The 487,587-nt window shown below is 45.5% G+C and overlaps 2 protein-coding genes across 3 annotated transcripts in view; both read left to right on the top strand.

Moving 5' to 3' along the window:
- Positions 1-7,072: 7,072 nt before the first annotated feature.
- On the top strand, positions 7,073-289,625 carry LOC138569218 (WW domain-binding protein 2-like). Of its 2 annotated transcripts, none has more exons than XM_069647002.1 (7): positions 7,073-7,190; positions 113,236-113,365; positions 188,004-188,121; positions 241,815-241,907; positions 273,176-273,259; positions 285,457-285,576; positions 289,354-289,625. In XM_069647002.1, the coding sequence occupies exons 1-7, from the start codon at positions 7,078-7,080 to the stop codon at positions 289,422-289,424; spliced, it is 729 nt and encodes a 242-aa protein (XP_069503103.1). In that variant the 5' UTR covers positions 7,073-7,077; the 3' UTR covers positions 289,425-289,625. The 2 variants fall into 2 exon arrangements, with proteins under 2 accessions (XP_069503103.1, XP_069503104.1); XM_069647003.1 differs by lacking the exon at positions 7,073-7,190 and adding an exon at positions 106,612-106,736.
- Positions 289,626-474,469: 184,844 nt separating this feature from the next.
- IGFALS (insulin like growth factor binding protein acid labile subunit) overlaps positions 474,470-487,587 on the top strand; it is a 19,571-nt gene continuing 6,453 nt past the window's right edge. The window contains exon 1 of the mRNA XM_069647001.1: positions 474,470-474,691. Within this exon, the coding sequence (XP_069503102.1) occupies positions 474,547-474,691 (145 nt within the window). The 5' untranslated portion in view covers positions 474,470-474,546. The remainder of the gene's footprint in view (positions 474,692-487,587) is intronic.

The following is a 487,587-nucleotide window of genomic DNA, read 5'->3' as shown; positions in this document are numbered from 1 at the left end:
AGACCGGTGTATGGTTGCCCGGGGGGGGGCAAGACCGTGGTAAGGATTTGTTTTACGGACTAACAGAGGAGAGTTGATACTACTATGTGATTTCTTGCTGAGCGTCACAGTTCAACTGATAGGGTCTACTACCTTGGTAATACGGAAAGTAATCTAAAAGTAACTATTGGTTTTGACTTCCCCAGAACTCATGTTAGGTGTTACAAATAAGGTTATAAGCTTGGTCTGTATACCTTCCAGCATAGTGTTGTTGTTTTTTTTATAATTGTGGTTATATATAATGTGATAGTACTTATTTCCCCCCAATATTTATCTGGGCCTACTTGTATTTAAATAAAGCATTTATTTTTTTACAATATATAGTGTTTCAGCATTACTTTGGACAATTTGTATTACAATTTCCTTGCACTGATTCTACAGCCCTCGCTCCCTTCTAAGATAAGCCTGGCTGCTCTGTCTACGCTACCCTGAACTCAGGTGGTATAGCTTTATACTAAGAGTGGAGTTTTGTACTGCCTCATTTGAATGGTTTTGCTAAGCCCTTAATTGGACTTCAGAAAAACGGTCCGAACACAGGTCCCTTGTAAGCTTGCCTGTGGAAACTAGGTAAGGCAAACCCAGTTGGCTCTGTCTTACAGTGGAAGAGAAACTCTACTGTAACCTACAAGCCTTTGGTCCATATCCTGGTCCTTGGTAGTACAAGGATGATCTTGTTCACGTTGACCTGCTCAATGTCAAAGTTACAGTAACTTTACTAGCATAAGGATTGTACTCTGGGATGGAAAAACCAGCAAACAGAGTGCCGCTCCAGCCTTCTGATCTCTGGTGCGGCCTCCACTGAGTGGGGCAAATAGGAATATGTAGGGTCCTCAGTGCAGCATTCCTTCCTGGAATCCAACTGCACCGTGAGTGAAGCCTCATGCCACAATCAGATGGAGGTAGATGCTATGCTAGCGGCCATCATTATGTTCATGAAACAAGGATGGCCTTCTTAAAAGAGTCTACCCTTTGAGCTTCAACCCTACTACAATGTTCAGGATCAATTATCAGAAGAATCAGACTGACAAACGTGTTCCTACTGGCTTCATCAGAAACACATTAGTTGCCATGGCCCAAAAGGTACTGCTGTGCCTTACAGATACGAAACGCAGGTTAAGAAACAAATATTGTAGGGGGATGTGGAAGCCAGCATTCACACACGAGGGGGGCAACACCTGGTGACCCACAGGCCAGGGATGGTGAGTGTAGAATGCCTTTGGCTGGTCATTAAAAAAACAAGGCATTGACTTCAGTGGTCCCCACGAGTACATGCCGATGGAACACAGATATGCAGTGGTCTTAACAGCCTGCATGTGTAACTGTATTGAAGCTCATTTTCTGAGTAAAATCCTCATCCCTACCACCATTCGGATCATGCCAGAGGTATTTCATAGAGAAGGTTACCCCAAATGAGTAGTATCTGACAATGGGGTGCGATTCACATCCAAAGATCACCTCCTTCCTTTATGCTGCTGAGATTCAACATTGACGAGTTGCACTATATCACCCGAAGGGCAGTGGCCAAGTAGAAAGAGTGAACAGATTCTCAAAGGAGACCCTACAACTGACCCATACATACGGTATCTGGTCATTGCATCGAATGAAATAGCATTGAATGCCATACCAGGAAAAAAAAGGATAGAAAAAAAAGCATCAAATGCTTCTTTTTAAAGGTAATGGGTTTCGTTTTATTAAAAATGGGTTTTAAAGGTTAAAAAAGGAGGGTTGGGGCCCGGACCCCCCCTCCCATTAAAATAGAACATGGGAATAAAATGCATTTGATGCTTTTTTCGATGCTTATTTCCTCTGGTATGGCATTCGATGCAATGACTATAAAGCGACCATACAGTTTCAGGGTGACTACCACATTGCTGTACAAAGAGCTAGTGCTGCTCATAGAGTGTGCGTTCCACCACTGGGGTGCCGCTGTTTTCGATAATTAGAAAAAGGCCAGAAAATGCCATTTTGATTCCTGCATTAACTCATTCTGCAAGTCCCTCCACGGTTCCTGTACTGAATACTCTGAAGGGTCAGGGGGATGGCCAACTAAATAAATCCACTGCAAGGTTCAAAGCACGCCATGTCACATCTCCACACAAATTCCGAGTTCGTGATTGGATCAGGATGCAACTACAGTACAATGCCAAAGATACCCTATGCAAGTTCAGAATACCAGTCTACCTCTTGACAGTAATGGCCAATACCATCTGGGATGAAGGAGGCAAGGTGTGGAAACGAAGAAAGGACAACCCCAGACTGGGAACACAAACCTGATGCTCAGACTTATCACTAATGGAAATGTTACAACTATAAGGCTCACCATCTCTCACAACTGATATCAGCACATTCTCAGGGTTCAAGGGGAAACAGTAAATGAAGTGGAAGAGGATATACTCATGAGGCCAGTCATGTCTCTCGACAGCCATTAGCAAAGTGTCATGGAGCAAAGAGAAACAATAAAACGAAATTGAAGAACACCTGGATTAAGCAATTTACAACCACACACGAACAAGAGACAAAGTCAAGGCAGGAGGGCAGATGGAGAAACAAAGAGCCAGTTATCAGGACTTGGAATTGCATAACAATCTCCCTCAAAATAGGGAGGTAGTGTGGTATCTCACCCACCCCTTCCCGCTGCATCCAACATGCCCTGTTCTCCTGACTTTGCTTTCATGCTGGCCAGAGCATCTCCTGCACACAGGCATCGCATGTACAGCGAGACGAAACATAAAGGAAAGGGGTGGGGAACAATGAGAGAAAATAACACTCTGCCACAGCAAGTTCCATATGCTGTAGGTGCAGTGTGCCCTAATGTGCCTAAATAATGGAGCATTGTTCAACCCTTTTCGCCGATTAGGATCCTGTTAAAAAAATGCCTGCATCACCCACACGGCTAACTCGGCTGGCAGACCACTTTATTCGGCATATGAGTAAAACACCTCCAGCAGATCATTGCCAGGCATGGAATTGGGCCAGATAGGAGAAAACTAGGAAACTGTCATTCTCCTGCTAAGCTCCAGTCCTCTGGAATTCCATCCCAGTAGCAATCCGGCCCACTCCCTCCCTCCCACCTGCTGTGCCAGATAAAGCTGAAAACCTAGCACACTTTGACATTCCCTAGAGTCTGAGGCTAACCACTGGGTGATTATCTGCAACTCAACGCAGTGCTACCGCGATAACTGTGTTATGTACATACACGGTACTGCGTTACTCTCGTCCATCAACACTCTTGCTTGTTAATGTTACCCTAATCCTGCTCTACGGCGCTGCGCTGCTTCCGAGCTATGTTCCAGCTATATAAATATGATATTAATTATAATAAATTAACCTTTACTTTTACACTGCTCATCATTTTTGCAGGCATTTGTAGGCATAGTAGGGTTACAGAACAGAGTTAACATTTCCGCCATGCACTCATGATCTGCTCTGAAAGGGAACATGCTTTTTTGTACGCCTACCTGAGCATACAAGAAATGGATTCCCATGAAAGCTGCTGCTCATAGCAGGCGTAGCGTCGACACCCACAGTGGGGGGGACGGCTACACCTGCTACTCACACACTCACACACACCCCCTGCATCCCCACCTTTCCTACCCGCTACCCTCCTCCCTGTGAACCCCCCTCACACCACCCTCTGGAGCCCCAAATGAGAGGAATGACCAGTTGTCTGAGTGGAAGTAAAAATTGCTGCAGCAAACTTTATTAACATAAATAAAGTTAGGAGTTAACTTACAGGTGTTCCATTTCGCCGCTACCCTCAGGATTCTGCGCTGAGGAATAGCATCCTAACCCCCCCACCCCTTCCGGTCCTTGCAGACCCGTCAAGGCCCCGTCCCTCCTTATCCGTCCCTCACTACCCTTTGGCCATTTTTCTTTTATTTTTTCATTTTCATTTTTCTTTTCTTTTCCCCTTTCTATTTAAGTGCATTTATCCTTTTCCATTTCGTTTTTTCCTTTGTTTTCTTGTTCTCCTTTCTTAGGATCCTTCCACTTCTTCTCCTTTTCCCTCCTCATGCTTCCCTTTTCTCAAGATTCCCTCTGTTCCCCTTTCCCTTGGAGGTCTCTCGTTCCTACCGCTTTAGCTGTCCCCACTCCCCTCAGGCCCCTTCTTCCCCTTACCCATCGCTTAAAAGGTCCTCCCCAGCTCTCCCCCCTGCTCCTCTTAGGCCACTACCCACCAGCTGCCAGGTACCCCCCTCCCAGGCATTCCCTAGTGTTCTCCCTAAGCTGCCCCTTCTAACTGCCCCAGCTCTCTTCCTAACCCCCCCCTAGCTGACCCATCGTCCCAGGATCCCCTCCCGCCCAACTTTTCCATCCTCCTTGCCGACCCTGTTTAAACTAAAATTCTTTCATTCCTTGACCCTGTTTAAACTAAAATTCTTTCATTCCTTCCCCTCCCCTTGCTGTCTTCGTTGTTACTCTCCTTTTTATTTTCCCATCGATGCACTTCCCTTTTTCCCCCGCCCATGTTTGGAGTTGGAAGGTCTTCCAAGCCCCCTATCCCTCCCCTTTTATAGGGGCCTCCTCTGAGCCTAATACTCCTGGTCGCCGTTCATTCTAAGCTGATGGCTGTGCAGTTCCCCTTGTATCCGCCAGTACTTTCTAAAGGGAACACCATGTAACATCCGCTGGGCGTGTCTGACAGACACCTATTTCTGCGACCGGTGCCTCCGCCATGACTCACTGCGGGTAACCACCAGCAATGAGTTCTCCCTCAGGTACCTGGTCGCCTGTGCTGCCCAAGACCCCCGCTATAGACCCAGCCGAAGGTTCTTCCATCCTCATTCATTCCATTCGCACAGGCAAGCATGCCCTCTGGATTCCACCGGTGGCGTGATGATTTGTGCTGGGGATCGCTGTTCCTGACCGTCACCCTTGCGTGATAGCGTTCCTTCCCGGTTTTGCTCCATTAGTTTGTACTCCATTGCAGGAGGGCCAACTGTCCTGACAGCGGCGTATTGGGAAAAAAGGTCTTCCCTTGACTGGGAAACATAAAAGAGGTTGAGCCCAACGGCCTGGTGACCCCTTTACAGAGCCAGGCCTGCGCCCCGTCACATCGTGCGTGGTGCGGGAGCCCGGCATTTCCCATAGGAATGCACTTTCAAGGCAATCTGCAAAGCGTGATTTGCAGGCAGCATTTACATTTTCTTTTAAATAAGCTTGAAAGCAAAGAGTAAAGACGGTTTTTCCTGTACTGTTCTGTAAAAGGTGCAAAATTGCATACAGGGGACCCTCTACAACATCCCCGAAGGTTCTGCACCCAACGAGTGTGCAGTGTTTTCAACAGAGGCAACGAGGCTCTAGGTAGTGTCAGCTCACGGATTCATTACACAGTGTGCCACTTTAGCCCTCGCGCTCACTAGCAACGGTTCAATCTGGAGCTCGCGGGCGCCCACTCGCTGACGGGGCCCTCAGCGGTTGCCTAGAGTTTTCTTGTCAGACAGGCCCGTCGCTATCGTGCACACACACACACACTCTCTCTCTCTCTCTCTCTCTCACTCTCTCTCTCTCTCTCATAGGCGACCAACCTACTTTTGTCTGTGGGCCCTCTACTCTTGAATTTGGCCCCCTCTGTGCCCACCCTAAATATGATTCTTGACGACTCCACTCAACGTAGGACAACCAAAGCTTTATTCCGACATTAACAAGTAAATCCATGTGACTAGGGTGCTTTTAGAACGCCACTTTTCTAGGATTCTACCTTTGAATCTGCTGGAAAAAACATCCAAAATTTGCCACAAGGTGTCACTGAATTCATTCGAAAAAGTGCACGGCCATTCTTCGCACCTATCCTCCTGCAACCCCACTTTTAATGCCAAGTGCAACCTAATATACATACAATTAATAGACTCGAATGTCCATGTGATAATGAAATGTTGCTTTCACAATTGCACATTATACTATATTAGTTAAGGTGTGATGTCAGAAAATGTACGAACAAGAAGGGAATATCATTGGGGACAGAAGTAAACACAGACCCCAGAGGGTTCTCGTCACTTGTGAGAAAACAGCCTCGGTGTGTAACCTCAGAGACGGTGCTTGTCACGAAAATAAAGAGCATATCTTTTTAATACTGCTCAATTTTTCTCACTTCGAAGCTTCTACTGGCTACTTCTAAGAGTGTACCCACTATAATTTTAGTATTGTATAGAATAACATACCCCATCATATTTTGGGGACCTTCTAAGTCACCGGGAAGTGTGCCATTATAATGCAATTGGCCTTTGTCATCGAGGGCCTATGACAAAGAGTTCCTTCCTGCGTGGTACACTATCCTGTTGGTCAGAGGGGCTTTATAATCCAACACAATGGCACATTTTTTGACTATTTTTGGTTTATATGATTGGACATTTTATTTATAAGGCGATTATACAGCAAGACAGTGTTTCAAAGTGCCACAAGGCAAAAAGGGAAGGGGACAAGGGAGCAAATAAACATTGACAATTGAGAATGAATAAATAGAAACAAAAAGCGGTCCTACTAGTCCTTGTGACATTCAGAGCGTGCAAGTGCGGTGAAAAGAAAGCAAGAGGGAGGGGGTAAGTGCTAATAGCGTCCCCCAGTGGTGGGGGAGGAAGTGCCACGGTTGCCTGTGGGGGCTATGAAAGAATGAAGGGGCGATTCGGCCCTGTCTGGGATCAAACATTGTTGCATATATCACTGCAAACAAAGCTGAATGCCTTTTTGACATGCGTCTTCACTTCACATGATATTAAAGTAGGCTGTCACCAGGAGAACGCGGTCTGCTGTTTACGAAGTGGACGTTGGAGCTTGAAGACCTTCTACGTTTGGCCTTCTCACTTAAAAATGACGTGATCCTGGGCCAATTACTTTTCTCGCTGGTACCTGACCAAAATTTAACAAACTTGCATGCCATAACAAACAATCCGCAGTATAAGGTTTAATATCAAAATTGGCCTGAATTATGCATTGCAATCCCTAACACTTGCCAGCGTGACTACCCAGTTTATCCAACATAATTTCATGTACTTAACTGATTTGGTGTGAAAGTTGGACAACGTCATCCCGCTTTGCAATATGCTGTCGGTCGTTGCGTTCGATGGTGAAGTAGACTCCAATGAGGGCGGCGCCTCCTTCACACTGAAGGCCCAGGCTCCCACACCAGGGCCTAGCCGCCTAGAGGAACGGAGGTAACTTTAGCCCGAGCTTTCATCGGCCGCAGTGCTCTGGGCCGCGGCCTGTGAACACGCCAATGCAGGGCTCATTTGGGTTCGCTCGCTGCGGGGTGTTTTCTCCTTCCTTGCCTTGCCTTGTACTGTTTATCTGCTGCGCCCTTTCATACGCCGCCCTTGTTCCCCAGAGGAGGGCCTCGCGGCACAGTCGTCTTCTGGGACCCTGTGTACCTGCCAGCTGCCGCACGAGCAGGCTGCGTTTGTATCGTGTATTATTTCCAGGGCCTGGATTTCACCTCTTCGCATCAGGGTCTGCTTTGCTAGTCGTAGCTGGTTTGGGAACAGCCAGCTACCCAACCTGTTAGAGATGTCAGCGTAGATGGCTTTAAAGTCTAGTGATAGTGAGGCGCTTAGTTAAGTCGTTGTATGCAAGGAAGCCTGCAAATAACGTGTAATAGCACCGCAGAGACAGATATGAAAGGGAGGGGATTGAACCCTACATATCCCCTGTAAGGTAGGGGCATCCCTAAGCATAGCCGCAACAGCCCAAACGAGGCCACCACCTCCCGCCACACACCCCACGAACCGATTTGTGAGTACCTGCAACGGGTCACCTTTCCTGCCCTGACAATCTTTCTTGATTTCGCCCACCCCCTTACCCTCCCCCACAACAATGTCAAGCAGACAACAAATTGTGGGTTGGGCCAGCCTCGCTAGCTTCCCCTTCCTTGCCCCTTTCACATCTTAGACCCCTCATCCCCCACCCACTACCTCATTACCTGGCACCCCCCTGTCGGCCCTCGGTTGTCACCATATGCTTGGGGGGTCGGGATCTCCCAAGGCCTGTTGTGCGCCGTGGTTAATGCAGCGGCCACCAAAGCCTCGCGTTGCTCGGCACGTCCCCTGGCAGAACTGAGACTTGAGTTTGCTAGTCCCCATGCTGATAAAGACATGCAGGACCAAATGTGCTTATGTATTGAATTCACCACAATTGCCATCACAGAGAATGCCTCTGGAAGTGACAACAGTATTTGATAGTTAGTGTGGTGTTGCCCCTTTAAGGATATGTCATGACAACATCATGCATGGATGTCAATAAAAGGAACCTCTGCACATGCGTGCCTCAGAATGACGGCAGACGCTGACTGACACTTCTGTCTCGTGTCTCATTGTTGGGCCTGCAAGTTGACAGTGGCCCAGCTGATCTGGGTGCCCCCAGATCAGCATGTGTAGCATGGGAGTTCCCAGGCCACTGTCCAGCTGCGTGATCACAGCACAGCTGCTAGCCCGGGAGCCCCTGGCAGCTGATGTCTTGCCGGCAACTAGGGTGATATCTGCTACGGTCCGTGCTGTGTGACCACGTCACCATCTGCATGGGCTGGGTGCCCCCAGCACTGATTGGGCTGGCCTGTATGGCCCACAACAATGGCGATAAAGGATTTGGACCCCCATGCTCAGGCCCAGCTCCAGCAGGCCCCCCCAAGACCACTCCCTTGACCCCCCTAGAAAGGAGGCCTTGAATGTGGGACACAAGGGAGTGGGGGAGTTGGGGTGTGTGGGGAGGGGGCATTTCACTCTAAACGTGCAGCAGGAACCTCTGAGAGATTGGCATTCTGAGAGGCTGCACTGCAGGAGGCCAGGCCAGGATTTGTTTGCTTGCCTTGGACAATGATCTATGCCTCACAGCCATGAAAGCACAAAAGACCAGGGAGATGAAGGGCCATTCACACCTCTAAGTGAGGTAGCACACTTACTCAAACAGGCTGCCTACAACTATTTTCCTCAACCCTAAAATCACAAAGTTGGTTTTCTGTAATCTAAAGTATGTTTATTTTTTGTGGGAATATAGAATTTTTTCACATCATGCTTAACAAACTGCTTAACTATATCAAACAATAAATGACACATGATGGTGTTTGCACACAGATTTCTGCAGAAGGCGCATCATTCGACTGGGGACCCTTACAAATTGCACTGAAAATATATATTCTGCTGCATTAACAACTTGTAAAAGGGAAGAAATAAGGTTGGTAGTAACAAAAATGTAATTCTAGAGGGCAGAGGAGTAAAATCAAAAAGTGATAGATACAAGGATTTCAATGAAACATTACCACTATTATTGCTCTGCACATCATTCCATGCCATAATTCTTTAGTATGTCTCTGCTATTGCAGAGGTGGACAAGCCATTAGCAAAATGCCATTTGTTCTACCACCAAAAGCTGCAGTTTAGTCTTAATTGCTTGGCCATGTACCCTCTGCACTGGAACACAAGCAACCACAGGCATTTTAGACATTGTGGTCTAGCAGTTTAACAATTTGGGGAGGGCTGCTCACATTAGTGGCAGGGCGAAGGCATTTGCAGACAATGGTATGGAAGGCTGACCAGAGCAATGCCAGTGGTTATGATTGATTCAGAGACTTACATCCATCCTTTTTTTAGTTTTGCCTACTAAGTGTAAGCCATAACTCTTGCAGTGGAACACAGATGGATGGAGACAGGATGTGAGGAGAAACACGCATCCTATGGGCGCGTTTGGTCATTTACCCACCCAATGACTAGTCATGGCTATGTGAATGCCTATGGCATTACTACCAACTACCTGCCCCTCACTGCCAAAACGTACCCTTTGGTAACTCTTTGAGAAAGCTCTATCACAAAGTAACACCAATCATTGTGTTGTATAGGACCTGCCAGTTTTATATCTAAGCATTCTTTTGAGTGTTTACTTAGTTGTGTCTGTTAATGAGCTCCTGGTGTGATAACAAAAAGTAGATTTTATTAGCAATATCTGTGTCAATGCCTCTGTTCCTTGGACTGGAGTCCTGTTTAAAATAAGCGATAGCAAAGCTAGCAGTGTTGGCTTGTGTATAGGTATTAGACAGACTTTTGCCAGGCAATGACATCATATGCCCAGGTACTCGGACAGTTTCCCAACTGTTACCATCTAATGGCCAGGTGGCAAATGGCAATGCCTATCCATGCCTAATCGAAAGCCGAAGCTGTTGGCTTTGCCAATGCGTGTTGATTTCAGTTTGTCTCCCTAAATGAAAGTGTATATGCCCAGATGTGGCTGCCTTGTTTTCTAGGCCTGGAGAATACAGCTGCACCTCGTCGGTTTGCTCCAACAATGCCCTCCATGAAAATGACAATGCTAGGATGGCAAGTATAGACTAGTTTTCAGATCTTCTTCTCAAGGGTAATTGCCAGGGTGTTCAGGCCTAAATAGAATGTATCTTTGTTTGTGTGAAAGCCTAATCTACTCTGCCAGAACCTTTCATGATTCAAACTGGTAAGTACTGAATTGATAACATACTGTTTGAATAACTTAACAGAATTTGCATGCAAACAGAATACATCATGTGTTTTGTGGTTCTTGTTTGGAAAGTATGATGTAAATCCTGGGTGCTAGGTGTTTAGGCAGTGCCGGAAATTGACATTATTTGCTGTGGGACCCCACCAATGATGGGGAGGGCAGTGGGTTGGGAGGATTGTTACCAACTCCCTACCTCCAATAAACATTTGTCTCTCAGAAGATTACTCACAAACACCTGGAAAGTAACACAAGAGAAGAGCATTTTCTTTAATGTTGTGGGCAAAGTATAAAAGGTGTACAGCTTTTAAAACTAAAAAACTGTATTTAAATATGTCCTAAAGAGTGCAATCAGAGGTGGATTTAACATTTGGACAAGGGACAAATGCCCATGCCCCTTCCCCCTGCTCTGTCTCTCTCCCCTCGCACACAAACAGCCAGGGATACACAAGTCCTCCCAGGGAGGTCTTATTTTTTAATGTGTCTCAGCAGCAGATTATTTACAACCGGAAGTGATTAAAGATGGGAAAAGGCAGTGACCATTGCTGTGGCACTTTTAAAATTATATAAGGTGTGATTGAGGACAGCATGCAGAACAAAATGTGTAAAACAATGACCGTGTCATGCATTTCATTTCACTTATGTCTTATCACATTTCTTTTAAATTATCATTAATTTCTATGCTGGAACTTGTAGGCTTCCATTCAGGATGGAGAAAATAAAGCTAAACTCATAGGGGGTCATATTCCAAAACAAGAGGAGTGGAAAAAGTGGCGCTAAAAGCTTTTATTACAACTTTTTATGCACTGTAGGACTTTGTCTGATGTGGCATGGTGAAGTTAGAGAGCAGATCGGACTTAACAAGTTTGCATGCTCTTACAGGATCCACCGCCATATCCAATTGGTGTTCCACCAGCATGTACTTATGTTGGTTGAAAGCCAATGGATTCCTATGGAATTCGCCTGACTTTTACACACTGGTAAAAGAAGGCAAATTCCAAAAGAAACCATTGTCGATGGCTCCCCTAATTGTTAATTGTGAGAGGGATTTACACTTTTCCAAACACATAGTGGAAAAGTGATGATCAAAGGCAATATTTACCAGTGTTTTTATGCTTCACTTTACCAGTACTTGGTGGAAACAATTACAATTGCATGGAGGTCTTTCGCAAAAAACTACAAACAGGAGTGGTGCAATTTAGGATTCAAAACAAAATGGCTCCCTTACTCTTTTTCATCAACACGTTTGTACAATGATGACATTGTCAGGTTGGTTTATCATGTGACTTTTTAAAGTAATTGTATACCATTGAATATTTTTTAGGTATTCAAAACTAAATTTCAGCACATATTTGTACCAACTTGAGCTTGGAGGATGCATGGTCAAGTATCTACATTTCAAGCCTGTCTCAAATTCTGGCTTTACCGCTTAACTAAAGTGTGTGATCCTGGGCAACTCATTGAATCACACTGTACCTTACCTGCCAATATTAGGTGCCTCTAGAAGTGATTCAGTTCACAGGATAAGCTATTTAAAAAAAGCCTCACTCGTGGTTTAATAGATGGGCAGCGCATGTGTCAGGACCTGCCAATAACACACACACCTTTCTTTGAAAGTATCAGGCCACATGTATTGAACAACATTGGGAAATTCAATAGCAAATCGAAGTAAACACGTCAAACAAAAAGCCATCATGGACAATTACATATTTTATAACCAGTATGTACCAGACAATGATGTACAGGGGCATGGCAGGGGAGCAAGGGCCTATTCTCCCTGCCAAGCCCCACCAGGAGCGATACCAGGAAGCTGGAAACCCCTCAACCTGCACCGTCTGCCTCCTGATCGCAATCCCCCTTAACCCTGGCTCTCTCTCCTGCATACTAGCACTCCCTCGTGCACTCAACTCAATTCAATTTTTCTTCAAAAACGCAACAAAAAATTAAAATGTGCTTCGAAATGTCATTTTCTAAGAAACAAGATGCCCAATTCCTTGCTTCAGTATTCTGGAGGGGGCGGCTGTTTTTTACAACAAGATGGTGGGACGACAAGCACCTCTTTTAGGGCCTGCTCGGAGTAACCACAGTGTTCAGGGTGGCATTGTTGAGTGCCCACCGTCTGAGATGGAACAAAAGACTGGTGGCCTCGCTGCTCAGTCCTTGCAGAGGAGGAGGAAGCATCACCCTTGATTCTCCCCAGCCAGGCCAAGAAAGACATTGTGGGTGTTTTTGGGGTAGGTGAGAGTGGAGGTAAATAGGAATGGTGGTCAGACGGTGCTGATGGAAGGTGACTGGGGGTGAAAGGTGAAGGAGAAGTGTATATAATAGAAAGGGGAGAGCAGGTGGGAAGGGAAGATAGGTAGATTGATGTTGCAACACTATTTCCCTCGTTTCTCGTTTGCTATGTACTGTTTTTATAGAGCAGTGCAAATGTATGTTTGTCTGGATCTGGGAAGACATTTATTTCTGGATCACGGATCTGGAAGATCTGGATTAATGCCAGCACTTTGTTTAGGGTACTCATACACCGACACACAATGGGAATTGGGCCCTCCTGATCACAAACCTGGCCCATACAGATGCAAATTCCTGGAGCCGGGACTGACCATGCTCAGTACTGCGGGGGACGGTGGGGTTTGCAACACTGCTGCCCTGGCTGCAGTGTCTCCCGCCTAGGTGAGAGTGGTGCACCTCTGCCACAGCAGTCCTGACCAGCTCCTACATGAGGGAGCGAAGCGGAATCCGCTGCCGGAAAGAAGAGGGGGCAGGTCACACAGCAGTCTTCAGCCGCTCCCTGGAAGAACCCAGGCCCAACCGGCAGTGACATTCAGAGCACTCCGTGTTGGAGCGGCAAAAAAAAAGGAGCACAGAAAAAAAAGAAAATGGAGGAAGCGCCCATTGCCGCTACGGCATGATACCAGGCACACACTCGCCTCAGGAAGGGGTAGTGAGTGGTCCACAATGCGGGCCGCAACCATTGTGACTGGCTCCGCCCCGCGATCCTGGCCGGTATAATGATGGAACTATTTCCCACCTGAGAGAAAGAGAGAGTGGGGATGCCCCAGCACTTTGCCAGTAACGTCACCCGGCCATGGCCCTCAGCCAAGAGGGTGCTGGTGAGGCCGGGATACATGTAGGCCCACAGCGCCGGCAGCATGTGCAGCCAGGACAAATTGTTGGCAGCGTGCCTGCCTGAAAGTGGAAAAAAAGGGAAGATAAAAGGGGGAGAGGAAAGTGTTGCAGGCAAGCTCTGTGGTAGGAGCTAAGGAAAGTACTTGCCTGGGGGACTGTGGGGGAGCAAAATACGTGGTGCAGCCCAGACACCCTGCCACCCGTTTCTCGCCACCTCCCCCCACACCCATGAGGGACTACAGCCGATGTGGCCCCCGGTGCACCCGGCTGTGGTTTTGCCGGCTCATGAACTGTGCTCTCAACTATCCTGGACTGATAAGTGCAGGTTTGAACTGGTTTCCTGTAACCCCACTATGCTCAAAGAGGACTCAGTGAATATGTACTTTTATACTGGGAGCCTGCATATCGTTGGATGTGCTTAAAGTGATCCCAGTGATTAAGTGTGTGTCAAGCTGTGATCCTGCAGATTGTCGGCATGCTCAATATGGTTCCAGTACCTGACAAGGGTGTCGTCCATTGGTTGAAGTTTTCCTTGTTTCCCCGCTGAATAAAGGTTCCCTCAGAATGTGGTAGAACTACCAACATGCTGCCAGCAACCCACCATCTCCGACTGTCACCTGCAATATATGTGAAGAGTGGTCGGTATATGTTTTAATGTTTTAAACTGCCTGAGTCCCCATGTATGTGCTTATTGTTTTATCTTATGATTCCCAAGTTGTCTGAGTTTTACTGTTCGTAACTGTTGATTTATTCAATGTCCAGTGGTATTGTTTTATTTTTATTTGTTATGGAAAATGAGGAGTGTGGTGTTGCCCCTTTAAGGCTATGTCGTGACGACATCATGACTGACTGTGAATAAAAGTAGCCTCTGCACGCACGTGCCTCAGGATGGCGGCAGACTCCATGACTGGCACTTCTGTCTCGTGGCTAATTGTTGGGTCTTCAGATTGACGGCAGTCCTGCTGATCTGGGTGCCCCCAGATTAGCATGTGTAGCCTGGTAGCCCCCAGGTCACTGTCCGTCTGTGTGATCACAGTGCAGCTGCTCACCAGGGAGCCCCCGGCAGCTGATGTCTTGCCATGTGACCCTGGAAACGAGGGTGAACCCTGATACGCTCTGTGCCGTGTGACCACGGCAGCACCTGTATGGTCTGGGTGCCCCCAGCACTGATTGGGCTGGCCTCAGTGACCACAGGCTCAGACCACAACAGTTAGAGCATATTGGGAAGTTATATCACAAGAGGTTGCATGGAATAAGACAAGAGGCATATAACTTTGCAATCAGTAATACCATCAGTGAGGCTTTTAGAATAGCATACAGTGGGCCTCATTATGAGTTTGACGATGCAGTAAAAAAGTGGTTGTAATTCCGTTAGCTCCACTGTTTTTGGTGGTAATGGAATTACCGCCATTTTTACTGCACCACCAAATTCCGAGTTTGCAGGAAAAGTGGAGGATTTAGCTCCAGCAAATAGCTAGAGCTAACTCCTCAACTTTCCCTCCAAAAATCGGTAGAATTACAGCAGTGGAATTACCGCTCCCGTGTAATTCCACCAAAAACCCCATGGAGTCATATGGACTCCAAAAATGGGGGCTAGCACCATTGTACCACCACTTGCAATCCCACGGTAAACCCATGAGACCAAATGGTGGTAATGGTAACAGATTTTGGCAGTAATTTGGTGGAATTACCAATGAATTACCGTCAAACCTGGAGTGAACGGAATCGCTTCTAAGGACTTCTAATTTTGTCAGATACAGCACACCAAGATAACAATATTTGCCCGTGGTCACACACTACAGTTAAACTGAGATATGAGACTAGTCTGCAACTTTGGGCCCTTGACCGCATATCTTTTCCAGTCTAAATGGTAGTAATAAGAGTTAGTGTTTGGTTTTCAAGAATACTCTTGCACAGAGTACCTCAGAGAAATCTAAGTGATTTGGCCACGGTAGAAACTACCGCGGCCGAAACGTTTGCATGAGAAAGGTGCGAACTACCAAAAGTTTGCACCTTTCTCATGCGAACACACATACATACTCACACCCACACACACAACACACCCATAACACCCCCCCACCCACACCCTCAGCATAAACAAACCCCACTTAGCTTCATCTTCACGCTGTGTCCCTGCGGCCCCAGTTCCCTTTCATAGCATTGTAAAACTAAAATAACGGAAGGCTGCAGGGGTGTCCCCCGCAGCCCCTGCTCACTATACCATCAAGTGTAGTGAGCGGGACGATGCGGATGACACCCCCGCAGCCCCTGTTTTTTAGCATTACAATGCTATCACCAAAGGTTCAAACTTTTGGTGTTCGAACCTTTGGTGGTAGCATTTTTAGAACTTTTGGTCATTGCGACCATTTTTTGTCGGTCAAATCGGCTTATACCCCTCAAGAGCGCTGTTAGCACAGCTGTTGGCGCAGAAGACGGCGCTTTCCTGTGGTTATTACATGAGGGCGAGCCATGACTTTTTATCTGCATTTATGTATGAGTTAAGAAGTGGTGTTAATACAGCAAAAATGACTCTTGGCGTCTCTGTGCCTCTTCAGCTGGCAACAGAGCGACCTCTGCTTCCCTCGCTGGGGGAGCGGTTGGCTGCCGAAATTAACACTTCAATGCTGATTGAAGATTGGATTTTGGCACCGGCCTCCAATAAAAATAAAAACACCAAAATGGTTGCATTACTTCTTATTTCAACCCTTTGCAGAAGGATGTTATTAATAGTTTGGCACCTAGTCCGGGTACATCTACTGGCCCTGTGATGCATGCCTCCAATCAGCAACTACTAGTATCTGATGCTGAATTGTTAAATATTCCTGATGCTCAGGAGTTAGTTCACGTTGAGCGAGACGTTGCTCTGAGGTCAGTACGGGTTGAGTGGGGTGATTTTTATCTCGATACACCTCCGATTTTTAGAGATGCTACCAGCCCTGACTCAACTTCTTAATCTACATCCTATGCATCCACACCTGGGCCTGGGACCCCCAGGAGATTGTCAACTACGTTGGGGCATATGGACTCCACAATTCCTGACAATCGTGAGCCTATTTTTCAAGAGATCAATCAGATTCTTTGTGCATTAGTGGGATTATATGGAAACCTAAAATCTGAAACCAAAATGCACTCTGTTATGCTAGAGTCAATTCTATTTAAGCCGGACAATACAGGGATGCATTTAAAGTTGATGGAATTTCTTCAATCATCCCAGAAATGCGGTAGGAAACCAGTCTCGGCCTTAATCCCTGACTTTGACCATAATGGCGTCCTTCCATCTGGGCTATCGGCCTCCGAACAAGTATTAGGTCCATCGAAGTCCCCAGTAGCTTGGTGGTTTTACAATGTGCTGGAAGAGTGGATTCCCGTAACCATGACCCTAGCAGCTGAGGAGCCGGCTGGGAAGATTAAATAAGTCAAAGCCAAGAAAGTGAATAAGAGACCCGCTATCCAGGATAAAAAGAGTAAGAACATGAAGAGAAAAAAATCTGCTCAGAGAAATTCTTAAAGTCATTAAACCTTCCGGAACGCGAGACCCCTGCTAAGCGAGTTCAGCCTGCTATATATGTTCAAAGTCTTTCTCACGATGAAGGTTCTAAAGCATTGGACTCTCCGATTGAGGAAGTGGTTTTAATTGCATCACAAGCCAACATGCTAACCAAACTGTTGGTCTCTTCTTCCATTCACACTGATCTAGACTCAAGCTCTTTGCCCCCTAAACTTTATTCAGAGGTGGCCAATGTCCCAGCTGATCCTATTTTGGGTTGCCACTTCATTTCCACAAGTGAGAGAGCAAGCCTTTTGGGCGAGCCATTGTTGCCGGCGAAAAGCAAAGGGGTGTTCTCTCTGCAACATCCCCAGACACTGTCAAAGATCCAAGTTGGTATTCTAGTTTAGGGCTTGGTGTTCTATCTTTTAAATGTTCATCTGTGTTCAGTGTTCTTGAGGGTTTTATGGACGCTGGCTGTGACTTTTTGACCAAGGATGGAAGAGCCCCTAAAGACCCGCTGTTGGCCACCACGTCTAAAATCAACAAGCCTTCCTCGATGGGAAAGTCACTTGAAAATACCTCAACTTTGAAACTATTGGTGGAGAGTCTCTTTCCTGAAAACAACACCAATTTCCTGAATAGGTCTTTGCGCTTTGGCTCTCTTGGCAGAAAATCCTAACCTGAGAGATATTTCCACAAAGGACATTGAAAGGATTGATTTTATTGACTCTTATAGAAACGACTCTTCTGTGTCCTATTTATTGGTTCAGCAAGTGTATATGACACCATTATGAGGAATTCCCAGCCGCTCAGGCATTTAGGCTATGATATCGTACCTTATGTATCAGAGAATATCTTCCTGGAGAAACCCAGTAATTGTCTTCCACTGGCTAATGACTTACAAGACATTATAGTTTCCGTTAACGAGGGGGTTCACACAACACGCAAGGTTTAGCTGGTGCAGAATAGGAAATTGCAAAAGGGAGATCGGTGTGATTGGTCCTGGATAGCCAGAATGCTAAATTGTCATAATAGGGAGCAGACTAGGTCATCGTAGCCCTCATTTGAGTAGGCCGGACTCTCTCATGTTGGTATCATGGAACCTGTGTGGATATTGTCAGCTTTTTAATAATTGTTTGGTTGGCCGTGCCCTAAAATGTTATGCTATTATCTTACTCCAGGAATCCTGGTTGACAGCTTGTCCAGCTTTTGATGGATATACCTCTGCAGTTCAACCTGCCACTAAGGGGCATCTTGGGAGGCCCGCGAGAGGGCTTATTACTTAGTTCAATCACGTATTGGGATGGATTTGAGTAAAACCTTCCTTATTTCGAAGGAGGCACTTGCAGTTCAGGTCAACTTGTTGATTGATGGGCGTCAAGAAAAATGTGTTGGTTCCTAACCTCTTTTGGCACCAAGGGGTTTGCAATATTGAGGATTTTCTAAACTATCTTACCGCCTTCATTTGTGAGTGGATGGCTATTATGGATGCTGGTTTAGTGATGGTGGGGGGATTTGAATTCAACTCGTATTAAAGGCAATGTTTTGGGAGCTGGCATTGCATGTTTATATCCTTCAAAGAATACATCTAACAAATGTTGCCATGGTTTTAGTTGGCTTGCTTGTTTTCTTTGTTTAAGTTTGCATTTGTTGAATGGTGCAGTATAGTGGGATATCCCCAGCTACTGTACGTGGCAAAGGCGGGCCTCCAAATCTGTGATTGGCTAAATTTTTGTAGAAACATTCGTATTCAGTCACTGTAATTCTTTTAAGATTATTCCATCTTCATGTAGTGATCACAGTGTTGTTAACCGCTGACTTTAGCGTTCACCTTGCGAAAAGAATATGAAAGGTCCAGTAAACTTGAAGGCCAATCATGTTAATAACAGGATCTCATGGAATTACTGCAACTGTGAAGAAGTTCAATGAAAAGCTTTCATCTATGTTGCAGTCTATGACTTTGTCCTGAAGTTCAGACTTTCAATTTGGACACCATCAAGTCATTCTTTGGGTGGAAAATAGATGAGTTTATGTCTGAAAAATACCCCCTAAGCGGCTCTCATGGTTACTCTAAACACCTACATGTTTATGATTCGAGCATAGCAGGGGAAAAAGGCAGTTAGGTTGATTAAAAGGTTGATCGAATTGGATCCCAACGTACGCCTTACTTTGATTACAAATGTTAAACAAGGATACCCTAACTGCTTAAAAATTCACTGGGCACGCCATACTCAAAATGACGCCAAACATATGTTGTCCTTGCTTAGAAACAAGAACGTGCAGCCTTTTGGAGAACCATCAATCAGATTAGCTATAGCCAACCTGATAAGCAACAGAACGCGGTATCGGAGAAAGCTTGGGTAGACCATATGTGAATACGTTTTCACATGAAACCTCAGTTGAGTGACCTGTCTGACTTTGCCATCTAAAGTGGTGGATGTATGGTGGTTAGAGTTTTATCTGGAATGCATCTATGAAATAACATTTGAAATACCAACTGGAGGAGCGGTTAAAGTTATGGGACTGGTAAAATAACTTTGAACATTTAGAAAGCCTAAACAGTTATGGATTTATATCACACATACTTTATGCTTACAAAAGGGCCCAAGGGTACTTAAATGTGTGCCCAGCTGACAATTTAAGGCGCTATATACTGCTTCTGTGCATTAACCACCTACCAGTGTTAACAGTGATTGGCCCCGAACGAGCTATACCTAAAACAGAGCGCTTCTGCCAGATTTGTAATAACAAGGCTTCACCGGAAACAGCTAGACGTGTTCTTATGTTGTGTCCCAGGTTGAGTCTATCCTATATTAAGCATTACAGTAGTTATGGCCATAATTTGGACCACATTAAGGAAGATGAGTTCTGGTATATGTGTATAAATACTTTGAATGCAAGTCTCCACCTGGTACTATATAGAGTGTGGTATATGGTCAAGAAAAGATTGAAGGACAGCAACCTCTTCACTTAACAAAGGCTGATGAAGGGACCGCCCTGGATTGGTGTTCCCTGCTGTAGGGGTGGAGCCTAGCTTTCTACTCCCAAACAAAAGATCTAATAAGTACCTAGAGTTCAGAATTTATATGATTGATGGATATTTTCTCCTTTTTTTAAAATGTATTTACGTATGTGTTTATTTGAAGGTAGTGATTTTTTATTCACATCAGAATAAGAAATATGTTCTATTGTATGAGTTCATTTGAAATTTGAGATGACGAATTTGACGATTAAGAAATGTCTAATTGTTCAATTGTTTAAATCTGTTGAATTATGTGTAAAGTTTTTTTTGTTTATAAAACTGTATCACATTAAATTAAATTAAATAACTTTGAAAATGAGTAGCTCAAGGGCTCCCAAAGTTAACAAACTCTCAAATGTCCTGTTCAAAGACAATCCAGTAGCTTGGTCTACTATTTTAACAATTCTTTTTAAAGAAATAGTTGCCCCTGAATCTTTTCCCTCTTCTTGGAGGACCTCTTTCGCTGTTCCAATTTATAAAAAAGGGTTAAGGTCAGATCCTAAAAATGATCAACCAATATCAATTTTAGAAGCTGGCAGCAAGGTTTTAGCTTCTTTGGTCTTGATTCACCTTGAAAAATGAGATTTGGAAGCGGGCAGATTCAAGAAATGGCAAACAGACTTCAGAAAGAATCATAGTATTAATGTGAATGTGTTTATATTTAAGTGTTTGCAAAATCAGGCATAGGCCAAAAAATATGATTCAATTATGTGGCAACAATTGATCTTTCAGCCGCTTCTGATAGAGTAAACAGGGAACATCTATGGGCGAAGCTTTATTTGTGGGAGATTCCCGATGGCTTGCTGTGTTTAATTATTGTTCTTCAAGAGCATTGGAACGTGCAGGTTCGGTTGGACCATGAGCGTTCACTTTCTCGTAACATTTTGGCCCACACAGGAGTCAGGGAGGGATGCATTTTTGCTCCCTGCATTTTAATCTTTATGTTTCCGACTTTGATGATTTTATTGGATCTGCAGCTTTTGTTTCCCCAAAAATAGATACCTTTAAGTTTGTGTGGTTAGCATATGCTGATGATTTCCTGTTGTTTGACTGTGCTGCGATTGGCTTGCAACGCTTACTTAATGCTCTTGCTAGTTTAGCCAAGTTAAATTCCCTAAAGATTAACTCTGGGAAAACTAAAGCTATGCAATGTTCTACTAGGAGATCTTTGACAAAATGTACATGGTGGAATGGTATTGATATATTCGAACGGGTTGATCATTTTGTATACCTTGGTTTTCCCATTCTTAGCAAGCCTCGTAAATCTCAAATTAAGGACTGGCTTTGTACTAGAGCTATTGCTCTTGCAAATCAACTTATAAAGATTGATGCTAAGTATTGGAACTTTTCTATTATTACACTGTTGAGGTTCTATGAAGGTAAAATCGTCCCTAAACTGCTATATGGGATCGATGTTTTGGATGCATGGGTTATTGATTTTCTGCCTAAGATAAAAGGTTTATCTGTAGGAGGGTCCTTCGAACTCCAAAGTCTTTTCCGTTGGCAGCAATAAGATTTGAAATAGGTTTATAATCTTTAGTAAGTAGGGCAAAGTGGAAATTACTGTTTTTCCTTAAAATCTTAAACCCTGTTGCCAACTCCTTATATAGGGACTTAAATGTGGTAATGGTGAGATTAACTTTTAGCCACATAAGGTAAATCAAAATACCTGCTGTATCAATGCGATTGGAAAAATACACTTGAAGATCTGCATGGTTATTCTTTGCTTAGTTATTTAATTTTCTATTATAAAATAACTTGTGTTAGCCCCATATCTGGCTATTCATCCTAATAGGTTTTTTGGCATAGATTTTTAAGATGTACTTCCGACTATGCAGATTTTGTTAAGGTATACATTGATTGTAATAACAATGTGGTTCTGCAGATTTTGTAAGGATCCTTACGAGCAAGAGACCTTAAAACATTTAGTGATGGTTTTGAACTGCTTTACTAGCTAAACAAATTCTATATTTTAAAAACCGTGTTCATTCTGTGTCTTTTATTGACTGTGAATCATTATGGAATAGAGGTTTAAGTTGTAACAACACCGCTGTTATTTTGGCAGTGGTGGGCTTATTACATTTTTTGAAATTGGATGATATTAAATGTAGTTCATTTTAATTGTTAAATTCACTGTGTGTGATGCAATCTATTGTGAGCTGGATAACCCAGCCCTTTAAGATGAGTAGCAATTACCTTGGAAATGGACGGGAATGCAGATTTGTATTCATACAACAATAATCAAAATGACTCCGGTAGATGGCAAAAGGAAAACTGTTTTAATATCAATTATATAAAACAGGGAGCATAACGAACATCAATGAATTTGCTCGATCCTCTTACTCAACACATTCTAGAAAAAAACTGAGATCTTATACACAAAACTCGTCATCAAATGATGTTAACCTATGTGCTTACTAACGTCAACCTATGTGGCAAACTACAAAACCTATGAGTATGGGTGATTGGATCTGAGTGAACATCTAAGTATACGATCCATACTTGTCTAAAAAAGTGTGAATATGTGATTGGTTACTTAACATCAGGTGGGGCAACTAAGCCCTCCCCTAAAAATGACCACTATGAACGTCACAAAATACACGACGTTCCATTGGTTTACACAACTATAGGACCCTTAATTACGCAGTCCTCTACAATTGGTTGGCACTCTAAGCTCCGTCAGTACTTTTCTATCTACATCTAGCAGCATGCAGGCAGGCCATCAAGGTGCTTGTGAGCTCGCTTCAACCATTGCTTACTACCAATTAGAATATCAGTCCATCATCACCTCAGTGGTCTATTGTCAATTAGGCTTTGAAGCTCGGCCTTGAGAGTGTTCTTAGCTCTGAGAAATTCAGGGAGTGAAAGCACACCCTGCCCTCGTGTGTAGGTCTGACCATCTCGTTCGTCCAACTTCATCCTTCCATGTGACCAGAGACCATGCAATCGAGCTTCTAGTGCTTTTTAATACGATTTTTTAATAGACCTCTGACGTCTTCCTTGTTTTGTTCATGCATTCTGAACAGGAGTTATGTTCTTTCACACAATTTTGTATCCAATGTCAGTTTACTCCAGTTTGACAAGACCTTGGCTTCTTTGGCTCATCCAGCCTTGTCTGCAGAGATTCACTTTGTAATTCAATTTGCTTTTTAGCTACAACACTCTGGAAATGAGGCTTTCTCTGCCTTTTTGCTAAAGTCCAGCACTGCTATAATGCAATTGTATCTTTTATGAAAACTGTACTGTAATGTTGTACATTTTATATGTAGATTTTTCATATAGGTTTTCTTTTCTTTTTTCTGTAATATCTCTTTTTAATCTATTGTGAATCATTTTGTATCCTGATGAATTTTGTTAAAGGTTTATTTAAACCAATAACAATAAAATTATTAAAAAAGGATACTCTTGTTTTATAGAGATGATTTGAAAAGTAATCCCATTTTAATAAGCCAACCTAACAAACAGGTACATCTTTATAGATATAAGGGGGCGCTACCATGAACAATTTTAGCTTAAAACACTGAACTAAATTCCAGTGGTACTTTGGAGAGCATTAACAGACTTGTAGCAAAATGTTAAATAGCCCCAAAATTAGTCATCCAGTTCTGGGGGCAACCATCTTTTCCACTGCCTCATAAAATGGTGCCAGGCCTCCTTTTAACAACGTTCTAATAATAGACATGACAGATGACTTCAGAACACATTCTAAACATATGAGAGGTAATGGCTGTTCTTACAAAGTATCAGTAATTGACTTGACTATAGAAAACATTTTTTAACTCAGAAGCAAAAGGATACAATACTGTAATTGGGTAATTCACAAATGCTTTTTTGCAATACTTTCCACCTATCCTTCCTTCTTTTTCTCCTTGCTTTTTCTTCTCTTTCCCTACAATTTCTTTCTCCTCGCTTTTAATTATTTTGTTCTAGTTCATTTTTTTCTTCACCTGTAGACCATTGTCTCTCACACCATGGGAACAGAAGTCACTTGTGGAATTCTCTTAGCAAGGTACTCAACCTCTGTTTGTACGAGTATGCGTGGCACAACAGACTAGCTGCTCCTGGAAATACAGCAATGTATTCACTATCAGAACCAGTTAGATAAAAGTGGGACAAAGATGTTTGCCAGAATGTGAGGCAATACCCAAACTCACAGTATGATAACAAAGACATCCATGTGGTAGAAAAGCAAGCAAGATTGCCAGGGCAACCAACCCATTAATTGGTCTGTGGGAGAAAGTGCAGCATAGATAGTTTTCTTAAAGTAAACTGCCAACAGAAAGCGTTTCAGAAAAGGTGAGATAGGCATGGTTCAAAAGAGTTTGTGTGTTGGATTTCTGCCTCTTGCTTGCTGCCTTGATGAAAAGGGTGCCACTGTGAAATGTAAATAATTACGCATGCACCCGAGAACATTTTTCAACAGAGTAAAAGTGAGCCATATAAACAGCAATCATTTTTAACACCTTTAAATGTAATACCAGAGACTGGCTTGTCAATGCTGAAGACATGAGGAGAACTGTGTGTATTTAAGTTGATACTTTCTACATATAAACAAAAGAGGCCTAATTTCACCTTAGTGACACCAATGAAAATAATGTATTTATTCTCCTACTGCTTGATAGAAGAAAGGGACATGCAGACAAATGCACAGGGAAGCCGAAACTGTGCCATAGGTAAAAAGGGTGTGAGAAAATGTATTGAAGAACATGACACACATGTAAAAATCCAGAATATCATCTTAGTGATGTGCTGGGTATCCAAGTACAGAGAAAAGAAATTGCATTTGTGTTTTATAAGAACCTTTTTATTCGTTTTCAATGAATGTACTTGCTATCTATTTTGTTTTTGACCAAAGTAATGTGAATTGTAATGTAGAAACGAAGACTCATTTGTAGTACTGATGTATTTTGCCATGTTTTCACTTAATTTTGAATAATGCTGAGGTTTATTTAATTCAAAAGAGACCTGCGTGAACACATTGCTGAATGTAACTTGAACTGACCTAAAATACACCTTCTTAAAGCCCTGACTCATCGTGCTTAAACTCGTTTTCACATTAAGCCTGTGGACACTGCGATATGGCCAGCCTAATAGATAGACTTCAAAGAGGCCAGTCACATTCATCAAACTCAGGCCCCTCTTAAATTCCATTAACTCAGGTCATGAGAGAGAGCTGTTTGCTCTCCATGCAAACATCCCAGGAACTATCCTGGACATGTATTAAATAACAAAGAAGACTATACAAGGGATGTACAAACAGTAGCCTCTGTTGGCAGAAGTCAGCATCTCTTCTCTTTCAAAACGGAATAGAAAGCTAATGGATGGTATTTTAAATAAAAAAAATGTAATCCTATAATCATTAAAACTGAATCATTAAAAAATCATATCTCTGGGATGGAAGGTCCTATTAACGTGGGACCAATTTTACATTATAGATAGAAGGTATGTCTTTTACCTCATACAAAATTCATCTAGCCTGTCAAGAGAGAGGTGATCAGCCCATATTGGCAACTGATTTACAGCCAGCCAGCAGAAAAGGGACCTTGATGAAGGAGCAACTCCAGATTGAGCATCGAAGCTGTGTCCCCAAAATGAGAAGCCATATTTAAAATGTAAGTATAGAAACCCCAATCTAACTCCAAATTTCCCCTATAGACTGGCCATGGTAAATCCTTGGAATAGAGGGCTGGAAAACAAGGAGAATGTTAATTTGACAAAGATACAGGTGCAGTGTTAAATAAAATGCCATGTGTCCACCATTTAAATTGTGCCTAAAGGGAGATGTAATTTCCTGAAAACCCAATGCATTTTGTATTGAGAAGTGTGACTTAACATTGACAGTATTTTGTGCTTTTAAATGCATATTGCTTTAGTAAAATTAAGCATCATTAAATAGAATCCGTGGCTCATGCCGACATAGAATCACACAGGCCATAGTGTAGTCTGTAAGGAACTCATGGTGGCAACAGTAAAGACAGGCACAAGTGATCACAGTTCAAAGGTGTTTATTAAACTGCAAAGGTATGTTGGAAAAACGCCTAACCTAAACCTAAATCTAAGATGGGAGCAAGCTTCGACCATCAAACAAAAATAATGCAGTCCTTGTGACGTCTTGTCAAAATAAAAAGGGCCTATGCTAAAAAACCTATTGCCAAATCCTTACTCTAAATACAAAAGAAGTGTGGGATAATGTTCTTAAGAAAGAAGGAAGTGTTCACAAATAATAAGTCAGGATGCGGTACTTGAGGTCGCCCTTCCCCACGTTTTCAGCATGGGACAAGGTACAAGCACAGTATACGCTTGAGCTTTCCCAACACAAGCTAACAGTTCTGCTTTCATCAATCAGGGCTTTTGGTGGTTAAGCCTCTTTTCTACTAAAATGTCTCTTGTCGCCGTTGGCCAGATGTATTCAAATAATAAACAAAGAGTTCCCTTTCACATATACTCTGAGTGATGATTTTCACCTGAGTCGCTCTCTTGCGGGCTCGGATCCTTCTCATTTGTCCTCCCTTAGCCGGGTTCACTATGGCTTTCAAGTGTTGCTCGGTGTGAAGTCCACCACGACTCTCACTCACACGTTTTCTTATTTCATATTCATAAATCTTTGTGTGATGGCTGCTCGCTCCTTGGATCTCCCTCATTCTGGCTTGGACCCCTTTTGCATTCGCAAATCTTTGGGTGATGGCTGTTCACCCCTTGGATCTCCCTCGTTCAGCATCGGACCCCTTTGGCATTCACAAAACGCAATGTCTTTTTACACAGTTCATTGTGGACATCCATCGGCCGGGTTCACTCTTGTCAACACACTGTATTTCGGGACTTTAGGCTCGCCCCCTTTTCTCGGCATTCCACCTTCGGGTTGACTCCTGCCAACTTTGTCAATTGCACATTGAACTTTTACGATGTGAGATTCACTTCCTTTAGCTTCACAATCATCTGTCGGTTTAAGACTTTTGACTGTACAGAGGATTTTACAAGATCCCTGTATGACCACTTTGACCCTCTTGGCGCCTTTCCCAAGGCCTTCTGGTTCTGGTAGTTTGAACAATCGGGTAATCGCCCAGATTTTCTTTAGTGGGCACCCATGGAGTGCCAGACTCCTCTGGCGCTGGCTTTCCCCTTCTCAGCATCAATAGTTCTTTGTTATTTCATAGTTCAATTAGCCATTTGCTACTTTCATTGAACACAGTTCGGTTTCTTTTCGGCTCTCCCCTCGACTCACCGACTGTGATGAACCGCAGCGCCTTTCTTCTCTCTGGAGTCAAGGTTGGTACTCCGGAGACCAGCGTCTCTCCTCTGCAGAGGAGGGCCTCGTGTACCATTGACACTTGCTGCAACACATGCTGGCTTTTGTTCAGTCTTACGTTTTCTTCCGCAGAGGTTTCACGGGCATTGGTTGGAAAGGGCATGGTTGCTTCTCTCCTTGTCACCCTCTCGGGTTTGCGCCGTCTTTCTCCTCCTCTTGAACTGCTGTGCTGAGTTAGCCCTCTCGTTGTGCGGTCTGCCTGGCTCGTAATCCGCTCCTGTGCTCCACCTTTTATCCCTGTGGGGAAGGGAAAGGGCCGTAAGGTGTGTGAGGTTTTGGTCAATTGCCTGACTTTGACCTTGGGGTTGGGACATGTCAGGTAAATGGCTCGAGTGTTAGCCCGTCGTCCTTTGTAATATGCAAAAGTGTTCACGTCAGAAAAGGGGGGGATAAAGTGTTTGTGTATCCTACATGGTAGGTTGGAGAAAAGGCGCCATAGGAAGGGGGATACTGCATCTCACCCGTAAGTGTCCCACTTCCACTCCCCAAGGACTCCCCATCCAGGTGATCCTCCCTCACTGGTCCACCCCCAGGAACTGGATCTAATAGCGATGGCCGTGTCCTGGCCACCTGGATGGCAGATCCCTGGGGACAAGTCAGAGAGACACCTTCAGGTTTCTCACAAGTCATGACACGCTATTGTCCAATGTGATATCATGCGAATTGGCTGCCGGTGTGAGTTTAGTCATACTTTATGTTTGTGCACATGAAATTAGCACAAGGAATTCATTCTGTTCATCGGAAATCGTGCAAAGTGTTAAACTCCTGCAGTCCCTTATCTTGAAATGCACACGCAGCCCTATATGTAATGTGAAAGGACTAGGGTGCTTTAACATTGTACCAGTTACTAGAGAGGATGACATCTCCAGCCCAAACTTATAAAGCGGAAGTACAATAAATAGAAATTGAAAACTACACACCCATGTTCAGAGAAAGGTGCACATAGATATTCTGACAAGACTGCACACACACACACACACGTTTAGAGAAGAGTGCACAATCTTTGAGACTATTATTTTCCTAATCCAAACCTGTAAGAGCCCTTTGCCATGTGTTCTTACCTACATTTAAATGACCTGCAGATTGCCAATACATTCACAACCCAAAACTTATAACAGGGAGCTAAGTTGAATTAATAGATGTTTCTAAATGTCAATTGTTCAAGTACATTTTATCTGAGGCCATACTGTTCTTGGTACTAAATAAACCAAGTGTATTTGAGGAGTATTTAAATGGTTTTGTGTCAGTAAGTGCATAGGCTGGCCAAAGAGTGGCAATGTTATCATTGAAGTGAACTGTGTTGCTTAGATAGAAGCAGTCATAGAAGGCGCATATTTAAAATGCCTAGTGTCTTTTGGAGTATAATATATATATCTAGAATTAATTATGGAAATTAATGCTTGTGTGAATTGTCAATTAGCAAGGTTCATATACGCAGGGAAAATGTGTTTTATTGACTTATTGTTTGTGAGTCTACTTCATTGTAGTGATTGCTTAGTATAAAGCTGGAGCTCACCTTTGTTGGAAGTTGACTCTATTCTTTTAAATACATTTATAGTTTTGAAAATACACTGTGTGTTTATTGCACATAATTGTGGGGAGAGACTGTATATCATGGGGCATGAAACCAATTGTTCTGGCTTTGCATATTAAATAAAAAGATCCATGAATATTTCTACAGGTCACCTTCTTGGATTCAGCCTGGGGTCAAGCTAGTGTGCCAGTTGGTAATTCCAAATGTTGGCTAAGGTAAGAAAGGGCTAAAAGACATCTTTTAAGGCTCCCTATTTTCTGTTTTACTGATGTTTACACATAAATAGAGAGCGAGATCATTCTGGTTCCTTTCAGTATTTATTTATAAAAAACAGAAATGCAGATCTCGTGCTTAGCTCTCCAGGTTGTCAATCACGTCTTGCAGGCCAACAACTGCACAACATAAAGGCTAAAAAGGAATTTACTTCCCTTAGACGATCTAAGAATAGAAATATCTCTGGAGCTATTTAAACATCAGCAACAATAACACAAGCAGCCATTTATTTGTACAGTGAAAATGGATCTTGGCTTGAAGTGCAGGAACGCAGCTCTGTGGGTGCCCAATTACAGACATCAAAGCACTACTTTTTCCGTTAAAATAAATGAGGAAAATTACTGTTTGCAACTTTTCTTCTACACAGCTAAAAATAAACGAGGATGAATACAAATAAAATTACCCAAAAATAAATATGGATAAACACAGATGCAAATGTTGAAGAAATATATATCACATATATACCATAATGCTGAGAGCCTTATCTATAATCCCAACTGTAACTGAGTTAGCTAGAGTATGAACTGCACTTACTGATCATACACAGAGAATCAATATAGCAATAAAATACTCTGCATAATCTGGTTCACCTTTGGCCCTCACTGCTTGACTGATATAGCTGGTAGCCCAAGCCTCAGGGCACAATACCAGATGTGCATAGTTACTTGTTGTTGCAGAAGGTGTGCTCAGCCTACTTCTACCAGTACTAGCCTATCCCAGTGTTGAGGTTAGCTAGAAATATCTAGAAATAACGTATCCTTACACCGTGACTGTACATCTGGGAAACCCCAAAGCACTAGATTTAGAAAACTTTGAACACCCTATATCACAGCATAAGCCACAATAGGTCACACCCTGTACCTTCAATACCAGCACATAGAGCGAATTGCGGTTCAACCACCCTTTGTTACGGTTGGGGATTCCTATGAATGTGAAGTGTTAATAAAATGGTCCAGGATAGTTTCAACAGATAGGTACTAGCACAGGAGTTCTAGGGGTCAATAATCTGTGATTCATGCTCTCCAACAACACGAATCACCTACCCATTGCCAGTGCTGATTAGTCTTAATGTAAACTTCCTTGTTCCTTTCTGAGAGACGCATGTCAGTGTCTCCACTTGTACCAATGGGTCCAACAGGAACCTTACATAAAAACATATATACAACACAATGTGGGGTTTTCCTCAAGCACACACCATACAAAAAACTAAAGTTAATGGACTTCACACCAGGCTATGTCATGTGTGTTTTATTCCTCTTACATCTTAATTAATGTCCTTATTGTTAAATACATCTCAATTGATTTGTCACAGATGTTATTCCGCTTTACAATTTGCCATATGTTTTTTACCTTCTCTTCAATTTCACTTTTAAGATAAGCAGGCCTAATTAATTACAAAATCTTCAGAATACCTCTTTCTAAAAATTCTTTATTTGGAACTCAGGCTTAGATGATTGTCTCAGCTTCTGTGCGCAAACTGCCCACAGGGCCTCCTGATTTTCCATTTTGCAAGGTTAGTTTGTTAATGCTCTGAACCGTGGTCACCTGAGAGTGGCAAGCTGCCAGATTAATCCTTATACTGTGTGGGAAAATTTGTTTTCTAACACATAGTATTGTGGCCCAGGACTTGGGACTGTTTCCTGACAGAACTGCACTGACAGCACAGGCCCTCTCAGCTCTCGAAAGTGCCACAAACTAGGTCACATGGTGTGACTGGTAAGCAATCAGGCTCAGATGAGGACAGGGGCTGGGTTCTAACCTCAGGCACAAAAACTGTACACAGGAGTTGGCAATGGAGTTGTGCAATTTGGAATCCGTTGGAACTGGTGGAGACAAGAGGAGTAATTGAAATATGGTATTCTCTGAGACCCCTTCCTCTCTCTTTCTTTGACTTGCAAGCATATGGCTTTCCAAGTTGGCCGGTCTACTAGGAGTTCGGGGGGGCAGAGGGAATGGCAGTAGCTGGAGACAGAGCAAGTCAGAATCCTGTTAGAGATATGTAGAGGAGCTTGTGGATTGCTGACAAAGGTGAACAGAGCTGCTTTAGAAGCCAGAAAATGCCAAGAGGAATATAGAATTGTCAGTTGAAGTGCAGAACATCTGAAGGGATCAAAGAATTCTGGTGCAAAACCGCAAGGCACATTGCAAATTCATTTGGCAGAAGACAGGCTATTGAATTGCGAAATGGCATAGGACAAGCTTCAAGTTGTGCAAAAGCGTTGCAAGGCTCACATGCCTTTGGGAAAATTTATAGTCAGTAACACTGATGTTAATGGTTATAATGAGCTGCGAGCAGGGCTGATGTTGGTGCAGCTCAAAGACTTACATCAGCCCTTGCAGGGTAACTGAAAGAGCACCTGAGAAACCTGCCATCTTAAGTCCTGCCCCTCTTTCTCTCGGGAGGATAGCTCAGGGGCAACATGCTCGCCTTGGAAGCAAGATGAAACGGAGCAACACAGGTTCAACCCCAGGTCTGCGCTTCGAAACCTCTGTGTAGTAAGCGCCTTATATATAACCTATCATATCATGGGCCAATTTAGCATGTGAGGGGTTGCCTTGCATCCAATTGTGGATGGATAGCATCTCTCTCAAGATCAATCCCAACAAAACAAAGGTGCATGTGGTCAATGCGACAACTGACCTGTTGAATTCCATCATGTGACTAGTAAATGTTGCCAGCCTAATTCCCACAGTAGGGAATATGTGAGAGTACCGAGCTCACACTAAACTAAACCAAGGAGTTCAGAAATATGGCCCTAACCTCATTGAATCTGGGTGAGAGAGTGCGGCAGATAAAGATTCTTAACAATGTTTACTGGATGCCAACCAGGTTGAGAGGGGTATGGTTGACTGTCAACTTCCTTTTCTTGTTGGGGTTGAGTGTCCCAGTTTCCCTCCTCCAGCTCCTCACCTGAGTAATCCGTGTCCTCTTCCACTGGGCTCAAGGATCGGTGGGATCTGCAATCCTTTTCTTTTTTGTTTTGTAGTTTGGGTCTCGCACGAGAGGAAGCCACAGTGAGGGATACTAGGGAGCACTTCCCTGGGGACCCCCTTCCCGGGAGGGACAAAATAGGGGAAAAAAGCCAAACGCTGCAAAAAAATACCCTGAATTTGTGGGCAGCAGGAATCCTTGAAGGTACAGGACACGAGTGGCAGAAATGTAACCATCCAGCAATGGAACCCAACAGGTCAGATCCCAAATGGTATCATCAAAAACTATGGAGTGGAGTGAAGATGGAACCTCCACAGAAAAGCCCAAAGCGTTAGGCAGCAGTAAAGAGGAAGAGAGAAAACTGACTGCAGGAAAAGGAGGAGGCGGAGAGACCGCTTAGAAAGAGGACCCTACGCGAGCCACGCACGGGAAGGCAGCACAAACTGAGGAGGGAGAGCAGGGAGGCGGACCAGAGTGAAAAGTAAACAAGAAAAAGAGACCGGAAGAGTCCGGGACAACACTGTGTGGCACAACAACAGCAGCGAAAGAAAACACAGCTGACCGAACGGTTGCAACGCGCAGATGTCAGAAAGAGGCGTGCCTAAATAGGTCTACGTGCATGCGATGAAAAAGAACTAGACCGCTGCATAATCGTAGTTTATTGCGTGATGGAAATCAGGAAGTGCGGTAGTGAATCCTACGGGGCCATAGACGCCAGTATCCGAGGCGTTGCATGACATTGACTCAGATGCTTGCTGGGGTTATGGCCATAAGTCGGGCTTTTTTAAGAACATGATGTTGGAATGTTGTAAAGAGAGGACATTCTGGTGTGAAGTTACATAGACAATGAACAGGGTCTTGAGAACTGAACTGGATTTTGTGACCGTTGTCTTGGGGAAGGATGAGCTCTTGGGGATTTGACATACCCGCAAAATGTTGGTTCTTCAGGGCCTCTCTCTCTGCTACGAAGATTGTGTTGCGGGATTGGAAGAATACCACCTTTCCTTCACGGTCCACTTGGGTTGAAGACCTACGAAAGATTTCACTGCTTGAGCGAGTCATCCTACTTAGGCAAAAGAACTGTGATTTGCATGAGGAGATCTGGGGCAGATTCCCGGATCTGACATAAAACGTTTAGTTTGTCTGGCCTGTTTGTATGCATTGTTGTAATATAAATGTTTCCATACAAATGTGAATTATAAAAAACTAAACCAAAGAGTGGTGGTAGTCTATAGAACATGTTTCCTTGACCTAAAAAAAGATGAAGGGGCATACTTCCCCTTTTATATTTTTCCTCAGAAGCAATAGCCATAAATGCATTTATCTCTGCCCGTTTGACATTGGCAACAATATCTTTCTAGGCTGTTGACATGTCTGCAAAGCTTTAAGGATACAGCTGTCAGGCTTCTTGCTCAGACTTGGGAAATTTGATCCCCTAGTCCCATCTCTGGTATCTCAACACTAACTACTGATCAAAGTGGCATTTTTAAATCTTTGTACTGTAAGGAAGGCATGGTATCAAAGTAAGACAGACACAAGTGATCACAGTTCAAGGGTGTTTATTAAACTGTATAATGGGTGAGATAAACGCCTAATCTGAACCTAAATCTAAGATCGGAGCAAGCTACGACCATCAAATAATAATAATACCGTCCTGGTGGAGATTAGTCAAAATAAAAAAGGGCCTATACTAAGAAAACCTATTGCCAACCCTTACCGCTATGCTACAAAATAGTGTGGGATAATATTCACAAGAAAAGAAAGAAGTGTTGACAAAATGATAAGTCAAGATGTTATGGCCATGATCTCCCTTCCCCACGTTTTATAGCACGGGACAAGGCGGGACTCTTGAGCACAACACATTCCTTGGCTTCTCTGGCACGTGCTTATAGTTAATTTTCTCTATATCAGGGCCTTCTGTGCCCAAGTCTCTTCTCATGCAAGGTCTCTTGTTTCAGAGGGCCTGATATGCCAAAAACAACAAAACAAAAGTTCCTTCTGTTAATCTTCACATCAGGTGGTTACCCTTCACCCTTGGATCCCCCTCAGCCGGGCTCTGATCCATCTCTCAGTCATCAGCCTCCCTGATTCAGACTCAGACCAACCACTCACTGTGGACATCCCTCAGTCGGGTTCATACTTATTGTCACAATGTAGATCACTTTGCTTCTTCACAGAGTGGGGTTCACTTCCCTATGCTTTTCTCTTGATGTCCCTCCGTCGGGTTCACTACCGGCTTTCAATCATCTCTTCATTTGTAATATTCAAAAGACAATGGGCCTCATTAGGACCCTGGCGGAGAGGGTATTACGCCAGCGTAGTGCATGGCGTACCTCTCCGCCATACTACGAGTTCCCGTAGCGCCATGGAGGTTTTCTCCGCCTGGTTTTACCAGCCGGAGAAAACCATGGCGCTACGGGACCTCGTTGTTAATTACGCCACCGTATTTTACGGTGGCGTAATTAACTCCTTCCCCACTCCCATTATACCCTATGGGGCAAAAATGGGAATGGGGAAGGGCAGAATGGGGATTGGGGATTTACCGCTCCGCCGAGGTCGGAATGGGGCGGTAAATCCGCCAACCCCCATGGCGCTATCGGCGGCTTTCCGCCATGCTTCGCGGTGCATTTAGCACCGCGAAGTCCGCCTGGGTCGTAATGAGGCCCAATGTCTTTTTAAACAATCACACAATGTTCATGTTAGGTCCCCCTCATCCGGGCTCAGACCTCCCAAAGCATTTGCCAATTTTAAACAGAGACTTCTGAAGGGCGATCACGTCTCGCCGGGTCACTCCGTTTGCCTATGGAAAGTGCGGGTTTGCAAAATTACAGTTCGCACGGCGTTCCCCTCAGCCGGGTGCAAACGCCTGTTTCACAATTCCCTCATTCGGATGCGCAATGTCACTTTCGTTCAAACTTCTACAACGTGTCAAGGACTTTCGATTGTAAAAGGGGTTTGGCTTGACCCTTGTATGACCTCCTTGACACCTCACGCCGCCCTTCCCTATGGCCTCTTGGTACTTGTTGTTTCACCGGTTTTGTATTTTCACATACTCTTTATTCAGGAGGGGGGTACCAGCTAGAGTCCTTCCGACGAGCGCCCACGAGGCGCCGGGCCACTCTATCTCTGGTACTAAGTTCATTCACAACAAAGACCTCTGTCTCTTTATCTTCTTAATGTTGCCACTGCAACCGCGTGCCTAACACAGTCCGGTCCACTATCAGGTTCCTCTGACTCACCGGATGTGATGAACTCGTTGGTGTTTCTTTTGCCGCTGGAGTCAAGGACGGTACCACAATGGCAACCGCATCTCCCCGCCCTTTCTATCAGTGCGGGAGGGTTCCACGTACCGTTGACAACTGTCACACCATTCGCCAGCAGCGATTCCCGGTCTTATAGTTCCTTTTTCGGAGGTTTAGCGGGTCTGCATTGAAAAGGGCAAGGGCCACTCCTTTCTTGACGTCCTTCCAGGTCTCACCACATTTCTCCGCTGTTTGAACTGCCGGCCTGGAATAACTGCTTCCTTGTGCATTTGCCCTTGCTCCGAGTGTGCTTTTGTGCCCTGCCTTTTATCTCTATGGGGAAAGGGAAGGGTGTCAGTTTTCTTATATTTTGGTTCTTATATTTTGGTCATATATATGGTGAATAATTCTTAAGTTCCTTAACTTACCTTATTACAGGGGGATAGTGTCCCAACTTATCATGGTGGTAAAGAAGCAGGGGTTTGATTGGTCATTAGCAAGCTGTGAGATGATTGGGAGACAATGAGACTAGGGAGCTTCAGCAGGATTCTAAACTGCCCTTCAGAATGAATGAATGAAACAGAATGAAAGGCCAATGATTTATCCACCTGAGCTGCTGAACCCATTAGGTGATTATGGCAGAATTAGAGAGTTTGATTAAGGAATTTAGGGATGAGTTACGTATTTCCCATCAAGATAATGCAAACCTCAGTAGGAGAGTTGAAGAATTGGGGGAAGCTGTAACTCAGATTCAGGGATCTCTTGGACAGCAGGTTTTGGCGGCAGGAGATCTTAGGGGACAACAACCTCCGGTTTTGTTTAGGGAAGATTCAGGAAATGGTCAAGGTGCTATAGGTGGAATGGAGATTTTGGGGGTTCCAACTCCTTTGGCTCCACCAGAGCGTTTTGGTGGTGATCCAAAAAGATCTAATATCTTTATTACACAATGTGAACTTCAGTTTCTTTGCAGACCTGGAAGTTTTCCAACAGCGGAATCAAGGGTAGCGTTTATGTTATCTTATCTTACAGGAGAGGCCACAGCATGGTCTGTTTTGCTTGTTAGTCAGAAAAGTCCAGTTTTAAAAGATTTTGATCAGTTTCTGGAAGAATAAAAAATATATATTTTGAAAAAGACAACTCTCGATTGAGATTGAAGGTGAATTGTTAGAGTTAAAACAAGGTAATAGAGACCTAACTAGTTATATCACACAGTTTACGTCTTTGGTAATGGACTGTAGTTGGCCTGAGGATAAAAGGGCGACACTTTTTTATCGAGGCCTTCGAGAGGATTTAAAGGATGCTTTGGCTAATATAGTTGATAGGCCCACTTCTTGTGAAGCTTTTCTGAACTAGATCTTAGAGGGACTTAACATCTAGTCAGGATTAGACAGGGAGATGAATGGAAGACCGCTTTTAAGACACGTTTTGGTTTGTATGAGTATCAAGTCATGCCCTTCGGCTTATGTAATGCACCAGCAGCTTTTCAATTTTTTATCAATGACATTCTTAGAGAATACTTGGATATCTTTGTAATTGTTTACATTGATGATATTTTGATGTTTTCCTTTGATGAGAAACAGCATCGGAAGCATGTAAGATTGGTTTTAGATAAGTTGAGGGAAAATCATCTTTTTGCAAAACTTGAGAAAAGTCAATTTCATACTCAGACAGTTGAGTTTCTCGGATTTGTAATCTCTCCTTCAGGTTTGGAAATGGATGACAAGAAGGTACAGGCAGTGAAAGATTGGCCAACTCCTACTCGAGTAAAGGAAGAACAATGTTTTCTTGGATTCGCCAATTTTTACAGGAGATTTATTGAGGGTTTCTCTCAGATCATACCACCAAAACCAAGTTAGTAAAGAAGGGGGTGACATTCAATTGGAGCAAGTAAGCTGAAGAGGCTTTTCAGGTTCTGAAAGACAAATTTGTCTCTGGTCCAATTTTGATGCATCCGGATCCTTCAGAGGCATTCTTCGTAGAAGCTGATGCCTCAAATCAAGCCATGGGAGCTATTCTATCACAGTGACATGAACACACAGGACAGTTACATCCGGTGGCCTATTTTTCCCAAAAAATGTCTGAATCTGAATGTAATTACACCATTATGGATCGGGAGTTATTGGCCATAAAGGCGGCTTTCATGGAATGGAGGCATTATTTGATGGGAGCAAGACATACTGTCACTGTTCTAACGGATCATCAAAATCAAAGTCTGCAAGGACTTTGACTCCCAGACAGTTGCGCTGGTCGTTGTTTTTTGCAGATTTTGATTTCATTGCAACCTTTAGACCGGGAAAATTGACCGGAAAAGCAGATGCCTTGTCGAGGCAATTTCCTGGTACAGGAATTGGGAATTGTTCCAAAGTCCTTGATTCCTGAAGATCATTTTCTTTCAGCAAGTTTTTCTACTAGTAGAGAATTAAAACAAGAAATTCAAGACGTCTTAACTGAGCGTGAAATGAAGAATTGGGCGTGTCGTGATTTGACTAGATTTATTCAAGAAGGTTTACCTTATGTAGGAGACGGTTATATTTACCTAGTGAAGAATTGCGTGAAAAGAGTCTACATGAATGCCATGACTCAGGACTTGTGGGACACCCAGGGTTCCGTAAGACACTAGATCTTGTACAAAGACATTTTTGGTGGAAGACCATGAGGGCCGATACATTAAATTTTGTTAAAACTTGTGAAGTTTGTGCAAAGGCAAAATCTTCCTGTGGTAAACCGGCTGGCTTACTGAATCCACTGGATATTCCTCCTCATCCATGGCATACTGTTTCTGTGGACTTCATTGTTGATTTGCAAATAGATCATGGTTGTTCAGTAATTTTGGTTGTTGTTGATTGTTTGACTTAGGAAGCTCATTTTATTCCTATAAAAGGTCAAGCTACTGCTTCAGTTTTGGCTCAGAAATTTCTTCAAGATATTGTTCGATTGCATGGATTGCCCAGTAAAGGGATTTCAGATCGAGGATCACAGTTTGTATTAAAATTTTGGAATGCTTTCTGTAAGCAATTAGGAATGGAAATTCGTTTAACTTCAGGATATCATCCCGAATCCAACGGCCAGGTTGAACGTGTAAATCAGGAGTTGGAGAAGTATTTAAGATGTTTTTGGAATGAAAATGAAGGTTGGATAGATCTCCTTTGGATGGCAGAATTTGCTTATAACAACTCCAGAAAATATTTGACGTTGATGTCTCCTTTCTTTTGCAGTAGGGGTTTTCATCCTCGTTTTCTACGCGAGTTGGTAAAGGAAGAGTCATCAAGTCCGGCTGTGGACGAGAGATTGCAAACTATGCGAGAGGGGTTGCAAAAAGTAACTAGATCTTTACAGTTAAGTCAGGAAAAATATAAGACATTTGCTGATAAAAAAAGAAATCCTTGTGCCAAGTATAAAAATGGAGATCTAGTTTGGCTATCTACTAAATATTTGAGATTAAAGGGGAAAAGTAAATTTAGTTCCTGATTTGTTGGTCCCCTTAAGGTAGAGAGAATCATTAATCCAGTGTCAGTCAGATTAAATTTACCTGCAGGACTGAAGGTTCATCCCACGTTTCATGTTAGTTTATTAAAACCGGTGATCAAAGGAACAAGATTAAACCCTGTCCCTCAAAAGATAATAACAGAAGATGATTCCGAGGAATTTGAAATCAAGGTCATTTTGGATTCTAGAATGAGTAGAGGGAGATTACAATATTTGATTGATTGGAAAGGATTTGGTCCAGAGGAAAGATCTTGGGAGTTAGCTGAGCATGTTCATGCCCCTGATTTTGTCACGAAATTCATTTGCAAGTTTCCAAATAAGGTTGGCCCTGAGGACAGGGCTTGATGAGGGGGTACGGTCAGGTTTTTTATATTTTGGTTCTTATATTTTGGTCATGTATTTTGGTGAATAATTCTTAAATTCCTTAATTTACCTTATTACAGGGGGATAGTGTCCCAACTCATCATGGTGGCAAAGAAGCAGGGGTTTGATTGGTCATTAGCAAGCTTTGAGCTGATTGGGAGACAGTAAGACTAGGGAGCTTCAGCAGGATTCTAAACTGCCTTTCATTGTCACACCTGAAGTAGGAAGGTCCTATTTCTTATGAAGTCCAAGTTTAGGCCCATTATAAATTATCAAAAGCTAAATAATCTAGAATTTGACTCAGCTTTCAAGTTGATCCGCCTTGGGACAAGACAAGCAGCCAATTTGGTGGGAGCGCAGCGTACTATTTTCTTTGAAGAAGAGACTTTTGACAAAGTTATATATTTTGAAGTTTTTTCAAGAAGAAGAATTAACTGAACTTTAAAGGAAAGAGTTTAGAAAGTCTAGTTTAGGTATTTAGTGAGGTTTTAAGAAAATCAAATCAGCAGTGACTTGTTTGAGAAAGTATTTGTAAGACTGAAGGTTCGAGTGGTTTTTACATTATTCAAGTAGCGTAACTGTCTTGATGTTTAAAGTTATTAGTTTACCTGTTGCTTACGGCGTAATGTAAAATTTGTGAATGAAACGCCGAAAACATTATTTCTGTGAAAGTTGTATGCGCGCGCGTGATGGCTCTATTTTCCTTCCTTCATATGCGCACATTTAATTGCGCGCTAGACGGTTTAGTGGCTAAAGATTTCCCGTCTTTGCGCATGTTTTAGATGAAGTGTTTCAGTTTCGTACATGCGCTATTGGGATTTATTTCATGCGCGTTAGACAGAGAAGCAGTTAAAGGTTTCCAGTCTTTGTGCATTTTTAGATACAAGTGTTTCTTTTTCATACATGCGCTTGTGGGATTTAGTGAGGCTTCACTGATCTTCTTGCGAGTGTGCTATTGGGAACATTCAAGAAACAATCTAGTGCGCACGCGCGTAGAGAAAGTAGTGTTCTTAGTTTTCTCATGCGCATTAACAGAGAAGAATAATTGTAAATATGTTTGTTTGTGATTTATTCTGAAATGCTTTGCTATGCTATGATACTAGGGTTTGAGGTACACTTTGTGTAGTGAATCTGAAATTTAATGTAATATCTCGCCAAATCTTTTTATCAGAAAAGAAAAACTCAAAAGCACTTCTGTGTAAGTGATGAACGATTTTAAGGAAGTTTCATTTTAAGGTATTGCAAATCAATTCAAGTCAACAGGTTGAGTTCTCATTTTGGAGAAAAGAATTCTACAGGAGTTTAAATTAAAATACATTCGGAACACCGACATTGATAGACTTTCTCATAGGATGTAAAGGACATGTACTCATTCTGGAAGAGAACTTTAAGGTGTCAGTCAGTTTGAATTTGCAATCTGCACATCTATCTTTCATGACAAAAAAAGGAGTAATTTGTGGAATATAATTTTCAAGAAGAACTCATCTCATAAAGCAACAATAACCTGACCATTCAAAAGACAATTTATTATTGAGAAATACAACTGTTGCAAATACGGAGTTAAAGAAGTTTCATCATCTCTTTCAAGAGTATTGGGATTAATTTAAAGAAACTTCAAAATAACACTCGCCTTTCAGATTTTTAGGAAGGCAAAACAGGTATTGAACTTTTCAAGGGATTTTAGTGGGAGAGAGGTATTTTGGAAGAAAGTAACCTTATAATTTTCTCGCCCTCTGCAGGTGCTCAGCTGATTCAAGAGAGAGCGAGCGACCTGTGTTCTGTTTTTTATTTTATCCACTTTCCCCTTTTCCCTCGGAGGTGTGGAGATTTCTGCTGTGTAAATCAGTAGTTGACTGCACATCATTGGGGGACCTGTGGGGCCAGAAGCTTCCGTGGATTCAGAAGTGGGACCTGACAAAGGGAAGTCAGGTGTGTGTAATTCTCGTCAATTGCCTGGATCTGCCTGACCCTTGTGTTGGGACATGTCAGGTATACGGCTCTAGTGTTAGTCCGTCGTCTTTCGTGGTAATCAGTCTGTGAGAAAGTGTTTGTGTCAAAAAAGGGGGGGTTGACTTTTTAGATATCCTTCGGGGTAGGATGGGGAAAAGGTGTCATAAGGAAGGGGGTACCGCGTCTCACCCTTCGGCATCCCAATTCCACTTCCTGAAGACCCCTGACCCAGGTGATCCTCGCTCACTGGTCCAGCCCCAGGAACTGGATCCAATAGCGATGGCCGTGTCCTGGCCTCCTGGATGACAGATCCCGAGGACTAGTGTGTGAGAAACCTTCATATTTCTCACATACCTTTCCCCTATGCAAGGTGGATATGCCTGTCCTTTGTCCAGGTTCCACGTTGTTAAGGCCTGGGAGAGAACAGGGATTAGAGATGTCCAAGAACTCTCGCATATTCCATTGATTTGTTGTGGCCGGTGTTAGTAGAGGTGTAATGATCTTACTAGTTTCTCCACAGTAACCTCTGAATTGGTTCTTAAGGGCTGTTTCAGGTCTCCTAGGCTCAGAATTGTCCGAGTCCCATATTGGAGAGTTGTGTGAGTATTAGTCTGCTTGCCAACAACTCTGGGGTAGAAAGTCTCCAAATGGAGGTGGAGTTTCCTGTAGGAGAGTATAAAAGGTAGGGAACTCCCATCTCCAAAATAACTTCTTAGGGGAGTCCAGGAATTATGGCAGACGATATTTCACAGGATTCGACTCAGATATTAATGTGTACAGGTATTTTGGGGTACACCTCATTGTCTCCATGTACACATGTAACCCTAACTAGGGCCACATTTTCCAGGTCCTCTGTTGTAACTAAATCGTCCCATATAGAGGTTTGCTTACTGCCGGAGTCAAGTAAGGCCCTTACTTGCCACCCATTTACCAAGGCCTTTTTGGGGGTAAAGTCCGTAGAGGCTTGACATAAACAGATACTAAAGGTCTCTAGCTCCTCTTCGGGCTCTTCCTATTCTTTACCCTTTAAACAGCCTATTTCCATAGGTTCGTCCCTTAGATTCTTTGGACAGTGCCTAGCTACATATCCTGTTTCTCTACAAGAAAAACAGATAGGGGAGGTGGTCTTCTTCCTCCCTTGTGCTTTCATCTTTGGTTTTAGGATCAGTTCTTCTCATTTCTACTTTGAGGTCGGTGAATAGGCTTATGATCCTTCTGTTCCTCCCACCGATGGGCTGAGTGGAATTGTTAAGCTGCATCTGAGTGGTTTTGTGCAGTCTCAATGGCCGTGGCTAAGGTAGGTCGATGTAACTGTAGAATGGCTTTCTGCAAAAAAGGGGGTAAGGAATCAGTGAATTGTTCTAGGGTTAACATGTTCGTCAGTTCTTCTAAGTATTTGTTATTAATCCACAGGGCCAAATAGCATCATTTCAGGTTCTCTTCCCATCCTAGTTGTTCAGCTAGGCGTTCGAATTTCAAGGAGAAATGTCCTAAATCTTCACCTTCAAGATATGGTTAAAGTACCCCCTGTGATAGTAAGGGTCTTGCTTGCAATTCAATCAGTTTAGCCAAATTTTCTTGGAGTCTAGCTTCCGCCTGCATCTGATGGGCCGCTAACTGGGCGATGATGTTGGCTAGGTCGGCCATTTTTTCCGAGGGTTCCTTCAGTGGATTGTTCTGAATCAGAACAGAAACAACTTTCAACTCCATCGGATAAGGTCTCAAAATCTTCTGATACTTCTAATTCTGAGTCTGCCGAAGGAATGGGTTTTGGTAGGTTAGTCTCTAACCCTGATGGCCCCTCAATAGATGATAATTGGGTACCAAAGAAAAAAAGGTTCGAAAGGTGGGGGTTCAGAGCATCAAGTCTAATAAAAGTAAAGACAGGTCGCACTTTTAGTACTATTCGATCCCACTGTTGTATATTCTAATGTGAGAAAGGAAGGGTGTCCAATAACACTTGTGTCTTACAAAACAGATCCTGTTGACCAGTCCAGACCCGAAGTTGGGAGAATAACACCTCGTTTAGTGTGGATACACGGTCACAGTCAAGGAATTTGATGATTCTGTTGTCCCCTTCTGGTGGTACAACAATTATCAGCATGGATTTCAATTTTTATCAGTTGAATCAAATCCCACTCTGACACCATACGTAAGGAAGGCATGGTATCAAAGTAAGACAGACACTACTGATCACAGTTCAAGGGTGTTTATTAAACTGTAAAATGGGTGAGATAAATGCCTAATATAAACCTAAATCGAAGATGGGAGCAAGCTATGACCATCAAATAATAATAATACCGTCCAGGTGGAGTCAAGTCAAAATAAAAAGGGCCTATACTAAGAAAACCTATTGCCAGCCCTTACCGCTATGCTACAAAATAGTGTGGGATAATATTCACAAGAAAAGAAAGAAGTGTTCACAAAATGATAAGTCAGGATGTTATGGCCAGGGTCTCCCTTCCCCGTGTTTTTTAGCACAGTACACTCCTTGGCTTCTCTGGCATGCGCTTACAGTTACTTTTCTCTATGTAAGGGCCTTCTGTGCCCAAGTCTCTTCTCATGCAAAGTATCTTGTTTCAGAGGGCCTGAATGCCAAAAGCAACAAAACAAAAGTTCCTTGTATTAATCTTCACGTCAGGTGATTACCCTTCACCCTTGGATCCCCTTGAGCTGGACACCGATCCATCTCTCAGTCGTCACCTCCCTCAGTCGCGCTCAGACCAACCACTCACTGTGGACATCCCTCAGTCGGGTTCCTACTTGTCTGCAAAATGTAGTGCACTTAGCTTCTTCACAGCGTGGGGTTCACTTTCCTATGCTTTTCTCTTGACGTTCCTCCGTCGGGTTTACTATCGCCTTTCAATCATCTCTTCATTTGTAATATCCAAAAGTCTTCATGTCTTTTTAAACAATAGCACAACGTTCACGTTAGGTCCCCCTCATTGGGACTCAGACCTCCCAAAGCATTTGCCAATTTTAAACAGAGACTTCTGAAGGGCGATCAAGTCCCACTGGGTCACTGTGTTTGACTATGGAGTGCAAAATTACAGTTTGCACGTGTTCCCCTCACCTGGCTGCCAACGCCTGTTTCACAATTCCCTCATTCAGATGCACAATGTCACTTTAGTTCAAACTTCTACAACCTGTCAAGGACTTTCAATTGTACACAGGGTTTGGCTTGACCCATGTATGACCACCTTGATACTCACGCCGGCCTTCCCTATGGCCTCTTGGTACTTGTTGTGTCACCACTTTTGTACTTTCACATACTCTTTATTCAGGAGAGGGGTACCAGCTAAAGACCTTCCGACGAGCGTCCACGTGGCGCTGGGCCACTCTATCTCTGGTACCAAGTTCGTTCACAACAAAGACCGCTGTGTCTTTGTCTTCTTAATGTTGCCACTGCAACCTTGAGCCTAACACAGTCCGGTCCACTATCAGGTTCTTCCGTCTCACCGACTTTGCTGAACTTGTTGGTGTTTCTTTTGCCGCTGAAGTCAAGGGCAGTACCACGATGGCAACCGCATCTCCCCACCCTGGCTATCAGTGCAGGACGGTCCCACGTACCGTTGACATCCGTCACACCATTTGCCAGCTGCGATTCCCGGTCTTATAGTTCCTTTGTCGGAGGCTTCTCGGGTCTGGGTTGAAAGGGGCAAGGGAAACTCCCTCCTTGACGTCCTTTCAGGTCTTGCCACCTTTCTCCTCCATTTGAGCTGCCGTCCTGGAATAACCATTTCCTTGTGCGTTCAGCCTTGCTCAGAGTGTGCTCTCGTGCTCTGCCTTTTATCCCTATGGGGAAAGGGAAGGGAAGTCAGGTGTGTGTATGTGTAATTCTTGGCAATTGCCTGGCTCTGCCTGACCCTTGTGTTGGGACATGTCAGGTATGCGGCTCTGGTGTTAATCCGTCGTCTTTCATGGTAATCAGTCTGTGAGAAAGTGTTTGTGTCAAGAAAGGGGTGGGGGGAGTTTTTAGATATCCTATGGGGTAGGATGGGGAAAAGGTGTCATAAGGAAGGGTGTACCGCATCTCACCCTTTGGCATTCCACTCTCCGAAGACCCTCACCCAGGTGATCCTCCCTCACTGGTCCACCCCCAGGAACTGGATCCAGTAGCGATGGCCGTGTCCTGGCCACCTGAATGACAGATCCCCAGGGACTAGTGAGTGAAACGCCTTCAGGTTTCTCAGAGTGCCCAATCCAGAAATCCATTTACTGGACAATATCTCCCTTTCTGTCTTACAAAACCCACTTATATTATCCTAGACACTCACTTTATTCGCAACCAGGGTATGCAATCATTTTCCTGACCTAGCCTCGAAGTACTGGAATGGGCTTCCAGCCTCACTGCACTGTTGCAGGCCATTTAGGAAAAACCTCAAACCCGTTGTTATAATAAGGTTCCTAGTCACTCGAAGGTAAGTTTACAGGTACGTTTATTTGATTAAGTTCTTTATGTTCATTAGTTCTAAGATAACACAGGACGCACCATTACATACAACCACTGGCCACCCTTGCACAGGTTAACTGCCCCTCTATTCAAACATGCACATTCCATATTTCTTAACATCATTCTCCAGTATTGCACACCTCCTTGCTCAGAAGATTCCACCCATACTACTTTTATGTCCATAAATTGCATACAAATTACAACATATCTCCATTTCTTTAAAATTGAAATCAGAAACTCTTCTGATCTTCAGCTCCCACACAGAAAAATAATCTGTTAGCTGCAATGGTAACTGGCAATCTAGAATCTGAAACAATTTCCACATTGTTTAGTGATCTACCAAAAATAAAAAAACAATTCTGTTTAGCTACTCCTAACTCTTTCACAAGCTACAGTATGCCTAGGTTGCTTCCCTGCAGAGCATATGGAATATCTTAGCCTCCTAAATGCAGGCTGCACTACCGCAGAGCCTGCAATACTCCAACCCTTATTCTGCATGCGCCGGTTGCCTACCTTTGCAGAATCTGCACAATTCTAAGCTTTCATTTGCAAATAACTATACGCAGGTTGCGTCTTGACAGTGCCACACATTAACTATATTTCCGTACAGATTGCTTTCCTGCAGAGCCTGCATACTCTACTCATTACTCCAACAACCGACACAACTTGAACTACATGCGCAGGATGCTTACCTTCGCAGAGACTTCATAACTCTAAACTTCCATTTGCAAATAACTATGCACAAGTTGCTTCTCTTATGGAGCTCACACGTTGCCTGTACACGGGTTGCACGCCCCCCCAGAGCCTGCTGTGAGGAACCAGGAGTGAGACACGGACACAGAGGACTTATGATGATTTTTATAAACTTTTATTGAAAGGATAAGAGGCTGGGGAAATGCCTCTCTGTCCCTAATCTAGTAGGTATTTCCCTACCGTAGCCAAATACTAAGAGTCTGTCCTGGGTCAAAGCAAAAATGTCCGGTGTCTGAAATTCTATCCTAGCTCTCTCATTCTAAAAGTAACTCTAAGGTGTTAAGTGTATTGTCTCTGGCTTGAAAAGTGCACAAATGTTCAATTTCAACAAAACAGTATAACTCCAACCAAAGTTCAAAAGTGATAATGTTCACAGTTCCAGGGCATGGCTCCCTTACCCTGGTTTCTCTCCACCAAAACAAAAGTTCAAAAGAATAACCAAGTTCTTTGTAGCCCACAAGGATGATCCCCTCCTCTTGGTGTTGCAATTCATTCCAGGGAAAATGACTCCCTCCCCAGGTCTTTTCCACATTCAAAGCAATTAAAAATCCTGAGGGCATGAATCTTCCTTGGGATTCTCTTTTCACAATATCTCAACTTGGGTGTGGGTCCCAGACTCTCAGAACACCTGGTATACTCTCCTGCCAGGTTTTTTCATCTAGTGCCGTGATACAATTTGGGTGCGGTCCCAGACTCGCAAAACACCCAGTATACTCCCCTGCCAGGTTCTCTCATATGTTCATTCACTCTCAAGATCTAGGGGCATATGTTTTTCTCCAAGATCCTCTTATCACTTGTGTATTTACATCTCCCCAAATACTGGGAGCCGTAGAGAATGTGCCTCCCGTTTCAGTTAGGAATTTGGAATGCCTTCTTCAGCTCACTCCCAGGGCCCCGATCTTCCACTGTGGGCTCACCGACGTTAGGGCAGCTCCTGTGGCTTCTCTGACCCTGGTCGGGCCTCTTGCAGCTTTCACTCTCTCACTCAACTTCGGGCGGTGCGTCTCTATGGCTGGTGGCAGTCTGCATATTGCTCCACCTTCCCTTGCCGGCACAAAGCTCTGTTGGCTCATGTCCCGCTTCGGCGTTTCTCCTGTCTGTGGAAATGCATCTCCGATCGAGACACCGCCTCGCCTTTTCTCTTTGCCACTTTTCTCTGCCTTGCCTCCTCTTCATGCTTGCGTGTCCACCTGACAGCTTGGCTTCCCCTGCAGTGAGTAGCCAGCCGGGTCTCTCTGCACTTCTCCATGGCCCCCTCTATGAACCCCGGCGTTACTGAAAGGAGCCGTTTCGAACAAATCGGATTACTCCAACACCTAGACCACTCACTTCAGTCTAGCTGAGCAATCTTCATTCCGGTAGATCTCTTCCTCATGTCAATCTTGATTACTGATGTAACTATGTGATGTTTAAAAGCTCTATGATTAAGTGTTGGAGAGTATTGAGGATTACTGCCACAACATGCCATGAGGGCCTGGGATACTGAAGAGGTCCCCGAAAAGGGAATGGGGGATACCATGTCTCACCCAATGATGTCATTTCACCCCCCTGTGGGTCATCTCCCCCGTGTGGTCCTCTCTTAAATAGCCGCCCCCAGGGTCAGGATCAGGTAGCAGCTGCCGTCCCCTGGCCACATGAGGAGAGGCTACCTCCGGGAAAGGAGTGATGACATCATCAGATTCATCACACTGCATACTCTACTTTTCACTATAGCAAATTACAATCAATGAAATATGCTTTATTGTCAGCACTAGGCCATACAAGCATACAATTTCATAACATCAAATCAAAATAATATACTAACAAAACAATTGTAAGATTTCTAGTATCACTAACTTCTCATAGCAGCACGATTTTAAAATGCATCAAGATACATTTCAGTTTAAAACAGTAATTCCTCAAATCCAATTTCATCAGTACATTTGCTAAAACATTGTCAATTCAATTTTAGGGAGATGAACTCGCAGCCCAATAATCAAAATACCGGAGTATTTACAAGTAGATCAAATATCTTCTAAAATGCCTGAGCATAACTTCTGTCTGCGTAGTCATGCGCTTTGAATATAATGTGCCACGCATAGCACTGAGTTAGGGCTAACAGTATTTTTACATAATTCCAAAGCATCCCAAAGTGACCGAATTCATTCCCTCTTCAGCAAAGGTTTCATGTGCTTTACTCTCACAGATTTCAACAATTCATACACACAAAAGAGTGCACAATAGCTTCCTTGCCTAAATTACATAAAGGTCATAAATCATTCCCTCTGCAATTCCATGATCTGCTAAAGGTAGCAATCCTTAATGTCGCTAGCCTAAAGCTAAGGAACAGAGCATGCATATAAGATGGGCTCAAGTAATCAAAGGAAGCTTCTTATCCAAAGCCCATCTTGGATGTTAAATAATCAGGACCTAGTTTCAGCATTTCGCTGCTTCAATCAGTTTGGCCCTGTTTTGAATAATCACTTTTTCCTTTAATCTAAGTTTAACGCCCCTAACAATAGTAGGTGGATGCCTCCAAAGCACTGGTCCATTTAAACTGTACAAAGGTTTCTTCACATTAACTAACCAGGGGATGCTTTTACCCCCCACTGTATCCAGAACATGTTTCATGGTGTCTCGATACTTCCAAGTCCTTCGGTACTCCATAGCCTTATCCAGTATAATACTGGATTCAATGCGTCCTACTCTCCAGATCCACATCAAACTCCATGTGCATCAATACATTAGGTGAGCCCATAGGGGCCCAAAGGAGTTGCTTCAGGTGCTTGGTTTCCGCTTTTTCTAAACCTATTGAATTCCCATATCCCCACAGTCCTGCACCATAAAGGCTTGCAACGATAGCCTGCTTTCAATAGAGTTCTGAGGCTGGGGCAATTGCACCTCTAACATAGCTAGCATGAAAAATTCTGTGTGCCCCAGAGTATTTCCCCGAATTTGTACAAGCCTTGTCTAGATGAGCAGCCCACACAACATGTGTGTGTTCTTGTGGAATCTAGTTTCTAGATAGTCAAAGAATGGAACTTGCTCTAGGCTTTTCCCCTCTACAACTACATCCAGATTACAATGCTTGGTATACCGGGGCCTAAAAACAAGGACCTTTGTTTTATCGATATTCAATCTAATACTGAATTCTTCACATTTACTTAGAAAAATGTCCAAGTTATGTTTCAGGCCCCGAGGGGTGGTGGCTAATAGTACAGCGTCATCTGCATACAGGAGCGCTGGATAATTATCCACACCCATGCTAGGGCTATCCAGACACTCCAGGATCAGAGAGACAATGATTTCTTCTCTATATATACAAAATAACAAAGGGGCAAGGACACAGCCTTGTCTTAACCCCTGTAGGGAAGGCATGGTATCACAAGTATGACACTGACACAATGGATACAATTGGTAAAACCTTTATTGAAAATATTGTAGTCGGAGAAACTCTTATTTTGCCCTATAACTAAGATGGGAGTAGTCTCGACCATCAAACGATAAACAAAAGAGTCCTACTAGAGTCTGTCAAATCAAAATGGCATATGCAAACAAAAACCTAATGCCTGCCATATCTCTTGTACGAAAAGTGTAAAAAGTTGAAATGCATGGAAAAGAAAAATCGGTGTTCAAAAGAATAAAGGTAGTTGAAACAGCTCTTCTTCTCACGTTTAACCTCACGGAGTAAGGCTGTCCTTGTAGGCAGGATGACACACTCTGGCTCGGTTTATAACACTCTAAGCAGTTCCAAACCGTGGATTGAGGCTCACCTGGCCTTCCATGTTAAAGTCTCTTTCTTGACTTTCAAAATTGTATTCCAACGTAAACTTCACAAAGGTCCCCCTCTTCCGAACTCAGACCTTACAGCGCACAGTTCACGTAGTTCCCTTGTGTCTGGGTCAGACCTTATAGCAGACAGTTCATGTAGGTCTCCCTCTGTTGGGTTTAGACCTCTCACGTTACAGTTCAACACAAACTTGCAAGGGGGCTCCCTTCCCCAAGCTTATTGTACTTTGGGTTCAGACCCCTTTCGGATGTTGAAGACTTTCGAATGTGCGTGGCTCTCTTTAAAGACCACCGCAGGACCACTTTGACTCAAAGTTTATGTTTGCTCTGGCTTTATTCACTTTTGCTATTTTTTGGCTTTATAGGTTCAAACAATGTACCTTTCACCGAGACTTTCGAATGGGCTACTTCCTTTCGCCGGACCACTCCGTTACTTAGTATCGCTGATCTCATAGCTGCCTTTTACTTCAAAGTTCATTCACAGGTCTGCCTTTCTTCACATCTGATCCACACACGTGCAGCGTTTACTTGTAATATAATGTTGCTACTTCATTAGTCTTAACACACACCGATTTCTCAGGTCGCTTTCCAACTCACCGGCTTTGTGCGCTTCTTTCTTGGTTTGCTATTTCCAATTCACGCGATACACACTATTCAAAAAGTTTGTAAACACTGTGCGTATGCAGTAGTTTTGCTTGATGTAAGACCACAGGGCGTTATACCTTCCTATCTGATTACATTTCAGAGTGCCTTCTGGTGTTCTCAATACCTCTGATTAAGATTAAACCTTTTCCCAACCAGAGAAATGTTGGGGACCAGGGAAAAGGTGAAGTGGCAACATAGAACTTGTAGCGAGGATCGCAAACAATCCCTCTCTTGTCTCTGCAACTGGATCCCGGTGTCGGCTCGGAATACCCCCACAATTCTCCAATTTTGCAAATCTCTCAAAACATGGCTCTTTTAACAACACCTGACCAAGGACTAATTACAATGGATGCACATACCAACGCACAGACCTCACTGCACTGCGTTGTTAAGAGATGGCAGCCCAGATGCTGTCTACCCACACTGTGTACAGCGCTCTGCTGCTCTCGAGCTAGGTCTGCGCTTTAAACAATAATATATTTTTTTTAAACTCTAATGCTGCTCTGAGCACCCATGGTGCCTGCTTCTTCGGCACTCCCTCCAACCACTAAAAGGGCTGCCACTCGAATTAATGGGGTTCCCTCTACTGGGCAGCATCTCTGCTCAGCGCACTGGGACCTTGGTCTGCTTACAGTACACCTGCCTGACTTTGCTTCTCTAACCTGTCCTGGGCCACAGATCATCTGTTTACCATTGCAATCGACCTATGTGCGCCTCTCTGGTCCTATTTCCCTCGCCTACACGGGTCAAACTCCTGCCCAACTACGAGCCAGTCGCTTAGCGCTTACCAATGCATACCCTGGCTCCTCAGTTGTTTGCCAGGTCTGCAGCTGTGGACTCCAGCTGCTTGGCAAAACGCACCCTTGTGCAAGGGCAGACATCCTCCTGGGGGCAGTGGTTGTAGCTGGTTGTTTCCCCCACCACAACACCTTCTTCTTTTCTGGGTTTTTCAGCTCATCGCCAATGTTATAATAAGGTTCCTAGTCATGCCTAGGTAAGTTTACATGTACGTTTTTTTAATTAAGTTCTTTATGTTAATTAGTTCCAAGATAACACAGGACGCAACATTACATACAACCACTGGCTGCCCTTGCCCAGGCTAACTGTCCCCTCTATTCAAATCCGCACATTCCACACTTCCTGACAAAACTCTCCAACATCCCACAGCTCCACGTTTAGAAGATTCCAGCCATACTACTTGCACATTACAACAAGGCTCAAATGCTCAAATTTAACGTGGATTTTCGAAACTGCTACAGCACACACAAATGATGTATGGCTCTATGATTATAACAGTGCTAAAATGCCTAACAGGCGAACGTCAGCGCTTTCCAAAACGTCGTTACAAATACAAAGATACGGTGATATGGAGGAAGTCTAGTGAGTCGCTTCCTTTCAGCGAGCTGGAAATAAAAAACAACCTAGCAAAATATCTCAAATGCACTGCTGAACACTAGCAGGAACTTGGTGAAAACACTTATTGTGACTCTTTGCGTCCTTTTGATCAAACACTATAGATTTGAAACTTGTGTTCAATATCAAAGCGTAACTCGACATATTAAGCAATCATTTGATTTTCTTAACACAGTAATGTGCATCCCATTTCCTTTAAAAAAAAAAATGCAAATCTACAACCGCCCGAATCGTGAAAGAATTCCGGAACGTGTAAATCATCGTTACTGTTTTGTAGAGAATACCAGTACTATAACAGGTTTTTTTTTCCAGCAGAAAGTTGTACGACTGCGGCTCCAGCTGAAAGCTCTAGCTACGCTAGGCGAGCTGTGCAACTGACAGACCGAAGCTGTATCCTTCCTAGAGCAAACGTCACCACTGGGAGGAGCTGACGGCGCAGACAGCACACCTTTTTAACGCAGACAGTACCTGTTGCCGCGCGATCTAGACTAGAGCACACTTACCTGAGCAGCTTTGCGTCCCGACCGTCTCCGTGGCAACCACTACTTTGCAGGAAATGAAGAGAGGACTGCGCTGTTCCGTATTCTTTTGGTGCCCTGTTGATGAAACATTTCGGCCATCTTGGACGGAAACCTTTCGTGTCGGTTTGCAATAAATCGTTGCGGGATGCCGTATGCGTACTTGCATAGATGCCACCTCTCACCGTGGCTAGAATGTCACTTTATCCTTAACCAGGCCCCATCGCTTGCCATCCAAAAATGTGCATATTTGAGTAATTTCCATTGCCCAACCATCACCTCGGATGACTGCGCTGAATGAGGACACCTGCATTGAAATAATTCATAGCACATTTTACTTTCATTTACCTTTTGTAATAGGTTGTAATGTTTCAAAGTGGGATATTTGCCCAAATCCAGTTGACAGAGTTCCTTCGTTAACCTTGATTTGTAATTACTTGGAGAGGCCTGCATTTCTCATTTGTCCCACAGTGAAAGTGTGTACTGCATTCATTGTGCAGTAGGTTCCGGCGATTACACTCAAGCCGGACCATTCCGGGCTCGGTGGGTCAACTAGCATACTCCACATGGTCCGGTGAGGCATAGTTCTCAACTCACATGCTTTTGGCAGGTGTCACCCGCCAAGCCTCCTGCACGCCCATTCATTCTGGTGATTTCTCCCACCTTTGCGACACAAATGGTTGAGAGCTATGGGTGAGGCCGTTAGTGGGGGGTCCGGCAAGGCCACTCGAGCCAGACCCATCTGTTAAATAATGGATCAACCCCGGGTCCCGCTCTGTATTGAGGCTCCCGCCCCCCGCCGTATCTTTGAAGAAGACGCAGAGGGTCGGAGACCGGTCTGCTCGCAACAGAGTCCCGGCCGCAACTGCAAGCACAGGCTCCCTTTATTCACCGGCGCATTCGCGGCCTCATTCCGGCCCATGCATGCGCCCATCACATCGTAACATCCCTCCTTTTTCATCAAAACAAAACAACAGCACACAGTGAAAAGAAACAGAAATGTCAACTGGACACACACAGTGAGAATGTCACACACAACTAGACAGGGCCCGGGTTGGGCCATTACCGTCTCTACCTGGGCCCCCTAGGCACAGGGGTCCCGAACATAATCCTTGAAATGGGCAGAGCATTGCCAACCTTCCCTTCGGGGGTATCGCCCCTCCTGTCGGGTCGCTTCCTGGGGAGGCTACCCTGACCCAGAGTCTCCTGGGTCACCTTCCGACTCGGGTGAGGCACTGGATAGCTGAGAGGGCACCCCACCACCTCGAATCCTGACAGGGCTGTCCCGAAGGTTAATCTTCTTAAAGAAGCTTGAGTTCCTGGTAACTGTCCCCCTCTGGTCCGACGCCGTCACCATGGAGCCTTTTACGTGTGTTACACCCATAGGCACGAGCTCGTAGTTAAGGGGCAGTTTCCCTCCTGGATGCCGGTTGCGTAGGAGGACAGTGTCCCCTACTTCGATGCTCACAGGCCTGAGATTCCTCCGGAGGTTCTCACGTTCGTTGCGCTCCCTTCTTGGCCCCAGGGTCTCCTGGTTATCGATGACCCCAGGGGCCGACCTCCCAGCTCTGCCACTAGGCCCCATGGGCACCTGCTGAACAAGGCATCGGCTGGAGCCACCCCTGTAGATTGGTGAGGGGTGGTTCGATACACCCGGAGGAACCGGTATAGATTTTTCCTCAGCTCCCCCCCCCTTGTCCTCGGGTGATCCAAAACACCTTGTTGAGGGATTGCATAAACCGTTCCACTTCCCCGTTGGCCCAAGGCCACCCCGGGGTGACCTTTCGGTGGGTGACGCCACATTCCTCCAGAAACGCTGCAAACTGGCACCGTGGAATGGGGGACTATTGTCCGAACACAGCTCTTTCGGGAACCCGTGTGTGGCGAAAAATCTTGTCCAGCGCTTGAATGGTGTGATTGCTGGACGTTGATTCAACCAGTTCTACCTCCGGGTAGCGGGACCACTGATCCATTACCACCAAGAAGTGCATTCGTCTCCTGGTGGACCCAAAGTCTACATGCACCGTCCCCGAGGGCTGGGCACTTCTGTCCATTGACTCAATGCATGGCTCCCTGGATACCGAGCGGCAGCCTGACACCAGACACACTGTTATCCACTCTCTTCTCCAGGTCGGGGAAACACACATTGGTTCTCAGGCGTGCTTTGGTCTTGGCTCTGCCTTAGTGACCGCTGTGGGCTAGTTCAATTACGTGGCCCACCATCCCTTGGGGAATCGGGATCTGCCGGCCCCTCAACAGCAGCCCTTCTTCAGATGCCGACAGTTCATGCCGCACTCGCCACAACGCCTGTAGGTCACGCTGTGCCTCCAAACCTTTCCTCGACAGGTCCGCCAGGGGCCTCTTCCAGTCCCCACTGCCCATAGCCGAGTTAGCCAGCTGGAAACACTCATCCGCACCCTAGGCTTCCGCCACCTCCTCAAGTGTCAGCTCAATGGGCATGGCCGCTTCGACCACATGCCTCACCACCTCGACACAGTTCTCTCTGAGCTGTTCAGTCTGTGCACCACTGCCCCAGGGATGGCTGGACAAGTAATCAGCCGGGTTGTTTGTGCCGGGCCTATACTGCAGCTTAACCCCATATTCCATGAGGGCCAGCATCCACCTCTCGATCCGCGGCAGTGGTTTGGAGGATGCCCCCGATATGATTGGAATCAAGGGCTTGTGGTCGGTGACCACCGAGACGTGTTTTCCCAGAATGTAGAGCCGAAAGTGCTTACAGCCCCACAGAATGGCCAGCGCTTCCCCGTCAATCTGAGAGTAACATTGCTCGGTATCTGTGAGTGCCTTACTGGCATAGGCTATGGGTCGCATCTGTCCTTGGGAGTCCGGTTATAGAAGCACTGCTCCCAGTCCCACCGGGCGGCATCCATGACCAGTTAAGACTCTTTCTTGGGGTCAAAGAAGGCCATTGTTTCCTCACCAGTGAGTGCCGACTTGATGGTGTCGAAAGCTGTCTGCTCTTCCGCTGACGACGCCCAGGCAAAGTCTTTTATGGTGAGGAGTGGTTCCGAGAGGGAGGCAAGGCTCTGGATGAATCTCCCACAGTAGTTCACCATCCCCAGAAAACTGTGCATCTCTGATGGATTGTCTGGGGCTCTGGCTTCGTGAATGTCCCTGACTGTTATGACCAGCCGTAGGGGCGGGTCATTGTGGCACTGTTGGCGGCTTCAACCTAGGATGAGGATCTGTTCCTCCAACATGGCGCCCTCCGCGAGGAGTAACGTTGCAGTTCCTCAGACGAGTGACGGGAGCGAAGCTCCTCCTCTCTACACGGAAGCAGTACTTGTTTCGACAGCTCCCGTGCAACTGTGTGTTGCTGCTGTCTCCAGAGGCTACGCTCCGTGAGTTACCTTCGTTAGAATTCTGATTTCCGTCCGACTTTCTTTCTGCTTTCTAACACTCCTCTCTCTTGTCTGCATTATACGTAGGGAAGATCCATTTCAAAATACGTTTTCTTCCTCGTTTCAGTCAGCCACTATTTACCAGACGCGGGTCCGATTCTACGTAAGCTACAGTTCCTTACCTGTCCACGGGCCTTTTAGAGATTTCATCTGCCTCCCGTTGTTTTCCCTTTCAATCTCTTACATTGTTGTTCCCAAATCAGATTCTCCAGACCTCCCTCTACAACACCCTCCGTGATCTCTCCGGAACTTCGAACTTCAGGTTCCCTCTCACGCACCAGTATTGGTAGGTGTTCTCATACATCCTTCCATCTCCAGTCTCTCCCCTTCTATTTCCCAATTCGTTCTCTCTGTTTTCTCTACTTAAGATTCAGCATTTTTCATGACTGCAAGATAACCCCGCCTACAATCCACTCGTGATTGCCAACCAGTTATATCCACCTCTTAAGATCAAGCAGCAAAAACCATCTCAGTCCATTAGCTAACTCTTTCCTTTTTTCTACAGTTTACCACACAGTTACGTATCCAGAGCATTTCCCACTAAGTCCTTAACAACAAGAGCGTCACGTCGCACAGTGATTAGAAGCTAATCCAAACACTCCATCAGCGCTTTCCAACCACCACAGGGTTTTCTTCCCCACAAGGGTTTCCCTGGAGCTTTCTCTCCGCGCCTGGGTTTGAAGGCGTGAGAAGATTGATTCAGGAGGACTACTCCACTCCTCACTCCTACCCGAAGACCAGGTAGGAAACCGTTTCCTTGTTATTGTCTGTTGCATTGTTTTGTGGAGTTCCTTCAAAGATAAAACCAAGAGTAACGTTAACCGGCATAACAGATAGCAACGCCCATATATGCTGGGGGTCTCCCGAGACAATTTGGTAGACATTGACAATGGAACAACAAGTTCAACAATTAGTGGCAGCCATGCAGACTCTTTCCGCTGAAGTACAGCAGGTAAAACAGGAGAATGCCATATTGTTACAACAAGAGAGTCGCTCCGCTCAGAGTTCCGAAGTTCCCCCAGGACCACTACCTGGAGGTCGCTTTGATGGCAATCCCCATTCTGTAAAGTAATTTTTAGATTCTTGTACCGTTCAATTTGTCTTCAAAGCCACATTTTTTCCCACAGAGACAAGGTGGGTCATATGATTGCCCAAATGACAGGTGCTGCCCTAGCTTGGGCCACTCCCTTGGTTACCAACAATAATCCTATTCTGGATTCCTATCCAGCATTTTGTAATAGTGTCCGGAGCATGTTCAGTAGAGAAGAGGTGGTAGTGGCCTCTCAGGAACGACTCCTAGACCTAAAACAAGGAAATCCAGACATATTATCCTATATTACGACCTTTAAAAGAATGGCAGCAGAAACGTCCTGGGCAGATGATGCCCTTATAACCATCTTTAGACATGGTGTCACAGAAGACCTAAAAGACGAAGTGTCTCATGTTCCCCGTCCATCTAATCTAACTGAATACATAGCTTCAGTCATGCAACTGGACTACTGACTCCAGGAAAGGAATGGAGAAAAACGAAAAGGAAAAAACCCTAAAGTTTATTCAGAAGTCCTCTCTCCTCCCCGCAAATCGGTTCCCGCGAAGGAACCTATGCAATTGGGTATCACGCGGGGTCCTCTATCAGCAGAAGAACGGGCCAGAAGGAGAATACAAGGGTTATGTATGTATTGTGGCTCTAACAATCATACAGTCAAAGAGTGTACACTGGCCCCCCCAAGAAAGCCGGGAAACGCCAGTGCCCGACCGTGAAGGGGACGACGGTTTCGGGTTCATCTTCAGCGATTAGTTCCCTACCAAATATCTTGATCAGTCCTTCTACTACTATTGCAGAAAATACTATGATTGTTGTGAGTATCTCTGTCTTGGAGTAATGTTAGTCTAGTCAATGTTCCGGCTTTGGTAGACTGCGGAGCCGTTGGTAATTTCATCAACAATATCTGGGCCCAAAATCATGATATTCCACGTACTGCCAAAACAATGCCTATCCCTGTGGAAAGTGTAGATGGCAGCCCTGTTACATCTGAACCCATTAAAGACCACACTTGCTCCCTGAGGATAACAGTGGCCTCACATCAAGAGACAATTGAATTAGACATCATTAAGACAGCCCATTACCCAGTGATTCTGGGGTTGCCATGGTTAAGATGCCATAATCCCTATATCAATTGGACAGCCGGGACTCTCTTTCTGGGCTCAGAACAATGTGTCCAACACCATAGCAAACAAAATATTACTTCGGTGAAACCGGAACAAGATTCGGGCATCACCACTGCTAGAGTCAACGAGATATCCACATTACCCAAGGAATACAAACAATATCATTCCGTGTTTTCCCAGTCGGAATATTCAGAACTTCCCCCACATAGGAGGGACGATTGTGCAATAGATTTGGTGCCCGACAGTCCTCTTCCCTTCGGATGGATGGACATCCTGTCTGCCAAAGAGAAGGAAGTTGTGAAGGAATATCTGCATACACATTTAAAGAACGGACTGATTACCGAATCTACCTCCCCAGCAGCAGCTTCTTTGTTTTTCATTCCCAAGAAAAATACATTTGAACTCGGCCCATGCATAGACTTCCGGGGTCTGAACAAAATCACAATCCCAGACAAGTATCCCATGCCACTTATCCCTGATATATTAGAGGCAGTCCGGGGACCCAAGTTATATACCAAACTAGACTTAAGAGGAGCATATCACCTCATCTGTATTAAAACCGGGGATGAGTGGAAAACGGCGTTTAGAACACCTTTTGGTCACTACCAATATAGAGTCATGACCTTTGGACTAACTAATGCCCCTGCAGTTTTTCAAAGATTTATGGATCACATCTTTGCTGACATTAATCTCCACTACGTTATCATCTATCTAGATGATATATTGATCTTTTCCGCTTCCTTGGAGGACCTTCGAGCACATGTAAAGGAAGTGCTGAATCGCCTACAACAGAATCATCTGTTTTGTAAGCTGGAGAAATGAGAATTTCACAAAACCACTGTCGCATTCTTAGGTTATATGCTTTCTCTGGAAGGTATTGCGATGGACCCCGCTAAAGTATCCGCAATCACCGAATCGCCTTCCCCAAGATCTGTCAAAGACATCCAAAGATTTTTAGGCTTTGACAACTTTTACACACGTTTCATTCCACATTTCTCATCTCTCACTAAACCATTAACTCATCTCCTAAAGAAAGAAACTCCATTCCTCTGGTCAACAGAGACACAGGAATCGTTTGAACATCTTAAGACTCTCTTCATTCAGGCTCCCATTCTAGCGGTTCCAGACCAACGTCTTCGGTTCATCGTAGAGTCCGATGCCTCACAACAAGCTTTGGGTGCAGTTCTCGATCAACCAGATACACATAATATAGAAAGACCTTCATTCCAGGCAGCACAAATCTGAAGGCAGATGCCTTATCTCGAAAGACTCCCGTGGAGAAAGTTCCCTTTAAACCCGAGCTGATGTTTCCAAAAGCAGTATTTGTGAGTGTGATACATCATTTTCTACAAAAGCTGGAATCCAAATCTCAAGACCTAGAAACACCCAAACCAGATCTCTTAACGACACATGGCTTGACAAGAAGCAGAGCTCTTCTATTCAAGGGCGAGAAGGTTTGCATCCCTGATATGGACCTCCAGAAAGAAATTTTGAGACTCTGCCATGATCCACAAGCAGCCGGACATCGTGGGTATACTAACACCCTAGAACTTATCCAAAGACGTTTCTGGTGGCCTGCTATTCGAACAGATGTACAAGAATATATCGCCTCTTGCACGGTATGTCTACAGACCAAGTCTCCTCGGATTTCTCCACTAGGGGAGTTAGTAACTACTCAACTACCAACCAGACCATGGCAAATCATTTCCACTGATTTCATTGTAGATTTACCAAGATCAGAAGGCTGTACCACTATCATGGTCACCATAGACAAAAATGGCACATTTTATTCCTTTACCTTCTATTCCCTCAGCAGCACACAAGGCACGTATCTTTCTGGATCGTATCTTCTCCCTCCATGGCCTCCCCGAAACTATCATTTCGGATCGAGGACCACAATATACCTCAAGATATTGGAAACAATTCTGCCACACCTTGGGAATTTCCAGAGCACTAAATTCGAGTTTCCACCCACAGACCAATGGACAAACAGAGCGACTAAATCAAACACTGGAAGGCTACCTCCGATGTTATGTCTCTTCAGCAGAGGACAATTGGAAGAGTCAATTACCTTTGGGTGAATTTGAATATAACAATGCAGCTCATTCTACCATCAGAGCCAGCCCTTTCTTTTGTACCTATGGTTTTCACCCTACGTTTTTTCACATTTCTGCCTCTCAACCCTCCAGATTCCCGGATATTGAAGGGTTGGTTGATAGCATTCAACAAGGGCATGTGAAAGCATGTTTAGCCCTTCAAGAAGCCCAGGCAAGAAGCAAAAGACAAGCAGACAAACACCAGACCTCGACTCCTAAGATCCAAATCGGAGACCGGGTATGGTTGGCCAGTACATTTCTCCCCAGGAGACTCGTACCTTCGAAAATGTCTCCTAAATTCTTTGGCCCATTTCCTGTTTTGGCCAAACATGGTCCAGTGGCATTTCGATTACAACCCCCTATGTCCTGGAGTCGCATCCATCCCACGTTCCACGTCTCACAATTGAAGCCCGATGTACGTAATCGCTTCCATCAGACAGTGAGTGGATCACTCCCTCCAGTGATGACTGACTCTGGTCCTGAATATGAGATCTCGGGAATCTGTGACTCTCGCTACCATCGAGGGGTATTGCAATACCTTGTGGACTGGAAGGGTTATTCTCCTTCAGAACGCTCCTGGGAACCAGCCTCGGCTGTCCATGCCAGTCGCCTGGTCCGTTCATTTCATCGGTTTCACCTGGGGAAACCAGGGTTTACCTCCCTTCATAGGGGGCATGCTGTTACAACCAGCCGTAGGGGCAGGTCATTGTGGCACCGATGGCGGCTTCAACCTAGGATGAGGATCTGTTCCTCCAACATGGCGTCCTTAACGAGGAGTAACGTTGCAGTTCCTCAGACGAGTGACGGGAGCGAAGCCCCTCCTCTCTACCTGGAAGCAGTACTTGTTTCGACAGCTCCCGTGCAACTGTGCATTGCTACTGTCTCCAGAGGCTACGCTCCGTGAGTTTCCTTCGTTAGAATTGTAATTTCTGTCTGACTTTCTTTCTGCTTTCTAACCCTCCTGTCTCTTGTCTGCATTATACATAGGGAAGTTCTGTTTCAAAATACGTTTTCTTCCACGTTGCAGTCAGCCACTATTTACCAGATGCGGGTCCGATTCTACATAAGCTACAGTTCCTTACCTGTCCACAGGCCTTTTAGAGATTTAATCTGCCTCCCGTTGTTTTCCCTTTCAATCTCTTACATTGTTGTTCCCAAATCAGATTCTTACCGGTACCTCCAGACCTCCCTCTACAACACCCTCCGTGATCTCTTCGGAACTTCGAACTCAGGTTCCCTCTCATGCACCAGAATTGGTAGGTGTTCTCATACATCCTTCCATCTCCAGTCTCTCCCCTTCTATTTTCTGCACAGAAACGTTCAAAATTCCATATCTGTGCTTCTCTAATACAGCAACAATAAAGCTTTTGACAAAGTCGAACTCCATTTCCTCATAGACTGGTTTGATCACCCATTGCTTACTTCTTTTTGAAAAGGCCTTAGTGTAGCAAGGCATCCTTAGATTACCCGTAGTCCTAGATTGTTCACGGCCGAGATTCTCGTTATGGGCCAAGATGGCAAGTACAGTCCTATGTCTCATGCCCTGTATGCTGAAATGCAAGCGCTTTGGCCTGTACTTTAGGCACATATTGTGGAACACCTCCAAACCTCCTGTGTGACAGAATTCTGTCAGTCCCCTCAAATCTCTTGATAGAGTTTTATCGAAAAAATCTTCTCAATGGCTTTGTGTGTCGGTGAAGATGGATTCAACCACTTCTTCTTCCGTGCCTCCACTGGGGACAAAGGGCCATGTTCACATTGGTGGAAATGTAGGTTTTCTGACCAGCGGTGCATGTTGGTACAGTGGTGCATCAGTGACCGCCATTTTTCAAGTAGTATTTCCACTGACCCTTCACAAGTTTTGGAGCTCCACCAAAGATGGTTGCTGATAGACTGGGACCACTCTGAAATACTTTCCAAACCTTTTTTTTTCCCTGCAGCTGAGATTTTCTCATTGATTGATTTAGCAAGATGCCATACGTCAAATTGATGTTTAATATGTGGGAACTACTCTCTCATTGTCTTGGCAATTGAAACGTGTCTGTCCGTGGCTATGAGGTCGATGTGCATTCCCCTCGATTGTAGATATTCCACTGATTTTATAAATCCTAGTTTCTCCATGGCCACTGAGGATGTACATTGTGTTACCTGCATGACCACCAAACTCAACATTTTCTTACTATCCATGTCCTGAAAATGGTAGGTGCAGTACTTGGCAGAAAATCCAGGGCTGTCGCATTGTCCATCGCCGGCTAGCCTGAATCGTTTGCCTTCGAATGTACTTGCTAGAGAATATTGTTCAATTTTCCAAGCATCACTAATGGCCGGAAACAGATAATCATGTTGGTATTTGTAGTACTGCGTTTTTTAAATGAAATGGAGTCCCACAAACTGAAAGAAAGACTCTAACCTTCTAAAACTGGAGCCACTAAAAAGTGATGCAGCTGCACACAGTAGATTGCCTGCTGGCAGTTTCCCCAGCATCAGTTGTGCAGACCATGAGAACGTATGATGTACTCTACAGGCGGCATGCATTGTGACGTTACTGCCTTGTTTTTGACGAGTCACATGAATCAATGGCTTCCCACATACTTTCCCTCTGACGGAATGCCCACATTTCAGCATACTTATAATATCCATCAAACAACTGTCGAATACTATGTATTTGCCCTCTTTCATTAGACTGTCATCCTGCGTCAAAGTTGTTTCGGCCTGTGACGTTGAGGACATAACACCACATTTGAAAGAAATATTGCTGCTATCAAGTTCTGATGCGTCGGTGAATGCTGCTGCTGGTTCATTCTCTGTCATTTCAACATCTGCTACCTCAACATTGATGGGAGAACACAACAATGTCGACAGCTTTTTTGGTGGCAATTTTTTGGCGGGTGTAGATTGTGTGAATTGATCTGCGACTACTTCAGAGCTATCTTCAATACATCCAGTATCATGTTGTTGCGGTGGTGCGGTCGTACTGTAGCAATGGTCCAATACAACTTTGCTGGATTCCCCGGACACATTCATTTCATGTTCTGGCCATTGGACATGAGCATCCCGAGTGTCAACACGCCGCGTCTGAACTAATAGTTTCTCCATAGCCTCCATAGTGTAAATGGTCTGGCAAGCAACATCTCTCATTCGCTTCACTGTCTGTGTATGTATAGTTTGTAGACCAACGGGTAACTAGAGGACAGATTGGAAAAGGGATGTTCAGTTTAAACCCAAGATAAAGTATCCATACCTCGTGCTGCTGAAGAACATCTAGGGCTGTTGTCAATGTGGTGGACGCTTCAGCATCTCCCTGAAAGACAGTACTTGCATTAGTATGGATAACACTAATTATAACTGAAAACAAACACCAGGGGACAACAACTAAGGTGTATATCAATTGGAAAGCACTAACCAAACAATTGGTAAAATAATCACACGATACATAAAAACTATTACTTGACATGCATAAAACAAGTCTGTAGCGGAATAGCCAAGTATGATTACCTGATACGCGCTAGAAGTGGTTGATAACTGCGAGCACGTCACAGAAGTAGAATGTTCTTGCTTCAGATTCAAGGGATAGTGAAGAAGTTGTAAAGGTAAATTATTGTTTGATAATGAAATGCCAATATTTAAAATTACCATGTAAGGAGACAGAATACTTCAGTAATGCGCAATATAGCACAGTTCCCTGTGCCCATATATAGATTTCGTTTGTGGGTTATGAAATCTAAAAATAATATATTGATAAATGTCATTATTCAAAAAGCTATACACTCATATCAATGTCAAAAGTATTACAAATTGGAAACAACACCTAAAATATCAATGAATTCATTCGGCTACCTACACACTACCGGAAGGCCTAAAGCTAAAAATGGACACTTGACTCACCAGTGGCGGAATGTGGACGAATAGAGTGGGAATAGCGTTTGCGAGCAATTTTCGTGTCGATCGCCGTTTATTCTTCTTTGTTACCCAAGATGTGGTGTACATGTTCGAGTGAAATTGCCGGTTGCAGATGCGGTATCGATCACCCCTCTTGTCCTCAAAGACTTGTTGGACTCCACTTTCCAGCTCATCCAGTGGATATCCGCAATGTCTGACCCATTCTCTTATTCGATCAACAGTTTTCGGGAATACATGCATTGTAGTGCCTTCAGATTTAGCATGGGTCTTCGAAGGGCAACCGCTAATCAAACAGGCAGGCATTGATGAAAATTCTGAAAAGTAAATATCAAGATTATTATAAAACCTTGATGAATAAAAATATCATAAAAAAGTAAATGAACCATACCATGCTCAATGCAAGGTTTGTTTTGGTCGCCGGAACTATACCAGTTCATCATGTGCGGCTTAGTATTTGCATAAGTTACAGACATTTTTTAAATTATGTGACTAAAATCTGAACATGTGACTCGTCCCTTGGATGTTCTGTCTTGCACGAAAAGGAAACATGCTTACATTATAAACTGGACCCCCGAAGGATGCAATTCGATGACAATTGACAGAGATGAAAATAAATAATCTATTGATAGCATAACAATTGAAACTCAAGTCAATATCAATGAGACCAATGACCATAGCTCTATTGGGTACTGTAATCGCAAATAGATAGAAATGTAAAAATGACTGAAATATGACTAGGATACATGGCCTTACCTTGACCAACAAACAGTTGGATTCAGCAGGCCGAGCAGTATGTTGCAGGAGAACAGGTAGATGGCCACAGGTAGCACACTGACTAGTTTGCTCGAAGCGGTCACAGATAGCACGACGGTGGGCAGATTAGCATAGATCTCAGTGCTTCTCAGGTAGAAGGTTCAGGAGTTGACTTGCAAAGCACAAAGGTGTTCTCATGAGCCATATCAAGTGGTTTATAAAGTATTAGAAACAGGGGTGTGTTTGTGAATGAATGACGTGTGTATGGCGTGGTATTATGTGGTTTGCAGTGGGGCGGCCTGCCTCAGGGGAGGCCTGCCTGGAGACACAGGGTCTGAGGAGGCCATGTGAGCGATGGCCCCTGGGTGTGGGATACCTTTTGAAGTGTACATGCTGTTTGGCACCTTGGCCGTTTGCGCCCGTGACAGCCCCCCATGCCAGCGATCATCCCCGGGAGCGAACCGCCTTTGATAGAGGGGGTGGGATGGATGGGCCTGGGGCGTGCAGGCAAGTGTGTGGGAGCGAGGGGCCATCAGGCCCCTCTCATCCTTTACTTCTCAGTAGAAACCTGGACCAAGTGCCTCCAGAAGTGGGTTCGCCCCTTGCCCTTATGTGATGTTAACTTTGGATGACATTCGCATAGATGGGACCACTGAGCAGGACACAGGGCATCCATTTTTGTACCCCCTTTCCACTCCATCTTGGTGACCAGGCGTCACTGCGCAGAGCACATGCCCCCCCCCCCCCTCGTTCCCACTCCGACTGGAAAACTCCAGAGGTATTTGCAACAGCTAATAAATGTAACACATCACTCTTCCTCTGAGATCACTACCAGCCTGGACTAAGCACATAGCTCGTTCATCTCCACAAACGTGACCTTGCCCATGCACCCTTGCCAGTGGAAACTTACTGCCATTCCGACCCTGTGTCCCTGCAAGGTATTCTCTTCATGTGCCAGACCACTGACCACGCCATGATGCCCACCTAGCAGATCCCCAACTAACATTAGACCCCTACTGCAGTATATCGTTGCCTATCAATAACAAATGCCACATACCGGAGATTCTTGTGAGCACAGACCCACACTTCAAACTGTGTATTATAGTGGTCAAGACCCTTAACCTAAGGCCTGTATAATCCAATGTTAATTGATAGTATAGATATATGTGTGACTTTTATAGAGACATAACCGACTGAAAGACTTTGAACAAGTGTTATTTAGTGCATGCATTATTGAGAATATATTATGTTAGCTTAGATAGTGACCACCCTGCTTCACAGCGACCTGACCTTCACCCATTCGGAGCACAGATGTCTGACGTCCATCCTTGAATGGAGACACACTTGATTCATTAAAAAAATCATAACAACCGTTGTTAAAATATATGTGGTGTTTTATTTTGTATCTTATTTTGATGACACAAAAATACAAGACTTTAAACATTGTACAGGTCAGGTTGCAGCACAGCGAGAGAAAATCCCCTGTACTGACTGCTGTCACTCGGGAACGTTTCTCTTATGGCACGAACGGCACAGGCAGGTATCACTCTTCGAACGCGGTGTCCACGCCTCCCGTGAAGCCACAATGTAAAGGAACGATAGGCCACCAGCCTGTACCACCTGTGAAAAGGAATGAAACAAACTGTTTTTAAATGACCAAGATAAGTTTAATAAACGTTTGTTGTCAATGACAATTCTTGTAACTAATGGCATTCTGCTCGGACAAATGCTATCTTGACACTGTACACTATTGAACGACTTTTATGCGTTACAATGATATGTATATGTAATTTTGGATATAAGAGAAGACCATAAAATAGGAGTGGCATGACAAGCAGAATATAAGTTTGTGCATAAGCGCCATCATTATCCTCAACATGGACCGTGTGAGACAGGCTGCCCTGAAGTCTGGCAGATCTGTAATGCCTTGCGGACGTGGCTCGCCTTCCGAAATGTAGGCCACGCATCCTGAGTTTTCACAGCAGCAGCAGTTCTCGTTCTCAGTTGGCATTAGCTCGCACCGATTGCATGTGCACCAGGTGGAAACACCGTCCATGCGACTAGGTCCAGGCTCTTCAGCTGTTGAATCGTCCTCCCAACAGCTGTCCGAAGGCCCATCGTTTTTGCGTGTTTCCCTTTCCAGTAGTTCCTCCTCGGTATACTCGGGCTCGTACATGTAGTGCATTATTGTAGCCATTGTGTGTTAAACAAACTAAAATAATTTATAGCGGTGGTACTGGTATCTGTTCACATGGGCTACAAGCAACGAAGGTAGCTGACCAGAGCACAGAAACGAGTCACAGAATACTCAAAGTAACACAGAGAGAGGAATGGAATCGAAAATATGCTGCTGTGTGTTGTGAAACAGTCTGTTTATACTTATTGAGGAAAAGAGGCGTCCTGCCATTTCCATGGCGACACGTCATTAGCTGAAGCGCAGCGAATGTTGACACGAGACGTGCTTTGGCGTTGTGAACTGGGCGGTACGCGTCTGCTGATGACAGGCTCAGGGGCGGGGGATATGATTTAGTGCCGCAAAAGCAGGTCAGCCAGGGCGATGGGGGAAATGATAGGATTATCACAAAATGGCAGCTCCCTGATGCCTGTTTTCGCGTGCGTTTAATGGACGAAAACTCGGGTAAGGTCCATAGGAAATTTGTCTAAAATCGAGCAACTTAGGCTTAAAAACACATGGCCGACTCGTAGGGGCAATACATTTTTTTGACCGAACCATTCCTTTAAAAAGATCTTTGCACCCATGGTTGTTGGGCAAGCCCGCAGCGGTAGAGGCTGCTCTGCCAGTCGAGGAAATGGTCAACGGCCTTCCTATAGAGGATGCTGGCGGCAGCAGGATTCCAGGAAACCTAATCCTTTCTTCCCCACCCGGGATAGAGGCAGAGGTCGAAGATGGTGAGGTGCCGGTGGTACTCCTGCCCCCATCAGTTGAGAGCACAAACACCCATAGCAATTGCGGCATTACCAGTTATTGGCGGCAGATTAGCCACACGCTTAGGAAGGTGGCAAGAGATTACTGGGGATGCCTGAGTCTTGTCCACAGTGCAAGGGTTTGAGCTAGAGTTCTTCAAGGAACCCAGCCAGCTTGCCCACCCTAGCCCCTGGCTCTCGCAGAGCAATACTGGGTACTGTTAGGGGAGGAGATGGCCAAGCTTCTAAGAAAAGGAGCAATCAGCCAGGTCACAGATGGGCCAGAAGGGTTTGTAAGCAACCTTTTCCTGGTGAACAGAAAGGAAAAGGTCAGGCTGGTTAAAAACCTTAGAAACTTCAAGGAGTTACTGACGTACAGGCATATCAAGATGGAAGGAATACATTTTTTACGGGACATTCTTCAAGAAGGGGACTGGCTTGCACGCATAGATCTGAGGGACACCTAATTAGCAATTCCCATTTACAAGCCCCACCAATGCCTCCTGCAGTTCAACTGGTAAGGCCAGAGGTGGCAGCCCCAGTTACACACGCCGTCGCCCGAAAAAAGTAAACGGCCAGTCACTCGTAAGACAATCTAGCGTGGTTGGCTTACTTTCAGGCTCCCACCTGCATGTCCTGACGGTCTGTCTTGTTGCGAGCACCTGACTTTGTTGACCAACGAGTGCAAACACTCGCTGAAGACGAGCAGCACCAACCTCTGTTTGGCATCTTCAACGCTTAAACCACGGGGCGTTCCACGCAGTTGAGGCTCACCAGTTTGGATCTTTTGTTGTTCTGACCCTCGTACTCCTTATACATGCAGGTAAATGTGTGGTTGTCCCTTTTTTATTCAACATTTTGAATTTTTTTGGGAATAATATATACATTGACATAAACAGGGGTACATGACCGACTATAGAGACTCATGCACTCATGACCCCAAATGTTTCTTATGTTCCCCCACAGAAAGCGGGGTTACATTCTACCTGCTAGCTGTGTGAACACTTCTGTGAGTGGTGAATGCATCCCACGTCATTAAAGCTTGTGCTTCTATACATCAGGAACTTCCAGTGACAAGTACACGTGAGTTCTTTGAGCATTCCATAGGACTAGTGTCACCCTCCACATGGGAAACAAACCGCTGGGTACTCTTTTGTTCAGCCAAACATTTCGCACTGGCCATATCCCTCTGTGTACAGCCGACCATGATGGCTGAACCTAGACACTGGGTGGCACTCTCAGCCTTCTTTATTTGAACTTAGCATTTGCCCTTTCTGCATTCTTTCCATTTCACATGCATGACGCCAGCGTTAGTCTTCCTTTTTAACTTAGAGCTCTTAGGATTCAGCATGCTTTGCACAGTCCCCTTTGGGTTTACAACTAGCTGATAGCTCTATTTTTAGCTCTTCAACTTATCACATCCTTAGTTTTATGTTTTATTTCCTCAGTGGTCACTCTTACCTTTATATCTGACTCCGGTCCCGAGGAAGGCGCTCTCTTCATCTCTCTACACCGAAACGTAGGATACACCTGCCTTTACACCATCTAATTCATGCAGGCTCCATGTGACTGTTTGTGACATCACAGTGACTCCACGTAGACCCTGAGTAGATTCTTTGAAGTTTGAGCTCAACTTTGAGCCACTTTTTGTTGAAAGCATTAAGCTTTACCCTTTTGTAGCCAGCACAACCACTGGGCTCCAATGTCTGGTATCTGATTATGGACCAGCTTTAAACAATTACCAGTCAGCTTAGTAAATGAAGTAAATTGCTGTATGTTATATTGTTTCATATTAGGATTTTGATTTGTTTCTGTTATAGATTGGAAATAATGTTGGTTTCAAAACTATTATCTTTCCATATTTAAGTATTTTCGAATCTATTTTCCTTACTTTTCTCATGCTTGCTTTTTTTCTATAGACCCATAGCGTCCCATTATTGTCTAATGTTTGCCATTTAATTTTGAAATTTACTTTAAATAAATTGTGATATATATTTTTTAACAATATCAAGCTGGTCATGTTCTACTTTTTCTATTTTTATGTAAGGATATACCGCCGCTAATGCAGTATAGAGTGTGAGATTGTTTCATGTAACACATTGGCCCTCTGCTTCACAAATGACAGCCAGGGGGCCACATTCTTCGAGATAAGGATTAGATCTTAAATTACATATCCACGTTGTAGTGTCCATTTAAAGGGCCTTTGCTAAGTGAGATAGGATACAGCCAATTGAATTGGCTGTTATATTCTCTCCCTGTTCCTGTTGGGACACTCCTTCTTGTGTTACGGAGGTGGCAGTTCACCTGTCTGCCATTTGGCCTGTCCTCTGCCCCATGGTGCTTCGCCAAGTTGTTGAGACCAGTGCTGTCAGAATTACGGCAGCAGGGATAAGACAGATCATTTACTTAGATGATATCTGTCTTATGGTGCAGGACACACAGTTTCTGAGGGAGCAAGTGGCGGAGACGACAGCGCTTATAGAGGATCTAGGCTTCCTAGTAAACTGGGAGAAGTTCGAGGTCAACCCCTCCCAAAAGATGGATTTCGGGGGCTTCATGATAGACTCAGCGCAAGGAACCCTGAGCCTACTGTTGAAGAAGGTCAACGATATCAGGATGGACCTCCGTGCAGTCCTGAGCGAAGACCAAGTGTCCCTCAGGGAACTGGCGAGGATAGTGGGGAGGCTCGACTCCTCCATTCAAGCAATATTCCCAGGGCCCCTACACTATCGTGCGCTGCAGCGTTTGAAGATACAGCACCTCCGAGAAGGGCTGTCTTACGAGCAGAGAGTGCTTCTGTCTCAGGAGGCGAAGACAGAACTGTGCTGGTGGATCCAGCACATGGAGGCCTGGAACGAGAAGGCCATTTTCTGGTCCCTTCCGGACCTGGTGATAGAGTCAGATGCCAGACGCAGGGGGTGGGGGGCACAATGCGGAGCAATCCCAACCAGAGGCCGTTGGTCATTCGAGGAACGCCAGCTGCATACAAACCGCCTCAAGCTCCTAGCTGGCTCCTTCATGATCAGGAGCAAGGTGCAATGCTGCATCGTACTAAAAATGGGCAATTTGTCATATCAACATGCTGGGCGGGACAAAGTCCAAGCTTTTAGCAAAGATAGCCAAGAACTTTTGGCACCTCTGCTTGGACAAGAGGTTCAGCATCACGGCAGCCAATTATGTCACAGATTTGAATGTGCGGTATCTCAGCGACTCCAGCGGCTGGACGCTGTTATTTTTCACAACCTGATGAGCCTGGAAGGGCCATGCAGGACGGACCTTTTTGTGTCCAGGCTGAATCGCCAGCTAACCTGTTTCTTCAGCTTGAGACCAGATCCAGAGGCAGCTGCAACAGAAGCTTTCATTCAGCAGTGGGGCCTGGGCACGGACTATGCTTTTCCCCCCTTTGCATGATCGCAAGGATCTGTTAGATCTCTCATGCGACACCCCAGTTCTGCTTCCCGAGAGGACGGAGATATTTCTAGATCCAGGGGGACTCTAGCACCCGTTAGTCCTTTAGGAGTCTCTCAGGCTGATGGCCTGGGTGATTTCAGAAGCTCCTTGAGAAAACCAGGCCTTTCAGGAAATGCTGACAGGCTCATTAAAGAGCCCTGGGCACCCAAGAAAACTAGATCCTACAGGACATTCTGGCCAAGTGGAATAGTTGGTGTCTGGCGAGGGGCATAGATCCCGCTTCTGCGATGTGATCCATGTTGTCAACTTTCTGGCAGGCTGGCAGCATAGGGTAAAGCATATAGAACGGTGAACACCGATAGGTCAGTCATTTTTGCCGGGCACAAACAAGTTGTAGGTGCCCAGATAGGTGAGCACACTCTTGTTGCTAGGTTGGTCAAAGGAGTGAAGTCCATCCGTCCTCCAAAGCCGAGGTACTCACGTTTATGAGATGTAGTTGTCGGGTTCCTACAAAGATGGCCGGATAACCCAGACCTATCCAGGAAAGAGCTTTCTGCGAACATAGCCATGCTGTTCTGTCTGGTAGCGTGTAAGATGGTTTCAGACGTGGGGGTCCTCGAGATAGATGCCAAGTCCTTCTATCTGGAGGGAGCCCCCTTCCATATGAGGAGACAAACCAAGACTGCCATCAGCTCGATATCCTTCCCCGTGTTTCTGGCAGAGCCTAGTCTGTGTCCAATCAGAACTCTGCAGGAATACGAAGCGAGGACAGCACCACTCTAACCGCCAGGGGAAAGTTGAGTGTTAATCGCATTACGTAAACCGTTTCAGGGAGTGTCAGTTGCTACTTTGGCTCGCTGGGTTCAGTGGATCATGCTCCAAGCCGGCATAGATGTAGAATGTTTTGGAGCACATTTGGCGCACAGCGCCATGGTGTCAAAAGCTTTCGCTTGCGGAGCACGCCTGCAGGATATTATGAGAGCTGTAGATCGGTTGAATGAGTTGACCGTCAAAACCTATTATTTCAAGTCAGTGGAGCAGGTAGCAGTAAGTAAGCTTTGAACAAGCATAATACGAGCCTCAGGGTCATGACAAAGAATTCAGATTTTCCATACTAATGTTACAGAAAGTCATAATTCTATTAAAGTCACAGAGGCGAAGTATTATCCCACCTTGCACAATCGCTAAGCCGTGGGAGGTGCTAGGCATAGTAGCAGCCAAGTGTTAGGGCATGCAGATGTACAAGCAGCGAGGCTGGCGCATAAGACGCAGGAGCGACTGTTGCGATTGCCTGCCCGGTGACATACTGAGTGTATGTTATGCTTGATCCCTTTAGGTGCAGAGGTGAAACCGGCAGGTTCCTGAGAATCCCACCCCTAGTCGAGCAGAGGCATAGGCCGGCAGCAAAGAGCATATCCCGTTGGATATTGACAGTTTAGATGGATTGTTTTCGTTAAGCCATGTTGGCTTCAGCTTCTACAGGAATTCTGTGAGAGCAGCATCAGAAAGAGGAGGAAGAGGAAGGACAGAAAGAGTTTATGAGGTGGTTCGAGCCCTGATTGGTGGGCTGTGTCATGTGAGAGACGTCAGAGCAGTCAAGTTTCATAGACAGGAGACTGTCTTTTCATGGAAATAGAAGTTCTTGATGTTGTTTTGCTGCTTGAGTAGTGAATTAAAGAGATAAGTATAATACTTTGCCTCTGTGTCTTTAATAGAATTATGACTTTCTGTAACGTTAGTATGGAAAATTTGAATTCTTGTGCTCTTGAGCAACAAGCACTGTGCGCCCTGAGATTTTTTTGTTTAATAGGTATGACTTTCTGGACATATTGAAGCATATCGCTGTTCATTTTTAACAATAGATCAAACACCATTTTCTGGATTTAGAATTAACTAAATTCCTCCATTGCGCACTTACTTTCAAAACTGAGCTCTAACTTTAAATAGGCCCCATCTATAATTTTGTGAATTTGATTCTTGTTTTTTAAAGTTTTTCTTGATAAGGTGAGTACTGGAATGGCCAGGAATGGAGACATCGTTGGCTGCCAGACATGGTGATTTATTCTGAGAAGTTTAGTGTTTCCAGGAGTTTAAAGCCTGGGGATGTTTGGAGATGAACAGTCCTCCAGAGTGAGGCAGAATAAAGATTTGCTATGAAATTAAAAGTAATTTCTAATGAGATGATATTATTTTACACCTTGCACTGCTTGCATGTTTTCAGATTCATGTGCGATCTCGCTTGTTTGGTTTTTTATTGCTGGTCAAATCTGTGAGCCTTCTAATATAGATCGGAGATCCCATTTTAGATTTTGAACTTCCTGGTTATACTTCCAGGGTCTCTTGTGATTAGGGTTTCACACTGAGCTTTTGTAAATTAAGGTATTTTTTATAAACACTGGAACAATATCAGGGGTAGATTGACTTCTTAAATTCAAATTTTCAACACAACGTTATAGAAAGTCATAACTCTATTAAAGACTAGGAGGCAAAGGATTATGCTTTCTCCAAACTTTACTTCTCGAGCAGCAATTTTAAATCTACAACATGATATGTACAACAAAGCGAATAAACTACAAATCCCAATAAAGTGTGAGTCTTTGGTAGTCCATATATTATTGGTGTTCCACAAGCGCGTGACTTCATTTAACTAATTCCATGTTCATCAAGTCCAATAAACTCTGTTGGCATCATTAGAAGTTTAGCGGCCGAAATCCGGTGTCACCGTGATGGCGGTAACACCGGTTCCGTCACCCCATGGATGCGGTAACAAGGTCGAATTACGGCTGGGCGGCCGCACACCTCAGCACAGTGCGCAACCGGTGGCACCGCCAGTACGTTAACACCTACAGAGACGGATGCACCGGCCCAAATGCCTGCGGTACATCCGTATCCACCTCGTCCATGGCAGACATAGCCAAGGCGGAAACACCGGTGCCGGAAATACCTTTTTTTGCGAAAACCATAAAGAGAGCAGCGGCCATTACAAAAATCACAATCTACTGCAATCCTCTGGTACACAAGGCCCACAGCTACTGTGTCAGCCTAAAAACACCAAGGAACATATCATCAAGGATCCCAGTCAGCCGGCAGCTGAAACCCCGCTTCAGTGAGGTGGAACTCACCATGCTTGTCGAGCACATAGTCGACAATGCAGGGGAGTTGTTCAGCGCAGACCAGAGGCGCTCCACACAGCAGAGACGAAAGGCCGTATGGGCTGAGGCTGCCCAGAAGGTCTCAGCTGTGGGGGTGACCCCCGGTTCGGCAAAAGACTGCCAATGCAGTGCCACAGGAGGTGGACCACATTCCCCACTAAAGCTGCTACCATGGGAGGAGAGGTGTAGCAGTGTGCTGCACCTCGAAGGAATCGAGGGAGTTGGCGGAGCCGATGCCAGAGCAGTGACACCTGGCGAGGCTGGTAAGTACAGAAAGTGCAAAAACATGAATGTGAATCAAGGTATACCTGCCCCCCCAGCAATGCACAGAGTGCCACATATCACAGCCCCCATTAACCCTAGAACACGCAGTACCCCCATGGGACACCCCCCCAGCAATGCACAGAGAGCCACATATCACGGTCCCCATCAACCATAGCACACCTAGTAACCCCTTGGGACACCACCACCCCCGGCCAGCCAGATGGTGTGCACCAAAGTGGGACCCCTGACTCACACACATGACCGCAGCACACATCAGTGCATGTAACCGCAGCTAGATGAAGCTTGAGGAGTGTGTTGCATGTGATTGTACCATACACATCCTGTGACACCACTAACAGCATGCCTTACAATCCCCTACAGGAACATCCTCTGACACCGATGGGGGTCATCAGGTGACGCCAAGGTGGGACTGGACGTGGCCATCGCCGGAACCCTGACACCCATGGTGTGACTATGGTCCAGGTGCACCGCCCTCAGGAGACCACCATCCCTGCAGCGCTAGCAACCCAGCAGGCACCGCCGGAAAATCCCCCTGCAGCACCATCAAACCAGCAGGCACTGCCAGAAAATCCCCCTGCTGCCACTCCAAGTACATCTGTAAGTGCTGTAGCACCTCCAGACCAGCAAGAGTCTGATGGCGCAGAAAGCACAAAAGACCATCATGCCATTGAGGCACCAGGGTCAGGGAATGAGTGGTGCACCTCCACGCCGGATCAACTGGGCACATTCAGCCCAATGGGCATTGACAGTCCAATGTGCACCCCTATGCCATCACTGCAGGAGTTGACCTCTCGCCTGCAGCGCATTGAACGTCAGGACACGCTGACCAGACTTGTCGAGCAATACCTGGAGGAATCAAGGCTCCAACGTGAGGAGTCGCAGTTGCAGCTGGAGAGCAACGAATAGTCAGTCCACCGGTAATCACATGCAATTTCCCGTTGTGCAACATCAAACATGTTGATGTCCAGAAGGGTACGAGAGTGCAACAGTGTGCAATCGAACATTGCAGAGACAATGTTGCTGGCCCTGCAGGCCATTATGAGCCACCTGCCCCCACCAAACCCTGCTTTGCCCTCCACCAGCACCACTCATTCAAGCTCTCTGATCGGCAGACCCATGAGGAGGTCTACGCGGCTGTCTGGACCAACTCCAAGGGACATTCATTGGCCCATGCATGGAAAAAAATAGAGTGTACTGTTAGACACTGAAGTCACACATGATACCATTGTGTCTTGGGCCTGGCAGGTACGTTGGAGAGGTTGGGGTCGTCCATAGTGGAGATAGCTAGTTGGGGCCTAGGCGGTGGGTGGGCATGTTGGGGAGGTGGGCGTGGTCCATAGTGGGGACAGCTAGTTGGGCCCTAGGCGGTGGGTGGCCTATACTTTGGGGAGGTGGTGGTGGTCCATAGTGGGCATAGCTAGTTGGGGCCTGGGCAGTGGGTGGGTGGGTACGTTGGGGCGGTGGGGGTGGTCCATAGTGGGGATAGCTAGTTGGGGCCTGGGCGGTGGGTGGGTACGTTGGGGAGGTGGGGGTGGTCCATAGTGGGGATAACTAGTTGGGGCCTGGCCGGTGGGTGGGTACATTGGGGAGGTGGGAGGTCGCGTGTGGGCATTTGTTCTTATTCCAACTGTTCCATTTGTTCTTTTCTTAATACAATGGTTTGCAAATTTGAATTACGAGTAGAAAATCTTCTTCTGTGTGTAAGTGTCACATGTGCATTTGAAGTTGATCAGAAAGAATTGTCAATAAGTGCTCCCGTGCATGTAGTCCATCAATCGCACCCCGGCCTGGTTGTACACCCATCCCATCATCATCGTCATCATCCTCTTCATCCTCATCTGTTGGCTCTATGTCCGGGGGCAGTGGAATGTTCCTGCGTATGCACATTTTGCCTACCTTCTCGGGGCTCTACTGCAATGCTCTGCCGGATCGGCTGAGTAAGCGAAACCTGACCTTCAGCAGTCCAAATGTCCGCTCTAGCACGCCCCAAGTCCGTATGTGTGCTCAGTTGTAGGCCTCCTCATGCCTGTTCCGTCGCCGTCGGATGGGCGTCATGAGCCATGGCGTGAGAGCATATCCGGCCTCACCTGCATAAGAGTGACAGTAAGGAGACATGTTTGTGTTTGTGGTTTGTTTTTGCAAATGATAGAATGTACAGGCTCTCTGTATGAGATCAGCACAGAACACAGTACAACCCACAGATGTCCTATCTGGTATGACTTTGAAGAACATTTCTATTCTGCACACTTGGATTACACATTCCTACAGAGACAGTTTTATCTGATGTCTCCATTCGTGATGTGCTGCTAGGCAACTACATGTCTCATTCATTGCAATCTACACAATGATTTGTTCAGATGTAGTAGGTGTCTCATGTATTGTAATATGCTGGCAAGATCTGTGTCAGGCAGATGCAGCCCACACGATTGAAGTGACTACTGCGCACAGCACGATGCGTAGCAGTCGTGCACATGGGTGTAGCTACTATTTATTCACCAATGGAGATACTCGCACCCACATGTTGGCATTACATGTTGTGCCACTCCATGGATAGGGTATTTTTACAAATAGCCAGGGTATGTATTCCCATAAACTGGGTGGACTCTGGTGGTTGTCTATTAACCCCCCACTACACAGAGGTCATGCATTAGTAGTTCTGCTCACCCAACAGCAGGACACTGTGGTGGTTGTCTAATGTCCCCCCACCACATAGATGTCATGCATTGGTAGTTCTGCTCACCCAACAGGCAGGGAAACTGTGGTGGTTGTCTATTGCCCCCCCACCCACTACACAAAGGTCACGCATTGGTAGTTCTACTCACCCAACTGCCAGGTCCTTTCTCCCGCATAACTTGCCATGTACCCTGGCAATGTGGAGTTCTGCAATACCATTGAGCCATGTGTGGACCCCGGGAAACATGCACAGAAATGCGTGATGAGTTGTTGTGCATCACAGACCAACTGCACGTTGAGTGAGTGAAATTGCTTCCGATTGCGATACACCGCCTCAATTGCATGTCTGACAGTCACTACACATGCGTACAATCTAATGCGCCAATGCAATTGGGCATGCCGCCAAGGGCATGGAAGGCCTCTTTGGTGGCATTGACCTGTGCAGGAGTTCGGGGTAGGGCAATGTGGTCTGACACATGACGCAGCAGCGCATCCAGTACCTGGAAGAGTATCCTTGAAAAACGGGGTTCTGACAGCCCGTGCAGCTCCCCAACAGTGTGCTGATGGGTTCCAGTGGCAAGAAAGTGCAGTATGGAGACTACCATCAGCAGGGGTGGGATAGGAGTCCGGATGTTGATGATGCTGCTGATGTCTTCATCGATGAGGGTGACAATTGATAATATTGTGGCCCTGTCAAGCCGGTATAATGTGTCTATTTGACTTGGGGTCAGGTTCTAGGGTGAGACCCTGATGCAGGGTATTGCTGGCTGCTTGCAGGGTGTTACCTGCTGTACATTGTTGCTTGGGATGGCCACGGGTTCCTCATTTGCCTCCTGCGCCTATGCCACCTTCTCCTCTGCCTCAGTGCTGCTTCTAATTCCACTGCTGCTTGCAGGTTCCCCATCGCAGTTGCTGCTAGGACGACTGCCAGCAAGGTTGCGTTGGAAGGTGGGTTGGGAGTGGGCTTTACCCTTATGTAGGTTCCCAGTGGCCTATGATGTGCAGCTGGTCTAATTGTGCACACTTGGGGCTTGCTGCAGCTCACCTGGCACTGTTTAACGCCTAGTCCGTGGGGCCGGTGTTGGCGCAGTGTTCATGTGCTACTGCCATTTTTATGGCGGTGTTTCCATGTACGTGGTACTCGTGATGTACCCGGTATTACGCCGTGCCGGTAATTGCGGGAGCTCCACTGAGTCGTCCCACTGTTTGCGGTCACAGTGCTACCGGGTGAACTAGCACCGTGGGGGTCACTTTGCGGAGATGGTGTTTCTGCCATCGCGGGTTTTGGTGTGTTGGTCCGGAAAACGGTGCCAGTACGGTTTAACTGGCACCGTTGATTCCGGACTGGCAAACTTGTAATGAAGGCCTGTATCTCCTCTTTTTTCCGCTTGCGATAAATCTTAACTTTTGCACCCCAACCCGATGACACCAACTGAAGATTGTCTTCTAACCACTACTTCAGGAGCCTGCCGGCTTGCCATCTGCATTGGAACCTACAAAAATAAGACATGTCTCACATTTAGAACTACCTAGGGTGGGCAATGGTGACACATCATTACATACAGTTTCATAAATCATCATTACATACAAAATTAATACATTCAGGATTGATATGGTGGAAGGGAGGATTGGGAGGATAGCTCAGCGGCAACGTGCTCGCCTTGGAGGCAAGACAACATGAAGCAACACAGGTTCGATCCCCGGGTCCGTGGTTCGAAACCTCTGGGTATTAAGCGTGTTATAAATAACCTATCCTATCATATCAATAATCCTTTGCCTCTGTGTCTTCAATAGAATTATGACTTTCTATAACGTAGTGTTGAAAATCTAAATTCTATGTCAAGACCGGAGGCTCGGATTATGCTTGTTCAAAGCTTACCTCCAACCAACTTTGCAATCTTTTCAATTGGTTTGAAATAAAAAAATGTAAAAATCGATTCGATTAATCTGCTGTCTTCAGAATATCTTCCAGCCGTGACCCCACTTTGAACGCTCTAGAGCCCTTTGTCCCCCCTTATTCAGTGTGCACCGTAGATTTTGACGTCAATACACGCCTGTTGCATCACCCATCCCACCCATCTCGCCAGGGTTGCCGGGGTTACCACCCCAAAAGGCTTACGCAATGCTATGAGTAATTGTGTCCCTCCTGCAGGTCTCAGGTTCTCTGTCATTTATTCTTTTGGTATCTGTTTATTAAGTACCTTGACTCACAGCATACATATATGCATATATGAGACTGCAGTGTACAAAAGTTCAAAGTAGATACATCAGTTAGTCAATCAAATAAAAAACCAGTGTAAGGTAGCATATAATGTGCACAGTTTGTATTGTAACAAACAAATACCAGCCCACTAGGGGCAAGAAGCTCGGACAACCTTTGTGTCATTATGGGTAGCACAGTGTGTATCAGGGTTTGCGGGATCTATCTGTGCAGGTATTTCAGGTTCCCAAAATGTATGGGCTGAATGGGGGTGCCAAACATCGGCTGCATCGGCCAAAGATTGACTGAGAGAAAAAAGGAGTAAGGAACACAGATTGGAAGCACCCCACCAGAAAAGACGAGAACCAATTGAGAAGTTGGGCCGAGAGGCCAGCTGAAGATTGCCGGGCAATCAGGGTAGGATGGTCAATGGTGTCAAATGCCACTGACAGATTGAGCAGAATCAGGACTCCCACCCCACCCTGATCAACCAGGCGAGTCAGGTCATCGAGGACAGACACCAATACGGATTCCGTACCCTGACCGGGGCGAAAACCTGACTGAAAAGAATCAAAGAAATTAGTGGACTCCAGGAAGGAGCTAAGAAGAGGGGCAACCAGAGACTCGAGTAATTTCATGAGACAGGGAAGCAGAGAAATAGGGTGAAAGTTGGCGAAGACCGCAGGGTCCAAGCCAGGCTTTTTCAACTGTGGGATAACCAGGGCATGCTCAAGAGTATCAGGAATGACCCCAGAAGAAAATGAGTCATTAACAGCCTTGGTGAGCCACGGGTTGAGAGCACTTGCTGATTTCTCTCCACTCCCTCATCTGGTGGACCTGTCCATGCCTCTGCCTAATACCTCGGAATTCATCCTTTTCTCTCTCAATAATTCTTGAATCTACCTGCTCGATATACTGCTATGTGCTTGTGCCTCATGCTAGCTACACAGATCATTTTTTTAAACTCAACATCCCAGGTTGGGACTAACAGAGAGCGACTGTGTGGCTAGGTTATTTTACCCAGTCTTCTGCTTCACATGTATTTTTGAGTCAGGGTGTCTCCAGACTCATCACAGTCAGCTCCTGAACACTCCAGTATTAAGTTTAAGAAACAGTGAACATTTTTTATTTATTTTTTCGCATTGAATCCTAAGTGAATATTACAAAGTGGTGCCCACTTATTTTTGCTCAGCTACACAGATCTGCCAGATGGTGGACTTACCTGCCGGACCTTTCCAGTTTCCACCTGTCTAGGGTTTTCTGATTTCCTTTGCCTTTTCTGCCTCTCCCCAATCTCTGTGGTCTGCCTCTTCACAACCCCCGTGGTTGAGATGTCAGGCTCCTCTCTCTCTGCCTCGCTCACATCTAGCCAGAGTTTTAGGAGAAGGGCGTGAATATTCCTCCATGCCAAATGAGGTCCACACGCTGTTGGTGATCCTGAATAATGTGCTATATGTTTATTGTTCCAGGGTCCTCTAAAGGCAAACACCACAAAGAGAAATATGCAATAGCAAACAAAAATACACATGTATCTCATCACAACCCCATTTTCTCATAAAACACTTCTATGTCTAAAAACAACATGAAAGCTGAGATCAACCAGTCATCATGTGTGGGTTCATTATCTTAAGAGAAAAGCAAACAACCTTGGTTCCCAGCATACGCTGTAACTGTCCAAGCAAAGAGGCTTTCTGTGTTATCAGCATGCTAAAAAACCAAGGCCTGTCTGAATTTCACAAGCCACCATGCATAGTTTCCTTCCCGCCACTAGTTCTGTGATCATGTTCATGTGTCCTGAATAAACACTTTTTCTCATATGTGTTTTTTAGCTTCGCATGATATGATTGGTTATTTATAACGCACTTAATACAGAGAGGTTTCTAAGCGCAGACCGGGGATCGAACCTGTGTTGCTCCATGACGTCTTTCCAAGACGAGCACGTTGCCCCTGAGCTATACTCCCGAGACCAAATGAGCTGCCTAATATGGCGGCATATAGCTAACAAAATGGCAACGTCACAGGTCTCCATCCAACCCCTGGGGCCTTTTGTTCCCCAAACTCTGGGGTAAGTCTCTTCCCAGGCTCTGGGTTCTGTCTCTTCCGAACATCACAGGTTAGCCTCTCCCCAACCTCTGCAGTCTGTCTCTCCCCAGCTTCTGTGGGTATCTCTCTCCTCAGCCTCTGGGATACCTCTCTCCACAACCATTGAGGCATCTTTCTTCTTCCCCTTCTCTTTTTCAAACATCAGGGGCCTTGCTCTCCTGAAACTCTCTCTGATGTACTCCACCTCCTTATTCCCTGCCCTTAGGTCACTCACTCGGCTATCTTCCAATCATCCCCCTCCTCCTTTTCATAAGGGACTAGATAATCATTCACACCATCTGTACTGTACAACTGCTGTGGATGTGTAGGGACTGGAAGACACCACAGCCAAGTGCAACATTCAAAGCTGTGTGCAAAGACAGTTAAAGAAACAAAGGAGGTGGCTTCGAAAGAGGACAGTCACCCAGTCAGTGCTGCCAGGAAACTGCCTGATGGGGTGGAGAAAACAAAGGATGATGAGAGATAGCAAGAACAGCATGAGAGGGGAGCCCTGGATAAAAAGAGGGCAGGGAGGTCGAGCACAAGAGGGCATCCAGATATGGAGAGGAATATAATACGTGTTTCAGTTGTGGCAGGAGTGGCCATTATGTGAATTCTCACTCATGCTCAGCACTAAGTCAAATATGTACCAATTGTGGCATCAAGGGACCCCTCCGAGCTGTTTGTAGGTGAAAAAAGTGAGCCACAGAGAACGGCCAAGACAGTGATGAGTAATGTGTGGAACTAGTTAGGAGCCTACGTGATCTGCAATGTGCACCCTTTAAATGCCCGAATTTCAAGTTATGCATAGATGGACACAGTGTCAGAATGATGGTCGATAGTTTTGGAAGGAATCAAGTGTCAAGGCTGGGCAAAACAATTTAGGAAGTTGGACATCAGGGATCCAAGTAGATTTGAAGGGTCCAAGATTTAGATCCTGGGTTCGCACTATTTTTAGTTGCGTTCAAAGGTAGGTTGGTAACTGTGAGGATGTACATAGCCAAAGAGAGGGTGAATGTGATTGGAGGTAGGGATTAGGCTTCTTAAACTAGAAACCAGCCTGGAATGCTAGTATAGGTAGAGTGCACTAAAATCTGTGGCGCTCTTCCGTGTATGTGCTATCCTTGCAGTACTTGCAGTTGTTGCTGTTCATAACGGCACAGAGACAGGGCTAACCTGTTTCCGCTGTCAAACCCAAGAAGTATGATTTCAAGCTATCATAGCAAATCAAGAACCCTTTAATCTCCATACCAGGGCAGGAGCCAGCATCCGCTGCATAGGTGAAGGTGGACATTTGACACTTCATTCTCAAGAAGAGCCACAGCGAATGGGACTTATATAGTCACGGACGACATCAAGCAAAAAGCTGGACATGTAGCCAAGTTGCAGGGCTTATTGTCATGCACGTCAGGTTTAGCTGCGACCTTCTGGCCATCACTGAATCCCAGATCCACTTCCTCCTCACCTGTGTCTTCTGAAGATGTTGTGCGTGGTTTCCCTTCTTCGATTCCGATATTTTTTAGTGAAGAGGTAGGGCTGCCGCGGATAGAAGCCACTCTGCCGCCGTTTCCAAATTCCAATAGGAAAAAGCCTGGGGCAGAAAAAACCTCTCGGATAGACGTATTGGTGCGGCAGGAAGGTTGCACAGTATTTTTGGAGTGTCCAATAGAAGGTTCCAATGAGGGAAGACGGAGGGCTGATAAGAAGGCAGGAGCGAGATGTCCAGGTAAGCTTGTCACTTCAGGAAACGGTGAACCTTGACGAAATTGAGGGCATCAGCTGCAGAGGTAGCAGTGTAATGTAATGCAGGAAACGTCCACCGCCGGAGAACAGGAAGAATCAGAAGAGAGCACAGAACAGGGATCTAACGGTAAAGGCAGATACAACGAGCAACAGCAAAAGGGGCGAGACTGTAGGAAAGCGATAGGACGCAAGGACAAGAAAGCAGACGGTAAAAAAGGTAAGAATGGGTAGAATTCCAAGCGGATAGAAAAGAAGGAAAATAGAGTAAAAGGCAAAGCCGGGCGAAACCTGGAAGTAGAGCGGCGGAAACCGTAACGGAAGACCCCGGAGCCACGAAGAATGGGAAGGAAAAAAGGCACAGGAGAGGAGGGAAACAGTGTTAGGCAGAATCTTGTGCAGTGCCCTTAGGGACTACTACACACAATTAAGACTACAAGTGGTAATACAAGTTAACCTTTGGTACAAGCCTGTACTACACTGTTAAAGTGGTAGCAGTAGCGGTGCAGCCAGACTTATCTCAAGAGCAAATGAGTAGCAGTAGAGATTACACAAAGGACTACAATAACTGTGACTCAAGCAAACACTGACTCATGGTTTTTGGTTAAAAAGTAAAAGTACATTTATTTTAAACCTATTCACAAAACACTTCACTTCTATTAAATTAAAACCACACGTAAAATACACTACACACAACCAATTCTCCTTGCGCAGAACAACTCAAGGTAAGTACCTTAGGATTTGACAGACCGGTGTTATGAAACAAAAGGCGTTACGGGGAATACATATGCGATCACTTTTTGACAGTAATGACAGTTCGGTCTTACTAAAGATATGCGTACCCGCGGGAAGAAATGTTACCAGAGTTAAAACACACTTAGCACCTGAGTTAACACAAGAGAGTTGGGGACAAAAATCATAGGCAATACTTTTGTCAAGGCAGACAGATTCAGAGAGCACTTGCTGACAGAAAGATAAAAGTCAATAGGCCTGCACCAGTATCAAGTGGAACCGGGTTCCTGTTGTCGAGGATCACACAGTCAGACAGTTCACGATTCAAGGTTGCCAGGAGTACTTGGATATTGTCAACAGAGGAAGCAAAAGTTATAAGAGGGAAGGAAGACAAGGGCAAGCCTTGGATGAGGAGAAAAGGGTTCACCCTAGTTCCTCGAAGCTGGACACAGTACCTTATTCTTTGAAGAAGCTGGTGCCACTGCACTTGTTCCTGGTAGTTTCCTGCAGACTCACGGTTCCTGGAACTTCAGCCGTGGAGACAAGAAGGAGGACGTCTGGAGTGAGCTGCAATACCCAGGGATGAGGCCAGCAGCAGCGACGGTGAATAAAAGGTGCGCTCCTTTAAAACAGGAGAGGCTCTACAGATGGCTATCTGGACCACTACAACAGTGTGCAGCGATTTCGACCAAGAAGAGTATCCTCTGCCTGTGGAAGATGAGCTGGTTCATCCCACCAGGCTCAAGGGAAGAAGACTCCCGACTGGATCTTCTCTTGTCGTTGAAGGGTAGATAGCTCAGGACTGCAGCATGGCTTCACTGGGACTCGGTAATTGCAGCAGCCGTCTTCTTCTCCGCTTCTCTTCGGTCCCTTGGAGTTCCAGTGGCTACTCTGACTTCCAGCCCAAGAGTCCTGCCTTTTATGCGAAAATCCCCCATTCACACAGCCTGGCTGTCAATCACACAGCAGGGGGGGTTGACCGGCCTGGACAACCACCTCAGCCAATCATGACAAAGTGCGACTTGGGTTTCCTAGGATACCCTGTGCAGGGGGTGACTACACCCCTCCCTCACATTCAGTCCACCTAGACACCCAGGCGCCAAGAGGAGGGTTTCTTCGCAGAAGCCCGCCAAAAGACGGAGAACAAAGAAGGCAAACCTGGTTTGCCGCGCAAAGGAAAACACAATAAGGACTTTAACAAAAATAAATGGCGAATAAACCGGACCGGAGCCAAAAGAAAGAGTATATGGTCAAGCGGGTTTATGTTCGAGGCTACTATAATAGCCTGGAACAATAACACGTTTATATAGTATAATCGCAGTAGAAAAGTTAGGGTAGATACCACTGCCACCAAGCAAGTCTAAATGTTAAAAGAGCAAAACAAAGCTCAGAGAGGCACAGACAAAAAGGGATAGGAGTTAACCCTTTCCAGTACTCCATGTAACATGGGGTGTGGTGTACTGGGTCTGTAGTTTTAAATGACTACATAAAGTAAATGGCAACTTTACCTGTTTCTGCGGGACAGTAGTCAGCCCCAGGAAAATGGAGTCAGTGGGAAGTCTAAAAGACAACCCTGTGTCACTGCACTGAAGGTGCTGTGTAACACACTCCAAAAAGTGGGTCTCATAGAGTGGTGTGCTCCAGAGCCCAAGAGCACACAAACAGTAGAAATACACTTGGCAAAACACCTGTAAGAGTGGGAAAAAGGCTCACACTCTTACCAAGTGGAAAAAATAAACTCCAGAAATCCAGCAAAGCTGCTGGGGGATTCACTAGGTGAGGGAAATTAGCCATAGAATGAGAATTCTCCTTAACACCCGCCCCCCAGACTAAGGGACAGGAGGATTTAATCCACTCCTGGATGGATCTCATACCTCTAGATGGTTATAAACATCCTAGAGAGACCATCAGCCTTTTTGTGGTGAAGTCCTGCTCTGTGCTCAATGGAAAAATAAAACCCTTGTAGGCAGATGGACCATCTGAGTAGTTTGGGGTTTCCCCTTTCATTTGCATCAGCCATCTCAAGCGTTGGTGGTCAGTCTGAATAATGAAGGTAGATCCATTCAAGTATGGTCTAAACCTCTTCAGTGACCACACAATAGCAACACATTCACGTTCTATTGTGGCCCACCTTGTCTCAGGATCCTTTAACTTCCTGCTGATGAAACAAATGGGGTGTTCCCTACCTTTCTCATCCAGTTGACTAAGGACTGCACCTATACCTACATTAGAAGCATCAGTTTGTACAATGAAGGGTTGGTGGTAGTCAGGAGCTCTTAGGGCTGGAGCTTGACAAAGAGCTTTCTCCAGGCCTTCAAAGGCTTGATTGCACTCCATATTCCCCCTGACCTTTTTAGGAAATTTGGGAGAGGAGATGACCTTCAAGGGAGAAGCTATGTCCCAATAGTTCTCTATGAAGTTCCTGTAGTACCCAGTGAGACCTAGGAAGGCTCTCACTTGGGTTTGAGTAGTAGGGGTGGCCCAGTTTTGTACAGCTTGTACTTTGCTAGGCAATGGCCTTATTTCACCTCCTCCTACCTCATGTCCAATGTAGACCACTGTGCTCTGACCAATTTGAAATTTACTTGCCTTTATGGTCAGATGGGCCTGGTCAAGAACCTGCAAAACATATCCTAGGTGATCAATATGTTCTTTCCAAGTAGGGCTGAACACTGCAATGTCATCCAAGTATGCCATGCAGAAGTCCTCCATCCCTTTCAGAACTTGATGTCATGAACATGGCCTCAGGCCTTGGGACTCGGGGTCTCCGAGGCCCCACCACAATACTCCTACAGGGCTCCAAGATCCCAATCATGCCTCTCTCGGCTCTCCTGGAGCCAGTACTGGTGCCTTTGGCGCCAGGCTCATGTAGCAGATGGAGCTCCCATTGGGAAATGGACCAACATGGCTGCCCCCTTTGGGTTCAGTTCGGAACCGAACCATGTGGTCTAGCATCTTGGGCGTGGTCTGCCCTGAAGGCACCTGGGATACATGTAGGCTATTTAAGCCACGCCCAAACTTATGCACGCACTTCGCGTTGCTTTCACTCGCAGCGTGACGTTCACCGTGATCTGCCCGCAGCTTTCCAGGCCTGCATCTGCAAAGAAGAACAGAAACACCGTTATCCATTCTTACCTGTTCGGCAATCCAGCTCCTTGAGTGTTCCAGTGTCTTCTCTGGAGTTCATCTTTGCCCGGAAGCAACATCCTGGGGAAAAAGAGAGTAGAAGACATCATTAGTAAGCGTTCGCTTTCCGTTTCCAGCATCTTGCGGAATCGTGCTTACCTTGCGAAGCACTGTTGGTACTCGACGGCGGTCTGGACTCCTTCCATCCTGCGTTCAACGTCCTTCCGATCGCACTTCATCTGTAACATCGCAGTGACCTGCAAGGAAAGAAAAATACAGGTTAGTCCGACTACAAAAACGCACTTAGCGCCGCGCCCTGCGCCTTCACTTACCATCTCGCGCACTGCCCTTTCCATCAGCTCGATGTCATCACCATGTTTTCTGCTCCTACGAGAGAAAGAGGAGATTAATCAGGGAAAATACAATTACGGGCACATACTACTTAAGAACTATAGACTTACCTCAAGAGCGGAGTCGCAGCAGGTCTGGACTCCAGGGCCCGCGACAGTGAAGCAACTAGGCGCAAGGTGCCCGACCCCAACGCACCCCTGCACAGAACTGCAGGACGGAGAGTGCATCTTACCTAAACTCAAGGTGAGGAATACTCTGAGGGGTCGCTCGGGACATCAGGGAGGTGGTCCCGGAACAAGGAGATTGTAGGCTAAAACTGAACTCCTAATTCCAGAATAGATCCTTGGCAGAACGGGTACCCGAGGAAGGCGGATCCAAGTCGGAGGCAATCCAGCCAGGTCGAGGGGCGTCCCTGTGGATACAAGGTGAGTGTTACAGAACGCAAATCCATTAAAATATTAATCCACCCGGGTGCCAGCATGGACACCGACCAGTTAGCTCAGTTGGTGGGGCAGTTATGCATCGAGGTACATTTGGCCCGATAAGAAACCAACGCCTTGCGGAGAGAACTAATTGTGACCCAAGAACGTACTGATGACCTCAGCAGGCAAATCCTTCAATCACAGGCGGGACAAGCCCCGTTGCCTGGAATTAGTCCATTGATCCTAACCCCAACGAGCACTCCGGTGCAGATCACCCTTCCTGGAGCTGTTCCATTAGCTCCACCGGAGTGCTTTTCAGGGGATCCACGAAGGTACGCTACCTTTATGAATCATTGCCGCCACCATTTCCTTTGCAGACCTGGGGCGTTTTTCATGACCAGTCGCAAGTGGCTTTTGTGTTGTCGTATCTGAGTGGCAGTGCGCCTGACTGGTCTGCGCCATTCATTAGCGGGATGATCCACTGTTAAACGATTTTGGGGGCTTTCAACAGGATCTGGAAAAGCCTTTCGCCTGTCGTTCCCATGGGCAGGCCTTGGACAACGAACTCCTGTCCCTCCGTCAGAGAAATCAAGATCTGTTGACATACATAGCTACCTTCAATCGGCTGGTGGTCGAAGCAGAATGGCCGGAGGATAAAAGGACCACCTTGATCCACCAGGGCTTGCGTGGGGAGTTAAAGGATGTGCTTGCCCAAGTGGTAGACCCACCCAAGGACTGTACCGAATTCATTAACCTGGTAGTTCAACTTGACCATAGGTTGCAAGATCGGAGAATGGATCGAAGTAAACCAGAACCACGCCCCATGTTCATGCGTTCCAAAGATCACATCCAGCGGGGAACAGAAAGCCCCGTGGAACCAATGCAACTAGGAGGGGTTAGACCCCCTCTAACCAAAGCAGAAAGGGACAAGAGGAGGGAACAGCAATTATGCCTGTACTTTAAAAAGGCGGGTCATTTCCTCAAGGATTGCCCGGTAAAACCACCAAGATGAATTGTAGGAGCCACAGATAAAGAGAAACCAAGTGAGGAGTCGGAAAACTACCAAGCCTGGCAATTGTAGGGGTCCACTTGTCGAGCGAAGAAACCCAATTACAGACCTCCCATTTTGTCTTACCTGTGATCCTGATCCAGCATCCATCAAAGATGCATTCGTTGGAAGCTTACATTGATAGCGGAGCCGTGGGGAATTACATGGACCGGGATCTTGCAGCAAAGATGGGGCTCCCATTCTGCCCTAAGTCCACCACGGAAACTGTAACCACTGTAGATGACACCGAAATTGCCTCCAGCCTGTGTCCAAATGCACAAATGTTCTTACTCTCCTATGTCAGGATGGTCATAGGGAATCAATTGCTTTTGACCTCATCAAAGCACCTCAGTTTCGATTAATCCTAGGGATGCCATGGCTGGTCGCACATAATCCTCGGATCGATTGGCATACCCGAGAATTGTTTTTTTCCCAGGATTGCACACGCACCTGCTATTTCAAAGGGAGAAATGCTAAGAACACCGGCTCACCTGTTCAGGAAGGGGCGACAAGTGCCTTAGGAGTGATTGGTACCCTGCCAGTCCAATATCAGGACTTTCAAGACGTATTTCAAACGGAGCAAGCTAATACCTTACCACCCCATAGACCCTATGACTGCCAGATTGATCTGATACCTGGTGCACAAATTCCTTGTGGCCGCATTTACGCGCTCACCGAACCCGAGAACCAACATTTTAAGTTATACCTGGAACAATATCTGACCAACGGTTTCATCCGCCCCTCAAAGTCACTGCAGCGTCTCTCTTATTCTTCGTGCCGAAGAAGGAAGGAGACTTGAGGACCTGCATAGATTACTGCGCATTGAATCAAGTCACCGTCAAGAATCGTTACCCCTTGCCCCTGATCCCGGAATTGTTAGACCAAGTCAAAGATGCCCAGATTTACACGAAATTGGACTTTAGAGGGGCCTATCATCTTGTGCGGATTAAAAAAGGGGACGAATGGAAAACAGCGTTTCATACTAAATATGGCTTATATGAATACCAAGTAATGCCATTCGGCCTTTGCAATGCCCCCGCCGCATTTCAATATTTCATGAACGATGTCTTGAGAGAACTGATTGACGTCTGTGCATTAGTCTACATAGACGACACCCTGGTATATTCGGCCTCAGAGCAAGACCATGTTGAGCCATACGTTCGGTCCTTACCAAGCTACGTCAACATCATCTCTATGCCAAGCCTGAGAAATGTTCATTTCACATTACGGAAGTGGAGTTCCTGGGGTTTATCCTTACTTCAAAAGGAATCCGAATGGATATGCACAAGGTCGATGCGTCCTCAATTGGCCAACCCCAAGTTCATTCAAAGGAGTCCAGAGCACGATAGGTTTTGCAAACCTTTACCGCCGATTCATCCCAGGATTCTCACACATAGTACACCCGATCACCTCATTGTTAAGGAAATGTAACAAGACATTTCAGTGGACAGAAGAGGCTGAAAAGGCCTTTCAAGAACTCAAGGTGAAATTCACTAGCGCTCCAATCCTAAGACGTCCTCGCCCAGATCTTCTGTATATAGTAGAAACGGACGCTTCCAGCATGGATATGGGTGCAGTGCTATCGCAAAGGGACCCAAACACCGGCCAACTACACCCCGTGGCCTTCTGGTCATGCAAATTCTCGCCTCCTGAGCTCAACTACGCCATCACTGACAAATAGCTCCTGGCCATAAACGCCGCTTTCAAGGCCTGGCGGCATTATCTGCTGGGAGCCAGACATACTATCACCGTGATAACCGACCACCGAAATCTACAGTACCTGAAGAGCGCGAAGGCTCAATCCTCTCGACAGCTACGCTGGGCCCTTTTTTTTTGAGGAGTACGACTACGTGATCACGTTCCGACCTGGGGTCAGGAATGGCAAAGCTGATGCCCTGTCACGCATGTGCACCGATGAACTGGTGTACACTACCCCTGATCCTGTGGCCATCATCCCGAGCGACCTACTCCTAGGCATTACAACCTCCATGACTCAAGATGAGTTGCTGCACGAAATCCGACGAGTGATGACTCAGGAACAACTACATGAGTGGCTTTCGAAAGTAGAACACTATGTGGTTAAGGACCGACTGCCATACTAGAGGGATCGGTTATTCGTGCCCAAGAAAGAACTCCAAGAACAGATTATCTCAGAGTATCATGACTCCCTCATGGAAGGTCATCCAGGAATCACTAAAACCCTGGCCAAGGTAAAACGGAGTTACTGGTGGCCAACGTGGCGCAGAGACGTGATTCAGTTCATCACCTCCCGTGGAGTTTGTGCTCAAAACAAATCGTCAAAGCAAAGACCAGCTGGGCTCCTTCAACCATTGGACATCCCGCCGGCTCCGTGGCACACCTTGTCTCTTGATTTCATCACCGACCTACCCTCTTGTCAAGGTTATAACACTATTCTAGTGAACGTTGATCTATTCTCCAAAATGGCGCCAGGCTCATGTAGCAGATGGAGCTCCATTGGGAAATGGACCAACATGGCTGCCCCCTTTGGGTTCAGTTTGGAACCGAACCATGCGGTCTAGCATCTTGGCAGTGGTCTGCCCTAAAGGCACCTGGGATACCTGTAGGCTATTTAAGCCGCACCCAAACTTCTGCATGCACTTCAAGTTGCTTTGCACTTGCAGCGTGACGCTCACCGTGATCTGCCCGCAGCTTTGCAGGCCTGCATCTGCAAAGAAGAACAGAAACACTGTTATCCATTCTTACCTGTTTGGCAATCCAGCTCCTCGAGTGTTCCACTGTCTTCTCTGGAGTTCATCTTCGCCTGGAAGCAACATCCTGGGGAAAAAGAGAGAAGAAGACATCAATAGTAAGTGATCGCTTTCCGTTTCCAGCATCTTGCGGAATTGCGCTTAACTTGCGAAGCGCTGTTGGTACTCGACGGCGGTCTGGACTCCTTCCATCCTGTGTTCAACATCCTTCCGATCGCACTTCATCTGTAACATCGCAGCGACCTTCACGGAAAGAACAATACAGGTTAGCCCGACTACAAAAACGCACATAGCGCCGCGCCCTGCTCATTGACTTACCATCTCGAGCACTGCCCTTTCCATCAGCTCGACGTCATCACCATCCTTTCTGCACCTACGAGAGAAAGAGGAGATTAATCAGGGCAAATACAATTACGGACACATACTACTTAAGAACTATAGACTTAACTCAAGAGCGGAGTTGCAGCAGGTCTGGACTCCAGGGCCCGTGCCAGTGAAGCAACTAGGCAGCAAGGTCCCCGACCACAATGCACCCCTACACAGAACTGCAGGACGGAGAGCGCATCTTACCTAAACTCAAGGTGAGAATACTCTGAGGGGTCGCTAGGAACATCAGGGAAGTGGGCCCCGGAGGAAGGAGATTGTAGGCTAAAACTGAACTCCTGTCTTCCAGAATAGATCCTTGCCAGAACGGGCACCCGAGGAAGGCAGATCCAAGTTGGAGGCAATCCAGCCAGGTCAAGGCGCGTCCCTGTCTCTGATGGCAGGGGTTTCCTGACCATTCACAAGCACACTATCTTTATAATACTCTTTAGTATTATCTGCGGTTGAGTTATAGACATCTGAGTTCTGTTGTTCCCAAAGACCCAAGGACACTAAAGAAACACTAGCTGAGACTCTCATGGGCTCATCAGCTAGTAACTTAATGTTTCCACTGGCTATAGGTACTTCATCCACCTGGGAGAAGGCTAAGGAGACAGTGTGGACCCCTGAAGGTTTACCCTTACATCTGGGATCCCCTTTCACATGGTCAGTTGACCCACAAGCAAAACATTTTCCAAATGCTTTAATGAATAGGGGTTTGGGTTTGAAACACTTGTGTACGAGCGCGTTACAAATAAAATATCAAATATCAAATATCAAAAAATGTGTTCTGGCCTCCATCTGGTTTGGGACCAGATGGTACACTAGCCTGATTCGCTTTCCTTGTGGCTTACCCTGGTTATGTTTGGGGCCCTCATTTGGATTGGAATAATCGGAATTCTCTTTGGTGTCTTTCTTTGGCTGCTTTCCCCCATCCTTCTTCGGAGTTGCCCCAGAATCCTTGTGAGTAGCCCTGTTGGCAACCCACAAGTCAGCAGCCTTAGCTAACTTCTTAGGATGTATCTCCTTTGAATCAGCCAAGTGCTGTCTAAGCTCAGGAGAGCAGGCATCATATTTTGACTCCAACATAACAAGATTCCTCAAACCTTCATAAGTGTTCACTTTGTAACCCTTAGCCCAACCATCTACGTTCTTCAAACATTCACACACCCAGGTAGCCCAAGGGTACCATCATACTTTTTGAGGGTCCTAAACCTCTTAAGGTACTGGGAAGGGGTCTTCCCAAATATAGCTATCAAAGCTAGCTTCACACACTCACAATCCTGTTTATCCTCCTCCCCAACTCCATTACAGCATCACTTGCAACAGGGGGAAGCCTAGAGAAAAGCCAAGGAATCAACTGATTCCCTGAGATACCTTGAATCCCATGATTGTACTCAAACATTGCTAACCAATCCAAAACATCAAGTGTAGTCTCATACATACCAATCATTTCCTTTGGCATACAGGGTCTCTTAGGGGTGGAAGACCTAGAAGACTCTGGGAGAGAAGCATTTTCCAAAGACAATTTCTCCATCTCTAAAGCATGAGTCATCTCCATTTCTCTGAGCCTTAATTCTTGATGTTTCATGGCAGTTTGTGCATCAATACGTTTCACTTCTAATTCAAGTCTCATTTTCTCCAGGGCAATAAACTCAGGAGTAAGTGTAAGACCTGTGGGGGGTCCCTGTGGACAGAGGTTGTGCTTTCTGAGCAGGGAAGGGAGTTGTAGGGTTTCCTAACAAGGACTCATCTACTTCTTCTAATCCAACACTCTCAGAATCAGAAACATCAGTATCCACATTTGCTGGAGGGGTAGGCCCTTCTGACCCACTCTCCAGACGTTGTTTTCCCAATAACTTAGCAATCAGTTCAGATTTCTTTCCTTTATCAGAGAGATTCTGTTCCCTACACATGGTTCTCAAAACCTCAGCAGTGTAGTTTAAGAGACTCTCTTCACTGTAGTTTTCCATATTTGACATGATTTTTCAGTTAACAGAATTAGTGGTGTTTAGCCTTGTGATTAGTTGACCCAAGGTAATAGCAGAACTCTAAGTGTAATCACTACACTTATAAATCCTCACTGCTGTACAACAGTGTTAGGCAGAATCCTGTGCAGTGCCCTTAGGGACCACCACACACAATTAAGACTACAAGTGGTAATACAAGTTCACCTTTCGTACAAGCCTGTACTACACTGTTAAAGTGGTAGCAGTAGCGGAGCAGCCAGACTTATCTCAAGAGCAAATGAGCAGTAGTAGAGATTACACAAAGGACTACAATTACTGTGACTCAAGCAAACACTGACTCAAGGTTTTTGGTTAAAAAGTAAAAGTACATTTATTTTAAACCATCTGTTCACAAAACACTTAACTTCTATTAAATTAAAACCACACGTAAAATACCCTACACACAACCAATTCTCCTTGTGCAGAACAACTCAAGGTAAGTACCTTAGGATTTGACAGACCGGTGTTATGAAACAAAAGGCGTTATCGGGAATACATATGGGATCACTTTTTGACAGTAATGACAGTTCGGTCTTACTAAAGATACGCGTACCCGCGGGAAGAAATGTTACCGGAGTTAAAACACACTTAGCATCTGAGTTAACACAAGAGAGTTGGGGACAAAAATCATAGGCAATACTTTTGTCAAAGCAGACAGAATCAGAGAGCACTTGCTGACAGAAAGATAAAGTCAATAGGCCTGCACCAGTATCAAGTGGAACCGGGTTCCTGTTGTCGAGGATCACACAGTCAGACAGTTCACGATTCAAGGTTGCCAGGAGTACTTGGATATTGTCAACAGAGGAAGCAAAAGTTATAAGAGGGAAGGAAGACAAGGGCAAGCCTTGGATGAGGAGAAAAGGGTTCACTCTAGTTCCTCGAAGCTGGACACAGTATCTTATTCTTTGAAGAAGCTGGTTCCACGGCAGTTGTTCCTGGTAGTTTCCTGCAGACTCACGGTTCCTGGAACTTCAGTCGTGGAGACAAGAAGGACGACGTCTGGAGTGAGCTGCAATACCCAGGGATGAGGCCAGCAGCAGCGACGGTGAATAAAAGGTGCCCTCCTTTAAAACAGGAGAGGCTCTACAGATGGCTATCTGGACCACTACAACAGTGTGCAGCGATTTCGACCAAGAAGAGTATCCTCTGCCTGTGGAAGATGAGCTGGTTGATCCCACCATGCTCAAGGGAAGAAGACTCCGGACTGGATCTTCTCTTGTCGCTGAAGGGTAGATAGCTCAGGACTGCAGCATGGCTTCACCGGGACTCGGTAGTTGCAACAGCCGTCTTCTTCTCCGCTTCTCTTCGGTCCCTTGCAGTTCCAGTGGCGACTCTGACTTCCAGCCCAAGAGTCCTGCCTTTTATGCGAAAATCCCCCATTCACACAGCCTGGCTGTCAATCACACAGCAGGGGGGGTTGTCCGGCCTGGACAACCACCTCAGCCAATCATGACAAAGTGTGACTTGGGTTTCCTAGGATACCCTGTGCAGGGGTGACTACACCCCTCCCTTACATTCAGCCCAACTAGACACCCAGGCGCCAAGAGGAGGGCTTCTTCGCAGAAGCCCGCCAAAAGACGGTGAACAAAGAAGGCAAACCTGGTTTGCCGCGCAAAGTAAAACACAAGAAGGACTTTAACAAAAAGAAATGGTGAATAAACCCGACCAGAACCAAAAGAAAGAGTATATGGTCAAGCGGGTCTATTTTCGAGGCTACTATAATAGCCTGGAACAATACCATGTTTATATAGTATAATTGCGGTAGAAATGTTAGGGTAGATACCACTGCCACCAGCCAAGTCTAAATGTTAAAAGAGCAAAACAAAGTTCAGAGAGGCACAGACAAAAAAGGGATAGGAGTTAACCCTTTCCCGTACTCCATGTAAGATGGGGTGTACTGGGTCTGTAGTTTTAAATGACTACATAAAGTAAATGGCAACTTTACCTGTTTCTGCGGGACAGTAGTCAGCCCCAGGAAAATGGAGTCAGTGGGAAGTCTAAAAGACAACCCTGTATCACTGCACTGAAGGTGCTGTGTAACACACTCCAAAAAGTGGGTCTCATGGAGTGGTGTGCTCCAGAGCCCAAGAGCACACAAACAGTAGAAATACACTTGGCAAAACACCTGTAAGAGTGGGAAAAAGGCTCACACTCTTACCAAGTGGAAAAAATAAACTCCAGAAATCCAGCAAAGCTGCTGGGGGACTGACTAGGTGAGGGAAATTTGCCATAGAATGAGAATTCTCCCTAACAAAGAGCGCCCAAAGAAAGGAAAACAGAGGAAGCGAGCGGTACAGAATACGAGGGTAAATACTGTAGATAGCACAAGCAAAAACACAGCGCGTAAACCCAGAAACAAAGCAAAGGGTTGCAACGCACCGCAGAAGGCGCGGGGCGTGGTTAAAAAGGAAAACGAAAACACCAGGAGGAAAAAAGACTAGACCCACAACCCGGAAACGTTAGGACAAAGCGGCACATTCTAATGGCGCTGCAGCCTCCATGCGTTTTACAAGCGCCACAGAGGAAGTGTGACACTTATAGATAACGCCATTAAAGCCAAACGCTGATCATTGAAAATAACAGAAGGCTGATTTGTAATGAGGAAATAATATGAAAGGTTAAAAAGCACCTCCAGCAACTATAGGTATACGGGTTGCTCAACCTCTGCCCCACTGTGGAAGGTGGAGTGTTAAGATTGTACGGTTCTTAGCAGCATAGAGAGCTAATGCACACATCACCCAAGTACAGCAAATTGTACAATAGGTTTGAGAAGGGGTACAAGCCCCTGAAGAAGTTCTATAGATTGATTCTAATGACAAAAGAATTAAACATGTTGGGCACATGATGATTGTATGGATCTCGAAAAGGATCTAGAGAACAATTGTAAGTTTTGCACATCAGGCAGGGTTTGTGAATAGTAGTCAAAAGACTCAACACTGTGACACTTTAGCACAATTGCACTTCATGGTGGTTTTTATATGTTTTTTAAATGGATTGATGTATTTAATGTCGGCTTGTTTATATGTTCTATACCTACAAGTCAAACCAAAGGGTGAGATTGTTTTTATTGATTATTAAATAATCTAATGAATTGAAATCTAATGAGTAAGACATTTGATTGCAGTCTAAGGGCCTCATTACACGGATGGCGGTGGACCAAGGTGCTATTAGCACCTTGGTCCATGCCAGTAAAATACCGGCACCGCCTTGGTGGAAAGGGGAATTACCGCCCTATTCCAAGGTTGGCGGGGCGGTAATTCCCCTTTCCCCCATTGCCCTTCCCCATTCCCATTTTTGCCCCATAGGGCTGTATGGGAATGGGGAAGGCGCTAATTATGGTGCCGCAAATTGCGGTACCGTAATTAGCTCCCTGGTCCCTTAGCGGGTTGGTTTTTAACGCCTGCAAAAAGCAGGCGTTAAATTCACCAACCCGCAAAGGGACCTCGTAGTAAGGCGGTAAGGGTTTACCGGTATCGGTAAACCCTTACCGCCTACCGTGTAATGAGGCCCTAACTATACTAACAGTCCAAGCTGGTTTCTAGTCTAAGAAGGTGATATGTAACCGGGGATAACCTGTCTGCTGCTGTATCAAAAGTCCCTGGACTCTCCCAAAGTATAAGATGGTAGGGATTAGTTAGCAATGAAATTAGATCCCAACACTCCAGAACAGTTCTAGGTGTTGCTCCTTCTGCACCCAATGAGCAAGAGAAATTCCCAATAGTTTTTCCACAAGGCACCACCAGTAAACTCAAAGGGTATGCACATAACATTTGCCTCAAGTAAGGCACATCTCTTATCTCTCATAAAGCAAGAGGTATTCCTTTTGTGATGTAGGACAACGTTAATAAAGAATTATAATGATTGGCGAAATTAGACATAATCGAACCAATTGAGTCAAATGAATAGCTGAGCCCAATACTCATGGCACAAAGTGCAATATCAATCAAACGACAGACAAAATGTAACCTATGGCCCTCGTCCGTGTGTTCTGTCCTCTCCACAGGTAGACCATGGACAGAGGATGGTCACCCCACGTTCCCCACACCCTGTGTCCCGGGAATTCAGGGGAGAAACAAATAGAAATCAGTTTCCTAAAAGGAGCCAAAACAGGCCTTATCAATTTGAATTCAACCAGTACCGCCCTAGAGCACAGAGGGATGAGTCTAGGGATATGTACAGATTCCAGTGCTTAGAGGCACAGGTACAAATATTGTCTAAACTGATAGGAAAACTGTGGACAGTGCAGAAGCAGCAGCTGAGTGAGAGTGCAGAGTGACACAAGAGTGACATTGCACAGAACACTAATACATTTCTACTCAGCCAGGCTTCCCATAATGAAAGCACAAATGACAATGATCTACCATCAAATGAGCAAACCGAATTGCCGCCTAGCGATTTAAAACCAAGAGGCCAAGTGAATAAAAATGACATAGGGAATAGAAACACACACAGGAAAGGATTATGGTTCAATTTAGAGTTATATGATATATAATATATGATATTTTATTTATATCGCACTCGTACAAAGGTGTTTCAGGTCACTCACCATTCATGTGTGTGAGGATGTGAAAGGGGAAAACAGAAATACACAGAAATAACCCAAAGAACAACTGGCCAGAAGACAATTTAAAAAGAACAAGCAACATGAAATGAATAAAATAGTAGGTGAGAATATAAAACTAAATCAAAGGGTCTCGTTGCCTGACAATTCTAACAGTGATCATATCTTCACAGAATTAAAATGATTGCAAAATAAAGATATGGAGAAGTCCCTGAGGAATATTTGGAGCCAAAGATGTTCCGTGAGGCAGAACTGACAGGTAGGGTACAAGAAACAGGTAGGCTTCACACACAAGCTGCTGATGTTCTGCCACGCAGTGCTAATGGAAATACAAAACAATTATGCTCCAGAGTGGAGGTAAGTTAAAGAGATCCAAATGATGTGGACAATGCAGATAAATGGGGTGAGAACACAGGTGGTTCCGATATAGAAGGGGGCAATCAGTGGCAAAGATCCAAATGAATCCTCAGAGCAGAAAATTAGAAATAGAAATTGAAAAAGAGATGAGCAGAAAGGGGGGTAAAATGTAATTTCATATGCCCCTTTGCTTAGCAAGAAGCCAGGCAGGCATAAAGAAAGTAAGTCCTGAGATTAGCAACCATTCAGACCTCCTGTGTATACTTGAAGAATATGAAGACAGGTTTTATGCCCCTGTTACCATTGAAAAGAAATTAATGTTTTTGCGATGGTGGACACAGGCGCGCAGGCAACCGTGATGTCAAGGAAACTATTTGACAGCATAAATGAAGGGAGACCCACACAAAATTGGCTCACACCAGGAATTAAAATAATTCATCGGAGTAAGTAGGTGTGTAGAGTGTGGTGTATAAAGGTGTGAATAAAGTTGTATACAAATAAAACAAAATGTAGGAAATGTATGATGCTAGTATTTCTTTCTAGGTATAAGGATTGTAATTAGAAATTCATATGATACTAATGTTTGCTTTCCAGGTATTTGAAAGGGGAGTTAAAAAAAAGATATATTATTTTGATTGATAATTAACCTGTCTGTTTCTCTTCTGGTTTAGATTGCCAACTCGTTTCCCTCACCACACCATCAAGCCGGGTGTCGACAGAGGAGACCCCTGGAGGAGTCCGCGGGGCCAGAGTCCACGGGACCGGAAAGGGGGGAAAAGATGGAGGAACTGGCGGGCGTAAAGGAGGGACCCCGGACATAGGGGATGGAAACCTGCATCCATGTTGTGAGACGATTCGTGGCATGGACACAAGCCTATCCGGCAAACAGGCGCATTTTGCAAAACTGCTGGGACCAGCATTAGGCCTTGTGATGGATATGCCACTACCGGTCTAAAGGAGTTCTTACTTTCTATCACTTCTCTAACCACTTCTCTAATCTCTGTCTATCTTTGTCTCATGAACAATGGTTGAAATATGAACAATTTATTCCTAGGTATTGGCATTCAATGACACTTGTTCCTAGGGATGAACATGTATTGCCATTTATCTCTTGCCATCTATTGACTGTATGGATAAATATTGCCCATTTCCATTATTTTATGTTTTTCTTTTTATTTGTAAAAGAAAAGGACTGGATACCACATACACTCATATATTAATTAACGGTTTATTGTTGAATTAAGATTCAAAAGAAAAACCCAAACATATTTTCAAAAAACATGTGCAAAACACATACTCACAGGTTTAATGACATGAACATTGTGAATGGTCGATTCTATGGACAGGTACTGCTGATTATTAAGTCTCATATTGTGTCAGAGGATCAAATGGGTAATGTGGTGTAGCTAGGATTCATGTTTCTGTAGACACTATTGTTTATTCAGGTCTTTACAGAAACAAGGGGAGATGATGCAGGGATAATTATTCCATGAATTTCAACCGTGCACTATTTAACAGAGCCTCTGAGTTCAATAGGGGTAATGTGCACCATGCACAAATGGTGCTAATGTGCTAGGTGTGTGACTTAGTGCTGATGTGAGGCATGATTTGGGAGTTAGCTCAGCACAGTATAGTGTAGGCTGCTAACAATTATTATTACTAAATACTAACCAATTAATGACTAACCTTGACAAAACTAATACTAGTGGCTAATAGTAATTAGACTGGGGTTTGCTTAAGCCATAGCCCAGCTTGAAGCTAGGGCTGCAGATACTTTCACACTGCGATGTGGCTTAGAAAATAAACTTGAACATTTTAAGTGTGCTTGGGGAAGTGGAGCTCAGAGCGCAATGAAACAGCAGAATGTGCACTAGCAGAAACAGCGCCTTTGTTTAAACGGACAGAAAACACAAAGAATGTAGCATATTTCATCAGGGCTGGGGAAAGAGGGCTGTATAAGGATCATTGTTGAGAAGCAGAAAGGGCTTTGGACAATTACTGGGGTCTTGGCTGAAAGGAGAGGTGTTTCATTGATTGATAGCCTCACGGCAGGATGCACAAAGTTGGGTGGTGAAACCATATGCTTTCTTTATGAAAATATAGGCAGTGTGACGGAAGAAAAGAGAGCTTAAAAGTGTCGGTGGAGGAAAGAAGGTGGTTGGCGAGAGAAAGATTGGGTAGAAGAAGAAGGAAGAGAGGAGAAAAATTAACGAGTTTGAATGCTGGCTGGCTGTGAGCTGTGAGACTGCAGTCTGGGACAGGACCTGGAGGCAGAGCAGAAAGGAGGGAGCCGGAGGCAGCTGACAGTGGGAGAGAGACCGCTGGCTTCGTAGAAGACATCTCGCTGCTGGCCATGCAGACGAAGTGGCACTCAACTGTTGCATATAAAAATGCTTGTGCTCTGCCAGGTTTACTAAAAGAGAAACCAGTTTCACCGGGCGCAAAGGCGAAATCACCGTATCGGTGAGGAAATTAAGAAAGTTGATGCCATTGTACTATGGATATAAATGCTCTAACAGATTATGAAAACTGCATTTTTGCTAAGCTGTATTTAGACTTGTCTTCCTATTTCTGGCACATGCTATGAGATGCAACGCTGATGCTTTCTATCCGTTTATTTTATTCTGTTTTGCGAAATGAATATAAAATGCCAGAGAGCGTTATTGTGAAAGCCCGTGTAGTTATTATCTGTTATTGTGTGGTCTGTTTATCTCATGATACATAGAGTGTGAAGCCAGGTGCATCCGGTACCGTTAGTGGCAAAATCTATTGTGCTTAGTTCAGCGCTAAATCGGGCATTGTCCTAGCCAAGCGTCCCATATAAAAGGGTATAGCAGCCAGCTCATTTCCCATGCTTTAGCAAACGACAGTCAGAGAAACACATTGTTGCACATTGTTGCAGGCTCCTGCATAGGGTAAAATTGACCTAGATATGGTGGAATATGTTGAAGGCATAGGCCAAATATAAAACCCATTTTGATAAATAGCATTCTATCAGGAATAAACTGAGAGTTCCTGAGGGGGACATAGTCCAGTGTAAAAGAGGGATAAAGGGCATAGAAGGTTTATCTAAGTTTAGTGAACCGGTGCAAATGATTGAAGTACTTCTGAATGTCATATGAGTAAAGCATGGTGGAATTTGGAGTCTGGATAGGGTAATCAAGCAGAGAGATTTTCCCAAAACAGGACCTGAAAGTAACAAGCACCGATTGGTGTGGAAGGCATGTGCTGAGGAGTTGTGGCATGGAGAGATTGGTCGGGGGTGATTGCAGTGGGCACAGTACCTAGAGCTGGAGAGTCCATGCCAGGGCAGTGTTCAGGGGGTCGTTTGCCACAGTATCTCCATGACTTTTGGCTGGGGGGAAATGATTGATGGGAGTGTTGTGGAAGTATGCAGATACAATTAGTTCCCATCTTGTATTTTGTTTTTTCCTTTTTTAGAGTTAGTTTACATGTTGTATTCTGGTCGTACCTTTCCTTTTTTTTTCTTTTCTTTGTTTTCCTTTTTGTGGGGATGGACGTGTAATGTTGGTTCTCTCTATTGCTTATATTGTACCATTTGTTGAATGCAACTCTATGCATTAGTGGGTTTGCAAGATCACCATGGGAGATGGGAGGAGATTTGAGGGAGGACAGTGGCAAAAGAAAAATGATGGCTGCTGTATTGTGGCAGGGCCTTTCCGCTGAATTAAGATGACCTGCGCCTCCTCGAAGTTTGTTTCATTCATACCACCACATTCGTCTCTCCCAGTCACCTCCTGTCCTCTCTGCTAGTCACCTTCAAAGCACTCTCTTCCTTGCATCTAGCATAGTCCTTTACTTGTCCTGGCTCAATCCAGACTCCCTGCCTGCCAGTTCCCTCTCTTTGTATTTTATACTTACTTAACCTTGCTCCCAGGTAGTGCTATGAGGTTAAGTAAGGTGTGAAGACTCATGATTGGTTTGGGAGACAGAGCTGTCTTAGCGTCGGTCCACCATGCTGGTTTTTCAGAGTGTGTGGGGATGCGAGGGATTCTCTGGCAGTCTGCGGTCCCTGAGTATTTTATTCCTAATTTGCCTAAACCTTCACATTACAGTAGAATGGGATGGGGCTTCTGAGTTTGCAAGTCTCGATGACCACAAAGAAGCTGGTCTTGGTGCGGGGCTCATGGGACCCTATCATGAGAGCATGCTCTGGTAACAACTCGGCCCTTGTGAAAGGTCCTTGCCAGGCTCTCAAATGGGGTACGCCACCCCTGAGCCATGCATCATGTGGAGTTGGCGATATCTGGCCCCTTGGTCACCGCACATCCAACTCCTAGAGCAAGGCACTGCACGTTGTTCCAGCCCCCAAACAGTGCCACCATTCAAGCAATGACACACCTTCATGCCAATTCATATGCAACCGAAGGAAACATTGATTAAAAGCCGCGAAAGTAGTTGGTCTCCACTTCTGAAATGCCTGGACCTGGTCCCAAAATGATTGCACTTCCCAATGAGAAAATACCCATTGTTTGACTACTAAAGCTTAATTGACTCAAAAGTCATCCTACTAAAATCTTTCCTCAACCAGAGGTCAACATATTTTAGAAATACGGTCATAGTTAGGAGGCAGGGTTATGGTTGGGTTTAGTAAAAAAAGAATCATTGGCCCAAGAAGAGAGGTAAATAAGAAGAGAGAGGAGAGTCTGGAAGATGGAAGAAGCTGAACTCTCTATTCAAGAAAGCTTTACGGCAATAATGGAAACATGGTCGATTTTGAAAAAAGCTGACATTTGGATGTTGTCTATTGCAGTAGGCCATTAAAATGACTAAACATAGGATGGTGGACTTTGGGAGACTCAAGATAGGTAGAATCACACTTGGAAGTCAACCGTTGGACATGGAACCATAGATCCTTGCATCAGGGCCTTGCCAAGACTACACGTCCTCCAAAGAGCCCTGAAAACCTTATTTTAAGAAGATGTGGCTTAGGAATGATTATGTGCCAAGACATGTAAAAAAGGTAGTTTATTTGATTCCTTAGCCCATCATAGGATAAGGTATGCAGAGAGGAGCGACGTTGCAGGGATAACCCACTGGATATGCACGAAAGCAGCCCCAGCAGCCCCTCTGATAACATTCCAACCCTTGCGCCCACAGGAATCACTCATGTTACGCATTAAATGTTGCATTTGCATTTAGATTCCACCCTACTACTCTCTTTGAAGAAGCCAATGCCCCATAAATAGTCTGCTAGCAGAGCCACTTCCCCTGTAAAATGGGACTGGGCCTTGCAACCTACCTTCAGACTGTCACCAATCCCACCTGTGTGGACAACTGCCATTACAAGCGACAGATTGATCCCTCCATGACCTGAATTAGATAGAAATCAATTTGACAGTCCACTGGCAACATGCTAGATTAGTAAAAAAACAACTCAATTAACAAATATTCAATACTAGCTGAGGTACCCGGCGTTGCCCGTGTCCTGATCGAGTGGTGTTTCATGTGACCTGGAGGATGTTGCTCTTGTCCTCTTGTTGGAAAGTCTTACTTCAGTTTGCTCCAGTGTCTTATGTGCCCTGGAGAATGTGGTCTTGTCCTCTTGTCGGCAAGGCTTGCTTCAGTTTGCTCTGGTGTCTCATGTGTCCTGGAGGATGTGGTCTTGTCCTCATGTCAGCAAGTCTTGCTTCAGTTTGCTCTGACATCTCATTTTCCCTGGAGAAAGTTGCCCTTGTCCTCTGGTCGGCAAGTCGTGCTGCTGTTTGTTGTTATGTTTCCGAAGCTCTTGATATTGATTTTCGCTTTGCATCAGATGGAGCTTTACCAAGTGATGTTCATGTTTTGTGCACCATGTTTCAGTCACTCAGTGGCTTCAGCACATTTGAGATAGTGTCCAAAAAAGATTAATTGATGGTGCTCTCTTCTTTTATATGAACCTAAGTAAGCTGTAACCTTGCAATTTCCCATATTTGCAGTTGCACGATAAATAAATCTGTGTTTTTTCCCATATAAGATTTTTGCATCCAAACATAGACTACAATCTTGCCCCAGACAAAAGAATAATCCATGCAAAAATTGGTAGATGTGGCTTCAACGGTGTGGCTTTGTATAGCCGGACAAACATACACACATTCAGCTTTATATATAAGGATTAAACAGGTTCTTTATTATTTAATTTTATTTATTTTGCATTCTTAAAGCGCTCACACAGCCCGCGGGCATCGAGGCGCTGTTGCAGGAATTGTTTTTTGTTTGTCAGTTGCGTAATTATTTTTTTTTGTCTTAGTTGCATATTTATAACTCGCTTAAATACCCAGAGGTTTCTAAGCGGGGACCGGGATCGAACCTGTGTTGCTTAGTGTGGTCTTGCTTCTGGTAGAGCAGAAGAGATTCCACACCAACAGTCAACAGAGATCTAACTCACAAGGGTTCAGCAGACCAGCCGAGGGGTCAAATGACAACATCTCACATCAGTGGGCTGCACAAAGGACATAAACAGGGTAGGCACAAGTATATAGCTGAAGAACGAAGGGGTGGAGGAAGTGTAATAAGCACATTCAAATCCCTAAAAGACTTTTACACGACACTAAAAACAAGATTTTTTCACAGAAACGATAGGGAAAATATGAAACAGACATAGAAGGAGTGTTATGGGTTACATTTAAATTCCTTAAAGAATCTAACATACCACAAGAGACAAGGGAATCGTACAAAAATGTCGACCTGAGAATTGCGACGGCCGAAAATGGCGACTTTTTTTTATACCCCCCTTACACCACATATATATGTGGGGGGTTATGGGATATTATAGTAATATGGGGGCCTGCGGGGATCTCCCCCCGCATATCTATGTGGTGCAAAGAAGGATTAATAAAGAAAAAAAGACGGCATTTTCGGCCGTCGCAATTATGTGTGGTCTTAGTGATCACAGAGATCCGAGACAAACGTCTTTCATGGCAAGGGTAGGAAGAGAATGACACAAGATGCAGGAGTGTGATAGGTGCATTCAAATTCCTAAAAGAATTTAAGGCAATACCAGTGAAACATTTTCAATAGAAAATGGGCAATACATGAAACAACCACAGGGGAAGTTATAGAGAAAGAACACTGGCTGCATTGGACCTGTGACTGATCCTAACTGTACCCCCACTGTCCCTAAGTCTGCATCAGCCTTTTGAGACACCTCTACATGTTTCTGCAGGCCAGCCTGCTTCCATTTAAAGATCCCCTCAAGGCAACAGTTCTCATGAATGGATGGTGTCTCCCCATTGTCATTGCCAGACCGGGGCCCACCTCTGTCTGTGTGACATCCCTGCTGACCTCACAATGGGCTGTTTCTAAGACCTGGCTGTCCCCCACATTCTGACCTCGGCCTATCTCATCTGGGCGCCGACTGGATCAGTAATATCAGATCCAGCAGCAAAGGGAGATCAAGAAACGGGGGGGCGATGGAGGTGCACAGGTACCAGTTCTCCAGAACCAATACAAGCGCAGAAGAAAGGTAAGCATGGGGTGGGCTATATGTTCACGGATAAAAGTCATGCGAATGTAGAAGTCTTGATTTTGACATGTAGGCAGGTATCTAATGACATAGAGAGGGGATGTCAAGTTGCATGAATGGGGTTTGCAATATTTTGGGATGGGCGGTAATGCAGTAGTGATATTTCTGCACTATAGCCTGCTTGTAGTAGCTTAGTGACAAGAGTAAGCAGAGCAAAAATAAACATACCGCAGGTGTGGGCGGATATCCAGATTTCCCGAAACTCTGGGAAAGTACCTCACACAATTCCTCATCATCATCCAACAGCACATTTTGAAAGGTTGCAGCAGTCCAGGTATTGCACCTCCTATTTCAAAGTTGCCAAAGAGGGCTGGCAAAAAAGGAAAGCAACAAATATCCTCGCTGAGCCCCCAACCAGTCAGATAGCTTTGCTCCAATTCTCAGCACATATCATTGGGCAAATGAGTGAAGTAGACCTCAATGTATCATCCAGAGTGGTGCATTTAAAACCCAGATTACACATTGGTCACTTGTCACCGAGAGCAAGCAGTGGATAGTCAGCCTAGAAAAACACTCTTGAGACCTTTAACTTCTTGCTGAATCTTAATTCCTCCTTTTTGCAGATTAATTGAATGAGCTAACTTATTTTAGAAGGGAATGGTCTCTATATAATGGCAGTGCCTTGTTTATGTATTATGTTGTAAGTGGATGTTAGTCTTATTGATGGTTTAGTCACGTTTAGAGTGAACTCTCCGGCATCCAGAGGTCAAAGTGGGAGGGAACGAAAGGGCACGACGTTCCCTTTCTTTTTTGGGAAATCAGTGATCGTTCCCTTACTTTATTTAACCTGGAGCACGGTTCCAGGACAGCAGTGATGGACAACTTCTTCCCTACTGGGGATTTGAACCTGGCTCATGTGGGTTATACTCCAGTGGCACACCAAGCACACCAAGCTGAGCTATCTTGCAGACTATCTCCGACATAACGCTCATTGTCAACCAGTCACAGATTCCTGTTCTCGGCACTGATCTGTGCCTGCTGCAATTACACATGGAAGGCTGCAGACACTGGGCCTCATTACGAGTTGGGTGGTAGCCCTTAAACGCTATTACCGCCGCATTTAGGGGCCGTCCAATCTCGAGTTGGGCAAAATGCTGAAGGTAGAAATCCAGGTTTCCGCCCGTTTTCTGCCGTTTTCAGCGCAATTGCAATCGCTCCGAAAGTCATATGGACTCTTTAAAAAAAAGCTGGAATTACAGCCTTACCACTACTCGTGATCTGGCTCAAATTGTGCCGGCCCGAGTAGCAGTAACACTATTTTCATTGGCAGTATCCCGGCGGAATTACCACCGGGATACTGGCATGGTCCTGATGTGGTCCACAGTGTCTGTACAGGTTACAAAAAATACAAGGTTGGCACTAGAATTGTGAATCCAAACTGCGCTCAGTGTAACGATAGTTTAAATCAGACCAAAAATAAGTTTAGTTAAGCTCCCTGCTATAAGGCATGTGTCAGGGTGGAGAGGGTAAGAACAACTTAACCATGAGTCCTCAACACTACTGCGCTAGGTCCAAAGAAGGAAGGGTGTACATATATGTACACACACAGATATCATATCATAATAGCCTTGATGTGTAAACAAGCCTTACCTTGTTTTTAGCTCATTTGTGTTGGTCAGCCATATCTAACATCTGGCCTGATTGTGTAAGGTATTATGCATTCATCTAGCATTTAGATCGCATGTGAAACATAGCACTGCTCCATCTACATAGTTGGAACCCAGGAAGTAGACATTGTTGTTTGGACAGCTCTTTTTTCCTCTTGCACACCACCCCTGCCACCCCTCAAGTTTTTGTTTGCACATCTAACTGTAGACTGGGGCTCCAGAGGGGCTGCACCTGGGCTACTCTTGCCTAACCTTGGAGTGCCATACTGATGGTAACCCCCTCCCCCTCCCCACTGAGGGCTAACATTGTGTCAGGCTGAGATCCTGGTGTCTGCGGAAGCTGCTGAACCCCCGACAATCCACCCAAAATGTGGCACTCTGAGCTGATAATATATATAACCGCTCAGTTTACCTCACTTCCAGAGGAAAGGGGGAAGGGACAAATTAACAAACACCAGGCTGGAAGCTATCAACTCGCTGGTTCTTCACCTGTAGTTAAAAACATAAACATGTAATACACCTCATTACTCAATGGGTTACTATACTAACCTTAAAACTCTATATCCTTTACCAAAATAGTCAAAAAACCATACCTGGTACTTCTCTTCAGTATGCCCAGAGAAGTGATAAGCAGACAAGACTTCCTTACTTGTTGACCAGAATCTTAAAGATCATTCAGCCTTCTCAGCAGGTCCATGAATGTAATATTTAACTTTGTAGTTCGTCTTCTCAACCTCAAGATTCTTGAACAAAGTCTAAAGTTCTTTAAATAAGTTTAAGGAAGTTTAAGTTCTTGTATTTATTTTTATATTTTCTTTTTAGAGTGTCTTTTACTCTGGAACGAATTTAAAACTTGCGATGAAATCTTCACGTGGAAAAATCCAGCACACGCGCTAAAAATCCAAACCGTGGGAAAAAACACACGCGCTTTACTCAAAGTCGCGGGAAATACGCACACCCGCTGAAAATCCAAACCGCGGGAAAAAACACATGCGGTTTACTCAAAGTCGCGGGAAATACGCACACGCGCTGAAAAAACCAAACCGCGGGAAAAAACACAAGCGCTTTACTCCAAGTCGCGGGAAATACGCACACGCGCTGAAAATCCAAATAGCGGGTAAGACGCACACGCGCTAAAGTCCAAGACGCGAGTTAAAGACACTCGTGCTAAAGTCCAACCCACGAAAAAATACGCACACGCGCAAAAACCAAATCGCGGGAAAAAAGCACACACGCTTTTATTTTATCACGTGACACTTCTGAGAGCTCGCGCGGAAGCTCCACATAGATTTGTTCTTGCGCATGCGCAGATTCGAAACGCATAATAAAATACACACGCGAACTCACGTAGCAAAACCCTCGCGTATATGAACAGTAAACGCGAGTCAAAAGTTCACGCTCACGCTTCACTCTCACGCGCAGAGTCACACGCGCAGGCTCAAGGTAACGGAAAAAATCACGCTCTAGTTTGAATTGATACGTAGGAAAGAAAACAAACGTACGCGCTTAAGTTTTTAGATACAGGTTTGCGATTTCAATCCTTTTAAATTAATATAACTTTTTTACAAAGTTCATCAAAACAAGGAAAGTCACTTATCTTGTGATTGAATCTTGAAAACTTCTTTTTTCAGAAAATTGGAAATTTCTCACTCCTGTCCTGTGTCTCCACCAAACTCCATACACGACTCCTGTTATATTTTCAAAGATGCCGCTCGACTGCTTGAAACTTGACACCCCAGAACAAGTTAAGCAGGAGCAGCATAGCACACGACCTCTCAGCTGGGCAAAGACGATGAAAGGCAGTTTAGAATGTTCACTGTCCTCTCTAGAAACAATCTCCAGCCAATTAGAATTTAGCCTGAGAACCTCCATCTTGGCTTGGGGCATTTTCCATAGACTGCAATGAAGGTTAAGGGCAAAATTGGCTGTTTTAAAATATAACCCATAATAACTTCCCAAAACCTTTCTATACTAAATATGTGTCTCCCCTGACCCAATGTAAATGAGTATATGATACTGTATGTAAAAGAATATGTCACTCCAACCTGACAGTACCTGACACATTGAAACTGGGGGAGAGTTGGATCCTGGCTACGTCTACACTTCAGTTACGAGAATTCCCGGCTGCCACTCCCTGGTACATACCAGAGGGATTCAACCCTGCACACCTGCATCCAGTCAGCCTCCCTGAAGATTGCTGAGAATTGTTTGAGCTCACTGCAGCTGGGACCCACAGTAGCGCCCCTGCCACCCCTCAAGTTTTTTTGTTTGCATATATATATATATATATATATATATACACACACACAGATATCATATCATGATAGCCTTGATGTGTAAACAAGCCTTACCTTGTTTTTAGCTAATTATTTAGCTCATTTGTGTTGGTCAGCCATATCTCACATCTAGCCTGATTGTGTAAGGTATTATGCATTCATCTAGTACTTTGATCGCCTGTGAAACGTATCACTGCTCCATCTACATAGTTGAAACCCAGGAAGTAGACATTGTTGTTTGTACAGCTAACTCTTTTTTCCTCTCGCACATCGCACCTTCGCAACCTAGCGGAAGGCATAGGCTCACTTCCGCACACCCTGCACTCGCGTATAATACAAACACTATTGCACATCACCTCTGCCATAAGAATGAAGCAACTTTTAAAGATAAAAATTCGAACTGTAGCTTCCCACATAACTCTCTCTCCTTAAACACACAATCCCCCCTTTAGTCCATAGTATACCTCCGCTGTGCCCATACATACTCCATTTAGACATGGTTGACTAACAGGGTCTTGGCCATCCTTGCATAACTTTAATGGCTGAAATGCACACATGGATGATAACACAACCCAAATTCTCCCAAGTTTCTTTTTGGACACTGATCCTTTCGAGGGCATTCAACCAAAAGCGCGTTGGGACCATAATTATGGTGAAAGGCGCTATAACATATGACAAAGTGAATGAATGAATAGCTTTATGAAATTATTGGACATAACACAGATAAATTATGTTGAGTTCTGTAAAGAGCCAAGGAAAATCATATGTCAATAGAAGAAATATCACCTACTGGAAGTGACACCGTCCATCCATACATGAAATAGATGCACACGTACAGGTAACGGGCAGGGGTGTGTGGCTATAGTCCCAGCCGTGTCCCTTAAGAGGTGGGAATGGTGGGTGATTGGAAGTGCGAGGCTCCTTAAAGCTGCATACTGTGGGGGACAATGACCAACAAATGGCGGTCATTTAAATGCTGCATTTTCTTTTGTTGTGTTCTCGTCTGTCTTAATAGTACTGTTGTAAACACTGGAGTGTGGGGTACAGTGGAGAAAAAGAAAGCATGGTGTTTGCATTGTGGGGGGTGAGTATAGTCTCTCGGGAGTGGGGGTTTGGGTGCAGCTGATGCGGAGGTAGAAGGGGACGGGGCAGGGAACCATAGTTGCACAACTTTTATTTGTATTCTGTGACCACTGCCGGCATCACCAAATGACTGGCCCCCTTTCCCGATAATCGATCTTGCTGAATCTAAGGGGTAATGACAGACATGTGTATTGGAATGAAAAAGCTGACTGAGCAGTGTACATTGCAAGTGATTAACACATTACAACAGGCTCAATAAGTGGATTTCCTGAATGATATGGGGCCTCCTGGCCTTTTAGCAGATACAAACTTACTGCAACTTCATTCTCAGAATAGAAGAGGAGATTTAAAGAAGACAAATCGCTGGCTAGAGGGAAGTCATTAAAACATTTTATGTATGTATGTATGTATGTATGTATGTAGTATGTGTGTTTGGAATTTATAAAGCACAAACTTGGTTGGGAAGCAACAGAGTGCTTTACTTGAAAGAAGCACCCAGGGGGTTACAATTAGCAAAGGGACTGGGATGGGTAAGGGTAACACAGCTAGGTGAAAAGCTCTGAGGGGGACAGAAGTCAGGTTGAGTGGTGTGATCAAGAATTGGCGAGATATTTATTGAAGAGTATGTTCTTTAGGTGCTCCTTGAAGTATAGGATGGGGAGGACCAGTATTATCTGCATTGTTAGCTTGTTCCGGAGACAGAGTGCAAAAGGGCAGAAAGCTCCTTCTTAATAACTACTGGTTCCCCTTATCTTCTAATCGTGTTTTTTATAATGCGCTTAAAACCAGAGGTTTCTAAGTGCGGACTCAGGATTGAAGGGAGCGTGTTGCCACTGAGCTATACTACCCGTGTATCTAGGCTTTTGACATCCATCAAACTCCACCTTAAGTCTTCTTCTATGTCCCCCTTATCTGCCTAGACTTCCATGTCCTTACTGAGATCAACCGTGTCAGCCCTTGGGCCCATACATCAAGCTTCCTAAACCACTAACCTCTGCTAGTCACCTGACCTTGCAAGGGTGCATGTCCTGAGAAGTGCAAATTTAGGATTAGCATGAGTTACACGTTTTACATAGGCTAACATCTGAACAATGTGATGTTGCTTCTCTCTCCTTAAATTTCAATATCAAGTGCTTGGATGCAAAGCTTTACTACCTACAGCAAAGTTATCAGTATCCCCTGCTATAAGTTTAATGATGGAGAATACTACCAATTGGGTGTGAACCATATTAACTCTTCAGTGTTGTTTCATGTACTATCCAGATCATTGTATTCCTGCCTGTGATCATGCTTGAGTCTATTATTGCATTTCCTGCCCCTTTAAAAACGGTCAGTACTCCTGCCTACTGCTACTAGCTGTCCCTCTTTATAGAAAATGTGTGAACAGTCACCCTCACGGGTACTTAATGAGTGCAAGGGATCCTCTTCTGTTTATTGACTACACTTGAGTGAAAGTCTCCTCTTTCTTTTCAGAGTCCTGGGCCATTTCTGCAATGTGCAACTTTACCTCGAAGAACAGACCTCCACCTCAGAACAAGAAACATCTCTTCCAGAAGAACTCAAGGGACCGAAGAAGGGGATGCTATACCTCACCCAGTACAAGGTACGGATTTCCCTTGACTGGACACATAGCATTCCTAGTACAAGTTATAGACACCCACCGCCCAGGAGATGTTAGACCCTACCTATCCCAGGGCAACAAGAAAGTAGTGGGTGGTGGGGCAGTGGCTAGGGACCTCGCTTCATCACCCCAGCTTCACCAATGTCCTGCATGGTCCACCAAATCGTGCATACAGGCACTCTCTCATCAACCCTGTAGTTAGCTAGCCTAGAGTGGTTCCAGATAGTCCTCTCATCCAGCCTCACCTCTTTGATTAGGACTTCAAAAATCTTTGTAGATCCTGAAAACATGGAATCACCCTTGACAGTAATACCCCCTTCCTCACTCTAACCCATTAATCAGGGAACAACTCCAGAATGTGACCAGAGATTCCCCAATCACGATATCTGTTTTCTACCCTGTGCTTGGTTAATGCCTTTCCCAGACTTCCTTAGTATCAAGTCCCAGCATTAGATCCCGAGAACGCTGAAGATGAACCCCACAGACACCTCTGAAACATCTACTCAACAAGTTTTGTTTTACTTTTGCCAAACAGACAACCCCGGGGGGAAAGGGGAAGTGGACACAATAATAAATGACAGGACACTGCTTGCGACTATTCTGTTGAAAGCGGCTGACCTGTAAACCAAATGCAAGAAGGTATTAGTTTCTTACTACCTCTTTCTATTCCCTCTTATCTGACTTAAGTCACTCCCTTTAGATTACCTGTCTGCCTCCTCTAACAGCTCGAAGGCATCACTGAATCCTTCACTTATCTTCTTAGTGTAGATAGGAGATCTCTCTCTCTCCTTGGTTCTTACTCCTAAGAAAGATGCAGCAGAAAGAATTCTTGGATGTCTCTCCAGTGCATTCGCTCTTAGTTCTCTTAGTTTTAAAATTCAACTTCCCGTACTGATATTTTGTTGTGCCTGTCTCCACTTAAGATTTTCTACTCCTCTTTGCCTTATTTCCTTATTCTGCAGGTTTTTACTACCAGTTTTGCATTAGTTCACAGTGTATGTTTTCTTTTCTAATTATGGCAATGTCCTTCAGTAGGTCCTTAACTAGACTAATTTATCTTCTGGCTTTCACTGCTACGGTTTACTTATGGTTTCTTTTTGTGTCTTAAGCCCTAGCTCCTGGTATCTCTGCTAGTCCTTAGATACGATTTATCTCCGCTAGACCTTGTAATTAGTCGTGAAGTCTTTAGATACGATTTTCTTTTTTTTTAAAACATCTATTTATTAGCATGTCAACAAATACAAATCACATCAATATAATACAAGGGTTTTTTAGATTTTAGCAGAAGCATAAACACATTGTTTAACTACATTCCAATAAGTATACAATGCAAAGCAAACATTACAATCCAACACATCCCCCTTAGCCACACTAAATCACTTTCAGTGTATGTAAACAACAACAGTCTCAAAAAAATATAACCACCCCTCCTATCAGAAGACATACATAGACACAAGACTCCACGTAGACCAACACCAAACCAATACATTAAAAAAGAGAGCAAAGAAGAAATACCTAAGGTATGGATGATATTGCGGAGTGGGAATTGTTTTTTCTTTTTTTTTTTTTCCCTTTTTTCTTCTCTCTCCCTTCTCTTCCCTCTTTCTCTTTTCTTTCTATTTTTTCTTTTCTTTCTTCTTTGCTCTCTTTCTTAGTGTATTAGATATGATTTTTGATTGCCACTCTGTCACTGCCTTGCGTTTATATATTTAATTTCTGTTCCTCAGCGCTGTCGTGCGTTAAATTCCTAATTACCTCTTGATGTGACTCACTGCACTGTTGCACTCATAACAACTTCTTTTAAACTTGCCTTGTCACCTCGCGCACTCACGCTTCTCTGATCTTCGTCTTGCTTCAGGAATGCTTCTCTTCAGAAGCTGCCGGACTCTGCACTGCCACGCACTTGCAAAGAAATTGCTAGTATTAACAAGTCAACTGTAGTGCTATGTTACCATGTTGAAGAACGTGCGCAGGTTCTTTTTTCGACTAGCTCCCAGCCTCGCAGCTCGCGCGCACATTAACTCGGCAGAGATGCAGGTAACAGGCACATGCACTCGGTCTCTTCCGAGTTACCTGCTGCCCTGATTGCCAAAACTCCAAAACATGCACTCAATAACACTTTTAAAACTATTTACAGCTCTGACAATGATTTACATCAGCCTCTACAATTTATTAACATTTCCTAAGTTGAAATGACTTATTCTCATTAAAAATGACTTGAAACATTCTATACACTTAGCTCAGAGTCTCTTGACGGATTTTCAATCAATTAAGTTAATTCTCTTCTTGGGATTTCTTCCTCTGTCCTCTTCCTGTAAACTGATTTTACTTGGTTACACCTGGAGCTCTTGTTTGCTGTAACATGCTCTGTACACATCTTGAATGAAAGGCAGTTTAGAATCCTGGTAAACATTCCAAGCTGCCCTTCAGAACCACCAACTAATCAAATCCTAGAGCTGCTCCCTTTTAGAAAGGGGTAACTCCTGTCTCATGGTAGAACTTTGGTTAAGGAATTCACAGATGTCATTAAAACACTCACACATGCTTCAAAACAGTTCTTATAAATGGGCAAAACACACACCAACCTTATGCACCACCTTTCCCCTCCTGCCACTTAGTGGAGGCTCCCTACTACCCAACCAGGAATTCACCCATCCCGGATTGAGCCTGGAATTGAGATCTGTTCCCCACATAAGGTGTAACAGTAAGATTCCTGCTTCTACATTGGGGGTAGACTTCACACCCAAAATCAGTTTCTTAACAGCTTCCTTAACATTATTGTTATTTCTCAGTGCCTGCTCAATCCTCCACACTATTACCCTATTAAATCTTTCAACTAGCTTGTTAGTTTCAGGATGATAATTGGACATGTATTTCCACTTTAGCCCCTTCCTTTTAGTGCACTCTGATATTTCTGCGCTACAGAATTGAGGGCAGATGTCGCTTTCTATTTCAATGGGGTAGCCATCCATTCTGAAGACCAACTTTAAGGACTGCATAATGTCACTGCTTTTAGTACCTTTCACCAGTTTCACTTCCGGCCATTTGTAAAAGAAATTGTCATATGTTGCGCAGGGCACACAAGTAGGTTTTGGGTGGCTGTGCTGATGTAAGGGGGCAGGTAAATGCACACAGCAGGAATGAAGAATAGGTAAGGTAATTCAGAACGGCGGAACAGGAAGAAAAAACAGATCTCAATGGTGAACAAAAAGGGATGGGAATAATGCGACAAACAATGAGGAATCCCAATAGGGGTGTAGCCACAGGTTGGACTAGAGACTGCCCAAAGATATAAGGGAAGCTCAATGCCTTTATTTATTTGTATTTGTAGAGCGCACTACAGCCCACGGGCATCGAGGCACTGTGGACATGGAGAATAAGAAGGCCTACTTAAGGGTTACAGTGAAGCCGCCCAGCATATACATTCATAGATACGGTACATGGTTACATATATAGATACTTAGTCACACAGAGAGTGACTGCAGGAACAGGCAAGTTACACAAACAGGCTGGTTTTTATGGCCTTGCGAAATGCAGCATGAGAGTCAATTTGCCTGATGTAGGGTGGAATGGCGTTCCAGGTGGTGGCAGCCAAGGTAGGGAAGCTAGAACCCCCAGCGCACGCTCTGCGTGTTCTGTGGACAATTAATGTGTTGGAATATGCAGATCTAGAAGGCCTGGAAGCAGGGGGTTTGGAGAACCTTTGGGCAAGGTAAGGGGGGCTAGGTTGTGGAAGCACTTGTGAGTCAGAGCAAGGGTTTTGAAGATTATTCTTTCTTTAACGGGGAGCCTGTGGACGTGTCTTCTGAGACTCTGGGGAGTTGAGGGGTGATGAGGATGGGAAGTGATATGGCCCTAAGAAGCCAAAAACCATGTGTTTTATTTTATCCCAGAGGTCTGCTAACAGTCCAGATGCTTGGGTACAGTCCTGTGATGTTCGCGAACACTTCAGCTGTTCGGGGACATCTATGCCTATTTCTGAATTACAGAGTTGGTGAAAAACAGTTTTTGGATGGCTCATAACTTTGGCACCACCCAATGAAACTGCATGAAAATTTGGAATCTTATTCTATACCTGATTCTGAATTGTTCTGTAAAGTGTGGAGCTGTTTTGTCAAGAGGGAACAACATTAGAGGGGTGGTCCCAAAATATTGTAGAGACTTATAAATGTGGTGCCATTTGACAAATCTGCACAAAGATTTGCAAAGAGATTGTAGATCAAGATATAAATGTTTTTGTAAAGTTTGGTGGGATTTTGTCAAGAGGGGGCTAAATTACAGGCGGGGTCTCAACATGTTTAGACAGCTTATAACTTTGTTGCCGTTTGACGAATCTGGACAAAGGTTTTCAGAAGGATTATAGACCCAACCTTCAATGTTTGGTTAGAGTCTGAATGGATTGTGTCAAGTGGGGGCAAAGTTATATTATTATTGTATGTACATACATTTTGACACTTTGGAAAAAATAAAACATGGGCAGATTTCGAGCAAACTTGTGTAAGGAGCATTGGCAAGGACCTTAAAGCATGATTTTACAAATGTGTCTGTGTTTTATTTTTTGACAAGTGTCATAATGTAGGTACAAAAAATAGTTATATACTTTTGTTGACATGCTAGCGATCACCAAAACCTAGTCTGTACCCATGATACTGTTCTCTTATAACCCTCATCATTACAATAAAGGCAGTGGGATTGGTCTTGAGATCAGCAAGGACGCACCATTGGCACCCTTTCCCCCTCTCTGACGTTCCTCTCTGCTCCTTTGAACATATCTCAGTCCAACTCCTAGCTCCCACCCTTCTTAGTATCCTTCTCATATGTAAGCCCTCTCTCCTCTACTTTATCACTTCATTGAAGTGACCTTTACCTAATTCAACTCTGCACTGTCTATCCTTTGTGTAAGTTACTTTTACAGGCACCACTCCTTGCAAGTCCATGGAAAGGGGACGCAGGAGTGGCTTCTGTGTCTGGACCCTAGGGCACAAACAAGGAGTGTACTTACACGAGACAAGCCGGTATGGGTCCAGCTGGAACCTACAGTGGATGCCCTCTAAGGTAACAGAACGCAACACACTGTTACATTAAATTCACTATAGACTACAAGTAAAACAAGGCAAGGGAAGGGGCAGATATTGCCTTCTGGGAAACCCAGCAGCCAAACTCTGAACAAAGGAATAACAGAAGCACAAGTAAGGACAAGAACAGTAACATAAATAACCAGGGACAACTAGGCAGTCAAGTAAGCAAGATTTAGAAGGGGAAAAACAAGTAGAAAAAAAAGAATCTATTTGCAATAACACAGGAGACAGGAACTGCAGGATCGTAATCAGGAACTGTAAATCTGGACTGGAATAGCCAAGGCAGTACTGAAGACAGATAACAGGGAAACTGTAGCTCTAAAGTGGGAAAACAAGGGTAGAATAGAAGACAGATTACAAGGAATCTGTAGCTCTGAAGTGGGATAATAAGGGCAGGACAGAAGATGGATACAAGGAAACCCAGGACTGGAACTTGGAAGCTAAAGCCAGCAAACACACATTGGAGGAAAGGAAGAAGGAACAGAAGGCAGGGAGCCAGATAATAGGAGGTAAAGAGCAAGGGGCTGCACACAGGGAACAATTAATGCAACAGAGGAGCAGGGCTGCAATGCAGGAAGCTCAGAAGAGCAGGGCAGAAGGCAGAGGGGAGTAGCAGGCTGCAAGGCAGGGAGCCCAAAGGAGCAGGGCAGAAGGCAGAGGAGAGTAGCAGGCTGCAAGGCAGGGAGCCCAGATGAGCAGGCAGAAGGAGAGGAGAGTAGCAGGCTGCAAGGCAGGGAACCGAGAGGAGCAGGGCAGAAGGCAGAGGAGAGTGGCAGGGCTGCCAGGCACGGAACACCGGGTACTGGAACAGGAGCAGGATCTGACAGCAACAGGAAACATCAGAATATCGTGGCTCAAGGCAAAAAGGGCTGGGAGCAAACTCATTGCAAGAGACCTGTGCTCCTCCAGGCAGCTGCTTAAATAATGCCCAGTGCTGAAACAGGCTAATTAGCAGCAGCTGGAGCAGCACACCTGAAGGTAATCGGCCTCCTCCCTCTCTGGTCCTGGGAAGGTGAAAGTAGCACTTATCTCTAGGGCTTCTGGGGATTGTGGTTCCAACACTGATGCATAGGAATAACCAGGAAAGGAGAACTGCTGCAAGGTTCATTATCGTAATTAAAGTCCATGTTTTCGGAAATACAGATTTCGGAAGGGAATGTCAAATAGTGATTTAGGGGCTTCTCTGAAGATGGTAGAAAACACCCTGCAGGTCTGAAGACAGCGCCACCCAGAGGCAGAGATGCAGAAGCATGACAGAAATCCACCATCATGATTCTGAAAGATGTTCCCAGCCTTGTGTGTGGTAGGGGACCAAAATGTCTATTCCTAAACCTTTCCATGGGCCCTGTGGAGGTGGGTGGTTAGGAGCGAATGGGGCTCAGTTCAGGTTTTTGACTTAATTTGCTTGTCTCCCTGACCATGGGTCAGCCCCTGGCTACCAGTATCTTTCATGTACCTTCCTTTTTTGTCTCTGTGATTACAGAATGTCCCTAATAGGCCACCTGGACAAACCTTCCCTACCTGATGTGGATGGTACCAGTTGGTGTCCACATAACAACATGTCTTCTTCCACTAACAACTCGTCCTTGACCCCTAAGTAGGCTGATACATCTGCTGACATGTTTCTTATTGGGTAACCCCTCCTGTGTTCATCATAAAACCTGGGCCATACCAGGGTCTAACCTCAGCCCCTCCCACCATTCCTTTTTGATAACTATGGCTTAAAGGTATTTGGGAAGTGTGACGCTAACATACATGACTATTACTTTCCAAAGTCTCTTCATTGAGGGAAACTAGGACAAAGAAATGTGCCACCCTGTTGTGTACTCCAGGCACATTCTTAACCGTGCTATCCTCGGCCCTGTCCTGGATATCTTTAACGGTAGGTATTTTAAGAATGGCTTTGTGATGTGTGGGGCTACCAAATGACTTCACCCAAATGTGTCACCTAAAGTATTCCATTCCCCCCTACACGGGCAAGCAACTCTCTTTGTTTGATCCAGTATCTGCACTCAGTTTCGCTCACAGTCCTTGACGCATGACAGAAGACCATTTCTTCACCATATTATGTCTGTGAGTACACAGAACCTAGACCCCTTACACTGGAATCCACGGTGAGTGTGGCAGGGTTACCTAGATCATACCCTCTCAATTTCAAGGGTTTACAAATTCCTTCATCATTCTCGCTACCTCTTCACATCTATCACTCCATAGAAATGTGGCATCCCTTTTAAGTAACAAGTGAATCAGATGGATGAGTTCTGCAAAGATTTTAACAAACTTGCTGTATAGCTCTGTCATACGGAGGAAGAAGCACACCTCATGCTCGTCACTAGGCATGGACGCATCCCTGATGCCTTTCTTTGTGCCCTCACTGCACCTGTACACCTATCTATTGATCAGGTGACCCAGGTACTCAACCTTCTTCAACATAAACATACATTTGTTAGCATCTAAGGTCAACCCCTTGGCCTTCAGTTTGCACAGCATGGCATACAATCATTTTAGTTCCTCCCACTCCCGTAAACCAGAATTCTATCCTGAGGGCATGGCTCATCACCCTCTGGAACAACACTGCCACAGATGCTAGTCCAAAGGGCATCCTGCAGTGCCAATAAAGGAAAAAAGGTGTAATGAATCAAGTTAATTGTCATCAAAAGTACATAGGCTGCCGACAGGTTTCAATGTGGTGAGCATGTTGGCGCAGTATACACAGTTCAACATCCCAGCAATGACAAGTATTAGGTACTCGTCCACCAGGGTATTCTTGTTAAAGCCCCTAAGGTCCACTGACAATCTGTTTTGCCATTGACTTTATACAATTGGGCTCAACTACTTGGCCGACTCTATCAGTTAACTGATTCTCCGTGCATGAGTCGCTGACGATCACCCTCCCCATCTCCTCTCACAGCATATGGAATTTTCCTAGGTTTGCTGCTTATTGGACCTGCTCTGGGATTTAAAATAAATCTTATGTGCATAACCCTTCAGCCAATCTTGCTGCTTAAGACCTCCAGTAAAATATCCTCTTTGGTATGTTGGGGGCTAATTAATAGAACAGATTCATTCTTGTTAGGCTCCAGTTGGATCGGCATGGCTGCCTGGTCTCTCCACCCCAGTACTTCAACTTCTTTATTTGCCATGTTGAACTTCACTACAGATATCCAGTTCTTCAATTCACCAAGGCCATTAAAAAACCACATCACATTGATTTGTAAGCCTTCAAACCCATCAACGTCCTTGAATTCTGATCTCGTTAGTTTATCCATTAGGCCTTACTCCACTAATTTCTCCCATGTCTGTTTGAAAATAATTGAGTATGCTGAGTAGGGTCTACCATCATCCAGATTGGAATCTAGTTGATTCATACTGTTTAGCTAGGCATCTCATTGTGGAGTGGTCCTGTGTGTGATTCCTGGTGACCCTCCCACACACCACGTCAGAGATCCTCTTCTCTTGGACACAGGCGACCGACTCCTGCAAAGTGACGCCTGGTCTCCCAATTAAAACATTTCTTATTAAATGCTAGGCAGGTCCAGGAACTGGCCAAGTTACTTAGTCTGCCATAGCGGAAGCACTTGTACTTATCTAAGTCGTTGGACAACACTGGCCTCTTTTGGTCTCTTCTATCTTCCAGCTTCTAGTCCTCAGCTCTTCTCTTTGTGACATCTGAGTTATTTTTCTATGATATGCGATAATAACTTGCGTGTTGTCTGAGATGTTGGTTGCCCTTGTGGCCTGTTTACCCAGCCCTTTGTTTTGTTGATTGTTCTTCTGTAGAGTTTGGTGTGCTCCACCTTTTTGGCTACAGCCATGATCTCCTCAAGAGTGATATCACCACACACCAGATTTGTTCACATATTGTGTTATTATTAATGATTTGGTCGCTTATTAATTTCTTTACCCATCTCATTGCTGAAATTGCATAAAATCATTAACAAAATATTTACTATCGACGGCCACAAGATACCGGTAGCATCCTCTGTCAAAACCTTAGGTGTCTACCTGGACTCCTCCCACTCCGTGACCTGCCAGGTCAACTATATCGCCTCCTCCTCAGTGTAGGCTACCAAACTCATTAACTCCAGCAAACCTTACCTCTATACCAAAAACAGCATCGCAATTGCCTGTGCCCTAATAGGATCCAAATTGGACTACTGCAACCCATTCCTCTGCTGCAAATTGGAAAAAAAACCTGCCAAACTCCAGACAATCCAAAACAATGCCCTCTGGGCCGCACTGGTTATTGGCAGGCATGCTCACATCTCTGAGGCCAAAAACACTGCACACTGGCTCCCGGTTAAGGACAGAATCAAGTTCAAGACACTATCTATCACCTACCGATGCATCGCCAATGATGCCCCCGATACCTAGCTGAAGAAATCAAAAACCACTCTTCAACGGAACCGATAAGATCCGCCTGCAAACACTGTCTTGTCACACCAAGATACAACAGGAAAAGAGCAGGAGGAGCAAGCTTCCCAGTTCGTGTACCAACTCTCTGGAATGAGCTCCCTCCCCATCTGCGAGACGAACCGTCCTTCAATACCTTCAGGAAACATCTTAAAACCTATCTCTTCAACTGGCATTCTCTCTTCTCACTGCACCGCTCCCCTTCTCCTCTTCTTCCTCTGCAACTAACACGTAGATACCCATGGGCTTGGAGCGCTACTTATAAATGTACAAAATAGATAAATAAATAAAACATGCTCTGTGCCGATATGTATTCGTCCACACTTTCATCCACATTCTGTCTTCTGGAGTAGACATTGTATATTTTAATAGCAATGTTTGTTTTGAGTGGATAATGCGATTCCAGTTGTTTCAGTGGCACTTCACAGGCATTCGTCACCTGCCCCTCACTCTGCTGCTGATAGTGGAGGCATTTCTCTGAATTCTATTTGCACTTATTGGCAAAGAGCGTGAAAGAGTAGGGATCTTTTTACTGCAGTGAGCCATTGTGCATCACTGCGTTCAAGTAGTTTATTCAGTTATGTTCAGCAGTTCTGTATTAAATCAGGATTGCCTGTCCCGTTGACTAGATACAATGGAGCTCATGTTGCTCCAAGGAGTAATTTGGCGGCAAGGAGCTGTTACATGTAGACATACAAAGTGAGTATGCTGTGCAAAGTGAGTAAACGCTGCCTGGCGTGCTTGTATGTCGGGCAGGGTTTCATTTCAATTGTGAACACTGTTTACCATGCGCGCATTGGCAATTATGGCAGGCAGAATATACAGTGGATCCCTATAGAGTCTGCCTGCTTTATGCTCCAGCATGGAGTCCATAGGGATCTCCAGCATTTGAGCCGGCATGAAGATCCATGCCGGCACAAATGCTAGAACATTTGTATGGTGGAGAGGGCCGTGGTGTGAATGGAAGGTGTTCAAACCTTAGTGACGGCTTTTACACCTTCCACTGGACATGAGCTCCAATATGGCTGTGTGTACTCTGAGCAACGTTCGTCATGTACGGAGTGCGTTATTTTGGCAATTTTGTGTACACATTTTCGCAAATGTGAGGGTGCCTTCCGCTAAAGTCGGCTGGGCTGGGCTCGTGTACGTTTCTCTACCTTGGTGTAGCCATGCGCCATGGAAGTGGGCCAAGCTGCTAAACCTGTGTCTCACTTTGCTGGGTTCCTGAGATAGTTCCCTGCACATTCGCGCAATATGGCTTTTTTGCTATGAGCTGGTGATCCTCACCTGAAATACGTATTTTTTGGGCTTGACTGCCAGGGTACTGCTGCTGCAGGGTCCTGTGCAGGGGGCAGCAATCCACTAATCACCAACGGTTTGTGTCTCCAGAAAAGGACATTTGAGAAGGAGACAGTCATGTTCAGCTGTTTCTTGTAACAGAGAAGGACCCTACACAGCTCACACTTCCACCACTGCCTCCAACCGTCCCTCGGGGAACCCTGGTCCCCCTTACTTTTTAGACTCTCGTCATGACGGAAACCCTGGGAAGACAGAGGAGGAAGGTCTGTAGCGAAGGTGAAAACAGACAACCACAATATAGAAACAGTGGGATACTACACATAACCACACCCAATAAACTGTATGCATATCCACTGCCCAGAGGCAGATATGGCTCACCGACTACAAGGTAATGATGTCCAGTGCCCAGAGAAAGACCTATCATGCTCAATTTAAGGTATAGATGTCTACTGCCTGAGGGGATGTTAAAGCACACTCAATATTCAATATGGAAGCCCACCACCTAGAACACGCTAAACCGAATACAAGATACAAATGGCCACTGTCTAGATCGTGAAACACCTTCATATCAATACAATGATGAATGCCCCCTGACCCGGGGTGGATGCCCTTCACTCAATGAATGAAGGACATGCACACTTTCCAGTCTATAGTAATCCTTGCACAATACCACGTTGACTTCCGATGGGTGACATACCTCATCCGGTACTAGGTGCAAAAAATCTGACTCCACAGGGGGAATGAACATTACATAGAGTACACATATGGATGCCCACTGGACAGGGAATGCTACCGTTCAAGGTAGGCCTGCCAGAGATGCAACAACCCGAGAGATAGTGAGGAACCAGAAACCTCACCTATAATTAGTAAAGACAAAGCATTCCAGTGCAAGTGAGGTGATCAGCTTCACTGACAGAAAGGAGCGGGTGCTGTCTCCACCCAGAGACACGCAAAAGCATCCTGCTCCGCACATTTAGGTGAGGGCACACTCCAGACACGGAATACCGTCAAGTGCATTAAGTGGTTCTGTGTCATGGTCATTTTGACAAAAGATAGAAAATGTGGTTTTCTTGACGAATTGCCCATTTTGAGGGACTGCTTTTTAAAAATGTTGCTCTAAAATTCGGTGATACTTTGAATAACCCACACCATTTCCCTTCCCTCTACCTCCCCTTTGTGCAAGAAATTGAGCCCACATGGTATAATTTTAAAGAGAAGCATAGAACAAACTGTTTATTATATTGCAACGCAACACAACACAAACATCAGCAGTATATACCCAGCTAGATGTTCATCTGCAACCTACACCCACCCCTTAAACACACAGTCCTTTATGGAAAAGTATGAGCTGACCAAAAGCAAACATTATCATAGCTGTTCCCACTTGGCCTTGTGCACTTCCTGGAAGGCACATTTAGTGGAGCTGGTCTCCACTAAGTCCTTCTTCTGTTTCTTCATTAGTCATTTGTTGTCCCCCGATCTACATGATCACGTGGCAAAACACTTCTTGAAGTGTCCAGACTCAGTGGTGACTTTGGGGCCACGTGCTGCTGCCATCCAAACAGTTCGTACATTTCCACTATCTCACATTCTAAGTAAAATGATTTAATGTTTGTGACTCCACATCCTGCTTTCCAGCAGCAAGGCCCTGTTGCACTATCCGCATTCTATCATACCAGCCGTGGAACACGGCTTGGCCTCATAGCAGTGTACCAAAAGTGGAAAATACTCCGACATATAGAGGAAGAAATGCAAAACAAAAGAATGGAATGAATATGTTTTCACAAAATTTTTCAGACCTTCCCACCATGATTCCTCCTTTTTTTACTGCCCATTGCCTGTTTGTTTATTATTATCGAAACAATGGGCCTCATTACGACCCCGGTGCTAAACCATGGTGCTATTAGCACCATGGTCCATGCCGGGGTCCGCCATGGTGAATGGCGGAATTACCGCCCCATTCCAAGGTTGGCAGGGCGGTAATTCCCCATTCACCATGGGCCCTTCCCCATTCCCATTTTTGCCCCATACGGCTCAATGGGAATGGGGAAGGCGCTAAGTAGGGTGCCGCAAATTGCTGCACCGTACTGAGCACCAAGGTCCCTTTGCGGCACCCTACTTTAACGGCTGGTAAAACCAGCCGTTAAGGTCGGGTCCCGCAAAGGGACCTCGTAATTAGGCGCTAATAGGTTAACGGCGCTGCAGCCTTTTACGGCGCCGTTAACCCATTAGCGCCTGGGTCGTAATGAGGCCCAATGAGTGAAATAAAGAGGCGTCAAGAAATGGTCATCCTTTTTTCCCAGCAGACTGACAGATTGCCTATTAAGACTAACAGCCACATGTAAAAACGCTGTGCCTTACTAAGTGAAAACAACAATGGCTCTGAGACAGGTGGAAGGGCTTTGCCAGTCCAGGTTTTGAATGAGTGGTTTGTATCATACAGAGATAGGTGTTCTGTTGCTCTTAGTGATATGTGAGTGGTTTTCCTTAAACACAGACGGAAAGGAGTGCTTTTACTCCTTGGGTAATTAAGAGCGATGCACCATGATTAGTAGAAGATCACATTTTTCTGTCTGAATAGGTCATGTATGTTTTTTATGAGTTTTCATACTGTGCCATTCACCATTATAGTGGCCTAATAGCATAGAGGATTGTCCGGAATGCAGCGTTTTGTGGCTCTCCTATAGTATCCAGAACGTAATCTCCAAAGGAAGGGAAAAGGGCACCAGAGGAGAGGGCAGGCGAAGAAGGACCAGAGCTAAACAGACATTTGAGATTTGAAAATGAAGAGAGCGTATAGAAGGTAGAGGGGCAGTCAATGACAGTGTGCTTGCATGCCTGTGGCATCAGTGAAGAACGATCAAAGCATTTCCCTCATCAGGGAAAAGGCCCAGCTCCTAATTCATGCGTCTTACCTAGAGTCAGGTCTGGGTTCATTGCGCCACTGGAGAAAAGAAAGAGTGACCTGCCACAGCGCTCTATCTGTGCAAAGCTCTGCCAATTGACCTTGTCCTCATAAAACTTGGCAAGAAAAATGCCCTTTAGAAAAATACAGCAAGACTTTGAGAAATATGAACACAGAATGGCATGTACATTTAAATTCAAATCTCCAATGCAGCTCCTAAAATGAACTGAACTATTTATCCTGTGCTACATAGTATCATTCACATCACCAGCACCTCAATTAACCTCATATTTACCTAAATCTGTTGGCAATATTCCCGACTCAGTTTGGCAATGAAATCTTCCCCAGCCCTTCTGCCTGCCTCGCACAGGGTCAACCCAGATAAGGATTCTCCAGAGTGCAGTTTTTCTAAGGATCCTCAATTCGGGAGAGACCACTTCAGCTTTAGTCAGCCTTTGCCCAGCAGACAGTCAGCTTGCAAGCACTGGACTCAGTCTGCTCAGCAACCAGTGCTTCTGCCTGCCTCCGTCCGTCAGTGCCCGAAGAGGAATGCTCCTCTACTCTGCCTCAAAACCCATTTTTATGAAAAACCCCGTCAATCATGAGCACCTCCCCTTGTCCAGACCTACCCACATCAACCGATTTTTCTCATTGTGCTAACTGCATCGCTGAAGAGAAAACATTTTCATTTTTCTCTTGTGCTTCCTGCTCCAAAGCAACGCCATATTTTCAGCAGAACGGATCTTCACTTTCTTCAGCTTACCACACAGGGTAGATCCAGCCTGCACGTTTAAAGTCAATTTTTCTTCCTATTTTCAAAGCATTATGCATTTTCATCAGTCTACATCCAGTTTATTTCATGAGCTACTTTGCACTAAATGTTATTATGGGAAACTGTTACATGTTAAATGGGGTAATTAGTATGTTAGATTTAGGTTAGTATTATATTTGGTGCAGTTCAGTTCATTGAAATAGCACCCTGAAGCAAAGTGCAATTTCAAGCATGTGCTCTGTGCATTGGCATTTATTTAATTCTGCCTGAGACTCACACTCTTGAGTCCAGCAATGTGTTTAACACCCTGGGCCCAGTTGAAGTTCAAACCCTCGCAAAAATGTGAATGTGAAAGGCTGAGTCCATAGGATGAAATGCAGAGTCCCTAAACCTACTGAGCATGGCTTTACAGATGCATCCAAGCTTGATGGAATTCTGCTCGGCCCACCCACACGACAGAGAACATCTTCTTTCTTGGGGCTTTCCATTGCACCTAATGATACCAAAACTGTGGACTCTGCAGTCACTTGGTCGTTATTCCAGTTCTTAGGAGGCTAAACGCACCTGCATAATCTGCGCCTCGGACTGTGGCTTACTTCATCCCCGCTCAGGCTTATGGGCACCAGTGCACTTGCCAACCAATCAGTACTTGATCTGTGCCAGCACCCCTTAACATGGGCTCTACGTCATTGCCACAAAAGCTGCTGTTTCAGCACTGTCTGAGGCTCATATACATCCACTGGCCTAAAGTAAAAGACCTCTAGTCTCCTCACAGGTGTGAGGTATTGTGAGGGAAATTGACTATGGTGAGTGACTGTGGTGATTGTGTGGCTGTTGTGAGTGAGCAGCTGCAGTACGGGAGCTTGTTGTTATAAATATGAAATCAACTAAGGGCCTTCAGAATAGCCAGCTTTAGAAAGATAACTCTTTCCACCTTCTTAAAGTACATTTTGTTTAAATGCATTTATTTCATTTTTTTCTACTGCACAAACCTGGCCTTTAGGCAATAGAGTGCAAAACAATGCATCCAGAAATACAAAAAGAACGTAAAGAAAGAAGATGATAAAAGTTAGCAATTTAAACAATTAGGTTGGAAACAATATTTTAAGCCCCTTACGAAACCCCAACGGGGAAGGAGTCAATTGAAGAGAAGAGGGTAAATAAATACCAAAGGCACGACGGGGCAATCTAAAGAACCTGTCATGATGTTGAGGCTTTCTTTGCTTTAAGACTCAGGAGACAGGGGGCTTCATTATAAGTTTGGTGGTATGGAAAAAAGGGTGCCGATAGCAACTTACTAGCACCCTTTCCGGACCGCCAAACTATGAGTCTGCCAGCAGGGGCACAGTACTCCGGGCAGGCCTGACCTGGCGGGAGTACAGACTCCTAGTAGCAGTGTTTTCACTGAAACACCAGCACCGTTAATAACAGTGATGGTGCTTCAGTGTCCCCATCCCACGGGATTGGGGATTTACCTTTCTGCCCCAGTCATGATGATGTAGCGCTGGGATGTCAGGCAGAGCAAACCGCGTGACAGGGTCAGCGGTAGCTCGCCGCCTACCGGGACGTTGTAACGCCAACCCCATAATGAGGCCCAGAGTGTCTTTGCTTCGGGTAGCTCTGGCAACACCAGATATTGTCCTTTGGTTAACCAAATTAGGAGGTTGTTGAAATGCGACAGCCTTATAAGTAATGAAAGCAAGCTTAATTATAATACTTGCGTCAAGGAGCTGCCAATGCAACCCAGCCAGAATAGGAGAGATGTGATCGAATCCCCTCTTGCTCGAGAGAAACCGGGCAGCATCATGCAATCATAATTGGAGGGACCTGACAAAATAGTGAGGGACTCCCACAAGGATGGAATTTCCACCATCTATATGTGAAAGCATAATTGCTTGAAGAACTGAGCGAATAAGGCCATTAGGAATACAAGATTGATCTTACGAAGAAGCGCAAGCTAAAAATTATCTTCATCAGCTTTTTTTTTAGAGTCAGTGTGATTTTTCTGAGAGAGATGGAGTCCAACCAGAAGCCCAGGGATCTTGCCAAATGAGTTACTGAGGGAACAATGCCCTCCTCAGTTTGAGGGGTCATCCACGTTTTGAAAGGGAGAAATTCTGTTTTGCTGGCACTAAATTTAAGGTTGGCCGAGGTCATCCACTTTCTCAGTATTAGATAATAAAGTTTTAGATTGCAGATATCATTGGACAAAGACACACAGAGACACAATTGTGCGTTATTGGCCTACTGATGAAGTTGAATCTTACAATTTGAGACTGTGTCACCCAAGGGTTCGACAATCATATCCTTAATGTCACACCCTGGGCAGAGACGTCTTTATAAGAGGGCAAAAGAGTCACGGGGGGGGGCACATGGCTGTCTGATTGAAAAAGGTCACTGCCCATTTCTTTACAAAACTAAAACAACACATACCAGGAGGTTTTAGGGTGCGTGGCTGAGGCGCCAAACCTGCTGCCAGGCTGTTGCCTGCAAGTACATTCTGCTTGGTTCAATTAATCCTATATTGTTTGTGTTCACCACAGTACACACAGTTTGTCCATTCATGATAGCATAACTCCTGTAGTATTTTCACCCATCTGTGGTGAATATATAGATCACGTGTTATACCAAAAGTTGAAATGCATAAGATAGCTCATTAAGCACTCATTACAGATGTTTGATATGATATGATATGATATTTTATTTGTACTGCACTCATACACACGTGTTTCAGAGTGCGACTAGGTAAGGGAGGGGAACAAGGGAGGACAAAACAACGATCTTACTAGGCCCAGTGACATTGAGAACGCGCAAGTGCAGGGGGAGAGGGAAGGAGGTAAATGCAAGGGAGAGGGAAGAGGTAGAAAGTGCTGAGCAAGGGATAGAACAAGAGCAAATGGTAGTGCAGCCAGCAAGGTGGCAAGTGCAAGGTTTAAGGTGCAGACAAGGGGTTTCTGATCTGATAAGTGCAAGTAAGGGGACTGTAGGTTTACAGATACAGACCCAAGTGCAAGGGTCGCCAGGAGGCAGTGCGGGTGTGTGGCTGGTTGGGCAGGGACCTGGGCCCGAAATCAAAGGGTAGCCAGGTGCATAGAGCCAAAGCAGACAGTTCAGCAGGGGAGAGGAAGAGCAAAGAGGAAGGTCTTGAGGTGCTTCCGGAACCAGAGATGGTTCTCCTCAAGTTTCAGAGTGGCAGGGAGGCTGTTGCAGGGGGAGGCACTAGCAGAGGAAAGAGATCTACCACCAACTCGTTGCTTGGAGAAGCGACTGACCCTGAGGGAGTTGGAGGTGGAGGAGAGAAGAGCTCGAGTGGAAGGTATTTATGGAGGGAGAGTTTAAGGTATTTTGGCCCCTGGCCCCAGAAAGCCTTGTGGACAATGCAGAGGCTCTTGAATTTAATCCTTGCCGCCACTGGCAGCCAATGAAGAGATTTCGGGGCTGGAGAGATACAATCTCAGTGCTTGAGGTCAAGGACAAGTCTTGCAGTCCTGTTCTGGATTAGCTGCAGAGGACAGAGGGTAGAAGCAGGCAGATTTAAAAAGAGGCTGTTGCAGTAGTCAAGCCTAGAGAGAACCAGAGCTCTGGAAACAGTAAGCTTCTGCGGGAAAGAGAGGAAAGGAAGAATATCTCTGAGGAGGTGTATTTGGTAGTTTGACTTCTTAGAGACATCAGAGATGTGAGGTGAGAAGGAGAGTGTGGAGTCCAAAATGACCCTGAGGTTCTTAGCCTCACAGGTTGGAGCAGGAAGCTGGCCAAGGGGGGCCGGCCAGAGAGCAGAAGGAAAGGAGGGTGCAGGTATGCCAATGAGGAGAATCTCCATGTTACTGGCATTAAGGCAGAGATCATTGGCGGCACACCACTCCTGGATGGCTGACAGGCAGTCAGAGATGAGGGAGGGAGAAGAAGAGGCAGAGGGGAGCCTGAAAATGAGCTGAGTCATCCACATAGCACTGAAAGTTGGAGCAGAGAGCAGCAATGTGGCAGGCAAGGGGTGCCAGGTATTGGTTGAACAGCCTGGGAGAGAGGTTAGACTCCTGGGGAACACCACAAGTAGAGAGAGAGAGAGATAGAGGAAAGGAAGGACGCAAGTTGGACCTGGGAGGGTCGATCAGAGAGGAAAGAGATTCGTCAGCCCAGGTACTGATCGGTGATATGCAGGTTATCACATAGACAGTTGAGCAGGATGGCATGGTTGACCGTATCAAAGGCAGAAGAGAGATCGTGTAGGTTGAGCACATCAGGGATGTTAGAGTCAAGATTGGAGATCAGGTCTTCACAGATGTTCAGGAGAGCAGTTTCCGTGCTTCTGGCAGCTCTGAAGCCAGACTGATGGTCATGGAGACAACCAACAGAGTCAGTGTGAAGATTAAGCTGGGAGATGGCCAGCTTTTCCAAGAGTTGGCCCAGGAAAGGCGTGATAGAAATCGGGTGATAGTTAGCCAGGCAAGAGGGGTTGGCTGAGGGTTTTTTGAGAAGAGGGTGCACAAGAGAGTGCTTCACAGAGGAGGGGCAGGCTCCAGAGGCAAAGGGAGGGGAGTGGAGAAGAAGAGGTTTCAAGGAGACACGAAAGGAGGAAAATGGGGATGGAATGGATAGGGAGAGGAGGGGAGTGCCAGTGGAGGGGGGAAAGGAGCTGAACGGAGCGAAAACAAGAGGAGGCGCATGGGGATGGAAGAACAGAGAGAAGGAAGAGATCAGCAGATCGGAGAGAGGCACCCAATGTTCACTAGAGAACTTTGAGACTGTGAGCAAGTCTACTACAAGTTGGGCGAAACACAAAAAATTGGTTACCCCTTTCTATGCTTACAGAATATAAGATTGATGATGTTTTTGAAGTAGATGCGAGGAGAGAAGTCGTCCTTCTGCCCCCCGGTCACACCAATCAAATAGTGGGGGTTGAGTGCCTTGAGTTTATGTAAATTAACACCCTGTTCCTTGACCCTATAATAAAGCTGACTCAGCCGATACGACAACAAACCAAGTGTATATAGACAACATCCGGTGGGGTCACCTAGCGCCATTCATTTGGGCTACCAAACAATTGTGGACATAGAAGGATTGTTCTCTGAATACAAGACTTCAAGGAAAACAACAGAAGTACTTTTTCCATCATACTCAAAGGAAATAAGGAGAATATTCAAAACTTGTTCTCTGGGGAAAGAGTGATTGAACATTCACCTGCCACATGACCAGTTATTGTCCTAGAAGAAATGAGCCTCTCCGTTCGAATTACATGGAGAGCATTTACCTTCATGCTAACAGTAGATAAAAAAATATTGTGTCTGACCAGCAATCAAAGGGGTATACAGGAGTAATACCACTATTTCGAAGAAATGTTATTGTCCTGAAGAAGGCCTGCAGAACTAGAAGGAAAATACACTAGAGATGTGTTTAATGTAATCAATGGCCGAAACATGTTGATGATCTAAATGAGATTTCCAATAAGAACAGTCTCTTTTCTCTCTGTCTTCTTAGTTTTGTTCTTATAAGATCTGAGTGTGTATATATAGATATATATATGACATCCTTCATCCCGGCACATTGTGTGTTTTTTTTCGGTTTTTGAATGGCTTTTTAAATATTAAAGATTATGTGTGTATCGAGTTTCTGATAACATTCATATATATGGTTTGTTTTGTCATATATATGGGTTTTCTTAATAAAATAATAATGTGTTGTGATTATAAAAAAATGTTTTTGTGATCAATAAATACATTTGTTTTTAACGATAACATGTGGTTTCATGTCGAGATGTTCAAGTTTTGGTTGAGATCTAGCAACTTCATTTATGCAAACAAGTTTGTGCAAAAACATCAATCTTATATTCTGTCAGCATAGAAAGGGGGTAACCAATTTTTTGTGTTTTGTATTTTGCTTTATTGAAATCTCCTTTTTGAGAAAGTCCCCCGACAACAACAAAAAAGGGAGAATACCCAATTTAGGTTTAACTACTATAAGTTGGGCCAGGCAGGAGCCCACACTGAGGCTGTTGTGCAAGCCTCCCCTTTTCCTTTAGTTAGGTGTTTTCAAAAGTGGTGGGGCCAGTTAGCGGTTCGGATTCAGACAGAAGACGTTATTTTTTCCCTGGGATATAATTTCCAACTAATGAAAAGAATCGGATGGTCAATGCCATCATGACCTTGGGAAAGAACAGCCCCTAATCCAACATGTGAGGTGTCTGTTTGTAAGATAAATTCTTTGTTAAAATTAGGCACTTTTAATACTGGCTCAATGGACACAATTTGTTTCAGTTTGACAAAACGGTGTTGCTCTTCTGGATTCCATTTTATCTGTTGTGTTTCCACGTTTTTAAGCTTATCAGTAAGGCAAGAGGTAATAGTGGAATAACTGGGAATGAATCGTCTATAATACCAAACCAACCATAAAAAGTCTCTCAAATATTTCTTTATTTTGGACGCTGGGGTTTCTTGCACGGCCTTCACCTTTTCACTTTGGGGCTGAATAAGTCAATTTACCGCAAAGAAACCTCAAGGTGTTAGCTGACTTCAAATATTTCAAATGTTTGTGATCTGTATAGATAGTGATGCTATGTCTTGCCCCCATAACATAATGTCTCAATTTTCCCAGCTCTTCCTTGATAGCCAATAGCTCCCTATCAGCCACTGCATAATTATGCTCGCAGAGGGAAAGCTTGCTGGAAAAATATGCCATGGCATGCAACATCCCCTCTTCATCTTTCTGTGAACGCATAGCACCCACTACATCTCCCGAGGTGTCTGTTTCCACCTGAAACGACTGCATAATATCAGGGTGTCGCAAAATAGGAGCAGATGTAAATGCTTGTTTCAGCTCCTTGAACACCTGACCTGCTTGCTCATCCCATTCAAATTTGACTCCCTTTTTCAACAACCTAGTGATTGGAGAGACTATGTCAGAAAAAGATGATATGAATCTGCGATAAAAAATGTGCAAATCCCAAGAATGATTGCACATCGTTCACTGACTTAGGAACTGGCCACTCAACCACTGCTTTAACCTTGCTTGTATCCATGACAATCCCTTCAGGCGTTAAAACATAGCCCAAAAACGATACTGTGTCTGACAAAATAACACATTTTTCCAGTTGATATTCTCTCAACCGTTGCAACACTTGTTTTACATGTTCCTGATGATCTTCCATGGATTCTGAATAAATAAGAATGTCATTGCTATATACAATCACAAACACATCTAGTAATCTTCTCAAGACCTCCTGCATAAAGAATTTAAATGCCGCGGGTCATTGCAAAACTCAAACAGCATCACCAAGTACTCGAACAACCCAAACTTGGTCCGAAACACCATCCTCCACTCATCACCCTCTTTCATTCGCATAAGCTCCGCTCAAATCTAACTTGCTATACACTCGCTCAGATCTAATTTGAAACAGCAGCACAGAAACCAATGGTAATGGAAAATGATTCTTGACCATCACCTTATTCACTGCTCTCTAATCAATGCAGGCTGTAAGTGTCCCTTCTTTTTTGAAATACAAAACAGAGGACAGGACGCAGGTGATTGCGAAGGCCGAATAAACCCAATTTCTAATATCTGCTCCAGATTTTCGTCGCAAATGCTGATTTTCAGCTTCTGTAAGGGAATAAATATGGCTTCATGGCAATGCTACCGCCGGCTCCAATTCAATCACACATTCATAGTGTTTATGCAGAGGTTGTGTTTCTGCTTTTTTCTTATCAAAGACGTCTACATAGTCCTGACACCACCCTGGTACTTCAGTGTTAACCATACAAACTTGATGAGAATAACTTGTACCAGTGATACAGTTCTGGCTAGCCAGTTTATGGTTGGATTATGCACCTCCAAACAAGGCATGGCTAGGATGATTTTAAACTGGGGCGCAGCAATTAAACCAAACACAATGCTTTCTTCATGGTGAGGGAAACTACTCATATTTAATACCTTTGTCTGAGTGGTTATGGGCCCTGAAGTTAATAATGAACCATCTACCGACCATACTGGTTCAATGGTTGATTTTGCCTGCAGTGCAATTTTCAAGCTCTGGGCATAGTCTACATCGATGACATTTCCTGTTGCCCTGGAATCTATCATAGCAGAGGCTGTGACTCTGTAATCTTCAAAGGCCAAAGTCACTAAAATCGAAATGTGAGGTTCCCCTCATGGAGTTAACATAAAAGTGTATGTTGGGTCTGTTAGGGGTTTTGTCAGAGGGCTATTACATAACTTGGGTGGTATTTTAGTATTGTGGTAAAATAGTGGTAAAATAGTGGTAGCACAGCATATTTAGATTAATGCCCTATATGGTGAGACAAGTCTCCCCCTCTTATATTTGTATTCTGTTTAGGGTTGACTGTGAGTGCAGACTAGCGGACCTTGCACTTATAGGGACAGAACAGCAGCAGCTGTTTTTCCGGATTTCTTGAGCGTGTGACCGCATCTACCTGTATCTCGCCCAGTAGGTGTTCAATGGGAAACAACTCTCCCATTACTGCACCAATTATGGCCAACTGATCTGCTTTGTCATTCCCTTCCTTGTCCTCACATGGCGCCTTTAAATGGCCACAAATCTTTCTCCAGTGTACTATTAACTCATTTTATGACACTAGTCTGTCTATGGCTTGAATCATTTTACCATGTTTAAGGGGTTTGTTGTTGCCTTCCAGCCAGGTAAATATTCCACAAAACTGTTTTGTGCATAATCAGAATCGGTCATTAATCAGTTTATTTTCAACTGCTGTAGCAATTGCCTTATAGATGGCAGCCAGCTCTGCTACTTGGCTACTCTTAGCTCCAATCCTCATGCTTGCGCTTGGGATCTTGTCACATTTAAACCAGATATTTCCTATTCCTGCCACAAGTTGTTTTTCTTCATTATTTTCCACATGATATGCGCACCCATCAATATACACTGTTGGTAAATCCCTGCACATATTCTCATTAAAAGATTTGTGTGGAGATTGTTCGAATGCATTCAAATCAGATTCTATTTCTGTTTCATCAGGCATGCATTCAGCTGCGCAATCATGCAGATCTGCTAGCCCTTGGGCAACTGTGCTCTTTTTATTCTGACCATACTTTACTTCCACAGGGAATGCCTGTAATGCCAACGTCCGGGAAGTAATCCTGGACTGTGCCAAATTACCTGACCTAATTCTCTTACTTTGCAGAAACTGTAGGGGTTGGTGATTTGTTTCAACAATTACTTTTTCCCCTTGAATGATGGGGCGGAAGTGCTGCAATACCCAAACAGTGGTCAGAAGTGCTTCTTCACATTCACTACATTTAGTTTCAACTTGAGATAAGGCCTTGCTCGTATAGGCGATAGTTTTGTGATTTAAATCATGCCTTTGAGACAATACAGCTGACATGCACTGATCAGTGAACCCTATTTCTACTAAGAAATCCTGGTTCTTTATGGGATAGGCCAAACATGGCGCCTTCATGAGGAATTCTTTCAGTTTAGCCACTGCTTCACATTGCTCTTTTTCCCATTTCCAGGGTACACTCTGCTTCAGTAATTTAGTTAATGGTTGAGGAATCTCTGCTTAATTCTCAATGAACTTCCTGTTATATCCTGTCATCCCTATCAAGTTCCTCAATCCTTTCAAATTAGTAGGGTGTTTCAACTTCTGTATTGCCTCCACCTTTTTCTTTTGTGGATTCAACCCATGCTTAGTCACTTCATGGCCTAAGAAGTTTACTTTCTTTTTATACCATTGTGCTTTCTGTAAAGATGCTTTGGCTCCCGCCTTCTGTAACTGGCCAAGCACATGTCTAATCTCATTAAAATGACTCTTCAGGTTTTCATTTTTAATCAGCACATCATCTACATAAACTACTGTCCCCCTTTCTGCTTCATCAGGGATCACCTTCCTCAAAAATATTCCGAATTCATTCCCACTATTGACATGCCTGTTCAGGACCATTCATATTGGGTTTTCTCAAACAAAAACGCAAATACATTTTGTATATCTTCAGCAAGTGGCATACACCAGTAACCAGCTGTAAGATCGAATGTGGTAAAGACCTTTGACCAGTGTATCTGTGTCAGACCCTGATCAATAAATGATAGCAGCCATCTGGACACAGGTACTCTTTTGTTTAACTCTCTTAGATCTGCACACAAACCCCATTGGCCATTAGGTTTGAACACACCCAAAATGGGAGTGTTTGAAGTGCTATGAATGGGCCTAATAATTTCTCTGGATTCTAAAGTTTTAATTATCTCAGCTAATGACTCCAAACATGCCAGTGGCAACCGACATTGATGCACAAATACTGGTTCCCTACCATGTCCCTCTGGCAATGTGGTAACATGCAGATCGGCTAGGCCACAATCAGAAGCGTCCTTGGGAAAAACTTCTTTAAACTCCATAAATATTTTTCTCAACTCATTCCTTTCCTCTTCATTCGTGCATGCATCTGCTGCATGAACCAGTTCCGCTACCATTTTTGAAAATTCTGGGAAATCCTCCATTGGAGGAACTTCTGTGCTCTCCCCCAACCATGTGGCTGTATGTCTTTGGAGAGTAGACACATTTAAATATTTTGGAATCCCAGCTTCCATTTCAATATGCTGTTTTTCTGTTTCATTTTCATTTAAACCAAATAAAATGCAATTCTCTTGGTGACAGCACACCGTCTCACTTGAATCATAAGGACACAAAGACTGAATTTTGAATGTCTCTTTGGGTTGGGAATCCAAAGACTCTGGCAACTCACCCTGTGCGTTCTAATATCTCGTAGGAATGTTCCCAATCACTGCATTGTTGTAATCTGCAGTATACTAGGATTTCCGTATTGCCGTCCCTAATGCTGAGTTCTCTTCTAGATGGATATCCTGACATCCTTTATTATCCACCATAATTTTGAAGGGCCCATCCCCAATCTCCACTAGTGGCATATATTCACATTCTAGCCCTTGTTGCCTCATGGATTCATTTAGGTACACAAATGCATCTGAATCCTTCATCTGCTGTCCCTTTCTGTGTTTTAGCATTATTGTAACTTGCCTGGTGAATGCAGGAATGGTAACATCCTTCTTCACCTGCAGCTCAATTGCATATGGCACTAACTGTGCACACTGATAAGCCTGTCTCTTGTCTTCAAACTCAGCCGCAGGTCCCCTTAACCCGGACCACACTTTTTGATTAAGAAAGTCTAACACCATGCACATTCTGTGCATAATGTCATTTCCCAAATAAAAATCATTCTGTGCCCCACTCACTATCCACACATTGTGACAGATAGTTTTCGGGCCAGTTGTAATCTTTAGCATGCAACTTCCTACAATTCTGTTTCCTGAGTCTGGATCATCCAATCCCAAAACATGTTGGTTTTTTATTCTGAATTTTGGGATCTCCTCATTCAATTATTCACTGGAATATTTTCTCATTAATGAAACGTTTTCCTGCTCAAGTGCCAAAGTGTCCTTTATTATTTCAGAATGACCACCTACACGGATAGGGATCCATGGCTGCCCATCTCCCATTTGTATTTCAGAAAGGGTCAAAATGTTTTTCTCTGTGCTCATCTCTGGAGTGACAAATGGTTTGCATTTCTCCTCTTTTAAGTAAAAGCCCAAGGTGATTTCATCTATTTCTGTTTGTCATTTTTTCTTGGGGTCCAGATAAATCTCTAGAGACTGTTTCTCGTCTTTATCTCGCATTTCACCCTGACACTTTAGAATGACAGCGACACTAGGCACACAGCCATTTTGAAGATACACTTCCACTGTATCATCTCATTTAGCCACAGTATGGCCTTCTTTTATACTATTTTTTTCTAACCTCACCCTCTTAGGCCTCAATGGTTTTTTTGGCTAGGGACCACAGGACCCCATTTACCCCATCAATGAGTGGGACAACCTCTCCAGGCAATCTGTCCCCATCATCAACGGAAGAGATGTGATCAACACCTCCTGTCTCATCCTGTGTTTTCCTATCTTTTATGTCAACCAAAGTGACGCCTTTCGATAGGTATTTCCTCACCATTGAAATTGTGCACTGGGCCTTCATTTCGACTCACTTTGATATGATTTTGTGGGGATCTCCTTTCATTGATACTTTTCACCAGTTCTTTGGACATGATCGTGGTCTGTGCACTTGTGTCAATCATTGCAAACGCATTGCACTTCTCTTCCACAGTAATAGGAGCATAATACCTGTCCTCAACTCCAGCACACACAAAAAGTGTGAATTTCTGCTGATTTCAGGACTCACCTTTCTAAGGCCATTTTCACTTTTTGCCAACCACAGGGCAAAGTGAAATGATACCTTTCGCTCCTTTTTGCCCATTTAATTTTGGGAATCTTTGTTGATTTTTCGATGTTCAGAACCCATCTGGAGTGTAGCCACCGTCCGCCCCTCTGATCAGGGACCATCAGTGTTCACACTGCAGTTTCTTGACTGAACATCCTCACAAAAATCATGTGGTAGCTTGCCATTTTCTAGCTCAGAACACCTCTTTGCATCTTGCATAGTTCCTGTCCTCTCAGCCTCTTGGAATATGCGTGGCTCAAAGTACTCTTCAGGTGACTGGCCTGCACCCTCCTTTTGAGCACTCATTTCTCCTCTCTGTATTTCATCAGTATACTGACTGTTAAGGGAGGATGTTTTAACAACCAATCCTACCTCTTTATCAGGTATTTCATCATAGCATATGATATCCTTTCCAAATCTATCTCTCTGTTCTTTTGGATTTTCTTGTTTATTTTCTCCTTTCTGTTTTTCATTTGCACACACTTCAATAGTCTGGTTCAACTCCAAATTGAACCAGACTCCCTTTTTGTGTGGGTGTGTACCACTTACTTCACTCTCATTGGTGGGTATTTTCATGTTTGAATCAGTAAGCAATTCAGGACCGTTAGACAACACTGGTTAATGGAATTCTGAACTTTTATCATTGCCGGGGCTATTACATAGTCACTTGTTGTCAGAACGCATAAGCCCGCTCCTGTGACCTTCTGCACCCTCACTTTGTGGCTGTTTTTAAACTGCACAGAGTTTTCCTATCTTCACAGAAATCATTTTAATCTGAGCCTCAAGGCATTAAAATCTATCAATTTCCTTGGATTACTCTCTTTGCGGCCTAGGCAAGTACTGGTTAAATTGAACCTGGTTGGATCTGTTCTGGTATCTCTCAGGAGATTGATTTCTATTTAAGTTGTTTCTGAATTCTTGGCTCATAGGAGGTGGAGAGAGTGGTGTGACCATCCTTTGGCTGTGGTCGACTGGTGGTGGTGACTGATTATAATGGCACAGGACATCGTTCATGTTTTGTCTTTCATTTTGTGGGAAATGGCCCCTATGCTGATTTCCGTTTCCAATTAACCGATCCACATATCGTGGTCTGTCTTGATTGCCATACACCATAGTATTGGGGTCAAATCTGCTCTGTGCCCCCAGCGTCTGGTATGGGCCATTGTGTCTTTGATTTTGATTGTTATTCATGCCTGACATATCGGCCCGGTGTCCCACCGTAGGTCAGTCGCCCAAATATCTAGGACTAATGTAATTTTCTCTATTGCTTGGGCCATTTGATTGGAATACAACATTCTGGGGTGGCGTCCTCTATGGTGGTGCTCCCTTTTGATCGGGTGTCATATGGTTCTTTGTCTGGGTTTGGGCTGATTCGAGTGGCATTTTTGTAGATTTTATCTCCATTACTGTTGGAGTGGAATCTTTAGATTTTCATTTTGTCTCTCTATTGCTATAGATTACGTCATATAATGTAGTCCCCTGTTCAACAATCCACTCTAGAGACTTCTTTCTATCAAATTTGCGAATTAACTGTGATATAATATCTTTTTGAAGACCATAAAAGTATGCGGTCTTAAATTCTACAGAATTAGGATCAAAAGACACATCAAAGTGGGAAAAGGCTCTTTTTAAATCTTGGAGAAACCGGCAAGGGGACATATCTGACCTTGCCGTCATTGTATAGGCTGCTTTCTTGGAGTCTTGCATTGACTGGTATGGTGAAAAATGGTTTCTTTTTCATTAAGGCCTCTAATAATACTCACAGTTGCTGAATCAAGGGTTAGGTGAAAGTACTGCCTATACTGTTCCCTAGGTATTTGAAGGACTTTAAATATATCAGGCACTGACTCTAAGTGATCTTCTGTACAACAATCACCTCCCGTTTTAAACGGTTTAATCAAAGCTTTGATGGATTTCATTATTTTGACGGTATTACTTGGCACAATATTCGGGAATGCATTATTTTGTCGCTCATTCCTTTCCTCCGGTGGACTGGGTTGATGGTAACCACCGGCGGGTGAATCAAACCACCCAAATGGGCTACAATCAGGCCTAGTCACTGGTATAGGCTTTGGTACATTGTTCCCTCGTGCAGGGTTGGCATCTTGTTGTTTTCCCTGAGATTTAAAACTAGATATCTGCTGTTCCAAATCTTTACACCTTTTGTGAAGTCGGTCTATCTCATGACAAAGATTAGAGTTCTCACCATTAATCTTATTAACCACGGCTTGCATTTCATTTATTTGCACTTGGCACTGATTAAACTCCCTATCCTTCTGGTCATTTTCATCCAGCATTTTGGCCATCTCTTGTTCAATAGCGTGAAATTTGTTTTCTCTCTCCATGTTATTCTTTTGGAGCGTTTGCATCTCCAGAATGGTGTTATCTTTGTCCTGTCTGTTCGTGTCTATAACTCCTTTTAATTGTTTCAGTTCCTGTTCACTCTCCGTAAACTGTCTCCTTCTCTGAGACAGCTGTTTATCTAACTCAGTGCATTTAGACTGCATCTCTGTGTTACTTGACTCCAATTCCAATTTTAAGTTTTTTGTCTGTTCACTCGCCTCATCCAAACTGATCTGTAATTTATTAATTACTTCAACATCATTATCCTTTAGTCTTAAAGACCGATTTAAGAGGAACCAAATCTTTGCACATAGCCTTATTAAGCAATCTTTTACAGCAATTCTTATCTGAAGTTCTAAAAAGTCTCAAAAGACAGACTTCGATAATGCTGCCTTCTTCAAAAATGTCATTTAATGGCTCTTTTTGCACCTCCCCACAGATGCGATCTTGCCAAAGAAAAGCATTTTCTGATGACCACATCCCATGGGCAAATAGCTTTGCCTCCAGGTACTTCACCAGCTCAGAAAATGTGGCCTCTATTTGGGATATGATGACACTGTGCAGCGCCACACTATCAACTCACAGAACTAGTTCCCTTTCAAGTGCACCAAATGGCTGTGCTGAACACACTTGCCACGCCCAGTAACTACCTTAAAGTCTGTTCCCACTAGGCCAACGCACCAAAATATGTTAGGGGTTTTGTCAGAATGCTATTACATAACTTAGGTGGTATTTTAGTATTGTGGTAAAATAGTGGTAGCACAGCATATTTAGAGTAATACCCTATATGGTAAGACAAGTCTCCCCTCCCTTATATTTGTATTCTGTTCAGGGTTAACTCTAAGTGCAGACTAGTGGATTTCGCACTTATAGGGACAGAACGGCACCAGCTGTTTTACCGGTTACTTATTTACGAAACCAGACTACCGTCTTTGACAGATCTGTTCAGCTGTCAGCATACACAGCCGAGATAACGCACACACATGCATTATAGGTTTTCTAGCTTGCTAGCTGGTTCCCAAACTTTGCCTCCCACTTTACGGCATGTGGTAAATATTTTAACGCTTTTGGATACACTAAGACGATAACTTGTTATTTCCCCTCTTTGAAAAATAATCCACATAGACACAAAAGTGCAACCCCACTGATTCGGTTTTTGTGCAAATATTTTCTTTTATGCGTGTTGTGATTTAAAATAGGTTCTGAGATACATATATTAACAAGTTAACACTTCAGCAATAGATAGATGAGCCACCTTTGTACACAATGAAAACATAAATTTTTTCTTAGCAAGACCTTGAAACCAGATGCGGTTACATAGTGTACTTGTCTAAGAGAAAAGACATTAAGCACATAGCTTGTCAACTTTTCCCTCCGTCACACTTCAGTGATTCCCCATTACACATGCGAAAGAAAGGAAAAAGAAAAAAAACTTTGTTCAAAATAACCATTTAATCCTGACTGACTAACTGATGGGAAATGCACACCATAATCTGCACGCTCCACAGGTTTTTTACCATTACTCACTTCTAATGTGTAGAATTTCTGCGCTGCTTATCACAAAGGAGCCCCTCTCTGAAGTGTCTTATCTACAAGTGGCAGTGTTGCAAATGTCGCAGCTTTGGCAGCCCATTGAGAAGCCTTTGACCTCACTCCGACCTCCTTCAGACTGCCGCCAAGTATCTTGCCCTCTCTGCACACCCTGGCTACGCCCTCCGTGCACAGCCCGGCTGCAGTCTTGATCTCTTCTCTACGCAAACTGATGACTAACCCTCCACCCCGTCTTCCAGCTATATTTATACCTAAGGCTTGTCAATCTTATTGACCCTGCCCTTTTTCCTGACGTCTCCTGTCACCCCAACTGACTTTTCTAGAATCACGGCATTTCTCTCTCTGAAGTATACTTGTATCAATTTGCTTCCTGGAGCACACAATGCGTCTTCTGAATGAAAAGACAGCCAATGCATTTTGCATGCACATTTTAAACTTCCACTGATCAGGAAAAAAAACAGAATTTGTCATCTGAATCATTTGCACTGCTCTGTTAAAGGGTACATTAATTAATAACTGGGGAAATGTTATTTAATGGGAAATTGTTAGTTGATTAGTCTGTGTTAGCTTATTCTGTGCAACCTGTACAGATGGCCTATTCACTGTAACAGCATTTCAATTTGCTGTCTTTGCATTCATTTTACTGCCCCCATGAAACCAGTGCATTATCTTTCCCTACATATTCCTACAGGTCTTGGGCTTTCCCTCTTACACCCGTGTCCATACCCCCACCCTTCTTCCCACCTGATTCCAGGGATTTGTGAAATTGTGAACTGTTACCTTTGGGAGTGTTGGGACAATCCTGTATAAAATGTCCTGATGTTCCACAATATAGACATTGGTTATTTCTTCTCCTCCCATCGTTCTTCTCAGGAGTAAGAGGTCCTCTAGCACCTGATTTTCATGGGTTCAACATCCTGTCCCTTCTGTTCATGGGCCTTATCTAGACGTACAAAAGATGATGGTTCCTTGCGTCTCTCACCCTTCCTCTCTAACAGCTGGTAATCTAACCTTAACGCCAATTCAATGCGTTTAGTACAAGACTGAGGCTGAGGTTCCACTTGGGAAATCGTGCTTTCAACTCCTCTCTTAAACCTTCGTAAAAAAGTACCTGCTTTTTCTCAGCGGGCCATTCTGCTTTAGTCATTAACCTATTGAACTGAGTTTCAACATTAACAGTTCTTTATCTGCACAAGCGCAATAGCACGTCTATCAAATAATCTGCCAAACTCCTATTTAAACTAACCCCAATTATACAGTATCGGGGTCATCTTTGTTCACAAATGGAATAGCCCATGCTGCTGCATTACCTGCTAAATACGATATAATAAAATCAGTTCTAGATTGTGTGGTCTGAAACGCCAATGACTTACACAGGAGATGCTACTGCTTTTGTGTCATGAACATCTGAAACTTGCGTGCGTCACCTGAAAACCACTCTGGAGCTGCTAAAGGAACTTGCACTGACGGGGCCACTATTACTATTGGTGCTGCATCTGTCCCAGCTCCCGTATTCAATGCTGCCCCACTCCCTGCCTGCAATGGTGTGCCCTGTGCTGTCAACGTTTGCACATGTGTCCGTAATGCTGCAGTCTCTGCTCTAGACCTCTCCAAATGTCTCTGAACTTCCTGCAATGCCTTCATCATGTCTGCCAAGGTGGAATTCGTCAAATCCATGCTGCTTGGGTGCTTAATAGACATTGGCGTGTGATTCTGACACGTGTCCGATCCACACTCTCAAGCTTAGCACGGAAGCCGCATGTGCATGACCCCCCGCCCCCCCACCTTGGTTGCCACTAATGGCCCATTTTGAGTACACAGGCCACCACAAGGCAACCAAAGGTGGGACAAGGTAACCAAAGGTGGGAAGCGGGTTAGGTATAGGTCATGGATAGGCACAGGGATTTAGGAACATTGGAAGGAGGGTTAAGTAGAGGTTTTTGATAGGAAGAGGGAGTTTAGGGTAAACTGGCTCTGCACTTCATATTTGTAGACACCAGTAACGTAACTTAATTCTCTCAACTCGTTCTCCTGATACATAGACTGTAATACCTGCAAATACCTAACCTGAAATCACCCACAGAACTCGGAACATGGATTGATCACTGACCACATTGCCCGCACCAACCACCATAGACCATAGATTCTTCCTGATCATTTGGCTGCTCCTAAATTCAAGCAGCTGTTGCATTCAAAGTTTGACTAACTCATGAACACATGTAAACATTCCTGAAGAACACTGTTCATTCTCATTTACACGTGGCATCACAGAAGTATGCTTGTGTCCATTTGTTTTGTTTGACTCGCGCATGAGCCCAGAGGCAGATGTTGCAGCAGCATTCATCAGCTAGTCAGCGTGAAGCAGCGTGTACTATGACTGCCCCAATCACCGCCGTTGCCCGCTTCCATATGCCTTGCTCTTGCAATCCTCACTGCTGTGCCCGGGTCTCCTGTAGTCACTGCCTCTCCCAGCAGTCCGTTAGTCTCTAATCACAAGCACCTTTGACTGGGCGCTGGCTTCATTTATTCACTGCCCCCCTACTACATACATTTACTCATGCCCAAGGCTCGCCAGGAATTGAAGTCCAGCATCAGAGTTGGAGCTTCCCCTTACTCCAAACCACTCTGACATGGACAGACCTGACAATCGTCTCTTAAAGCTGCCACTCCTCTAGTGGGAAAAAGGGCTGGTTTTAATTTGTCCCCAGACATATACGTTAAGGAAAGGGAATCTGTTTCAATCTCTTGGGGATACGACCCATTAGTAGGAGGAGAGTTTCAATGACACTATTCGCTAGACGTAAAATATGTGGGAGTGGAGTCTATTATACTCATGTGGGATCCCCAGTTTGTCCCAACCAAATCCGATCCCACCTATGAAACATATGTGCGGGGTGAGGAATGCGAGTCGGACACAAAGTTGCAGTGAGCTCAACATTAGCCATGTTTATTCAAAGAAAATAGGTTTGGAAAAAGGCCTATCTTGCCCTAACCAAAAGAAAATGCCCCTGCCTATGAAAGCAAAACCAAACCAAGTTGTCTGTGTGTCCAAAATACATCTCACCATCACACTAACATACAAAATAAAAAAGTACAATAGAATTTCTGTTTTCCCTTCAACCAAATTGTTTAACACCATATAGATATAGATATATATATATGGTGTTACACAATATATATATATTATATAATTCAAAGCAGAGAAATTAAATTCACCTCTCACGAAATATATATATATATTTTTACAATTTCAACAAAGCAATTCTTGTCTCCAGAGTTTAGCTTTCCTTCCCCTGAATTGTTTCAGGAAAAAAGTATCTAAATTCTCTGTTTCACCAAGTTCCATCAAAGGCAATACACATGTTTCTTTTACTGGTATTCTCCTCAAGAGAACCAAGCAAATGTTCTTTCTATAATACATGTTGAAATATACTGAAAGAAAGTCTTTTATGATCATTAGGATCGCAAAGCAAAATGTTCAATGTTAACAAAGACTTGATATAATAACATTTCTTTTCAACACAACACTGGATTTCCTGGTGTTCGCTCATGCCAATAATTCCTTCACTGAATAGATATCCTAGTTTACTCTCCTGGCAGGAATATCTCCCTCTTGGTCTTTTCAGATCCCATGATATACTTTCCTGCCAAGTATCTTTTCCAAAAAGGTGGACTACCTTGTATCAGGTTTGTTTGCAATGTTCACTGTCCTCCTTAAAATATCACACACTTACATTTCTTCAATGGTTAAGTTTAGCTTCAGTAAAACTTATTCCAACTTCCCCCATATTGGGTTCCTACATGGAGTTGTGCTCAAGTTCTATTCATCAACTTCTTTCTACACTTAGATTGTCTCTTGGCAATGTTTGTTTAAGTTTTCCCCAAAATGACACTTCCCATAAGGGAATAGTACAGCATTTTGTCCTTTTGTTTCTTGTTCAAAGTTGTGATTACCAAGTTTCCCCAAGTTGGCCTCCCATATAAGAGGAATTGTACCATGTTTGCTCTTGTACTTTAAATCTTAATTGGTTGGTATTGAAAACCTTTACTTCATTGTCCATGTGCCTGTCAGAACACCCTGGGGTTACCACTTCCATTGGACCAACTCACTGGTAACTCCTGGCTTCTCCGACTCGTGGCACTTTACAAAGGCACAATCTTGCATCGGAAATGTCTTTGGTAGACTGTCAAACCCTCTTTCAGCTCCTGTACCAACCTTACAGTTCCTCACCGGTAAGGTTAGCTGTTTAGTTTGATAGTGCTATGGACAACTTTTCTGCGGCTGCCGATGCCTTTGCAATACTTCCCTGGAGTCCATCCGTCTCTGTTGGGTTTCCTGCCAATCCAATACATCGGAGTGACAAGTGGCAGTCCAGGAGCACCTCCTTCCGTCAGTCAGGTTGACTCCTGTGCATCTGCCTCTCTCTGTGACTCTGCTTCCCGCTCCGCAACCCGATCTGACTTCTCCTTCACCATTTCCCATCTGCATGTGTTCCTCTGTTTTAAATGTCCCACACAGTTGATTGAATGAATAACAAATATAGCGCACGTTATTCCTCTTTATAGTCCTAGTACTCAAAGCTTTCTGGGAATTGGAGTTCAAAGGATTGCCATAGTATTTTAAGTTCTTTTGTTGAACACTTTTATCTACATAACAATCATCATAAACATCAGATGTCAAATACGTTTTAGAGGAGTTATGCACATGTGAAGGAAAAATAATGTTCTGCATTAGATATTTAACAGAAGTAGGGTTTAAGACCTTAAAATTAAAGTTTTATGAATAATGACAATAGGTCATTAGAAACTTTGGGATTTGTGTTTCTTCTTCACAGAAAACAGAAGAATGCCTTGTCTCTCCTGTTGGAGTTACAACTTTCCTCTGGTAGCTGTCTCCTCCCATGTGATCCACCCTCAGAATACCACCCCAGGGTCAGGATCAGGTAGAGGCTGCCTTCCCCTGGCCACATGGGAGGAGACTTTAGGGTGGGGATTAGTGATGACTCTGTAGGATTCATCCATAGCCTGGCACAAGCCAGATGACAAAGGAGGAGGCGGCTAATACCCAAACCTAGTGAGCACTATAGACCACAGCCTGCCTGGTGCCAGATGATGCAAGAGGACAAGAGAAGCACCAGTTCCCTTGACTAGTGGGTGGGAATAACGTCAGTCTAAAAAAGCACTGTGTAAGGTTGGGGGAGTTATGGCTGGTAATCATTTTGGGTATCCCCTGAGGCAAGGGGCTTTTGCTTGGAAGGTGGGCATGGAGTCCACATTCCAGAAACCCCAGGGAGGAGTCAGAAGACAACTTTGGACTAAGGAGTGACTGGTGGAGCTGCCAAAGTAGCATGGTGGTATTCTCCTTGTAACTCTAAATGTTATAAAATAGGGAACCTAACCTGAACTACAGTACTAAGCTCGTCTAGACTAGACGCTTGCCCTTTTTTATTATACCACCATCCGGACCCCTTTAATAAAAATAACCCCCTACAGTTTAGTTTCCACTCCATCACCATAAGTACTAATCCAAACCTTCCTGTGGTTATAAATACAAGAGTTGAGCCTTAGTTTTGTCTGTCATGGGTTTTGTTGATCCTCACCATGACAGAGAGCATATAATAAAATACAGGATTTTGAAACAGAAAGAAAGGCAGTCCGTGAAAAAAGTAAAACCACTCTTTGGGCCTTGGAGAAGATTCACACAAGATGTTTTGTTTAGGTGCCCAGGAGTGAAGTGATAGACAGCATATACAACTGATCTGGAAAGAGTTGGAAAAAGCCAGGAATGAATGTGCGGATTGGCTTGCAGTGATTATTAGGAAACACATATGTCAAAATAGGGAAGGGAGATATCAATCTAGTAACAAGTAAATTATGTACTAGTCACTACAATTCAATGTTTAGGTATAATTCCCCCAAAAATTCAAATAGAATAGATAAACAAAAAAGTGCACAATCTGGGTGGAGAGGATAAACATATATAAAATATTATCAGAACATGCTGGACATTATCAGAAACTATATACAATGGAGGACAGTGTGAGCAGTGCAGAGATTCTTTCCAGTCTGGGTTTGTCAAACTGATTAGAAGAGGACCCTTTATCCCTTTTATCAATAGCCAAATCTATTATCATTATCACTGAGGATTTCCTACCCCTCGCTCGCCATATATGTAAGGTGTCTCTGCTAACCCAGCAGCCTCTGCAATAAGACTCTAAAGTTTCTGGGTAAAACATTTATAAATGGGTAGATGTCTGATGCCAAGTACATACTGCCTTATCCCCGCCTCTCCAAATTGCATTGATCTGTATGAGTGGACCAAATTTGACCATAAATTGTGCTACTCATCTTCTGAGACGACAGTACTGATGGCCCTTTCCCATTTTTCTAACGTCCATCCAAGGTGTTGCTCGGCTTCTTTGATTATTCTCTACAGGACTTTAATTGACTGCTTGGAGCTAGAGTGATTGAGATGTTTTTCAGAGGTATGCGTGGCCCGCATGAGACCTGCAGGTGATTTGTAAATACATCCTGACACTTCTCTTTTGCCACAGTGCATTTCCAAGGACTTAGCTAGACATCTGAAGACTTTGTACTGTGTTTTCTCCTACTCTAGGTGGGCATTTACTCGAGGTGCAAAACAAATTTACAAAAACAGAAACAATAATTGCCACCCCACGCTTTCACGATTATGTCCTTAGGCACCTTTGTATTCATTTGTCAGAGAAAATATGTAGACAATCAAAATACCTCATTTGGTATAGTGGTGAGCATAGAAACATTAGTGATAAACATTTGCACTAAACACATGAGGGAAACAAGAAAACACTTACCAATGGATGAAAACAAGTATACTGTTTGTGGATCAGCACAGCATTTCAAACATAAGTGATTTAACCTGAGACACCTTAGCTGGCACTTTGGCTGTGAAAGCAAATGCATTGTAGGTATAACTTCATTTCTCATTTACTTCCCATTTTGCCCTTAGATAACATTGGGCTAGTGGCAAGACTAAGAGTTTGTGAGATTACGGATTATGGAGATTGTGACCCGTTCTGTGTGAAAGAAGCAAAACACAGTTACTAAATTTAGAATCCGGCTACTTCATCGGTCAGTCTGTACATCAACAACAGAGGAAGATGTGCCTTCTGTGTCAGTTTAACACCGGGCCAAATTACAATACCCTGCAGAAAGGGTTCTAGCTGATTAATTGAACAATTGAATGATTACTGCCATGTTTATACTCACACTGGGCTTTCTGATTATCTGGCTCAAAATTGACTCGTTAGGGCCTTTTTCTGCCAAATACAATCAGCTTGTCTCTGTCAGCACTGCCCCTGGCTCGACGCAGCCTTCCTTCTGCAGCTACATCGTTCTCCTGAGACACAGCTCTGCAGCATTGCCCCTCCTTTTCCCAAGCCCAGTTCCACAGGATTCACCCGCCAAGGCCCAGCACGAACCCAGCAACCAATAGAATGCACTGGGCGGCTTTCTCTCTTTATAAGGAAACTCCCAAGCAGCCAAAGACTCCACCTATTGCCTTTCTCTCCCTTTTAAACCATCCCAACAAAACCAACCTACTTTCATATGGCGCGTATGGATTTAAAAAATGTTCGCCACCTATCCTGTGATGCGCCCATCACCACTCCTTATGAAGTCACTTTAACATTCATCACGTGTCAGAACATTCAAGCATTTGCCAGTGCTTTGTAGCCCCCCTTCTAGTTCAACCCAGGGTCCCCTGGTTCTTGGTAACCTTTAAGCTGCATTCCTGATCATCATCTCTTCCTGCAGCTTGGAAAAGTGAAACATTCTCCCATTCTTTCTTCCTGACCTTCCTTTGTATGAACAATGCCCATGTTCTTTTGATGGTCCATGGCTGCACGTTGTGAATGTCGCCTCATTGCAGTTCCAGTTTCAATTTTTATTTTGTTTTCTGAAACTGGCAATTCACAGCCAGTGGAGTTTGTGCACCTGCTGCAGTGTTAATACTATTAGGGCCTACGTTCAACAACTCTAGCCCCCTTGGTTCTAGTTGTTAGCACCCTAAGTCACCCCCCTTTATTGTCCTTAATGGTAAATGTTAGTATCCATGTTAGTAATCCATGTACTACACAACAATACACACAGGACATGCTGCACACATTATTTAGCTCATTGCCCTTCCTATATATCGCCCCTTTCTGCTGAGGACACTGATCAAACATGGGTACTCTGCAGACCAACTAACCTCTTGAACTAGAAATAATGTGTCCCATTCAGACATATTTTCTTCTTTGTCATCGCTGACAACCAGCCGAACAAAAGTATAGCTTTATTGTCAGAACCACCAACCATAACAAGATGGCAACCATAGACACCCCCACAATGATCAATCCCCTTTCTGTCCATTGTAATCTCCCCCACGTGTGCAAATCTCCTTCTGTCAAATCCACATCACTCACTGTGATATTATCCTTTTGTATATTAAATTTGATTATGTGTGCCTCCTTATGTTTCAGGAGATATTCTATATTGGGACCCATAAGAAATGTGTTTCTTTGGAATAACTCAATGGGCCTCATTACGAGTCCGGCGGTAACCCTGCCGGTGCTACTGGTGGGTTGCCGCTAGACTCGTAAAATTTTACCGCCACCTGACTTTCCGGTGCTACTGGGAGATTCCAAGTCCAGCGGCCCGTGAAGTCAGGCGCCAGTAAAATGTAAGTCCCCATTCCCATAGAGTCCGATAGGCTCTATGGGAGTGGGGACACGGAAGCACCGGCACTGTTGCTAACCGGAAACAAGGGTACCAGTGAGATTACCGGCACCCTTGTTTCCGGAATGGCAAACTCATAATGAGGCCCAAATATCTTCTACTTTCCCTTCCCATCGATCACCATCCACATGAAACGTTAGATGACCAACCGTTACCACAGTATCCTTAGGCAGTGTGACAAAAACATATTGTACTGCAATGGCCTGACAACAAATGAACCATGATTGGGGTGTGTGACTGTATAATGGACTGCACATGTACTGACCAGCCATCTGTTTTTAATCAATTTGGCATGTGCTGATTCTTCAGATTTTGGACTACTTATAGACACCTCACATTCTTCTGTAACAATCTGATCTAACTGCAACCCACATAACGCATTTGTCGCATCAGATAAGAATGGTTTCCTTGGGCCTATGTAGTTTTTCTCTTTGAACTTTACAAAAGTATCTAACTTTGGAATGAGGTGCAAGCCCGTCTCCCAGTGCATATCATTACATATTATGACATGACATACAGCGGATGAAACAGGCAATCTTAAGTCAGGGTCAGGGTGCAGTACACGTCAGAGGGGTTTAGCAGGGGGGCTATTGTAGCTATCAGCAGTTCAGGTTCAAGTCTAGCAGCTGCAGAGGGGGTTAGACTGGCCATAAGTCTAAAGGAGTACCATGTGGAGGCGACGTACATAAAGGGTACAGTTTAAGTGGGCTCCATATGTCTCTTGGGTGGAACCTGGTGGGCCGCATACAAGCCCACTGTTCCTTCATATCGTTAGCCCACACAACATCACTCAGCCAGTGGTCCCTGGTGGGAACACTCACGCTCATTCATCGCAGCAAAATACAACGCTGAGCCAGGAGAAAGCACAGTTTTACACATTTGCTCACACAGCCCAGAGTGAGGTCAAAAACATGGTACAAGCAATGCATTTGTAAGGAGTCGTCTTTCCTAACTATCATTTCAGGTATTAGCATGCATATATCATTCCAAAAAGATGTGAGTGATGGGCAGTCCCATATCATGTGAAAGCATTTGGCATTGGCACTGTTACACCTGGGACATAGGAGTCACGATTCTTACATATTTATCATTCTGCCAAAATCCCACATTATGTACTGTTTTGGTCTGGTATATCCATTCTGCAGTGACATAGGGAATACTCAAGAGAAGACCACTCTCCATCCGTTCTGCATCTATAGACGGGAATCGCACTTTCCATTTCAAATGCAATCCTTTCCTGCCTTGTTTCAATTTCTCTTTGAGGCCCCAGTGTAATTATTTGCTGGATGATATCAGATGAAACAAAATAAAATTGAATGTAACCCTGAATCAATTGGGATACGCCGTCTTGACCCTCCTGCACAAATTTAGTAAGCATCATCTCCATTGGATTCACAAAATGTTAAATATCCTCTAATATCCCATCCTGCTTAACCATCACCTTAATACCATGTTCTAACAGCGCTGATTGATTGTTCAAGGTAACAATGATGTGATTCACATACTGAACTAGTCCCTTCTATTCTCCCTCTAACCTTGTCTAGCCTCTGCTGAATCAAGTTCAAATCATGGCCTAATTCTCAGGCCTTGTCCCCAATGTGTTCACTGATACTGCATTTGTTCTTGACGCTGTTGACACAGTTGTTCCCACAATAGCCCCAATTATTGTGACAACAATAGTCACAATTAAAAACCCTGCCATTCTGTGTTCCCTTCTTCTCCTGATATTTGCTGTAGTCATAAATGTCTTTTCCAGCAGCATTAAAATCTCTTTGACCTTCCTTTGAGCGCCCTGTGTATTTGAACCCATTGCCTCACTTGAGTAGTTTTAATTTAAGTAAAATTGAAACTCTTTTCCAAAATTCTATCCATATCTACATTCGTATATACATTCTGATGTAAGAGTCACCTATTGCCTAATATGAATCCACGGCATCCTGCCTGACAATTCCTGATGCTGGCCCCGGCTCGATCAGAACCTCCCCATTTGCCGGTGTGGCACGTGTCCAGCTTAATAAACATGGCATAACTAGTATGTTCTTAAACAGAACAATGTGATAACTCTCTTTCTTCCCTCGATGTGTGGACCGCTGTGTTGTCATCTGGATTTCCACCTTTCGAGTGCCAGTCTCTTTCTTCCTTCCTGACTCTTCCTCCTTTGCGTACTGCAAATGCTTTCTCAACTCTTCCACATGCTCATGAATTGTGGATGCATTTACCAAGACTTGCTCATTGGTGCTGTACAACAAATGTTGGGAAAGTACCATTTTCCTGCCTGTGATAATCTCATGTGGACTGAGATTTGTAGACTTTGATGGTGTCGCTCTAATGGCCATCAACACTAAAGGGAGTTGCAAATCCCAACTACACCCTGCTTCAGTCACACATTTTTAAAGAATGTCAATTATTGAACGGTTGCATCTTTCTGCTCCATCACTAGAGAATGGCTGCTGTGAAATATGTAACTTCCTTTTGACTCTGAGAATCTGACATCTTGGTCATCACTGCACTCGTAAAATGGCTCCCACGGTCTGATTCCATTCTTTGAGGCAGACTAAACCTAGAAAATATGTGGTACACTGACAATGTAGCTGCAGTCTGTGCACTGCAGTCAGGAGCAGGTATACATTTGAACTATTTTAACATCAAACATGTAACTGTTAGCATGTATTTGTTTCCCCCGTGATAACCTTTGGACTAGGCCAATGAAATCAATTTGCAAATCTGACCAGGGAGGCATCAAAACTCTCTTTCTTCATTATTGGTGCTCTATGTGTTGGGGAGGCAGGCAGGAATTGGGCACACACCAAAGACCCTCACGTGTACAATTCCACATCTTGGGACATATGTGGCCAATAAGCATATTCTTTTAATATTGCCAATGTTTTTGGCAAACCTCTATGCCCCTCTATTATCGCATGTTAGACATGATGTATCATTAACCCCGGAAATGACACAGGCACCACCCGCTGGATTTCACCTGAAATGGATTTTCGGACCAACAATTGAAACAGTTTTCTATTATTCTTCATCACCCTTAGTTCCTCTCTTCCTTTGCGGTCCTGCTCTGTTAATGGATTCTGTTCTGCATCTGACACATGATTGTACAACATACATATGATTAGTTTTTCTTTTTGTGCTTTAATCAAATCCTGATCGGGTGTGTCCAAGCTCCACTGCACCACTGGTTGAACACTTGCTCTTGGAGATTTGGAATTTGGATCTCACGAAGCAAGTGTTGAATGGGAAACAGTTCCCCCATCACTGCCCCAATGTTGTCCAATTGATCAGCCTTGGTGGTTTGGAATGCCCTTGTATCTTCCTTCAGTGAATTTTCATCTAATTCTCTGAAACAAGATTGTTGATGCCCTGAATCAGCTTTCCATGCTTGAGTGTTTTTTTCATTACAAGTGACAATCCCTCTCAGCTTCCACCCCGGTAAGTATTCCTTAAAACTATTTTTGGCATAGTCAGACTAGGTAAACAACACTATTACTTTTAATTTATTTTCTACTGCTGTGGATATTGCTTTGTAAATTGCAGCCAGCTCTGCCACCTGACTACTCCTGGAACCTATTATCATGCTTACTCGTAGGATAACTCCACATTTGACCCACACATTCCCAATTCCTTTTGCACACTGATCCACACATGAGAATGGGAAATTTCAACACTCTTCTTCTTCAAACATCTAGTATGGTGATTTTTCAAATTCAATCAATTTGGTTTGTAATTCTGCACTATTTGTAGTACCTACATATGAACAATCATTCTGTTAGCCCTTGAGCTAATGGACTTCTTTTGTTCTGCCCATATCTCACTTCCACAGGGAACCCCTGTAATGTCAATATCCATGATGTAATTCTTGGCTCGGCTAAATTTCCTAATCTAATCCTCTTACTCTGGAAAAATTGCAGAGGTTGATGAGTAGTCTCAACAATCACCCGCTCTCCTTGAACAGTGGATCAGAAGTGTTGTAATACCCAAACAGTTGTCAATAGTGCTTTTTCACATTCATTAAATTTGGTTTCTTGTGACAGGGCTTTGTTGCATATGCAATGATCTTGTTACTTGAATCATGCTTTTGATACAAAACCGCTGACATGCATAGGTCTGTGAACCCTATCTCTAGAAAGAAATAATCATCAAATAAGTGTATTCAGATAAAAATATCCATAAACAACCCTTGCAGAATAAAATACAGAATCAATACAATACATTTTGGTAAAAAAGACATTATCACATACAAGTCAAAAAAAAAGGAAGGAAATACCAATTAAAAGACAGATAAAAAGTGCATATGTACGGTCAAGTTACAGTAAGGATAATATCCACCAGTACCAGTAAAGTTCTTAAGTAGTCTTGGAATTTAACAATGTTCTGTCAGATTGCAGGGGTTACATTTGTTCCGCCGGTACCATGCTTTTCTCAAATAGTCCACAGAACCCCAAGACACTGGCATCATGGCAGCTGATAGCAAATAGCATAAAGCTGGTCTAGCCTGGGTAATGCCTCTGTTTTTAAGCAATGGTAATAAAGTTTTTCTTCTCAAATCCATATCAGCCGGACAGAACAACACAAAATGCAATAGGTCCTCCTCAGGCCACTGACAGCATGGACAAGCTACGGGCTGTTCATTGTGTGACCAATTTTAGGTTAGAGCCATAAAGAAATCCTGATTCTTCTTTGGATATGCCAAAAATGGATCCCTTATTAAACAATCTTTCAATTTGGCTACTGCCTCACGTTTTCCCTGTCCCCATTTCCAGGGCACACCCTGTTTCAGTAATTTAGTCAACGGTTGTGTGATTTCTTCATAGTATTCAATGAATTTCCTATTGTAACTTGTCAAGCGCCTAGAGATTGCCAGTGGGTGGTAGCGTTGCATGGTATAAATTAACATAACATAACATCCCTAGCAAACTTTTCAAACCCTTCAGATTTGTAATATCCTTTAACTCTTGGATGGCTTCTATCTTTATCTTTTGTGGGTTAAATCATTGGTCAGTTGCTTCATGCCCCAAGAAATGTACCCTTTTTCTGTCTGCGCCATTGCGCCTTCTGCAATGATACCTTTGCCCCAGCCTTTTGCAACTGGCTGAGTACATGTCTGATTTCACTGAAATGGCTTTTTATGTCCTAATTTTTAATCAGGACATCATCCACATAAACCACAGTTCCTCTCTCGACTGCATCCGGGAGTGCTTTACTCAGAAAGATTCCAAACTCACTCAGGCTATTGATAAAGCCAAAGGGAGTATGTTCCCATGCCTACCGTGTCCCTTGGAAGGTAAAGGCAAATAGATTGTGTATGTCCTTTGCTAAAGGCACACACAAATCCCCTGCTGTCAGATCTAAGGTAGTAAAGACCTTTGACAGTCAGATCTGTGCAAGACCTTGGTCAATGAATGGGGGGGCACCTTGACCCAGGCACCCTCTTATTCAGTTCTCTCAAGTCTGCACACAACCGCCACTGATCATTGGTCTTAAACACACCTAATATAGGTATATTTGAGGTACTCTTAATAGGTCTAATGATTCCTCTGGACTCTACGTTTTTTATTATTTCTGCCAAAGATTCTAAACAGGACAAGGGTAGCCTATATTGTTGCACAAATACAGGTTCCCTACCATAACCTTCTGGCAGCGTAGCAACATGCAGATCAGTATGCCCACAATCATAGGCGTCTATAGCGAATACATCATTGAACTCTAAGAATATTTTCTCAATTGGTCTTCCTCCAATTAATATGATATGGCATTTGTAACGCGCCCATACAAGCCTATATCATTTGTGCATGCATTCGCAGCTTAGACTTGTTTCTCTACCATTTTAGACATTTCTGAAAAATCCTCCAAAGGAGGAATCTCTGTGCTTTCTTCCAACTGCATAGTAGTGTCTTTTTTTGATAGACACCACTCTCAAGTATCTTGCCATTTTAGCCTCCACCTCAATTTGCTATTTCTCTGCCTCATTTTCGTCCGCCTGGAACAGATGATCCCAGTGATGACAAATGACATCTTTTGGTTTATAAGAATACATTGACTGAATCCTGAAGATCCCTTTTAGTTTGGAGTCTAAACATTCAGGCAGTTCACCTTGTGAACTGACATAGCTGTCCAGAATATTCCCAATAACTGGGTTGTTTAAATCTGCAGTGTAATATGATTCTTGCATTGCCATCCCTAATGGTGTACCTTCCTTCAAGTGAATATCCTAACATCCTTTGTTATCCACTAATATCCGAATTGGACATCCCCAACTTCCACCAAGGGTGTGTATTCATATGCTAGCCCTTGCTGTCTCATGGAATCATTGAGGCACACAAATGCATTAGGCTCCATAATTTTCTGTCCCTTTCTGTACTTCAATGCTATTGTAAATTGCCTTGTAAATTCAGGAATGGTAACATCTTTCTTTGCTTGCAGTTCAACTGCATATGGCATTATTTGTGCACAATGGTATGTTTGCCTTCTATTTTCGAATACAGGTGCTATCCCACCCATTCTGGACCAAACATTTGATTCGAAATACCAAAACCATACTCATTCTGTGCATGATGTCATTTCCGAAATAGAATTTGCCCTTAGTTCCTCTTACAACCCATATATTGTTATGGATGCTTTTGGATCCTATTGTTATTTCCAGCATGCATCTCCACACAATTATATGCCCCAAATCAGGGCAGTCTAATTCAAATATTTGTTGATTTTGTTAATCTTAAAACTTGGTATTGCTTTTCTGTTCAGCACTTGTTTGAACACTTTTTCATTAATGAAACTCCTCTCCTGTTCTAAGGCCAAAACTGCCTCAATCATTTCCGGACGCCATTCATGTGCATTAGTACCCATGCCTGACCTGCATTCACATGTAGCTCTGCAATGATTGAAATATATTTTTCCTGATCGGACACAGAAGCGTCACTTAGAATGGTAATGTTTTTTCATCTACTTGTGTTTGCCAGTTTTTCTTGGGATCCTGATGAATCTCCAATTATTGCTTTTCTTTTTCCCCTTGCATTTCATCTAGGCATAGGAGAATGGCAGGTACATTAGATAGATATACCTGCATTGCCCGTTCTTACTTGTCAATGGTTTGACATTCCTTTGCATTGCTAATCTGGTTGACCACCTTTTGAGGCTTCAGGGGCTTTTTGGCCAAAGACCACAGAACCCCCATTTACCCCATCAATTAGTGGCGACAGTCTCTTCAGACAATTCATCCCCAAAAGGAATGTTGTTTCCTCAATTGGCGTGGCTGCCACTTCTTGCCTCAGTATATGTTTCCCTACTTTGATGTTAACTTCAGTGGCACCTTCCACTGATATTCCTTCACCAATGAATGTCTTGTGGGTGTCTCGCTTTATTTATGCTATCCAGCATTTTCCTTGACATTACAGTCGCCTGTATCTACCATTGCAAATACATTGCATTGCTCTCCCACTTTAGTAGGTGCATAATACCTGTCTTCACATTCTTCAAGCATACATATGAAATGTGAATTGTTGCTGATCTCAGGACTGATGTTCTTTAGGCCTGCCTGACTACTTGATAAACAAAGGGGCTTGTGGAATGATATTTTACCCCTGTTTTTGCACATTTAATTTCCAACTTCCCTGTTTATTTTTCTGCCCTGAGATTCCATTTGAAGCTTTGCTATAGATTGGCCTTCCTGCACAGCGGGCCCACCTGAATTCTCATCCACTTCCTTACCTGCTTTTCCCACATTGTTCCGATTTTCTTCACTTCCTTTCCCTCTGGTGCACAACTGCTTTGTGTTTTCATTAGCCTCTTGTGGCAATATATCAACATTTTGTATTTGGAACTCACCTGGCACTTGTACTGTACCTGTTAATTGTACCTCATGGAACATCTATGGACTCACCTGCAAGTGTCCATTGGGGAGATTTCATCTCTGCGGAGATATGAGCATGATAAGAAGGAGAAGGGCGATTTGAGGCCAGAGGTAGTATGGGAAGCCTTGAAATGCACTATGAGGGGTTATGTGATTAACTTGACAAGTGGATTGAAAAAGAAACGTGACAGTAGACAGAAGGAACTTGAGATAAGGATTGGTGATTTATCTAAGGTGGTCATGGCTGACCCGTTTAACAAAGACGATCTTACTGAATTGAAAAAAATAAAAAGGGAACTAAGTGGTATAATTGAGGAAAGGATGGAAAAGAAATATTATAACCTGAAATGTGAGTATTTTGAGAAAGGTGAGAAGTGTGATAAATGGTTAGCATATAGGTAGAGAATGAGGGAATCTGAACGGTCAATTGCATCTATTCAAGATAAGGATGGACGGATCACATTTCTGCCAACTGAGATTAACAGTGTTTTTCGTGATTATTATGTGCATTTATATAAGAGTGAAGTTGATGTGTTGACAGAGAATGTTGCCTTTCTTGCGAGAGCGAAACTTGCTAGAATTCCTGAATATGACTCACAATTACTTGAAGGAGATCTGACATTGGATGAGATTAAGAAGACGATTCACAAATTAAATGTTGGAAAGTCACCTGGGTCAGACAACTTTCCGGTAGAATTCTACAAGATATTACCGGATTCGGCCCTGAATTTACTTAGGGATATGTTTGTGTCCTCTTTGGCTAATGGCCTACTACCGACTTTGACTAGACATGCTATGATTTCTGTCTTTCCAAAGAAAGGAAAGGATGAGACGGTTCCTGGGAGTTATCGACCGATTAGTCTCATTAACACGGACAACAAAATTTTGGCTAAGATCTTGACCGTTAGATTGGAGGATCTTTTACCGAAATTGATTAATGAAAATCAGTCGGGTTTTGTAAAAGGGAGAAAAACTTCCAGTTACATCAGGCGTTTATTCCATACAATTAATAAGGCGACGGATGAGTCAGATGATGCGGCCGTTTTTTCATTGGATGCGGAGAAGGCTTTTGATCGGGTGGAATGGGATTTCTTGTTTTTAGTCCTCGAGAAATTGTGATTTGGAGTGAATTTTAGATTGTGGATTAAGCTCTTATATTCGGAACCAACAGCAGATGTTAACACCAATGGGATTCGCTCAGTCCCTTTCAGACTGGAAAGGGGGACGAGACAGGGATGCCCCCTTTCTCCTTTGTTGTTTGTTCTGGCGATTGAGCCATTGGCGGCTGTTATTAGAAATGAACTGGATATATATGGTGTTTCGTGTTGGGATTTACAACAGAAAGTATGGTTGTTTGCAGATGACATACTTTTGGTTTTGAGAGACTTGCATCTATCTTTACCAACATTGATGGATGTCATAACTTCATTCCAGTCGATTTCTGGTTATAGAATAAATTGGAGCAAATCAGAAGTGTTGCCGCTGGTCCCTGGGTGTAGCAAAAAGTATGTCACTGATCTGGGTTTTCGTTGGTGTCCGGAAAAGTTGTTGTATTTAGGGGTCTGGATTACTCGGAAAATCTGTGACCTAGTACGAGTGAACATGAATGTGATTACGGTGACTTTCAAAAATGATTTAGAACGTTGGAGTTTACTGAATCTTTCACTTTGGGGGAAGGTTGACGCTTTAAAGATGGTGTCCGCCCCTAAAATCAACTATGTCTTGGGTATGATCCCACTGATTGTTGAGGCTTCTCATTGGAAAGAATTGGACAGGCTTATATAGGGATTTTTGTGGAACAGGAAACCGCCAAGATTGTCTTTGTGGAAGCTACAGTTGCCATTGGAGAAAGGCGGGTTGGGAGTGCCAAACTTCAGGGCCTATCATCTAGCCTTTACTTGTGCTTTCATGGTTGATTTCATGGAGATAAATCCTAGTGTGTGGGCAGCAGCCGAGGCGAGTGCTAATGGTCCTTTGTCACCTAGGGCATTGTTAACCACAGCATTGTAAGGTGTGAAAGATGTATTAACTACATCATTGAGAAAATCCTGGAAGAATCTGAATGTCTTGTTGGGTGTGAATGCATGTAGAGATCCGAATGCATCACTATGGATGAATCCCTCTATCAAACTGTATGACAAAACTTTATTCTGGCCTGAATGGTTTTTGGGTGGTGTTAGTTGGGTTGGTGACCTCTTCATTGAGGGTGAATGGAAAAGCACTAGAGATTTACAAAGAGAATTTCGTATCGAGGGTTTCAGGTTTTCAGACTATAGGAAATTGAAGTTGGCTGTGGGTGTGATTGATTTTCAAAATATTCTGAATCTGGAATTTCTTACAAGGAAATCTTTGATGAATGAGGGCGGACTAGCGAGCAGGGTGTACAGGCAGATTCTACTCGAATATAAAGGCAATGATTCGCTAAGAATGGAATGGGGTCGGAGAATTGGTGTGGACATTGCTGTGGAAAGTTGGACAAAGATGTGTGAGAATGTCAAACTGTGTTCCTTGGGTTTGACTGAACGGACAAGACAAATTAAGATCCTGAATAGTGTCTATTGGATCCCGGAAAAATGATGGAGGAGAGGTTTAAAGGATGGTCCGGAATGTTGGGCATGTGTTCAGGATAATGGTACGATGGAACATATGCTGTGGGATTGTGTGAAGGTTCGTGGGTTTTGGAGTGATGTCTGTGAAATTTGTGTAGAAATCCTGGAAGTGACCATTGATTTTAATTTCGAGATGTTAATTCTGGGGAATGACTCCATCTTGGATGACCTATCTCAGTGCCAAAAAAAATGGTTATTTAGAGGGGCTGCAGTGGGTAAGAAAATTATCCTTAGAAATTGGAAATCAGTTGCTACATTAGAAAAAGAAATGTGGCTAAGTGAAATGCGAGATTTGGCAGCTATGGAGGAACATTTATATAGGAGACAAGGCAAAAATGGTTTGTTTGCAAAGATATGGGGCAGATTTTTGGAACTGTATTGAATTAGATTTTGTAGGCAATGAGATGTGAACTGCGGGTTAGGGTGGGTTTTGTTTCTATAGATACTATTGTTTTTGATGTTTCTGTGAATTTGTATATAATTTTGTAAATATGTTATTGCTTTTTAAAATTGATGTCTTCTTTCTCTACATTGAAAATAAAGTTCCAAAAAAAAAAAAAAAAGAAGGATCAGGTAATGAAAGTATATCACTTGTTTTTGTATTTATTCTGTTTTCACTTGTCATTTCACTTAGCTCTGCTTCATTTATTTCTGGTGTGTTCAATGCACTATTAACCATGTAATGGTCCATTTGCTCACTATCTATTAATTGTTCATTTGTATGCTCCTCATCCTTTCCATGTGCCATGTTCCTGTTAGATTGTCTTACCCGCTGCTCTTTTGGTTCATCTTGTGCATTTTTCCTTTCCTTTTCCCTGTCTTCACACACCTAAATATAGTCAATGCTTTGGTTTAACTCTAGATTAAACCACACTCCTTTCTTGTGTATGTTTTTATTTCCTATGTTGTTATCCTTTTCAACCACTAAGTCACTGCTTAGCTCTGTGTGAACACCCAATGGTGAATCATTTGGACCTCCGGTGTGAGATGTCTGCCTGATTAGTCATTTTCTGATGCCTTCTATAGCATCACTGTTATGCTGTTCACTCTAACTTGTCACATGCTGATTCTTTTGACCAGTGCAGGGCTTCCCTGTTTGATCAGCTAGCATTTTCACTTGTGCTTTTAAGTATTGAAATATTTCTTTATCCCTATAATCATTGCTCTGTGCCCTAGGCCTGTACTGGTTTGAATCAAATTGGCCTGTCCTATTTTGATTTCTTTCAGGTGACTGAATTCTGATAGTGTTTCCCCGAACTCCCATGACAGATGGGGTGGGGAGCATGGGGATGTTCTCTGTCCATAATTCCCAGAGGCCTGAACATAGGGGCGAGGGCTGTAGGTCACACTATGTCTCTCATTTCACTGATACCGCTCTCTTTGTTGATCTCCATTTTCATCTAACCTATCCACATATCTCGGCCATATTTGATAGCCATTCCCATATATCATTGTTGCAGGATTAAATCTACTCTATGCTCCCAAAGCCTGGTATGCCCCATTGTGTGATTGGCTTTGGATGTCATTGAATCCTGTCATGTCATAGCGAAACCCTATTTGTGGTGAATTACCAAGGTACCAGGGACTGATGTAGGTGTCCCTCTGACTGGGATCTGATGATAGAAATACAGTTGTTTGTGGTTCTGCCTTTCCTTGCATTGCCACAGTTTTCTGATTCTGAATTATATCATTTTTCATGTTGCCTTTCTCTTGTGTCATGTTTTTTCCCTGACCTAACTTCTAAAACTGCATGGACCATTGTTGTCTCTTTTGCTTTTTGCTTTGATTCCTTTCCTTTATTTTCACTGTGAGAAATTACCTGCCATATTTTCATGGCCTGGTCTAAAATCCAATTTATGTTTTTATCATTTGCAAATTCATGGGCTTATTGAGCTATTTCTTTATGAAGACCATGGGAAAACGTGATTTTGAACTCAACCAAGCTCATTTCACAATTCACCTCAAACCTCAGGAAGGCCCATTTTATTGTTTGAAGAAATTGTCTTGGTGACTTGTCGGGCCCGCCAACAAATTATACAGTGCCCAGTTAACATTTTGAATTGATTTATATGGAGAGAAATATCTCCCTATTTGTTGCTGATAATTATCCGTCAGTAAAGCACCTTGCTCACTGAGACTGTGTAGAAAACTAGCATATGCAGGATCAATGGTTACATGAAAAAAATAAACATATTGTTGTGGAGGGATGTTTAATGTCCGGTACATTTCCACCACACATTCTATATGTTCCTCAATTGATACAATTGAATCTTTTTTAAAAGGTTTCACTAAACTCTTAAGTGATTTCATAATTTTAGTGGATCGAAAATAACTTCACTTTGAATCATCTTTCTCTGTTCATTGTTGGAGGGCACCTGCAAAACAGCTTCTTTTTCCCTCTACAGCATTGGAAGCTGGCCAGTTTCTGTCTAGAGTAGTAAGCATGCCGCGGCTGGCGCAGTTCCCAGATTGTGGCTTGGCATAGCCCCAATAAGAGCCATGCCCTGCAGCAAGGTGAGTGCAGAGCCTGGTTTCTGAAACGCGAGTTATGCAGTTATACCTAAGCTATGTATGCAAGCCCTGCATTTCTTCATAAATGGCTGAGTTCTCTTTCCTTGGTTTGATAATTAAATCGGTCATTTCTGGGACCTGTCCTTTGTAATTGGCGATTACTCTCTTTTATTATCATCTTCCATCATCAGATGTACAAGTTCACTTTCTAAGGACTGTATATCTCTAGTAGATTGTCTATTGTTTTTGCACATTGACTGCATCTCCGTCAATGTGACATCCCTATCTGCCCAAATCCCTTCTAATACCCCCTTTAAATGGTTAAGCTCTTTCACCATTTCCTCCATTTGTTTCCCCCTACATTCTAACTCAGTCTGCAAAACCTCAAAACAATGCAGACTTGCTTCCTGGGACAGCTAGGCTGACAGGTGCTCAAATCTGTCTTGCAATTGTGAAATGCCAACCCCCTGATCCTCTATCCGAATCACCTTTTCACGTATCTCTGACAATTCATCATGGCATTTCAACATATGTTGCTGTTTATTTTGTCTGAATTTTAACATCCTGTGCAAGATAAACCAAGAGTTCGCCTTTAATCGTTGAGACTTCTCCTCATTGCAATCAAACAATCTATGTAAGCACATGTGTAATATGGCCCTGCCAAAAGGGGTTCGGCTCACCTGTGGAAAGCGGCGAATGCAAACCTAGGTGGGGTTCTCTTCCATTCGAGGAAAAGATCGAGTTCTCTCTATGGCAGAGACACAGCAACGTTTACAGGAGCTACAAGGAGGACCGAGGATGGCCTTATCCCACCATTAACAGGAGACTGTGCATTGGAGACCCAGATCGAGTATCTCAGAAACTGTGAGTGACGGGGGTACCCCACCCCTTTAGAAATAAGTAAGGATAATCTTAAACTGTTGGAACCATTTATGTTTTGAGTTTGACTCAGGAGAGGACACGTATGTGAATAAAACCCACTTTTAATCCAAGATTGTGTTTGGCCTGGTGTTATGGACTCCATTTGGCTACATAACAGCTTTTTGATTCATGTGACCCTCTTAAAACTTTCAGATAATTCAAAAACTGATTTCTGCAATGTTGAAAACCTTGCATTTTTCCCCCATTATTGAGTTGGCCGCCGCTCAAATAATGGACTTCAATGTGTCCCAGTTGTTTGATTCAGATTTGCCATTGTGGTTGGGACATGATCTGACACAGTGATGGAAATGATAGAGACAGTCCTTACCTGACCTTTCATGGAAGGGTTAACATACATAGGAGGTCATTTTTTTTAAAAGTGGTAATTGCTTTACGGAGAAATTTAAGAAAGCACAAGGTATTTTCCATTTCATCTGACATTTTGGACCCTAACAAGGTTGGTCTGTGGTTTAACAAGAGCCTGCCTTTGGATGATTTTAAACTCATTTGCAGATGGTATAGTAAAGGCATTGCTTGTATTCATCATTTATTATATTACGATACTCTAATCACCTTTTATACTCTAGCCTATATCGTCAACCTAGAAGTTGCTAAAGTAATTACTTTGTCATTACCAAATCTTTCACAATGGACCCCTTCCACACAATTTCGAATCTTCTTGCAAGCGTCTCCATTAAAGCTGCAACGATTTATAAATTCTTTATTTCTGATTCCAGCGCGTCAATTACTAATCAACACATCGAAAATGGATGGATCAATGATTTTTCTAGCCAATATACTGGTGCCATATGGGAAAAGGTGTGACTGTAAATCTTTAACATATCTAAAGCCACAAATCTAGCTCAGACTGCCTTTTTTATTTTGAGTAGAGCCTACCTTACTCCTAAACGTACTTCTAGATTCGCTTTCAACTTGACAACCTCATGCTGGTCTTGTAAAGAATGTACGACTGATTTTAAACACTGTATGTTTTACTGTAAATTTGTTTTTTGATACTGGGAAAGAATTTGGATAACACAAAAAAAATGTCAATCAATCTTGACAATCTAATTGTCGGGTCACATGATTACTTTGGTTTAATTAATATTTCCTCTCCCAGGTTATTTCACCTACTTGTCTTCATTGGTTTTCTTCTAATATCTTCTAACTGGAAATGTTTTGATCGCTTATTTTATGCTACTTGGTGGAATTATATATGGTACATTCACAGAATAGTAAAGGGTTGTGCCACTCTCTAATTAACGTACACAAATATCATCAAAAGTGGTGTCCACTGATCTAATATCTTAATGCCTCCTCTGCAGAGTCTTTAATTTGTTGCTTCAGTTTTAGTTTTGTTTGTTCTTCCTTCTCCCCTTGTGTCTTGTGTTGTCCTGTTTGTTTTGTTCTTCTTCTTCTGTGTTCCTGTAGTCCTTTTAGGTTTATATTTCTCATGTATTGCTTCAATGAATTCTGATGTTAGAGTTTTGCAAGGAACCTTTAGTGAATTTCTGCTTTTATTGTAACCTTGATACACTACGTTGTGCCTTTTAACTGTTAACTCAACTTACATTTGTATCTTGGATTATTGGTTAGTAGGTCTTATAATTGTTAACTGTTGATGATTACATTCTGTAATTATCCATTACAAAGCTTAATAAAAATTGCTTAACAAAGAAAAGTGGTAATTGCATGCAATAATGTTACCACTTAAATGCTGTTTGTTCTCCTTGATGCAATTTTCCACTTTCACAAAACAAAGTGTAAAAACAGATAAAATTGCATTTACTCTTTCATTACTCTAGAAAATGGTACAATGGATTCCTATGGAATGAGCATGATTTTTAACAGTTGCTAAATGCAGATGCATTCCTGGGAATCCATTCATTCTACGCCTGTATGAACATCTCATGCATTCAAGCCTCATCAAACCTGCAAGCTCCCATCACCAAAGAAGATCTACGCCTGAAAACATTGACTGACACCTTTCAAGCACAGTTCTGCTTTTTGGCATAAGGTTTTAGAAAGACAGCTGCAGACATTCTGCACAAAGATACAGTATACGGGGCATTGCAAAACATGATGACTCTGGCAAGAAAATAGAAGCCCTTAAACATATTTTGCACGATTTAGCCCTCAAATGTGTAGCAAATCTTTTGTGCTGTAAGACCCCAAACAGACAAAATCTGAAAAGAGACACATACGTTTTGTACATTTGTCAGCTGTGTTCAGGAACTGTTTGGACACAGTGTTGGCTTTGTCATCTCAAAAGACATCTCCATAGATAGAGCTCATTGAGCTGGCAAGCCCCACCTCAATTATGCATAATAGTCCAGGGACATCATAGTAAAAATGTCTCCATTCCCTGTGAAAGATCTTCATGTGAAAAAGGTCATGATCAGCACCCGTTCTGTTTCGCCAGCTCCGTGGTACGAATCTGATGGTGTTTGCGTCAGCGAGAGGTGGCTCAGCAGCCTCTGAAGTCTCTCTAATCGTAGTATTTCTGGCGCCTCTTTGTGGCGCTTCAGCTACCCATCAGTTGTACAAAAGAATTAGGGTTGGTTACTAATTTGCTGATTTGTCTAATATGGGGACGTGAAGAGTCAGGGTCTGATTTTGATACAAGCAGGCTACCTTGGCAGCAGATTACTGTACAGCGTGGTGGCACCCTACAGTGGTTGGAATGGTACTGGAGAGCTTGAAGTAATGCTAGATTAAGCAGGTATCTGGCCCGCACATGGCACCCTGTAATTGGATCTCTAAGTAGACAAACTAGTGTTTTGATTGAGGATGGATGTGCAGAGATGCAATTGCTGCAATGTGCTGTAACTTATAACACAAGGCCTTCTGATGTGAGCATATGGAGGAATACAGGGGACCATTTTTACACAATATTAACCACACAGAAGGCATACACCAATAGAAACAACCTTAGAACTGCACGAGCCCCGGTGCTCCAGAAGACCCATGTTCGTTCTCAGTAGAGGAGCTCTCAGATACTTGCTTAATTTGTAAAACTTGGGGTCTTGCCATAAGTAATCCAGGGTAATCCAGATGTGGACCCCTTGCTCACTGTGCCTTAGAGAGACTCAGATTTACCTCACTGAGGAGTTCCAACAAGGCCGAAACATGTGCTTGGGGCTGCTGATGGTACTCTTGTTCAGAGGAGAATTGCCAAGCATTTCGGTGCTGGACAGCCCTTGTGGGTGGGACAAAGACTGAAATGCAAATGGATACTTTACCTCTATGAAGGGTGCAGTGAGCTAAAACGTGGTTGTAGACCCTTCTTAGTGGAAAACTCTGCATAGAATTCAAAAGAACAGGGTAATACCATATCATATCATATTTGACCCATGATTGTTCTCAGTAGATGGGCTCCCACATACTTGAAGAATCCCCAGATGGTCTGAGCAATTTTAGCAGCTATCAAAGGCTCCAGATCCTTAGTATCAAAACTGCTCATTCAGAGCGCCGAGCACAGTTTAGAGTTCCTTTTTTGTTGGTGCTAATGAAGAAGAAAACAGTATTGTCTCAGGTTACTCTTGCTCCGTTTAAGTTGCCATGAGACTTATTGAAGAGACTGACCCCTGAGAGAAATGGGGGGAGATGTATGGGCTGGGGCAACAGGCAATAGCTTGACACTATTAAAGAGATTCATGGGGGGGGGGGTGTGGGTAGCTACAGGCATTTGGTGCGCTAGCAGCAAACAGGATCACCCACTCCCTGGACAGTTTTCTCACTCCCTCATCTTTCAGAAAACCAGGGCCACCATCAACAGTCCAAGCGAACACGCTCTGCTGCTTCACATATCGTTTGCAGGTTCCAGTGTTGCAGCCACGGGGTGATCTGCAACACTGTCAGACCGCAGTGATGCTCCTCCACTCCACCCTCAATGATCACCTCACCAACAGAGTGCTGGAAGCCCAGACCCTTACATGATGATTTGAGGGAGCCATTACAGGTAGATGGAGCAGCACATAGGTCATCTCCTGGCTAATCAACAAATAACTGTCCTACCACATATGTATGCACACCCAATCTCCAATTTTACTTATGTTGTTTGACCACTATTATCTATGCATTTCTGCCTTCTTGTTCAGCTTTCCTATGACTTATTACTACTGTACCATTGTCTGTTATTTGTAACCTGATGTTCAAAGCGCACATATACCTCTGGGTCAAGAGCGCTATATAAATAAATAAACAAACAAACAAACAAACAAACATGTGGATCATCCAACTAGACCGATTCACCATTAAATTAGGGACAAATAATCAATGACCGGTCGGTCTGCCCAATCCCACAGTGTCTTTATGGTTCAAGAACTACTATTTTCCCATGGTAATCATGCTCCCATGGGAACAAAATAGGCATGGGGCATGGGAGCTCAGACTTGTAAAGATAGTATTTTGATTTAAATTATAAGCTCTCACTAGTGTGACATAACTAATCTTATGATCCCTGCTCATACGGTCACACCCCACAATTCTGGGCAATAAACAGGCAGTTGTAAGAAAACTCAAATTTATTTAAAAAAATCAAATAGAAACAAAAGTGGTCCCCATCTTGATGTCAGGGAAGTCACCACAATGGTACTCAATCACAGACAGCCTATGAACAAAACGAAATTGCCATGCCTGCATAAATCTCAACCACAGGCAATTTATCTACAAAAGGAAATTGACCTGCCTGCTTACGTCTCATTATTGTCAATACACACATACACTGTCCCTCCTTCTATGATTGTTCCTATCTAAGCAATAATACAATTGTTGCCATGTGTTCACATGTATTTATATAGCATTATTATTATTAACCATTGCAAAAATTCTTCAAAAAGGCTTGATTTTCTCCAGTATCAAAACAAGCAATGTATCAGAAAAATGTTACTTGGAAAAATGACATTTATATGCACATGTGGGGTTGAGCATGTATGAGCTATTTGCAGGTGATTTAAATGTAGGCAAGAATACATTTAATCTGACTCCTACAGGTTTGGATTAGCAAAACAAGAATCTCAAGGATTGTACACCATCTTTGTTTACTCACCCAATGTAAGAGTATGTTTCCTGATTTGATTGACCCTTACCCTTTCACTTTACACAAGTTCACCACTGGGTTTCAGAACAAGGGCTGCATGGGTTTCACCTTTGCATGATTTTTTTGTAAATAGAAATAAGTCCTGTAAACTAACTAGCTTTTACCCATAACACTTTTTATGGCTAAGTATCCCATCGGCGAGAAATGATAAATAATATTCTGTCAGGAGATGGAGCTTCATGAATGTGCCATGGCCGCATTAACAACTGCAAAATGCATTGCGCTTTATGGAAATTAAATTTCACTTTAAACTTAACTATAATGGAAAAACACAATAATTCCGAGTTTGGAGGTGCAGTACAAAAGTGTCAGTAATGGAATTACAACCGCCTTTACCATGCAGTCATATTTTGACTTTGCAGGTAAAGTGGAGGAAAAACCTCCACTACTTGGCTGGAGGCATTTCCACTAGTTTATCTCCAAAACAGGGCAGAATTACCACAGGCAAAATCACCACTGGCAGTAATTCCGCAAAATCCCAATTAAGTCCTATGGGACTCCAAAATGGGGAATGTCACCACTTTGAATATGGAGGATTTGCCTCCAGTTCCAAGGTGGGATCCTGGCAGTAACCATAATTTTGTTTGGCAGATTTACTACCAGTAATTCCACCAAATTCGAGTGAGTCTGAGTATATTTTATTTTATACCGTACTATTTTAGGCTGTGGGGCAGATTATGAGTTTGCCGGTAATTTCGCTGGGAAACCATTACCAGTTCCTGATATCTCGGTATCACCGGGATATTTCTGGTGCCGGCAACATCAGGAAATCCCCATTGCATGGGGGTAATTGTGGCATTTTTTTGCCAGTGGGGGCCTGATCTACCGGCAGGTCAGGCCTGGAGGTAGATGTGTGCTCCCCACTGGCAAACTTGTGTTTCCCCGGTACAGTAAAAATATCGGTGCAGGAATTACCAGCAATTTTACTGCCATTTTTACCATACCAGGGAACCTGTAATGAGCCCCTGTATGTCTCCTTAAAAATAACATCTCTTTTGTTTCTTCCCGGCCACACTTAGTCCCGGGGCATTACCATGAAAATACTTTAGGTGTCAGGTCTAATAGACAGAGAGGCAGGAGTAGGCTGAATCTGATTCATTAAGCTCCAGTGGGGTGGTAGAGTTCAGGGTTTTCAAGGTTATTTGTACATTTCCATAACAGACTTTATAGTGGAATGGGATTATCTCATTCCAAAATGGTGACGCTTCAACTCAAGAATAATTGTGGGGAAGGGCAGCTGTGACTTCATTTGGAACCTTCACCAAGGTTCTAAACTGCCTTTCATCAACAGATCTGATCCAGAGAGGTCACAGCAACCAGAGCTCCTGTATTTTAAGGAAGAAATCCTGATTGAAGAAGATTAAGCTAAGTGTAACCATAGATTGACTAAGCCAGCACTATGTAAAGAGTTTATGGAAGTAAACCATACTGTTTTCAGGAATAGCTTTTAAGAGAAAAGTAATCCGTAGTTTGTAGATTCAACAGATTGTGTAATGTTATAATTCAAGCACCTGAAACTGCCTAGCGTGAGCGAGTGAGGCAAGTCAAGTTGTTAATCCTGGAGCAGCCAACCATGAGCGAGTGCGGCAAGTCAAGTTATATTTTTCCTTTTTTAACCTCTGTTCATTTGGAGAAGTCAGCTCAAGTGGCCCAGGTTAGAGTAAAGTACCCGGCGGCATGCAAGCAATGTGGAGAGCTGTTGCGTTTCCAAACCCTCTGACGCAGCCTGGTAAGGGCAGCAGTTATGCGGCGGTACCGAATTGAGAGAGGGCTTGGCAGAGGCAGCGTGGGGCCGAGTAAGCACGGTTAGCGCAAAGATACAAATATATTTTCCAAGCTGTTACGAAGCAAAAAGAAGAATTAGGCTGCACCTCTGAGAGCGTGTTTAATGAGTAAGAGAGCTGCAAAGGATAATCACGCTCTGGAAAAGTATTTAAACTGCGAGAGCACAACATGGAGATCAGCTGTTAGGGTTATTAGCTGGACTCTTTACGGAAAGAAAGTAACTGTCAGGTTTTCTTAATTACTGTCATCAGGTTTCCTTTAATTACTGTTAGGTTCCCTTTAATTATTTCCCTTTATTTCTGTGTGGGTTTGGCCTTGACCTTTCTATACAGATTCCTGGCTCTGGCCCAAGGCAAGATGGAGTTTTACAATAGAAGCCTTGATTGGCTAGAGAGAACTGCAGGACAACAATGAACGTTCTAAACTGTCACTCTCTGCCTTTCATCGTCGTAACTCCAGCTGAGAGGACGTGTCTGTAGCTGCTACTGCTGAAGTCTTGGGCCTAGTGGATTTGAACTTTCAAATCCTGGCAGTCGAGAGGCTACTTATGCGGGGTTGTTCAGGAGAAGAATTCAGGTTTGCAGGAGAGTTTCTGGAAGTTCTTTTGGAGAAGAAAAAATTCTTAAGCTAAGTGACTTTATTTGGATATGTAAATCTTTGCTCAGATTCATTAGAAACTTTAGGAGATTGTAAATGAAAATTCAAGAGAAGAACTGATGTTACTCTGTTTATAGTTCAACGTTTAATTTTTAAATGCGCGTGAGCAATGTTAAACTGTTACGTGTGATCGTAGAGTGAGTGCGCGAGCGCGAGAAAAGACTACTACGTGAAAACTACAGCGCGTGAATTCATTGCGCGTGTGCGCGAGTGCGAGAAAAGACTGCTACGTGATTTCTATAGCGCGGATGTTCCAGCGCGAGTGTTCAAAGCGCGTGTGTTCATAGCGCGTGTAGTCATAGCGCGAGTACGCATGCGCGAGAAAAGACTGCTACGTGATTACTACAGCGCGTGTGTTCATAGCGCGGGTGTTTAAAGCGTGCACATGTACGTGAGAGTAAGAAAAGACTGCTACTTGACTTTTTTCAGCGCGTGTTTTCTTAGCACGTGTGTTCCTCAGCGTGTGTTTTTTCTCCGGCGCGTGTTTTCTTAAACGCGTGTTTTGCGCGGGTAAATTTTTGCGCTTGTGCACGAAAAGGTTTCAACGGACTTGGAAAAGTTTGCAAGTTTTTCAAGAGACTATGAACTCTATTTATTAAGAAGAAAGAACAGGATTCATCTAAGTCTTCTTAACTGGAACATTAAACAGTTTATAAGGCAAGAGACAAGGTTCTTAAGAGTTCAATAATCAAAGGAGTTGCTGTTATTTTCAAGACTTTCATGCCACAAGAAAGGTAGAAAGATTTTATCAGCTATTACTCCAATCTTCTCTAAGATCTTAAAAGAGAAGAACCAGGTATGATTCTTTACATTTTAGTTAAGGATATAAAGTTTTCATAATTTAAAGGTAGTAAAGTAATTTGAGGATTCTGTATGTTATTATGTATTCACTGCAGGTTCCGCATCAGCTAGTCAGAACGTCGCCAGCCTGGTGTTTCTTATGTTATCCACTTTCCCCTTTCCCTTTGGGGTGTAGTTAACAGAGCCGAGAATTATCGGGTTCTGAGGATTACACTTCAGGGGGATTGTCGGGGGTTCAGCAGCTTCCGCGGACACAGGATAACTCTCAGCCTGACAGTAACACTAGAAAGGCAGAAAGAGAAAAGACAAGGAGAAGCAGAAAGTAATATTAATGTGACAGGAAAGTCAAGAGACAGTTGAGTTTGATGTAAATAAGTTCAAGACCACAAACAAAAGAGAACTGAGCAAATCAGCAAAAAATTAATCTAGAGACTTACTAACATGAGGAGAGACAAGTCCTTTCAGAATAATTTTGTGGACTATCAAGGTCGACCTTCCAGAGAGTAAGGAAGGCAATCATGTAATTCAAGAAGAGGAGCAGAAGTACTTGAGTAAGAAAGGTTCCAGAAGAGTAACAGTAGATCTAACCTGTACTGTGTTTACTTGCAGATCCTGCCTGAAAGAGTAGAGCCATAAGAATTAAGGATTCTCAAGAGCAGGGTAAATAAGCAGTGGGCTGGGAGCAGAGATCTGGCAGTTTGTTTTGTTATCCAATTGCCCTTTCGCCCCATGAGCTGTCAAGTCATAAGTGTGTTTTTAAAGCCTCTGGCAAGACAGTTGGGGAGGGGTTTGCGGGCCCATCTCCAATTCCCACAGGAACGGTGAGCTGGGACCTCACATTAGGGTGACCTGAAGTTAAATTGGGGCTGGGTACTTACTTTGAAATGTTGCTTTCTCTCTTTGAGAAACAGCCGGGACCCTCTCAGTTTGGAATTTCTCAATCTTCAAGGCCCCTTTAAGCTGCTCTATAGCTTCCCAAATGGACTGTTCATTACTTCTAAAAATAGATCACTTTTCTGCAATCTCCATAGTGATCCCAGCTATATCAGATGGTGTCTGTCATCACTCCTCATTCCTCTGCAGCCAGCCATCTCCTTTGGTTAGTATTCCTCTCCTTATCTATCTGTGTGCAAGTTTTTTTGTAATCCAAACTCCTCCCCATATCCTGTGACTAAATGGTGAGGGGCATTCTCTCCTAGTCCTGTGACGATAATGTCTACCCCATCTCTTATGACTGGAAAGGCGTGGGGCAAAACTCACTCCTCATGCAAAATGGCAATTTTCTTTTTTTCTGGTAACTATAAAAATGATCTTCATAAAAAGTTTATAATTTAATTAAACGAAAAGCATTGACTTGCATGTCTTAACCTGTACACAGATACAATTCTTGATTCTGTGGCATATTTACTTTGGGAGACATTGATTTTTCATGATTGTCATTACAAACTAGCCACATTTTGTATCTGCTAAACAATTGTCTCTGGTTCCTAAGATCTTCCTTTATAAAGTTATACATTTCTAATTGATTAAACAATTTTGTTGTTTGGGAGAACGTAAAGCTTTCTGTTCATTTGCATCTCAATACAATACTGTTTCTGGCCACACAAGGTCCTGGGTGTTAAATTGGAAACACACTCTTTTCCCTAATACTACTTTAGGAAAGCTCAAACACGTAACTTTAATTTGAGGTTAACTCTGTCTTGTGATCAGAGCCTGGCAAACTGGGTTAAACCTGCTCCAGGCAGGTGAATTTCATATGCACACGTGAGATAGGAGATTTGCGGATAGATAAACTACTTTGAGGGAATGCGGTAATCTTGACTCTACATGCAGACATAAATGCACGGGGTCCTTAGGGAAATGTGTTTGGGACAGTTGGGGAAAATGAGGTACATGGTCAATACATGAAACTGTTTGCCACAAGCCCCCTCATAGCTGGCGGTTGTGCAAGTAGCAGAAACCTGGGTTGGCGTGATAAACTCTGTATGACCGGGGAAGCTGGTTGATCTAGTATGAGGACTGGTGAAAGGCAGCTAACTGCATTCAGGCAGCTGTGATGACATCAAAATTGGCAGCTGCAGCCAGCAAAGGGTTTTATGAACTGGTACTATTGTGGGGAGGAGATGTAATTTTTTTAAGTGCATAGGAGCCTGTTTGGGGGCCAGGTAATAATCTCAGTGCAGGGGAGTGCTTAAGGGCAGAGCAAATATATGGTTTATGGGTTTCAATCGGGTACTCATTAATGACCAGGAAACAGGCACTATACTTGGCATTCCTGGATGTCAGTAAGGCGTTCAACTGTGTAAACCTGGAGCTTTTATGGGCAAAACTATCAAAGCACGGCTGCCCGAATGCACTAATAGACATCCTCGTAGCACTACACAGGGATACAAAGATCAGGGTCAGATTTGATGCCAGTGGGTCCTGTACTGCCTGGATCTCTATGGCCAGGGGATTGCGACAAGGGTGCGTCTTGGTGCCTTCTCTTTTTAATGTCTACATAATGGATATGGGCCTCTGCTCGGAATCTGCCTGTACGAATCCCCCTCTTTTAGGTCAGTCCAAGATCCAATACCTAAACTATGCAGACAATGTCATTCGTTTTGACAAAATAGGCCTTGGACAGTCTAAACTGTTACTTCGAAAGTCTGGATCTCAAATTAAAGGGTGCAAAATCGAAGGTTCTGATATTAAATTAAGTAAAGTTTAAAGGGAAAGCTCATACATGGATGGTACAGGGATGTGCTTTGGAAGGAGTAAATTAGTTTAAATATCTGGGCAGTATAGTCTCATCAAATAAAAGTAAAGCTGAAACTTATAGGAAATTCAGAACATCTTTTTTGGCATCAACATCCCAGTTGTGACTATTTGGCAACAAGTTTGGTCGCTACTCAACGCTGCTCATGCTGAAATTGTACAGGCAAAAAATCTTGCCAGGTCTGTTTTTCGGCCTGGAGAACATGGGAATTACCGTAAACTGGTCATCGCTAGAGCACCTCCTTTGTAGAAGGGCCCTGCGCTTGCCTAATTCACTTCCGATGGCGTAACTGAGGCACGAACTGGGCTTGATACCCGTTGGCTCTTTTGTCGAATGGAAAATGTTACAAACATATGCGCTAATACTGGCTACCCCATATGCATCTCTGTACATAATATTGGGCCAAGAACTCTTCAAAGCTATCTGTAAACCATTAGTGTCCTGGAAGGGAAACTGTGAGCTGATACTAACAAGGATTGACTATTCTGCTGTGGAACTAGGCATGTAACCCCAATAAGGTGAAAAGTAAGCTATACACTAGTGAATAGCTGAAGAATAAGCTTAACAGGTTGATTCTGATGAATTATCGATGTTTCAACAACCATTTCTAACACAATATAAAAATCTTTAACACCTTATCTGTTTACCTGAGAAAGCACCCGTCCAGGGACTTCCGAATGAAGGCCATGAGATTAAGATTTCATTTATACCTGACAAAGGAGGTTCAAGGTTCATGAGAAGGCCTGTCCCCCAGCTTGAGATTAGTTCATTATTATAACAAAGTGCAGGAGACACTAAAACACTTGTGTGGAATGCCCCAAGATTATCCAGCTCCGCTATGAGAAGTTGGGTAGATGCATCCCAACCTCGAGGCTATACCGGCAGATCATTTATGGATCTGTATCCTAAATTTGAATGAAAAAAGCCTTTTAATTGCAATCTTTGAATTTTTTGAAAAAATCTTATCTTCTAAATGTTGAATTACTGCAGAAATGTGAAGAGTGGAATGTATGCAGGGAAATACTTGGAACAGGGTGGCAAATGACAAAGACGGATGAAAAGAAGGTATTACGGTTGATAAATGTCTATAGATCATTTGAGACAAATTTGCAAGAAATTCTAGAAAAATTAGATCAAAAATTGTATGAATGTTTCTCTAGGAATGAGGAAGTTGAAATCATATTAGCTGGGGACCTAAACGCAAGTTGCAATTTGGAAAGAATGGATAGTATGGATTGTTTTTCAACAAACTATGTATGTGTGGAGAAAGGAAAAAGAAACAAAGTGTAGGGAGGTATGTGGATAAATTGGGTGGGGAGTTGGGGATTTAAACGTCTTGATAATGAAAGTGCAACATGGTCAGCTAGAGGCTCCAAGTCAGAAATTGACTTTTATTTTTATGTCTGCCAGAACTTTTGAGAAAATGAAAAAAACTCAAGTAAAATATGTAGGGGTCAATGTTATTGGTGGACTTAGAGTGGCAGAACTACAATGGTATTTGTGAGGAAAGACATTTTCAGAACTTGTGCATTAATAACAGAGGTAACCAGGTAAGGTGGTCGGAAAGAAAAATGTGGAACTTCAATACGTGTATTTTAAAGCAATTCAATAACAGCACATTAGAAGAAAAGGTGCTGAGATATTCAGTAAAGGTGTTCCCGGAATACCTGGATACTATGGTTGGGGGTGCAGAGGGCAACAAGAAAAATCAGTTTACCAAAAATACAAAGCATAAACATAATTATAGTACAGAAACAAGCAGTAAAAAAAATGAACTGAGAAGGGACATAAGGAACATCACAAAGAGCTTAGACATATCTATGGACAGATATGAAATAATAGGAAACTAAAGCAAAAGTACAAAAACTGGTTAAAGCATGAGAAGTTTAGAATCAACCAGGAGGATGGGGAAAAGATGCTAGAGAGTTTAAAAGGGAACAACCCAAGAGCCATTTGGGATTTAATTAACAAAAAAAGAAGAAAGCTTGACTAATCCAATAGCTGAGGATGTCTGGGTAAAATACATTGAATTAATGTTTACCACAAAGAAGGGGGGGACACAAGTACGGGAAATAGAGAAATGGGACTTGGAGATAACCACGCAACAAATAGAGGCAAAGATTATGAAGGCAAATCTGTCTAAAGCTCCAGGACCTAACAAATTGACAAACAACGTACTTAAACAAGCACCTCATTTATGGGCCAAGATACTGTACATCCAATTTCGAGACATAATTGAAACACAATCAATCCCGGAAACTTGGAAGCAGTCTTTTATGGTACCTATTTTTAAAAGGGGTTCACGTGACGACCCAGTAAATTATAGAACAATCTGTATAATGGACGCAGATTCAATTTTTTTTGCGTCTATGATGCTTGAAAGCATCAATGAGTGGGCGGAAGAGAACAATATTTTAGACTATAGACAAATAGGGTTCCGAAAACATATTGGTACAGATTGTGGGGGGTCTACTGATAAAGTGTCTGCAGAATAAGGCATGGAAATCCATGGACGCCCCAATTTATGTGGCCTCCATGGATCTTACTAAAGCCTTTGATTGTTTTAATAGAAACATTATTTGGCAACAGCTAGATAGAAACGGAATACCAAAGGGACTGTTGAGTCTGATAATCTTCCTTCACAATGAATCTAGAATTCAAGTAAGATTAAATTCAGAAGGCCTCCTATCAAGAGAGTGTAAAACAAGAAGGGAATTAGATAAGGCTGTATACTGGGCCCCACACTATATAATCTGTATGTACCAGGAGTGGGTAAAGCCCTGGATGAAAATTCTTTTGTACCGCCTAAAATTGGAAACTTAAAAATAAGCTGGGCAGGATATGCCGATGACTTTCTCCTTATTGATACCACTGCAGTGGGACTACAAAGACTTATAACTGCATTTGGAAAATATATGAAAATCAACTCATCTAAAACAGTGATAATCAAGATATCTAAAGGTCAAACAAAGAGGAAATTTGTTTGGAATTGGGAAAACAACGAATTAGAGGTGAAAGAAAATTTCCAATTCCTGGGCTATCCTGTAGTGGCAAAGCATAGTAAGACCTTTTTGGTAAATTACTTGAATTCAAAATTTAAAGGAATGATAAACCAAATGAAGATGGTGGCTAATAAGTATGGAAAATTGTCTCTGTATCCATGTAGAGAATTTTTACAGAAGTAAAGTACTTCCAACCATTATGTATGGGTTAGAATTTTGGCCATCAAACATATAGAGCGGTTGAAAGTAACATTTGGAGAGCCATTTTCTACTTCTTACCTAAATGTATTCCGTTAGAGGTAATCAGGTATTAAATGGGCCTCCAATCACTGGTAAGTTTGATACAATGGAAAAAACTATGTCTGCTGAGTAAATGCGAATTTTCGAGAGAAGGAACCTTGTACCAACAGTTGAGATGGAATGTTACAGGGGGGTTCATTAAAACTTTAAGGTTTGATTGTGGAACATTTTTGGAGGAAATAAGTATCTCAATGGAAGTGATGGGAACAAATCCAAATCTAGTTAAAAAAAAAACTAAAGGTGGTGGATTGGGTAAAAACTTGTTTGGTAATATGTAACTCAAGACTGTATGCGCATGTTTTAACAGCAGGGAAAAAGGTTGGAGTGTTCGAACCATATCTAAAGAAATTCCCAAATAAGAACATGAAAATTGGATTTATGAGATTTCAGAATGAATGTACTCTTAACAAATGAAATTAAATGCCTAAGAAAAAAAAGGGGGACAGAAAATGGCACATGTAGATTCTGCAATGATAAGGAAGAGTTAGAAAGAAACATTACCTCATTTAATGGTTGAATGTCCAGATCTGTCAATACAAAGAGAAAGTTACTTTGGTGAATTTATACATAATGCTTGGCTATTGAGAGATCTCTTATGGCTAAAAATGCTCCATGGGGAATCAATGTCTATGAGACTACGAGTTTTAGCTTTTGTAAAAAATGAATGTAATTTAGATGAAATGTTAAAATGATGTGGTAAATTAATCAATTTTATGAAATGTTATGATATGAATATTTTGATAAAGAGTGTTCTTCCTTTTCTTGTTATCCAAAAAAAGGAATGTAAAATTGTTCTTTTTTTGTAAAAGTTTTTATAAACTAAATAACAAATAAAAGGAAAAAAAAAGAATGTTGAATTACTATGGGCCTCATTACACGGGAGGGCGGTAGGGGATTACCGGCACCGGTAAGGGCACCAGTGCCGGTAATCCCCACCGCCCTACTACGAGGTCCCTCAGCGGGTCCCGTCCTTAACGTGTGGTCAGACCACACGTTAAGGACGGGACCCGCTGAGGGACTTCACTGCAAATAACGGTACCGCAAATTGCAGTACCGTTATTTGCTCCTTCCCCATTCCCATTGAGCCCTATGGGGGTCCCGCAAAGGTCGGAGTAGGCCGGTAAGTCCCTATTCCGGGAACCCAGCCCCCGACGGCGGTAAGGGGGTAGCCATGGCGCTAATAGCACCATGGCTACCGCCTTCCGTGTAATGAGGCCCTATGAAAACTTATTATCTTGCAACTAAATGTATTCAAAGGTGTTTTTGTAAATGAAGTAATATTGTTTAAATTATGTTCAAATTTTGATGTGTAAATTGATGTATATATATATTTTTTTACTGTGTGAAACGGTTTACATTTTAACCAAATGCACAATAAAATAATTGAATTGAATTGAATTGAATTAATGACCAGGATGTGGCAGAGGCGATGCGTGCTGAAATGGTAGTCGTTAGAAATCAGCGTGAAATGAGGACGCCAACAAGTCTGGGCAGCTAAGATGCTTATCGTCAGTTTAAAGGGAACTTGTTTGATTCTCTCCCTCCTCGTATTGTTGAAGTATCCTTGGTAAAGCTATGTTCATTGCGACTGGGGTTAGAGGTCCCTGACCAGTTGGAACTTTTAGTAAATTAAGATTGTTGTGAATATGTAACCATGCTATGACCTACTACGGAGAGATCCCGAGAAGGGGCATGCTCTAAATATGAGATTATGCAAATGTATGTTGAAAGGGGATGGTAGTTAAATTAATCTATCCAATGAGAGTGTGGGAACTGAAGGGGATTAGATTTCTTTTTATAGGGTTGACCAATTACGTTTGGGGGGATGACTTTGTAACGAAATATGTGGGAGTGTGTTAACTGTTGAAACTTGTATTTAATTTGAAATCTTTGTGTGGTTCAAGGAGACTCAGGTTAGTTTGACTCTGCAGCCTCTTCTAGCCACTTCCGCCGTTTGCACAATAAACTTGCTTTACGGACAAACGTGCACTCGCTTCTTAAGAGGTGGGCCTGTTTTGGGTTATGAAGATTGGAAGTCCATTCACACAGATGAAATTCTGGTGAGCTTTTAGGAAGTTACTTCAGGACAGTCGGCTGGGTTCTTTTCTAGCTCAGTGCCTACTTCAGCAGCACAAGCTTCTCCCTGGGAATCCAGTGTGGGCGCTAATGGTCACTATTAATTCTCTTGACCTGCATGTGTCAGTACTCCTTGGTGTGGCTGGTAACAACACAGGTGACTCTTAGGGCATCCTGTGTGCACAGGTGTTTTCAGGACTGGATTTCTCCTGACACACGTGTCTACACTCCCTGATACACTTCCCTTTAGAGTAAATCACCTAAGAGTGTGTTCAGCACATGTTTGAGATACTGAGGGCCTCATTATGAACCTGTCGGTCCGCTAACAACGGATGCCGGTAGGCTCACTGGCACCGTTGTTACCAGACCGGCAGAGTACAAGTTTGCAACTGGCTGCCGTCCTGCCCGCCAGGTCTGGTTGGCGGGCGGAATGGCAGCCGCTCGCAGACTTTGACTGTAGCACCGGCACCATTATAAATGGTGCCGGTGCTACCGTCTTCCCCATTCCCATTGAGTCCTATGGGATTCAAAGGGAATGAGGAATACCATTTTTCCTGCACCTGATTTCCTGGAACGCCGGGGTCATAATACCATGGTAATTCCAGGAAGCCAGGTGCTGGAATAATCACGAGTCTGGCGGCCAGCCTGCCGGTTTTACCGGCACGGCTACAGCCGGACTCGTAATAAGGCCCAGAGAATCTCGATTTGCTTCATGAGACCACAGGTTGCACGCAAGATTACAACGGGATACAGCTTTGCTTCTTTTCATTTTCCTCTGCAGCTCATGGTAAACACAAAGGAATCATTATACTAAGACCTTTTCAGAGCATGCAAAGAAAAAGGAATCAGCAGAAGCTTTATTCTCCCATGAACCTCTAGTCATGGGAGATACCAACTGAGGAGAACGCAGAAATCTCAAAGAACAATCAAGAAATAGAGACCTGTTAGGGAAAACCCTGAGAACAGGATCAGTAGAGTAGTCATGGCAAGTTAGAGTAGAGTTAGCAGAAGTAGTAGTTAGATATGAGATTTAAGTCTTCAAGAAAATAAAAGTGTAAAGTCACAGCAATAGAAGGTTTTCTGAGAGAGTTCATCAACTCATGGAAGGCATCTCATTCCGGCCTCTCAGCTGTTAGGAGACGTGACCATGGACATCTTAGTACTGAAAAGAGAAGGGAGATATTTGGGAGAGAGTCTTTTGGCAGCATCCAAGCTGACCAGTCTTTTTGTGTGGCTTTCAGATCGCCAACAACATCCTACCGGTTTTAAGTGAGAAGGAATGTTAGAGTCTGGAATTATGTTATATTTTGTCAATCTCCCCCCCCCCCCCCCGTCCACCAGTAGGGTTGTGAATGAAACTATCAAAACAGTTGTAAATGGGCACTTGTGGTGGTCTGTGGGGTTCAGCAATTCCACCAGGATAACAATTACAGGGACCTGACAGCCATTTTAATTATAGTGAACTTGAGCGAAACTTTGTAGTGCCCTCTCTGCCCCCCACCCACTCTCCCATGACACTCAGATAAATTAGGTAGAAGCCTCCTGGCCCCCATAGTAACTTGCTGATGCACCCTCTCCCACTACTCCCACTCACCACTGATATCCTTTTTCCCACCCTGTCCCCATCTACAATTGTGCAGTAGCCTCAGCATATTATGGCCTCCTCATTTTTCCCTTCTCTCACGCTACCCTTGCATTCCCTGCTGCCCCATACAAATAAATGACTCCTCCGCTGAATATGCAACTCAGCTCATATAGATACCCCACCCTCCCTTGCCACCTACCGCCTTCCTCCTAGCCCAAGCTTAACGATACCTCCCCATCTGCCTTAATTTCACCATACCATTAATAAAGACCCAAGCCGGCAATACCATTGGGATTGGGATTTACAAAATGGCAGTTTACGCACCTGTTGTATGCAGTCCTTGTCATTTTGACTAATCCTTTTTAAATGCCTCCCTCAGGACCTAAACATTGGCATTGACCAACTCGAGATTTGGATGACTAATTAGACAGAGAAGTTGGATAAATAGTTTAATTAAATAAAATAGAAAAATATATTTACATTGGAGTATTTGGTGTGACAGGTTCATCCACTATTTTATATACAAATAATAGAGACATGTATAATGTGCAAAACACCCGAGAATATTGGTCGTGAAAGGTGTGTCCTTGATTCACTTATGGCGGTTAAATTAACAGCCTATTCATCTCAAACTACAATCAGCATGACAGTTAGCCTTGAGGAGGTATTCGGTAGCCAAGTTTTTCAAACTCTGGAATATTCCTTTATCAGTAATGTTGCATTTAAACTGTTCCTGGTGCATCCAGGCAGTGCTGTCGGCGAGCCTGTCAGAGCGATTCCTGGCTTTGATTTGAATCTGTCAGGTAATATAATTGCAGGTAAGCTTATTTTGTGATTGTCAGGTACAAGAGTTGTGACATTACATTTGTAATATTGTTTGATAGATGATGCACCTTTTGCCGCAATGCCAGACCCACCAACATATTTGTTTATTTTTCCCCATTGCTGCTAGGCCTAAAGACAAACTAACTGCACCTCAAAGTGTGGCACTAGACCCAAACCGCACTACTCCATACTCAAGGTTTTACTCAATGTGTTGCATTATCCACTGTCCTGCAGTGTGGGCCCCCAGTGACACCAAATAGATGGCGCTGAGCGTAAAGTGGCCTACCATATGGAGCTTGAGCTTATATGTGCTTTATACATGCTTCATGTCCCCAGCATTGGTAGTATTGAGGCTTTAATACTCGACCTGAAAAGGGGACAGCCTTGGGAGCTGGTTTCAAATTGCTCCTTGAATGACTTGAACTGTTATGGCTTAGAATGGCCTACGGGTCAACATAATAAACAGAACCATATTATCAGTTGTACAAAGCATAATTATCCATCTTAAACCAAGGGACGTGAGACTAGAGGCTTGAAGAACGTTAGGCACATCACAAAAGAGCAGCATCGGCACACATTACTGCTGGGGGCCGCTGGAGAGTTAGCCAATACATTTTTTATTTTAGGTTTATTTTTGGTGAAGTAAGCAAGCTCAACTCCCTGTTTGTCGAGAAGACCTGCCATTATCTGATAGGCCGCCGTAGTCCACCAACAGGTCATAGTGCTGATGTTTGTTTCCCCTAGACCAGAGATCAGGGTCGGATAGGCCCCTCGGCCTTTCGGCCTTGGAGAGTGGGGGCCGGTTTCTGGCCATGCCTGGGCCGGTTTGGAAAAAAAAGGAAAGAAAAAATGTTTAATAGTTTTTTTCCTTTCAAAAAGCCTTTCATCCTTCTTAGGTCGATAAATGAGTACCAACACAGGTTGGGTGATTTTGTATGCATATTTGTTCTATAAAAAAGAGCTTAAGCGTAAGTGCTATACAATAACATATTATTATTTGCCTTGGAGGTCTGCTTGGATTTACAGTAATTTAGTGCACTTAGGAACAATGCTATTCGATGCCACTTCTTGTTTTGTCAAGGGGTGAAAGGTCGTGTTTCATCGCTTCCCGGGATGTCATTTTGGGGTGCGGTCAAATGACATCACTTCCGGTGAGGAGTGGGCCACTTTTGGGTTACCGGGCCTATTTCATGTCCCAGTCCGACCTTGCCAGAGATCTGAAATGTGAGGCTCTCCAGATGTTTTGGAGTACGAATCCCATAATCCCTCACCATTGACCATTCTGGCTCGGGCTGATGGGAGTTGCAGTCCAAAACATCCAGAGAGACAAATGTTGCAGACCTCTATCCCAGACGACCAGTGTCTTTTTTGGTTTTCCCTCTATAAATAGTAGCACATTTCAATTAAGGAGTGTGTTTAGTTGTAGTTCATTGTAGAGCGATAGTACAGTAATTATGATGTAAATAGCTAAACCCCCCTTTGTTTAAGATGATGATTATTTTTAATATTACTGTTATTATTATGTCGTTTTCGATAAAGCCTATTAAAAGTCGTTTTTGTTCCCAGTAAAAGCGGCCCATTTTGGAAGCAGAGGGCATCTGTCCAGGCTAGCTTTAGAAAAATCCTTCCATCATTAAGTCCCGAAGTTCAAACCTCCTAGACGACTGTAGCATCAGGCTTCCCTTTCGATCTCCCTTATTCTGTGTATGCATGTATGTGTGATGTCAGAGTGAGTGATGTCATACGTTGAATGTGTGGATGGAAGTGGAAGGTCCCTGCGACTGGTGTTCCCCCAGTGACAGTTAGAAGAGTTGCCTGGGTGGAGCTATGTACTCAAGAACTAAATATAGGGGCTACATGTAAACTTACCTGAGCCTCCAGCATTATCTTCATTACTTCAACAAGCAATCTAGATTTTCTTTTTGGGGGTTTTCCCTCTTTACCCTTACTTGTTTTCAGATGTCTGGGCTAACTAAAGAAGTCAGGGATACTGTGATTACTCTGTGATTGTAGCCTTGCATAATCGAAGCTACTTGATACGTAGACACTTTTGCTTATTATGCAAAATTTTCTCACATCTGTGCACCAAGAAGGGTGTTGTTATTGGTACACATAGGTGTTGTGGATTATATTTACCATATGCCTTATGATGCTAAAGCCCTGTTGTCACCTTACAAAACTTATTTGATTTTTGTGTGGGCCTCCAGGAAGACCAGTGGCATGCGTACAGCCCAGATCTTAAGTTATTCACACCAAGGTTAAGATATTAGGTGGTAACGTCCACAGATGTGGGGTCCCTGCCTGGGTTAAGGTAAAGAATCACACTTGAACACCTAATGGATTTTTTAAATCCTCACCATTGATTATGCTGGCTGTGTCTGATGAGAGGGACATTTTGCAGACCCCTGCAGGAGTGGCACTCTGCGATTCACCCTCCGGAGAAAACTCAACTCTTGACCGCTTTGTGTCTCCCGCAGATGATATTCCAGCATAAAGATAAGAGCTCAACCACTCTACGCATTCCACTCCATCTATTGAAGGACTGCACCCTGCAGCATCCGGACACCCCATCTTCATCCATCCACGGCACAATAAGTAAGTGCTTCATAATGAGGACGGGCAAACTGGCTTGAATCAGATTCAAACATATATGAACAATGGGGATCGAATAATTGAGACCTTTTGAAGCTGACACTAAAAATGATTTCAAAGATTTGAACCCCTGATTGGAGTTGCTTGAGATGATTAGGGTACCAGTTGGCTTCAAGCCAGTCTTCTGGCAGGTTTCCATCTTTTCACTTAATTTATTCATTATTTTTAATTATTTTACTGTTAGGCCTTTGTTCAGGTTTAAAGCTGTCTCTGGTTTAAACTGGTTTTAATCGATTTTCATCAGAAACAAGGAGAAGTGAGCATTCTATGACCCAGCTTGAATCCAGTCCAGTTACAAGCCTGCTCTATAGATTTGACTTATTCAAACTGATTCAAAGTATTGTTTTAATGATTCAAACCATGATTTGAGTCAAGTACTTTAAGGCCCACCTATCATGTTTTGCAAATTCTTGCTTCCGCAGGAGCTGTCAACCCCACAGTACCCTCAGATGCAATCAGGTCACACCATAACACAAACTACCTGCTGTGAACATAGCACCTCCAAGGGAATTGGTAATGGGATAACACAACAAACACCAGCTGCTCTCTTCTATTCAGGAGCCCTGCAGAGAAGACATAACAAACAATTATCAACTTCAATTCCTAGATTACCATTGCTATTTATAACCACTAACATTCTAATGTTTATATTTACTGGTTGCCCCCTGAAAACGTCCTAGAGGATGTTTTCTTAACAGGAAATCCTGATTCACTCGCACGCTTAATGCCTTTTGCAAGTCAGAAGGTTCCTCTGTTAACAGTGTAAAATAGTAATTTATGTAATATTCAAGTGCTGATCTTTCTATTTTTTTTAAACATCTTGTAAACCAGACTGTCATGGACTTAAATATTTACAAATGTAGTTTCTTTTGCTTCCTTTTGTTCATTCTTAAAAAAAGAAATGTTAGACCCAAATAGTTGCTATACGGAAAAGGAAGGACACGACACGGAGCAACTTGGATCATCAACTTTATTCTATATCTAACTACGTACTGTACTTTTCTCCCCCAACTCCTCCCTCCTTCCACGTGACTCTCCCTCTTAAAGAGGCAGCACTGGGTAACATCACCCCCGGACAAATGTTCAAACGTCCGGACTAGCACTCTTCTCCAAGGCAAGGTAGCTTTCTGATTGTGCGTTGGGGTCGTCCGCCCTTTTTGATGGGCACAGTCATATCCGGGGCACCGGCTGGTTCCGCTGCCGTGAATCTGGTTTCTTCAGGACAGCCCCAAAGGTCGTCTTGTGGCTCCCTAGGATCGGGGTCCTGTTCAGGCAGAGGCAACTCACAATCTTCTCTCTCAATGAGGCGTTTGAATTGTGAGCTGTTCCTGGTGACTTCCCGATCTGCGTTCTGGGCGGTCACCATGGTCCCTTTCATGGCGGTAATGTTGAGGAGCTCTGGGGCATAACGTGCGTCTGTTTTCCTTATTATCGGTTGCTGGACCAAGACTTTGTCTCCCACCTTGAACTCTTTCAGGATCGCTCTTCTTCTCTAGTCGGTGTCTGCCTTTGGGTTTTGTTTCTGCTTGGAGTCCCTTGTTACGAGTTCTGAGTCCTCTTCCTCCTGGAGGGTTGGGTGCCTCACAGTCCGTGTGTGAACCTCGTACCGGATCATTAGTTCTGCAGGCATTTTGTTTGTGGCTATATGGAAATGTTCCGGTAGTCACGTAGCAGCCTGCATATGGCCTGATGGGGGTTGTTACCTTCTATGCAGGCTTTTTGGATTGTCTTTGTTAGAGAAGCCATAAACCACTTGCCCATGCCATTGGACTGGGGCCACCTTGGGTTTATCTTTTGATGGATGAACCCCATGTGCTTTGGGAACGCTACAAACTTGAGGCCATTGAATGAGTGCCCATTGTCCGACTTAATCGTCCTGGCAATGCCCCACTCGCTAAGCACTTCACCGAACGTTGCAGCCAAGTGGGCGTATGTCGGAGTCTCCATCTTCTTAACGATGCAAAATATCGAATATTCATCAATGAATACTAGGAAATATTCTCCTGACTCCATCGGTTCATAGAAGTTGACCGCAACTCTGTCCCAGGGGCGCTCTGGGATGTGTGTCGGCTGTAGTGGAATGGGGGTTTCCACCCTCGCCATGCACTGGCATGCTAGGCAGTTTTTGACCCACCTGTCAACCAGCGCATCCATGAACGGGAACCACACGTGGCATCTGAATTGTCTCTTCATATTGTCGCCCCTCGGTGCCCCTCATGTGCTGTCTTGATCACTTCAGCTCTGAGCGTTGCAGGGATGACTAGACGACACCCCCGTAATAGGATGACTTGGTCCTTCACTGCAAGTTCGGTGTGTATCCTTGCCAGTTTGTCAAGCTCCTCTTTGCACACCCCCGGGTGGTTTAGGACTGCGCGTCGGTAATCTCTCGACTTGTTGTTACTGGTCCAACTGACCGCCAGGGCCATGGATGGATCGGCTGCAGAAGAGAAAGAGGAACTGCTGGTGGAAGTGCGTTAGCAGCCACATAGTTTATGTATTCCGTGTCGCTTGCAGGGTGTCGAGACAGGTAGTCCAGATTTTGATCTCCACCGGGCATGTTAATAATGTGGTAGTTGTATTCTTGCAACCTGATGTCCCATCACTCGATCCTGGGCGGCATCTTAGTGCACAAGTTGCCGAACAGCGACAACAACGCCTGGTGGTCTGTGATGAGTGTGAATTTCTTGCCGATGATAAAGTTATGAAAGTGTTCACAGGCCCAGACTGCGGCCAGGCTTTCTTTCTCAGCTTGGGAGTAGGCGGACTCGGGAGCAGATATATTTTCTCCCATCCCCTCCCACAAATCGCCATCAGCATGAAACAAGGTCAGCCCACCCACTGATTCCACTGTATCCTTTGGGACAGACATGTAAAATACATTATGCAGCAACTGTTTAACAATAAAAGATCCATGGTTAAGGTTATCAATGATATAATTTGTCATTGAGATACTTACTAACCACATATCCTTAATCAATTTAGCATGGGCCAGTTCCTCAAGCTCAGTATTACTAATGACCACCTCACACCCCCAGACACTCCAGGATCTGATTTCAGCCCACAAATAGCATCTACTGCATCAGGAATAAATGGCTTTCCCGGACATATATAATTTTTATCTTTGAATTTCACACAAGTATCCAATTTCGGAATACGATAAACATCAGGTTCCCAGAACTGAAACGCTATCATTTCCTGAGTCCTAATCTGTATATACTTATCACCCTGCCAAAAACCTACATTATGTACTAACTTGGGGCCTCATTACACGTTGTGCGGTAAACCATGGCGCTATTAGCGCCATGGTTGCCGCCGGTCCCTTACCGGGTCCGCCTTGGAGGATGGCGGAATTAGCGCCATATTCCAAGGTGAGTGGGGGCGCTAATTCCGCCATCCACCATTGCCCCTTCACCATTGCCAGTCAGCCCCATAGGGCTCCATGTTAATGGTGAAGGGGCTAATTACGGTACCGCAAATTGCGGTACCGTAATTAGCACCAAGGTCCCTTTGCGGGTCCCGCCTGGAAAAACCAGGCGTTAAGGGTGGACCCGCAAAGGGACCTCGTAGTAAGGCGGTAAGGGTTTACCGGTACCGTTACCGGTACCGGTAAACCCTTACAGCACAACGTGTAATGAGGCCCTTGGTTTGATAAATCAACTTTGGAGCAATGAACGGGATGCATAACAGGAAACCTATTTCCATCCTCTCCAATGGCATTGCACTCCCCATGTCAAATGCAATTTTCTCTTGTATCATTTCCACCTCCCTTTGTGTGATCCGTGCCATCATTTGAGGGATGATATCAGATTACACAAAATACAGAGGTATATGGCCTTGTATTAATTGAGACACTGCACTTTGAATTTCCCGCAAATATTTCTCCATCATTCTTTCAATTGGGGTTACTACATTTAAAATGTCATGTAGCAGTTTATCATGTTTAACAATGACATTTGTACTATGCTCCACAATTTTGCCTTGTTCATTGAGCATAAAAATTGTTTAATTCCCATAGCGAATTGCTTCATTTTGTCCACCTCTGATTCCATCTTACATTTGTTGCAGTATTTTTTAATCACATGTTACCTCTTGTGCCTTAGCACTTAAAGCACCCACAGACACTGCATTGGCTGTAGATATTGTCATGCCCACCAGAGCACCAATTATCGTCATAGCAATAGACGCCACGAGTAACCCAGCCATCCTCTTCCCTTTCCTTTTCTTGATACCAGATGAAGGTCTTTTCTAACTGCAGCATGATGTCTTTGGTTCTCCTCCGAGCTTCTTCCTTGCGTGGTTGCACCCATTCCTTTACCTGATCTGACTTTACCTCTGTTTCATTAAAAAAAATTCAATGATGAAGTCAGGATTAGGCTAATGTACATGTTCTGGTATAGCAACCTGCTATTCCCTAAGATAAAATCTGGTGCTTCCTAAACTGCAATTCCAGATGCCGGTCCTGGCTCTATCAAAACTTGTGCCTTTGCAACCATGGTACCTGAGACACTCACAATTAACATTAGGACCATCAGCCGAACATTTTCTCCTTTTATTCTGCATTGCAGGAAAAACAGCCAGTCCTCATCTCTGGTCATCATCTTCACGGTCTCTGGAGACTTTATCTTCACCCCCTTCATTCGGTCCAGGGGGCTTTCCCGTGGTCTCCGATCCAGTGGCATCTTCCAGGGGTCCAGCGCTCCAAGGATCCGGTGTTGCAGAGGCAATTAATTAATTTTCTAGAGTAAAAAGAAAAAGACACATTAAGTACCAAGCACAATACATTTCTCATTCCCTCTTCCGCTGCAACATCTGAAATTAAATTGTATTGTTATTATTTAACGCAAACTATGGGCACCACACGCCACGTTGGTACACCTGAAATCAAACCTATTTATATTTTTAATCAGAGACATAACATGCAACTGAAACAATTTCAAAAATATACACCCCGCCCCCACTTTGTATCTTTATACCAGAAAAACCTTAACACTTTTCCATGTACCAGTAATATTTACATTTACGCACTGGCTAGGGCACCCTTTCATTTTGCACTCATATTTTTTTTTAACTAGCCTCAACTTGCTCAAGCCTCTTCACCTCATGTTTCGGGTGGAAAGGTTTTACCTGATTAACATGGACAAACTGCTCCACTGTCAACTCACCCTCCTTTTTACCTATCCTATACAATACGGGCGAGATCTTGTCTATAATATTATTGTCATGCCTGCGCCATGGGCGCACACATTGGCAACCATCATGGACTATTTGTTATTCATTTATCTTCAGAATACTCTTGGAACAACCCCTATTCACACTTTGGTCCTTAATTCCCATTTGCGTGACTTTGGTGCTTTCTTATTTAACTCAACTAACTACATGTACCACAATGCACCTTGCTACAGCTATCAATTCCTGGCCATTCCCATTCGTCATCATTGGAACCACAATCCCCAGAAGCCCTAGGGATCAGTGCTGCTTCCACCATCTCAGGACCAGAGAGGGAGGAGGCAGATTGTATTCAGGTGTACTGCTCCAGGTGCTGCCAATTAGCCTGCCTCAGTACAGGGCAGGGCGGTATTTAAGCAGCTGCCTGAAGGAGCTCAGTCTCTTCCATTAAGAGTCCTTCCAGCACCTTTTTGCCTTGGGCCACGATTTTTGTATGCTGTTCCTGCTTTATCCTGCTTTTGATCCTTATCCTCTGTGCTCCTTGCCTTGCAGCCCTGCTCCTTTGGGCTCACTCCTTGCTGCCCTGCTCTTCTGGGCTCCTTGCCTTGCAGCCTGATTCACTCCGCTGCCTACTGCCCTTGTCCTCTGGGCTCCCTGCCTTGCAGTCTGCTTCCCTCCGCTGCCTACAGCCCTTGTCCTCTGGGCTCCCTGCCTTGCAGCCTGCTTCCCTCCGCTGCCTACAGCCCTTGTCCTCTGGGCTCCCTGCCTTGCAGCCTGCTTCACTCCGCTGCCTACAGCCCTTATCCTCTGGGCTCCCTGCCATGCAGTCTGCTTCACTCCGCTGCCTACAGCCCTTGTCCTCTGGGCTCCCTGCCTTGCAGCCTGCTTCACTTCGCTGCCTACAGCCCTTGTCCTCTGGGCTCCCTGCCCTGCAGTCTGCTTTACCCCGCTGCCTACAGCCCTTATCCTCTGTGCTCCCTGCCTTGCAGCCCTGCTCCTTTGGGCTCACTCCTTGCTGCCCTGCTCTTCTGGGCTCCTTGCCTTGCAGCCTGCTTCACTCCGCTGCCTACAGCCCTTGTCCTCTGGGCTCCCTGCCTTGCAGTCTGCTTCCCTCCGCTGCCTACAGCCCTTGTCCTCTGGGCTCCCTGCCTTGCAGCCTGCTTCACTCCGCTGCCTACAGCCCTTGTCCTCTGGGCTCCCTGCCTTGCAGTCTGCTTCACTCCGCTGCCTACAGCCCTTGTCCTCTGGGCTCCCTGCCTTGCAGCCCTGCTCCTTTGGGCTCGCTCCTTGCTGCCCTGCTCCTCTGGGCTCTCTGTCTGCTGTCTACTACAGCTCTCTGTCCTGCTCCTCTGGGCTCTCTGCCTTGCAGCCTACTACAGTCCTCTGCAGTCCACAACAGTTTACCTGCACTTTGTGCCATTCGTTATTGCAGCCCCCCTGTTTCCTGGCTGCTCCTCCCTCGCTCCCTTCCTTGTTTTCAACCCTCTGTTCTTGATCCCCGTCCTTCTCTTCCTTGAGTCCTCAGTCCTTCCCTTAAGTTACCCATTTCAGTTATACTGCTTTTCCTTCATTTTCTTCTGCTAGTTTGCTCATCGACTTCCTTTTCCCTGGATATTTCTGTTCTTGTCTTCTCTTGTATCATATGTAGATCCCTTTGTACAGAGCTTGACTGTTGGTTTCCGGCAGGCAACCTCTGCCCCTTCCCTTGTCACGTTTCAGTGTTACATACAGCGTGGGCCCCTGTAATAGCAATCTGTGCAGAAGGCTGGAGTTTCCTAAGGTCCGTGGAACACTCTTTCCCATTTCTGCATACATCCCAAGAGGGAATCCAGTTTGTTTGTACCTTTTTATTTCCTGCTACACTTGCCTACTCTTTGTTCTTGTTGAGCTTCCTGCTGTGTGTGTGCTTATCTGTCACCTTACTTCAGCACAGCCACCCAAACCTTACCTGGGTGCCCTGTGCCACTCTTGACACAGTGCCATCCTTGACAATTATATGGCCCTTGCCACGCCACAAGAAATTTAGAGTTTTTATGGCTTCCCTTGTATACCTGATCTCCTACCTCGTAATCTTTTGCAGATGTCTTCCTATCATAATATGTTTTTGCCCTGTCAGCAGCCTTTTCCAAATTCGGCTGCACAAATGCAAACGCATATTGTAAGTGCTTCCTCAACTCGTCCACATATTCATGAATTGTGGAGGCATTTACAAGGACCTGCTCATTTGTCTTGTACAGTAAGTGTTGTGGCAGCACCATTTTTCTTCCTGTCAATATTTCATGAGGGGTGAGATTTGTTGATTTAGCAGGAGTCGACCCAATGGCCATTAATACCAATCGAAGCCTAAGGTCCCAACTAGAACCTGCTTCAGCCACAAATTTCTTTAACATATCCACTATTGACTTGTTACACCGTTACACTCCCCCTGAAGAGGGAGGCTGGTAAGAAATGTGTTGTTTTCTTTTCACACCCAAAATCTGCCATATCTTTGTCATCAATGCACTAGTGAAATGACTTAACCGGTCTGACTCTATCCTTTGAGGTAAACCAAATCTTGAAAAGACATGATTTACAAGTAATGTGGCTGCCGTTGGCGCACTGCAATCTGGGGCTGGAATGCACTCCACCCATTTGGACATTAAACAAACTACCATTAACATATATTGGTTTTCTCTTGCTGATCTCTTTACAGGCCCAACATAGTCAATTTGCAAATCAGACCATGGGAGTGTCAAACCCATTTTCATTAATGGTGCTCTATGAGTAGGTGAAGCAGGTTGAAACTGTGCACATACTAGACACCCCCTGGTGTATAGTTCAACATCTTGGGACAGGTTTGGCCAATAAGCGTAATCTTTTAAAATGTCCAAAGTTTTCTGTGAAACCCGGCGTCCTGAAGTTATGGCATCATGAGAATGATATATCATCAATCCCCGAAATGACAAGGGCACTACCCATTGTATTTGACCTGTCACAGATTCTCTAATCATCAGTCCACCTTGTAACCTAATTCTCTTTTTGCTTTTTTAGCAACACCCCCAACTCCTCTTTCCCTTTACAATCTTCTTCAGTCAGAGGATTTTGCTCTGCATCTAACAGATGATTATAGAATATGCCTAACATCAGATCTTCCTTTTGCGCTTTGACCATGTCCTGATCTGGAGTATCAAAACTACATTGCACCACAGGCTGCAAAGGATGCATTATGCATACAGAACAGCTAAACCGTTCTACACAAGGTGGAGGTTCTTTGACACACTTCCTGAAAAGCGGCCCGGCAGCTGATACGCCATTAAAGTCATGTGTCTTTTCTTGCACATACTTAGCAGCACGTCAAGCGTACATTCGCTGCTTCTGATTGTTTGCATACAGGCTTGGTCGGAAGCCCCGACTCTCCAAGTCACTTATTCCAACCCTTCCCCAGCGTCTCTGGACTACACCATTCTGTTTGAGTGTATTTCACGGAGCGTACTTGGGTGATTCATCTTCCTCGCGGTTCATCTGAGTGAGGCATTTGTTTTCCTTGGGTGATTTCCTCATCGCAAACTTCTGCTGAATTCCACTAACACTTCTTTCTCGCGAGCCCGAGCGAGGCATTCAAGTAAGTGTTCCTCCGGCAAATTCCTAATCGCACTCATTTGCTGACAGCTGTCTTTTCAGTTCATTTTCTTACCCGTTGGCAGCTTACATTCAGTTACGCCCAATTGCACCTCAATTCCTGATCTTCTCTAGGCTGTTGTCGTTTGTTCTCATTCCTAAGTTGTTATTTCCAAGGGCATAAGAACTATTGCTACCCACGTTGGGACTATTAACCGTGTGTGGATTTATGTGGATTTCATAACTCTGAACTATTACTGGATTACTACAAGTGCACAGAACTGTTGGGACGCTATCCAGGGGTGCACCAACCCGGCACTTGTGTGGCCCTCGTGCCGTTCGGGATTCGTTTCCACACTAACCTTTCCCTTCCTAGACGTTGTTTCCCAGTGGATTACCTGGATTCCTATATTGAAAATACATTTGGTTTCTGACTTCGCCAACATTTTAGTGTGTGATTAGTGGAGTTGTAACGCAGTTGTGATTGCTTGGAAGCATGCTGATAGTCTCCTTCTTTTTACAGATTGGCGTCTGTTGTGTGCTCCTTGTCCTTTCCATTGATTATTCATTCTGGCTGTGTTTACATATCAGACAGAGAGTTTCATCAATTGGGAGGTCTTATCTTGATCCCATTATCATCTCTCTGTCAAAATCCATCAGTGATTGGATATCAGACTCCAAGCTGGTTGAGTGTTCTCAAACAACCTGTATCCTTTACCAAGGTCTGACCTTACAACCTGTATCCTTTGATTTATCAGGTGGTATACCTAAACAAGCGTTCATTTCATGACATAACCCATTTTCGGTCACCTCATGACCTAAGAAGTTCACTTTCATTTTACACCATTGTGGTTTCTGTAAAGATACCTTTGCCCCAGCCTTTTGTAACTGGCCAAGTACATTTCTAATCTCATTGAAATGAGTTTTCAGATTCTCATTTTTAATTAGCACATCATCCACATAAACTATTGTCCCTCTTTCTGATGAACCTGAGAGCGCCTTGATCAAGAATATCCCAAATTCACTCCCACTATTGACATATTCAAAAGGTGTCCGGGACCATACATATTGGGATTTGTCAAAAGAAAATGTAAAGAAATTGTGGATATCTTCAGCCAATGGTACACACCAGTATCCAGCTGTAAGATCTAATGTGGTAAACATCTTTAACCCGTGAACCTGTGCAAGACCCTGATCAATGAATGGAAGTGGCCACCTTGAAACAGGTACCCTTTTGTTTAATTTTCATAGATCTGCGCACAAATGCCTTTGGCCATTAGGTTTTAACACACTTAATATGGGAGTGTTTGATGTGCTATGAATGGGCCTAATGATTCCTCTAGATTCTAATTTTTGTATTATTTCAGCTTGTGTACGAGCATGATAGAAATAAAATATCAATATCAGTGATTCCAAACATGCCAGTGGTAACCTATATTGTCGCACAAATACCGTTTCCCTACTGTGTCCTTCTGTGTCATGGGCGCATACATTGGCGATCAATATGGACAAATTGTTATTCATTTATCTACAGAAAACTCTTGGATCAACCGCTATTCACTATTTGGACTTTATTTCCCATTTGCAAGACTTTGGTGCTTTTTTATTTTTCCCAGAAAACTACGCTTACCATAATGCACTTGGCTATAACCATCTATTCCTGGCTATTCCTATTTTTCTTCATCAGAACTACAATCCCCAGAAGCCCTAGGGATTTGCTCTGCTTCCACCAGCTCAGGAACAGAGAGGGAGGTGGCCGATTGTCTGCAGGTGTGCTGAGCCAGGTGCAACCAATTAGCCTGCCTCTGTGCTGGGCTGGGCAGTATAAAGTCTGCTGCCTGCGAGAGCTCAGTCTCTTGCATTGAGAGTCCTTCCGGCACCTTTTTGCTTCGAGCTACAATGTTTGTATGCTGTTTCCTGATTTCACCTGCTCTTTGTTCCAGTGCCCTGGTGGGCTCCTACCTTGCAGTCTGCTACACCCTGCTGCCTACAGCCCTAGCCTTTTGGGCTCCCTGCCTCAGCCCTGCTCCTCTGGGCATCCTGCCTTGCAGCCTGCTACACCCTGCTGCCTACAGCCCTAGCCTTTTGGGCTCCCTTCCTCAGCCCTGCTCCTCTGGGCGTCCTGCCTTGCAGTCTGCTACACCCTGCTGCCTACAGCCCTAGCCTTTTGGGTTCCCTGCCTCAGCCCTGCTCTTCCAGGCTCCTGCCTTGCAGCTGATCACGCTCTGCTGCCTTCCAGCCTCCGCCCTTGCCCTGCCGGGCTCTCCACATTGCAGCCGATCATGCTCTGCTGCCTTCCAGCCTCCGCCCTTGCCCTGCTGGGCTCTCCACATTGCAGCCGATCACGCTCTGCTGCCTTCCAGCCTCCGCTCTTGCCCTGCCGGGCTCTCTACATTGCAGCCGATCACGCTCTGCTGCCTTCCAGCCTCCGCCCTTGCCCTGCCGGGCTCTCCACATTGCAGCTGATCACGCTCTGCTGCTTTCCAGCCTCAGCCCTTGTCCTCTGGGCTCCCTGCTCTGCAGCCTGCCTCACTCTGGCTGCCTACAGCCCTTGTCCTCTGGGCTCCCTGCTCTGCAGCCTGCCTCACTCCGGCTGCCTACAGCCCTTGTCCTCTGGGCTTCCTACTTTGCAGCTTATCACGCTCCGCTGCCTACTACCTACCTTTTTCCGCTGGGTTCTTGGCCTAGCAGCCCTCTACAGTCCTCTGCAACCTTCTACGGTCAGCGGCCCTGCCCCTCAGGGCAACTCCTTGCTGCCCGGCCCTTCTGGGTTCCTTGCCGTGCAGCTTGCTTTACTCTGCTGCCCTAAGCCCTTTCCCTCTGGGCTCTCTACCTTACAGCCCTGCTCCTGTGGGCTTGCTCATTGCTTTCCTGCTCCTCTGAGCTCTCAACCTTGTTCCTTACTGTCCTCTGCTATCCAATCCTGTTACACGACTTTCCCTTCATTTCCTTCTGCTAGTTTGCTATCAACCTCCTTTTCCTGGATTTGTCTGTAAGTATCTTCTCTTGTACTGTTTGTAGACCCTTTTGTACAGAGCTTGTCTGTTGGTTCCCATCAGTCAACCTCTGCCCCTTCCCTTGTCTCGTTTCTACATTACAGACACCCATAGCTGCTGTTCCAAGCCATGAGCAAACAGCGTGGGCCTCTGTTATAGCAAACTGTGCAGAAGGCTAGATTCGTGGAATACTCTTTTCCTATATCTGCATACACCCCAAGAGGGAATTCATTCTGTACCTTTTTCCTTGCTACTCTTGCCTACTCTTCGTTCTCTTTCCTTTCTGCTGTGTGTGTACTTATCTGTCCACTTTATTTTGGCACAACCACCCAAACCCTTTCTGGGTGTCCTGTGCCACTCTTAATAGAGTGTCATCCCTGACAGAATGCAAGAGCCAAAAATGTCTTGTTCCCTAGGCAGGAAAAGCACACACAGACCAAGGATGCTTTCCTTTCGGGTTAAGAAACCTTTGCAAAAATCTATACTTTCCCTACAGACAGCAAACAAGAACCTTAGTCTAAAGAACAGTCTTGCCTTAGTAAACAAAGTTTTACAAGCACGGTACTACACTCACTGGCTTGCTGACCCTTCTTCCATGTATAACTATTATGACATTTGCGACTATGATCCGCAGTCCTTATCGGTTGAAGAGCTACAGCAAGATAATGAATTCTTACAGATCTTGTTAGCCCAAACAGTGAAAGACACTCCTGCGTCTGATAATTTTTCTAACACTGTTACAGCCAAGGATATTGCACTCATTGTGGGGGTCTCTAAACCAGAGTACGCTGTTGCTAGAGTGATATGTTCAAGATCTGCTTGGCAAGCTCCCCAGTCTACTGGAAACCCTCATTTGACAGGACACAGCATTATGTATCCTGAGGTTAGTTCACCTAGTCCTGGGTACAAAAGACCAATACTGACCATCGGTGGTCTTAATACTTCCCCAGTATCTACCAACCACAATAACCTTAAGGTCAGTCTTCCCATTGCTACAACCGAATTTTCTGCCACACCAGATTCTGAAGCTTTAGATCAGGCTAATGATACATACCTGCTACAAGAAAAACTCCTATGCCTTAAAAGAAAGACCGAAGATCTCTATGATGACTTTGTTTATTTACATAGTAAAAATTCTATGAAGGGACACAATATTCCAGACCTTTTGACACAATGTCCTACACCCGAAATACTGTCTTTAGAGATCGACATGGTAAGGCCTGGAATTGCCACGCAGAAAAGGATACAGATTTATACCAAGCAGATGGAAGACCTAAATTTAGCATATGCATCCCTTCTAAAGTCTGACACAGCTCTTTCACTTTCCAACCACAGTAACTCAGGTTCTGGTACTCTAGACCATGATTCCAATCCTGAACAATACCCGGTACCTGCCTGGAATCCAGCCTTTCCATCAGTCTATACCCCAGACCCACCAAGTAATTTGAGCACACCAGACTTTGAAGATCAGCCTCAGAACGCCTACCCAATCATGACCCCACATCTGTCTTATTACCTGTTACTGCATCTGCTAGCCCAATCTCTGCTGCTCCTCCTGCTAATACTTCTAAATCTGCTACTGTTGCCGCATCTCACATCACTCTTTTCGCAGCAGAAGCACCCCCTTCCTCTCTGCCTGCAAGGACAGAACCTGTTGCTAAGTCAGATAACAACTTTTCTTTTGGGACTACAGCTCCAGTTGTTCTTGCTGGCGCCTCTGCAGCACTAAGACTACCAGACTCTACTCTATCAGTCTCAGGTGTGTCACTGTCCGCTGGTTCTTCTATGGCACCCACTCTCCCAGTTGCTACAGCATCGGAACTATCCACAGCCATTCATGATCTCTCTGCTGCGGTGGCTTCTGAAACTCCTACAAATCATGGAGAACCCGCCACTGTGACTCCTGACGTTTCTGCGGCTAATCTTGACTCTGCCATTGCTGTGTCTGATGCCTTGGAAAACCTTCCTAAAGCAACCAACTCTGCTGTGCCTCTGGCTCCACCTTTCACCACCTTACTGTTGCCTTTCAAAGCAAGCTTTGCCATGGAACCTGCAACAGACATTCACAGTTCCTCTATTCATGAACACTCTGTTGGGTTTTGTGCCCAAAGACTTTGTCTTTTCTGATTTCTACCGCAAAGGTTCAGCACATTGATACCGTCTCCACCTTTCAAGACTCCCACCTTACAACCTTAAACAGTTTTTGGTGCTTCATGGTGTGCCTTTTCGGAATAAGACTCATTCACGGTGTGACAGACCTTCTTCCTGTTGGTCAGTCTTCAGGGAGCCTGGACAGGGGCCTGGAGAGGGGCATACTGTCATGCCTGCGCCATGGGCGCATACATTGGCGATCAATATGGACAAATTGTTATTCATTTATCTACAGAAAACTCTTGGATCAACCGCTATTCACTATTTGGACTTTATTTCCCATTTGCAAGACTTTGGTGCTTTTTTATTTTTCCCAGAAAACTACACTTACCATAATGCACTTGGCTATAACCATCTATTCCTGGCTATTCCTATTTTTCTTCATCAGAACTACAATCCCCAGAAGCCCTAGGGATTTGCTCTGCTTCCACCAGCTCAGGAACAGAGAGGGAGGTGGCCGATTGTCTGCAGGTGTGCTGAGCCAGGTGCAACCAATTAGCCTGCCTCTGTGCTGGGCTGGGCAGTATAAAGGCTGCTGCCTGCGAGAGCTCAGTCTCTTGCATTGAGAGTCCTTCTGGCACCTTTTTGCTTCGAGCTACAATCTTTGTATGCTGTTTCCTGATTTCACCTGCTCTTTGTTCCAGTGCCCTGGTGGGCTCCTGCCTTGCAGTCTGCTACACCCTGCTGCCTAGAGCCCTAGCCTTTTGGGCTCCCTGCCTCAGCCCTGCTCCTCTGGGCGTCCTGCCTTGCAGCCTGCTACACCCTGCTGCCTACAGCCCTAGCCTTTTGGGCTCCCTGCCTCAGCCCTGCTCCTCTGGGCGTCCTGCCTTGCAGTCTGCTACACCATGCTGCCTACAGCCCTAGCCTTTTGGGTTCCCTGCCTCAGCCCTGCTCTTCCAGGCTCCTGCCTTGCAGCTGATCACGCTCTGCTGCCTTCCAGCCTCCGCCCTTGCCCTGCCGGGCTCTCCACATTGCAGACGATCACGCTCTGCTGCCTTCCAGCCTCCGCCCTTGCCCTGCCGGGCTCTCCACATTGCAGCCGATCACGCTCTGCTGCCTTCCAGCCTCCGCCCTTGCCCTGCCGGGCTCCCTACATTGCAGCTGATCACGCTCTGCTGCCTTCCAGCCTCCGCCCTTGCCCTGCCGGGCTCTCTACATTGCAGCCGATCACGCTCTGCTGCCTTCCAGCCTCCGCCCTTGCCCTGCCGGGCTCTCCACATTGCAGCTGATCACGCTCTGCTGCTTTCCAGCCTCAGCCCTTGTCCTCTGGGCCCCCTGCTCTGCAGCCTGCCTCACTCTGGCTGCCTACAGGCCTTGTCCTCTGGGCTCCCTGCTCTGCAGCCTGCCTCACTCCGGCTGCCTACAGCCCTTGTCCTCTGGGCTTCCTACTTTGCAGCTTATCACGCTCCGCTGCCTACTACCTACCTTTTTCCGCTGGGTTCTCGGCCTAGCAGCCCTCTACAGTCCTCTGCAACCTTCTACGGTCAGCGGCCCCGCCCCTCAGGGCTCACTCCTTGCTGCCCGGTCCTTCTGGGTTCCTTGCCGTGCAGCTTGCTTTACTCTGCTGCCCTAAGCCCTTTCCCTCTGGGCTCTCTAACTTACAGCCCTGCTCCTGTGGGCTTGCTCATTGCTTTCCTGCTCCTCTGAGCTCTCAACCTTGTTCCTTACTGTCCTCTGCTATCCAATCCTGTTACACGACTTTCCCTTCATTTCCTTCTGCTAGTTTGCTATCAACCTCCTTTTCCTGGATTTGTCTGTAAGTATCTTCTCTTGTACTGTTTGTAGACCCTTTTGTACAGAGCTTGTCTGTTGGTTCCCATCAGTCAACCTCTGCCCCTTCCCTTGTCTCGTTTCTACATTACAGACACCCATAGCTGCTGTTCCAAGCCATGAGCAAACAGCGTGGGCCTCTGTTATAGCAAACTGTGCAGAAGGCTAGAGTATTTCCTAAGGTTCGTGGAATACTCTTTTCCTATATCTGCATACACCCCAAGAGGGAATTCATTCTGTACCTTTTTCCTTGCTACTCTTGCCTACTCTTCGTTCTCTTTCCTTTCTGCTGTGTGTGTACTTATCTGTCCACTTTATTTTGGCACAACCACCCAAACCCTTTCTGGGTGTCCTGTGCCACTCTTAATAGAGTGTCATCCCTGACATTCTGGTAATGTGGCAACATGCAAATTTGCTAATCCACAATCATATGCGTCTTTGGCAAAAACCTCTTTGAATTCCATAAATATTTTTCTCAATTGGTACTTTTCTTCTTCATTTGTGCACGCATCTGCAACCTGAATCTGCTCTTCTACCATTTTGGAGTACTCTGGGAAGTCCTCCAATGGAGGAACCTCTGTACTTTCCTCTAACCGTGTGGCTGTATATCTTTGGAGAGTCGATGTTATGCCGTCCATTGATCATGGCCCGCAGACGGACACCCTTAGTACCCCTGTTCCTTCACCCCCTGTTCCCGGTCCACATTCACCCTCTACCCACGTGTCCCCAATCCCTCATGCAGTACGGCAGCGGTGGCAGGTTGTCCGGCACAGGAAGGGCACCTGGAGGCCGCCTGTTGGCTATGGACGCACTAACCTGTTTCACTCGTCACAGCAGTGGCGATTACCTTGGCGTCTCGCAGCTGGCCAGCAGAGACGACGATTTCTCCAGCTGCATCATCACGTGTCCAGGAACTCGGCAGTATGTTGATACTTTGGGTCACGTGACGAGGAAGCGTGCAGGATCACGCGCGATCACCTGACTCTCCTCTGCCCATTCAAAAGCTGCGAGGGAACGCTCATTCAGTGCTTCACAGCTGTTTCATTCAAGCACTGTTTGGCGTTTTCCTGGTGTTACGATCACGGTACTGAACTACGTCTGTTTTCCTGGACTTTCTTTGTTAAACCCTTGGTCATAGTATTGCTCCGCTGTAAGGACCTCTTGGACTGTTTTTGGATCCCTTTTGTATTTCTCTTGGCTTCGACGTACACGGCTGGTTTTGACCTCGGAACTCTTCACGGATTGATTACGGGCCCTCGACTCTGCTGCTCTTGAACATCTTATTTGCGCCCACGCAGGTATTGCGGTGCAACTCCATCTGCATTGCCATCCAGTGCGACATCTTACCTGCCGCTGCCAGTCACACCCAGCTGCTGCACGGAACACCTTCCATCCTATTCGTGCTACTTAGGACTCAGGCTCCTCCACCTTGGTAAGACCCTTTGAATTAAGTTCCATTCTGCTCTCAATAGTTCGCTTGTCATAGTACTTACCCATTGCTTGCCTTACAGCGGTCGGGGGGTCTCTGGTGTTCCTGGTTCCAGGCATTTCCAGCATTCAAATACCTGTGGCCTCAAGGATCGCTTAGGGAGTTATTTTGTATCTCCCTTTGTGGTACTTGGGGACAGAGGCCCCATAATCTTCACAACCATCAAGTCTTAACACACTGTGAAGCCTATTGGTCGTCCGGGTTATGGAGGCATCAGCCGAGGACCCCGTGGCCGCTTTGGTGCAAGCTGTCACCACCCTGAGAGCAGACATGGCCGTAGCTACAACGGCGATTCATCATCGCCTTGACTCCCTCCAAAGTGCTCGCCATCCCTTACCATCTGATGCTGAGTTTGGGGACACCACACCTCCGAACCCTGGCCCCTCTACTGCTCGCTCTGTCATCACACCAGTGATAGCCCCCACCCCCTTTCCATTGGCACCCCCTGAGAGGTTTCAAGGAGATACCAGGAAGTTTCGTACATTCTTGAATCAATGCAAACTTCACTTCCTTTGTAGACCCCGAGCATTTCCTGATTCAATCACTAAAGCTGCATTCATGCTTTCCCATTTGTCTGGCATAGCCGCCACCTGGGCAAATCCACTACTTGAAAATGACCATCCGGCTCTTTATTATTTTGATCTCCTGGTCAATGAAATGTCCAAGGTTTTTGACATCAGGCACAAGGCTCAATCTAGAGACTTAGAGTTACTTGATCTCTCTCAAGGAAAACACGCTCTTATAGAGTACATAACACGCTTCAACCAACTAGCGGCAGAAACCTCCTGGCCCGAAAACAAAAAGGCTGTGGTGTTTTACAGGGGGTTAAGTAGCTCCATGAAAGATGCCTTGGCAGTGGTACCGTCTCTTCCGGCTTTGTATCCTGATCTGGTCGACCTGACACTTCAGGTAGACGCTCGACGCACCGAGCGAAAGGCAGAAGCCGGATTTGCCGGTACACTAGTTCATCTGACCTAGCTAGCGAACTCATGCAAGTGGGCGGAATATGCAGCCCTATCACCATGACCAAACGGGAAAGACGGAGAATGGATAACGCCTGCTTTTATTGTGGTCTTAATGGGGACTATGTTAAGGACTGTCCACGCCGCCCAAAACATAAAAGTCAGGGTTTTCCGACTGCTCGTCTTTGAAAAAGCGGGCCAGGACGAGCTCTCTCCAGTCCCCCTCCCACTTCTCTCCTGCATTCAGATCCATCAGGCCAGTCATAGCCATGCTTTGTTAAAACCCGCTCCTGGTACCATACACCCTGTTCAGATTGTCATTGATTCTGGGGCCACAGGCTGTTTCATTGACATACAAATAGCCAAAGCTTTGAACCTCCCTTTGCTCACCAAGGAATGCCCGGAGCATGTACAGGCAGTAGATGGTACTGCTCTTGCCTCTGGCCCTATCCGGCAACAGACTGCTCCACTAGAAGTGGTCATCCAGGATACACACAAAGAAGCACTCACATTTGATCTCATAACCACTCCTCAGTTTGGTGTCATTCTCGGTATTCCCTCGTCGAAAAGGCATAACCCGCTGATCAATTGGGGCACCGGCCATGCCCATTTCGAATCCGAGGTATGCCAGCACTATTGTCTTGTTGAGAGCGAGGACTCGGTTGTTACGCCAGCTAGGGCATTGGGTGCAGTGGCACGTCTGACCTTAACGGTGGGCGATGAGAGTCAGTCATCCACTTCACACGTGGTCGGTGCCGTACTCGCTAACATACCCTCCGTCTATCACGATTTTCAGACAGTCTTTGATAAAGGCACTGCAGAGGGATTACCACCACACAGACCATTCGACTGTCCCATAGATCTGGTCCCTGATGCTCTGATCCCCAAGGGATGCATCTACTCTCTTTCACCTTCTGAGGATCAGGCTCTGAAAGAATATGTTCAAGAAGCGCTACGCCCGGGCCATATTCGGCCTTCCACCTCACCTGCCGCATGCCCTATTTTTTTTGTGCCAAAGAAAGAGGGGGATCTACGCCCTTGTGTGGACTACAGACGCTTGAACTCCATTACAGTTAAGAATACATACCCGATACCACTCATTTCCCCACTCTTGGACCGGTTAACACATGCCTCCATATTTTCAGGTTTCATGGGGTTTGGTTGAATGTGGTGGAATGAGTGTATGATTAACATAAATTATGGTTTGGGCCTTAACGTTTAGTGCAGAATGTGGAGAGCTTCCCAAGCCAAAATGGAGACTTCAAAAAGGATCAGTGATTGGTCAGAAGTAAAAGAAAGGCATTGTTAGAACATTCTAAACTGCCTTTCATTGTCAGCAGCCCAGCAGGAAGGTCTTATGTTTGAAGCTCTGAAGATTTAGAAACTTTAGCTAGGCCCTTGTGCCTAGGATTTGTTATTTGGATCAGGAAAGTTTTGGAAAATTTAAGAAGAAAGTCAGAAAAGTTCCGGTAAAAGAAAGAAGCAAGTTAAGTGACTTTATCATTTTTAACTGAACTTGTAAAATTCAAGAAGGAGTTATATTTCTATACAATTTATTAATCAGTTCCTGTTTTCTTATTCTGTGTTTAAAGGGTAGTTAGTTTTGTTCTTTTAAGACTTTATTTTTGGATTTCTTGAACAGTACTCTTATTTAATGAACTGCGCAACATATTTAGCGCGTGGCAAGTTGGTGTGTGGAAGCCTGTTCATCTTTTCAGCGTCGTGTGTTTTTTCGGCCGTATAAAAATTATTGAGCACTGTTCCTTCTTACGGTAACAATGCTTTCTTTTAACGTCGGGCTAGCGCTAGAAATCTTATACTGTCTGCGCAAGTGACAGTGTTATAGATACACGATCCTGAAACGTTATGTTTTATTTACTAACATTCTAACCTGGCGTGCGTACCTCATTAAGCTGCCTCTTCAAGGATCAGTGTCCGGAGCTCAGTAATTTCCTCTTTCCTACTTGAACAAATAAAATTAAGGAGGGAGAAATACTGATATACTACGCATGCGCATATGCCATTTTTGAACTCTATTTTCTGTTCCTATGCGCACACCATTTTAGAAGCAAAAGGAATATCTTCACGCATCCGCATAACTCTAGTCAAGTGAACGCTTCCTTGAAGAGTGATATTTTTAGGCAAGAAAAAGATCCAATTAGTGAACACTCCTTTCTTTCCACATGCACAAACAATTCTAAAAGGAAGAAGCAAGAGTGTCATTTTTGGAATTTGTGTTAAAGCTAGAGATTCACACAAAAGACGGACCTAGCATTTCCAGATGGGTGTGTGTGTGTTTTGGAATTTGAACTGCTAGAAGATTAATTCATGGAACTGAGAGAGCGAGCTAAAGATAGCAGTTTTCCAATTCTGAATTGAAGAAGTTAGTAAGAGCACCAGAGACTCTATTTTTTCTTCAGTAAGAAAACAAACACTTCCTCTAAATTATCAATAGAGGATATTCAGGTATGGTGGCGTGTTTATTTACTCAATTCGATAAAGAGAAGTCAGAGCCTAGGAAAAGAAAGGTTAGTGACTAAAGTTTATTTGTTATTTTATCTACAGGTTAAGAGATATAAAGAAGCTGAGCAAAACCTGAAGTTTATTATTTTGTCCCATTTTCCCCCTTTCCCTTAGGGATGCTCTCAACTGAACTGTTGGTTACCAGTTAAGAGATTAGCATCCAAAGGGGACTGCGGGGGTTCAGCAGCTTCCGCGGACAACATTCTGATTGAAGATAAAGCCTGACACATATCTACCAAACTAGACCTCCGGGGGGCCTACAATCTAATCCGTATCCGTAAAGGGGACGAGTGGAAGACAGTGTTTTGCACCCAACAGGGTCTGTATGAATACCTGGTAATGCCCTTCGGGTTGTGCAACGCCCCCGCTACTTTCCAGCGGTTTATGGATTATGTATTCAGGGACATTCTGGACACCTATGTAGTAGTCTATTTGGACGATATCCTGATCTTTTCCTCCTCTATGGAGGAACACGTCCTTCATGTTCGAGAAGTGTTGTCCCGTCTGCGCAAGAACGCGATATTTGCTAAACCGGAGAAATGCCAATTCCACTCAAAAGAGGTCGAATTTCTGGGCTTCCACATAACACCAGAGGGGTTGACCATGAACCAGTCCAAGGTGCGTGCTGTCTTAGAGTGGCCGGTCCCGACAAGTCTGAAGTCCCTGCAGTCCTTCCTCGGATTCGCCAAATTTTACCGGCATTTCATCCCTGGGTTTTTCTCTGTAGTGGCCCCACTAACAACCCTAACCAGTCCACAGGTCCCGTTTGTCTGGACCCCCGAACACCAAGCCGCTTTCGAATCATTGAAGGCTGCCTTTACCTCAGCTCCAGTCCTTCAACAGCCAGACCCGGAGTTGCCCTTTGTGGTTGAAGCGGACGCTTCATCCTTTGCGTTGGGAGCAGTGCTTTCACAAACCTGCCCGACCTCTGGCCGACTACACCTGGTGGCATACCACTCAAGCAAGTTCACCTCTACTGAGTCCCATTATACTGTTACGGAGAAGGAACTTCTGGCGATCAAAGATGCATTTCAGGTATGGAGGCACCATCTGTTGGGCGCTAGGCATCAAGTCATTGTCTATACTGATCACCGTAATTTGCAGGACCTTGCATCCCTCAAATGCGTTACCAGTCGGCAGGTGCGCTGGCATCGATTCTTTGCGGCCTACGACTTCTTGGTTAAACACCGACCTGGTACATCTCATGGCAAAGCAGATGCTTTATCCCGTTCTCCTGGGGGGGTGTCACTTCCGGTCTTTCCAGAGACGGTGCTCAATCACGGTCACATAGTCTGCATATGCACGCCTTCGCAACCCCTATTTACAGCCATACGCCTCTGGGTTTCCCAACACCCCCAGCAGTTATCAGAGTGGGAACCTGTTTACCAAGATGGCCTACCATTTGTTCACAAGAAACTGTTTATCCCCACGAGCGATACCCGAAACCTAGCCATGGAGTGGTCCCATGAGGCTGTCATCCATGGCCACCCTGGGCAACAGCGTACTCTAGATCTACTTAAATGGTGGTGGCCTTCGATGCGGCGTGATTTAAAGAACTATGTCAATACATGTTTGGTATGCGCCCAATGCAAATAACGTAGGGATCGCTCTTTGGGACTCCTTCAGCCCTTGCCTATACCTCCAAGACCCTGGCATACCCTCACAATGGATTTTGTAACCGATCTTCCCCGAACACAAGTCTATGACACAGTGTGAGTTGTGGTGGATACATACACGAAAATGGCCCACTTTATACACTGCTCTGGTATTCCCTCTGCACCAACGTTGGCAGGCCTTTTCTTTAGGTCCATATTTTGTTTATTTGGGCTCTCTACAGTCCTGATATGCAATAGGGGCTCGCAATTCACGTCCCGCTTCTGGTGAGCTCTCACCAAGCTGCTGGGTATTGACCCCGGGTCTCCTCTGCTTACCATCTGGAAACTGATGGCCAGACGGAGGGGGTGAACCAAGACATGGAGCAGTACTTACGATGTCTGTCGCTGCAACATCAGAAGACATGGGTTAGTTTGTTGCATCTTGCTGAATTTGCACATAACAACGCACTGCATTCCTCCACTGGCTTCTCCCCGTTTTACTCTCTCTATGGCCAACACCCTCGAACACTACCCATCCCTGATTTCGCATCATCATGTACCCCTGCTGCTACTTCCTGTGTTTGTGACTTAGCCACTGTCCATGCCCAGACTCTTGCTCATCTACAGGAAGCCCAGGCTTCCATGAAAGCATCAGCCGACAAGAGGCAGGTCGTGTGAGAGACCGCGTTTGGTTATCCTCACGTACCCTGCACATACCAGGGTGTCGCAAACTCCTCCCTCAGTTTGTTGGCCCTTTTCGGGTGTCTGGGGTCCTGAATCCAGTTGCTTGCCGCCTTTCTCTTCCTTCGAATTGGCGTATCCACCCGGTGTTTCACACCTCTCTGCTCAAACTGTGCCCTGGTCCTACCCGCCTGGTTTCTCCCCCTGCTCCTGTGGCTGTGGTCGACCCTGATGAGTACGAGGTTGGGGGCATATTGGGCTCTCGTTTTTTCAGGGGTAAACTACAGTACCTGGTGGACTGACTGGGTTACGGTCCTGAGGATCGCTCCTGGGTTCCGACCCGGGATGTTCATGCTCCTCGTCTGGTTGCGCAGTTCCATAGGGACTCGGCTGCTAGCCCACGGGGTTGTGGGCCTTTGGGGGGGCTCTGTTATGCCGTCCATTGATCATGCCCCGCACACGGACACCCTTAGTACCCCTGTTCCTTCACCCCCTGTTCCCGGTCCACATTCACCGTCTACCCACATGTCCCCAATCCCTCATGCAGTACGGCAGCGGCGGCAGGTTGTCCGGCACTGGAAGGGCACCTGTAGGCAGCCTGTTGGCTATGGACGCACTAACCTGTTTCACTCGCCACAGCAGTGGCGATTACCTTGGCGTCTCGCAGCTGGCCGGCAGAGATGACGATTTCTCCCGCTGAATCGTCACATGTCCAGGAACCCCGCAGTATGTTGATACTTTGGGTCATGTGACGAGGAAGCATGCAGGATCACGCCCGATCACCTGACTCTCCTCTGCCCATTCAAAAGCTGCGAGGGAACGCTCATTCAGTGCTTCACAGCTGTTTCATTCAAGCACTGTTTGGCGTTTTCCTGGTGTTACGATCACGGTACTGAACTACGGTCTGTTTTCCTGGACTTTCTTTGTTAAACCCTTAGTCATAGTATTGCTCCACTGTCAGGACCTCTTGGAGTGTTTTTTGGATTCCTTTTGGATTACCCTTGGCTTCGACGTACACGGCTGGTTTTGACCTCGGAACTCTTCACGGATTGATTACGGACCCTCGACTCTGCTACTCTTGAACATCTTATCCGTGCCGACGCAGGTATTGCGGTGCAACTCCATCTGTATTGCCATCCAGTGCGACATCTTACCTGCCGCTGCCAGTCACACCCAGCTGCTGCACGGAACACCTTCCATCCTATTCGTGCTACTTAGGACTCAGGCTCCTCCACCTTGGTAAGACCCTTTGAATTAAGTTCCATTCTGCTCTCATTGGTTCGCTTGTCATAGTACTTACCCATTGCTTGCCTTACAGCGGTCGGGGGGTCTCCGGTGTTCCTGGTTCCTGGCATTTCCGGCATTCAAATACCTGTGGCCTCAAGGATCGCTCAGGGAGTTATTTCGTATCTCCCTGTGTGGTACTTGGGGACAGAGGCCCCATAATCTTCACGACCATCAAGTCTTAACAGTCAACACACTTAAGTATTTTGGAATATTGACTTCTATTTCAATATGCTGCTTTGTTTTATTCTCATTTAAATCAAATAGGATGCAATCATCTTGATGACAGCACACTGTTTCACTTGACTAAGGATACACAGACTGAACTTTAAAGATTCCTTTAGGTTGAGAATCCAAGGATTCTGGCAACTCACCCTGGACAGTCACATATCTTTCAGGGATGTTCCCAATTACTGCATTACTGAAATCTGCAGTATAATGAGACTTTTCTATTGCCATTCCTATTGCTAAATTCTCCTCTAAATACGAATCTCCTGGCATCCCTTATTGTCCACCAGTATTTTAATGGGTCCATCCCCAATCCCAATCTCTATCAGTGGTGTATATTCACATTCTAGCCCTTGCTGCTTCATGGATTCAGTTAGACATAGAAACGCATCAGAATCTTTTAACTGTTGTCCCTTTCTGTATTTTAACGCTATTGTAATGTGTCTGGTGAATGCAGGAATGGTAACATCTTTTCTCACCTGCATTTCAACTGCATATGGTGCCACCTGTGCACAATGATATGCTTGTCTTTTGTCCTCAAATTTAGGTGCGGCCCCTCCTAATCTAGACCAAACCTTTAGATTTAGGAAATCTAACACCATACACATTCTGTGTATGATGTCATTTCCCAAGTAAAATGTATTTTGTGTCCCGCTCATGATCCACACATTGTGATGGATACTCTTAGGACCAATTGTAATCTTTAACATGCTTCTTCCTACAACCCTTTGCCCTAACTCCGGATCATCCAAACCAAAAATGTGTTGGTTCTTTAGTCTAAATTTTGGGATCTCCTCCCTGTCAATTATCTGCTGGAGTACCTTCTCATTAATGAAACGTCTTTCATGCTCGAATGCTAAAGTGGCTTCTATCATTTCAGAATGCCCATTTACATGGATAGGGATCCATGGTTGTCCCTCTCCCATGTGTATCTCAGAAAGGGTTGAAATGTGTTTTTGTGTGTTTATTTCTGGAGTGACATTTGGCTTGCATTTCTCTTCCTCTAGATACAATCGAAATGGGTTTTCATCTATTTCCGTATGGCATTTTTTCTTGGGGTCCAAATAAATCTCCAGAGATTGGTTCTCTTTTTCACCCCGCATTTCACCCTGACACATGAGAATGACAGTGACACTAGGCACAAAGCTATTCTGAAGATAAACCTCCACTGCACTTCCTGACTTAGCCACAGCATAGCATTATCTTATATTGTTGTTTTCTGTCATTATTTTAGTAGGCTTAAATGTTTTTTTTGGCTAGGGACCATAATACCCTATTTACCCCAGCAATGAGGGGCGATAACCTCTTCAGGCAATTTGTCCCTATGAGGAAAGGTATTTCACTGATGGATGTGATCAATGCTTCCTGTCTTATCCGATGCTTCCCTATCTTTATGGCAACCTCAGTGACACCTTCAATAGGTATTTCTTCACCATTGAAGTTGTGCACAGGGCCTTCATTTTATCTCACCTTTATGTGATTTTGTGGGGATCTCCCTTCATTGATACTTTTTACCAACTACTTTAACATTATCGTGGCCTGGGCACCCGTGTCAATCATTGCAAATGCATTACATGTGTCTTCCACAGTGATAGGAGCATAGTACCTATCTTCAACTTCCTCTAGCACACACATAAAGTGTGAGTCTTTGCTGATTTCAGGACTCACCTTTCTTAGCCCCTTTTCACTCCCTGCTAAACACGTGGGCATTGTATGGGAGCGAGGGGTCCTCAGGCCCCCTCGCGTCGTACGCTCCTCAGTACAAGGCTTGGACCACGTGTCTCCGGTAGTGGTATTGCCCCTTGCCCTTATGTAATGTTAACTACGGTTGACTACTGCATAGATGGGACTACTGAGCAGGACACGGAGCATCCATCTTTTGTGCCCCTTTTCGACTCCATCTTGAATAGACAGGCCTCACTGCGATAGTACAGCAATGCTCAACTCCCCTTTCCACCGCAGCAGCCAAGGACAGAGACACACACACAAGGCGCGCAGGCAGCTGGTTGGCCCCCACCCTTGCACTCCCCTGTGAAGGAAAGCTCTGCGCTTCTATTCTCACGCTGAAGCTGGAGAAAGTTGCAACAATTAATATGCTACAGTTTTCTTCCTCTGAGATCACTGTTCGCCTGAGAACCGGCATGTGAACCAAGATGAGCTAAGCACTTTCTGCTAGATTCGTCCTCATAAACGTGTAAGCCACCCACCCCCATTAGAACAATTTATTGCCATCCTGACCCTGCACCCCCTGTAAGGTATTTCTTTCAAGTGCCAGACCCTCACCTGTTCTGCGAAACCCACCCAACACACTCACTACTAACCTTAAGCATTTGTATTATTATATATGCTTTTACTTGCACTAATGAATTTGAAACCTAGAAAGAGATGCGAAACATAGCCTGATTCTTTTACATGCACAATAAAGGCCAAGGCCTTCAATTAAAGACACAAATGACCCAATTGTACTGACAATAATCATTGTGTGTAACTCATGTAGAAATGTGACAAGTAGCATAAAATGTTTTAAATCATTTGTCATTTAGTATGAAATAATACTAGCTTAGGTAGTGACCACAGGGACCGGACCCTGACCTGCATGGAGCACAAGATGTTTGACATCCGTCAGCTACTCAGCCAACCAGGAGGAAGAGATGCTCCCCACACCTAAAGCACCACGCCGTCTGGCCAATCGGGTCCATTTAGTATTTTTTGTTAGAGTTACTTTAACTAATATAAATGTTGGCACTGATGTAAATGGGTTGGAGTTTTTTGGGTTATTTCCTAGCTGGAGAAATAAACCACCCTTTGAACTCTTGCAGCCGGGTCTCAGTGCTTCTTTCCCCGACAAGGGGTGTTGTCTGCTATGTTATTTTTTCTCTCAGACATAGTAAGACGGGGAAAGGCACCTACAGCATGTGCAATGATATTTTTCTCTACTCTCTGCCCACTTCATTTTGGATTTCTTTGTCTATTTTTCTGGGCTCAGAACCCATCTGAAGTGTAGCCACTGACTGCCCCTCTGACCTGGGACTACCAGTGTTCACACTACAACTTTTTGACTGAACATTTTCACAAATGTCACGTGGCAGCCTGTCGTTTTCTGGCTCATGACACTTATCTGTATTTTGCATGGTGTGTGTCCTTTCTGTCTCCTGGAATATTTGTGCTTCAAAATACTACTCAGGTGACTGACCTGCACCCTCCTTTTGAGCTACCATTTTTTTCTGTCTGGAGCTCAACAGTATTCTTTCTATTAAGGAAGGATCTTACCTCTTCATCTTATGTTTTATTTTCACATTGGATGCTCTTTTTAAATCTGTCTCTCTGTTCTTTAGGTTTTTCTTGCTCATTTTTCCTTTTTTGTTCTTCATCTTCACACATTTCAATAGTGTGATTCAATTCTAAACTGAACCACACTCCCTTTTTGTGCATGTGGGCATTCCCTGTCTCACTTTCATTTGTTTGTATTCTTATTTTTGAATCAGCAAGCAATTCAGGACTGTTATACAAAGGTAATTCATGATCGTCTGTGTTTTTATCATTGCATGGGCTATTAGTCACTTGTCAGAACGTACAAGATCACTCCTATAAAATTCTGCACCTTCACGTTGCTGCTGTTTTTGAACTGCACAGAGCTTTCCTATTTGTTCAGATAACATTTTGACTTGGGCCTGTAGGCATTGAAACCTGTCCATGTCCCTGGATTCTTCTCTTTGCAGCCTGGGCCGGTATTTATGAAACTCAGCCTGATTGGGCCTATTCTGGTACCTCTCTGGAGATTGATTTCTATTTGTGTTACTTCTGAACTCATGGGTCATAGGAGGTGGGGAATGCTGAGTGACCATCCTTGGACCATGGTCACAGATGGTGGTGATTGGTTAAAATGGGGCAGGACAGAGTTCATATTTTGTCTTTCATTTGATGGGAATTGTCCCCTATGCTGAATTCCATTTTCAATTAATCTATCCACATACCTCGGTCTTTCTTGGTGACCATATACCATTGTATTAGGGTCAAATCTGCTCTGCACCCTTAGTGACTGGTACAGGCCAATGTACATCTGATTTGATTGTTATTCATGCCTGACATATCAGGGCAAAACCCCACCCTAGGGCCATTGCCCAGATACCTAGGGCTAATGTAAGACTCTCTATTGCTCGGAACAACAGATTGGAACATATGAGTTTGGGGTCGTGTCCTCTGTGGTGGCATGCCCCTATGATTAGTTGTCATGTTGTTTCTTGCCTGGGTTTGTGCTGATTCGGGTGGCATTTTTACCTCCATTATTGCTGGTATGGATTCTTTGGACTTCAATTTTGTCTCTTTAATCTTAGACCCTTCCTCTCTCTGACAATAGATTACTTCATACAGTTTAGTCCCCTGTTCTATTATCCATTCTAATTATTGTTTCCTGTCAAATTCACAAATTAACTGGGATACAATTTCTATTTGGAGACCATGAAAGTATGTAGTCTTACATTCTACAGAATTAGTATTAAAGGGCACATCAAAGCTTTTTTGCATCTTGTATAGACTAATAAGGTGAAAATGGATGTCTAAACTATTTCTCAATGTCTGCCCACAACAAATGTTCCTGTTCATTGGGACCCCAAATGACACTATGAGCTGCTGAATCAAGTGTTAGGTGAACATACTGTCTATACTGTTTCCTAGGTATCTGGAGGACTTTAAATATATCATGGACTGTTTCTAAATGGTCTTCCATGCAACAATCGCCTCCCTTTTTGAATGGTTTAATCAAGGTTTTGATTGACTTCATGATTTTGATAGGGCTACATGGTACTTTTTGTGTGTATTATTCTGTCGCTCATTTCTGTTCTCTGGTGGGAAGGGATGATTGTAACCACTGGCTGGTGATTCATATCCCACCAGTGGGCTATAATCAGGTCTGGCCATAGGAATAGCTATTGGTACACTATTTCCTCTGGCAGAGCTGGGATTAGCCTCAACTCCATTTAATGTAGTGCCTTGTCACCTTTCCTGAGATTTTAGAGTAAATATTTGCTGTTCCAGATTCTTACATTGTCCATGAAGCCGTTCTGCACCTGACAAAGATTAGAATTCTCATCCCTAATTGTATTGGTCACTGCTTGCAGCTCATTTATTTGCACCTGGCACTGGTCAAATGCTCTATCCTTCTTGTCATTCTCTTCCAACAATTTAACTATGTCTTGTTCTACAGCACGGAATTCCTTATCTTTCTCAATGTTATTCTTTCTAAGTGTTTGTAATTCTGAAATGGCATCATCTTTGTCTTGTCTTATTGCCTCTAAAATCCCTTTTAAGTGCACAAATTCGTGCTCACTCTCATTAAATAGTTTTTCATTCTGAGCCAATTGAGTGTCCATATTGCTACATTTAGATTGTTATTCTGTATTAGACTGTTCTAATTCAGCTTTTAGACACTGGGCCTCATCACAAGTCTGGCGGTAACCCTTAAATGTGGCGGTAGCGCTATTACTGCCTCATTTAAGGGCCCACCAGATCATGGCCTTGGCGGATTTCCCCCCAGCTAAATGGGGAATGAGCTAAAAGCTGGGGGGAAATCCGCGGCAAATTTGCCGATTTTCGGCGCTATTACCGCCGGTGGGAAGTCCACCGGCGGTAATAGCGTGAATTTTCCCCATTGGGCCCAATGGGGAATGAGGAATTCCCGAATGGGCCCAATGGGGAATGGGTACTAACAGTTCCGCCAAACCCGTGATCTGGCGCTAATAGCGCCAGGGGGTTAGGCGGTAGGGCTAATAGCGCCGGCGGTAATAGCGCCGGCATTACCGCCCAACTCGTGATGAGGCCCACTGTATTTGATCAACTGCGTCATCCAAACTGCCCTGTAGTTTACTAATTACCTCAGAATCATTTCCTTGCATTTTCAAAGACCGGTTTAAATGATACCATAATTTAGCATATAACCTTATGATACAATCCTTCTCCCCCTTTTGGTCTGGAGCTATAAAAAGTCTCATGAGGCATACTTTCATGATGCTCCCTTCCTCAAAAATATTTTGTAGTAACTCTTTCTCCACTTCCTCGCAAATCCTGTCTTTCCATAGGGTTGCATTTTCTGAAGACTAAACTCCATGAGCAAAGAGTTTTGCCTAAAGATAGTTCACCAGATCAGAAAAATCAGCTTCAACTTGGCGGATGGTGACACTGCACACAACCCTGCACTATCACTTCACAGCACTAATCCTTTTTAAGTGCATAGAATGGCTATGCCTAACGCAATGCCACACCCAGTAACTATTTTAAAATTCCCAATGGCCAACGCACCAAATATGTTAGATATATATTCTGGAGGAGTTGCACCTAATCTTGGGGTGTTTTATTATTGTGATAGGTAGTGGTATCTTATTGTGGTATATTATTATTGTAGTGATGCATTGGTGGATTCCCTTTTATAGTGGCAACACTCTCCTCAGAATATAGTCTAACACTTGTCCTTCTTCCCAGGGTTTTTCAAAGTACCAGCTACTGGACTTATTACACTTAGTAGGTGACAGTATCACCTCCTCTCAGCAACTTATCTACGATGCTGATGTATGCTCTAGCAAACAAGGTGTAAAATATATCAGGTTATCAACAGGTAATCGCAAACACACACATCATACACTCCTAAACTCAATTATTCGGAAAACCAAAAACCTATTTCAGATTTTACCACCGGTGTTAAAATGAATTACCACCTATGGTAAAATAGGTCCAGGCCCTGTGAACTCTCAGGCTTTGTGCTGAGTGCAGTCATGGAAGGAAAACCCAAGTCCATATGTTTTAAGTTTCCATTTTTATGTACTAATGATGTTCAGAATTGTTCAGATAAAATACACCTTGCAATATAAGCCATGTGTACAAAGAAAACATATGATTATATTTTACATTACATAGTTCGCACCCTTCAAAAGGCTGCCCGCGCATTATCTTACCCAATGTCCTTGTGCACGAAGAAATTGGCAGGGCATGCAGTTTGAGAGAGAGAGAGAAAAACATTTGAAACGGTATTGTTTTAAACATTAATAAACATTAACCATGAAAACAGTCTGCTAACCCTGTCTGGCTACCTGTCATGCATTCATGCAGCAAATCCTCACTTGTGACTCATATTTATCTAGAAATTGGCGAGATTCCTGCCACAGCTGACCGTGGAAAACCTTCTCACTTGGTTCGCCAAGATAAGGAATGTCACGACCCCAGCAAGCCTGCCAGCACTGTCTCAGCCCAGCTCTCGGGAAGACCTCAAGAATGTCACTCCCTGTATGCCAGTGGATGTCTGCCTCCCAAGTGGTTCCTGCACGTCTGGAACTGCACACCCTCTAACAGTTCCTTTTAAAACTTCCCACTGCCACTCAAAAATAATCCTTCCCCTTTGACTAGATCATGTCACCTCATCCATCCTTCCCAGTATTTTGCCCATTGAAAATTAGAGTTTTGCTAAACTACAAATGTAACATTTCCTACCAGCTAAAACACAATAGAGTTCTTTTAGCAGCCATATTTCACATTTCGCAGCTTACCACACAAACTGCTGCTCTGCTGCACGTTTAAGAAGATCTCATTGAATAAAATCACACAGCTAAACCTCATTGCAGAAGAGCATTTCAAAATCGTTCTCAGTTTATTTAATCCGGACCAATTTTCACTAATTTATTAAGGACATGTTACAGGTTACTGGGAGGGCATAAGCCTGTTAGTTTATGTTAGTATTTAGATATAGTGCAAACCAGTAAAATGAAATGTTACCCTGAAATTGATCATTTTAAAACATATGCTCACTGCAAGAATGTGTGCATTTCCATCTGGTGCGAGCAGACTGCAATTGCCATTTATGATGTTTGTATTTCCATGTTTCTGTGCAAAGCCCACACTAATACTACATGTGCATGTACCCCTGTACCTCACAGCCCCCAGTTATTCCCACAATCCTGTGGCAGCTCACATCTTTATGACTCACTCTATGCATTGCTGACTCTCTGGATTACTTATTTTATCCTCCATCGATCACCTATTGGTATGGAATAATATATCACAATAGGACACTTTCTTGAAAGTGTAAATTATTTGAGGACCCATAAGATATCAACAAACATTCTGTGATTTAAAATGTTGTGGAATATTTCCTGATTGTGCAGTGCTTATTGGGTAGGGTTAGCTACAGCTCTCACTTTAATCTATCATACTGTGAGCTGCAATGCCAGGAAATAACAAAAAGCAACACAAATCATAAAAATGTCCAAGTGATTCCAACGCTAATAAGGAACAAGTTACTTACCTGTAACTGTTGTTCTTCAGCATGGGCCTGGCATGGATTCACATGCTCATGAATATTCCCCGTCGTCAGGCTGGGAATCCTCGGTAAAGAAAAAATCAGTTTCAGTTTCGTTTCTGAACTGTCTTTCTACTAGTAACCAATCACTGGTCTCTGGGTCATACTGCCCCCAGCCAATAACTGCCCTCTACCTAAGCCCCTCCTCTGGCAGCCATCTTCAGATTTGGTAGCACGTAAAGTGGCAATAGTACCAAGAGAAGAGCCGCAGAGGGGTAGGAGGGAGGATTTGCATGTGAATCCATGCCAGACCCATGCTGGAGAACAACAGTTACAGGTAAGTAACTTGTTCCTTCTCGAGCATGGGGTCTGGCATGGATTCACATGCTCATGAATATAAGAATACATAGCAGTACACACACATGCACAACCACGGGAGGTGGCAAGGCTCAACATTAAGTTTTTAATCAACTCAACATTAGGCAACTCTTACCTCCTCACCAGGCCCACATTCAGGCGAACAGGTTGCGCAGCACTGCCTGGCCAACCCTGGACTCCTCCCTGGAATCCCGGTCGATGCAGTAGAATCTCGTGAAGGTGTGCTTTGGCCTCCACGTAGCAGCCCTGCAGATGTCCAGCAGGGGCACACCAGACAAGAACGCTGTGGTGGCAGCGATCGCTCTGGTCGAATGGGCTCTCGGACGGCCGGGCAACAGTCGGTTTGCCAACCGGTGACAGTGCATGATGCAGCCAGAGAGCCATCCGGAAATGGAAGCCTTCTAGAGGGCCTTCCCTTGGTTCACAGGTCCAAAGTTCACAAACAGTTGTGATGTCTTCCGAAAGCTCTTTGTGCGGTCCACATAGAACTTCAGCGCTCTAGCTACATCCAGCGAGTGCAACGTCCTCTTAGCCGGCGACAGGAAGAAAACAGGTAACACCAAGGACTCGTTGAGATGGAAGGCCGACGGCACCTTGGGCATGAAGGAGGGGTGCGTCCTCAGCACTACCCTCGTCTCGTGGAAAGTCAGGTATGGAGGTTTACAGGAGAGGGCCTGGATCTCTCCCACTCGTCGTGTGGCGGTTATGGCCACAAGAAACACTGTCTTCCACGACAGGAACTTCAACGGTGCCGAATGCAGAGGCTCGAATGGTGGCCCCATGAGCCTGGTCAGCACCACGTTGAGCTCCCATGCCGGGCCCGGAGCCTTCACCGGCGAGAACGATCGGAACAGTCCTTTCATAAACTCCTTCACCAGGCGATGGGTCCATAGCGACGAGCGCCCCGGAGCGGGAGATAGCCGCCAGATGGATCTTGATGGAGGCATACGCCAGCCCCGCCTTGGCCAGAGATAGCAAGTACGGCAGCACTTGGGGGGGCCGTAATCCGCAGAGGGTTAATCTTCTGTGCACGGCACCAGACAGAGAACCTCTTCCATTTGTGTCCATAGCACTTGAGAGTCGAGGACGCCCTGGCCTTTGCAAGCACCTCCTTGCAGTCCGCCGGGATATCGTACCTTCCGAACTCTAGTGCTGCAGGAGCCAGGCCTGCAGGTTCAGCGATCCTGGGTTGTGGTGGAGGATGGCGCCTCCTTCTCTGCCGAGAAGATCTGCGTCCGTCTGTAGTTTGACTGGGGGGGTGCTGACATGTCCAGAAGGTCCGGGAACCAAATCTGCCTCGGCCACGCCAGTGCGACGAGGATCTTCCTGCACCGGGACCGTCTGAGTTGACTGATGAGTCTCAGCAGCAATGGCAACGGCGGGAACGCATACAGGAATAGGCCGTCCCAGGGGAATGAGAAGGCATCGCCCATGCTCCCCGGCTGGGGAAACCTGCTGGCGAACGTCTGGCACTTTGCGTTCGTCGCCGTCGTGAATAGGTCGATCTGGGGATTGCCCCATCGTCGGACTAGGAGATCCACTTGATCCTGCCGCAGCTCCCACTCGTGGCATGAGTGCAGCTCCCTGCTGAGTGAGTCAGCGATGGTGTTCTTTATTCCTGCCAGATTGAAGGGTACCAGAAACATCCCCTGGGCGACGGTCCAGTGCCACAGATCCTGCACTTCCTTGGATAGGGCTGGGGATCTGTTTTCCCCCTGCTTCCGGATGTAGAACATGGTGGTGGTGTTGTCGGTGAAGATCCTTATCACCTTGCCCTTGAGGGACGGAAGAAATTACCTGAGGGCCCAGAACACGGCTCGGAGCTCCAGGACATTGATGTGCAGAGACCTCTCCTCCGGGAGCCAAAGGCCTCTTGCGTGGAGATCTCCGGTGTGCGCTCCCCATCCCTCCAGGGAGGCATCAGTCATCACCGTTTCCTGATGTGCCAGGGTCTGGAAGTCCATACCCGCTGCTAGATGCGCAGGGGTGCCCCACCACCGGATTGCTTGGCAGAAAGTCTCGTTGAGTGAGATCCTGTCCTCGAAACTGCCCGTCGCTTGCATCCAACGGGCGTCGAGGAACTCCTGCAGTGGTCGCATCTGCAGCCTGCATAGACGCACGAGGAAGATGCACGATGACATCATGCCTAGTAGGGACTTGATGGACCTCACCCTGGTCACCTCCATGGTCGACAGCCGTTGCACCTTGCCCCGGATGGCCTTCGTCCTTTTCTCCGACAGGGAGGCCCATCGTGCCACTGTGTCGAGTCTGGCTCACAGGAACAGGGCGACTTACGACGGTACCAAGTGGGATTTCGCGAAGTTGATCGAGAATCCCAGATCCGTGAGCAGTTGGACGGTCTTTGCTGTGTGCTCGACGGCGAATTCTCTTGACTTTGCTCGGATGAGCCAGTCGTCCAGGTAGGGGTAGACGTGAATCCCCTGTAGGCGCAGCTGCGCCACCACTGGTGCTAGGCACTTGGTGAATACCCTGGGTGCCAACTTCAATCCGAAGGGGAGGGCTTTGAACTGGTAGTGCCGCCCCTGGACCACGAATCGTAGAAATTTGCGAATGGGGATGTGGAAGTAGAAGTAGACATCCTCCAAGTCCAGCGACGATAGGAAATCGCCTCCCTCCAGCTGTCCCAGCACATGCTGGAGGGTGACCATCCGGAATTTCTGAGACTTGATGTACTTGTTTAGACAACGAAGGTCCAGGATGGGTCGCCAACCGCCGGTCTTCTTCCGGACAAGGAAGTACTGTGAGTACACTCCGGAGCCCCGGAGCCTCTTTAGGACGGGTTCTATGGCTCCCTTCCTTAGCATCGCTCGTACCTCCAGAAGCAGTTGTGGGATGTGGTTTTCCTTCCTGGCCACGGGTGGTATACAGAGACACCTTCTCTAAAATTCCATGGTGTGCCCGCGGGCCAGGGCATCTAGCACCCAACGGTCAGTGGAGATGGACTCCCACACGCTGACGAATTTCGCCAGGCAGCCTCCCACCGGGGTGCTTGGGTGGGGGCCCGACGCCACAGCCGGTTCAGTCCTGCTTGGCCACGGTCTTGCCGCCTTGGCCTCCTTGGCGACGACGATGAGATCCTCCTGTCTTGCCGTGTCCTCTGTAGGCTTCCTGTGATGAGGAGCGAGCCGCTTGGCGGTACGACGAGGAACCACCGTCGAATCCTTTGGAGGCACCTTGCTTGCCTCCGGAGTTCTGAAAGGACGTCCGTCGTTGTTGAAGAACACCCAAGGCCCGAGCTGTCTCGGTGGTCGCCTTGATGGCCTGCAGTGACTTGTCCACTGTCTTGCCGAACTGGTTGTTCCCGTCGAAGGGGATGTCCAGAACCCTGGTCTGCACGTCCTGGCGAATGTCGGTGGCCTTGAGCCAACCGCACCGACAAAGGCAAACGCCGTTGCCCATCTGGCGAAAGCCGGTGTCAGCGATGTCAGTGGCCACAGTAATGGCATGGTCCGACGCCACCTTGCCTTCCTGTAGGATTTCTAGGGCCTCAGCCCTCTTGTCGTCCGGGAGGAAGTCCAGCAGGGGAGCGATCTTAAACCACAGCTCCCTGTCGTAGCGTGCCACAATCGCGAGGGCATTGGCTGCTTTAATAGTCGTCGCCGCCGACGAGATGCCCCGCCGTCCCATGGCGTTCAGTTTCTTCCCCTCGTCGTCCGGCGGGGAAGTTGAGGTTGAACCGGTTGCCCCCGCTGCTGTCTTCTTGGCCGCCGCAGAGACGATCGAATCCCGGGACGGCTGTGCCCTAAGGCACATGGGGGCGAAATCCGGGACTCAGTACTTCTTCTCGTACCGTTCCCTCTTAGCAAGAGCTGTGGACGGGTTCTTCAGGAGCACTAGCCCCTCGTCCCAGATGTCGTCCAGTAATGGGACTGAGAGGACAGTCTTCCTCTTGGCCTCCTGCCGTTGGTAGAGGAAACCTTCCTTCCTCTGCTCTTCGGGGTAGAGCTGGAAGAGCTCAGATGCCCTGGCGATCATGGCGTGGAAGGAGCCAATGTCGTCAGGAGGGGAGGTCCGAGCGGGTGGTGATGGAAGGTCCATTCCATCGTCACCACCGTCGTCATCCGTCCCCGTCATCGCCGTCTCCGTTCCCGTCTCATCCCTCGGAAGAGATGAAGGAGGTGAAGGCTGTGAAGGCTATGAAGGCTGAAAAGGAGGAGGGGGATGAGTTCTCCTCCGCTTGCTTGGTGGGCTACCTGACGGTCCAGGCTGCGCTGGATCGTCCACTGGGGGTAAGGGCAACCTTGTCCTTATCTCCGGACACAAAGCCTGAATAGCCATCAAGATCCCTCCTGAGTTGTCTTGTGGCAGAGGCACCGGTTGCGACGGGAGCGACGGTTGGGGAGTAGGATCCTCCATCCCCTCCAAGGCCCGAGGTTCCTCGTCGGCACCGCTGTCGCTTTTTTTGTCTGCCTCGTTGGGATCCCTCCTGTAGGACCGGACCTCCTCGAACTTCTTGTTCAGGATCTTTGCGACGTCAGCCAGCTCCTCTTCAGAGGAGGTATCTGTGTCTGTATAGCCCTCTTTCTCCGCCTGCGGTTTCACGGGGGTCTTATCGATGGGCTGAAAAGAGGATTCCCTCCAAGGTGGCAGGAAAACTCTAGACCCAGAGGTTGTCTCCACTGGGGTAGCCTTTGCAGGCTTCACCAGGGCCACCACGACTCCCTCGATCGAGGCCTTAGCCGGGTGAATCAGGGCCTTCATGACTTTGGGCGCGCCTGAGGCCTTCACCTTGGGGGGAGGGTCACCGCCTTGCTCCCACTCAGCTGTCTCTGTCGGGATCGCCCGAGACTTCTCCCGAAGCTTACCCGGGTTCTCTGATTTCCTCTTCCCCGAGCCAGAGCATTGGCTCGTGGTTGATGGCGTTGGTGATAATGCGCCCTGCCTGGCAGCCGAGGAGCCCGACCGATCGGCGCTCCCGGTGCCCACGGACTCGCAGTGCTTTACCTTTTGTTGGGCCCCCATCGCCAGAGCACCCTCAAAGGTCTTAGAAGACCGCTCAGACTTCTTCCTCTTCTCACCTGCTGCTGGGCACTTCCCCTCCAGCCAGTTGGCGAGTCGAGAACGACGATCCTTCATTGTCCGTTCGAACATGTTCTTACAAAACGCAGAGTCCTTCTCTAAGTGCGATTTGTTGTTGTGAAGGCAGTAGAGGCACCGAGAGCGCTCATCCTCCTTAAAGACGTTCTGTAGCCCGCATCCAGGGAAGCTCCTGAACAGCTTGGGTCCTGCAGGCGTCATGCTTCCTTTGTCCTGGGCCATGACCACGCAGTGTAGGCCTCAAAGATCTTCTGGAATCCTCCGAGAAGTGGAAACTCGACGAAACGATGCCCTTGAGGGGTGTAGAAAGTTCCAAAAACGGGTCCCGTTGATCGGAAGTAGAATCAGTGGAGTTTGAGGCTCGATTGACCGAAAATATAAGAGTAAACTCTTTGAAAAAACGCAAAACGCAGTAAAGCTTGAGTGCTAAAGCATGAGGACTCCCAACACTTGAACGTGCAGTAAAAATCTGAAGATGGTTGCCAGAGGAGGGGCTTAGGTAGAGGGCAGTCATTGGCTGGGGGCAGTATGACCCAGAGACCAGTGATTGGTTACTAGTAGAAAGACAGTTCAGAAACGAAACTGATTTTTTCTTTACCGAGGATTCCCAGCCTGACGACGGGGAATATTCATGAGCATGTGAATCCATGCCAGACCCCATTCTGGAGAAATCAACATCCTCTATAGCCAACAGATATGGAAAAGTGAGAAACGCCATCAAACTGCAGATTTGATGGCGCTATTGCTGGATGCGAGGGCGAACATTCAGTATTCAGATCACAAAATGGACTCCCCCCATGAAGCAACGGTAGAAGCACCCAAACACAAAATGGAGCACCAGTAACCCAGTATGAGTGATACCGAAGAGAGGATCAAGGAAGCTAAAGATCATCTAAACAAACTATCTTTTTTTTTGTTTTAGTTTTATTGGCAGTGTTAAGGCAGTTACACGTTCTGAGCACCTCAGATAACAATGCATCATTACAGACATACACAGAAAAGCATAGACCATGGCAGTAAAGGGCAGTGTGTACTTTGAGAAATGGGCGTACAGTCGTAGCGGCAGTTTACAGTCTATTCAAATGGGTGGAGTTGAAGTAGAGGACAAGGCCTCATCAGTCTCTTTGCTGAGATAGCTGCAGAAGGCAGTCCAGATGTTCCTGGGACGAGATTGTGCAGGTGAGGTGGCAGTGTACTCCTCTTCGCATGTTTGTGTCCATGTGAGGGCTGTGCGCCACATTCTGATAGTGGGGGGGGGGGATGATCTCTTCCAACATTGCAATATGCATTTTTTGGCCACCATGCTGCCCACATTCAGAAATCTAGCCAGCACCATCGGGTCTGGATCAATCACCGTACCCACAATCTCAGATAATGCAGACAGTACATCACTCCAGAATGTATTTAGTACAGAGCATGACAAAAACATGTGTGTGTATTCTGCATCCTCGGCCTGACACCTAGGGCAGACCTGTGGGCAGCCACCTGTAAACTTAGTCAATCTATGTGGGGTGTAGTACACTGGCCCTCATTAGGACCCTGGCGGTAAGGGGTTTACGCCAGCGTTAGCTGCGCCGACCCCTTACCGCCAACTACGAGTTCCCAAAGCGCCATGGTCACTTCTACGCCCGCTTTTTGCGGGCGTAAAAATCCATGGCGCTATGGGACCTTGGTGTTAATTACGCCACCGTAATGTACGGTGGCGTAATTAACGCCTTCCCCACTCCCATTGAGCCCTATGGGGCCGAAATGGGAATGGGGAAGGGTAAATGGGTCAATGGGGACTTACCGCCCCGCCAACCTCGGAATGGGGCGGTAAGTCCGCCATCCGCCATGGCGTAAACGGACTTTACGCCATGGCGGAAAAGTCCGTCGATGGCGGAAAAAATCCGCCAGGGTCGTAATGAGGGCCACTGTATGCAATATTTTGTACTGCATGCATCGATATCTAGCATTTAGGGACACCTTTCTTGTATGCAAACACATTTTCCTCCAGAAAGTATCAGTGATATCTAATCTGAGTTCTTCAGCTCATGCATTTCAGACATTTGTGGTCAAGTCCGGGAGCTCAGTTAATAAGATTTTATATAGAGTGGAGACTATATTCCTACTATTACTGGAGTTGGCAATATATTGTAGCTCAGGGGTATCTAGAGGTGCCTCTGGAAATGACGACCACATATCGCAGCATGCAGCACAAAGTCTATAGTACTGCAGCATCTCCAGGGCCAAAACTGTGTGGCCGGGGTGCCACGTCTCTGGGGTAATGAACTTCCCTTCCGGAAAAAGGTCGGTCAGTGCGCGGTAGCCCAGAGCTGACCACTGTTGCGAGAGGAGTCTGTTGTGGGTAGGTTCCAGCCCAGGGAAGCGCCATATGGGAAGCCATTTATAATAAGTTGCAAGGTGCAGGAGGCATCTCCACGCCATGAGGGTGGACGCAATGGGATCAGCGGGGGCTTCTGTTATGTATTTGTGCTGAAGGATCAGGGTCATGGAGTCTACATCTGGTGTGGCCAGTTTTTCCAACCTGACATGGGGGGGAGCTGTGGGGTATTTATACCAATGTGTGGAAAATTGTGCCTGGGCCGCTGTCCAGTATAAGGCCAGGTCAGGAGCCGCAAGTCCCCCTTTCTCATAGGGTAGAGCCATTTGTTGCCATTTCTTACGAACCACACCCGCATGCCATAGTAATTGAGAGCCCATCGTTTGAAGTTCCTCAAAGTATTTCTTTCCTGGCCAGATCGGCACATTCCTGAAAATGTATAGCAGTTTGGGGACCAGGACCATTTTGATCAAGGAGAGTCTGCCAGCCATGGAGAGTGGCAGGGCACGCCATTTGTTCACCTTAGATTCAAAGTATTTTTCACCAGTGGTATAATTACCAGTGATCAAAGTGGGTCTGGATAATGCTATGTGAACACCCAGGTATTTGATGCCATCGGGGGACCAGCGGAGGGGATGTTCACAATTTGGTTGTCGGGTTACAGAAGTAAGGGGGAAGATCTCAGATTTCGTGTAGTTGATGGTGAAGCCCGAGAAGGGGCCAACCTTAATTATATCTCTCAATATGGGATCTAGATGAGTAGATGGGTCTCTAACGTACAATAGAACATCGTCCGCATATAATGATAATATATCCGGGGATCAGTTAAGCGTATGCTCTTGTGGGAGTGTCTTGCCCTGACATAGTCCGCCATTGGTTCGATAACTAGTGCAAAAAGAATGGGTGAAAAGGGACAGCCCTTGCGTGTACCCCTTTGCAGCTCGAAGGAGTGCGAAGTCAATGAGTTAATCAGGACCCTGGCGGTAGGACAAGCGTACAGTATCGTGATATATTGGATCATTTTAGGGCTGATCCCCATTTTCTCCAGGACCGCCCACATAGATTGCCATGAGACTATATCGAAGGCCTTTTGTGTGTCTAGCGTGACCGCAACTGCCTCGACAACCTGGTCTATCCTTGAGAGGACATTGAAGAGCCTTCTTATGTTAAGAGACGTAGAGCGCCCAGGAACGAAACCGCTTTGATCCTCGTGTACGAGGTATGACATAATTGGGAGGAATCTGTTGGCGAGGGTCTTTGCAAGTATTTTTGTGTCTAGGTTCATGAGCGAGAGGGGCCTATAGGATCTACATTCATCACTAGGTTTGCCAGGTTTGAGGAGAACTGTTAATGGAGCCTTGCGCATTGATGGGGGAAGGATGGACACCTGGAGCGCCTCGTCCCATACCTCTAGCAATCTAGGGGCGAGGATGGCGACATGTTCTTGGTAGAACTCTGAAGTGAGTCTGTCTGGGCCAGGGGCTTTGCCTCGGGGGAGGTCAGTGATAGCCTGAACTATCTCATCTAGTTTTATGGGTGCATCTAGCTGCTCACGAGTGGACCGGGACACAAGAGTCATGGGGATTTGATCAAGTAGATCTAGGATATCCTGTGTATCATGTACCTGGTGTTGAGTATATAAATCGGTATATAACTGTGAGATTGTCGAAAGCAGTTGTTGGTCCGGCCACTGTAGAACACCTTGTGTATCTTTGATGCATTCAATATGGGTCCTACCCCCTTCTGCTCGGACAAGTCTAGCCAGTGTTCTCCCTGGTCTTTTGCCCTCACCATATTTCCTTGCTGCAAGTGGGCTTGCAAGATACCCTATCTCTCGCATGGCGTGAGCTTCAAATGTCTCCAGGCCCTCTCTGATTTGCACCAGTTTGGACGGTATCAGGTAATATTATCCCCATATATATGGTCGCTGTATATAATATCACTGGGAAAAGGTCATGAAAAAACGGCCATTTTTCAGCAACATTTTTGCATGGCGATATTTTTGAGGGGACATTACTACATGGAACCGTTTGGACGGTGTAGCATCCGTCACACACTCGCGTTCCAGACCCTTAAGTTTAGTCTCAGAGCACCATCATTCCTGATGGTTTTTAAGACACCCGCCTCCCGAGAGATGGCCATCCCCCTAATGTAAACCTTAAAAGCCTCCCACCGAACCCTGAGGGTGGTGTCCTGCTGGAGATTGGTTTTGAAAAAGGTCCTTATGTCTGAGAGGATCTCAGCCTTGAACACCACATCTAAAAGTGCCTTGGATTTGAAGCGTCAAGCATTGTGGGGTGGGGGAGGAAGGGCCTGAGTTCCAAGCCAGTGTCACCAGAGCATGGGCAGACAGAGTGCGGGACAGGATACTAGTATCTTTAACTTTGCCGATCAGGTCGCCCAAAGTCAGAAATAGGTCTATTCTATTGGAGGAGCTGTCGTGGACAGAGGCGTAAAAGGTGTATTCACGTGAACGAGGATGAAGTGTCCTCCAGACGTCTCGCAATCCCAGGGATACCATATGGGAAAGGAGACTCTTAGCTGCCCGTGAATGAGCTCTAGCTGCCGTACCCGTCATGTCTAGGCTATTATCAAGTATAAGATTCATGCCCACCCCCTCAGATAATAGGGACCCCAACATATCCCATCAGAATGGAGGACGTTTTATCATAGAATTCAGGGGCGTCAGTATTGGGGCTGTATGTGTTCACTAGTAAGCACTCCCGGCCTGCCAATACACAATGGAGAACAACATACCTCCCTTTGGGGTCGATGAGACTCCTCTTCAATACACATCTCACAGATCTCTAAAGCAGTGTCAGCACCCCTCTGGACTGTGTAGAATATGTAGTGTAGAACCTATTTGGGCCCCAGGAGTGCGCCAAGCACGATGCAAGGTGTCCGAGGGCATGTGTCTCCTGCAATAGAAGGACTTTCACCCCATGTCTTTGTGCATATGGAATAATTTTACGGGCCTTAGTAAAGTTGCTTATTCCCCGGATATTCCACGACATTATTTGAATAGCCATACCAGTGTCTCAATGTACATCCAAGTATGCACGTATGCATATACGCCAAAGGTTATTGTTGGAACAGCAGCTTTGAATACTCATCACGCGTAGTGCCACACTTGCACTGCCATTTTTCAAAATCCCTCCATCCCACCCGCCCCCCCCTCACTGCACAACCCAACCTGGCAGTGTGACTGTCCCTCCCCCAACCTCTCCCGAGGGTGAACCATCCCCAACCCGGAGCAACCCTTACAACAGCCCAACAGGGGCTCACGTGTAACAGGAGAACAACAGCAGCAGACATTGCAGTCGCAGCGGGGTGTGCCGCTGCCATGCAGCCAACCTATATAGGAACCAAGGGGTTCCGCTATATTTCAAACTGGTTTCGTGGCGATCGGCCATCACTCCACATCATATCTATAAGGAGCCGAAGGGCCCCATTTAGGGTTTGCAGATTTAAGGAGGACTAAGCATAGGTATGGGGTGACAGTGGTACAGGGCCTTGCGGTGGGATCGGTGGCCACCCACATTAGGCAGATCATAAGAAGGTGGTATGGTGGAGGCAATATAATCCGACACAATGATGGTGGCCAGGTATATCGGCCGGTCTAGCGACAGTGAAGTAGACAAGCAAAATGTGACATCGGTACTAAATACACATAATCTAAACAAACTATCTACTGAAGTTGATAGCACTTCAGCAAATGAAGGCAAAAAATGTGGATTTACAATCACGGTCCTGATGGAATAACATTCCTATTCGTTGCCTCACAGAATCAGCGATGCGTGGCTCCTTTGAAATTTACCTTGATATAACTCTACTGTACATATTGGGCAAGCTGATATTCACGTAATATTTATTGGTGGGAAGAGCACACCACAGTTTGAGCTCTCTGCAAGCTTCTGGGGAACCCCCTCAGCCTGTCAGATCGCGTATATTCATCAGAAGGACCGAAACGTAATCATAAGGGCAGCCAAGGAAGAGGTCCAATTTCACTATACAAAGATACGCATTTTTCGTGACTTTAGCCCACCGGTCTAATCTCTAAATGTTTGAGGACAGGACTACCCACCTGTACAAAGTATTAGACAAGCCTTCTGGTCCTGCCCGACCACAGGCTTTCCCTTTTGTTATAAACACTGGTCTAATCTGCCCATTAAACCCCCTGAGAGCTTTAAAAGGTGCTTCAGGACTTTGGCACTCAATATAAAATATTATTTCTCACAAAGTTCAACATTTTGTATAATAACAAATGTAATATATTCTTTGACTCCAATAAAACTCATGACTTCATACTCAATAGCATTTCTGATTATAGATTGTCAACAAAAAAGACTACTACATAATTTGATGAGATGCCCTCAATTTTCTATTCTGTGCTTAATATGCCTAAACCAATGTGGTTGGATTGCAACAGTTCCACTGCTATGCAGGGTATTTGATAGTTTGCATCACTCCAAGCTTATTAAGTGCAATCCAAATAATTCATGTTTTTACGGCGTTGTTTTTTCTTTATGTTGTGTCTGAAGTGAATGCCTTTCCTCGCTATGATTTCTACATGGGACTGGGTGTCCTCTGGGAGTTGCACTGCCTAGTTGGGTTGGTCAGTGTGGGTGAGTAGTTGGGCGGTTTCTCTTAAATAAGTATCCCTTCTTGCACATCTCCCGTCACTTGCTTTTAGATTGTCTGGAGCTGAAACACTGGGTAGACTGCCTAACCTAGATCCAATAAATACTTACATTGAATCTTGAACTGTCAAAATGCTGTGCATCTTAACTTATTCAGCCTGTGCATGTTGGCGGTCTCAATGACTTTATTAAAACCAGAAAGTTATTAGAATATCTCCACAGTCATAGGGTACAATATGTATTTACGCAAGAAACTACAATGTGCACGACTTGGGTATGGAGGAACCCCATTGGTTTTGTCGTTTTCCCTGAGGGGTAGCGAGCCTAACCATACGTGTCTTTGATTAGAATAATAAAGGGGATTGCAGGTCCAGTTGGCAGCTTTCTGTTGGTGCATGATGTTTTATCTTATAGAACTTTTTCTCTAGTTATTTTATATGCACCTAATATGGATGCCCCATATTTCTCTGAACAATTGTTTCATACCTACATTGATTGATGGCTACTCTGATATATGTTTATTTGTTTATATAACTGTTTATTATTTTGAAAAAATAAGATATAGCAAACAATGGTGGCAGTGCATGATACAACCTTTTCCTTCTTACAATCACTGAGTTACATTGCCGCAACAGAGGAGACATCCACCGGTGGTAAAACACTAGACTATAAAGCACAGGTTAAAGGCTAGAAATAAGAAGAGAAAGAAGGAAAAAGGAGAAAGAAAAATGTCTCAACCCTGCCATTCCCAACAACTCCACACTTTTTGAAATTTTCGGGGGCAGCCCCTAGTGTTGTATACATGCCTTTCAAGGGACATGCATCGGTCAATTTCTGCAGACCATTGACGGAGCCGTGGACAGTCCACTGTGCCCCACATTGCAGCGATGATCCCCTTTGCTATCCCCAATGCGGCAGCCAAGAACACCCTTTCATATTTGTGGACCCTGCTTCTCCCCAAATTCCACGTATTGCCAGCTTGGGATCGCACGGGACCCTAGATCCCAGCAATGTGGTCAACCTGCGGAACCGCTTCCCCCAGAATATTTGAATTGGTGCGCACTCCCATAATATGCGCACCACACTGGATATCACTGTTGACCGATCCTCGCCATCAAGCAGACCTCGGTCTAAATCACCAGAGAAAAAACACAAATCTATGAAGTTTTGTTCCTTTACTGATGTTTGGCACCAGATGCATAGCGATGATAGACAACACAGACTTGATTAGTGGATGAGTTCTCCAGAATAATTATTATGTGTAAAACAATGTGAAATGTATCCACACACTTATTCTGACCTCTCTCCAGTGATGCTCACCTTGATGACTTTGAATGGTACGACACTAAGACCTTCGTGGCATTTCAAATTGAACGAGTTGCGTGAACCAAGTTTTAGATGCTCAATAGCAAGAGGACATTGTTCAAATGTATTTCCCTAAATGAAAGCTTGGTTGATAACCCTAACATTGTACAGGAAGCCATTAAGATGTATATTCAGGGAATTTGTCACTCCAAAGAATTTGGTATCCATAAACCGTTAATTAAGAGACAAATACACTGGAAAATGCACTCAAATAATTAAACTCCATATCAGATACCATTATGGGCCACACTCATGATAAATTGGAGGAGTTTCATAAAGTATCAACACAGCGGTTAGATATATGTCTCAGTCAGTCGGTTATGGCAAAAAGATGAAGAAGGGATTATATATGCAGAAAATGCAGTCATTAATAAACAGTTTGCCAACCATTCTAGTGGTCTATATACTACACACCTGGATGCACCACTAGAGCACATTCAGAGATACATGGAGGTTAGTTTCATACGCAAAATTAAAGATGGTCACAGAGACTTGCTTTGTAGGGATCTAAAGGAGGAGGAAATTAAGGAAGAACTCTGCAAAATAAGGCCCCTTGCCCAAATGGCCTTACATCAATATTTAATATGCAGGAGAGTGATCTGTTAGCCCCTAAATTACTTTTGATGTATCAAACAGCTTTGGAGACAGAAGCCTTGCATTGCCAGAAAAGACAATTGATGCTCATATCACTAACATGACAGCCCCCCACCCCCAGTACCCCATATTTCCTTGGCTGCACAGTGCAGATGGACGCTGTGGTCCGTCCTCAGGCATTTTCTTTTAAGGGGGGGGGTCAGACAGGTTTCCCTGACTTCTAATAGTCTTAACACCTCGGGGAGCTTGAAATTGGGATTTCATATCTTTTTACAAGAAACCTGTCTCACTCCTACACCGCTACTAGATGGCTTTGGCACTTTCGCACAGGCAGCAAAACCTAGTGCAGGAGGTCGACCGGATAGGGGCCTGGCCATTGTTATCCACATTGATCTGGGCTTATTAGCCTGTGAGGTTATGAACTCTGTATATGCGATTCTAGCTGTGGAGGTTATTACCTCTGGTGAGAAACTGAGCATCCTACTAGTTAGCATTTACTGGCACAGGGGAATGGGTGTATTGGAGGATTTTATTAGTTCCCTCAACAACCTTATTTCCACCTGGCAGATGAGGAAGGGCTCTCACAGGTCGTCTTGGGGGGTGACCTAAATGCTGATTGCCTCCTAACCGAAATTACAGCGAACATAAGGGACGTGCTGCCGACGTTAACAAATTTAAAGCAGAAATCACAGGCTGGGCAGAAATGGCTCTGTTCTGCGGCCTCTTGGGGGCTTAAACTGTTGAATGACCAGAAAGGTAATCAAGTGGGGGGAACTCCACATGCTACAGGGGTACCAGTGAATCAACATAGGACTACATATGTGTTAGCTATTTCCTCTTTGAGCTATGCAATGAGTTCAGTATTGAAAAAAAATCATGGAGCGATTATTTCATTCTCAGTCCACATTTAAAGTCAACTTTAATTCTAAATCTACCCAGAACTTGGAGGCACGACCGACAGATCTCACTGTCTAAGTGGGTCATAATGGGATCAGGAGGTCGCACGTAATATAGATTCTTTAAATGACTCCCTCAAGCAGGTGATGTCCACTTCGTCATTTGAATGGAAGCAGAGGGTGTTTAATGTTTCTCATTTTCAATCTTCTATAGAGGATTTAATGGTGAACCTAGTAAGAGGTGGTAGTAATGGACCTAGGTATTGTTATAGGAGACACCTGCATACATATGATGAAACACTAGCTTAGAGGAAAACAGCTATCAAAGCGCTCAGGGACGGGGGATTCCAAAGCCCGGAAAAATTAGATTAATAAAACAGAAGTTTAAGAATTTTTATAAACAAAAGAAAGCTGAAGTTCTAAAAAGAGACGCAGAAAATATGCTTCAAGTTTTGATCAGCAAAGACGCGGGTGCATTTTAGTTACTGATCAATGGTCTTGATGCCCCGCTACTCCTCTCCCAGTCTAACACAGTCCTGGAGAAGGACTGGGTTACTTACTTTTCTGATCTTTACTCTTTGGGGAAAGCGAAACAGGAATCACCGGCTTTAAGAACCCTGATGGAACCGTTGTCAGGATTTGACTTGAGGGTGGACAACGAGAGGGTCGGCGACTTAATTAAATCTTGCAAGCCCTCCAGGGCTGCTGGCCGGAATGGCCTAACAACACTTTAAGAGCTGACCCCTTTAACTGACCAAATGTTCTGGTAATTCTCTTTAAGAGTATGATTGAGCTGAACTCTCTCCCTCTGTACTGTGTTCCTATTTTCAAGAGGGGAGCAAGATCGGATCCAAGGAATTATCGACCAATTTTCTTTTTGGACTCAGAGAGTAAGATCTTTTCTTCCCTCTTGATGCCCCATTTGGAGGCTTGGGCCAAAGCAACGAACAGATTCCCAATTTTCCAAACAGGGTTTCATAGAGGACTGGTGGTAAGGATCATCCAAGAAAGTGCCTGGTCAGATAAAACTGTTACTACTTATGTGGCCTCGATAGATCTATCAGGTGCCTTCGGTTGAGTGGACCGCAGGCGCCTGTGGTGGAAACTGGACTCTTGGGGTATGCTGAGTGTTATGCTAAAACTCATTATGGCCCTGCATGAGAAGTCAGGGGTGAGGGTTCGATTGAATAGAGAGGGCCTTATGTTGGATTTTATTGCTACTCCTTCCAGCCTAAGGCAAGGATGTAAACTCGCTCCCTTTCTCTTTAATCTGTACGGATCTGATGTACCAACGTACTTAAGGACAGCCTCTCTGGTCACTCCAAAACTGGGTAGTGAAAAAATTTCCTGGTTAGAATACGCGGATGAGTTTTTGTTGTTTGACCATTCACGCATTGGCATAAGGAGGCTTCTACCCGCTTTCTCTGTATTTGCGGTTGAGAATGGCGTATTAACGAATTCCCTAAAGACTAAGATCTTCTGCTTCAATAGAGGGAGTAAAACGACTCCTTTAGCATGGCCGGCTGAAAAGGCCATTCTCCCACTTTGCTCTAGCATGATTAACCTGGGTTTTTATTATTTCGGCTGGCGCCTCTTTACGTAACCTACAGCAAATTGTGGCCCAAAAGGTCTCTCTCATGTTAAATCAGCTGGTAATTGTGAACCAAAAATGTGGCCGCTATTCGATCGAACTGACTTTGCAATTCTACAAGGGAAAATGTGTCCCTAAAATCACTTACGGCCTTGAATTACATTTCAGGGTGGTACCGAAATGGTTGGATGGAATAGAGTCTAAGGTTTGGAGGAGAATATTGGGAGTACCAAACTGTTCCCATTGCAGCAATTAGGCTTGAGTTGGGGCTATCATCTTTAAGAGCCCGAGTACAGTGGAACTGCCTGCAACTATACTTAAAACTTTTGTTCCCTATGGATGCCTCGCTATATGAGTTATTGAGTAAAGCTATGGGCGCGATCCTGAGAGGGAACAGAGTAAACTTGCTGTCTGAACTCTGTATATACTGTAACTCTATTCTGGAAGAGTTAAATGTGGACATACATTTTACTGACAACCCTGATAAGGTAAAAAAATAGGTTATACGATCAAGACTGGGCTGAGACCATTCATACATTCCATAGTTACCCATCTATGAGTCACTTGTGCGTGAATATAAAAAAAGGGGTACAATCCCTCCATATTTAATTCTGTTCCCCTGTATTATATGAAGAGCAGTGATCTTACGTTTCCGCTGGAACCTGCTCCCCACTCTTGAGATTCTACAAAGAAGAGGGCAAAATGAAATGGACAATCAGTCTTGTAGATTCTGTAAAATCGAGGAGAATAAAGAAACGGCCAAGCATTTACTTATCGATGGCCCTGGATAGAACATTTTGCGTATGAGCTACTTAGGAAAGTTGTTGCTCTCAGTAAAAGGGATACATACTGACTCTCTGTGGCAAAGATGTTTAAATTCACCAATTGTGTCTGATGCGTTAGCAGTTGCATGTTTTTTTAAATTGCTCTTAATCTTTATAATTAATTGGACAGTAGTCTTCTGATCCGTTTTATATTTTGTTTCTTATTTGTATTTCTTCATACTAATATTATTGATTTGGATGTAATTGTGTATCGGTTTTATATTGTATGAATTTATTTGTGACAGTTGTAAAGGTTTACTTGTTAAACCATAAACAAAAAAATAGTCTTAGTTCCTGGGGGAGGGTGGAATGTCCAGGTATTAGGTACCCAAAGTCCTCCATAATACACTCAATATGCTTGGCATGTTAAGTTAGGCTTCTGGGCATGCAATGCCTAGGAATTCCATCCACCTCAGAGCACGCACACTTAATTAGATTGGCTTCTTTCTGTTCTGTGTTTTACATGCAATGGGAGCAATGTGGGTGGCAGGCCACTACCTCCATCCCTATTCCAATCCCACTGTCAGGATCGGCACTGATGGTATCCTACCTTAACCCATTTCTCTGTCCCGAGGTAGAAGGCAGGGTTGCCGACTGTCACCCTTATTATTCATGGTGAAACTGGAGCCATTTGCCAGCAGATTGAGGGAAGTAAATGGGGATAAAGGATTAAGCTTTTATTGTCTTAACACATTTATTTCGTATGTGCGGACCCCAAAACAAAACATTTCACTTCTAATGGTGGAAATGACTATGTTTAGCCATTTCTCGGGCATATGCATAGATATGTCTAAGTCAGAGATGTTGCCTCTTACACCATCAATGAGAGACCTTTCTGGAACATCTGGTATGGGGTGGGGCCCACATTCTGAAAAATATCTTGTGGCTGTACTTACAAATTGTGCAGATGACTTGATCTATCTGAACCACGTTCCTAGGTTCTCTAGAACATCGGATACGCAGATGGGCTAATCTGATGATCACTATGATGATGACTTCTTTTACCAGAATGATACACTTGCCTGAGCTGTTGTAACTCTTTGTGTATGACCCAGTTCAACTACCTGCATTCTACTTTTCAGAACGTGCATGAGCGTTAACTTAGTTAAGTTAGTATGAAGTAACTCTACATCCTGTAATAAATGAAAGATATCTCTAAAACCTTTGGGTGAAGGAGACCTGGTGTCCCAGATTTAGAACACTATTATCTCTGCATCTGCAGCAATATCACACCTTTCCTTTGTGAAACCCCAAAATCACCCGCAGTTATTATAGAGTGCTTTAATTGTTTCACATAAACCTACTTCTAATGAATTTGAAATTGTTCATATTGTTGTGTGGACATGTACATGATTGCACATCCTTGACTTGGGCCTCCCTAGAGCTAACATTAACCTCTAAAGCCAGACTTGTGGGCGGGCTGGCTGATTTAGGCTTAGTCAAATTTTGAAATCTGTTTTCCGGATGAAATGTTTCTATCCTTATATTAATATATGGAGATTGAGGGTGGATCACAGATGCAGAGTCATTATTACATGTGACTGTGGCGTGTGGCGTGTGGCTCAGACTTGTTTCTCCACTTCCCAGATGGTGCCTCCTGAGATTGTGCTAGTGCAGTTCATAATCAATATTGATGGATACCCACTTCCTCTCCTTGCACAAGGAACAAGTACAAGACAGGTTTATCTCGCATACTGCCTGGTCTCGCCCCTAAGCGCAAATGGTAATCTGAAGTGGAAGAGGATATACCTCATTATTCATGGTTATTGTTATGTACAAAGACTGCCTCATTACGAGTGTGGTGGTAATTCGTTAGCAAATCTACAGAATTACCACCAAACTCCATCACCATTACCGCCAGTTGGTCCCGTGGAGTTACCACTCGATTACAAGTGGTGGTAGATCGGTGTAAATCCCCATCTTTGTAGTGCATAGCGGTCCATGGGGATTTTTGGCAGATTTACCATACGATAATTCCATCTGTGGTTAATTGACCAAAACCTGTTATTTGGCTGCATGGGGAAAACAGTGGTAATTCTGTCACTTTCATAAAAGTGTAGGTAACAGAATTACTGACACTTTTTTCTTGTATCGCCAAACGTGTAATGAGGCTCTGTTTCTTTAAACTACCACTATAACCTCATGCAATATAGACATGTTTTGCAGTTTTAGGGTACACCTGTTGAACTTTCAAAGTTTGCTTGGGGTACGGCAGATATTTGTCCAGGATGCGGGATGGATGGAGCAGGTTTTATGCACATTACCTGGGAATGTCCTCTGCTTGCATCTTTTTGAAATTAAGGATGGGATAAAATATCTGTGACTGCGGGCCTCTCAGAATTTAAGTCCCCACAGATATGCATTTTCGTTCTAGAAACATTATGTGCCCCCTTTGAAGTGTGCAATCGTGATTCTTGTTAGAAAAAGTAGGGAGTGAGGTGAAAAGATGAATGCAGACGTTTTAAGAGTTTCATAAGTTTTGGCTTTAAGAAAGACCATGTGTCTCATTACGAGTCCGGTGGTAACCGAGCCGGAAAAACCGGCAGGTTACCGCCGGACTCGTATTACCATTCCCCCTCCGTGATTCCCGGAATTATCGGGGCATTACGAGCCCGGTGACCCGGGAATTCCAGAGGCGGAATTGTGTAAGTCCCCAGTCCCGTGGAGTCCCACAGCGGCTCTATGACGGAGCCGGTGTTTCCATTTCCGCCTGCAGGCGGGTGGTGTTAAACCCGCCAGGTCAGACCTGGCGGAAGTGACACCTCCCGCCTGCAGGACTCTTAATCAGCCAGTCCGGAAAGAACGGTGGTGGCGGTTTTACCACCACCGTTCTTTCCGGACCGACAGGGTCGTAATGCGGCCCCATGAGGACAAAGGACGTAAAGCAATATTTTCAGGGATAGAGAGAAGTATTGGGAGACACCTGTGGCAAAGGGGTTAGGGTTGAGTCTACTCATTATGTTGAAAGAAGTAAGAGGATATTTCATCATTTGAAGAGAAGGTGACGAATGAATGAGCCTGGTGAATAATTGGGGGCACCGGTCCCCGCCCACAAACAGGATACTGGGTATTGGTTAACGTGAGAAGAGACATGTTTAGGAGTGATTGCCGCGTCTTTGTCAGTGTAGGTGGGGGCACAGGGGAACGGGGTCAGGAGAAGTGTTAGGAATGTTTGTCCCTGCCCCTGGTGGAGGGCTTTCCTGCTGAACTGATTCGTTCTTTCATTGTAGTTTCATCCCCTCAGGTTCTTGCCAGGGCACCATCACATTCAGTGTCCTCTTCAACTCGGACGGAGCTGCAGATTGCTTCAGGATGATCAAGAGCCTGGCGTCAGCAGGTGAGTGCACCTATGAGCCCACTCATTGTCATACCAAGGATCTCCTATGCACCCTCCCAAGTGTTCATCCAATGCCCTCATCAAGAGCAAACCTAATGCCAAGAGAAACCAAGGATCTGGCTTCAGTAGATGAGTGAAGAAGCTAGTCCTCACAGGGTCCTCGCCAACAGTCTACTGAATGCCCTCACCGACAAGCTCATTTTATGCTTTCACCAACCGCCTCCACTGAGCATGCACACCATTACAATAGCCTTCAGAAACCAGAGAGTCTGGCTTAAGTAGTTGAGTGAAGGAGTGTACCCGATAAATGACTTCACCACGACCCCACAAAATGCTCTTAATAACAGCTCACTCAGCGTCCTCACAAGGGTTCCACTCAGTGTTCCCCAAATGTCCACTTGATGTGCTTACCATGGACCCACTTAATCCTCTCACCAACAGCCCACATATTGCCCTCATTCAGTGTTGTCACCAAGAACCCTTTACAATATCCTTACTAAAAATGTAGCTTCAGCAGGTGAGTGAACATTTATATCATTCAACACTTTCACCCCTTTCACCAAGAGCCACACCATTCCCTCCCCAAGAGTTGGCTTCCGCGGGTGAGGTTACATGTGGGCTTACTCAACTCCCTCACATAGAACAGAACTCCTGTACGTGAGGGAACATATACTGCTCTATGCCCACACCAAAAACCCACTCAATACCGTAGCCAAGAGCCTGTCTTTGATTGGTCAGTAAACCTACATGTATAATCAAGGGTATTATCAAGAGTCTAGCTTGAACACGTGGGGCACATAGGTGTCCACTTAGTACCCTCATATGGAACCTGCATCAATGTGTTCTCCAAAAGCCCATTCACTGCCTTCGCCTAGAGCGCCAATTCCTTCACGAAATCCTAACTTCAGTGGATGAATGACCTGTGTAGTCACTGACTGCCAAAGCAAAGTGTCAGGTGTACGCGGGTAAGTGAGCATGTCTGTCCACACCAAGCTGTCTCCAAAAGCCTGACTTATCAGATACGACAGCATTGGCACCCACTCCATAACCAAATGTATGCCCCTTTAAAGTGCACACCAAGAGTTATTGACCAGGAAGGGAGTGCCCATAAACAAATGTTCCCACTGAATGCCCGCACCCAGCACGTCTCCTCAGCATCATCTGGTGAATGAACACGTGTGGCCATATTTTGTCATCCACTTGAGTCAGGTTTTAAGGGACAGTGCCTTCACCAAAACTACAGGACAATGAGAAATGTGCTAATCGTATGACCTCACTAGGGCATTTGGTCTCTTACTGTTGGTAAAATGGGGTTCCACCGTCTGCTTTCTGCTAGTTAGTTAGATGCATTGCCCATGAAATCTCCTCACCATCTCCTTGCAAGGAAGAGCCCCTTGCTTTAGGGGTTTCACTGTTATTGAAACTAAATGTATTGCCTCTCTATTGGCACCCACGTAGGGTCCTCTCTAAGGCATCACTTCATGGACCCCATTTGCACTGTTTTCATTTTGGATGTTGCACTTTGCACTATTGTATCATCACTGCCACAGTGATGTGATGGTGTAACTGAGTACTTAGTGCTCACACTAGCACAAATGAAGTAAACATGGCCACATGAAATTACAAGAGAATGTTCTCCAAACACTTTAGAACAACAGAAATGTTCCTAAACAAGATATTGCAAAGCCCACAGAGAACCCGGATTTCAGCACAAGTCCGAATTTTGTGTGTGGCTTGGCGAAGCGTTGTTCCTTATACAATTCCACACGGTTTCACTAATCTGCACCAAATTTTGCATAGTTACCTGTTAGGACCCCCCGGACATTACTGGCGGCATGACACTTGGGCACCCCACTCCTTTCCCTGGATTTCAGCACCTTCACACATGAGACAGTTGCTGAAATCAGCAAAACATCAATGTGGTCGTAGAAGGACCGGTTTGGGCACAAGAAACAAAACTGGCACCTCGAAAACCATGTTTCAAGGCCCTACGATGCACGGTTTCTGAGATATTTGCTCGCAATGCATCGCAACGAACTGCAGCAAGCCAGGGTGAGGCGACAGTTGGGGAGAGAGCACAGAAGGTCCCAGTATGCAGCAGCACACCAGCTCTTGCCTTCCCCCAGCGTCTGCTGCGGGGTATGTCAGCCAGCCACACGCGCCCATTCTCAGTTCAGTTTACTTCAGGGTGCAAAGCACATCAAGCGATAAGCGAATTGTAACATCGACCTACAGGATCATTGATTTTCAACAGTTGATGAGAGTGTTATCATGTTCTGTCTACAAAACCTATTTGGAGAACGGGTACTTTTTGCTAGTATTCTATAAACAATGAACTCTCCGTACCTGAAATCTCTTCTGCCTAAGCCTATAGGAATCACAAATGTCAGTGGGCCTCATTACAAGCATGGCGATAGCTGTGCCTGTATGCCTGGCACGGCTACTGCCATGCTCGCTAACGGCACCGCCACCTGTGATTGGGCAATAACCGGCCCATTACTAGTTGAATGTGCCGGTAATTGCCCATTTGCGGGTGGCGGTAATGCCAGGCTCCCAATCCCCATTCTGTAGGGCAGAATGGGGTTGGGGAGCATGGTTGCACCAGCACCGTTGATAACAGTGCTGGTGCAATCATGAGTTCTGCTCGCGGGTGCCGCAACTGGCGGACTGTCAGGAATCCGCGGGCAGAAATCGTAATGCGGTGGGGCAGTAGGAACGGTGCCGGTGCCTTACCGGCACCTTTCATATCGTCACCGCCCTGGTCGTAATGAGGCCGAGTTTGTTTGAATGTGACTTAAAATGATTCTCCTGAAGAGTTATTTGCAAATGCCCAGAACAGGCTTCTTAAACCATTATTAATACAATGACCTCTGACCAAACAAATTGCAGGGTAAAGACCTCCATTTTGGATAGGGAAAGTTCCAACTCTCTGAATAGCCAGACCTAAGGCCCAACCAACAACACACATAAGAAGTAAATAAATAAATGAATACAAAATCACAGGAACACATAAAAAAACACCCACAGCCCCTTCATCCACCACATGAGGACCTGACAGAAGTGGCTTTAACTTGGCTGAGAGCAACATCAGGCTCAGCATAAAACCACCAGAGTGTCAGGATCCTGAAGAAAACTGCAGAAGCTGCTGACCCCAAAAACCCTCTGAGGTAATGTCACACTCCTGGAAAGCTGACTTAATGGCCTGCAGTTCATGATCTGAAATGGTTTAATTCATCTCAGTGGGCGTCAACTTCTTAGAAGAAAAAGCTACTGGGTGGAGCTGACCAGTATTGGGATGACTCTGAGATAACACTGCTCCGAAAGCTAAATTTGAGGCATCTGTTTCCACAAAAAAAGGTTGTTCCACATCTGGATGCAGCAGGATTGGCCCTGAGATTAGCTTTCTCTGAAAAGCCTGATCAGCCTCTTGAGACCAGATACATTTCACCCCCTTCTTTAACAGTTTGATGATGGGAGTTATCAACTCTGAAAAACCTTGAATAAATCATCTGTAAAAATTGGTGAATCCCAAGAAACTTTTAAAGTCGGAACTGGCTAATCTCTAACTGCTTGCACCATACAGGTTTGCAGCGTTGCTTCCTTTTTCGGTACAAAGAACAGAGGAGAAGCTGCTGGTGATTGAGAATGACAGATGAACCCTTTAGCCAAATTGTCTTCGAGGTATTCCTTCAAATACTGGTTCTCTTTTTCTGACAGGGCATAATTTCTGCTGCAAGGAATAGCTGCTACCGGTCCCAAATCAATTTTGTAGTTGTAGTTGTAGGTTCAATGTAGGGGTAGTTCTCCTGCGATCTTTTCATCAAAAACATTCTTTATAACAACCTGGTAATTCCACACTGCCGCCCCAATGATATGACTCTCACAACTTCCAGCCAATAGATGTACCCCAATACCTGGAGGAGAATCGACTGAAATGGAACTCTTTAAACAATGCTCATTGCAGAACTTGGAAACGAAGGTCACTGTCGTGACTTGCCGCGTAGTGAAGAGTAATGGGCCTTTGTCCACAAATCACCCACAGGGAGAGAGTAAAGAAACTCCCTGTGCGAGCTTTGAGGCCAAAGGTGGTTTGATGGTTCGCCGGATCCGATGACGCAGAGGACCCCCGAGGCTGTTAAAAGGAAGTTAGGGTTAGCACAGGCAAACACAGTACTTTGATATAAAGAAGTGTGCAAAACTCTCTTACCTAAGTCTAGCGGGATGGTGCTAGGGTGCCTGGGGTTAGATGCAAGGGAGCGTCAAAGATCCGGGCAGCCGTGTCCCAGATGGTAGGTACCGGCTGATACCTGTAGCCCTTCCGTGGCCGAAGGGAACTTGAAACTGATCACAAAGCCAATGGTCGAAAGGTCGAAAAGCCAGAGAGGAAATCCGAAAGCAATCCGTAGAGCGTAGCAAAAGAGTCCAAAGTACCAATATCCGTGCAGAGTTCCGAGCGACAGTATCCGTGGAGCAAGAAAGCCAATCCGAGGTTCGTAAGCCTGAGTCCAAATCCGATGCAGCAAACAACGTGAATCCTGAAAGCGCCGAACAGAGTCGTGAAACAGCTGTGAAGCAGTGAGCAACTCGAACTTCCCGGCTTTTACGTGCGCCGGCTCCTAGTCGCGTGAGCGGAAACCTGAGCATGTGATCGGGAAGCCGTCGCGGAACCAGGAAGTAAGCGCGATCGGGTGCACCAGCCCGAACGCAGTCTCCACGGGAGTTGCCAATGGAAACGAGGCAACAAACCGGGCCGGCCTCTGCGCGCGGCCCGAATCCGCCAGTGATGACGACTCCCTCGCACCATAGGTGAAGGGATGGCTTGGGAGGTGGACTGTGACCCGGGGAGTTTAGCAGTGTGTGTCGGGGTATCAAGCGGGGTGGTGCGTGGTTGTGTAACTGATTTGTTGTGCATGACAGAGCCCCCCCTCAATGGCCCATGACCACGTGGGCAAGAAGGGTGTTCCCGGTGAAAACGTGAAACAAGCCTCGGGGCATGGACATCACTCGCGGGGACCCAACACCGCTCCTTGGGGCCAAAACCTGCCCAGTCCACAAGGTACTGGAGACCACCCCGAACCATACGAGAACCCAATATACCCGAGACCTCATACTCCACCGAGCCACCCACCGAAACAGGGCCAGGCGTAGACCGGAGACGGGTAGGGGCCGGACATGGTTTCAACAAAGAGGTGTGGAACACAGGGTGTATGCGCCAGGAGGCAGGGACCGAGAGGCGATAGGCCACAGGGTTGATCACAGCGGAAAACCTATAAGGGCCCACAAAACGAGGGAGTAATTTGCGACAACCAGGAAGCCTGAGATGGCGAGAAGAGAGCCAAACCCTGTCCTCCACAACATAGGAAGGTGCCACTACTCTCCTCCGGTCCGCCGCAGCCTTCGTAGACTCCTGCGCCTCGCGAAGGTGAGTAAGGTTTTGGGCCTGAACGGCCGACAAGTCGCGAGCACAGGCAGCAGGATTATCAGAAGGTGCAAGGTCTGGGACAGGCAAGGTGCGAGGGTGTTGACCATACAAAACATAAAAGGGAGAAGAACCAGTGGAGGAATGCAACACCAGACACCGCAAATACTGCTGCATGGCCTGGTTTACCCTCTCAGTCTGGCCGTCCGTCTCCCATTGGTACCCGGAGGAAAAACGGGAATCGATACCTAGGAGAACCGTGAGTGCCAGCCAGAAACGGGAAGTGAATTGGGGTCCTCTATCTGAGACGATAACCGTTGGTAACCCAAAGAGGTAAAAGACCGACTTAAAGAAAAAATCGGCCAAGGCCGGGGCTGAAGGGATGCCAGAACAGGGAATAAAACAAGCCATTTTGGAAAAAGAATCGACCACCACCCAAATGGTATCGAATCCCTTGGTTCGGGGTAGGTCTGTTACGAAATCCATGGATACCGTGTGCCAGGGCCTGGGGGTATGGGTAAAGGAAGCAGGAGCCCGACCGGATGCCCTCTGCGGTGCTTACACTGGGCGCATATTGCACAGGTGTTAACGTATCCTTCTACGTCGTGTTTCATGGAGGGCCACCAACACCAACGTCTGAGGAGGTCCAACGTGCGTTTTGGCCATTGATGGCGCTATCGTGGGACCATTCCAGAGCGAGATTGCGAGCGTCGGTTGTCGGTAACCACAATCTGTTTTGGATATACGGTAGCCCGTCATGAAACACCGGATCCCACTCGGTAACCTGATCAGGATGTAGTGAAACCCATTTGCGAATGGAATCCAACAAAGGCAGAGGAGGGGTGCAAAGACAAATGACATGTTGGTCTAATAGTTTTTCCGGGAAAACAGGCAAGGATACCCCACCCGGAGAGCGAGACAACGCGTCCGCCTTCCCATGGGACAGACCGGACCGATGTTTGATCTGGAAGTCAAAGGCAGCGAAGAACAAGTGCCACTGCACCTGCCGACTGTTAATACACTTTAGCGAGGCCAAGTCCTGGAGGTTACGGTGGTCGGTGTACACAGTGACAGCGTGCCTTGCCCCCAACAGATGATGCCGCCAGACCTGGAAGGCATCCTTGATGGCCAACAGCTCCTTCTCCGTGACGGTGTAGTGCAACTCCGTATCAGAGCATTTACGGGAATGAAACGTTACCGGGTGCAACTGACCCGAAGAAGGGCAGCGTTGGGACAAGACCGCACCAAGGGCGAAGGAGGCAGCATCAGCCTCCACAATGAACGGGAGTTCTGGGTCAGTGTGCTTCAGGACAGGGGCTGTAGTAAATGCTGACTTCAGGGCGTCAAAAGCTGCTTGGTGTTCATCCAACCAGACAAAAGGCGACTTGGGGCTGGTCAGGGCAGTATGAGGGGCTACAAGGGACGAGAAATCCTGGATGAAGCGCCTGTAGAAATTCGAGAACCCAAGAAATGATTGCAGGGCCTTAATGTTACAGGGCTTTGGCCAGTCCAAAACCGCACGGACCTTGGACTGGTTCATTGCCAAATCCCCAGGGGTAATATGGAAACCCAGAAATTTCACACTTTCAGTGTGGAACTGACATTTCTCGGGTTTGGCATAGAGTGAGTGTCGGCGGAGACGGGACAGTACCTCGCGGACGTGTGATATGTGGTCCTTCATGTTCTGTGAGTATATCAAGATGTCATCAAGGTATACTGCTACAAACACATCCAACAAGTCGTGAAAAACCTCATTCATGAAACGTTGGAAGGTAGCAGGGGCGTTACAAAGCCCGAAGGGCATGACCACATATTCAAACAATCCGTAGCGAGTACAGAAGGCTGTCTTCCACTCGTCTCCGGAGCAGATTCTGACCAGGTTATAGGCTCCACGGGGATCGAGTTTTGTGAAGATGGTAGCGTGGCTTAACCTGTCCAATAATGGAGTAATCAGAGGAATCGGGTATCGATTCTTGATGGTGATAGAATTTAGTCGGCGGTAGTCCACACAAGGACGCAGATCGCCCCCCTTCTTGGGGACAAAGAAAATAGGGCTAGCCGCCGGTGAGGTGGAGGGACGTATATGACCGACCTTCAAGGCTACCTGTATGTACTCCTTTAATGCTTGTTCTTCCGAGGGAGACAAGGAATAGATGCGGCCTGAGGGAATCACGGAGTCAGGGAGCAGGTCGATGGGGCAGTCGTAGGAACGATGTGGTGGGAGCGCCTCCGAGGAACCCTTATCAAAGACCTCATGAAAATCCCTGTATTCTGTAGGGAGACCAATGGCAACAGCCCCCACCACATGAGGCTCCAGGGCCATAGGAACGTCTTCGTGTAGTGTGAGTTGCGCTATGGCCCCTAGGGCTCGTGGGGTGATTCAGTGTCGTCAGGTGCGGTGAGACAATAGTTCAGACACGTTTCTGATTCGAATTGAACCTGCCCAGACTTCCAGTCAATCAAAGGGTTGTGTTGATGCAACCAAGGGAGACCCAGTATGATCCCAAACTGTGGCATTGTAATCAGGTCGAATGAGATAACTTCCTGATGCGTGTTCTGTATAGTTAGGGTGACCGGGGCGGTCTGTTGCTTGATTGGGCCTGAAATCAGTGCTGTGCCATCCACCTCCTGTACCGGCTCTGGATGTTGCTTGGTAATCAGAGGTAGATTTAAGGACCCGGCCAGTTTAATGTCAATATAGTTGCCCGTGGCGCCTGAGTCTAGGTAAATCGAGACAGCATGAACAATGTCGGGTGTTGGTTTTAACGTGGCCTGTACCAGCACTGGCCTAATCCTGCCAAAGGTGGGGTACCTGTCCGGGGAAATGGAAGTACTGCTCGAGCCGGCCCCCGGGTCTAGGGTCGAGCATTCCGAAAAACCGGATTCTTGAGCTTAGGGCGTCTGGGACATGACTTTACAAAATGGCCATTCAGGCCGCAGTAGAAACAAGCGTGGTCGGTTCTTCTGCGGTCCCTCTCTAATTGTGTGATGGGGCTGCGAACACCACCTATTTGCATGGGCTCGACGCCTGTATCAGAGGAAGAGGAAGGCAAAGTGGTATTGGGGACTCCTGTTTCGAACCGACGTTCGGAACGCCTTGCGTCAATTTGTAACGCAAGGTCCACTAAATCGGTGTGGGTCGTGGGCAAGGAAGGGACGACAGTCATAGCATCTTTCATGGTTTTGTTGAGCCCTCTATAGAAGACAACTGCCTTTTCTTGTTCAGGCCAGGACGTTTCCACAGCTAGCTGATTGAAACGAGCAATGTATTCTATGAGGGATCCCTTTCCTTGAGTCAGGTCTAACAGCTCGAGGTCCCGGGACTGGGCCTTGTGACGTGTGTCGAACACACAAAACATTTCTGTGATCAGCAGCTCAAAGTCGTATAGGACAGGGTTGTCGTTTTCCAACAAGGGATTAGCCCATGCTGCAGCGGTGTCGGCCAAATGAGACAAAGTGAACGCTGCTTTTGTGGTGGCGTTGGGAAAAGCCTGAGGTCTGCAGAGGAAGTGTAGTTTGCACTGGTTTATAAAGGTGCGAAACTTTCTAGGGTCACCGTGGAACCTCTCTGGGGTGGTCAAGGGAAAGGGCGTGGGCATGAGTACTGGCAACTGAGGTGCTGTAGGGGCAATAGGAGGCTGGGGAACAATAGGCTGGACAGCTGGGGGTTGTGCCGCGGCAGCAGCCTCCCCGAATTCAGCATCAGCGGGCAGAGGGTGCTGTGTGCTTTGGATCAAGTCTAGCCTCTGGTGTATCGCAGCAGTGGCGGCACCCATATGCTCCCTTAGCAATGTGAGTGCCTGTACCAATGCAGCCACGGGGTCCTCAGCTGCAGGCTCCATACTCATCACAACGCAACGGCTTCACAGTCTGTCGTGACTTGCCGCATAGTGAAGAGTAATGGGCCTCTGTCCACAAATCACCCACAGGGAGAGAGTAAAGAAACTCCCTGTGCGAGCTTTGAGGCCACAGGTGGTTTGATGGTTCGCCGGATCCGATGACGCAGAGGACCCCGGAGGCTGTTAAAAGGAAGTTAGGGTTAGCACAGGCAAACACAGTACTTTGATATGTGCAAAACTCTCTTACCTAAGTCTAGCGGGATGGTGCTAGGGTGCCTGGGGTTAGATGTGAGGGAGCGTCAAAGATCCGGGCAGCCGTGTCCCAGATGGTAGGTACCGGCTGATACCTGTAGCCCTTCCGTAGCCGAAGGGGACTTGAAACTGATCACGAAGCCAATGGTCGAAAGGTCGAAAGCCAGAGGGGAAATCCGAAAGCAATCCGTAGAGCGTAGCAAAAGAGTCCTAAGTACCAATATCCGTGCAGAGTTCCGAGCGACAGTATCCGTGGAGCAAGAAAGCCAATCCGTGGTTCGTAAGCCTGAGTCCAAATCCGATGCAGCAAACAACGTGAATCCTGAAAGCGCCGAACAGAGCCGTGAAATAGCTGTGAAGCGGTGAGCAACTCGAACTTCCCGGCTTTTACGTGCGCCGGCTCCCAATCACGTGAGCGGAAACCTGAGCACGTGATCGGGAAGCCGTCGCGGAACCAGGAAGTAACCGCGATCGGGTGCTCCAGCCCGAACGCAGTCTCCATGGGAGTTGCCAATGGAAACGAGGCAACAAACCGGGCCGGCCTCTGCGCACGGCCCGAATCCGCCGGTGATGACGACTCCCTCGCACCATAGGTGAAGGGATGGCTTGGGAGGTGGACTGTGACCCGGGGAGTTTAGCAGTGTGTGTCGGGGTATCAAGCGGGGTAGTGCGTAGTTGTGTAACTGATTTGTTGTGCATGACAGTCACGGTCCTCTTTTCACAATCTATAGAGGGGTTATGATGTGTAAGCCAGGGCATAACTAAAATCAACTTCAACTGAGGAGCATCAATCAACTCAAAGACTATTTCTTCCCATTGCCTTTCTCCAATCTTCAAACACAAAGCGACAGTTTTGTGCATAATTGGGCCGAAGACAACTGAGTGCCATCCACAACCCTCACCTGCTCGATGTGTTCCTTGGATTTTAACAAGATGCCAAAAGATCTAGCCAGTCCCCAATCCAAAAAAATGCCTGTAGCTCCAGATTCCAGCATGGCTGGTCCTTCACCAATTAGAGCCTCACTAGAAAATAAGGATATGTGTAATATTATGTGACCAACAGCCGTCTGAAGGGTATTCACCACTAGCTGACTACTGTTCTGCGGGGGCATGGACTTCTTGTGACATCGAGGGCAATTCCCTACAAAGTGACCCTCCTTCCCACAATAGAGACATAGGGCCTCATTAAGACCCAGGCGGCCACGGAATGAACGGGGCCGGTAAGGGTCCAGCCCTGTTCATTCCGGGCTGCCCTATTACGAGGTCTGCAGCGGTACCCGCTAACGAACGCCTGGTCAGACCAGGGGTCCTTAGCGGGACCCGCTAACAGACGAGGATGCCAACAACGGGCCCATCATTAACGGGCCCACTGTTAGCATCTTCCCCATTTCCATTGAGCCCTACGAGGGCTCAAATGGGAATGGGGATGTAGCGGGTCCGGGTCCCGTGAAAGGGATTTACTGGGCCCTCCAAGGTCGGAATGGCTCGGTAAGTCCCCTTTCTCTGGACCCAGACTTGGAGCCCGGTATGGGTTCCAAGTCTGGGTCCATACTCGTAATGAGGCCCATAGATTATTCTTTCTTCCTTTTCCTCCGCGCTCAAAGGAGGACGAGACCTGAATGAGGGAGCTGAGAGGTTTTTTTTCAAAAGGAAACACCTCCCCCTTTGGCCGATCTCTCTTCACCCACTGTCACGATTCTGGTGTATGTCTTCTTCGTTCTCCTCGTCTCTCACTCAATCTAAAATCAAGCTGCATGACCAGGTCCATCAACCCTTCACAAGTGGCTGGCCTACCTACTATCAAGGCTGGAGCATCCTTAAGTTCATCATTCAACCCTCGATAAAAAAGTGAAGCCCTCTTCTCTTCCGGCCAATGACTTTCAAGCACTAGCGTCTTAAACTGTCTAATATAACTAACTAAGTCCCTTGAACCTTAACTTTTATCCAAACGTTTCCCATCTATCTACTGGGTAACCTGCCTTCTGTCAAACATGCCTCTAAACTCAACTCTGAAAAGTTCTAGATCTCCTAAAATGTTACTCTTCTGAGCTGCCAAAGGCACCAACCACGTCCGCTGCATCCCCAGAAAGATATGATAAGATGAATGCCACCTTGGCCGCTTCCGTTGAAAAAGCTGCTGGTCAACACAAAAAGTGAAGCTTACACTGGGTCAAAAATATTTGAAACCTCTTTGCATCACCTCCATAACACTCCGGAGCTGCTAACGGTGTTGCTGCATGATTGAGACTGACATACTTAACCATTCTCACTTCACCTTCCCCAGCACTACCAGTACCTCCCTTGCTAGTTCCTGCAACTTCCAATTCAGGCTGCAATTCTGGTGGCTCATTAAAAGAAGAAGGTTCTCTTACCCCCTTCTCCTGGACTTGCAAACTCAACTCCTCCAACCTTTGACTCAGGATCTTATTCTCTCTTTGAGACTCACTCAGTTCCTCTCTTAATTCTCTTAACAGAACCCCCAGGTTCCCCATGAAAACATCTGTATGGTCCATGACAGATCAGGCGGTAATTTCACTGTGGGCCTTTCATTCTGTCAGGATCCTGAAGAAAACCACAGATGCTGCTGGCCCCACAAACCCTCTCAGGTGTTTAGCTACCATCCAATATGAACAGACAATGCGCTTCTCATCCCAAAGGGAAAGGGGAATGGGATAAAATAACAAAACAGGTACACGTCTTCAACACACCAGAAATACTCTCAAGACCTCAAAATGAGAAGGACATTCACTACTGCTTACTCTTCTTCCCCAAAAACGGAGAATTTCCCAAGTTACTCCACCATACCTGAAAACCCCCGCTGATTTGCCTAGAGGTTGTCTTCAAAAGTATTTACAATTCTTTTTTCTTCCTCTTTGATTCTTTTGTCTTTGAAGAATTGACTTTACTGTCTTTTACATCCTCTCTCTCGACAATGCTTGCCAAAGTCTCTTCAAAGGAAGATTTTTAATATTCTTTACTGTATTACCAAACCTGCACTAAAGCGTTTCCTATTTTACTTGAATGTGACTCTGAATATTTACTGAATTATTTTGCCAGAGAAATAAACTATTTACAAACTTATTACTGAGTATGCTTGAGCTTTTAATTATTATTTTAATTTCAGTCTGTGTCTTGTCCAAGAAATCTTGGTCATGTTGCCTTGCCCTGCTGCAGTTTTTATTCGGGTTGTGCCATCAAGTATATTGTATCTGTCCTTAAATAAATAGACATACTGAAACGAATTTCCTAAGGGTTGCAGTGAATGCCTTCCATCCAGCGCTTACGCTCACGGCAAGTCCTTCATTTGTATGGACACAAGCTCGTCGTGCCACATCAGAACAGTACAAAGCTTTCTCATCCAATTTCAGTAGTCCCACTAAGACGCAAATGTTATCCTGCTCGCAAATGCCGACCTCTCTCCTGCTCGCAAATGCTGCTCACCCCTCTGCTCAGCACTCAAACCCTTTCAACTTGAAAGTTGGGTTTAGTTCATAGAACTACGCATGCACTCCTCAGCACAGCGCAGCAAGAAAACATCAGTTCCTTCTCACAGCAATCACGTGCACTCTCACTCACGCTGTACCTCTTTATACTAAACAGAATGAAAACTGTTACAAAATTATACACTACTTTAAAGAGATTTTGAACGCTACCTCCAATTCTGCATTAGAGATCTATTTACTTTTAACTCCTGCTTTACAGGCTAGATTAGGATGTTCTATAGTACTAATATCTCCTTGTAAACAGTTTCTCAAAACTATCTTGCTTAACTAATCAAAAATGAATCTTCCCACCAAACTACATGAACATGCCCCATGTAGAGCTTATTCTTTCTACACTTGTAAAAAGGCCTAACACTGGAGCTTTTACAAACAGGTCCTGCCTCTTGGTTTACTGTCAATGAAGGCAGTTTAGGACCCTCATTAAGAATCCAAGTAACCTCAGGATTCCAGGCTGACCACACCATTAGAGCTTCTTTTATTTCCTCCATCTTGCCTTGTGATGGACATGTCTTCCTGCAAATAGTGATTAGCGAAAAAGGGAAAATGAATGTCTGTCTATAGTAAATCAAATTTAAATACTATTTACATAAATGTAAACAGAATCTTGACACAGGGGCACTCCTTTCAGTTGCCAGAGGCTGCTTGCAGATGCAAGGGGACATACAAGTACCCTCCAGTGTCAATCTACGGGCTGTTCAGGTAGCCTCTGACCTCACAACCGCCATCTCGCTCGCTTTTCCAAGCAACAAGTTGGTGGTAGGTCTCTTTCTTTGGGTGGTGCCTCCCTCTGGAACAGCCTCCCCGCCTCCCTGAAATTTGAGGAGAATCATCTTCGATTCCGGAAGCACCTCAAAACCTTTCTCTTTGCTTCTGCTTTTTCTCCTCCTCTCCTTTGCTGACTTCCTGGCTGACACTGAATTTGCACTGGTTACCTGGTCACCCTCTGATCTCGGGCCCAGGTCCCTTCCCCTGCCAGTCGCACTCCTGCACTGCCTTCCCGGCTTCTCTGGCACCAGGGGACTTGTTCTGTATTCCTACACATTCCCACCACCAGCACATGACACCTGATGCCTGCACTTCCTTGCACTTGCCACCTGTGGGCCGTACTTTTACGCACTATATATCTTTATTTATTTATTTTGTTTAGTTCTTATCCCATGTACTGCACTGTCCCCTCCCCCTTCTCCCTCGCACTACTCCTTCCCCTTCCCATGCACTTGCGCGATCTGAATGACACCTGGCCTAGTAGGATCGTTGTCTGTCCTCCCTTGTTCCCCCTCCCATGCATTGTTGCACCTTGAAACACTTGTGTATAGGCGCGTTATAAATGCCATATCATATCATATATCATATCATATCATATCATATATCATCTTTGAATGGTCTTTCCATCCTCAGAAGGGGCTGCAACTGGGTAGAGGGCAACATTGAGCTCAGCAAAACATCACCAGCAGTACTCCTTCCAGCTGCCTGAGGCTGCCTAAGTATGTCTGGGGACCTACAAGAACCCTCCAGTGTCAATCTACGGGCTGATCAGGTGACCTCTGATCCTAGAACCGCCATATTTGAAAGGTATTTCCATCCTCAGAAGGGGCTTCAACTTGGCTGAGAGCAACATCGAGCTCAGCCCTGCACACAATTTGCCATCTACTGTTCCCACCTCCCACCATTGGACATGCCTTGCCACCCTCCAACTTTACTCCTCAATACTGGGACAACTTAGCCCCGGGACGACCCAAGCAAAGGGCAAACAGCCTCTTTGCCTCTACACCTTTGAGTCTTTATACCACCTCTTCTCCTGCCGTGCCTGGTAATACTGGAAATCCACCTATTACATTGCCATCCACCCCTGACTTCTATTGAATTCTCTTTTCATCCTCCTGATCATTCTATATCACCTTAGGCTCTCTCCAATCACGCTACATCCCTACCTTTCCTATCCCTATCATACAATTCACAAGTCACTACTCTCACTACATAATCTCCATACTACCTTCTTGGTCTTCACTAGAGCCCCTTTACTACTTTTCCCCTTCCAATTTACCTGATTGCCTTCCAATAGCTCTGGAATGCTGACCTTAGTTCTTCAGATAGACCTGTACTATGATATCTCTTATCTGCTTGTGCTTGGTTTCTTCTCTCACTTTCTTGTAGATTTCCAAAAGAAATATGTTTCTCCTTGCTCTTAAATGCTGACTAATGTGTTTGAACTAGAATCTCTGTAGTCTCTGTATCACTATTTTCCTTTTCACTTCTTGGCAGTCTTGGTGTAACTTACTTAAAATTTGACAACTTGTAAACCTCTTCTTTTCTCTCCTTGAAAGCTTTTCCCGAAGTGTTATGCTTTTCCGGAACCCTTTAACTACTTGCGACTATTTATATGTCTCACGCTTGCTCCGTGGTGGCCTGTGTGTCAACTATGCAGCCTTGCGCTCCACTGCTGCCTGGAACGGAAAAGATTGGTTCTGCATGAGTGCACTAGTCTCTGCTGCTTCTGGCGTTAGCCTGCCTCTTGGCACATAGCAGGAGAAATGTGAATTAGCGCGCTGCTTAGGAAACGAGACACATGCGTCTTTCAACTGTAGCAGGCCACATCATGGTTACCAGGCAACGCCTCTCTGTGGATATGCCGCGTCGCAAGTTGACGCAATGCCTCAAGACCCTGCAAGGTCCTTTTCTCCACCCTGGGGCATGTGCGCAGAGATCTACTCGGACAATGAACAAAAAACTATATTAACTTGCTGTGCACTTCTCTGTCTGACTTATTTTCACGGCTAAAACCTCAGAATCTGTCTTATTACATTAAGTACTTACAGTTCTGTGCCAAAAAATACATTGAGCTCTAAAACACAGCTCTATTTACAGCTACTTTTAAAAACGACTTCCATTAACTTCTTTCATGGCTTGTACACTAAAAGTAACAGTTTCAATATGCTTGATTCTTCTTTACTTTGTTTTTTTCTTTCTTTAGTCTGGAGCGTCAGTGGCTGTGACCTCTCTGAGTCTGTTCTTCTGATGATGGGCAGTTTAGAACATTGGTGAACGTTACAAGTAGCGTCACCGCTGCCCTTCCTCCAATCATCCTTAAGTAGAGGCTTCACCATCTTCAAATGGGATAGTCCCATTCCTCTATAATGTTTGTCAAGGAAATTAATAAATGACTTTTACAACAACACCCCCTCAAACTCAATTAAACCCCGTATAATCGAACTCTGCCCTTCTGCCTTAACCTGACAGACCTGACAGTACCCTCCCCCTGTACGACCCTGTCCCAGGGGCGGGTTTTCCTGGATTGGCTCTATGGAATCTAGCTACCAACCTGGGAGCATGCACATCCACTGACCACTCCCAGGACCGTTTTTCTGGACCACAACCAACCATTCCTGTCTACCAGATATTGCACTCTTCCACAAAATATTCTGCAGTCTAAGATAGCTTGTACCACATATTAATTACATGAACTTTCCACATTTAATTTAATTTCTAACATCTACTGGACCCGGAGTTTCTTGAAATCTGGTTCCCTGAGTACAAGGCTTTAACAAATGTACATGAAGGTTTGGGCGAATACTCAAATTAGGCGGCAATTTTAACTTAACTGTTACTGGCGTGATGATCCTGTTAATTTCAAATGGCCCAATAAACCTAGGGCTAAATTTGTCCTTTCCTTTTAAGGCTAAATTCCTGGTTGACAACCAGACCTACTCCCCAACTGAATATTTTGGAGATTCCCGGCGATGGCCATCTGCATATTCCTTACAGCTAATCGTGCTTTGTAGCAATAGACTTATTGCTCTACTCAAATTCTCGGCCATCCTCTATAATCTGTCCTCTACTTCTGGCACTTGAATCTCCTTGGGCATAACCTCACGCAGAAATCTAGGATGAAATCCCTGGTTAATAAAGAAAGGAGACATGGACGTAGAATCCTTTGCAAAGTTATTATAATAAAACTCTGCCACCCACGCCAAATCTACCCAACTCTTCCCAGCTTTCAAGTAGCACCTTAGATACTTCTCCAGTTCTTGGTTGATTCTTTCTGCCTGCCCATTGCCCTGTGGATGATAACTGGTAGTCAAGTGTACCTCCATACTGAAAACCTTGCAAAACTCCCACCATAATTTCGAGACAAACTGGGTACCCCTATCAGAGATCACCCGACTAGGCAATCCATGTCTTTTACAACATTCTGATGGAAAGCCTGCGCCAAACAAGCAGCTGAAGCCGCCCTTAACAGGAAGGAAATGCCCAGCCTTAGTTAGAACATCCACATTCACAGAATATTTGAGCATTCCTGATCAAGGGAACGTGTCCCAATATAATCCATAGATATAGTGTGTCAAGGTCTCTGTGGAATCGGTAACGGTAATAACAAACCTGCCAGACTTTTATTCTCTGACTTTGTGCGTGCACAGATCTTGCAAGTCTTCACAAAGTTCAAAGCATCAATTCTCATGGCCTTCCACCAAAACTGGCATCGTACTAGCTCCAGCGTCTTCCTGAAATCTGGATGTCTGGCTAACGGTGAATCATGACACTGTTTTAAAGCGTCCTGTCTCAAGTCTGAGGTTGGTAAGGACATCTTAGCTTCAAGGTAAGGTACACCGTTCTGAATACTCCTAATAGAATCTTTTCATACCTACTCTTCCATTTGTTCCAAAGTCATTTTATGACGGACTTCTTCAAACTTGATTGTATCTTCTCCTGTCTTTTCCACCCGTACTACCAAGAAGTTTGTTTCCTCTAAGAGTGGAACGGGAGAGAGAGGATATGCTTTTTAACTATCAGGCAGGTATCTAGATAACGCATCCGCTTTACCATTACGGCTCCCTGGTTTAAAGGTAATTACAAAGTCTTATTCTGCAGAAAATAGTGACCATGGAAGTTGTCTGGGAGTTAAAATCTTTGCAGAACGTAGAAAGACAGATTTCTGTGGTCTGTTAACACTGTTACCTTGTGTCAAATGCTGTCTCGATCGCTAGCAGTTCTCAGTCAGAAATAGTGTCATTTTGTTCAGCTGCCCTAAACTTCCTTGAAAAAAGGCCACAGGATGCAATTGACCTATAGACTGATGACGTTGCGACAACACTGCTCCCATGGCCAGATCAGAAGCATCAGCCTCAACAAAAAAATGTGGATCTACATCAGGATGTAACAGAACTGGACCTGCAGTACAATTTTCTTTAAAAAATTAAAAAGCCTCCTCAGCTTCAATAGACCAAAGAGACTTAGCCCCTTTTTTCAAAAGCCTGGTAATGGGGGTCACCAACTGCAAAGAAACCTGAATGAAACAGCAGTAAAATGTGCAAACCCCAGGAAACTGTCAGGTTTCCCTCCCTTATTCAGGCTATTTTCCCTTATTCAAGTTTCCTTCTCATTATTTCTCTTTATTTATCCTTTTTAGATTACCCTTGTGTGGGTGGGAAGTTTTCTATTGTAGTTGGCTTGGCCTTAACTTGCTGATTCAGAATCCTGGTTCTGACCCAAGGCAAAATGGAGTCTCACAGTGACAGCTCTGATTGGTTAGAAGACACTGCAGAACAACAATGAACATTCTAAACTGTCACTCTTTGCCTTTCATCATCTAAACCCCAGCTGAGAGGACGTGTTTAGTGGCTGCTCCTGCTTTAGACTTGGGCCTGGTGGATTTTATCCTTCAGGCGTTAGCAGTTGAGCGACTACTTTCTTGGGGGTTTCTGGAGAAGCTATCAGTTGTCAGGAATTCGTTTTTGAAGACAGGAAACTCTGAAGATCCTTAAGAATTCGCTCTGGAGATAAGTGACTTTGTTTGTACTGCAGCTCTGTTCATCTTAATGACATTTACTTGAAAATTCGTAAAATGTTATCTTTGAATTTGTACTATTGAACTCCCTGAGTGCGCTTGAACGCTATTTGTAAAAACGCGTACTACGTGTAATCTGAAACTATCGTTGAACCTTTGCGCGTGGGAGTGTATTCAACTGCGCGTGTGTTTGCCAGCGCGTGTGCTCCTTAGCGCGAGAATCTGTTCGTCGCGTGAGAACTCAAGAGCGCGTGTGTTTTCCAGTGCAGGTGCTCCTTAGCGCGAGAATCTGTTCGTCGCGTGAGAACTCAAGAGCGCGTGTGTTTTCCAGCGCGGGTGCTCCTAGCGTGAGATTCATTTGTCGCGTGAGAACGTTAAAGCGTGTGTGTTTCAAGCGCGTGTGTCTCAGCGCGAGAACTTTATAGCGCGTGTGTTTTCAAGCGCGTGTCTTTTTAAACGCGTGTATTCGATCGCGAGTGAACTCTTTGCGCGTGGGTTATAAAGCGCGTGTGAATAGGCACGGAAGTTCATCAACACGGAAATTTATTAGCGCGTGTGTTTTTCTGCACGTGTTCTCATTTGCACGTGAATTCTACTTGGCGTGTTTAGGCAAGCGCGTGTGTTTTCTGCGTGTGGATTTTGCTTACCGTGCGCGTGTTCTTCAACGCAGGAAGTTTTCAACGTGAAATTCATCTGTATTGAAATAACCCGCGTGTGAGTTTAACACGTGTTTCTTCAAGAATTCACAAACTCTATTGAATTGTAAATAGTTTGAAAAAACAAAAGAAAAGTTTGAAAGAAAAGGAAAGAATAAATAAAGACAATTTAAACTGGACAACTAGTGAATTTTGGAAAAGAGGCAAAGAACTAAACTTTCCAGATTTGCCCAAATTAAGAAGTTGCTGTGAATTTCAAGAGTCTCAAGTAAGAGAGATTTTCAGCTTCTTTACAAGCTTCTCTAAGAAATTTCAAGAGAAGAGCCAGGTATGATTCTTAATTATTAGTTAAGGATTTAAAGTCTTTCCCATTCCTAAGGTTAAGTAAGTAAATAAAGCAATTGTATCTGCTTTTCTTATATCCTCTGCAGGTTCAGCTTTGGTTAGCCTTGACGCAGTCTGCCTGGTGTTGTTTTGTTATCCACTTCCCCCTTTCCCTTTGGGGTGTAGTTTACAGAGCTGAATTGAAATCTAGTTCTGGGAATTACATTTCAGGGGGATTGTCGGGGGTTCAGCAGCTTCCGCGGACACAGGACCTCTCAGCCTGACAGAAACTTGGAATGTCTTTCACACAAGTGGGGTTTGACCATTCCTTAACTGCCTGAATCTTTCCTGAGTCCTTCTGGAGATATTACAAATCCCAAAAATTCTGCTCAAGTGGTATGAAATTGGCTCTTTTCAAGTTTTGCGAACTGGTTTTCCTTCAACTTCTGTAATACCTTTCTAACATGCTCCTCATGCTGCTCCAAATCTTGAGAGGAAATCAAAATGTCGTCAATATGCACAACCATAAAAACATCCAGGAACTCCCTCAGTACCTTGTTGATAAAAAATTGGAAGGGCGTAGGAGCATTTCAGAGTCCAAACAGCATAACCTGATACTCATAAAGTCCAAACTTTGTGCGAAAAGCTGTCTTCCATTCATCTCCCCCATGGACTCTCATGAAATGATATGCCCTTCTGACGTGTAACTTGGTAAAAATCTGAGCTCCTTGCATCCGATTTAACATGACAGCTATTAAAAACAGAGGGTAACGTTTTATAATGGTTATCTTATTTAATGATCGATAATCGATGCAGGTACATAAGGTCTTATCCTTTTTAGGGATCAACAATAAAGGCGAGGCCGCTGGTGATTGTGAATGTCTAATTAAGCCTTTGCCCATGTTTTCCTCCAAGTAATTTTTAAAATGTTCATTTTCTTTCTCTGTAAGCGCATACATTCTACTACAAGGAATCGGGACCCCGGGCTCCAGTTCTATTTTACAATCAAATGGATGGTGTGGGGGTAACTCCCCTGCCACCTGTTCATCAAATACCTCCTTAAATTGTAGATAGCAATCCGGCATGGATCCCTTTACTGCCCAAATAGTATGACTGCCTTCCACTCCTTGCACCAAAAAAAATCCCACCTGTACCTCCACTTCTCCTACAGACTGATCGAGGACTCTGTCTCTAAGGCACTCCGAAAGACAATTTTCGGAATGAAATTCTACTGTTCTTCGCCTCAATCTATGAAAGGGTTATGTGGGGTGTCTATAGTCCAAAGATAATCTCTTCCCTGTGTGCTCCAGCTATAATCAGCTCCAGGGTTTTAGTTTCATGAGTTATCGGACAAGAGGATAGCTTGGTACCATCCACTGCCCAAACCTGTTCGGGAACTAACTTAGGAACTATGGGAACTTCTAATGTGGCCGCTAACTTTCTGTCAATAACATTTCCTGTGGCTCCAGGATCCAACACACAAGGGCCTCCACATCTCACCTTACCATCCCAGAACAAAGATACATTCAAGGTGAAGTTCGGTACTGCAGACTGTAAGGTATTTGCCACCTGCTGACCTCTGGACAGATCACTCAAAAAACTTTGAGGAGCTTGTGTACATCTTCCAACAAAATAGGTACTATCCCAACAATACAGGCACAAGTTTTCCTTCCTTCTCCTTAGCTTTTCCTCCTTACTTAAAGGTGCTCAAAGCCGACTAACCCTTTCTGCAGGTTTAGGCACCCTACCTCTACTTCCTTCTGTCTTTAAACGCTCACTCCTTATTCAAGCTCTACCCTCTGATACTCCTATTTTACGCTCAGACCTTCATTCACTTTGCCTAGCATCCAGCCATATAACTAAGCTAATGAGATCCTACAATTTGTGGGTCTATCTGTAATAATGGCCATTGCATCCTTAAGTTCCTTTCTAAACCCTCGGTAGAAAAGAAAGGCTCTCTTCTCTTCCGGGCCAACCACTTCCCAACACCATCGCTCTGAATTGTGTAGCGTAAGTGACTACTTCCTTATTTCTCTGTCTTAATTGCAACAACTCGCCATCCACACTTTGCATCAATAAATGACGATCAAACATCTTACATAATTCTGTTTTAAACAATGTTAGGTTTTTTCAACTCCGGACACCCTCTCGCAAGCAATGGTATGGACCAAGTAGCAGCTTCCCCTGATAAATAAGATAAAAATGAAAGCTACTTTGGAAGTCTCAGTGGAGAAGGCCTATGGCCTACACAGAAAATGCGATCCACATTGCATCCAGAAGGTTTTCAACCTCTGTGAATCTCCTCCAAAACACTTAGGAGGGGCCAATAGAGTCGCCAACTGAGAGGAACCCATACCTCTGAAAGAATTAGAAGTACGTAACTCACCTCCTTCCCTACTACTACCTCCTTCTCCTGACTCTGGGTACAACTCTGGTGGCTCTCTGTCAATAACTAAACTTTGCATCCCTTGTCCGTCTACAACACGCAAACTAAGTTCTTCTAGTCTAGTGGTCAAAATGGTAGTCTTCCTACGAGAAGCCTTTAATTCTTCTCTCATTTTTTCAAGCATTTTTCCTAGCTCCGCCAGGGTAAAATCACGATTGGGCTCCATCTCAATCCAGGCAGCATAATTATTGTGGGCCTTTCATGCTGTGAGGTCCCAGCCTTGCATCCTGCAGGAATTGAAGATGAGCCCACTAACGCCTACTCTACCGTGTAGCCAGAGGAGATTTGAAACTCACTTCGAACTTTACAGTTCATGGGGGAAAGGGAAATGAGACAACAAAACAAATAGTCAGATCTCGGCAGCTAAACTCTGTTCCTCTCACTGCTCTGGAATTCCTATGGCTCTACTCTTCTGACAGATTTATAAAAATAAAAAAACACACTACAGGTTAGACTCGCTTTCAGTTCCTTCTTGGTTTTCACTAGAGCCCCTTTACTATTCTCTGCCTTCCAATTTACCTGATTGCCTTCCTCTGGAAGGCTGACTTTAGTTCTTTAGATATACTTTTACTATTATATTGTATTGTATTGTTTATTTATATAGCGCCTATACACATGAAAGTGTTTCAAAGTGCTCAAGGAGGGTGGGAACATGGGAAAAAAACAACAGTCGCTCAGAGCCCTTGAAATTCTGAGGTGATAATAGTCTGCACAGGCAGAGTAAGTACGTAAAATACATTTAACAGTTGAGACACAGCAAATAGGCCTGACGGCGATTCTGCAGTTTTACCAGTGCAATAAGGGGAGAAGACAAGGGAGAACAGGCAGACGATCTTCAGACACGTTGCATTTGGATCGTGCAAGTGCATAGACGGTCACAGGGAGGGGGAGGTACAAGTGCACCCAGTTGGTGGAGACTGGGGTAAGTGCAGAGAGAGCCACTCTCTTGGGTTAATTCCAAGTGCAGTGAAGGAGGGTGTGAATAGGGCCTTGAGGCAAGTGCGAGAGGGGACTGGCGAGAGAGCCCGGGACCGGTCATACTCTGAGGTACACCAGCCGGCCAGTCAGCAAGCTGCAAGGAAGTAGAGGGAGAGATGGGGAGAGCAGGAGAGATAGATTAGCAGGGTAGAGGGAGAGCGAAGGAAGAGGAGAAGATGAAGATCTTGAGGAGTTTCCAGAACTTAAGAAGGTCAGGCTCAAGACGGAGGGCGGCAAGGAGGCTATTTCAGAGGGAGGCACCTGCTGAGGGCTTGTGAGAGACAGTATTTAGGTAGGCAGCGTTGCATGTAGGAAGGTCCCAGGCCCCAGAAAGCCTTGTGGACAATGCACAGGGCCTTGAACTTGATCCTTGCAGCCACAGGGAACCAGTGAAGGGATTTCAGCACAGGAGAGATGTGGTCCCTGGGCTTGAGGCCAAGGATAAGTCTCGCAATTCTGTTCTGGATGAGTTGCAGAGGGCGCATGGCGGAAGAAGGGAGGTTGAGGAAGAGGCTATTGCAATAGCCCAGCCTAGAGAGAACCAAGGCTCTGGAGACAGTGAGCCACTGTTGGGAAAGTGAGAAAAGGTAGAGTACCTCTGAGGAGGTGTAGCTGATAGTTAAACATTTTAGAGATGTCAGAAATGTGAGAGGAGAAGGAGAGAGTGGAGTCAAAGATGACCCCAAGGTTTTTTGCCTCGCAGGCGGGTGCGGGCGCAGGGCCAAGGGAGGCCGGCCAGAGTGAAAGTGGGAAAGCGGGAGCAGGGGTTCCAATGCAAACTATCTCAGTCTTACTGGCATTGAGGCAGAGATCGTTTGCAGCACACCATGACTGAATAGCTGACAGACAGTGAGATATGAGCGAGGAGGAGGAGGTGGCTGAGGGTAGCCTGAAAGATAGTCGTGTGTAATTCCCGTAACACTCGAAGTTAGAGGTGAAAGTGGCAATCACACGTGCCAAGGCAGTGATATAGCCGTTGAAGAACCAGGGGGAGAGGTTAGATCCCTGGGGAACTCTGCAGGTTGAGAGAGCAATCGTCGAGAGAAAGGATCCGAGTTCCACCTGGGATGGGCGGTCGGAGAGAAAGGAGATTAACCACGCCAGAGCCTGATTTGTGTTTCCCAGGGTATCACTGAGATGTGCGATCAGGATGTTGTGGTTAACCATGTCAAAGACAGAGGAGAGGTCAAGGAGAATGAGGACAGAGGGAGGGTTAGTGTCGAGATTTGAGAGCAGGTCTTCACGGGTGTTCAGAAGAACAGTTTCCGTGCCTCTGGATGCTCTAAAGCCAGACTGATGGTCATGGAAGCAGCCAATAGATTCAGTGTGGAGGGTCAGCTGAGTGATAGCCAACTTCTCCAGGAGTTTTCCCAAGAAAGGAGTGATGGAGAAAGGGTGGTAGTTGGCCGGATGGAGGGGTCGGCAGAGGGTTTCTTGAGCATAGGGTGCACAAGGGAGTGCTTAAGGGAAGTTGGGAGAACTCCAGTGGAAAAGGAGCGATTGCAGATATCAGCCAAGGCGAGGAAGTCAATATTGTCCTTAATGGTTTTTGAGGGGCAGGGGTCCACCTGTTTGGATGAAGCCTTCATAGACCAGACTTGTCTGGTGACCTCATCAGGTGTGATGAGTGAGAGAGAGGAGAGGGTAATAGGAGGGGGGACAAGGGAGGCTCCGGTGTTGGTGTATTCTGTGGAGTGGAAGAGAGGGAGGAAAGCATGTCTTGGGTTTTTGTGATGAAGTGTGCAGCCAGGACCGAGCAAAGGTCCTGGGTGGGTGTGACAGAAGAAGATGCTTCTCTAGAATTGGCCATTTCCTTGCAGACTTTGAAAAGTTGGGCCGTGTTGTTTGATGCCGCGGAAATGTGGACTTGAATAAAGACTCTTTTCTTGGAGCAGATACAGAGTCGGTATTGCCTTTGAAGGAGGCCTGCAGGCCAGTTTGTCAGATGATCCACCCGATGAGTTCCATTTCCGCTCAGATGCCCTACATTAGTGTTTAAGGGCAGCCAGATCGGAGTCGTACCAAGAGTTGCACTTTTTGGAAGGCTTCAGTCGGACCCTCTTGGCAGGGGCAAGAGTGTCAAGAGTGTTGGAGATAGAGAGGTTGAGGTTAGCAAGGGATGTGTCGGGGTGGGAGTCAGCCACAGGAATGGGAGGAGGAGAGTAGGTGGAGGCAAAGGCAGCCACTGTCACTTTTTTCATAGGTCTGGTGACTTTGAACCTGAGTGGCAGTGCCGGGTGTGTTGCTGCAAGAGGAAAGGAGAGCATCAGGTGTTTTGAGAGAAGAAAGTGGTCGGGTCCAAGAGAGCGAGGTAGTGAGTGGGGTAGTGAGAGGGATGTCAGTAGAGATGAGAACATCCAAGATGTGGCCCGCGGTTTGCGGGGAGCCGGAGGGTAGGATAGATAGGGAGAGAAACCTTTATAGGTGGCTGAAAGGTCCTGAAGCGGCAGGAGAGTCCAGATGGATGTTGAGATCACCTGTCAGGAGGAGTTGAGAGGAGGAGGAGAGTAGAGAGGAGGCCAGGTCAGCCCATTCTGAGAGGAAGAGAGTGGGCTGTCCTGGTGGGCGATAGAAGGTGGCCATGATGAGAGAAGATGTAGGGGAGAGTGAGAGTCTGCAAACTAGGCACTCGAAGGAGGAGTAGGCCTGAGTAGGGATGATGGATACAGGTACCCATTCTGAGAAGATAAGCACCTTGACACCTTTTCCTGGGTCCTGTAAGGGCTAGACACTCTCTTGTGTTAATCACTGTTGTACCTCTATTGGCATGATTACCCTTTTTAAATGATTAACGTCCACCCTAGATGGATTATAACACTGCATGATATCTCTTATCTGCTTGTGCTCTTATCTTCTTTGTTTTCTTCTCTCACTTTCTTGTAAAGTCCCAAAATAAATATGTTTCTCAATGTTCTCCCTGCTCTTAATGGCTGACAAATGTGTTTGAACTTAAATCCTTGTAGTCTCTTTATCACTCTTTTCCTTTTCACTTCTTGGCAGTCTTGGTTTAACTTTCTTAATCGTTTGACAACTTGTAAACTTCTTCTTTTCTCTCCTTGAATGCTTTTCTCTGCTTTTCCCGAAGTGTTATGCTTTTCCTGAACCCTTTAATTATTTGCAACTATTTATGTCTCACATTCGCTCCATGGTGCCCTGCGCTTCAACTATGCAGCCTTGCGCTCCGCTGCTGCTTGGAACGGAAAATAATCGGTTCTCCATTAGCACACCGGCCTCTGCTACCTCTGGCGTTAGCCCGCCTCGTAGCGTAGCAGGAAAAATTTGGATTAGCGCGCTGATAAGGAAACGAGGTACGCGCGTCCTTCAACTGTAGCGGGCCATGTCTGGGTTACCAGGCAATGCCTCTCGGTGGACACGCCACTTCCCCAGTTGACGCAATGCCTCAAGAAGCCGCAAGGTCATTTTTCTCGACCCCAGGTTGCGCACGCTGACATCTACCCGGACATCGAACTGAGTATTACAAAAACTATATTAAGTTGATGTGCACTTCTGCGCCTGACTTATTTTCATGGCTATTACCTCAGAATCTGTCTTATCACATTAAATACATTTTTATTTACAGTTCTGTGACAAAAATATGTTGAGCTCTAAAATACAGTTCTGTTTACAGCTACTTTAAAAAACGACTTCCATTAACTTTTTTCATGGCTTTTACATTAAAAGCAACAGTTTCACTTAGCTTGCTTCTTCTTTATTCTGTTTTTTTCTTTCTTTAGTCTGGGGCTTCAGTGGCTAGGACCTCTCTGATTCTGTTCTTCTGATGATAGGCAGTTTACAACCTTGATGAAGGTTCCAAGTAGTGTCGAAGCTGTGCTTCCTCCAATCATCCTTAAGTAGACGCTTCACCATCTTGGAATGGGATAATCCCATTCCCCTATAATGTTTGTCAAGGAAATTAACAAATTACTTTTAAAACAACACCCCGTCAAACTCAATTAAACCCAGTAGAATCAGCCTCTGCCCTCCTGCCTTGACCTGGCAGACCTGACACAACCCCCTTGTAACAAACAACGCCAGCCAACAGATGGCTCCCCTCTTATCAGCTACCTACCCTGCACTCTGACTCTGAAACGAAACACCTCTTCTCCATGCTGTATCGATTGAACATTGCACTATGGAAGGCTCAGTCTGTTTGCAAAAAGTCTTCCTTCATCGCTGACTTCTTTCACTCTAGCTCTCCTCCCCTTCATTTACTTGCTATCACTGACACCTGGATCTCTCCCTCTGACACTGTTACTCTGGCAGCCCTTCATGACTCCAAACATTCCTTCTCTCACTCTCCTCGTCTGACAGGCAAAGGCGGTGGTGTCAGGCACCTATTTTCTTCCCACCTTAGCATCTCACACCTGCCCATTGCCACATCCATCCCCAATGACTCGTTTGAATGTACACTCTAAACTATTGCTCATTTTTGCTCTACTCACTTCATTTCTATCTTTCGCCCCACTGGCCCCACTGGACCATTCTCAATTAACGTGGGCAGCTCCTTGATTCTCTCTCCCTGTCACATCACCTCATCCTCTTAGGTGACTTTAACCTTCCTTCTCCTGGCACTGAAATACGCAGATGTAGGGGCTCCCACTCTCATCAGAACCGGCAACTTTACCTCTCTGCCCTTGACTCTCCCAAGTCTTCTCTTGATAGTGCTTAAAGGTATTTCTACCTTTCACTTTATGACATGCACTCCAACCATCCTCACTGACTCCAAGGCAGCCTAAACGCACTCCTTATACCTCCTAAACCCACAACTATTAAATGTAATCTTTCAGCTAGTGGCCTTGCTGAATACTTTGCTTCCAAAATCAGGGAATCGATCCTCATTCTCCTCTTGCTCCCTCCTCCTACTTTCTTCACTCCACCTACTCTACCAGCTTTCACTGCCTCCATCTCACACCTCATACCAACAGTGAGGAAGTCCTTGCACTGCTGGTGGAGGCTAACCCCTCCTGTGCACCATCAGATCCTCTTGCCCCTTAGCTTGTCAAACCTATTGGCCTCTAGTGGCCTCTCACCTTGCTAATCTCACCAACCTGTCCCTTGGCTCTGCCTGGTTTCCTCCCCTTTCAAAACAGCCATGTTCACCTCTATCCTGAAAAGGCAAGGTGCTAATCCAAACCTGCTGACCAACATTTGACCTGTGTCACTTCTTCCTCACTACTCTATGGTGTTAGAAAGACCTTACTAACTTTCTTGACACGCACAACCTATGCGGCCCCATCCAAGCACGTTTCCACTCCTCCCACTCCACTGAAACTGCTGTCATGAATCCCTCTAACTTTATTGCCTCTGCTCAACATTCCAACCTATCCTCGTTCCTAATCCTCCTCGACTTGTCTGCTGCCTTTGATACCATCAACCACTCTGATCGCCTCAATACTCTCTCTCTGTTTGGGACTCGTGATCCAGCACTTGACTGGGTTGAGTCCTACGTGGCACATCATCAATTCTCTGTTTCCTGGAACAACAACACCTTTCAACTCACTCCACTATTATTATTATTATTATTATTATTATTACTGTTGCTGTTCCGCAAGGCTCTGTCTGGGGTCCCCTCCTGTACATACTGAACATTCTGCTCTCGGGGCACTTATCTCCTCCTTGGGATTCTCGTATCAACTCTTTGCAGATGGCATCCAAATCTTTTTCTCCTTTCCTGAGCTCTCCACTGACCTATCTACCCAAACCTCTTGACTGTCTCTCTGCTATTGAATACTGACTCTCCTCATACTCTCTTATGTTGAACTGCTCCACAACAGAGGTGCCTTTCTCTCCTGCCAAATCCTCTCTCTCTCTCTCTTTTCCTCTCCTCGCTGTCCAGTTCCCACCGGACACTCTTCCCTAGGCCTCTTCCGCTCGAAACCTTGGTGTCATTTACAACCCTGCATGCACATTCTCTACCTTCATCTCTAAAACTGCAATGGCAGCTCGCCTCAACCTCCCAAAAATCACAGAAATCAGGCACCTCCTTATCTTCAAAACCACCAAAACATTTTAAAGAAATGTTTTAAGAAATGCAATCAACATTGCAATATTATTTGATTCAGGGTGGAACATGCTGCATTGTGCACAACCTGAGAGAAACATGCTTGATTCCAATGTACTGTTTCCTTAGGCAAATCTCTAGCCATCTCAAACCAAAGGTCGCAACCTGATGCTGAATGGTTAGTCCCATTTTGTTCAGAGGCTCTCCATTTAAAGCAAAAGCTTTATTCCAATAAGATTTAATACAGCCTATTCCCTAACCCCTGATACGAGAAGGTGAATGATATCCTTGTAATACACCTCACCATTTGCACTGTGCCCGGATGCTTTCTGAGCCCCCTGTCCTCGACCTGGCCTAGGTCAGCTTCTCCCGCCTTCTCTGCCCCCTTCACGACTCCACAGTTCGGGGTAGCAGTTGGATTTTCTTTCCTCTCCAAAGCTCTAACTAGTAGGCCTGGGATTGGCAGACCATCTCACAACAAGGGCAGGCCTCCGTACTCCTTTTCTTTAGTACTAGCTCCATGAATCCATTCAAATATTCAATCAAATAAGCGAGTCTCGAAACAGTGATTCCAACCCCTGCTGTCCTACATCACTTCTACCCTTATCACATGCTTTCTCTGTAAATGTCCTTCCTTTTTTTTTTTATTAGCATTTGGTTTTACAGAAGAAAACCATAAGCTTATTTTTTTATCTGAGTAAACAAATATTATAAAAACGTTCGTTTCAAATGTCAACAAATTAGGTATTAAAAAGGGAAAAAGGAATCTGCGAAAGTTTCAAAGGAATTAGAAGGCAGAAAACAGGCAAGGTAAAAACAAAGGCAAAGAAAACACCAAACTACAGCAGTGAACTTCCAATCAAGGAAGAAAGTAATGATCTTAAAATAATCAGAACAAAGGAACCTCTACGCTCAACATCCTACTTTCAGTCAATTAATTGGCGACCAAGTGATCCTTCTCCTGTAGCTTGAGGACAATTCCCTTCTCTCCCTTACACCACACTGACTTTCCTTCAAAATGTCCATTTCACAACAGTACATTCCTTTAGGCCTGTCTGCAGAAGCCTGGGATGCATTCCCCTGTCCTCTGTGCATACTCCATTCAGAGGCGCCACCAAGAGGTGCCCAAGGGGGGCCACGGCCCCCCTTATAAAAACGCTGCTCCCCTCCCCCCCCCCCCCCCAACGGCCCGCCTGCCTCTTTGGTGTGCCACCCCAAGATTTCCGGTGACCTCATCAGGCCACCCCTTTGAAAAATGTCTGGGGCGCCACTGGTTCCACTTAGCCGGCCAATGGACACCTATTGTTGCACAGACCCAGCGTTTGCCTTTCAAGGTCTCCTTTATACAGAAACATCTCTCGCTCATCTCTCAACACCTCATGCAACTGTCCATGAGTGCTGTAATTTTGTTCCTCATATTTCGGCACATGTTCCATTGCGCTTTGAAAAGCACTGATCCTTTCTGTTCATGCACCTATGGCGAAAACATGCATATTAGTATTTGAATGGCCCATGTAAACCTAACTCTACAATATTCTCCCCCTAATTGACATGTTCATGGTAGGGTTACTGCCAGGGAGGATAGCTCAGGGGGACCGCGCTGGCCTTGGAACCAAGACGGCAGGAAGCAGCACAGGTTCGATCCCCGGGTCCATGCTTAGAAACTCTGTGTATTAAGCACGTTATAAATAACCTATTATATCATCTACGGCCTAGAATCTGAATGTCACTTATAATTCTTCAACAGACACACACACACGAGACGGTTAATGTCAGTTCACTACACGCACAACTGACAATGCACGTCATCCCACCTGTAGTGCAACATTGTGACGGATGCACGTTATCTGGATGCAAAACACTTCTCCTTCCTATAAATGCCTGGGAAATATGCTGACATCTTTTATATTTAAACACAGGGCTGTGTTTTGAACTGAAAATAATTGCTGGTCTGCTGATGGGTTACCCGCATCCTATATACGTGTTACGTCACACATGATTTGTTTAGAGTGACTCTGCCGTTTAGTCAAAAGTGTCTCTAATCAGCTTTGTTATCTCTTCCTTACAGATATTTTGACATCCGCACCTCACCTGCAGTCATTTCCGACGGCTTCCATTTACAGCTACTCCGTGCGCATGGCCCCGCAAACACGTAAGGAGCCCGCCTTTCTCGTGTTGTGTCCCTTTCATGGGGAATGCAGATTGGTAATGAATGGGGGGCCCTGTCACACATGACACCTGGGCTCGAGAAGGGCGGCAAGTCCGAGAATTGGCACTTCGTTATGTTACTCGGAGACTATGTACAGGTAGTGCCAACTGAAACGTGAAATGGAGGATCTCCCCACAGGAAACAATAACAGTAATCAGAATAGTCTTCTCTAGGGCAAAGTCTCTCCTGCCGGATGTGGGTAGTCAGGACTTCGCCCGTGGAGTCAATGTCTGAGACTATAATCTAGTGGTTTATGGGAGGGGTTGCCATCCTCTGGTTTTGTTTGCTTCTGTGGGGTCTTGAACCCTCTTCTGGTGCCTGCTCTAGATGTGTGCCTGTACCTCACAACTGACTCTGACTCTAGGCTCTTAAAGGAGGCAGGTCTGTGATCGTGGCTGGCAGGGAGAGCTACATAGGGATTTTAGGGCCGGGTTTGGGTGTATGGTTCTTCCTCCCCTTTGGCTCTCTAACCTGGCTGCAATCTCCCTGCCCCTGTCTCATTCCTCTACACACTTAACTGAGCCTGCCTAGGGCCGAACTGGCTCGCTGGAACGTTCTTGTTCCTACAACCTGTGTCCTGGTCGTCTTCACTCTCTTCACCTGATGTGACTGGTTCTGTGTCACTCCTGTGTCTGTACCTCCTCCTTGCCCTTGCATTCGACCTCCTCCTCTCTGTCCCTGACATGAACCTCCTCCTCTCTACAACAGGTTCTTGACATTGTCTCCCCCTGCTTCTGGAACTCTCTTTCTTCTAACTACACCGTTTCTACTTTCCTCATCTCTTTCCCGCTGTACCCTGCAAACTTGTCCTACCCGCCACCTCATTACACCAGTTCTTGCCGTCAATTTCTTTACCACAATCTCATTTTCATCTCTTGACCTCAGACCTCTGATTTTATCTCCAGTACTACCACCTCCTCCTACTGTCCACTCTCCCCTCCTGAAGATGCACTCCTTCTTTTGCCTCTTCTTCACTTTAGTTGTTAGCACTTCCTCCAATGTCTCTCCTCCTACCCCCTCCTCCTGATCACTCTCCAATCCTGTTGTTGCTTCCAGCTCTCCTCTGCCGCCATCTTTCCAGTCTCTTCTGTATCTCCAATTTCTGCTTTTTCCACCTCTTTTCAAAGATGAACCTCCTGCAACCCACACCCTGGATCTCTGATTGACTGGCTTTATAGTGGGCTCTTCCCTCCCTTGGGTTGGTTTTTCAGAAAGGGTCTGCACTTGCTACCAGTATTTCGGGGAGGTTCGGGATTATCTACACTCCTTGAGCTCACCTGAGTCTGCTTGGGACTCAGGGGAGTGGACCAGGCCTACATGTGGCCCAACCACCACTTTGACTTTCAAACTCGTGGTTGTGGCCATTGGGGAGGCATTCTGTACATATTTGTGTTCAGTGTGGGGTTTACAGACTGTTGTTCCATGCAATAAATTGTTTAACCTGTATGAATTACCAGTGGCAATGGGTCAATGGAAAAGTTTCCTTTGCTAAAGATTTACTAACCAGTGAACAGCCAGATGGTAATGCTGATCTCTGTGTCAGTTCTCCTACTTTCAGAAGATAGCAGGCTTGAGGTATGGCGTTTGCAGATCTGCTGCTCTCGTTGTGAGTCCCGCGGCTCTTTGAAGAAAACTCCTCCTCCATGCCGGGTAACTTGGTTCCAGTATAGATGAATGCACTACTTTCATCAGACTGTAGACAGTTTTTGTTTTTAAAGGGGACGCTCATTTTTAGATTGGAAGGTATGGGCCTGCAAAGGGGGAGCCTATGATTCTTTTCACTGTGGAGGGGGAGTCTGTACTTTAACTGGCAGAGGTCTGTGACGTTCGGAGTTAGGGATTAAACCTTTGGGATTGGTTCTACCTGACAGTCAAGTGATGTGAGGAGGTGCTGGACCTCTGATACTGGCCTGAGGTGATGGGATGTGACTGTCCCTGTCTTTAACGGGGACAAGAGCAAACTAACCAGGGGATCCTCACCATACCACCCCCTGGGCCCAACATCTACCAGCTCGGAGTGGCACCCAGCCCCCTGACTTACTTCCACGGTGGTTCCCAAAACTAGACTGGGGACTTCATCACAGACCATATTGCTGCAGCATCAGAAAATGTACAGCACAGGGAAGGATAAATGCACCCTCTGGTGCATTATGCCACCAACATGTCTCATACTTTGCTTCGTTGGGGGCAGAGCTAGAAAGGACAGAGTTAATCCTCCAAGTTCAACCTTTACCTGGGCTCTTCTTGATGGGATAATCTCTAAGGCAGTGTGGGTTTGCATGACACTTCAATGCTTGACCGTGCATACTTATATGGGGTCCTTTCTATAGGATGGAAGATGTTGCCAGAGCAATCCTTTGTTTTTCACTGGTACCCTCACTTCTACAGGTGCTCTGGTTTTTGACCACTATTAAGTATTTTCCCTCAATGGGGCGACTGCTAGCGTGGGTACCAGATATGACATTGGTTTTCAGTGAAAGCTGGGCCTGCCGCATGTTAATGTGGCGGGGAAGACAACATTATTTCACCCATGCCATGATCCCCTCTCAGATGCAAAGACCATCAGTCATTACATTAATATATGAAATAGCCACCTATGGATGAAATGTCAATGACATTATCCTAGGGTAGGCATCTAAATGCAGAAAGAATGACATTTATATTTGTCACCTATCCTATCCTAGAGTAAATGTGTCCATGCCACGCTCTTCTGTCACCCACAGTAATTCCCGCTACTGCAGTGCCAGTCTTGCCCCAGGTAACACACCCTGCCCTAGTGTGCAGGGATCGATCTCATGGATTTCTGCCCAGGGTGCTTTTCTTCATCACTGCACCTAAATTCTGCCCTACCGAGGTCAGACCCTCTTGTGATCTTCCATTTCACATGCTACTGTTTATCATGGGCCTATAGCAGACAGGCTAACATTTAGCAGTGCAGACTAGCCCAACTCCTGGAAGCCCAGCCTTCTTGAGCATGGATCTATCCCGTGGGCTTCCAGCATATGTGCCAGAATGCCCCAAACCTTTTATAGGGGGTGTACCCTGCCCCAGAGTTTCCAGATCAATTTCATGATCATCTCCCTCGCATCCTACTCAGTGCAGTCCTTCTGTTGCCCAGAATTCAGACCTGTGGTGTAGGAATTCGTTTTTGGTCTTGCTGCGTATGATCAGTGTACCCCACATTGCCACGGGGCGCTCCCTAGTCTAAGAGGGTATTGATTAAGTTCATGGATTTGCATCCCTAGGATACCCTCTATGAGTGGATGGCAACCTTGGGGCCGGCAGAATGACTCTACCTCTTGCATTTGGATGCATAGTGTGGCAGGTTAGTTCTCGTGCCGTAGTCCTTCTCTTTCTGCACCAGAGAAATCCTCTGTCCTTTGGTGACGCGGTTTGGTCTGAGACCCGAAGGAGGCAGTAGGCGGGCAAAGGCCGTTAGGAGGAGTTAGGTAAGGTGATGTACGATTACATACTAGGTTTATCCCAACAGGAGCCCAGCATCCAAGTACATAATCTATGCATAATGTAGGAGCAAAGCAGAAAGCAAGGAGGATTATTGACAAACCTGCTAGAAAGAGCGAGATAATGAGTGCAGACATGCATGAAATGGGGAATTTCACGAGGGAGGTAGAAAGTGCAGTCCTTTTAAATGGCCCCTGTCAACACATTTCATGAAGACAAGCACGGATAACTAGATGCACTCTTCAAGAGCTTTGCAACAGCGCTGCACCTCTTCCCATGCTACACTCAAAATCTAGATCTGGCTCCTCCGTCAGCCCTGCTCGAATGAAACTTGAGTCGAACAACTCCCGGTTGGAACGCAAGTGTCCGAAAGAATCCCCTCTTCAGACAGATCTGTCACCCCTCGAGCGTTCCCTTCCAGAGTACAAGGAAGCTGTTTTCAGCACAAAAAATACTTTCTACATTCAAAACGCCATGGAGCTATAGATCAACTTAGAGAATAGTTCCAGACAATTCAATCCTTCCTCTCCCCCACCTGCACCAAGGGTGACGCTATCTCCCACTAGAACGTTATGATGCTTTGTGCACTTTATTCACCCCCAAATAACCATGAATCTCCCCACTAATGATCTCCTAAGTATACATCCCAACAGCCCCTAAAATGTGAATCCACCTCCTGCACCACGTTTGGCTTCTGTAGGGACTAGATGCCTGCGACCCTATACCTCCTGGCCACCTGCAACCTACCCGCTGCCTCCCTGGCGATGCCATTCCAGCTTTGGCTGCCAAAGAGCACCTTCCATCTCGGAAATCATCAATGACCCGCTGCTATAAGGGGAGTTCCTAGAGGGTGATATCATCTGTGATGTCAATTGACAACATGTTCAATTATGTCATTTCTGATATCAAGTGTAACATCACCGAAAATGTCAGGCGTGAAATCTGACTATGTACATATGTATATATGTTTCCACTAGGAGAGTAGGGGACATCAATACTTCCACCCTTCGCAGACTTGCAAATCCACTTCTTCACTTTCGCATCAAAGGAACGAATTAACTAAGACATATTGAACCTAACTATTCTAACTACATATTTATTGTTACTAGATCTCCAACCATTATTCCTTATTTGCTTTCCTTTAAAAATTAGATGATATGCTTGTTTCTTTTTTTTATGTTGAGCTAGTGCACTAGACGTGTGGTCTTAGTATCACTCAATGCCTTTAACTCCGTACATGTGTACTCCTTTCTTCTGACATGGGGAAACTCATATAATCAGGATGCGCTACCCTTACTTGAACAACGGAGATGCACGCGCCTCGGTACTGCGCACTGCGAATCTAAGCTGATGCCTGCACTGCCGCTCCGCGACTTTGACAGCACTCCCAGTGCACATCCAGCAAGGACTACGACGCAAGACTTTGTCAAGGCTTGCACACTGGGACGTGCAGATCAATCAATGTTTGAGCTTGCGGACTCAGAGCAGAACCCCACCAGTTATTGTGCTTACAGACTCACTGCTCACTGAAGTTAATAACTTTATAGTGTGGTGCTTCTCCAAATGGATTGCTTAGTTGACACGCTGGTAATCCTTCCCAGAATACAGCAAACAGCATGCACTGTGTCGGTCTTTAAATCCAGACTATGCCCACTATGTGTACATAAATGTTTCAGTCGCATGACCACCCAAGCATCCATCGGAACCTGAACATCACTTTCAAGTCTTGTTTCCCAGATACTTAACTGAGGAAAGCTCTTTTCAGAAGGCTCTCGGTCAAAGAACATACAAAATGACTGTCCCACCGGTTTGTCAGGAACATATCCTCCAAAGCTTGATCTCAAACTGCTTAAGAGACCTAAAACTAGAGGTCATGAGAAAAATGTTCACCTCTTCCAGATGAAAGCCAGTTTAGAAACTTCATAAAAGTTCCAAGCTGCCTACCTCATCTTATTGGCCAATTCGATCCCCCCCTCCATCTTGGCTTGGGCTCACATCACTTCTGGAATAGATGTTAAGGAAAACATACTACTTGACATCAAATAACTTTAATCTACCCCACTATATCATTTAAACCACGATTGTCTCCCTACATGCTTCTAGGAAACCTGATAGCTACAATGATGATTTACTCCTTCCATCCTGCGCCTAGATACGATTTAGTTCATCAAGTGCGCTATACAAATGTATCATATATCAAATATCGCATGATGTTGTCCTGTGAGATGGCCTCGCAGAAACTGAAGCTTTGAGCGCTTTGGGCCTTGTTTCCCAACATCTTGAAACATTCAGAGGTGGGGCATTTGGGAATTCTATGATGGGTTTGATGTTGTCAATGAGGCCTTGAATCTTGTGTGTGAAGAACTTATTTACTGAGCTACAACTGTGAGTGAATTCATTTACCGTTGAGGCTGGTAGTAGTATTTGATGGCCTTGGAAAGGGTTCTGTTCTTGTTGGATGCATCTCCAATGGCAGCTAGTTAGTGATACGCTGTAGCTCTGGTGATGGGGGTATGAGCGGAGGAATTTCAGGGTAGTTAGGTCTTCTGATCTTTTCTTCTTTTCAGATGGCGCATTTGCTATCAGGGACTTGTTGTGTACCAGGAACCAGGCAGCTTTGCTTTACTGGTTCATAGTTTGAGGGGTGCATATGTGTTGACTCTGTCAGTCAGCGTGTGGCTGTGATTGTCAGGCAGACTGCTGACGTTAACTGATAGGATAATTGTGGCTGCCATGCTGATGAGATTTTCTTACAAGGCATACATGGGGAAGATGTTTATGACTTGTTTAGTTTCTACTTGCATGGGGGGCACAAGGGCATATATGCAGAGGATGGATGGGCTTGGTCACATGGTCAGTCCAGTTGTGAAGGTGGGAGTAAATTGACATGAGGTAATACAGGTTGAGAGTGAGGCTGAGAGTGCTGCAGTGGAAAATGAGATGAGCTCTGTGAAGTAAGGGGTCTTAAGTGATGGAAGAGACCTGTCAGGGCCGGTGACCAATATGCAACCCTGAGCCGAGGAAATAAGGTTCAATGGTCTTTATTATAAAACACAAGCAGACTAGTAGAACTGAAAACCTAACGTATGAGGAGCAAGCCAAGCTTTCTAGATGACCAGAGTCCACCAGTCTGTGTCTCTCTGCCTTACATTCCACCAGCCGGCGGTTGGAAAAGTCAGCCATCCCCTGTGCTCCTTTACACGCTGCTGTCAGTCGGTGTACGGGGGCTGAGAGAGGGGTAACCATTGGCAGCTCCTTCTGAGAAAACCAGTTATTGCTATTTGCAGCTGTCTGTCCGCAGAAACACCTGGCTGTGGTCTTGCATGTCGGACACAGAGTGAGGCTCACATTGTTTCCAAAGCAGAGGAGTTTTTAAAGGATCAGCTTTTAGTTCTGAGACATAATTTTAAATGTCTTATTAGGACCTCCTAATTCTGTCAGGCTCCAGTCACTCACTCCCTCGCGCTCTCTCTGACAAAAGGCCTCTGTCTGCCTAAAAGGTAAAATCCTGACCAGAACACATCAGTGATTGGTCCCCATGCTTGTCAATAAGAGAAGGTCCCCCACCAGTTGAAAAATCTATTGCTTCAAGTAGAGCAGCTGAAAATTAACCCTCTGCTCACCAGCAGCATTTCCCAAAGAAGACACACAGAGACGGAGCAAACACAAAGCTGCTGATTTGTATAAGGCGATCAGAACTGATCCTAATTTGGGACTAACGTCAGCCCTTAAGTGCATGTTTTAAGTGTAAGACAAAAAGGGGGGCACAAAAAAGACAAAGACACCCAAGCACGTGCACACTAGAGGTTAGTATTTAGATGGCAGCAGTTGGTTGTATGTCGTTGGTGTGATAGGGCGTCCCGTGCCTCGGGCCGCCCTGTACTGGCATCCGCACGCATGCATGCAATAAGACTCATACACACGTGTCCGTACGTTCCAGGGTCCCGGCGGCATCTGCCACACGGGCCGTCTTTATTTCAGACACGCATGCGTAGCCAGAACGAGGCTCTCGCATGCGCACATCCGTCGACGACATAACAGTGGGTGTTTGGCCCAACACTCCACAGGAAAGGTAATAGATTAATGAACATATACGATCACACTGCGCCAATCACTGTGAACTTCATGCATGGATGCATGTGTTTTTATTATTCATTCCAAAGTCAGCCTGACACGTGGTCCGAGACTAAGCTCTTCTTCTGAGGCTGGAGTAGTTCATAACATGTACATTATAAGTTAATTATTAGCAATAGTAAACCAATATAGATTGTGAATGACAATGATTTACTAATTTTGACTTTGTATTATTTTCTTCCTCTTTTCTCTTATATGTATGTCTCGTATTATTGTGTTGTAATGAATTACACTTGATATCATGCATATGTATGTGCTGTGCAATTATGCTTCGATATATGGGGATTCATTGTTTAATTCATTTGTTTTACCTATGACACCCTTTGTTGAACATTGTGTTTGTGCCATCTTTAATCTAGAGAGAATTTAACAATACAGACATCTTATAAATAGCTCTGATCAGATAGCTTAATTTCTGAATATGTCTCGCTCACTGATAGTGAACTGTGGTATTTTGTGTTACCTGCAAGCGGGGCCTCTTAAGCCCTTTTGGGGCCATGGGCACGGACATCGTTGGGGCCCCACTCCACCAAACCAAAGGAATTAAGTGATCAAGAATATCTGCCCCACCTCCCCTGCTGCAATCACAACCCATAGGTTAATATGCTTATAAAAATAAGCATGTTTACTCCCTCTAAGTCCAGGTACCCTCTTCATTCTTGCTCTAATCAGAATGATAAACAAGTACCATTTGAAGGCAAACATTATCAGTCTACGAAGAGGTTACTTCTGTTCTAGCGTAGATTAAGGAGACATTTTGTAAAATGTACATTTAACACAGAATAGGCAGATAACTCACATTTGCTGCCTCACAGAACGCAAACGTGCTCAAGCATGGATAGAGGAGACCAATTGGTAGTAAGGAGAAAGCTACACATACCATAGCATGGATAGTGAATGCAGACTAGAAGCTACCAGGAAGGTGTCTGTATCCAGGCAGGCTGAGATTATAAATGGGACATGGTTTTCAAATAGTGTTGCCATTAGAGATCAAAAGAATAAAGTGCCTGTGGTGTGCAATATATCAATGCTCACTGTTATAGCGGAAGCAACACTATAGCAAGTGAAACCATGAGTAAGGCTGTTTTGAAGATCATACCCTGAGAAGGAAATCTCTCTGAAGGGCTTACAATTGTGAAAGGTTTAGGGACTGGCAATTTCGAGAGGCTAGGCAATACAAGATTACATTTGATGCACAGCATTACACACACTGGTTAAGTGGCGAATCTGGGATTTGTGTCAATTTCTGCATTTGAACACTTTCATTACCAGTTCTTACCATGAACTAAAACAATCTCATTTTATAAAACTGACTTGGAAAGTACACCAATCACATTACCAAACATGACTATTTAAAAACAAACTATTATAGAATGGTGTAACACAGAATTATTCTAGCTTCATTCTCTCCATCATCAAGAGACATAGATAAGTACCAGCATACCAATCAGTGTGATTTAACAGGTTGGTCTACATTTTAAAGCTTTACATAGTTCCAAATCATTGGCTTGTGACATTGTCATTTATGAACTTGCAGAAAAACTTTTATTTTTTATTTTTTATTTTTTTATTACTTGAATTTAATCAAAAGGACATGACTTTTTCAAGGTTCGAAAGAGAGAGAACTCCCCCTCTAAATGTAAACAGTTCAGCATTTGTTTGTCAGCTTGTTTAGTTTCTAATCAGTCGGATCTAAAGTTTAGAGACGTCCAGGGTGCTTAGTTTCCCGTAGACTCTTTCGCAGGTTGGTTTATCATTTTTAACGCTAGGTCTATTAATTTAACAGCTGCTATGGTCCATCTTCTGGTTTCAGCTGAAATCAGTCTATTCCATATGGAATCAAAGTGCACCGTTACGGTGTCGATGAGTAGGGGCGACAGGTAAGTGCAACGTTTTTTTTTTGTCTCAGACAAACCAGCACCAGATGTTTTAGTGTTACGGGGCACTCTGTTTTTTTGCATAAGCGGCAGCCGTTTTCTGCTGATGATGTTCTGATTGACAGGATTTCACGCGTCAGTAGCAGGTTTAATCTTGCTTTCATAAACAGAGTCCGCAATGGTTTGTTTGTGAATTTGATACAATAATTTTGCTGTACTTTAACTTTGTTAAATGTGGGCGGAAGGTGCGCTTGCTTTCTCGATGGTATCAATCCAGCCTTAAGTGCCATCTTTTTTTTACACTTTGTGGATTGTTTCTCAGATCCTCATCCGAACAGGCCACCTCGCTCAGTGTTTTCTTTTTGTCGGGCGACCCATATATTTAGGGCCTTGCATTTTTCGCTTCTAACTTCTTCAGCGATGATGTTATAGATAGGCAGTGTGTCTGCTACTAAGATTTTTCTGTAGAGTAGTATCGCACTTTGTTCCACTAGGCCTGCCAAGGATACAAGGACCAGTTCCTGTCTGATTGCTGCTATTTGTGTTGATTTTGGTAATCCCAAGACGGCTTTCCAGACGTAGCCTTCCAGTTTGTTCCATATAGTTTGTTGCATGTTTAATGAGGCATCCATTCCATAGATGAACGACAGCACTGTTGTTCTGTAAAATTGGATGGCGGGGATGAGTGCGAATCTTCCAAATTTGCTGTTAACTAGTCTGGTCTGTGCTGTCAGCCGCTTTGCTTTCTTCCAGAGCAGGTCTTGCACTGTATTTTCTCTGGCTGAGCCGTCAATTATAACTCCTAGATATTTTAAATTCCTTACCACTTCAATTTTTGTTTTGTCAAGGTACCAGTTTGGTTTTTCGTTGTCTGTTTTTCTTGCTTGTCCAGAATGAGAATTTTCGTTTTTGTTTTGTTGATTTCCAAATTATTTTCTTCAATGTATCTTGACAGATTCTCTAATTTTCTTGCAACCCGATTTTGGTCTGATCTATTAAGATCACGTCGTCTGCGTACAGCAGTGTAGGAATAGGTGTTGTCCCTATTTTAGGGGGGAAAGCCCTTATTTTTGCTTCCCACTGTTGGTAATTGCCTAGGAAAGAGATAAAGAGTGCCGGGGCTAGGGGGCAGCCCTGTTTGACTCCTCTGTTGACTGCTATTTCCTCAGACAGGGTGCCTTGTCTGTTTAATTTGAACCAGATATTTGTATCTGCATGGAGGGCGATGATTGGCTCCAGAATCTCTGTTGGGCAATCCCAATTTTTCAATTTAGCCCAGAGTTTCGCTCGGTCGATTTTATCGAATGCTTTTGATAAGTCCACAAAGGCCAAGTATACTTTCGGTGCACCTTTGACAAAATGCAAGGCGTTTTTATGTCAAACAAGCAGACTTTAAAATATGCTTGCCCGAGTCCTGCACCATTCTGTCTACCACCCTTTCCACTCAAATGGCCTACATAAGAAGAAAGATCAAGTAATGGGCTAAACAATGCCACCAGCATGCGAGGAGGCAAACTTCACAGAAGACATTACAGTAATGTACGAGATATTAGATGATTTGACCAGGGTCGCAGTATTGTCTGCTGGCAAAGCCAGGATACAAGCATGAATGTTTTGGTTCCAAAGTTGGATACTTATTCATCTCTTTGACTAACAGTTTATGCTCATCGTTGGAGGTGATTGCCTAGGTTTTACAACACCCCATCTGAACAAACCAATTTCTAGACCTTCACCATAAGGATGACATGTTCGTTTTTATAGCAACCCCTATCTGGTGCAGGTAAATTGCTGATAATAGCACCTGTTGTGCTGCAAGACCAAGTACATACGCAGGCAGGTTTATTATCTTCAGACATAGGAAATGCTCAGCCAGCCTTACAGGAATGTGCTATTTGAATCTTGCAAAGGAACACAATGAGTGCTTAACACACTGAGCTAACTTCTGAACCATTGTGGCACTCAATTTTCCAATATGCATTTCAAATTTGGCTATTGCACATGATCAACATAATTACCACATGATGGAAACAATGCTACAGGAGTTGTGCCTCAACGAACAAAGACACAAACTATGGGCCTGATTCACAGAAGCATTTTATAATGGCGCAATCACATAGGAAAACGTTCTGTGAATCAGGCACTATACATACCACAGTGAACACAGAAAACATCACATGATGAATTGATTGAGGCAGAATGTACTTGCCAAAACAGACAGGCAGTAGGTTTAGAGCCTCAGCACTATGCCATAAAATATCCTGATGTGTGCTATTTATGTCTGGTGAACAAAGGAATCTTACTTCTTTAGATCAGGCAGCCTTGTAGGGCCCCCTGTCCAAGGTGGTGGCCCTGGGCAAGTGCCCCTTTTGCCCTCCCATAAAACGTCTCTGACTGCAAGAGCTTCTCTGGCTGAATGAAACAATGTAATAGTTCTTCACAACAACATTGTGAGAATATTCCCCAAAGTAACTTGTAGTTACAGGAGATGGAAGATGTTCTTACTTCTCACTAGCCCCATGAGCGCTCCTAAAGAAACCCCTCTATCTACTTGAAGAGATACCTCAGAAGGTTGGAGAAAACATTAATTTCTACATCATAGAAAGATGCAGCATAGTGAAGTCAAGGGAAAGGGTCAGTTTAATGCCATGTTTCTCCTTTCTATGACAGGGTTCTTTCCACCAGTGACAGTGAACTACAGAGACATTCCACCTCTGCCCCCTTACCCAGGCCCACCTGAGCCACCGCCACCGTACACTGAACTGAGCCGAACTGCAGCAGAAGTGCAAGGTCAGTATCTGTGCTTGACTTTGTGGGTGTGCACAGTAAGTGGGCAATGGAGTGGGGAACACAAGGGCATGGATGTGTTGTGTGTCTTTGGTTCAAATTATTGGGATCTTCCCATCTATATAAGAGGCAGGGCCTCATAATTACAATGTTTCAGAGGAAATCATCCGTTTTGCCACACTTGTGGTGGGACCTGCTTTTAGTCCTCCCAATGAAGCCTTAGAACGTGCAACAGAGAGCTCTATTGTGTGGTACTTGACCGCCGCGCACGTTAGTGGTTCTGAGCCGAAGGTGGGGACCCTTGAAGAGGACAAAGGTAACCTACTACACAATAGAGCCCTCTAGTTTGGATCTATGAGATTACTGCCCCCAAATTACTGCGATGACCCTAAAATGTGAACTTATTTTATTTTGACACCCTTTTCACCCTATATATATGGTGGGGAGACCCCCCACAGCACCCCCTACATGTATTAAATACTATACCCATCCCCCACATATATATGGGGTGTAAAGGGGGTCAACAATTTTAAAAAGAGGGTCGCAGTAATTGTGGTTGCAGTACTTGTATAATCCCTCCAGTTCAGGCTCTTATGGTATGCTTGTGCAGTGAGAAAAAGGGCAATCTGTCAGGTCCTGTAAGGCTTGATCCGTAGGAGTTGCTGAACCCCAGAGACCCACCGGAGGGTCTGGCTGACAGCTGAGCTAAGTTACAGCTGAATCCGGAAACACCCTGGGGCAAAGGGGAAGGGGCCAAACAAACAAACAACACATTTCAGTCTTCAATCTTTGTTGAAATCTGCAGAGGACGAGAAAACACATAGATCAAAGATTATTTTTATTATGTCTCCCAGAGCATTTTTCATCAGACCCCTTTTGCTGCTAATACCTGCAGATACCTGTGCTCCTCCTCTTCAAGCTAAGAGGATTTGGAGGTGCCCAAAGTGCCCAAAGTGCTTGGATGAAAACTCCACTTTCTACAGTTTCAATCCTGGTTATGTTAGACATTCTAGTAAATCTGATCCGCTAAATCAGAGCGAGAGACGCTGGTCTCTTCTCCGGTGTCAGAACACTTTCGATGCGGTCGCATTGGTTTAAGACGCTGCTCCCTTAGTTTGTTGCATGCGCACTTGGCAGAGACACTGCTTCCCTTTTTGTTGTGCACGCACAAGGCCCAAGGCTTCACTTCGCTCTGACATACACTACTCTCTTCCTCTCATTCAGAGTCAGCAAGGGCTGCATGCAGATCGCATACATTAACGTCCATAACAGGACCTTCCTGCTTGACATGTACACTGAAAGACAAATTTAGAATGCTAGACTGCATTCTAAGTTCAAGGGAGAGAACCAATCAGTTCATTGTTCCACACCTCCATGTTGGCCTGGGGCAGTCTCAGATGTCTGAATAGCATGGTCAAGGCCTAACCAACCAGGTAATTGTACATCATTTTATATACCACCACCCAACCTGTGTAGTGCCCCTCCAAACCTTTGTGTGTGTCTTAGTCTAGAGAACCTGACAGTACCCCCTCTACTAAGCCCTGACCCATGGCCTGGTGTTGTCTGGTTTCATCTGTGGAATCTAGCAACTAGTTGTGGAGCGTGAACAGCTAAAGTAAACTCCCAAGATCGCTCTTCAGGACCATAACCCTCCCAGTCAATCATATATTGTTACCTTTCCCTAACTTTCCTAGAATCCAAGATGGCTCTCGGTTTGCACTCCATAGAGTCATCATCAGAAACTATAGGTAGTGGAGGTTCTCTCAGCCTTGCCCCCTTAACAAAAGATTTCAACTGACTGACATGAAAGGTAGGGGGGACCTTTAAACTGGATGGCAACTTTAAACTCACTGCCACTGGATTGACAACTTCTTCAATCTCTAAAGGACCGACAAACTTGGGACTAAACTTGTTTCTCCCTTTTAACCTAAGGTACTTTATAGAATTCCAAACCAAATCTCCTGAAGCATACGCTGGGCCCAGCCTGCGTTACTTGTCTGCAAATCCCTTATAATTAGATTTTCTTTCTCGTAAAGCTTTTACTGCCCTCTGTCATCCTGTCTTCCTAGCCTGTAATCTCTCCTCCACTGCTGCATTAGTCGACTCCTCTCCCACATTTTCCTGAATAAAACGAGGGTGACAACCTCAGCTGCAAAAGAAAGGTGACATGGAAGTTGAATCCTTAGCTGAATTATTATAAGCAAATTCTGACAACCAAATCAATGCTACCCAACTCTTGCTGACTTCCAAGTAACACCAGAGATATTTCTCCAACTCTTCATTGACACGCTGTACCTGTCCATTAGTCTCAGGATGGTAGCCAGAAGACAACTGTACCTCTACCACAAGCTCTTTGCAAAATGCTCTTCAAAACCTGGAAAGAAACTGTGCGCTTTCATCTGACACCACCTGACTTGGTAATCCATATAGCCAGACCACTTCCTGCAAAGAACTGCGAGCGAGACAAACTGCTGAAACCTCCCCTTTTATCAGAATGAAGAGTCCCTCCTTCATTAGAACATCAACAACGATTAAGATGTTGGTGCAATCTTGGTCTTTAGGAAGATCTACTATACATTCCATGCAGGTGGTGTGCCAAGGATGTGGTGGAATGGGTAATGGTTCTAAAAGTCCTGCAGGCTTCCCTCCAATACTATTCAACCTGGCCCCGACCACCACCAAAAATTCCTTTGTACTAGTTCTAAAGTCTTCCGAAACCCAGGGTATCCCGCCAATACTGACTCATGACAATCCTTGAGAACTCTTTCACATAGCTCCTCACTCGGCAGAAACAGCCTTGAGCCCATATAAGGTAAACCTTCTTTTATAACTCAAACTGGGTCCTGCAGAGACCACTCAACCATCGCTTCCAAAGAAATGTTCTGTCGAATTTCTTGAAGCAATCTTTTACATTCAGTATTTGCGCAAATGAAAAGTTCCTCACAGATTAAAGGTTTAGGACTCAATTTTGTTCTCTTCCTGGATATTGCCAAGATAAAGTGTCTGCCTCACCATTTAGTCTGCCAGGTTTAAAAGTCACGACAAAATCATAATCGGTAAAAAAGAAAGACTAGCGTAGTGGCCGAGGAGTAAGCGTCTTAGCTGATTTAAGGAAAAGTAGGTTTTGGTGGTCCGTCAACACAGTGACTGTATGCCTTGCGCCCATAAGATAGTGTCACCACTCAGCGAAAGCAGATTTGATGGCAAGAAGTTCTCAATCCATGATAGTGTATAGTTGCATTCTGCTGCAGAGACTTTCCTTGAGAAAAAGGCTACCAGATGCAATTGACCAGAGCAGTAGATTGTACCTTGAAGGGGTTAAACTTAGATGCTAAATTGCAGTCTGGATAGCACGCCCTGCGTTCTTTGGGACTTGACATATTGCTGTAATAGAGTTGTTTGTGTGCGAAAATACATCATCTAACATAGCAAGAATGATATGTGTTACCTAATCCTGCTTACAGGTTATGCATTTATTATCACCCCTACCTCTGTGCCCAATTTGCCAGTTCCATGTGTGACACCTCGAGCCAGTCGGGCTTTTTGCTTCCAATTGCATGCTGGAACTGTAGTTTCATTTTTTGCCATTGCTAGGGTGGGCCTACAAGTCCGAGCATGCAGTGCAAAATAAAAACACAGGACTGGCTCAAATATTCTGCATGGAACTGGTAACTTGGCAGCTATGCCTCTAGCTGGAAGTGCGGAAGAGAGTGGCAGGGTGCCTAAAAGAGGCCTGGCGTCTGTAATAATGTATTTTCATCTTCTCTTTTTGCTTAACAGAGATCAGAGATAGCTGTCCAACATGCGGAGCACCAAGAGAATGCCAGCAATCACCTCACTTACCAAAGTAATAACAGAGCAGTGGGTGGCATTTCGAGCAAGAGGCTCTGCGTGTGACCCCAACATGGCCCAGCCCCTCTGGAGCTGGGCGTCCGACGTTGAAGGCCTGGAACTCAGGGGGCCATGCAGGTTTACTTGTCAGGAGCTGCCGTTCTCTTGTACACTGCCCTCTGCCATTCTAGTAAAATCTGAGATTCTCCTAGCTACCAGGACAGATGTGTCCCTTGTCAAACTTCTGTGTGCAAGGAAGCTCAGGATGCCACATCTCGCGATACTTTTCTGGGGAAAGCGGCTTTTGGGGGACTGAATGGCTCCTACTGTTACCTGCATGATGCAGTTATCAAGCGATATACTTATCAGTTGAAGGAGCCACACATCAGCACTATGCATTTGTGTGCAGTCCTCAAGGGTATATCCAGGTTTTCATGCTCAGGGTTTGTATGGCAATCACACCTACCTTTTCTGGAATCTGTGGAAGGTGGGAGCTGCCCAGCATATTTCAAGAAGCTGCTACAGAGTGAGGGAGAGCAATCAGTTTACAGCATATATCTTCTGCCAGAGGCCCAGCTACTTGAAATGTTGAAATTAGTCCTATATGTAGAATTCTCTTAGGATGTATGTGCATTGGGAACTGAGGATGTGCACAGTCATCCTTACTCTGAAACACGGCTCACACTTTGTACACGGACCAGCCCTTGAATCCCCATGGAGGGACTGATGTGGCAGCCATTCAACCTTCACAACTAAGTCCAAAGACTGTAGGAATCATTTCCCTAAAATGCCATTTGATGTTATGCAAATCAGGCTGGACCCCTCACTGGTGTTATTTGTCCCCGTCCACTTTCTGCAAGGGATATTTTGAAAAAGTGCATTAGGAGCGTGCCAAACTGTCCATCTTAGAACAGTAAGATTATATAAAATAATGTATATAGTTATTCTAGGTTTTGATACTATACTTCACTCAGGGACATACATGTTAAATTCTTATAATTGCTAAAATATACATTGGAAGTGATCATTAGAAATGAATATTGATATGTTGGGGACTGCTAGTAATAAATATTTCTTTCAGGTCTGGATTAGAGACAACCTGCTGTCTTGTGCTCAGGACCAATGGGAGGTGGGAGAGGTGAAGAAGGATATGCTGCTCTGGGGCCCAGATTTCTTCCAGGAGCCCAGACTAGACAAGGGCAGGCTAAGTTAGGCAGATGCAAGGGTTTGTCTGGTCCTCGAGTGCCCCCCAGCCCCGTGCTTCAGCCTGCTTTGTGAAGAAACGTCGAATTGCACGAGTTCTCAATGCTGCCACTACCGGCAGGTCAGCTTTATCCCACTGCAGACAGTTAGTCTTCCATCGCTGGAGGGCATGGTGGTGGGATCTGGGGGTGAGAGGATGGAGGAGCAGATCTGTTTGGAGTGGAGATGGGTAAAGTGAACTCTCCATGAGCTTGGAGTCTAAATGTCCCCCAGGCATTCATGTTCACCGGGGATGTGGTGGGGTCACTCTGAAAGTGGGGTGGGGGAATCTCAACCTCCCTGTGACCCCTGCATTGCAGAAACCGCGAGACATTTGCATAACTGGTGACCTGCACCTGGAATTGACTCCTGCAGGTCTGTTTTAAGAGATCTTAGCCTGCAGCCAAGCCTTTGAGCCAGCCATTGCAGTGTTCTCCAGCTCCAGGAAATGTGGCATCACCATTCTCCTGACTCTGAACCACAATCTTGAATCCAAAAGATGTCAGAGGTAAGAGTTTGGGTTGCTGTGCAGTTTAGTAGAGTCAATCAATGCTTATTTCAACTTTAAATTCATAAAACACGTTATTGAGAAGAATCAATACAACAGCGAAAAATGACAATACAAATGGACAAGGTTCATCACAAAATAATCAGTTTTAAAAGGTACACACTTTAAATATGTATTCTCAGACAGCCCCTCCCCCCGCCCCGTTTCATCAATTATTACATTTATGTGCACATGATAAAAGGAGCCTGAGACTGTAACACACTCTAGACTGATAAGCTTGTATTGGATAATATGTACGTTGGGGCTACACTTGGCAAAACCAAGTATTGCAATATTTCTTTCGAGGAATATCATACGATTTACAAAAAAAGAAAGTGCATATTGCTTTCTAAAGAGACATTCTCAAATACAACTGTTGAGAAGGAAATAATCCTATCCCGTCCCCCTAGTCGCATGAGAAGTGAATAAACCCCATCGAAGCTAAGGGGGGAGCAACGCCCACCATCAGGGCGTGCAGAAGAGCCCTAAAGCGCCTAGAATTTGGTAAATAACACCAGCCATGCCTCAGCTCCAAGACTCCATTTTGTATTAGGCCCTGACGCCATCTTTTACTAGGCCCAAAACCGCCACTTTGAGGGCTGCAGCACTCGCATCTCCAGTTTCGCACAGAGGTGCCAAGCCATCAGCACACCAGGCCAGCTCTGCACGAGCCTTGTTCCCACGGAAGTCCATCCTTCCCCTGCCCTCTCAAATGTTGCAAATAACTAGTATCGTTTTTGAGAATGTGCTCTGTCAAGAGCGTGAGACAGTACCAGGCCCCAGCACTGTGTCCATCCATCTCAACTAAACTGCCAGCGCACTACTGGCCCCACCCCACCAGGCCAGAGCCAACCACACACCTTTGCCCTGACCCCCTATCTCTTCATATACCAATAAGTCTACGGCCCCCTGATCCTGGCCATTCCAGATTACACACCACAGATCTAAAGCCAGCACGTCTGTATATTTCTCCAATAGTAACACACATCTTCCTGTATCATGAGGCACCAGGGAAGGTAGATGGTAGATCAAACCCCGGGGGGAGAAACATTTGTGCGCGAACTGCAGTATTAATAAATCCCTGAATGTGGGGGTTGATATGCCTATATATTATGTCCTTTTCTGTTTAAGCACCCCTTTCATATGATGTTCAGGTGCCTACCATCTGTAATGAATTACTGGTTCCTGTTGATTAGCTTAGATTTGATAGAATGTTTCTAACGTGTCATTTGACCTTCACCGTGAGGATGAGCCCAGCTGACCCACGTGCATCAAGATAGACTGGGAAACAGCAGCCAATTAGCGCCTGGCATCCGCTATGGAGCAGGCAGTGCTATATGCCCTCACCAACCAGCGATGTATTTTTCTACTGTATGTATTGTCGTCACTGATGATGAGTTTGGCCTTTTTAGTGTGCTGCCCGTGTAATTTTTTGGCAGAGTGCTCTCAGGCAGCAGAGTTCTTTATTGGCATTTATATTATATAAAAACCTTGTTATCCTTGCAAAGCTATCTCGTTGCTTTATTCTGTAGCGGGGTGTCTTTATTTTTTGGAGTGGCCATCAGAGGTCTAAACATTCATTTGGTGACCCCTGTATGTGATTCCTTAGTCCCTGTACTTATGGCAAGTTCCAGGGCCTCTCCGGAAAGGCAGTGCCCACCTACAGCTAACCAGTCCCATAAAACGCGCAGGCAGCAGAAGCGGTTCTTGTGGGTTTCGTCTTTGCAAATACCCTGCTGCTTGTTGGATCCGGGTGCGGCCCCAGGGAGAGGCCCAAACGTATTGCGGATTAACCGCAAACTGAGGCTTTCGGAGAACGCAGACACGTGAGTATAGATTGCAATGAAAAACAAACTGTGGGGTTTTTGGGTACAGAGCAGTGTGATTGAAGGGAACACACAGTGATTGAAAGTGAATGAACAGGTTGACTATTTGAAGTAGAGAACTTTTATGGCCATGTATTATTCTTTTTTTTTAATTAAGTTATGAGGAGAATATAAAAGAGGAAGAAACGAGAACCTACCACCGCAAGGGGGCAGAAGGTGGCAGCCACAGTGCACTGCCCCAACCAGTGCAGAGAATAAATATAGAGATAAAATAGGAGCCCCGTATAATTAGGGGGCTCGGGAATAAGTAATGGTTGTTATTTTAACTTATTGTTTTAGCTTTTTATTTTCAGTGTTTCTATTTATGTGTATGGAGGAGGCGCAAAAGGGGCAGGTGTGGTGTGAATGAGAAGTGAATAGATGAGGAATGGGAACACTCTAAGGGGAAGAAAAAGGGGATTTCAAGTATGTTTTGGTTTTATTTGTCCTTGTTTTGTGGTTAAAACTGTTTGAGTCCATTTTTGTTTGACCACACGAAAGACAGTATTGACATTTGTGTGACGTTTAACCATCGATTGTTATTGTAAGTGTTAATGGTCCAGACGGGTCAAGATCTAGAGGGATAGGGGAGGTGAACTCTGTAAAGACATCTATTGTAATCAACAGGGTAGAAAAAGTCATACCCTGTTATCCCATATCTGCAAACACCTACCCCTATACAGTGACAACATTAAATATCATGGACAGTGGGTAACAGAGACAAAAGGGGAGGGACTATCGCACTCCTGGCCAGAGGACGGGTCCTTCGATAAGGGAACTCTAGGCCACATGTCCACATATTTGACTGCTAAATACAAGGGGAGTGAGCTTGGTGTTTCAATACAGCCCTTTAAGATGAGTAGCAATACCCTGGAGATTGATGGGGATGCAGAGTTTATTCATACATCAATAATCAAGACGACTCAGGTAGTTTGGCAAAAGGGAGTCAGTTGTATTAACAAGTCTCTAAAACAGGGAGTACAATGAACATCAGCATTCGCTCGATCTTCTTACTCAATGCATTCTAGAAAAAACTAAGGTTTCATCCTACAAAATCGTCATCAATGACGTGTTGACCTGCGTCACTTACCAACGTCATCCTACGTGGCAAACTACAAAACCTAACAGAGGGAGTGATAGGCTCTGAGTGAATATCTAAGTATAAGTTCTATATCAGTATAGAACCGTGGAGGAAGGTGATAGGATACTTAACATCAGGTGGGGCAACTAGGCCCTCCCCTCAAAATGGCCACTACAAACGTCACTAAATGTACGACGTCCCATTGGCTACACAAACTATAGGACCCTTAATTATGCGGTCCTGTATAATTGGTTTGCTTCTAACCCCCGTCAGTACTTTTGCACCTACGTCTAGCAGCATGCAGACTGAACATCCAGGTTTGGGCGAGCACGTCTTAACACTAGCTTCCCGCCAATTAATGTATCCATTCATCATCACCTCAATGGTCCAGTGTCAATTAGTGCTTTGAAGAATGGCCTTGAGTTTGTACTGTGCTCTGAGAATTTTAAGGAGTGTGGACACAGCCTGCCTTCGTGTGTAGGTGTGACCACCTCAATCGTCCAACTTCCTTCTTTCACGTGACTGGACACCATGAAATTGAGCCTTTTCTTGTATTTAACAGTATTTTCCAATAGTTCTCTGACGTCTTTTGTTTTGCTCAAACTTTCCAAACAGGAGTCTCTGTTCCTTCACACGATTTGTATCCAATGTCAGCCAATCCCAGTTTGATAAGACCTTGGCTTTCTTGGCTCAGTCAACTCTTTCTGCTGAGATCCATTTTTGTAATTCAATGTGTTTTTTAACTGCAACACACTTGAAATGAGGCCTTCTTGCTTTTGTTCAGTACTGCTTGTAATGCATAGTGGAAACATCTATCCTTTACTCGTCCATATGTATCTTTTATCATGTGAATGCCGTTCAGAGAATGTAATGAGAATGCACTATGCATTTTACATCATGACAACGTTGCTTTTAAAATGCGAAATGAATTTAATCATAGGAATGCATTTTTGCACATTGAAATACCTATGCACACTGAAATATTTATCAATGCATTAGGTATGCACTATGCACTTTACATTATGACAACATTGTCTTGAGAATTTTAATCATATGAATGTGTCTTTGAACACTAATATCGTTACAAATATATTTCCTATAATGGCGACATATATATGCCATTACTGCATATGGTCTGGGAATACATCTTTCTGACTTTGATGCACAGAGTTACCACTGCCTATGGTTAGGGTAGAGATTCTCCCATTCTGATGAACTTTGCACTTTAAAATCATCAATGGTAAGGGACTCAGCATTTCGAAAAAGATTTCATGAATACCTTTTTTACTTTCGATTTGATGAAATGTGTCATTTTAAATGATGTACACAGTACAGTACTGGCGCTATTAAAGTATGCACGTTGGGGTCTTAGTTCCAATATCATGGTTACAGTGACATGCTATTAGTTGGATTGTATATGGTACAATTTAAACTTCATGAATTGTGTCTTTACTTTGCTGCTTGCATTTCTATTGCATCTGTACACGTTTAAACTAACTAAATATCTTCATCAGTTCTGCGGCATAAGCTGCTTCACCTTGATCCCAAGATGTCACTAATCCTTGGTGCTTTCTTGATGCCTTATAGGATATCTGCATGCTCTGGTCTCTATATCTCTTTTATGTGTGTCAGTTCAGCTCTGTGTGATGTCACCATTCATCTTCGTTATTCGTCTGCTTTGCTTCTTAAGGAATTTTATTCAAATGGCCATCATATTGTCTTGTATGTAGGTATGGTTTTCTCAATGGGTACCTTGCCTCCCAGATCTTCTTAGGTACGGGTATTCTTATGGGTACTGCACAGAGTCCATGCTCTGCTCTCTGTTGGTTGAACTGTTCAGCATACGTCACATACTTTGGTTCCCATTCTATAGGTAATAGAGGTGTGGCAGTTGGGGTGGGGGTACTTGGCTCCTTCTCTACACTCCCCCCTCTGGGCGATTCATCGACCACTTTCTAATCCTCCTTCGCATCTAGACATCCTTGTCTGAAGAAATGCTTCTTAGGGATCCATATCTTTATGACACCCTTCAGGCATCCAGCTGATTTCACATGCTCATCCTTGTTCCACGTCATGAGCATGCACTGTCCACTTGGACTGCAATAGATCCATCTTCCCACATACTTCTTATGGTCTTAAGGATACAGGAATTTCGTTCCCTCAGGTGCATGGATACTGGCCTTCACAACGTCCCTGATTTCTTCATTAGTCAGATCTTTGGGCTTCCATCGGGTTCAACATCGATCATGATTTTCATCCCTATAGCTTTCTTTGCTGTCTTTTTGCACTGTGAGATTATTATCTTGATCACACAGAATCCAAGCATCACAAACACTATCAGGGCTCGAAGGAACTTGAACATGTCTGCCATCCGTTGTGAAATCCAAGACAAGAGTGATCCAAACCAGCTGTCATCAGCAATGTCTTCTACTTCTTCTATCATCTGGCCATGGAGTTTCGTCAACATGTCTATAGCCTCTTTCAAGGTTCCATTCTCATCATCATGAGAAGGTCTGAACGTGCAACATGATTTTCCTATTTTTGCACAAACACCTCCATCCATAGATGTGATCATGTCCAAGACGTATCTGTTCTGGAGAGTCATCAGTCTTATTGCTCTCATCTCTTCTCTGATTGCATTGAATCCCTTTATGTCACTATTTCATGGGGCGTAAGATGGTCAGAACCTGGCTGGTTCCTCAATGCATATAATGCCAGTGGTAGGCAATGCAACCACCCTTTCTTCAAGGTAAGCTTCAACTTGGCTATTCTTTCTTTAAGCAAGCTGTTGAGCCTCTCACAGATCCCATTTCCTTGTGGATGATAAGCCGAAGAAAACGTGTGCTTTATACAAAGCAACAAGCTGATCTGTTTGAATATTTGATTCACAAAATGAGGACCATTATTTGACCTCATAACTTCACATACTCCCCATCTAGGAAATACTTCTCGTACTAAGAATGTTACTGCACAGGTGGAATCTGGGTGTGTACATGGACCAGCTTCTATCCATCTTGAGAAAGGAGACACCACAACAATCAGGTATCTATATCCATTACATACTTGTATCATGTCGACATAGTCGATATGCAAGTGCTGGAAAGGGCCATTAGGTCTCGAAATGACTCCCCTAACTGTGCAAAGTGTATGCCCAGCCGTGAATTGTTGGCACACAATACAGTTTACCATAAAAATATGCAACATGCTCCATTACATTCGGCACAAACCATTCCTCAGCAATAGTTGCAGCAAGATTCTCCCTAGTTGTATGTGCGGGGTAGTGTAGCTGTTCCAGTGCCACACTTAATAAGGCTATAGGCATCACTGGATTACCAGTGCTGTCTTGTCGCCACAATGCTTCAGAGGGGTTTAAAGAACACCCTCTTTGTGGCCACAAATTCTTTTCCTCTTGAGGTGCCTCCCCCTGGATCTCCACTAACTGTGTTTTGGACAAATGGTTCTACCTACCCTTCAGATACCATCATCATTACAATCATTCTTTCATTTACATTACAAGTTTCAACATTCATCATCTCATTATCTGTGATTGCTACGCTCTTGACCTCAGCATCTGCTGCTTGATTTCCACGTGACATAAAATATGCCCCTTTAGTATGGGCTGCACATTTAACAACTGCAATGCTTGATGAGAGTTGTAGTGCCTTAATAAGCCTGTCCAATAAAGCAGCGTGCTGCACTGACGTGCCGGCCGCTCGGAGGTAGCCCCTCCTTTTCCAACGCACTAGTCCAGCATGCACCGTTGACGTCACATAGGCATAGTCACTGTACACTGTTACTTCCTGGTCTGCGTGATTCTCGATCGCGAGTATCAACGCCAATAATTCTCTAGCCTATGCTGAATAATGAGACGGCAATCGAGTACTAATAAGCACCCGAAATTCCCCATTAGCCATGTACTTTACATAGCGGCACCATATATCTCTGTCCATCATTTTGATCGATCCTTAAAGAACCGTCAATAAAACCAATCTCTCCCCCTGCTAATGCGTTCTCTTTTATTCTAGGGATTCCATCATAGAACTCTTCATAGTTTGCACAATCATGTACAGGCTCTCCTTCTGTCAGTGGCTCAGCTATAAACATGGCTGGATTCACTATTTTACATCAAACTATTTTGATCGCTGGATTCGATATAACTACCTCATAGGCAGAAGCCCTTTGAGAAGTCAACGTGCCTTTCGGTTTTTCGAAAATGGCAAATAGTGCCAGCTCAACAAATAACATCATAGAGCATCCCATCACTATGCTTGTAGCCTTTTCTATGGCGAACGCGGCGGCTGCTAAACTTTGTTTGCATGGAAAATGACCTCTCATTACTGGGTCTCAGATTCCACTGTAATATGCAAGGGGCTTGTACCCCAACGTGGTTCTCTGTGTGAGCAATGCTGTCATAACAGTGCCATCTGTATGTGAGAATAAGAAGAATTCCTCAGCATAATTAGGAATCCCTAAAACTGGTGCTGTACAAATAGCTTTTTTCAATTCGTCAAACCCTTCTTGAATTTCTTCCGTCCACACAATTTTTTCTTGCGTTGCCTGTGCTTTATTTAGGGCTTGTAATAGAGGCCTTGTATATTAGCTGTAGTCAAAGACCCATGCTCTGATATAGTTACATAATCCCAAAAATCTCTGCATGGGTTTTATCGTGTGTGGCTTGGCTGTTTTTAAAATAGCCTCAGCTATTTCAGGGGTAACCTTCTTTCCTTCATGTGAAATCAATTGGCCTATGTACAACACCTCTTGTTGACAATATTGTAACTTTTCTTTGTCAACCTTATATCCTTCATCAGCAAGTATAATCATCAGCTGAACAGAATCGCGTCTGCACTCTTCCTCTGAGGTGCTGTGAACTAAAATATCATTTACGTATTGCAACACAACGCTTTCTAAAACAATATTGCTTAGGTCCATCTGAAGGACTGTCATGATGCCTACCCCGGGGATCCGGATCAAGCCCATCAGACCCGGGAGCGGGCATCCAGATATTTAATAAAACCCCAACAGCCCCGGCTGGGGGCTGTCTGGGTTCAGTCCTGGCGCCTTAAGCGCCAGGCTCATAATAGAAATCAGTCCTGGTGCCATAGGCGCCAGGCTCATAGACTTTACTTACCTCATGCAGACCATGCTGCAAATGAATCCAAGCCAACGTGAGGCCTGGATGGGACTATTTTTCTACAGGGACTATTTTTTACTCGGGTGTGGTTCTAGGGACTTCTTACCTGGAACTACTTTGGAGGCTATTTAAACCATGCCCGAACAGCAGCACATGCTTCGCGTTATTCTGCATCCAGCAGCGTAACGCTCACCGTGCCTGCAGTCAGCATCCAGTCTTCAGCCACGCCCGTCTCAAATCCAGAGCTCCTAGCAATAGAAGAAAGAAGAAGGAAAGGTTAGAATACAGATATTATTTCAATCCTTACCTGAATCCCGGCTCCATCACGTCGTCGAACTTGAAAAGGACATTATTCTACACTCGTCGCATCACCAGCTGCAGCGCTGCGCCATACTCACCAGTCCTCAGCATTTTTCGATCCGGCGCAGCCTCCATCATTTTCTTCGCCGAATTCCACCATCTAGGGGACAAAAGAAACATAAGGTGAGCCGAGAGAGCCAACAAATACAACCTCTCCACCATAGACTTACCTGATTAACAACCGGAGGCATTATTCTGTAACAAACCGCAACTTCTTACCCCGCACCTGTAAGGAGAGAGAAACCAGCAATTTAAATACACGCATCTTTTACCGGACAGTGTTGGGTAATACAGACTCTTACCTGAACACCATCAGCTGCCACAAGACAATCTTCCCTTGGATCCAGCTGCAACACAAGAAAGGAATCTACAAGAGTGAACATCGGACATATTGAACTCTTTGAACTTTATACTTACGGGTTCTCGCCTAGAACCTCGGAGTCAATATTAATCCGGAATTCTTCCCAGTGAAGTAACTGGTATCTACGCGCCCCTGCATTCCACGCAGGATGGAGAGCTCATCATTTAAAAACATATGGTGAGCTTACTGAAAGTGAATATCGGTGGTGATTAGTGGGGAGACCAGTGGGGTGCCATTACTAGAATCCACGGGTGGCTAAACCCCTTTCTCCACCTGCAGGAGAATACTTCTACGGGTCAAGCAGACGAGATTAGGCGGTCCAGTCCAGTCTGTCATCTCTGCACTAAGCTTCGCATTGGAGGAGGTTGCAGCTGTCTGGGTCCGATCGACGCCCCTGTGGGAGCCAGGTGAGCGTAACAAGGACTCTATTGAAAATCGATGGGGACTCACAGTACCCATGGGGCAAATGAGTGCTTTTCAGGCGAGTATGTCTGAACGTAAATAACATCCGATCCTGCAAGTCTTTATGCAATGGGATTGAGAAAAATGCATTTTTTTCAAGTCAATCACCGTAAAATATCGCACATCAACAGATATGTTACATAGGATTGTAGACGGGTTAGGGACTAGAGGAAACTCAGCCTCTACAATTTGGTTTATTGGGTGAAGGTCATGTACAAAACACCACGACCCCCCTTACCTTTTTTCATAGGGTACACTGACGTATTACATGGGACTCTGACGTCACTAAGATACCCTGGTCCATCATGGCAGAAATGGTCATAAAAATACCTTCATCTGCCTCTCGAGACACGGGATATTCTCATGCTTGAGGTAAAATTGCTCCTGGTTTTAACTTAATCTTCACTTCCAAACCCCCTTTAGTAGGCCTAAGTCATAGGGGCCAGTGGCCCATAATGAAACTGGCACTTTCGCCATGTCCTCGAAAAATATTCAGGACGCTTTTGTACTAACATCATTCTCTGAGGAACTTTTCTTTTAATTGCTGTTACCCAATAAGTAATGCTCATCTCAAATATCACCTCATCATCAGATGGATAATCTTCAAACATCTTTATCAGTGACGTCAGTCAATCTATAACCTTCGCCAATGGCGATTACTGTGCACAACTCATTCTCATCTTTCATCATTTGTCTATCCACCGCAGTGGTAATGTTACCACATTGCCGTCTATCTGGCAATGATCTTAACCTGCTTACATAAGGCGGTGACACCCCCCTCTTACCATGGAGTTGTCCCCTAGGTCGGTCTGACTGTGTCAATGGCTCTGATGCCTTGGATACAGGTATGTTTAAATCCGACCATCGTACTCCCTTATCCATATGAGAGCATCCCTCTGGACCACATACGTCATCTCTCTCTTCCTCATGTAAGGTTTCCCTTTCCTCGTCTGACATTTCCTGTGCCCAACTCGTGCACTTTCTCTCGTCTTCATTTCTATTCAGAGTCCGTCTGTCTAAAGACAGCTCCTTATATCTTGCACTACATGAGGCTCCCTCTGTGTCATATAACTGAGTGCTCTCGAGACGGTAATTTTTTCACTTCCTCTGTACTTCCTTCTGAGCTCTCATGTCATGGTATACTTTATCGATCTCTTCCCCAACACTCCTAGAGTCAAACTCGTCTTATAGATTTGCTCTAGACGTGCCTGGTAATGACTCGTATTGTCATGACCCTTGCCCCTGGCCCTCACTGGCAAGTCAGCCTTCCAGTTAGGGCCAGGTCAAAGGCCTTAAAACCTCATCCAAGACTCTCTTGGATTCAGTTCTGGCACCTTTGGCGCCAGGCTCATAACCATCATGAAGACCAACATTAAAATGGGACTATTTACTTGGGACTATTTAACTTGGAGGGGTTCAGCCAACATGGAGGCACACATAGCTCAGTTACAAGGAACTGAGCTATGCAGTCTAGTCTTTTGGGTGTGGCAGGCCTGGGACTACTTTACCTGGACTACTTTGGGTGTGGCAGGCCTGGGACTATTTTACCTGGACTACTTTACCTGAGACTATTTAAACCACACCCAAACAGCAGAACATGCTTTGCGTTATTCTGCTGTGGGCAGCGTAACGCTCACAGTGTTCAGTTCTTTGATGCCAGCTTACCTGAAACCAAGGACCTACAGAGAGAGAAAGAACACTACAAAACTTACCTGGAACAGTAACCTGTCTTCAATCCATCAGCGACTTCAGTTCCACTCACCCGAAGGTACGAACTCCATCATCCGGCACTGCATGCATCCTGGAATACCACAACCTGGAAAGAGGAGAAAGAAAAACAGCATTAGTAAGCGTTTACTCAGGTTTCCTTCCAAATGAAGAAAGCCATACGATTCTTACCTGGGTAGTCATCTCCTGGTCAGTATCATTGCTGGAATATTACGGCGCTCGGCGAGGAACATCGCAACCTGCAAGGAGAGAAAAGACACAGGCCCTCATTACGACCCAGGCGTTGGACCATGGTGCTAATAGCACCATGGTCCATGCCGGTAACTTACCGACTCCGCCATGGTGGAATGGGGAATTACCGCCCCATTCCGAGGTTGGCGGGGCGGTAATTCCCCATGCCGCCATGGCCCTTCCCCATTCCCATTTTTGCCCCATAGGGCTCAATGGGAATGGGGAAGGCGCTAAGTACGGTGCCGCACCGTACTTAGCACCAAGGTCCCTTTGCGGGTTGGTTTTTTAACGCCTGCTAAAAGCAGGTGTTAAAGTGCCACCCGCAAAGGGACCTCGTAATCAGGCGTTAAGGGTTTAACAGCGCCGCCACCTTTTACGGCGCTGTTAACCCCTTAACGCCTGGGTTGTAATGAGGGCCACAGCGTAGCAGTATAAAAGGAGAAACAGAGCCGCGCATCGCGCATTAATCACCGGACAACATCCCGCACACCGCCCCTTCGCCTACCGGCCCATGCTCATCTTCAAACTGCATGACAACTCCAAAATACCTTTCCATATCTAAAAGGAAAGAAGCAAAACATTATTATTCGAACTAAGAGGAATATACAACTGCATATAAAGACTGTAAAGCACCAAACCTACGGAGTTGCAGCAGGCCTGGATTCCCACAGGGGAGGCTTGCTCCAGTGAAGTAACTCGGTCACTGCTCGCCCCCCACATCTACGCGCCGAGGAGCAGGACAGAGAATCCACCTTCTACAATATTAAGGTGAGGAGAGGACCCAAGGGGGAGGAAGGAGTTCAGGCCAAGGGAGGTGGGAAAACATAAAGACAATCTGGTGTTGAATCCAGCTCTCCTATATTGCAGACCCATCTTTAACCAGAGGCCTTACCAAGGGACCGGGAGAGGGTTCGAAAGTGCAAATCATCCAACCAGGGCTGGGTGGCATCCCCGTGGATACCAGGTGAGCGTAACAGAACGCAAAGCCTCAATAATATTATCCACCTGGGCGTCATGGAGACTTCAGAGACTGACCAGTTAGTTCAGTTGTTGGGACAATTATGCGCTGAAGTACATTCAGCCAGGCAAGAAACCAATGCTCTTGGGAGGGATTTAACTGTTACTAAGCATCGTACCGATGAAATAAGTAGACAATTGCTCCAATCACAGGCAGGACAGACCCCATTGCCGGGTAACATTCTGCCAGCACATGTACCAACTTCTACCAATCCAGTACAAATAACCCTTCCTGGGGCAGTTCCTTTAGCTCCACCTGAACGATTTACAGGGGACCCCAAGAAGTACACAACGTTCATGAACCAGTGTCGTCTTCATTTCCATTGCAGACCTGGGGCTTTTCCTAACGACCAAGTGCGGGTTGCTTTTGTTTTGTCATATCTGAGCGGCAGTGCTGCGGATTGGTCGGTACCATTGGTAAGTCAGGATGACCCGTTGTTACATGACTTTGGGGGTTTCCAGATGGAAATGGAAAAACTCTTTGCTCGTCATAACCAAGGCCAAGCATCAGACAACAAACTTTTGTCACTCCGTCAAGGAAGTCAAGACTTGCTTACATATATAGCAACATTTAACAGACTGGTCGTTGAAGCTGGTTGGCCTGAGGAAAAAAGGACCACACTATTTCATCTGGGTCTACGACGGGAACTAAAGGATGTCCTTGCTCAAGTGGTTAACCCACCTAAAGACTGTGGAGAATTCATCAACCTTGTGGTGCAATTAGATCACAGATTACAAGACCGAAAAGCGGACCGGATAAGGTTAGACACTCGAGCTGTGTATGTCCGGTCAAAGGATAATGTTACACGTACATTGGAAAACATGGTAGAACCCATGCAAATCGGAGGTGTATGGCCCCCTTTAACTAAAGCTGAAAGAGACAAGAGAAGGCAACAGCAATTAGGCTTATATTGCGGAAAATCAGGCCACTTCCTCAAAGAATGTCCAGTGAAACCACCAAGGAGAACTGTTGGAGCCACAGAGAAGAAAGATAATAACAAGGAGTCGGAAAACTACCAAGCCCGGCAAGCCTAGAGGTCCGTTTGTCGAGTGAGAAGGATGAGCCACAGACCTCACACTTTGCATTACCAGTAATTTTGATCAATCACCAACAACGGTCTCGGATGCATGCTGTCGAAGCATACATAGACAGCGGAGCAGTTGGGAATTATGTAGACCAAGATCTGGCAGCAGAGATGGGGCTTCCCTTATGCTCTAAGTCGACTACTGAAAAAGTTAGTACTGTTGATTGGACAGAAATAGCTTCCGGACCAGTAACCCAATGTACAGCAGCACTAACCCTACTGTGCCAGGATGGACACCGAGAATCTATTGCATTCGATCTCATCAAAGCTCCTCAGTTTCGACTAATCTTAGAGATGCCATGGTTGGTAGCTCAAAACCCTCTAATAGATTGGCGTGCCAAGAAGTTGGCCTTTTCCGATGATTGTGCTCGCACCTGTTATTACCAAGAAAAGGGGAAAACAGGCTTATGTACATCTGCTACTCCCAGTACGGTGGCGATTGTACTAGGTGTGACTAGTACTCTACCAAATGAATACCAAGATTTTCAAGAGGTGTTCCAGAAAGAACAAGCAAATTACCACCGCACAGGCCCTACGATTGTCAGATCGACCTCATACCTGATGCGCAAATTCCTTTTGGCCGAATCTATGCACTTACTGAACTAGAAAACCTCCATTTGAAATCTAATCTTGATCAGTACCTGGCAAAAGGATTTATCCGCCGTCTAAATCACCGGCAGCCAGTCCCTTATTCTTCGTACCTAAGAAGGAAGGAGATTTGAGGACTTGCATCAACTATCACGCATTAAACCAGATCACAGTAAAAAAACGTTATCCACTGCCCCTTATTCCCGAATTATTGGATCAAGTCAAAGACGCCCAAATCTATACCAAACTGGACCTTAGGGGGGGCATACCATCTTGTTCGAGTGAAGAAAGGAGACAAATGGAAAACCGCCTTTCGTACCAAATACGGCTTGTATGAATACCAGGTAATGCCTTTTGGACTTTGCAACGCTCCCGCTGCATTCCAGTACTTTATGAATGATGTTTTGCGGGAGTTCATTGACGTTTGCGACCTGGTTTACATTGATGACATTTTAGTGTATTCTGCTACAAAAGAAGACCATGTCAGGTATGTCCGCTAGTCCTTAGTAAACTCCGCCAACATAAACTGTATGCTAAACTCGAAAAATGCTCTTTTCATGTCACCGAAGTGGAGTTCCACGGTTTTATCCTCACACCAAAAGGTATCAGAATGGTTAGGCACAAGATAGATGCCATTCTTAACTGGCCGGCACCAACTTCATTTAAAGGAATACAGAGTATGTTGGGCTTTGCAAACTTTTACCGCCGATTCATCCCAGATTTTTCTCAAATAGTGCATCCAATTACATCACTATTGAGAAAAAACAATAAAAAGTTCCATTGGACCGAAGAAGCAGAGAAGGCCTTTCAAGAACTTAAGAAATAATTCACTTCTGCTCCGGTTCTACGGCATCTTCGCCCAGACCTCCCTTATATAGTTGAAACAGATGCCTCTAGCATGGCTATGGGAGCTGTTCTCTCGCTAAGGGACCCAGGAACTGGCCAGTTACACCCTGTGGCCTTCTGGTCACGAAAATTCTCACCTCCCGAACTCAACTATGATATCACAGACAAAGAACTCTTGGCTATAAAATCAGCTTTCAAGGCCTGGCGACACTATCTCCTTGGTGCTAGACATACTGTTACGGTCATAACTGATCATCGAAACCTGCAATACCTAAAAACAGCAAAGACTCAATCATCCCGTCAACTGCGGTGGGCTCTTTTCTTCGCTGAATATGACTATGTGATCACCTACCGGCAAGCAGTCCAAAACGGAAAGGCTGACGCCTTGTCCCGCATGGGCGTTGATGAAAAGGTATACATAACTCCAGATCCAGTAGCCATCATTCCAGAAGACAAACTCCTGGGTCTTTCGACAACATTGACACAGGATGAACTCCAAAACAAGATGCAACTCTTAATGGATCCCACTTTCTCACAGGAGTGGTTTACTCAAGGAGAACATTACACCATTAAAGATCAGTTATCATATTTTAGGAACCGTCTATACTTGCCAAGTAAAGATTTACAAGAGCAGGTTATTTCGGGTTATCACAACTCCCTGATTGAAGGTCACCCTGGAATTGCCAAAACTCTAGCTAAAGTAAAACGAAACTATTGGTGGCCCACATGGCGTAAAGACATCATACAATTTATTCAGTCTTGCGGTGTGTGTGCACAAAACAAGTCCCAAAAGCAGAAACCAGCTGGTCTTCTCCAACCATTGGAAATTCCTCCCGCACCATGGCACACACTGTCCCTTGATTTCATTACAGATCTACCTCACAGTCAAGGATTCAACACCATCTTAGTAGTTATAGACTTGTTCTCTAAAATGGCACACTTTATTCCTTTTAAGGGTCTTCCAAATGCATCCAATTTAGCAAAAGTATTCCTGGAGGAAATCGTACGGCTACATGGCGTTCCATCAGTCTTGATCTCAGATCGAGGTAGTCAGTTCGTATCCAACTTCTGGAGGAAATGCTGTTCAATGGCCCAAATTGACATTCGACTATCCACAAGTCACCATCCTCAAACAGATGGCCAAACAGAAAGAACAAACTAAACCCTCGAGCAATACTTACGTTGCATGTTACATCAAGTGGAAATAAATTGGAAGGACTTGTTATGGATAGCTGAATATGCCTATAATAATTCATTACACACCAGGACTGGACAAACCCCTTTCTACACTATATATGGTAGACATCCACATACTTCAGAATTGGATCTCCCAACCCCTTTGGAAATGGCAGCGGTTAAAACCCTACATACAACTATTTCCCAGGCCTTCAAAGAAGCAGCAGAACATTTACTCCAAGCCAAGAACAGACAAAAGAAATTTGCTGACCAACATCGTAGGGAATCCCCCGACTATCAAATTGGAGACAAGGTCTGGTTAGCATCAAAATATGTGCCCATACAAGAGACTCAGACCTTTCTTCCCCGATATCTGGGACCTTATTCTATTGAATCCATAATAAATCCAGTGGCAGTAAATTAGCCCTACCACCCACTATGCAGATTCATCCTGTGTTTTACGTATCACTCTTGAAACCGGTACATCCCGGTACTTGAGTTACAATACCACCAAAACCAGTATTAGTTGACGGAGAACCAGAGTTTGAAGTAAAGGATATCCTAGACTCAAAATACACCAGATCCAAACTATACTACTTAGTTGATTGGAAGGGATACGGCCCTCAAGACAGATCATGGGAACCTAGTGAATACATCCATGTACCTCGCTTAATTAAAAAGTTCCATCAGAATTATCCAGCCAAACCAGGACCAGGCAGAAGTGCCACCGTGAGACTGGTCTTGGAGGGGAGTGCTGTCATGACCCTTGCCCCTGGCCCTCACTGGCAAGTCAGCCTTCCAGTTAGGGCCAGGTCAAAGGCCTTAAAACCTCATCCAAGACTCTCTTGGATTCAGTTCTGGCACCTTTGGCGCCAGGCTCATAACCATCATGAAGACCAACATTAAAATGGGACTATTTACTTGGGACTATTTAACTTGGAGGGGTTCAGCCAACATGGAGGCACACATAGCTCAGTTACAAGGAACTGAGCTATGCAGTCTAGTCTTTTGGGTGTGGCAGGCCTGGGACTACTTTACCTGGACTACTTTGGGTGTGGCAGGCCTGGGACTATTTTACCTGGACTACTTTACCTGAGACTATTTAAACCACACCCAAACAGCAGAACATGCTTTGCGTTATTCTGCTGTGGGCAGCGTAACGCTCACAGTGTTCAGTTCTTTGATGCCAGCTTACCTGAAACCAAGGACCTACAGAGAGAGAAAGAACACTACAAAACTTACCTGGAACAGTAACCTGTCTTCAATCCATCAGCGACTTCAGTTCCACTCACCCGAAGGTACGAACTCCATCATCCGGCACTGCATGCATCCTGGAATACCACAACCTGGAAAGAGAAGAAAGAAAAACAGCATTAGTAAGCGTTTACTCAGGTTTCCTTCCAAATGAAGAAAGCCATACGATTCTTACCTGGGTAGTCATCTCCTGGTCAGTATCATTGCTGGAATATTACGGCGCTCGGCGAGGAACATCGCAACCTGCAAGGAGAGAAAAGACACAGGCCCTCATTACGACCCAGGCGTTGGACCATGGTGCTAATAGCACCATGGTCCATGCCGGTAACTTACCGACTCCGCCATGGTGGAATGGGGAATTACCGCCCCATTCCGAGGTTGGCGGGGCGGTAATTCCCCATGCCGCCATGGCCCTTCCCCATTCCCATTTTTGCCCCATAGGGCTCAATGGGAATGGGGAAGGCGCTAAGTACGGTGCCGCACCGTACTTAGCACCAAGGTCCCTTTGCGGGTTGGTTTTTTAACGCCTGCTAAAAGCAGGTGTTAAAGTGCCACCCGCAAAGGGACCTCGTAATCAGGCGTTAAGGGTTTAACAGCGCCGCCACCTTTTACGGCGCTGTTAACCCCTTAACGCCTGGGTTGTAATGAGGGCCACAGCGTAGCAGTATAAAAGGAGAAACAGAGCCGCGCATCGCGCATTAATCACCGGACAACATCCCGCACACCGCCCCTTCGCCTACCGGCCCATGCTCATCTTCAAACTGCATGACAACTCCAAAATACCTTTCCATATCTAAAAGGAAAGAAGCAAAACATTATTATTCGAACTAAGAGGAATATACAACTGCATATAAAGACTGTAAAGCACCAAACCTACGGAGTTGCAGCAGGCCTGGATTCCCACAGGGGAGGCTTGCACCAGTGAAGTAACTCGGTCACTGCTCGCCCCCCACATCTACGCGCCGAGGAGCAGGACAGAGAATCCACCTTCTACAATATTAAGGTGAGGAGAGGACCCAAGGGGGAGGAAGGAGTTCAGGCCAAGGGAGGTGGGAAAACATAAAGACAATCTGGTGTTGAATCCAGCTCTCCTATATTGCAGACCCATCTTTAACCAGAGGCCTTACCAAGGGACCGGGAGAGGGTTCGAAAGTGCAAATCATCCAACCAGGGCTGGGTGGCATCCCCGTGGATACCAGGTGAGCGTAACAGAACGCAAAGCCTCAATAATATTATCCACCTGGGCGTCATGGAGACTTCAGAGACTGACCAGTTAGTTCAGTTGTTGGGACAATTATGCGCTGAAGTACATTCAGCCAGGCAAGAAACCAATGCTCTTGGGAGGGATTTAACTGTTACTAAGCATCGTACCGATGAAATAAGTAGACAATTGCTCCAATCACAGGCAGGACAGACCCCATTGCCGGGTAACATTCTGCCAGCACATGTACCAACTTCTACCAATCCAGTACAAATAACCCTTCCTGGGGCAGTTCCTTTAGCTCCACCTGAACGATTTACAGGGGACCCCAAGAAGTACACAACGTTCATGAACCAGTGTCGTCTTCATTTCCATTGCAGACCTGGGGCTTTTCCTAACGACCAAGTGCGGGTTGCTTTTGTTTTGTCATATCTGAGCGGCAGTGCTGCGGATTGGTCGGTACCATTGGTAAGTCAGGATGACCCGTTGTTACATGACTTTGGGGGTTTCCAGATGGAAATGGAAAAACTCTTTGCTCGTCATAACCAAGGCCAAGCATCAGACAACAAACTTTTGTCACTCCGTCAAGGAAGTCAAGACTTGCTTACATATATAGCAACATTTAACAGACTGGTCGTTGAAGCTGGTTGGCCTGAGGAAAAAAGGACCACACTATTTCATCTGGGTCTACGACGGGAACTAAAGGATGTCCTTGCTCAAGTGGTTAACCCACCTAAAGACTGTGGAGAATTCATCAACCTTGTGGTGCAATTAGATCACAGATTACAAGACCGAAAAGCGGACCGGATAAGGTTAGACACTCGAGCTGTGTATGTCCGGTCAAAGGATAATGTTACACGTACATTGGAAAACATGGTAGAACCCATGCAAATCGGAGGTGTATGGCCCCCTTTAACTAAAGCTGAAAGAGACAAGAGAAGGCAACAGCAATTAGGCTTGTATTGCGGAAAATCAGGCCACTTCCTCAAAGAATGTCCAGTGAAACCACCAAGGAGAACTGTTGGAGCCACAGAGAAGAAAGATAATAACAAGGAGTCGGAAAACTACCAAGCCCGGCAAGCCTAGAGGTCCGTTTGTCGAGTGAGAAGGATGAGCCACAGACCTCACACTTTGCATTACCAGTAATTTTGATCAATCACCAACAACGGTCTCGGATGCATGCTGTCGAAGCATACATAGACAGCGGAGCAGTTGGGAATTATGTAGACCAAGATCTGGCAGCAGAGATGGGGCTTCCCTTATGCTCTAAGTCGACTACTGAAAAAGTTAGTACTGTTGATTGGACAGAAATAGCTTCCGGACCAGTAACCCAATGTACAGCAGCACTAACCCTACTGTGCCAGGATGGACACCGAGAATCTATTGCATTCGATCTCATCAAAGCTCCTCAGTTTCGACTAATCTTAGAGATGCCATGGTTGGTAGCTCAAAACCCTCTAATAGATTGGCGTGCCAAGAAGTTGGCCTTTTCCGATGATTGTGCTCGCACCTGTTATTACCAAGAAAAGGGGAAAACAGGCTTATGTACATCTGCTACTCCCAGTACGGTGGCGATTGTACTAGGTGTGACTAGTACTCTACCAAATGAATACCAAGATTTTCAAGAGGTGTTCCAGAAAGAACAAGCAAATTACCACCGCACAGGCCCTACGATTGTCAGATCGACCTCATACCTGATGCGCAAATTCCTTTTGGCCGAATCTATGCACTTACTGAACTAGAAAACCTCCATTTGAAATCTAATCTTGATCAGTACCTGGCAAAAGGATTTATCCGCCGTCTAAATCACCGGCAGCCAGTCCCTTATTCTTCGTACCTAAGAAGGAAGGAGATTTGAGGACTTGCATCAACTATCACGCATTAAACCAGATCACAGTAAAAAAACGTTATCCACTGCCCCTTATTCCCGAATTATTGGATCAAGTCAAAGACGCCCAAATCTATACCAAACTGGACCTTAGGGGGGGCATACCATCTTGTTCGAGTGAAGAAAGGAGACAAATGGAAAACCGCCTTTCGTACCAAATACGGCTTGTATGAATACCAGGTAATGCCTTTTGGACTTTGCAACGCTCCCGCTGCATTCCAGTACTTTATGAATGATGTTTTGCGGGAGTTCATTGACGTTTGCGACCTGGTTTACATTGATGACATTTTAGTGTATTCTGCTACAAAAGAAGACCATGTCAGGTATGTCCGCTAGTCCTTAGTAAACTCCGCCAACATAAACTGTATGCTAAACTCGAAAAATGCTCTTTTCATGTCACCGAAGTGGAGTTCCACGGTTTTATCCTCACACCAAAAGGTATCAGAATGGTTAGGCACAAGATAGATGCCATTCTTAACTGGCCGGCACCAACTTCATTTAAAGGAATACAGAGTATGTTGGGCTTTGCAAACTTTTACCGCCGATTCATCCCAGATTTTTCTCAAATAGTGCATCCAATTACATCACTATTGAGAAAAAACAATAAAAAGTTCCATTGGACCGAAGAAGCAGAGAAGGCCTTTCAAGAACTTAAGAAAAAATTCACTTCTGCTCCGGTTCTACGGCATCTTCGCCCAGACCTCCCTTATATAGTTGAAACAGATGCCTCTAGCATGGCTATGGGAGCTGTTCTCTCGCTAAGGGACCCAGGAACTGGCCAGTTACACCCTGTGGCCTTCTGGTCACGAAAATTCTCACCTCCCGAACTCAACTATGCTATCACAGACAAAGAACTCTTGGCTATAAAATCAGCTTTCAAGGCCTGGCGACACTATCTCCTTGGTGCTAGACATACTGTTACGGTCATAACTGATCATCGAAACCTGCAATACCTAAAAACAGCAAAGACTCAATCATCCCGTCAACTGCGGTGGGCTCTTTTCTTCGCTGAATATGACTATGTGATCACCTACCGGCAAGCAGTCCAAAACGGAAAGGCTGACGCCTTGTCCCGCATGGGCGTTGATGAAAAGGTATACATAACTCCAGATCCAGTAGCCATCATTCCAGAAGACAAACTCCTGGGTCTTTCGACAACATTGACACAGGATGAACTCCAAAACAAGATGCAACTCTTAATGGATCCCACTTTCTCACAGGAGTGGTTTACTCAAGGAGAACATTACACCATTAAAGATCAGTTATCATATTTTAGGAACCGTCTATACTTGCCAAGTAAAGATTTACAAGAGCAGGTTATTTCGGGTTATCACAACTCCCTGATTGAAGGTCACCCTGGAATTGCCAAAACTCTAGCTAAAGTAAAACGAAACTATTGGTGGCCCACATGGCGTAAAGACATCATACAATTTATTCAGTCTTGCGGTGTGTGTGCACAAAACAAGTCCCAAAAGCAGAAACCAGCTGGTCTTCTCCAACCATTGGAAATTCCTCCCGCACCATGGCACACACTGTCCCTTGATTTCATTACAGATCTACCTCACAGTCAAGGATTCAACACCATCTTAGTAGTTATAGACTTGTTCTCTAAAATGGCACACTTTATTCCTTTTAAGGGTCTTCCAAATGCATCCAATTTAGCAAAAGTATTCCTGGAGGAAATCGTACGGCTACATGGCGTTCCATCAGTCTTGATCTCAGATCGAGGTAGTCAGTTCGTATCCAACTTCTGGAGGAAATGCTGTTCAATGGCCCAAATTGACATTCGACTATCCACAAGTCACCATCCTCAAACAGATGGCCAAACAGAAAGAACAAACTAAACCCTCGAGCAATACTTACGTTGCATGTTACATCAAGTGGAAATAAATTGGAAGGACTTGTTATGGATAGCTGAATATGCCTATAATAATTCATTACACACCAGGACTGGACAAACCCCTTTCTACACTATATATGGTAGACATCCACATACTTCAGAATTGGATCTCCCAACCCCTTTGGAAATGGCAGCGGTTAAAACCCTACATACAACTATTTCCCAGGCCTTCAAAGAAGCAGCAGAACATTTACTCCAAGCCAAGAACAGACAAAAGAAATTTGCTGACCAACATCGTAGGGAATCCCCCGACTATCAAATTGGAGACAAGGTCTGGTTAGCATCAAAATATGTGCCCATACAAGAGACTCAGACCTTTCTTCCCCGATATCTGGGACCTTATTCTATTGAATCCATAATAAATCCAGTGGCAGTAAATTAGCCCTACCACCCACTATGCAGATTCATCCTGTGTTTTACGTATCACTCTTGAAACCGGTACATCCCGGTACTCGAGTTACAATACCACCAAAACCAGTATTAGTTGACGGAGAACCAGAGTTTGAAGTAAAGGATATCCTAGACTCAAAATACACCAGATCCAAACTATACTACTTAGTTGATTGGAAGGGATACGGCCCTCAAGACAGATCATGGGAACCTAGTGAATACATCCATGTACCTCGCTTAATTAAAAAGTTCCATCAGAATTATCCAGCCAAACCAGGACCAGGCAGAAGTGCCACCGTGAGACTGGTCTTGGAGGGGAGTGCTGTCATGACCCTTGCCCCTGGCCCTCACTGGCAAGTCAGCCTTCCAGTTAGGGCCAGGTCAAAGGCCTTAAAACCTCATCCAAGACTCTCTTGGATTCAGTTCTGGCGCCTTTGGCGCCAGGCTCATAACCATCATGAAGACCAACATTAGATGGGACTTTTTACTTGGGACTATTTAACTTGGAGGGGTTCAGCCAACATGGAGGCACACACATAGCTCAGTTACAAGGAACTGAGCTATGCAGTCTAGTCTTTTGGGTGTGGCAGGCCTGGGACTACTTTACCTGAACTACTTTGGGTGTGGCAGGCCTGGGACTATTTTACCTGGACTACTTTACCTGAGACTATTTAAACCACACCCAAACAGCAGAACATGCTTTGCATTATTCTGCTGTGGGCAGCGTAACTCTCACCGTGCCCAGTTCTTTGATGCCAGCTTACCTGAAACCAAGGACCTGCAGAGAGAGAAAGAACACTACAAAACTTACCTGGAACAGTATCCTGTCTTCAATCCATCGCCGACTTCAGTTCCACTCACCTGAAGGTACGAACTCCATCATCCGGCACCGCAAGCATCCTGGAATACCATAACCTGGAAAGAGGAGAAAGAAAGACAGCATTAGTAAGCGTTTACTCACGTTTCCTTCCGAATGAAGAAAGCCACATAATTCTTACCTGGGTAGTCATCTCCTGGTCAGTATCATTGCTTGAACATTACGGCGCTCGGCGAGGAACATCGCAACCTGCAAGGAGAGAAAAAACACAGGTTAGCAGTATAAAAGGAGAAATAGCGCCGTGCATCGCGCATTACTCACCGGACACATCGCGCACACTGCGCTTTCGCCTACCGGCCCATGCTCATCTTCAAACGGCATGACAACTCCAAAATACCTTTCCATACCTAAAAGGAAAGAAGCAAAACATTATTATTCAAACTAAGAGGAACATAAGAACTGCATATAAAGACTGTAAAGCAGCAAACCTACAGAGTCGCAGCAGGCCTGGATTCCCACAGGTGGGGCTTGCACCAGTGAAGTAACTTGGTCGCTGCTCGCCCCCCACATCTACGCGCCCCTGCCACGAGGAGCAGGACGGAGAATCCACCTTCTACAATATTAAGGTGAGGAGAGGGCCCAAGGGGGAGGAAGGAGTTAAGGCCAAGGGAGGTGAGAAAACATAAAGACAATCTGGTATTGAATCCAGCTCTCCTATATTGCAGACCCATCTTTAACCAGAGGCCTTACCAAGGGACCGGGAGATGGTTCGAGAGTGCAAATCATCCAACCAGGGCTGGGTGGCGTCTCCGTGGATACTAAGTGAGTGTAACACGTATTCAGGAAAAATTCCTCTGTCTTCCTATGCTACTTTTGGATCAGGATTTCTTACTTCCTTCTCCAAGTAGTCGGGATTGCGTGCTCTCTGCCTTCTTTTACGTTCCATATCCTCATCGAATTCTCTTTGTTTTCTCGCTTCGTCTCTCCCTCTGTCTTCCTTTTTCTTTTTCATATCCCTTCTTTCATTTGCCCTTTGTATCTCTTCATCCCTGTCTCTGTATTCTTTTTTCTCTTTACTTTTGCTCTTCTTCTATTCTTTTCCTTTCTAGCCTCTCCTGCTCATCAGCTGTTCTTTGTCTATTGTCATGTTTTCTTTGCTCTTCTGCTCTCTTGTTTTTTAGCCTGTTCATCTTGATATAACTGCTCTCGTCTCTGTCTATCCTTTCTTTTTACTCCTTCATCTTTCAATCGTTCTTCCCTTTCTTTGTCTTTTTTATCTTATTCGTTTTGATCTCCCCTTTGTCTTATATCCTCGATGCCTTTATCACTTCTTTCCTTATCGCGTCTCTCCTTGTCCCTCAGGACTTTGGAGGTTACATCTTTCTCAGTATTTTTCTCTGGGCCTTTGTCACTACTTTGCGTAGGTGACTCATAAACCGGATCGCTATATCCTGCTGCTGATTTAAGTTCCCTTAATGGGTATAAATAATGGTTGTGTTGAGCTATCCCTTGATAGTGCGCCGAAAAATAATGGAATGGCAAGTAGCGATGATTAATAAATTCCTTTTATTTTTGTGATGTTAGCGCCTTTGTGGATGACACGTGTTTTGGCAGAGCTGCCTTTATCGAATCCAGGCTATATAGATAGCTCATAAGTCACTGCATAATGCATAAAGGTGCTGAAGTTCACAGGGATGAATCCCTCCTAGTACAAAGAAGTCCTCCGTATGTACGAGTGTGTTCGATAAAGGCAGCTCTGCCGAAACACGTGTCATCCACAAAGGCTCTAACATCACAAAAATAAAAGGAATTTATTAATCATCACTACTTGCCATTCCATTATTTTTCAGCGCACTATCAAGGGATAGCTCAACACAACCATTATATATTGTCACAAACGGAGTGGAGGGACTCTAAGTCTCCGTAGTAGCTAAACCTGGTGCGACGCAAGATCTTTAACATCACCTCAACTTTCATGGACAAACCCTTTTAATTTAACGGGGCGCGTAGGTACTGCAGCAGGTGTCATCACAAACAGTCCCTCACCAAGAATGCAATACTTAATGGGTATAACCCATCGTCTTTTTTAGTCTTGTCTTCTGTTTCAAACAGGGCGGGCGGAGCAAAGGGCTTTTCACCCCCCTCTTTGCATCCATTGAGTATCCAATCTAAAGGAGGCTCCTCCTCCTTCTCTTGTTGGTACATTGTCCAAAGCTCTAAGCTTGCTAGGCGCTTGTCTAGCTTCTTCCCAGTATATGCTGCATGCAAATATGTCATGTGCTGCAGAACTGTCTTCGATAATGATCCGCCTTGCGGCCATGGCATAAACATTTTGTCTGCAGTTCCTTTAACCCATTCTGCACTGTATTGTCTAAGTTTAGGTACATGTTTTAGCAACTGATTGCAGAGATGCACCAGTGGAGTAACCTCCTCCATTCTTAACCCTTCGCTCTTTCTTTGCTAACGCTGGCTTGTTTTGTTTTTTATCACAGATTTAAAAATACGTCTCAAGAAAATAATCCTGTAAATCACAATTTTACTTTAATCTTGCTAAAAAAAAACATCAAATAAAATTTTTAAAAGAATCAATTTCCTTTTTCTCAACTCCGCACTTCTCTATCATAACATTTTTTTTTCTCTTTAACTATGACATTATCATTCCTTAAAAACCACATAAAACAAACAGAAAAACTTGAACGGTCACATAAATCTTCTATGATATTTCCCTTAAGACTCGTCTTGCCCTCTAAAAAATACTTCAGACAAAGTTTAAATTAACCCCTTCGAATTTGTCTTTAACCAAATCCATCTCCTATGTGTTTTGCTACGGGGCTCTGGTTTCAAATTTCTTCTAACATTTTTTAAAACGTATGTATGGGCGTATCCTCCTTATCGTGGTCTCTCACGATTTTTATTTACTATATTGCTCAGCCACACTCAAGTCAATATCTTATTCCCCATATACATATATATCACACTCTTACTCTAACGTTATATTTATCCCTTCTCCCTCTGTTACTCTCCTTTATTTGCTAAGCATGCATCAATTTGCCATACTCCTTTTTTTTTTAACTCACCATTCGCATGCTCGTCTTCCAACCCTCGTGATTGTCGCCTTCGTTACCGCCTCTTCAAGCTGCTTTCCGATCCGCTTCTCGTAGATGTGGGAGGGGTTTCTATACAAACTAGGGGTCCCGTCACACCTTCCTTGCAAGGATTTTTTTCAATTTATACTAACCACTATCTATGGGGAGCTTCACATCCTGTCAGCCGAATGGCAAAGATTGTGCGATATTCCCAAGACTCTAAAGTTTACTTATGTCGACGGCTGATGGTTTTTATTTTTTATATAACCATCCTCTCTCTGCTACCAAGTGAGCTGGGTGTATCAAAACAGCCCTTAAAGATGAGTAGCAATACCCTGGAGATGGATGGGGATGCAGAGTTTATTCATACATCAATAATCAAGACGACTCAGGTAGTTTGGCAAAGGGAGTCTGTTTTATTAACAAGTTTTTAAAACAGGGAGTACAATGAACACCAGCATTCGCTCGATCTTCTTGCTCAATGCATTCTAGAAAAAACTAAGGTTTTATCCTACAAAATCCTAATCAGTGACGTGTAGACCTGCCTCACTTACCAACGTCATCCTACGTGGCAAACTACAAAACCTAACAGAAGGAGCAGGGCTCAAGTCCCAAAACAAATAGTGGGCGACTCTGGCGAGCATTGGGAAGTGACATCATCAGATGTCAATGTCAAATATACAAATTTCACCCAGGCTTGTCTTTCACGATTGAAAAAAACAGCACATGAAAAAAAGCATTTGCTAAGGGAACCAATTTTCATATTACCTTATACATTCACACACACCTTTAAACCTGAGAACGTGTAACAAAACATATCCGAATAGAAAGATGTCAAAATGAGAGATTTTGGAGCCTTACTTTCTATTTCCATGACCTATGGGATTAAGTGTCTCATTTCAGAAGCGCAAGGCCAGGGTTCGATTCCCGCAGCACTGAAGCCTGTCAATATTCTTTATTTATTTTTTAAATGTGTTAAACACACCGGGGGGAGCGGTGTCCGCCCGCATGGTCCCTTAACTTGATCCAATGTAGCGTCAGTCTAGGAAGTTTTCGAGGGAGTTTAGACAGATAAGGCAAGGTTGTACCCTCTGGCAAAGTCAGAAAGTAAACAGTATGGTGAAACAACAGTATATACTAACCTTGGGGGTATGGATGCCTGGGATAGGGTGGGAGTGGTGCTTTTGGATGAAAGCGAGAGGGACAGCCCTAGCGCCCTGAAAAAAGTTCAATAAAAACTCTTGAAACACCTCTGGAAATTGTAGTGCTTTTTGAGCCATCTGTGACACCTCATTATGTCACATCCGTCTTTACTGGAAGGCTTCAGGCCACCTACCCGATCTGGCACGCCAACAGCAAAATAGGATCTGACACTTTATGGGACAACATTCTAGAAAGACTGGGGAAAGACAAACGGCAGAGGCGTCGCTAGGGGGGTGGCTGGGAGGCCTGTAGCCCTGGGTCTTTTGGTTGTAGCCCTGGAAGGAAGCTCTGGGGTTACAACCAAAAGGCTAGCTAGCCCCGACAGTCCTGACATTGGCAAAGAGCCAGATCTTTTTCAGACCTAGCAACATCCCTGATAAACAGTATCAAAGGCAGCAATTGCGAGATGTAACATAACAGGAAACATATAGTCAGGGCCGGCCTTAGGGCAGGGTGGGCCGGGTGACCACCCGGGGCGCCACAGCACCCCAGGGCGCCGTTAGACCCCCAGAGCGCCAGCTCGGGGGAGCATTTCAAAGGCTACCCCGATCAGGCATAGTGGGAGAAGTGTCCTTTGAAATTAAATGCGCTCTCGGGAGCGGGCACATTTAACAACAATAGGATGCTGGCACCCTATTGAGATCATTACCGCCCCGCTGCAACGCAGGAGCGGGGCAGTTTTCAATAGAATAGGGAGCTGATGCTTGCATCAGCGCCCTATTCCAGTGATTAACTCCCTGTTCCGGTGCAGGAGTTGCGAGATAATCAGCTTAATATGGTGCCGCAGCACCCTATTGTTGTTAAATGCGCCCACAGCCTTCTCACACCAACGAAAAGAAACATTTGATGCCTCCAAACCTCCCCCATCCCCCTCCCGCCTGAACAAGGGCACAGTGGATAAGTGGGGGTAAATTGTTATTTTTCAGCCTGGGTAGCTGCCGCCACTAAGGCTGGCACTGTATATAGCACTGATAGGTCCCTGTGCCCTGCTGGCCAAGGGCCAACGCGGTACGCTAACAGTGCAGCAAACACACAGCACCAGAACAGCCGACGCACAAACACCTGAGCCCAAATATCCTGATCAGCAGCAGTTAACAAGAGACCATTGTTAAGTTACAGTGATAACGGCGTGTTATAGGTGTTTTGCTTGCATTTTCACATTGCAGAGGAAGCTCGGTGAGATAGGTCTTTGACCATGAGGGACAGGCTTTAGGGACATGCTGGGTCGTGTACTGGACCTAAGTTAGTCCCGTAGAAAAAAAAAAACTTTCTTCCAGAGATATTTGTGTGTAGTACCTGTGCAAAATACACGCACTGATCAAAGAATGTTGCCAAGACAACGAACGGACAGTTGTAATGAGATAAATACATTGACACAGCCGCAATGGCATTAAGCTTTGTAACAAAGAAATACATCAAACGGACACTGTTACGGTTCCGACAGGCCTTGCAAGAAAGCAGAACCCACTTCAAACGCAATCAAGCCGAAACACGTGTCATCAGTAAAAGGCACCAAACAGAAAAGGCACCATGTGCTACTATGAATAAAATTGATTAGAGAAAATCAACCAAGAAATTGTGATTTTTGGCGCAGTCTCCAGGAGTTCTTTCTCTTGTTGTCCATTATAGTGGTTTCTGGCTATATCCGCTTTCTCCACCGAGACACGACATCACTACTTGAAGTAAAGGATTGACAGTAATTCAGTGGTTATTAGTGGGAAAAGGCTGCACTAAGGAGTCGCCGACTAGACTAGCTTCTACTAAAGCCAAATCTCACATAACCCATACATTCTTAAATGACCATTGGCAATGCCAACAGTTTTGGCTTTTGTGTAGGCATGGGAAAGGCATTTTGCCAGGCACTGCCGTAGTGGGATTAACTGTCCATTGATGGTAGCAGCTGCAAAGTGGTCAGTACCTGGGCACATAATAGCACTGCCTGGTGAATGCCTAATATTGATAAACAAGCTTAAACTGTTGGCTTTGGCAATGCTTTTTTTAACAGGACTTCAGTGAAGGACAAGTTATAAATGGTGTGGCTGAAGGCAGACCTGGTTGACATTTTTTATTTCACCAGTAGTGCTTTTACAGTTCCAATTACGTTATTAATATTCAGAAGACTGCTTTGAGAAAAAACTGGCAGGCACTTTAGGCAAAAGAATTGATGGTAAGGCTTCATAAAGCTAGCTCAAAAAACATCCCAGGAGGTGTTTTGGGTGGGGAGGGGTAGAAAGCAGGTGGAAAAGCTATAGGAATTAGCAGGTCCATTGGCAGTCAATGGGTGGGTAAATAACCAAACGTGTGCAGGCGTTGTGTCCCAAAAGGCACAATAGGGTTAGAAAGTGGATAGCAGGATTCAGGGAGTTGATGTTGGAAGGGCGAGAAGATCGGCCAGACAGGATCTTTGAATAAAACTTAGAGGTGAGTACAGTAATGTGAAATAGACGAGAGATACTATGGTCCATTCACTGCACATCTGTACATGCATACAATGGGCAACCACACAATCAACAATGTAAATCTCAATAACAAGTATCTGCAGCATTGCTCTCCCCAGCTCCCCTCCTTCCATGATGCCACTGTGTTTGCCCATATTTTTGACCCCATGGTTGGCTGGGAGGTCTACATTTGAAGATTTACTTATGGAAAGTCCTGGCCAGCACCACCCTTCCCTGCTTCATTGTGATGGATTTTTATTTCAAAAATGAAGGTAGGGAAAGAAACAGGGACAAAATACAAAATCTCAGGGGAAGAGAGACAAAACACATGAAGGAGCAAAAAAGAGGAGAAAGTGTGACAAAGGGTATCAAGGGAGGAGAGACAGATTCTAGCAGAGAGGAGAAGTATAACATAGAGAATGGTACATTGGAGAGATAAAATCAGAGAGCAGAGAAAAACATTGCCAGGGAGTAGGAGGGGCAATAGATACATGTTTAGAGAGAGGAGTGAACATAAGAGGAGTAAGAGAATGCTAGAGAGAGGAAAGAGGGCAGGTGGAAGATAAAAACAGAGTGTGAGAGAACAGGACAGAGGGAAAGGGATGACAGGATCATGAGAATTAGGGCCTGTCTACTACACTAACGGGAACTTCTTGTAGTGTCTGTTTGCTGTACTGCCGGATGCTAATTTCTCCATCTGAGGCTCCCTTTCTACCTTTCCAGCAGCCTGCAGGCTACCCCACTGCTTGGCTGCAGTGCTCTGTCGTCATGTCATTCTGCAAATGCGAGCACAATATTTGCCATTTGTAATATAGACACATCATTTAATTGTTAACATCATGTCTTTCAGAGACAAGGATCTATTCATTTGTTGCTGGCAGTTGAAGAATGGTCATTCGCATTAGCTTTTTTCAAGAGGGTGGCATGCCCGCAGAACAACATTCAATATCAAAGTTACAAGTTCACAGCACAATCACACAGACCCAAAAGTGCTGCCTTCAAATACTAGGTCTAGCCTCATATGGTGATGCACTGCCATTTTATGAGGCACCGTGGGCACAACCGCTGGGGGCATGTCTGGAAAAGGTAGCCCTGCAGTTGTTTTTTGAAACACAGCACAGATGCTGCCCATATACAGGCCAAGTGGGAGGGGTTGCATTTTTTGGATGCCTGGAAAGCGGCGCTTCTCTCACCTTTTAGAGGCTAAAATACCTGGCGCAAAAGGCAGAAGTTGGTCGGTGGTGGCTGTTTTTGCTATTCCTTGTAGGCGCGTGTTTAATGACTTTAGCTGTCAAAGTAGTGTGGAGCTAATCCTAAAATCCACAGTCTTGAGGCAAATATGCCCCTTCACTAGGAACCAATGTAAAAGGCGTCTGACTGCAGAGGCATGTTCTCTACTGGGAAGAACACTTGCCACAGTTTGGGTCGTTTGAAGAATGATGCTAAGGAAACCTGGCATCCCTGAGGCCCTGATTTTGATTGAGGTGCGCGCATATATGCTGTACCTATTAAATCTGGCAGTGGGGGCGGGGGTGGTACAGGGTCCAGTTCATGTGTGTGCTTTGAATAATGACACAGCAGTCGCTGAGCAGCTTCATAGTGAGCCTACAGACCTCATCTACAGGAGGAGGATCAACGTACTCCAGATGTCAGAGGTGCAAGTCCTGCAGCTGTATAGGTTGGACTGTGAACAATCCCATCCTGTACATACTGGACTCAGTTGTAGTGTCCTGTTTTCATGTCTGCACCCCTGTCCCAAGTCTATGTCTTCTGCCAGTTCCGAACGTGGGGATATGTCACGTGAGAAGGAGGGGCGTGGCATGGGCGTAGGACATGGGGGCGACAGGGGGGACAAATCCCCCCCCCACAATTTTAAGTGGGGGGGATGTAATGTAATTTATCCCCCAGAATATGTATTTGGTGTGTCGTGCAGGGATCTGTTTTTGAAGTGGGGGGAGGGGCTGCTTACTATGTAAGCTGCCCTCTCCCCCTGGCCCCCAAAGCATGGAGGCAATACCCTGGGGGCAGATGGGTGATCATCTGCCCCAGGGAAGGGGGGCAAACAAAAAAAAAGATGTTATTTTTAAACATAGTTTTGGGTGCAGGTGGGACCACTAGCCCCCACCCTAAGTGGATTGGGGCACCTAATGTAGCCCTCCCTGGGGGCAGATTTCTGCCCCTAGGAAGGGGTACATGAGATGCCCTCCATCCATTTGGGGTGGGGGGAGAGGCCACCGCAAATATTGGCAGAGCCACCCCCTTCCCAAGCCTGGGGCAGTACGTTTTGCCACCCCCCTGGGTGCAGATGGTCACACACATGTGCCCATCTGCCCCTAGGGAAGGGCAAAACGAATATATATATATTATTACTTGTTTTGGGTGGGGGGCCCACTAGACCACCAGGATTTTTTGTGTTTGAAAGCGAGGATGGCCCTCTCCCCCCACCCTAAGTGGATGGGGGCACCTTATGTAGCCTTCCCTGGGGGCAGATTTCTGCCCCTAGGAAGGGGTTCATGAAATGCCCCCATCCATTTGGGGTGGGGGGGTCACTGCAAATATTGTCAAAAACCACCCCCCAAGCCTGGGGCAGTCCGTTTTGCTCCCTCCCCCTGGGGGCAGATGGCCACACACATGTGCCCATCTGCCCCTAGGAAAAGGGCAAAACAAAAATAAAACAGATTATAACTTGTTTTGGGTGAGTGTGGGGGGGCCACTGAACCACCATGGATGTTTTTAGTGGAAAGGGGGTGGCCCTCTCCTCCCACCCCAAATGGATGGGGGGCATCTCATGTAGCCCTCCCTGGGGCAGATTGCTAGCACAATCTGCCCCTAGGAAAGAGGCAAAACAAAAACAAAAATAAAAAAAATGATAACTTGTTTTGGGTGGGTGTGGGGGTCACTAAACCACCATGGATGTTTTTAGTGGAAAGGGGGGTGCCCATGGGTGTCTTCTTTTCGGAAATGCATGGGGTTCTCTGGTTTCCTTGGTGGCTTTGACACCCTAGTCCCAAATCTGTAGGTTGTCCACATGAGCAAAATCTGCTTTGCCGAAAGGCTTGGGGTTATCAGTGGGTTAGCCTTTTCCCTTTGCGCCCAGGTAGGTGCATCCACACATGTGAGGTACCATTTTTGCCTGGACACCTGTGGGAATGCGGGAAGGTAGGACATCTGTTGTTGGCGGCGTGTTTCGGTGGGTGGGCAGAGGGAAATGTCTCTGAAATTTGGTGGAAAAAACACAATTTTCAGACATTTCACTCTGGCCACCCAATGAAACACGCCACCAACAACACATGTCCTACCATCCTGCGTTCCCACAGGTGTCCTGACGAAAACAGTACCTCACATGTGTGGGTGCACCTAACTGGGCGCAAATGGAACAGGTTAACCCACTGTTAACCCCAAGCCTTTCGGCACAGCAGATTTTGCTCATGTGGACAACATACAGATTTGGGCCTATGGTGTCGAAGCCACCAAGGAAAACAGGGAACCCCATGTATTTCCCAAAAGGGGACACCCCATGGGAATCCACAGAGGTCTGACTTGCGTGAATCGCCCCAGAATGTCTTACCCACAATCCCCGGCAAAGTCTGAAATTTGGTGAAAAAACTACAATTTTCAGACATTTCCCTCTTGCCACCCACCGAAACACGCCGCCAACACCACATGTCCTAGCTTCCCGCGTTCCCACAGGTGTCCTGACATAAACAGTACCTCACATGTGTGGGTGCACCTACCTGGACGCAAAGGGAAAAGGCTAAACCACTGGTAACCCCCAAAGGGTTTGGGGAGACAACCTATAGATTTGGGCCTAGGGTGTCGAAGCCACCAAGGAAAACAGGTTACCCCATGCATTTCCAAAAAGAAGACACCAGTGGGATTCCACAGAGGTCTGACTTGCGCGAATCGCCACAGAATTTATTACCCACAATCCCAGACAAAGTGAAAATTGTGTTTTTCCATCAAATTTCAGACTTTGTCAGGGATTGTGGGTCATAAATTATGGTGCGATTCGCTCAAGTCAGACCTCTGTCGATTCCCACGGGTGTCTTCTTTTCGGAAATGCATGGGGCTCCCTGTTTTCCTTTGTGGCTTTGACACCTTAGGCCCAAATCTATAGGTTGTCCACATGAGCAAAATTCCAGAAAATCTGCTGTGCAAAAAGACTTGGGGTTACCAGTGTTTTAGGCTTTTCCCTTTGCACCCAGGTAGGTGTACCCACACGTGAGGTACCATTTTCGTCTGGAAACCTGTGGGAACTCGGGAAGGTAGGCCATGGGTTGTTTGCTGCGTGTTTAGGTAGGTGACCAGAGTGAACCGTGCAGAAAATGTAGGTTTTTTTCTGTCATTTTCCCGATTTCCCCCCAAACTATGGAATCTTTCCCTACATAGTTGTTGCCTGGCCTGCGCAAATCACCCCTTCCTAAACTTGGAATATTGTCTACTTTTCAGAAATTTATGCCTTTCTGGCTTCCCATTCAGCTTTCCTACCCTTTTCTTCCATTCCGTCCACACGTGTCCTATTGGATAAAAAACGCCAAAATCGCCCACCTCTCACAAAACGGCTGATTAGCTTATCAAAATATGTTATTTTGGTTTCCATTCAATCTGTTCTTGAAAGCCTGGCAAATGGCGAATCCAGCACAGCAAACCATTTGTTCCTAGCTCTTACAAGGAAAACACCACAGGCTTCTTTGTACAACATTGTATTGGCATTTTCTGAAAAAACCCAAATGTTCTCCTTTTTGGTCATTTTCTCTCACCCCCCTATAGCAAACTAGGATTGCCGGGTGGCGTTACGACTGCCTACATGTGGGAAAAAAGGGGCCAACTTTGGCTGAGATATCTCATGTAACAAAGTTACAAGGGATTGAATGGCGACATACCGAAATCACCAAAAAAGGCCTTGGCACTGGGGGGAAATACCCATGGCAGTTAAGGGGTTAAGACGGTAAAGCCCCAGAGGAGATATCATTTGTAAGGTAGCTCAGTTAGTTAATGCTCCAAATGCAGATTGTGCACAGGAATATGTAACATCTATGTTCAGCACCTGGCTTAATCTTCCGGTGGGATAATAGGCAGAGTAAATGCATTCAGCTTCCGATGCAACACAGCATTTTCAGGTCAATTGGTTCAGAAAAAGTGGTGGAAAACACTATTACTGTCGCTTTTTTCTAATTGGCCAGATTTTCGTGCATTTTCTGGGTGGAGTTTGTGAGCCGTGTGGACATACCAGGACCCCCTGTATTTCCCGCTCCACCAGACAAATGTGGCATTACTGCCAGCAGGGATTCTCATGCTGGAAATAAGGAAAGGGATTCCTCTGGGATCTGCTTGGAAATGAAGCCTGGTAAAAGCAGGCGGAGTCCAGAGGAAGCCATTGTCAATTCCGCCAGCAATCGCTAATTGCGCGGGGTATTTACACTCTTCCGAAGTGGAAAAGCAATGTAATTTCACCTGCCTTTTACGCTAAAATCTTCAATTTTGTGGCGGAAAAGTAAAAACGTGCGTCAATGGAAGTGGTCCACTGCATGCAGTTTACTTTGCGCCTTGATGCTTGGGGGTTTTGCGTGATGCTACACATGTAATAAATAAATAAATACAATTAACATGACCCCAGATAAATGGCAATTCGTGATCAGAATGAGTGGATATGGCATGTCGCTGGTAAGAGGGTGTCCTGTGCTTGAGTGCGTTGGCAAATGCCCTTAATTGCCATCTCGCGTTAAGCAGGTGCTTAAACCCATCAGTGTGGATTGTGTAATAATAAGTCGACAGGTATTTCAAATGGCCAATTTCGCTCTTTGGGTGACATTGTCAAAGTGGGAGAATGTTGCCCAGCATGTGCCACTTTCTCTGCGGAGTGAATTGTGCCCACCCCGAGGAAGAAGTGTGAAAAACCCACAAGGACACTGTGCCCTGCTCTTTCTGTGTGTGTCTTCCCCACAGGGCGACAGATGCAGACTCAGACATGGGTAAGTATCAGGTGGCAAGCCTGTACCCTAGTTGATGTGGCAAAGGATTCCAGACTTCTGAGGCTGATAACATTAGTAGCATTGAGTTACATGCCACCTGACAGGTATGTGTGATAAAGTTGCAAAGCAGAGCTGTTAGTGGACTAAAGCAGGAGGCAATGTCTGCCCACCCTCAAAGGGTACGTACAACCAAAAGTAATAGGCCGCTCCCCCCATCATGGCTGTAGGGGCCAGGCTCCAAACCAGGGCAAGAATTCCCTCCAATCATCCATGCCCACGTGTAGGGTACCCCTCGTGCTCCAGGAACCCTGTTGAGCAACCTCTGTGCTTTCCAGGTGATACTAATGTCATTTAAAGCCAGGTAATCGCTTAATTGCAGCTGGAAATTAGCTGCTGGCGTGATCAAAATGTCTTAACCAAGTGTGCCATCATCCCCTTCATTTATACGCAATATATGAGCTCTCCCGTTTCTTCATCCACTGAATTACTGTTAGAAACAAAGGCAAGGGTTGTGTCTCTTGTGTAGGCATTAGGAAGGCAGATGCCAGCCTCTGGCATAATATTCCCATGTTCTTCCAATATTGGCTAGCTATTGCCCTCTTATGGCCACGTAGAACCATCATGGCAGTGACTGGCAAATGCTTTTCCCTTGCAGACAGAAAAGCGGAAATAAGAGGCCAATTCAAGACATGGAACAAACAGAAGTAAAGACAGACTACAGCTGCCATTGCTGTGTTAGGGAGAATATGTTGAGTGTTCAAGCAAGGAGGTATGCATTAAGCAAGCAAGCAGTGAGCCAAGGGAGAGACAAAGAAAGGCCAGAGGGGCACTTTGAATAATGTAAAAGGGCAGAGGACCCATGCTCTGCCGTCCTAGTAACATATGAGAGAATCAAATAGATCAGGCTTTGCAGCAAATGTTAAATGAGAAAGGAACAGAGTCCAGCTCTGCATTCAGAATAACAAAGGCAAAGAAAGGCTAGTCTCTGAAGCCAGCATGAGATGGAATAAGAGGCACCAGACTCATCGTGAGAGGCTGGCCCGGCCCTCGCATGGGCGCTAGAGGGGCAGCCCACATAGCGGGCTGCCCCTCTGGCCACCCACCTGGGTCCACATACACTCCATCTAGTAGGCATCCCCCGGGTCCGACAAATCCGGCCGTGGACCTGGGGAGTGCTTATAAGGGGGTGGGCTTGCGATCGCTCATAATCCTTGTTTGCTGTACCCCCTGCCCCCGGAGGACAGTCAAAGCAGTAAGATCACACACCTGATCCCTCTACTACCATAACAGGGCTTACTCAGTGGTAGAAACACGATTTCCTCTTTCTTTGAAACCCCCATCCTTCCATTCCAAGAGACACACACGTCTCCTTGCCCCACACAAAAAAGTAGCAACTTGCAGTTGGTAGAAAAGGCTGCAACTCCTTTATTTTGCAGGAGTCCACTTACTGGTGATCTGCCTCTTAACGAGCTGGCGTCCTAGCTGTGGCCCACTGGAAGTAATTGTTATTTCCTCTCTCTTACCATGAGCTCATAGTCAGATGAAAAATCCAGAAATGCAACATACAAAGACATGTTCTTTGCTGCTGCATCCTTTAATTTTCTTATGTTTTCTTTTGTCCTTTTCTCTTGTTTTATACAGTGATATTTGTAATTTAATACGTACTGCTATTTTAATTCTAATTTTGTGAAAAGTCGAGTTCTTTGACTAAAACACAATAAATAAGTAAGCAAATAAATAAATAAATAAATAAATAAATAAATAAAGCAAAGTCCCCAAAATGTCCTCTGTCCCCCCCAGATTTTATGTGTCTCCTACACCCCTGGGGCATGGTACTTTCATTCAGAGTCAGGAACATGAAATAAAGATAGGTCACGTCCTCCTCATCACTGTGTCCGCGTCGTTATTACTGATCCTGCTTTATTATTAATGTTAACCACGAGGTAGAATAGAACTTTGGCGACAAGTGTAACCTGCCTGCCTGTGTGCTTCTGAGGGTTCTGGATCACAGCAGCATTGCAAGCCGTGCTGCATTCAAACAGCGGATGCCGGCAGGCCTGATTGAAAAGGTCTTGAACCGCGCTGCCAGTCCTGTGCCCGCACCCTGCAACTCAATGGGGATTTTGTCTGCCGTGCTGCATGATTAATGGAGAAAGGGAAGGGTTGAGCTAAGCGCTCCTCCCCCGCTGCCTACGCATTTCGTTTGGAAGCACGTCATTAAGAAAAGAAAAAAACAGCATTTCTTGTGAAGCACATTCTTAATTAAAGCAGCCTGGTTCATCCGTGCTGGTGGATGGACTTATTCCTCATTATACAGTGCCTGTCTGCTCTCATACTGTAGGTCGAGGCTTGAGGAACGGTGCAGCGGTATTCACATCAGAACAACTCAATCCACAGGCCCAGTGGTGATCAGTGGCCTATAAAACAAGTTATCAAGACACTGGCCCTCATTCCGAGTTTGGAGGTAAGTACCGTCCCTTACCAGCATGGTGCAAATAGCGTGTCCGAGCTGGCAGCAGTCCACTAATAGAGGAAAATTACGAGTTCGCGGGCACGAGCTTTGCGCCATGCCAGTAAGGTACTTAGCACCATGCCGCAAAAGTGTCCCAAAAAGCCCTATCGGCATCAAGTGCACCGTAGATAACACTACCGCCATAGTCCAAAGCGGCATTAGCGGTGACCGTAAATAGCGGCGGCCATAATTAGCGTCATCGCACAGGAACGGGAAGGAGCACGGCAGCCATCTTTAAAAACACAATCCATTGCCATCCTCACCACATAGGACCCCTGGGACACTGGTGATCGACCAAAAACATCCGACCTTACAAGAATGCCCAAAGCACCCAGGAAGGGATCTGCCCGCCTGAGAAAGGAGCGCTTCAGTCCGGATGAACTACAGAGGACAGTGCAGGGACAGTGTTCAACAGCAACATGAGGAGGGAGGCAGTGTTGCGTAAAAAGGAAATTTGGGCACTAGTCGGGCAGAAGGTCAGTGCAGTGGGCAACACCCCCCCCGCACGGTCAAGGATTGCCGCAAAAGGTGGGATGACCGGCGGCTGAGGGTGCGGAACATTCTTTCGGCAAACCGTTCCCAGGCCTTGGAGACCGGAGGAGGACCAAGTTCTCCAATTAAGCTCACACCGTGGGAGGAAACATGTGCGAGCATGATTGGCCCAGAATTCTTAGAAGGCGTAAGAGAGATGGAGTGTGGTGCCACATCTTCTGCTGATGGAGGTGAGTGTCCAAAGTAAAAACTGCAAAGCCAAATCAGATGAAAGTCAATGCCAATGTCTGTCCAAAGAGTGACGCCATGGTCGGCCACACACACACACGCCCTGTAAAGTATGCCGAAGCAAGTGAGACGCATGCCGATGCCTGGTGCAAGGCCGTAACGCACATGACACATACCACACAACGTGGGAAATTCCATGAGGCACACACCGTGCATGACCCAAATTGTGAGCATGTCAGACAGCACAGTATCTGGCCAACATGAGTGACACCGACATATGGCTGCATTTACCACCCATGTATGGAATGACGTGCCGTTCCCGACCCAAATGCCTATTACCTTCAATTGTGTGGATGTGCAATCATACCAATGTATGTATGATGCCTATCCAAACATCACTCATGTCCCTCTCTTTCACCCCCACAGGCAGTGAGCATGACAGTGAGGAGCAGGACACCACCCCTGCACAGGACAGCAACCGTCCCTCCACAACCAGGGGCCAAGCCAGGGGGCGCTGTGTCCCAGCAAGGAAGCCACCACAGGGACACATACCACCAGCAACACCAAGGCCCGTGGAGGGCACACCACCCCCACCCCTCACTGCACTGCCTGCAGGCACCTCTCCAATGCCACGTTCAGAGGAGTCCAGTGGGGCTGGGGAGGTGGCAGCCATGGCATCCCTCGCAGTCAAAGACAGCCCCGATGACATCTGGGGCACCTTTGAGGACGACTCAGTGGATGTTGTCCACACCCCAGCACAATTGTCAGCCCCCCAGGTATCCATGAGTGACACTGTTACCAACACACCAGAGCAGTCTGGGCAAGAACAGACCCAGGGACATATCAGTCCCGTATACAGTACCAGGGAGGATGAGCAGGCTAGGCATGCCAGACAGATCCCCAGCAGGGCCACTCGTGCAGCCGCAGTAGCACAGCGGGCTGACCAGCTCACTGCCCTAATCCAGGAATTTGTGCAGGACAACCAGCAGGCCAAGGAGGAGTGGCGAGCGGATTTGAGGGCACTGGGCCAGTCCATCACTGATAACACAAACCGCCTCTGGGAGGTGCTCGGGCGCATCGCCAATGCTTTGGAGGCAGCTGTTCCCGCCCAACAGCCTCAGCATGAGGCCACACCGTCCACAAGCAGCTCTACATAGACCAGCCCGCTCCACTGGTCGCTCCATGCGCTGCGCCGACAGGACATGCCTACGCCTGGCTCCAGGAGCGCTGCGTGACTGTACTGGCAGCCTCATGTGGGCTCCGTGGACCCTATGGGACTTGTGTGGGGGAGTTGTGGGGGAAGCTGGAGGGGGGCGGGGGTATGTGGAGGAGTTGTGGGGTGAGGGGGAGGAGGCTTAGGGTGTGTGGAGGAGTTGTGGGGGGAGATGAAAGGGGGGAGGGTGTGTGGGGGAGTTGCAGGGGGAGAAAAGGGGGGTGAGGGTGGTGGAGGGTTTGTTATACACGTTAATATCATTACTTTCAATACATCGGTTGTGTTAAAAAAAAGAACCAGAGTGGACATTCATCATTGCGCATGTGTCATTTAATCTTGCACAGTGCATAGTGTACATGTACCCCCACACCCAGTGCCCTATGTCCTACTATTATATCAACCTCTGCTGGCATGTAAGTCAGAAATATTGTGCTATCACTGACTGGCGCACAGCACGTCCCTCCTGTGCATCGCCACCGTGATGAGCTCCTGCCCCATCTTCATCATCAGGTGGTAGGTGTTCCATGTCAGGGGGCAGGGGCACATTCCGGCGGATGCACATATTGTGCAGCATTACACATGCCATGGTGATCTTGGCCACCTTCTCATGTCTGTAGAGGAGTGCCCCACCCGACCGGCTGAGGCAGCGAAATCGTGCCTTCAACAGGCCAAAGGTCTGCTCAATTACCACACGTGTACGGGTATGGGAACGATTGTAGTCCTCCTCGTGCCTGTTCTGTGGGTTTCGGACAGGGGTCAGGAGCCACAGCTTCAAGGGATAGCCACCATCACCTGCATGAGAGGGGAATGAAGGTAAATGTTCGCACATTCATGTTGCACAACTTTACTAGTCTCACATGGCTGCCGGGAATTGGTGCCCACATGCAGATGTCCCTGGATGCATTGACCCCATATCAGGTCCCGCTATGTGTCCTGTGCTATGGACTAATGGTCTGGGTTGCATCTTCAAGATGATTCATGGTGTGCACTGACATCTTGTTGCACGTGCATCGTAGATGCATACAGCAGTGTTGTAGTAAAATGAGTGATGTGTTGTGTTTTGTGAGATTTACTAGTAGGCAGCGTTGGCTGGAGTCTGTACAATATTGGGCATTCTGCACTGATCATTTTCGTGTTGACATGCAGCATTCCTATGGGTGTGCCGAACCAGTGACACACTGTGGAATCCCTGGTTGGCTCAGTTCAATGCACTCCCAGGTATGATTGTCCTGTGTGGTGATATGCTGGAGACAGCAACATAGTGCATTTGCACTGCATGGTGCAGGATGGCCTTACGGTGGGTGAGGGCCACTGATGAGTGGTGCATGTGTAGTGGAATGTGGGCTGGTTACCTGTTAGTCATGTAGTGATAGGTGTCGGCCTTTCTTCATCACTATGGGATTTGGATGTCATGTACCGTTTCTGATGCTTTGGGGCACAGTGTTCGGTGATGTCCACATCGTGCACTGACATCAACATTCCCACCCAGGTGGAGTATGCATCCCCCTCTTCCCACCCACGTGGAGTATGCATCCCCCCCTTCCCACCCAGGTGGAGTATGCATCCACCCACCTCACAACCCCGATGCACTGCCATGGCACAGTCAGGGAACTCACCAAGCAGCCAGGCACATCATCCAGCATGTCGCTCCATGAAGCGTGGTAGTGTGGAGTTCCGCAGGACCATAGAGACATGAGTTGATCTGGGATATCGGGCACAGCAATGTGTGATGATCTTGCTGGCGTCGCATACCATCTGCACATTGATGGAGTGGTATTGCTTGCGGTTGCGATACACCACCTCCATGGCATGCGGGACCACCAACTCCACGTGGGTGCAGTCGAGGGCACCTACGCAATTTGGCATGCCTGCCAGTGCATGGAAGGCAACTTTTGTATCGAATATCTCCTGGTGAGTGCGTGGTAGGGATATGTAGTCCCTTGTGTGCTTGAGGAGGGCATCCAGCACTTGGTTCAGAATCCAGGAAAATAAGGGTTGTGATATGCCATGCATGTGCCCCACTGTGTGCTGGTAGGTGCCTGTGGCAAGGAAATGGAGCGCAGACACTACCTTCAGTAGAGGGGGGATGGCGGTGCGTATTTCTATGAGGCTCACTATGTCGTCGTGTATCAGGTCCACTATGGTGGTGATGGTGTCCCGGTCAAGCCGGTACAGGGTGTAGATCTGCTCAGGGGTTAGATTGAATGGACTGGCTCTGATGCGAGGGATTGTGGGCTGCCGGGGTGGTAACGGTGGCTGCACTGGTGGGGCATGCTGGCCTGTCTCACTTTTACGGACTTGATGGTCGTGCAGTATATGGATACCTCCGTCCCCAAGTAACCCACAGGCAACACCAAAAATACTGCCTGAGTGGTCTTTGAGGTCACAGGTGTGGAAGTCTGTCGGGCCTGGATTCGGGAACAGCCAGAACAATCCCTTGACCGCTGTAAGGCAATATATGTTTAAGTACAGGGTGGATATGACAATTCAAGAGCAAAGAATAGTTTACCTAAATAGTGCTTACCTATGTGTATGGAAGTGTCGCACAGAGGAAGGCTAGGCACTGGGCAATTGCAATGAAGAGCCTCTCCCAGTAGAGTACGATGACGGTGCTGAGCCCCAGTAGTGGCTGGATGGAATCAAGGGAAGCACCGCAGGTGAACACCTAGCGTAAGGCCAATGGTCAAAACGTAATCCGTAGAATAATCCGATACGAGTCCGTGGTCTGGCAACGAGGAGACAATGCAGATGCAGGTCGTAGGCAAAAACAATCCGTAATACAAGTCCGTGGTCTGATAACAATGAGTTCAGAATACCAAGAGTAGATCCAGGGTGCAAAACAATCCGTAGTACAAAGTCCGTGGTCCGATAACCATGAGTTCAGAATACCAAGTGCAGATTCAAGATGTAGGCAAAGGAATCCGTAGTACAAAGTCTGTGGTCTTGGCAACAATGAATGCAGAGAGCAGATTCAAGACGAAGCGTCACGCAATCAGGGAAGGAAACAGCTGTGAAGCAACGTCTTCCGTGTTTCCATGCGTATTTAACAATAGCAGGAGTCACATGATCCACAGCACGGAAGCGTTGATACGTGGTGGGACGTCACGTGTCACGTGATCCGTGACGTGCAGGTCTGTGGACGGTGCCGGGGAGAGTCACGTGATCCGTGACGTGCAGGTTTGCGTGAACCGTATCGGGTGCTGTAACCAAACGGGAGTCTCCACTTCAACTGCCAGTACCGGGAGGGGCGATAAACACCAGGCCTGCCATATCGTGTTCTGCTATGATATGTGAGAGGGCGAGCTGATGTCCGTGTCAGAGTGTGCGTGTTGTCGGGAAACAGGATGGGTGGTGGTTGGAATCGGGTGGGAACCAATAGGAGGTGCATTCGAATGTACAGAAGACGTGACAGAGCCCCCCCTCAAAGGCCCACGACCCCGTGGGCACGCAGGATAGTCCCTGTGAAAACGTGCAACAAGAAGCGGGGCCTGGACATCCCGGGACGGAACCCAAGAGCGGTCCTTGGGTCCATACCCCACCCAGTCCACAAGGTACTGGAGCTGACCCCTTCGTACACGGGAACCCAAGATAGCACTAACCTCATAGACATCCGGGGAGGACACGGAGACAGGGGCAGGTGGTGTATTGATACGAGTGGGGGCAAGGCAAGGCTTGAGGAGGGAGGTATGGAAAACCGGATGGATCCGCCAATCAGGAGGAACAGATAGGCGTAAAGCCACAGGATTCAGGACTCTGGTGATCCTATAGGGACCAACAAAACGGGGCAACAACTTGCAACAACCATGGATACGTAAGTGTCGAGTCGACAGCCTCACCCGATCACCAACGCGATACTCAGGCGCCACAGCCCGCTTCCTGTCTGCTTTTGCTTTCATCACCGTCTGTGCTTCACGCAGGTGAACAAGAGTTTGAGCATGGACCTCAGCTAGATCGCGAGCACAGGCGTTTGCAGCAGGAGTAGCAGTGAGGAAATCAGGAAGCGGAAGGGTACGTGGATGTTGACCGTACATGGAATAGAAAGGGGAAAAGCCGGTAGCTGAGTGCCATGAATTGTTATATGCAAACTCGGCGAGGTGAAGCATGTTATACCAAGAGTCCTGGTACTGAAGGGTCAGACAGCGTAGATACTGCTCTAGGACTTGGTTCACCCTCTCGGTCTGCCCGTCGCTTTCTGGGTGGTAGGCTGAGGAGAAACATGAATCAATACCCAGGAGCTTGGTAAGAGAAAGCCAAAAACAGGACGTGAATTGCGAACCACGGTCCGACACGATGACTTGTGGAAGACCAAAGAGGCAAAACACTGCCTTGAAGTACAAGCGGGCCAAAGTCAGAGCCGAGGGTATGCCAGTACATGGGATGAAACGGGCCATCTTAGTGTAGGAATCCACGATAACCCATATGGTGTTGTAACCCTGTCTGCGGGGTAGATCTGTAACAAGATCCATAGATATCGTGTGCCATGGCTTGGGGGGAACGGGCAAGGGTTGGAGCAATCCCAGAGGGCGTCCTCTGCGAGACTTACATTGGGCACAGATGGAGCAGGTATTTACGTAGTCTTTTATGTCTTTTCTCATCGAGGGCCACCAGCACCACCGCTGCAGTAGTTCTAATGCACGTTGCTGCCCTGGATGACCGTTAATGGCGGCATCGTGAGACCAGACCAGCGCCTGATTGCGTATGTCGCATGTGGGAAGGAATAGTTTGCCTTGGATAAAAGGTAATCCCTCCTGGAGGACTATGTCCCAATCGGCGAGTGCGTGAGGATGTATAGAGACCCAACGTCTAATGGCGGTAAGCATGGGTGGGGATGGTGTACATAGGCAAATAACATGGCCCTTTCCCAACAAAGTGTCCGGAAATTAATACAATGGTTCCCCCCCCAGGGGAACGAGAAAGCGCGTCCGCTTTGCCATGATTAGGGCCGGGCCTATATTTTACCACAAAATCAAACCCAGCGAAAAACAAGTGCCAACGCACTTGTCTGCTGTTCGCACATTTAAGAGAGGCCAAGTCTTGTAAGTTCTTGTGATCTGTGTATACTACTGTTTGGTGCTTCGCCCCCATGAGGTGGTGTCGCCATGTTTGGAGCGCATCCTTAATGGGCAGTAGTTCTTTCTCGGTCACAGTGTAATGGGTTTCGGCGATGGTGAACTTCCGAGAATGATAAGCCACCGGATGCAAGTTACCAGTGGCTGAACAAGATTGGGACACAATGGCGCCCAGTGCAAACGAGGAGGCGTCAGCTTCCAACACAAACGGAAGGTCAGGGTCAGGGTGTTGCAATACCGGGACAGAAACGAACCTGGCCTTAAGCGTCTCGAAGGCCTCCTGGTGTACAGAGGTCCAGGTGAAAGGGTCAAGAGGGCTGGTCAGGGCTGTCAGTGGAGACACAATGGAAGAGAAACCGGCGATAAAACGCCGGTAAAAGTTTGCAAAGCCGAGAAATGATTGGAGCTGTTTGATATTGACTGGGGTTGGCCACTCCGTGACAGCACGGACCTTTGACTGGTTCATAGATAGCCCTCCGGGGGAAATATGGAACCCCAAAAACTCCACCTCTCTTGAATGGAACAAACACTTTTCTAGCTTGGCAAACAGGGAGTTCTTCTTGAGACGCGAAAGGACTTCTTTCACGTGAGCGACGTGTTCCTCAAGGGAGGAGGAATAAATCAATATGTCGTCCAGATAAACAACTACGAAAGTATCCAGAATGTCAGAGAATACTTCATTGATGAAGCGCTGGAAAGTCGCGGGGGCATTACAGAGCCCGAAGGGCATCACAGTATATTCAAACAATCCCTGTCGGGAACAGAATGCCGTTTTCCATTCGTCTCCACGCTGCATGCGGATCAGATTGTACGCTCCTCTTAGGTCTAGTTTGGTATATATGGATGCCTTTGATAGCCTGTCCAATAACAGGGAGATGAGTGGGATGGGGTATCTGTCCTTTACGGTGATAGAGTTTAACCATCTGTAATCCACACATGGACGTAAGTCGCCTTCATTTTTTGGCACAAAAAAATAGGACTTGCAGCCGGCGAACAAGAAGGACGGATGTGACCTAAGCGGAGAGCCTGCTGGATGTATTCCTTTAGGGCCTGTTCCTCAGACTGCGACAAAGAGTAGATTCTGCCCCTTGGTATGGAGGCTTGTGGGAGGAGGTCAATGGGGCAATCATAGGGTCTGTGTGGCGGCAGGACCTCCGCTATGGTTTTATCAAAAATCGTTAGGTAGTCATGATAGACAGCAGGAATGCCTGCCATAGTGGCCCCCACGGTATGTGATGGGGTGTCGGATGTAACGTCAACAACACGGGAGGAAGCCATAGCACCTAGGATCGTGGCGGGAGAAGAGTTTCAGACTCGATAAGACAGTAATGTTGGCATACCTCTGACTCAAATGTCACTTGTCCTGTACCCCAATTGATCAAAGGGTTGTGTTGTCTTAGCCAGAGAATACCCAAAATCATACCGAACTGTGGTGTTGTAATGAGGTCAAAAGACATATTCTCCCTATGGGTGCCTTGTATCACTACTTCCAGAGGTGCGGTCTGATGCTTGATTGGACCAGAAGTCAGGGATGTGCCATCTACCGCTTGCACCGGTTCTGGGTGCTCTTTCTTAATCAGGGGTAGGTTGAGACGATGTGCTAATGAAATGTCGATGAAACAACCAGGGGCCCCCGAGTCGATCACTATCTGTACAGCATGAACGATCTCACTGGTAGGTTTTATCAGGGTGTGAACCATAATGGGTCTGATAGGGCCGAAGGTGGGCTCAGTGGGGGTCGAAAAAGGGCTCGCCAGTACCCCCTGTCTCATGGGCGAGCCTTCCGAAAACCAGGTGTCTTGTTTTGTGGTCGTCGGGGGCACTCCTTTACATAGTGACCGTTTAGGCCACAGTAAAAACAGGAATTACCTGTTCTCCGACGTTCTCGTTCCGATTGTGTTATCGGGCTTTGGATCCCGCCTATTTGCATAGGTTCGGCGTTAGCGGAAGAAGGAGCCGGAGTGGACTGGCTAGTGAAGGTAGATTCCGCCTTCCGTTCGGATCTACGGGCGTCCACCTGTAAGGCAAGATCCACTAGTTCCGGGAATGCAGAAGGAAGGGCAGGAACCACAGAGAGAGCATCTTTCATGGCGTTACATAGTCCTCGATAGAACACAATTGCCTTCTTTTCCTCTGGCCAGGAGGTCTCTGCGACGAGTTGGTTGTATCTAGTAATGTACTCGATCAGCGTTTGCCTACCCTGTGTGAGGTCTAGAAGTTCTAAATCCCTTGACTGGGCCTTGTAACGGGTATCGAACACCTTAGCCATTTCTGTCACTAAAAGATCAAAGTCGTACAGAGCAGGGTGGTCATTCTCCAGTAACGGATTCGCCCAGGTGGCTGCTACTCCCGATAAATGGGACAAAAGAAAGGCAGCATTTGTGATAGAATCGGGGAAAGCCTGGGGCCTGCACAAGTGGAGCTTACATTGGTTTATGAAAGTGCGATACTTCTGGGGGTCGCCCTGGTAGCGTTCTGGGGCAGGGAGAGGAAAGGAGGTCGGGAGCAACACAGGGGTGGGGACTGGGGCGGGAGTAGGAACAGGTTGGGCTGGAGGGGTGGGATCCCCGAACTCGGTATCTGCGGGCAGGGGAAAGCGTGTGCTCTGTAAAGCGTCAAGGCGATGGTGTATGGCGGCTGTAGCGGTAGCCATGTCGGTCCTAAGGGCTGCCACTGCCTGCATTAGAGCGGTCACGGGGTCCCCGGTGGAGGGATCCATATTCCAAACGACCAATGGCTTCACAGTCTGTTACGGACTTGATGGTCGTGCAGTATATGGATACTTCCGTCCCCAAGTACCCCACAGGCAACACCAAAAATACTGCCTGAGCGGTCTTTGAAGTCACAGGTGTGGAAGTCTGTCGGGCCTGGATTCGGGAACAGCCAGAACAATCCCTTGACCGCTGTAAGGCAATATATGTTTAAGTACAGGGTGGATATGAAAATTCAAGAGCAAAGAATAGTTTACCTAAATAGTGCTTACCTATGTGTATGGAAGTGTCGCCCTGAATTACAGAGGAAGGCTAGGCACTGGGCAATTGCAATGACGAGCCCCTCCCAGTAGAGTACGATGACGGTGCTGAGCCCCAGTAGTGGCTGGATGGAATCAAGGGAAGCACCGCAGGTGAACACCTAGCGTAAGGCCAATGGTCAAAACGTAATCCGTAGAATAATCCGATACGAGTCCGTGGTCTGGCAACGAGGAGACAATGCAGATGCAGGTCGTAGGCAAAAACAATCCGTAATGCAAGTCCGTGGTCTGATAACAATGAGTTCAGGATACCAAGAGCAGATCCAGGGTGCAAAACAATCTGTAGTACAAAGTCCGTGGTCCGATAACCATGAGTTCAGAATACCAAGTGCAGATTCAGGATGTAGGCAAAGCAATCCGTAGTACAAAGTCCGTGGTCTTGGCAACAATGAATGCAGAGAGCAGATTCAAGACGAAGCATCACGCAATCCGGGAAGGAAACAGCTGTGAAGCAACGTCTTCCGTGTTTCCATGCGTATTTAACAATAGCAGGAGTCACATGATCCACAGCACGGAAGTGTTGATACGTGGTGGGACGTCACGTGTCACGTGATCCGTGACGTGCAGGTCTGTGGACGTGCCGGGGAGAGTCACGTGATCAGTGACGTGCAGGTTTGCGTGAACCGTATCGGGTGCTGTAACCAAATGGGAGTCTCCACTTCAACTGCCAGTACCGGGAGGGGCGATAAACACCAGGCCTGCCATATCGTGTTCTGCTATGATATGTGAGAGGGCGAGCTGATGTCCGTGTGTCAGAGTGTGTGTGTTGTCGGGAAACAGGATGGGTGGTGGTTGGAATTGGGTGGGAACCAATAGGGGGTGCATTCGAATGTACAGAAGGCGTGACACTCACCCTCCTTCTCCTCCTGCGTCTCCTCTGTGGTGGCGGCCATTGTTGTTGTTGATGATGTTGAGGCATTGCAAGCAGGGCCTCCAGCTCCAGTAATGCTACTACTATTGGTATCATCTTGGTGTGGGAGGGGGTGTGGTGTGTGGGTGTGCTCCTTTTGTACTGGGCCTGACTCCATTGCCTCCACCTGTGCTGATTGTGTGCACCTGTGGCAGTTGGAAACACTGCTCAGGGCTCTTTACGCCTGGTCGGCGATGCCGGTATTTACGCCATGCCGGTATGCACTTTTTCCGCCTTCATGAGGCTGTTATTTGCATGTCTGCCTCACTTGTGATCTTCTCCGTCTTACGGCTTGCCGCTAATGCCGGCCTGGTGTGTCTAGTGCGCGCGCCCAGACCACTATTTACGGCATCATACTTTACGATGCCGTTAATAGCAGTCTGGTTGGTCAGAGTAGCCTGTAGCGGTAAACGATGCCAGTAATCCTTTACCGGCATCGTTTTTCCCTTGCCTCCAAACTCGGAATGAGGTCCACTGTATTTCAGATGCCAGGGAATGCCACAGACACATTCACAGGAATTATTTACTCATTGCACACCTATTTTGGTCCATACAGGAATGTTGATTATGAGAGACATATAATTCACACTACCACTCAAGAGAAAAGTGAGACATTGGACACATTTGATGAGATTGTGAAAGTGCGTCAAGTATTGAGATGTTGATAATTATTATACGGATGAAGCTCTGAAATCACAGGTAATTGCAGATTGTGAGTCTGCAGAACTCTCAAAGAAATGACTGCAGAAAGCCAAGTCTCTAGAGGAAATTCTAATGCTCACAAGGGCTGACATGGCAATTTTCATGCAAGCAGAGTCCCTGGGCAACATATCACAGACAGCTGCTGTTGCGCCCATGTGTCGGGTCCAAGCGACTGACAAATTGGTCAACAAGGAACAACACAAATGTTATCATTGTGGACACAACTTTCTTCATGTTGGCCCTTGTCTGCCGATTGGTCATTCATGTGATGCCTGCGGAGGTGAAAATCATTTTCAGTCCATGTGCAAGAATATTAAATATGGCCAGCGATCTGCAGATGGGAAAAGCTCAGGCAGGGGCACAGATAGACCACGTTTAACAAAATGGCAATTTCCCTCTTCCAGGCAGAAGGGCTCCCCAGACAGATGCCAGGAGCCTCCAAGCAGGGCCAGGAGATACACAGAAAAGAGATGAATACTGTAGAGCGTCCACTCCGGAGGAACCGAGAAGAAAGCCTCACCCAAACGCCAAGATGACTCCGGCTCATCCTCCAGTGGTGATCGCAAGATGGGATATGTCCATGCCATAGCAAATGAGATTGCAGTAGAATATAGTCCAACAATATTACTTCAACTAAATAGTAGTGCACAAGAATTCTTAATTGATAAAGGTGCCACGGTTAACATGATAAACGAAGACACGTACCTAGGGCTCAACATACTACGAAGCTTCGATCTCCTGACATTGACATATATCCCTATAGATCTAGCACACTGCTTAAATGTAAAGGGATGTTTGAAACAACCTGCTCAAACAAGGACAAATCTGCAAAGTTGGTCATCCGCGTCGTGAAAGGTGAGCTGCCAGGAGGAAGCGCCCTCAGCTTCAAACCAGCCATGCAAATGTGGTTGGTGCACATAATGTAACAAATTATGTCAGCCTACACCACAGATCCCAAAGACATGATCGTCAAGAGGTTTCCCTTGCTGTTTACTGGGTTGGCAAAACTAAAAGAGAAGCAAAATAAAATTGCAGATCAACCATGATGTCAAACCAGTCACACAGCATTATCAGGGAATCCCACTGAACATTCAAAAACAAGTAGAAGATGAAATACAATTACTGTTGAACCAACATATCATTGGACATGCAACATGGTCCATTCCAAGGGTTACTCCAATTGTCCCTGTGCCCAAAAAAGAAATTGGGGGAAAGATGTGAATTTGAGTGGACATGCGAGCACCCAGCCGGGCTATTTAAAGAGAGGGATGACAGTTATGATGCATCTACTGTATGGCAAGTTGTTCTCAAAACTGGACCTGCACAACAAAGGGTACCACCAGTTAGAACTGCACCCTGAATCTCGTTATATCAACACCTTCACAACACATTTGGGATTATTCAGGTATAAGAGACTCAGCTTTGGGGTCTCATCAGCAGCTGAAATCTTTCAGAACGAAACCCATCAAATCATCAGGCAATTCCTCAGTGCCTTAACTACAGTGATGATATATTAATCTTTGGGGACACACAGGAGGCACATGACGACACTCTGCAAACAGTGCGCACAGCACTGGAGAACACTAACTTGACATTGAATGCAGCCAAGTGTGAATTCAGCAAATCGACACTGAAATTCTTTGGACATATATTTCAAGCAAAGGTCTACAGCCTGATCCTTCCAAGGTGCAAACTTTGATTGCCACACCAACTCCCACGCCAATGCCAGCAGTGCGGTCATTTCTGGGCATGGCCAGCTACTGCACAAGATGCATTCAGGACTTTGCTTCGGTTAGTACACCGTTACGACTCCTCACCGGCAAAGGGCAAGAATTTGCATGGTCGTCGTAGTGTGAGGAAGCCTTCAGGGAGATGCAATCATGCATCTCGTTAGCCTCTTGCATGGTCTACTACGACCCTGATCTGGAAACAGAGCAGACCGTGGATGGAAGCCCAGTAGGTTTGGGAGCCATAAAAAGCTCAATTCAAGCCAGCCTTTTTCTTGCATATGTCAGGCGAATATTGCCCTCGTAGTGTAGCCGAAGAGTTCTTCTGACTAGTATACCCCGCTGGCTGGAATAAACAACCAGTGCGATCTAGTAGCCAAAAGATAGGATGCCAAACGAAGACCAAGATGGCTGCAGTACTCAGGATAGGGTGCGCCGACACAGGAGTATAGGTAGACTGGAATTGACTGCAAGGAAAGTGATGGAAGTTATCCACAATCCGTAGCAGTAAGACAATGTAAGCAATCAATAACAGAGCACTGACCTTTGAGTTAAGAACTCTCAACCCCAAGGGAGTGTGCCAGGCAATTTACCAGTTTACCCCTGTGAATAAGGAAATGCGACAATAAATGCTAGCGACTGGAATTGGCAGATAATTATTTACAAAGTGAATGTGCAGAATACACCCTTACCGTGAAAGAAACTGTACTGGAGCAGTTGAGGCAATGAAGATTCGAGGGTCCGTAGTGGGATGCAGGAAGTCCAAACAGAATCTACCCCGACGGAACGAGGACACCTAAGCAGAATTCACAGGCAGTCTCAAGTCTAAAGTAAACACAATGTTTCAAATCCAAAGGCAAATCCACAACCAAAATCTTGTAATCCAAGGCAGTTCAAAATGAAGTCCAACAAAAATCCCCAGGTAGTCCGCAAGATCCGAAGGAATTCTCAAGCGGCTTTAGTCTGAAAAGAAATCTGTAAGGCAACAAACGTAGGCTTTATTCATAGTCCGTGGACGTTCCGAGGTCAAAGCAGTACAATGAAGGCAGCAACCAATTCCAGAAACCAAGGAGACAGAAGGCAGGCAGAATCCAGGGACAGTCCGAAGTATGATACACAGGGAGGCAGTTCCAAGAAGGGCGGGAAAGGGGAGGGATGGTAAACAAGAATCAATTATACGAAATAACGCCACTGGAAACCAGGAAGTTCAGAAGCACCGAGTGTTTCACGGCGGCGCTTTTTAAACAATCACATGAACACACTAGCATCACGCCGGAGGCGGGGCAATGAAGAAATGACTGGACGCCAGCGTTGCCAGGCCAACTTCCATGCACCTGGTAGTCCTCGTCTTAAAGGGCCAGAACCTGTCTGAGCGCGACTTCTCTTATACAAAAAGGGGGCCACAAATCTTCTTGAACCTGAAGCTTTATTCATGACAGAATATGCCAGTCGAGGTTTGTCATCCATTGAATGTGCCTACTCACAGCTCGAGAAAGAGAGTTTGACTGTAGAGTGGGCATGTGAACATTATCATCTGTTCTTAAATGGAAGGAAATATACTAGTATTACAGAACATCAGGCGCTCACAATGATATATGGCAAGTCCAATGCCAAAATGCCTCTGCGGATCGCATGTTGGGGGCTTAGGTTACAAGAGTATTGTTTTGACACTATACACCAGCCAGGAAAGGACAACAACCTGGTGGATTTCCTGTCCAGGTATCCTCTGCCGGTGAAAGAAGCCCAGTCTTCAGTAGCAGATCAGAACATCAATTATATTGTAGACAGCGCACCTCTGAAGTTCCTGACCATACCAGAGATCATCAAGGCACTATTCCAGGGCAAAGCCCTGACACAAGTCAAAGATAAGGTGACCTCAGGGAAGTGGCATGAATCGCGCAGCAGTGATGAAACATTTTCGGAGAGTGAATGGAAATTACAGAAAGACATTTCATCTCTTGCAGGATATGCTGTCCACCTCTCCACAAGGGTTGCTGTTTAAGGAGAACAGAATTGTCATTCCCGTGTCCCAGCAGGATGAAGTCATTGGTCTGGTGCACGTAGGTCACAGAGGGATAGTTTCCACTAAGCGGCAGCTCAGAACAAAGGTGCGGTTTCCTAAAATAGACGATAAAATACAGAAAATTCTTGAAACATGTGTCATATGCAAGTCAGTGGTTCCTCACCTTTTCCCAGAACCTCTAGAAATGATACAATTTCCTACCCCAGAAAGTGTGGGATTTAGTGCTATTGACATGTTTGGACCACTGACAAATGTATTAGTGGCTATTGACGAGATGTCTCTTTTTCCGGAGGTACATCTAGTATACTCTACTACTGCCCATGCAGTAATTCCAGCTTTAACCAAGATGTTTGCTGACAATGGCATCCCTTCAACTGTAAAGGCGGACAATGGTCTGCCCTTCAGCCGGCGAGAGTTTGCCATGTTTTCAGAATATTTGGGGTTTCAACATTGAAGGATCACCTGTTTTGGCCTCAGGCCAATGGCACTGTAGAACGGTTCATGGTGCACCCTTCAAGTAAGTAACATCACCAGACGGTCGTTCATGCAAGCCATCTGCACATTGCTACGAGACTACAGAAACATGCGGCATAGTTTGACGGGAGTATGCCCTTCAGAACTGATGTTTGGCAGAGTAGTACGAACCTGGCTGCCACAAGTAGTGGATCCAGTGATTTGTCCAGACCTGGATCAGAAGGCTCGGAAAAGGGATGACGCAAGTAAAAGGAAAATGAAGAAGTATAAAGATGGCAGGACAAGAGCCAAGAAATCAAGTATACAACTGGTTGACGCTGTGCTAGTACACTAACGTCAAGGGCAGAAGGGTGTGTCTGCGTATGATCCCAGTTCAATAACTGTGACAGCAGTTCAAGGATCCATGGTGTCGGCTGAAGGTTCTGGTCGTTCCATCACCAGAAACTCATCGTTCTTCAGCAAACTTGCAGAAGGTACTCCTGATCATGAAGAGTCCGCTGGCGTAGTGAGCTCACAAGGGAGCTGCTCTGACTATGTGCATGCGTCAAAGAGAGTGATCTGAAAACCATCAAGGTGGATTGAGGAAATGGAATAGTGTGACATGCAATCATTTATGTAAGTGGGAGATGTAGTTTCCTGTTTTCATGTCTGCACCCCTGTCCCATGTCTATGTATTCTCCCAGTTGTGAACGTAGGGTTGTGGTACGTACAGTGCGAGGAACACAAAATAAAGATTGGTCACGTCCTCCTCAGTTACGTGTCTGCGTCGTTATTACTACTCCTGCTTTATTATTAATGTTAAGCACGAGGTACGACCCTCGCTAGAATATAACATCAATGGCGGACGACTTGGAGGCCCACAACTGTAACAGGAATGCAATCCAACTACTTTTGAACTACTTCCCGAACTCTGTTTTTGTGCCTCAGAGCACAGTTGCCATGGTGGCGGGACGGTCACAGCCAGGATCTTCAAATGCACGCCAGTAGGTGCGTAATGTTATTACTGAATGATGTGCACAAATACATCTGATTTTCAAGTACAAATGCAGAATTAAATGCCATCATAGCAGGTTTTTACAAACTAGAGTATTTCCGGAATGTGATGGCTATTGATGAATGTATATACAGGATTGGTCCCACCATGTGCTCAAGCAAGGACATATGTATTACAATAGAAAGATGCATTACGCTCTGAACAATCAAGTGATAGGCACATCAGTCCCATAATTGCACAGTGTTATGTAAACAAACTTTCCTGGGTTGCCCATTAACCATACATTCTGAGAAGCATCAGCCTACCTCATCACCAAACAGTGCACAACTGTATGTGGAGATCCTGCGCCAGGCCGGCACATTGATTTTGCTTTAAAAACTGTTGTTGGGAGAAAAAACACTCACCTTTGAAATGTACCCGCGACGGCACTCCCAGCTAATAGCATGGGTTTCCTCAGTGGTGTGCCTCATTGTACGGCCCACAGGAACCACTGACCTGTCAGTGGGCGCTGCCCTGGAATTTGCAATGGGGGAGAAGGCGACGGGAACTCGTGACTACACAGCCCAAAATAAAAATATATCATATATTTACCAATTGCACGAATTCGCTCGCACCTCACCGGACACTCAAATGGCTGCCAGACAGTGCCTGCGCCGCCGCCGTTGGCCTGAGCACGCTGCTCCCGCTGCTCGCCTTTTGACACTCAGCTGCATCAGAGTCCGTCAGCACAGGTTGCCGGCTGCGCTCTGCTGCACATGCGCAAACAATGCACATCATGTGATGCCACATGCTGCAATGGGCATGTGCGGTTCGTTCCCCTGGCGTTGCCCATCATCAATGCGCAGGTGCGCTGCGAGCCCAGCCACGGGCTCATGTATCATGTATCCTTCCCCCAAGACCAGGGACGGCCACAACAAGCAGGAAAAGAGGCCCTATGCCCCTGAGGCCTACCAGGGAAACCTCCAGTAGGCCAGTGCACTAGTGCAGGCCTGTCTGCTGCCCACAAGCAACAGGGAAAGCCAAAAGGACCAGGGCAGAGAACATGCTGTGCAGAACCAGCCGGCACCCAAACAGTTTTGCCAAATGAGGGTGCACTGTGCCTGCTGATATTGTTATATAGCAACTTGCTTGCGTTTAAGACATTACTGTGATAACTCAGTGATGTAAGCTTTTCATTCTGCAGGGGCGGTTCAAATACTGGTAGAGCCATCACTTTTTTAATTTTGTCTAATCGATGGCCTGAAAGCACCGACTATAAGCCAAAACTATTACAGTGGAGTAGAGACAGGAGGGAGCAGGCCCGGCTTTAGCCCCCACCACGCAAGCTCGGCAGAGTCTTTCAAGGGCTCCCCTGATCTGGCGTGGTGGGTAAAGGCACCCTATTGAAAGGAAATGAGCCTGCTCTTGCGAGCACAAGAGCGGGCTCATTTCCTTTAAATAGGGCCCTGATGATAATGCAGGATTGGCGCCCTATTGAAGTGATTAACTACCCGCTCCAGCATGGAAGCGGGGAGTTAATCACTTCAATAGGGCGTTGATGCTAAAGCAGCATGTGGCTACTTTAGCATCAGCGCCCTATTGAAGTAATTAACTCCCCGCTCCAGCATGGGAGCGCGGAGTTAAGCACTTAAATAGAGCATGGCTCACCCCGGGTGCTGCAGGAGCTAAGGCCGACCCTGGGAGGGAAGTGTGATGTGTGCAGGGCGACACAGCTAGTGGGTGTTTTTGGTTACTATTACCCACTTATTGACTGCCCCTGTGAATGCTAATCCCTATGGCAATTTTCCTCCACTACCTGACGCTCCCCGTCCAAAAGACACCCTTCTGGGATCTCTATAAGCTAGCTGCATAATGGAGTAACATCAAACATTATGCTGTGTAGGGACTGCCAGTGTTATTTCAAACAGTCTTCTGACAGTTAATGGCAGCTGTAAATGTGATACTGGTGGAAAAGAATGTCTTAATGTGGCTGAAGTAAAACTTGGTTAAGTATAAGCAGTATGTGTATGCTGACATCTGTCTCTTTGGCTGAAGTCCTTTAATAAAAACATCGGCAAAGCAACAGTTTGGACTTGTTTATAGGTATTATTTTGTATGTTTGAAAATCAGTTCAATCAGTTAACAATAGTATAACAGGTTTAATACAATAATAAGCTACAACAGTTAGATTGCAAGTTGATAATAAGACCTACAAGGGGGACAGACTGGACACGATATGATAGGGGAGATAAATATAGGGGGTTGATAAAGTTTAAGCACAGCAATTTTGATGCTACATGGTTGAACATCATTAATCAGCATTATTGAGGTATTGAATAAAAACATTCCATTTTTTTGTTGAATTTATGTAAACGATCTACAGTAAAGGCGTGACATTTTTCAATACGGTGGATGGAGCAAATGGAGTTCCACCAAGTACTGAAGGACAAATTTGAGGCATTTTTCCAGTTAAAAGTAATATAATGGTAAGCAATACTAATTAATAAATGAAATAAGGTAGGCGATTCAATCAACTGCATGTAGAGATTAACAATGGTGTCAATCATAATATTACATAAAGACATAGGTTCTTTAAAAAGAAAAAAAATGTGTAGACAAATCCAAATGTTATCCCAAAATGCATGTACAAATTTACAATCAAAAATTGTGTGGAGAAAGTCAGCATTTGATAAAAGACATGACCAACAGTTATTAGATATGTTATGAGCACTTTTTGCAATTCTCATGGGCCTGAGGAATGCATGGTGTAGGAAGAAGAAATTAGTTTGAGTTAGATTGGCGGCAATAGATGTTGAGTAATAAAGTTTCCATATTTTACTCCACATCTCAGGGATAGGTTGGAAGTTCCAATCAAGATCCCATTGTGTAGTAATACTAGAATTTAGCAAATTAGGAGATGGGGGATCATTTAAGAATGTGTATAATTTGGCTGCTTTCATAGAGGGACTATTGATTAGAAATGTTAGTAGAAGGGAGGGGGACTTTTGAGTAAGAGTAGCTGCTGATTTGGTTAATGATTTGAGAAGAGAAGTATGAAGGGAAAGATCAGACGTGGGAATATTAAATTGTAGTTGAAGTTGTGCAAAAGGGATTGCTGCAAAGGTAAGAAATATGTGTTTGACTAGTTTGATACCCGAAGAGTACCATCTTTGTGTGATATCAAGTTTGAATCTGTTAGGGCAGTATTTATTGAACCAAAGATATATATCTCCCAGTTCAGTTTCGATAAAAGAGTTGGTAAGAAGTGTATTCCAAATGGTTTTGAAGAGATGTAGAGATGGAAACGTGGTAATATTACGCCATGAAGATGTAGTTAAGAAATGCGAGAGCGACAATGGGGCGATAATATTTGCGTCTACGTTGATCCAAATAGGGGCTTCATTAACATGATTTTAATAGTGTTTAAAAAGAATTAGCTGCTTGAGAATAAAGGCTTTATGATATATTTGGAAGTTGGGGAATTTTACACCTCCTAGGAGTTTTGGTAATTTTAATGTATTAATGGCAATTGTTTTCTGATTCCATAAGAATTTAAGGAGTAGAGAATCAATTATTTTATCAAATTTGGTTGGAATTGCTACGGGAATCATAGATAAAGTGTAAAAAATGATGGGACTAATCATCACTTTTTATAGAATCCAAGCATCCTCACCAGGATAAGAAAAGAGGTGTCAAACCCGATATCATTTTTGTAACTTTGTCTATTAAATGGTTAGTGTTAAGAGTAATTGTGTTAATGTCTTTGGAAATATGAAGTTGTAGATATTTAATATGATAAGATTGCCATGTCGGACCTAATAATGCAGTATTATCCAAAGTGAATGTGTTAGTAAGTGGCATAAGTTCTGATTTATCGAGATTTCATTTGTATCCAGAAATGATAGGGAAATTATTTATGGAAGATCTCATGTGTTGCATGGAGGAGGCAGGGTCGGAAAGCGAAAGTAAAACATTCTCAGTTTATGCAGATAATTTAACTTCTTTGTTTCCCGTGGTAATACCTTTGATATTGGTATTAGTTCTTATACTTTGCATGCAAAAAGGGCTCTAATGCGAGGTTAAATAATAAGGGTCAGAGGGGGCATCCTTGGCAGTTAGCTCTTTTAACTTGAAAGGTGGGATAAAGAGAATTATTGAATCCGGGTGGAGGTGGAGGAGTAAAGAATTCGGATAAGATTGATTAAAAAAAAAAGACATGCCATTTTAAGGAGTGAAACATAAATGGCCAGGATACACGATCAAAAGCTTTTTCTGAATCAAGAGCGAGAAGGGCCAAGGGGTCAGTATAGAATATTAAAAAGTAGTCTGGTGTTGGAGGATGCGTGTCTATCTTTTATGAAACCTGATTGATCGATGTGTATGAGTTTAGGAAGATATTTTTCTTGTCGTTTGGCTATAAGTTTGGCAAGTATTTTAGAATCAGAGTTAATAAGAGAAATAAGTCTATAATTTTTTACTAGAGAGGGGTCTTTATCTGGTTTAGGAATATTTTAGGAAATAATACAAGGAGGGCTTCACCAAAGGAACCTGGACTCTGGCCAATTTTAACAAATGGATTATATAGTTGTAAAGGTTTGGGGGAGATGGAATCAATAAATGCTTTATAAAGGTCAATGGAAAAACCATTAGGACCAGTGTCTTTATTAGGTTTGAGGTCTAAGATAACGTGTTTGATTTCTGTTAATGACAAGGGTGAATCAAGAGGACAGAGATCTATAGGATCAGTAGGGTTTTGCTTGTTTTTCTCAAGAAAAGAGTGAATTTCAGAATCATTAATAGGGGTATCGGAGGAATATAAAGAAAAGTAGAAGTCCAGAAAGGCACCATCTATATCTTCTCGGTTAGTTAGTCTACTGCCATCTGAGGAAGTAATGTATGCGATGAGTGATTATTTTTCTTTTTTCCTTTTTTAAATATGATGCCAACATTTTTCCAGTTTTGTTGGATTCACTACAAAATTTGGATTTAGAGTGCAGAATGGAGTTGGAAGCCTTGTCAGTGACCAATTTATTGAATCCAATACGCTTCATCGTAATGTTTTTCACACTAATGCGATCCGAATTGGCATAATATAATCGTTCAAGGCCTTTGATGGAGGTTAATAATGTGTTATGAATAGATTCGGACTGTTGTTTTTTGGTTGCTGAGAATTGAATAATAAAGCCCTGAAGGGTGGCTTTGAAGGCATCCCTATTATTGTGGATAGAAGTATGTTCAGGTTGATTAAGCAGGAAGAAATCATCAATAAAAGCGTTTGTTTTTTAAATGAAAGTTTTATGTTTAAGGAAAAATTTGTTAAATTTCCATCTTGGGGAAAATGTTGCAATAGGTGGCCATTCCAGGACAGTAGAGACGAGGGAATGATCAGAGATAGTTATGGGTCCGGTATTAGATTCTAAAATCGCTGGAGCAAGCAAAGCGTTAGTAAAGATGTAGTCTAATCTAGAGAAAGAGTGATGTGGAGGAGAATAGAACGTGAAGTCTATAGTATCAGGATGGCAGAAGCGCCAAGAGTCAATCAAATTGAGTTTATGTATTAGATTGACAAAATTGTTGCAGGATTTGGAATTAATAAAACTGGACATAGATTTACGGTCAAGGGAAAAATCAGGTACTTGGTTAACATTGCCACATAAAAGAAGTCTATCTGGACTCTTCTGTACAAATATGTTCTGGAGATTTGACCAGAACAGGGTGTCAGGAGCGGTCGGGCCATGTACATTGATTACAGTCACTGGTAGATTATTAATAATACCTTCAATAATGATCCAGCGGCCATTGGGGTTTTTTTCTTCGCTGGTTAAGGAGAAGATTAAGTGTTTGTTGATCAAGATGGAGACTCCTCCTTTCTTGTCTAAGGCATTTGAGAAGAAAGTATGACTAATCCATGGTGCTTTGATTTTGAGATGTTCACTGTCAGATTCTAGATGGGTTTCTTGAAGACAAACAAAATCCGCTTTGAATTTTGAGAGTTGGGCAATGATCTTTTTACATTTGATGGGGTGATAGAGTCCCTTAACATTCCAGGTAACCAGCTTTATAGACATTACTAAGCATAGAATTGTTTATTAAATGACCAAAGTACATAATATAAATAGGAAGCAGTGGAGAAAATACACATTATATATGGTGTTGAAATGAGTGAAAAGCAAGTAACATTGTGACATATTTTCAGTGAAGCATCAATAAGGTATAAGGGGAAGGACATAAGGGTCAGTCCATAACACGAGGGAAGAAAATAAGTAACAGGTAGTGAGGAATATGTTAAGGAAGAAATACAAAAGTGAGAGAGTAAAAGCAGTAAGGATGGAGTCATGTAGAGCTATAGAACAGATAAGGAGTATCATGGGGATACAAGAGCACAACAAAGAAGGAGGCGAGAGTGAAGAAGAGCTAATGAACAGGATATAAAGATGATAACCAGTATAATGTGAAGAGGGGCAAAGTTGGCAATATTTAGAACAACAAAGTTCTAAAAAAGATGCAATAAGATTAGTATGCATTAGACAATTTGTTTATATAAGAATAGACATAGGCAAAAAATAGCTGGAGTCAAAGTATGATCAAGTTTGTAAACTAGAAAGATCAGAGTCCATGAGTTGATTTATCTCTGGGGCACGGAGGATTTGAAGAAGAATCTTGGGGAAGTGATGAAACATTTCTGATACACTTTGAAATAAACTTGGTATGTTGATTTTTAGATCTTCTGTAAGGAGGCACTTGAGAGTGGCGGGCCTGTTTTAGTCGAGTAGGAAGTTGGTTCTGAGGAAGTGGTCTCCATCGGGATGGATTGAAAAGATTGGAGTAGGTTGTAGAGATCACTGGGTTCTGTGAATTCTGTGGGTGGTCCATCTGTTATGGTGATGATCATGTTCGCAGGTTCAAGCAGGCCATATCTAATACCAAGGGTCTTCACCACAGGTCTCATATCGAGGAATTTCTTCTTTTTGATTTATGTAGATTTGGACAAATCTGGGGAAATGTAGATCTTATGTCCTTGGAAAAGAAGAGGAGACTTTTTCCTTATAGCATGCAGTGTTTGGCGCTTGCTGATGTCTTAGAAAGCTAGCAATGAGAGCTCTAGGCGTAGAATGTTTAGTAGCAGAGTGAGGCCTTATTCAGTGCGCATGTTGTAATTCTAGTGGGGGTGAGAAAGAAATTCCTAATGCAGAAGGGATCCATTTGGTTACAAAAAGTATAGGGTCATCTGCTTCCATGTTCTCCGGGATCCCATGAAAGCGAAGGTTGTCTCTCCGATCTCTATCTTCCAAATCTATGTTGTCGCATTCAAGTTGTAGGATTGATTTGTTCCATACATTCAAGACCTTCAACCCTATCTTCAACAAAAGAAATCCTTTCCTCCGTTTCATTCAATCTTCCAGAAAACATTTAAATTTCTTGTTTGAAGCCTTTTATTTCGTCTTGAATATTGGAAGAACGTGAGTCTAATGTGGAAATGGAAGAGCGAATGCTGCTGAGTTCTTCGAGGATGTTTTCCAAACAGGAATTAAATGAGGAAATTTCCAGTGCAGTCACAGCTTCAGTTATTTCAGTCATATTTTGTAAAATATGTGCTGAATTGTGATTAAATTCTAGAGAATCAGAAGAATAAAAAGGATAGAGCGCAATAATTTGTTCGCCCACCTGGTGTCAGTGTTGAGTAGGCCTCTAGATCAACAGGGAAGCTGTGAGTGACGTAAATTTCAACGGAGCAAAACAGGGAGCACAACCACTGTGTGAGCCAATATATAGCCCCGCAGGGGGGCGCTAGAAGAGAGATGTGGTTTCAACCAGAGGGAGAACGTCTAGCCTCTTCTCCCAAAGAGTGCGTCTGGGGACAGTGCGACGACCCAATAATAGCGGGAACAGCAGTTAATACAGAGATTTACCTCCGTGAGGGACGGCAGTTCATTTCAGCAGGTACTCACCGGTGCGCTCTAGTTTCCCCCTCTCCAGTGAGTTAAGGAAGGCTTCCAAGTCTCCTTGTTTCCCCTGACAGTCCACAATACCCTGGAGAGGTGGAAAGCAGACTGAAGGGATCCACCTCAAATGATACAGATGTCGCGTCTCTTCACATGCGAGGGCTCCAGTCACCTGGTAAGAGTATCTCGCAGGCGATTGTTTTCGGGAGCCCAGCAAAACAAAACTCTTTCATCTGCTAATGCCTATTAGAGGTTCAGGATTGTTTATGTAATGAAGAAATGCCCATATTTTTAAAATACTATGCCGCCATCTTGGGTGTCGCTTGGCCACGCCCCATTTATAGGTATTATTTACTAGGCATTTGCCAAGCAATGCTATCATATGTCTGGGTACTCACACCAGTTTCCAGCTGTTGCTGTCATGGTTTATATTCATAATGTCGACAGTCAAAAGGTCGACAGTCAAAATGTCGAAAAAAAAATGTCGAAAAATAAAATGTCGACTTTTTTTTTCAATGCATTTTTTTTTTATATGGGGGGGTTCCCCCCCAACCCCCCTTTTTTAATTTTTCTTTTAATGTTTCCCTTTTATTTAGCTCCCAAACCCCTAAAATAAATATATAATTAAAAAAAGAGAAAGTCGACATTTTTTTTTTCGACATTTTTATGTCGACATTTTTGTCTGTCGACATTTTTTTTTCGACATTATGACTGTACACCGCTGACATATGGCCAGGTGGTTCTAATATGGCAGATCCTGGCAAATGCCTGTCAACTGCCTGCACAAAAAGAAAACTGTGGCTTTGCCTGCCAACGGTTGTCTTTATTCCTTCCATAGTGCACATAGTTGGAAGTCATAATGGAAATTCTGGAAAAATAATGCTGGGTCCGCCCCTTTGCTGGCATTCTAAACCTTAGCTTGTGTCACCTCTAGATAGAAATGTGAGTGTTAGCATGTGCCACACTTAGTTGGAATTCTCAACTTTAGCTTGCGTCACATCTAGATAGAATATGAGTGTTAGCATGCGCCACACCTAGATTGCATTCTGAAACTTAGCTTGCCTCACATCTAGACAGGATTATGAATGTTAGCATGTGCCACACTCAGCTGGAAATCTCAACCCTAGCATGTGTCACATCTAGATAGAATATGAATGTTAGCATGTGCCACATCTAGATTGCATTCTTAACCTTAGCTTGCGTCACATCTAGACAGGATTATGAATGTTACCATGTGCCACACTTAGATGGAATTCTCAACCTTAGCTTGCGTCTCATCTAGATAGAATATGAGTGTTAGCATGCGCCACACCTAGATTGCATTCTTAACCTTAGCTTGCGTCACATCTAGACAGGATTATGAATGTTAGCATGTGCCACACTTGGATGGAATAGTGAAAGATAGCAGGCTCCACTCCCAGACATAATTGCAAGCACAGCAATGCCAACTAACCAATCCACTAACAATTTCATCCCTCTGCATACACCTCTCAAACTCTAACCAAACACAACCACAAGCCTTAAACGCAGCAAACCGCACAAACTTCACTACACTGCAACACCAAAACAAACCGCACATAGACTTGTACAACAGCACACAACAACTACCGACCGTAAAACACCCCAAGCCCAGCCAACGGACCCACCGGGCTGAAGCTGCCAACAGCACATCACTGCTATCTTGCACTTTTCCAGCTCATTCCCACTAACTCCCCCCTCCCTCCTCCTCCCTATTTCAGAGCCGCCAGAGCGCCAGGGTACTACTCCGGTGGTGATAGTGCGTGGTACAAATATCCTTTAACATTACCATTAACATTTGCTATGCAATGTCTGTGATGAAGATTTGCATTACATAAACCCCACAATGCAGATGGTGCACAGCTCTTCTCCGCGGACATTCCATGTGCACAGCACCGGCACAATCTAAATCAGGTCATCTGTGCCAAGCCTCACCGTTGCCCAAACAGGCAGATATACCGTTCATGTAAAACAGTGGCACACTCAGAAGGGTACTTATCTTAAAGTTGAGCAGCAAGAAAGGAGGTGAAACATGCTTTTCAAATGGATTGATGATTCGGATCAAGTTCTTCAATTTGTGAGTAGTTCCTTGTGGCTGTCTGAAGAAATAAAAAAGGAGAATACACAGTGTTGGTCTCTGTGGCTTGCAGTAAAATCCGCTACCTGTGCTGTATGAAGCAATAATCGCGATGGCATAATGAAAACGTAGGGTAATCTTCATGGGCGTAGGAAACAGGGGGAACAGAGGTGATACATACGATCTATCCAACACACAATCTGGAGCAAGGGGAAAGAAGGACTTGCCAAACTATGGGCCTTATTACGAGGTTGGAGGTAGCCTTGCCGGTTTTACCGGCAAGGCTACCTCCAAACTCGCATCCGGGTCCAGCACCTGCGAATGGGCAATTACCAGGCTATTCCAGCCCAGCTGGACCCAGTAATTGCCCTTTTGCAGGTGCTGGGCCCGGTGCATCCCCATTCCCATTTGGGCTCAATGGGAATGGGGACTTTGGATGCACCGGCACTGTTTATAACGGTGCCGGTGAATCCGACTTGCTGTGCTCACGGGTGCCTGTCAGCACGTAAGGCCCTATGGGCCTCATTACAACTCAGGCGGAATGGGTTAACGGGCTCCGCTAATGGGTGCGGACCCGTTATTCCCATTCCGCCTGATTACGAGGTCCCCTCGCGGGGCCCGGAAAGGACGCCTTTTACCAGACGTTCTTACCGGGTCCTGCGAGGGGAAGAGCGAGCTAACAACGGGCCGGTCGTAATCAGCCCATTGTTAGCTCCCTCTCCCATTCCCATTGAGCCCTATGGGGGCTCAAATGGGAATGGGGAAGGTCCAGCTCCTTTTCAAAGTGGCATGCTCAAATGATGTATCTTTCTTTCTCAAAAACAGTGAACAGGTTTGAGCGTCAAGTCCACAAAGTAATATTTACTTCCAGGCTCTCTGAACTCAGAATGGCCCAGAATGCCCCATTCAGGGAACCTGGTGAATGAGCCCCAGAACTACCGCCAAACTCGTAATGAGGCCCTTTATCTCCTAGACCCAGGTCGTGGGCTTCAGCAGCCTTGGAACAGAAAGCAGTCTGCGATTTTACGAAGCAGTTTTCTGACAGGCTTTTAACAGGCTTGCCAAAGCCTCACACACAGTGTTGCAACTGTCCAAACCAGTATATATGTCCTCCAACTTACAGACATCTCTTTAGTAGGGTTAGCATTGTGACCAATCAAAACAGAACAGTCCAGTATTCACTTAAAAGGGTTTCTTACTGAATCATTATAAGACATGTTTAACAATTAAAATGGTGGACATTATGATGTTCCCATAATGCTCTTTGCTTTTATGCAAATCGTTAGTATTGGTTTCTATGAAGAGATACTGTGTTGCACAACCTGGCCAGGGCCCACAGCTCTTGGTCCTGCCACCTCCTTCCCACAGCCCTGCCCCTCCAAAGAGGCGGCAGTTCCCCCAATAAATGTTTTCCATTTCCAGCACTGCGCACACGAATGGATGCTGTTGCACCCCCTCCCACCTTCATGTAAGAGGCTGCAGGGCAAATCCCAGAACTCCCAGAAAATCTGCAGAGAAGCTTTTCAAAGTGGCATGCTCAAATGATGTATTCTTCTTTCTCAAAAACAGTGAAAAGGTTTGAGCGTCAAGTCCACAAAGTAATATTTACTTTGTATAATTCAGCGTAGAAACGTATTACTATGCAAATGAAATTGCTGCAATTGTGTAATTTATGAAAGCATTTGTAATAAAATCTTACTGTGCAAAACGTTCTAAGGAACACACGATGACATGGTTTCATATAGTCAGACCTTCGTCTTTGCTAATAACCCATCGTTGGCCTGCTTGAGTATTAACAAAAGCAGCGTCTGGTTCTGATAAACAGAAAGCGGATATTGTAAGCCACCTAAAGGGGAAAGGGGAAGGTTGTAGCAAAAGGGGAAAGGGGAAGGTTGTAGCAAGATGTTCCAAGCACAGCCATGCACTGGGGGTGTGATATCTGCTGGTTAGATTGAAATGTAACGCAAACAGTCATGCAAAGACAACTCACCCCTGTGCCTTCATCTACATATATCCACACAAATTCCTTTTAAATCATCTTTCACTGTGGCATTATAGGGTGCTTTTTTGCCCCTTACCACTTCCCTCCCCAGGATGCATGAACCTCTCTGTGAGACAGGCACAGGAGGGTACATCTTTGGAGCTTCAAAATATTTTCAGATTGCCAAGCCTGCCATGTACCTTTAAATTGCTACATGAAGACATAGCCAGGTGAGAAATGCCCTCTAGTTAAACACATGCTGGTTGTTTTTGTCAAAGGATGGGCTGGAGAGGAGACCTATACAAAAGTGTTTCACTTTAACAAGAGTGTGCTATATTAGCAGGTCATGGGGATTGCCTGGCCAGAAATCTGTTTCAAGACTGATAGTCCATATTTTGCCACACAGAGATGTGCCAATTGACACTGGAAGACCTGTTAATAAGAAGAGGGGTGACCTTTGTAAACTATTTGGGGTGGCAGGGCTGGGTAGAAGGGGCAATCTTTCCTCTGCAAATCACAGCCCAGCTAAAGCCCAGGTACAGCATGAAAGTACAGATAAAAGGCAGGTGCTTGGTGCCAAGTTTCTTATTCACCACCTAAATCAAGAGCAGTCTTACCTGGCCGAGCTGCTCCCATCCGCCACCTGGAACTGCCTTTCATCTGAAGGGCTGCCATGGCCCCCAGCCTGAAGAAGCTGCTTCTCGGTCACATTTCCTGGTGGGTCTGCTTACTTGCCCATAGAGGAGAGCTGCTGCCTTCTGACTTTGCCACTCTCTTCTTCATTAGACCCCAGCTTTGCTGCTCAGCTAGCCAACACATGTATGCTCGGCTATCCAACAAATGTAATACATTCTATAAATGTATGTATACTTATACAATTGCCCTGGACTTATATTACATTGAAATAATATGCCTGGTCAAATAGATCAGTGGGTTGATGCACGAGCTGCATCCCAACAGAGCCAACTCAGACCTTCATTCTACTGAAAGTACAATGGCCCTCATTACGACCCTGGCGGAGAACCATGGTGCAATTTGCACCATGGTCCATGGCGCAAAGCTGCCAACTCCGCCATGGGGGTTGGCGGACTTACCGCCCCATTCCGACCTTGGCGGGGCGGTAAGTCCCCAATCCCCATTTACCCTTCCCCATTCCCATTTTTGCCCCATAGGGTATAATGGGAGTGGGGAAGGCGTTAATTACGCCACCGTAAATTACGGTGGCGTAATTAACAACAAGTCCCGTAGCGCCATGGATTTTTCCGGCTGCAAAAAGCAGCCGTAAAAATCGCCATGGCGCTACGGGAACTCGTAGTCTGGCGGAAAGGTACGCCATGCATTACGCCGGCGTAAACCCCTTTCCGCCAGGGTCGTAATGAGGGCCAATGACTGCTATTTAGAAATAGCTGTTGATTACAACAGTGTTTAGAGTCTGTATTATTACTTTAAATTTTGGCTGAAAGTTGGGAAAGCAGAACTCCTTTAAAAAGTGTGAGAAAGGCACAAAAAACATTTCCTTTAGATGTATTAAGTACATTGAAAGGAAATGTGTTCTGAGATGTGCTTAATCAACATCAAGGACCTCCATGAATTATAAACATGAAGCAGGTGCAACATATGCCCAAGTACGCTTTGGCAAAAAATATGCCCGTACTGCATAGGTATCCATTGCACGGCATGAAAACACACACAAGCCTCCAGCACTGCATGCGCACAAGCACTAACACCAGCCAAAAGAAGCCCTTAGCTCCCCAATACACACACACACACACACCTCAGCACTGCTTAAATACCACCCCACTGCACTGCGCACCCACACTTGTGAGCACTGCATATACAACACACTTAGCACTGCACATAGACAACACCTAACCCTGGGCATACACATCATCACACTGCACTGCACACACACACACACACACACACACACACACAAACACTGCCCCACTGCCCACTCATACTGTTCTTCACCTCTACCAACCCACTGCAGTATAGACATGCACGCAGCCCCAAAACTGCCTTTCAAGCACACCACCCCCACACTGCACAAAAGTCATCAGCCACAGCATTGCTCTGCACACTGTCTCCAGAACTGTACTCACATCAATCTGCCCTGCATGCAGGCACACAGCCCCAACCCTGCTCTGCACATGCAAAATTGCATGCGCACACTGACTAAGCACTGCGCTGTACACGCTTACTCACACTCGCAGCCTTTTCGCATTGCACACATGTTCACTCACTGCCCCAGTACTTGATTGTTTCAACAAAAAGGAAACAGACTACCCCTTACTCCAGCATACACTTTTTTATCTGGTCAATTACGTTCTGATGTAGTCATGCCCCCAGCAGAACAAATAGGTTATTACGGTTAGTGGTGTTCAAGATTGTTTATCACTGATGAATTGCGCATAGTTTTTTATCTTATACCTGACAAGAATATGTGTTTTGTTTTACGCCTCACACAACACAAGATAAGGCGTAGTACAGTGATTCATCTCTCCATGTACAATGAGTGTTTATGTCCTGATGAAGGCCCTTATGGAAATTAAAGAAGAATGCCGTAGGATGGGTGTATCTTGTAAAGCGGGCCGAAACACAATGAGTTGACTTATGTTCTACTATGAGATCATAATACATGTACTTGTGTAGTGAAATATTTCCCGTGGGCGAATTTGGTGGCCTTATTCTGCAAACGACTTTTCCATTGCTATATACATTTTATGTATTGTGTGTGAAAAATGTGGAATGGTAATAGTGTTGTACTAAGTTTGTCTATATTGAAAATAATAGATCGAAATGTACAACATCATTCTTGTAGGAATCGCCCATATTATGTACATTGACACAGGTAGACCCTACAATGGACTTTTGAATGCAAGCATGGCACTTTTCTACTAACCCCATCTGCACTTTGAAGTGAAAATTGCTGTTTTGCTCTTGCTAATTGCACAAATGATAAACAGTTGGATGCAAAGGTGATATCTTTTTTTTTTGCAATGTTTAATATTTGTAAAATAAAGTGTTTTGATTGAAAAGCAAAGGTACTATGCACTAATTTGTGAATACTGTGCTTGCAGTCTTTTGACCAGAGAAAAAAAGTGTATGCTGGAGAAAGGGGTAGCCTGTTTCCGTTTTGTTGCTATATTAGGTCTTGCATCCTCATCATAGCAACATGTCCCCAGAGACCAACCAAGTGGGGATGACCCTTTGTATATGACTAGTACTTTATTGCACACACAAATCACCTTCAGCACCACACACATTTTATTTTATTTGATTGCTTATAGCGCGAACCTAGCTCAAGAGCAGCAGAGTGCTTTACAACAGGATTTTGCCAGAATTGGGCTTGGCATTTTAAAAAGTAACGCAGTCCTGTTGGTGCAGGTAGAGAGGGATTTTAATTCCTCCGGCAGGTATTGTTGAAAGAGGCACATTTTTAGTGTTTTGTGGAACTGGAGGCTGGTAGGGGCTTTTCGAGGCATTACCAGGATTGAGTTCCAGATGATCATGGCAAGGTAGGAGAAGGGCTGCTTGCGAGTCTTCTATTTGCAGATTAGCTTTGACTCCAACCTTTTTATAATTTTGCTACGTGAGGTGCAGGAGCCTCCAGAGGTGTGGAGTTTAGCCACCAAGTATGTTGGTGTTCCGTTTGAGACTGCTTTGTAGGTGACATATGCAGTTTTGAATACAAATCTCGTGGGTAGGGGGGACTAGTGAAGTGTGCACAGTGTTGGAGAGGCACCTGTAAATAGGCAGGCTGCAGCGTGGTGTGCTGCTTTGAGGGGGGCCATGTGTGCGGCTGGAAGACCAGTAAGAAAGGCATTTCCCCCATTGATGTGTGAGATAACAAGGGCTTGGACCACCGTACAGATTTTGTTCAGGGGATTGAAGGGTTGGATTTTGCAGAATGTATGGATCTGTAGCCATGCGGTTTGTGCCTTTTTGGCTATGTGCTTTTGGAAGTTTGGAGTTTGGCAGCTGACGGGTGAATTCTTCCAGGCAAATGTCATCCAGCCATTGTTGTATGAGATGTTCTTTGGTGGGGGGACCATGAGGAAAAATTCGGTCTTGGTTGGGTCCAGTTTAAGGTAAGTGTTTGACATCCATGTTTGGATAGTAGCCATGCATTCAGGGAGGCAAGTAATGCTCTGGGGTCCACAGACCTTAAGGTACAACTGAGTGTCATCAGCATACTGATGGATGTCTGTGATGGGGTCATTTAGGAGAGTTCCCAACGGTTCCATATATAGGTTGAAGATGATTGGGGAGGGACGTGGCTTATAGTGAGTTGGTTCTGAATGAGCCCCTCTGTATGACCTAGTTCTTATTAGATACGTAGGATGCAAAACATTTTAGGACAGTGAAAAAGAGGGGAGCGGGGGTTGGTTGGCAGACCTTTTAGCTGTGCTTATTTCGGTTAGTAAATTTGTTATTGGTTCTTTAGTTGTGGATGTTCTTGATGCTGCAGATTGCATTGATGGGTAACACTCAACCATGTGTTAATGTACCAATAGTTTGAGTTCTGAGGAGGTACATCCCTATGAAAGCGTTCCAAAAAAGGTATGTAGATGATGTATACGTATATTTTTTCATAACCAAACCAATCTGGTTATATGTGATTTACACAGCCACATATATATATTCTTGTGAGATTGTTGTTAGTAGGTGATTTGTACAAGATTCTGTTTCAACATGATGGTATTGGCTCCTCTTTATTGCATTATAACAAAATAAAAAATTGCCAACTGTGTGGTCAACCGTTTTACCCGTCCGGTTTTGTCAAGGCAGGTTAGTCAAATATTATAGCTGTGCAATATTTTAGAGTCATACATTTTAGTACATTCCTGTAGTTAAACATGAATATTATACTAAACATAATGTTACATTTCATTCAGTCAGTACAGCGGGGAGAGAAGATGCAAAGGAGAAGGGAAATTGAGGAAAAGAGAGAAGGAAAGCGTTTGTTTGCTAAAATTAGCTTGAGTAGTTTCAGATATTTGGTACTTCCATTAGGAAATTCCAATTTGTGCTAAAGCATGCATGCAGTGGCATTGAGTGAAAGGAGTTAATATTGAGGTAGTTGTTATCCAGTGTGGGGAGGTAAATCAAGCTCTGTGTTGGTTGTCTGATTGGTGGTGTTCCACATAGATTGTGTGAGATATTGTTGGGTAAGGGTACCTTGGGAAAAGTAGAGGTCAGTGTCTAGGTGAAGCCTAAGAGGGTATAGATGACTGTTTGCAGTGACATTCCAGGTTATGCCATAATATTGTGCTTAATAGGGCAGCTGTTGGTGGTCTGTGGTATAAGGCCCCTGGCATACTTACTCAGGAGGTCCTGTAGAATTCAGGAGTACTGAGGCATGTATGGGTCACATGCATTATATATGTTGTCTAAATTGGAGAGAAGGAGCCAGTTAGTTATAGTCTGCTTGCCTCAATGCTGGTTTGATTCTTGGTGTCCATGCATTACTCACTTGAGAAAATCTTAGATGTCCATGTAGTAAGAGGAGCTAGTAGCTGCGAGTGGTCTAGCGTTGAGGGGGACAATTCCCGGCCCTTTAGAGATGCGTGTACCGCATACTGTCTGATCTGACCTGGGTAAGAAAAGTACAATTTGTCAGAGATGAGTATCTGGGTAACTATGGTTGGCTGTTTCAGTGCACAGAATGCGTACTCAAAGATAGTCATGCTGATCCCATAGACTTTGTTTGGCCCAAACGCATGCTGTGCCAGGGCTAAACTGGGAAATAATGGCAGGTAGCCAGGGGTGTGTGTCTCTAAATCAGCTGTTAAGGTCTAGAGGGTGCCCGGCCTCCTAAGAAATATGTCAATGTTGATTAACTGTAGCAGCGTATATCTGGCATCTAATTGGTGAATTAATGCAAGGGCTGTGTTAGTACCCACCGAAGGGGAGAGCAGAGGCAAGCTGTTCCATAACGTGGAGCTCTGGTGAGCATGCGAGCTGCATATGGAGGCAGATTTGTTTACTATGCTGTTTATTTCCGTTTATTCACGTGTAGGTTAATAACAGCACAACCACTGTGGTCGTTGATGTGTGTCGTGTCGAGCTTGTCCCTATATTAGACTGGGGTGAGCAAGGGTAGGATGGCATGTCATTTAATGCTGATATCATCTTTATAAAGCTATAGTACGAAGAATTTGGTGGTTCATCATGCCAGGGTTTGAAAAAATTATTTATGCTTATGGAGGAAATGCCTCTGCCGTGGGTCACTGCAGGGTTAAGAAATTGCATATATGCTTGAGGAGGAAATACCTCTGCTGCGCGTCTCTACATGGATTGGGAATTCTAGTTTTGGGGTGTCTTAGCTTGGAGTCTGGCCTTGGAAGTCCGGTCTTACTGTCGTTCATGATGGCAATATCTGTGTAGTAAGCCTTTTAAGGCTGAGAGCCGTCAGAGCACGTTTCACAGAACATGCAACAAGGTCATGTGGAACTGGTCACTATGGTAACCAGAGCATCCTCTGGTTTGTCTGTAAATGTGCCTCACAGAAGGGACGCCGGGACGTGGAGACAGCAGATTTCACCTGCAAGTTCTGAGAGGGTCATGTGTTCACAAACCCTGCTTTGCTGTGGCTGTACTGAGAAAGACGTGCTGAGAGTGAAGGTTTTCCCAGGTGCGGCTAGTGGCTGTAATTGCTGAGCAGTAATCGTGCTGAAGGCTGAGGCCCATAGCAGAAAGCAAGCCGAGGGACAGGGGAGTGAAGGAGACTCAAGTTGGCATGGCTGTACCTGAGACACCTGTGCTGCAGAGTGGTGTGGGACCCAAGTGTGCCCAAAGCCGTAGTAGAAGTGGAAGAAGTCGGGAAGGTAACGCAGGCCCCAACCACAACGTTCCTGGTGATCACTCTGAAAACCTTGCTGGTAACTGTTACAAGCTCTAAAGTGGCTTGCGTAAGAGTAGAAGCGGGTATAAATTGTCATTGTGAAAGGTGTTACTAAAAATGGAAATGTATCACGCGCACTTCTAGTGACAACCATGCTGCTCACGTAAGAAGAAAAGCATCTAATTTTCCATTGACAAACTATTATTGTTGCCGGAGTGGTCACATGTCCCTAATTAAAGAGGGAACACCTGGGAAAGCATTCTGAAGCCCTAATGTTGCCTTTCACAATTGTTGCAAGTACTAAAAGTATTAAAGAAAGGTTGCATGTGGCCGATTGTGATTCCCGATAGGAGTTAGAACATATCTCTGTGATAAGACGTGGGAACACAAGCACTTCCAGTTATTTAAGACCCAAGATCTACCTTAAAGAGTGGTCACGTGTACCTAAATCTGTTTGTCCTTTGAAGACTAAACCTTGCAACACTAAGAATGAATATTCTTTAAACCTAGAAGTTGTTGTATGAACGAGAAGAACAAGAATCACCCAAGCCAAGAGGTGAACCCTTTCTGTAGTAAAGCAAGACTTGTTTAGACATATCCACCTGATCTTCGGAGTTGTTAAAGGTCCAGTGTCCTCTGATACAAGTGTGGCATTGTTACCCGAAGTTGGAAGTGTGGCAATACAGCTTCAGGTTAGCTACTGGAACCAAGAAGGAGTGAATAAAGCTGGGGAAGAGGGCTGGGTAGTTGTAAGAAGATTGAGTAAATAATCTGTAATGCTGAGACTGTTAGAGTTGAGAGTAAATCAGTCTGGAAGCAGTAACAGGTTATAGTTGTGTCAGTAAAACAGAAAGACAGAAGATGCAAAGAGGTTGCCATTTTCTTGAAGCTGAAGAGGTCGAAGAGTCTTGTCTTTAATTGCCTAACAATCCTGAAGTAAAGTTGAAGCAGAGATACCAGAACTGGGGTTGTGTGTAATACTGTCAGTGGATCTTATATTGAAGTTGGTTGAAGTAGGGGCATGCTATGGAAAAAAAGGAGTCTGTTCCCACGGTTACAATAGTAGAAGGGTAGTTGTCAAGAGGAAAGCAATAACCCAAGAAGAAGCATCCTGGCAATTATACCAAGTTTTTCATCTATTCTTTGACTGTGGCAAAACATTCTTGGAACGAGAATATCCAGGATTACCATTGGTGATATTTTGTTGACTGGAATTGGAAGGGGATCTTTTCAACTGTAAGCTGAAGAACTGTTGGCAGTGGATTTTTGTTTAATGAACGTTTTTTTTTTACTTTATTTTCCTTTGGAACATTTGGGAAATTGACTTTGGACAATCCTGGGGAAGGGATTTACCCAGGAGAAGTGAAGGTTATCCACATTGCTGGTTAATTGTTGTTTACTCTTTTATGTTGTTTATAATTTACCAGTTTGTTTATCTTAGGAGTTTCCCCCTTAGCCTTTAGACTAGGTAGGGAATCCTGATAGAGTAGGATTAGCAAGGATTTATTTGAAAGCTTTTTCTTTAATAAAATGTTTAATTGTGAGAAAAACAGAAGCAGTTGTCTACCTCACATTACTGACCCTCACATTCCAGATGAACGGAAGGCTTGTGATACGTCTGTATTTGACTATGTGCTCTGGCTCAAGCAAGTTTTTTTTGAGAAGTGGTCATATAAGACCTATCTTCAACACATCTGGAAATGCATCTTCCCTGAGGGAGGCATTCTCAATACAGAGGAGTTTATTAAGTGCTGGGACAATAAGTTGCTTAATGAAGGAGGCTGAAAGGAAGTTGTCTGTGTACATAGTAGGTTTGAGTGAAGCGTGTGTGTCTGAGAGATCCTTAGGAGGCTGAAGTCTTTTCCAGGAGGGGAGTGCCCGGTGGGGGATGGCTAGCAGGGCTCCGTCTGGTTTTGAGGCATTGAAGTGACCTCTGATTTTGTAAACTTTGTTAATGAAGAAGCTGTTTATTCCATTGCATCTCTCTTGTGAACCTGGCCCCCTGGGGACAGGTGTGGGCTTGGAGCAGTGCTTGATTACTTTGAATAAGGCTTTGCTCCTGTTAGAGGCTGCCTCAATGGTGGAAGTGTAATTTGCCGACTTAGCCTCATAGATTGTGTGTCTGCGCTGGGTGAGCAGGGATTTAAGGGATGAGAGATCCTCTAGGCTGCAGCCCTTGCACCACCACTTTTCAAGGAATCTGATAGAGCTTTTGTTTTCCGCGAGCTTGGGTGTGTACCAGAGTACCGACGCTTTGACTTTGGTGTGACTAAACTTTAGAGGTGCATGGCAATCAACCATTTCTTTAGCAAGGTGGTTAAATGTATCCAGAAAGGCTGAGGCATTCCCTGTGGTGGGGAATGTTGTGAACATTGTGAACATGTTGTGAACATTGCCTCTAGCAGCAAATTCTTGAAGAATCAATGCTCAATAATAGGGCAATTGGCCTGGCCTTTATGGGGCAGGCTTGTCTGTAATATGAGAAGGGGGATTGCAGCATGGCTGGTCCAGTTGAGGGGAAGGGAGTTAAAGCATGAGAGGATCGGGCAGGAGGTGAAGACTAGGTTGAGCATGTAACCTTTGACATGTGTGGCAGAGGGTACGATCTGTTTAAGATCCATGGAGTTGGCCAGAGAGAATAGGGAGTCACGTAGGTGTTTTGCTGGTTAGGACTCAGGATGTTGAAATCGCAGAGGAGGATATGATTAGAGTAGGAAACTGTTGCAGAGGAGAGAATGTTATAAAGGTCATCGTGGAAGTTACCACTCCCTTGAGGTGGCCTGTAAATAAAGTGGAATGTAACTGAGTGTTGTTTGAGATGGAGTACCAATATGATAGGGATTCAAAGGAGCTGTGTGTGGGGGTTGGGATTACCATGCAGGGCCAGTCGATTTTATGGATGACTGCCACCCCACCTCCAGTTTTTCCTGTGCAGTAAGTATATTGGATACCATAGCTGTGGGGTAGGATGACATCAAAGATGGAGGGGGAGGAGGGTATAAACCATGTTTCAGTAATGAAAAAGGCATCGAGATCCTTGGTGGTTATGAGGTCGGAGATAACGGCAGTGTGTGCTACCACTGAGTGAACGTTAACCATCATAAACAGGAGCACGTGAATAGAAGGCACAAGTTGTAGGGGTTTACAGGGGATATTGATGAGGTTTGCCAGGTTAGCAGTCTGGGGCTGCTTTGGGCATCTAGCTGTGCGATCCCTGGAGAGGATGGGATTGGGTAGTGGTGAGTTGAGTTGAGTTGAGACACATAGTGATATTTACCTGGTGTAGCACAAGCATAGTAACTGTCCTTTGGCCCTTACCAGGCCCTAACAGGGCCAAACAGGTGTGACGTTTTGTTTGACTGCACTCACTTTGGACACACAGCGCGGTGCACCCTGTCAACTAACAGTTAAGAATTGAAAGGAGGGGGCAGGCCTTAGTGAGCGGGTGGCTTGAGAAAAGATTAGCAGTGATTGACAGGTCAGTGGGGGTTATGTCACGTGACCTAGATCCACTTTCACCTGCTTACCAACAGTGCTGCATTGTACTACACACAGACACTCTAATATTAGCACACACCGCCCCATCACTACACACACAAACACACATCACTGTTAGCACAGCATACATGCTCCTCACCCAGCACTGTTTACACATGCCTCAGCACTGCACTGCATACACGCACACACGTACACACACACATCTTCATCAGCAGTCGACCAGACTCTGCAGGAGCCTTTGAATTGCAATATTCGAACACCACACTCGTGCAGTTCGACTAAAACCGTGCATCCAGTCAACAGCTGCTTAACTGATGAACCAACACTGGCCGTCCTCCCGATCGACACCTCTCTCAAGTCCTGTGAGAGAGACCCCATGGGCCAATTGTGTTAGCACAGGTTCAGTGATCTCAGGGTTGCTAACTGGCATAGAAAAGGAACCAGAAATAGTGGACAACGTAGTTTCTAGCCTGAAGGATACTCTAGGACTGAGTGGGTTGTCACCTGCAGGACTCCCAGGTCAGGCTGACTGTTCCACTCTAACAGGTCTGTTGAGGCAGACCATGGAGAAGGTAGAGGGCAGAGGTCATGAAATAATCCAACAAAGGGCATAGGTGCAGGGAGAAGACCCTGGCCTGTACCAATACCAGGAGGATTCCTCAGTTAAGGAATGCGAGAGACTGGTCTCACTGGTGCCTCCAAATCCAGACCTGAAGTCCCCTGATGCTCTTGCTCTTACAACAGAGCACTGTGCGGCCACTGAGGTGACTATTGTGTTATCACTGTGTTCAATGATCTCGGGGTTGCCTACTGGCATAGAAAAGGAACCTGTGATAGTGGGTTGGGAAGTTTCAGACCTGAATAGCTTGCCAGAACTGTGTGCGTTGTATTCATCTGGAGCCACAGGTCAGGGTGACTCTTGCAGGGTACAGGGAATCTGTCCCACTATAACGAGTCTGTCGAGGAAGACAGGAGAGCAGGCGCAGGGTGGAGGTCCTGAGCCACTCTAAAACGTGGAAGAAGCTGAGTGCGAGCTGATGCATGATGAAAACTCTGGCCAGTTCAGCGTCAAGGAGCCCAACATATTTTGGGGCAGGATACAGCCAGGAAAAGGTTGCTCACCCAGGCCTCAGGAGTTTCCACCCAGACTTGGCTCCTGACACTCTTGCTGGTCACTTGGATGTGGATAGGACATCTGACCCTTGTCAGATATTTCTTTCAAGCCTGTGTGGCTATAGAATTAGAACCTGTGCACTCTGTCTAGTCCCACCTAGGCACTGACTGGACCAGAGAGGAACACCAGACCCCCCAACTCCACTACCTGTGGTTGGGTGGTCTTGTGAGAGGAGAAATAACGTCTCTCAAGTGGAATCCCCCCGAGATGTCATCGTTGACAGGAGACCCCATACCCTATCTGTTGCTGTCCAGACACCACCAAGACATCAGCAGACCTTTGCCTGCCAAATACCCTTCCAGTGTTGGAAGGCTACTTTGCACAGGACATCAGTTCTAAGACTCTCAGACTATGGGCAGGGAATTAAAATCCAGACAGGCACCTGTAAAACTGGAATTGGAGTAGACTCTGTGCAGCTGAACTTAGCAGTTGCTGATTACCACATTGCCTCTCTTCACAGGTGGCTGATGGGATCAGAGAAATAATGTACCATTGTTGGGAGGAATTCAGAACATGGGCATTGGGCCGGAAGCAGAGGGATTTTATCAATGCCCCCTAATTACAGGCAGGAGGAACTGTTTCAGAGAAATCCCTGTGCGCAAGAAATGGAAAAGTCAAAGAATGTGACAAAAACCCACTGTATATTAAGAGATCTCATAACATGGATAAAACATGGACATCTCAGGATTCTCAATGCTCTCCCGACCAGGGATTGGTTAGTGAGGTGGGCTACATATAGAACATATATACGGTTAGTGTTTCCATTGGTTACAAGCTGTATGGTGGTTCCACCTGTGACCACCTCCTAAATGTTGCAAACAGAAACATGTCAGGTTAGCGCATTACATTTGGAACATGCAACAAAGTGTAAGCTAGTGCAGAAGGTGAGATGGGATTGGTCAGTGAGGGTCTTCTCAGTCTTGGCGCTTTGATGGTTACCAGCCCATGAGGAACAATTCAAGGTGATGGGAACAGGCCCAAAGATGCTGTCTGTACCAAATAATGTTACCATCTCCAATCCTCTAGGCCTTGAGTCTGAACATTTAGCTTTTAACCTAATATTACTTTTGTATCATCTGCCCTGAGCTGATGGGAATGATGGCCTCTGTCTGGCTTGAATGAATAGGCTTTGTCTCCACGTCTCAGGTCACTTGTGTAGAGACCATAAACCTAATTTTCCTGCTCCCATTTATAAGGATGTGTAGCTTTCCTGCATACATGTGTCCTATCTCTTTTGCAACTGGGAAACATTCCCTCCCTCAGTGTCCTTGGCTTGAACATGCTCCCTGGCTACACAAACAGTCTGGTCTGTGCTTTCCTGCTGGATCAGCGAGTCAGGCCTCTCCCTGTATTCTTGAGCCTTCCCAGTGTCTCCCATTCACTGCAATATGGTTGCAGCATCCACCTTGGTTTACATGGCTTTTCATGTTCGTTGCATTTAGCGTTAACAAGCGGTTTATGTGTGTTCTTGTGCAACTTGCGTTACTGCATAACAAAAGTGTGTACGTCCTCTAACTAAATGGGTCATAAGCATGTTCTTCGTGTTTAGGCATAGTTCAATCTAAGTGTCTATGTAACTTAATGCAGGAATGCATAAGGGCTTCATGTCTAACGTGTTTACATCATAGTCTCGGTTGTAACACAATCGGCTCTTGCACAGTCATAGTCAGACGAATTGCTCCTTCGGCTGTAAACTTATCTCCTGTACAACGTCATCGGGATAGGGTCTAAACTCTAAACAGTTGTCTGAGTAAAAAGCATTTCTCACATCTGTGGCACAGCGGTGATGGGGAGGAGGGGGCCAGGAAGGATATGCACCTTTAATTTCTATGACGTCGAGACTGTGAGGAATTGAACCATCCACACAGGGAGTGTGCACTTGCCTGGGCTTTTTTGATTGTTTAGAAATGAAAATGAATGATGGGAGATCAACCTTCAAAAATGTGTGAGGCCATTCCGCACACATTCTCCCTGCTCACCGCATGACAAAAGCATAGTCACGTGTTCTCTGGGAGGACACAGCCTACAGGTGCTGTCCTACCCTGTCATGTTCAGCTGGAATGTGACAGCCACAGGTACATCAAATCATCTCAAGAAGGGGGAAGGCGATACCTTCCTCCTGCCATGGGCAGCCTAATTCAAATATCAAAGGCTCCATGGATCTACCTTCTTACTGTCTAAACTGCTGGTGGCAGCGCATATTAATAGGTGTTAATTGGAACAGGCCTGCGTCAGCCTTGATCGCAGAATGGACAAGAGGAAGGCAGGACTAACACCTCTTGGATATGCAATGTGTCAAATTGAAGCCAGTTCCCACCCCTCTGTATGAAGGACAGTGAATGGCATGTCTGGGTTCACTATTTACCGTAGGCAACCGAGTGGACCCCTTTCAGAGGGACAAAATCTGTGATTTGAGGGAGACAGATGTTTGTTCTCACCACAAACTTCAAGGGAGACCTGCACCTTGATCAAGATCCACAGAGGACTCAATTAACCAGAGAGACACTTTGATCTACAACAGACAGGAAGATGGGTGGGACTTAGGAGTACATGTTGTCACCTCCTACCTTTCCTGTTGCAAAGCACTCTGATCCTGACCTCACACATAGCAGAAGATTGTTGGTGGAGACCCAAGATTGGTTCCTTAAGGTCATTGGGACCCATTTGGCTTTAAAAGAGGGCTGAGCCCCTCACTTAGCAGATCATCTGATGACTTTGAAATTAGTCAGAAGAAGGACTCACTTGGACCCTGGCTGAAAGTACAGTCTAACTTACATCTTCCGCCAGTGAAGAAGGCCAGGATTTCCAATAGGGAAGCAAGATCCCTCCCCTAAACATCTCCCAAGAGACATAGGGAGATACTGGACTCAGAGGACCCATCCAGCAGCTCCAGAACCGGTACCCAGCCAGCAAAAAGGTTAGGTTCTGCCAGCAAGCTTCCTAGGTGGGAAGTGCCAGAGAATCTCTGAACAAAGGACAAGGCTGTTGCCTGCAAACACTCTTCTCACCTTTGGGTCGTCCGCCTTAAAGGATGACACAAGCTTTGCGAAGAAGCTAGGAGGAGTGCCACAACAAGCATCAACCAGCGTCCATCTTTTAAAGACATTTTTGAGACAGTCGAGCCCTCGAGCCGCGACTGGCTGCACCACTGACTGTTATCACACTGCAGTCACTAAAACCGTCCGAGACACCTCGACCAGCATTCCAGACCCGCCAACCAGCACAGAGACAACGGTTCCTGACCGTGAGCAGCCCTGTAGGCCAGCCTGCAGCCGTCCTTCCAGCCTCGCTTGCTGAACTGCCTGCTGCCGATACCCACAGCTGTCTCTCAACTTGAACTCTGTCGCAGGAGCTGCAAGCATCCGGGAACCGACTTGACACTGTTGAGCATCAAGATCATCTCAAGCACCAGGTACATTGTTGTTCTGTCCCGCTGGTCCTTCTCCAATGGCCCCTAGTGACATATAAGTCCCCTTGCTCCCTTCGTGTGGAAAACAAATAACTTTGAACAGTTAAGACTGATTGCTTTACCGACTACCCTCCTGTCAGTATCCAGAGTTCATCCCTTTCCTTTGTGAAACTGTCTGTCATATGTGTTCCTTTACAGGTTGGGCTGTATTTTGTAGTGTGCTAGAACTGTCTTTAGTAATAATAATAATAATGAGGTAGATATTTTCATACAACCTTGACTGGACAGTCCCATTTATCATTGGGTAATAATTGTATTTTTGCTGTGTTGCAACTAACCAACGATCCACGACCTTGCAAATATAAGCCTGCCGTTGCGTCCATGCTACCAAACATTGGACAAGGAGGTTTATAATTTACTTGTGTTTCCAATCTGTTCGGATTCCTTCTAGTTTACTAGAGGTGTGGGGCTGATTGATGGTTAAGAAATTGATATTCATCCCTGCACCACTGGTGCCCCAGAAGTTGATTTGCCACAGAGATGAGGGAGAGACTTGTCCAACAAGGGACACATTCATAGCTCTCTCTTCAAGAGAGTTCAAATGGAAGTGCACATAAGTCAGAATCTCAACATGCTGGTGCAAATGGCACCCAGTTATTTTCTCACCTAGAGGATGAGCCTGACCCTTAGAAGGGTGGATCTTAACCTTTTTGGCTTTAGTGCATGAGACGGATTGACATTTGGCAAGGTTGTGTGAGTCCTGGATTAAAAAAAAAATGTAATAAAATGATTCTGGTAATTCCATCTCTGAAAAGGTAATATGCTGATCAGATTCCTCTTTCATATGCTCCATGCCAAAAGCTTAGTGTGTACTTATACCTGGCTGCATCAGTAGCATGATCTGCAGCACCTGCTCTACCAGTGGCACAGAGAAGGTTCAGAGGTCACAGGTGCCCATTTGACAGCTGCAGTGACAGCCAAGTCTCTGCAGCACAGGGGCTGCATTTAAGGTATACACCTCTGTTCCAACACCCTTTAACTATGCGTCTACCTGGTGGCAGAATAATGTTTAAACATAAGCCATACCTGAGTTATGGTATTCTCATAGGTATTTCAGCCAGGGCAATTCAATATCACACATGTGTCAGCCCTGTGGTCCCATGGTCAGCTGTGGAAGGAGTATGTGTATTATCGTTGAACAGGCTGGGCCTTGCCACTCCTGGCAGGACTTTAGCCTTCGCGGATTGCCTCTCTGTGTTCCTTTGCAAGAGTTAACATCCTTCCCAGAAGACAGCCACTCCACAGGAAGCTAGCCTGGGAACAGAAATCAAAGAACACACAGACTTGGGAGCTGCATTTCAAAGGGCCTTTCAAAGGGCCACATTCACAAACGACTTGGGAGCTGCATTTCAAAGGGCCTTTCATACTTTTGCGAAGGGAAGGGAGCCCGGAGTTAGTGTAGACAGGGGGAGCTCTGTACAGATGAAGGAAGATTCTGCCACCTTGTTTCTCCTGCCTCTCTCTCTCCTTCCTGTCCCCTCCACTTCCTGTAGCACAAATCACTTCGGATGTGATGTTAGAAGGGCCAGGTCCACTTCTATCAAGAACAGGGACTGGTCTTCTAAAGCAGGATAGCTTTAGTGCAGTCATCTGCAGACCTTTACCTTTAAAATAAGGGCTCTCACAGCACTTCTGGTGAATCACCTTTTAGACTTCAACCTTTCAGGAAGATTTCATTGGATCTCTGTCGGGAGAGTTGATCTCAAAAGACTTCTGCTGGTAAACTGAAGACTGAGTGTCCAAGGCAGCTGCGAGCTCTGTCTTCTACCCATCCACAGAGACCAGAGGGGATGACCTGCTGCTGGGACAAGACCTGCCTCTCGGCCAGCACAACAGTACCCAGGCCCTAAACACGTTGTAGTACTCCTGTAATTGTGTACCAGCCTCCTTACTACTTGGGAGAACGAGAACAAGGGCCAACACTAATCCTTGAGCCCATAGATTGGGACTCACAGCAACCAGAGGAGCAAAACAGCTAGGAAACATGTGTTCTTACTGCCAAACCAATTTGAGTGGTGAATCAAGCCTGTTCGATGCCTTGGAACCCACAGGACACTGCAGTGGTGCTTTTGGCACACCACAAACCGCTATTTCATTTGTTCACACCAGCCCGAACAAGCCGAGTGAGTCGGTGCCTTGGTTCGAACTAGACACTCATTTAATGTGAAAATATGTTTATTGGTATTTATGTGTTATCACATTACAGAAAGGTAAAGCATATTCTGATACCAGAGCACAGATTGAACTTCAACATAAAACAAACATGCAAACAAAACAGGGCAATATTTGTATAATTACAGTGTTACATTGCTATCGTAGGAGAAAGAAACCGGTGTCCACAAACTGTGGAGCACTCGCGTCCCCTGCACACCAGGTATGTTTGTATGAACAAACAGTAGTTATGATTGATATGTTACATGAAGTTTAAGAAATGAGTTAAATCGTACAATTTCCGCAGCAAATGGTGTTATTATAAAGGTAATCAAAACATGCAATTAATCCATATATATTCGAGTCACATTACAATTAATTCATTGCTTTACTTCAAATACATATATTTTCATATGTTGATAATTGCACAACGTGTTTCGGGACTAATGTCCCTTCATCAGGAGCACAAGTTCCACTGTCCTTCTTACATCAAACTTCAAAATGACCTATAATGTGACATAAAAAGTCAAGTGTATTTGGTATTCTATTTGTACATTATTCAATATATATCCTAATTATATATATAAAATATATAACAATGGCTCGCATGAAACAACATTAGTCATTCACTTGCTAAGAGTCTAGTGTAGAATTTCGGAGAGGGTGGGCTCCGGTTAAAGAAATACTGGAGGATGCTGAAACGACCTGAAAAGTCGGTAAGGGATGGATTAAGATCAGTCCGGAGCAGAGTGGTGGTTGGGTAATGATCATCAGAAGGATGTCCTCTTACTTGGCTGAAGATGGCTGTGGGAACAGGTGATCTATTTCTTCTTGCCACCTATAGGTGATGGAATGAGATGATATAAGGGTCTGTATGACGGGATCGTTTCAGAGTACAGCAAAAGATGCAAGTTGATAGAGCGTGCAACCCTTAATTCCTGGGATGTGTAGAAACAGCTTCTTCTACTTTTGAGGTGTCTGGATATGAGGTCGCTAGGTCTCGCGAGAGAGCTCTAGGGAGAGATAGTGGAACCCTGTTGCTATGTTGCCGCCATTGTACGATCATATGAATGATATGCCTTGAGCTGCATGAATTTACCTTATTTGAGTCTTCTGCCGCTGCGTGCCATTATAGCGCTTGTGTTTTTCTTATTTGTTAAGGAGTGTGAGTTGATTGGTAACAGGATCGGCCCCTGTGAATAAAGTGGCACTCAAGAATATATGTGTAGTATAAGAACCAATGGTCTTAGGTGTACGGCATGGAGCTTGCAGTAGCGAAGCTTACATTCTCGTGTTATTGTAGTCCTAGTGATCTCTGAACGGCGTCTGGCGAAGTCGTGTCCTCCAGCAGGTGCTGAACGGTGCCAAAAGCCCATTTAAATCTGCTGCGCAGACCAGCGTGCTTGCGCGGCGATGTCACATGTAAACAAATGACATCACTGCGCGTGGATGTTAGGACACAATGGGCCTCATTATAACTGTGCTGGTCCGGTAACAACGGTGCCGGTAACCGTTGTTACCGGACCGGCGAGTACGACTCTGCGGAAGGGTGCCGTCCCGCCCGCCAGGGTCAAACCTGCCGGGCGGGACGGCACCCGCTCGCAGAGTTCTCTCGGGAGCACCGGCAGTGTTGTTAACGGTGCCAGTGCTCCTGTGTCCCCATTCCCACGGAATGGGGACTAACAAAATTATTGGTGCCTGATATCTCGGCAACCAGACTTGGAATAGCCTGGTGGCACATGGAAGTCTGGCGCCAGTAATTCATTACGGGTCCGGCGGCTACCTGCCGGTTTTACCGCCACGGCTACTGCCGGACCCGTAATGAGGCCTGTGTATCGTAGGAGCAGGCCATGGAGCTGCAATGCAACTATCCTCAGATGATAAAGAAAGGGCAGGCAGGACCAACATTTTCCAGGACTCCACTACCGCCTCAAGCTAAGGACATCACTCAGGGGGGAGCAACTACCACATCCCTGTCTATCATCAAAGCAAAGTAAGGAGGGAATCCCGATGTTCAGGGGGTTTGTCATCAGATTAACAGAACATTGCTAAAAGGACGCATTCTACGCCTCTATGTTGGTGGTATGATCCCTAAGGCCTTTCCGCAGAGCTCTGTGACACACTACAGTTTCAGCCGTGCTTCACAGCTACATGTCTTTCAGCCACAACAAATGGTTAGGGCCACCTGCCTGTTTCCATGTCATCGCAGTTCTCTTTGCAAGGACACATGCCAAATCCATTAATTTAATTGCATGCCTGTTTTTGTCAGGTCTACTATAAATCCCACTAAGCATTCAATCGGTGCACATTTGTATCTGGATATGCCAACATTTTCAAGCTTTGGTTTAATTATATTCCAGAAAACCTGCACCTTTGGACATCTCCAGAACATGTGCATAATATCTGCATAATATCTGCAGGGGCGTTTCCACACCAAGGACAGTTACACAGCGCTTGGCTGCTAAATGTAGCAATTCTGGATAGGGTCATATAAGTCCGATGTAGGACATTAAGTTGCAGCAATCGAAACCTTGCATTTCTAGACACACGCTTAACAAAGTGTAATGTGGTTTCCTACTCGTTATCCTCCAACCCCAAGCTTCCCTGATTTTCAGTTTACCTGTACATTTTGCATACAAATGTCCATTACATAATTGTGATACAGGTTTCAACCCATTCATACCAGTATCTTGCTATGTTCCGGTTCTTCTGGCCAAAGAGGCCATTTCCTTCTGGCCAACTTAGCGACTCTCAAACTCAGAAATTGACCCTTATGCATCCCAGTAGTAGAAATGATATCAAACTCTTTGAAGACACCTTCCCCATACATGTCGCCCCAAGACGAGACACCTGCATCCTCCCATCGGCTAGTGGTCATTAGGACACTAAAATCATGGTATATATCAGCCACCACAGGTATATCAGGTGAATAAGGGTCCCCAACCTTAAATATCTTCATTGCTCTGGCCCATATCTGTCTGCCTAGCCGGACCATGTGGGGCATTTCCCCAATGCATTTCTCATCAATCCATAGTGCATCCTTCAGGGTAGCTGGTTTGATGTCCTCCAGCTTAAGTCTGGAGACACTTGAAGGTTCATCGCCCAGCCAACCCGCAACAAACTGCAGCTGTGCCGCCAAGTAGTAAAGCTCGGGCCATGGAAGTTGTACACCCCATCCTCATGCTTCAAATAGAGCGTGGATATCGCAATCTTAAGACGGCTTGTCCCCCAGATAAAGCCCTGAATGAATGATTATATTTTTCTGACGAAATTAGCATGGATACAAACTTGTACATGAATGAAGTGGTAGAGTAGGCGTGGTAGTATAATCATTTTTACTACTGCAACTCGTCCCATCAAAGATAAAGCAGTCTGCCCCAGAAGCCCATAGATCGTGACACTCCATTAAGAGCCCTAACACTGTTGAGTGCCTACATTTCCTCAGCTGAGTGTAAAATAAGTATCCCCAAATACCAGAACTAATGGGTCCCCCACCTAAGGCCCAAATCTGGTAGGTCCTGAGGATCAAGCTCCTGTAATTTGGCCAAAGGGAACATGCATGATTTAACCTTGCTAAACGTGATGCCAGATAATTCAGCGAAGTTAGTACCTTGAAAACCAAGGGCATGTTGTGCTCTGGTTCACATAAATACAAAAGATCATCATCGGCATAAAGTGATATCAAGTGTCTCGACTTCCCAGCCCATATCCCAGCTTTGCCAAATTTTGAAATAAACACTCATCATTGCAGCTGCTTCCTTTGAACTGCTACTCAAACCACCCGGATCTTCACTGCTGATCACCATCACTAATGAAACTGATCGTGGTCGATCCACTCTCCAGCTCCTTTGCTGTCGAACCGACTGTTGAACTGCCTCTGGTGGCCCTTATGATAAGCCGATCCTCAAGTGCTCAATCGAACCAATCCAGTGGAACCAAGCAACCAGTCTCAAGCATCTTTGCTGTCGAACCAACTGTCAAACAGTTGCTGGTGGCCCTTACGATTCGTGCATCTCAGAAATTGTGTTCAAAACGCAGTAATCCCCTGTTCGAGCCCAGCTCGACACTGCTCCCCATCTAGAACAATGTAACTGCTGCTTCCAAACTGCTGAACTGCACCTTTGAACCAGTTCACCCTTGCACTACACCAACAGAGCGTATCGTTGCACCGGCTTGAACCTGAAGGTCATCATTTCACCCACTGTCTTCGAACCGCCTCCTTGAACCACCAGCATCTTTGCTGCATATCTTCATCATCGCTCGAGCCATTCTATTCGAACCGCGCATCCAGTCACCGAAGGTGTCACTGATTAATCAACACTGCTGGACTTCCCAATCTGCACTGCCTCGAACCGCAACGAACTTCAGCACAACCCCGGATTGAGACCAGCTCCCCTTCTAGAACCACGCCACAGACACAGTTGGACCTGATTCAAACTGCTGGAACAGTATTAAGAAGCCTGGGTCGGTGATGTTGATCCACCAAGAACTCTAAGAAGGTACTATTGATTCTTAACTGCCCCCCCTTTCTTTCAGTCTTGGGCCCCAGGCACTGGTTAGGTCATTAATCCCTTTTTGCATCCAAGAATATTTACTTTTTAAAGAACATTGTGTTTTTTACTTGCGTTACACCCATGATTCATTACGCCAGAGTGCTTCATCGTGCTGTCTTTACCGATTCTCTGTTCTTTACTCAGTGCTGGGTTTTGTGTAGTGTTTTTCTATTCAGTTATTGTGCAGATGGTGCGTTTTATTAAAATATATCTATTTTAAAGAACCTTCATTGGACATTCCCTTTATTTTAGAATGTTATGCTTTGCTGTTTGGGTCGTTACTGAATCACATTCACACCCCTTCTTAAGAGCGTAGCCTAGCATCGGCCCACGTTACCACAAACGGCAAAGGAGGTGTATCCAGTGCTGGTCATTGGGTTGGATTTTCCCGGATCCGAGATCTGGCAAAAAGTGTTTCCCCGGGTCTCGGGACACTATTTGTTCCGTTTACTGTAAACGATCTGTCGAACTCGGACCAACCAGTACCGAAGTCGTGTGACTTAACCACTAGAGTACAGGAACTTCTGGGCAGAGCACTTGTGAATATTCCTGCCAGGATTGCAGTCTGCAGAAAATACGGAAAAACAGCTTTGCACCTTTTCTGGTTTACTTGCATCAATACAGTAAACTCCTCTTTTTTTTAAATAATGCATTAATGAATGTAAAAGTGTATTGATGGGGGGTGGAGGGGACCTGTCCCTCTACATCCCCTTCGTCCCCCTAAAACCGCTGCGGCCGGTGGGATCGCACAGTTAATCATTTCCATTTCCAGCACTGGGTATATCTCTTAACTGTACCTGTTTTACATGTATGATTGTGTTGGCTCTTGGTTTGCAGCATTATGAGAGCTGAGTGGGCATTTTATCCTCTCCTCATCATTATGTTTCGGCAGGGCAGAATCCAAATGAGTCACAAATGGTTTCCCTTGTGTTTGTTTCTGCACCCCCAACCCCTTGTTTATTCCATCTTTTTTCTTTGAATAGGCTCTTGGGGCAAGACATGGGCTCTAAGACTGCATGAAAGGTAGGATAGTGTTTATACATTATTAATGAGATGATTTCAGGATTAGTATTGATTGTGCATATTGGTCAGCAATCCATCATTATTATGAGCATGGTTCGACATACAATTATGAACACAAAAATACCAAGTGTATATTCTGGAATAACCCCAGTGATATTCCAGGAAAGTCACTACCATCACCACTGTATCAGTGATACAGGTGTCCTTGGGTCTGCTCTCAGATTAGCATTGGTGGTAGTGTGCTCTGATGAGCCTGACCTGCAGGGAGCACCACAGAGGCTGTTGGGTAATCACCATTATATTTTACTTCCATTACTGCTGGGTAACGTGACACTTTTGCTGTCAACAGTAACCGTTTTCGGGTATGGTGTTTGCCTCTAGAGAGTGCCCTTGGGTCTGCCCTCAGATTAGCATTGGTGGCAGTGTGCTCGGATTGTCTGCAGGGAGCACCACAGAGGCTGTTGGGTAATCACCATTTTATTTTACTTCCATTACCGCTAGGATGTGCGACACTTTTGCTGTCAACAGTGACCGTTTTCGGCTTTCTTGTTGTCTCTAGAGAGAGAGGGCGTTTTGTGTGTCAATGGTGCAGTGCAATATGCAACACTTTGGGCAGAACGGTCACCGCTTACTGGCACAGGCACCAGCAGGCAGACTTTGGCCGAGTGTTCCTATGCAGTTTCTTGGTAACACAAAATCAACACATTTCTTAGCATCAGGGGAGTTGCTAGGTCTGGAAATGACCCGGGGCTAAGCTGATGTCGGAACTGTTGGGACTGGGGGCTAGCTAGTCTTTTGGCTGTAGCTCCTGAGATTCTATCCGGGGCTACAACCAAAAGATCAGGGGCTATAGCCCCCTTAGCCCCCCCCTAGCAACGCCCCTGCTTAGCATTGTCGACATTTATGGTACTGACGTGTTTTCAGCACATTTGACATTTGTGCCCAACTTTTACTAACAGCCTTTATATACACAGGTGTTGTGTTGTACTCCCTGTCTTCTTTTACCTCTCATTCCAACAATGCCCCCTTCTGCTCTATAGTTTCATTTTCCAAACGGACCCCCACAACCTTGGCTCCAGCTCCTCCAATAATTCCATGAGCCTGGCTCTCGTGTCTCCTCCGCGCCATTTTCGTCAGAAAGTCCCCTTTCCCGCCCAGGCCGCATTATGGGTCATCTGCTGCGGCGCCCACCGCAGGTAGAAACACAGCAGCCTCCTTCTCTTCTGGCAAACAAGGGGCGTACAAGGGCACATTCACCAGCTTGCCAACCTGGAGGCGAATGGCCCTCTGTGCCCGGTGTATGTCTGCACGTATCTTGGTATCCGCCCGGAGTTATCGTGTTTATTTGTTTGCTTTTGCTCAAGCGATGCCGCTGATATGTTCCTTGGCCACACAGACACTGCTGACTCGGCGCTTTTCCGCTTCCAAGGTGACAGTGGCTTGTGTAAATATATGCTCTGAGCCCCAGGCTTCTTTTTTTTTGTATGGTTTTTCAGTTACTTTTTCAAAGTTGTGATGCCCATCATACGTGCGTTTTACAGCAAGTAACTTGACAAAACAAAAGACGGCCAGTAGCGTCAAAGGCGAACATACACATAGGGGATGGGAGGACCTTCAAGCCCTCGCCTCGCTCGAATCATGGTTCGAATCATTACAACGCGGGTTTGAATAAGGTGACAGGTGAACCCTTACAGGCCTAATTCGATACCAGCCTCACATCAAGCATTAGGCCCGGGTACATGCAATAAAACGGGGGTTTGCGTGCCGTCCTGCCCGCAAATCCCCGTTTGACGAATGGGGATTTGCGGACATTAATGGCACGCAAATAACGCGTTTTACACGCAAATAATTCCATGAAAATTCGCATTGTTTCTGCTGTCGATTCAGCGGAACCATTTTGAACCATAGGCGCATATTGATATAAATCAGATGAAATAGATCGCAATCTACATAAAGGCCTTTTAGCAGAATACATATATCTAAAATATAAATGCAATAATGTCAAAAAATGACATTGTGATATGATGCAGTGGCCAGAATGTTATGTCTATTTTAAATTCCTATTTATATATTTATTTTTTGTGCAAATTGTACGTAATTGTGTGCCTAATGATTTTTAGATCGGTTAAAAGGAAATAGAAAAAAAAAAGAAATCTGAAAGTGCAAGGGTAAGTGCTGACATCAGTTGTCAAGTGCTAGTAGGGGCTGTAGGGATACAGAAACAGTCCCCGAGTACAAGGGTTGCCAGGGGGGCAGTGCAGGTGTGCAACTGGCGGGGAGGGGACCTGGGCCTGAGATCAGAGGGTAGCCAGGTAACCAGTGCAGTTTCAGATTCAGCCAGGAGATCAGCAGAGGAGTGGAGGAGAGAAAGCAGAAGCAAAGAGGAAGGTCTGCGGTGCTTCCGGAAGCGTAGATGCTTCTCCTCAAGTTTCAGAATCTGAAAGCCTCAATGTAAAGCTAATATCGGACCAAGAAAAAAAGGGTTAAGACTGCAATTTTTTTTAAATAATGTTAAAAAGTGTGCGGCGCCCATGTTTTTAATAATGCACTCGACAGATGAGAATTGTATGTTTGATATTGTATTGTATGTGAAAGAATCTGTGGGGGCAGATGAGAACTTTCTTGATAGGACTGTATTTATAAGTGTAATTTTATAGCATGTATGTATTGTTTTATAATGGATGTGAATGGTATATAATGAATAAACCTTGATTGACTTCGGTAACATGGCAGGGGATCAGGATGTAAGGGAAAAAACAGAAAGGGGGCTGGTAGGAGCAAATATGGTGGAAAACCTAGGCAGAAAGTTCAAGCACAGCACGCTTGCCTTGGGAAAAGGACAATGCCGTACGCCATGGGTTCAATACCCTAGATGGGGAAGACTCATCTCTTCCTCTGCCTACGGTCGTAAAAATTCAGTACCATGAGTGGCTAATATTGGTGACACGAGTGATTGTTACAGCGCTTAGAAACCGAAAGAATCTGACATGGGCTAAATAAATAACCATATTTATTCTGAAAACTGCGACTAAACATTTTACCAACGAAGGAGATCCTTGAAGTAAGGAAACCCAAAGGCAAAAGAGATTATGCATGTAGGCTTTGTGGTCACAAAATGGAATCACTCCGCCACCTTATCATGAACTGCCAGGGCCTGGACCATATTCCACGCAATCTTTTATGCAGGTTCTTTGCGGACAATTGAACCTTAACCAAGAAAGACATTTGGTTATTTTTGCTGCAAGGGACTAGGCTATCTCTGACATTCGCTCTGTTAGAGCTAGTATCAATCATCTTTGCCAAACTTGAAGAAAAAAAGAGAACCTAAAATTGTTTGGATTATTTAATTAATTTATGAAATTCTTCTTTATCGTTTTTTTCCTTTTCTACTAATTCTTTTTATTCTTTTGATGTGCTTTGTATCTTGCTATTGTTTTCTCTTACTGGCTCTTTCATTTTTTCTCTTATATTAATTGGATGGCTTTTCTTTCTTACTTGTATATTCTGTCAATTGTTGATTTCACAAGCCTATGTAATGGCAAAAAGTTTCTATTGAAACTAAATAAAAAATAAAAAAAGTAACAATATCGTTCTAATTATTATAGGGTTGAGGAAAGGGGAAGGTGAGAATTGGGCAGATATATGTGTATTGGAAAAAATGTCCCCCACATCATTGTGTTTTGAGCAGAGTGACTTAGGTTGACTTGGTGGTGCTTGTTGGGGCTGTAGCAGGAGGGAAGTGAGGGAGGTAGTGTGCTTTGTTTTGGCATGTTCAACTTGTAGGGGACAACTATTGGGTCACTGATATTGTAATCAGAGACATACTACATTGAGAAGTCGATATTCACTAGTCTTATTTTAGGAGGTACCATTACGAGGTATCCCTACAAAATATCCCCACCAAAAATATCGCCGTACATATGGCAGTTTGTCTCGCCATAGGCAATATTTTTGGGGGGGATATTTTGTGGGAGCAGGGGTTGCGGGGGTGTCCCTGCAATGTCCATGGGACAATATGGCTGCAAAAATATGGCAATATATTTGTATCGCAATATTTTTGTGGGGATATTAACACATGGAACCCCATTACGGTAGGTCGACTGTTAACAATACATGTGGTCTGCCCACAGGTGCTTAGAGACCAGTAAGAAGGTGATATTGTAGGAACTTAAAACAGTCCAGTGCAATTCATTAGAATGGACCTTAACCTTGAGATGAGGTAGAATGTGATTTAAAAAGTGAGAGCATTTATGATTTAAGCACACTTGTGGCAAGAGGAAGAAGTACAACTAAATAAAACTAAACAGAGGAGAGAAAAGAAAGAAGAAAACAGATATTTAAGACAATTAGCAAGCCATATGATTTATTGTTCCGGTTATTGTATATTGGTTGCCTCTGACAATGTTTTAGTTTTAACACACTGGTTTAGTTTAATATTTATAACATGACAAATACTGATAGGCCTCAAAGCGCACATATATCAGATTAAACAAAAACACACAAATGCCAGTGTTGTTTTTAATTCCTTTTTTAAATGTCCCATATTGGTACTTTTCTCCTGTTGAATTGCGATGGTATGCCACAAGGAAGGTGCCCAGATTTCAAAGCAGGAGTCACCATATTTATTCAATGCAAATCGTGGCTGTGCAAGAAGTAAGGCATTATTGGATCTTAAAGTACACCTCCGCTGAGCATCTTTAATGCATTTTGAGAGATACAAAGGAGCATCTCTGGAACAACACTTATACACAATAGATCATGCCTTATGCTTTATCCTTTGCTGGGCCGGTAACCAATGAAGGTTACGACGGGCCTCAGTAACATGGTCCTGCTTTCTTAGACCACATACTGCTCCATTTTGATTATCCTGAAGCTTCTTGATATTGGCTTGCGAGGTGCCAATCTGCAGGCTATTACAGTAGTCCAGTTTGGCATTTATAGTAGCTGATTCTATAAGTGCTCTGTCTTTCTCGGATAAATGTGGGCGAATTTGCCAAAGAAGTCTCGTTGTGTAAGAGCACACTGAGCGAAGACTTGATATATATTTATTGCCTGAGAGCTGGGAGTCCAAGTAGACTCCAAGAGTCTTGACATGTTGGACCACTTTCACTAGGCATCCTGCAACAGAAAAAAATTACCTTAGGCCGAATCCAACTTTTTCAATGTATATGCCTAGCTCTGTTTTCCCGTTATTCAGGGCAAGAGAATTATGAGCCATCCAATATTAAATGGTTGCATAAATCTTGTCTTGACAATGGGTACCAGGTTTCTGAAACAAAAGCTGTGTTTCATCAGCATAATTTGTATACGACATGCCTAGCCCATCCAATAGGTCACAAAGTGACTTCGTATATATATTAAATAAGAGTGGAGATAGGCAAGAGCCTGTGGAACCGCACTTGTAAGAAAGATTGGCGTGGAACTAAATCCATCTTTTGCAACCCTCGGTGGTCGCGGACCTAGAAAAGATTGGATCCATGCCACCGCTTCACCTGAGCATCTACCAAGATTTTTCAACCTTTCCGCCAGCAAGCCGTGATCCACGAGATCAAAGGCGGCAGACAGGTGCAAGAGCATTAATAAGGCAACCTGTCCTTTATCAATGATATTTCCAATATTGGACTTCAAATCCAATAATGCAGACTCTGTTCCATGCTTATTTCGAAACCGGACTGTCTGCAACCCAGTAAGCGGTATTCCTCAATGAAGTTATATTGTTGAGTGTATGCGACCCTAGCCAACATTTTCAATAGGAAAGGGGCACTCGTGCCTAAAATTAGCTGGTACAGCATGATCCAGGTTTTGTTTTTTGAGAAGAGGCAGAATCCATGATTCTTTAAGACAATCAGGTACTTTAGATTTCAAAAGAGAAGAAGTAATGTTCTTAGTGATCCATGGTAATAACCGGCTCATAGAGCTTTGAAATAGTTTAGAAGGACAGCCATCACCCTGATCGCGCTGCGTGCGCCATTCTTATGCCAGTTTTGTGCATCGCAATCACTGCTGGAAATTATATGGGTGCATTTGCCAGGGATAGGCAAACATGGTATTTGGAAAAACTGGAGGCTAGCCGAAGAAATTACATTTTTAATCCTAGTGCACCTGGGTACAACTTCTCCCTGTGTGGGGAAGGTGTGAAACAGCGCCTCCTTTTTTCATATTGCTTGTATTTGAATCTTGCCTTTCGGGATTTCTCTACAATACCTTCAATTTCTTTTCATCCTTACTGGATCGCACTTATTAGTCTTGCACATTACACATTACAAACACAATATTGTCCAATCATGTGTCCCTGCTGCAAATGCACTTTCTCAGCACTTCTAGGGTTGAGCCCTGTTTCCCAAAGGGGGCCAGTAAGTGTCTGTGATTCTCCCGGGTGTATTGCCCCTGTACATAAAGGGACCATCCAAGGCTGAATTTCTTGCCCACCTTTCCCTGCAGCCAATGGAGTTTAGCGTGAAAGACTGTTCCTTTTATTCTCTGTAAAAGGCATGCCCAGCACTTTGGTTCATTTTCTTGCTCATTTTCTCTGATGAAGAAGCTTTAGGACTTCATAATATTTTCAGTTAGTCCATTAGAAATGATCACAACTTGGATTTTAAAACGGGACGAAAATACCACGAACACGTTTCTTTGTACATAGGGTTACACACTTCTAATGGAAATAAGTGGGTGTTAAAGGCCTTATGCAATGGGAGAAGATCATGGAGTGTATCCATAGTAACAGAAAGAGACTTTTGGATTTTCTGTGATTTTCTCGAAAACAATTGGTCGAGGGAGATTACGCCGATTTTCTGTGTGACATTTCAATGCAAATGTAAGCGGGGGGGGTGGCGTCCCTTTATGGCCTTTTCCCCACCCCCACCTTTTTTTTACCCTAACCCCACTCCCCCACATACATTTGCGTTCAGATTCGTCCAAAAATATTCGACAAATTCTCCCTCAACCAATTTTGGAATTGCATTCTAAAAATGTCTTCCCATTACTTTTCTCTGGAGCTGGTGAACATCTGGAGGGCAACTAACGAATAAAAGGCTCTCCTTTTTATTCAGTGTCTTGAGGATGTGCAGTAGAATTTAAGGTGAACTCTAAACCGAAGAGGAAGCCTAAACGATCAATGAAAAGAGGTGCCATGTGTTTGGACTTGCCAGGACAATTACTGACCTATTGATCCCCCCCATCACCTGCTTAAAAGTGCAGCCCTACAAATTCTTCCAAACAGTAGTTATTGCTTTGGCCAGAAATATTATTCCCTCCAGTGTTTTATCTGTCCTTGATGTAGAAGGCTGAAGTATACTTTATTTTTGGTCCATAGCAGTAGCACTTGCGAACAGTACGCGAACAAACTAAAGGCATAGTTTGTTTATTTATTTATTTTATTTTTATTTATTACATTTATGTAATGCCCAGGCCCAGGGGTATCACTGCGTTGGTACTGTGAAGTGGCAAAGAGGAAAGCAGAAAAGTCATAAAGTTTTAGTCAGATTTGTTGAACAGCCTAGTTTTTACCAGTTATTTGAAAGTTGTGCAGGACTGTTCATGTCTGATAGACAGAGACAAGGAGATCCAGAGGGTAGGTAGGTGCTTTGACATAAAAACTGACCCCGCCTGCTCTCTTCTTTCTGTAGCGAGGAACCATAAGTGCGGTACTGTAGGAGCGCGCATGTGGGCCGGGCACTTTTTCTGCCCTTTGTGTAGGGATATGTACACACGCACACCGGTAGAATCACTGGCGATTGTCTAAAACTGTGCTACATCAGGGTGCTCCAGAACAGACTTTTCTTTCTGTATGAGCAGCTCTGTGCAGTATAATGAAGTAAATGCAGCTATTCCGCTGCCGCAGGTATAATACAAACTTCTTAACCATGTGCGCCTTTCAGCTGCATCATTTATAAGCAATGCAGAATTCGAGCACATTGGCCTGAATTAATTTAGGTAGCTTTTCGCAAGATATATTTTACTACTTTTCACCATTAACTGCTGTTAACTCAAATGTGTTGATCTGTAAATAATAATGATCACCAGTAAAGCTAATAGTTGTGCCCGTGTTGTACGTTGTCATCTGTTCTAAGTGGTAGAAGCAGGTAGTCATAGTTTTGTTATTTGAATAGAAAATGTAGGCTAGTAACAACATGTTACTAGTAGTAACATGTTCTTAATTCTATTGGGATGATTTGTGAAAAATTGTAATAAATAACACGTGTAATGCTGCAAATATGTGAATAGGGGGAACATCTGCCTATATACAAGTCTATACTGTTGGTTTACCAATGCAAGTTTGTTAATGTCTGCATGCTTGTGACAAGACTATATGTAAAGACTTTTTTTTTACCCCGCTCAAAGGATTATAGTCTGGATTACAGTTCTCCTGGACGTCCACCTCAAGGTTTTTCCATAAAGGGAGAGTCCTAAATGGACAAAGGCAACATTTCATCTGGCAGAAATGGATCTTATTTCTTGGACAAAAGGTTTCTTCTCAAAAGGCTCCCACGGTGACTTAACGAGTAAGTGCTGTTTGTGTCTTTAAAGTTCAGAGGCCAAACAATAAAGAGTATAGGAAGCCCCTTTCCTAGGGACTAAAAGATGTTTGAGCTGCAGGTGTCTTCAGGAGAGCAGCAATTACACCAGCTTTTCACTTGCCATGCAAAGGACTCCCATTTAGATTCACTGGAGCAGATTCCAGGCCAAGAAAATGTTTGCCCTATTTAAAACAGGTTCACAACAGATGCCCACATTCAGATGCACTTTCCCACCCCCTTAGCGCAAGGTGTGCAGGGGGTCAGGGGGGGGTTATCTGTGCATTTGAATGCTCATCCTGAATTTGTACGCAATGTATGACAGGTACTTTGCTGACCTTACCGTGCTTTTTGTTGTGGGTGGACCACTGCTGTCTCACTTGTAATTCTATCCCTCAAACAGGGATAGAAATGTTTTTTTTTTTTTATTTGCATTTCACAATGACAGGCCCTTGAAGGGCAATGCGTTGCCTGTCATCCATTAGTGTCGGAAGCACATGGCCATGATTCATCTCTGCAAGGGGAAGGGCCGGCAAATCATTTGCACTGCTGGCCAGCCCCACTGATATGGCAGGTTAACGTTGAGAATAGGGCGATCTGGCTTTTCTCCAAATTTTGCTAATAGAAAAAGTGCATCCACTGAGCTTTTTTTTTAATTTGGGTTCGTTTTAGCCAATCTACCCCCACTGCATTAAAAAAATGAAATCTGCAGACATTGTGAACATTTTGGCTCTTGGGGACTGGGCATGGACACCTGTGGACTAAAAGGAAAGACTGGCTGCTCCTTAGCGCATCAATCTCTTCCAGATCTCACTTCAAAAGCAATTCGGTGTCTGCGAGTACCAGGACTAATAAGCGCTAGAGGTTGTTGGCATCATTTGAAATGAACCCCACCCGTGCACGTCTCCTGCGAGTGAGTGATCTTTTGGCAGCCCATTATGTTGATTCAACGCTTGGCGAAACATGTTTCTTACACTGTGCCTTCCCTTGTTGCCCCAGCAGCTTTTCAAACTCTCTGCCTCTTTACGAGTTGGGCGGTGTGGTAAAAAAAGGGACGGTAATTCCATTACCAACACTTTTTTGGGCATTAACGGAATGACTGCCACTTTTACTGCACCACCACATTCTGGGTTTTGAGGCAAACCTCCAATTTACCTCTACTTTACCACGCGGAATTACCACTTGATGTAAATCTGACAAAAATCAGCATACCTCCCCAAGGTCTCCAAAAACGGAGACTAGCGCCATCGTTCCACCATGTGCAATCCCATTGTAAGTCCACGGCACTTAGTGGCAGTGACGGGAAACTATTTTGGTGTTAAATCAGCAGATTTACCGCCTATTTACTGCCAAACTTGTGATGAATGCCGCTGTGTTTAGTTGCCAGTAAGTCAGTCAACATACTTTTATTCGATATAAAAATCTTCAAGTCATTACATAAAATACTTTCATAAAGATTCAACATTTTAAAATTCATATATAAGCTGTAGTTTCAAAGGTAAAAAACAGAGGAGAGCCTGGCTTGCAGCCTCTAATAATTATTACAAAAACCTTGTGCTCAACTAACAGTAGGATTCAGTAACTTCTTCCTTAACAACCAAGCTCTATGGGTGCAAAAATGACATGAGGTTGCAGGCTCTGCCGTTAAAACATCATAGCTGGTCTGCTATCCCTTATCCATGCCTCATTCGAAATTGCCTTCAGATACCTACACCTCAGGTACTTCGTTTTTACACAAATTAGCATAAAGTGCAACATTGACTCTCTCGCCACCCCACTCATAACACATTGGTCCGATTCAGACTCTTTCCAAGATTGCATGAAGGGGGCACCGGGAAGAATCCCCAGTCTCACTTGCATGTATAGAGACTTTGCAAATGATGGTGTGATCAGATCTAAATAGGACGTTCTGCCTGGTAAACTAAGTTCCAGATAGACAGGCCCTTGTTTTAACTTCAAGGCGCCAGCCACCAGCTGGTCCCTTGCTCTTTGTATCACACCATTCTTTATTGATTTCCTCATTCCACTCAGCTGATTTCGGGGGTTATCCCATAGATCACGTCCACCTGCACCTTGGAGAATCTTTTTGACATGGCAGAGCCAGTCAATTGAGTTCCCTACGTCCATAGAAATCAGGTGGCATAGGGCATCTCTATATTTTTCCAACCCTTCCGGATTGCACAGTCTTAACCGAAATAGCACTGGGCTAAGTGTCGCAAGAGCACTCACTGGTTTACCTCAAGTCCTAGGAGTACCAAGGTGGAGAGAGCACTCTTGGGTAGCAGGACCGATTGTTTCAGAAACGTACGCTCGCTTGTTAATTTTGCAAGATTGGCATACCCCCACAGTTCGGCCCCGTATAAAGCAGCAGGAACAGGCTGCCTTCCATACAAGTCAAAGGCTGGGGAAATAGCTCCACGGCCATGTCTTGCATGGAGGGCATGAACTGAACGTCTCACCTGGTCAACCCAGCCTTCAGTCTCTTGAAATTAAACCCCCAAGATAATCAAAATGTTTAACTTGTTCAAGCTGTGCTCCATTCACCTTCAACTCCAGGGGCCTAGTTTTGTTTTTGTAAATCATGGTTTAACCACCATAACCTTTGATGTTTCAATATTCAGGTGCAAGTGCAACTCCTTGCATTTGACCACAAAAATTGCCAATGATTTATCTAAACCTTTTGGAGTTGTGGACAGTAAAACAGCATCATCCGCAAAGAATAGCGCGGGTTACTTGTCCACGGCCATCTTTGGCCAATCCTGGCACCCTTCAAGTAACGCATTATCGCAGCCCTGCCTCAACCCCTTCGTAACTTCAAAAGCAGTGGTGTGGGGGCGTGGCCTGGAGCTCCGGCGATGCAGATGCTCTCCTAGAGGCCTCCGTGATGGGGCCGCTGCATAAGCGGTTCTGGTCAAGTTCCAGCGATTAATATTATGCTAAAACCCTACCTGGGACATCGGAAGCCCTGCCATGGAAATGAAAATTGGGGCTGGCAGCCTCCAGGAAGCCCTATAACGAACCTCCAAACTCTGCGGCCCGTCCGCCGCCTCCTTCCAAAACGGGGGGCGCAGTTGGTAGAGCCCGCAATAACACGAGGCAGTGAGCTTCCCAAGCCTCTGGAGGAACCGCGATCCCCGTCTGGGGACCCCGCCTGCCGCCGGACACATTGGCGGCTTCAGCCCACCAGCTACGGGCACCCAACACGAAACACAGCGCTCTTTGGGGAGAGTGCTCCGGCCCGGGCTGTGGCGTCGGGACGTGGAGAGGAGCCCTCCCAGCAGCACCAGTTATCCGGACCACAGGTGGTGAATTGAGGTGCCGGGGTGAAGTTTCTCCGCCCCCCCAACCTCTGCCTCGGGCTCCGACAGTCTGCTCCGCTGCGCCAGCTGCAAGGGAGCAGTAACGTTCCGCACACCTCGCAGAGCGCCGGCCCAGCATCCAGCCTGCTCCTCATACCGGTTCTCTATTTCCCCAACCCGAGTGGAGGGGGATTGAACTGGGCTTGGGCCGCAGCTTGCGCTTCGCAGCGCGGCTGCCGGTGTGGGCCCACCCAGCCCAGGCTCTCTTCGTGGGGCAAAACCCCTGGCAATCCCAAAACGGACCCGGTCCACGATGCTGCACCCCGAGGGGGGTACCCCCCCCCCAGCAACTGCCCGGCACAGGCTCCTGATCGCGGTGGACAACCAGCTGGCTGTGAGGGACCGCAACTCCAGCTTTCTAGACAGGGTACCCTGCCCCTCCAGTTCCCAGGGATTTCTCATCGCCTGAAACGAATTGGGCTCTCGCACTCCACCCCGACGATGCCTCACTGAACAAGGGTGCGCCTGTGGCTGCTCTGCTCCCCCCTTCTCCCTCCACTTCCTTCCTGGGGTGCCCCACCCCCACTCTTCTACCCCCCCTCCTCCTCAGTCCACACTAAGAAGCCTGGGACGACACCACAATCCCACACCTCACTGGAGAAACCAAAGTCCGCCTCTTCTCCCATTACCTCTCTGGGAGGCCTCAAGCTACGGAAGCACCTACCCCTGCAAGTATTAACCAAGGAATCGGGACCCTCACTCCAATAACCTGTATGCTGTGACCTCAGCTATTAGCCTCCCCACTCTACATTCCCGAGAGATCCCTGGGTCACCTGCTCTACACCCAGTCTGGCGCAATGGCAAAGCAACTAATAGCTGGTAAGAACTCAGATATCACCACTATGTTCACGTCGACTGACAAGAGAAAGAAACATGACCCCCCCCAAGCTTACCCCACAGAAATCCCAAGAGGATAGAGAAGCCCTTGCCACCAAAGAGGACATACAGGCTTTTATGGCTGATATTAAGTCTGAATTTAGTTCCCGCATGACGGAGCTTACTACCAAGCTAGAACACACCGATCAAAGGGTGACCGAGGTGGAACAAAGGCTGGGGGAGATAGACGACCGCTCCCAGGATCATGCAACCACATTGGGTGAAATCCAAACGCTTGATCAGAACCTTGCAGGACAAATTTGAAATCCTCGAATTTAAACAAGAAGATCTTGAGAATAGGGGCCAGCGCATCAACCTCAGAATTTGAGGGATACCAACCTTGTCCCCGACAAAAACCTGGCAGAATATGTAGGGGACTTTTCCAATCCCTGCTCCCACAACTGGACAAACCCCAACTCCTGGATCGCACTCACAGGTTGCGCCCACGTCAGGGAGTTGACTCAGATCTCCCCCCTGACATCATAACTAGAGTGCACTTTTTCACCACAAAGGAGGCCATCTCGGCAATCAGCCGCTCTCAAGACGAGCTCTCCTTCCAGGGTTCGCCTCTCAAGATCTACCAAGACCTCTTGCTACTTACACTCCAGAAGAGGAAATCTCTCTGGCCTCTGACTCTCTTCCTGCAAGAGCATCAGATCCGATACAGATAGCTATTCCCAACTGCCCTACAGTTTTCATATAACGGCACCCTACGTAGAATTAGCCACCTTGAAGACGCCAACAAAATCATGCACCCATCTTTGCCCAAAGAAGCCTCATCGCCAAGATCGGAGGACACTACTGATGTGGGAGCTGTCTCCCTCCCGAAACCTAGGCGGTCCTCCTGGCCGAAGGCAGCAGGAGAAAGTAGGCTGGTGTAGAACCGTAACCTGCGGAACTCTATCTCACGCTTTCACCGCCCCCCCCAGCTCTGTCCCAAAGGAACTTCACAGATCCTGACCCAACTTAAGAACAACTATGACCAATGCAGCGGCCCCCACTCACGGCCCTTGCCCATTTCCAAGGTACATTCCACCTATGAGTCCTTGGAATCCTATAGTATTCTTACTTACTCGATTGGCCCGGTTGGCCAGGGGAATGGCCGAACCCACAATGTCGGAGCCCTACCAGTTAAAGTTATGGCCCCCAGTTGGGGGCTTGTGTTAAAACCCCAACAGCAGGGTGACGCATTCCTAGCATTCTTCCAAGATGGCGGCTAACTCACATCCCTCCGAGCCCTCCCCCTCAAATGCGGCAGCAGGGAGGGACCTAGCCCAGGAGCATCAAACCCTAACATTTTTCTCCCTCAATGCCAATGGACTGAACTCCCCCGCCAAACGTATGTCGATTCTACAAAAGCTTCAGGATGAAGACACAGCGGTAGCTCTGCTTCAGGAGACTCACCTGCTACCGGTGGACTTTGGGCGTCTCTGCCACTAATCCTACCCACTTCAGCTCTTTGCCTCAGGCGGCTCTAAGAAGGGAGGCACTGCAATTCTCTTCAGGAGGGCCTGACCCCCAGGTCCTGGAAACAAAAACATGCCCGGAATGCCGATTTGTGGCAGTCAAATGCTTATTCCTGGGAGACCTATACACTTTTGACTCAGTATATGCCCCCAACTCTGGGCATGCAGCCTTCTATGAATCATTGGGCTCCTCTCTCTATCCCTTCACAGAAGGCCAAGTCATAATTGGGGGAGACTTCAATGGAGTACCAGACCCGACAAAAGACAAATCGCAGCCACACCACCCCCGGAGACTTCACTCAGGCACTTAGTCTCCTGCGCCTGTTTAGATCTTTAGAAGTAGTGGACTCGTGGAGGGTGCTCCATCCCACTGAAAGAGACTACTCCTTCTATTCCTACGTTCACCAAACCTTTTCAAGGATTGACCTCCTCCTGACATCCCCCCAGGTGCTTGCCTACGCCAATGATGTATCGATCGGTCCGCGGATTCTGTCTGATCACGCCACAGTAATCCTGGAGATCCGAGCATATGAACCCAAGCCCAACTCTCCGCGCAGATGGACTCTTTATGATGCAATTTTTTAAAAATGCCGCTAGGGTACAAGATTGCAACAGCAATTAAAAACTTCCTCAAGGAAAACCCGGTCAACACTTAGGATGCTTTGAAAGCAGTGATCAGGGGAGAACTGATCGCACAGGGAGTGGCATTCCACTGTAGTAGGCGACAGGCTCGCTTGCTCCTCGAAGAAGAATTTAAAGCAGCGGAGGAGACTCACAAGAAAAAAGGCTGGTCCCCCAAGACACAGCGAGCCATCCGCACCGCCATAAAAAAGCTAGAGGACCACTACGCTGAACACACAGCACAGCTTTTGGCTACAGACAAACAATTCTATTATGTGAAGAACAACAAGGCAAACAAGCTGCTGGTGGCTAAACTGGCTAAAGCAAAGCACATCAGCACCATTATTGGATTGCGAGACCCAAATGGAGTGATACAATACGCGCAACTGAAAAAGCAACAGCTAACGGCGGACCACTTGGTCCAGGTAATGACGGAACCACCGCTGGACCTGAGCAAACAAAAAGAATACCTACAGGAAGCGGACCTCCCCGCCTACACGATTCGACTAGGGAGAGCCTGGAGGCTCCGATCACAGGTGAGGAGGTCGAGGAAGCCATTAAGTCTCTTAAATACCGGGCCTGACGGATTTTCCTCTAGGTTCTACAAAACTTTTAAACCCCAGCTGGTCCCCCTCCTGGTGGCACTCTTCAACTCCTTTAGGGAAACGGGCACGGTGACTCCCTCAATGCAGGAATCAACCACCATCCGTCTACCCCAACTGGGGAAGGACCAGAGAGACCCGGCCTCCCATAGGCCAATAGCCCTGCTGAATATTGACGCTAACTTATACTCCAAAATTCTCAGTACCCGCCTGTCACGCATACTACCTGACGTAATTCATCCCAACCAAGCAGGCTTTATTTTGAACAGATCGGCAGTAGATAACATCCGCAGAGCCCTGAACCTGGTGGACCTCGCTTCTCGAGGCTCCAAGGGGTTGGTGTTGATGGCCCTAGATGCTACCAAGGCATTCGATAGGGTGGACTGGTCCTTCATGAGCCTTACTCTGGAGGCCTTTGGGTTTGGCCCGGCATTCCAGGAAATGGTCCTGGCCAATTATTAATCACCAAAAACCTTCCTTAGGATCAATGGCTCACTCTCTGCCCCAATCCCCCTGATTGGTGGTACCAGACAAGGCTGCCCGCTATCCCCACAGCTATTCGCACTTATCATGGAACCCTTCGCCCAGAAGATCAGACTGAATAACCATATCAAGGGCCCCCAGGTCGGCCCATCTCAGCACAAAATCGCCCTATACGCAGATGACGTGTTGCTCACGATCTCGGAGGCCTGCTCCTCACTAAAACATGCCCTGACCGAATTGACTAGCTATGGGGAGGTCACTGACTTCTCCATCAACTTCAACAAATTGGTAGCCCTGGGTGTGTGCCTCTCCCCGGAGGAACGGGAGGCACTGGCCCCAATGTGTCCAATTGCATGGAAGGTGAGGGCTATTCCCTACTTGGGAGTCCATATACCCGCAAACCCGAAGGACACATATCAGGCCAACTTTCCCCAGCTCTTTAAAGAATTAGAAGGAGATTTGAAACGCTGGGCGACCCAAGAAATCTCCCTGATGGGATGCATAATGGCCTGTAAAATGAACTTACTCCCAAGATTCCTTTACGCCTGCTCCTCCCTCCATGTCGCAATCCCAGCCCCCGCCCTCTGTGACTTGCAGAGGAAAATGCTCCGATTTATCTGGAGGGGAAAGAAGGCCAGGATCTCCCAAAAAACAATGTTAGGCAACGCAAGATTGGGCGGACTGGGGGTCCCCGACCTGCAATCTACAGGGTGGCAGCGCAACTAGCGCATGTTCGCACGTGGCAAATATCCACCGATCGCCCCAGATGGGTCGAATTAGAACAATCACGGCTTCCGCTCCCCCTGCAGTTTCTTTCACACATCCCGCCCTCTCTCAGGAAACGATGGAAAGGACTCTTGCTGGGTGACTAAGCACACCCTGAACTCCTGGGACTGGGCGCTGAGACATAAGGGAATTCCGAGGGGACTGAGCCCTCTCTCTCCAATCTTTCACAACCCACCGTTCTCGCCTGGGGCGAACCCCCGGAACTTCAAGAACTGGATAGCGGGAGGCCTCGAAACCTTGATCAGCTGTTTGCGGGAGGCATACCTTACACCTTTGAACAATGTAAGGAAATGTTTCAACTCCAAGAAAGAGACAGATTCATGTACATTCAGCTACATCACTGGTGCTCCCATCCCCAAACTCTCCAAGCTGCCAGGCACCCTCTCACCCCCCCTCGAGCTAACTCTCAAGGACCTTCCAGCCCGAGGCAAAATTTCCACCCTATACAGACGATTTCTAGGGGACTTTCTTGTTCAAAAACCCGATGTATGGCCCATTGAGAGGCTGATCTGGGAAACTCGGTGGAGGACCAGCCTGGGTGGATATCTGGACCCAAGCACATATCATCCGCTTGTGTCACCAACAGAGAATGTGCATACAAAATTCTGCTACGTTGGTACTACTCCCCCCTCAGGATTCATCATATGAACCATTCTCTCAACCACACCTGTTGGAGAGGGTGCGGCAGACCGGGCTCCTTTTTCCACATGTGGTGGACATGCCCAAAGATCCAACAATTCTGGAAACTATGCTTAGCCACCATTGAACAGATCACCCAGACGGCTCTCCCTCTGGAGCATGAGCCCGTCCTCCTAGAGGTCCCGGTCCCCGGGATCTATCTGCGCTCCGGAAACAAAGCCAAACTGCTGACTCAATGCCTTCTGGCTGGGAAAATAGTGATAGCCCGCTACTGGAAAGCCCCGGACGGCCCCTTCATGTCTCAATGGTGGGCAAAAAATGGGACATTCTGATCGCTGAAAAGGTAACAGCGGCAAGGGCCAGAGTCCTACATCGCTTTCAGAACATGTGGGCCTCAGTATTGGAGTATGACCTGAAATTTCCAGCTTTGACCTATAAGCCTATCAACATCCGGTGTGCCTTGAGGGATCGGGACGCTCCCTGAAAGGGGAACATAGCAGAAGCAGACACAGAAAACACAAACTAACGGGAGGCGACCCCAGACTAAGAGCCAAGGGGGGAGGCGGTTGGGGGATTGGAGGGGATTTTTTGTGGATTTGCTTTACATGTCTTGTTTATGTTGTATCGTTATCACCCTGCCTTGGTTTAAAAGAAACATATTAAAAAAAAAAAAGCAGTGGTGTTATCACCTCCATTCCATATCAGACAGACGCACTATTTCCTGAGTAAAGAAGCCAAATTATCCAGATCAAATGGGCTGGAGCATTACGTGACATTAGTAAACTCTACGGGGTTTCCCTGGATACTGAATCAAATGCCGTCCTTAGGTCAAGGAATACGGCATACAATTTCACACGTTTCAAACTGTATATTTTTGTACCAATAAAAAGTGCATAAAGCAATGATCCAGGGTAACTCTGTTCTTACGGAAGCCAGCCTGGAGATCACTTATCGTGTTATTGCTATCTACCCAGTTTTGTAGATACTTTAAAATGATTTTTCCAAACAATTTACCTGCACTATCCAAAAGGGATATCAAGCGATAATTAGCCGGGCGATTCCTTCCCACCTTTTTATACAGGGGGATTATTGTGGCCTTTCCCCCATGAGTCTGGGAATGCGCTTTGCCTTAAAATTGCATTGAACACCTTACACAGAACAGGTACCCAGATACCCACCTCATCCCTAAACAGATCACCCGGGATGAGGTTGGGCTGCTTTACCGCCCTTATGGGAGTTAATGGCTTGCTCTACATCATCTAATGTGATACACAAATAGTCCACATTCAGTGGGTCACCCCCAATACTGATTGTTGAAAAGTCTGCTTCATCCCCCATTCCCCCATACAAACTTGCACCACTCATCTGCACCAATACAGCAGTTAATTGTATGATCGCCCTTCAGCTCCCTATCTGTTACCAGTTGCCAAAATAAGACATTATTTTTACTTTGAAGGGCATCAAACATGTCCACTTAACTTGCACATATTCGTTCTTTTTGGTGTATACTATTTTCTCATATTGTACTCGTGCCCAACACAACTTGCATTTGTCTACACCCTCCTTAGCACTCACGCAGGCCATCATTTCCTTTTTGGCCTACTGACACTCCTCATTGCACCACCCATTTTTATGAAGGGATTTCTTTTTGATCATTCCCTTGAGGGTTGAGATAAATGGTAGTAGATTCTCTTTTAGCCTTTCGTAGATGTCCAATACAGGCATGTTGTTGGTCTCGGGATCACAAATAACTTCTATGTTATGAATTATAGATATATAAAGTGCTAGTTTGACATCTTGCTCAATCACATTAGCCTGTTTGACCGATTTGCATGCGTATCTATTTATTTATTTATTTTTGCATTTATGCAGCGCACACAAGCCCTCAGGCATCAGGGCGCTACAATCCAGTTACATGAGACCCATTAGCTGGGGAAGTTCTTTGTACAAGATTAAACAGTGGTACATAAGTATTGGTAGGTACAAAGTAGGTGTTTAAACACAATGGTACAGATAGGCAATGTTTGTCCCTAAGTTACCAATTACAGAGATAGTATAGTTGCCGTGCCAGGAGGACTACTGATGTGGGCGGTTATGACTATCGTCAATTAGTTCAGGTGAACAGCCAGGGTTTTAGGGCTTTTCGAAAGGCCCAGTAAGAGTCAGCCCTTAGGGGTTGGGGGAGGATGTTCCACTGTTTTGCAGCAAGGACGGGGACCCTTGCAACTCCTGCTTTGGCTCGTTTGAATTTGGGCTGGATCCGCTTGTGGGTGTAGGGTGTTCTGGTAGGCCTACCAGTTTGATGGGGAACCATTTTTTGAGCTGGGTATGGTGGGGCCACTTTGTATAAGCACCTAAGGGTGATGGTGAGTGTTTTGAGGTGGATTCTTTGTCCTTTCGGAAGACAGTGTACTGCTTTCCTGGCCTCGGATATATGGTGATGTTTGGGCAAGTTCGCCTGTGGTCAACATTTGACCATGTGCTGGACCTTGATGTTCTATGTTCCCAGATCCATGCTCATTAATTCACACTATTAAAGGATAATGGTCACTCTCTGGTCTACTCAGAATCTCAGTAGTTCACCATGGCCCAGGTAGTGCCTGGGACAAGGATATAGTCTATAAAAGACGACCCATTATGGCCATCAAAAGTTATTTTAGCGGGTTGGTCTTTGCGGAAGCGCCCGTTGCATGCTCTTAGGTTTAAGTTAAACAGTGTACAGGCAGAACCTGTTCCACCTGACCCAGACCCAACAGACCCCGTGGTTAGCACATCTTTGGCACTTGCCAAATTCTGGGCCATGGTCGATATATCTCACCCATTTCACGGGGACCTTCCACTCTGGAACTTCTTTCCAGAGGTTCCACACATTCCACAATCCATTGTATCTCGGTGGGCTGATGCTGGCTTCATGACACTCTGTGATGCCTATGAACAGGGAAACTTCCTTGAATGGGCTGATCTCCCTCTCTCCCTCAAGCGGAAACCCTCGGCTTGGCTACAATACTCCTCTCTCTGGAAGAATCTCAAAGCCAGATACCCTGATTTACCCACGCTACCACCTGACGAACCCATAGTTGCGGAACTCTGTTCCTTTGACTCCTTCAAGGGGAAGGTGTCAAGACTTTATTCATTATTGCAGGCTAGAGCTGCACCCTCTTTCATTAAACTGAAAGGCAGGTGGGAGGAGGATCTAGAGGTCGAGATTACCGATGAACGGTGGTCCCGAATGTGTGCTCGTACTCATGATGTGTCCTATAACTCTAAGTTCAAGTTAATACAATTTAAGGTGCTACACAGATATCATCATACACCAAAGAGACTACATTATATGTTCCGTGAAGTTTCTCCCAATTGCCCCAGGTGTGGCACCGATCAAGCATCTTATATTCATATGATTTGGGATTGCCCGCACCTGACCCAGTTCTGGTCCGAAATCTGCTCCACATTATCGGACATACTAGATTATACTATCATCCCCACCCCATTGCGTTGTCTCTTTCATGACTTTCCTCAGTTGGGGCGTGACTCGAAGAGACTTGCAGGTCTTTTCATGGTATTGGCTGTACGCTATATATTGATGTGTTGGCTTTGCCCCAGGGTGCCCACCTATGCACAGTGGCTCAGGGCAGTCACTTGGGCACATGACACGGAAGAGGCCTGGAGGGCATCGCAACATGCACACTCGAGGCCAAGAGATATTTGGCAGTTCCGTGACTACATGTCCGCCATCACTTCACCCTCGTGCTCCGAATCCTCCTCCCCTGCTCGTTCCCCACAACTGTGTGCTTTGTGAACTGTGTTTTTGTTGATCCAGATACCGACACACCATCCTGAACCCGATCCCTGGGTTTTGGTCCTGGATCCTTACAGTGTACCATCAGAATGTGGAATGTGTTAAACATACCCCGTTGTTGTGCTGTGACTACCTCTGGTTGTTGTTGTGTTGTCAAGACATATCAATAAAGGTTTTTAAAAAAAACAGTGTACAGACAGTTTCTAACGCAAGGTGATGTATTCTCGCTGGGGAGGCTGCAATCAGGTCTGGGATATCCAAGGCGCAATCCTGGTCTTCCCATAAACCTTCCAGTATTCCCAGCGGTTCTATCTGAAGGTTGAAGTCGCCCGCTACCATTGTTAGATTGTTCAAACCTTTTCCCCTGGAGGTGGAATTTAGAATGTCTTTAAGACAAGACAGCGTTGCCCAGAGGCGTAGCCAGTATTGCCTAGCAAGTGGGGCCTGAAGATTACGCATTTGGGCCCACCGCAGTGACATTAACATCTGTAACTGCCCAAACGGTGCTGCTGAGTGGGCATTTGCAGATTTTGGGTGTGCCTTGCCTGCTCCGGCCCTACCCTGTTTACGCCTCTGGCGTTGCCATACCCAGCTGAGAGGAGGGCCTATTGTACATATTAAACAATTCTATTTCTTCACCTCATTTGTCATAGGCATTGTAGATCTACGGAGCCTGTTTGCTTGGCTGCCACCCTCCACCGCAAGCTGACATTTGCCCAGACTATCAAACCACCACTGTGTCTTCCATTTGGGCCCTTTGTGGCGGGACATGAAATGTTTGGTACCCTTGAAGAAAAACAGCTTCCGAGACCCAGGTCTCCTGCAGCACAATTACTTAGTTGCATCAGCAGCCTTGCGTCCGCTGTACAATGTTTGTCTGGTCTATTCAAGCAGCTGTTGCTTGATGCGTCGAAATTTAGACACTGACAGGTGTCATTGTCCAAGTCCCTGTTTAGCACCTGTTTTAACACCCGGGGCATTTTCAATTTGTTGGCAGCTGAAGCTGGTGCACGGAACGAAGTTACTGTTTCCTCCGCCTGCCCTACATGCTGCCCGCATCAAACTCTGATGCTTTGGTCAATGTGTTTGGGTCCCATAGGACTCTGGCCATTTTTTACATACTCAGAGGCATTTAGACTTATTCTCGCCGAGACGTGCAAAAATTGCACGTAAAATCGGTTTCATCAGGTATTACATAACATCACAGGTGCATTTGTAAAGTGCACGTCCACCCCCACGGTGGCATCTTGATGCTGTTAACAGATGTATATTGTTACCCAACTCAGTGGTACTCAATCCGTCAATCTCGGTAGGATGAAGAGCTGTGTGGACCTGCTAGGAATCGAACCAGTGACCATGTAGTCAAATACAGATCCCTGTAGTGGACGCCTTAGTCCACTGAGCCACAGTTACTGCACTTCCTAGAACACTCTCTGACTACTGCACAGATCGTAATTTACACTTTCAAGAAAATGGGGTCAATATTCACACTATTTCAGCACGGAATGCTCGACAAACACTAAAAGAGTAATCACATACACATTTCAGACAAAGTTATCTGTCATTTCTGGGGGTCAGTTAAAAAAACTATGGAACAATGGAAAAGAAAGGGAGTGCCCCCCCACCAACGCCCCTCATAATGTTGTTCCATCACGCATAACCGTTTGTACATTCATTTCCTTAAGGACGCCACAGAGCTCCTTGAAGTCTAGTTTAGCCATTGGAGAGCAGCATGAGACAGCAGTGGGAGTCCATCCCAATGTGAGGGATTGTCACATATCTGGTATCCGTCCGCCACAGTGCCCAGGTCGCGTGCCAGATGGACTTAGTTGAAAGTCTACCTCAAACATTCGGGTAAACGACATTTGTGTCAGATCCACATTTCATCATCTGGACGGAGTTCAGAAATATGTATTTTAACGGTTTGGTGGTGTTTGATCGCCTGATAATTGATTGTGGCATACTGTCTGAAAAAAAACTGCCAGCATGCGATCAATTATCAGATGATCAAATCACAATCCAAATGCGCTGAAATTCCCCATCCCTCCCCCACTCCACTTCCCTACTTACCCGTTTCACCCCTGCAGCGTCAGATCTTCCTTTTTTTTTTTTTACGGTTCCCAGCGTCCCATGTTGAGTAAGCGGGGGACACCGCCGCAAGCCCCCAAGGCTAATACATACCAATTCTAGGGAGCGGGGAACACTCCCGCAACCCTCACTCCACATCTTTGGTATGTATTAGCCTAATTGTTTGTTTTAATCGGTCGAATGGTACTGGCCAAATTGGGTCAAATGGACCATCCGACCAATTAAAAACGAACAATTATGCTAATACTGTTTAAACCAGGTGGAGATATACTAAGGTCAAGGCCGATGATGATCTACATCTGGAGCATAAAGAGGCAAGAGGAATCCTCTCCGCCGTGCCCTTGGGCCTAACCTAGTAGACTCTTGTATTTACCCTGTATGGGTCTGCAACCTGGGGCTCTCCAGATGTTTTGGACTATGACTCCCATGATCTCTCAAAACGCACTATGCTAGCTGGGAGTTGTAGTCCAACATCTCTGGAGAGCCAACGGTCGCAGACCCTGCTTCATTCCTTCTTCTTCATGTTTATAGACCTGAGAAAGATAACATGCTGCAGCGGAAAGGAGCCCTTGCATTACTTTGTTACTTGTTATTACTTTACTGGGCTGTTCACAGATTTCAGCATTCCACCACTATTTAATACTATCCATATCAATGATTCCCTTCTGGTTGCTCTAGAGAGGATGAAAGGCTGAGTCAGTCATGCCTTGCATGTAAATAAATGACTGTTATTACTTTACCGGACTTTCAGTGGTGCCACACCATCATGAAATCTCCCCATTTAACACTATCCATCTCAATGGTACTCTTGTTAACTCCCTCAGAAGCATCAAGGGCTGAGTCATTCACATCTGGCATATGACTGACTGCCGTGGTCCTGCCAGTCTTTCATTGGTATTTGTCTGTAATGGGGTTTGGCACATTTCATATTATTCGACCCTGCCAAACGAGCCCATAATAATGTCCCCCATTTCATGGTATTCTTTTTATAACTCTGAGAAAGATGGCATTTTGCCCCATAACCACTTGATTTGTGATTGTCTCTGCTTCAGCCCTAGTGACGTCTCTAGGGTAGCCACGTCCTCAAATGTCTAAATCTTAACATTCTTTACATCAATGGTGCTCATTGTATCCTATTCAGAGGTATGAAAGACTGATATTTTAGGTGTGTGTCTGACTCTGCTCCAGCCGTAATGGCCATTAGCAACCGGGGTGGGGGTAGCAGCCAATCAGGTACTCCGATCACAGGTTGAAACCGCTGATCTCAGCCCGCGCTCCATGGAACCCACAGGCTGCCTCCCCTGCCCCAGACCACCATCTTGCCCCTGCACTCCTTTCCCATTTTAAAAAATCTTTTCAACCCCTCTTCCGAACCCGACTTACATTATTGTTGTGGCGCTTGCTGCCGCCGCTAAAGCTTCCCTTCATTTCGCTTTTTCGGCCACCATGGAAATGGAAGAGGGGCTCCATATGGAGCCCCACCTTCCACAACCATGGTGGCCATCTTGGAAAAGTATTTTCATTAATTCAATGAGATGCGTCGGGCGTTCCGTTTAATAAATGAAAATAATATATTTTAGCATTTTGGTTACCGCTTTGGTAACTGGGGTGCAAAGAGCATTTGTAATGCGTTTCACTGGCTAATTGGGGTCATCTTTGACTCCTCTCTCTCATTTACTCCTCACATCTTGGACCTTGCCAAGAAGGCCCCCTTTCAACTCTACCTCCTTAGATGCATTCTCCCTTTTCTCACCTTTTCCCAGCAGTTCAATGTCTGGTCCTCTCAAGGCTGCATTTCTGTAACAGCCTCATCCTCAACATGCCTCCTTCTTCTCTCTGCCCTCTTCAACTAATCCAGAATAGGGCAGCAAGACTTATCCTTGGCCTCAAACCCAGGCACTGTATCTCTCTGGCTCTAAGATATCTCCACTGTCTCCTGGTTGCTGCAAGGATTAAATTCAAGACCCTTTGCATCATCCACAAGGCTGGTTGGGGCCTGGGATCATGCTACCTTCAGCTCTCTTACTGTCATGCCGCGAGGCAGGTGGAGCCTGTGGAGCCGCTGGCGACGCAGATACTAGCACATCATACGCTCCCCTTACCCGTCGCGTACTCCTTTAGCACCGTTCTAGTGTTGCGCGCTGACACGACTCGGAAGCTTAAAGCCTTCCGCTTCCGGATCGCGGACGCTCTGTTCTTTTCGCAGCTTTCACGCTCGTGTATTTTCTCTGTCGGTCCCCGATCCCTATCGGGTTCCTTACGCCTCTCCTTCTAGCCTGTTCCTTTTTGCGCTGAGCTCTTTTCCCCCTGTATTTCAGTTCCTCTTATTCCCCTCTTACTCTCCCTCCAGCCTTCTAGCCCACCCCCCTCCCATCTTACCTTCACTGTGTGTTCCTTACCTTTTCTCCATTCTGTCTTCCAGTACTAGTCCCCTCCTTTGCTTCTTCTCATCTTCCTGCTGGATTCTCTGTGTACCAGACCCTGGCCTGCTTTTGGACTGCCGACTACTGTTTCCTCAAGTGATCATCCTTCTTCTTTGGACTGCCTTCCTCCGGAGCTCCTCCAGAATTTCTCCGCCGACCATCTCTTCTGCCTGGCCCCGTCTCAAGACTACATCTCAGGGGTCGCTCAGGGGTTTTTTGTGCCTTAGGGCTTTTTCCCATTATTGGCGTTCCCGGAGGGGGGTCCCGGGCCCCCTTTTTTGGGTAGCACGGTGGCTTCCTTCTGTGGCTGTCCTTATCTACACAAAAAAAAGGAGCAACCTAGAAGAAGAGGAGAGCAGGTTACGGAAAGGAAAGAAGAAGGTGAGGAGCTAGGGGAGGGTGGAGAATCAGAAACAACGTTCTCTGACGAGGATATCTCAGGTCCCAGTGGCAGTTTGCAACGCCAAAAGAGTGAGATCACGATGGCTACGCCGCAGCAAGTACAAGAACTTGTAGCAGCTGTCCAGAGTCTAAACGTGGAGATGCAGAATCTAAAGGCCGCTAATGCCGCCATACAGCAAAGAATGACTGAGAGAGAACGTCCCTCGACAGACTTACCACCGCTTCCCCTTGTTTCGGGCAAGTTTGATGGCTCACCAAAAAGAGTCCGAGAATTTTTGGATGCCTGCAATTTACACTTCTCATTTCGCCCCCAAACCTTTGCCTCGGACCACGCCAAGGTGGGGTTTATGATCACTCATATGACAGGTAATGCCATTGCATGGGCCACCCCGCTTGTTAACCAGCCTGACCCAGTTCTGCCGGACTATGATGCGGCGGACCTTTCTGCATACAGAAAGCACTTTCTTGGCATCAGAAGATCTTCTTGATATCCGTCAAGGAAATTCAGATCTGTTGACGTACATTACCGCCTTTAAACAGGTGGCAGCCGAAGCCGGTTGGCAGGAGCAGGCTCAGTATGCCATTTTCCAGCGAGGTCTGAGAGAAGATTTAAAGGACGAGCTAGCCAGGATAGAAAGACCCGTATCCTTTGCTGAACTCCTGACGGCTACCCTCCGAATTGACTTCTGCATGACAGAACGACGCATGGAAAAGAAAAGAACCAAGATAAATGTACCCCCTCTTTCAGAGACTCACCCGACTACGTCCGTACCCTTCCAAAAAACCACCAAGGAAGAGCCAATGCAAATTGGAATGGCTCGAGCCCCGCTCACACCAGAGGGACGCAAACGGCGCAGGGATGGTGGCCTGTGCATGTATTGCGGGGCATCTACACATATGTTACTAGACTGCCCGGATGTTCCACCCAGGACGTCGGGAAACGCTCGCCCTCGGTAAGTGTTGGGACTCACTACCGAGGGGCTGGTCCAAGTCCTTATGCTCCTCTATCTGTCTCCTCGTCGGAAGTCTCAGAGGACTCCCGTTTGATGGTTCTCACGGTGACTCTTAAATTAGAGTCAACTGAAGTGACTACCTTGGCTCTACTGGATTGTGGGGCAGCCGGCAATTTCATTGATACCCAATAGGCAGAACAAAAGGGTGTTAAAAGAATTGCCAAACAAGAAGACCAGAAAGTAGAAGGGGTGGACGGTGAACCTTTAAGCTCTGGCTTGATCACCCACACCACAGAAGAACTTACCTTGTCGATTCAACAACACTCAGAAAGGATCGTTTTTGATATCATCAGAGCTGCGCACTTCCCCATCATCCTGGGAATATGCTGGCTACGCAAACACAACCCCTATATTAACTTACTGAATTTTCAGTCCACCTATTGCAAATCTGAGTGTTTACCTGAACCAAAATTTGAAACAGTCAAGACTACTAACTGCTGTGAGACCAGGACCGTCCATTGCTTGCCCCATTACCGAAAGGATTTACGAAGGTAGTTACAGAGAAGAAACCCATTGAGCTACCTCCACATCGTCCTGAGGATTGTAGCATCGAATTAGCTCCAGCAGCTCTGGTACCATTCTGCAGAATGTTTCCGTTGTCATTAGAGGAGAAGCAATAGCTCAGAGAATACTTGGACAGCAACATGGCCAATGGCCTCATAAGACCTTCTAAGTCTCCCGCAGGGGCCTCCATGTTCTTTATCTCCAAGAAAGAATCCAAGGAATTGAGGCCATACATTGACTGCAGAGGCCTAAATAAGGTCACTGTGAAGGATCGATATCCTATGCCTTTGATAACAGAAATCCTACAAACTGTCCACGGAGCCAAGATTTTTACCAAACTTGATTTGAGAAATGCCTACCACCTTCTCCACATACAGAAAGGGGACGAATGGAAGACTGCCTTCCGGACTCTGTTCGGACTCTTTGAATATCAAGTGATGCCGTTCGGTTTGGTAAATGCACCTTCAGTTTTTCAACGCTTTATGGACAGACTGTTTTCGGATTTGTTATGTCAAACCACTCTAGTATATCTCGACGATATCCTAGTATACTCCAACAGTCCTGAAGAACCCGAAGGCCATGTCAAGGAGGTTTTCCGAAGACTTCGAGATAACCATTTATCGGTCAAACTTGCTAAATGTCTGTTTTCAGCTTCGTCTATCCCCTATCTGGGATTTATCCTTTCTAACCAGGGTATTTCAATGGATCCCAACAAGGTGTCTTCCATACTAGAATGGCCTTCACCCTCTTCGGTAAAAGAAATCCAAAGGTTTTTGGGTTTGGCTAACTTTTATCGGAGGTTCATTTCTAATTTTTGCTCAGAAGATCCTACCCATTACTTCACTTCTCAAGAAGTCCTCAAATCCATTCAAATGGTCCGCAGAGGCCGAAGACAGCTTTAAAGATCTTAAGAATGCATTTTGTATTGCACCCATCTTGCAGCAGCCTGATCAAGATCTGCCCTTCGTCCTTGAAACCGACGCCTCATCTGCAGCCATAGGAGCTGTCCTACTCCAAGAAATTCAGAGAGTCGAGCATCCAGTCCCTTACTACTCGAAGACTCTTAACGACAGTCAAAGAAACTACTCTGTAATCGAACGTGAATTACTAGCCATGAAATCAGCCTGTGTGGAATGGCGTCATCTCCTTCAGGGAGGCAGACATCCATTTACAATCCGGACCGACCAGAAGAACCTGCAGGTCCTGAAACAATTCGAGTGTCATAACACCCGACAGGCCTGTTGGGCTCATTTCTTCACCCAATTTGATTTTCACATCACTTACATCCCTGGGAGATTGAATGTGCTGGCAGATTCTCTTTCACGTCGTTGTGATTATTCACCAGATTCAGACTCACCTCTTGAACGCATGTTCCCTCAACCTAAGTGTATCGGAATGGTTTCCACATTTCTCAGACATGTAAAGGAAGAGTCGGGAGGGTGTTTTGAGGTTGCGAGACATCCTAAAGATCTGGCGTATGAAATAAGAGATGGTCTCTACTTGGTAAAGGGCAGACTCTACTTACCCACGCCCGCCTTTCGCAAGAAGGCTTTGAACTGGTGTCATGACTCTAAAGTTGCAGGCCATCGAGGTGGAACAGGCACTCTTGAGTATCTCCAACGACACTTCTACTGGCCGAGAATGAAAGAGGATGTGGATCGTTATGTCCAGTCTTGTATCGTCTGTCTTCGAAGCAAGTCTTCCCGCTAATGACCGACCGGATCACTTTAACCTTGTGCAGTACCTGAGGCCCTTGGAGCTCTATTTCAACTGATTTCATAGTGGATCTGCCCATTTCTCAGGGATGCACGTGCATTATGATGGTAGTAGATTCTTATTCCAAGATGGCTCATTTTTCCCCTTTGTTCGAAGTCCCTACAGCTGCCAGAATGGCTGAAGTGTTCCTCCAAGATATCTTCAAATTGCACGGAATGCCCTCTAAGATCATCTCTGACAGGGGCAGTCAATACACCTCCCGCTTTTGGAAAGCCCTCTGTGAGCGGCTGGGAATTGAAAGAGCTCTCACTTCGGGTTTTCACCCGCAGTCCAATGGACAAACTGAGCGGCTAAATGGAACTCTTGAACAATACCTGAGGTGCTTTCCCAACTCCCAGCAGGACAATTGGTGCTCGTTATTGGCTTTGGCTGAATTCTCCTACAATAACTCCTTACATTCTGCTCTAGGGTTCAGTCCTTTTTTCTGTACCTATGGCTACCATCCTCGGTCTATTCTCCCTATCTCCTGTCTCTCTACCAACGTGCCATCTGTAGATTCCTCTCTTACTCTCCTTAGAGAAATACATAAGAAGGCAGGGGAAAGCCTTAGGGCAGCGCAGGACCGGTGCAGGTCTCAAGCCAATAAACACCGTCAACCTGACCCTGGCTAGGGAGTGAGATCACAAGTTATGCTATCCACGAGATACCTCCCACGCTGGGCCCATCCATCCAAGCGTTCTCCTAAATTCTTAGGGCCTTTCAAGATTATTCAAAAGATCAACCCTGTGCCCTTTCATCTCAAACTTCCAGCCAGCCTTAACCGGGTTCATCCGGTCTTCCATTCATCACAACTAAAAGACTTTCATGTCGACACCTGGACTCGTCAAACTGAGAGAGTCACTATGCCTTTGGCTTCCACTCAGGAAGAATATGAGGTAGCTCAGATTTGCGACTCCAGGTACCGCAGAGGCAAATTGGAATATTTGGTACAATGGAAAGGTTTCCCATCCTCGGAGAATATCTCCCATATTACAGCCCCTTCCCTGCTGCGCAAGTTCCATTTATTTCATCCAGGAAAACCAGGGGGAGGTGCTATAAGGAGGGGGCATACTGTCATGCCGCGAGGCAGGTGGAGCCTGTGGAGCCGCTGGCGGCGCAGATACTAGCACATCATACGCTCCGCTTACCCGTCACGTACTCCTTTAGCACCGTTCTAGTGTTGCGCGCTGACGCGACTCGGAAGCTTAAAGCCTTCCACTTCCGGATCGCGGAAGTGTTGCAACGCTTCCGCTTTCCTTATCCCGAGAGTGGTCTATGCTCTGTTCTTTTTGCAGCTTTCACGATCGTGTATTTTCTCCGTCGGTCCCCGATCCCTATCGGGTTCCTTACTCCTCTCCTTCTAGCCTGTTCCTTTTTGCGCTGAGCTCTTTTCCCCCTGTATTTCAGTTCCTCTTATTCCCCTTTTACTCTGCCTCCAGCCTTCTAGCCCACCCCCCGTCCCATCTTACCTTCACTCTGTGTTCCTTACCTTTTCTCCATTCTGTCTTCCAGTACTAGTCCCCTCCTTTGCTTCTTCTCATCTTCCTGCTGGATTCCCTGTGTACCAGATCCCGGCCTGATAATTCGGATTGTCTGCTCTACCGCTTGGACACCTCTACAGTTGATTTCAGTGTACCAGACCCTGGCCTGCTTTTGGACTGCCGACTACTGTTTCCTCAAGTGATCATCCTTCTTCTTTGGACTGCCTTCCTCCGGAGCTCCTCCAGAATTTCTCCGCCGACCATCTCTTCTGCCTGGCCCCGTCTCAAGACTACATCTCAGGGGTCGCTCAGGGGTTTTTTGTGCCTTAGGGCTTTTTCCCCTTATTGGCGTTCCCGGAGGGGGGTCCCGGGCACCCTTTTTTGGGTAGCACGGTGGCTTCCTTCCGTGGCCGTCCTTATCTACACAAAAAAAAGGAGCGACCTAGAAGAAGAGGAGAGCAGGGTACGGAAAGGAAAGAAGAAGGTGAGGAGCTAGGGGAGGGTGGAGAATCAGAAACAACATTCTCTGACGAGGATATCTCAGGTCCCAGTGACACTTACTAAATACTCTCCTTCCAGATCCCTTTGATCGTCTCGCTCCAACTCTCTGCTGGTCAAACTATTCTCCAAGCAGAGAGTCGTGGACAGATCCCTCTCCTCAGCTTGCTCCCTTTTAGGGAACAGTCTTCCTCTCTTGCTCCGTCTTGAACTGGACCACCTCAAGTTCTGCAAACAACTCAAAACGATTATCTTCTCCTCCTTCCCTCTTCCCCTCCCGTGCTAACCATCCCTCTGTCGCTGTGATTGGTGGCCTGTTCCCCCAAGTGTCATATAGGATCCTGGCCTTCTGCCCAATTGGCACCAGCACCCCACTGCACTACCCTCTGTGCCCACACCCACCTGTCAGGTGGTTTGCCTCCACCATGCACTTACCTGTTGAGCGGTAGACCCCCCCCTTCGCTTGGAACGTCGCCGCCCATGCACTTACCTGTTGCCTCGCCAACTGGCAGCTCTGCCCTCCCCAGGGGGAACCTAATAGCACATACCCCCACTCTTTTTTTTCTTTTCACTGCATTTGCACGGTCTGAATGTCACAAGGCCTAGTAGTACCGCTGTTTGTTTCTATTTATTAATTGTCAATTTTTAATGTTTATTTGCTTCCTTGCTCCCTTCCCTTTTGCCTTGTGGTGCTTTGAAACACTGTCTTGCTGTATAAGCGCCTTATGAATATCCAATAAATAAAATGTATAAATACCAGGGGTAAAGGTCACAGTGCCCTTGTTAACTGCCCTCGGTTCGTCTGGCCATTAACTAGAGCTGCCGGGCCGTTTACCCCCGGTATAGCCGTGTTCCGCGTTACTAGCGCATTATTCAGAGGTAGGTTTGGGTGACATTCAGATATCAGACAAGAAATCAGCAACAGTTGGAGAAGGCCACGGGCTTGCCAACATTCCAGCAAATCACAAGGCCAGTATGCTCTGCACGCTCTAAGTGGCTGGAATTCATTGTTTTCAGCCAATAAAGTGGACAAAGAGTTCTGACCCCCCTGAATGGCTGTCAAGTCAGACATATCTGCCAATCAGGGCATACATAGCAATGTACCCTCCAGACTGGCTGTAATGCTTGCATGGCTTCCTCATCTTGCCTCTCTATGTATGGGATTCCACCTATGCAGAGAAGCAGGGTGCCCGAAACGTCATTCTGTTGAAGCGGATGGCAGATTATCTGCCCATCCCGCCAGCCTCTTCCATAGTACTGTGTGCAGCTATTTCCCTCACCACACTATTCAGAGGTACTGGCTTGTCATGATAGCTTCATATTTAATATTATTCACTTCTATGGTAGCCTCTGGTACCCTGAGAAGGATGAAAGGGTGAGTCGTGTACAGATGGAATGCAAGTGACTTTGCCTTTGCCCTATCATTCCTTTCCTTTCATTAACCTGATAGGAAGCCTCTCCATTTTATTATAAACCATTTCAACTTATTTTATTTATTACCATCGGGTGGATGAAATGATGAGTCAGCCACAGCTGACAAATGACTGGCTCCCTGCATCTTCACTGTCTTTTCAGAGATACCTGCATTTCATGGCCTGTTCTCGTGTCCTATTGTCCAGCCCAATGGTACTCACTTCATCACTCTCAGATGGATAAACTGTTCATTGAGGCACCCCCACACCAACTAAACTTATAATATTAAACATTGCCATGTGATATTACCCATGTCCATTTTTCTCATTTAAAAAATAGGTGATAGCTGGTAGGTTAAGAATTAATCTTGATATCTGGCATGGCTCTGGACAACCCTCCAGACCTTTGCCCAAAGTGCTAGGTCACATCCCTTTTGCAGGAGACCACAAGCATTTCCAGACCTATTGCGGCCTCATTGGGCCTCACCAGTGAGGAGTAGCTTGGGTATCTAGGCCCAGCAGGCATGGGACCCACATCTGGGCATACCCATCCCACTCAGGGTTACTATACCAAAACAAAAGAGGTGATGGCTGGAAGGTTTAGAATAAATCTTAACCTCTGGCATTGCTCTGGACAACCCTCCAGACCATCTTTCTTCCCCTGCCAAGCCATTACAAAAGGGGAAAGACCATATGCAAATCAGGATTGGTCCCACCCCAAAAGGGGCAGTGCAGCCCGATCTGCATTTTTCTCATTTAACCACTCTCAGAAAGAAAGATAAAAGGCTGAGTCAGGCCAATCTGCCATGAGATTGCCTCTACCCCAGCTTTCCAATGGTACCGCATTCTTACAAATTCATACAAAATCTTGATATATAACAATATTATCCAAAATGCTCTCTTACCTCAGTTCAGACCTATTTCTTCACTTCCACACCAACCTCCATCAATCAGGCATGTGCGGCATCAACTGAGATCGCAGCCCCTTGGTGACGCATCCAAGGACAAGGGAAGACAGTACAGCCGTTGTCATTCTCCTACCCCCACCCCTGTTCCTTCCTCTCCCTGCCTGCCTACACCTACACTTCCGTGCGCGCGCACGCCTGTGTGACTTCGATGGCAGAATTGTTCATTTTACAAATGTTATGTTAATGGTATTTATATAGCGCACCGTCACCAACGAATTGGTCCGCAGGCGCTCTGGCGGAACTGTAAACGAGAAGGTAGGAAGGGTTAGTAAGGGGAAGAGGGAGTAGGATAGTGAGAGGGGTGGTATACTGTTGCAGCTTCAACTCGGTGGACACCGGGTGCTGAGCTTTGGTGCAAGTATTGGATTGGTGTCAGTCCGCGTGTGCTGTTGGTGCGGCTTATGTGTTGCGGTGTGGTGAAATGTGTGCAGCTTGTGCGAGAGATGGTTGTGTGAGTTTTTTCAGTGATATAAGTATTCAGAGAGTTTGAGCTTATATTGGTTAGTGGGTTATATGACATTTAACATGCTGACCTACATAGTTCTGTTTAAGTGTGGCACATACTAACATTCACAATCCTGTCTAGATACGGCGCAGGCTAATGTTCTCAAATTCTAAGTGTGGCACATGCTAACATTCAAGTTCCATCTAAGTGTGGCACATACTATCATTCACAATCCTGTCTAGATACGGCGCAGGCTAATGTTCTCAAATTCTAAGTGTGGCACATGCTAACATTCAGGTTCCATCTAAGTGTGGCACATACTAACTTTCACAATCCTGTCTAGATACGGCGCAGGCTAATGTTCTCAAATTCTAAGTGTGGCACATGCTAACATTCAGGTTCCATCTAAGTGTGGCACATACTAACATTCACAATCCTGTCTAGATACGGCGCAGGCTAATGTTCTCAAATTCTAAGTGTGGCACATGCTAACATTCAGGTTCCATCTAAGTGTGGCACATACTAACATTCACAATCCTGTCTAGATACGGCGCAGGCTAATGTTCTCAAATTCTAAGTGTGGCACATGCTAACATTCAGGTTCCATCTAAGTGTGGCACATACTAACATTCACAATCCTGTCTAGATACGGCGCAGGCTAATGTTCTCAAATTCTAAGTGTGGCACATGCTAACATTCAGGTTCCATCTAAGCGTGGCACATACTAATATTCACAATCCTGTCTAGATACGCCGCAGGCTAATGTTCTCAAATTCTAAGTGTGGCACATGCTAACATTCAGGTTCCATCTAAGCGTGGCACATACTAATATTCACAATCCTGTCTAGATACGCCGCAGGCTAATGTTCTCAAATTCTAAGTGTGGCACATGCTAACATTCAGGTTCCATCTAAGCGTGGCACATACTAACATTCACAATCCTGTCTAGATACGCCGCAGGCTAATGTTCTCAAATTCTAAGTGTGGCACATGCTAACATTCAGGTTCCATCTAAGTGTGGCACATACTAACTTTCACAATCCTGTCTAGATACGGCGCAGGCTAATGTTCTCAAATTCTAAGTGTGGCACATGCTAACATTCAGGTTCCATCTAAGCGTGGCACATACTAACATTCACAATCCTGTCTAGATACGCCGCAGGCTAATGTTCTCAAATTCTAAGTGTGGAACATGCTAACATTCAAGTTCCATCTAAGTGTGGCAAATGCCAAAGCTATAGCCTTATCAATGCTTTCTCCAGATAGTTGCCATCACAGGCACCGAGTAAAGAGTGGGAAAGGGGTAAGCTGTCCCCCTTCTGCAACACCGTGGCAGGATCCCTCACGTTGCCCTCTGGCATGTTCACACCTTTAAGCTGCTGACTGTAATTGCCAAATGAGACAGCACCCATTGTCAGTGCTGTAGGAGGTCCAACACGACTGGCTTTCAATCTATGTACATGAGCTGCTGCACTACTGCCAGTGCAGTGACCAGTGCTTTAAGTGTTATTCGAAACTGAGGGTTGAGGGGGGGGGCTATAAAAGGGTGGGTGGCCTAAATGTTGGGCGCGGCCTAAATAGTGATGGGCGTCGAGGATGGTGGCGCCTAAGGAAAACACACTACTTGACCCTGCAAACATGTACTTTGACTCATTCAGCATGGCCTGAGATGGAGTTGCCTGTATATAGTCTGCATATGGCAAATACATTGTTCTGGGGTTTGATGCTATGTTGCTTTGTTTCACAATAAGTTTTACCATCCACAGTGTTTTTATACAAAAATATCTATGCAAAAATATTGCCCTCAGACAGAGCAATGGCTGAGTGGCGCTGCCAGGGTTAGGTACTTTGAAATGGCACATTATCACGGATCTCGTCAGCATGTACTAAACACACTGAGCTACCTTCTTAAACATTGGTGGCACTTTCAGCTTGGATTATTGCATCTGATGCACATGTTCCACAGAGAAAGAGAATAAGGCAACTCAAGTTGTGCAATAGTGAATGCACAAAGCAAATGAGCTGCAATTAACTGGAATGCATGCTCGAGTGACCAATTCATCAGATCCAGGCATAACTGTGGACAACAGCTGGGGCAGGCAGCCATCCATCCTTTCTCACTCGCTTCTCAGGGACGTCATGCAGGGGTCGCCAGGGGTAGCACCTGTGACCCCTGAGGTCTCTCTTGCTACCCCTGTGGTCTCCCTTGCTACCCCTAAATAAAATACTAAAACAAAAATGTTTTCTTTTTTTGAATGGAAGCTCCTGGGCTGGGGCCAGCACTATGTGGCTCTTTGTTTCTGGAGTGGCTGGCTTTCTTGTTCAGGCCTCTTAAAAAAACAGGGGGTTCCACAACAGTTCCACTTTGAGCCATGGTCCTAAATAAGAAAAGAATAGGAATAACAAATTATGTGTCTTTCTGGAATTCTATACAAAAGCTGCTAGACTCAAAGGTTTATTTCAGGCACACTTCAGGGGGTGAGTCGATGATTTAGTCTGTTCTTAAACAACTCACATTCATAATGCCGACAAAAACGGCCAAAAAGCATTTAGAGTAGAAAAAAACAACAATTTTGCACTATGTATTTTGCTTTTTGGAAGTTGCAGTTATAGCATGTTTTTTTTCTGCTGTTGTCTGTTATTTATCTATTTATTTGTTTATTTCTATTTATATAGCGCACAAACAGCCCGGGGGCACGGAGGAGCTGTAACATGCCAGGCTTAGTTACATAGGGCGGTGGAGACGCTGTTGGAATCAATGTATTACAGAGTGCATGTCGCTAAGCAGTCAAGGTATCAATTGAACATTTGTAAAAACAAAGTATATAGCAACTGGCTGCTGAGGAGTTGTATGTAAAAAGTAAGGTTTGTACTGTTTTGCGGAAGGCCGTGTGTGAGTTTTCTCCTCTGAGTGTTTATGGGAGGGCGTTCCAATGCTGGCCTACTAGGTAGGGGAAGCTGCACACAGTGTCCTCGGTCACCTGACAAAATCCTTGTGCCTAAAAGCTTGTGTAGAAATATTTAACCACAGCACATAAAGTGATATGATATGACATGATGTGGCATTTATAACGCGCCTGTACACAAGTGTTTCTAGGCGCAAAATTGTGGCCCTTGATTTCATTGTGCAACAATGAATGCCTTGTTGTGATGTGTCTATCTTTCCTATCGCCATGGCATGCTGTTCAGGGTGTGTGTTTCCATGTATGAGGTAACGAGTGCCCAGAGTATGGAGTGCCGTGTGAGACTAACCTCTGTAGCCTGAAAAGTAGACCCACGCAGGCCTGACATGTGACCAACTTTGCACCAGACCTGCAGATGAACTGGCTGGCTATAAATCTGTTACCAGTTTAATGGTATCCACTACAGAGTGTCATTTGCTTTCTGACTTTCAGAACATTCCGACATGTAATTGCTCATTTTACTATAGCCGTAAAATAGCTCAGTGGGTCGATCGCTTGCTGCAGCGGTGTGTGTGTGTGATCGGCAGGTTTTTGCATTCACAGTAATTTGGTAATATGGGCCTATACACACTGATATTAATGATAAATGTGGTGATCCATTCCTGCATGCAATGTAAATAACATTACAGTGATATCGTAACCATATTTTACGTAGTGTCAAGGGGTGAAAGGCCATGTTCCAACGCTTCACGCGGTGGGGTCAAATGGCATCACTTCCTGTGATGTCCTCAGAGGTCAAGGGTCATGTGATGCCACTTCCGCTACGTCTGGTATTTCGGTGAAATAACATCCCTATCCTTCGGGGTCAATACTAGAGAAAGCAAGATGCAGAGCAGTGTTCCTTGTGTGCAGAGCACAGCTGAGCTACACAGTGGGGGCTGTCTGCAGTGTCAGCCTGAGGCACACAATTGTCTTGGGCACCAATGTAAAAGTGGGCCACCGTTGCAAATGGCAATTCATTCCTTTTGTGGCAGACTGTTTGAATAGTCCCCAAAGGGGAGTTTTTTGATAAAATATGATGCAAATTGTGCAATTTAAAGAATATGTATTCAGCAACACTGGCCAAGACTAAAAGCCGCATTGGTGAAGTAACTCATCAAACCGGCCCACATTGGCTAAATAAGTGTCCCACTTTGACCCAAAAACTGGCCCACAATAGCATTTTGTGTTTTTGGTTCGGGCATTGCCCTATAGGCCAGTCCGAGCCTGGCTGTCTGGAACCGCGCTCTTCTTGTAGACCGCTAACACCTGCCATGGCCCTGCTGGAGGCGAATGCGGTGCTAAAGGCCCGAGGGAGAGGAGAACACCATTCTGATAGCACCAGCAATCAAGCCATTAACTCTGAAATGTGCGCGCCGAAAGGCACATATATAGAAATAACTGCGTTAATCCATTTCTGGATATCAATGCAGAGGACCAACATGCAATCTCTGCGCTGGCTCTGGTCAGGCCCAGTCCCTCTCTGCTCGCCGTCACTAAAGCAAACTTTAAAGTAACTGGGGGTGGGAGGAGGAAACAGGGAATCGCATTGGCAGCGTATGAGATACGCGACGGGGAGCCCAGGCAGAGGAGCAACGAACGGGTATAGGAAGAAAAAAGCATGGGTTGCATATGGGCAACAGGGAGCCACGGCAACACCCCGGCAATGCCCTGGCAACGCCCCGGCTCTGGAACAGTCTTTGGAGACTGCCAGGGCTTTGCCCCGCCTAGCCCCAGCCCACTTAAAGCACCAGCAGTGGCTTTGGGCAGCATCGCAGATCCACCTGCAGTGTTGAATTCCTTAAAGCTGAGTGACAGCCCCCAAAGTAGAAAGCTGCAAGGTAGAACAGCAGGTTAGGTGACTGTTGCTGAGATGTTATATGTTCAGATCAATCTATAAACCTTTAGGGCCCGATTCATGCAATATTTGCCCAGTTGAAAGTGACTTTGCACTGCTGGAAAGTGACTTTGCACTGCCGACACAAACCTTGATTCATGGAACTGTGGTGCAAAGTGTAATTTTTCAGTGCAAAGTCCCAGCAAAGTCATTTTTTCAGTACAAAATGACTTTGCCCGTCAAAAAGCCACTATGCACGGTTCCATGAATCAGGGGTTGTGTCGCCAGTTCAGCAGGGCAAAGTCACTTTGAACCGGGCAAATATTCCATGAATCGGGCCCATAGGCTTTTAAATTGCACCGTTTCCACCTGGGAAGTTGCTTGGTTGATTGCTCATGTTGACGAGGGGACAAGGACATTTTTGCCCTCATTGTGAAAATCAAAGTAGTCATTTTGGCTGATAAATTGATAGAAGCACAGACGTAGAGCACTCGGATGCTGGAACTTCTATGCTTGAGAAACCAAGCTACCCTCCTTTTAATTCCCAAAGCTCTCATTTCCTTTTTGAAATACTGCACTGGTGTGTCCAAGTGACATACTAAGAAGTTTAAATGGCGGTTTTAAAATGGCTCCTGCTGCCGATAGGTTTGTGTACCTTGCGAGTGACAGGTCAAATCCTGACAGGGTGGCTTTTAGCTTTCATGGGTCAAACACAATACATACTACTTGTCTCGCAGGGGCACGTGCCACTCGGAAACCTCCAATGGTTTTTGTTGTTGTCAAAATAATCTTTGGGCAGCAGGCTCTGAGCAGAGAGCAGAAAGTCCCCCAGAGCAGATGACACTAAGTAAACCTGAAAAAAAGCGACCTGGCCTTTGTCTGGCCTCAGGCCAGAGGAGGAGACTGTAGTTAATGTTGCTTTATTTTCTGGGAAAAAAATCAAACGTTTGCTTCAGAGAACAAATGACCCAGGACGCAGGGAACTCAAGGCGAGAGAGGAAAAAGATCTGTTTGTACAAACTGTAAACCCCGTGCTAATGCCATGCAGGTGGGCAGGGACCAATGAGACACAAAGACCGAAGGCGCAGCGCAGTTACAATCACTGGCGTGTCCAGGGAGTTGCCTGGGGTGGCACGTGCTACCCGTGGAATCTGATTGGCCACCCCAGGTGCCACCCTGTAGTATCTCGCAAGTGGACCTCCTCACGCTGCTAGTCAGCCACCCTCATTCATACAAGGATACACCGACACAGGAGCTGGGGTGCAACACTTCTTTACTTCATGGCCGTCAGCCTCGAACTGCCTTTCTGGCGGTAGCCCTGCCCCTTCCTACACGTGGGTGCCAGCACACTGATTAATGGTAACAAACAGAGGACTCGTCCTCGGAACACATAAACACTGGCGACACCACACCCTCCCCTTACTAAACATTTAGTCGTGCTCTCAGTTAATTTCTTCAATGAGGCGATGTGGTTTCTTTCTTGTTCTCTGTGGGCGACAATCCACTTTTGCCGGTGAGTCTGTCCGTGTTTCTGGCGCCGTGTCGCCCTCGGGGCTTCGCTGTCTCCTTCATAGGGAGCGTCCCATTGCGATAACGTGTCATTCTTGTTTGTGTTGCCTGAACCTGGGGTATCAGGCATTCTTCTGAAGTGAGATGAGTTTCTTGTTATGACCCTGTGGTCTCCTTCTGCGGTGATGAGTGATCCCTTTTTCTTGATGATGATGAGTGGTTCTTCATTGAATGGAGCTACGTTTTTGCGCTGTTGAGGTTGTCAGACCACTACTAGGTCCCCTGGTGCCAGGTCACTTCTCTTGGCCCTGAGAGTTGCATCGGCAGCTCTCTTCATGTTCTCTTTCGTGAGCGTATCTTTCTCTCTCATTTCAGTGTCATTCTCATACTGATCTTCCTCAGCTGCCACATGTGGCAGCCGCGTTCTGATGGTTCGCCCAAACATCACCTCAGATGGTGACTTCCCAGTGGTGCTGTGTGGGGTGTTTCTGTAGTCTCGCATGAGTTGGTATAGTAGCTTCTCGACAGGTTCTCCGGTGAGGCGCGCGATTTGTGTCGTGCGTTTGATGTTACTCATGAAGCGTTCTACTGTTCCGTTTGCCTGTGGCCATAAGGGTGTCACCTTTCTGTGGCGAAAACCCATGTATTCGGCAAATCTTTGGAAATCTTGTCCAGTGAATGGAGGTCTGTTGTCGGACTTGACTATCTTGGGTATTCCGTAGGTTGCAAACATCCGATCAAGGGCTGGGATGGTGTGATGTGCAGAGGTGGACGGGACTATCTGCAAGTCGTAGTATCTTGAATATTCCTCCACGGCTACCAGTATGTATTCACCCCCTTCCATGGGCCCAAAGTGGTCGATGGCTATTTCCTCCCATGTACCTTCGGGCAGCGCTGTCATGCTTAGGGGTTCAGGTGATGTATGTGGCTTCACGAGTGCACACGTTGGACAGTTCTGCAGTAGTTCTTCTACTGATGTGTCTAGATGGGGGAACCATAGTCTTTGTCTTAGCATCCTTTTTGTGGATACAATGCCCCTTTGTCCTTCGTGTGCTAGTTCTAGCACTTTCTGTCGCAAGCTTCGCGGGATTACCAGCTTGGTTCCTTTTAGCAGTAGTCCTTCCTCCGACTTCGCAAGTTCTTCTCTTACTGCTAGAAGGCAAGTGACGTCTTGTCTCGTGTCACCATTCATTGTTTCACGGATCTGCTTTGCATGCTTCCATCGCCCTGTTTCTAGGCATCTTAGTATGACTTGAATTCCTTGGTCAGTGTTCGATCCGCGTGCTATCTGCTCCATGTCAAGCCCTTGTGGTGTGCTGCTGTGGATGATGTATCTTATGTATTGATCAGCTATGGACGGTTCTGGTCCGCACTTTTCTCTTGGATGACGGGAGAGAAAATCCGCAGGGTTTTGTTCCTTCCCCGGCCTGTGTGTGATGGTAAACTGGTAGTCCTGTAACCGCAGGGCCCACCTGGCTATTCTTGGTGGCATCTTCTCCTGGGGGTTGCCATAGATGAATATGAGTGCCTGGTGGTCTGTTACTACTACGAAAGGCTTTCCATACAGGAAGAGGTGAAAGTGCTCGCAGGCCCAGACAACCGCTAGTCCTTCCTTCTCTGCCTGAGAGTAGGCTTGCTCAGTTTTGGAAAGGCTTCGACTGGCGTAGGATACTATGTGCTTCCCACTCCCTTCTCTGTCATCCAGTTGCGTGAGAATGGCACCTAGGCCGACGGGACTGGCGTCAACAATGAGTTCTGTGGTTTTCTTTGGGTCAAAGTATGCCATGTTTCGGGCATCAGAGATGCGGTCCTTGATTATTTGGAAGGCCTCTTGGCATTTAGGTGACCAGACAAACTCAGTGTTTAACTTGGTGAGGGCTCTGAGCGGTTCGCTGATGGACGTGAAGTCTCGTATGTACCTCGTGCAATAGCTTGCAAGTCCTAGGAAGGCTCTGAGGTCTGAGGTGGTGGTGGGTGGCTCAGCATCTCGGAGTGCGCTAACTTTCTCTGGATCTGGCATCATGCCCTTTTCTGAAAAGATGTGCCCAAAGAATCGGAGTGTCCTTTTGCGAAACTCGCACTTCTCCTTCTTTAAAGTGAGCCGGGCTTCTTCTAGTGCCATGCAGACTCTCATTAGTGTGTCATCGTGTTGCTCTCCAAAGACCAAGATGTCGTCGCTATAGTTCAAACAGTTGGGTACGTGTTTGATGACATTGTGTATTTCTGCTTGGAATAATTCCGCCGCGGAGGATACCCCAAAGCTGAGCCGCTTATAACGGAATAAACCTAGGTGGGTGGCAAAAGTCGTTATGTAGCGGGAGCTCTTGCAGAGTTCCAGCTGGTGGTAGCCTTTGTTTAGGTCCAATTTGGAGAATACTGTCGCTCCATTTGATAGATGCACCATGTCTGTTATTCGTGGGGCTTGATGTCGTTCTCTCAGGATGGCTTTGTTTGGTCTCCTCATGTCTACACATATCCGGGTGTCGGGGGAGTCTCTTTGGGGCACCAGTACTATAGGGGAGACCCATGGTGTGGGGCCTTCTGCTGGCTCAATGATGTCTGCCTCGAGCAATTTGGTCAGTTCATTCTCGACTTGCTTTTGAATGTTTCTGGGGAAGCCCCTGTAATGTTGTGCCACTGGTGGGACGCTGGCCTTGATGTGGAGTTCGATCTGTCTGTTCTTCAGTTTTCCAAGGCCTTTGAATAATGATGGGAAAACTTGGTCAATGCTTGCTGTCGGGTCTAAGTATTTATGCACCATGAGGCGGTATAGTATGTGAATGAGTCCCATCTCTATGGCTGCTTGACAGCTTAGTATGCACCCGCTCTCGGTGGCAGCCTCTAGTACATGCATGGGAATGCTTTTCTAGTGTTCCTTGTATCGGCATGATGCCATGAAGAATCCTTTGCATGCCAGGGGTGTTTTTGAGCCTTATGGATAGATGAGGGCTCTTGCTGGCTGTAGGATGGGGCGTTTGGTATGCTTTCGTAAACGTCCTCACTGATTACGTTCACGGTTGTCCCCGTATCTATCAAAAATTCAGCAGCAGTTTGATTGATTTGTATTCGTAGCATTGGGCTGTGTTCGTTTGCCGTGTTGTTTCCAAGGGCGTATAAATACCCCTTTTTCCGTGGTGCTTCTTGGTGTTTCTCTGGTCGGCGGGCTCTCTCTTCTGATGACGCACTTGACACGCTGTCCGATTACGACTGTTCTATGAGGCACCGTACGTATCTCCTGGGTCTTCTTCTTGTCCTGGATGGGGTGGTGTTGCTCTCCCTCCAGTTTTTTTTTTCTTGTCTTCTTTCCGGTTGTTCATCGTAGTGTCTGTGACGTCCTTGTTCGTGGGGTTGGTGTGCTGCCCGGTGGTGCTGCGTGGGCGGGTTTTGCTCCATTTCTGTTGTGGGTTTCCCGCTTTTTCCTGTCCCTCTCATCTTGCTGCGGAATATCAAACACACGGCCTTGTAGTGGTTGTCACCACCGCATGCGGAGCATGTTTGGCCCATGGCGGGGCACGTTCCTTCATGGGGGTATTCGTGTCCACACTGGTAGCAGGCTTTCGTGCTTACCGTGCATGATTTTTATTTCCTCCAGGCCCTCTACTTGAGCTGCGAGGGCAGCATCTGATCGTGCCAGACGTAGGATTTCTTCTAGGTTTCTCGGCTGTTGAAGTAGTCGTTTTCGAAAGTCGGCGCTTTCGCACCCCACTATGATCTGCGACCTGAGGGCCTCCTCATTTGAGTAGTTGTTGAAATCACAGTGCTTCATTTTTGCTCTTAACCTCATGATGAATGCATCTATGGTTTCTCCTCTGTTTTGCTTGGTGGTGTGGAATACATGCCGTTTATAGTCCACATTTGTGTGTGGCGTGAAATATTCCGTAAGCGTTGTCTTTAGTTTGGCGTAGGAGTCTATGGTGTTTTTAGGTATTTCGTCAAGGATGTCCCGCACGTTAGATCCTACTGCATGGATTCAGAGGTTTAGTTTTTGCTCATCCTCTAGTGGTCCGGCCGCTTTTAGGCATACTTCGAAGTCCCTCAACCACCTTTTCCATCTTGATCCGAGGGTGCCGGTGTCAGTGAGGTCAAAATTTGCTGGCAGTTGGGTTAAAAGGCTGTCTGTCATCTTTCTGGGTTCTGGTCTGGCTGGAGTCACTGGGATTATCAGTGACTCCCCTTCCAATCCACTCATGGGCTGATCTTCTGGCGCTGTACTAGCTGTGTGGCTCGCGAGGCCTGCTGTCCTGTTTGCAGCTGTTCTGGGGATGCCAGGGGGGTGCCACGTGTTGACGGGCCTGTGGGGCCTAGCTTTTTTGGCGCGCCCTGGAGACTTGTGCGCGTTGGGGTTTATGATCTTACCCCTCTTATCCTTGTGGAGACAAATCGGGAGGCCGTGTCCCTGCCGCTCTTCTCGGTGTTGTTTTTCGCCGTAGCCATTGGCGGGAGGTCAGTACTCCTTAGCCGCCCAGAGATGTGAACAGGGAGACGCTGCTCCACCTGCAGGTGATTGGATGTGCCTACCGGCGTCGTTGCCTTTGGCGGGAAAGGTTTTCCCTTCCCCCCCTGCCCGGACGGATGATACGCGAGGAGCCTCTGTAGCTGCTCCACCCACGTGGGATGTGCACATTGGAGCTTTAGTTGAGCTTGCGCTGGGGCTCGTTTTGACGGCAGGCAGCCTTCTCGCTTCAACCCGCTGTCTCCGGGAATCCTCAACCGGAAGATGTCCTGCGGCTCCAGTGGTGCCTCACTGCTCACCACAAGCGCTTTGGACCTGAGGTGACGGGCACGGTGGAAGACACGTGTCCGCTTCGTCACCAATGTAGTATCTCGCAAGTGGACCTCCTCACGCTGCTAGTCAGCCACCCTCATTCATACAAGGATACACCGACACAGGAGCTGGGGTGCAACACTTCTTTACTTCATGGCCGTCAGCCTCGAACTGCCTTTCTGGCGGTAGCCCCGCCCCTTCCTACACGTGGGTCGCAGCCCACTGATTAATGGTAACAAACAGAGGACTCGTCCTCGGAACACATAAACACTGGCGACACCACACACCCCATTGTCCTGAACTATGTTCATTGTGTGTGTTCGTACCTGGATTATGACATCACTGGGAATGCAAAAATGCTGCATCTGAAAATGTCAGATTTCGAAATGCACATTTACATGCACATTTATGTGGGGGGGTAGGTTAATACAACATATAAGGGGAGTGGGAGGGCTGCAGGGGTCTCTCCCCTCATATAATTGCAGGGAATGTAAAAAAAGAAAACACATTCGATGTTTTCGGAATTCAGCGTTATAGATTCTCAGTGATCACATAGATCCCTCATACTTCATGCCACCCTTGCATAAGTCAGTGCCCCATTTCGGCCACCCCAGTCAAAATAGTCTGTACACGTCAATGGTTACAACAGGGGTTTATTTGAAGTGGCGCAAATTAAAACCATCAATTCAATCAAGTAACAGGTTGGGTTCAACAGTTACAACAGTCCAGGCTCCTTCCTGGCAATCATTTGGGTTATTTTAGTTCCCCTAAATTTCTTTTCCACAGGTCTGGCAACTGTGGCCCTCTCCTTCTTCACTTACTCCATGTGGTCTTGGTCCATGGGTGGCACACAGCTGAAGTCCAAATCTGGGTGACCACTGGAAGAAGGGTTGGGTCACCAAGCGTAGTTCCCAAGGTCTCAACCTGGTTTTTGGCACGGTATCTGGTGTCTTGGGTGGAGGGAGTACTTGCTCTAGCTTGGGGTTCCTCTGAGTAACACCAAATTTCACGCTCTGGCCACCTCTGGCGCCTCTGTAATGATCTTGCCTCTTGGCAAGTCCTCCTCTCTCCCTTTCTCTTTTCTGCCAGGTCTTTGCTTTCTCTGAACTCCTATCACCTCCTTTTTGCTTTGCAACGTGCTCATGCTTGTGCGTCCTACCATACCAACTGTGTCAACCAGATGTATCGCGTATCAGGGTTACCTTCCCTCTCTGCCGCTGCCCGCCCTAGCTCCTCTCCTTCATGTCTCTTCCTCCACTTAGATTCTATTACCACCTCTTCCGTTAGTTCTGCCTTTTGTGCGTTATTCTCCACTCTGACCTCTTTCCTCCTTACTTCCCTCTTCTCGGTCTCTCTGTCCTATTACCACCTCCTGTACTTCTGTCACGTCCTCTGGTTTCCCCCCACCTCTTCCTGTTCTCTCACTGCCTCTTCTTAATCCCAATGTATTTCGCTCCACCTCTTCCCCTCCACCGAGTCTATCACCACTTTCTTTCACCACTTTTCTCCCATTTTGCTTACACCTCCTCCTTATCCTGTTGTTCTCCACCTCTTCCTCTCTCTGAAGTGAATCCCTCTGCTCCCCTCCAAGTCACTTCCTCCTGCTCACTCCCTATAACCCCTGTCCTCTCCACCAAACACCTGCAAACCAGCCTCCTTTGTCCTTTCTGTAAATCTCCAGCACACGCCTTCTCCCTACCTCCACTTTCTCCAGGCACCCACACCTATCTGCCAAACCCGGCTTCTTTTATAGGGGCCTGGCCCCTGTGAAAGAGCGCGACCCGGTCACTGTAACGGAGCACTGCTCCATTACTCAATGAAAGGCAGGACAAAGCGTGAGGTTACTAATGACTCTCTACTCTCTTTTTCAAAACAAACCCCCAATGTCCCGGAACCCCTCCCTAGCCCCTAGTCCCTTCCTTTGCCCATCGCCCGGTGTGGCCACTCTTATGACCCAACGACGGCGATGGGCCACAAGGTTTGCACATCACATCTCCCCGTTTTTAACACATTGGATAAACATTTTACCCCATCTCCTCAATCAGTCTTCGAGGCTTTATGCAAGACCGCTGAGGGTGTCCCTCTAGCCCTGGCGCTCTATCCTCAGGATCACCAGCTGGTCTGGTGACCTCCTCTCCATCCTCTGACATTTCCCTGTCTCCTAGGTAGGAGTCATCACAGTCTGACCCATTCAGATCAGCTCGAGTGGGGTACCACAGGTGTGTCTCATCACTTGGGCACTTCTTGAAATGTGAGGTGTTGCAGGTGATTGTCTTACGAGACCCTCCTTGTGCCGCAAGCATCGATCCTCTCTTGTCCGTTATTACCAGTCATTCCATGGCAAATGTTGGATCTTCCTTATGGAGTCGAGTTTGATGAACCACCACCTGGTCTCCCACTTCTATGTTGCCTTCCGTGGCTCCCTGCCAGCCATCCGCCCAGTCCTTCATTTTCCGCTTCTCCTCCTGATCTGGACCTGTGCCTGCTGTTCTAGTGACCTCCTGGGTGAGTAATCGGACCTTCCGGCAGCCGGATTCGCACTGTCCTCCCGAACATGAGATCAGCGGGACACACTCCTGTGGTGCTGTGCAGTGTCTGTCGATATTCCCTGATCAGTGTGTATAAGGCTTGTTCAAATTGACTTTTGGTGACATTTGCCACTTGCAGGGATTGTTTTATGTTTGCCATGAATCGTTCTGCGAACCGCTGGCTTGAGGCCACAATGGCGTGATCAGTGGCGTAACACAAAATGTTGGGGGCCCCCTGCAAGCCATGCTCAGAGGGCCCCCACCAATTTAGCAACAAATCATGGGTCATGCCACACTCTGGGCCGGCCTAGATTATCACGCTTGCACAATACGCTCGAAAGGGGTAAGCCGCACACTGTACTAAGAGAAAGATATAAATAAGTGTTTTAATGCAATATACAGCACACTTTCTGAGAGCCAGAGTGTTTGCAATTGATTTGTAGGGTAACACCAATCTAATACATGCAAGTCACCAACAGTGCACAGGAACATTAATGCTTTGCTATTAAAAATACCATGCCACATTATAAACATGTCCCACTGGCTGCACAATGTAGACCAGTGTAGACACGTAATAACATTACAGTAAAGCATGCCAGCCCACATTTAGACATACCTAGACTGGTTGCACCAAAATGCCAGTCAAAACAATAACACTCATCAAGAAGAGAACACACATTCAAGCCCGGGTCTCTGCAGCCTGTACCAACACGGCCAAACTCTATCTGCAAGTAAATGGTCAATTCTGTTGCAGTCTCTACCTCTCCTGTACCCTCCCAGGCCCTCTGTATGGCTCTGGCCACTCACTTCTCTGCTAAAACTCAGGACACCCTGTCCTCTATCTCCTCTTCCTCTCTCTCTTCCTCTCTTGGCCCCCCTTTGGCCATCTCTACCTCTCCTCCTCCTTTCTCCTCTTTCTCTCTGACAACACCTGACGATGTTTCTAGACAAGTCTGATATATGAAAGTGTCATCCAAACAGGTGCTCCTCTGCTGCTCCAGAACCATCAAGGACAATATTAACTCGCTCGTTCAAGCCTTGGCCGATTTCTGTAATCACTCTTTCACCATTGGAATGTTCCCCTCTCTCCTTGTGCATCCACCCTTCAAGAAGCCGTCTGCCGATCCTACCTGCCCGACAAACTATCGCCCAATCTCCATCACCCCTTTCCTGGGCAAACTCTTGGAAAAGCTGGGCATCTCCAGCTTAATCTCCACACTGAATCGGTTGTCTACATTACCATCAGTCTGGCTCCAGAGCTGCCAGAGGCACAGAAATTTCTCTACTGAACACCTGTGAAGATCTGCTCTATAACCTTGATTCCAGCATTCCTTCAGTCCTAATCCTCCTTGATCTTTCCTCTACTTTTGACATAGTCAACCACGCCATCCTGATCAGTTGACTACGTGAGAACCTGAGCATCATGGATCAGGCCGTGGAGTAGCTGACCTTCTTCCTCTTGGACTGCCCCTGCCGGGTACAACTTGGTCCCTTTCTCTCCACCACTTCTCTCTCGACCTGTGGCGTACCGCAGGGCTCTATCCTCTCTCCTTGGTTTTTCAACCTCCACTTGGCCTTTTTGGCCCTGCTGATCTCTACCTTCTCCTCTAACTTTCAGTGTTATGCGGATGACACTCAGCTTTCCATCAGGCTCCTCTCCTCTCTCGCTCATTACTGACTGTCTATCCACAATTCAGGATTGGTGCGCCTCCACAATCTATGCCTTAATGCCAGTAAGACGGAGATCCTTCTCATTGGGACCCCTGCCCCTCCTTTCCCGCTCACTCTGGCTGCCCACCTTAGGCCCTCTTCCTTCGTCTTCCTGTGAGGCAAAAAACTTTGGAGTCATCTTCAACTCCACTCTCTCTTTCTCTCCTCACATCTCAGATGTTGCCAAGAAATCCCACTACCAGCTGCTCCTCCTCAAAGGGACTCTTCCCTTTTTCACTTTCCCCCAAAAGCTCACTGTCTCCAGAGCCCTGTTTCTCTCTAGGCTGGACTACTGCAACAGCCTCTTTCTCAATTTGCCCTCCTCTACTCTCTGCCCTCTACAGCTACTACAGAAGAGGACTGCAAGACTTATCCTTGTCCTCAAGCCCAGCGATTGTATCTCTCTAGCCCTGAAATCTCTCCACTGACTCACGATGGCTGCAAGGATCAAGTTCAAAACCCATTGTCCACAATGCTTTCTGGGGCCAGGGCCCACACTACATCCAACACTTTCTTCCAAAATATCTTCCTTCTCAAGGCCTTATCGCAGCTACCACCAACTCTCTAAGAGTTAAACACTTCTCCAGGAAGAGAGTGGGGGGTAGATCTCTCTCCTCTGCAGGTGCCTCCCTCTGGAATGGCCTCCCTACCCTTCTCAAACTTGAGCGGATCACCTGAAGTTTCAGAAGCAGCTCAAAATGTTCCTCTTCTCCTCTTCTTTCCCTCTCTCCCTCCCCTGCTGATCTACTTGACCTACCTATCTGCTGTAATGACTGGTTGCTTGGCTACTTTCAGAGTCTCACTGAGTCCAGGCTCTTTCTTGATCAGTCACCCTTGCACTGCCTCCGGGCCTACCATGCACTTAAGGGCTGTAACTGTAACCCTACAGTCCCTTGTTCTCTGTGCACTAACCAGAGCCTCACTGCCCTGGCTGCACTTACTCAGAGCATTACTGCCCTATTTTCCCTCCCCTCTTTCTTGCACTTCCCCCTCCCTTTCCCCTTGCATTTCTCGTTCTTGCACATACATGATCTGAATGAAACACGGCGTGGTAAGATCGTTTGTCTTGTCCTCCTTCTATCTTCCCTCCCTTGGTGGAGAGGGAACAGGAGACCGCTCATCTCACAGCAGACCATAAGTGGGTGCTTTCAGACTTAAAGGAGAGAGTTAACTGCTTGTAACATTGAAGCGGTACTAGAATAGTTGCATTAAAATGCGTAAAGAAGTTAGATGCCCCCACACAAATCAGTTTGCCCCTTCCCCACCGCCCATGAAGTTAGCCACTCTCCCAACATTTGAATGATTAGCCCCCCGAAATGTAGGTTTTGTTGCGCCCCTGAACACAAGCACACACACCTTTTACCATATACACACATGCCCACCCAGCCATTCATACATTTATGTGTGCACTGTTTCACCATACAGGCACACCCATGCAGCCATCCATACATTTAGGGGTGCACCCTTTTTTCCATATAGGCACACCCAAGCAGCCACCCGTACATTTAAGTGTGCACCCTTTCACCATAGAAGCACACACACCCAGGCACCCACCCATACATTAAAGTGGGCAGCCTTTCACTGTACACGCACACATGCACACCCAGCCACCCATAGATTTGTGTGCACCCTTTCCCCATACACTCACACAGGCAGCCACCTACACATTTAATTGTACACCCTTCTACAATACACATGCGCACGTCATGAGGTTGCAAGAAGCCCTATTACTTAAAAAAGAAATTGGGCCTCATTCCGAATCCGGCGGTAACTCTGCCGGGTTGCCGCCTGCCTCAGAATGATTTATCGGCGTCTGACTTCCCGGTGCCCCGGCGTCCCGGAAAGTCAGGCACCGGTAAAGTGTAGTACCCCATTCCCATAGAATTCCATAGGACTCTATGGGAATGTGGAACACAGAAGCACTGGCACCATTCTCAATGGTGCAGGTGCTTCTGTGACAGTCTGCCTACCTTGGCTGCTGTGCCTGGCAGGGTCCGACCTGTTAGGAACAGCGGCTCCGGCAGGCAGACCTGTAGTGGTCCGGAAACAACTGTGCCTGTAAACTTACAGGCACTGTTGTTTCCGGACCGCCATACTTATAATGAAGCCCATTGTTTCTTTTTGAAGTCACTCTGACTTCATAAAGAAATTATTTCTGTTAAGGACCGAACCATAATGGAAATAATTTGTTTATGAAGGCACAGTGACTTCAAAAATAAACTATTTATTTTTGTAATCATAGGGCTCCCCCACCCCATGTCATGGGTTGATGGGACCCCTCGGACTTCAAAAATAAAGTTTCTTTTTTAATTCACTCTGCCTTCATAAAGAAATTATTTTGGTTACATGAATGCAGAGTGAATTCAAAAAGAAAAAGAAAATAGGCATTTTTTTGTAATGTATTTTTTAGCAAAGTGGGGGCCCCTCCAGGACATGTGCTAGCGGGGCCCCTGCACCGCAGAGGTTGCAGGGGCCCCCGTCACGCCAATGGGCGTGATCCTCCTATTCTGGAAGCCCATGTACCTTGCAAAATGTGCTAAGTCCTGACTTGTAAAAGGAGGCCCATTGTCAGACTTAATGACTTTGGGAATCCCTTATGTCGAGAGCATGCGATCCAGCACGGTTATGACACGTCCGGAAAATGAGAGTGTTCATCTAGCTGTAACACAAATGACCCATTTCGCAGCGGTGCAAAGAAATCCATGGCCAACTCCTCCCAAACTCTCTCTGGAAGTGGAGACCTGTGCAAAGGGTTAGGGTGAGGTCTGGGGCCACGACTCAACATGTGGCGCAGTTCTGGACTGTGTTCTCAACCATGGCAACCAGCTTGGGGAACCAAACCTTTTGTTTTAGTAATCATTTCGGGGACAACTCGCTGCCAGAGTGTGCTGGGCAATATGACTCTACAGCCCTTCACACTAGCTCCAGGCTGTGTACGTCCTCCTGCACTGCCGTGTTGTGACTTTTTGCCTGCAATCTGGCACGTTTCATCTTCCCCTTGGTGAAGCAGGTAGCGATGATGTGTAAAGCAGGGTCTTGTTCCGATTAATTTTTTAGGGTAGCCCAGTCAATAGGAAATGGTTGCATATGATGTACTACATAGCTGAGGTATGCATCTTCGATGGAAGGGCCCGCCCTCGCCGACCCCGTCTGGTGTCTGGATAAGTTATCGGCTGGATTTGCTTATTTTCCTGGTCAGTGAACAATATTGAACTTGTAATCGTGTAGGCGGAGGCCACACATTGCAATTTTCAGGGGCATTCTTGCCTTCAGGTTGCCAAAGATGGCCAGGAGGGCCTGGTGATCCTTGACGACTGTGAATGCTTTCCCATAGAGGAATACGTGAAAATACTCACAGACCCATACAATGGGCAGCCAATCCTTCTAGTCCTGTGAATATCCGTGTTCGGTGTGTGTGTGAGGCTCCGACTGGCGTATGCCACTATGAACTGATTGTGTGGATTGTCTAGATCCTGTTGAGTGAAAATGACACCCAATCCTACCAGGTTTGTATCTACAACCACTTCAGTGGCCCTGCCAGTATGAAAATATGCCATGTCCTCTGCCTTCAAAGTGTTGTTCCGGATATTCTCGAAGGCTTCTTGATATTCTGTGGTCCATTGGAACGCTTGGTCATGTTTCGTTAGTTGTCAGAGGGGTGTGCTGATGGTGGTGTAGTGCTGCAGATATCTTGAGCAGTAACTGGCTAGCCAGAGGAACAAGCGTAGTTCAGACACCTTCTGCTGACTCGTGGCATCATTGAGTGCTGCCATCTTGTCTGGGTTGGGTCTCATGCCTTGTACAGAGAAAATGTGTCCCAAGAATCTCAGCGCGCCCTTGCAAAACTCACACTTGTTTTATGTTCAATGTCAGTCCGGCTGCCTCAAGTGCTGAGCATACCCAGTGTAGTGCGGCGTCATGTTACTGTTTGGATTTTCCAAATACCAGGAAGTCATCCGAGTAATTCAAACAGTTAGGGATATGCTGTATGACTTTATGAATTTCGGCCTGAAAGATTTCAGCTGCAGACGATATCCCAAAATGGAGCCGTTTATAACAGAATAGGCCAATGTGTGTCACCAAAGTGGTGATGTATCGCGACTCTTGGGAGATTTCTAGTTGGTGATATCCTTTTGTGAGGTCGAGTTTCGAGAACACCTTTATTCTGTGGAGGTGAATCATGTCTGAGATTTGTGGCGCCTGATGTCTTTCCCTTTGTATTGCCTTGCTTCCCCTTCTCATGTCTACGCACAGCCAGATGGATCCTTGGGCTGCTTTCTTAGGAACTGCCACTATAGGGAATACCCAGGGCATGTGTCCTACTGCGGGCTCAATGACATGTAGTTCTAGTAGTTTATTGAGCTCGTCCTGCACCTGTTTCTGAATGTTGACCGGGATGCACTGGTAGTGTTGGGCTATCGGCTTGATGTCGGGGTCTATGTGGAGTTGTATTTTGCAGTTTATGAGCTTGCTGAACCCTTTGAACAGTTCTGAGAATGTCCTTTCAATGTGGTCCACCTTCACCAGGTATTTATGTGCCAACAGATGGTGCTATCACAGTCATCCGGTCTGTATCTTCTTGTATCACTGCTGGTCCCAGTCTCGTGCTGGCCTGTCTGCACGGCACTCCATCTCTCTTTTGGCAAGGGTACATTCTTGCAAATGGCACGGAAGTGATCGTCGCCCCTCCAGGCTGCACATTTTTGTCCTAGTGCGGGGCACACACCCACATGGGGGTATTCGTAACCACACTTGAAGCATGTTGAGCCGTTATGCCTTGCAGCATTGGTAGGGTGAGATTGTTCATGATCTCCCCCTCCGCTTGTTGGGGTTGTATGGCCACCTTGTTCATGATGTCCATTTATTGGTCAATGGTGGATTCCAAGTGGGCTAATGCGAGTATTTCCTCGAGGCACCTTTGTTTCTTCAGCAGTTTCTTGCGGAACGCCTGACACTCACACCCCGCAATGACTTGGGGGTGCAACGCTTCATTGTTAGAGTATCTGTGAAATTTGCAATGTTTAATCCTAATGCAGCCTCATGACGAAATTGTCCATTTTTCCCCTTTCTCCTGGTGTGTAGTGTGGAATATGTGTATCTTGTAGTCAACATTTGTGTGGGGGACAAAAGAATTCAGTGTCTCGTGTAGGTCGCTCAAGGAGACTGTCTCAGTGTCAATCAGCTCGCCTATGATGTCTCTGACTGCTGGACTCACTGCGAGCCAGAGCATGTTCATTACTCTGGTATCATCCGTGAGTCCCATGGCTCCCACATGGAACTTAAAATCTCTTAGCTACCACACCCATCTTGGCCCCAGATTGCTAGTGTCCGTCAGATAAAATGTACGCAGTAGATGCATTACCTCTGCTTCGCTGAAGGGTGGCGGAAATGAGCTAGAGGGCCAGATGGCCTTGCGGGCACGGCCGCCGGCACCTCACTATCAGACATTGTGAGCTCCTGAGCTGCTTCTAGGTCGTGTTGCACTTGATCAGCTTTTACGGACTTTCAGTGTCCAGGCAGGCACCATGCTGATACCATGCAGGATGGTTGAATCCCCTGGAGCTTTCCGCCGGGTGCGTTTTATTATATGGCAGCTGACTGCTGCTCACAGGTCGCATCTCCCAGTTTTTTCCCTGGGTGGCGAGGTGCAGCACTGCTGTTCTTGCCGGCGACATGTGGGGCTGCTCTCGGTGCCGGCAGCACTCTTCCCTACGCGCCACAGGCCCTCACCACAGCGGGAGCGGGGGTGCACGGGTCTTCCCTGCAGTCTGGGGGCCAGTGCCGGCATCCTTCTGCTGTCCTTTGCTCCTGCCTGGGTGCTGGAGTACGGCGCGGGCCGAAAGCACCATCATGTGGGTCATGTCCAGCTCTTCATTGCTAGTGTGAAAGAGCGCGACTCGGACACTGTAACTGATGACACCTATGATACTCAATGAAAACAGGACACAGCGTGAGGTTACTAATGCTTCTTTATTCTCTTTTCCAAACTCAACCCCAAACGCCCTGCAATCACTCCTTAGCCCCTTGTCACTTCCTTTGCCCATCTCCCGCTGTGGCCACTCCCATGACCCAAAGACAGCGATGGGCCACAACGTTTGCACAACATTACAGCTTCTTCCCCTGGAACCTCCCCTCTTCAACTCTTCTATCTCCAGCAGGTTGGTTGTATGATAGGTTACCATATTGGATTGGTGTATTTGAAGTTACAGGCAATACTCAGGCCATTCTGTAGGCTCCTCCCCCTTCCTATGCAGCACTCTTAAGCAAGTTGATATATGGGGCAGCTCTCGCCTTGCATGTGGTACTCACTCATGCACACTTTGCTGGGTTTCTGTGCTTGTGAAGACCAAAGTCTGTTAACAGATTTGTCTGTGCGCGGGGCTCGTGAACTTCAACTGGGTAAGTATGTGTAATTGGGTTTCTCTCCTGCGCTCTGCCTGTCTTCCCGCGTTAGCTGCTCTAGTATCTCGCTGCTGCTTCAAAGTCGGATCACTTTACTCTCGGTTTCGTAAGAGGCAATGCTGATTGTAAGCCACACACAGTGCTTTAAGTGGGCCGGGGCTCTGCCTGGGCCCCCTGTCCCACCACAACATTTGTGGGATGCATTATCCCGTCGCGGCACCTGCCATTAGGTCATGCAAGCTGACAGAGGTGTCAGCCAGCCACAGCTTGCCAGTCACTTCTGCCAGTCACTGTAACTTCCTATGGTGACCTCTCGCGCGAGAGGTCACCAGAGGAAGTTACTGTCCTTTTGTTTTCCCAGGTCGCCGAGGCTTGTTTAACCCTTGGCGAACCTGGGGACTCCTCAACATATTTTGAGGTTTATAAAAGATAGCTTGAAAAGTGCAGAATTCAAGCCATCTTTTATAAAGCTTTGCCGACGGACAAAGACGGCTCGGGCTTTGTCCGTCGGGAAAGCTTTATAAAAGATGGATTGAATTGTGCACTTTTCAAGCCATCTTTTATAAACAGAAATGTTTAACAAAGATGGCGTGGAAAGTACACAAACCATAAGGTACGCACACAAATATATAAATGCTATATATTTCTGTGCGTACCTTACTATGGTTTATGTACTTTTCAAGCCATCTTGAAGTACACAAACCATAGTGATGCACGCAAACAAATATATAAACGTAAGCATTTATATATTTTTGTGCGCACCATACATTGGTTTGTGTAGCATACAAGCCATTTCAAAGATGGCTTGCATACTACACAAACCATAGTAAGGTACGCACATAAATATATAAAATGTTTACGTACCTCACTATGGTTTGTGTACGTTTTTAAGGCCATGCCCATCCCACAAGCCCCGCCCCCAAATGAGGGCCCCCCTCAATTTCTCACCCCACTTAAAGCCCTGGCCACACATGACAAAACCCTGCCACACTCCTAGGAGCACGTGGGATGGACCAGGGGTTCCTACCCAAGCTGCCCTGGGCCCTGAATCATACAGTGATATGATTTGATATGGCATTTATAACGCGCCTATACACAAGTGTTTCAAGGCGCGACGAGGCCAGGGAGGGGGAGCAAAGAGAAGACAGACAACGATCTTACTAGGCCAGGTGTCATTCAGATTGGGCAAGTGCATGGGAAGGGGGGAAAGGGAAAAGTGTGAGGGGGAAGGGAGCGGGGAGAGTGCAGTACATGGGATAGTAGAATAAATAAGATAAATAAAACGGCCAGCTGGTGGAAAGTGCAGACATAAGTGCTGGTAGGGGGACTGTGGGGATGCAGAAAACTGTCCCCAGGTGCAGGGGTTGCCAGGGAGGCAGTGCAGGTGTGCAACTGGCGGGGCCTGGGCCCGAGATCAGAAAGGGTGGCCAGGTAACCAGTGCAGTTTGAGGCAGGAATTCAGCAAGGGAGAGGGGGAGAGAAAGCAGTGGGTGGCAATACCCGGCCTCTGTGGTCACCCCATGCCTAACTCCTAGAGCAAGACATGACACTTCTTCACAAAACGTAAATTCACCCTGCTTATGCACCCTGGGATATTCCAATGATAGGTGCAATGTTTGCAGCACACAAAAACAAAAACAGAACTATGTCTTAGTGCGTAAGTCAATGAGGTCACTTTTATGCAGCTGGCTAGCAGGCCTAATCCATTCTAATCTATTCTACACCTGTTAAGTTTAAAGAGTTAGTGTTTCTGCTGAGTTCAAGCAGTGGATCTTTAGCTCACACATAGGTTTGAATAGCGATCTTGCCACCTCCTAAATGTTGAAGCTCTAGGCAGTTCAATGCACTACATTCCAGCTTTAGTGGGATCCCCTGGCGTCTCCAGGAATCACATTTAGGGAGGGCACTGAAGAACCACAAGCAAAAGTAGGGGGGCCACCTATAAATGGGCGATGTGAATGTTTTCCTCAAATTGATGCGGACAAAGTAGCCCAAAGCGACATACGGGAACTAAAAATGGTGCATTTCTACAGCACAATTTTCAAGGAAATTTTGATAAAAAATAAGTATTTACAAGCAATTCTGTAGAAATAAAACTATTCTGATGCCAGGGCGTCAACTGTAAGAACAATGCCAACTATGCATCATAGGTCAGTAAAAACGACACCTGTTCTAATATTGTGCCAGTATATCATGCAGTGCACAGTGTTGGGTTGTTCAAAAGTGCCAGCATATAACAGAAGTAGTTGCAAAGTGTTACCACCAAAATGGCAGGTTACTTCAAAGTATATCTTAGTGTTGCCCAAATGGTAAAGGGTGCTATCAATTCAGGGGGACCCGTGTTGCTCAATTACAGGGAATTGCTAATAAGAGTGCCAACCTTCCTGGGGTAACATTTAAATCCACTTTGTTTTCCGTAAACACTGCAAGGTTCCGCTCAATGTGCCATCTGCTAAGTCAGCATAGCCAGATTAAAACAACTTTGCTTAATCACAGTCAGCTTGCCAGCTTTGCCGAAGTGTACCCCGTAAGACATGTTCTGATGAAAGTGCAGCCTCAAATCCACCCATAATGCCAACATATACCTGACCAGTCTCCATATGATTATTAAATTGTACTGCGCAACACACCCATAGGCCTGAGTGCGCTCACAGCCAAAAATCAATACACATAACATGGGCTAAGTAGCAGAGTAAGTCAAGTCAAAAATCCAGGTTGATGACCATAAAAACTCAAAGATAATCATGTGAGTTAGAGAAAAAAGGTTATATAGCTTTCTTAAAGCCTGCCAAACAAGTGATATCCCTGATATCACTGGGAAGGGAATTCCAAAGAGTTGCTGCACTGACATCAAAGCCGGTACCCCCAACATTTTTTCAGTTTAAACCAGGACACAAAAAGCTTGCCCAGTCCATTAGAGCGTAATGATCGCAGGACAGGGATCTTTTGAAGCTGGCAGGAGCTTGGTTCGCCATACATTTATGAGTAAGAGATAAGATCTTGTGAGAGATTCGATGGTGAACCGGTAGCCAATGCAGTGATCTCCTTGCCTGCATAGCATGCTCTGCTGTTGCCAGCCCACACACAGCTCTTACTGCCCCATTTTGGGCAACTTGCAGAGTCTTAATATTACCCTTCGATGTGCCCACCAGAAGACTATTACAATAGCCGATCCTGGAGTTCACCAGAGCCGTAGCCAGCATAGGAATGCTCGCTGTAGACAGATAAGGCTTGATCTGCCTAATCACCTTAGTCATGTAAGCACATGCAGCCTTGGTATGTAGGACATGTTGCTTCATGGAGAGGCTAGAATCCAGTGGCTGGTACGAGGCTCGAGGAAGAGTAGATGCCCAACAGACAAGGATTCTATAATTTCCGGCTGATTTCTCAGTTCCGTTTTGTTATTCAATTGGATAATGTCTAATGTTTCTCCTCCTACCAGGACAGTGAAGAGTGTCAGTATTTTTAATGAAAAACACACTCTTCAACATTGTAGCCCCCATTTTCCCCATGCCGTACCTTTACTTTCACCACCGCTGCCCAGATCACTTTTCATTTGCTCCCTGCGTCCCCTTGCTCTCCAAGGACGCTGCAGAGTTTCTGTTCGCAGGTGCTGCCTGTGCCAGTTATGTAAGTCTATTTGGTCAGGGCTTGCCAGCAGACCTCGCAGTCAGGGACCCCCCTCTTTTCTAATGCAGTGACCAACGTTCTCCACCTGCCACGGCATCCAGATTTGCTGGGAAGCGCTGTCCGCTCTTCGATGTCGGTCAGGTGAAAGGTGGCAGGACCGCCACTCGTTTCACCAGGAAACGCCTTCCGCTTTACATTGCTGACAGTCCCTGTTCCAATAGGACCATGAGCCGCCACGAAACACCCTGGCATGTTCCTTCCTTGACACTATCTCGTGTTGCCAATCAGGAGTGATTGGCTTTTTAAAAGAAGACGCAGCACCACTCAAGGAAGCCCTGGTTTCTGCCATCTCTTGGGCTTACTGGTTGATTTTCCGCCTATGTCAGTAACAATGTACTCGTCTGCTCTTTCTCGTCTCGGCTCTCGTTTATTCTGCTCTCCGCGCTTCTTCTGCTGTTTATTTCCATTTGTGTTCTACAGCTGCAGCTTCTCCTTCTCACTCTACCACTGTGTCTGCCACCACCACTGCTACAATAACTACTGCTACTACTTCTGTATCTGTGACTGTTCTCTACTTCCCCTTTTATGGGAAGAATGTTTCCCAAAACTGAACAACCACTAGCACGTTGTTGACAGTCCCACCTCTGTATAGGGCCTCCTCGTCCCAGTACTACATGCCTTTCTTACTGGGTGTCGCACATTAGTGTTAGACTGAGGGAGAGTACAGCAAAACTTTTTGTTATTTTTATTTTTGGGACAGGAACAAAAAGGGATGTGATCCCTTGGTTCGACACAATACAGAGTATGGGCATTTTGCAGTCTGCCCTGCCCCCTCCCCCCACTGTACAGGCTTGTACAGCGAGAAACACTTGTGTATGAGCGCGATACAAATAAAATATCATAATTTAAATACAAGGCAACATTCTTTAATTTCCAGAGTATCAAGATAGTTCTCGAAGCCCAGTGTATATATAAGCTCCAAGTAATCTATTGACAAGCAAGCACTGATAGCGCTGCTTGACCGGTATCTAGTCTATCCATCAAATGCCTTTCCATCAAATTCTTTTGTATCGAGGGATTTGCAACGAAAAAATAGGCATAGAATGCATGTTTTGGAGGAGTAAAAGGTACATTTTTTTGTGGTGGGGTTTAAAGGGTAAAAAACAAGGCGTTGGGGGGGACCCCAAATTATAAAGAAATTATAATAAAATGCATTCGATGCACATTTTTTCGTTGCACAAAAATTGATGGAAAGACCATAAACTGCTTGACCAAACTCCATATATTGCCCATTCCTTATAGGTCTCCTCAACCAAGGCTTTTGCATGCATTCCATAGCAGCATGGGGTTTCCCACAATTCCTGTGAACGAATGCCGCATAGCATTATTTTTACATTGTGAAACCACTGCAATTGAATCAACACCTGTCGTAGACAGGAGATCTTGAAGTGATTCACAATAAACCCTGGAATTCACACAATTCCAGATAATCACCCAGTATATAAGGGGCTTTAATCTCACGGGCCATGCAATGCCATACAGCCCCAGTTCCATTGTTAATGGAAATGACAGTGAAATGTATGGTAGCCCCAACAATCTCTTTAGGACTTTTTTTCCCAACCCTTTGATGTTATTATGCCCCCACCATTCTGATCCGTATGCAGCAGCAGATGTTGCCTGTATCCTATATACCTCCACGGCACTTGGTATTGCCCGCTCTCCATTCTGTTTTCGCCTCTTGGTGCTGAAACATGATTGCTTTTGTGTAATTGTGGTTTCCAATTAATTGAGCTATCCATTTTCATTCCTAAGTAATCCTAGGTTTCAACAGTCGCTACAGCGTAGGTTGGGGGTCCCTCATCCCCCTCGGCGGTTGACAAACCAACTTTTCTTTTAGCACAATTCAGCTTCAGGCCTCTGTCTTTGGCAAGATCTTTAAAAATGTAAACTTGCCACGATAGCCCCATCAGGGTTTTCGACATTAAAATAGCAACACCCGCAAAAATGAGGGCGGCCAAATGTCACCGCTGCCCCCAAGCTCAGTGCATCAGCATCCGGATTCACAATAGAATTTATTAGACCATTAATATACAAGGAGAACAGGAGGCGTGCCAAAACACAACCCTGCCTGACACCTGCTGTTGTGTTTACCTGCCCTCCCCCACTATCTTTGTGTAGAATGATCTGATCACAAATATAGTATCTCCCGGGATTGACAGCTCCTCCAACACAGAGCACAGCTTCCATCGTGATCCCAAATCTATAAATGCTAACTATATTGGCTGCTGGAAGGGAAGATAGCAGCTTATGTGTATCGCACCGTTCCGCAGGTCGATTCTGGATCCGCTTGCTTAAAAGTATTCCTCATGGTCTCAGGAGGATAGCTCAGGGGCAACGTGCTTGCCTTGGAAGCAAAACGACACGGAGCAACACAGGCTCGATCCCGGGGTCCGTGCTTATTAAGCGCGTTATAAATAACCTATCAGATCATACAAGGGGGGACTGGGAACCAAAAGTGGCCCTGGAAATCATTTTCAAAGTGGCCCCATATTACACATTTTCAGCAAGCCCAAACCTTTTCCTATGAGAACATTTGGAAATAAAATAAATTACCACACAAAAGAAGCCCAAGGTGCAGAGGCCTACCGGGAATCCACAGAGTTCCCTATGGGCCAGTCCACTCCTGTCCTCATAAATCTAGTACAGACACGGGGCGATCATTTTGTGGTAGATTATGTGCACCCTTTTTATAGTTTGGTTCCACAATTGCCCCCTGCCAACTATGCGAAACACTGGTTTGCAAAAGAAGTTCATTGTAAAATTTTCTCTAAAAAGGAATTCATATTTCTGGCTGTTGTTTAAAAATATCCCCTGGGATACAATCGGGTCCTGGTGCATTTCCTGACTTCTGTGTAGATAGTGCTAGTTAGGCCTCTGAAATTGTAAAAGGAATTGGGTTTATGTCAGCTTTTTTATTTTACATTTATCACAGCGCACCAAACCCTGAGGTATCGAGGCGCTAGTTACAGAAAGTGTAAGTACATAAGTGAGGTGCAAGAATGAGCATAAGGCTGCAGACAAAATGTGGTATGTGTATGCAGACTGGACGGTCTTGCCTTGTGGTATGGGGGGCTACATCAAGTGTACAGTTACAGGCAGGTAAAAGGCGGGTCCGCGCTAAGAAACCTCTGGGCATTAAGCGTGTTATAAATAAAATATCTTATGTATGGGTGCACAATTTGGAAAGCCTCACCTCATGGTGCGGGGGCTACCTCAAGTGTACAGTTACAGGCAGGTAAAAAACAACATAAGCATGGGTGCACAATTTGGAAAGCCTCGCCTCATGGTGCGGGGGCTACATCAAGTGTACCATTACAGGCAGGTAAAAGGCGACATAAGCATGGGTGCACAATTTGGAAAGCCTCGCCTCATGGTGCGGGGGCTACATCAAGTGTACCATTACAGGCAGGTAAAAGGCGACATAAGCATGGGTGCACAATTTGGAAAGCCTCGCCTCATGGTGCGGGGGCTACATCAAGTGTACCATTACAGGCAGGTAAAAGGCGACATAATCACCTCATGGTGCAGGGGCTACATCAAGTGTACAGTTACAGGCAGGTAAAAGGCGACATAAGCATGGGTGCACAATTTGGAAAGCGTACAGTTACAGGCAGGTAAAAGGCGACATAAGCATGGGTGCACAATTTGGAAAGCCTCGCCTCATGGTGCGGGGGCTACATCAAGTGTACCATTACAGGCAGGTAAAAGGCGACATAAGGATGAGTGCACAATTTGGAAAGCGTACAGTTACAGGCAGGTAAAAGGCGACATAAGCATGGGTGCACAATTTGGAAAGCCTCGCCTCATGGTGCGGGGGCTACATCAAGTGTACCATTACAGGCAGGTAAAAGGCGACATAATCACCTCATGGTGCAGGGGCTACATCAAGTGTACAGTTACAGGCAGGTAAAAGGCGACATAAGCGTGGGTGCACAATTTGGAAAGCGTACAGTTACAGGCAGGTAAAAGGCGACATAAGCATGGGTGCACAATTTGGAAAGCCTCGCCTCATGGTGCGGGGGCTACTTCAAGTGTACCATTACAGGCAGGTAAAAGGCGACATAAGGATGGGTGCACAATTTTGAAAGCGTACAGTTACAGGCAGGTAAAAGGCGACATAAGCATGGGTGCACAATTTGGAAAGCCTCGCCTCATGGTGCGGGGGCTGCATCAAGTGTACCATTACAGGCAGGTAAAAGGCGACATAATCACCTCATGGTGCAGGGGCTACATCAAGTGTACAGTTACAGCCAGGTAAAAGGCGACATAAGCATGGGTGCACAATTTGGAAAGCGTACAGTTACAGGCAGGTAAAAGGCGACATAAGCATGGGTGCACAATTTGGAAAGCCTCGCCTCATGGTGCGGGGGCTACATCAAGTGTACAATTACAGTCAGGTAAAAGGCGACATAAGCATGGGTGCACAATTTGGAAACCTCGCCTCATGGTGCGGGGGCTACATCAAGTGTACAATTACAGGCAGGTAAAAGGCGACATAAGCATGGGTGCACAATTTGGAAAGCCTCACCTCATGGTGCAGGGGCTACCTCAAGTGTACAGTTACAGGCAGGTAAAAGGCGACATAAGTATGGGTGCACAATTTGGAAAGCCTCGCCTCATGGTGCGGGGGCTACATCAAGTGTACAGTTACAGGCAGGTAAAAGGCGACATAAGTATGGGTGCACAATTTGGAAAGCCTCACCTCATGGTGCGGGGGCTACATCAAGTGTACAGTTACAGGCAGGTAAGGTGCAACATAGTGCAGATCTGGAGATATCATGGCGCTACATTGGTTGCAATGGATATAGTTTTACAAGATGTTATCTGGTGATATGGGTAAGTTGCAATAAGCAGCACAAAGGTGAACTGGTCATGATTTGTGGTTATAGACAGATTGAAATTACAGTCAAAACAGGTAAGCAAAAGTGAAGTTTCATGTGCGTGGGGGAATCCAGCGAGGCAGCAACTGCAAATAAGTTGCAGCCTGCGTGGAACATCCGGATGGTGAATTTAGGGAGCAGTAAGGTTTGCAGCATGGTTTGGTGAGTGCGGAATACAGGATGGCATCACTCTAGCATGAGATTCGGGTTTAGTCAATGCAGAGACAGTCTGGTAGGAACTGAGGCACGGCGGATAGTGGAAGGGTGGGAGTGTGAACAAATTGAAAAACAGAGCATGGGGTAGAGGGGTGTGAGCAGTGCCGGTCCGCCTTGTAGGCTATCATGCAACAAGGTAACGTGGCCAGTGGTTGAAGTGGGCGGGAACGGTTGGGAGCGGTACTCCTCTGCTTTTTTTATTTTATTTTTTACTGTTCCTATACTTTTATTTTAAAAAGAAACCACTCTGAAATGGTTTCGTTTTAAAATAAAAATGTTTGAAGCCGTTGAAATGTGCGCTTCAGTGCACTGCAATGAACTTTCCCTTAAACAGCAGGCACATTTGTTTGGGGGGGGTTGTAGTGTGTGTGGGAGGGGGCGTGATGATGGGATTTGTAGGGTGCATGGGGCAGGCCAGCAGGGAACATAGCTACACTACTTCTTTTCATACACTTCGACCACTGAACGTGGCACAGTGCCAGCGGCGTAGGAGGCCTTACCTTAGGATTCACAGGCAAGGCTTGTAGACAACAGAGCATTGTGGGAAAAGTTGTTGCAATAGATCATATGACCTCAAACAAAGATTAGGAAGTCCTTGAAGTAGGTTCCTGGGCCTCCACTGGCCAATGCCGGATAGGGCCAGAGAGGTCTTGTATATGGCGTTAGAGTGAGGCCTTGGAGATAGGCCAGCTTTGCCTGCCGGCAGGAAGCTACGGCCTCAGATGGTGCTGACATCAGCCAATCGGAAGGTCAGGTTGTGGAGGCCTTGCAGGGGGAAACAAGGTGGCTCATAGAAGCCTGCATGAAATGAAATGGCGGCGGGCATCAATAAATCACCCAGATAGCATGAGGGTCCTGTTGCGTCCCAGCACCACGGGGAAGCTGTGGGTCTCCCTCCGCTGCGGCGGTCCTGGCGGCAGATGCTACAGTCTTAGGGTTGAAGTAAGAAGTGAAGCAGGACCAGACAGGTCTTGTATATGGCCTTAGAATGAGGCCTTGGAGATAGGGCGGCTTTGCCTGCCGGCGGGAAGCCACAGCCTCAAATGGAACCGACATCAGCCAATCGGAGGGCCAGGAGGTGGTGGCCTGGAAGGGTGATACAAGATGGCTCAAATAAGCCTGCTGAAATGAAATGGTGGCGGCCATCATTAAACTGACCCAGATAGCATGAGGGCCCTGGTGCTTCCCAGCATCACGAGGAAGCCGTGAGTTTCTCTCCACTGCGGTGGTCCCGGCGGGAGCTGCGACAGTCTGATGGTTGAAGAAAGAAGCATTATTATATTGCAATGGGGTAGAACTAGAAAGTGAATCCCCTAAATTGTCAATATCATACAGGTTTTTATAATACTCCAGCCACTGGTTTTGTTATATTATTTTTTCTAATACTGTCACCATCATCCATACCTGTATGTACAAGTTGCCACAATTCTTTCTTGTTATTAGATGTAGTGGCCTTTAAAAAGGGAGCCCATGATTTCCTAACATACACATCTTTTTTGTTCTATCAGCTCTTTATAAGCCTCCCTCAAATTGGACATGTTATTTATCTCTTCCTGCCTTTTTTAGTTTGTTATGTCCATTTTGTTTGCATGTCTGCATTCTGCATCAGACCAACTATTCCTTTTTTTGAGACTATTTTTGTTCTGAGCCTGGCTGGTGGGATGAGTAACAAATGGTTGGATTGTACCAACTATCCTATCATGAAGGTCCATGGAATTAACGGGCACAATTTCATAGGAATTACATGTTAATGTAAGTAACAGTTTTTTATACAAGGTCTAAATATCTCGTTCTTTATTTAACTCAGAAAAATGAAAACTAATAGGAATTGTTTCTTCCCTATCTATCCCTTCGATGCTATTTGCACAACTAGTCGGTATGGCTAAGTTACAAATAAGAGGATCGTGGTCGCTCTTGGCACGCTACACAACTCTAAAGCTTAGTATATGCTTCCAAGAGCATAGATCAACAAGTATATAGCAGGCCTCGCAAATTCTTAAACATCCCACTAGACCTTCCGGGCGAGTTCCTTCGTTTTCATAATCGACCTAAGAGAAATGCACTCATCCCATAGTGACGGGAGACAAAATATTTACCAGTGCTTTCAGTAAAATGGGGCATGTCACCAGAAGCACACTTCATATTTGGTGCAATGCTGCCAAACGTGCACAGTGAAACTATTATTTGCCTTTTACGGCAAACAATGTTTATTTGCAGTACATAGAAAATAAAGTTTTAAACATCCCCATACTCGCCAGCAAGGTTGAGTACCATGCAAATGGTGCTCGCCTTTCATAAAATCTACCTGCCAATGGTAGTGGTCTTGTAGATTTTGCAAACCCTGATATAGTTTATATCGGACGATTTGCATTGCGTTCAATATGTTTGCCGCGCTGGGCTGTCCCCTTTCAATCTGACATCACATGCTCTAAAACCCAATGAGAAAAAAAGTGAGGCAACCTGTTCCATGTTTCTACATGCAACTTGTGGAGGGCAAGAAGAAAGTGGAGGGATTACCCAGTTCTTCTTTTCTTCCTCAATTAGAATATAGTACATAGGGGTTCCAAGTTCTGATTTAGATCACCGTTACAACTATACAATCTAGGATATTTGCACAGGTCATATTGTAAAGGGAAGTCATAATACTTTCTCACCTATCAATTGCATTAAGCTCAGGTCTCAGATAAACATTTAATATAAAATAACTTTATTCACAGGACAGTTCTCAGCTGAGTACCATTATATCAGGGTAGTCTAGTTCCAGCTGAGAGCATACCACATTCAGTGACATATTAACCCAAATCAATGGTTCCCTTTTGGGTCTCCCCCTATAGCCCTTAGTGGCTTAGGTCCATTGCCCATGTTTCTTGGAGGCAGATGACGTCTAATCGGGAGTCTAAGTCCAGCCATTGACCCTCTTCCAGTTTGTTAAACCATGGATTTTCCATGACAGCAAAGAAATGTGTTTGGCATCTGCAAAAACCAAGTCACATGGTTGTAGCCTTGGAATATTGCTACATGTATCCACTTGTTGGACAGCGGGAACAAGACTTAAATCCAGGTCTATGAGATTAGGCACACACGTTGCTATTGGTGTATCTGGGGGTACTGTACCAGCCAATTCATGATGTCTAAAATCAGAAGTAAGGATATAAGTGTCCTTGTCAATCATTGATGGATCAGACATCATTGATGGAGGATCCTGGCGAATTTGAGTCATCGAGCCTGAGGGCGGTAATGTGCTGAATTCGATAGGAAATAACCATTCTGGTAGTTGTTCATGTGTCAAGATTATTTTGATAATATCCCAATTGTCATCAGTAGCATCGGGTAATCTTTCCACTTCAACAATATCGACCACATCACAGAGAGACACACCTTTGTATGTCTCAACCAATGGACAAACTGTAGCTTTAATGAATTGCCCTCCTCTTTCATTGGCGGTTTAAGTTTGGGGGCTTTGGTTACATAAATGAGTCTTCTCTTTGGTGCTCTTGGAGATGTAATGGGGTTGATAATGATTCCCCTATTTGTGAGTGATAACGATTGCCCAGTGGGTCCCTTTCATGAGTTGGTTGCATTTTGCTACTTATTTATCTTGTTCCCGGAATGTTTTGTTTAGCTACCCCACCCATATCCTTATTCGGGCTCCTTAGGGTTTCTCTCCCAATAGGTACCCTATTTGAGATGCTTAATGGCACAGAATTGTGTGCCATTAAGCCCCCTGTTGTGCAGTGCATAACCACAATGATGGCATCACAGATGACATCATTGGTGACCTCACTAATTACATATATAGAAACGCAAGCTACTCCTCACTGATGACGCCCAATGAGGCCAAAACATGTCTGTGGATGCTTGTGGTCTCATGCAGAGGGATGTGACCAAGCATTTTGGGCTGGACTGCTCCTTTTGGGGTGGGATCAAGCCTGATTTGCATATGGTCTTTCCCTTTCTGTAACGGCTTGGCAGGCTGAAAAACGATGGTCTGGGGGTTGCCCAGAGTTGTGCCAGTGGTTATGATTGATGCAAAACCTTCCAGCCATCACCTTTTGGTTTTTACAAATTACATCATACATGACATCATTGATGGCATCACTGATGGCATCACTAATTACATCATGCATGACATCATTACAGTGGTTTGATTCATTACATTTTGAAATATGACAACTGTTTTTTAACATAAGATATGTGTACATCTTTCATACTTAAACAGTGCAATGTATTCTGCACTTGTTTCTTGAAATGTAATGTGTGGTTCATGTTAGGAAGGATTCCTCTTTACTGCACCTTTCCTTCCATTTCTATGGACCCCCAAACGTTTTGCTTTTATTTTTGATTCTGACCTGTTTTTTTCCAGTGCAGTGAAGCCTTAAGCTTGCTCATCTGTTATGGGGAAACTGACAGGTCCTTCCCTTAGTCTTGTCACTTTGTTACTACTTTTAGTAGCTTGTTATCACTGGTGGTAACTTTTTATCATTGCACAATGCATCTTACAATGCAGTACAATGGGTTGCGCTTTTTGTTTTGCCCAAGACTAACACTCAGAGGATTTTTGGTTCCTCTGGGTATGCTAAATGGACAAGCTGGTGGCAGCAGTGACTTTTTACCATGTTTTGGTACTTTTCGTATTAGCTTTACTGCGTTTACCACATTTGGCTACTAACTGTCTCTAGTGGCAAAACATGGCCATGCCATGAGATTTCTTGCTTGTCCTTTGGCCATCTTGTCTTTTAGCCTTCTTCCTGGCCTGTCATTGGCTAGTGGGGGCAGCTGCACTTACCTGGCTTTTTGGATAAGAAAATGACCCCTGCACCCACTCTAGAGAGATCTTGAAAGAAGCTGAAGCAGCCAAGAATCCTGTCCAGCTACAAGACTTGCAAGGAGACCGTTGTCCCATCGTAAGAAGGCTTGGCGACCAACTTCTGCTGCTGCCCTGGTAGAGCCCTATCCTGTAGAAGATCTCCAGCAGTCCTGCGAAGGAGTTACGACCCTTGGAGTGGAGGGAACATCCATTCTCGACATCAGCTCAGAGTCCTGCAAAGGAAAGCCTTCTGAAGTGCCCAGGGACGGCCCAGGGACTGCCCAGTGGCTGCCCAGCTCTTAGTTTGGGCTACCGTGCTGCTGACTTTGCCGTTCTGATTGAGGCCTGGAACTTGGGGGTTCCTTAGCTTGTGCTACAATACTTACCTCTGCGAAAACACGTGGTCCTAGTAGCAACGGGACTCAAGATAGGAGGGAAAGTCTTACCGCAACAAGTGAGTCCCTTTGCGTCACCGTGCTTCAGTGGCCGTCGCCTGAAAATGCTTACCTGCGTCCATTCCTGTCCTGTGAGGGGCCCTGCATCAGGTTTTGCTGCATTCTTCTACTTAGAGTCCTTGCACCATCATCAGACACCGACCGCAGAGCTGCTCGAACCTGCACCCCCTGGGGATCAATGGCTGAGGCTGATGGTGGGAAAAGCGACATCAGACCTTCTTCAACCAAACTGGCAAGTCTCATGAAGAAACATAGTACAGGGTTTCAGCTATAGCGATACTTACCTGCCCCCTCAACTCCCTTTAAAAGTTTGATAACTTTTATAAAACTTTTCTAACATTTTTGTTTTGCCATTGCTTGTTCACACAAGCACTCCAAAAGTTGGGAACACGTTTGTTAGCTAGTTTTACTCATTCCCTGACACTTGGAACTGTTCACTGGACCCCAGAGACCCTAGCTTGATTTTTCCCAGCTACACAAACTATGTGGAAACTTTGTTGAACTCTTGGGCACAAGGCCCCAGACAACTTAGGGTTGGTCCTCTGAAGTTAGGGGTGATTCTCTGTGGACTTGTAGTGCTAATACTAATCTGTACCTTTATTTTCAGGGACTTGAGATTTATTTTGCCCTACACCAGTAATTGTATATAGGTATGTAATGTTTAGTATTGTTTGATAATATTACCTGTTATTAGCCATTTTTCACTGTGTGTGTTTGGCCTTAAGTAAAGAAGTATTGTTATACCTATTTTTCTAAGTGTGTTCCTTGACTGCTTTGCTGTGTGTGCTCATTGTGGACCCCTTACAAACCCACCAGCTCTTGAGATTTAGCTTAAACCACTCGCCTAGCTACCTTGAACTGGTTTGGCTACAGCTCCCCAGAGTTGTCCCTGTCACAATATAGGATGGCCTTGTATACACTTGTCCACCAGGCCAGAGTATAGAAAACCAGTCCTAACAGTATACAATTATGTAGCATAAGTAACTGATTTGTTTTCATATTAACCACACTTTTAATTCTTAGATTATATATTATCACAATGCACACAGGCACGTACTTTCTTTTATGTGTGACAATTTTGTTTTTTAAACTTGAAATTTAGAAAAAAAATGTGTTCATGTTATTGCAGTGAGGAGAGTTGTACATTTAAATGGGAAGATTGACAACTTTCATACCACTTACTATTAAACATTTCTGCATCATCTATTCTTATTTTCTTTTTACTCCTGCATATACTTATTATATTATGTCTGAAATACCTGAAATAGATTTACCAGAATAAGGTACTTTCCCTGACATTATGTATTGTAATTGTTTGCTAATGCATGAAATTCAAACCATTTGTATAACGTTATAGATTTTTATTTTAAAGTTTATAAGTAAATAAGTATTACAAATTAACGTACCACACATAATCATATCATACTTCTGTATCAGTGAATTGTTCCATGTCATGTTATTTTTAAGTGTAATAAAATATGTATCAAAAGAGGTCAACACAAATATTCTAACTTATTTAGTCAGTAATGTCACATTCGATGTCATTATTTATCTCATTGCTGATGTAATGTATGATGCAATTAGTGATGTCACCAGTGATGTCATCTGTGATGACATCAATGTGGTGATACTCTGCACCGGGGGCGCATAGTTAAGGTGGACTTGCCCAAAATGCAATTGCTGAATTTCAAAGATTGTGGCACCATTGTGCCTCGGCCAATCAGGGCTCACTTCGGCTTTGAAATGTACAGAGATGGGCAGGCAGGTGAGGCAGGTCACCGCATGTGTTCGCTCCTTTAGGCACCCGCACATAGGAGCCTGCATGAGATCTGCACACGTACACATCACTAGACAGGGGATCAGACCCTACCCATACACTACCCCTGTCTGTCACAAATTCAGTCAAACAAACCTTCATTGGCTTATGTGCTGAAAACCACCACAAATAAATCAGTGCTTCGGTCAATGCGTGCCACAAGCATTGCCAGTTGCCATGCCCACCAGATATTCTACAGTCCAACATCCCATTCCTTCTCTCTCTTCTCTGTAGCATTGGTTTTTAAACCAAAAAAAAAAGGATTTTTGCACGGGTAAGGTCATACCAACATGAACAGGATGAGAACAAGGTTATGTACTTGCTGGGTAATTCCTCAAAAACATACTTCTTTAATAATGCCTTTTGATTGGAGGATGTCTTATGGGAGCATTAGCTGCCTTTACTCCAGGCAAGCATTGATCTCAATCTTACCTTGCATATGTGTGCTGGTGTGATATCCTAGCTGCGCCACAGATATTTTTTTCCAGGTCATTGGGATCAAGACTCGCGAGAAGTGGTGCAAGCGGATGTTTCTTCTCTGATCTGAATGCTTGCGCGTGTGCTTGGCAGGTTTCAACTGCCCCTTTTCGTTGGCTTCTGTGCATAGTCCTTAATGAAGCCCTGAGCAAATCAAGTGGTCTTGGTGACCGTCTTAATCCCTGCTGTCTCCTCCCTAGCTGGCAGGCTGCAAACTCAGCCGGCGCAGGAAACATTTCCCAACCCATCTGGAAGTTCTTATGTGTTCCATGAAGAAAAGCAATATCTTGGGTTTCAAGGCGCTGTGGTCAGTACTACTCTTTCACTGGTTAAAAGCAGTTGTTTTTAAACTCTGTGTTTTTTCCTTTTGTTAATGCCCTCACAGTGATTGATCGCCATCCTCAGCAAGTGATCCTAGGTCTGCACCTGCCCTGCGCCCTCCTGCCACTCCGCCCACTCTTCATAGATGATGTCACCTTCAGCCTCATCTAAAAATTACCTAAACGTAACACACTCTCCATCAATTACTTCAACAACCTGGTCACCACCATGTCCCTCACGCACGCCAGCATCTTCCTCAGGGACTTCAACCTCCCAGGCAACACAAGCACCAGGACCACACAGCAGGCGCTACTCGACTCTATGGGATGAGGTCTCATGGAGTGGGCAACCTGCAGCAGTTAGAGGGGACTTCGAGGGTCGGGGACGTCAAGGTGTGTAGTGATGTGCTCACGAGAGGGGGGATACAGGGAATACTACAGAGGCTCGCCCCACTGCCAGAACTCCAATTCCTTCTGCAACCCTATGTAATGGTCACACCATTATTACACTTTCCTCACACAATCCCTTTTGGGTGCCCAGTCTTAACAACTCAGGTTTGTTGTGCCATTCTCCTGTATGCCCCCCACCCACATTGCGGGCTGCGTGCTGTACTGTGACATTCTCCATGATAAAAGGGGGTAAATGTCCTGGATGGTCTGTTGATGGTATGTTTTTTTTTTTTTACAGTAATTACTTTGAAGTAATTTACTTCCAAAACACTTCGAATTATATAAGGGGTTGTGGGTTAAGGGGTTAAAAGGGGTGAGGAGTGGCTTGGGGTAGGCGTACTAGTGCCTGGAGTGACTTTTGGCGAGGCCCCCCAAATAAAAATTAAAAAAGTGTTTTTTCAGTATCTCCTGATATGGTCGCTTTGAAAAATCCTGTGGATAAAAAGGCTGATTTTTTTTTCTTCTTTTTTTGCACTTTTCACGCATATATATGTGGGGCGCGGGTTAGAGTAATGGATTATTGTATAGGAAATGTGAGGGAGTGCAGGGGGCCTCCCCCTCCATATAAAGTGCAATTTGAAAAAACTATTACAAAAAAATCACCCATTTTTTGCTGCAGCATTACGGCGACCATATCACTTAGAAAGATGTCTCGGGATGATAGCAGCGCCACCGTGCTCGCCTTGGAAGCAAGATGACGCAGAGCAACACGGGTTCGATCCCCGGGTCCGCGCTTAAAAACCTCTGGGTATTATGCGCATTATGAATAACCTATCATTTCATTTAATTTCGAACCGATTTTTCAAAGTAATTACTTTGAGGTAAATTGCTTCGAAGTAATTAACGCCGGAAAAATAACATGGGACCCAGGTGATATGTAAGTAGAATGAGTCAGAAGTGGGAGCCGGATGTTAACTTGCGTAGTGTACCCTCCATGGGAGTCCTTGCTGTATGGGGGTTGATCAGAAATACAAGACAACTCTAGGATGTTCCTCTAGCTCGTGACGAGACGGGGAGCTACTTTTTTATTTATTTATTTTATTTATATGCTTATATTGCGCCGGAGCCCGCAGGCATCAGGGCGAAACTACAAACAAAAAACGTTTACATCCTCCAGTTAGGGGTTCGCAGCCAGGGGGACAATTGAGCACTTGCATTTCTTTACATGATCAAATCTATACTTGTAGAACTTGCAAACTTGAATTGCCTTGTAAATTCCTAAAATAAACTGTGTTGTAGAGAAGGAGGCAAGTACCCCCACCTCAAGCATCTCGCCCATATTACCTTTATGTTGGGAACCAGAGAGTGAAATACGTGCAGTACCAGTGAAAATACCAATACCAAGGACAATCCTTGAAGCAAGGCACCCATTGAGAAAGCTATAACCCAGAAGAAGAGTCAGAAATGAGCAAAAGAGTAGATTGGTGACATCACACGAAGTGAGACTGACACACCCAGAAGAGATGCAGAGACAAGAAAATGAAGCTAGTCTGTAAGCATCAAAGATAAGTAAACATTTCGGCCACGAAATGAAGAGGCTTATGCTGCAGAGACGATGAAGATATCAAGTTATTTTACATGTGTACAGATGCAAAGAAACGCAAGCAGACAAAGTATTCTTGAGGCTAGCTATGTAGTGAATAGATTGCGGCAAGCGCCAACGTATATATATATATATATATAAATAGGAGACAGTGAACTATGGATGATTCCACTACACATTATAGCAGAGCTGGACCAGAAAAAGGAAGGCCTTTTCCAATGTGTCGCAGTTCAGAAACCAATTGAATTACAGGAGTGAATCTCAGAAGGGCGAGGCTGGACCAGCCCCAAGAAGCCAAGGCCGTGTCAGGCTGGGATGAGCAGACATTAGTTACTATCGTGTGAAAGAACAAAATTCCTGTTCAGAAGACATGAACGAAAACAAGGAAGGCATCACAGGTTCATTAAATAATGGTATTTTATATGCACCAGAGGTCAAATTTGTGGTCTTCAGTCACGTGGAGGGATGAAAATGGACGATCATGACGAACTACACCTACGCAGGGAGACAGAGCGTGCCTCCACTCCCTCATTTTCTGCAGAGCAAAAAACATTTCCAAGGCTAAGTTCAAAGGCTTAATTGATGTGCAGACCACTGAGGTGATGATAGATGATATGCTAATTGGTGGGAAGCGATGATCAAGACCAACCCACCAGCACCTGGAGACCAGCCTGCGGGCTGCTGGTGTAGGTGGAAAAGTACTGACGGTGGTGTAAGGGTGCCAACCAATTATAGCCGGCCACGTAGTTAAGGGCCCTATAGCTTGTGTAACCAATGGGATGTCGTATATTTAGTGACGTTTCTAGTGACCTGTTTGAAGGGAGGGCTTAGTTGCCCCACCTGAAGTTAGAGACCCTATCACTCTCCTAGACTAGTATGGAACGTATACCTAAATGTTCACTTAGACCCAATCACTTTTGCCACTAGGTTTTTGTAGTTTGCCACGTAGGATGACATTAAAAAAACGTACTTTGACGTCGCCAATGACAAGTTTTTGCTATAAAAGTAATGTGTTTATAAACGACTTTGAGATCATGCTGTGAGACGGCCGTTGATGTCCGTTGTACTCCCTTTTTTAGATAACTGACATTAAAACAGTCAAACTTTGCCTACTTTCTGAGTTAGTCTGATTATTGATGTTTGAGTTTCTTCTGCATCCCCATTCATCTCAAAGTATTGCTACCTCATCTTAAAGGGCTGGGTCGGCTGTGCCGGTTCAGTATGCATTTAAGTATGGATTCTGTGCAGAATCCTGTTACAATAACTGAGTTATGCTATTTGTGGACTGGTCACTGTTAAGTGTACTTTTTTTACGAGTTATAACTTTTACTACTTTTACACAAATATGGTTGCATCCACACTTTATTGTCCTTGTATATGATGAAGTTGACATGTTGTATTGTGATGTAAACGTGTTCCCGAACAAATTGTGCATGGCCTTTTTGATACTCCCTTTATCTTCAGTATATATGGAATTACTGAGTGATTAAATCCAATTTTGTGTAGTGGTTTATAGAACACAGAAGTATTGATGTATCCCATGAAGAGCTCTTGTTTATGTTTGGGTTTGATCAGTGCCACCCCACCTTAGTTGCAACGCCCAAAATATCAGCAGCTCTAGTTTCTTTTTGCAATCTTTGAGGGCATGGGGGCAAATAATGGTGTGACCACTGCACGGGTTTGCAGAAGGAATTGGAGCTCTGGCAGTGGGGAGAGCCTCTGCAGTATTCCCTGTATCCGCCCTCCCGTGAGCACATCACTACACACCTTGACGTCCCCGGCCCTCAAAGTCCCCTCTAAATGCTGCAGGTTGCCCACTCCATGAGACTTCCTCACATAGAGTCCAGTAGCGCCTGCTGTGTGGTCCTGGTGCTTGTGTTCCCTGGGAGGTTGAAGTCCCTGAGGAAGATGCTGGCGTGCGTGAGGGACATGGTGGTGAGCAGGTTGTTGAAGTCATTGATGGAGCATGTGTTACGTTTAGGTGATTTGTAGATGAGGCTGAAGGTGACATTATCTATGAAGAGTGGGCGGAGTGGCAGGCGGACGCAGGGCAGGTGCAGACCTAGGATCGCTTGCTGAGGATGGCGATTGATCACTGTGAGGGTATTAACAAAAGGAAATACACAGAGTTAAAAAAAACAGATTTTAATCAGTGAAAGAGTAGCATGCATACAGGATCAGAGGGGGAGGCCCAGGCATAGGGTGTTTCCTCATCAGACAGGGAAATAGATGCCTGAGACAACAATTCCATTAGTAGTAGTAGTAGTAGTAGTAGTAGTGGTAGTAGTAGTAGTAGTAGTAGTAGTAGTAGTAGTAGTAGTAGTAGTAGTAGTAGTAGTAGTAGTAGTGGTGGTGGTGGTGGTGGTGGTGGTGGTGGTGGTAGTTGTAGTAGTAGTAGTAGCATAAAGCTTTTTTTCGGTTACTAGTGAACTATAAAAGCTATCAATCAGCATCATGAAAACAATAATTCTTTCTTGCGACAATTCCTTAGAACATCAACAGTGCAAAAAATTATAAATAGAACCCATTTTTCGTACAGCAATTCGTTCAATCATCACAAATGAAGAACATCATAAAGGAGTAGCGCAAAGAAGAGATATTTAAAATCTGCTTCCACCAGGTAGTAATCAGTGGCATAGAACAGCTAGACAGACAGTGACTATAACAATGAAAACATTAAAAATTTTAAAATAAGTCTGCTGAATTATAAAAACTAATTTAATTAACTCTAACACATCCTCAAAGCATACAATTTAATTTGAAAGAAAACATTCAAAAAACGCAGATTCAAAACACTCAAATAGTAGTAGAGAACAGGCAAGTATATGCTTCTGTGGGTGCCAGGCAGTGGGGTACTGACCACAGCTTGCCCCCTCCACCGCCCCACTGTCTCTATAGCAAAGGGAAGGTGACTTTTGTAGCAGTATGGGAATTTTTAAGGGCTCCAACAGGGCCTCGTGCGTTACTTCAAATCCTTTTTTGACAATGATTCTTTGTTTTAAGTTTATTAGTGGTTTTAGAACGCACCACAAGCCTACAGGCTGCCCCTGACAAAACCCTAAAAAAGTAGTCCATAGAAATATAAGGCCATACTGACTGTTGTTAACCGCTCGAATCCCAATCCGTCTTGTAAAAGTATCAAACAGTGCAAGAAATATAACACGTCCATGAGGCGAGCAAACAGATCTACACATGGGTTCACGTGCCCGCCATCTTGAAATGATAAGCGGTGTGTGCACCACTTAAAATGCAATATAAGAGGATCCCCGAACCCAGAATACAGGGTTGGTTTTGCCCGTCCTTGGATGGCGCCTGATGAGGCATCTCGAATGCTAGTACTGTGCTGCACCTGCGTGCACTTTGGAATATGCACTCCTTATTGATAGGCGCAATCTATCATTCGGGGTGGACAAACCTACCTATATATGGCGGACTAGGAATACCCAGACCTGAATATCCAATGCATAAGCTATGTGGCAATACCTATAGCGTGCAATGACACCTGGCATGGTAGCCTTAGACAGAGGAAAGGTAATCCAGCAATAAAAGACATATTGCCTCAGCACAGAATGCAAATTGGTGATATCCTACTCATGCTTGAAAGAGATATGTATAAGAACGCCATGTTGTCAAAAAGCAATAATATGAAAATATGCTTCGAGTAGCATGAGCTGGATTTACAACATTGTGTATGTGGACTCTTTCCCGCAATATGTCTTGCTAGAAAATCAAGCAATTGCAAGACGGCGCAGTGTGACAGTGTTCATTTGAATTCTGTTACTTTCTGAGTCTGGTAGGGCACCAGGACTCCCCCACATTCGGTCCCCTGCGTCAGTCTTGTCTTTCTGTGTTACAATGACTGCTCTTTTTTCTATTACTGTGCCAGTGAAGGTGATTCAGCTGCTAAGTGGCCAATCTCGTTAGACTGTGGTTAGACAGTCTTGGATTCCTTGGGGATGGTTCACTGTTCATTTCTGTGCTCACCCCGCAGTGCTGCTACTAACGATTTACCCAACTAACCTCCACAGAGATTCGAGTGCCGCATCTGTTTTTCACAACATGGGTGTCTTTAAGTATTAGAGGCATGGTTGTAAAACCCAAAAGCTTGTTTTTTTTAATTACTTTTATTGAACTCAAAAAATAAAACAACAATTCAACAGAGGTCTATATCGTGTGATGAAATCAATATTCCCCCCTACATGCCCATCAGAGATTCCTTTATTATATAACCTACATACCTACTGTTGATAAGCCATCAGTCTCAGCCACTGGTATGTTCCATTTTTTTTCCTATCACAATTGAAGCAATGGGCCTCCTTGATTTGTTCTGAGTCCTTGCAGTAGGGATTTTGGCAACCACTAGAAGGTGAGCAATAAGCATTTCTGTGTATCCTGAACGTGGATATACATCCTCTGGCGGGCCGCCCAAAAGGGCTGTTAGGCAATCCTTTAAATTCTTAACAGACCTTCCCTCCAAAAGCTTTGAATATTATGACATGTCCATCACACGTGATTGTAGGCCCATCTTCCTCCACAACCATGAAGAAAGAAATTATGATACATTTTATTGAGTCTCATTGGGGGAAAATACCATCAATAGCACAATTTGAGGACGCACACTCTATTTGTGGTACATCTTGAGGATGTGTAATTCCGGACCTTTATATAATTCCAGGTGACCAATGGATAGTACATTCTAATTCCTGCTCCACACTTGATCACGTTTGGTCATTTTTCGTTTGTAATGTTCCTATCTAAGAGGTTATACAGGGTTGACACTCTGGCTTTAGAGAGACCTGCTTGATATGGGAGTTCCAGTGATGAGAGCTGTCTCATTCCACCTTCCTTTACCAAGGGTTGGGAAATCTAGTGGCACAACTGGATGTAGCGAAGTCTGTCTCTCTCTCTCTCCCAGTGTCACGCCGCGCGCTCGCTCGCGGGCGTCGGCGCCACTTACCTGGGTCCCTGGTCCACGGCCACAGCGGTCTCCTCCTTCATGGAGGCTGTACCCGCGGTGGCGACTCTCTTCACGCCGACCCGCGGTTCGGATGGGCGCCGTGGACGCCACCATCTTGCGAGGATCTGCGCATGCGCGGATCGTCAGTATTCGACGTCCCGCGCATGCGCAGCATCGGAACATGCGTTCCAAGCCTCGTTTTGACCCCGGACCATAAATAGGCACCGCATACACAGGGACAACGCGTCTCAACGCGGTTGTTACTGTGTATGCGCTGCTGGAGCCCTGGTGCGCGGTTTTCAGTCCTCCAGTTTCCAGGTCTACCTTTTCCTGCTCAGTCCTGCCTCTTCTCTTTACTTCTTCTTGCTTCCTGGTCCTCCTACCCTTTCTTCCCTTATTTCGTTACTAGCCAGTCCCTGGTTCAGGGTGGAGGAGGATTTGTCTGGGTTCCTAGTTGTAGTGGGGACCCCCCCTGTCAGTACTGCTTCTTCTTGCAGTTTGCTTTCCTTTGCCTGTCTTGTGCCCTGCCGGTACCTGTGCCTTACTGCCTTGGAAGTTCCTGAGTTCCTCCCCGTTTTCATCGGTGATTTCATCAAGCCTTCTCAGCCAGTGGAAACACTGTCCCGACGTCACGCTAATTCTGAGAAGTGCCACCCGTGGCGTTGGGAGTTGGTTCAGTGCCGTCCTGTCATATACCGTCAGGAAGGGATTGGGCTAATTTCTCGCGTTACTCTTTCATCGGCAATCAAGACTTCGACAGACTGGCAACCTCAACTCCACGGTCTACAGGAAAAAGAGGTAAACCACGATCCCGTGAAGATTCGTTTAACAGATTGAGACGCCTTAACCCCAGTTCCGACATGGACGACATACAGGAACTACGTGAAGAAATGCGTGCCATGCATCTTGAAATGACCACTCTCCGCCAGGAGAACAACACCCTCAGACAGGCATTGGATCGGTGTTTGGCTAGTCCCGCACAACCTGTCACACCGCCAGAGAACTCCATGGCTTACACTACTCCGATGAAGTATGATGGTGATCCGCGTCGAGTGGCTGAGTGCTGTACTCATTGTCGGATCCATTTCCAGTTCAGGTCGACTCATTTTGCTCAAGACAAGGCCAAGATCGGGTACATCCTTGGCAATCTGACCGGCAATGCACTCGCCTGGGCCGCACCTCTAGTCTCTACTAACAGTCCTCTGTTGGGTGATTTCACTGCCTTTGAGAAAGCATTTTTGGACGTCTTTAAACCACCCAATTTGGCAGCCATGGCTCAGAATCAATTAATGGAGATCAAGCAAGGGTCAGGTGACATAATCCACTACATCAGTCGGTTTCGACAATTAGCAACTGATTCACAATGGCCTGAAATTACCCAAAAAACCTTGTTTCGTCGGGGATTACGAGAGGAGTACAAGGATGAACTACTGCACATTCCGGAGCCAGAAACATTGCCTGCTTTGGTGGAACAAGTCTTACGCATTGACCACAGGTTGACCGAACGACGGAGTGAACGCCGCAGGTCTGACAGGTATCAACCGATTCCTCTTGCACAGAACCCCGGACCAGCTGTTTCTACTGAAGTAGGTCCAGAACCCATGCAGTTGGGTGCCGTCCGAGGTCCGTTGTCCGAGACCGAAAAGAAAAGAAGACGACAGAAGAATTTGTGCCTGTATTGCAGTGGTTCTGACCACTTTTTAGGCACCTGTCCGCTGCGCCCGCTGAAGAAACAGGAAAACTAACAGGCCCGTTGTTTGAGGCGAAGGCAGCAACGGGCCGCCCTTCTGATTCCGTCCTTCCTCCCATGAACTCAGTATCTTTGTTGATCCTGAAAATCGGTGTTGCCTGGCTTGGAAAATGCGTGCAGACCTGGGCCCTTTTGGATTGCGGAGCATCCGGCAACTACATCGATGCCTCATTCGCGATTGCCAATGGGATCCGTTTACATAACAAGGAACGACCTACAGTGGTCGAGGTGATCGATGGTTCTACTTTGTCTTCGGGTCCTGTTTGCCAACACTCTGATCCCTTGTGGCTCTCTGTAGAAGGGCATCTCGAACGTATCTCCTTGGACGTCATCAAATCCCCCTCATTTCCGGTGGTTCTGGGGTTACCATGGTTGTTGTATCACAATCCCCAGGTCGACTGGACCGCTCGCTCTTTGATGTTTACTTCGACACGTTGTCCTAGTGATTGCGTAATCCATGAAACCTTTCCTGCAGTTATGGAGTCCCTCAATCCTGCTGACGTATCTACTCGTCTATGTGCCACTCAATCGGTACCTCATGAATATGCTGACTACCACAAGGCGTTCTCCAAGCCTGAAGACATACCACTACCACCTCATCGGTACTTTGATTGTTCCATTGACATTCTGCCTGGTGCGATCATTCCCCACGGCAAGATCTATTCGTTGACTCAACTCGAGAAAGGCATCCTACAGGAGTACATTACGGATTGCCTGAACAAAGGCTACATTATACCCTCCAAATCCCCTGCGGGATTCCCGTTGTTCTTCGTCAAGAAGAAAGAGGGCACTTTGCGCCCTTGTATCGACTATCGTCAATTAAACGAAATCACGAGGAAAGACAGGTACCCGTTACCACTCATCCGGGACATCATCGAATCTCTGAAATCAGCACAGATCTTCACCAAACTGGATCTAAGAGGGGCCTATCACTTGGTGCGGATTAGGAATGGAGATGAGTGGAAGACGGCCTTCAAAACGCCTATTGGTCACTTCGAATACAGGGTGATGCCGTTTGGACTCTGCAATGCCCCGGCAGTCTTCCAACGGTTCATGGACGATGTCTTTTCTGACCTTATTGGGATTTCTGTCTGGGTTTACCTTGACGACATATTGTTTTTTTCTGACTCTCGTACTGCACACGTAGCGCATGTTCAGGAAGTCCTCCGGAGATTAATACACAACGGCCTGTATGCCAAAATCGAAAAATGTCAATTTCATAAGGAAAGCATGGAGTTTCTGGGTTATGTGATCAGCAACACAGGAGTACAGATGGATCCCGCAAAACTGCAAGCTATACAAGAATGGAAACCACCACATGGCGTGAAGTCGCTTCAAAGGTTCTTGGGCTTTGCCAACTTTTATCGGCGTTTCATCCCACGCTTTTCTCAACTGGCCAACAGTCTAACTCGCCTGACCAGTACCAAGGTGCCGTTTATCTGGGACACGCAGGCCGAGGAGGCATTCCTGGAATTAAAGAAATCTTTCATGTCGGCTCCTGTTCTTAGACATCCAGATGATGAAATACCATTTGTGGTTGAGACAGACGCTTCGGACTACGCAATCGGTGCGGTCTTACTACAGCAAGATGCAGTCACAGGAACAGAGCACCCGGTGGCATATTACTCAAGGAAATTGTCAGTGAGCGAGAGAAACTATGCAGTGATAGAAAAGGAACTACTGGCAATAAAAGCTGCCTTCGAGGAATGGAGACATCACTTGCTGGGTGGGAGGTACTCGGTGGTGGTTCGCACAGATCACCGCAATCTACAGTTCCTGCGCTCTTTGCAATGTCGAACTTCCCGTCATGCTCGTTGGGCCTTTTTCTTTTCACAGTTTGATTTCACTGTCACGTACATTCCTTGTTCCCAGAACACGAAGGCTGATGCCTTGTCTCGTTCTTTGGAAAACAACGTTGAAGGTGTCAAGGAACCGGAACCTCTGATAGCATCCAAACATTTTCTATTGATGCTGACTCCCCGGCTCCAACAGTTTGTTGAGGCCACACGTACGGATCCCACAAGAGCACAGATACTACAACATGCCGACATTAAGGAACGTGACGGCTTGTTGTTCTTCAAGGATCGTCTGTACGTTCCCACATTGGAACTCCAGAAAATCATTCTACAGAATTGCCATGATTCCGTCGTTTGCGGTCACCGTGGAGTCCGCACAACACAAGAACTGGTTGCACGACAGTACTGGTGGCCTGGATGGGCTACACTGGTAAAGCAATACGTGGACTCCTGTCCTGTATGTGCCCAGACCAAGATTCCTCGCAAAAGGCCAGTTGGCCTTCTGAAACCCACGCCTACGCCTCCGTACCCTTGGCATACCATCGCCACGGATTTCATCGTTGACCTGCCCTTGTCCGGTGGATTTACCTGTATAATGGTGGTGGTGGATTGTTTCCCCAAGACGGCTCATTTCTTGCCCTTTCCTAAGCTGCCCACCGCATCTCAGATGGCACGATGTTTTCTACATGAGGTGTATCGCCTTCATGGTCTTCCGGAGAAGATCTTGTCAGACCGGGGGTCTCAATACATCTCTTCCTTTTGGGGCCAACTGTGTCGGCATTTGGACATTCAGCGAGCCCTGAGTTCCGGCTATCATCCGCAGACTAATGGACAGACAGAACGTACCAATCAGACCCTTGAGCAATACCTACGTTGTTATGCCAATGCTACCCAAGACAACTGGTCGGAATGGTTGGACACCGCGGAAGCAGCTTACAACAACGCTGTTCATTCCGCTACTGGACTCAGCCCCTTTTTTTGCTCTACTGGTCTTCATCCTCGCCTGCTGCCTGTTCATCCAACGTATTCCAGCACCGTTCCTTCTGCAGATGCCCTGGTGTCCCTGATCCGCGATCAACATCGTCTGGCGGCCAGTACCTTGGCAGCGGCACAAGCACATATGAAGGAGCAGGCTGACAAGAGACGGAGCCCGGAGCCTGTCCTTCATGTTGGGGACATGGTTTGGCTATCCTCCAAGAATCTACCAGTACGCAACTTACCTGTGAAACTAGCCCCCCGCTTTTTTGGTCCCTTCCGCGTCTCTGAGCGTATTTCCTCTGTTGCCTTTCGTTTGTCTTTGCCTCGCTCTTGGAGGATCCATCCTGTCTTTCATGTTTCCCTTTTAAAGCCCTATGTGCCCGATGTTATGGGTCGTACCTGTTCCCGTCCTGCTCCGATATTGGTTCGGGGGGTCCCTGAATTTGAGGTGCAGGAGATTTGTGATTCACGAATTTGGCGCGGTGTTCTGCAGTTCCTGGTCAGCTGGAAGGGTTATCCAGCTTGTGACCGCACTTGGGAACCGCGCTCCTTCGTGCATGCACCGCGCCTGGTTCGGGATTTCTATCTCCGCTTTCCTTGGAAACCCGGTGCTCCGGGGTTGTCCGGGAGGGGGTATGGTGTCACGCCGCGCGCTCGCTCGCGGGCGTCGGCGCCACTTACCTGGGTCCCTGGTCCACGGCCACAGCGGTCTCCTCCTTCATGGAGGCTGTACCCGCGGTGGCGACTCTCTTCACGCCGACCCGCGGTTCGGATGGGCGCCGTGGACGCCACCATCTTGCGAGGATCTGCGCATGCGCGGATCGTCAGTATTCGACGTCCCGCGCATGCGCAGCATCGGAACATGCGTTCCAAGCCTCGTTTTGACCCCGGACCATAAATAGGCACCGCATACACAGGGACAACGCGTCTCAACGCGGTTGTTACTGTGTATGCGCTGCTGGAGCCCTGGTGCGCGGTTTTCAGTCCTCCAGTTTCCAGGTCTACCTTTTCCTGCTCAGTCCTGCCTCTTCTCTTTACTTCTTCTTGCTTCCTGGTCCTCCTACCCTTTCTTCCCTTATTTCGTTACTAGCCAGTCCCTGGTTCAGGGTGGAGGAGGTTTTGTCTGGGTTCCTAGTTGTAGTGGGGACCCCCCCTGTCAGTACTGCTTCTTCTTGCAGTTTGCTTTCCTTTGCCTGTCTTGTGCCCTGCCGGTACCTGTGCCTTACTGCCTTGGAAGTTCCTGAGTTCCTCCCCGTTTTCATCGGTGATTTCATCAAGCCTTCTCAGCCAGTGGAAACACTGTCCCGACGTCACGCTAATTCTGAGAAGTGCCACCCGTGGCGTTGGGAGTTGGTTCAGTGCCGTCCTGTCATATACCGTCAGGAAGGGATTGGGCTAATTTCTCGCGTTACTCTTTCATCGGCAATCAAGACTTCGACAGACTGGCAACCTCAACTCCACGGTCTACAGGAAAAAGAGGTAAACCACGATCCCGTGAAGATTCGTTTAACACCCAGTTGATACCTAGATTTAGACATTTCAGCAAAAGTCAAATGGTATAATTGTGAACACTGGTAAAGCCCACCCGTCACCCAACCCCGAAAGGCCCCCCTTTGGCAAGCCTGGTGTAGAGGAGCAGCCGAATGCCTCTGCAGGAAGTCCCGCCCCTATTCTGCCTATATGTTGGAAGAAATTGAGACATGTGCAACGCCAGTAATGATACCTACACCGCGAAAAACCTTTGTGACAAGATATCCACTGAGAAAACCCTACATGATGTACCCCAGAAGAGATGACGGTCTCCTGAGGCAGAGCCCCAAAGAAGTGTGAAGATGTGAAAAGGAAAGACTGATGACATCACAAGAGATGAGTGTGATGCACTGAGAAGTATGACCAGAGAAGAGAATGCATAGACCTTATAGAATCTGATGGTGAAGTAAAGAATCAAGAAGACCTTCATGTGCAAAATGAAGATTGCACGTGTGAAGATGCACTGCAGAAAATGCAAGTCATTTTATAACTGTACAGATGCCGTAACGCAAGTAGACTAAGTAATCGTAAGGCTGGATATACGTAGCAAATAGACTGCAGGTGGTGCCACCAATATATATATATGTGTAGAATCTGGACATTCGATTGCCACAATTTTAGTAAGCTCAACCCGTGGAGAAAGGAGGATTGATAGCTGTGCGTGTCGCAGCAAAGAAATAAGCGGAGGTTCGAAAATGGACCAAAGGAAGACTGCTTGGCCTGTTGTGAAAGGCTAAGGCAGCCAAAACTGGTTATCAGTCCTTGAAGAACAAGTGAATGTGAGACGCTGAGGCATCCCTTGTTAAGTTGCACAGAGAGAACACCAGGAGAGCCAAGTTCTTCATTTAAGACAATTAAATGCTATAAAATGGGACGAATATATATATGTAGAATCTGGAAATTCGATTGCCACAATTTTAGTAAGCTCAGCCTGTGGAGAAAGGAGGATTGATAGCTGTGCGTGTCGCAGCAAAGAAATAAGCCGAGGTTCGAAAATGGACCAAAGGAAGACTGCTTGGCCTGTTGTCAAAGGCTAAGGCAGCCAAAACTGATTATCAGTCCTTGAAGAAAAAGTGAATGTGAGACGTTGAGACATCCCTTGTTAAGTTGCAAAGAGGGAACACCAGGAGAGCCAAGCTCTTCATTTAAGACAATTAAATGCTATAAAATGGGCCAATTCACAGTCTTTGATCACGTGAGTTCAAGATGAAAATAGATGAGGGATTGTGAGCCTGAACCTTAATAAGAACTGCTCTTACTCCCTTATATTCGCAGAGACAAGAAGCAACCACAAGGCCAAGTTCAAAGACAATCTGAATGGCAGGCGGCATGAGTGATGAGAGATGATGGGCTAATTGGGTGGGGAGGTGCATCAAGCCACCCACCAGCACCTTGGGTACCAGCTTATGTGCTGCTAGAGAATTGAATGTTCCAGAAAGGTACAAGCATGCCAACCAATTGTAGAAGTCCATATAACGAAGGGCCTTATAGTGTGGGAGCCAATGATATGCCGTTTAGCTAATAACTGATGAAGATGACTTGCACTAGGGGTGGGCGTGAGTTGCTCACCTGACCGTAGAGACCCAATCACAATCCTATCCCATATAGAAAGTATACTTAGATACTCTCCTTAGTCCTATCAGAATCCCGTGTAAATTTTTGTAGTTTGCCACGTAGTATGATGTCACGTATGGCGAGTATGATGTCACGTATGGCGAGTTTCTGCTATAAAAGTAATGTTTTTATGAAATGTGTTGAGATCGTGCAGTGCGACGTCTGTTGATGTCCGTTGTACTCCCTGTTTTAGACAATTGAGAAGAAAACAGACATTTTGTCAACTTCCTGAGTCGGTCTTCTTGCTTGGTGTGAGAGTTATTCTCCATCCCATCCATCGTATGATGTGTTACCTTAATTAAAAGGACCATAAGGGTTCACTGGTGATAATTCTAGACTACCCAACACGGATGCCTGGCTGCACTTGCCATTTCCTTATGGCTTTACTTCAATATGGTAGAGTGGTGCTTGTGGTTTCTACGGATGGGCTCTCCCCAGGGGGTCTTATACAAGTGTATAAATGGTAACTGAGAGAGAGGAACGGTGGACACTGCTTGTTCAATAGAGCCTAGGAGATTGTTATGGCATGGATTACCTTCCCTATAGTGACTGGAACAACAATCATGCACTCTTGTACGTGCTTCTATAAGAATTTGAGGTGGCTTCGGGGGGTGTATGGTAACCCCTGTGCTATTTGCCCTTTACATTAATGGCCTATATCGGGCACTGGTGGAAACTAATGCTGATTTTCTTAAAATGGGTGGATTATCACTCCCTGTGTTCACCTATGCGGACGATACGGTTCTGATTGCCTGCACCCCTATTGCCCTACAAATTCTAATAGATGCCTATACTACATTCATGTCAAACCTTAAGCTAGCAGTAAATTCCCAAAAATCTGCAGTAAAGGTGTGCTCAAGCAGAGGATCTAGTTTAATAAATTCACGAAAAAGGTGGAGCTGTGGCGAAATCATCCCAAGGGTAGACACATGTGATTATCTTGGAATCAGCTTTACCGAGAATTGGCAGGGTATCTCACATATAGAGAAGCAGTGCTCTAAAATGAGGCAGGCCCTGAGGGGCCTGGCCCGCTTTAAGAACATGTGCTCAGGGCACCAATCAAAATGTTTCTGAAGGTGTACAGAGCTCAAACAAAGTCTGCAACTAATGATGGAGCGGCCCAGTGGGGCATGGAAAAAGATACCCCAATTGAAATAATAGAAAATACTTTCTTAAACAAACTGCTTGGTCTACCTAGTTCAGCACCTAATTATGAAGTACATATTACAAATAGTCCTTCTTTCACACTGACTGGCGGTTTGGTCTAAGTTAAAAGCAACACTAACGCACGTGATTATTAAAACTTTGACCATGAGTTTGTCAAGGTGTGAAATACCATAGTTGACTTATATTTATAAAGCTACATCTCAGTTGAATGCTCAGAGTCTGCCATTTTAACGTCTGTTATTGTGAACAAATATAAGCAGATTATTTAATTCTGTTTTTTTGTCTAATAGATAAACAGCTGGACTCCAAGTTGAGGCAAGCATAAAACACGTGCTCATCTCAGGTTTGGAGGGCATCCAGCCGTATATTCTGCACAGTAACAAGCCCACAGACCACTGGGCATTGACTAGGGCACTTTTAATTCTCTATGGCTCAGGACGAGAACTAAAAACTGGCTGAGCATGGGATAGTCCACAGTCTCCCCTAGGTGTAACTGGCCAGAAGAAGACCTTCTACATTTTGTTTTGTTTTGTCCTGTCTATCAAGATATTAGAAAGAGGATTATTGTACCTTTGCACAAGAATCTAGGCTTTACTCAAGCTAGACCTGCCCTGATATTTCTGTTTTTCGCTGAAACCACCCCAGTGGCCTAGGGTTGCCTTGAATTTTTGCGAAAAGCCTGGTTTCGGCGGAAGAAATTATTTGACAGATGAAATAGTACATGCATTTTTAATCTAATGTTTTTTAACACATATGATGTACAAATTGTGCTTTTCTATGGTTTTTGCTTGTAACTGTTTTGAGTATTGTGGTAAGTTTTGTGTACTGTTGTTTTTGCTGGTTTATGTATTTTTTATGTATTTTTCTATCCGAATAACCTTTATTGATGATGATGCGATCCATGCACTTCTCAAGTAAAATCCATAAAAACAGTATTTGTTGGCATCTGAACACCAAATATAATTGTGTATGTGTACCAATAAGAGCTGAGAAGATATGTGGTGGTCAGGTGGGAGTATTGAAGGCAGGTTTCAAACCCTGTGTGGGGCAAAAAGACAGCCCCAGAGCGACAAAGATGGAGAGGCCATGCTAGGCCCCATTGTGAGAGTGAAGCTGGCTAAGTGTGGAATTCCATTGATATATAAAAGCCAGTACAAAACAGTGATTTTGACATAACTCCTGGTGAATGAGCATGAATGGGCCTCCCTCCATTTTGTTAGAATGTACAGGCACTTAGCTGAAGAAAAGTGCGACTTAGAACACACCCCACTCCCCAACAAAAAAGATATGTGGCAGTGCAGATGCTGACCTCGTGTAGAGGCACATGTGACAGATTTAAGGCTGCAGAAGTGCACATGAAAGGAAATAAATACATTTGAAATACTGTGCATTTGAAAGACAAAAAGGAGGAGTGATGCCTTACATTTAAGAAATAAAGTCGAATGACAGACTGCATTTTCCGGAATAAAGAGACAATTTCAGCACATAAAATGACAACATTTATAGGGCAAGGCCTATTTCGTTTTTGTAGCAGTGAACTCTGGTTCCGTATGTAACTATTGCCTATCTGTGTAAATAATACCAAGAGTGGACTGGTTTCTGTTCAAGCATTCTGTAAAGAAAGAGTTTATTTCATGCCAGCGAGCCTGGATGCAATACAAAATGTCATGTGTAAATAGGTTTCTTAAATTTAAATGCTATTTCTCAGAATTGTGCATGTAACTGAACTTGGTGTATCTGGAAATGTGACCCGCAGACCTTTGGGCTGGGTTCATCAACGAAACAGGCTTGGAGCTTCAGTTAAGAATACAAGAAATGTTGTAAGAGAGATTGGAACTACGGTGATACAGATAACATGAACAACAGAACCGGACCGGACCTTTATGGTCAGGTTCCCCATAAAGTTTGCATTAGCTCTGAGCAAAGACCCTTTGAAGCTCAGGAGAAGAGGGTGGAATAAACATTGGCCCGAGCAGATGGCTGGTCACATGTTTAAGGAGAAATGGAAACTTAGAGGGGAAAAGGAGAAATGAAACTACCTCTCATATTATGCAGTGCCGTTGGTTAACATGGAACACATTTTCCTAAACAGAAAGAGCATTGTGTGTCCCAGTGGGCTCACCGGGGTTCATTTTAAAGGGGATAAAAAGCCAGTTGGGACCATGTAAAAATGAAATGTTTGTGATGCACATAACTTAATATATTATCAAAAGTATGATTCTGCCATTTTCATAATTCGGAGGAACTGCAAAATTGGTTAAGTTTTAGATCTTGAAATTAATCTTTGAATTGGTGTCCCATGTTTTGCTATTTCGGTACAGCAGCAAACCGCAAACAACAATGGCTCCTTTCAGGAAGGTTGTGCCAAAATAAAATTAGTCTTTTCTGACTCATCATAAAATGTAGAATTAGAAAATATATAGATTTATGTATTTATCTGAAAAATTAGCATAGCTGCCATGTTGTTAGATTTTCAGAACCCAAAAAGGCAAAACCCCCTTGTCATTCTGGGATGATGAATCCTTCTTCTCCCTCAGCTTACATCATACACATCTCCCAACTCCTGGTCCTATCAGCAGCCAGTGGGCATCTTGGGAGGTGAAGGGAGAGGGCTAGACAATCCTTACCGTGGGAATTACGATAATGTAGGAGTGTCATCAGCCCTATAAAAGGTCAATTTTGCATCAGAAGAGGGCTTTTCACTTTATTCCGTGAGGGAGCCTACTGCCGCTCTCTTGCTAGGAACAACTAGCAGAGAGGCCTCAATCCTTGCATTGGAGACAGTGACAGGAAAATCTAGAAGCTAGCTGGCACCCCATCAGAGGAGCCAGAAGGTGCCTGGGTGCAGGAGAAAATCCTTGACTGAAGCCCTTGAACAGATCTTTGCTGTCCTCAGAGGAGCCCTGCTGTTTTCCATGACCAAAGCCTCCCGTGTAAGCAGACTAATCCAAAAGCCATTAGTTGTGTGGGGAGTTACCTGACTTTATCCCTTTCAATAGTGGGTATGGGTGGTGGGACTGGTAAGACCTGTGGCACATTTTATCAAATCCAATTAAAAAATGTATTCCACTATAGAAAATCACCCTAGCCATTTAAATTGAATTGTGTTGGGAACAGCCCTCCTTAATCCTTCCCATTAAATTGTGGTGAGGGGTAAAGCTGTGTAGATCTTTAGCGCATTTAATTGAAGTGAAATCAATTAATTTTCTATAGAAAATCACGGGATGAGTATTGTTAGAATTCAAAACTAACAAAGTTTGTGCACAGTGTGTTAGAGCCGGTATAGGCAATAAAGTACTTGGTTGACCCTACCTTTCTGAAACCCCAGTGTTCTGTACCGAAGGGGGGTGTCAATAAATCAAAAATAAGTGACCCTAAAATGCTGCAATTCAAGTGAATGTAGAGCATGCAAAACGAAATTCCCCATGTATTCCCTTGCATTCCAAACCAGAATTACCAAGCATTACTTCTCAAGTGTATGTGTGCTGGAAAATGAAATTTACCATTGATTCTCTTGCCTCCCAAACCAGAATCCCAAAGCACTGCATGTCCTTTGAATGTGTGTTGCAAAACGATTTTTCCATCGTATTGTGAATGTTTTCTATTGGTTCATTTGCAATGAAATCTAGTGTAAGTTGTGACTGCATATTTCAAAATTCTACCTGTGTTGTTTTAATAACGGAAAGTAATTTGGAGTTGTGATATTGTGTAGTGCCGCAGCATTGGTGGTTGATGTTGGTTGCTAATCTTCTTTATCCAACCTTAAATAAATATATATTCTTACTATACACCAGCCTGGTTCGTAGCTTATTCGTGGTAAATAGAGTATGTGTTGGGGTTGGTGCGAGACGGGTTGGAGGCCTCAATAAAGTTGAATCTGTATAAGTGCTTTGGGTGCGCGCCAACCTGTTTTGGGGGGGAATGGAAGTCCCTGAGTTGAGAGTGACCAACGAATATAACGCGACACCTGTTGTCATGATTTAACAAACGTGTGTGATCCTGGACAACTTATTCTATGTGCCTTATCTGGCAAAATAGGGAAGTCCTAAAAGCTAACCAGTTTCATGGGTATTCTATTAAGAAAAAGCAATCATGGTGAAAAGGGCATTTGTGTTGCTCCATGTACAATCATTAATATATTGCACACCACAAAGATATTTGGCCCTCATTACTAGTTAGGCGGTAATTCCGCGATAAATCAGCCGAAAACAAATTACCGCAACCGCCACTTGATCAGGCAGCTTATCCGCCTGTTACAGGTGGTGGTGGCGGTATCATTTCCCATTTATTTTTGGTCCATTGGACCCAATGGGGCTTTTTGTGGAATTACTGCTGCAGAATTACAGCCGTGGTAATTCCACCAATTCTGACGATTTTTCAGCATGGATTGGGAAGATTTACCTCCAGGGTTTGACTGGAGGTAAACCCTCCACTCAAAACCCAACCTCATAATTTGGCGTAGTGGTAGGACTGGCAGTAACTCAGTTACCGCCAATTTGACCACTTACTGCCCAACTCGTAATGTGGCCCTTTGTCTCTTGGTTCACTATGGGGAATCTCTTGTAATGCAACTTCCCGTGATGCCCTCGAGACTAAAGACTGAGATCACTTTCTAGATGCAAATTAGGGGGGCTTGCACATCGTTTGCTGCACAGGGCCTTGCACCCACTATGACCATCCCTTCTGCCTTTCGTCCTTACCCGGTTTATGTGACGAGCTACTGGCACTCTCTGTGCCAGCTAGCCGCCATTCTGGACTCTAATGGTGTTGTCAGAGCGAGGCCTGTGAGGCAAGGAGATGGCTGCCTAGATCTCCCTCCCTTCTTTGAGCACACATTGCATTGGGAGACGCAGCACACACCAAGCAACAATAAACTGGCACCTAGCTCCTGGCCAGCAGGAGAAGAGTTAATGCGCGCTGCTACGAGCCAGGCACAGTGTGTGTTTACACACTGGGGACCGCCGCGCAGGAGTCACTGCCAGCCTGGCCTCGCCTCAGAGGCGCTGACACTGAGGGAGCGAGAGGTGGGCGCAGCGCAGGACACCACCATGGGAGGTGAGGCTGGGCCATATGCCAATCGAAGAAGGGGCCACAAGCGGGGTACCGGGCAGGCAGTCTGTGGGCGGGTGGGGGCGCACACGCAGTACGCCGGGCAGCCACGAGGGGCCAGAGCATTTCGCTTGACTTTGTATTGTATGACGTTATGTATTTACAGTGCGTCACGTGCGACTGCGCAATGTAGACTTTAGCACTAGGGTCTTATGGCATGATCGTGGGCTCGCGGGACTTCATCGCAAAAGATTATTATAATTAGGAGACCCGAGGCCTATTTTAATATCTGTGCACGTTTGTGCCCATATCTTTGCAGAGTCGGATATTTAAAGACTTGACAGCAGCACAGCAATCCATATGTTTTTTTCTCGTGGGTCGAATTTTCAAGTCTTTTGTTTGTTGGTGGCCTCGTGTTTTCATCTTCATCACTGATATGTTGGTTATCTCGAGTTCAGAAGTTTCGGTTCGGTGATGGGGTGCGGATGTGATGCTAGCAACCAGTCTCCCGGCCCCTCAGCTCTGGCATCCCTTGTGGTGCTTGCTACACACTGGGTTGTGTGTTCTAGTCAGGAGCTCATTTTGTTTGGGTGCATAACGGTAATGGAAGGTGTAACGCGTTACTTCCCATTTTCATTCGCTTGTATCGGGGGAGTATGCAGCAATGCATACGATCTCATTCTCGCCCAAGCCGAGCACCCTGCACCAATTTACTTTTTTGGGAACATTAGTGGCAGATAGCTTTTTAACACACAACAACAAAAACTGCAGAATCATTACAGATGCAGGAAACTCCTCTATTAGAGCTCTGTTCAGGCGTTCTAGACCAAAATACATGCAAACCTCCTAATATGCATATGGATTGCACAGGGATGTCATTTCTCCAAAATGCCAGGGGTAGCAGAAGTGACATCACACCACCCTTGACCTCTGATGACATCACAGGAAGTGATGTCATTTGACCCCACCCTGAAGTGATATAGCAGGAAGTGACGGAACGCAACCTTTTACCCCTTGACAAAACAGGAAGTGGCATCACATAGCATTGTTCCTAAGTACACTATTAAAATATGGTTATGATATCACTATAATGTGATATACATTTCTTACAAGAATGGACAGCCATATGTATCATTAAGATCAGTGTGTATAGACGCATATTTCTAAATTACTGTGAATGCACGCAGATGTCCATGGCCAAATGATAATGATGTGTTATTATAGAGCTCTTACGCTTAAGCGCTTTATATAGGAAAAATATACATGCACTATCACCCAGCCTGTGTTGGTACTCATTTATTGACCTCAGAAGGATGAAAGGCTGAGTTGGGGTTTTTAAGAACAGACTAAATCAGTGACTCACCCCCTGTAGTGTCCCTGAAATAAATCTTTAATGAGTCTAGCAATTATTGTATAGAATTCCAGAAAGACACATTTTTTGGTATTCCTAGTCTTTCTTATTTAGGGTCACTGCTGAAAATGTTAGACTTGTGGAACCCCTGTTATTATTTTTTTTAAGAGGCTTGAACAAGAAATCCAGCCACTCCAGAAGCAGAGAGCCACATGGCGCTGGACACAGCTCAAGAGCTTGCATACATTTTTAAAAAAAAACTTTAAAAAAAGGTTTTTTAGGGATAGCAAGGGAGAAATCAGGGGCTGTAGTTCCAACCCCTAGCAACCACCTAAATTGCACTATTATTATATATGTAGCAACTCTATAGTAATTATGCTTTTTTTTTAAGAGGCTTGAACAAGAAATCCAGCCACTCCAGAAGCAAAGAGCCACATGGCGCTGGACACAGCTCAGGAGCTTGCATACATTTTAAAAAAAAAACTTTAAAAAAAGGTTTTTTAGGGATAGCAAGGGAGAAATCAGGGGCTGCAATTCCAACCCCTAGCGACTACCTAAATTGCACTATTATTATATATGTAGCAACTCTATAGTAATTATGCTTTTTTTGTTAAATAGCAGCTTGATATATAAACATAAGCTATGCAGTGAATCGCTTACAGAGCTGGAGATAAGACAGAGTGCGATTAAGCAACTGAGCACATCTTTCCAGGTTTAGTTCATGTAGGTATTTAATAACATTTTGCTTTGCATTTCATGTGCTTAAATAATACTTTATTTATAGCAATGCCTTGGAAGCAAAACAGATTACATAATAAACTAAGCCTTTCATAATAAACTAACTATACACTATATACAGTGTCAAAGTAAGGCACTCCCTTCACCAGTGTTCCACCGCACCCTTTTTACCAGCACATGCCTACGAGCACACTTCCCTGACTAGCCTAGTCTGGTCCACCCCAGTCCACTCACTGCTTGTCCCCCATCCCTGTCTCCCCTGGCACTTGCCCAGCACCCGGGGCCCCCTCCCGCCGGCACTTCTCCTTCTTCCCCCTCTCGCTTTTCCACCCCTTAGCCCCGATCAGCCCCCTGCACATCTAGTTCATCACTTGCACAATCCGAATGTCACAAAGCCTAGTAGGACCGTTATTGTTATGTTCTCCTCTGCCTCCCAGCCCCTCTCTTTTGTCTTGTGGCGCCTGGAAACACGTTCTGCTGTATAGGCGCCATACAAATATTCAATAAGTAAATAAATAAATGTTGAGCAATAAGAGTATGGCTTTATTTTTACTCTCCCCATCCTGCATGCAAAGTCACAATAGCATCATGCATATTAATGTGAGCCTAACAAATCCCCCTTGGGTTTACAGCCATAGGGCTTTATCACGCCCTTGGCGGTATCCCGGCGGTAATTGCGCCGGGATAACGCCAGCGCAAATAGCATTACCACAACTAGGTCTGGCGCCAGATCCCGAGTTGTGGCAAGGCTGTGACTCCCCATTTTTTGTAGAGTCCACAGGACTCTATGGGGCACTAACAGCGTTATTAGTGCCGGCGCAATTAGCCTTGCACTAATAGTGCCGAAAAATGGGCGGAAAGGTGAGGTTTTTATTCCAGCAAAAAAGCGGGAAGTACACGTCCCACTTTCCGCCCAAACTCGGGAATGGGCGGAGTGGTAACGGGGCGGTAATAGCGTTACTACTGCATTTTTACTGCTCTGCCCAGCCCCTGATGTGGCCCATAGTCATTATTTCATAATGCTTGTAACAGGTGTCCAGACATTTGGTCGACTGAAAACTGGTCGAAAGACATTTGGTCGAAAACCAAATGGTCGAATTTTTTTTTAAATTATATATTTATTTTTTGGGTTTTCGTTTTAGAAAAAAAAAGGGAGTTGGGGGGGATCCCCCCCCAAAAAAAGGGTGAAAATAAACAAAAAAAAAAAATCGACCATTTGGTTTTCGACCAAATTGGTTCGACCATTTGTCCAGTCGACCAATTTTTTTCGACCAAATGTCTGGTAACCCTTGCAACATTATGCACCCTTCTCACCACTCCCTCCCATTCACAGGTCTAGAGGGACAAAGGTCCCTGCTAATAGCCCCCCCTCCCTCCCATCAGTGCTTAATGTCTCACACTGAAATGCTCTGTTGACACAGAGCAACATGAGAGCGCTTCTGCTGCTACCTGGAGCTCCTCGCAACATTGTATTGGCAGTGGGACACCTCTCCCGTTCAGAAAGGGTATCCTGGTCTGAATGTCAAAAGAGCCTCTGGGGGACAGCTTGCCTCCCTCTGCCCCCCGCTCGGTACGCCACTGGTTGTATGGTGGTTGGGGCAGAACGCAACTTGAGTTTCTGCCACTGCCCTTCCTCTCCGTCATACAAATGCTCCAGCATTTGTGTAGCATGGATTTTCATGCCAGTGCAAATGCTGGAGATCCATATGGGGTCCACAGGTTTTATGCACAAGCATAAGGCTGGCGGACCCCGTAGGGATTCATTGTAAACGTCGGGCAGTATTTCATTGTAATGACATGGTAAGCCGTGTTCACATTTGAAATTAAACACTGCCCGACATGCGAGCATGTCAGGCAGGGTTTCATTGTAATTGCTAGCATGCCAAGCAGCGTTTACTCACTTTGTACGGCGGAGTGCATAAGTATAGGGCAAAAGGTGGCGTAGACACATGCATGCCACCTTTTCCCCTGAACTTTTGCACTCCGCAGTGCAAATGAAAAAGATTTAGCAGCGGAGAGCAGCCTACGTGAATTTGAACACGTGAAAGCTCCCCACCGCCAAATTACACTGCTGAGGAACATGAACTCTTCAGTGTTTTAAATGTAAAAAGAAGTGAATGTACTCACCAACCTAGGATTTAAGTGGGCCGGGGCTCAGCCCGCAGCAGTCTTAAAATCGCTCCACGCCATAGCACGGCCAATGTTCATTGACCCATTTCAGTTAATCTTTCACTGTGTGTCGCACTCCATGTTCGTGGTTCCCCATTTGTCTCACTTTGTACGTGTGGCTCGCTGTTCATGTCTCGTTTTCTACTTGTGTCCATTTATGTTTGTCACTCTCCCACTCTAGGCATGTTCCCACACTCTGTGTACGTTCATATTTTGTTATGGGTCTGGCCTTTGTAGCATGATGTGCTGAACCTTCTATTTAGTTATAAAAAAAATTGTTATAGAGGATGAAAAAGGCACCAAGTGCTTCTGAGCGCTGTACAGACCACATACATAAAAAAAGATACAAAACACAATTACAATCAAGGAAAAAAACAGCATAAAATACAATAAGTTCCTGGTAAAAGTACCATTTATATAACTACAGCTTCTACTAAAAAGAACGTCATGGTAAAATTATAATGACCGGTTCCATAGACAAGCTTTCCTAAGTTTTCCAAATGTAAGATGATCTGAGGTCTTGCGTTCCAGGGAAATACAGAAGAGCCTGAAAAAGAACGTTTAGATGAAAAATTGCAGGGGAACTTCGAACCTTCTAGTCACAATAAATCATCACGACAGCAAAGACCTTCGAAACCACCTGAAATGCTCAGCTAATCAGTTAAGTAGGATGGGGGTTTAACATGAATCACCTTGTATGTGATAGACAGTCATTTAAATGAAATCCGAGCATTTAAGGGAGCATCTCAATGATTCCTACACAACTCTCAGTATAATGGTTTACTACTGAGTCATTCACATTCAATTTGATTCTGTTAGCCTAATGCAACCATCTCTCAAAGACATTCAGCAATCACAGACTGCTTGTGACCTGTTTAGACATCAGTTTTGTGATGTACAGAAGATGGCAGGATTTGAGAACTATCAATTGTGCATTCATTGCACAAGGGCATTACACTTCTTTGCGAAGGATCGCACATTTTGGCTAAGCAGTGAATCTGTGATTCGTTCACACAAACTTCAGTTTGTTCTGCACTGCGTAAAGAACATTTGAATATCCATGTCAAACTAGCAGACATCTTGGATGTAATAAGCGTGAAAAGCAGAGTTGTATTATTGCTCGGTTTCATTGCCTTATAATAAGGAATTTGGTAGGTAACTGGAGCTGTGTGCAGAATTCCAGTCCAAAAAGTGCCATTCCAATTCCAATTACTTAAACATTTGCATATTACAAATGGCACTGCTAATAACAAAGAAACGCTTTTAAATTTTTTAAAAAAAGGTTATAGCCCATGCTTTCCAAATCAATCCATGCTCCATATGGACACTCTCAAGGGACCCCATGGGGAACAGGTAAAGCCCAATTAGCGAAGTGCTGCCCCACACCTGGTGTGTTGACGGTTCTGGGCATGCATGTTTGGCTCTCCTTTTGTTCAGCAGGGAGACATTGCGGGTGGTGGAGAGAGGAGGAGGGAGAGGGCGCTGCTTTCAACAACAAAGACTGAAGGAGCCTAGTCCTTCAATACGATACAGTTGAATGAAATGCTTTTATTTCCACCAAGCCACATAACTGGGTACTGGTACTCTCCTCTGGGTTTTGAGAAACCCAGCTACTATTATGTCAAAAGTGAAAAGTGCAGGTAATGAGGGACGGGTAGAACTGGCCGATTTAAAGCACTGGTTCTATTAAGCCTGCATTTGAGTTACAAAAAACACTGAACATCCATATTCCTTGGAAGGATGAAAGGCTGAGCTTTCTTCGAACCTCTGATGTGGAGCTACATGCAGAGACACATATTCTCCAGCAGGTGTATCCCCACTCAGTTATCTCTGGCTATCCATGCTTTCTGACCCTGAAAAGTAATTTTACCCTGGTGGCCATGTGTCAGACAAAGGACCGACCTCCCCAACCTCCTCCTCACCAATACTTTCAGAAAAGTTGTCCTTGGAACTGGCGGGGGTCTTCCTGCACAACTGCCGGTCTTCTGAGGACTGTCCCTTCCTTGACTTCCTCTTCTTGTCGTGTAAATAGGGCCTAGCTCCCTCAGAGGCCACCTTGACAGGAAGTGTAACCTATCAAAGGTGAACCCCGAGGAGCTAGACCCCCAAAGTACCAGGGAAAAAGCCTCTCGGGCACCAAAAAACCCTGGGTGAATTGTAAAGATGAATAAATGGCTGACTTCACAAGCCTTGTCCTTTAGTCTTGAGGCAATTCCGGAAAACAGATATATGCAAGCAGAGGTCCAAAAGATCAACAGGATACAGGGAATGGCCCAAAGAGCAAAACTAAGCGTGGGTGTAATGACAGGAACGGGGTAGATCTTGAGACAATGGAGAGAAAGGCAGAAAATGAAGATAGGGTGAAAAACCCGGAAATAGTGTCACGGAAGAGAGGTAAGAAATGGATGTTAGAGGAGAAAGGAAACACCCCAAATCCAACAGGAAACAACGGAAACACCTACCGTGAGATGAGACCAAGAGGAAGAAAATAGTAGTTACCGGAGACGCTTACCAAGCGGAACCGGAAACTAAACAGGAGCGTTAGAGCAAGGCTCCTGGACGATAATAGAAGGAGGATGAAAAAAGAAATGAAACTAAGAATTAAAGGAAGAGGAGTACGCGGAGAGCGTCTAGGAATAGAAACTAGGTAAGGTGAAGCAAGTGAACGGCAAGGGTGGTTCGGGGGGGTTCCAGACACACCGGCAGCAGAACACAGCGTTGACGGCGTACAAAAACATGGACAGATACAACGTGCCGAAGAGGGGGCGTGGTCTCGTTTTATAGTTGTGGCCGCCATCTTGGGTGAGGACTAGACCGGGGGCCATAACCTCCAGGTCCTCCACAAGCTCCACGGGCAAAGTCTGACAGTATAACCCTTCCCCCTAGGGGGCCCTCCAGGTTTCCCTGGGTGGAGAAGATGGAACTTTCTCAGCAGCCGTGGGGCATGGATGTGGCTCTTCGGTTCCCATGTTCTTTGTTCTGTAGAAAAGCCCTTCCAATGAACCAAGTATTGCACTCTCCCCTTGCGATACCGAGAGTCCACTAAATAGGCCACCTCATATTCTTCTGGGGTCTGTGTCTTGGGAGGCTTGAGGCTCAACGGCTTTCTTTGATACGGGTCTAGTGTGTGTACCTTCAATAAAGAGGCATGGAACACAGGATGTATCCGTTGTAAACTCTTGGGCAACTGGAGTTTGTAAGCTACTGGATTAACCTGAGAGAGGATGGGATAGGGTCCCAGGTAGCGAGGAGCAAACCTGCCAGTATGGACCCATCTTGGTAGATACTTGGTAGCCAACCATACCAGCTGACCTGGCTTCCAGTCTGGGTTGGTTCGTCTCCTTAAATCAGCCCACTTCTTATGTGATTGTCTGCTATCCTTCAGTGCCTTCTTTGCCGTCTTCTGGACTTCTGCAAGTTCAGTTAGTAGACTGTCAATCGCCGGGGTGCTAGTGGAAGGTACCCCTGTCCAAGGTAGGGGTTGAGGATCATAGCCATACGTACAAAAGAAGGGGCTCATTTGAATGGAGGTATGGTATGAGTTATTGTAGGCAAATTCGGCTTGAGGAAGGAATGAGGCCCATTCTTCTTGTTTGTTGCTACAGAAACATCTGAGATATTGCTCAAGTGCGGCATTAAGTCTTTCTGTCTGGCCATTACTTTGGGGATGATAGCCTGAAGATAGGGCTCTGTGTACCCCCAATTGTCGGCATAAGGTGGACCAGAATCTTGAGGTATATTGTGAACCTCTGTCCGAAATGATGGTTCTTGGGAGACCATGTAGCTGAACAATGTCCCGTAAGAACACGGCCGCTGCCTCTGGGGCCGAAGGAAGATGTGAAATGGGTGAGAAATGAGCCATCTTACTGAATGAGTCTACCGTGACCATTATCGTATTCATACCCCTAGATATGGGTAATTCAACTATGAAGTCAGTGGAGATATGCTCCCATGGTCGCCCTGGTAGTGGTGGTTGTTGAAGGAGTCCAATTGGTTTTCCAGTGACCTGCTTATTACACGCACACACTGGACAAGATGACACATAGCTGTTAACATCATGAAGGATTGAAGGCCACCAAAAACGTCTCTTGATCAACTCTTGAGTCTTCTTTACGCCTGGATGACCAGCCAACGGTGTATCGTGGCACCATCTGAGTACTTGTTCTTGTAAGGACTTGGAAGGAATGTACAAGGCTTCTTCGTGATAGAAGAGTCCTTCACTGCCTTGTTTTACAGACCGAGGAAACTCCTTTTCCTGGTGATACTGTTGCAACAGTTGCTGTCCAAACGTCCCCACTAAGGCGACCATTCTTAGGCCAGGTAGTAGAAGGTCATGCCCTTGGTAGGTACCAATCTCCTCCCCTTGACTCCGTGACAAAGCATCAGCTACCTGGTTTTCCGTTCCTGGAATGTAGGTAATCCTGAAATCAAACTGAAGGAAAAAATATGCCCAGCTAGCGTGACGGGCATTGGAACACTCCATCTGCTGAAGGACCTCAGGTTTCGGTGATCAGTACGAATGAGGAAACTATGCTTGGCTCCTTGCACAAGATGGCGCCACTCTAGGCATGCTAACTTGATGGCTAATAACTCCTTCTCTAGAACTGAATAATTTATTTCACTGCTCGTGAGGGTTTTAGAGTAGTAGGCCACTGGATGTTCAATACCATCTTCTGTTTTCTGTAACAAGACCGCCCCTACTGCTCCTATCGAGGCGTCTGTCTCCAATATAAACGGTTTGTCTTGATCTGGTTGAACCAAAACGGGAGCAGTGGTAAACCGTTCCTTAAGAGTGTTGAAGGCTTGTCTTTGTTCTTGGGCAAATTCGAACTTGACCCCTTTTTTAAGGAGTTTGGTGATTGGTTGGATTAGATCAGAGAATTTGGGTATAAATCGTCTGTAGAAATTTGCCAAGCCCAAGAATCTTTGGATATCCTTAACACTTCTTGGTTCCTTCCATTCCAGTATTGCTTGAGTCTTGCGATTGTCCATCTGTATACCTTCCTTCGAAAGGATAAAGCCTAAATAGGAAACGGTCTTGGCTTCGAAGATACACTTCTCTGGTTTAACCAGAAGTTGGTTGGTGTGCAGTCGATGTAGTACTTCCTTGACTTCATTCCTATGTTCTTCTAAGTTGCGGGAGAAAATCAAAATATCGTCCAGGTAAACTACTACCGACAAATAGAGGAGATCTGAAAATAACTTGTCCATGAATCTTTGAAAAATGGCAGGAGCATTGACTAATCCAAACGGCATTACCTTGTATTCAAATAGCCCAAGGGGTGTCCTAAATGCCGTCTTCCATTCGTCTCCTTGGCGGATCCTCAAGAGATGGTACGCTCCTCGCAGATCTAGTTTGGTGAAGTAATGTGAACCCTGGACTGCGTCCAGGATGTCTCTAATCAAGGGCATCGGATATCTGTCTCGGATAGTCACCTGATTGAGACCTCGATAATCTATGCAGAGTCTTAATTCCAAAGTGTCTTTTTTAGAAATAAAGAACAATGATGCTCCACAAGGGGACTTGGAGTCTTGAATAAGCCCGTTCTGAAGGTGTGTGTCCAGGTATTCTCTCAAGGCGTTCTTTTCGGGTAAAGATAACGGATACATCCGACCGAACGGAACTTGTGCATCAGGGATCAATTCGATTGAACAATCTTCTGCTCGGTGTGGGGGTAACTGCCTTGGTACTACGTCTTGGAAGACTTCGGCATAACCTTGGTATTGTAACGGAACAGAAGACACGTTTTTTTTAGTCTCTTCCTCTTTCAATGGTCCAATAAGAGGAACTGTCATGCAGTGACGTTCGCAGTATGATGAGTCAAAGCTTACCTTGTTCAAAGCCCAATCAATGGAAGGATTGTGTCTCCTTAACCAGGGTATTCCAATTATCAAGGGAAAATGAGCTGCTCAGATAATGTCAAACACCACTTCCTCTTGGTGTTGTCCCAACTGCATTCGTATTGGAGTGGTTTCCTTGATAATTGGCCCGGAAGAAAGAGGAGTTCCGTCTACTCCTTCTACAGGTATGGTTCTTGATTTGAGCCGTTCAGGAATGTGGTTGGCTCTGGCCCACTCCACATCAATGAAATTGCCAGCGGCACCACAATCTAACATGGCCAAAACTTCCAATGGAGTGGAGGCATCCAGCCACAGCAAGACCTTGAAAACCATTAGACGGTTGTCTTCCTCTACTGGGGTTGTGTTGAAGCAAAGATAGCAGAGAGATCCCCCGAAACTTCCCTTGCGTAAGTTCGGGGGCTGGCGTTTTCCTTCCGGCGAGGCGGAACTTCAGGACAGTTCCTGAGTAGGTGTCTGGAGGAACCACAATACATGCATAGTCCTGCATCTCGGCGCCTCTTGCGCTCTTCAGGTGTCAAAGGGCCACGGGTGGTTCCAATCTGCATGGGTTCTTCTGCCGCTTGAGATTCCCTGGGAGGCGGAGAGGGGGTACTAAGATAAACGTGGTCTTCTTCTTTCCTGACGACGTTCCTGCAGACGAAACTCTATTTGTAGAGCAATAGTCATCAAATCCTGAAAGGTAGCTGGTCAAGCGATGCGAGCCAATTCGTCCTTGATATCCTCGTGTAGACCTCTCCTGAATATGGTATGTTTGGCTGAATCAGGCCAGTCTGCCTTGGATGCCAGTCTCAAGAATCTGGAGATATAGGTCTGCACATCCGTTGTTCCTTGTCTAACATCAAGGATGGCTTCAAGAGATGTAAACAATATTTCAGGACGATCAAACCTTTCTTTGAATTGGGCCACAAAGAGGTCGTAGTCGCTCAAAGAGGGATCATTGTTTGTCACCAGAGGGGTTGCCCACGCCAATGCGTTTCCAATCAAATTGGCGATGATGAACCCCACTCGGGATCTGGCTGACTTGTAGGCGTGTGGTCTAAATGTAAAGTAGACCTGGCAGGCATCTAAAAAGTCCTTTAGTCCCCCTGGGTGACCATCATATTTGCCATACGACAAGGCCATAGGCGGTAGATCTCCACGATCCTCTCTCTGTAAGGCCACTTGTTGACGCAGTGTGGTGTTTTCCGTCTTGAGGGTTTGTATTTCTATCGTGAGATTTTGCATGGCTGCAAACAATTCCTGATATTGTTCCAAGGATGCCATGGTTATCGGTGGGCGTTGTATTCTGTCAGACAAAGGACCGTCCTCCCCAACCTCTTCCTCACCAATACTTTCAGAAAAGTTGTCCTTGGAACTGGCGGGGGTCTTCCTGCACAACTGCCGGTCTTCTGAGGACTGTCCCTTCCTTGTCTTCCTCTTCTTGTCGTGTAAATAGGGCCTAGCTCCCTCAGAGGCCACCTTGACAGGAAGTGTAACCTATCAAAGGTGAACCCCGAGGAGCTAGACCCCCAAAGTACCAGGGAAAAAGCCTCTCGGGCACCAAAAAACCCTGGGTGAATTGTAAAGATGAATAAATGGCTGACTTCACAAGCCTTGTCCTTTAGTCTTGAGGCAATTCCGGAAAACAGATATATGCAAGCAGAGGTCCAAAAGATCAACAGGATACAGGGAATGGCCCAAAGAGCAAAACTAAGCGTGGGTGTAATGACAGAAACGGGGTAGATCTTGAGACAAGGGAGAGAAAGACAGAAAATTAAGATAGGGTGAAAAACCCGGAAATAGTGTCACAGAAGAAAGGTAAGAAATGGATGTTAGAGGAGAAAGGAAACACCCCAAATCCAACAGGAAACAACGGAAACACCTACCGTGAGATGAGACCAAGAGGAAGAAAATAGTAGTTACCGGAGACGCTTACCAAGCGGAACCGGAAACTAAACAGAAGCGTTAGAGCAAGGCTCCCGGACTATAATAGAAGGAGGATGAAAAAAGAAATGAAACTAAGAATTAAAGGAAGAGGAGTACGCGGAGAGCGTCTAGGAATAGAAACTAGGTAAGGTGAAGCAAGTGAACGGCAAGGGTGGTTCGGGGGGGTTCCAGACACACCGGCAGCAGAACACAGCGTTGACGGCGTACAAAAACATGGACAGATACAACGCGCCGAAGAAGGGGCGTGGTCTCGTCTTATAGTTGCGGCCGCCATCTTGGGTGAGGACTAGACCGGGGGCCATAACCTCCAGGTCCTCCACAAGCTCCACGGGCGAAGTCTGACACCATGGAAAGAGATTGACCGATTGATTGAAAAAATCAATACTGCACAGAGTGTCGGTCAAAGTTTATTTCAGAAAGAAAGAAGCTTTCCACAAAAACATTACAACGATAAGACACACATGCACAATGCAAAGCAATCAACAAAACATAGGGCCTCATTACGAGTTTGGTGGCAGCCATACCCTTAATAAGGGCATGGCTGCCTCCAAACTCGGGTCCGGGTCCGTGGTCCCTGAATGGGGAAATACCGGGCCAATCCGACTTTGGAGGGCCTGGTATTTCCCCATTCAGGGAACCCAGACCATCCCCATTCCCATTTGAGCCCCCATAGGGCTCAATGGGAATGAGGAGGGAGACAACAACGGGCCTGTTAATAACGGGCCCGTTGTTAGCTCTCTGGTCCCCTCGTGGGATCCGCAAAGGACGTCTGGTCTGACCAGACGTCCAGAGCGGGTCCTGCAAGGGGACCTCATAATAGGGCGGAATGGGTTTAACGGCACCGGCAGCTATACCG

Source organism: Ambystoma mexicanum, chromosome 2q (genome assembly GCF_040938575.1).
Source record: "Ambystoma mexicanum isolate Mex_15411 chromosome 2q, UKY_AmexF1_1, whole genome shotgun sequence".
Taxonomy (NCBI): Eukaryota; Metazoa; Chordata; class Amphibia; order Caudata; family Ambystomatidae; genus Ambystoma; species Ambystoma mexicanum.
This window is presented reverse-complemented; position numbering and strand designations above follow the sequence as displayed.

Bases quoted from the DNA above. Each gene is read 5' to 3' on its own strand.
- LOC138569218 (XM_069647002.1), top strand. From the start codon at position 7,078: ATGCTGTCGGTCGTTGCGTTCGATGGTGAAGTAGACTCCAATGAGGGC. The intron at 188,122-241,814 runs GTAAGTGCTTCA...TCATCCCCTCAG, and splicing joins ATCCATCCACGGCACAATAA to GTTCTTGCCAGGGCACCATC. The intron at 285,577-289,353 runs GTCAGTATCTGT...TTTGCTTAACAG, and splicing joins AACTGCAGCAGAAGTGCAAG to AGATCAGAGATAGCTGTCCA.